Here is a 487843-nt window from a genome sequence, read left to right on the forward strand (position 1 = left end):
CCTCATTTCCTCTAGAAAGCGGATTACTAAGTGTTTACTGAATGACCAATTAGTTGATGTCTGGCGTCTGCAACACTCCGGGGAAAGGGACTACTCTTTTGCCTCTTCCCCTCACAAATCATACTTTAGGATAGACTTCTTCTTGATTCCACATGACCAACTGCACTTGGTGAGCTCTTCCTCCATCGGCCATATTACTTGGTCCGACCACGCTCCTGTAGCCCTTACCTACACCCTCTCTGGGAACCCCTCACCTAGGTCTCTATTCTGGCACCTTAATGAGAGCCTCCTCCAGATACCGGAAGTTTTAGCAGATGTGACCAGGGAATTGGACCTTTATTTCCAAGAAAACTAAACGCAGGACTGCGACCTGGGGATAATTTGGGAGGCTCACAAGTCAGTACTCCGCAGGGTACTTATCAGGCACGGGGCGCGCATCAAACGAATATGGAAGGAACAGCTTGCTAATCTGTTTCGTGAACTTGTCTCTGTGGAAGCGAAACATAAACATGCCCCCTCACGGACCTTAGAGATTGAATTGGGGACACTCCGTACCCAGATTAATGACCTACTCCATTATAAAGCGAAAGCGGCACTCCAGTTTTATCGTAAACTGACGTAGGAGTCAGGAGACAAATGCAGAAAAATCTTAGCCAGGTCGGTAAAGGAGTTGAAATCTGGCTCTTACATACCACAGTTGATAGATGAGAATGGCCAGAGGGCCTCTACCCCAACCCAAATAGTCGAAGTCTTTGAAAAATGTTTCTCTGATCTCTACAACCTGCCCGATTCAGGGTCCGGACAGGACAATATAGACAGATATGTAACCGGTTCTGGTCTACCAAACCTCTCATCGGAATCACGGGAGTACTTGGAGGACCCGATCACACTGGAAGAAGTCCAGATGGCCGTGGGACCTCCGAAGGTGGGTAAGGCTCCGGGCCCGGACGGATATACCGCACAATACTATAAGACCTTTATCCCTATTCTCGGCCCACGCTTGGTGAATTTATTTAATACTCTGAGCTCGAATGGGGATTTTCCTGAGGATACCCTTAGAGCCCACATCTCGTTGATACCTAAGAAGGGCAAAGACCCGGGCCTATGTGGGAGCTACAGACCCATTTTCCTCCTAAATTCGGTCCTAAAACTATTCTCTAAAATCCTCGCCACGCGATTGGCACAACACTTGCAGTCCCTTATACATATTGACCAGTTAGGTTTTATTCCCACCAGGGAAGATAGGGACAACACCATTAAGGTACTTACCCTGGTCCATAAAGCAAAGTCATTTGGGACCCATTGTCTTTTCGTGAGTACTGATGCCGAGAAGGCTTTTGATCGGGTGAAATGGACATTCATGTTCTCTGTCCTTCGCAATATAGGTCTGAGTGAACAGATGCTGGCATGGATAAGTAAGATATACTCACGCCCTTCACCTCAAGTCAAAGCGAATGGGGTGCTCTCATCTCCCCTTGACATCGGGAATGGGACCAGACAGGGTTGCCCCCTGTCGCCACTATTATTCGCACTGTCATTGGAACCCTTTCTCTCCACAATTCGACAAAACTCAGACATAACGGGACTCCAAATGGGTACTATTGAGAGAAGATATCTGCCTACGCGGATGACATGCTGTTCTCGCTAACGAATCCCAGAGTTTCCTTGCCAAATCTCCTTCGGGAATTCCAGATATACAGGATACTTCTTGAAATCAGAGGCCATTTACCAACAAGAAACTGCGACAGTTGACAGTGGTGGGGAAACAGCGTCTGGGAGAGGTGTGGCCCTCGGGAGGGCTTCCGACCACACAAACTGTCGCCGAGCTTTCTGACCCTCCGCTTGACTTGTTTAGTGCTTATCAACTTTGTCACTTTCATCTGGCCATACAAAGGGCCCCCTACACTCCTAGAGACCTGACGCCCTATGAATCCATCTGTCACAAAAAGGAACCTGTGCGACACACCCTCTCCCTCCTGTACAACCTATTAAGTAGTCAGGAGGAGGAGTCGACCCCACCATTTATCCACAAATGGGAGAGGGACTTTGGCATCACATTTACCCCACAACAGATAGGGAAGATCCTGACATTAGTACATAAAGCTTCCATCGCAAACCAATATCAAGAATCAGGATACAAGATAGTCTCACGCTGGTATAGAGTCCCATACCTTCTGAATAAAATGAATAGATCGATCCCGGATGTTTGTTGGAGGTGCAATTCAGATACGGGGACCATGGGACACATTTTCTGGGCATGCCCGGCCTTGAGGAACTTTTGGGTGGAGGTGACCGGGATGATAAAAACTCTCAGAAATGTAGATATCGCAGACAACCCAGCAGCGTGCCTTCTACACTTGACCGAACAGCCTGTTCGAAAATACAAAAAAACCCTCCCGATGCAACTCCTGAACGCCGCCCGGGCCTGCATTCCCACACTGTGGAGGCAGCCTCAGCCCCCATCCAAGGTGCTGTGGTATTCCAAAGTCAATCATATTCTCCGGATGGAAGAATTGACCGCCACCCTTCACAACACTGAAGAGGCATTTAGTGTTACATGGAGGCCCTGGAGGTATTTTACTGGTACTTGAGACTACATTCGGGAGGTGAGCAGCGCCCCTGTCCCAGAAAAAGACTGAACATCTAACGTTTACCTACGTAGGCCATGCCTGCCCTGGGTGGCATTCCCACCCCTCCCTTTTTGTCTTTATTTTTCTATTTTTCCCCGCCGCCATCCCCCCCTCCTCTCTCTCCGTCTTTGCACTCTCTTCTTCCCCCGTCCTCCCTTTTGACTATGCCTTGTCTCCTTACTAGCCTTTGGGACCCAGAAGAACCCCAGGGTTCTGGACACGACCGGCTCATATTTTACTCTGGTTCACATAGGTCATGGTAAGCTGGCTCGCTGTGGTCCCAGTTGTTCTCCATGATTACATTTGTCCGAACGGAGCTGCATTAGTTATACTGTACTACATGTCCGAGGTGGGGTTTCTCTCTTTTCTGCATGAAACTCTAGGACTCCCCTCTGAGAACCCAGAGTTATTTGGCTGCCTATTTTTTGTTATCATGTAATTGTGACCCTGGGTTAAATCTGGCCCCTGGGTTATATTTATGTTGTTCTACTTATACTTAATAAAAGAATAAAACAAAAAAAAATAATAAGTCAATGCCAACAACTTAAAAAAAAAGCCTATGGCATCGAGAAATCCCAGGCGGTCTCCCATCCAGGTACTAACCAGGTCCCAGCCCTGCTTAGCCTCTGAGATCAAAAGAGATTTGGCTCTTTCAGGGTGATGCAGCCATAGTAGATTTTTTCAGGCACGCTCAACCCTCTTGACAAATGCCAAGATGGTCACCTTGGGAAACAAACAAAAAAAACAAGTCAACGCCAACAACATAAAAAGAAGCCTACCGCACCTAGTATTTCCAGGCGATCTCCCATCCAGGTATTAACAAGGCGTGACCCTTTCTAGCCTCTGAGATCAGCGGAGATTGGGCGCTTTCAGGGTGATGTGCCCATAGGCAATCTCTTTGGGCACTCTCATCCCTCTTGAAAAATGCCAAGATAGTCACCCTGGGAAACAAGCGAAAAAAAACAGGTCAACGCCAACAACATAAAAAGAAGAATACGGCACCTGGTATTCCAAGGCCGTCTCCCATTCAAGTACTAACTAGGCCCAACCCTTCTTAGCCTCTGAGATCAGAAGAGATAGGGTGCTTTCAGGGTGATGCGGCTGTAAGCGATCTCTTTAGGCACTCTCAACCCTCTTGACAAATGCCAAGATGATCACTTTGGGAAATAAGCGAAAAAAACAGGTCAATACCAACAACATAAAAATAAGCCTGCGGCATCTGGAAAACCCAGGCGGTCTCCCATCCAGGTACAAACCAGGCCCAACCCTGCTTAGCCTCTGAGACCAAACGAGATTGGGCGCTTTCAGGGTGTTGTGCTCGTAGGCAATTTCTTTGTGCACTCTCAACCCTCTTGACACATGCCAAGATGGTCACTAGTGTATACAGATAGGCTAGATTATACAGAAGAACGTCCTGGGTATGCAGAGATGGAGGCTAGGGTATACAGAGAGAGAGGCTAGAGTATGCATACTTGCTAGTGTATACAGGCGGAATAGTGTATACAGAAGACCGGTTAGTTTATACAGAGAGGCAAATGTGTACAAAAGACAGGCTAGTGTATACAGATAGGCTAGATTATACAGATAGGCTAGATTATACAGAAGAACGTCCTGGGTATGCAGAGATGGAGGCTAAGGTATACAGAGAGAGAGGCTAGAGTACGCATACTTGCTAGTGTATACAGATGGACTAGTGTATACAGAGGACCGGCTAGTTTATACAGAGAGGCTAATGTGTACAAAAGACAGGCTAGTGTATACAAATAGGCTAGATTATAGAGAAGAACGTCCTGGGTATGCAGAGATGGAGGCTGGGTTACACAGAGAGGCTAGTGTATGCAGGCTTGCTAGTGTATACAGACGGACTAGTGTATACAGTAGACCAGCTAGTTTATACAGGGAGGCTAATGTCTACAGAAGACCGGCTAGTGTATACACATAGGCTAGATTATAGAGAAGAACGTCCTGGGTATGCAGAGATGGAGGCTAAGGTATACAGAGAGAGAAGTTGGGTTACAAAGAGAGGCTAGTGTATGCAGACTTGCTAGTGTATACCGGTGGACTAGTGTATACAGAGAGGCTTGGGTATACAGAGAGCTAATGTATAAAGAGATACTAGTGTATACAAAAGACAACTAAGAGTAGACAGTGAGGCTCGTGTATACAGAAGACCGGTTACAGAGAAGCTAATTTGTACAAAAGACAGGCTAGTGTATACAGATAGGCTAGATTATACAGAGGAAGGTCCTGGGTATGCAGAGATGGAGGCTAGGGAATCCAGAGAGAGACTGTGTTACACAGAGAGGCTAGAGTATGCAGAAGACCGGCTATTTTTTTTTTTACAGATAGGCTTGTGTATACAGAAGACAGTCTGGGGAATTCAGTGAGGCTAGTGTATGCAGAGAGGCTGGGACACCGAGGCTATTGTAAAAAGAAGGCAAGCTAGTGTATATAGATTACGGGCACGTGTATACAGAAGACAGAGAGGCTAGTCTATATTGAGTGGCTGGTGTACACAGAGAGATTAATGTATACAGAAAAGCTAGCGTGTAAAGAAGACAGGACTTTATTTTTTGCTAATGCAATTACTTCTGAAACATGTAAAGTGCTTTTTTTATATTTTGGTGCTGTTAAAAAGTGTATAGCATAAGGATGAGAAAGGATAATAACTGGCAGAGGATGACATGGCAAAAAGACAAACTGCATTAGAAATGTGAATATGAATTAGAGATGAAATGCCAATCCCCACGGCTACGTACAGTAAAGTGTGAGCTAAGCAGCTAAATATTCTGCAATAGCAGAGATTAAGTATTGCAGTCGAAATGAGATCGGAAGCGTTAGTTGCAGTAGCTCCAAAATGACTGAGAAATCATTTCATTACTCTAAATGTAAAAGTTATCCCGGTAGCACTGAGTGGACTGATGTTAGATGAGTGATCGTTGTAGTACAAAATCAGTTTCCTATAGCAGAGAGATACCAGCTAAATGTGAGACGAGCAATTAAACTGTTCACGGTAGCATTGCATTATTTGTATTACCCTAAAATTAGCAGTATACGTAATAAAGGTGAGTAGGTAACCTGGATTTAGACATAGCAAACTCTACAATCTAATTTAGCAAAATTAGAACGGATAATATTGAGACAGTATATAAAAGTCGAGTTTAGGTGGAAATACACAAAATATCTAGCTTACCTTTACATTGTTCAATAGAGCGTTGCAAAGTAATACCAAAGCAGAATGTCGGAATATCAATTAGATGAGATGATTGCTGTAATCATGAAATATCAGCAACGACGTGACTAGGTTTCTATAGTTTTTCAGAATCCTTACGTGTCTTTAAGGATGAATAAATATAATAACTGGCAAAGTATGACAATGGCAAAGAGACAAATTACATTAGAAATTAGACATGAAATTTCATTCCTCATTGGTTATTTACATGTAACCATTAATACAGTTAACGCGGCTACATACAGCAAAGTGTGAGCTAAGCAGCTAAATATTACTTAATATTGCAGAGATTAAGTATTGCAGTTTAAAAGAGAACGGATGCGTTAGTTGCAGTAGCTCCAAAATGACTGAGAAATCATTTAATTACTCCAAATGTAAAAGTTATCCCAGTAGCACTGAGTGGACTGATATTAGATGAGTGATTGTTGTGGTACAAATTCAGTTTCCTATAGCAGAGAGATACCAGCTAAATGTGAGAAGAGCAATTAAACTGTTCACATCGGTAGCATTGTATTACTCTTAATATGTGCAGCGTGTAAAGAAGCAATAAGATGGTTTTGTATTATCCTAAAATTAGCAGTACACGTAATAAAGGTGAGTAGGTAGCCTGGATTTAGACATAACAAACTCTATAATCTAATTTAGCAAAATTAGAAAGGATAATATTGAGACAGTATATATTGGTCGAGTTTAAGTGGAAATACACAAAATAGCTAGCTTACCTTTACATTGTTCAATAGAGCGTTGCAAAGTAATACCAAGGCAAAATGTCGGAATAGCAATTAGATGAGATGATTGCTGTAATCATGAAATATCAGCAACGTATAATAAAAGTATAATAACTGGCAAAGTATGACATGGCAAAGAGACAAATTGCATTAGAGATGTGAGATGGACATGAAATGTCAATCCCCATTGGTTACCTACATGTAAACGCGGCTACATACAGCAAAGTGTGAGCTAAGCAGCTAAAGGGTATTTAAGAGTAAATTGACGTAGCTTGAAAATTCCAACGTGTAAATCGTTCCATTAATTTTGTTACGAAGACGGCTTACACTGACTGTTTTCCGTTTCCACTGGTTATCTGCATAATATATCAGTAACCATGAACATTAATAGTGATAGACAGCTTACATTAGGATGTATGCATGATGTGAATGTAAAATAGTTGCATTATGTGTTATTAATGTAATCAAACTGTATTGCTATGCTTTGCTACTGCAACCACTTCTCAATCAAGTAAACCGTTCCACTGCTTTTCTCACATTTTGCTGCTGTTAAAAAATGTGTTGCAAGTGTTATGTGTTACAAATGGTTATCAGTGTGACAGTTAGTGTGGAGAAGAAGTAATACACAAAATAGAGTCAGAAAGAGAATCCTATTGCATAGAGGTAGCGAGAGATGGTTGCATTACTCTTAATGTGCAGTGTGTAAAAGGTTTTAAAAAGATGGTTTTGTGTGACTTTTGCTTTAACGTAAAATTAGCTGTAGACGTTATAACTTGTTACAATAATTTAGAGATAGTAATCTCTATAAAATAATAATAATAAGTATAGCAAAACAAATTAGGAAAGTATTGAGGCAGTATGTATAGGTCGAGATATAGTGAATACACAAAAGGGATCAAGGGATAGTTGCAAAGTCAAGGGATAAATGCAAAGGTACATTATTTATGAGTAAATTGACGTAGCTTGCAAATTCCAACGTGTAAATCGTTACATTAATGTTGTTGCACACGAAGACTGCTTACACTGACTGTTGATATGGATTTAAAAGCGGTACATTAATTTTCTGAAGCATATGGCAGAAAGACGGCTTACACTGCTTTTCTCACATTTTGCTGCGGTAAAAAGAAATGTTTTGTCACTGTGTTTTAACTGTGACAGTTAAGGTGGAGAAAAAGAAGTAATACAGTACATGACAGCTGATACTGGTTGAGCAATAAAACTGTTTTATTAAGATGTAAGACTAGTTTTATTCTCTACATATAGGCTTTTCAGAGAGTTGTATAATATAGGCGACCAATAGGACATTTAAATGGCTTAGTATTTTAGGGAGGAAGTATCGCTGTTTAAAGGTAAGAGATTGAAAGCTTAGCTTGAAAATGGCCGAGAAATAGTTGCGTTAGTCTAAATTTAAAGGATATGCCGGTACCAATGAGAAAGCTTATATTAGACTAGTTGATGTTTGCATTACACAATCCTATTATTATTATTATTATTAAGATCATAGTGCAGAGAGATACTCAGTTAATGTCAGAGATACTCGGTCAATGTCAGAAAAGCAATAAAACTGTTTACATCGTTAGAGAGCGATAGTTACATTACTCTTAGTATGTGCAGCATGTCTGGCATTAAAAAAAATAAAAAAAAATGGAGGACTTGATCCTCACATCACAAGGTAAACAAGAATTTTTTAAACAAACCTGAGACATCTGGAATACCTTTATATTCTCGCTGGAAGGATGTCGCCTGCTATCGCCTTAATGCTCTGATCTTTCCTTGACTGGCCCCTTGGACAGTGGCTGCCATCGTGTCTCGTCCCCTCTTCTCCTTTTCTTATCTTTCAACCCTTCTCTTTTCTGCCTTCCTCCCCTATCTCTCACCCCCTCCACCCCCTCTCTCTTTTGGAAAGAGTGGAAAATTGGGAATGACGGCCCCACCCCCCCTCTGGATGGATTATGCCGGAGGGACCTGGGGTTTGTGTGACCCTGGATCTTGGTACAGTACTTTATCCGTGCCTCGAATCATTGTGATTGATGGAAGGCAGACTCACAGTTGCGAATATACCTGTATCAAGTATTGTTCAGCTGCTTTTTGCTCTGTATTTCTCTGTTGCATTATGTACTCGGGGGACCGTCTTCCCCTATTTGGAGAAAAAATTTAATTTGAAAAAAAAAGAAGCCTACGACACCTGGTATTCCCAGGTGGTCTCCCATCCAGGCAGTAACCAGGCCCGACCCTGCTTAGCCTCCAAGATCAGATGAGATGGAACAGATTCAGGGTGATTTGGCCGTAGCCAATATCTTCAGGCACTCTCAACTCTCTTGACAAACGCCGGACATGCTGCTAATTTAAAGAGAGGCTAGTATATACAAAGATGTTAGTGTATATAGAGAGGTTAGTGTATAGAGAGAGTCGCGTGTATACAGATAGGACAGTGCATATAGAGAGACTAGTGTATACAGAAGACAGGCTTGGGTATACATCCAAGCTGACAGTGTATACAGAAGACTGGGTAGTGTATACAGAGATTCTAGTGGGTACAGAAGACAGGCTGGTGTATTCTAGCTAGTGTTTACAGTCTAGTGTATACAGAAGACAGGCTGTGGTATACAGAGGGTTTAGTGTATTACAGAGATGCAAGGGTGTACAGAGAAGCTAGTATATATAGAAGACTACAGCATACAGAAGAAAGGCTAGTGAATACAGAATAAAGGCTGGCTTCTACGGAGAGGCTACCACTACGGAGATGCAGAACACTATCTAGGGTATATAGAGAGGCTAGATTATACAGAAAGGCTAGTGCATAGAGTGAAGCTATTGTATATAGAAGCCTGGTTAGTGTATACAGAGAAGCTAGTGTGTACAGAAGAAAGGCTAGACAGGCTATAAAGAGAGATACGTTTTTACAGAAGACAGTTTGGGGTATACAGAGATGCTAGTTTATACAGAGAGACTAATGTATACAGACGACAGGCTAGGGCATACAGAAGACAGAAGACGGGCTAGTGTATTCAGAACATAGGCTAGTGTATATCGAAGACAGGCTATTGTATGCAGAAGACCGGCTAGTGTAAACATACTGGTGTATATAGAGAGGCTAGTGAATTTAGAGGGTAGGCTAAGTGATAACAGAAGACAATCTGGGCTATACAGAGACATCTCATCATTTCATCTAGCTCACATCTCTAATGGAGTTTGTCTCATTGCCATGTTATGCCTTTTCATTCTTATGCTAAATATAGATCACTACACGATTTTAATCATCCACATCAAGCATGCAATAAAACTATCATACATCAAAATAAACCATGTACTCTTTAGCTCTATTTTGCATATTTGTACCGGAACTGTGAGTATGTGACAGTCCTGACACACCATCCTGACTTATTTTTCTTTATTTCTTATTAGAAATGGAGAGTACTATCTCAAAATCCACTTAAATCTATTCACTTCCATGAGTTCTAGCGCTAATTGTACCTTAATGCAAAATGTTCACAAAACCATCCATTTGCTTCCAGACATGCTGCACATACTAAGAGTAATGTAACTATCGCTCTCTAACGATGTAAACAGTTTTATTGCTTTTCTGACATTGACCGAGTATCTCTGACATTAACTGAGTATCTCTCTGCACTATGATCTTAATAATAATAATAGGATTGTGTAATGCAAAGATCAACTAGTCAATCAATAAGCTTTCTTATTGGTACCGGCATATCCTTTAAATTTAGACTAACGCAACTATTTCTCGGCCATTTTTAAACTAAGCTTTCAATCTCTTACCTTTGAACAGCCATACTTCCTCCCTACAATATTAAGCCATTTAAATTTCCTATTGGTCGCCTATATTATACAACTCTCTGAAAAGCCTATATGTAGAGAATAAAACTAGTCTTACATCTTAATAAAACAGTTTTATTGCTCAACCAGTATCAGCTGTCATGTACTGTATTACTTCTTTTTCTCCACCTTACACGCTAGCTTTTCTGTATACGTTTCTGTATATATAATCTCTCTGTGTACACCAGCCACTCAATATAGACTAGCCTCTCTGTCTTCTGTATAATCTATATACACTAGCCTGCCTTCTTTTTACAATATTCTCGGTGTCCCAGCCTCTCTGCATACACTAGCCTCACTGAATTCCCCAGACTGTCTTCTGTATACACAAGCCTATCTGTAAAAAAAAATAGCCGGTCTTCTGCATACTCTAGCCTCTCTGTGTAACACAGTCTCTCTCTGGATTCCCTAGCCTACATCTCTGCATACCCAGGACCTTCCTCTGTATAATCTAGCCTATCTGTATACACTAGCCTGTCTTTTGTACAAATTAGCCCCTCAAGTATACCACAGCCTGTCTTCTGTATACATTAGACTGTAAAAACTAGCTAGAATACACCAGCCTGTCTTCTTTACCCAATAGACTCTCTGTATGCACTACCCAGTCTTCTGTATACACTGTCAGCTTTGATGTATACCCAAGCCTGTCTTCTGTATACACTAGTTTCTCTATATGCACTGTCCTTTCTGTATACTCTCGACCCTCTATATACATTAACCTCTCTGTATACACTAACATCTTTGTATATACTAGCCTCTCTTTAAATTAGCCTCTCTGTGTACCCCAGCCTCATTGTTTACTCTAGCATCTCTGTATACTCAAGCCTATCTACATACACGAGTCTTCTGTATTGTGTATTAACTAGCCTTTCTTCTGTATGCTGTAGTCTTCTATATATACCAGCTTCTCTGTACACCCTTGCATCTCTGTAAACACTGTGTAAACTAGCCAGTCTTATGTATACACTCGCCGACTGTATACACTAAACTCTCTGTATACCACAGCCTGTCTTCTGTATACACTAGACTGTAAAAACTAGCTAGAATACAGCAGCCTGTCTTCTGTACCCACTAGACTCTCTGTATACACTACCCAGTCTTCTGTATAGAATGTCAGCTTTCATGTATACCCTTTCTGTATACACTAGCTTCTCTATATGCACTGTCCTTTCTATATACACTCGACTCTCTCTATACACTAACCTCTCTATATACACTAACATCTTGGTATTTGTCTTTAAACTAGCCTCTCTGTGTACCCCAGCCTCACTGTTTACTCTAGCATCTCTGTATACTCGGGTTGAGAGTGCCCGAAGAGATCACCTATGGCCCCATCACCCTGAAAGCGCCCAATCTCGTCTGATCTCGGATGCTAAACAGTGTCGGGCCTGGTTAGTACCTGGATGGGAGACCGCCTGGGAATACCAGGTGCCATAGGCTTCTGTTTTTTTATTTTTTTATTTAGTAGTATATAAATGATCATATTGCATGGATATCAGAGCCAATGGTAAGAAGTCTGAGGAGAATAGCACGTGTACAGCTTTGCGGTCATATCAAGATGAGATTAAAGCTCCATCTCGTTGGGATCCTCTACCACTTAAAATATTATTGATACTAGCCCTGCTACCCTCGAAGAGTTTAGATATCCATAGATAGAGGAAGAGTATTGTGTAGTAGTCAAATGGGGTCGGAACATACCATTTTCTTTTCCCTTTTTTGAGTTAAGAAGGGAAATAGTAGAACTGAAAGGAGGGAGAAGGGGAAAGAGAAGATTGGGGAAGGAAATGGCAGAAAAGGAAAAGAAGGGGTAAGGGGGTGTCGTGGGTAGAGTGGATAGGATGGGGTCCCCTCCCAGGGAGCAAGAGACGCCCTCGGCTCACCAGCTCATCAGCTGTCCAACGTTTGGAACAGCGATCTCCAACGATCACCATGAGCTTACTATGTCTCGCGGAGGTATTCTTCCGAAAAGCGAAACTGGGTCCAGTAGAACCATCTGTTCCCATGCTCCTCCGTTTTATCCCTCATTGTGGCAGTCAGGTCTTCCATTCGTTCAATATCATTTACCCTTGCGAACCACTGGGTCACCATTGGAGCAGATTGCTCTTTCCACTGACTTGGGATGCAGGCCCTAGCTGCCTTGAGGAGATGTTTAAGTAAGGACTTATGATAACGCTTTCTCGACATAGGAGTTAGATTGAGAAGAACTGCTGCGGGATCATTGGCTAAGGAAATGTCTGTGAACTTGTGGATGAGTCTCAGGACAGGCTGCCCGAATGTTTGTAATTTAGGGCATTCCCAGAAAATGTGGAGAATGGTGCCAGCCTGTTGCCCACAGCGACAGCAGCGGTCAGATTGACCGGGGAATATTTTGGCCAACACCACCGGTGTACGATACCAGCGTGTGATCAGCTTATATGAGATCTCCTGATATTTACTGCAGAGTGACGACTTATGGGCGAAAAAGAGTATTCTGTCCTTCTGTGGTTTGGAGAATGTAGTTTGTAAGTCCCTTTTCCATTTAGCTAGGAAGGGTGGATCCGTGGAGGATTGTGCGTCTGTCAGGATTTGGAGGGAACCACGAATTGGGCCATCATCCAGGCAAAGTTCCTCGAAGGGGTGGAATTGTCTAGAGAAGAACGAATGGTTAGGTAGTGATCCGAGGAAATGGATTAGCTGTCTAGCTCTCCAGCTATCCAATGCAACAGGTACTTGCTCTAGCAGTATGGTCCCCGTGGGAATCAAGCCCGTGGGTCCAAGAAATAGGGCTGCTCTCAGAAGCCCTTTCGGGGCTTGCCTGGTAAAGGCCTGGTCAGACAGGCCCGGAGGGAATCTAGGATGTCCAATAATTGGGGTCATAGGAGAAGGGAAGTTAGTCAGGTGGGAAAGGTGAAAAAAACTATCCATCTCGGCGAGCGAGGGGCCAATTAACGGGTGAGTAGTCACACAGGGCTCCAATGGCCTCCCCGCCCAAGGCAGACCAGCCAGTGGAACCCGCGCCATCTCCTGCTCTAGCTTGACCCATAGCTTCAGTTCCCCATGCCGGTGTCTTATCACATATGGTCCCCCATCGGATAGTGTCCGCTGTGTACTGCGCATGCGCAGTACACAGCAACGCAGATTCCGAAAATTGCCGTTCAGCTTCGGAGATTTTCCGAAGCTTCGTCTGCTCCGTACTGCGTATGCGCAGTACGGCGCGGACACTATATCATGGCCGGACAGTATATGGCAGAACACCGGCACCAGTCAACCACCGGTGTCATGTGCGTCGCTGTGTAATATAGAGCAGGGTCCGGGAAGCCAATACCTCCCCGCAATTTCGGTCGCAATAGCATTGCCCTACCAATACGCATATGTTTTCTGCGCCAGAGGAACTTGATAAAGATTGAGCGAACCGCATGAAAGAAAGTCTGGGGTATTTTGATAGGTAAGGCTTGTAGTAGATACAGAAGTCGTGGCATCGCGTTCATCTTCAACACATTACAGTGTCCGAACCATGACAGAGCTAGTGGGTCCCATCTTTTAAGGTCCGCTGTAAGCCCATAGGCTTCTTTTTATGTTGTTGGCTTTGACCAATTTTTTTTGCTTGTTTCTCAAGGCGACCATCTTGGCGTTTGTCAAGAGGGTTAGGCGTGTCTTGAAGAGAACGCTTACGGCCACATCAACCTGAAAGCACCCGATGTCGTCTGATTTCAGAGGCTAAGCAGCATCAGGCCTGGTTAGTACCTGGATGGGAGACTCCCTGGGAAGACCAGGTGCCATAGAAGGATCTGGTCTGGTCTGGTTAGTCTCTTTTTTTTTTTTTTATTCTTTATTTACGGATTGCAGGTAATACAAAGACAAACTGTAAAAGACATAGATCCCTCAGTTTTCCAGGTTAACAAAAATACATAGTTAATACTTCGTGGGGGACCGGGGGAAACCTAACAACTTATGTCAGCAGCAGCCCCAGCCGTGGCTAGGCCACCACATTATCCCACTCTAATGATCTGGCACCCCAGTGTCTACTTATAAACCAGGGCAGTCCCCGGGGCGATCCCCCTCAAGGCCCAGACTGAGGGGCCTCTAACATCGGTCACCTTCATTCTATTGGTCAAAGAGCTCAGCCGGGACCACCCCGAGGGCCGCCAAACCCCTGGCTGGGAAATCGAGGGAACAAGACGAAAAGATCCTTGCAATCACCATGTATTTTAATTATACTTGGGAGTTAGGGGGTAGGGAAAGAGGGGGGAGCAAATGGGCAGGAGAAGGGGATGGGGGTAGAAAGAATGAAAGTTATAGGGGGCTAACAGTGCTACGAGGCAGACGGGGGAGAGAGTGAACCAGGGTGGTATACGAGAAGGGAGAGAAAGAAAGAGGACTCCGATAGGTTCCCACGGCCGGACCCTTCCCTCTATACACGTGCCAGAGCCTACAGATAGGATCTGTATGCGTCGGAAAACCTGAACAGGCTCCAAGACAACCAACGAGCAGTGTGCTCTTCCTGCCTGTCGCCTAACGCTGATGTGAGCTGTTCCATACGGTAGATGTCGCAAACTCTTGCAAACCAGTGAGACACCAGTGGAGCGGCCTGCTGTTTCCACATGCTAGGTATACATGCCCTGGCCCCACTCAGAAGATGTTTTAAGAGAGATTTATGGTACTTCTTGCTCGAGAGTGGGGTCAGATTGAGGATCGAGACACGTCTTGCAAACAATTTTGGACCTCAGGATAGCCTGCTTGGATCAAAGCGATATATGGTTTTACTAGTAGTACTTTTGTTAGTTATACTTCAATAATTTTATACTTCTGAATTTTATAACATCCTACTCCTTTAAATATGTCTCGATCCACTTGCGGTTGTTTGGTGGGTTGTTAGCCAGGATAGCTTGCCGTTTCTGATTGGTTGACCCCATCCGGGAGCTGTGATGTGCCTGTCGGCCCCCCCTCTCCCCCCTCATCCTCATCGGACTTGGGGGGAGGGGGTGCCGCCACAGCGCATCAGCGCCACGCATCCCGTGCCTGATGTGCGGCGCTCTATGGGCGCTGTTACATCTAGGCATGTGGGAGCTACGCTCGCGAGCGGACTGGGTAATTGGTGGTGCAGGCTGGCCGGGAACTTGATACACGACCCGCCTGGCCCCTCCCCTTTCCATGTTACGCGGCGTGACGTCGGTGGGCGGTCCTGGTTTGGCGTCTATATGGGCGTCCTCCGGGCGGGCTATGACACACAGGGCTTCACTCTACACTGGCTTTAGCTTAGATCAGGATCTCTTTCCTCTTAATCGCAAAATTTCATCTAGATATTCAGGTAACCACACTACTGTTTCCTGTGGCATCTGTCACATTTTCACTTCACTGACGTTAACTTGCTTCTTTCAACTCCCCTCCTTCTACCTTTTCTTAGGCATCAGCCTTTATCATTTCCTCAGTTCTCAGCACTGGTTTTTCCTTTTCTTTTTCATCAATCAGTCACCTTCTGGTGTTGAAAAAAATTTGTTGGGTCACCTCATTTTTTATTTTACACATAGGTTGCCCTGGTCTCATGCCCGCCCTGAGTGGGGCCCGTGGGATGCCTCCCCTCGATTGCCTGCCGCGGCTTCCGGTGGGAGACACTGTTAGATGGCTAATGCTGCTTGGCACCCCACTATCACTGCACAAACTCGAGTAAGTTGACCTGCATTTGGTATGGGGGTGTTTTATCCTACCCCTGCCCTTATGTATGATTATTTCATTTTCAAAAATTATACCAATATTAATATTTCTATCTTTAGATCCATCAAGTGCTGGCTCCTGACGAGTGGCCTTCTAGCCACGAAATGCATAGAGCTGCCATACCATTTGATACTTTCATACTCAGATAGCTTTGCCAGCTAACCTTATTATTTCACACAAAGATCCAAGAGGCCAGAGGTTTTGCAGGCATTACCTTTTATTATGGTTTTACCTTAAACATGTTTTTGGTGTACTTCGGAACATGATTGTCTTGCCATTATGTGTATACACAAGCTTGTATTCAAGATGTATTGTCTTACCCATGCATTATTTGAACGTATATGTACATTTCATACTTTGTTTGTATACCTTGGCAACCAATAAATCCTTATTATGATCACCAAACTAATCTACCGTAACCTTGTGCTTCATTCAAAGTCCCACCCCATTGTTCGCTCTCCCCTCTTGATGTGTACAGGGATGGAAATATGTGACCTTACCAGGCCACAATTTCATTTAAAGTCCCAAGGGATGGAAGAATTGACCTTACCAGGCCATACCTTCATCTAAAGTCCCTAACTCCAGTCCTCTTTTAAACTGATATTGAACGAATGGAAGACCTGACTGCCACAATGAGGGATAAAACGGAGGAGCATGGGAACAGATGGTTCTACTGGACCCAGTTTCGCTTTTCGGAAGAATACCTCCGCGAGACATAGTAAGCTCATGGTGATCGTTGGAGATCGCTGTTTCCAAACGTTGGACAGCTGATGAGCTGGTGAGCCGAGGGCGTCTCTTGCTCCCTGGGAGGGGACCCCATCCTATCCACTCTACCCACGACACCCCCTTACCCCTTCTTTTCCTTTTCTGCCATTTCCTTCCCCAATCTTCTCTTTCCCCTTCTCCCTCCTTTCAGTTCTACTATTTCCCTTCTTAACTCAAAAAAGGGAAAAGAAAATGGTATGTTCCGACCCCATTTGACTACTACACAATAATCTTCCCCTATCTATGGATATCTAAACTCTTCGAAGGTAGCAGGGCTAGTACCAATAATATTTTAAGTGGTAGAGGATCCCAACGAGATGGAGCTTTAATCTCATCTTGATATGACCGCAAAGCTGTACACGTGCTATTCTCCTCAGACTTCTTACCATTGGCTCTGATATCCATGCAATATGATCGTTTGTTTGTAACTATTTGTATCACACATTCTGTGAAGTTGCCTTTGCATTGTATGTCGCATACTACTAAATAAAAAAACAAAAAAAACAGAAGCCTATGGCACCTGGTATTCCCAGGCGGTCTCCCATGCAGGTACTAACCAGGCCCGGCACTGTTTAGCATCCGAGATCAGATGAGATTGGGCGCTTTCAGGGTGATGGGCCGTAGGTGATCTCTTCGGGCACTCTCAACCCTCTTGACAAATGCCAAGATGGTCACCTTGGGAAACAAGTGAAAAAAAAACAGGTCAATGTCAACAACATAAAAAGAAGAATACGGCACCTGGTATTCCAACGCCCTCTCCCATCCAGGTACTAACCCTTCTTAGCCTCAGAAAAGAGAAGAGATAGGGCTCTTTCAGGGTGATGCTGCTGTAAGCGATCTCTTTGGGCACTCTCAACCCTCTTGACAAATGCCAAGATGGTCACCTTGGGAAACAAGCAAAAAAAAAAAAAAGAATCAACGCCAACAACATAAAAAGAAGCCTACAATAACTGGTAATCCCAGGTGGTCTCCCATCCAGGTACTAACCAGGCCCGACTCTTCTTAGCCTCCAAGATCAGACGAGATTGGGTGCTTTCAGAGTGATGTGGCCATAGGCAATCTCTTCAGGCACTCTCAACCCTCTTGACAAACACCAAGATGGTCACTTTGGGAAATAAGCGAAAAAAAAACAGGTCAACGCCAACAACATAAAAAGAAGTCTACGACACCTGGTATTCCCAGGCGGTCTCCCATCCAGGTACTAACAAGGCCCGACTCTATTAGCCTCCAACATCAAACGAGATCGGGTGCTTTCAGGGTGATGTGCCCGTAGGCAATCTCTTCAGGCACTTTCAACCCTCTTGACAAACGCCAAGATGGTCACCTTGGGAAACAAGCAAAAAAATAAAAATAAGTCGGAAGCTAGAGACAATACGGCCCGAGTCCTCAATTTAATCCATGCGGCGCATGTACAGGGAAGGCCCTTGCTTATGTTGTCAACGGACGCGGAGAAGGCCTTTGACAGGGTGGCCTGGCACTTTATGCAGGCCACCCTGGAACATATAGGCCTTGGCCCCAACATGATGAGCTGGGTAATGTCGCTTTACTCCACGCCGTCGGCAGCGGTACGGGTGACCGAGGGGTGCTCGGACTCTTTCCCCATCACTAATGGGACGAGGCAGGGGTGCCCTCTGTCTCCCCTAATTTTAATTCTGACACTGGAACCACTTATGTGTCACGTTCGGAATGACCCGAATATTACTGGCATATCCAAACCCTCGGCACACCACAAAATTGCGGCGTACGCTGACAATCTAATTTTTTCCGTCTCCAATCCACACATTTTGCTTCCCAAAATACTTGCGTCTCTACAGCGACACGGCAGCCTATCAAACTATAAAAACAAATGCGCCAAGTCGGCTGTATTGAATATATCGGTCCCGGATGGTGAGGCCAAGAGGCTCCGCTCCTCTTTTCCATTCTACTGGGCTGAAAAATCTATACGTTAACTGGGCGTTGACATCGCAGCGGATTTAGCGCAATTGTACCTGCTTGATTTTGTCCCTCTCCTGGATAGACTGAAATCTGATTTGGGAAACTGGCATGCTTTAACACTGACCTGGTTCGGGCGCTGTAATGCATTCAAAATGATGGCCCTCCCTCGGATCTTATACATGTTCCAGACATTACCGATCCGGTTACCCCCAATTTTTTTCAGACAACTGCAGGTGCTGCTCCGGGACTTTATTTGGGCGCGCAAACCACCCAGAGCCCGTTTGCAATTGTTTGCCAGACCAAAGGACAAGGGGGGTCTGGGTCTCCCAGATCTCAGACAATACTACAGAGTGACTCTGCTAGCGAGAGTCGTTGATTGGCATTGTAATGGCCCACACAAGCAGTGGGTGGAGATGGAGATTGAGGATGGATCCATTCCCCTATTGACCTCCCCGTGGCTCCTGTCCTCCCTACCAAAAGACCTCAGAGGTCACCCCGTAGTGGGAGCTACGTTGGCTGTTGTGCGGAGGTTGTTCCGCTGCACACACATTGCTCCCCTGCCATCACCAATGACTCCGGTTATAGGTAATCCAGACTTCCCATCGGGATTTACCAACAAGAAACTGCGACAGTTGACAGTGGTGGGGAAACAGCGTCTGGGAGAGGTGTGGCCCACGGGAGGGCTCCCGACCACGTAAACTGTCGCCGAGCTTTCTGACCCTCCGCTTGACTTGTTTAGTGCTTATCAACTTCGTCACTTTCTTCTGGCCATACAAAGGGCCCCCTACACTCCTAGAGACCTGACACCCTATAAATCCATCTGTCACAAAAGGGAACCTGTGCGACACACCCTCTCCCTAATGTACAACCTATTGAGTAGTCAGGAGGAGGAGTCGACCCCCACCATTTATCCACAAATGGGAGAGGGACTTAGGCATCACATTTACCCCACAACAGATAGGGAAGATCCTGACCTTAGTACATAAAGCTTCCATCGCAAACCAATATCAAGATACAAGATAGTCTCACGCTGGTATAGAGTCCCATACCTTCTGAATAAAATGGATAGATCGATCCCGGATGTTTGTTGGAGGTGAAATTCAGATATGGGGACCATGGGACACCTTTTCTGGGCATGCCCGACCTTGAGGAACTTTTGGCTTCCCAGTAGCGTGCCTTCTACACTTGACCGAACAGCCTGTTCGAAAATACAAAAAAACCCTCACGATGCAACTCCTGAATGCCGCCCCGGCCTGCATTCCCGCACTGTGGAGGCAGCCTCAGCCCCCATCCAAGGTGCTGTGGTATTCCAAAGTCAATCATATTCTCCGGATGGAAGAATTGACCGCCACCCTTCACAACACTGAAGAGGCATTTAGTGTTACATGGAGGCCCTGGAGGTATTTTACTGGTACTCGAGACTACATTCGGGAGGTGAGCAGTGCCTCCGTCCCAGAAAACGACTGAACATCTAACGTTTACCTACGTAGGCCATGTCTGCCCTGGGTGGCATTCCCCCCCTTTTTTTTTGTCTTTATTTTTCTTTTTTTCCCCGTCGCCATCCCCCCACCTCCTCTCTCTCCGTCTTTGCACTCTCTTCTTCCCCCGTCCTCCCTTTTGACTATGCCTTGTCTCCTTACTAGCCTTCGGGACCCAGAAGAACCCCAGGGTTCTGGACATGACCGGCTCATATTTTGCTCTGGTTCACGTAGGTCATGATAAGCTGGCTCACTGTGGTCCCAGTTGTTCTCCATGATTACATTTGTCCGAACGGAGCTGCACTAGTTATACTGTACTACATGTCGGAGGTGGGGTTTCTCTATTTTCTGCATGAAACTGTAGGACTCCCCTCTGAGAACAAAGAGTTATTTGGCTGCCTATTTTTTGTTAGCATGTAATTGTGACCCTGGGTCATGCTGTATGGTTGACTGTTATATTTATATTGTTCTACTTATACTTAATAAAAGAATAAAACAAAAAAAAAAAATAAGTCAATGCCAACAACTTAAAAAAAAGCCTATGGCATCGAGAAATCCCAGGCGGTCTCCCATCCCGGTACTAACCAGGTCCCAACCCTGCTTAGCCTCTGAGATCAAATGCACGCTCAACCCTCTTGACAAACGCCAAGATGGTCACCTTGGGAAACAAACAAAAAAAACAAGTCAACGCCAACAACATAAAAAGAAGCCTGCAGCATTTAGAAAACCCAGGCGGTCTCCCATCCAGGTACAAACCAGGCCCAACCCTGCTTAGCCTCTGAGACCAAACGAGATTGGGCGCTTTCAGGGTGTTGTGCCCGTAGGCAATTTCTTTGTGCACTCTCAACCCTCTTGACAAATGCCAAGATGGTCACCTTGGGAAACAAGGGAAAAAAAACAGGTCAAAGCCAACAACATAAAAAGAATCCTACGGCATCCGGTATTCCCAGGCGATCTCCCAATCAAGACACTAACCAGACCAGATCCTTCTATGTCACCTGGTCTTCCCAGGCAGTCTCCCATCCAGGTACTAACCAGGCCTGATGCTGCTAAGCCTCTGAAATCAGACGAGATCGGGTGCTTTCAGTGTGATGTGGCCGTAAGCGTTCTCTTCAAGACACGGCCAACCCTCTTGACAAACGCCAAGATGGTCACCTTGAGAAACAAGCGAAAAAAACAGTTCAAAGCCAACAACAAAAAAAGAAGTCTATGGCACCTGGTATTTCCAGGCGGTCTCCCATCCAGGTACTAACCAGGCCCGACACTGTTTAGCCTCTGAGATCAGATGAGATTGGGCGCTTTCAGGGTGATGGGGCCATAGGTGATCTCTTTGGGCACTCTCAACCCTCTTGTTAAACACCAAGATGGTCACCTTGGGAAACAAGCGAAAATAAACAGGTAAACGCCAACAACATAAAAAGAAGCCTACGGCACCTGCTATTCACAGATGGTCTCCCATACAGGTATTAACCAGGCCGTACACTGCTAGGCCTCCGAGATCAGATGAGATTGTGCACTTTCAGGGTGATGTGGCCATAAGTGTTCTATTTAGACACTCTCAACCCTCTTGACAAATACCAAGATGGTTATCTTGGGAAACAAGTGAAAAAAAAAAGGTCAACGCCAACAACATAGACCCTGGCGGTCTCCCATCTGACCCAGACCCTGCTTAGCCTCTGAGATCGGGTGCTTTCAGGGTGATGTGACCTCAGGCGAACGCTTTGGGACATACTCAAAACTCTTGACTGATGCTAAAATGGTCAACTTGGGAAACAAGCGAAAGAAAAACAGGTCAAAGCCAACAATATAAAAAGATTCCTACGGCACCTTTAATTAGGTACTATCCAGGCCGGACCCTACTTAGCCTCTGAGATCAGATGAGATCGGGGCGCTTTCAGGGGGATGTGGCCGTAGGAGATTTCTTTGGGCTCTCTCAGCCCTCTTGACAAATGCCAAGATGATCACCTTGGGAAACAAGCGGAAAAAAAAAACATGTCAACGCCAACAACATAAAAAGAATGCTACGGCACCTAGTATTCCCAGTTGGTCTCCCATCCAGTTACTAATCAGGCCCGACAATGCTTAGCCTCCGAGATCAGACAAGATCAGGCACTTTCAAGGTGATGGGGCCATAGGCGATCTCTTCGGGCACGCTCAACCATCTTGACAAATGCCAACATGGTCATCTTGGGAAACAAGCGAAAAAAACCAAGTCATTGCCAACATTGGAGGCTAAGCAGGGTTGGGCAATCAGTTTCCTTGCCTGAAATAGGCATCTCAGAACTGCCATCTGGCTACTTCCCGGGTTTCCAACTCCTTCAACTAATCCCAGGAGACAATACTTCGCCTCCATCCTGGTGGAGGTTCCAACCACCCGATCAATGGTTCCTGTCACCTCTGTCCAGTAGCGGATCAACTTCGGGCATCTCCAAAACATGTGCATCATGTCTCCCCCCATGTTCCCGCACCGGGGGCAACTTGCGTCCGGCCGTTCGGCCAAACTGAAAAAGTTTACGAGGAGCATAATAGGTTCTATATAATAAGAACAGATGTGACATCCTGTGTGAGGAGAGCCACAATTCACCACAGGCAGGATTCCTGTGGCCAATTATAGCTCAGGGGGGTTTAGTACACACCCCATACTATATAAGTCCTTGTATAGTGTGTTGCGGTGGTCAGGGAAAGAGGACGATAGGCAGGGACAGTGTCTTTACTGCTTGGGAACCTAGCACTGTTACAGTGGGTGTTATGTGCCTCCTGCACAGTACACACCTGAAGCTACCCTTTATTACTGGTGTTCAATTTCTGCAATACATGCATCTGCAGTGCAGAAGTTAGAGTCGGTGTTGTGTGCCTCCTGCACAGTATACACCTTATTGCTGGTGTTCTGTTTCTGTAATACAGGAACCTAGTACTGTTACAGTGCTAGTGTGTACAGAGAAGCTGGTATACAGATAGGACAGTGGATATAGAGAGACTAGTGTATACAGAAGACAGGCTTGGGTATACATCCAAGCTGACAGTGTATACAGAAGACTGGGTAGTGTATACAGAGATTCTAGTGGGTACAGAAGACAGGCTGGTGTATTCTAGCTAGTGTTTACAGTCTAGTGTATACAGAAGACAGGCTGTGGTATACAGAGGGTTTAGTGTATTACAGAGATGCAAGGGTGTACAGAGAAGCTAGTATATATAAAAGACTACAGCATACAGAAGAAAGGCTAGTGAATACAGAATAAAGGCTGGCTTCTACGGAGAGGCTACCACTACGGAGATGCAGAACACTATATATAGAGAGAGGGTATATAGAGAGGCTAGATTATACAGAGAGGCTAGTGGATAGAGTGAAGCTATTGTATATAGAAGCCTGGTTAGTGTATACAGAGAAGCTAGTGTGTACAGAAGAAAGGCTAGACAGGCTATAAAGAAAGACAGTTTGGGGTATACAGAGATGCTAGTTTATACAGAGAGACTAATGTATACAGAAGACAGGCTAGGGCATACAGAAGACAGAAGACGGGCTAGTGTATTCAGAACATAGGCTAGTGTATATCGAAGACAGGCTATTGTATGCAGAAGACCGGCTAGTGTAAACATGCTGAAGAAAGGCTAGTGAATACAGAATAAAGGCTGGCTTCTACGGAGAGGCTACCACTACGGAGATGCAGAACACTATATATAGAGAGAGGGTATATAGAGAGGCTAGATTATACAGAGAGGCTAATGCATAGAGTGAAGCTATTGTATATAGAAGCCTGGTTAGTGTATACAGAGAAGCTAGTGTGTACAGAAGAAAGGCTAGACAGGCTATAAAGAAAGACAGTTTGAGGTATACAGAGATGCTAGGTTATACAGAGAGACTAATGTATACAGAAGACAGGCTAGGGCATACAGAAGACAGAAGACGGGCTAGTGTATTCAGAACATAGGCTAGTGTATATCGAAGACAGGCTATTGTATGCAGAAGACCGGCTAGTGTAAACATGCTGAAGAAAGGCTAGTGAATACAGAATAAAGGCTGGCTTCTACGGAGAGGCTACCACTACGGAGATGCAGAACACTATATATAGAGAGAGGGTATATAGAGAGGCTAGATTATACAGAGAGGCTAATGCATAGAGTGAAGCTATTGTATATAGAAGCCTGGTTAGTGTATACAGAGAAGCTAGTGTGTACAGAAGAAAGGCTAGACAGGCTATAAAGAAAGACAGTTTGAGGTATACAGAGATGCTAGTTTATACAGAGAGACTAATGTATACAGAAGACAGGCTAGGGAATACAGAAGACCGAAGACGGGCTAGTGTATTCAGAACATAGGCTAGTGTATATCGAAGACAGGCTATTGTATGCAGAAGACCGGCTAGTGTAAACATGCTGGCATGCAGAAGCTTCTGCATGCCAGTGTATATAGAGAGGCTAGTGAATTTAGAGGGTAGGCTAAGTGATAACAGAAGACAATCTGGGCTATACAGAGACATTTCATCATTTCATCTAGCTCACATCTCTAATGGAGTTTGTCTCATTGCCATGTTATGCCTTTTCATTCTTATGCTAAATATAGATCACTACACGATTTTAATCATCCACATCAAGCATGCAATAAAACTATCATACATCAAAATAAACCATGTATTCTTTTGCTCTATTTTGCATATTTGTACCGGGACTGTGAGTATGTGACAGTCCTGACACACCATCCTGACTTATTTTTCTTTATTTCTTATTAGAAATGGAGAGTACTATCTCAAAATCCGCTTAAATCTATTCACTTCTACCGCTAATTGTACCTTAATGCAAAATGTTCACAAAACCATCCATTTGCTACCAGACATGCGGCACATACTAAGAGTAATGTAAACATCGCTCTCTAACGATGTAAACAGTTTTATTGCTTTTCTGACATTGACCGAGTATCTCTGACATTAACTGAGTATCTCTCTGCACTATGATCTTAATAATAATAATAATAATAGGATTGTGTAATGCAAAGATCAACTAGTCAATCAATAAGCTTTCTCATTGGTACCGGCATATCCTTTAAATTTAGACTAACGCAACTATTTCTCGGCCATTTTCAAGCTAAGCTTTCAATCTCTTACTTTTGAACAGCGATGCTTCCTCCCTACAATATTAAGCCATTTAAATGTCCTATTTGTCGCCTATATTATACAACTCTGTTAAAAGCCTATATGTAGAGAATAAAACTAGTCTTACATCTTAATAAAACAGTTTTATTGCTCAACCAGTATCAGCTGTCATGACAAATACACGTTTCCACTGTTTGACTCTATTTTCTGTATTACTTCTTTTTCTCCACCTTATCTGTCACAGTTTAAACACAGTGACAAAACATTTCTTTTTACCGCAGCAAAATGTGAGAAAAGCAGTGTAAGCCGTCTTTCTGCCATATGCAACCATCTCTCGCTACCTCTATGCAATAGGATTCTCTTTCCAGTGGAAACGGAAAACAGTCAGTGTAAGCCGTCTTCGTGCGCAGCAAAATTAATGGAACGATTTACACGTTGGAATTTGCAAGCTACGTCAATTTACTGTTAAATAGAGTACCTTTGCATTTATCCCTTGACTTTGCTACTATCCCTTGATCCCTTTTGTGTATTCACTATATCTCGACCTATACATACTGCCTCAAAATTTTCCTAATTTGTTTTGCTATACTTATTATTATTATTTTATAGAGATTACTATCTCTAAATCATTGTAACAAGTTATAATGTCTACAGCTAATTTTACGTTAAAGCAAAAGTCACACAAAACCATCTTTTTAAAACCTTTTACACACTGCACATTAAGATTAATGCAACCATCTCTCGCTACCTCTATGCAATTGGATTCTTTTTCTGACTCTATTTTGTGTATAACTTCTTCTCCACATTAACTGTCACACTGATAACCATTTGTAACACATAACACTTGCAACACATTTTTTAACAGCGGCAAAATGTGAGAAAAGCAGTGGGACGGTTTACTTGATTGCAAATCAGTAGCAAGGCATAGCAATACAGTTTGATTACATTAATAACACATAATGCAACTATTTTACATTCATTTTACATTCACATCATGCATACATCCTAATGTAAGCTGTCTATCACTATTAATGTTCATGGTTACTGATACATTATGCCGATGACCAGTGGAAACGGAAAACAGTCAGTGTAAGCCGTCTTCGTGCGTAACATAATTAATGGAACTATTTACACGTTGGAATTTTCAAGCTACGTCAATTTACTCTTAAATACCCTTTAGCTGCTTAGCTCACACTTTGCTGTATGTAGCCGCGTTTACATGTAAGTAACCAATGGGGATTGACATTTCATGTCCATCTCACATCTCTAATGCAATTTGTCTCTTTGCCATGTCATACTTTGCCAGTTATTATACTTTCTCATCCGATAGAAACCTAGGCGTTGCTGATATTTCATGATTACAGCAATCATCTCATCTAATTGCTATTCCGACATTCTGCCTTGGTATTTCTTTGCAACGCTCTATTGAACAATGTAAAGGTAAGCTAGATATTTTGTGTATTTCCACTTAAACTCGACCTGTATATACTGTCTCAATATTATCTTTTCTAATTTTGCTAAATTAGATTATAGAGTTTGCTATGTCTAAATCCAGGTTACCTACTCACCTTTATTACGTATACTGCTAATTTTAGGATAATACAAAACCATCTTATTGCTTCTTTACACGCTGCACATATTAAGAGTAATGCAATGCTACCGTGAACAGTTTAATTGCTCGTCTCACATTTAGCTGGTATCTCTCTGCTATAGGAAACTGAATTTGTACTAGAACGATCACTCATCTAATATCAGTCCACTCAGTGCTACCGGGATAACTTTTACATTTAGAGTAATGAAATGATTTCTCAGTCATTTTGGAGCTACTGCAACTAACGCTTCCGATCTCATTTCGACTGCAATATATTTAGCTGCTTAGCTCACACTTTGCTGTACGTAGCCGTGGCGATTGGCATTTCAACTCTAATTCATATTCACATTTCTAATGCAGTTTGTCTTTTTGCCATGTCATCCTCTGTTAGTTATTATGCTTTCTCACCCTTGTGCTCCAATATTGGGGTATATTCACTACATGATTAAAGACACGTAATGAACTTGATTGATAAAAACCTACACACGTTGTTGCTGTTATTTCGTGTATTTCCACTTAAACCCGTTATAGTTATTTTGCTATATTTATTACTAGTATAAACAGATTACTATCTCTAAATCCTGGTAAACCATCTCACACTAAACCATCTAATTTCTACCTTAGCACATATTAACATATTAACATTTAGATCACTCATCTAATATCGTCTTTTCAGTGCTGCCGGAACATATTTTAAATTTAGAGTAATGCAACGATTTCTCAGTTTTATGAAGCTACTGCAACTAACGCTTTGAATCTCTTTCCTGATAAATAAATACGCTCTGCAATATTAAGCCATGTAAATTGTCCTATTGGTCTGCTAACAATGCTATATATAATAATACAAATCTTTTAAAAGCAATATCGTCTCACTGCAATACTTACACTCTGCATAATATATATGAATAATGCGAATAATGCTAATAATAAAGTCGTCTAAAACTCGGCTATAAGTAGAGAATAAAACTATCTTACATCAAAATAAACCATGTACTGCCAAACCAATAACGGCCAATTACTTAACGTCTATCAGTCAATGACTTAACAAAATAAACTTAGCACTCTTTTGCTCTATTTTGAATAGTTGTAGTTCTCCACATTAACTGTCACATTGATATCACCACTGACAACACACCACTTTTTAACAGCACCAAAATATGAAAAAAGCACTTTATATGTTTCAAAAGTAGTTGCATTAGCAAAAAATAAAGCCCTGTCTTCTTTACACGCTAGCTTTTCTGTATACATTAATCTCTCTGTGTACACCAGCCACTCAATATAGACTAGCCTCTCTGTCTTCTGTATACAGGTGCCCGTAATCTATATACACTAGCCTGCCTTCTTTTTACAATAGTCTCGGTGTCCCAGCCTCTCTGCATACACTAGCCTCACTGAATTCCCCAGACTGTCTTCTGTATACACAAGCCTATCTGTAAAAAAAATAGCCGGTCTTCTGCATACTCTAGCCTCTCTGTGTAACACAGTCTCTCTCTGGATTCCCTAGCCTACATCTCTGCATACCCAGGACCTTCCTCTGTATAATCTAGCCTATCTGTATACACTAGCCTGTCTTTTGTACAAATTGGCTTCTCTGTAGCTCTGTATACACGATCCTCACTGTCTACTCTTGGTTGTCTTTTGTATACACAAGCCTCTCTGTATACACTAGTCCACCGGTATACACTAGCAAGTCTGCATACACTAGCCTCTCTTTGCATACCCAGGACGTTCTTCTCTATAATCTAGCCTATGTGTATACACTAGCCGGTCTTCTGTAGACATTAGCCTCCCTGTATAAACTAGCTGGTCTACTGTATACACTAGTCCGTCTGTATACACTAGCAAGCTTGCATACACTAGCCTCTCTGTGTAACCCAGCCTCCATCTCTGCTTACCCAGGACGTTCTTCTCTATAATCTAGCCTATTTGTATACACTAGCCTGTCTTTTGTACACATTAGCCTCTCTGTATAAACTAGCCGGTCCTCTGTATACACTAGTCCATCTGTATACACTAGCAAGTCTGTGTAACCAAGCCTCTCTCTCTGCATACCCTAGCCTCCATCTCTTGCATAAACCAGGACCTTCTTCTGTATAATCTAGCCTATCTGTATACACTAGCCTGTCTTTTGTACACATTAGCCTCTCTGTGTAAACTAGCCGGTCTACTGTATACACTAGTCCATCTGTATACACTAGCAAGTCTGCATACTCCTGCCTCTCTGTGTAACCCAGCCTCGCTCTCTCTCTCTGTATACCCTAGCCTCCATCTCTGCATACCAAGGACGTTCTTCTGTATAATCTAGCCTATCTGTATAAACTAGCCTGTCTTTTGTACACATTAACCTCTCTGTATAAACTAGCCGGTCCTCTGTATACACTAGTCCGTCGGTATACACTAGCATCTCTTTATACATTAGCTCTCTGTATACCCAAGCCTCTCTGTATACACTAGTCCACCGGGATACACTAGCAAGTCTGCATACACTAGCCTCTCTTTGTAACCCAACTGCTCTCTCTGCATACCCAGGACGTTCTTCTCTATAATCTAGCCTATTTGTATACACTAGCCTGTCTTTTGTACACATTAGCCTCTCTGTATAAACTAGCCGGTCCTCTGTATACACTAGTCCATCTGTATACACTAGCAAGTATGCGTACTCTAGCCTCTCTCTCTGTATACCTTAGCCTCCATCTCTGCATACCCAGGACGTTCTTCTGTATAATCTAGCCTATCTGTATAATCTAGCCTATCTGTATACACTAGCCATCCATCTCTGCATACCCAGGACGTTCTTCTCTATAATCTAGCCTATTTGTATACACTAGCCTGTCTTTTGTACACATTTGCCTCTCTGTATAAACTAACCGGTCTTCTGTATTACACTAGTCCCCCTGTATACTCTAGCAAGTCTGCATACTCCTGCCTCTCTGTGTAACCCAGCCTCACTCTCTCTCTGTATACCCTAGCCTCCATCTCTGCATACCCAGGACGTTCTTTTGTATAATCTAGCCTATCTGTATAAACTAGCCTGTCTTTTGTACACATTAGCCTCTCTATATAAACTAGCCGGTCCTCTGTATACACTAGTCCGTCTGTATACATTAGCAAGTCAGTGTAACCAAGCCTCTCTCTCTGCATACCCTAGCCTCCATCTCTTGCATAACCAGGACCTTCTTGTGTATAATCTAGCCTATCTGTATACACTAGCCTGTCTTTTGTACACATTAGCCTCTCTGTATAAACTAGCCGGTCTACTGTATACACTAGTCCATCTGTATACACTAGCAAGTCTGCATACTCCTGCCTCTCTGTGTAACACAGTCTCTCTCTCTCTGTATACCCTAGCCTCCATCTCTGCATACCCATGACGTTCTTCTGTATAATCTAGCCTGTGTTTTGTACACTTTAGCCTCTCTGTATAAACTAGCCGGTCTTCTGCATACACGAGTCTCTCTTTATACCCTTGGATGTCTTTTGTATACACTAGCTGCTCTTTATACATTAGCTCTCTGTATACCCAAGCCTCTCTATACACTAGTCCGTCTGTATACACTAGCAAGTCTGCATACACCAGCCTCTCTGTGTAACCCAGCCTCTCTCTCTGCATACCCAAGATGTTCTTCTCTATAATCTAGCCTATTTGTATACACTAGCCTGTCTTTTGCACACATTAGCCTCCCTATATAAACTAGCCGGTCTTCTGTATACACTAGTCCGTCTGTATACCCTAGCAAGTATGCATACTCTAGCCTCTCTCTCTGTATACCCTAGCCTCCATCTCTGCATACCCAGGACGTTCTTCTGTATAATCTAGCTTATCTGTATACACTAGTGTATACAGACAGACTAGTGTATACAGAGGACCGACTAATGTGTACAAAAGACAGGCTAATGTATACAGATAGGCTAGATTATACAGAAGAACGTCCTGGGTATGCAGAGCGCTCAGCTTCAAGGTATGGCCAACGTGAGTAATATGAGGGACACTCCTCACCCCCGCCCCCACCTACCAGATATGAGTTTCATCCCCTTGCCCTCTCTGCCCCGGTCATCTGGTGGCAGTTTTATGCACTCCCTGGCCCCCACCCATTCATAATCCTTACCGAACTTTCTTTCTGCTGCTCACAGGAACACACTGGATGACTTGTCTAATTAACCAACTTGTACAAGACACCGCTATCCTCCTGTCTGACACCGGTCCCCCTTGGAGGCTTTACCCCTCACTGTTTGGGTGGTCCCTGCCTCTCCCTGGATGCTCCACATATACCACAACGACATTGTCAGAGGGGCACCACTTGACAGGACACGGGGCTTTCATTCCGGTGGCATCTCCCATTGGAGGAAGGGATGATGGCCCCAACCCCTTGGCAGCAGGTTCTTTCATGTACAGACCAGGGCGGCTCATCTTCCCTTCTGGAGTCTTCACCTTAGATGGGGGAGTTGCACTTTGGGGGGTCTGAGTGATACCTAATGCGCTGTACTGGAAGGGCTTGACATTCCCGCATATGTGTCCCCTCCCCCTGAATGCGCCCCTTGTCCCCCCCTCTGGCTCCCACCTACTCTTTGCCGACATTGCCTTCTGCAGCTTTCGGGGACCCTGGATGACTTATTTATTGAGCCTATTGGTACGAGACACTGCTTCCCTCCAGGGTGACTCTGGACCGCCCTGGAGGATTTACCCCTTACTGTTTGGGCGGTCCCAGCCTCCCTCTGGATGCTCTACACAGCCCCCGATGGCGATGCAGGAGAGACACTAATTGGCGGGCCCCAGGACTGCTGCTCGGGTGAAGTCTCCCATTGGATGGAGGGATGGTGGCCCCAGCCCCTTGCCTGCCGGATTTTCCATGCACCGACCAGGGCTGCTCCTCTTTCATCTTGATGTGGTGACCATGGAGGGGAGGAGTTGAAATTTATGGGGTCCGGGTGTTTGCTGGTGGGAGTGCGCTAAAGGACTTGACATTTCTGCATGTTTGTCCCCTCTCCCCTGTTTCCCCCCTCCCTTCCCCCCCTTCCCACCCTTCCCTTCCCTCCTTTCCCTCCCCCTTTCCCCCTTCCACTCCCCCTTTCCCCCCTTCCACTCCCCCTTTCCCCCCTTCCCTGCCCCTTTTCCCCCCGGGGCGTGGACGGGGGAGAGGGGGTAAGGAGAGGACAATCTGCCAAAGGGAGAAATGCATTTGTTCGGGGACTGCATGTACTTTAGGGGTATGGGACGGGGGGTGGTGGATACCATTCTGTGATGCCTTTTCTGTTGTGACGGGCTCCCTCGTGCATGCCTACGTTTAGGGCGAGCTGAGGAGACCCCTGAGTGCTGACAGTTATATGCCTTACCTCTGTTTTGGTTATACTATTGTTTTTTGGTTCTATGATGTTACTGATTGTCTTTTATTTGCATACCGGTATCAGACGTGACATTTACCACTGCCGGGACTGGGGGGACTAGGATTCGGGGGCTCCCTCTCCGACTTGTCTACCCAATAACCCAAGTAGGACAGCGCTTTAAACCCAGTGTACATCTGGTAAGCGCTATAGCATAATTGTGCTGTTTTAGTATACCCTTCCTGTACTGTTGAGTGCGGACAACCCTTAATTTCCCTCTCCCCCTGGGGTTGAGGTGCCCGGCCTCTTTTTCCCTTTACCTTTCCTTCCATTTGCCCTTCCTTTCTCCCCCTTAGTTCCCGCCATGCATTACCTACCCAAAACCTACCTTGGTTAAACTTTCTTTGCTTTTCTCTGACGTCCCCCTCCCCCTCCCCGAGGAGCGATGGGAGACTCAGTCAAGGTCACCTCTCTAAACGTTAAGGGACTGAACTCCCCTGAAAAACGGTGGATCCTCCTGGGAAAACTGAACACATCCTGTACTGATGTGGCCTTTATACAAGAAACACATTTTAAAAATACTAGCCTCCCCTTTCTATGGTCGAGATCCTTCCCTAAGGTCTACCACTCTACTAACCCCTCCTCTCCATTCTGATCTCTAGCAGGCTCCCCTGGGTTCTCCAGGATTCTCTGGTGGACCCTGGGGGCCAATATCTTTTTCTTAGGGGCCACATTGGAGAGCGCCTTTTTACATTTGCCACTGTGTACGCTCCCAATGATCACCAAGACACGTTCCTCAGAACTACCCTGCACAGATTATGTGACTTTCGATAGGGCCAATTGATATTAGGTGGGGACTTTAATGTCCCCTTTCGCCATCGGTTGACACTTCTGCCTCTTGCTCCTCGCTCCCTACCCCTCACCTAGGTCTCTATTCTGGCACCTTAATGAGAGCCTCATCCAGATACCGGAAGTTTTAGCAGATGTGACCAGGGAATTGGACCTTTATTTCCAAGAAAACTAAAGCAGGACTGTGACCCGGGGATAATTTGGGAGGCTCACAAGTCAGTACTCCGCAGGGTACTTATCAGGAACAGCTTGCTAATCTGTTTCGTGAACTTGCCTCTGTGGAAGCGAAACATAAACATACCCCCTTACGGACCTTAGAGATTGAATTGGGGACACTCCATACCCATATTGCTGTCCTACTCCATTATAAAGCGAAAGCGGCACTCCAGTTTAGTCGTAAACTGACGTAGGAGTCAGAGGACAAATGCAGAAAAATCTTAGCCAGGTCGGTAAAGGAGTTGAAATCTGGCTCTTACATACCACAGTTGATAGATGAGAATGGCCAGAGGGCCTCTACCCCAACCCAAATAGTTGAAGTCTTTGAAAAATGTTACTCTGATCTCTACAACCTGCCCGATTCAGGGTCTGGACAGGACAATATAGACAGATATGTAACCGGTTCTGGTCTACCAACCCTCTCATCGGAATCACGGGAGTACTTGGAGGACCCGATCACACTGGAAGAAGTCCAGACGGCCGTGGGACCTCCGAAGGTGGGTAAGGCTCCGGGCCCTGACGGATGTACCGCACAATACTTTAAGACCTTCCTCCCTATTCTCGGCCTGCGCTTGGTGAATTTATTTAATACTCTGAGCTCAAATGGGGATTTTCCTGAGGATACCCTTAGAGCCCACATCTCGTTGATACCTAAGGAGGGCAAAGACCCGGGCCTATGTGGGAGCTACAGACCCATTTCCCTCCAAAATTCGGTCCTAAAACTATTCTCTAACTCCTCGCCACGTGATTGGCACATCACTTGTAGTCCCTTATACATATTGACCAGTTAGGTTTTATTCCCACCAGGGAAGATAGGGACAACACCACTAAGGTGCTTACCCTGATCCGTAAAGCAAAGTCATCTGGGACCCCTTGTCTTTTCATGAGTACTGATGCCGAGAAGGCTTTTGATCGGGTCAAATGGATATTAATGTTCTCGGTCCTTTGCCATATAGGTCTGAGTGAACGGATGCTGGCATGGATAAGTAAGATATACTCACGTACTTACATTCCACCGGACATCGCGCGTACGTTTATGTTGAACTTCCCCCCACCCCTTGTCACTAAGATCCGCAGTTTGCTTCACGGGTGGCATTCTGGCCTCCATTCCTGGTTCAGCAGATGCAATCTCATTAAAATGAACATACTCCCTAAATTTACTTATCTTTTCCAAGCTCTCCCGATCCAGATTCCAGTCCTGTTTTTTAAGCAAGCTCAATCCTTGCTCGCTCAATTTAACTGGGCCCACAAAAATCCCAGACTTAAGCGGTCACAGGGAGGGTTGGTTCTCCTTAACTTGCGACGCTACTACCTGGCCTCCCATCTGGGCCGTGTATTGGACTGGAATCGAAACAAACTTTCTAAGCTCACTCCCGAATTCCGCTAAGAAGCGCCATGTGGTGCTATAAGTATTTACCCACAGAATTTATGTCACATCCCACTATAGGGGCTTAGTTGAAAGTCAGTCACCTGATCGCTACCCAAAACACACTCACGTCTTTGACTTCCCCCCTATTCCCTATACGTGGCCATCCAACCTTTGAACTGGGGACCCACTTAGAAATTCCAACCTAGACAATGCGTCTAAATTCGTCATTGATGGAAAATGGCCTTCTTTCTCAACCCTAACAGATCCGACAGGGCTTTTCCAACTGCCTTTTTGGAGAGCGGCGCAACGACATCATTTTCTCCATTCCATCCCCAATCCTCAAACGTTCGCCCGCCCTCAGACGGAGTTTGAGACTCTATGCAGGAGCGAAGGCCCTTTGGCCCACATTCTCTCTCAAACAGATTACCCACACTTAACCTGTCTGTCCAACTGGGAAAAGGACCTTAATTGCTAATTTTCCCCAGCACAGACACAACGCATTATCACTTTGGCTCTCAAAATGTCGCTGTGCATGAAGATACAGGAGACGAATTTTAAACTTCTCACCAGGTGGTATTTGACACCATCAAAGCTGCAGAAATGTTTCTCCTCTTCCTCGAACATATGCTGGAGGTGTGGAGAAGAAGAGGGCACGTTGCTGCACATTTTTTGGTCCTGCCTCAGCTTGGTGGACTTCTGGACAGAGATCCGATGCATAACACAAAAATTCACAGACTTCTCCATCCAGGAAGAGGCTGCATTCTTTCTCTTGCACCATTCACAGATTCCCATTAAGAAGTACAAAAAAATCTATTTTACGGCATGTGATAAATGCGGCGAAATCCTGCATCCCTCTCTATTGGAAAAAATGTTCCCCCCCTTTCATTAAACTTAAGGACTTGATCCTCACATCACAAGGTATACAAGAATTTTTTAAACAAACCTGAGACATCTGGAATACCTTTATATTCTCGCTGGAAGGATGTCGCCTGCTATCGCCTTAGTGCTCTGAGCTTTCCTTGACTGGCCCCTAGGACAGTGGCTGCCATCGTGTCTCGTCCCCTCTTCTCCTTTTCTGATCTTTCAACCCTTCTCTTTTCTGCCTTCCTCCCCTATCTCTCACCCCCTCTACCCCCTCTCTCTTTTGGAAAGAGTGGAAAATTGGGAATGACGGCCCCACACCCCCCTCTGGATGGATTATGCCGGAGGGACCTGGGGTTTGTGTGACCCTGGATCTTGGTACAGTACTTTATCCGTGCCTCGAATCATTGTGATTGATGGAAGGCAGACTCACAGTTGCGAATATACCTGTATCAAGTATTGTTCAGCTGCTTTTGCTCTGTATTTCTCTGTTGCATTATGTACTCGGGGGACCGTCTTCCCCTATTTGGAGAAAAAATTATATTTGAAAAAAAAAAGAAGCCTACGACACCTGGTATTCCCAGGCGGTTTCCCATCCAGGCATTAACCAGGCCCGACCCTGCTTAGCCTCCAAGATCAGACGAGATGGAACAGATTCAGGGTGATGTGGCCATAGCCGATATCTTCAGGCACTCTCAACTCTCTTGACAAACACCAAGATGGTCACCTTGGAAACAAGCGGAAAAAAATAGGTCAACGGCCACAACATAAAAAGAAGCCAGGCGGTCTCCCATCCAGGTACTAACCTGGTCCCAACCCTGCTTAGCCTCTGAGATCAGATGAGATTGGGCTCTTTTAGGGTGGTGTGGCCGTAGGAGATTTCTTCAGGCACTCTCAACCTTGACTAACGCCAATATGGTCACCTTGGGAAACAAACAAAAAAATCAAGTCAACGCCAACAACATGAGAAGAAGTCTACAGCACCTAGTATTCCCAGGTGGTCTCCCATCCAGGTATTAACAAGGCCCGACCCTGTTTAGTCTCTGAGATCAGACGAGATCTGGTGCTTTCAGGGTTATGTGGCCATAGGCGAGCTCTTCAAGCACTCTCAACCCTCTTGACAAACACCAAGATGGTCACCTTGGTAAACAAAAAAAAAAAAAAAACAAGTCAACGCCAACAACATAAAAATAAGCCTTCAGCACCTAGTATTCCCAGGTGGTCTCCAATCCAGGTACTAGCAAGGCCCGACCCTGTTTAGCCTCTGAGATCAGAGGAGATCGGGCGCTTTCAGGCTTATGTGCCCATAGGCAATCTCTTTGGGCACTCTCAACCCTCTTGACAAATGCCAAGATAGTCACCTTGGGAAACAAGCGAAAAAAAAACAGGTCAATGTCAACAACATAAAAAGAAGACTACGGCACCTGGTATTCCAAAGCCATCTCCCATCCAGGGACTAACTAGGCCCAACCCTTCTTAGCCTCAGAGATGAGAAGAGATAGGGCTCTTCCAGGGTGATGCTGCTGTAAGCGAACTCTTTGGGCACTCTCAACCCTCTTGACAAATGCCAAGATGGTCACCTTGGGAAACAAGCCAAAAAAAAAAAAAAACGAATCAAGGCCAACAACATAAAAAGAAGCCTACAATAGCTGGTATTCCCAGGTGGTCTCCCATCCAGGTACTAACCAGGCCTGACTCTTCTTAGCCTCCAAGATCAGACGAGATTGGGTGCTTTCAGAGTGCTCGGAATCTTTCCCCATCACTAATGGGACGAGGCAGGGGTGCCCTCTGTCTCCCCTAATTTTTATTCTGACACTGGAACCACTTATGTGTCACGTTCGGAATGACCCGAATATTACTGGCATATCCAAACCCTCGGCACACCACAAAATTGCGGCGTACGCTAACGATCTAATTTCTTTCGTCTCCAATCCACACATTTCGCTTCCCAATATACTCGCGGCTCTCCGGCGATACGGCAGCCTATCAAACTATAAAATCAATTGCACCTTTGGCTGTATTGAATATATCGGTCCCGGATGGTGAGGCCAAGAGGCTCTGCTCCGCTTTTCCATTCTACTGAGCTGAAAAATCTATACGTTACCTGGGCGTTGACATCGCAGCGTATTTGGCGCAATTGTACCCGCTTAATTTTGTCCCTCTCCTGAATAGACTGAAATCTGATTTGGGAAACTGGCATGCTTTAACACTGACCTGGTTCAGGCGCTGTAATGCATTCAAAATGACGGCCCTCCAGCGGATTTTATACTTGTTCCAGACATTACCGATCCGGTTACCCCCAATTTTTTTCAGACAACTGCAGGTGCTGCTCCGGGACTTTATTTGGCTGCGCAAACCGCCCAGAGCCCGTTTGCAATTGCTTGCCAGACCAAAGGACAAGGGGGGTCTGGGTCTCCCAGATCTGAGACAATACTACAGAGTGACTCTGCTAGCGAGAGTCGTTGATTGGCATTGTAATGGCCCACACAAGCAGTGGGTGGAGATGGAGATTGAGGATGGATCCATTCCCCTATTGACCTCCCCGTGGCTCCTGTCCTCCCTACCAAAAGACCTCAGAGATCACCCCGTAGTGGGAGCTACGTTGGCTGTTGTGCGGAGGTTGTTCCGCTGCACACACATTGCTCCCCTGCCGTCACCAATGACTCCGGTTATAGGTAATCCAGACTTCCCACCGGGATTTACCAACAAGAAACTGCGACAGTTGACAGTGGTGGGGAAACAGCGTCTGGGAGAGGTGTGGCCCTCAGGAGGGCTCCCGACCACGCAAACTGTCGCCAAGCTTTCTGACCCTCCGCTTGACTTGTTTAGTGCTTATCAACTTCATCACTTTCTTCTGGCCATACAAAGGGCCCCCTACACTCCTAGAGACCTGACGCCCTATGAATCCATCTGTCACAAAAAGGAACCTGTGCGACACACCCTCTCCCTCCTGTACAACCTATTAAGTAGTCAGGAGGAGGAGTCGACCCCACCATTTATCCACAAATGGGAGAGGGACTTTGGCATCACATTTACCCCACAACAGATAGGCAAGATCCTGACATTAGTACATAAAGCTTCCATCGCAAACCAATATCAAGAATCAGGATACAAGATAGTCTCACGCTGGTATAGAGTCCCATACCTTCTGAATAAAATGAATAGATCGATCCCGGATGTTTGTTGGAGGTGCAATTCAGATACGGGGACCATGGGACACATTTTCTGGGCATGCCCGGCCTTGAGGAACTTTTGGGTGGAGGTGACCGAGACGATAAAAACTTTTAGAAATGTAGATATCGCAGACAACCCAGCAGCGTGCCTTCTACACTTGACCGAACAGCCTGTTCGAAAATACAAAAAAACCCTCCCGATGCAACTCCTGAACGCCACCCGGGCCTGCATTCCCACACTGTGGAGGCAGCCTCAGCCCCCCATCCAAGGTGCTGTGGTATTCCAAAGTCAATCATATTCTCCGGATGGAAGAATTGACCGCCACCCTTCACAACACTGAAGAGGCATTTAGTGTTACATGGAGGCCCTGGAGGTATTTTTCTGGTACTTGAGACTACATTCGGGAGGTGAGCAGCGCCCCTATCCCAGAAAAAGACTGAACATCTAACGTTTACCTACGTAGGCCATGTCTGCCCTGGGTGGCATCCCCCCCCCCTCCCTTTTTGTCTTTATTTTTCTATTTTTCCCCGCTGCCATCCCCCCCCTCCTCTCTCTCCGTCTTTGCACTCTCTTCTTCCCCCGTCCTCCCTTTTGACTATGCCTTGTCTCCTTACTAGCCTTTGGGACCCAGAAGAGCCCCAGGGTTCTGGACACGACCGGCTCATATTTTACTCTGGTTCACATAGGTCATGATAAGCTGACTCGCTGTGGTCCCAGTTGCTCTCCATGATTACATTTGTCCGAACAGGGCTGCATTAGTTATACTGTACTACATGTCCGAGGTGGGGTTTCTCTCTTTTCTGCATGAAACTCTAGGACTCCCCTCTGAGAACCCAGAGTTATTTGGCTGCCTATTTTTTGTTACCATGTAATTGTGACCCTGGGTCATGCTGTATGGTTGACTGTTATATTTATGTTGTTCTACTTATACTTAATAAAAGAATAAAACAAAAAAAAAAAAATAAGTCAATGCCAACAACTTAAAAAAAGCCTATGGCATCGAGAAATCCCAGGCGTTCTCCCATCCAGGTACTAACCAGGTCCCAACCCTGCTTAGCCTCTGAGATCAAATGAGATTTGGCTCTTTCAGGGTGATGCAGCCATAGTAGACTTTTTCAGGCACGCTCAACCCTCTTGACAAACGCCAAGATGGTCACCTTGGGAAACAAAAAAAAAAAAACAAGTCAACGCCAACAACATAAAAAGAAGCCTACCGCACCTAGTATTTCCATACGGTCTCCCATCCAGGTATTAACAAGGCGCGACCCTTTCTAGTCTCTGAGATCAGCGGAGATTGGGCGCTTTCAGGGTGATGTGCCCATAGGCAATCTCTTTGGGCACTCTCATCCCTCTTGAAAAATGCCAAGATAGTCACCCTGGGAAACAAGCGAAAAAAAACAGGTCAACGCCAACAACATAAAAAGAAGACTACGGCACCTAGTATTCCAAGGCCGTCTCCCATTCAAGTACTAACTAGGCCCAACCCTTCTTAGCCTCTGAAATCAGAAGAGATAGGGTGCTTTCAGGGTGATGCGGCTGTAAGCGATCTCTTTAGGCACTCTCAACCCTCTTGACAAATGCCAAGATGATCACTTTGGGAAACAAGCGAAAAAAACAGGTCAACACCAACAACATAAAAATAAGCCTGCGGCATCTGGAAAACCCAGGCGGTCTCCCATCCAGGTACAAACCAGGCCCAACCCTGCTTAGCCTCTGAGACCAAACGAGATTGGGCGCTTTCAGGGTGTTGTGCTCGTAGGCAATTTCTTTGTGCACTCTCAACCCTCTTGGCACATGCCAAGATGGTCACCTTGGGAAACAAGGGAAAATAAAACAGGTCAACGCCGACAACATAATGAGAAGCCTATGGCACCTGGTATTCCCAAGCTGTCTCCCATCCAGGTACTAACCAGGCCCATCGCTGCTTAGCCTCCGATATCAGATGAGATTGGGCTCTTTCAGGGTGATTTGGCCGTAGGCACTCTCTTTGGGCACTCTGAAGCCTCTTGACAAAGGCCAAGATGGTCACCTTGGGAAACAAGCTAAAAAAAACAGGTCAAAGCCAACAACATAAAAAGAAGCCTACGGCATCCAGTATTCCCAGGCGATCTCCCAATCAAGACACTAACCAGACCAGATCCTTCTATGGCACCTGGTCTTCCCAGGCAGTCTCCCATCCAGGTACAAACCAGGCCTGACGCTGCTTAGCCTCTGAAATCAGACGAGATCGGGTGCTTTCAGGTTGATGTGGCCGTAAGCATTCTCTTCAAGACACGCCCAACCCTCTTGACAAACGCCAAGATGGTCGCCTTGAGAAACAAGCAAAAAAAACAGGTCAAAGCCAACAACATAAAAAGAAGCCTATGGGCTTACAGGGGACCCTAAGAGATGGGACCCACTAGCTCTGTCATGGTTCGGACGCTGTAATATGAACGCAATGCCCCGACTTCTGTATCTACTACAAGCCTTACCTATCAAAATACCCCAGACTTTCTTTCATGCGGTTCGCTCAATCTTTATCAAGTTCCTCTGGCGCGGAAAACATATGCGTATTGGTAGGGCAATGCTGTTGCGACCGAAATTGCGGGGAGGTATTGGCTTCCCGGACCCTGCTCTATATTACACAGCGACGCACATGACACCGGTGGTTGACTGGTGCTGGTGTTCTGCCATATACTGTCCGGCCATGATATAGTGTCTGCGCCGTACTGCGCATGAGCAGTACGGAGCAGACGAAGCTTTGGAAAATCTCCGAAGCCGAACGGCGCCTGCGCGGTGAGTGGAGGTGGTAGCCCCACCATCCAAGCGGACATAGGGTTGTGAATATTAGAGGGCCCCTCGCAGGCGAGCTTCGCTCGCCACGCTTCGGGCTCGGCCTCGCTGCGCTCGGCTCTTTTATATTCTTACTCTATGTCCACTTGGATAGTGGGGATAGAACCTGGACTCAGTGCGCAGGCGCCGTTCATGCTCGGCAATTTTCGGAATCTGTGTTGCTGTGTACTGCGCATGCGCAGCACACAGCGGACACTATCCGATTTGGGACCATATGTGATAAGACACCGGCATGGGGAAGTGAAGCTATGGGTCAAGCTAGAGCAGGAGATGGTGCGGGTTCCACTGACTGGTCTGCCTTGGGCGGGGAGGCCATTGGAGCCCTGTGTGACTACTCACCCGTTAATTGGCCCCTCGCTCGCCGAGATGGATAGATTTTTTCACCTTTCCCACCTGACTAACTTCCCTTCTCCTATGACCCCAATTATTGGACATCCTAGATTCCCTCCGGGCCTGTCTGACCAGGCCTTTACCAGGCAAGCCCCGAAAGGGCTTCTGAGAGCATCCCTATTTCTTGGACCCACGGGCTTGATTCCCATCGGGACCATACTGCTAGAGCAAGTACCTGTTGCATTGGATAGCTGGAGAGCTAGACAGCTAATCCATTTCCTCGGATCACTACCTAACCATTCGTTCTTCTCTAGACAATTCCACCCCTTCGAGGAACTTTGCCTGGATGATGGCCCAGTTCGTGGTTTCCTCTCTAGGTCCTACCAAATCCTGACAGACGCAGAATCCTCCACGGATCCACCCTTCCTAGCTAAATGGAAAAGGGACTTACAAACTACATTCTCCAAACCACAGAAGGACAGAATACTCTTTTTCGCCCATAAGTCGTCACTCTGCAGTAAATATCAGGAGATCTCATATAAGCTGATCACACGCTGGTATCGTACACCGGGGGTGTTGGCCAAAATATTCCCCGGTCAATCTGACCGCTGCTGTCGCTGCGGGCAACAGGCTGGCACCATTCTCCACATTTTCGGGGAATGCCCTAAATTACAAACATTCTGGCAGCCTGTCCTGAGACTCATCCACAAGTTCACAGACATTTCCTTAGCCAATGATCCCGCAGCAGTTCTTCTCAATCTAACTCCTATGTCGAGAAAGCGTTATCATAAGTCCTTACTTAAACATCTCCTCAATGCAGCTAGGGCCTGTATCCCAAGTCAGTGGAAAGAGCAATCTGCTCCAATGGTGACCCAGTGGTTCGCAAGGGTAAATGATATTGAACGAATGGAAGACCTGACTGCCACAATGAGGGATAAAACGGAGGAGCATGGGAACAGATGGTTCTACTGGACCCAGTTTCGCTTTTCGGAAGAATACCTCCGCGAGACATAGTAAGCTCATGGTGATCGTTGGAGATCGCTGTTCCAAACGTTGGACAGCTGATGAGCTGGTGAGCCGAGGGCGTCTCTTGCTCCCTGGGAGGGGACCCCATCCTATCCACTCTACCCACGACACCCCCTTACCCCTTCTTTTCCTTTTCTGCCATTTCCTTCCCCAATCTTCTCTTTCCCCTTCTCCCTCCTTTCAGTTCTACTATTTCCCTTCTTAACTCAAAAAAGGGAAAAGAAAATGGTATGTTCCGACCCCATTTGACTACTACACAATACTCTTCCCCTATCTATGGATATCTAAACTCTTCGAGGATAGCAGGGCTAGTATCAATAATATTTTAAGTGGGGGGGGGGTGTGGCCGGATGTTGACGGGAGAGAGTGTGAGTGAGGAGTGAGAGCATGGTGCTGCTCTACCCCTCGGTATCCTGCTTAGTTCGATAACCCCGTCCTGCTCCTCCCCAAGCTACCTGATCCCATCGGATGCTGCCTAAAGGCCTCTCGCTATACCTTGTTCGTATGTCTCCCATGCTCGTTCGAGCTGCGGGCTGGTGACTCCGGGGTCGGGTGTGTGTGGTTGTTGCGTGGGGACTACCGCTCTCTGTGGGCTGCTGGCTGTTGGTCGGAGCGGGGGGCTGAGAGTCTCGCTGGGGATCTCGCGAGATCTCGAGCGGCCCCAGGGTTCCTGTAGTGCTGCGGTGCTTCTCCCTCCGCTCCGCTAGAGCTTGGCGTACAGACACGTGTGACGCCCTAGGCTCTGAGCGGCGGGCTGCCTGACACGCGTAGCGTAGGTGAGAGGGGACTCCTGTGTAGGGCTCCCTCTCCCCCGCTCACTCCCCTTCGCTCGTTGCTCTTTGCCCCCCCTCCGCTCGAGTTGTCACTGTGGCTGGTGAGACAGGAGGAAATGAACCGGAGAATACACTGACAGCGCTGACAGCTTAGTCTTTTGGGGAAGAGAGAGGAAGACCTGGACGATTTGGATGCCTTGCATATCTGCTTCGTATGGATCCATGGAAGGTTATGTGGACATGATCTGGCAACTAAGATAAGTGTCTCTCTTCCCTTTTTGATTGAAGTGAACTACTACTGATTAAAATTGATGGAAAATAGTTTTGAATATATGCAAATATACACCAACACAAAGATCTTGATTCAACGGTAGATCTGTCACTGCAGGATTATTGCGGGGGTTGAAGGTTGGCTGCCAATTAGTATTGTCCCCTTTTGATAAGCGAGTAACTCTCATATACATAAGGAGAAAACCATATGACATTTCTGCCCCCCCCCCCCCCACCCCTCTTTTTTTTTTTTTTTTTTTTTTTTTTTTGAGTGTGCTACATTACCCTTTTCCTGCTGGATCAGCTAAATAAGTGGAAGCTAACCATTTGCGAGGTGGGTTTATAAGTGGCCATTTAAGATCAATTATGTCAAGAAAAAGATCCCCTGAGGAGCAAATACCCGTAGAGGGTCAACAAATCACCCGAGCCGCTAAGGACAAAACCAATCAAATGGCTGCAGCGTCGGCAGCGGCAAAATTGGAGCGCTATGCCCACTCTGGTCCACCATCACACGGTAATTCAAGTTCTCAGCAGGGAAACCTACACAATAAAGATACCAAAAACTCTTCCGCGGATAGAAGGAGTCAAGGCCAGCCTCTGGCCAACCCTACTTTATCAGTGGCTAAACTGGGGGGAAATAAGGGAGGGGGGGGGGGTAAACCAGCAATAGTTACAACAAATTTGGAAACAACACAAAGTAGCTCTCACCTACCGACGCCGGGCAACCAGGATGAGGAGCCCACATTAAGGGACATTTTGAATGCAATTAAGGAATGCAAAGATTCAATATCCAGGTTTGATGAACAGCTAAGATATATAAAGGAGGAACTATTGTCTATGAGGCAGGATTTGAATAGGACTATATTGAGAACTACCGAGCTCGAGGAACGCATGGGTGCGATGGAGGATGAGCTGAGGCCCGTGAGACTGGAAATTGATTCACTTAAAAAAACAGTTACTACACAAGCAGATAAACTCGACGAAATGGAGAATAGGAATCGAAGAAATAATATCAGGGTGCTAGGCCTCCCTGAACATTGCGAGGGGACTAATTTGATAGGCTTTTTTGAGGAGTGGTTCAGGGAACTTTTTGGGGCGACAACCTTCACCCCGACATTCGCAATAGAACGGGCACATCGTACCCCGGTAAAAACCCGCCATATGGGGGAGCGCCCTAGGCCTATAATGCTTAAGATCCTTAATTATCAGGACAAAGTGTCCCTACTGCGAGAGGCCAGAATGAGGGGAGACATTAGATTTAAAGGAGCTAGGATCTCTCTGTATCCTGATTTTTCCCCTGACCTTCAGAAAAGAAGAGCCGAATTTATCCCAGTCAAACGAGAAATGGTTAAATATAGGTTAGAGTATGCACTCCTCTATCCAGCCCGCCTAAGGGTGATTGCATCAGGAAAGACGTTTTTTTTCAATACGCCAGAGGAAGCATCCCAATGGCTAGATGAAACTAAAAAGGACCTATAAATACATATTATAGGGCAGTTAGGTGGATTTCAAGGGATGCGGGGGTACACATTTTTGGGGGGGGGAGTGGGCAGGAACAGGGGGTATCCTTGTTGCAACTTTTTGTAGCTGGTATAGTGCACAATGCAGGTGGGGGGTAGGGGCTGAGCAATAAGGGTGTGTGGAGTACAATTAGGTATTTGTAGTGGGGGACAAAGGGTTCCCATGAGTGGGTGTAGATTTTGGGTGAAAGCACCCAGTAGGATTGGTATGGGTGAGAGGTGGGAGTGCTGTGAGAAGGCCACAAATATACCCCTAGGGGGTAGCCCTATGGGGCGAGGGGGGTGGGGGAGGGAGTTTGGTAAGCGGGGAGGAGGGAGAGATGGGATGGCAAGGTGGGGTAAGGGAAGAATAATAAAAATAACACAAGGATACACAAATTTAGAGATGCACTATTTAGAAGGGGATGTGATAAAATATTATATAGTATATAGGATACACGTATGCACAGTCAAGGGGAAAAAGGGAAAAGATTTTTTGGTACTACTATTTTGTATATTTTTTCACTTCTTTTTTTGGTTAAAACTGCCCAATGTATGGGTCATTAAGTAGGGATGCAGGCGAAAAGGATTAAGATAATATCGTGGAATGTTCGGGGCCTGGGAGATCTGACTAAAAGAAAAGTGGTCTTGTCAGCCCTAGAGGGCAAAGGACCCGGATTATTGTGTCTCCAGGAGACGCATTTAACGGGTGAGACGACACGGTGTTTACAAAGCCGGAAATTCCAGACCCAGTTCCATTCCGTATTCTCAACATATGCAAGAGGGGTTAGCATTCTTGTTGATAAGGCTGTCCGGTTCTCCTGCTACAACAGTCTCATAGATGTAAAGGGTAGATACATTTTCCTATACTGCCAAATTGAAAATAATCCCTATGTGGTGGCCAATATATATGTCCCCCCTCCATTCAAACTGGAGATTCTATATGAGTTATTATCTTTTGTAATAGATAAACCCGGCATCCCTGTGATAGCAATAGGAGACTTTAATGAAGTCTTGGATAAAGCTTTGGACAGGTTCCCAACTGCACATATACCAACAGGGAGAGATGAAACGAGGCTAGCCCGCTTCTTACAAGAAGTTGGTCTATGCGACGCATGGCGCATTCGGTATCGGGGGGAGCGACAGTATTCTTGCTACTCAGCATCTTTCTCTACACTATCGAGACTTGATATGGCTTTGGTGAATAGTAGTGCGTTGCCACGAGTGGATGAGGTGGAATATGCCCCGAGAGGAGTCTCGGATCACTCCCCCCTAATATTGACACTCTGTGTAGGTAAGACACAATACTCTGGCCATTGGAAAATTGACCCTGTATGGTTGGAATTAATAAAGGATACTGACCGGGTGACAACTGAGTTAAAGGAGTTTATCTACGTTAACACGGGTACAGTATCAGCGGGTGTTGTGTGGGACTCCTTAAAGGCCTTTTTGAGGGGTCTCTTTATCCAACAAATTGCTAGAAACCGGGCCGAGACGAAAAAACAGGAAGAGGAAGCCATTAAGGCGGTGTCATTGTCAGAAAGACAATATATTATCAATCCGAATCCTATTACACAGAAGGCTTGGCTTGATAATCAGCAAGAGTATAGGACAATTACCAGGCGTAAGATGGATAATAGGCGTATATTGCAGAAACAAGTAAATTTTGGGGAGGGAGAGAAAGTGGGACGAATATTGTCCTTGCTGGTTAAAGCAAATACGGCCCCCCCAGCGATATTATCAATTAGGACGCCAGGGGGAGAGACCACTACTGAATCATCCACTATTAACAATACATTTTATCGCTATTATAGCTCATTATATAAATCCCAAGGGGGGAGTGAAGGGGGAGATATGGCTGCTTTTCCGGGGATCTTGGATATGCCAACAGTAACAGAGGAAGATTTGGCAATATTGGAGGCCCCAATTACTATTGAGGAACTCCAAAAAGCGGTGGCAGAGATGCCTAACTTAAAAGCACCAGGGCCCGATGGACTACCAATCGAGGTCTACAAGAAGTATGGAGAGGTTCTGCTCCCACAATTGTTGGAGACATTGAGACAGGCCTTGGAGTATGGAACCTTGCCGTCCTCGATGCTGGAAGCCACTATAGTGGTTATTCCCAAAGAGGATAAGGACCCTATGGACCCGGCCTCATATCGTCCGATCTCGCTCTTGGGGTCGGACGTAAAAATTTTAGCAAAAGTGCTCGCAACACGTTTAAAAAGAAGTGTCCATAAACTCGTTCACCCTGATCAGTCGGGCTTCATTCCGAATAGATCCACCAGTGTTAATATCCGTAGACTCTTCTTGAACACCCAGATTCCGGTAGATAACGGAGGCGCCAGAGCAGTTTTGACTCTGGACGCAGCCAAAGCATTTGACACCCTTGAATGGGTATATTTATTTAAAGCGCTTACTAGATTTGGGTTTGGCCCAAATTTCATCAAATGGGTAAAACTACTCTACACTGATCCAAGAGCGAAAATTAAAATTAATAATGAGCTCTCCGAGACGTTCCTGTTGGAACGAGGCACGAGACAGGGGTGCCCCCTTTCCCCTTTATTATTTGTTTTGGCAATGGAGCCGCTGGCTATTGCCATTAGGGCCTGCCCTAATATACAGGGATTTAGGAGAGGACAGTCGGAGGAAAAAATCGCATTGTTTGCCGACGACGTCTTGCTGTTCCTAGGGGATGTCCAAAACTCATTGAAAGTGGTAATGAAGATGATTGGAGAATTTGGTCTTATATCAGGATTAACCATCAATTGGGATAAGTCCGCCCTACTGCCATTGGTAAGGGGGTCTACTGGCGCTCCCCAGGATATTGTGAATCTGAAACAGGTAGAGAAGCTTAAATATCTGGGGGTGTGGATTGCTAGAGATGTAAATTCATACCTGGAAGATAACTTATCCCCTCTTTTAGTGAAGCTAAAACAAAAGGCTGATATCTGGAGCCGCCTTCCCCTCTCATTGGCGGGTCGCTGCAACCTGGTTAAGATGGTATGGCTCCCTCAAATTCTGTATTTTCTCCACAATTCACCATTATGGATTGGGGAAGGGTGGTTTAAGAAAATAGAATCCTTATTCAGACTTTTTATATGGAAAAGGGGTCCCTCGAGGATTAGCTTGCGGACCTTGCAGCTACCGCCGGAAGAGGGGGGGTTGGCGGTACCACATCCTAGACTCTATTATTTGGCGGCCCAGCTACAACATCTAGCTGGAGCAATAGCAATAAATGAAACCAATCCCTGCCATAAGTTATTAATGCTAGGATGTCCACATAACACGCTTTTGGAGGCGCTAGAGGCAAACTCGTTTAATATATACTGTCCAACGATTATTCAGGTTACTAAACTTTGGAAAACAGCCAAGGACCTATTGGGATATCAGAAGACATCTGTGTTGGCCCCCCTATGGGATAATAGGAATCTGGAGGAGCTATTTAAAGTCGAAAGATGTAAGGAGTGGGTAAATCAAGGGATATATAAACTAGCACAAATGTTCCAGGGTTCAGATATCAGGTCATTTGTCGACTTAAAGTCAGAATTTTCTCTATCAAACACCTCATTTTATAAATACCTCCAGGTCAGACATGCAATCCAGGCTCAATTTAGATCACAGGAGGTGCAGCTGAATCAGATCCCGGTGCTGTCCCAAATTATGTCTCGGGACACACTTAAGGGCTTGATCTCATTCCTATATACTAGGCTGGGGGATAAAGTACTAGATCGAAGAGGTACGATCAAAAGTAAAAGGAAATGGGAGAGGGACGTGGGCCCACTGTCTGTACCCGACTGGGATTGGATAATGGAACAGGGAACTAAGGTCTCCATCTCTCCGTCACAGAAAGCCTCCCAACTCTTCTTCTTTCACAGGGTATATTATACACCTAGGAAAATGTTTAGAATAGGGTGGAGAGATAATGATCAGTGTCCTAGATGTGGCCGGGCCGGAGACTTCATTCATATGTTTTGGAGGTGTCCGAAACTCTTTAGATACTGGACACGGGTGATAGAGCATGTGAATGAAGTCTTCGGTTTGACATTGGATGCAACAGTGAGGACTTGCTTGTTGGCTATACCAGAGGGATATAAAATCCCTAAAAATATATTTATACCAGTGACTAGATGCCTTTTCCAGGCAAGGAAGCTAATTGCTCAAAATTGGCAGTCACATTCTAGCCCACTACCTGAAATATGGATGGCCAATATAAAGAAAATAATTAGTAACGAAAGGTTTTTTTTCGTTAAGCAGGGTAATAGTAGGAAGTTTGAAAGTATATGGAGCCTCGGATTGTTGAAATTGGGGATTCCCCTATAAGTAGTTGAGACAGAATGTGTGTTTTTTGGTGATATTTCCTTTAGCGACTTTTGTCAGGTAGTCTCTTATTTAGTGTGTGCTTTCATGCGCTGGGGGGTGGGGGTGGGATTGAGCGGAGGGGGGGGAGGGGAGAATATACACACCTAGGTGTAATATAAGGTAAATAATTATGGTGGTTGGGCTAAAAATGAGTTGTAGGCAGTGGGGTTTTGTTATCTAGATTGTTTACCTATTTTCGGATATACATAAATTTTTTTTTAAATAGTAAAGAAAAGAGGAAAGAAATGAAAAAAGAGAAGAAAATATTTGAATAAATAAGCCACAATGATGTGCAAACTGGGAGGGGAGAAATATGAGCTTAAAGGTGAATCGAGTCTCCCGAATAAACTCACTGAGGTGGCAGAAAAAAAAAAAAAAAGAAAAAAAAAAAATATTTTAAGTGGTAGAGGATCCCAACGAGATGGAGCTTTAATCTCAACTTGATATGACCGCAAAGCTGTACACATGATATTCTCCTCGGACTTCTTACCATTGGCTCTGATATCCATGCAATATGATCGTTTGTTTGTAACTATTTGTATCACACATTCTGTGAAGTTGCCTTTGCATTGTATGTTGCATACTACTAAATAAAAAAAAATAAAAAAAAAGAAGCCTATGGCACCTGGTATTCCCAGGCGGTCTCCCATCCAGGTACTAACCAGGCCCGACACTGTTTAGCATCCGAGATCAGACGAGATTGGGTGCTTTCAGGGTGATGGGGCCGTAGGTAATCTCTTCGGGCACTCTCAACCCTCTTGACATACGCCAAGATGGTCACCTTGGGAAACAAGTGAAAAAAAAAACAGGTCAAGGCCAACAACATAAAAAGAAGCCTACAGCACCTAGTATTCCCAGGTGGTCTCCAAACCAGGTACTAGCAAGGCCCAACCCTGTTTAGCTCCTGAAGTCAGAGGAGATCGGGTGCTTTCAGGGTTATGTGCCCATAGGCAATCTCTTTGGGCATTCTCAACCCTCTTGACAAATGCCAAGATAGTCACCTTGAGATACAAGCGATAAAAAACAGGTCAATGTCAACAACATAAAAAGAAGAATACGGCACCTGGTATTTCAACGCCATCTCCCATCCAGGTACTAACTAGGCCCAACCCTTCTTAGCCTCAGAGAAGAGAAGAGATAGGGCTCTTTCAGGGTGATGCTGCTGTAAGCGATCTCTTTGGGCACTCTCAACCCTCTTGACAAATGCCAAGATGGTCACCTTGGGAAACAAGCAAAAAAAAAAACGAATCAACGCCAACAACATAAAAAGAAGCCTACAATAACTGGTATTCCCTGGTGGTCTCCCATCCAGGTACTAACCTGGCCCGACTCTTCTTAGCCTCCAAGATCAGACGAGATTGGGTGCTTTCAGAGTGATGTGGCCATAGTCAATCTCTTCAGGCAATCTCTTCAGGCACTCTCAACCCTCTTGACAAACACCAAGATGGTCACTTTGGGAAACAAGCGAAAAAAAAACAGGTCAACGCCAACAACATAAAAAGAAGTCTACGACACCTGGTATTCCCAGGCGGTTTCCCATCCAGGTACTAACAAGGCCCGACTCTTCTTAGGCTCCAACATCAAACGAGATCGGGTGCTTTCAGGGTGATGTGCCCGTAGGCAATCTCTTCAGGCACTTTCAACCCTCTTGACAAAAGCCAAGATGGTCACCTTGGGAAACAAGTGGAAAAAAAAACAGGTCAAGGCCAACAACATAAAAGGAAGCCTACAGCACCTAGTATTCCCAGGTGGTCTCCAATCCAGGTACTAGCAAGGCCCAACCCTGTTTAGCTTCTGAGATCAGAGGAGATCGGGCGCTTTCAGGGTTATGTGCCCATAGGCAATCTCTTTGGGCATTCTCAACCCTCTTGACAAATGCCAAGATAATCACCTTGAGACACAAGCGAAAAAAAACAGGTCAATGTCAACAACATAAAAAGAAGAATACGGCACCTGGTATTCCAACGCCATCTCCCATCCAGGTACCCACTAGGCCCAACCCTTCTTAGCCTCAGAGAAGAGAAGAGATAGGGCTCTTTCAGGGTGATGCTGCTGTAAGCGATCTCTTTGGGCACTCTCAACCCTCTTGACAAATGCCAAGATGGTCACCTTGGGAAACAAGCAAAAAAAAAAAACGAATCAACGCCAACAACATAAAAAGAAGCCTACAATAACTGGCATTCCCAGGTGGTCTCCCATCCAGGTACTAACCAGGCCCGACTCTTCTTAGCCTCCAAGATCAGACGAGATTGGGTGCTTTCAGAGTGATGTGGCCATAGGCAATCTCTTCAGGCACTCTCAACTCATCTTGGCCTTTGTCAAGAGGCTTCAGAGTGCCCAAAGAGAGTGCCTACGGCCAAATCACTATACTATATATCTATATCTATAATAATAAATAATATTTTTAGTTATTATATATAAGATACTATATAGGTGATTTGGCCGTAGGCACTCTCTTTGGGCACTCTGAAGCCTCTTGACAAAGGCCAAGATGGTCACCTTGGGAAACAAGCTAAAAAAAACAGGTCAAAGCCAACAACATAAAAAGAAGCCTACGGCATCCAGTATTCCCAGGCGATCTCCCAATCAAGACACTAACCAGGGGGGGCGTGGCCTAGGCATGAAGGAGTGAGGATGCTCTTTTCCGGAGCTCCCGGTCCGTGACCCCTCCGCACCCCTTTACCACAGTCTGGTCGCATATTTCGGCATCGCCGACATCCCCGCGGTTCGGCGGAACACAGCCAGCCGAGCGGGGTCCGCCGCTGCTGCCATGGACAGGTACTTGGTCCCGCTGCAGCCTCCGGCCTCCACGCCGGATCCAGCCAAGATGGCGCCCGCGGCCTCCGGCGCTCTAGGACACGCGGTACAGAGGGAAGGTGAGCAGACTGCTATGCAGGGACACGACATGCCCCCGTTCTCCCCGCCTAGTGACTTGTCCCCGTGTCTCCCCCGCTCACTGTCCATGGCCTCGCTTGACAGCCCGGACCATAGCGGCCTGCCACCCTGGTTCCCTCACAACTCCCAACTGTCCCAGAGACCCTCCCGCAGTGGAAGCCTCATCCCAGGACCGAATGGCCAGGCTGCTCTCACCTCAGACACACAGGGGGACCCACCGCTGCCACCAGCACCGGGATTATTGGGGGACAAGGCCATCCTAGCTTTACTCCAAAACCTTCCCACTAAAGCAGACTTTAGCTGTATGGCAGCCAGGATTGAAACGACCTTGCGACATGAAATCGCAGGGGTCAAACGTGACGTGTCGGCTACGAACGAGCGGGTGACCACCCTGGCATCGGATGTGACCTCCCTGACCACTGATGTTTCTGGCCTGCAAGCCGCACATGATACCCTTGCTGACAGAGTCGCACAGTTGCAACCCCTAGTGGATGACCTTGAGAATCGCAACCGCAGACGCAATATCAGGATCAGAGACTTGCCCGAAGCCACTGGCCAGGCAGACCTCAAAGCCACAGTTACAGCTATATTTAACGCCTGTCTGGACCGCGCTGCTGACACAGTAATAGCCATTGATAGAGTCCACAGGACCCTGGGCCCCAGGAGCCCCACAGAGAACTGGCCACGTGACGTTTTATGCTGTCTCCACAATTACTCAGTTAGGGAGGATGTCCTGCAAGCGTCGTGGCGCAAAGGCAGCATTGATTTTGACGGGGCCCAAGTCACCCTTCTGCCAGATGTATCCCGCAAGACCCTCCAGATGAGACGCTGTCTGCGACCCCTTCTGGAACATCTAACTGAACGGAGGATTCCATACAAGTGGGGCCATCCGTTTCACCTTATAGTGCGCAAAAATGGGAGGCCCCTTGCGTTACGACACCCTTCGGAGGTCCCGTCCTTTCTGGAGGCTTTGGGCTTGCCCTCGGTTCAGGTCCCCGACTGGTTGGCTCCTGTTGTCCCCCAGGGAGCAGTGGCCCCGATGAACAACCCCTCAACCAGGCCACAGAGAGTGAGACGCCACCGTCGATCCCAACGTCAGAGATCGCAGGCCCCTCAAGATCGTGAACCCTGAGAGAGTACAGTAATTTTCCGTTATTCCTGTGTTATACCCTTTTTTTTTTGTTTTCTTTTTCTCTACCAACATAGACGGCTGGAGTATCCAGCTTTGTGTTGTTTACCATGCCACGGGCCATTGTTCCCAGCGCCCCCGCTAGGGGAGAGGAAGGACATTGGAAGAACATAGTATAAAGTTATCTATACTCTGTGTTGAAAAGTTTAATATGTTGGTCTAATTATGCACTGTTCTACTGTTGTTAACTGCCCGATACCTGCTGCAGTGATGTTCTATAATGCGTTTGATGTCGTAGTTAAGATGCCAAAGAAGCTCCGTGCACGCCCGATTGCGACTGCATGGACCATGGGATGCTGGAGGGGTACTGCACCGACGAGTTCCTCTCTCTGCAGTGCCTTACCTCTTCCCCCTCTAGGCCCCTCTGCCCTAACCGGCAGGTTCTCTCCGATAGGAGCTTTAGCAATTCCCCGATCTATCCCCACCCCTCCTACCCTCCATCTCCCTACTAACTCCGGACCTTCTCCGCTTCGTTACTGCTTTTCCTTTTTCTCCTCCTCTTCCTCTGTGCTTGAACTCTATATCTACTACTGACTCTGGTGGGGACCGCCGGCCGGGTACCACTGCCGTCATGGCCCTGAAGCTGGTTTCCTGGAATGTGAAAGGGCTGAATGTACCTGAAAAAAGGTCCAGCTGCCTAACAGAATTGTGGCGGATGAAGCCCCAAATAGTTTTCCTCCAGGAGACCCATTTCAGGACAGACCAAATACCACGGCTTTATAGTAAGCACTTCCCCCTGGCCCACCACAGCACGTCCCCTACTTCCAAATCGAGAGGAGTGTGTGTTCTTCTTGCTAAAAACTTGCCGTGGCGCCTGTTAGCTGTCCAAGCCGATAGTGAAGGGAGATATCTCTTCATTAAGGGAACTCTCCACTCGCAAACTTTTACTCTTGCCAACCTATACATGCCGAATGTGGACCAGCTGCCGGCCTTAGAAGCATCCTTGGATGCCCTGGCTGCATTCTCGGAGGGTACTTTGATCGTTGGGGGGGACTTTAACCTCACCTTGGACCCCCGCAGAGACTCATCATCGGGCACCTCTGCGATTTCTGCGAGAACGCGTTCACACATAAGAGACCTGCTACACTCCCACCGACTGATCGATGTGTGGCGTACGCTTCACCCACAGGATAGGGACTATACGTTCTTTTCCACCGCTCATGGTTCTTACTCACGTATAGATATGTTTTTAGTCGCCCACAATGCTATCCCGGCGGTCACAGACGCTCAGATAGGCCACATAGCCCTGTCTGACCATGCCCCGATTTCTTTGATGCTGAAGCTACAACAGGAGTCGCGTGGTCAGTCCTGGTGGAGACTGAACGAGTCTCTCCTGAAGGACCCTGAGACCCACGCAGACCTGCTTAGGGAATTAGAAAGTTACTTTGATCATAACCGTGATTCTGTTTCCAACCCCCTCATGTTATGGGCGGCTCATAAATGCTACATTAGGGGCATTCTTATTAAACATGGTCATAGACTCAAAGTGGCCAAAACTGAGGCTCTCTCCAAACGTATTGCCAAGTTGCATGCGTGTGAACAACGACACAAATCCCAGCCGACTGCTGCGCTGGAGGTGGAGGTGAGAGATCTTAGAGAACAAATCAGAGATTTCTCTCTCTTTCAGGCTAGAACCAGACTCATGTGGGTCCGCAGGACGTATTATGAATATGGAGACAAGTGTAGTAGGTCCCTAGCGAACTCCCTGCGTGCCCAACGCAACGCGTCCTTCATTCCAACCATAACCTCCCCTTTGGGTGCCAAGCTTCATGATTCACGGGAGATAGCGGAGTGTTTCCGATCTTTCTATGAAGCCCTTTATAACTTGCACCCCCGGGACTCAGGAGACGCCCTCCAGGCCGGCACAGCGGCCATTGACGAGTACCTAGCTTCGGCAAACCTCCCGTCGCTGGTTCCCCCGGACCCACATCTGATTTTCCAATTGAATTTCCAGCCGCTTCTAAAAAAATTTGCCGTAGATCTAGAGAGGTGGTCAAAGTTGGCGACCTCTTGGTTTGGGAGATGCAATGTGCTCAAAAGGAATGTAATGCCCAGACTCTTGTATCTATTACAAGCCTTACCGATAAAAATCCCCCAATCATTTTTTAAAGCCATGCGCTCCATCTTTATTCGATACGTATGGCAGGGCAGGCCTCCAAGACTCAGCCGAACATTACTGCTCAGACCAAAAGACAAGGGAGGGATTGGCCTCCCAGATCCGGCATGGTACTATACGGCGGTGCACATGAACAGAGTAGTTGACTGGTGCAGACACCTGAAGGATAAGCTGTGGGTTCGTCTGGAGCGTGAATCCGTACCATTTCCACTTGAGGGTTTTCCCTGGAGTGGACCGGGCTGGTCGGGAGCGACGTGGGCACACCCACTCATTGAGCCAACGTTACAAGAGCTAGACAGATATTTTACCTTGACGGGCGTGCCCAGTTTCCCTTCGCCCATGACTCCTATTATTGGACACCCACGCTTTGAACCCGGCATGACGGAAAAAGTCTTTCCGCCTCGACCCTGACCGGGACCTTGTGCGGGCCTCTTCTTTTCTTGGCCCTAGGACGTGGACAGCGGTCTCCACTATGTAGGAGGCGTTAGCAACCACGGCCCTGAGACAGTGGAAGCTTGCCCAACTCTCCCACTTCTTGAAATCTTTGCCAAACAGTGGCGAATTCCGCAGACCCCTAACATCGTTTGAGGAGGTATGCTCAGGAGAGGGACCGACCCGAGGGTCTCTTTCCCTGTCATATCGAATCCTACTGGACCAACTCTCCCAGGGTAACCTGGTGTTCGTGGAAAAATGGGAGCGAGACCTGCATGTCCGGCTCTCGCCAGACCAGAAGAACCGCGCGCTTCTTTTTGCGCACAAGTCATCCCTATGTAGTAAATACCAGGAAATAGCTTATAAAATTTTGACCCGATGGTACAGGACCCCCACTGTCCTGGCGGCTATGTTTCCCGGTCACAGCCCTTTGTGCTGGAGATGCGGTGAACAAGTCGGCACGTTACTACATATCTTCTGGGAATGCCCTCAACTGGCCCATTTCTGGAGACAGGTTCTCAATATCATTTATGACCTCACGGCTATTGATCTCCAGAACAACCCAGCTGTGATCTTCCTCAATCTGACCCCACTCTCGAGCAAGAAGCACCATAAATCTCTCTTAAAACATCTTCTGAGTGGGGCCAGGGCATGTATACCTAGCATGTGGAAACAGCAGTCCACTGGTGTCTCACTGGTTTGCAAGAGTTTGCGACATCTAGCATATGGAACAGCTCACATCAGCGTTAGGCGACAGGGAGGAAGAGCACACTGCACGTTGGTTGTCTTGGAGCCAGTTCAGGTTTTCCGACGCATACAGATCCTATCTGTAGGCTCTGGCACGTGTATAGAGGGAAGGGTCCGGCCGTGGGAACCCATCGGAGTCCTCTTTCTTTCTCTCCCTTCTCGTATACCACCCTGGTTCACTCTCTCCCCCGTCTGCCTCGTAGCACTGTTAGCCCCCTATAACTTTCATTCTTTCTACCCCCATCCCCTTCTCCTGCCCATTTGCTCCCCCCTCTTTCCCTACCCCCTAACTCCCAAGTATAATTAAAATACATGGTGATTGCAAGGATCTTTTCGTTTTGTTCCCTCGATTTCCCAGCCAGGGGTTGGCGGCCCTTGGGGTGGTCCCGGCTGAGCTCTTTGATGTTAGAGGCCTCTCAGTCTGGGCCTTGAGGGGGATCGCCCCGGGGACTGCCCTGGTTTATAAGTAGACACTGGGGTGCCAGATCATTAGAGTGGGATAATGTGGTGGCCTAGCCACGGCTGGGGCTGCTGCTGACATAAGTTGTTAGGTTTCCCCGGTCCCCCACGAAGTATTAACTACAGTGGTGTGAAAAAGTGTTTGGTCCCTTCCACATTTCCTGTTCCTTTGCATGTTTGTCACACTTAAGTGTTTCGGAACATCAAACCAATTTAAACAATAGTCAAGGACAACACAAGTAAACACAAAATGCAATTTGTAAATGAAGGTGTTTATTATTAAAGGTGAAAAAAAATCCAAACCATCATGGCCCTGTGTGAAAAAGTGATTGCCCCCCTTGTTAAAACATACTATAACTGTGGTTGTCCACACCTGAGTTCAATTTCTATAGCCACATCCAGGCCTGATTATTGCCACACCTGTTCACAATCAAGGCATCACTTAAATAGGAGCTGCTTGACACAGTAAGGTCCACCAGAAGATCCTTAAAAGCTACACATCATGCCGAGACCCAAAGAAATTCAGGAACAATTGAGAAAGAAAGTAATTGAGATCTATCAGTCTGGAAAGGGTTATAAAGCCATTTCCAAAGCTTTGGGAATCCAGCGAACCACAGTGAGAGTCATTATCCACAAATGGCGATGACATGGAACAGTGGTGAACCTTCCCAGGAGTGGCCGGCCGCCCAAAATTACCCCAAGAGCGCAGTGACGACTCATCCATGAGGTCACAAAAGACCCCACAACAACGTCCAAGGAACTGCAGGCCTCACTTGCCTCAGTTAAGGTCAGCGTTCATGCCTCCACCATCAGGAAAAGACTGGGCAAAAATGGCCTGCATGGCAGAGTTCCAAGGAGAAAACCACTGCTGAGCAAAAAGAACATCAAAGCTCGTCTCAATTTCTCCACAACACATCTTGATGATCCCCAAGACTTTTGGGACAACATTCTGTGGACCGATGAGACAAAAGTGGAACTCTTTGGAAGGTGTGTGTCCAAGTATATCTGGCGTAGAAGGAACACTGCATTTCATAAAAAGAACATTATACCAACAGTAAAATATGGTGGTGGTAGTGTGATGGTCTGGGGCTGTTTTGCTGCTTCAGGACCTGGAAGACTTGCCGTGATAAAAGAAACTATGAATTCTGCTGTCTACCAAGAGATCCTGAAGGAGAATGTCCGACCATCTGTTCGTGTACTCAAGCTGAAACGAACTTGGGTTCTGCAGCAGGACAATGATCCTAAACACACCAGCAAGTCCACCACCGAATGGCTGAAGAAAAACAAAATGAAGACTTTGGAGTGGCCTAGCCAAAGTCCTGACCTGAATCCTATTGAGATGTTGTGGTATGACCTTAAAAAGGCCGTTCATGCTCGAAAACCCTCTAATGTAACTGAATTAGGACAATTCTGCAAAGATGAGTGGGCCAAAATTCCTCCAGGATGCTGTAAAAGCCTCATTGCACGTTATCGCAAACGCTTGGTTGCAGTTGTTGCTGCTAAGGGTGGCCCAACCAGTTATTAGGTTTAGGGGGCAATCACTTTTTCACACAGGGCCATGATGGTTTAGATTTTTTTTCACCTTTAATAATAAACACCTTCATTTACAAATTGCATTTTGTGTTTACTTGTGTTGTCCTTGACTATTGTTTAAATTGGTTTGATGTTCCGAAACACTTAAGTGTGACAAACATGCAAAGGAACAGGAAATGAGGAAGGGGGCAAACACTTTTTCACACCACTGTATGTATTTTTGTTAACCTGGAAAACTGAGGGATCTATGTCTTTTACAGTTTGTCTCTGCATTACCTGCAATCCGTAAATAAAGAATTAAAAAAAAAAAAAGTCACTAACCAGACCAGATCCTTCTATGGCACCTGGTCTTCCCAGGGAGTCTCCCATCCAGGTACTAACCAGGCCTGACGCTGCTTAGCCTCTGAAATCAGACGACATCAGGTGCTTTCAGGTTGATGTGGCCGTAAGCGTTCTCTTCAAGACACGCCCAACCCTCTTGACAAACGCCAAGATGGTCGCCTTGAGAAACAAGCAAAAAAAACAGGTCAAAGCCAACAACATAAAAAGAAGCCTATGGGCTTACAGCGGACCTTAAAAGATGGGACCCACTAGCTCTGTCATGGTTCGGACGCTGTAATGTGTTGAAGATGAACGTGATGCCACGACTTCTGTATCTACTACAAGCCTTACCTATCAAAATACCCCAGACTTTCTTTCATGCGGTTCGCTCAATCTTTATCAAGTTCCTCTGGCGCGGAAAACATATGCGTATTGGTAGGGCAATGCTATTGCGACCGAAATTGCGGGGAGGTATTGGCTTCCCGGACCCTGCTCTGTATTACACAGCGACGCACATGACACCGGTGGTTGACTGGTGCCGGTGTTCTGCCATATACTGTCCGGCCATGATATAGTGTCCGCGCCGTACTGCGCATGCGCAGTACGGAGCAGACGAAGCTTCGGAAAATCTCCGAAGCTGAACGGCGCCTGCGCGGTGAGTGGAGGTGGTAACCCCACCATCCAAGCGGACATAGGGTTGTGAATATTAGAGGGTCCCTCGCAGGCGAGCTTCGCTCGCCACGCTTCGGGCTCGGCCTCGCTGCGCTCGGCTCTTTTATATTCTTACTCTATGTCCACTTGGATAGTGGGGATAGAACCTGGACTCAGTGCGCAGGCGCCGTTCATGCTCGGCAATTTTCGGAATGCGCAGTACACAGCGGACACTATCCGATGGGGGACCATATGTGATAAGACACCGGCATGGGGAACTGAAGCTATGGGTCAAGCTAGAGCAGGAGATGGCGCGGGTTCCACTGGCTGGTCTGCCTTGGGCGGGGAGGCCATTGGAGCCCTGTGTGACTACTCACCCGTTAATTGGCCCCTCGCTCGCCGAGATGGATAGTTTTTTTCACCTTTCCCACCTGACTAACTTCCCTTCTTCTATGACCCCAATTATTGGACATCCTAGATTCCCTCCGGGCCTGTCTGACCAGGCCTTTACCAGGCAAGCCCCGAAAGGGCTTCTGAGAGAAGCCCTATTTCTTGGACCCACGGGCTTGATTCCCATGGGGACCATACTGCTAGAGCAAGTACCTGTTGCATTGGATATATACATATATATTGGACCTATATGTTTCAGGGTGGCCTGCATAAAGTGCCAGGCCACCCTGTCAAAGGCCTTCTCCACGTCCGTTGACAACATAAGCAAGGGCCTTCCCTGTACATGCGCCGCATGGATTAAATTGAGGACTCGGGCCGTATTGTCTCTAGCTTCCGACTTATTTTTATTTTTTTTGCTTGTTTCCCAAGGTGACCATCTTGGCGTTTGTCAAGAGGGTTGAAAGTGCCTGAAGAGATTGCCTACAGGCACATCACCCTGAAAGCACCCGATCACGTTTGATGTTGGAAGCTAAGAAGAGTCAGGCCTTGTTAGTACCTGGAGGGGAGACCGCCTGGGAATACCAGGTGTCGTAGACTTTTTTTTATGTTGTTGGCGTTGACCTGTTTTTTTTCCGCTTGTTTCCCAAAGTGACCATCTTGGTGTTTGTCAAGAGGGTTGAGAGTGCCTGAAGAGATTGCCTATGGCCACATCACTCTGAAAGCACCCAATCTCGTCTGATCTTGGAGGCTAAGAAGAGTCGGGCCTGGTTAGTACCTGGATGGGAGACCACCTGGGAATACCAGTTATTGTAGGCTTCTTTTTATGTTGTTGGCGTTGATTCATTTTTTTTTTTCGCTTGTTTCCCAAGGTGACCATCTTGGCATTTGTCAAGAGGGTTGAGAGTGCCCAAAGAGTTCGCTTACAGCAGCATCACCCTGAAAGAGCCCTATCTCTTCTCATCTCTGAGGCTAAGAAGGGTTGGGCCTAGTTAGTACCTGGATGGGAGATGGCGTTGGAATACCAGGTGCCGTATTCTTCTTTTTATGTTGTTGACATTGACCTGTTTTTTTTCGCTTGTATCTCAAGGTGACTATCTTGGCATTTGTCAAGAGGGTTGAGAATGCCCAAAGAGATTGCCTATGGGCACATAACCCTGAAAGCGCCTGATCTCCTCTGATCTCAGAAGCTAAACAGGGTTGGGCCTTGCTAGTACCTGGATTGGAGACCACCTGGGAATACTAGGTGCAGTAGGCTTCTTTTTATGTTGTTGGCCTGGACCTGTTTTTTTTTCACTTGTTTCCCAAGGTGACCATCTTGGCGTTTGTCAAGAGGGTTGAGAGTGCCCGAAGAGATCACCTACGGCCCCATCACCCTGAAAGCGCCCAATCTCGTCTGATCTCGGATGCTAAACAGTGTCGGGCCTGGTTAGTACCTGGATGGGAGACCGCCTGGGAATACCATAGGCTTTTTTTTATTTTATTTTTTTATTTAGTAGTATGCGACATACAATGCAAAGGCAACTTCACAGAATGTGTGATACAAATAGTTACAAACAAACGATCATATTGCATGGATATCAGAGCCAATGGTAAGAAGTCCGAGGAGAATAGCACGTGTACAGCTTTGCGGTCATATCAAGATGAGATTAAAGGTCCATCTCGTTGGGATCCTCTACCACTTAAAATATTATTGATACTAGCCCTGCTACCTTCGAAGAGTTTAGATATCCATAGATAGAGGAAGAGTATTGTGTAGTAGTCAAATGGGGTCGGAACATACCATTTTCTTTTCCCTTTTTTGAGTTAAGAAGGGAAATAGTAGAACTGAAAGGAGGGAGAAGGGGAAAGAGAAGATTGGGGAAGGAAATGGCAGAAAAGGAAAAGAAGGGGTAAGGGGGTGTCGTGGGTAGAGTGGATAGGATGGGGTCCCCTCCCAGGGAGCAAGAGACGCCCTCGGCTCACCAGCTCATCAGCTGTCCAACGTTTGGAACAGCGATCTCCAACGATCACCATGAGCTTACTATGTCTCGCGGAGGTATTCTTCCGAAAAGCGAAACTGGGTCCAGTAGAACCATCTGTTCCCATGCTCCTCCGTTTTATCCCTCATTGTGGCAGTCAGGTCTTCCATTCGTTCAATATCATTTACCCTTGCGAACCACTGGGTCACCATTGGAGCAGATTGCTCTTTCCACTGACTTGGGATGCAGGCCCTAGCTGCCTTGAGGAGATGTTTAACCACTTGCCGACCGCCGCACGCCGATGTACGTCGGCAGAATGGCACGGGCAGGCATAAGCACATACATGTACGTGATTTGCCTCCCGCGGGTCGGGGGCCCGATCGGGCCCCCGCCCGGTGCCTGCGGCGGTCGGTTTTCGTTCGGGAGCGATCCCGGACGAGGGGACGGCCATTCATTCATGGCCACCCCCTCGCGATCGCTCCCGACGAATGGAAATCCCCGGTGACATCACTTCCTCTCCTGTAATGTAAACACAGGAGAGGAAGTGATGTATTCTCTCCTCCGTGTCGGTATTTTTCGTTCCGACACGGAGGAGAGCGGATCAGTGAGTTGCACCAACACATCCCACACACAGTAGAACATGCCAGGCACACTCACACCCCCCCTTTACCCCCCGATCACCCCCCCAATTACCCCTGCCCCCCAGTCACAGTGACACCAATGTCATTTTTTTTTTTTTTTTTTTTTTTTTTTGCATTGGTGTCATTTGTGACTGTAATAACTGTTAGGGCAGTTAGGGTTAGCCCCCTTTAGTTCTAATGTACCCCCCTAACCCCCCCAATAAAGGTTTAACCCCGTGATCACCCCCCGTCGCCAGTGTCACTAAGGCTGGGTTCACATTGCAGCGGTTTATGAGAACGAATGTGATTCGCACCGCACTGCAGTGCAAATCACATCCGATCTCTGTGCGATTCGAGTTCAGCCATTCGCCGCACCCGCCGCACCCGCCACACCCGCCGCACCCGCCGCAAATTCGCACGGGACCCTTTTTTTGGCCCGCAGCAGAATCGGATCGCATGGGTGTTCACACCATGCGATCCGAGTTTGCAGATCGCACTGCGATATGCGAACTGATCTGGGGGTGTCAGTAACATTTCACTGACACTCCCAGCAGTTCGCATAGGGCAGTGTGAACTGCCGCCGGGAGGCATGCGATGCGGGAACCCGCCGCGGATTCGCGGCGTTTCCGCATCGCTCCAGTGTGAACCCAGCCTAATAAGCGATCATTTTTCTGATCGCCGTATTAGTGTCACAGGTGACGCTAGTTAGGCAGGTAGGTATTTAGGTTCGCCGCAGCTTTTTATAGCGCTAGGGACCCCCATATACTACCGCATAAAGCCCCCTGATTGCCCCCTAGTTAACCCTTTCACCAGTGATCACCATATAACTGTTACAGGTGACGCTGGTTGGTTAGTTATTTTTTTATAGTTTCAGGGCACCCGCCATTTATTACCTAATAAAGGTTTAACCCCCTGATCACCCGGCAGGTGTCATTTGTGACTAATAACTGTTAGGGCAGTTAGGGTTAGCCCCCTTTAGTTCTAAGGTACCCCCCTAACCCCCCCAATAAAGGTTTAACCCCGTGATCACCCCCCGTCGCCAGTGTCACTAAGGCTGGGTTCACATTGCAGCGGTTTATGAGAACGGATGTGATTCGCACCGCACTGCAGTGCAAATCACATCCGATCTCTGTGCGATTCGAGTTCAGCTATACAGATAGTATGGCTGAATTCGTGTCGCACCCGCCGCACCCGCCGCAAACTCGCACGGGACCCTTTTTTTGGTCCGCAGCAGAATCGGATCGCATGGGTGTTCACACCATGCGATCCAAGTTTGCAGATCGCACTGCGATATGCGAACTGATCTGGGGGTGTCATTAACATTTCACTGACACTCCCAGCAGTTCGCATAGGGCAGTGTGAACTGCCGCCGGGAGGCATGCGATGCGGGAACCCGCCGCGCATTCGTGGCGTTCCCGCATCGCTCCAGTGTGAACCCAGCCTAATAAGCGATCGTTTTTCTGATCGCTGTATTAGTGTCACAGGTGACGCTAGTTAGGCAGGTAGGTATTTAGGTTCGCCGCAGCTTTTTATAGCGCCAGGGACCCCCATATACTACCGCATAAAGCCCCCTGATTGCCCCCTAGTTAACCCTTTCACCAGTGATCACCATATAACTGTTACAGGTGACGCTGGTTGGTTAGTTATTTTTTTATAGTTTCAGGGCACCCGCCATTTATTACCTAGTCTCACTAGTGTACCCCTAAATTTAGGGGTGTCTACTTTCTAAAATGGGGTCATTTGGGGGGGGGGGGTTTGTGCCATCTTGGCATTTTATGGCCTTCAAAACTGTAACGCCCTTAGAAAGCCTGAAGGCGGTGCTTGGTTTTTGGGGCCCCGTACGCGGCTAGGCTCCCAAAAAGTCCCACATATGTGGTATCCCCGTACTCAGGAGAAGCAGCAGAATTTATTTTGGGGTGTCATTTCACATATGCCCATGGCATGCGTGAGCAATATATCATTTAGTGACAACTTTGTGAAAAAAAAAAAAAGTTTGTAATTTTCCCGCAACTTGTGGCAAAATATAAAATATTCCATGGACTCAACATGCCTCTCAGCAAATAGCTTGGGGTGTCTACTTTCTAAAATGGGGTCATTTGTGGGGGTTTTGTGCCATCTTGGCATTTTATGGCCTTCAAAACTGTAATAGGTAGTGAGAAGTGAACTCAAAAAATTACGCCCTTAGAAAGCCTGAAGGCGGTGCTTGGTTTTCGGGGCCCCGTACGCGGCTAGGCTCCCAAAAAGTCCCACATATGTGGTATCCCCGTACTCAGGAGAAGCAGCAGAATTTATTTTGGGGTGTCATTTCACATATGCCCATGGCATGCATGAGCAATATATCATTTAGTGACAACTTTGTGAAAAAAAAAAAAAAAAAAAAAAAGTTTGTAATTTTCCCGCAACTTGTGGCAAAATATAAAATATTCCATGGACTCAACATGCCTCTCAGCAAATAGCTTGGGGTGTCTACTTTCTAAAATGGGGTCATTTGTGGGGGTTTTGTGCCATCTTGGCATTTTATGGCCTTCAAAACTGTAATAGGTAGTGAGGCGTGAAATCAAAAATTTACGCCCTTAGAAAGCCTGAAGGCGGTGCTTGGTTTTCGGGGCCCTGTACGCGGCTAGGCTCCCAAAAAGTCCCACATATGTGGTATCCCCGTACTCAGGAGAAGCAGCAGAATTTATTTTGGGGTGTCATTTCACATACGCCCATAGCATGTGTGAGCAATATATCATTTAGTGACAACTTTGTGTAAAAAAAAAAAAAAAATTTTTTTTTTGTCATTATTCAATCGCTTGAGGCAAAAAAATAAAATATTCAATGGGCTCAACATGCCTCTTATCAATTTCCTTAGGGGGTCTACTTTCCAAAATGGGGTCATTTGGGGGGGTTTTGTACTGCCCTGTCATTTTAGCACCTCAAGAAATGAGATAGGCAGTCGTAAACTAAAAGCTGCGTAAATTCCAGAAAACGTACCTTAGTTTGTAGATGTGACAACTTTTGCGCAAACCAATAAATATACAATTATTGACTTTTTTTTTACCAAAGACATGTGGCTGAATACATTTTGGCCTAAATGTATGACTAAAATTGAGTTTATTGGATTTTTCTAATAACAAAAAGTAGAAAATATCATTTTTTTTCAAAATTTGCGGTCTTTTTACGTTTATATCGCAAAAAATAAAAATCGCAGAGGCAATCAAATACCATCAAAAGAAAGCTCTATTTGTGGGAAGAAAAGGACGCAAATTTTGTTTGGGTACAACATTGCATGACCGCGCAATTACCAGTTAAAGCAGCGCAGTGCCAAAGTGTAAAAAGACCTCTGGTCATTTACCAGCAAAATGGTCCGGTCTGAAAGTGGTTAAGTAAGGACTTATGATAACGCTTTCTCGACATAGGAGTTAGATTGAGAAGAACTGCTGCGGGATCATTGGCTAAGGAAATGTCTGTGAACTTGTGGATGAGTCTCAGGACAGGCTGCCCGAATGTTTGTAATTTAGGGCATTCCCAGAAAATGTGGAGAATGGTGCCAGCCTGTTGCCCACAGCGACAGCAGCGGTCAGATTGACCGGGGAATATTTTGGCCAACACCACCGGTGTACGATACCAGCGTGTGATCAGCTTATATGAGATCTCCTGATATTTACTGCAGAGTGACGACTTATGGGCGAAAAAGAGTATTCTGTCCTTCTGTGGTTTGGAGAATGTAGTTTGTAAGTCCCTTTTCCATTAAGCTAGGAAGGGTGGATCCGTGGAGGATTGTGCATCTGTCAGGATTAGGTAGGACCTAGAGAGGGAACCATGAATTGGGCCATCATCCAGGCAAAGTTCTTCGAAGGGGTGGAATTGTCTAGAGAAGAACGAATGGTTAGGTAGTGATCCGAGGAAATGGATTAGCTGTCTATCTCTCCAGCTATCCAATGCAACAGGTACTTGCTCTAGCAGTATGGTTCCCATGGGAATCAAGCCCGTGGGTCCAAGAAATAGGGCTGCTCTCAGAAGCCCTTTCGGGGCTTGCCTGGTAAAGGCCTGGTCAGACAGGCCCGGAGGGAATCTAGGATGTCCAATAATTGGGGTCATAGGAGAAGGGAAGTTAGTCAGGTGGGAAAGGTGAAAAAAACTATCCATCTCGGCGAGCGAGGGGCCAATTAACGGGTGAGTAGTCACACAGGGCTCCAATGGCCTCCCCGCCCAAGGCAGACCAGCCAGTGGAACCCGCGCCATCTCCTGCTCTAGCTTGACCCATAGCTTCAGTTCCCCATGCCGGTGTCTTATCACATATGGTCCCCCATCGGATAGTGTCCGCTGTGTACTGCGCATGCGCAGTACACAGCAACACAGATTCCGAAAATTGCGAGCATGAACGGCGCCTGCGCACTGAGTACAGGTTCTATCCCCACTATCCAAGTGGACATAGAGTAAGAATATAAAAGAGCCGAGCGCAGCGAGGCCAAGCCCGAAGCGTGGCGAGCGAAGCTCGCCTGCGAGGGGCCCTCTAATATTCACAACCCTATGTCCGCTTGGATGGTGGGGCTACCACCTCCACTCACCGCGCAGGAGCCGTTCAGCTTCGGAGTACACAGCGGACACTATATCATGGCCGGACAGTATATGGCAGAACACCGGCACCAGTCAACCACCGGTGTCATGTGCGTCGCTGTGTAATATAGAGCAGGGTCCGGGAAGCCAATACCTCCCCGCAATTTCGGTCGCAATAGCATTGCCCTACCAATACGCATATGTTTTCCGCGCCAGAGGAACTTGATAAAGATTGAGCGAACCGCATGAAAGAAAGTCTGGGGTATTTTGATAGGTAAGGCTTGTAGTAGATACAGAAGTCGTGGCAACGCGTTCATCTTCAACACATTACAGCATCCGAACCATGACAGAGCTAGTGGGTCCCATCTTTTAAGGTCCGCTGTAAGCCCATAGGCTTCCTTTTATGTTGTTGGCTTTGTCTGTTTTTTTTGCTTGTTTCTCAAGGCGACCATCTTGGCGTTTGTCAAGAGGGTTAGGCGTGTCTTGAAGAGAACGCTTACGGCCACATCAACCTGAAAGCACCCGATCTCGTCTGATTTCAGAGGCTAAGCAGCGTCAGGCCTGGTTAGTACCTGGATGGGAGACTGCCTGGGAAGACCAGGTGCCATAGAAGGATCTGGTCTGGTTAGTGTCTTGATTGGGAGATCGCCTGGGAATACTGGATGCCGTAGGCTTCTTTTTATGTTGTTGGCTTTGACCTGTTTTTTTTAGCTTGTTTCCCAAGGTGACCATCTTGGCCTTTGTCAAGAGGCTTCAGAGTGCCCAAAGAGAGTGCCTAGACCAAACGAGATTGGGCGCTTTCAGGGTGTTGTGCCCGTAGGCAATTTCTTTGTGCACTCTCAACCCTCTTGACACATGCCAAGATGGTCACCTTGGGAAACAAGGGAAAAAAAACAGGTCAACGCGACAACATAATGAGAAGCCTACGACACCTGGTATTCCCAAGCTTTCTCCCATCCAGGTACTAACCAGGCCCATCGCTGCTTAGCCTCCGAGATCAGATGAGATTAGGCTCTTTCAGGGTGATTTAATTTCAGGGTATATCTCCACCGGGAGTCCATCTGGACCTGGAGATTTTTGGGGGGCCATTCCGGCCACCGCCTGCTGTAACTCACTCAAAGTTATGGGGGCCTCTAGATCCTCTCTCTCCTCTTGGGTGAGAGTTGGAAGCTTCACTTTCTCCAAGAAGGACACCATATCTTCTTCTTTCCTCTGCTACCTTGTTCTATATAGATCTCCGTAGTAGGCCCTGAAAATCTCGACTATTTCCTTCCCGCTGGTGGTAATTACCCCATCCATAGATTTAATCATTGGGATGGTGGAAGGGGGGGAGTTAGCTTTCACTAATCAAGCCAGCATTCTCCCCACCCTCTCTCCCTCCCCAAAGTGACATTGTTTCTGAAACACGCGTTTATTTTCTTCTCTTTTAGTAATTACCGATTTATACCCCTGTTGTTTATTTTCCCAGATTACTTGTTTCTCGTGTGTTGGGTCCTTAATGTAATTAACCTCTGCCTCTATTACTTCCTTCCTGATTCTTTCCTCCCAACTCCTGGATTTTTGTTTAATTTTAACCACCTGTTGAATCAGTACCTCTAACAAATGCTTTTAATGCATCCCAAGTTATGTCAATTGGGGTGGTGTTTGTATTGAACATTATAAACTCTTTTAAATTCTTTAAAACCTCCTCTGTATCCTTAATTAGCTCGAGCCAGAATGGACTAATTCTCCAACCCCCCAGCATCTTTTCCCTTCTCCCTATGCTCACTGATATTATCAAAGGTGAATGGTCCGATAATCCTCTGGGCATATACTCAATCTTTCTCACACTTTGTAATGCTTCTTCGTTGCCTAGGGCCAGGTCTATTCTGGAGAGTGTTGAATACGAACTCGAGAAGCACGAATATTGCTTAACGTCCACATTCCCCACTCTCCACATATCTATTAATCCGACCTCCTTCAAGAATTGACTTAATTTCGTTGTCCCTGTCTCTCGAGTTCTAGTGGGGAATCTATCAATCCGACTATCAAGCACTTCATTAAAATGTCCCAGTATTATGCCTGGTACGTCCTCCTTATCCACCAGAAAATCCATGAACCTATAAACCACCTCCATTTTAAACGGGGCGGTATATAAACCCCCACCAGAACATATAGTCTTTCCTCCAAAGTACAATACAAAAAAACATAACGACCCAGTTCATCAATACTAGCCTGCCTGCAGGAGAATCTCACCCTGGTTCCTATAATCACACTCACTCCTCGTGAGTAGGATGTATAAGTAGAGTGATACTGAACCTGATACCTCCTGTTTTTACATTGGGGTATAGTTGCTTTAGTTAAATGTGTCTCCTGCAGGCAGGCCAGTCTAGTCCCATACCTCTCCAGCGTGGAGAATACTGCAGCTCTTTTAACTGGACTACCCAAGCCTCTGACATTCCATGAGGCCATTTTAAGTATTTCATCCTGCATTACTCAACCATAGCAGAATAGTAAAATCTGTGAGAAAAAACAAAAGTGCAAATACATAAAATTCAAATGAAGAACCCTTATAATTTTTCATTCCACTCGTACACAATGCGCATCCATTTAAAGTGCGAATTCTTACCAAGTGCATTATCATTATTTTAATAAGTTCCATAACTTCCCTTTGAGTCAATATTTGTGTATAAACTATATTGAATTCAGCTTTAACCCTCTTGTGATTTTCCAAACACAGTGTTTCTTGAACCTTCCCCCCCCCTCCCCTCTCCCCCGTCCCCTCTCCCATCCCTCCCCCCCTACCCTCCACCTACCTAGGTGTTCCCCTAGGGGATTACACGTGACCTTTCCACACTCGTCCCTTCCATCCCACCTCTCCTCCAACTTCCTCCTCTCATACCACCTTACTTCCAACCGGGAGTAGATAAAGATAGAAAAGAACAAGAAAAGAAAAAGAAAAAGAAAAAGATAATTATCCCCTTCCCCTATCACGCTTTCTATCCTAAATTCATGTCTCATTTAATCCTCCCCCAGCTCTCACCCCGTGTATTAATATTCCAGACCCCCATCCCCCCCCACCCCCCCACTCCATCCCCCTAGCACATCTACAACAGCCCCTTATTTGCTTCCAACCATGAGGTTGCTTCCGCTGGAGAGTCAAATAGCTGAGTGCCACCAAGTGCTATTATTCTCAGCCGCGCTGGGTATAAAAGTGCGTATGTAACCTTATGTGTCCGTAAGGTGCGTTTGACTTCCAAAAATTCAGCTCTTCGCCTCTGCAATTCCGGTGAATAATCTGGGTACAGAGAGATCCTTGCTCCATCATATGTAATGTTGCCCATCTCTCTTACCTTACGAATCAAAGTCACCTTGTCATTATAATTAGAGAATTTAAGGATCATTGGTCTGGGGCGACCCCCAGAGGGAGGGGCTTTGAAAGGGACTCGGTGGGCCCGTTCTATTGAGAAAAAAGATGAAAAACTCTCTCTTCCAAACAGTTCAATAAACCAGGATTCTAGAAATGTTATCTGATCAAGACCCTCACATCTCTCGGGTAGTCCCAGCATCCTGATGTTATCCCTGCGAAGCCTGTTTTCTATTTCATCCATTCTGGCATTTTGATTGCACAATTGCTTCCGCATGCTATTGACCTCTTGACGCAATGGATGTAAGTCATCCTCTATTTGGCTCACCCTTGTCTCCAATATTCTTTCCGCTGCTTTCTGCATATCCTGTCTAATCAATAATAGTTCCTCCTGCATGCTTTTAAATTGCCCACACAGTTCTCCCAGCGAAAGTTTGCATGCATTTACAGCTTGTAGGACATCCCTTAATGTGGGATCTTCCTCAGTAGGGGAGCTGCCTCTAGAAATGGTTTCACTCTCACTCTGGGCCACCCCTTGACGCTTACTTGCGTTCCTTTGACCTGGTACAGCAGCAGCAGTTGATCCTGTATGGCCTTGACTCTTTCTTTCCGCCACTCCCCCCTGGTGTGTTTTTACTTGCGACAATTGGGTCTGTTGTACAGGGCCAGATTAAGAACTTCGTGGGCCTGGTGCTGAAGATTTTTGTGGGGCCTTTTATAAACAATAAATAAATAAAAATGCAAACTATTTTTGTTATAACAAATTAAATTAGAGAGAGAGAGGGAGAAAGGGGATGAAAGAGGTTTGAAGGGTAAGGGAGGGAGGATGAGAGAGAAATGGGGGGATGGGAGAGAGAGGATGCACATGAGCATGTGTGGGAATGACATCAAAGCAGCCTGGCCAAGGCAAGTGTCCGAAGGCACAGAACCCAGAAGGAAGACCGGGTGAAGATGGAAGTGCTCACAGCACAGCACTGGAGGGCTCAGTCTGATAGGTAAGTGTACCCTAATGTGCTAATATGCTGGGCATAATTGTACATTGTGGCATAACCTACCCCAGGACCTCTAAAAAGTAGTAATGTTAGAAAATTTTACTACCGCTTTAATATCACAGGAGCCTGTCATGGGGCCCCCTACCTGTGGCCCTTGGGCAGTGCCTTAGTACATAGTTGTCAACATTTCAAAAATATTTTCAGGGACGCTTTTTTTGCAAGTGCTATATTTAGAGTAGCTGACATCCCCTATGTTCCTCTATACATCACAATAGTAATTACAAAATTAAAAAAGTACTAATAATGGGGCAGAACAAATATGAGGACTGTGAGATTTCCTTTAGTTGAACTAACAAAAGTGTGCCCATTCTAGAGCTGGTAACACTGAGGATATTCAGTATAATTTTAAAGAACAGTTTTTGTGGGTAAGAGGCATAGGGGAGGAGTATGAATGGTATAAAAGTGGGAAGTATGTGCAGGTGAGGGAGAGGAATATGGAGGGTCTAACAGTGGGCACTATGTACATGAGAGGAGTGCAGAGGGTATGGCAGAAGGCACTATGTACAGGAGAGGAGTGTGTAGGGTATGACAGTGGGCAGTATGCACAGCAGAGGAGTGTAGGGGGTATGACATTGGGCACTATGTAGAAGAGAAGAGTGTGGAGGGTATGACAGTGAGCAATATGTACAGGAGTGTGGAGGGTATGACAGTGGGCCCTATGTACAGGAGAGAAGTGTGGAGAGTAGGACAGTAAGCAGTAATTACAGGAGAGGAGTGTGGAGGGAGGGTATGACGGTGGGCACTATGTATAGGAGAGGCGTATGGAGGGTATGGCAGTGAGTAGTATATACAGGAGAGGAGCGTGGAGGGTATGACAGTGGGCACTATGTATAGGAGAGAAGTGTTGGAGGTATGACAGTGGGCACTATGTATAGGAGAGTAGTGTGGAGGATATGACAGTGAGCAGTATGTAAAGGAGAGAAGATTGGAGAGTATGACAGTGGGCACTATGTATAGGAGAGAAGTGTGGAGAGTATGACAGTGGGCACTATGTATAGGAGAGAAGTGTGGAGAGTATGACAGTGGGCACTATGTATAGGAGAGTAGTGTGGAGGGTATGACAGTGAGCAGTATGTAAAGGAGAGAAGTGTGGAGAGTATGACAGTGGGCACTATGTATAGGAGAGAAGTGTGGAGAGTATGACAGTGGGCACTATGTATAGGAGAGAAGTGTGGAGAGTATGACAGTGAGCAGTATGTAAAGGAGAGAAGTGTGGAGAGTATGACAGTGGGCACTATGTATAGGAGAGAAGTGTGGAGAGTATGACAGTGGGCACTATGTATAGGAGAGAAGTGTGGAGAGTATGACAGTGGGCACTATGTATAGGAGAGGAGGATGAAGTAATCTGGGAATGAAAAATGGAAAGTTTGTGGAAGGATGTTTAGGGACTGCGTAGTGGTTAAGCTGGCCATACATGGATTGAAATTACACCAATTAAGCATAGACCAGCCATAGTCGATCTATGTATGGGCTAGCTGGTTTTACACAAGTCAACCTATTAACCGACTTGAGTACAACCAGCCTGTCAGGTTTTCCCCAAAACAATCAGTGCTGCCAGCTATAGTTAGCAGCACTAATCATTGTATTCCCTGGCAGAAGACCATAACCCTGCGGGAGTGATCGCCCCATTCACAGGTCAGCAGGTGAGAGGGTGTGTGGGGAAAGGCTGGGGAGAGATACTAGTCAGTCCCTGGGTAGGCACTCGTTAGTATCAGAGCCAGATACACACAGGTTACATACGCCACCATCGTTACTGTGAGAGCAAGAATTCTAGCACTAGACCTCCTCTGTAACTATAAACATGTAACCTGTAAAAAAATGTAAACATCGCTTAGTACACAGCAAAAAATCGTGCTAACTTTAGTGTTTTTTTTTAATGAATGAAACAGTTTCTTTCCAAAAAACACGTTTGAAAAATTGCTGCGCAAATATCGTGTAACATTGCAAAGACCACCATTTTATTCCATAGGGTGTCTGCTAAAACAATATATAATGATTGAGGGTTCTGAGTAATTTTGTAGCATAAAAAAAATGATGACTTTTACATGTAGGAGAGAAGTCTCAGAATGGGCCTGGGTGGCAAGGGGTTAATTATCATAAGTAATATAAAAATAATTATTATAAGCTATGTGAGTTCCTCCTCTGAGTCTGCTGCAGAGTGTTCCAGCTTGTATTTATACTGACCGCTCTGTATGTAGCGTCTGACAGTCTGCGCAAGGAGCCCCGTATCCATAGATGATAGCAGCCCCATATTTTAACCAGTGCTGGAGTGGGTCTTTAGCTACCTACCCCCCAAATGTGGGGTCTCTGTGACTGATCGCCGAGCTACAATTCTCGTACAAGTCTATCTAAAAAAAAAAAAAAAAAAAAGTTTTTTTTTTTTTTTTGGGCAAATGGGCCTATCTTGAGAAAGGGGCCTGGAGCTGCAGCTCCAATAGCCCCTATGTTAATCCGGCCCTGCTGTTGTAACATCTGTGTCGACTGTTCCCCCCTTGTCGGGGACTGACCTGGGGTGCGAGCATATCTTTCTAACTTTGTTGCAGCTGCTTGTGCTGCCTGAGCATTCTTTTCCTTATAGGAGCGGAGCTGTTGTGCCCCCCCATTCTCCTGTATTACCTGCTCTTCTCCTCGCCGCCTTGACATCTTTCTGCAGGTCACTATAGGATATGCAAGCTCAACAGGGCGGTACAGATATACAGAGCTATTGCTGATGAGCTGAAAGGGAGGGGGACAACAACAAAAAAAGGGGGGGGAGAGGTTCTTATACTGGGTACTGGGTAGGTTGAATACAAGTGGATGGATCAGTCAGCTTTCCATCAGTAAAAAACACCCCGCAGGGTTAATGTCCAAGAAATGGAAAAAATGTCTCTTTCCCCCCATAAAAAACGCTGACGTTCCTAAGCTCTTTGTTAAGCTGAGGGAGAGATTCTTAAACTCACAGTCCTCATTCCTGATGCCCCTCTATCAGTATTTAATATCGTGAGTCTATTTATGCCATCTATTCAAAGATTTCTTTCTTCAATATGCTGTTACAGCTCAACATTACACACATAGACTTTATATAGCAGTGCCTGAGGTGAGGGTGAGGGGTGATAGCCATTATTTATAATGCAGCCAAGATAGTGGTTCACCTCACTGCTTCACTCCGACCCCCCCTCCGTCCCGTCTCGTACCTCGTACCTCATGCCGCGTACCTCAAAAGCCTCAAAAGCATCTAGTTCCTGGTAACACTGAGGATATTCAGTATAATTTTAAAGAACAGTTTTTGTGGGTAAGAGGCATAGGGGAGGAGTATGAATGGTATAAAAGTGGGAAGTATGTGCAGGTGAGGGAGAGGAATATGGAGGGTCTAACAGTGGGCACTATGTACATGAGAGGAGTGCAGAGGGTATGGCAGAAGGCACTATGTACAGGAGAGGAGTGTGTAGGGTATGACAGTGGGCAGTATGCACAGCAGAGGAGTGTAGGGGGTATGACATTGGGCACTATGTAGAAGAGAAGAGTGTGGAGGGTATGACAGTGAGCAATATGTACAGGAGTGTGGAGGGTATGACAGTGGGCCCTATGTACAGGAGAGAAGTGTGGAGAGTAGGACAGTAAGCAGTAATTACAGGAGAGGAGTGTGGAGGGAGGGTATGACGGTGGGCACTATGTATAGGAGAGGCGTATGGAGGGTATGGCAGTGAGTAGTATATACAGGAGAGGAGCGTGGAGGGTATGACAGTGGGCACTATGTATAGGAGAGAAGTGTTGGAGGTATGACAGTGGGCACTATGTATAGGAGAGTAGTGTGGAGGATATGACAGTGAGCAGTATGTAAAGGAGAGAAGATTGGAGAGTATGACAGTGGGCACTATGTATAGGAGAGAAGTGTGGAGAGTATGACAGTGGGCACTATGTATAGGAGAGAAGTGTGGAGAGTATGACAGTGGGCACTATGTATAGGAGAGTAGTGTGGAGGGTATGACAGTGAGCAGTATGTAAAGGAGAGAAGTGTGGAGAGTATGACAGTGGGCACTATGTATAGGAGAGAAGTGTGGAGAGTATGACAGTGGGCACTATGTATAGGAGAGAAGTGTGGAGAGTATGACAGTGAGCAGTATGTAAAGGAGAGAAGTGTGGAGAGTATGACAGTGGGCACTATGTATAGGAGAGAAGTGTGGAGAGTATGACAGTGGGCACTATGTATAGGAGAGAAGTGTGGAGAGTATGACAGTGGGCACTATGTATAGGAGAGGAGGATGAAGTAATCTGGGAATGAAAAATGGAAAGTTTGTGGAAGGATGTTTAGGGACTGCGTAGTGGTTAAGCTGGCCATACATGGATTGAAATTACACCAATTAAGCATAGACCAGCCATAGTCGATCTATGTATGGGCTAGCTGGTTTTACACAAGTCAACCTATTAACCGACTTGAGTACAACCAGCCTGTCAGGTTTTCCCCAAAACAATCAGTGCTGCCAGCTATAGTTAGCAGCACTAATCATTGTATTCCCTGGCAGAAGACCATAACCCTGCGGGAGTGATCGCCCCATTCACAGGTCAGCAGGTGAGAGGGTGTGTGGGGAAAGGCTGGGGAGAGATACTAGTCAGTCCCTGGGTAGGCACTCGTTAGTATCAGAGCCAGATACACACAGGTTACATACGCCACCATCGTTACTGTGAGAGCAAGAATTCTAGCACTAGACCTCCTCTGTAACTATAAACATGTAACCTGTAAAAAAATGTAAACATCGCTTAGTACACAGCAAAAAATCGTGCTAACTTTAGTGTTTTTTTTTAATGAATGAAACAGTTTCTTTCCAAAAAACACGTTTGAAAAATTGCTGCGCAAATATCGTGTAACATTGCAAAGACCACCATTTTATTCCATAGGGTGTCTGCTAAAACAATATATAATGATTGAGGGTTCTGAGTAATTTTGTAGCATAAAAAAAATGATGACTTTTACATGTAGGAGAGAAGTCTCAGAATGGGCCTGGGTGGCAAGGGGTTAATTATCATAAGTAATATAAAAATAATTATTATAAGCTATGTGAGTTCCTCCTCTGAGTCTGCTGCAGAGTGTTCCAGCTTGTATTTATACTGACCGCTCTGTATGTAGCGTCTGACAGTCTGCGCAAGGAGCCCCGTATCCATAGATGATAGCAGCCCCATATTTTAACCAGTGCTGGAGTGGGTCTTTAGCTACCTACCCCCCAAATGTGGGGTCTCTGTGACTGATCGCCGAGCTACAATTCTCGTACAAGTCTATCTAAAAAAAAAAAAAAAAAAAAGTTTTTTTTTTTTTTTTGGGCAAATGGGCCTATCTTGAGAAAGGGGCCTGGAGCTGCAGCTCCAATAGCCCCTATGTTAATCCGGCCCTGCTGTTGTAACATCTGTGTCGACTGTTCCCCCCTTGTCGGGGACTGACCTGGGGTGCGAGCATATCTTTCTAACTTTGTTGCAGCTGCTTGTGCTGCCTGAGCATTCTTTTCCTTATAGGAGCGGAGCTGTTGTGCCCCCCCATTCTCCTGTATTACCTGCTCTTCTCCTCGCCGCCTTGACATCTTTCTGCAGGTCACTATAGGATATGCAAGCTCAACAGGGCGGTACAGATATACAGAGCTATTGCTGATGAGCTGAAAGGGAGGGGGACAACAACAAAAAAAGGGGGGGGAGAGGTTCTTATACTGGGTACTGGGTATGTTGAATACAAGTGGATGGATCAGTCAGCTTTCCATCAGTAAAAAACACCCCGCAGGGTTAATGTCCAAGAAATGGAAAAAATGTCTCTTTCCCCCCATAAAAAACGCTGACGTTCCTAAGCTCTTTGTTAAGCTGAGGGAGAGATTCTTAAACTCACAGTCCTCATTCCTGATGCCCCTCTATCAGTATTTAATATCGTGAGTCTATTTATGCCATCTATTCAAAGATTTCTTTCTTCAATATGCTGTTACAGCTCAACATTACACACATAGACTTTATATAGCAGTGCCTGAGGTGAGGGTGAGGGGTGATAGCCATTATTTATAATGCAGCCAAGATAGTGGTTCACCTCACTGCTTCACTCCGACCCCCCCTCCGTCCCGTCTCGTACCTCGTACCTCATGCCGCGTACCTCAAAAGCCTCAAAAGCATCTAGTTCCTTCCAGGCACTGTCCCCCCACGAGGGGTTCTCTTCATCCAGCCTCTCACCTCCAATTCCACCGGAGACACCGCTCAGGATAGTGCTGCAACTCAGCGCCTGTTGCTCGCCCACGCCGGGGCCCGCTGCCACTCAGCTGCCTCCCTCAGCTTCCGTCTGTGCTTCGGCGGGACTTGGCGGTACTCGGCGATTTCCGGAACTTTCCGTCACTCCACGGGCTTTCTCGGCGCCTCGCCAATCTCCACTCAGCTTTCCCCAGCAAATGTTCGTCAGAGCATAAAGAGACATGGGGTGAAAAGCCTGCCGGCGACCCTCTCACATCTCACACCTCTTCGCTCATGCTCTCACATCTCACATCCGGTCACTCCCCCCTGCATCCCTCTCTATTGGAAAAAATGTTCCCCCCCTTTCATTACTCACTGGCTTAGGAAAAAAAAAAATGGAGGACTTGATCCTCACATCACAAGGTAAACAAGAATTTTTTAAACAAACCTGGGACATCTGGAATACCTTTATATTCTCGCTGGAAGGATGTCGCCTGCTATCGCCTTAGTGCTCTGAGCTTTACTTGACTGGCCCCTTGGACAGTGGCTGCCATCGTGTCTCGTCCCCTCTGCTCCTTTCTTGATCTTTCACCCCTTCTCTTTTCTGCCTTCCTCCCCTATCTCTCACCCCCTTCACCCCCTCTCTCTTTTGGAAAAAGTGGAAAATTGGGAATGACGGCCCCACACCCCCCTCTGGATGGATTATGCCGGAGCAACCTGGGGTTTGTGTGACCCTGGATCTTGGTACAGTACTTTATCCGTGCCTCAAATCATTGTGATTGATGGAAGGCAGACTCACAGTTGCGAATATACCTGTATCAAGTATTGTTCAGCTGCTTTTTGCTCTGTATTCCTCTGTTCCATTATGTACTCGGGGGACCGTCTTCCCCTATTTGGAGAAAAAATTACATTTGAAAAAAAATAGAAGCCTACGACACCTGGTATTCCCAGGCGGTCTCCCATCCAGGCATTAACCAGGCCCGACCCTGCTTAGCCTTCAAGATCAGATGAGATGGAACAGATTCAGGGTGATGTGGCCGTAGCCAATATCTTCAGGCACTCTCAACTCTCTTGACAAACGCCAAGATGGTCACCTTGGGAACAAGCAGAAAAAAATAGGTCAATGGCAACAACATAAAAAGAAGCCTACGGCATCTGGAAATCCAAGGCGGTCTCCCATCCAGGTACTAAACTGGTCCCAACCCTGCTTAGCCTCTGAGATCAGATGAGATTGGGCTCTTTCAGGGTGATGTGGCCGTAGGAGATTTCTTCTGGCACTCTCAACCCTCTTGACTAATGCCAAGATGGTCACCTTGGGAAACAAACAAAAAAAACAAGTCAACGCCAACAACATAAGAAGAAGTCTACAGACCCTAGTATTCCCAGGTGGTCTCCCATCCAGGTATTAACAAGGCCTGACCCTGTTTAGTCTCTGAGATCAGACGAGATCTGGTGCCTTCAGGGTTATGTGGCCATAGGCGAGCTCTTCAGGCACTCTCAACCCTCTTGACAAACACCAAGATGGTCACCTTGGTAAACAAAAAAAAAAAAAGTCAACGCCAACAACATAAAAAGAAGCCTACAGCACCTAGTATTCCCAGGTGGTCTCCAATCCAGGTACTAGCAAGGCCCGACCCTGTTTAGCCTCTGAGATCAGAGGAGATCGTGCGCTTTCAGGCTTATGTGCCCATAGGCAATCTCTTTGGGCACTCTCAACCCTCTTGACAAATGCCTTGGGAAATAAGCGGAAAAAAAACAGGTCAATGTCAACAACATAAAAAGAAGACTACGGCACCTGGTATTCCAAAGCCATCTCCCATCCAGGGAATAACTAGGCCCAACCCTTCTTAGCCTCATAGATGAGAAGAGATAGGGCTCTTTTAGGGTGATGCTACTGTAAGCGAACTCTTTGGGCATGCTCAACCCTCCTGACAAATGCCAAGATGGTCACCTTGGGAAACAAGTGGAAAAAAAAAAACAATCAACGCCAACATCATCAAAAGAAGCCTACAATAAGCGCAGACTTTGTTGAAACAGCCGGAGGGGAGTTGGTCTCCTGACACTCCTCTATGGTTTAATCCTAAATTGCCACATTTTGGGGGCATACCAGATCCGGTGATATGGGCCAGGGTAGGCGTTAAGCAACTGAAGCATGTGGTGAGTGGGGGGCAGCTCCTGACGTTTGATCAGCTTAAGGTTAATCATGATCTTCCAAACTGGTATTTTTTTAGATACCTGCAGTTGCGACACGCTTTTCTCTCTCAGTTCGGTCCTGGGGTTTTGCGGGTGGGAGTCTCGCCTTTGGAGACTGTGCTGCGGACAGAGGACCTGAAAAAGCCTCTCTCCATTGTGTATAGCATGCTGTTTCCGGACAGGCCGAAGCCTGTTCAAAACTGTAGGGAGGTTTGGAGTGCTTTAATACCTGACTTTGGAAGGGAGGATTGGGACGACATGTGGGGACACCCGTTTCAGACCCTAGTATCGGCTAGAGACAGACTTATCCAGTTTAAAATTCTGTATAGAGTATGCTATACCCCAGCCAGACTGGCTAGGATTTACGGTACCGGTGCGGGGGGGTGCTGGCGCTGCACAGCTGACCGAGCTGATTTTGACCATGTGTTTTGGCAGTGCCCGCGGATTGAGGAGTTCTGGAAGGGAGTGACACAGGTTATACAATCTGTCCTTTTGGTGCCGATTCCAGTCACAGTTGCGGTATGTTTGCTCGGACTGGTGGAGGGGTTGGCACCTCGAAGGGCACAGAGGACTCTGATTTCTCTGGCGCTGTTCTATGCACGCAAAGCTATCCTGTTGTGTTGGAAGAAACCCGAACCTCCTACGGTTTCTTATTGGAAAGGTTTAATTAATAAAGCTTTGCCATTATACAAAGCCACCTATCTTAGCAGAGGGTGCCCTAACAAATTTGAGAGAGTGTGGCGGTGCTGGCTTGATGCCGCAGATACTGTGAATTAATTGCTAGGCGAGGGGTTTTCTCCTTGTGGGTCGGGCGAGGGGCGGGGCAGGGAGGTGCTTTCCCTTGGATTGGTTACATCCCCATTTCAAGTGGTTCTTTATTTAGTTACGGTACGGGCTATGTGTTTCTTATATATGTGGTACTGTTGATGTTTATTGACTGAACTAAGAGGAAGGATGGAGGGCTGCACAGGCGGGAGGTTGGTTGGGTGGGGGGAGGTGGAGGGTGGAAGGGAGGGGGGGGGGTTTGGGAAGGTTTTTGGGACCGTTTGGTATGTTTGTTTGTTATTAATGTATTGAAAACCTTTAATAAAAATAAATTTATAAAAAGAAGCCTACAATAACTGGTATTCCCAGGTGGTCTCCCATCCAGGTACTAACCAGGCCTGACTCTTCTTAACCTCCAAGATCAGACGAGATTGGGTGCTTTCAGAGTGATGAGATCAGAGGAGATCAGGCGCTTTCAGGCTTATGTGCCCATAGGCAATCTCTTTGGGCACTCTCAACCCTCTTGACAAATGCCAAGATAGTCAACTTGGGAAACAAGCGGAAAAAAAACAGGTCAATGTCAACAACAAAAAAAGAAGACTACGGCACCTGGTATTCCAAAGCCATCTCCCATCCAGGGACTAACTAGGCTCAACCCTTCTGAGCCTCAGAGATGAGAAGAGATAGGGCTCTTTCAGGGTGATGCTGCTGTAAGCGAACTCTTTGGGCACTCTCAACCCTCTTGACAAATGCCAAGATGGTCACCTTGGGAAACAAGTGAAAAAAAAAAACTAATCAACGCCAACAACATATAAAGAAGCCTACAATAACTGGTATTCCCAGGTGGTCTCCCATCCAGGTACTAACCAGGCCCGACTCTTCTTAGCCTCCAAGATCAGACGAGATTGGGTGCTTTCAGAGTGATGTGGCCATAGGCAATCTCTTCAGGCACTCTCAACCCTCTTGACAAACACCAAGATGGTCACTTTGGGAAACAAGCGAAAAAAAAAACAGGTCAACGTCAACAACATAAAAAGAAGTCTATGACACCTGGTATTCCCAGGCAGTCTCCCATCCAGGTACTAACAAGGCCCGACTCTTCTTAGCCTCCAACATCAAACGAGATCGGGTGCTTTCAGGGTGATGTGCCCGTAGGCAATCTCTTCAGGCACTTTCAACCCTCTTGACAAACGCCAAGATGGTCACCTTGGGAAACAAGCAAAAAAATAAAAAATAAGTCGGAAGCTAGAGACAATACGGCCCGAGTCCTCAATTTAATCCATGCGGCGCATGTACAGGGAAGGCCCTTGCTTATGTTGTCAATGGACGCTGAAAAAGGCCTTTGACAGGGTGGACTGGCACTTTATGCAGGCCACCCTGGAACATATAGGTCTTGGCCCCAACATGATGAGCTGGGTAATGTCGCTTTACTCCACACCGTCGGCAGCGGTACGGGTGAACGAGTGGTGCTCAGACTCTTTCCCCATTACTAATGGGACGAGGCAGGGGTGCCCTCTGTCTCCCCTAATTTTTATTCTGACACTGGAACCACTTATGTGTCACGTTCGGAATGACCCGAATATTACTGGCATATCCAAACCCTCGGCACACCACAAAATTGCGGCGTACGCTGACAATCTAAAGAATCCTACGGCACCTGGTATTCCCAGTTGGTCTCCCATCCAGGTACTAAGCAGGCCTGACTCTTCTTAGCCTCCAAGATCAGACAAGATTGGGTGCTTTCAGAGTGATGTGGCCATAGGCAATCTCTTCAGGCACTCTCAACCCTCTTGACAAACACCAAGATGGTCACCTTGGGAAACAAGCGGAAAAAAAAAACAGGTCAACGCCAACAACATAAAAAGAAGCCTACGACACCTGGTATTCCCAGGCGGTCTCCCATCCAGGTACTAACAAGGCCCGACTCTTCTTAGCCGACAACATCAAACGAGATTGGGTGCTTTCAGGGTGATGTGACCGTAGGCAATCTCTTCAGGCACTTTCAACCCCCTTGACAAACGCCAAGATGGTCACCTTGGGAAACAAGCAAAAAAATAAAAAATAAGTCGGAAGCTAGAGACAATACGGCCCGAGTCCTCAATTTAATCCATGCGGCGCATGTACAGGGAAGGCCCTTGCTTATGTTGTCAACGGACGCAGAGAAGGCCCTTGACAGGGTGGCCTGGCACTTTATGCAGGCCACCCTGGAACATATAGGTCTTGGCCCCAACATGATGAGCTGGGTAATGTCGCTTTACTCCACGCCGTCGGCAGCAGTACGGGTGAACGAGTGGTGCTCGGACTCTTTCCCCATCACTAATGGGACGAGGCAGGGGTGCCCTCTGTCTCCCCTAAGTTTTATTCTGACACTGGAACCACTTATGTGTCACGTTCGGAATGACCCGAATATTACTGGCATATCCAAACCCTCGGCACACCACAAAATTGCGGCGTACGCTGACGATCTAATTTTTTTCGTCTCCAATCCACACATTTCGCTTCCCAATATACTCGCGCCTCTCCGGCGATACGGCAGCCTATCAAACTATAAAATCAATTGCGCCAAGTCGGCTGTATTGAATATATCGGTGCCGGATGGTGAGGCCAAGAGGCTACGCTCCGCTTTTCCATTCTACTGAGCTGAAAAATCTATACGTTACCTGGGCGTTGACATCGCAGCGGATTTGGCGCAATTGTACCCGCTTAATTTTGTCCCTCTCCTGAATAGACTGAAATCTGATTTGGGAAACTGGCATGCTTTAACACTGACCTGGTTCGGGCGCTGTAATGCATTCAAAATGACGGCCCTCCCGCGGATCTTATACTTGTTCCAGACATTACTGAACCGGTTACCCCCAATTTTTTTCAGACAACTGCAGGTGCTGACTTTATTTGGGCACGCAAACCGCCCAGAGGCCGTTTGTAATTGCTTGCCAGACCAAAGGACAAGGGGGGTCTGGGTCTCCCAGATCTGAGACAATACTACAGAGCGACTCTGCTAGCGAGAGTCGTTGATTGGCATTGTAATGGCCCTCACAAGCAGTGGGTGGAGATGGAGATTGAGGATGGATCCATTCCCCTATTGACCTCCCCGTGGCTCCTGTCCTCCCTACCAAAAGACCTCAGAGATCACCCCGTAGTGGGAGCTATGTTGGCTGTTGTGCGGAGGTTGTTCCGCTGCACACACATTGCTCCCCTGCCGTCACCAATGACTCCGGTTATAGGTAATCCAGACTTCCCACCGGATTTACCAACAAGAAACTGCGACAGTTGACAGTGGTGGGGAAACAGCATCTGGGAGAGGTGTGGCCCTCGGGAGGGCTCCCGACCACGCAAACTGTCGCCGAGCTTTCTGACCCTCCGCTTGACTTGTTTAGTGCTTATCAACTTCGTCACTTTCTTCTGGCCATACAAAGGGCCCCCTACACTCCTAGAGACCTGACGCCCTATGAATCCATCTGTCACAAAAGGGAACCTGTGCGACACACCCTCTCCCTCCTGTACAACCTATTGAGTAGTCAGGAGGAGGAGTCGACCCCCCTATTTATCCTTAAATGGGAGAGGGACTTAGGCATCACATTTACCCCACAACAGATAGGGAAGATCCTGACCTTAGTACATAAAAATTCGTGGTATTCCAAAGTCAATCATATTCTCCGGATGGAAGAATTGACCGCCACCCTTCACAACACTGAAGAGGCATTTAGTGTTACATGGAGGCCCTGGAGGTATTTTACTGGTACTCGAGACTACATTCGGGAGGTGAGCATCGCCCCTGTCCCAGAAAACCACTGAACATCTAACGTTTACCTATGTAGGCCATGTCTGCCCTGGGTGGCATTCCCCCCCTCCCTTTTTGTCTTTATTTTTCTTTTTTTCCCCGCCGCCATCCCCCCTTTCTCCGTCTTTGCACTCTCTTCTCCCCCCGATTCAGGGTCCGGACAGGACAATATAGACATATAAGTAACCGGTTCTAGTCTACCAACCCTCTCATCGGAATGACGGGAGTACTTGGAGGACCCGATCACACTGGAAGAAGTCCAGATGGCCGTGGGACCTCCGAAGGTGGGTAAGGCTCCGGGCCCTGACGGATATACCGCACAATACTATAAGACCTTCCTCCCAATTCTCGGCCCGCGCTTGGTGAATTTATTTAATACTCTGAGCTCGAATGGGGATTTTCCTCAGGATACCCTTAGAGCCCACATCTCGTTGATACCTAAGGAGGGCAAAGACCCTGGCCTATGTGGAAGCTACAGACCCATTTCCCTCCTAAATTCGGTCCTAAAACTATTCTCTAAAATCCTCGCCACGTGATTGGCACATCACTTGCAGTCCCTTATACATATTGACCAGTTAGGTTTTATTCCCATCAGGGAAGATAGGGACAACACCATTAAGGTGCTTACCCTGGTCCATAAAGTAAAGTCATCTGGGACCCCTTGTCTTTTCGTGAGTACTGATGCCGAGAAGGCTTTTGATCCGGTCAAATGGACATTCATGTTCTCGGTCCTTCGCCATATAGGTCTGAGTGAACGGATGCTGGCATGGATAAGTAAGATATACTCACGCCCTTCAGCTCAAGTCAAAGCAAATGGGGTGCTCTCATCTCCCCTTGACATCGGGAATGGGACCAGACAGGGTTGCCCCCTGTCGCCACTATTATTCGCACTGTCATTGGAACCCTTTCTCTCCACAATTCGACAAAACTCAGACATAATGGGACTCCGAATGGGTACTATTGAGTGCAAGATATCTGCCTACGCGGATGACATGCTGTTCTCGCTGACGAATCCCAGAGTTTCCTTTCCAAATCTCCTTCGGGAATTCCAGATATACGGGATACTTCTTGAAATCAGAGGCCATGGAGGTTGCAGTCCCCCCGCAAACGTTAATAGACTTGCAGTCCAATTTTCGATTTAAATGGACCCATACAGCCCTTAAGTACTTAGGTACTTACATTCCACCAGACACCGTGCGTACGTTTATGTTGAACTTCCCCCCACCCCTTGTCACTAAGATCCGCAGTTTGCTTCACGGGTGGCATTCTGGCCTCCATTCCTGCTTCAGGAGATGCAATCTCATTAAATTGAACATACTCCCTAAATTTACCTATCTTTTCCAATCTCTCCCGATCCAGATTCCAGTCCCGTTTTTTAAACAAGCTCAATGCTTGCTCACTCAATTTAACTGGGCCCACAAAAATTCCAGACTTAAGCGGTCACAGCTGACATTGTCTAAACAACAGGGAGGGTTGGTTCTCCCTGACTTGCGACGCTACTACCTGGCCTCCCATCTGGGGCGTGTATTGGACTGGAATCGAAACAAACTTTCTAAGCTCACTCCCGAATTCCGCTAAGAAGCGCCATGTGGTGCTATAAGGATTTACCCACAGAATTGACGTCACATCCCACTATAGGGGCTTAGTTGAAAGTCAGTCACCTGATCGCTACCCAAAACACACTCACGTCTTTTACTTCCCCCCTATTCCCTATACGTGGCCATCCGAACTTTGAACCGGGGACCCACTTAGAAATTCCAACCTAGACAATGCATCTAAATTCGTCATTGATGGAAAATGGCCTCCTTTCTCAACCCTAACAGATCTGACAGGGCTTTTCCAACTGCCTTTTTGGAGAGCAGCGCAACGACATCATTTTCTCCATTCCATCCCCAATCCTCAAACGTTCGCCCGCCCTCAGATGGAGTTTGAGACTCTATGCAGGAGCGAAGGCCCTTTGGCCCACATTCTCTCTCAAACAGATTACCCACACTTAACCTGTCTGTCCAACTGGGAAAAGGACCTTAATTGCTCGTTTTCCCCAGCACAGAGACAACGCATTATCACTTTGGCTCTCAAAACCTTGCTGTGCACGAAGATACAGGAGACTAATTTTAAACTTCTCACCAGGTGGTATTTGACACCATCAAAGCTGCATAAATGTTTCCCCTCTTCCTCGAACATATGCTGGAGGTGTGGAATAGAAGAGGGCACGTTGCTCCACTTTTTTGGTCTTGCCCCAGCTTGGTGGACTTCTGGACAGAGATCCAATGCATAACACAAAAATTCACAGACTTCTCCATCCCGGAAGAGGCTGCATTCTTTCTCTTGCACCATTCACAGATTCCCATTAAGAAGTACAAAAAAATCTATTTTACGGCATGTGATAAATGCGGCGAAATCCTGCATCCCTCTCTAATGGAAAAAATGTTCCCCCCCTTTCATTACTCACTGCCTTAGGAAAATAGAGGACATTAAAAAAATGGAGGACTTGATCCTCACATCACAAGGTAAACAAGAATTTTTTAAACAAACCTGGGACATCTGGAATACCTTTATATTCTCGCTGGAAGGATGTCGCCTGCTATCGCCTTATTGCTCTGAGCTTTCCTTGACTGGCCCCTTGGACAGTGGCTGCCATCGTGTCTCGTCCCCTCTTCTCCTTTCCTCATCTTTCACCCCTTCTCTTTTCTACCTTCCTCCCCTATCTCTCACCCCCTTCACGCCCTCTCTCTTTTGAAAAAAGTGGAAAATTGGGAATGACGGCCCCACCCCCCCCCTCTGGATGGATTATGCCAGAGGGACCTTGGGTTTGTGTGACCCTGGATCTCGGTACAGTACTTTATCCGTGCCTCGAATCATTGTGATTGATGGAAGGCAGACTCACAGTTGCGAATATACCTGTATCAAGTATTGTTCAGCTGCTTTTTACTCTGTATTTCTCTGTTGCATTATGTTCTTGGGGGACCGTCTTCCCCTGTTTTTGGAGAAAAAATTATATTTGAAAAAAAAAAGAAGCCTACGACACCTGGTATTCCCAGACGGTCTCCCATCCAGGCATTAACCAGGCCCGACCCTGCTTAACTTCCAAGATCAGATGAGATGGAATAGATTCAGGGTGATGTGGCCGTAGCCAATATCTTCAGGCACTCTCAACTCTCTTGACAAACGCCAAGATGGTCACCTTGGGAACAAGCGGAAAAAAAATAGGTCAACGGCAACAACATAAAAAGAAGCCTACGGCATCTGGAAATCCCAGGCGGTCTCCCATCCAGGTACTAAACTGGTCCCAACCCTGCTTAGCCTCTGAGATCAGATGAGATTGGGCTCTTTCAGAGTGATGTGGCCGTAGGAGATTTCTTCAGGCACTCTCATCCCTCTTGACTAACGCCAAGATGGTCACCTTGGGAAACAAACAAAAAAAAACAAGTCAACGCCAACAACATAAGAAGAAGTCTACAGCACCTAGTATTCCCAGGTGGTCTCCCATCCAGGTATTAACAAGGCCCGACCCTGTTTAGTCTCTGAGATCAGACGAAATCTGGTGCTTTCAGGGTTATGTGGCCATAGGCGAGCTCTTCAGGCACTCTCAACCCTCTTGACAAACACCAAGATGGTCACCTTGGTAAACAAGCAAAAAAAAAAACAAGTCAACGCCAACAACATAAAAAGAAGCCTACAGCACCTAGTATTCCCAGGTGGTCTCCAATCCAGGTACTAGCAAAGCCCGATCCTGTTTAGCCTCTGAGATCAGAGGAGATCGGGCGCTTTCAGGGTGTTGTGCCCGTAGGCAATTTCTTTGTGCACTCTCAACCCTCTTGACACATGCCAAGATGGTCACCTTGGGAAATAAGGGAATAAAAACAGGTCGACGCCGACAACATAATGAGAAGCCTACGGCACCTGGTATTCCCAGGCTGTCTCCCATCCAGGTACTAACCAGGCCCATCGCTGCTTAGCCTCTGAGATCAGATGAGATTGGGCTCTTTCAGGGGGATTTGGCCGTAGGCACTCTCTTTGGGCACTCTGAAGCCTCTTGACAAAGGCCAAGATGGTCACCTTGGGAAACAAGCTAAAAAAAACAGGTAAAAAAAACAACATAAAAAGAAACCTTCGGCATCCAGTATTCCCAGACGATCTCCCAATCAAGACACTAACCAGACCAGATCCTTCTATGGCACCTGGTCTTCCCAGGCAGTCTCCCATCCAGGTACTAACCAGGCCTGACGCTGCTTAGCCTCTGAAATCAGACGAGATCGGGTGCTGTCAGGGTGATGTGGCCATAAGCGTTCTCTTCAAGACACGCCCAACCCTCTTGACAAACGCCAAGATGGTCGCCTTGAGAAACAAGCGAAAAAAACAGGTCAAAGCCAACAACATAAAAAAAAGCCTATGGGCTTACAGCGGACCTTAAAAGATGGGACCCAGTAGCTCTGTCATGGTTCGGACGCTGTAATGTGTTGAAGATGAACGCGATGCCACGACTTCTGTATCTACTACAAGCCTTACCTATCAAAATACCCCAGACTTCCTTTCATGCGGTTCGCTTAATCTTTATCAAGTTCCTCTGGCGCGGCAAACATACGCGTATTGGAAGGGTAATGCTATTGCGACCGAAATTGCGGGAGGTGTTGGCTTCCCGGACCCTGCTCTATATTACACAGCGACGCACATGACATGGGTGGTTGACTGGTGCCGGCATGGGGAACTGAAGCTATAGGTCAAGCTAGAGCAGGAGATGGCGCGGGTTCCACTGGCTGGTCTGCCTTGGGTGGGGAGGCCATTGGAGCCCTGTGTGACTACTCACCCGTTCATTGGCCCCTCGCTCGCCGAGATGGATAGTTTTTTTCACCTTTCCCACCTGACTAACTTCCCTTCTCCTATGACCCCAATTATTGGACATCCTAGATTCCCTCCGGGCCTCTCTGACCAGGCCTTTACCAGGCAAGCCCCGAAAGGGCTTCTGAGAGCTGCCCTATTTCTTGAACTAACGGGCTGGATTCCCATGGGGACCATAATGCAAGAGCAAGTACCTGTTGCATTGGATAGCTGGAGAGCTAGACAGCTAATCCATTTTCTCGGATCACTACTTAACCATTCGTTCTTCTCTAGACAATTCCACCCCTTCGAGGAACTTTGCCTGGATGGTGGCCCATTTCGTGGTTCCCTCTCTAGGTCCTACCAAATCCTGACAGAAGCACAATCCTCCACGGATCCGCCCTTCCTAGCTAAATGGAAATGGGACTTACAAACTACATTCTCCAAACCATAAAAGGACAGAATACTCTTTTTCGCCCCTAAGTCGTCACTCTGCAGTAAATATCAGGAGATCTCATATAAGCTGATTACACGCTGGTATCGTACACCGGTGGTGTTGGCCAAAATATTCCCCGGTCAATCTGACTGCTGCTGGCGCTGTGAGCAACAGGCTGGCACCATTCTCCACATTTTCTGGGAATGCCCTAAATTACAAACATTCTGGAAGCCTGTCCTGAGACTCATCCACAAGTTCACAGACATTTCCTTAGCCAATGATCCTGCAGCAGTTCTTCTCAATCTAACTCCTATGTCAAAAAAGCGTTATCATAAGTCCTTACTTAAACATCTCCTCAATGCAGCTAGGGCCTGCATCCCAAGTCAGTGGAAACTGCAATCTGCTCCAACGGTGACCCAATGGTTCGCAAGGGTAAATGATATTGAACGAATGGAAGATCTGACTGCCACAATGAGGGATAAAACGTAGGAGCATGGGAACAGATGGTTCTACTGGACCCAGTTTCGCTTTTCGGAAGAATACCTCCGCGAGACATAGTAAGCTCATGGTGATCGTTGGAGATCGCTGTTCCAAATGTTGGACAGCTGATGACCTGGTGAGCCGAGGGCGTCTCTTGCTCCCTGGGAAGGGACCCCACCCTATCCACTCTACCCACGACACCCCCTTACCCCTTCTTTTCCTTTTCTGCCATTTCCTTCCCCAATCTTCTCTTTCCCCTTCTCCCTCCTTTCAGTTCTACTATTTCCCTTCTTAATTCAAAAAAGGAAAAGAAAATGGTATGTTCCGACCCCATTTGACTACTACACAATACTCTTCCCCTATCTATGGATATCTAAACTCTTCGAGGGTAGCAGGGCTAGTATCAATAATATTTTAAGTGGTAGAGGATCCCAACGAGATGGAGCTTTAATCTCATCTTGATATGACCGCAAAGCTGTACACGTGCTATTCTCCTCGGACTTCTTACCATTGGCTCTGATATCCATGCAATATGATCGTTTGTTTGTAACTATTTGTATCACACATTCTATGAAGTTGCCTTTGTATTGTATGTCGCATACTACTAAATAAAAATAAAAAAAAAGAAGCCTATGGCACCTGGTATTCCCAGGCGGTCTCCCATCCAGGTACTAACCAGGCCCGACACTGTTTAGCCTCCGAGATCAGATGAGATTGGGCGCTTTCAGGGTGATGGGGCAGTAGGTGATCTCTTCGGGCACTCTCAACCCTCTTGACAAACGCCAAGATGGTCACCTTGGAAAACAAGTGAAAAAAAAAACAGGTCAAGGCCAACAACATAAAAAGAAGCCTACAGCACCTAGTATTCCCAGGTGGTCTCCAATCCAGGTACTAGCAAGGCCCAACCCTGTTTAGCTTCTGAGATCAGAGGAGATTGGGCGCTTTCAGGGTTATGTGCCCATAGGCAATCTCTTTGGGCATTCTCAACCCTCTTGACAAATGCCAAGATAGTCACCTTGAGATACAAGCGGAAAAAAAACAGGTCAATGTCAACAACATAAAAAGAAGAATACGGCACCTGGTATTCCAACGCCATCTCCCATCCAGGTACTAACTAGGCCCAACCCTTCTTAGCCTCAGAGAAGAGAAGAGATAGGGCTCTTTCAGGGTGATGCTGCTGTAAGCGATCTCTTTGGGCACTCTCAACCCTCTTGACAAATGCCAAGATGGTCACCTTGGGAAACAAGCGAAAAAAAAAAAAAAGAATCAACGCCAACAACATAAAAAGAAGCCTACAATAACTGGTATTCCCAGGTGGTCTCCCATACAGGTACTAACCAGGCCCGACTCTTCTTAGCCTCCAAGATCAGACCAGATTGGGTTCTTTCAGAGTGATGTGGCCATAGGCAATCTCTTCAGGCACTCTCAACCCTCTTGACAAACACCAAGATGGTCACTTTGGGAAACAAGCGAAAAAAAAACAGATCAACGCCAACAACATAAAAAGAAGTCTACGACACCTGGTATTCCCAGGCGGTCTCCCATCCAGGTACTAACAAGGCCCAACTCTTCTTAGCCTCCAACATCAAACGAGATTGGGTGCTTGCCCGTAGGCAATCTCTTCAGGCACTTTCAACCCTCTTGACAAACGCCAAGATGGTCACCTTGGGAAACAAGCAAAAAAATAAAAAATAAGTTGGAAGCTAGAGACAATACAGCCCGAGTCCTCAATTTAATCCATGCGGCGCATGTACAGGGAAGGCCCTTGCTTATGTTGTCAATGGACGCGGAGAAGGCCTTTGACAGGGTGGCCTGGCATTTTATGCAGGCCACCCTGGAACATATAGGTCTTGGTCCCAACATGATGAGCTGGGTAATGTCGCTTTACTCCACGCCGTCGGCAGCGGTACGGGTGAATGAGTGGTGCTCGGACTCTTTCCCCATCACTAATGGGACGAGGCAGGGGTGCCCTCTGTCTCCCCTAAGTTTTATTCTGACACTGGAACCACTTATGTGTCACGTTCGGAATGACCCGAATATTACTGGCATATCCAAACCCTCGGCACACCACAAAATTGTGGCGTACGCTGACGATCTAATTTTTTTCGACTCCAATCCACACATTTTGCTTCCCAATATACTCGCGTCTCTCTGGCGATACGGCAGCCTATCAAACTATAAAATCAATTGCGCCAAGTCGGCTGTATTGAATATATCGGTCCCGGATGGTGAGGCCAAGAGGCTCCGCTACGCTTTTCCATTCTACTGGGCTGAAAAATCTATACGTTACCTGGACGTTGACATCACAGCGGATTTAGCGCAATTGTACCCGCTTAATTTTGTCCCTCTCCTGAATAGACTGAAATCTGATTTGGGAAACTGGCATGCTTTAACACTGACCTGCTTCGGGCGCTGTAATGCATTCAAAATTACGGCCCTCCTGCGGATCTTATACTTGTTCCAGACATTACCGATCCGGTTACCCCCAATTTTTTTCAGACAACTGCAGGTGCTGCTCCGGGACTTTATTTGGGCGCGCAAACCGCCCAGAGCCCATTTGCAATTGCTTGCCAGACCAAAGGACAAGGGGGGTCTGGGTCTCCCAGATCTGAGACAATACTACAGAGCGACTCTGCTAGCGAGAGTCGTTGATTGGCATTGTAATGGCCCACACAAGCAGTGGGTGGAGATGGAGATTGAGGATGGATCCATTCCCCTATTGACCCCCCCCCATGGCTCCTGTCCTCCCAACCAAAAGACCTCAGAGATCACCCCATAGTGGGAGCTACGTAGGCTGTTGTGCGGAGGTTGTTCCGCTGCGCACACATTGCTCCCCTGCCGTCACCAATGACTCCGGTTATAGGTAATCCAGACTTCCCACCAGGATTTACCAACAAGAAACTGCGACAGTTGACAGTGGTGGTGAAACAGCGTCTGGGAGATGTGTGGCCCTCGGGAGGGCTCCCGACCACGCAAACTGTCGCCGAGCTTTCTGACCCTCCGCTTGACTTGTTTTGTGCTTATCAACTTCGTCACTTTCTTCTGGAGACCTGACGCCCCATGAATCCATCTGTCACAAAAGGGAACCTGTGCGACACACCCTCTCCCTCCTGTACAACCTATTGAGTAGTCAGGAGGAGGAGTCGACCCCACCATTTATCCACAAATGGGAGAGGGACTTAGACATCACATTTACCCCACAACAGATAGGGAAGATCCTGACCTTAGTACATAAAGCTTCCATCGCAAACCAATATCAAGAATCAGGATACAAGATAGTCTCACACTGGTATAGAGTCCCTTACCTTCTGAATAGATGGATCCCGGATGTTTGTTGGAGGTGCAATTCAGATACGGGGACCATGGGACACCTTTTCTGGGCATGCCCGGCCTTGAGGAACTTTTGGGTTCCCAGCAGCGTGCCTTCTACACTTGACCGACCAGCCTGTTCGAAAATACTAAAAAACCCTCACAATGCAACTACTGAACGCCGCCCCTGCCTGCATTCCCGCACTGTGGAGGCAGCCTCAGCCCCCATCCAAGGTGCTCTGGTATTCCAAAGTCAATCATATTCTCCTAATGGAAGAATTGACCGCCACCCTTCACAACACTGAAGAGGCATTTAGTGTTACATGGAGGCCCTGGAGGTATTTTACTAGTACTCGAGACTACATTCGGGAGGTGAGCAGCACCCCTGTCCCAGAAAACGACTAAACATCTAACTTTTACCTGATCTTGGAGGCTAAGAAGAGTCAGGCCTGCTTAGTACCTGGATGAGAGACCACCTGGGAATACCAGTTATTGTAGGCTTCTTTTTATGTTGTTGGCGTTGATTCGTTTTTTTTTTTTCGCTTGTTTCCCAAGGTGACCATCTTGGCATTTGTCAAGAGGGTTGAGAGTGCCCAAAAAGTTCGCTTACAGCAGCATCACCCTGAAACAGCCCTATCTCTTCTCATCTCTGAGGCTAAGAAGGGTTGGGCCTAGTTAGTCCCTGGATGGGAGATGGCTTTGGAATACCAGGTGCCGTAGTCTTCTTTTTATGTTGTTGGCGTTGACTTGTTTTTTTTTTTGTTTGTTTACCAAGGTGACCATCTTGGTGTTTGTCAAGAGGGTTGAGAGTGCCTGAAGAGCTCGGCTATGGCCACATAACCCTGAAAGCACCAGATCTCGTCTGATCTCAGAGACTAAACGGGGTTGGGCCTTGTTAATACCTGGATGGGAGACCACCTGGGAATACTAGGTGCTGTAGACTTCTTCTTATGTTGTTGGCGTTGACTTGATTTTTTTGTTTGTTTCCCAAGGTGACCATCTTGGCGTTAGTCAAGAGGGTTGAGAGTGCCTGAAAAAATCTCCTACGGCTACATCACCCTGAAAGAGCCCAATCTCATCTGATCTCAGAGGCTAAGCAGGGTTGGGACCAGTTTAGTACCTGGATGGGAGACCGCCTGGGATTTCCAGATGCTGTAGTCTTCTTTTTATGTTGTTGCCGTTGACCTATTTTTTTGACCATCTTGGCGTTTGTCAAGAGAGTTGAGAGTGCCTGAAGATATTGGCTACGGCCAAATCACCCTGAATCTGTTCCATCTCTTCTGATCTTGGAGGCTAAGCAGGGTCGGGCCTGGTTAATGCCTGGATGGGAGACCACCTGGGAATACCAGGTGTCGTAGGCTTCTTTTTTTTTTCAAATTAAATTTTTTCTCCAAATAGGGGAAGACGGTCCCCCGAGTACATAATGCAACAGAGAAATACAGAGCAAAAAGCAGCTGAACAATACTTGATACAGGTATATTCGCAACTGTGAGTCTGCCTTCCATCAATCACAATGATTCGAGGCACGGATAAAGTACTGTACCAAGATCCAGGGTCACACAAACCCCAGGTCCCTCCGGCATAATCCATCCAGAGGGGGGGTGGGGCCGTCATTCCCAATTTTCCACTCTTTCCAAAAGAGAGAGGTGGTGGAGGGGGTGAGAGATAGGGGAGGAAGGCAGAAAAGAGAAGGGTTGAAAGATCAGAAAAGGAGAAGAGGGGACGAGACACGATGGCAGCCACTGTCCAAGGGGCCAGTCAAGGAAAGATCAGAGCATTAAGGCGATAGCAGGCGACATCCTTCCAGCGAGAATATAAAGGTATTCCAGATGTCTCAGGTTTGTTTAAAAAATTCTTGTTTACCTTGTGATGTGAGGATCAAGTCCTCCATTTTTTTTAATGTCCTCTATTTTCCTAAGCCAGTGAGTAATGAAAGGGGGGGAACATTTTTTCCAATAGAGAGGGATGCAGGATTTCGCCGCATTTATCACATGCCGTAAAATAGATTTTTTTGTACTTCTTAATGGGAATCTGTGAATGGTGCAAGAGAAAGAATGCAGCCTCTTCCTGGATGGAAAAGTCTGTGAATTTTTGTGTTATGCATCGGATCTCTGTCCAGAAGTCCACCAAGCTGGGGCAGGACCAAAAAATGTGGAGCAAAATGCCCTCTTCTTCTCCACACCTCCAGCATATGTTCGAGGAAGAGGGGAAACATTTCTGCAGCTTTGATGGTGTCAAATACCACCTGGTGAGAAGTTTAAAATTAGTCTCCTGTATCTTCGTGCACAGCGACATTTTGAGAGCCAAAGTGATAATGCGTTGTCTCTGTGCTGGGGAAAATTAGCAATTAAGGTCCTTTTCCCAGTTGGACAGACAGGTTAAGTGTGGGTAATCTGTTTGAGAGAGAATGTGGGCCAAAGGGCCTTCGCTCCTGCATAGAGTCTCAAACTCCGTCTGAGGGCGGGCGAACGTTTGAGGATTGGGGATGGAATAGAGAAAATGATGTCGTTGCGCCGCTCTCCAAAAAGGCAGTTGGAAAAGCCCTGTCGGATCTGTTAGGGTTGAGAAAGAAAGGTTAGTGTATAGAGAGAGTCGAGTGTATATAGAAAGGACAGTGCATATAGAGAAACTAGTGTATACAGAAGACAGGCTTGGGTATACATCAAAGCTGACAGTGTATACAGAAGACTGGGTAGTGCATACAGAGAGTCTATTGGGTAAAGAAGACAGGCTGGTGTATTCTAGCTAGTTTTTACAGTCTAATGTATACAGAAGACAGGCTGTGGTATACTTGAGGGTTTAGTGTATTCAGAGAGTCTAGTGTACAGAGATGCAAGGGTGTACAGAGAAGCGAGAAGCTAGTATATATAAGGCTAGTAAATACAGGCTAGTGAATACAGAATACAGACTCGTGTATGCAGATAGGCTTGAGTATACAGAGATGCTAGAGTAAACAATGAGGCTGGGGTACACAGAGAGGCTAATTTAAAGAGAGGCTAGTATATACAAAGAGAGGTTAGTGTATAGAGAGAGTCGCGTGTATACAGATAAGGACAGTGCATATAGAGAGACTAGTGTATACAGAAGACAGGCTTCCAAGCTGACAGTGTATACAGAAGACTGGGTAGTGTATACAGAGATTCTAGTGGGTACAGAAGACAGGCTGGTGTATTCTAGCTAGTGTTTACAGTCTAGTGTATACAGAAGACAGGCTGTGGTATACAGAGGGTTTAGTGTATTACAGAGATGCAAGGGTGTACAGAGAAGCTAGTATATATAGAAGACTACAGCATACAGAAGAAAGGCTAGTGAATACAGAATAAAGGCTGGCTTCTACGGAGAGGCTACCACTACGGAGATGCAGAACACTATCTAGGGTATATAGAGAGGCTAGATTATACAGAGAGGCTAGTGCATAGAGTGAAGCTATTGTATATAGAAGCCTGGTTAGTGTATACAGAGAAGCTAGTGTGTACAGAAGAAAGGCTAGACAGGCTATAAAGAGAGACAAGTTTTTACAGAAGACAGTTTGGGGTATACAGAGATGCTAGTTTATACAGAGAGACTAATGTATACAGAAGACAGGCTAGGGCATACAGAAGACAGAAGACGGGCTAGTGTATTCAGAACATAGGCTAGTGTATATCGAAGACAGGCTATTGTATGCAGAAGACCGGCTAGTGTAAACATACTGGTGTATATAGAGAGGCTAGTGAATTTAGAGGGTAGGCTAAGTGATAACAGAAGACAATCTGGGCTATACAGAGACATCTCATCATTTCATCTAGCTCACATCTCTAATGGAGTTTGTCTCATTGCCATGTTATGCCTTTTCATTCTTATGCTAAATATAGATCACTACACGATTTTAATCATCCACATCAAGCATGCAATAAAACTATCATACATCAAAATAAACCATGTACTCTTTTGCTCTATTTTGCATATTTGTACCGGAACTGTGAGTATGTGACAGTCCTGACACACCATCCTGACTTATTTTTCTTTATTTCTTATTAGAAATGGAGAGTACTATCTCAAAATCCGCTTAAATCTATTCACTTCCATGAGTTCTACCGCTTATTGTACCTTAATGCAAAATGTTCACAAAACCATCCATTTGCTACCAGACATGCTGCACATACTAAGAGTAATGTAACTATCGCTCTCTAACGATGTAAACAGTTTTATTGCCTTTCTGACATTGACCGAGTATCTCTGACATTAACTGAGTATCTCTCGGCACTATGATCTTAATAATAATAATAATAGGATTGTGTAATGCAACGATCAACTAGTCTAATATAAGCTTTCTCATTGGTACCGGCATATCCTTTAAATTTAGACTAACGCAACCATTTCTCGGCCATTTTCAAGCTAAGCTTTCAATCTCTTACCTTTGAACAGCGATACTTCCTCCCTACAATATTAAGCCATTTAAATGTCCTGTTGATCGCCTATATTATACAACTCTCTGAAAAGCCTATATGTAGAGAATAAAACTAGTCTTACATCTTAATAAAACAGTTTTATTGCTCAACCAGTATCAGCTGTCATGTACTGTATTACTTCTTTTTCTCCACCTTATCTGTCACAGTTAAAACACAGTGACAAAACATTTCTTTTTACCGCAGCAAAATGTGAGAAAAGCAGTGTAAGCCGTCTTTCTGCCATATGCAACCATCTCTCGTTACCTCTATGCAATAAGATTCTCTTTCCAGTGGAAACGGATAACAGTCAGTGTAAGCCGTCTTCGTGCGTAACAAAATTAATGGAACGATTTACACGTTAGAATTTGCAAGCTACGTCAATTTTCTATTAAATAGAGTACCTTTGCATTTATCCCTTGACTTTGCAACTATCCCTTGATCCCTTTTGTGTATTCACTTTATCTCGACCTATATATACTGCCTCAATATTTTCCTAATTTGTTTTGCTATACTTATTATTATTATATTATAGAGATTACTAACTCTAAATCTTTGTAAACCTAACCATAGTTATAATGTCTACAGCTAATTTTACGTTAAAGCAAAATTCACACAAAACCATCTTTTTAAAACCTTTTACACACTGCACATTAAGATTACTGCAACCATCTCTCGCTACCTCTATGCAATAGGATTCTCTTTCTGACTCTATTTTGTGTATTACTTCTTCTCCACATTAACTGTCACACTGATAACCATTTGTAACACATAACACTTGCAACACATTTTTTAACAGCGGCAAAATGTGAGAAAAGCAGTGGGACGGTTTACTTGATTGAGAAGTGGTTGCAGTAGCAAAGCATAGCAATACAGTTTTATTACATTAATAACACATAATGCAACTATTTTACATTCATTTTACATTCACATCATGCATACATCCTAATGTAAGCTGTCTATCACTATTAATGTTCATGGTTACTGATACATTATGCCGATGACCAGTGGAAACGGAAAACAGTCAGTGTAAGACGTCTTCGTGCGTAACATAATTAATGGAACGATTTACACGTTGGAATTTTCAAGCTACGTCAATTTACTCTTAAATACCCTTTAGCTGCTTAGCTCACACTTTGCTGTATGAACCAATGTCCATCTCACATCTCTAATGCAATTTGTCATTTTGCCATGTCATACTTTGCCAGTTATTATACTTTCTCATCCGATAGAAACCTAGGCGTTGCTGATATTTCATGATTACAGCAATCATCTCATCTAATTGCCATTCCGACATTTTGCCTTGGTATTACTTTGTAACACTTTATTGAACAATGTAAAGGTAAGCTAGATATTTTGTGTATTTCCACTTAAATTCGACCTGTATATACTGTCTCAATATTATCCTTTCTAATTTTGCTAAATTAGATTATAGTTTGCTATGTCTAAATCCAGCTACTAAATCCACCTACTCACCTTTATTACGTATACTGCTAATTTTAGGATAATACAAAACCATCTTATTGCTTCTTTACACGCTGCACATATTAAGAGTAATGCAATGCTACCGTGAACAGTTTAATTGCTCGTCTCACATTTAGCTGGTATCTCTCTGCTATAGGAAACTGAATTTGTACTAGAACGATCACTCATCTAATATCAGTCCACTCAGTGCTACCGGGATAACTTTTACATTTAGAGTAATGAAATGATTTCTCAGTCATTTTGGAGCTACTGCAACTAACGCTTTTCCGATCTCATTTCGACTGCAATACTTAATCTCTGCTATTGCAGAATATTTAGCTGCTGACACGTAATTAACTTGATTGATAAAACCTACACACGTTGTATCTGTTATTTCGTGTATTTCCACTTAAACCCGTTATAGTTATTTTGCTATATTTATTACTAGTATAAACAGATTACTATCTCTAAATCCTGGTAAACCAGCTCACACTAAACCATCTAATTTCTACCTTACACGCAGCACATATTAACATATTAACATTTAGCCGGTATAGTGAAATAGTAAACGAAATGTGTAGATCACTCATCTAATATCGTCTTTTCAGTGCTACCGGAACAACTTTTAAATTTAGAGTAATGCAACGATTTCTCAGTTTTATGAAGCTACTGCAACTAACGCTTTGGATCTCTTTCCTGATAAATTACGCTCTGCAATATTAAGCCATGTAAATTGTCCTATTGGTCTGCTAACAATGCTATATATAATAATACAAATCTTTTAAAAGCAATATCGTCTCACTGCAATACTTACACTCTGCATAATATATATGAATAATGCGAATAATGCTAATAATAAAGTCGTCTAAAACTCGGCTATAAGTAGAGAATAAAACTATCTTACATCAAAATAAACCATGTACTGCCAAACCAATAACGGCCAATTACTTAACGTCTATCAGTCAATGACTTAACAAAATAAACTTTAGCACTCTTTTGCTCTATTTTGAATAGTTGTAGTTCTCCACATTAACTGTCACATTGATATCACCACTGACCACACACCACTTTTTAACAGCACCAAAATATGAAAAAAGCATTTTACATGTTTCAGAAGTAGTTGCATTAGCAAAAAATAAAGTCCTGTTTTCTTTACACGCCACTCAATATAGACTAGCCTCTCTGTCTTCTGTATACAGGTGCCCGTAATCTATATACACTAGCCTGCCTTCTTTTTACAATAGTCTCGGTGTCCCAGCCTCTCTGCATACACTAGCCTCACTGAATTCCCCAGAATGTCTTCTGTATACACAAGCCTATCTGTAAAAAAAAAAATAGCCGGTCTTCTGCATACTCTAGCCTCTCTGTGTAACACAGTCTCTCTCTGGATTCCCTAGCCTCCATCTCTGCATACCCAGGACCTTCCTCTGTATAATCTAGCCTATCTGTATACACTAGCCTGTCTTTTGTATAAATTAGCTTCTCTGCAGCCGGTCTTCTGTATACACGAGCCTCACTGTCTACTCTTGGTTGTCTTTTGTATACACTAGCATCTCTTTATACATTAGCTCTCTGTATACCCAAGCCTCTCTGTATACACTAGTCCACCGGTATACACTAGCAAGTCTGCATACACTAGCCTCTCTTTGTAACTCAACTTCTCTCTCTGTATACCTTAGCCTCCATCTCTGCATACCCAGGACGTTCTTCTCTATAATCTAGCCTATGTGTATACACTAGCCGGTCTTCTGTAGACATTAGCCTCCCTGTATAAACTAGCTGGTCTACTGTATACACTAGTCCGTCTGTATACACTAGCAAGCTTGTATACACTAGCCTCTCTGTGTAACCCAGCCTCCATCTCTGCATACCCAGGACGTTCTTCTCTATAATCTAGCCTATTTGTATACACTAGCCTGTCTTTTGTACACATTAGCCTCTCTGTATAAACTAGCCGGTCCTCTGTATACACTAGTCCATCTGTATACACTAGCAAGTATGCGTACTCTAGCCTCTCTCTCTGTATACCTTAGCCTCCATCTCTGCATACCCAGGACGTTCTTCTGTATAATCTAGCCTATCTGTATAATCTAGCCTATCTGTATACACTAGCCTGTCACACATTGTACACATTTGCCTCTCTGTATAAACTAACTGGTCTTCTGTATACACTAGTCCGTCTGTATACACTAGCAATTCTGTGTAACCAAGCCTCTCTCTCTGCATACCCTAGCCTCCATCTCTTGCATAAACCAGGACCTTCTTCTGTATAATCTAGCCTATCTGTATACACTAGCCTGTCTTTTGTACAGATTAGCCTCTCTGTGTAAACTAGCCGGTCTACTGTATACACTAGTCCATCTGTATACACTAGCAAGTCTGCATACTCCTGCCTCTCTGTGTAACCCAGCCTCGCTCTCTCTCTCTGTATACCCTAGCCTCCATCTCTGCATACCCAGGACGTTCTTCTGTATAATCTAGCCTATCTGTATAAACTAGCCTGTCTTTTGTACACATTAACCTCTCTGTATAAACTAGCCGGTCCTCTGTATACACTAGTCCGTCTGTATACATTAGCAAGTCTGTGTAACCAAGCCTCTCTCTCTGCATACCCTAGCCTCCATCTCTTGCATAACCAGGACCTTCCTATGTATAATCTAGCCTATCTGTTTACACTAGCCTGTCTTTTGTACACATTAGCCTCTCTGTATAAACTAGCCGGTCTAATACAGTAGACACTAGTCCATCTGTATACACTAGCAAGTCTGCATACTCCTTCCTCTCTGTGTAACACAGTCTCTCTCTCGGTATACCCTAGCCTCCATCTCTGCATACCCAGGACGTTCTTCTGAATAATCTAGCCTGTGTTTTGTACACTTTAGCCTCTCTGTATAAACTAGCCGGTCTTCTGCATACACGAGTCTCTCTTTATACCCTTGGATGTCTTTTGTATACACTAGCTGCTCTTTATACATTAGCTCTCTGTATACCCAAGCCTCTCTATACACTAGTCCGTCTGTATACACTAGCAAGTCTGCATACACCAGCCTCTCTGTGTAACCCAGCCTCTCTCTCTGCATACCCAAGATGTTCTTCTCTATAATCTAGCCTATTTTATACACTAGCCTGTCTTTTGCACACATTAGCCTCCCTATATAAACTAGCCGGTCTTCTGTATACACTAGCAAGTATGCATACTCTAGCCTCTCTCTCTGTATACCCTAGCCTCCATCTCTGCATACCCAGGACGTTCTTCTGTATAATCTAGCTTATCTGTATACACTAGTGTATACAGACAGACTAGTGTATACAGAGGACCGACTAATGTGTACAAAAGACAGGCTAATGTATACAGATAGGCTAGATTATACAGAAGAACATCCTGGGTATGCAGAGCGCTCAGCTTCAAGGTATGGCCAATGTGAGTAATATGAGGGACACTCCTCACCCCCGCCCCCACCTACCAGATCTGAGTTTCATCCCCTTGCCCTCTCTGCCCCGGTCATCTGGTGGCAGTTTTATGCACTCCCTGGCCCCCACCCATTCATAATCCTTACCGACCTTTCTTTCCGCTGCTCACAGGAACACACTGGATGACTTGTCTAATTAACCAACTTGTACAAGACACCGCTATCCTCCTGTCTGACAGCGGTCCCCCTTGGAGGCTTTACCCCTCACTGTTTGGGTGGTCCCTGCCTCTCCCTGGATGCTCCACATATACCACAACGACATTGTCAGAGGGGCACCACTTGACAGGACACAGGGCTTTCATTCCGGTGGCATCTCCCATTGGAGGAAGGGATGATGGCCCCAACCCCTTGGCAGCAGGTTCTTTCATGTACAGACCAGGGCGGCTCATCTTCCCTTCTGGAGTCTTGACCTTAGATGGGGGATTTGCACTTTGGGGGGTCTGAGTGATACCTAATGCGCTGTACTAGAAGGGCTTGACATTCCTGCATATGTGTCCCCTCCCCCTGGATGCGCCCCTTGTCCCCCCCTCTGGCTCCCACCTACTCTTTGCCGACATTGCCTTCTGCAGCTTTCGGGGACCCTGGATGACTTATTTATTGAGCCTATTGGTACGAGACACTGCTTCCCTCCAGGGTGACTCTGGACCCCCCTGGAGGATTTACCCCTTACTGTTTGGGCGGTCCCAGCCTCCCTCTGGATGCTCTACACAGCCCCCGATGGCGATGCAGGAGAGACACTAATTGGCGGGCCCCAGGACTGCTGCTCGGGTGAAGTCTCCCATTGGATGGAGGGATGGTGTCCCCAGCCCCTTGCCTGCCGGATTTTCCATGCACCGACCAGGGCTGCTCCTCTTTCATCTTGATGTGGTGACCATGGAGGGGAGGAGTTGAAATTTATGGGGTCCGGGTGTTTGCTGGTGGGAGTGCGCTAAAGGACTTGACATTTCTGCATGTCTGTCCCCTCTCCCCTGTTTCCCCCCTCCCTTCCCCCCCTTCCCACCCTTCCCTTCCCTCCTTTCCCTCCCCCTTTCCCCCTTCCACTCCCCCTTTCCCCCCTTCCCTGCCCCTTTCCCCCCGAGGCGTGGACGGGGGAGAGGGGGGTAAGGAGAGGACAATCTGCCAAAGGGAGAAATGCATTTGTTCGGGGACTGCATGTACTTTAGGGGTATGGGACGGGGGGTGGTGGATCCCATTCTGTGATGCCTTTTCTGTTGTGACGGGCTCCCTCATGCATGCCTATGTTTAGGGCGAGCCGAGGAGACCCCTCAGTGCTGACAGTTATATGCTCTACCTCTGTTTTGGTTATACTATTGTTTTTTGTTTCTTTGATGTTACTGATTGTCTTTTATTTGCATACCGGTATCAGACGTGACATTTACCACTGCCGGGACTGGGGGGACTAGGATTCGGGGGCTCCCTCTCTGACCTGTCTACCCAATATCCCAAGTAGGACAGCGCTTTAAACCCAGTGTACATCTGGTAAGCGCTATAGCATAATTGTGCTGTTTTAGTATACCCTTCCTGTACTGTTGAGTGCGGACAACCCTTAATTTCCCTCTCCCCCTGGGGTTGAGGTGCCCGGCCTCTTTTTCCCTTTACCTTTCCTTCCATTTGCCCTTCCTTTCTCCCCCTTAGTTCCCGCCATGCATTACCTACCCAAAACCTACCTTGGTTCAACTTTCTTTGCTTTTCTCTGATGTCCCCCTCCCCCTCCCCGAGGAGCGATGGCAGACTCAGTCAAGGTCACCTCTCTAAACGTTAAGGGACTGAACTCCCCTGAAAAACGGTGGATCCTCCTGTGAGAACTGAACACATCCTGTACTGATGTGGCCTTTATACAAGAAACACATTTTAAAAATACCAGCCTCCCCTTTCTATGGTCGAGATCCTTCCCTAAGGTCTACCACTCTACTAACCCCTCCTCTCCATTCTGATCTCTAGCAGGCTCCCCTGGGTTCTCCAGGATTCTCTAGTGGACCCTGGGGGCCAATATCTTTTTCTTAGGGGCCACATTGGAGAGCGCCTTTTTACATTTGCCACTGTGTACGCTCCCAATGATCACCAAGACACGTTCCTCAGAACTACCCTGCACAGATTATGTGACTTTCGGGAGGGCCAATTGATATTAGGTGGGGACTTTAATGTCCCCTTTCACCATCGGTTGACACTTCTGCCTCTTGCTCCTCGCTCCCTACCCCTCACCTAGGTCTCTATTCTGGCACCTTAATGAGAGCCTCCTCCAAATACCGGAAGTTTTAGCAGATGTGACCAGGGAATTGGACCTTTATTTCCAAGAAAACTAAAGCAGGACTGTGACCCGGGGATAATTTGGGAGGCTCACAAGTCAGTACTCCGCAGGGTACTTATCAGGCACGGGGCGCGCATCAAACGAACACGGAAGGAACAGCTTGCTAATCTGTTTCGTGAACTTGCCTCTGTGGAAGCGAAACATAAACATACCCCCTTATGGACCTTAGAGATTGAATTGGGGACACTCCATACCCATATTGCTGTCCTACTCCATTATAAAGCGAAAGCGGCACTCCAGTTTTGTCGTAAACTGATGTAGGAGTCAGAGGACAAATGCAGAAAAATCTTAGCCAGGTCGGTAAAGGAGTTGAAATCTGGCTCTTACATACCACAGTTGATAGATGAGAATGGCCAGAGGGCCTCTACCCCAACCCAAATAGTCGAAGTCTTTGAAAAATGTTTCTCTGATCTCTACAACCTGCCCGATTCAGGGTCTGGACAGGACAATGTAGACAGATATGTAACCGGTTCTGTTCTACCAACCCTCTCATCGGAATCACGGGAGTACTTGGAGGACCCGATCACACTGGAAGAAGTCCAGACGGCCGTGGGACCTCCGAAGGTGGGTAAGGGTCCGGGCCCTGACGGATATACCGCACAATACTTTAAGACCTTCCTCCCTATTCTCGGCCCGCGCTTGGTGAATTTATTTAATACAGATTACCCACACTTAACCTGTCTGTCCAACTGGGAAAAGGACCTTAATTGCTAATTTTCCCCAGCACAGAGACAACGCATTATCACTTTGGCTCTCAAAATGTTGCTGTGCACGAAGATACAGGAGACGAATTTTAAACTTCTCACCAGGTGGTATTTGACACCATCAAAGCTGCAGAAATGTTTCTCCTTTTCCTCGAACATATGCTGGAGGTGTGGAGAAGAAGAGGGCACGTTGCTGCACATTTTTTGTTCCTGCCTCAGCTTGGTGGACTTCTGGACAGAGATCCGATGCATTACACAAAAATTCACAGACTTCTCCATCCAGGAAGAGGCTGCATTCTTTCTCTTGCACCATTCACAGATTCCCATTAAGAAGTACAAAAAAATCTATTTTACGGCATGTGATAAATGCGGCGAAATCCTGCATCCCTCTCTATTGGAAAAAATGTTCCCCCCCTTTCATTACTCACTGGCTTAGGAAAATAGAGGACATTAAAAAAAATGGAGGACTTGTTCCTCACATCACAAGGTATACAAGAATTTTTTAAACAAATCTGAGACATCTGGAATACCTTTATATTCTCGCTGGAAGGATGTCGCCTGCTATCGCCTTAGTGCTCTGAGCTTTCCTTGACTGGCCCCTTGGACAGTGGCTGCCATCGTGTCTCGTCCCCTCTTCTCCTTTTCTGATCTTTCAACCCTTCTCTTTTCTGCCTTCCTCCCCTATCTCTCACCCCCTCCACCCCCTCTCTCTTTTGGAAAGAGTGGAAAATTGGGAATGACGGCCCCACACCCCCCTCTGGATGGATTATGCCGGAGGGACCTGGGGGTTTGTGTGACCCTGGATCTTAGTACAGTACTTTATCCGTGCCTCGAATCATTGTGATTGATGGAAGGCAGACTCACAGTTGCGAATATACCTGTATCAAGTATTGTTCAGCTGCTTTTTGCTCTGTATTTCTCTGTTGCATTATGTACTCGGGGGACCGTCTTCCCCTATTTGGAGAAAAAATTATATTTGAAAAAAAAAAGAAGCCTACGACACCTGGTATTCCCAGGCGGTTTCCCATCCAGGCATTAACCAGGCCCGACCCTGCTTAGCCTCCAAGATCAGACGAGATGGAACAGATTCAGGGTGATGTGGCCATAGCTGATATCTTCAGGCACTCTCAACTCTCTTGACAAACACCAAGATGGTCACCTTGGAAACAAGCGGAAAAAAATAGGTCAACGGCCACAACATAAAAAGAAGCCTACGGCATCTGGAAATCCCAGGTGGTCTCCCATCCAGGTACTAAACTGGTCCCAACCCTGCTTAGCCTCTGAGATCAGATGAGATTGGGCTCTTTTAGGGTGGTGTGGCCGTAGGAGATTTCTTCAGGCACTCTCAACCTTGACTAACGCCAATATGGTCACCTTGGGAAACAAACAAAAAAATCAAGTCAACGCCAACAACATGAGAAGAAGTCTACAGCACCTAGTATTCCCAGGTGGTCTCCCATCCAGGTATTAACAAGGCCCGACCCTGTTTAGTCTCTGAGATCAGACGAGATCTGGTGCTTTCAGGGTTATGTGGCCATAGGCGAGCTCTTCAAGCACTCTCAACCCTCTTGACAAACACCAAGATGGTCACCTTGGTAAACAAACAAAAAAAAAAAAAAGTCAACGCCAACAACATAAAAATAAGCCTTCAGCACCTAGTATTCCCAGGTGGTCTCCAATCCAGGTACTAGCAAGGCCCGACCCTGTTTAGCCTCTGAGATCAGAGGAGATCGGGCGCTTTCAGGCTTATGTGCCCATAGGCAATCTCTTTGGGCACTCTCAACCCTCTTGACAAATGCCAAGATAGTCACCTTGGGAAACAAGCGAAAAAAAAACAGGTCAATGTCAACAACATAAAAAGAAGACTACGGCACCTGGTATTCCAAAGCCATCTCCCATCCAGGGACTAACTAGGCCCAACCCTTCTTAGCCTCAGAGATGAGAAGAGATAGGGCTCTTTCAGGGTGATGCTGCTGTAAGCGAACTCTTTGGGCACTCTCAACCCTCTTGACAAATGCCAAGATGGTCACCTTGGGAAACAAGCGAAAAAAAAAAAAAAACGAATCAAGGCCAACAACATAAAAAGAAGCCTACAATAACTGGTATTCCCAGGTGGTCTCCCATCCAGGTACTAACCAGGCCTGACTCTTCTTAGCCTCCAAGATCAGACGAGATTGGGTGCTTTCAGAGTGCTCGGACTCTTTCCCCATCACTAATGGGACGAGGCAGGGGTGCCCTCTGTCTCCCCTAATTTTTATTCTGACACTGGAACCACTTATGTGTCACGTTCGGAAAGACCCGAATATTACTGGCATATCCAAACCCTCGGCACACCACAAAATTGCGGCGTACACTGACGATCTAATTTTTTTCGTCTCCAATCCACACATTTCGCTTCCCAATATACTCGCGGCTCTCCGGCGATACGGCAGCCTATCAAACTATAAAATCAATTGCACCATCGGCTGTATTGAATATATCGGTCCCGGATGGTGAGGCCAAGAGGCTATGCTCCGCTTTTCCATTCTACTGAGCTGAAAAATCTATACGTTACCTGGGCGTTGACATCGCAGCGGATTTGGTGCAATTGTACCCGCTTAATTTTCTCCCTCTCCTGAATAGACTGAAATCTGATTTGGGAAACTGGCATGATTTAACACTGACCTGGTTCAGGCGCTGTAATGCATTCAAAATGACAGCCCTCCCGCGGATCTTATACTTGTTCCAGACATTACCGATCCGGTTACCCCCAATCTTTTTCAGACATCTGCAGGTGCTGCTCCGGGACTTTATTTGGGCTCGCAAACCGCCCAGAGCCCGTTTGCAATTGCTTGCCAGACCAAAGGACAAGGGGGGTCTGGGTCTCCCAGATCTGAGACAATACAACAGAGCGACTCTGCTAGCGAGAGTCGTTGATTGGAATTGTAATGGCCCACACAAGCAGTGGGTGGAGATGGAGATTGAGGATGGATCCATTCCCCTATTGACCTCCCCGTGGCTCCTGTCCTCCTTACCAAAAGACCTCAGAGATCACCCCGTAGTGGGAGCTACGTTGGCTGTTGTGCGGAGGTTGTTCCGCTGCACACACATTGCTCCCCTGCCGTCACCAATGACTCCGGTTATAGGTAATCCAGACTTCCCACCGGGATTTACCAACAAGAAACTGCGACAGTTGACAGTGGTGGGGAAACAGCGTCTGGGAGAGGTGTGGTCCTCGGGAGGGCTCCCGACCACGCAAACTGTCGCCGAGCTTTCTGACCCTCCGCTTGACTTGTTTAATGCTTATCAACTTCGTCACTTTCTTCTGGCCATGCAAAGGGCCCCCTACACTCCTAGAGACCTGACGCCCTATGAATCCATCTGTCACAAAAAGGAACCTGTGCAACACACCCTCTCCCTCCTGTACAACCTATTAAGTAGTCAGGAGGAGGAGTCGACCCCACCATTTATCCACAAATGGGAGATTGCATTTGGCATCACATTTACCCCACAACAGATAGGGAAGATCCTGACATTAGTACATAAAGCTTCCATCGCAAACCAATATCAAGAATCAGGATACAAGATAGTCTCACGCTGGTATAGAGTCCCATACCTTCTGAATAAAATGAATAGATCGATTCCGGATGTTTGTTGGAGGTGCAATTCAGATACGGGGACCATGGGACACATTTTCTGGGCATGCCCGGCCTTGAGGAACTTTTGGGTGGAGGTGACCGGGACGATAAAAACTCTCAGAAATGTAGATATCGCAGACAACCCAGCAGCGTGCCTTCTACACTTGACCGAACAGCCTGTTCGAAAATACAAAAAAACCCTCACGATGCAACTCCTGAACGCCGCCCGGGCCTGCATTCCCACACTGTGGAGGCAGCCTCAGCCCCCATCCAAGGTGCTGTGGTATTCCAAAGTCAATCATATTCTCCGGATGGAAGAATTGACCGCCACCCTTCACAACACTGAAGAGGCATTTAGTGTTACATGGAGGCCCTGGAGGTATTTTACTGGTACTTGAGACTACATTTGGGAGGTGAGCAGCGCCCCTGTCCCAGAAAACGACTGAACATCTAACGCTTACCTACGTAGGCCAAGTCTGCCCTGGGTGGCATTCCCCCCTTCCCTTTTTGTCTTTATTTTTCTTTGTACAAACTACATTCTCCAAACCACAGAAGGACAGAATACTCTTTTTTGCCCATAAGTCGTCACTCTGCAGTAAATATCAGGAGATCTCATATAAGCTGATCACACGCTGGTATCGTACACCGGTGGTGTTGGCCAAAATATTCCCCGGTCAATCTGACCGCTGCTGTCGCTGTGGGCAACAGGCTGGCACCATTCTCCACATTTTCTGGGAATGCCCTAAATTACAAACATTCGGGCAGCCTGTCCTGAGACTCATCCACAAGTTCACAGACATTTCCTTAGCCAATGATCCCGCAGCAGTTCATCTCAATCTAACTCCTATGTCGAGAAAGCGTTATCATAAGTCCTTACTTAAACATCTCCTCAAGGCAGCTAGGGCCTGCATCCCAAGTCAGTGGAAAGAGCAATCTGCTCCAATGGTGACCCAGTGGTTCGCAAGGGTAAATGATATTGAACGAATGGAAGACCTGACTGCCACAATGAGGGATAAAACGGAGGAGCATGGGAACAGATGGTTCTACTGGACCCAGTTTCGCTTTTCGGAAGAATACCTCCGCGAGACATAGTAAGCTCATGGTGATCGTTGGAGATCGCTGTTCCAAACGTTGGACAGCTGATGAGCTGGTGAGCCGAGGGCATCTCTTGCTCCCTGGGAGGGGACCCCATCCTATCCACTCTACCCACGACACCCCCTTACCCCTTCTTTTCCTTTTCTGCCATTTCCTTCCCCAATCTTCTCTTTCCCCTTCTCCCTCCTTTCAGTTCTACTATTTCCCTTCTTAACTCAAAAAAGGGAAAAGAAAATGGTATGTTCCGACCCCATTTGACTACTACACAATACTCTTCCTCTATCTATGGATATCTAAACTCTTCGAAGGTAGCAGGGCTAGTATCAATAATATTTTAAGTGGTAGAGGATCCCAACGAGATGGAGCTTTAATCTCATCTTGATATGACCGCAAAGCTGTACACGTGCTATTCTCCTCTGACTTCTTACCATTGGCTCTGATATCCATGCAATATGATCGTTTGTTTGTAACTATTTGTATCACACATTCTGTGAAGTTGCCTTTGCATTGCATGTCGCATACTACTAAATAAAAAAAAAAAAAAAAGCCTATGGCACCTGGTATTCCCAGGCGGTCTCCCATCCAGGTACTAACCAGGCCCGACACTGTTTAGCATCCGAGATCAGACGAGATTGGGCGCTTTCAGGGTGATGGGGCCGTAGGTGATCTCTTCGGGCACTCTCAACCCTCTTGACAAACGCCAAGATGGTCACCTTGGGAAACAAGTGAAAAAAAAAACAGGTCAAGGCCAACAACATAAAAAGAAGCCTACAGCACCTAGTATTCCCAGGTGGTCTCCAATCCAGGTACTAGTAAGGCCCAACCCTGTTTAGCTTCTGAGATCAGAGGAGATCAGGCGCTTTCAGGGTAATGTGCCCATAGGCAATCTCTTTGGGCATTCTCAACCCTCTTGACAAATGCCAAGATAGTCACCTTGAGATACAAGCGAAAAAAAACAGGTCAATGTCAACAACATAAAAAGAAGAATACGGCACCTGGTATTCCAACGCCATCTCCCATCCAGGTACTAACTAGGCCCAACCCTTCTTAGCCTCAGAGAAGAGATAGGGCTCTTTCAGGGTGATGCTGCTGTAAGCGATCTCTTTGGGCACTCTCATCCCTCTTGACAAATGCCAAGATGGTCACCTTGGGAAACAAGCGAAAAAAAAAAACGAATCAACGCCAACAACATAAAAATAAGCCTACAATAACTGGTATTCCCAGGTGGTCTCCCATCCAGGTACTAACCAGGCCCGACTCTTCTTAGCCTCCAAGATCAGACGAGATTGGGTGCTTTCAGAGTGATGTGGCCATAGGCAATCTGTTCAGGCACTCTCAACCCTCTTGACAAACACTAAGATAGTCACTTTGGGAAACAAGCGGAAAAAAAACAGGTCAACGCCAACAACATAAAAAGAAGTCTACGACACCTGGTATTCCCAGGCGGTCTCCCCTCCAGGTACTAACAAGGCCTGACTCTTCTTAGCTTCCAACATCAAACGTGATCGGGTGCTTTCAGGGTGATGTGCCTGTAGGCAATCTCTTCAGGCACTTTCAACCCTCTTGACAAACGCCAAGATGGTCACCTTGGGAAACAAGCAAAAAAAATAAAAATAAGTCGGAAGCTTGAGACAATACGGCCCGAGTCCTCAATTTAATCCATGCGGCGCATGTACAGGGAAGGCCCTTGCTTATGTTGTCAACGGACGTGGAGAAGGCCTTTGACAGGGTGGCCTGGCACTTTATGCAGGCCACCCTGGAACATATAGGTCCAATATATATAGAAAGGCCAGTATGGTGGCCTGAAATTATGGGAGGAGCCCGGTGGAATATATAACCAGCCGTCCGCCCGTCTTCCTCGTCGGTTCCGGTGCGCGATACCCGCCCACCCATCCCCTTTATCAGGGCATTTCTCTAAGCATACTCCTCAAGTGAGTACTCATTTCACCCATTTCATATTCATTTCATTTTAAGGTATGCCCCCTTATTTTGGCATACCGTACGTTAGACCAGGGCACACTTTCAGGTCCATTTCAAGTAAGCGAGTTTATGTTAACCTTGTTTGTCATCCTTATCCGTATCGGTCTGAGGGCTCTGGACCATAAATATATATATATATCCAATGCAACAGGTACTTGCTCTAGCAGTATGGTCCCCATGGGAATCAAGCCTGTGGGTGCAAGAAATAGGGCTTCTCTCAGAAGCCCTTTCGGGGCTTGCCTGGTAAAGGCCTGGTCAGACAGGCCCGGAGGGAATCTAGGATATCCAATAATTGGGGTCATAGGAGAAGGGAGGTTAGTCAGGTGGGAAAGGTGAAAAAAACTATCCATCTCGGCCAGCGAGGGGCCAATTAACGGGTGAGTAGTCACACAGGGCTCCAATGGCCTCCCCGCCCAAGGCAGACCAGCCAGTGGAACCCGCGCCATCTCCTGCTCTAGCTTGACCCATAGCTTCAGTTCCCCATGCCGGTGTCTTATCACATATGGTCCCCCATCGGATAGTGTCCGCTGTGTACTGCGCATGCGCAGTACACAGCAACACAGATTCCGAAAATTGCGAGCATGAACGGCGCCTGCGCACTGAGTACAGGTTCTATCCCCACTATCCAAGTGGACATAGAGTAAGAATATAAAAGAGCCGAGCGCAGCGAGGCCAAGCCCGAAGCGTGGCGAGCGAAGCTCGCCTGCGAGGGGCCCTCTAATATTCACAACCCTATGTCCGCTTGGATGGTGGGGCTACCACCTCCACTCACCGCGCAGGAGCCGTTCAGCTTCGGAGTACACAGCGGACACTATATCATGGCCGGACAGTATATGGCAGAACACCGGCACCAGTCAACCACCGGTGTCATGTGCGTCGCTGTGTAATATAGAGCAGGGTCCGGGAAGCCAATACCTCCCCGCAATTTCGGTCGCAATAGCATTGCCCTACCAATATGCATATGTTTTCCGCGCCAGAGGAACTTGATAAAGATTGAGCGAACCGCATGAAAGAAAGTCTGGGGTATTTTGATAGGTAAGGCTTGTAGTAGATACAGAAGTCGTGGCAACGCGTTCATCTTCAACACATTACAGCATCCGAACCATGACAGAGCTAGTGGGTCCCATCTTTTAAGGTCCGCTGTAAGCCCATAGGCTTCCTTTTATGTTGTTGGCTTTGTCTGTTTTTTTTGCTTGTTTCTCAAGGCGACCATCTTGGCGTTTGTCAAGAGGGTTAGGCGTGTCTTGAAGAGAACGCTTACGGCCACATCAACCTGAAAGCACCCAATCTCGTCTGATTTCAGAGGCTAAGCAGCGTCAGGCCTGGTTAGTACCTGGATGGGAGACTGCCTGGGAAGACCAGGTGCCATAGAAGGATCTGGTCTGGTTAGTGTCTTGATTGGGAGATCGCCTGGGAATACTGGATGCCGTAGGCTTCTTTTTATGTTGTTGGCTTTGACCTGTTTTTTTTAGCTTGTTTCCCAAGGTGACCATCTTGGCCTTTGTCAAGAGGCTTCAGAGTGCCCAAAGAGAGTGCCTACAGCCAAATCACCCTGAAAGAGCCTAATCTCATCTGATCTCGGAGGCTAAGCAGCGATGGGCCTGGTTAGTACCTGGATGGGAGAAAGCTTGGGAATACCAGGTGCCGTAGGCTTCTCATTATGTTGTCGCGTTGACCTGTTTTTTTTCCCTTGTTTCCCAAGGTGACCATCTTGGCATGTGTCAAGAGGGTTGAGAGTGCACAAAGAAATTGCCTACGGGCACAACACCCTGAAAGCGCCCAATCTCGTTTGGTCTCAGAAGCTAAGCAGGGTTGGGCCTGGTTTGTACCTGGATGGGAGACCGCCTGGGTTTTCCAGATGCCGCAGGCTTCTTTTTATGTTGTTGGTGTTGACCTGTTTTTTTCGCTTGTTTCCCAAAGGGATCATCTTGGCATTTGTCAAGAGGGTTGAGAGTGCCTAAAGAGATCGCTTACAGCCACATCACCCTGAACGCACCCTATCTCTTCTGATCTCAGAGGCTAAGAAGGGTTGGGCCTAGTTAGTACTTGAATGGGAGACGGCCTTGGAATACCAGGTGCCGTATTCTTCTTTTTATGTTGTTGGCGTTGACCTGTTTTTTTTCGCTTGTTTCCCAGGGTGACTATCTTGGCATTTTTCAAGAGGGATGAGAGTGCCCAAAGAGATTGCCTATGGGCACATCCCCCAGAAAGCGCCCAATCTCCGCTGATCTCAGAGGCTAGAAAGGGTCACGCCTTGTTAATACCTGGATGGGAGACCGCCTGGAAATACTAGGTGCGGTAGGCTTCTTTTTATGTTGTTGGTGTTGACTTGTTTTTTTTGTTTGTTTCCTAAGGTGACCATCTTGGCATTTGTCAAGAGGGTTGAGCGTGCCTGAAAAAATCTACTATGGCTGCATCACCCTGAAAGAGCCAAATCTCATTTGATCTCAGAGGCTAAGCAGGGTTGGGACCTGGTTAGTACCGGGATGGGAGACCGCCTGGGATTTCTCGATGCCATAGGCTTTTTTTTTAAGTTGTTGGCATTGACTTATTTTTTTTTTTTTGTTTTATTCTTTTATTAAGTATAAGTAGAACAACATAAATATAACAGTCAACCATACAGCATGACCCAGGGTCACAATTACATGGTAACAAAAAATAGGCAGCCAAATAACTCTGGGTTCTCAGAGGGGAGTCCTAGAGTTTCATGCAGAAAAGAGAGAAACCCCACCTCCGACATGTAGTACAGTATAACTAATGCAGCTCCGTTCGGACAAATGTAATCATGGAGAACAACTGGGACCACAGCGAGCCAGCTTATCATGACCTATGTGAACCAGAGTAAAATATGAGCCGGTCGTGTCCAGAACCCTGGGGTTCTTCTGGGTCCCAAAGGCTAGTAAGGAGACAAGGCATAGTGAAAAGGGAGGACGGGGGAAGAAGAGAGTGCAAAGACGGAGAGAGAAGAGGGGGGGGATGGCGGCGGGGAAAAAAAGAAAAATAAAGACAAAAAGGGAAGGGGGGAATGCCACCCAGGGCAGACTTGGCCTACGTAGGTAAGCGTTAGATGTTCAGTCGTTTTCTGGGACAGGGGCGCTGCTCACCTCCCAAATGTAGTCTCAAGTACCAGAAAAATACCTCCAGGGCCTCCATGTAACACTAAATGCCTCTTCAGTGTTGTGAAGGGTGGCGGTCAATTCTTCCATCCGGAGAATATGATTGACTTTGGAATACCACAGCACCTTGGATGGGGGCTGAGGCTGCCTCCACAGTGTGGGAATGCAGGCCCGGGCGGCGTTCAGGAGTTGCATCGTGAGGGTTTTTTTGTATTTTCGAACAGGCTGTTCGGTCAAGTGTAGAAGGCACGCTGCTGGGTTGTCTGCGATATCTACATTTCTGAGAGTTTTTATCGTCCCGGTCACCTCCACCCAAAAGTTCCTCAAGGCCGGGCATGCCCAGAAAATGTGTCCCATGGTCCCCGTATCTGAATTGCACCTCCAACAAACATCCGGAATCGATCTATTCATTTTATTCAGAAGGTATGGGACTCTATACCAGCGTGAGACTATCTTGTATCCTGATTCTTGATATTGGTTTGCGATGGAAGCTTTATGTACTAATGTCAGGATCTTCCCTATCTGTTGTGGGGTAAATGTGATGCCAAATGCAATCTCCCATTTGTGGATAAATGGTGGGGTCGACTCCTCCTCCTGACTACTTAATAGGTTGTACAGGAGGGAGAGGGTGTGTTGCACAGGTTCCTTTTTGTGACAGATGGATTCATAGGGCGTCAGGTCTCTAGGAGTGTAGGGGGCCCTTTGTATGGCCAGAAGAAAGTGACGAAGTTGATAAGCATTAAACAAGTCAAGCGGAGGGTCAGAAAGCTCGGCGACAGTTTGCGTGGTCGGGAGCCCTCCCGAGGACCACACCTCTCCCAGACGCTGTTTCCCCACCACTGTCAACTGTCGCAGTTTCTTGTTGGTAAATCCCGGTGGGAAGTCTGGATTACCTATAACCGGAGTCATTGGTGACGGCAGGGGAGCAATGTGTGTGCAGCGGAACAACCTCCGCACAACAGCCAACGTAGCTCCCACTACGGGGTGATCTCTGAGGTCTTTTGGTAAGGAGGACAGGAGCCACGGGGAGGTCAATAGGGGAATGGATCCATCCTCAATCTCCATCTCCACCCACTGCTTGTGTGGGCCATTACAATTCCAATCAACGACTCTCGCTAGCAGAGTCGCTCTGTTGTATTGTCTCAGATCTGGGTCTTTGGTCTGGCAAGCAATTGCAAACGGGCTCTGGACGGTTTGCGAGCCCAAATAAAGTCCCGGAGCAGCACCTGCAGATGTCTGAAAAAGATTGGGGGTAACCGGATCGGTAATGTCTGGAACAAGTATAAGATCCGCGGGAGGGCCGTCATTTTGAATGCATTACAGCGCCCGAACCAGGTCAGTGTTAAATCATGCCAGTTTCCCAAATCAGATTTCAGTCTATTCAGGAGAGGGAGAAAATTAAGCGGGTACAATTGCACCAAATCCGCTGCGATGTCAACGCCCAGGTAACGTATAGATTTTTCAGCTCAGTAGAATGGAAAAGCGGAGCATAGCCTCTTGGCCTCACCATCCGGGACCGATATATTCAATACAGCCGATGGTGCAATTGATTTTATAGTTTGATAGGCTGCCGTATCGCCGGAGAGCCGCGAGTATATTGGGAAGCGAAATGTGTGGATTGGAGACGAAAAAAATTAGATCGTCAGTGTACGCCGCAATTTTGTGGTGTGCCGAGGGTTTGGATATGCCAGTAATATTCGGGTCTTTCCGAACGTGACACATAAGTGGTTCCAGTGTCAGAATAAAAATTAGGGGAGACAGAGGGCACCCCTGCCTCGTCCCATTAGTGATGGGGAAAGAGTCCGAGCACTCTGAAAGCACCCAATCTCGTCTGATCTTGGAGGCTAAGAAGAGTCAGGCCTGGTTAGTACCTGGATGGGAGACCACCTGGGAATACCAGTTATTGTAGGCTTCTTTTTATGTTGTTGGCCTTGATTCGTTTTTTTTTTTTTTTCGCTTGTTTCCCAAGGTGACCATCTTGGCATTTGTCAAGAGGGTTGAGAGTGCCCAAAGAGTTCGCTTACAGCAGCATCACCCTGAAAGAGCCCTATCTCTTCTCATCTCTGAGGCTAAGAAGGGTTGGGCCTAGTTAGTCCCTGGATGGGAGATGGCTTTGGAATACCAGGTGCCGTAGTCTTCTTTTTATGTTGTTGACATTGACCTGTTTTTTTTTCGCTTGTTTCCCAAGGTGACTATCTTGGCATTTGTCAAGAGGGTTGAGAGTGCCCAAAGAGATTGCCTATGGGCACATAAGCCTGAAAGCGCCCGATCTCCTCTGATCTCAGAGGCTAAACAGGGTCGGGCCTTGCTAGTACCTGGATTGGAGACCACCTGGGAATACTAGGTGCTGAAGGCTTATTTTTATGTTGTTGGCGTTGACTTTTTTTTTTTTTTGTTTGTTTACCAAGGTGACCATCTTGGTGTTTGTCAAGAGGGTTGAGAGTGCTTGAAGAGCTCGCCTATGGCCACATAACCCTGAAAGCACCAGATCTCGTCTGATCTCAGAGACTAAACAGGGTCGGGCCTTGTTAATACCTGGATGGGAGACCACCTGGGAATACTAGGTGCTGTAGACTTCTTCTCATGTTGTTGGCGTTGACTTGATTTTTTTGTTTGTTTCCCAAGGTGACCATATTGGCGTTAGTCAAGGTTGAGAGTGCCTGAAGAAATCTCCTACGGCCACACCACCCTAAAAGAGCCCAATCTCATCTGATCTCAGAGGCTAAGCAGGGTTGGGACCAGTTTAGTACCTGGATGGGAGACCACCTGGGATTTCCAGATGCCGTAGGCTTCTTTTTATGTTGTGGCCGTTGACCTATTTTTTTCCGCTTGTTTCCAAGGTGACCATCTTGGTGTTTGTCAAGAGAGTTGAGAGTGCCTGAAGATATCAGCTACGGCCACATCACCCTGAATCTGTTCCATCTCGTCTGATCTTGGAGGCTAAGCAGGGTCGGGCCTGGTTAATGCCTGGATGGGAAACCGCCTGGAAATACCAGGTGTCGTAGGCTTCTTTTTTTTTTCAAATATAATTTTTTCTCCAAATAGGGGAAGACGGTCCCCCGAGTACATAATGCAACAGAGAAATACAGAGCAAAAAGCAGCTGAACAATACTTGATACAGGTATATTCGCAACTGTGAGTCTGCCTTCCATCAATCACAATGATTCGAGGCACGGATAAAGTACTGTACCAAGATCCAGGGTCACACAAACCCCCAGGTCCCTCCGGCATAATCCATCCAGAGGGGGGTGTGGGGCCGTCATTCCCAATTTTCCACTCTTTCCAAAAGAGAGAGGGGGTGGAGGGGGTGAGAGATAGGGGAGGAAGGCAGAAAAGAGAAGGGTTGAAAGATCAGAAAAGGAGAAGAGGGGACGAGACACGATGGCAGCCACTGTCCAAGGGGCCAGTCAAGGAAAGCTCAGAGCACTAAGGCGATAGCAGGCGACATCCTTCCAGCGAGAATATAAAGGTATTCCAGATGTCTCAGATTTGTTTAAAAAATTCTTGTATACCTTGTGATGTGAGGAACAAGTCCTCCATTTTTTTTAATGTCCTCTATTTTCCTAAGCCAGTGAGTAATGAAAGGGGGGAACATTTTTTCCAATAGAGAGGGATGCAGGATTTCGCCGCATTTATCACATGCCGTAAAATAGATTTTTTTGTACTTCTTAATGGGAATCTGTGAATGGTGCAAGAGAAAGAATGCAGCCTCTTCCTGGATGGAGAAGTCTGTGAATTTTTGTGTAATGCATCGGATCTCTGTCCAGAAGTCCACCAAGCTGAGGCAGGAACAAAAAATGTGCAGCAACGTGCCCTCTTCTTCTCCACACCTCCAGCATATGTTCGAGGAAAAGGAGAAACATTTCTGCAGCTTTGATGGTGTCAAATACCACCTGGTGAGAAGTTTAAAATTCGTCTCCTGTATCTTCGTGCACAGCAACATTTTGAGAGCCAAAGTGATAATGCGTTGTCTCTGTGCTGGGGAAAATTAGCAATTAAGGTCCTTTTCCCAGTTGGACAGACAGGTTAAGTGTGGGTAATCTGTATTAAATAAATTCACCAAGCGCGGGCCGAGAATAGGGAGGAAGGTCTTAAAGTATTGTGCGGTATATCCGTCAGGGCCCGGACCCTTACCCACCTTCGGAGGTCCCACGGCCGTCTGGACTTCTTCCAGTGTGATCGGGTCCTCCAAGTACTCCCGTGATTCCGATGAGAGGGTTGGTAGAACAGAACCGGTTACATATCTGTCTACATTGTCCTGTCCAGACCCTGAATCGGGCAGGTTGTAGAGATCAGAGAAACATTTTTCAAAGACTTCGACTATTTGGGTTGGGGTAGAGGCCCTCTGGCCATTCTCATCTATCAACTGTGGTATGTAAGAGCCAGATTTCAACTCCTTTACCGACCTGGCTAAGATTTTTCTGCATTTGTCCTCTGACTCCTACGTCAGTTTACGACAAAACTGGAGTGCCGCTTTCGCTTTATAATGGAGTAGGACAGCAATATGGGTATGGAGTGTCCCCAATTCAATCTCTAAGGTCCATAAGGGGGTATGTTTATGTTTCGCTTCCACAGAGGCAAGTTCACGAAACAGATTAGCAAGCTGTTCCTTCCGTGTTCGTTTGATGCGCGCCCCGTGCCTGATAAGTACCCTGCGGAGTACTGACTTGTGAGCCTCCCAAATTATCCCCGGGTCACAGTCCTGCTTTAGTTTTCTTGGAAATAAAGGTCCAATTCCCTGGTCACATCTGCTAAAACTTCCGGTATTTGGAGGAGGCTCTCATTAAGGTGCCAGAATAGAGACCTAGGTGAGGGGTAGGGAGCGAGGAGCAAGAGGCAGAAGTGTCAACCGATGGTGAAAGGGGACATTAAAGTCCCCACCTAATATCAATTGGCCCTCCCGAAAGTCACATAATCTGTGCAGGGTAGTTCTGAGGAACGTGTCTTGGTGATCATTGGGAGCGTACACAGTGGCAAATGTAAAAAGGCGCTCTCCAATGTGGCCCCTAAGAAAAAGATATTGGCCCCCAGGGTCCACTAGAGAATCCTGGAGAACCCAGGGGAGCCTGCTAGAGATCAGAATGGAGAGGAGGGGTTAGTAGAGTGGTAGACCTTAGGGAAGGATCTCGACCATAGAAAGGGGAGGCTAGTATTTTTAAAATGTGTTTCTTGTATAAAGGCCACATCAGTACAGGATGTGTTCAGTTCTCACAGGAGGATCCACCGTTTTTCAGGGGAGTTCAGTCCCTTAACGTTTAGAGAGGTGACCTTGACTGAGTCTGCCATCGCTCCTCGGGGAGGGGGAGGGGGACATCAGAGAAAAGCAAAGAAAGTTGAACCAAGGTAGGTTTTGGGTAGGTAATGCATGGCGGGAACTAAGGGGGAGAAAGGAAGGGCAAATGGAAGGAAAGGTAAAGGGAAAAAGAGGCCGGGCACCTCAACCCCAGGGGGAGAGGGAAATTAAGGGTTGTCCGCACTCAACAGTACAGGAAGGGTATACTAAAACAGCACAATTATGCTATAGCGCTTACCAGATGTACACTGGGTTTAAAGCGCTGTCCTACTTGGGATATTGGGTAGACAGGTCAGAGAGGGAGCCCCCGAATCCTAGTCCCCCCAGTCCCGGCAGTGGTAAATGTCACGTCTGATACCGGTATGCAAATAAAAGACAATCAGTAACATCAAAGAAACAAAAAACAATAGTATAACCAAAACAGAGGTAGAGCATATAACTGTCAGCACTGAGGGGTCTCCTCGGCTCGCCCTAAACATAGGCATGCATGAGGGAGCCCGTCACAACAGAAAAGGCATCACAGAATGGGATCCACCACCCCCCGTCCCATACCCCTAAAGTACATGCAGTCCCCGAACAAATGCATTTCTCCCTTTGGCAGATTGTCCTCTCCTTACCCCCCTCTCCCCCGTCCACGCCTCAGGGGGAAAGGGGCAGGGAAGGGGGGAAAGGGGGAGTGGAAGGGGGAAAGGGTGAGGGAAAGGAGGGAAGGGAAGGGTGGGAAGGGGGGAAAGGGAGGGGGGAAACAGGGGAGAGGGGACAAACATGCAGAAATGTCAAGTCCTTTAGCGCACTCCCACCAGCAAACACCCGGACCCCATAAATTTCAACTCCTCCCCTCCATGGTCACCACATCAAGATGAAAGAGGAGCAGCCCTGGTCGGTGCATGGAAAATCCGGCAGGCAAGGGGCTGGGGACACCATCCCTCCATCCAATGGGAGACTTCACCCGAGCAGCAGTCCTGGGGCCCGCCAATTAGTGTCTCTCCTGCATCGCCATCGGGGGCTGTGTAGAGCATCCAGAGGGAGGCTGGGACCGCCCAAACAGTAAGGGGTAAATCCTCCAGGGGGGTCCAGAGTCACCCTGGAGGGAAGCAGTGTCTCGTACCAATAGGCTCAATAAATAAGTCATCCAGGGTCCCCGAAAGCTGCAGAAGGCAATGTCGGCAAAGAGTAGGTGGGAGCCAGAGGGGGGGACAAGGGGCGCATCCAGGGGGAGGGGACACATATGCAGGAATGTCAAGCCCTTCTAGTACAGCGCATTAGGTATCACTCAGACCCCCCAAAGTGAAAATCCCCCATCTAAGTTCAAGACTCCAGAAGGGAAGATGAGCCGCCCTGGTCTGTACATGAAAGAACCTGCTGCCAAGGGGTTGGGGCCATCATCCCTTCCTCCAATGGGAGATGCCACCGGAATGAAAGCCCTGTGTCCTGTCAAGTGGTGCCCCTCTGACAATGTCGTTGTGGTATATGTGGAGCATCCAGGGAGAGGCAGGGACCACCCAAACAGTGAGGGGTAAAGCCTCCAAGGGGGACCGGTGTCAGACAGGAGGATAGCGGTGTCTTGTACAAGTTGGTTAATTAGACAAGTCATCCAGTGTGTTCCTGTGAGCAGCGGAAAGAAAGGTCGGTAAGGATTATGAATGGGTGGGGGCCAGGGAGTGCATAAAACTGCCACCAGATGACCGGGGCAGAGAGGGCAAGGGGATGAAACTCAGATCTGGTAGGTGGGGGCGGGGGTGAGGAGTGTCCCTCATATTACTCACATTGGCCATACCTTGAAGCTGAGCGCTCTGCATACCCAGGATGTTCTTCTGTATAATCTAGCCTATCTGTATACATTAGCCTGTCTTTTGTACACATTAGTCGGTCCTCTGTATACACTAGTCTGTCTGTATACACTAGTGTATACAGATAAGCTAGATTATACAGAAGAACGTCCTGGGTATGCAGAGATGGAGGCTAGAGTATACAGAGAGAGAGGCTAGAGTATGCATACTTGCTAGTGTATACAGACGGACTAGTGTATACAGAAGACCGGCTAGTTTATATAGGGAGGCTAATGTGTGCAAAAGACAGGCTAGTGTATAAAATAGGCTAGATTATAGAGAAGAACATCTTGGGTATGCAGAGAGAGAGGCTGGGTTACACAGAGAGGCTGGTGTATGCAGACTTGCTAGTGTATACAGACGGACTAGTGTATAGAGAGGCTTGGGTATACAGAGAGCTAATGTATAAAGAGCAGCTAGTGTATACAAAAGACATCCAAGGGTATACAGAGAGACTCGTGTATGCAGAAGACCGGCTAGTTTATACAGAGAGGCTAAAGTGTACAAAACACAGGCTAGATTATTCAGAAGAACGTCCTGGGTATGCAGAGATGGAGGCTAGGGTATACCGAGAGAGAGACTGTGTTACACAGAGAGGAAGGAGTATGCAGACTTGCTAGTGTATACAGATGGACTAGTGTCTACTGTATTAGACCGGCTAGTTTATACAGAGAGGCTAATGTGTACAAAAGACAGGCTAGTGTAAACAGATAGGCTAGATTATACATAGGAAGGTCCTGGTTATGCAAGAGATGGAGGCTAGGGTATGCAGAGAGAGAGGCTTGGTTACACAGACTTGCTAATGTATACAGACGGACTAGTGTATACAGAGGACCGGCTAGTTTATACAGAGAGGTTAATGTGTACAAAAGAAAGGCTAGTTTATACAGATAGGCTAGATTATACAGAAGAACGTCCTGGGTATGCAGAGATGGAGGCTAGGGTATACAGAGAGAGAGAGAGCGAGGCTGGGTTACACAGAGAGGCAGGAGTATGCAGACTTGCTAGTGTATACAGATGGACTAGTGTATACAGTAGACCGGCTAGTTTACACAGAGAGGCTAATCTGTACAAAAGACAGGCTAGTGTATACAGATAGGCTAGATTATACAGAAGAAGGTCCTGGTTTATGCAAGAGATGGAGGCTAGGGTATGCAGAGAGAGAGGCTTGGTTACACAGAATTGCTAGTGTATACAGACGGACTAGTGTATACAGAAGACCAGTTAGTTTATACAGAGAGGCAAATGTGTACAATGTGTGACAGGCTAGTGTATACAGATAGGCTAGATTATACAGATAGGCTAGATTATACAGAAGAACGTCCTGGGTATGCAGAGATGGAGGCTAAGGTATACAGAGAGAGAGGCTAGAGTACGCATACTTGCTAGTGTATACAGATGGACTAGTGTATACAGAGGACCGGCTAGTTTATACAGAGAGGCTAATGTGTACAAAAGACAGGCTAGTGTATACAAATAGGCTAGATTATAGAGAAGAACGTCCTGGGTATGCAGAGATGGAGGCTGGGTTACACAGAGAGGCTAGTGTATGCAAGCTTGCTAGTGTATACAGACGGACTAGTGTATACAGTAGACCAGCTAGTTTATACAGGGAGGCTAATGTCTACAGAAGACCGGCTAGTGTATACACATAGGCTAGATTATAGAGAAGAACGTCCTGGGTATGCAGAGATGGAGGCTAAGGTATACAGAGAGAGAAGTTGAGTTACAAAGAGAGGCTAGTGTATGCAGACTTGCTAGTGTATACCGGTGGACTAGTGTATACAGAGAGGCTTGGGTATACAGAGAGCTAATGTATAAAGAGATGCTAGTGTATACAAAAGACAACCAAGAGTAGACAGTGAGGCTCGTGTATACAGAAGACCGGCTGCAGAGAAGCTAATTTATACAAAAGACAGGCTAGATTATACAGAGGAAGGTCCTGGGTATGCAGAGATGGAGGCTAGGGAATCCAGAGAGAGACTGTGTTACACAGAGAGGCTAGAGTATGCAGAAGACCGGCTATTTTTTTTTTTACAGATAGGCTTGTGTATACAGAAGACAGTCTGGGGAATTCAGTGAGGCTAGTGTATGCAGAGTGGCTGGGACACCGAGACTATTGTAAAAAGAAGGCAGGCTAGTGTATATAGATTACGGGCACCTGTATACAGAAGACAGAGAGGCTAGTCTATATTGAGTGGCGTGTAAAGAAAACAGGACTTTATTTTTTGCTAATGCAACTACTTCTGAAACACGTAAAATGATTTTTTCATATTTTGGTGCTGTTAAAAAGTGGTGTGTGGTCAGTGGTGATATCAATGTGACAGTTAATGTGGAGAACTACAACTATTCAAAATAGAGCAAAAGAGTGCTAAAGTTTATTTTGTTAAGTCATTGACTGATAGACGTTAAGTAATTGGCCGTTATTGGTTTGGCAGTACATGGTTTATTTTGATGTAAGATAGTTTTATTCTCTACTTATAGCCGAGTTTTAGACGACTTTATTATTAGCATTATTCGCATTATTCATATATATTATGCAGAGTGTAAGTATTGCAGTGAGACGATATTGCTTTTAAAAGATTTGTATTATTATATATAGCATTGTTAGCAGACCAATAGGACAATTTACATGGCTTAATATTGCAGAGCGTAATTTATCAGGAAAGAGATCCAAAGCGTTAGTTGCAGTAGCTTCATAAAACTGAGAAATCGTTGCATTACTCTAAATTTAAAAGTTGTTCCGGTAGCACTGAAAAGACGATATTAGATGAGTGATCTACACATTTCGTTTACTATTTCACTATACCGGCTAAATGTTAATATGTTAATATGTGCTGCGTGTAAGGTAGAAATTAGATGGTTTAGTGTGAGCTGGTTTACCAGGATTTAGAGATAGTAATCTGTTTATACTAGTAATAAATATAGCAAAATAACTATAACGGGTTTAAGTGGAAATACACGAAATAACAGATACAACGTGTGTAGGTTTTATCAATCAAGTTAATTACGTGTCAGCAGCTAAATATTCTGCAATAGCAGAGATTAAGTATTGCAGTCGAAATGAGATCGGAAAAGCGTTAGTTGCAGTAGCTCCAAAATGACTGAGAAATCATTTCATTACTCTAAATGTAAAAGTTATCCCGGTAGCACTGAGTGGACTGATATTAGATGAGTGATCGTTCTAGTACAAATTCAGTTTCCTATAGCAGAGAGATACCAGCTAAATGTGAGACGAGCAATTAAACTGTTCACGGTAGCATTGCATTACTCTTAATATGTGCAGCGTGTAAAGAAGCAATAAGATGGTTTTGTATTATCCTAAAATTAGCAGTATACGTAATAAAGTTGAGTAGGTGGATTTAGTAGCTGGATTTAGACATAGCAAACTCTATAATCTAATTTAGCAAAATTAGAAAGGATAATATTGAGACTGTATATACAGGTCGAGTTTAAGTGGAAATACACAAAATATCTAGCTTACCTTTACATTGTTCAATAAAGTGTTACAAAGTAATACCAAGGCAAAATGTCGGAATGGCAATTAGATGAGATGATTGCTGTAATCATGAAATATCAGCAACGCCTAGGTTTCTATCGGATGAGAAAGTATAATAACTGGCAAAGTATGACATGGCAAAGAGACAAATTGCATTAGAGATGTGAGATGGACATGAAATGTCAATCCCCATTGGTTACTTACATGTAAACGCGGCTACATACAGCAAAGTGTGAGCTAAGCAGCTAAAGCGTATTTAAGAGTAAATTGACGTAGCTTGAAAATTCCAACGTGTAAATCGTTCCATTAATTATGTTACGCACGAAGACGTCTTACACTGACTGTTTTCCGTTTCCACTGGTCATCGGCATAATGTATCAGTAACCATGAACATTAATAGTGATAGACAGCTTACATTAGGATGTATGCATGATGTGAATGTAAAATGAATGTAAAATAGTTGCATTATGTGTTATTAATGTAATCAAACTGTATTGCTATGCTTTGCTACTGCAACCACTCCTCAATCAAGTAAACCGTCCCACTGCTTTTCTCACATTTTGCCGCTGTTAAAAAATGTGTTGCAAGTGTTATGTGTTACAAATGGTTATCAGTGTGACAGTTAATGTGGAGAAGAAGTAATACACAAAATAGAGTCAGAAAGAGAATCCTATTGCATAGAGGTAGCGAGAGATGGTTGCAGTAATCTTAATGTGCAGTGTGTAAAAGGTTTTAAAAAGATGGTTTTGTGTGAATTTTGCTTTAACGTAAAATTAGCTGTAGACATTATAACTATGGTTAGGTTTACAAAGATTTAGAGTTAGTAATCTCTATAATATAATAATAATAAGTATAGCAAAACAAATTAGGAAAATATTGAGGCAGTATATATAGGTCGAGATAAAGTGAATACACAAAAGGGATCAAGGGATAGTTGCAAAGTCAAGGGATAAATGCAAAGGTACTCTATTTAATAGAAAATTGACGTAGCTTGCAAATTCTAACGTGTAAATCGTTCCATTAATTTTGTTACGCACGAAGACGGCTTACACTGACTGTTTTCCGTTTCCACTGGAAAGAGAATCCTATTGCATAGAGGTAACGAGAGATGGTTGCATATGGCAGAAAGACGGCTTACACTGCTTTTCTCACATTTTGCTGCGGTAAAAAGAAATGTTTTGTCACTGTGTTTTAACTGTGACAGATAAGGTGGAGAAAAAGAAGTAATACAGTACATGACAGCTGATACTGGTTGAGCAATAAAACTGTTTTATTAAGATGTAAGACTAGTTTTATTCTCTACAAATAGGCTTTTCAGAGAGTTGTATAATATAGGCGATCAACAGGACATTTAAATGGCTTAATATTGTAGGGAGGAAGTATCGCTGTTCAAAGGTAAGAGATTGAAAGCTTAGCTTGAAAATGGCCGAGAAATGGTTGCGTTAGTCTAAATTTAAAGGATATGCCGGTACCAATGAGAAAGCTTATATTAGACTAGTTGATCGTTGCATTACACAATCCTATTATTATTATTATTAAGATCATAGAGCCGAGAGATACTCAGTTAATGTCAGAGATACTCGGTCAATGTCAGAAAGGCAATAAAACTGTTTACATCGTTAGAGAGCGATAGTTACATTACTCTTAGTATGTGCAGCATGTCTGGTAGCAAATGGATGGTTTTGTGAACATTTTGCATTAAGGTACAATAAGCGGTAGAACTCATGGAAGTGAATAGATTTAAGCGGATTTTGAGATAGTACTCTCCATTTCTAATAAGAAATAAAGAAAAATAAGTCAGGATGGTGTGTCAGGACTGTCACATACTCACAGTTCCGGTACAAATATGCAAAATAGAGCAAAAGAGTACATGGTTTATTTTGATGTATGATAGTTTTATTGCATGCTTGATGTGGATGATTAAAATCGTGTAGTGATCTATATTTAGCATAAGAATGAAAAGGCATAACATGGCAATGAGACAAACTCCATTAGAGATGTGAGCTAGATGAAATGATGAGATGTCTCTGTATAGCCCAGATTGTCTTCTGTTATCACTTAGCCTACCCTCTAAATTCACTAGCCTCTCTATATACACCAGTATGTTTACACTAGCCGGTCTTCTGCATACAATAGCCTGTCTTCGATATACACTAGCCTATGTTCTGAATACACTAGCCCGTCTTCTGTCTTCTGTATGCCCTAGCCTGTCTTCTGTATACATTAGTCTCTCTGTATAAACTAGCATCTCTGTATACCCCAAACTGTCTTCTGTAAAAACTTGTCTCTCTTTATAGCCTGTCTAGCCTTTCTTCTGTACACACTAGCTTCTCTGTATACACTAACCAGGCTTCTATATACAATAGCTTCACTCTATGCACTAGCCTCTCTGTATAATCTAGCCTCTCTATATACCCTAGATAGTGTTCTGCATCTCCGTAGTGGTAGCCTCTCCGTAGAAGCCAGCCTTTATTCTGTATTCACTAGCCTTTCTTCTGTATGCTGTAGTCTTCTATATATACTAGCTTCTCTGTACACCCTTGCATCTCTGTAATACACTAAACCCTCTGTATACCACAGCCTGTCTTCTGTATACACTAGACTGTAAACACTAGCTAGAATACACCAGCCTGTCTTCTGTACCCACTAGAATCTCTGTATACACTACCCAGTCTTCTGTATACACTGTCAGCTTGGATGTATACCCAAGCCTGTCTTCTGTATACACTAGTCTCTCTATATGCACTGTCCTTATCTGTATACACGCGACTCTCTCTATACACTAACCTCTCTTTGTATATACTAGCCTCTCTTTAAATTAGCCTCTCTGTGTACCCCAGCCTCATTGTTTACTCTAGCATCTCTGTATACTCAAGCCTATCTGCATACACGAGTCTGTATTCTGTATTCACTAGCCTGTATTTACTAGCCTTATATATACTAGCTTCTCGCTTCTCTGTACACCCTTGCATCTCTGTACACTAGACTCTCTGAATACACTAAACCCTCAAGTATACCACAGCCTGTCTTCTGTATACATTAGACTGTAAAAACTAGCTAGAATACACCAGCCTGTCTTCTTTACCCAATAGACTCTCTGTATGCACTACCCAGTCTTCTGTATACACTGTCAGCTTTGATGTATACCCAAGCCTGTCTTCTGTATACACTAGTTTCTCTATATGCACTGTCCTTTCTATATACACTCGACTCTCTCTATACACTAACCTTTCTTTCTCAACCCTAACAGATCCGACAGGGCTTTTCCAACTGCCTTTTTGGAGAGCGGCGCAACGACATCATTTTCTCTATTCCATCCCCAATCCTCAAACGTTCGCCCGCCCTCAGACGGAGTTTGAGACTCTATGCAGGAGCGAAGGCCCTTTGGCCCACATTCTCTCTCAAACAGATTACCCACACTTAACCTGTCTGTCCAACTGGGAAAAGGACCTTAATTGCTAATTTTCCCCAGCACAGAGACAACGCATTATCACTTTGGCTCTCAAAATGTCGCTGTGCACGAAGATACAGGAGACTAATTTTAAACTTCTCACCAGGTGGTATTTGACACCATCAAAGCTGCAGAAATGTTTCCCCTCTTCCTCGAACATATGCTGGAGGTGTGGAGAAGAAGAGGGCATTTTGCTCCACATTTTTTGGTCCTGCCCCAGCTTGGTGGACTTCTGGACAGAGATCCGATGCATAACACAAAAATTCACAGACTTTTCCATCCAGGAAGAGGCTGCATTCTTTCTCTTGCACCATTCACAGATTCCCATTAAGAAGTACAAAAAAATCTATTTTACGGCATGTGATAAATGCGGCGAAATCCTGCATCCCTCTCTATTGGAAAAAATGTTCCCCCCCTTTCATTACTCACTGGCTTAGGAAAATAGAGGACATTAAAAAAAATGGAGGACTTGATCCTCACATCACAAGGTAAACAAGAATTTTTTAAACAAACCTGAGACATCTGGAATACCTTTATATTCTCGCTGGAAGGATGTCGCCTGCTATCGCCTTAATGCTCTGATCTTTCCTTGACTGGCCCCTTGGACAGTGACTGCCATCGTGTCTCGTCCCCTCTTCTCCTTTTCTGATCTTTCTGCCTTCCTCCCCTATCTCTCACCCCCTCCACCCCCTCTCTCTTTTGGAAAGAGTGGAAAATTGGGAATGACGGCCCCACCCCCCCTCTGGATGGATTATGCCGGAGGGACCTGGGGTTTGTGTGACCCTGGATCTTGGTACAGTACTTTATCCGTGCCTCGAATCATTGTGATTGATGGAAGGCAGACTCACAGTTGCGAATATACCTGTATCAAGTATTGTTCAGCTGCTTTTTGCTCTGTATTTCTCTGTTGCATTATGTACTCGGGGGACCGTCTTCCCCTATTTGGAGAAAAAATTTAATTTGAAAAAAAAAAGAAGCCTACGACACCTGGTATTCCCAGGTGGTCTCCCATCCAGGCATTAACCAGGCCCGACCCTGCTTAGCCTCCAAGATCAGAAGAGATGGAACAGATTCAGGGTGATTTGGCCGTAGCCAATATCTTCAGGTACTCTCAACTCTCTTGACAAACGCCAAGATGGTCAAAAAAATAGGTCAACGGCAACAACATAAAAAGAAGACTACAGCATCTGGAAATCCCAGGCGGTCTCCCATCCAGGTACTAAACTGGTCCCAACCCTGCTTAGCCTCTGAGATCAGATGAGATTGGGCTCTTTCAGGGTGATGTAGCCGTAGGAGATTTTTTCAGGCACTCTCAACCCTCTCGACTAACGCCAAGATGGTCACCTTGGGAAACAAACAAAAAAATCAAGTCAACGCCAACAACATAAGAAGAAGTCTACAGCACCTAGTATTCCCAGGTGGTCTCCCATCCAGGTATTAACAAGGCCCAACCCCGTTTAGTCTCTGAGATCAGACGAGATCTGGTGCTTTCAGGGTTATGTGGCCATAGGCGAGCTCTTCAGGCACTCTCAACCCTCTTGACAAACACCAAGATGGTCACCTTGGTAAACAAACAAAAAAAACAACAAGTCAACGCCAACAACATAAAAAGAAGACTACGGCACCTGGTATTCCAAAGCCATCTCCCATCCAGGGACTAACTAGGCCCAACCCTTCTTAGCCTCAGAGATGAGAAGAGATAGGGCTGTTTCAGGGTGATGCTGCTGTAAGTGAACTTTTTGGGCACTCTCAACCCTCTTGACAAATGCCAAGATGGTCACCTTGGGAAACTAGTGAAAAAAAAAAAACGAATCAACGCCAACAACATAAAAAGAAGCCTACAATAACTGGTATTCCCAGGTGGTCTCCCATCCAGGTACTAAGCAGGCCTGACTCTTCTTAGCCTCCAAGATCAGGTAAAAGTTAGATGTTTAGTCGTTTTCTGGGACAGGGGTGCTGCTCACCTCCCGAATGTAGTCTTGAGTACCAGTAAAATACCTCCAGGGCCTCCATGTAACACTAAATGCCTCTTCAGTGTTGTGAAGGGTGGCGGTCAATTCTTCCATTAGGAGAATATGATTGACTTTGGAATACCAGAGCACCTTGGATGGGGGCTGAGGCTGCCTCCACAGTGCGGGAATGCAGGCAGGGGCGGCGTTCAGTAGTTGCATTGTGAGGGTTTTTTAGTATTTTCGAACAGGCTGTTCGGTCAAGTGTAGAAGGCACGCTGCTGGGAACCCAAAAGTTCCTCAAGGCCGGGCATGCCCAGAAAAGGTGTCCCATGGTCCCCGTATCTGAATTGCACCTCCAACAAACATCCGGGATCCATCTATTCAGAAGGTAAGGGACTCTATACCAGTGTGAGACTATCTTGTATCCTGATTCTTGATATTGGTTTGCGATGGAAGCTTTATGTACTAAGGTCAGGATCTTCCCTATCTGTTGTGGGGTAAATGTGATGTCTAAGTCCCTCTCCCATTTGTGGATAAATGGTGGGGTCGACTCCTCCTCCTGACTACTCAATAGGTTGTACAGGAGGGAGAGGGTGTGTCGCACAGGTTCCCTTTTGTGACAGATGGATTCATGGGGCGTCAGGTCTCCAGAAGAAAGTGACGAAGTTGATAAGCACAAAACAAGTCAAGCGGAGGGTCAGAAAGCTCGGCGACAGTTTGCGTGGTCAGGAGCCCTCCCGAGGGCCACACATCTCCCAGACGCTGTTTCACCACCACTGTCAACTGTCGCAGTTTCTTGTTGGTAAATCCTGGTGGGAAGTCTGGATTACCTATAACCAGAGTCATTGGTGACGGCAGGGGAGCAATGTGTGCGCAGCGGAACAACCTCCGCACAACAGCCAACGTAGCTCCCACTATGGGGTGATCTCTGAGGTCTTTTGGTTGGGAGGACAGGAGCCACGGGGGGGGTCAATAGGGGAATGGATCCATCCTCAATCTCCATCTCCACCCACTGCTTGTGTGGGCCATTACAATGCCAATCAACGACTCTCGCTAGCAGAGTCGCTCTGTAGTATTGTCTCAGATCTGGGAGACCCAGACCCCCCTTGTCCTTTGGTCTGGCAAGCAATTGCAAATGGGCTCTGGGCGGTTTGCGCGCCCAAATAAAGTCCCGGAGCAGCACCTGCAGTTGTCTGAAAAAAATTGGGGGTAACCGGATCGGTAATGTCTGGAACAAGCATAAGATCCGCAGGAGGGCCGTAATTTTGAATGCATTACAGCGCCCGAAGCAGGTCAGTGTTAAAGCATGCCAGTTTCCCAAATCAGATTTCAGTCTATTCAGGAGAGGGACAAAATTAAGCGGGTACAATTGCGCTAAATCCGCTGTGATGTCAACGTCCAGGTAACGTATAGATTTTTCAGCCCAGTAGAATGGAAAAGCGGAGCGGAGCCTCTTGGCCTCACCATCCGGGACCGATATATTCAATACAGCCGACTTGGCGCAATTGATTTTATAGTTTGATAGGCTGCCGTATCGCCAGAGAGACGCGAGTATATTGGGAAGCAAAATGTGTGGATTGGAGTCGAAAAAAATTAGATCGTCAGCGTACGCCACAATTTTGTGGTGTGCCGAGGGTTTGGATATGCCAGTAATATTCGGGTCATTCCGAACGTGACACATAAGTGGTTCCAGTGTCAGAATAAAACTTAGGGGAGACAGAGGGCACCCCTGCCTCGTCCCATTAGTGATGGGGAAAGAGTCCGAGCACCACTCATTCACCCGTACCGCTGCCGACGGCGTGGAGTAAAGCGACATTACCCAGCTCATCATGTTGGGGCCAAGACCTATATGTTCCAGGGTGGCCTGCATAAAATGCCAGGCCACCCTGTCAAAGGCCTTCTCCGTGTCCATTGACAACATAAGCAAGGGCCTTCCCTGTACATGCGCCGCATGGATTAAATTGAGGACTCGGGCTGTATTGTCTCTAGCTTCCAACTTATTTTTTATTTTTTTGCTTGTTTCCCAAGGTGACCATCTTGGCGTTTGTCAAGAGGGTTGAAAGTGCCTGAAGAGATTGCCTACGGGCAAGCACCCAATCTCGTTTGATGTTGGAGGCTAAGAAGAGTTGGGCCTTGTTAGTACCTGGATGGGAGACCGCCTGGGAATACCAGGTGTCGTAGACTTCTTTTTATGTTGTTGGCGTTGATCTGTTTTTTTTTCGCTTGTTTCCCAAAGTGACCATCTTGGTGTTTGTCAAGAGGGTTGAGAGTGCCTGAAGAGATTGCCTATGGCCACATCACTCTGAAAGAACCCAATCTGGTCTGATCTTGGAGGCTAAGAAGAGTCGGGCCTGGTTAGTACCTGTATGGGAGACCACCTGGGAATACCAGTTATTGTAGGCTTCTTTTTATGTTGTTGGCGTTGATTCGTTTTTTTTTTTTTCGCTTGTTTCCCAAGGTGACCATCTTGGCATTTGTCAAGAGGGTTGAGAGTGCCCAAAGAGATCGCTTACAGCAGCATCACCCTGAAAGAGCCCTATCTCTTCTCTTCTCTGAGGCTAAGAAGGGTTGGGCCTAGTTAGTACCTGGATGGGAGATGGCGTTGGAATACCAGATGCCGTATTCTTCTTTTTATGTTGTTGACATTGACCTGTTTTTTTTCCGCTTGTATCTCAAGGTGACTATCTTGGCATTTGTCAAGAGGGTTGAGAATGCCCAAAGAGATTGCCTATGGGCACATAACCCTGAAAGCGCCCAATCTCCTCTGATCTCAGAAGCTAAACAGGGTTGGGCCTTGCTAGTACCTGGATTGGAGACCACCTGGGAATACTAGGTGCTGTAGGCTTCTTTTTATGTTGTTGGCCTTGACCTGTTTTTTTTTTCACTTGTTTTCCAAGGTGACCATCTTGGCGTTTGTCAAGAGGGTTGAGAGTGCCCGAAGAGATCACCTACTGCCCCATCACCCTGAAAGCGCCCAATCTCATCTGATCTCGGAGGCTAAACAGTGTCGGGCCTGGTTAGTACCTGGATGGGAGACCGCCTGGGAATACCAGGTGCCATAGGCTTCTTTTTTTATTTTTTTTATTTAGTAGTATGCGACATACAATACAAAGGCAACCTCATAGAATGTGTGATACAAATAGTTACAAACAAACGATCATATTGCATGGATATCAGAGCCAATGGTAAGAAGTCCGAGGAGAATAGCACGTGTACAGCTTTGCGGTCATATCAAGATGAGATTAAAGCTCCATCTCGTTGGGATCCTCTACCACTTAAAATATTATTGATACTAGCCCTGCTACCCTCGAAGAGTTTAGATATCCATAGATAGGGGAAGAGTATTGTGTAGTAGTCAAATGGGGTCGGAACATACCATTTTCTTTTCCTTTTTTGAGTTAAGAAGGGAAATAGTAGAACTGAAAGGAGGGAGAAGGGGAAAGAGAAGATTGGGGAAGGAAATGGCAGAAAAGGAAAAGAAGGGGTAAGGGGGTGTCGTGGGTAGAGTGGATAGGGTGGGGTCCCTTCCCAGGGAGCAAGAGACGCCCTCGGCTCACCAGGTCATCAGCTGTCCAACATTTGGAACAGCGATCTCCAACGATCACCATGAGCTTACTATGTCTCACGGAGGTATTCTTCCGAAAAGCGAAACTGGGTCCAGTAGAACCATCTGTTCCCATGCTCCTACGTTTTATCCCTCATTGTGGCAGTCAGATCTTCCATTCGTTCAATATCATTTACCCTTGCGAACCATTGGGTCACCGTTGGAGCAGATTGCTGTTTCCACTGACTTGGGATGCAGGCCCTAGCTGCATTGAGGAGATGTTTAAGTAAGGACTTATGATAACGCTTTTTTGACATAGGAGTTAGATTGAGAAGAACTGCTGCAGGATCATTGGCTAAGGAAATGTCTGTGAACTTGTGGATGAGTCTCAGGACAGGCTGCCAGAATGTTTGTAATTTAGGGCATTCCCAGAAAATGTGGAGAATGGTGCCAGCCTGTTGCTCACAGCGCCAGCAGCAGTCAGATTGACCGGGGAATATTTTGGCCAACACCACCGGTGTACGATACCAGCGTGTAATCAGCTTATATGAGATCTCCTGATATTTACTGCAGAGTGACGACTTAGGGGCGAAAAAGAGTATTCTGTCCTTTTATGGTTTGGAGAATGTAGTTTGTAAGTCCCATTTCCATTTAGCTAGGAAGGGCGGATCCGTGGAGGATTGTGCTTCTGTCAGGATTTGGTAGGACCTAGAGAGGGAACCACGAAATGGGCCACCATCCAGGCAAAGTTCCTCGAAGGGGTGGAATTGTCTAGAGAAGAACGAATGGTTAAGTAGTGATCCGAGAAAATGGATTAGCTGTCTAGCTCTCCAGCTATCCAATGCAACAGGTACTTGCTCTTGCATTATGGTCCCCATGGGAATCCAGCCCGTTGGTTCAAGAAATAGGGCAGCTCTCAGAAGCCCTTTCGGGGCTTGCCTGGTAAAGGCCTGGTCAGAGAGGCCCGGAGGGAATCTAGGATGTCCAATAATTGGGGTCATAGGAGAAGGGAAGTTAGTCAGGTGGGAAAGGTGAAAAAAACTATCCATCTCGGCGAGCGAGGGGCCAATTAACGGGTGAGTAGTCACACAGGGCTCCAATGGCCTCCCCGCCCAAGGCAGACCAGCCAGTGGAACCCGCGCCATCTCCTGCTCTAGCTTGACCTATAGCTTCGGTTCCCCATGCCGGCACCAGTCAACCACCCATGTCATGTGCGTCGCTGTGTAATATAGAGCAGGGTCCGGGAAGCCAACACCTCCCGCAATTTCGGTCGCAATAGCATTACCCTTCCAATACGCGTATGTTTGCCGCGCCAGAGGAACTTGATAAAGATTAAGCGAACCGCATGAAAGGAAGTCTGGGGTATTTTGATAGGTAAGGCTTGTAGTAGATACAGAAGTCGTGGCATCGCGTTCATCTTCAACACATTACAGCGTCCGAACCATGACAGAGCTAGTGGGTCCCATCTTTTAAGGTCCGCTGTAAGCCCATAGGCTTCTTTTTATGTTGTTGGCTTTGACCTGTTTTTTTCGCTTGTTTCTCAAGGCGACCATCTTGGCGTTTGTCAAGAGGGTTGGGCGTGTCTTGAAGAGAACGCTTATGGCCACATCACCCTGACAGCACCCGATCTCGTCTGATTTCAGAGGCTAAGCAGCGTCAGGCCTGGTTAGTACCTGGATGGGAGACTGCCTGGGAAGACCAGGTGCCATAGAAGGATCTGGTCTGGTTAGTGTCTTGATTGGGAGATCGTCTGGGAATACTGGATGCCGAAGGTTTCTTTTTATGTTGTTTTTTTTACCTGTTTTTTTTAGCTTGTTTCCCAAGGTGACCATCTTGGCCTTTGTCAAGAGGCTTCAGAGTGCCCAAAGAGAGTGCCTACGGCCAAATCCCCCTGAAAGAGCCCAATCTCATCTGATCTCAGAGGCTAAGCAGCGATGGGCCTGGTTAGTACCTGGATGGGAGACAGCCTGGGAATACCAGGTGCCGTAGGCTTCTCATTATGTTGTCGGCGTCGACCTGTTTTTATTCCCTTATTTCCCAAGGTGACCATCTTGGCATGTGTCAAGAGGGTTGAGAGTGCACAAAGAAATTGCCTACGGGCACAACACCCTGAAAGCGCCCGATCTCCTCTGATCTCAGAGGCTAAACAGGATCGGGCTTTGCTAGTACCTGGATTGGAGACCACCTGGGAATACTAGGTGCTGTAGGCTTCTTTTTATGTTGTTGGCGTTGACTTGTTTTTTTTTTTGTTTGTTTACCAAGGTGACCATCTTGGTGTTTGTCAAGAGGGTTGAGAGTGCCTGAAGAGCTCGCCTATGGCCACATAACCCTGAAAGCACCAGATCTCGTCTGATCTCAGAGACTAAACAGGGTCGGGCCTTGTTAATACCTGGATGGGAGACCACCTGGGAATACTAGGTGCTGTAGACTTCTTCTTATGTTGTTGGCGTTGACTTGTTTTTTTTTGTTTGTTTCCCAAGGTGACCATCTTGGCGTTAGTCAAGAGGGTTGAGAGTGCCTGAAGAAATCTCCTACGGCCACATCACTCTGAAAGAGCCCAATCTCATCTGATCTCAGAGGCTAAGCAGGGTTGGGACCAGTTTAGTACCTGGATGGGAGACCGCCTGGGATTTCCAGATGCCGTAGGCTTCTTTTTATGTTGTTGCCGTTGACCTATTTTTTTTCCGCTTGTTCCCAAGGTGACCATCTTGGCGTTTGTCAAGAGAGTTGAGAGTGCCTGAAGATATTGGCTACGGCCACATCACCCTGAATCTGTTCCATCTCGTCTGATCTTGGAAGTTAAGCAGGGTCGGGCCTGGTTAATACCTGGATGGGAGACCGTCTGGGAATACCAGGTGTCGTAGGCTTCTTTTTTTTTCAAATATAATTTTTTCTCCAAAAACAGGGGAAGACGGTCCCCCAAGAACATAATGCAACAGAGAAATACAGAGTAAAAAGCAGCTGAACAATACTTGATACAGGTATATTCGCAACTGTGAGTCTGCCTTCCATCAATCACAATGATTCGAGGCACGGATAAAGTACTGTACCGAGATCCAGGGTCACACAAACCCAAGGTCCCTCTGGCATAATCCATCCAGAGGGGGGGGGTGGGGCCGTCATTCCCAATTTTCCACTTTTTTCAAAAGAGAGAGGGCGTGAAGGGGGTGAGAGATAGGGGAGGAAGGTAGAAAAGAGAAGGGGTGAAAGATGAGGAAAGGAGAAGAGGGGACGAGACACGATGGCAGCCACTGTCCAAGGGGCCAGTCAAGGAAAGCTCAGAGCACTAAGGCGATAGCAGGCGACATCCTTCCAGCGAGAATATAAAGGTATTCCAGATGTCCCAGGTTTGTTTAAAAAATTCTTGTTTACCTTGTGATGTGAGGATCAAGTCCTCCATTTTTTTAATGTCCTCTATTTTCCTAAGGCAGTGAGTAATGAAAGGGGGGGAACATTTTTTCCATTAGAGAGGGATGCAGGATTTCGCCGCATTTATCACATGCCGTAAAATAGATTTTTTTGTACTTCTTAATGGGAATCTGTGAATGGTGCAAGAGAAAGAATGCAGCCTCTTCCGGGATGGAGAAGTCTGTGAATTTTTGTGTTATGCATTGGATCTCTGTCCAGAAGTCCACCAAGCTGGGGCAAGACCAAAAAAGTGGAGCAACGTGCCCTCTTCTATTCCACACCTCCAGCATATGTTCGAGGAAGAGGGGAAACATTTATGCAGCTTTGATGGTGTCAAATACCACCTGGTGAGAAGTTTAAAATTAGTCTCCTGTATCTTCGTGCACAGCAAGGTTTTGAGAGCCAAAGTGATAATGCGTTGTCTCTGTGCTGGGGAAAACGAGCAATTAAGGTCCTTTTCCCAGTTGGACAGACAGGTTAAGTGTGGGTAATCTGTTGGAGAGAGAATGTGGGCCAAAGGGTTTTCGCTCCTGCATAGAGTCTCAAACTCCATCTGAGGGCGGGCGAACGTTTGAGGATTGGGGATGGAATGGAGAAAATGATGTCGTTGCGCTGCTCTCCAAAAAGGCAGTTGGAAAAGCCCTGTCAGATCTGTTAGGGTTGAGAAAGAAGGCCATTTTCCATCAATGACGAATTTAGATGCATTGTCTAGGTTGGAATTTCTAAGTGGGTCCCCGGTTCAAAGTTCGGATGGCCACGTATAGGGAATAGGGGGGAAGTAAAAGACGTGAGTGTGTTTTGGGTAGCGATCAGGTGACTGACTTTCAACTAAGCCCCTATAGTGGGATGTGACGTCAATTCTGTGGGTAAATCCTTATAGCACCACATGGCGCTTCTTAGCGGAATTCGGGAGTGAGCTTAGAAAGTTTGTTTCGATTCCAGTCCAATACACGCCCCAGATGGGAGGCCAGGTAGTAGCGTCGCAAGTCAGGGAGAACCAACCCTCCCTGTTGTTTAGACAATGTCAGCTGTGACCGCTTAAGTCTGGGATTTTTGTGGGCCCAGTTAAATTGAGTGAGCAAGCATTGAGCTTGCTTAAAAAACGGGACTGGAATCTGGATCGGGAGAGATTGGAAAAGATAGGTAAATTTAGGGAGTATGTTCAATTTAATGAGATTGCATCTCCTGAAGCAGGAATGGAGGCCAGAATGCCACCCGTGAAGCAAACTGCGGATCTTAGTGACAAGGGGTGGGGGGAAGTTCAACATAAACGTACGCGCGGTGTCTGGTGGAATGTAAGTACCTAAGTACTTAAGGGCTGTATGGGTCCATTTAAATCGAAAATTGGACTGCAAGTCTATTAACGTTTGCGGGGGGACTGCAACCTCCATGGCCTCTGATTTCAAGAAGTATCCCGTATATCTGGAATTCCCGAAGGAGATTTGGAAAGGAAACTCTGGGATTCGTCAGCGAGAACAGCATGTCATCCGCGTAGGCAGATATCTTGCACTCAATAGTACCCATTCGGAGTCCCGTTATGTTTGAGTTTTGTCGAATTGTGGAGAGAAAGGGTTCCAATGACAGTGCGAATAATAGTGGCGACAGGGGGCAACCCTGTCTGGTCCCATTCCCGATGTCAAGGGGAGATGAGAGCACCCCATTTGCTTTGACTTGAGCTGAAGGGCGTGAGTATATCTTACTTATCCATGCCAGCATCCGTTCACTCAGACCTATATGGCGAAGGACCGAGAACATGAATGTCCATTTGACCGGATCAAAAGCCTTCTCGGCATCAGTACTCACGAAAAGACAAGGGGTCCCAGATGACTTTACTTTATGGACCAGGGTAAGCACCTTAATGGTGTTGTCCCTATCTTCCCTGATGGGAATAAAACCTAACTGGTCAATATGTATAAGGGACTGCAAGTGATGTGCCAATCACGTGGCGAGGATTTTAGAGAATAGTTTTAGGACCGAATTTAGGAGGGAAATGGGTCTGTAGCTTCCACATAGGCCAGGGTCTTTGCCCTCCTTAGGTATCAACGAGATGTGGGCTCTAAGGGTATCCTGAGGAAAATCCCCATTCGAGCTCAGAGTATTAAATAAATTCACCAAGCGCGGGCCGAGAATTGGGAGGAAGGTCTTATAGTATTGTGCGGTATATCCGTCAGGGCCCGGAGCCTTACCCACCTTCGGAGGTCCCACGGCCATCTGGACTTCTTCCAGTGTGATCGGGTCCTCCAAGTACTCCCGTCATTCCGATGAGAGGGTTGGTAGACTAGAACCGGTTACTTATATGTCTATATTGTCCTGTCCGGACCCTGAATCGGGGGGAGAAGAGAGTGCAAAGACGGAGAAAGGGGGGGTGGCGGCGGGGAAAAAAAGAAAAATAAAGACAAAAAGGGAGGGGGGGAATGCCACCCAGGGCAGACATGGCCTACATAGGTAAACGTTAGATGTTCAGTGGTTTTCTGGGACAGGGGCGATGCTCACCTCCCGAATGTAGTCTCGAGTACCAGTAAAATACCTCCAGGGGCTCCATGTAACACTAAATGCCTCTTCAGTGTTGTGAAGGGTGGCGGTCAATTCTTCCATCCGGAGAATATGATTGACTTTGGAATACCACGAATCTTTATGTACTAAGGTCAGGATCTTCCCTATCTGTTGTGGGGTAAATGTGATGCCTAAGTCCCTCTCCCATTTAAGGATAAATAGGGGGGTCGACTCCTCCTCCTGACTACTCAATAGGTTGTACAGGAGGGAGAGGGTGTGTCGCACAGGTTCCCTTTTGTGACAGATGGATTCATAGGGCGTCAGGTCTCTAGGAGTGTAGGGGGCCCTATGTATGGCCAGAAGAAAGTGACGAAGTTGATAAGCACTAAACAAGTCAAGCGGAGGGTCAGAAAGCTCGGCGACAGTTTGCGTGGTCGGGAGCCCTCCCGAGGGCCACACCTCTCCCAGATGCTGTTTCCCCACCACTGTCAACTGTCGCAGTTTCTTGTTGGTAAATCCGGTGGGAAGTCTGGATTACCTATAACCGGAGTCATTGGTGACAGCAGGGGAGCAATGTGTGTGCAGCGGAACAACCTCCGCACAACAGCCAACATAGCTCCCACTACGGGGTGATCTCTGAGGTCTTTTGGTAGGGAGGACAGGAGCCACGGGGAGGTCAATAGGGGAATGGATCCATCCTCAATCTCCATCTCCACCCACTGCTTGTGAGGGCCATTACAATGCCAATCAACGACTCTCGCTAGCAGAGTCGCTCTGTAGTATTGTCTCAGATCTGGGAGACCCAGACCCCCCTTGTCCTTTGGTCTGGCAAGCAATTGCAAATGGGCTCTGGGCGGTTTGCGTGCCCAAATAAAGTCAGCACCTGCAGTTGTCTGAAAAAAATTGGGGGTAACCGGTTCAGTAATGTGTGGAACAAGTATAAGATCCGCGGGAGGGCCGTCATTTTGAATGCATTACAGCGCCCGAACCAGGTCAGTGTTAAAGCATGCCAGTTTCCCAAATCAGATTTCAGTCTATTCAGGAGAGGGACAAAATTAAGCGGGTACAATTGCGCCAAATCCGCTGCGATGTCAACGCCCAGGTAACGTATAGATTTTTCAGCTCAGTAGAATGGAAAAGCGGAGCGTAGCCTCTTGGCCTCACCATCCGGCACCGATATATTCAATACAGCCGACTTGGCGCAATTGATTTTATAGTTTGATAGGCTGCCGTATCGCCGGAGAGGCGCGAGTATATTGGGAAGCGAAATGTGTGGATTGGAGACGAAAAAAATTAGATCGTCAGCGTACGCCGCAATTTTGTGGTGTGCCGAGGGTTTGGATATGCCAGTAATATTCGGGTCATTCCGAACGTGACACATAAGTGGTTCCAGTGTCAGAATAAAACTTAGGGGAGACAGAGGGCACCCCTGCCTCATCCCATTAATGATGGGGAAAGAGTCCGAGCACCACTCGTTCACCCGTACTGCTGCCGACGGCGTGGAGTAAAGCGACATTACCCAGCTCATCATGTTGGGGCCAAGACCTATATGTTCCAGGGTGGCCTGCATAAAGTGCCAGGCCACCCTGTCAAGGGCCTTCTCCGCGTCCGTTGACAACATAAGCAAGGGCCTTCCCTGTACATGCGCCGCATGGATTAAATTGAGGACTCGGGCCGTATTGTCTCTAGCTTCCGACTTATTTTTTATTTTTTTGCTTGTTTCCCAAGGTGACCATCTTGGCGTTTGTCAAGGGGGTTGAAAGTGCCTGAAGAGATTGCCTACGGTCACATCACCCTGAAAGCACCCAATCTCGTTTGATGTTGTCGGCTAAGAAGAGTCGGGCCTTGTTAGTACCTGGATGGGAGACCGCCTGGGAATACCAGGTGTCGTAGGCTTCTTTTTATGTTGTTGGCGTTGACCTGTTTTTTTTTTCCGCTTGTTTCCCAAGGTGACCATCTTGGTGTTTGTCAAGAGGGTTGAGAGTGCCTGAAGAGATTGCCTATGGCCACATCACTCTGAAAGCACCCAATCTTGTCTGATCTTGGAGGCTAAGAAGAGTCAGGCCTGCTTAGTACCTGGATGGGAGACCAACTGGGAATACCAGGTGCCGTAGGATTCTTTAGATTGTCAGCGTACGCCGCAATTTTGTGGTGTGCCGAGGGTTTGGATATGCCAGTAATATTCGGGTCATTCCGAACGTGACACATAAGTGGTTCCAGTGTCAGAATAAAAATTAGGGGAGACAGAGGGCACCCCTGCCTCGTCCCATTAGTAATGGGGAAAGAGTCCGAGCACCACTCGTTCACCCGTACCGCTGCCGACGGTGTGGAGTAAAGCGACATTACCCAGCTCATCATGTTGGGGCCAAGACCTATATGTTCCAGGGTGGCCTGCATAAAGTGCCAGGCCACCCTGTCAAAGGCCTTTTTCAGCGTCCATTGACAACATAAGCAAGGGCCTTCCCTGTACATGCGCCGCATGGATTAAATTGAGGACTCGGGCCGTATTGTCTCTAGTTTCCGACTTATTTTTATTTTTTTTGCTTGTTTCCCAAGGTGACAATCTTGGCGTTTGTCAAGAGGGTTGAAAGTGCCTGAAGAGATTGCCTACGGGCACATCACCCTGAAAGCACCCGATCTCGTTTGATGTTGGAGGCTAAGAAGAGTCGGGCCTTGTTAGTACCTGGATGGGAGACTGCCTGGGAATACCAGGTGTCATAGACTTCTTTTTATGTTGTTGGCGTTGACCTGTTTTTTTTTTCGCTTGTTTCCCAAAGTGACCATCTTGGTGTTTGTCAAGAGGGTTGAGAGTGCCTGAAGAGATTGCCTATGGCCACATCACTCTGAAAGCACCCAATCTCGTCTGATCTTGGAGGCTAAGAAGAGTCGGGCCTGGTTAGTACCTGGATGGGAGACCACCTGGGAATACCAGTTATTGTAGGCTTCTTTATATGTTGTTGGCGTTGATTCGTTTTTTTTTTTCACTTGTTTCCCAAGGTGACCATCTTGGCATTTGTCAAGAGGGTTGAGAGTGCCCAAAGAGTTCGCTTACAGCAGCATCACCCTGAAAGAGCCCTATCTCTTCTCATCTCTGAGGCTCAGAAGGGTTGAGCCTAGTTAGTCCCTGGATGGGAGATGGCTTTGGAATACCAGGTGCCGTAGTCTTCTTTTTATGTTGTTGACATTGACCTGTTTTTTTTCCGCTTGTTTCCCAAGTTGACTATCTTGGCATTTGTCAAGAGGGTTGAGAGTGCCCAAAGAGATTGCCTATGGGCACATAAGCCTGAAAGCGCCTGATCTCCTCTGATCTCATCACTCTGAAAGCACCCAATCTCGTCTGATCTTGGAGGTTAAGAAGAGTCAGGCCTGGTTAGTACCTGGATGGGAGACCACCTGGGAATACCAGTTATTGTAGGCTTCTTTTTATAAATTTATTTTTATTAAAGGTTTTCAATACATTAATAACAAACAAACATACCAAACGGTCCCAAAAACCTTCCCAAACCCCCCCCCCTCCCTTCCACCCTCCACCTCCCCCCACCCAACCAACCTCCCGCCTGTGCAGCCCTCCATCCTTCCTCTTAGTTCAGTCAATAAACATCAACAGTACCACATATATAAGAAACACATAGCCCGTACCGTAACTAAATAAAGAACCACTTGAAATGGGGATGTAACCAATCCAAGGGAAAGCACCTCCCTGCCCCGCCCCTCGCCCGACCCACAAGGAGAAAACCCCTCGCCTAGCAATTAATTCACAGTATCTGCGGCATCAAGCCAGCACCGCCACACTCTCTCAAATTTGTTAGGGCACCCTCTGCTAAGATAGGTGGCTTTGTATAATGGCAAAGCTTTATTAATTAAACCTTTCCAATAAGAAACCGTAGGAGGTTCGGGTTTCTTCCAACACAACAGGATAGCTTTGCGTGCATAGAACAGCGCCAGAGAAATCAGAGTCCTCTGTGCCCTTCGAGGTGCCAACCCCTCCACCAGTCCGAGCAAACATACCGCAACTGTGACTGGAATCGGCACCAAAAGGACAGATTGTATAACCTGTGTCACTCCCTTCCAGAACTCCTCAATCCGCGGGCACTGCCAAAACACATGGTCAAAATCAGCTCGGTCAGCTGTGCAGCGCCAGCACCCCCCCGCACCGGTACCGTAAATCCTAGCCAGTCTGGCTGGGGTATAGTATACTCTATACAGAATTTTAAACTGGATAAGTCTGTCTCTAGCCGATACTAGGGTCTGAAACGGGTGTCCCCACATGTCGTCCCAATCCTCCCTTCCAAAGTCAGGTATTAAAGCACTCCAAACCTCCCTACAGTTTTGAACAGGCTTCGGCCTGTCCGGAAACAGCATGCTATACACAATGGAGAGAGGCTTTTTCAGGTCCTCTGTCCGCAGCACAGTCTCCAAAGGCGAGACTCCCACCCGCAAAACCCCAGGACCGAACTGAGAGAGAAAAGCGTGTCGCAACTGCAGGTATCTAAAAAAATACCAGTTTGGAAGATCATGATTAACCTTAAGCTGATCAAACGTCAGGAGCTGCCCCCCACTCACCACATGCTTCAGTTGCTTAACGCCTACCCTGGCCCATATCACCGGATCTGGTATGCCCCCAAAATGTGGCAATTTAGGATTAAACCATAGAGGAGTGTCAGGAGACCAACTCCCCTCCGGCTGTTTCAACAAAGTCTGCGCTTATTGTAGGCTTCTTTTGATGATGTTGGCGTTGATTGTTTTTTTTTTTCCACTTGTTTCCCAAGGTGACCATCTTGGCATTTGTCAGGAGGGTTGAGCATGCCCAAAGAGTTCGCTTACAGTAGCATCACCCTAAAAGAGCCCTATCTCTTCTCATCTATGAGGCTAAGAAGGGTTGGGCCTAGTTATTCCCTGGATGGGAGATGGCTTTGGAATACCAGGTGCCGTAGTCTTCTTTTTATGTTGTTGACATTGACCTGTTTTTTTTCCGCTTGTTTCCCAAGGCATTTGTCAAGAGGGTTGAGAGTGCCCAAAGAGATTGCCTATGGGCACATAAGCCTGAAAGCGCACGATCTCCTCTGATCTCAGAGGCTAAACAGGGTCGGGCCTTGCTAGTACCTGGATTGGAGACCACCTGGGAATACTAGGTGCTGTAGGCTTCTTTTTATGTTGTTGGCGTTGACTTTTTTTTTTTTTGTTTACCAAGGTGACCATCTTGGTGTTTGTCAAGAGGGTTGAGAGTGCCTGAAGAGCTCGCCTATGGCCACATAACCCTGAAGGCACCAGATCTCGTCTGATCTCAGAGACTAAACAGGGTCAGGCCTTGTTAATATCTGGATGGGAGACCACCTGGGAATACTAGGGTCTGTAGACTTCTTCTTATGTTGTTGGCGTTGACTTGTTTTTTTTGTTTGTTTCCCAAGGTGACCATCTTGGCATTAGTCAAGAGGGTTGAGAGTGCCTGAAGAAATCTCCTACGGCCACATCACCCTGAAAGAGCCCAATCTCATCTGATCTCAGAGGCTAAGCAGGGTTGGGACCAGTTTAGTACCTGGATGGGAGACCGCCTGGGATTTCCAGATGCCGTAGGCTTCTTTTTATGTTGTTGCCATTGACCTATTTTTTTCTGCTTGTTCCCAAGGTGACCATCTTGGCGTTTGTCAAGAGAGTTGAGAGTGCCTGAAGATATTGGCTACGGCCACATCACCCTGAATCTGTTCCATCTCGTCTGATCTTGAAGGCTAAGCAGGGTCGGGCCTGGTTAATGCCTGGATGGGAGACCGCCTGGGAATACCAGGTGTCGTAGGCTTCTATTTTTTTTCAAATGTAATTTTTTCTCCAAATAGGGGAAGACGGTCCCCCGAGTACATAATGGAACAGAGGAATACAGAGCAAAAAGCAGCTGAACAATACTTGATACAGGTATATTCGCAACTGTGAGTCTGCCTTCCATCAATCACAATGATTTGAGGCACAGATAAAGTACTGTACCAAGATCCAGGGTCACACAAACCCCAGGTTGCTCCGGCATAATCCATCCAGAGGGGGGTGTGGGGCCGTCATTCCCAATTTTCCACTTTTTCCAAAAGAGAGAGGGGGTGAAGGGGGTGAGAGATAGGGGAGGAAGGCAGAAAAGAGAAGGGGTGAAAGATCAAGAAAGGAGCAGAGGGGACGAGACACAATGGCAGCCACTGTCCAAGGGGCCAGTCAAGTAAAGCTCAGAGCACTAAGGCGATAGCAGGCGACATCCTTCCAGCGAGAATATAAAGGTATTCCAGATGTCCCAGGTTTGTTTAAAAAATTCTTGTTTACCTTGTGATGTGAGGATCAAGTCCTCCATTTTTTTTTTTTCCTAAGCCAGTGAGTAATGAAAGGGGGGGAACATTTTTTCCAATAGAGAGGGATGCAGGGGGGAGTGACCGGATGTGAGATGTGAGAGCATGAGCGAAGAGGTGTGAGATGTGAGAGGGTCGCCGGCAGGCTTTTCACCCCATGTCTCTTTATGCTCTGACGAACATTTGCTGGGGAAAGCTGAGTGGAGATTGGCGAGGCGCCGAGAAAGCCCGAGGAGTGACGGAAAGTTCCGGAAATCGCCGAGTACCGCCAAGTCCCGCCGAAGCACAGACGGAAGCTGAGGGAGGCAGCTGAGTGGCAGCGGGCCCCGGCGTGGGCGAGCAACAGGCGCTGAGTTGCAGCACTATCCTGAGCGGTGTCTCCGGTGGAATTGGAGGTGAGAGGCTGGATGAAGAGAACCCCTTGTGGGGGGACAGTGCCTGGAAGGAACTACATGCTTTTGAGGCTTTTGAGGTACGCGGCATGAGGTACGAGGTACGAGACGGGACGGAGGGGGGGTCAGAGTGAAGCAGTGAGGTGAACCACTATCTTGGCTGCATTATAAATAATGGCTATCACCCCTCACCCTCACCTCAGGCACTGCTATATAAAGTCTATGTGTGTAATGTTGAGCTGTAACAGCATATTGAAGAAAGAAATCTTTGAATAGATGGCATAAATAGACTCACGATATTAAATACTGATAGAGGGGCATCAGGAATGAGGACTGTGAGTTTAAGAATCTCTCCCTCAGCTTAACAAAGAGCTTAGGAACGTCAGCGTTTTTTATGGGGGGAAAGAGACATTTTTTCCATTTCTTGGACATTAACCCTGCGGGGTGTTTTTTACTGATGGAAAGCTGACTGATCCATCCACTTGTATTCAACATACCCAGTACCCAGTATAAGAACCTCTCCCCCCCCTTTTTTTGTTGTTGTCCCCCTCCCTTTCAGCTCATCAGCAATAGCTCTGTATATCTGTACCGCCCTGTTGAGCTTGCATATCCTATAGTGACCTGCAGAAAGATGTCAAGGCGGCGAGGAGAAGAGCAGGTAATACAGGAGAATGGGGGGGGCACAACAGCTCCGCTCCTATAAGGAAAAGAATGCTCAGGCAGCACAAGCAGCTGCAACAAAGTTAGAAAGATATGCTCGCACCCCAGGTCAGTCCCCGACAAGGGGGGAACAGTCGACACAGATGTTACAACAGACCCAATTGTCGCAAGTAAAAACACACCAGGGGGGAGTGGCGGAAAGAAAGAGTCAAGGCCATACAGGATCAACTGCTGCTGCTGTACCAGGTCAAAGGAACGCAAGTAAGCGTCAAGGGGTGGCCCAGAGTGAGAGTGAAACCATTTCTAGAGGCAGCTCCCCTACTGAGGAAGATCCCACATTAAGGGATGTCCTACAAGCTGTAAATGCATGCAAACTTTCGCTGGGAGAACTGTGTGGGCAATTTAAAAGCATGCAGGAGGAACTATTATTGATTAGACAGGATATGCAGAAAGCAGCGGAAAGAATATTGGAGACAAGGGTGAGCCAAATAGAGGATGACTTACATCCATTGCGTCAAGAGGTCAATAGCATGCGGAAGCAATTGTGCAATCAAAATGCCAGAATGGATGAAATAGAAAACAGGCTTCGCAGGGATAACATCAGGATGCTGGGACTACCCGAGAGATGTGAGGGTCTTGATCAGATAACATTTCTAGAATCCTGGTTTATTGAACTGTTTGGAAGAGAGAGTTTTTCATCTTTTTTCTCAATAGAACGGGCCCACCGAGTCCCTTTCAAAGCCCCTCCCTCTGGGGGTCGCCCCAGACCAATGATCCTTAAATTCTCTAATTATAATGACAAGGTGACTTTGATTCGTAAGGTAAGAGAGATGGGCAACATTACATATGATGGAGCAAGGATCTCTCTGTACCCAGATTATTCACCGGAATTGCAGAGGCGAAGAGCTGAATTTTTGGAAGTCAAACGCACCTTACGGACACATAAGGTTACATACGCACTTTTATACCCAACGCGGCTGAGAATAATAGCACTTGGTGGCACTCAGCTATTTGACTCTCCAGCGGAAGCAACCTCATGGTTGGAAGCAAATAAGGGGCTGTTGTAGATGTGCTAGGGGAATGGAGTGGGGGGGTGGGGGGGGATGGGGGTCTGGAATATTAATACACGGGGTGAGAGCTGGGGGAGGATTAAATGAGACATGAATTTAGGATAGAAAGCGTGATAGGGGAAGGGGATAATTATCTTTTTCTTTTTCTTTTTCTTTTTCTTTTCTTGTTCTTTTCTATCTTTATCTACTCCCGGTTGGAAGTAAGGTGGTATGAGAGTAGGAAGTTGGAGGAGAGGTGGGATGGAAGGGACGAGTGTGGAAAGGTCACGTGTAATCCCCTAGGGGAACACCTAGGTAGGTGGAGGGTAGGGGGGGAGGGATGGGAGAGGGGACGGGGGAGAGGGGAGGGGGGGGGAAGGTTCAAGAAACACTGTGTTTGGAAAATCACAAGAGGGTTAAAGCTGAATTCAATATAGTTTATACACAAATATTGACTCAAAGGGAAGTTATGGAACTTATTAAAATAATGATAATGCACTTGGTAAGAATTCGCACTTTAAATGGATGCGCATTGTGTACGAGTGGAATGAAAAATTATAAGGGTTCTTCATTTGAATTTTATGTATTTGCACTTTTGTTTTTTCTCACAGATTTTACTATTCTGCTATGGTTGAGTAATGCAGGATGAAATACTTAAAATGGCCTCATGGAATGTCAGAGGCTTGGGTAGTCCAGTTAAAAGAGCTGCAGTATTCTCCACGCTGGAGAGGTATGGGACTAGACTGGCCTGCCTGCAGGAGACACATTTAACTAAAGCAACTATACCCCAATGTAAAAACAGGAGGTATCAGGTTCAGTATCACTCTACTTATACATCCTACTCACGAGGAGTGAGTGTGATTATAGGAACCGGGGTGAGATTCTCCTGCAGGCAGGCTAGTATTGATAAACTGGGTCGTTATGTTTTTTTGTATTGTACTTTGGAGGAAAGACTATATGTTCTGGTGGGGGTTTATATACCGCCCCGTTTAAAATGGAGGTGGTTTATAGGCTCATGGATTTTCTGGTGGATAAGGAGGACGTACCAGGCATAATACTGGGACATTTTAATGAAGTGCTTGATAGTCGGATTGATAGATTCCCCACTAGAACTCGAGAGACAGGGACAACGAAATTAAGTCAATTCTTGAAGGAGGTCGGATTAATAGATATGTGGAGAGTGGGGAATGTGGACGTTAAGCAATATTCGTGCTTCTCGAGTTCGTATTCAACACTCTCCAGAATAGACCTGGCCCTAGGCAACGAAGAAGCATTACAAAGTGTGAGAAAGATTGAGTATATGCCCAGAGGATTATCGGACCATTCACCTTTGATAATATCAGTGAGCATAGGGAGAAGGGAAAAGATGTTGGGGGTTGGAGAATTAGTCCATTCTGGCTCGAGCTAATTAAGGATACAGAGGAGGTTTTAAAGAATTTAAAAGAGTTTATAATGTTCAATACAAACACCACCCCAATTGACATAACTTGGGATGCATTAAAAGCATTTGTTAGAGGTACTGATTCAACAGGTGGTTAAAATTAAACAAAAATCCAGGAGTTGGGAGGAAAGAATCAGGAAGGAAGTAATAGAGGCAGAGGTTAATTACATTAAGGACCCAACACACGAGAAACAAGTAATCTGGGAAAATAAACAACAGGGGTATAAATCGGTAATTACTAAAAGAGAAGAAAATAAACGCGTGTTTCAGAAACAATGTCACTTTGGGGAGGGAGAGAGGGTGGGGAGAATGCTGGCTTGATTAGTGAAAGGTAACTCCCCCCCTTCCACCATCCCAATGATTAAATCTATGGATGGGGTAATTACCACCAGCGGGAAGGAAATAGTCGAGATTTTCAGGGCCTACTACGGAGATCTATATAGAACAAGGTAGCAGAGGAAAGAAGAAGATATGGTGTCCTTCTTGGAGAAAGTGAAGCTTCCAACTCTCACCCAAGAGGAGAGAGAGGATCTAGAGGCCCCCCATAACTTTGAGTGAGTTACAGCAGGCGGTGGCCGGAATGGCCCCCCAAAAATCTCCAGGTCCAGATGGACTCCCGGTGGAGATATACCCTGAAATTAAATCACCCTGAAAGAGCCTAATCTTAGTACCTGGATGGGAGAAAGCTTGGGAATACCAGGTGCCGTAGGCTTCTCATTATGTTGTCGCGTTGACCTGTTTTTTTTCCCTTGTTTCCCAAGGTGACCATCTTGGCATGTGTCAAGAGGGTTGAGAGTGCACAAAGAAATTGCCTACGGGCACAACACCCTGAAAGCGCCCAATCTCGTTTGGTCTAGGCACTCTCTTTGGGCACTCTGAAGCCTCTTGACAAAGGCCAAGATGGTCACCTTGGGAAACAAGCTAAAAAAAACAGGTCAAAGCCAACAACATAAAAAGAAGCCTACGGCATCCAGTATTCCCAGGCGATCTCCCAATCAAGACACTAACCAGACCAGATCCTTCTATGGCACCTGGTCTTCCCAGGCAGTCTCCCATCCAGGTACTAACCAGGCCTGACGCTGCTTAGCCTCTGAAATCAGACGAGATCGGGTGCTTTCAGGTTGATGTGGCCGTAAGCGTTCTCTTCAAGACACGCCTAACCCTCTTGACAAACGCCAAGATGCTCGCCTTGAGAAACAAGCAAAAAAAACAGACAAAGCCAACAACATAAAAGGAAGCCTATGGGCTTACAGCGGACCTTAAAAGATGGGACCCACTAGCTCTGTCATGGTTCGGATGCTGTAATGTGTTGAAGATGAACGCGTTGCCACGACTTCTGTATCTACTACAAGCCTTACCTATCAAAATACCCCAGACTTTCTTTCATGCGGTTCGCTCAATCTTTATCAAGTTCCTCTGGCGCGGAAAACATATGCGTATTGGTAGGGCAATGCTATTGCGACCTAAATTGCGGGGAGGTATTGGCTTCCCGGACCCTGCTCTATATTACACAGCGACGCACATGACACCGGTGGTTGACTGGTGCCGGTGTTCTGCCATATACTGTCCGGCCATGATATAGTGTCCGCTGTGTACTCCGAAGCTGAACGGCTCCTGCGCGGTGAGTGGAGGTGGTAGCCCCACCATCCAAGCGGACATAGGGTTGTGAATATTAGAGGGCCCCTCGCAGGCGAGCTTCGCTCGCCACGCTTCGGGCTTGGCCTCGCTGCGCTCGGCTCTTTTATATTCTTACTCTATGTCCACTTGGATAGTGGGGATAGAACCTGTACTCAGTGCGCAGGCGCCGTTCATGCTCGCAATTTTCGGAATCTGTGTTGCTGTGTACTGCGAATGCGCAGTACACAGCGGACACTATCCGATGGGGGACCATATGTGATAAGACACCGGCATGGGGAACTGAAGCTATGGGTCAAGCTAGAGCAGGAGATGGCGCGGGTTCCACTGGCTGGTCTGCCTTGGGCGGGGAGGCCATTGGAGCCCTGTGTGACTACTCACCCGTTAATTGGCCCCTCGCTCGCCGAGATGGATAGTTTTTTTCACCTTTCCCACCTGACTAACTTCCCTTCTCCTATGACCCCAATTATTGGACATCCTAGATTCCCTCCGGGCCTGTCTGACCAGGCCTTTACCAGGCAAGCCCCGAAAGGGCTTCTGAGAGCAGCCCTATTTCTTGGACCCACGGGCTTGATTCCCATGGGAACCATACTGCTAGAGCAAGTACCTGTTGCATTGGATAGCTGGAGAGATAGACAGCTAATCCATTTCCTCGGATCACTACCTAACCATTCGTTCTTCTCTAGACAATTCCACCCCTTCGAAGAACTTTGTCTGGATGATGGCCCAATTCATGGTTCCCTCTCTAGGTCCTACCTAATCCTGACAGATGCACAATCCTCCACGGATCCACCCTTCCTAGCTTAATGGAAAAGGGACTTACAAACTACATTCTCCAAACCACAGAAGGACAGAATACTCTTTTTCGCCCATAAGTCGTCACTCTGCAGAAATATCAGGAGATCTCATATAAGCTGATCACACGCTGGTATCGTACACCGGGGGTGTTGGCCAAAATATTCCCCGGTCAATCTGACCGCTGCTGTCGCTGTGGGCAACAGGCTGGCACCATTCTCCACATTTTCTGGGAATGCCCTAAATGACAAACATTCGGGCAGCCTGTCCTGAGACTCATCCACAAGTTCACAGACATTTCCTTAGCCAATGATCCCGCAGCAGTTCTTCTCAATCTAACTCCTATGTCGAGAAAGCGTTATCATAAGTCCTTACTTAAACATCTCCTCAAGGCAGCTAGGGCCTGCATCCCAAGTCAGTGGAAAGAGCAATCTGCTCCAATGGTGACCCAGTGGTTCGCAAGGGTAAATGATATTGAACGAATGGAAGACCTGACTGCCACAATGAGGGATAAAACGTAGGAGCATGGGAACAGATGGTTCTACTGGACCCAGTTTCGCTTTTCGGAAGAATACCTCCGCGAGACATAGTAAGCTCATGGTGATCGTTGGAGATCGCTGTTCCAAACGTTGGACAGCTGATGAGCTGGTGAGCCGAGGGCGTCTCTTGCTCCCTGGGAGGGGACCCCATCCTATCCACTCTACCCACGACACCCCCTTACCCCTTCTTTTCCTTTTCTGCCATTTCCTTCCCCAATCTTCTCTTTCCCCTTCTCCCTCCTTTCAGTTCTACTATTTCCCTTCTTAACTCAAAAAAGGGAAAAGAAAATGGTATGTTCCGACCCCATTTGACTACTACACAATACTCTTCCTCTATCTATGGATATCTAAACTCTTCGAAGGTAGCAGGGCTAGTATCAATAATATTTTAAGTGGTAGAGGATCCCAACGAGATGGAGCTTTAATCTCATCTTGATATGACCGCAAAGCTGTACACGTGCTATTCTCCTCGGACTTCTTACCATTGGCTCTGATATCCATGCAATATGATCGTTTGTTTGTAACTATTTGTATCACACATTCTGTGAAGTTGCCTTTGCATTGTATGTCGCATACTACTAAATAAAAAAAAAAAAAAAAAAAAAGCCTATGGTATTCCCAGGCGGTCTCCCATCCAGGTACTAACCAGGCCCGACACTGTTTAGCATCCGAGATCAGACGAGATTGGTCGCTTTCAGGGTGATGGGGCCGTAGGTGATCTCTTCGGGCACTCTCAACCCTCTTGACAAACGCCAAGATGGTCACCTTGGGAAACAAGTGAAAAAAAAACAGGTCAAGGCCAACAACATAAAAAGAAGCCTACTGCACCTAGTATTCCCAGGTGGTCTCCAATCCAGGTACTAGCAAGGCCCAACCCTGTTTAGCTTCTGAGATCAGAGGAGATCAGGCGCTTTCAGGGTTATGTGCCCATAGGCAATCTCTTTGGGCATTCTCAACCCTCTTGACAAATGCCAAGATAGTCACCTTGAGATACAAGCGAAAAAAAACAGGTCAATGTCAACAACATAAAAAGAAGAATACGGCACCTGGTATTCCAACGCCATCTCCCATCCAGGTACTAACTAGGCCCAACCCTTCTTAGCCTCAGAGATGAGAAGAGATAGGGCTCTTTCAGGGTGATGCTGCTGTAAGCGAACTCTTTGGGCACTCTCAACCCTCTTGATAAATGCCAAGATGGTCACCTTGGGAAACAAGCGAAAAAAAAAAAATGAATCAACGCCAACAACATAAAAAGAAGCCTACAATAACTGGTATTCCCAGGTGGTCTCCCATCCAGGTACTAACCAGGCCCGACTCTTCTTAGCCTCCAAGATCAGACGAGATTGGGTGCTTTCAGAGTGATGTGGCCATAGGCAATCTCTTCAGGCACTCTCAACCCTCTTGACAAACACCAAGATGGTCACTTTGGGAAACAAGCGGAAAAAAAACAGGTCAACGCCAACAACATAAAAAGAAGTCTACGACACCTGGTATTCCCAGGCGGTCTCCCCTCCAGGTACTAACAAGGCCTGACTCTTCTTAGCTTCCAACATCAAACGTGATCGGGTGCTTTCAGGGTGATGTGCCCATAGGCAATCTCTTCAGGCACTTTCAACCCTCTTGACAAACGCCAAGATGGTCACCTTGGGAAACAAGCAAAGAAAATAAAAATAAGTCGGAAGCTAGAGACAATACGGCCCGAGTCCTCAATTTAATCCATGCGGCGCATGTACAGGGAAGGCCCTTGCTTATGTTGTCAACGGACGTGGAGAAGGCCTTTGACAGGGTGGCCTGGCACTTTATGCAGGCCACCCTGAAACATATAGGTCCAATATATATGTATATATCCAATGCAACAGGTACTTGCTCTAGCAGTATGGTCCCCATGGGAATCAAGCCCGTGGGTCCAAGAAATAGGGCTTCTCTCAGAAGCCCTTTCGGGGCTTGCCTGGTAAAGGCCTGGTCAGACAGGCCCGGAGGGAATCTAGGATGTCCAATAATTGGGGTCATAGAAGAAGGGAAGTTAGTCAGGTGGGAAAGGTGAAAAAAACTATCCATCTCGGCGAGCGAGGGGCCAATTAACGGGTGAGTAGTCACACAGGGCTCCAATGGCCTCCCCGCCCAAGGCAGACCAGCCAGTGGAACCCGCGCCATCTCCTGCTCTAGCTTGACCCATAGCTTCAGTTCCCCATGCCGGTGTCTTATCACATATGGTCCCCCATCGGATAGTGTCCGCTGTGTACTGCGCATTCCGAAAATTGCCGAGCATGAACGGCGCCTGCGCACTGAGTCCAGGTTCTATCCCCACTATCCAAGTGGACATAGAGTAAGAATATAAAAGAGCCGAGCGCAGCGAGGCCGAGCCCGAAGCGTGGCGAGCGAAGCTCGCCTGCGAGGGACCCTCTAATATTCACAACCCTATGTCCGCTTGGATGGTGGGGTTACCACCTCCACTCACCGCGCAGGCGCCGTTCAGCTTCGGAGATTTTCCGAAGCTTCGTCTGCTCCGTACTGCGCATGTGCAGTACGGCGCAGACACTATATCATGGCCGGACAGTATATGGCAGAACACCGGCACCAGTCAACCACCGGTGTCATGTGCGTCGCTGTGTAATATAGAGCAGGGTCCGGGAAGCCAACACCTCCCCGCAATTTCGGTCGCAATAGCATTGCCCTACCAATACGCATATGTTTTCCGCGCCAGAGGAACTTGATAAAGATTGAGCGAACCGCATGAAAGAAAGTCTGGGGTATTTTGATAGGTAAGGCTTGTAGTAGATACAGAAGTCGTGGCATCACGTTCATCTTCAACACATTACAGCGTCCGAACCATGACAGAGCTAGTGGGTCCCATCTTTTAAGGTCCGCTGTAAGCCCATAGGCTTCTTTTTATGTTGTTGGCTTTGACCTGTTTTTTTTGCTTGTTTCTCAAGGCGACCATCTTGGCGTTTGTCAAGAGGGTTGGGCGTGTCTTGAAGAGAACGCTTACGGCCACATCAACCTGAAAGCACCTGATGTCGTCTGATTTCAGAGGCTAAGCAGCGTCAGGCCTGGTTAGTACCTGGATGGGAGACTCCCTGGGAAGACCAGGTGCCATAGAAGGATCTGGTCTGGTTAGTGACTTTTTTTTTTTTTAATTCTTTATTTACGGATTGCAGGTAATGCAGAGACAAACTGTAAAAGACATAGATCCCTCAGTTTTCCAGGTTAACAAAAATACATACAGTGGTGTGAAAAAGTGTTTGCCCCCTTCCTCATTTCCTGTTCCTTTGCATGTTTGTCACACTTAAGTGTTTCGGAACATCAAACCAATTTAAACAATAGTCAAGGACAACACAAGTAAACACAAAATGCAATTTGTAAATGAAGGTGTTTATTATTAAAGGTGAAAAAAAATCTAAACCATCATGGCCCTGTGTGAAAAAGTGATTGCCCCCTAAACCTAATAACTGGTTGGGCCACCTTTAGCAGCAACAACTGCAACCAAGCGTTTGCGATAACGTGCAATGAGGCTTTTACAGCATCCTGGAGGAATTTTGGCCCACTCATCTTTGCAGAATTGTCCTAATTCAGTTACATTAGAGGGTTTTCGAGCATGAACGGCCTTTTTAAGGTCATACCACAACATCTCAATAGGATTCAGGTCAGGACTTTGGCTAGGCCACTCCAAAGTCTTCATTTTGTTTTTCTTCAGCCATTCGGTGGTGGACTTGCTGGTGTGTTTAGGATCATTGTCCTGCTGCAGAACCCAAGTTCGTTTCAGCTTGAGTACACGAACAGATGGTCGGACATTCTCCTTCAGGATCTCTTGGTAGACAGCAGAATTCATAGTTTCTTTTATCACGGCAAGTCTTCCAGGTCCTGAAGCAGCAAAACAGCCCCAGACCATCACACTACCACCACCATATTTTACTGTTGGTATAATGTTCTTTTTATGAAATGCAGTGTTCCTTCTACGCCAGATATACTTGGACACACACCTTCCAAAGAGTTCCACTTTTGTCTCATCGGTCCACAGAATGTTGTCCCAAAAGTCTTGGGGATCATCAAGATGTGTTGTGGAGAAATTGAGACGAGCTTTGATGTTCTTTTTGCTCAGCAGTGGTTTTCTCCTTGGAACTCTGCCATGCAGGCCATTTTTGCCCAGTCTTTTCCTGATGGTGGAGGCATGAACGCTGACCTTAACTGAGGCAAGTGAGGCCTGCAGTTCCTTGGACGTTGTTGTGGGGTCTTTTGTGACCTCATGGATGAGTCGTCACTGCGCTCTTGGGGTAATTTTGGGCGGCCGGCCACTCCTGGGAAGGTTCACCACTGTTCCATGTCATCGCCATTTGTGGATAATGGCTCTCACTGTGGTTCGCTGGATTCCCAAAGCTTTGGAAATGGCTTTATAACCCTTTCCAGACTGATAGATCTCAATTACTTTCTTTCTCAATTGTTCCTGAATTTCTTTGGGTCTCGGCATGATGTGTAGCTTTTAAGGATCTTCTGGTGGACCTTACTGTGTCAAGCAGCTCCTATTTAAGTGATGCCTTGATTGTGAACAGGTGTGGCAATAATCAGGCCTGGATGTGGCTATAGAAATTGAACTCAGGTGTGGACAACCACAGTTATAGTATGTTTTAACACTTTTTCACACAGGGCCATGATGGTTTGGATTTTTTTTCACCTTTAATAATAAACACCTTCATTTACAAATTGCATTTTGTGTTTACTTGTGTTGTCCTTGACTATTGTTTAAATTGGTTTGATGTTCCGAAACACTTAAGTGTGACAAACATGCAAAGGAACAGGAAATGTGGAAGGGACCAAACACTTTTTCACACCACTGTAGTTAATACTTCGTGGGGGACCGGGGGAAACCTAACAACTTATGTCAGCAGCAGCCCCAGCCGTGGCTAGGCCACCACATTATCCCACTCTAATGATCTGGCACCCCAGTGTCTACTTATAAACCAGGGCAGTCCCCGGGGCGATCCCCCTCAAGGCCCAGACTGAGGGGCCTCTAACATCAAAGAGCTCAGCCGGGACCACCCCAAGGGCCGCCAACCCCTGGCTGGGAAATCGAGGGAACAAAACGAAAAGATCCTTGCAATCACCATGTATTTTAATTATACTTGGGAGTTAGGGGGTAGGGAAAGAGGGGGGAGCAAATGGGCAGGAGAAGGGGATGGGGGTAGAAAGAATGAAAGTTATAGGGGGCTAACAGTGCTACGAGGCAGACGGGGGAGAGAGTGAACCAGGGTGGTATACGAGAAGGGAGAGAAAGAAAGAGGACTCCGATGGGTTCCCACGGCCGGACCCTTCCCTCTATACACGTGCCAGAGCCTACAGATAGGATCTGTATGCGTCGGAAAACCTGAACTGGCTCCAAGACAACCAACGTGCAGTGTGCTCTTCCTCCCTGTCGCCTAACGCTGATGTGAGCTGTTCCATATGGTAGATGTCGCAAACTCTTGCAAACCAGTGAGACACCAGTGGACTGCTGTTTCCACATGCTAGGTATACATGCCCTGGCCCCACTCAGAAGATGTTTTAAGAGAGATTTATGGTGCTTCTTGCTCGAGAGTGGGGTCAGATTGAGGAAGATCACAGCTGGGTTTTTCTGGAGATCAATAGCCGTGAGGTCATAAATGATATTGAGAACCGGTCTCCAGAAATGGGCCAGTTGAGGGCATTCCCAGAAGATATGTAGTAACGTGCCGACTTGTTCACCGCATCTCCAGCACAAAGGGCTGTGACCGGGAAACATAGCCGCCAGGACAGTGGGGGTCCTGTACCATCGGGTCAAAATTTTATAAGCTATTTCCTGGTATTTACTACATAGGGATGACTTGTGCGCAAAAAGAAGGGCGCGGTTCTTCTGGTCTGGCGAGAGCCGGACATGCAGGTCTCGCTCCCATTTTTCCACGAACACCAGGTTACCCTGGGAGAGTTGGTCCAGTAGGATGCGATATGACAGGGAAAGAGACCCTCGGGTCGGTCCCTCTCCTGAGCATACCTCCTCAAACGATGTTAGGGGTCTGCGGAATTCGCCACTGTTTGGCAAAGATTTCAAGAAGTGGGAGAGTTGGGCAAGCTTCCACTGTCTCAGGGCCGTGGTTGCTAACGCCTTGTACATAGTGGAGACCGCTGTCCACGTCCTAGGGCCAAGAAAAGAAGAGGCCCGCACAAGGTCCCGGTCAGGGTCGAGGCGGAAAGACTTTTCCGTCATGCCGGGTTCAAAGCGTGGGTGTCCAATAATAGGAGTCATGGGCGAAGGGAAACTGGGCACGCCCGTCAAGGTAAAATATCTGTCTAGCTCTTGTAACGTTGGCTCAATGAGTGGGTGTGCCCACGTCGCTCCCGACCAGCCCGGTCCACTCCAGGGAAAACCCTCAAGTGGAAATGGTACGGATTCACGCTCCAGACGAACCCACAGCTTATCCTTCAGGTGTCTGCACCAGTCAACTACTCTGTTCATGTGCACCGCCGTATAGTACCATGCCGGATCTGGGAGGCCAATCCCTCCCTTGTCTTTTGGTCTGAGCAGTAATGTTCGGCTGAGTCTTGGAGGCCTGCCCTGCCATACGTATCGAATAAAGATGGAGCGCATGGCTTTAAAAAATGATTGGGGGATTTTTATCGGTAAGGCTTGTAATAGATACAAGAGTCTGGGCATTACATTCATTTTGAGCACATTGCATCTCCCAAACCAAGAGGTCGCCAACTTTGACCACCTCTCTAGATCTACGGCAAATTTTTTTAGAAGCGGCTGGAAATTCAATTGGAAAATCAGGTGTGGGTCCGGGGGAACCAGCGACGGGAGGTTTGCCGAAGCTAGGTACTCGTCAATGGCCGCTGTGCCGGCCTGGAGGGCGTCTCCTGAGTCCCGGGGGTGCAAGTTATAAAGGGCTTCATAGAAAGATCGGAAACACTCCGCTATCTCCCGTGAATCATGAAGCTTGGCACCCGAAGGGGAGGTTATGGTTGGAATGAAGGACGCGTTGCGTTGGGCACGCAGGGAGTTCGCTAGGGACCTACTACACTTGTCTCCATATTCATAATACGTCCTGCGGACCCACATGAGTCTGGTTCTAGCCTGAAAGAGAGAGAAATCTCTGATTTGTTCTCTAAGATCTCTCACCTCCACCTCCAGCGCAGCAGTCGGCTGGGATTTGTGTCGTTGTTCACACGCATGCAACTTGGCAATACGTTTGGAGAGAGCTTCAGTTTTGGCCACTTTGAGTCTATGACCATGTTTAATAAGAATGCCCCTAATGTAGCATTTATGAGCCGCCCATAACATGAGGGGGTTGGAAACAGAATCACGGTTATGATCAAAGTAACTTTCTAATTCCCTAAGCAGGTCTGCGTGGGTCTCAGGGTCCTTCAGGAGAGACTCGTTCAGTCTCCACCAGGACTGACCACGCGACTCCTGTTGTAGCTTCAGCATCAAAGAAATCGGGGCATGGTCAGACAGGGCTATGTGGCCTATCTGAGCGTCTGTGACCGCCGGGATAGCATTGTGGGCGACTAAAAACATATCTATACGTGAGTAAGAACCATGAGCGGTGGAAAAGAACGTATAGTCCCTATCCTGTGGGTGAAGCGTACGCCACACATCGATCAGTCGGTGGGAGTGTAGCAGGTCTCTTATGTGTGAACGCGTTCTCGCAGAAATCGCAGAGGTGCCCGATGATGAGTCTCTGCGGGGGTCCAAGGTGAGGTTAAAGTCCCCCCCAACGATCAAAGTACCCTCCGAGAATGCAGCCAGGGCATCCAAGGATGCTTCTAAGGCCGGCAGCTGGTCCACATTCGGCATGTATAGGTTGGCAAGAGTAAAAGTTTGCGAGTGGAGAGTTCCCTTAATGAAGAGATATCTCCCTTCACTATCGGCTTGGACAGCTAACAGGCGCCACGGCAAGTTTTTAGCAAGAAGAACACACACTCCTCTCGATTTGGAAGTAGGGGACGTGCTGTGGTGGGCCAGGGGGAAGTGCTTACTATAAAGCCGTGGTATTTGGTCTGTCCTGAAATGGGTCTCCTGGAGGAAAACTATTTGGGGCTTCATCCGCCACAATTCTGTTAGGCAGCTGGACCTTTTTTCAGGTACATTCAGCCCTTTCACATTCCAGGAAACCAGCTTCAGGGCCATGACGGCAGTGGTACCCGGCCGGCGGTCCCCACCAGAGTCAGTAGTAGATATAGAGTTCAAGCACAGAGGAAGAGGAGGAGAAAAAGGAAAAGCAGTAACGAAGCGGAGAAGGTCCGGAGTTAGTAGGGAGGAGGAGGGTAGGAGGGGTGGGGATAGATCAGGGAATTGCTAAAGCTCCTATCGGAGAGAACCTGCCGGTTAGGGCAGAGGGGCCTAGTGGGGGAAGAGGTAAGGCACTGCAGAGAGAGGAACTCGTCGGTGCAGTACCCCTCCAGCATCCCATGGTCCATGCAGTCGCAATCGGGCGTTCACGGAGCTTCTTTGGCATCTTAACTACGACATCAAACGCATTATAGAACATCACTGCAGCAGGTATCGGGCAGTTAACAACAGTAGAACAGTGCATAATTAGACCAACATATTAAACTTTTCAACACAGAGTATAGATAACTTTATACTATGTTCTTCCAATGTCCTTCCTCTCCCCTAGCGGGGGCGCTGGGAACAATGGCCCGTGGCATGGTAAACAACACAAAGCTGGATACTCCAGCCGTCTATGTTGGTAGAGAAAAAGAAAACAAAAAAAAAAGGGTATAACACAGGAATAACGGAAAATTACTGTACTCTCTCAGGGTTCACGATCTTGAGGGGCCTGCGATCTCTGACGTTGGGATCGACGGTGGCGTCTCACTCTCTGTGGCCTGGTTGAGGGGTTGTTCATCGGGGCCACTGCTCCCTGGGGGACAACAGGAGCCAACCAGTCGGGGACCTGAACCGAGGGCAGGCCCAAAGCCTCCAAAAAGGACGGGACCTCCGAAGGGTGTCGTAGCGCAAGGGGCCTCCCATTTTTGCGCACTATAAGGTGAAACGGATGGCCCCACTTGTATGGAATCCTCCGTTCAGTTAGATGTTCCAGAAGGGGTCGCAGACAGCGTCTCATCTGGAGGGTCTTGCGGGATACATCTGGCAGAAGGGTGACTTGGGCCCCGTCAAAATCAATGCTGCCTTTGCGCCACGACGCTTGCAGGACATCCTCCCTAACTGAGTAATTGTGGAGACAGCATAAAACGTCACGTGGCCGGTTCTCTGTGGGGCTCCTGGGGCCCAGGGTCCTGTGGACTCTATCAATGGCTATTACTGTGTCAGCAGCGCGGTCCAGACAGGCGTTAAATATAGCTGTAACTGTGGCTTTGAGGTCTGCCTGGCCAGTGGCTTCGGGCAAGTCTCTGATCCTGATATTGCGTCTGCGGTTGCGATTCTCAAGGTCATCCACTAGGGGTTGCAACTGTGCGACTCTGTCAGCAAGGGTATCATGTGCGGCTTGCAGGCCAGAAACATCAGTGGTCAGGGAGGTCACATCCGATGCCAGGGTGGTCACCCGCTCGTTCGTAGCCGACACGTCACGTTTGACCCCTGCGATTTCATGTCGCAAGGTCGTTTCAATCCTGGCTGCCATACAGCTAAAGTCTGCTTTAGTGGGAAGGTTTTGGAGTAAAGCTAGGATGGCCTTGTCCCCCAATAATGCCGGTGCTGGTGGCAGCGGTGGGTCCCCCTGTGTGTCTGAGGTGAGAGCAGCCTGGCCATTCGGTCCTGGGATGAGGCTTCCACTGCGGGAGGGTCTCTGGGACAGTTGGGAGTTGTGAGGGAACCAGGGTGGCAGGCCGCTATGGTCCGGGCTGTCAAGCGAGGCCATGGACAGTGAGCGGGGGAGACACGGGGACAAGTCACTAGGCGGGGAGAACGGGGGCATGTCGTGTCCCTGCATAGCAGTCTGCTCACCTTCCCTCTGTACCGCGTGTCCTAGAGCGCCGGAGGCTGCGGGCGCCATCTTGGCTGGATCCGGCGTGAAGGCCGGAGGCTGCAGCGGGACCAAGTACCTGTCCATGGCAGCAGCGGCGGACCCCGCTCGGCTGGCTGTGTTCCGCCGAACCGCGGGGATGTCGGCGATGCCGAAATATGCGACCAGACTGTGGTAAAGGGGTGCGGACGGGTCACGGACCGGGAGCTCCGGAAAAGAGCATCCTCACTCCTTCATGCCTAGGCCACGCCCCCCCTGGTTAGTGTCTTGATTGGGAGATCGCCTGGGAATACTGGATGCCGTAGGCTTCTTTTTATGTTGTTGGCTTTGACCTGTTTTTTTTAGCTTGTTTCCCAAGGTGACCATCTTGGCCTTTGTCAAGAGGCTTCAGAGTGCCCAAAGAGAGTGCCTACGGCCAAATCACCTATATAGTATCTTATATATAATAACTAAAAATATTATTTATTATTATAGATATAGATATATAGTATAGTGATTTGGCCGTAGGCACTCTCTTTGGGCACTCTGAAGCCTCTTGACAAAGGCCAAGATGAGTTGAGAGTGCCTGAAGAGATTGCCTATGGCCACATCACTCTGAAAGCACCCAATCTCGTCTGATCTTGGAGGCTAAGAAGAGTCGGGCCTGGTTAGTACCTGGATGGGAGACCACCTGGGAATACCAGTTATTGTAGGCTTCTTTTTATGTTGTTGGCGTTGATTCGTTTTTTTTTTTTGCTTGTTTCCCAAGGTGACCATCTTGGCATTTGTCAAGAGGGTTGAGAGTGCCCAAAGAGATCGCTTACAGCAGCATCACCCTGAAAGAGCCCTATCTCTTCTCTTCTCTGAGGCTAAGAAGGGTTGGGCCTAGTGGGTACCTGGATGGGAGATGGCGTTGGAATACCAGGTGCCGTATTCTTCTTTTTATGTTGTTGACATTGACCTGTTTTTTTTCGCTTGTGTCTCAAGGTGATTATCTTGGCATTTGTCAAGAGGGTTGAGAATGCCCAAAGAGATTGCCTATGGGCACATAACCCTGAAAGCGCCCGATCTCCTCTGATCTCAGAAGCTAAACAGGGTTGGGCCTTGCTAGTACCTGGATTGGAGACCACCTGGGAATACTAGGTGCTGTAGGCTTCCTTTTATGTTGTTGGCCTTGACCTGTTTTTTTTTCCACTTGTTTCCCAAGGTGACCATCTTGGCTTTTGTCAAGAGGGTTGAAAGTGCCTGAAGAGATTGCCTACGGGCACATCACCCTGAAAGCACCCGATCTCGTTTGATGTTGGAGCCTAAGAAGAGTCGGGCCTTGTTAGTACCTGGATGGGAAACCGCCTGGGAATACCAGGTGTCGTAGACTTCTTTTTATGTTGTTGGCGTTGACCTGTTTTTTTTTCGCTTGTTTCCCAAAGTGACCATCTTGGTGTTTGTCAAGAGGGTTGAGAGTGCCTGAAGAGATTGCCTATGGCCACATCACTCTGAAAGCACCCAATCTCGTCTGATCTTGGAGGCTAAGAAGAGTCGGGCCAGGTTAGTACCTGGATGGGAGACCACCAGGGAATACCAGTTATTGTAGGCTTCTTTTTATGTTGTTGGCGTTGATTCGTTTTTTTTTTTGCTTGTTTCCCAAGGTGACCATCTTGGCATTTGTCAAGAGGGTTGAGAGTGCCCAAAGAGATCGCTTACAGCAGCATCACCCTGAAAGAGCCCTATCTCTTCTCTTCTCTGAGGCTAAGAAGGGTTGGGCCTAGTTAGTACCTGGATGGGAGATGGCGTTGAAATACCAGGTGCCGTATTCTTCTTTTTATGTTGTTGACATTGACCTGTTTTTTATCGCTTGTATCTCAAGGTGACTATCTTGGCATTTGTCAAGAGGGTTGAGAATGCCCAAAGAGATTGCCTATGGGCACATAACCCTGAAAGCACCCGATCTCCTCTGATCTCAGAAGCTAAACAGGGTTGGGCCTTGCTAGTACCTGGTTTGGAGACCACCTGGGAATACTAGGTGCTGTAGGCTTCTTTTTATGTTGTTGGCCTTGACCTGTTTTTTTTTTCACTTGTTTCCCAAGGTGACCATCTTGGCGTATGTCAAGAGGGTTGAGAGTGCCCGAAGAGATTACCTACGGCCCCATCACCCTGAAAGCACCCAATCTCGTCTGATCTCGGATGCTAAACAGTGTCGGGCCTGGTTAGTACCTGGATGGGAGACCGCCTGGGAATACCAGGTGCCATAGGCTTCTTTTTTTTTATTTTTTTTTATTTAGTAGTATGCAACATACAATGCAAAGGCAACTTCACAGAATGTGTGATACAAATAGTTACAAACAAACGATCATATTGCATGGATATCAGAGCCAATGGTAAGAAGTCTGAGGAGAATATCATGTGTACAGCTTTGCGGTCATATCAAGATGAGATTAAAGCTCCATCTCGTTGGGATCCTCTACCACTTAAAATATTATTTTTTTTTTCTTTTTTTTTTTTTTTCTGCCACCTCAGTGAGTTTATTCGGGAGACTCGATTCACCTTTAAGCTCATATTTCTCCCCTCCCAGTTTGCACATCATTGTGGCTTATTTATTCAAATATTTTCTTCTCTTTTTTCATTTCTTTCCTCTTTTCTTTACTATTTAAAAAAAAATTTATGTATATCCGAAAATAGGTAAACAATCTAGATAACAAAACCCCACTGCCTACAACTCATTTTTAGCCCAACCACCATAATTATTTACCTTATATTACACCTAGGTGTGTATATTCTCCCCTCCCCCCCTCCGCTCAATCCCACCCCCACCCCCCAGCGCATGAAAGCACACACTAAATAAGAGACTACCTGACAAAAGTCGCTAAAGGAAATATCACCAAAAAACACACATTCTGTCTCAACTACTTATAGGGGAATCCCCAATTTCAACAATCCGAGGCTCCATATACTTTCAAACTTCCTACTATTACCCTGCTTAACGAAAAAAAACCTTTCGTTACTAATTATTTTCTTTATATTGGCCATCCATATTTCAGGTAGTGGGCTAGAATGTGACTGCCAATTTTGAGCAATTAGCTTCCTTGCCTGGAAAAGGCATCTAGTCACTGGTATAAATATATTTTTAGGGATTTTATATCCCTCTGGTATAGCCAACAAGCAAGTCCTCACTGTTGCATCCAATGTCAAACCGAAGACTTCATTCACATGCTCTATCACCCGTGTCCAGTATCTAAGGAGTTTCGGACACCTCCAAAACATATGAATGAAGTCTCCGGCCCGGCCACATCTAGGACACTGATCATTATCTCTCCACCCTATTCTAAACATTTTCCTAGGTGTATAATATACCCTGTGAAAGAAGAAGAGTTGGGAGGCTTTCTGTGACGGAGAGATGGAGACCTTAGTTCCCTGTTCCATTATCCAATCCCAGTCGGGTACAGACAGTGGGCCCACGTCCCTCTCCCATTTCCTTTTACTTTTGATCGTACCTCTTCGATCTAGTACTTTATCCCCCAGCCTAGTATATAGGAATGAGATCAAGCCCTTAAGTGTGTCCCGAGACATAATTTGGGACAGCACCAGGATCTGATTCAGCTGCACCTCCTGTGATCTAAATTGAGCCTGGATTGCATGTCTGACCTGGAGGTATTTATAAAATGAGCGGTTTGATAGAGAAAATTCTGACTTTAAGTCGACAAATGACCTGATATCTGAACCCTGGAACATTTGTGCTAGTTTATATATCCCTTGATTTACCCACTCCTTACATCTTTCGACTTTAAATAGCTCCTCCAGATTCCTATTATCCCATAGGGGGGCCAACACAGATGTCTTCTGATATCCCAATAGGTCCTTGGCTGTTTTCCAAAGTTTAGTAACCTGAATAATCGTTGGACAGTATATATTAAACGAGTTTGCCTCTAGCGCCTCCAAAAGCGTGTTATGTGGACATCCTAGCATTAATAACTTATGGCAGGGATTGGTTTCATTTATTGCTATTGCTCCAGCTAGATGTTGTAGCTGGGCCGCCAAATAATAGAGTCTAGGATGTGGTACCGCCAACCCCCCCTCTTCCGGCGGTAGCTGCAAGGTCCGCAAGCTAATCCTCGAGGGACCCCTTTTCCATATAAAAAGTCTGAATAAGGATTCTATTTTCTTAAACCACCCTTCCCCAATCCATAATGGTGAATTGTGGAGAAAATACAGAATTTGAGGGAGCCATACCATCTTAACCAGGTTGCAGCGACCCGCCAATGAGAGGGGAAGGCGGCTCCAGATATCAGCCTTTTGTTTTAGCTTCACTAAAAGAGGGGATAAGTTATCTTCCAGGTATGAATTTACATCTCTAGCAATCCACACCCCCAGATATTTAAGCTTCTCTACCTGTTTCAGATTCACAATATCCTGGGGAGCGCCAGTAGACCCCCTTACCAATGGCAGTAGGGCGGACTTATCCCAATTGATGGTTAATCCTGATATAAGACCAAATTCTCCAATCATCTTCATTACCACTTTCAATGAGTTTTGGACATCCCCTAGGAACAGCAAGACGTCGTCGGCAAACAATGCGATTTTTTCCTCCGACTGTCCTCTCCTAAATCCCTGTATATTAGGGCAGGCCCTAATGGCAATAGCCAGCGGCTCCATTGCCAAAACAAATAATAAAGGGGAAAGGGGGCACCCCTGTCTCGTGCCTCGTTCCAACAGGAACGTCTCGGAGAGCTCATTATTAATTTTAATTTTCGCTCTTGGATCAGTGTAGAGTAGTTTTACCCATTTGATGAAATTTGGGCCAAACCCAAATCTAGTAAGCGCTTTAAATAAATATACCCATTCAAGGGTGTCAAATGCTTTGGCTGCGTCCAGAGTCAAAACTGCTCTGGCGCCTCCGTTATCTACCGGAATCTGGGTGTTCAAGAAGAGTCTACGGATATTAACACTGGTGGATCTATTCGGAATGAAGCCCGACTGATCAGGGTGAACGAGTTTATGGACACTTCTTTTTAAACGTGTTGCGAGCACTTTTGCTAAAAATTTTACGTCCGACCCCAAGAGCGAGATCGGACGATATGAGGCCGGGTCCATAGGGTCCTTATCCTCTTTGGGAATAACCACTATAGTGGCTTCCAGCATCGAGGACGGCAAGGTTCCATACTCCAAGGCCTGTCTCAATGTCTCCAACAATTGTGGGAGCAGAACCTCTCCATACTTCTTGTAGACCTCGATTGGTAGTCCATCGGGCCCTGGTGCTTTTAAGTTAGGCATCTCTGCCACCGCTTTTTGGAGTTCCTCAATAGTAATTGGGGCCTCCAATATTGCCAAATCTTCCTCTGTTACTGTTGGCATATCCAAGATCCCCGGAAAAGCAGCCATATCTCCCCCTTCACTCCCCCCTTGGGATTTATATAATGAGCTATAATAGCGATAAAATGTATTGTTAATAGTGGATGATTCAGTAGTGGTCTCTCCCCCTGGCGTCCTAATTGATAATATCGCTGGGGGGGCCGTATTTGCTTTAACCAGCAAGGACAATATTCGTCCCACTTTCTCTCCCTCCCCAAAATTTACTTGTTTCTGCAATATACGCCTATTATCCATCTTACGCCTGGTAATTGTCCTATACTCTTGCTGATTATCAAGCCAAGCCTTCTGTGTAATAGGATTCGGATTGATAATATATTGTCTTTCTGACAATGACACCGCCTTAATGGCTTCCTCTTCCTGTTTTTTCGTCTCGGCCCGGTTTCTAGCAATTTGTTGGATAAAGAGACCCCTCAAAAAGGCCTTTAAGGAGTCCCACACAACACCCGCTGATACTGTACCCGTGTTAACGTAGATAAACTCCTTTAACTCAGTTGTCACCCGGTCAGTATCCTTTATTAATTCCAACCATACAGGGTCAATTTTCCATTGGCCAGAGTATTGTGTCTTACCTACACAGAGTGTCAATATTAGGGGGGAGTGATCCGAGACTCCTCTCGGGGCATATTCCACCTCATCCACTCGTGGCAACGCACTACTATTCACCAAAGCCATATCAAGTCTCGATAGTGTAGAGAAAGATGCTGAGTAGCAAGAATACTGTCGCTCCCCCCGATACCGAATGCGCCATGCGTCGCATAGACCAACTTCTTGTAAGAAGCGGGCTAGCCTCGTTTCATCTCTCCCTGTTGGTATATTTGCAGTTGGGAACCTGTCCAAAGCTTTATCCAAGACTTCATTAAAGTCTCCTATTGCTATCACAGGGGTTTATCTATTACAAAAGATAATAACTCATATAGAATCTCCAGTTTGAATGGAGGGGGGACATATATATTGGCCACCACATAGGGATTATTTTCAATTTGGCAGTATAGGAAAATGTATCTACCCTTTACATCTATGAGACTGTTGTAGCAGGAGAACCGGACAGCCTTATCAACAAGAATGCTAACCCCTCTTGCATATGTTGAGAATACGGAATGGAACTGGGTCTGGAATTTCCGGCTTTGTAAACACCGTGTCGTCTCACCCGTTAAATGCGTCTCCTGGAGACACAATAATCCGGGTCCTTTGCCCTCTAGGGCTGACAAGACCACTTTTCTTTTAGTCAGATCTCCCAGGCCCCGCACATTCCACGATATTATCTTAATCCTTTTCGCCTGCATCCCTACTTAATGACCCATACATTGGGCAGTTTTAACCAAAAAAAGAAGTGAAAAAATATACAAAATAGTAGTACCAAAAAATCTTTTCCCTTTTTCCCCTTGACTGTGCACATCCCCTTCTAAATAGTGCATCTCTAAATTTGTGTATCCTTGTGTTATTTTTATTATTCTTCCCTTACCCCACCTTGCCATCCCATCTCTCCCTCCTCCCCGCTTACCAAACTCCCTCCCCCACCCCCCTCGCCCCATAGGGCTACCCCCTAGGGGTATATTTGTGGCCTTCTCACAGCACTCCCACCTCTCACCCATACCAATCCTACTGGGTGCTTTCACCCAAAATCTACACCCACTCATGGGAACCCTTTGTCCCCCACTACAAATACCTACTTGTACTCCACACACCCTTATTGCTCAGCCCCTACCCCCCACCTGCATTGTGCACTATACCAGCTACAAAAAGTTGCAACAAGGATACCCCCTGTTCCTGCCCACTCCCCCCCCCAAAAATGTGTACCCCCGCATCCCTTGAAATCCCCCTAACTGCCCTATAATATGTATTTATAGGTCCTTTTTAGTTTCATCTAGCCATTGGGATGCTTCCTCTGGCGTATTGAAAAAAAACGTCTTTCCTGAGGCAATCACCCTTAGGCGGGCTGGATAGAGGAGTGCATACTCTAACCTATATTTAACCATTTCTCGTTTGACTGGGATAAATTCGGCTCTTCTTTTCTGAAGGTCAGGGGAAAAATCAGGATACAGAGAGATCCTAGCTCCTTTAAATCTAATGTCTCCCCTCATTCTGGCCTCTCGCAGTAGGGACACTTTGTCCTGATAATTAAGGATCTTAAGCATTATAGGCCTAGGGCGCTCCCCCATATGGCGGGTTTTTACCGGGGTACGATGTGCCCGTTCTATTGCGAATGTCGGGGTGAAGGTTGTCGCCCCAAAAAGTTCCCTGAACCACTCCTCAAAAAAGCCTATCAAATTAGTCCCCTCGCAATGTTCAGGGAGGCCTAGCACCCTGATATTATTTCTTCGATTCCTATTCTCCATTTCGTCGAGTTTATCTGCTTGTGTAGTAACTGTTTTTTTAAGTGAATCAATTTCCAGTCTCAGCTCATCCTCCATCGCACCCATGCGTTCCTCGAGCTCGGTAGTTCTCAATATAGTCCTATTCAAATCCTGCCTCATAGACAATAGTTCCTCCTTTATATATCTTAGCTGTTCATCAAACCTGGATATTGAATCTTTGCATTCCTTAATTGCATTCAAAATGTCCCTTAATGTGGGCTCCTCATCCTGGTTGCCCGGCGTCGGTAGGTGAGAGCTACTTTGTGTTGTTTCCAAATTTGTTGTAACTATTGCTGGTTTACCCCCCCCCCCTCCCTTATTTCCCCCCAGTTTAGCCACTGATAAAGTAGGGTTGGCCAGAGGCTGGCCTTGACTCCTTCTATCCGCGGAAGAGTTTTTGGTATCTTTATTGTGTAGGTTTCCCTGCTGAGAACTTGAATTACCGTGTGATGGTGGACCAGAGTGGGCATAGCGCTCCAATTTTGCCGCTGCCGACGCTGCAGCCATTTGATTGGTTTTGTCCTTAGCGGCTCGGGTGATTTGTTGACCCTCTACGGGTATTTGCTCCTCAGGGGATCTTTTTCTTGACATAATTGATCTTAAATGGCCACTTATAAACCCACCTCGCAAATGGTTAGCTTCCACTTATTTAGCTGATCCAGCAGGAAAAGGGTAATGTAGCACACTCAGAAGTGTCATATGGTTTTCTCCTTATGTATATGAGAGTTACTCGCTTATCAAAAGGGGACAATACTAATTGGCAGCCAACCTTCAACCCCCGCAATAATCCTGCAGCGACAGATCTACCGTTGAATCAAGATCTTTGTGTTGGTGTATATTTGCATATATTCAAAACAATTTTCCATCAATTTTAATCAGTAGTAGTTCACTTCAATCAAAAAGGGAAGAGAGACACTTATCTTAGTTGCCAGATCATGTCCACATAACCTTCCATGGATCCATACGAAGCAGATATGCAAGGCATCCAAATCGTCCAGGTCTTCCTCTCTCTTCCCCAAAAGACTAAGCTGTCAGCGCTGTCAGTGTATTCTCCGGTTCATTTCCTCCTGTATCACCAGCCACAGTGACAACTCGAGCGGAGGGGGGGCAAAGAGCAACGAGCGAAGGGGAGTGAGCGGGGGAGAGGGAGCCCTACACAGGAGTCCCCTCTCACCTACGCTACGCGTGTCAGGCAGCCCGCCGCTCAGAGCCTAGGGCGTCACACGTGTCTGTACGCCAAGCTCTAGCGGAGCGGAGGGAGAAGCACCGCAGCGCTACAGGAACCCTGGGGCCGCTCGAGATCTCGCGAGATCCCCAGCGAGACTCTCAGCCCCCCGCTCCGACCGACAGCCAGCAGCCCACAGAGAGCGGTAGTCCCCACGCAACAACCACACACACCCGACCCCGGAGTCACCAGCCCGCAGCTCGAACGAGCATGGGAGACATACGAACAAGGTATAGCGAGAGGCCTTTAGGCAGCATCCGATGGGATCAGGTAGCTTGAGGAGGAGCAGGACGGGGTTATCGAACTAAGCAGGATACCGAGGGGTAGAGCAGCACCATGCTCTCACTCCTCACTCACACTCTCTCCCATCAACATCCGGCCACACCCCCCCCCACTTAAAATATTATTGATACTAGCCCTGCTATCCTCGAAGAGTTTAGATATCCATAGATAGGGGAAGAGTATTGTGTAGTAGTCAAATGGGGTCGGAACATACCATTTTCTTTTCCCTTTTTTGAGTTAAGAAGGGAAATAGTAGAACTGAAAGGAGGGAGAAGGGGAAAGAGAAGATTGGGGAAGGAAATGGCAGAAAAGGAAAAGAAGGGGTAAGGGGGTGTCGTGGGTAGAGTGGATAGGATGGGGTCCCCTCCCAGGGAGCAAGAGACGCCCTCGGCTCACCAGCTCATCAGCTGTCCAACGTTTGGAACAGCGATCTCCAACGATCACCATGAGCTTACTATGTCTCGCGGAGGTATTCTTCCGAAAAGCGAAACTGGGTCCAGTAGAACCATCTGTTCCCATGCTCCTCCGTTTTATCCCTCATTGTGGCAGTCAGGTCTTCCATTCGTTCAATATCATTTACCCTTGCGAACCACTGGGTCACCATTGGAGCAGATTGCTCTTTCCACTGACTTGGGATACAGGCCCTAGCTGCATTGAGGAGATGTTTAAGTAAGGACTTATGATAACGCTTTCTCGACATAGGAGTTAGATTGAGAAGAACTGCTGCGGGATCATTGGCTAAGGAAATGTCTGTGAACTTGTGGATGAGTCTCAGGACAGGCTGCCAGAATGTTTGTAATTTAGGGCATTCCCCGAAAATGTGGAGAATGGTGCCAGCCTGTTGCCCGCAGCGACAGCAGCGGTCAGATTGACCGGGGAATATTTTGGCCAACACCCCCGGTGTACGATACCAGCGTGTGATCAGCTTATATGAGATCTCCTGATATTTACTGCAGAGTGACGACTTATGGGCGAAAAAGAGTATTCTGTCCTTCTGTGGTTTGGAGAATGTAGTTTGTAAGTCCCTTTTCCATTTAGCTAGGAAGGGTGGATCCGTGGAGGATTCTGCGTCTGTCAGGATTTGGTAGGACCTAGAGAGGAAACCACGAACTGGGCCATCATCCAGGCAAAGTTCCTCGAAGGGGTGGAATTGTCTAGAGAAGAACGAATGGTTAGGTAGTGATCCGAGGAAATGGATTAGCTGTCTAGCTCTCCAGCTATCCAATGCAACAGGTACTTGCTCTAGCAGTATGGTCCCGATGGGAATCAAGCCCGTGGGTCCAAGAAATAGGGATGCTCTCAGAAGCCCTTTCGGGGCTTGCCTGGTTAAGGCCTGGTCAGACAGGCCCGGAGGGAATCTAGGATGTCCAATAATTGGGGTCATAGGAGAAGGGAAGTTAGTCAGGTGGGAAAGGTGAAAAAATCTATCCATCTCGGCGAGCGAGGGGCCAATTAACGGGTGAGTAGTCACACAGGGCTCCAATGGCCTCCCCGCCCAAGGCAGACCAGTCAGTGGAACCCGCACCATCTCCTGCTCTAGCTTGACCCATAGCTTCACTTCCCCATGCCGGTGTCTTATCACATATGGTCCCAAATCGGATAGTGTCCGCTGTGTGCTGCGCATGCGCAGTACACAGCAACACAGATTCCGAAAATTGCCGAGCATGAACGGCGCCTGCGCACTGAGTCCAGGTTCTATCCCCACTATCCAAGTGGACATAGAGTAAGAATATAAAAGAGCCGAGCGCAGCGAGGCCGAGCCCGAAGCGTGGCGAGCGAAGCTCGCCTGCGAGGGGCCCTCTAATATTCACAACCCTATGTCCGCTTGGATGGTGGGGCTACCACCTCCACTCACCGTGCAGGCGCCGTTCGGCTTCGGAGATTTTCCAAAGCTTCGTCTGCTCCGTACTGCTCATGCGCAGTACGGCGCAGACACTATATCATGGCCGGACAGTATATGGCAGAACACCAGCACCAGTCAACCACCGGTGTCATGTGCGTCGCTGTGTAATATAGAGCAGGGTCCGGGAAGCCAATACCTCCCCGCAATTTCGGTCGCAACAGCATTGCCCTACCAATACGCATATGTTTTCCGCGCCAGAGGAACTTGATAAAGATTGAGCGAACCGCATGAAAGAAAGTCTGGGGTATTTTGATAGGTAAGGCTTGTAGTAGATACAGAAGTCGGGGCATTGCGTTCATATTACAGCGTCCGAACCATGACAGAGCTAGTGGGTCCCATCTCTTAGGGTCCCCTGTAAGCCCATAGGCTTCTTTTTATGTTGTTGGCTTTGACCTGTTTTTTTTGCTTGTTTCTCAAGGCGACCATCTTGGCGTTTGTCAAGAGGGTTGGGCGTGTCTTGAAGAGAATGCTTACGGCCACATCAACCTGAAAGCACCCGATCTCGTCTGATTTCAGAGGCTAAGCAGCGTCAGGCCTGGTTTGTACCTGGATGGGAGACTGCCTGGGAAGACCAGGTGCCATAGAAGGATCTGGTCTGGTTAGTGTCTTGATTGGGAGATCGCCTGGGAATACTGGATGCCGTAGGCTTCTTTTTATGTTGTTGGCTTTGACCTGTTTTTTTTAGCTTGTTTCCCAAGGTGACCATCTTGGCCTTTGTCAAGAGGCTTCAGAGTGCCCAAAGAGAGTGCCTACGGCCAAATCACCCTGAAAGAGCCCAATCTCATCTGATATCGGAGGCTAAGCAGCGATGGGCCTGGTTAGTACCTGGATGGGAGACAGCTTGGGAATACCAGGTGCCATAGGCTTCTCATTATGTTGTCGGCGTTGACCTGTTTTATTTTCCCTTGTTTCCCAAGGTGACCATCTTGGCATGTGCCAAGAGGGTTGAGAGTGCACAAAGAAATTGCCTACGAGCACAACACCCTGAAAGCGCCCAATCTCGTTTGGTCTCAGAGGCTAAGCAGGGTTGGGCCTGGTTTGTACCTGGATGGGAGACCGCCTGGGTTTTCCAGATGCCGCAGGCTTATTTTTATGTTGTTGGTGTTGACCTGTTTTTTTCGCTTGTTTCCCAAAGTGATCATCTTGGCATTTGTCAAGAGGGTTGAGAGTGCCTAAAGAGATCGCTTACAGCCGCATCACCCTGAAAGCACCCTATCTCTTCTGATTTCAGAGGCTAAGAAGGGTTGGGCCTAGTTAGTACTTGAATGGGAGACGGCCTTGGAATACTAGGTGCCGTAGTCTTCTTTTTATGTTGTTGGCGTTGACCTGTTTTTTTTCGCTTGTTTCCCAGGGTGACTATCTTGGCATTTTTCAAGAGGGATGAGAGTGCCCAAAGAGATTGCCTATGGGCACATCACCCTGAAAGCGCCCAATCTCCGCTGATCTCAGAGACTAGAAAGGGTCGCGCCTTGTTAATACCTGGATGGGAGACCGTATGGAAATACTAGGTGCGGTAGGCTTCTTTTTATGTTGTTGGCGTTGACTTGTTTTTTTTTTTTTGTTTCCCAAGGTGACCATCTTGGCGTTTGTCAAGAGGGTTGAGCGTGCCTGAAAAAGTCTACTATGGCTGCATCACCCTGAAAGAGCCAAATCTCATTTGATCTCAGAGGCTAAGCAGGGTTGGGACCTGGTTAGTACCTGGATGGGAGAACGCCTGGGATTTCTCGATGCCATAGGCTTTTTTTAAGTTGTTGGCATTGACTTATTTTTTTTTTTTTTGTTTTATTCTTTTATTAAGTATAAGTAGAACAACATAAATATAACAGTCAACCATACAGCATGACCCAGGGTCACAATTACATGGTAACAAAAAATAGGCAGCCAAATAACTCTGGGTTCTCAGAGGGGAGTCCTAGAGTTTCATGCAAAAAAGAGAGAAACCCCACCTCGGACATGTAGTACAGTATAACTAATGCAGCCCTGTTCGGACAAATGTAATCATGGAGAGCAACTGGGACCACAGCGAGTCAGCTTATCATGACCTATGTGAACCAGAGTAAAATATGAGCCGGTCGTGTCCAGAACCCTGGGGCTCTTCTGGGTCCCAAAGGCTAGTAAGGAGACAAGGCATAGTCAAAAGGGAGGACGGGGGAAGAAGAGAGTGCAAAGACGGAGAGAGAGGAGGGGGGGGATGGCAGCGGGGAAAAATAGAAAAATAAAGACAAAAAGGGAGGGGGGGGGGATGCCACCCAGGGCAGACATGGCCTACGTAGGTAAACATTAGATGTTCAGTCTTTTTCTGGGATAGGGGCGCTGCTCACCTCCCGAATGTAGTCTCAAGTACCAGAAAAATACCTCCAGGGCCTCCATGTAACACTAAATGCCTCTTCAGTGTTGTGAAGGGTGGCGGTCAATTCTTCCATCCGGAGAATATGATTGACTTTGGAATACCACAGCACCTTGGATGGGGGGCTGAGGCTGCCTCCACAGTGTGGGAATGCAGGCCCGGGTGGCGTTCAGGAGTTGCATCGGGAGGGTTTTTTTGTATTTTCGAACAGGCTGTTCGGTCAAGTGTAGATGGCACGCTGCTGGGTTGTCTGCGATATCTACATTTCTAAAAGTTTTTATCGTCTCGGTCACCTCCACCCAAAAGTTCCTCAAGGCCGGGCATGCCCAGAAAATGTGTCCCATGGTCCCCGTATCTGAATTGCACCTCCAACAAACATCCGGGATCGATCTATTCATTTTATTCAGAAGGTATGGGACTCTATACCAGCGTGAGACTATCTTGTATCCTGATTCTTGATATTGGTTTGCGATGGAAGCTTTATGTACTAATGTCAGGATCTTGCCTATCTGTTGTGGGGTAAATGTGATGCCAAAGTCCCTCTCCCATTTGTGGATAAATGGTGGGGTCGACTCCTCCTCCTGACTACTTAATAGGTTGTACAGGAGGGAGAGGGTGTGTCGCACAGGTTCCTTTTTGTGACAGATGGATTCATAGGGCGTCAGGTCTCTAGGAGTGTAGGGGGCCCTTTGTATGGCCAGAAGAAAGTGATGAAGTTGATAAGCACTAAACAAGTGAAGCGGAGGGTCAGAAAGCTTGGCGACAGTTTGCGTGGTCGGGAGCCCTCCCGAGGGCCACACCTCTCCCAGACGCTGTTTCCCCACCACTGTCAACTGTCGCAGTTTCTTGTTGGTAAATCCCGGTGGGAAGTCTGGATTACCTATAACCGGAGTCATTGGTGACGGCAGGGGAGCAATGTGTGTGCAGCGGAACAACCTCCGCACAACAGCCAACGTAGCTCCCACTACGGGGTGATCTCTGAGGTCTTTTGGTAGGGAGGACAGGAGCCACGGGGAGGTCAATAGGGGAATGGATCCATCCTCAATCTCCATCTCCACCCACTGCTTGTGTGGGCCATTACAATGCCAATCAACGACTCTCGCTAGCAGAGTCACTCTGTAGTATTGTCTCAGATCTGGGAGACCCAGACCCCCCTTGTCCTTTGGTCTGGCAAGCAATTGCAAACGGGCTCTGGGCGGTTTGCGCGGCCAAATAAAGTCCCGGAGCAGCACCTGCAGTTGTCTGAAAAAAATTGGGGGTAACCGGATCGGTAATGTCTGGAACAAGTATAAAATCCGCTGGAGGGCCGTCATTTTGAATGCATTACAGCGCCTGAACCAGGTCAGTGTTAAAGCATGCCAGTTTCCCAAATCAGATTTCAGTCTATTCAGGAGAGGGACAAAATTAAGCGGGTACAATTGCGCCAAATACGCTGCGATGTCAACGCCCAGGTAACGTATAGATTTTTCAGCTCAGTAGAATGGAAAAGCGGAGCAGAGCCTCTTGGCCTCACCATCCGGGACCGATATATTCAATACAGCCAAAGGTGCAATTGATTTTATAGTTTGATAGGCTGCCGTATCGCCGGAGAGCCGCGAGTATATTGGGAAGCGAAATGTGTGGATTGGAGACGAAAGAAATTAGATCGTTAGCGTACGCCGCAATTTTGTGGTGTGCCGAGGGTTTGGATATGCCAGTAATATTCGGGTCATTCCGAACGTGACACATAAGTGGTTCCAGTTTCAGAATAAAAATTAGGGGAGACAGAGGGCACCCCTGCCTCGTCCCATTAGTGATGGGGAAAGATTCCGAGCACTCTGAAAGCACCCAATCTCGTCTGATCTTGGAGGCTAAGAAGAGTCAGGCCTGGTTAGTACCTGGATGGGAGACCACCTGGGAATACCAGTTATTGTAGGCTTCTTTTTATGTTGTTGGCCTTGATTTGTTTTTTTTTTTTTTTGGCTTGTTTCCCAAGGTGACCATCTTGGCATTTGTCAAGAGGGTTGAGAGTGCCCAAAGAGTTCGCTTACAGCAGCATCACCCTGAAAGAGCCCTATCTCTTCTCATCTCTGAGGCTAAGAAGGGTTGGGCCTAGTTAGTCCCTGGATGGGAGATGGCTTTGGAATACCAGGTGCCGTAGTCTTCTTTTTATGTTGTTGACATTGACCTGTTTTTTTTTCGCTTGTTTCCCAAGGTGACTATCTTGGCATTTGTCAAGAGGGTTGAGAGTGCCCAAAGAGATTGCCTATGGGCACATAAGCCTGAAAGCGCCCGATCTCCTCTGATCTCAGAGGCTAAACAGGGTCGGGCCTTGCTAGTACCTGGATTGGAGACCACCTGGGAATACTAGGTGCTGAAGGCTTATTTTTATGTTGTTGGCGTTGACTTGTTTTTTTTTTTTTTTTGTTTACCAAGGTGACCATCTTGGTGTTTGTCAAGAGGGTTGAGAGTGCTTGAAGAGCTCGCCTATGGCCACATAACCCTGAAAGCACCAGATCTCGTCTGATCTCAGAGACTAAACAGGGTCGGGCCTTGTTAATACCTGGATGGGAGACCACCTGGGAATACTAGGTGCTGTAGACTTCTTCTCATGTTGTTGGCGTTGACTTGATTTTTTTGTTTGTTTCCCAAGGTGACCATATTGGCGTTAGTCAAGGTTGAGAGTGCCTGAAGAAATCTCCTACGGCCACACCACCCTAAAAGAGCCCAATCTCATCTGATCTCAGAGGCTAAGCAGGGTTGGGACCAGTTTAGTACCTGGATGGGAGACCGCCTGGGATTTCCAGATGCCGTAGGCTTCTTTTTATGTTGTGGCCGTTGACCTATTTTTTTCCGCTTGTTTCCAAGGTGACCATCTTGGTGTTTGTCAAGAGAGTTGAGAGTGCCTGAAGATATCGGCTATGGCCACATCACCCTGAATCTGTTCCATCTCGTCTGATCTTGGAGGCTAAGCAGGGTCGGGCCTGGTTAATGCCTGGATGGGAAACCGCCTGGGAATACCAGGTGTCGTAGGCTTCTTTTTTTTTTCAAATATAATTTTTTCTCCAAATAGGGGAAGACGGTCCCCCGAGTACATAATGCAATAGAGAAATACAGAGCAAAAGCAGCTGAACAATACTTGATACAGGTATATTCGCAACTGTGAGTCTGCCTTCCATCAATCACAATGATTCGAGGCACGGATAAAGTACTGTACCAAGATCCAGGGTCACACAAACCCCAGGTCCCTCCGGCATAATCCATCCAGAGGGGGGTGTGGGGCCGTCATTCCCAATTTTCCACTCTTTCCAAAAGAGAGAGGGGGTAGAGGGGGTGAGAGATAGGGGAGGAAGGCAGAAAAGAGAAGGGTTGAAAGATCAGAAAAGGAGAAGAGGGGACGAGACACGATGGCAGCCACTGTCCAAGGGGCCAGTCAAGGAAAGCTCAGAGCACTAAGGCGATAGCAGGCGACATCCTTCCAGCGAGAATATAAAGGTATTCCAGATGTCTCAGGTTTGTTTAAAAAATTCTTGTATACCTTGTGATGTGAGGATCAAGTCCTCCATTTTTTTTAATGTCCTCTATTTTCCTAAGCCAGTGAGTAATGAAAGGGGGGGAACATTTTTTCCAATAGAGAGGGATGCAGGATTTCGCCGCATTTATCACATGCCGTAAAATAGATTTTTTTGTACTTCTTAATGGGAATCTGTGAATGGTGCAAGAGAAAGAATGCAGCCTCTTCCTGGATGGAGAAGTCTGTGAATTTTTGTGTTATGCATCGGATCTCTGTCCAGAAGTCCACCAAGCTGAGGCAGGACCAAAAAATGTGCAGCAACGTGCCCTCTTCTTCTCCACACCTCCAGCATATTTTCAAGGAAGAGGAGAAACATTTCTGCAGCTTTGATGGTGTCAAATACCACCTGGTGAGAAGTTTAAAATTCGTCTCCTGTATCTTCATGCACAGCGACATTTTGAGAGCCAAAGTGATAATGCGTTGTGTCTGTGCTGGGGAAAATTAGCAATTAAGGTCCTTTTCCCAGTTGGACAGACAGGTTAAGTGTGGGTAATCTGTTTGAGAGAGAATGTGGGCCAAAGGGCCTTCGCTCCTGCATAGAGTCTCAAACTCCGTCTGAGGGCGGGCGAACGTTTGAGGATTGGGGATGGAATGGAGAAAATGATGTCGTTGCGCCGCTCTCCAAAAAGGCAGTTGGAAAAGCCCTGTCGGATCTGTTAGGGTTGAGAAAGAAGGCCATTTTCCATCAATGACGAATTTAGACGCATTGTCTAGGTTGGAATTTCTAAGTGGGTCCCCAGTTCAAAGGTTGGATGGCCACGTATAGGGAATAGGGGGGAAGTCAAAGACGTGAGTGTGTTTTGGGTAGCGATCAGGTGACTGACTTTCAACTAAGCCCCTATAGTGGGATGTGACATAAATTCTGTGGGTAAATACTTATAGCACCACATGGCGCTTCTTAGCGGAATTCGGGAGTGAGCTTAGAAAGTTTGTTTCGATTCCAGTCCAATACACGGCCCAGATGGGAGGCCAGGTAGTAGCGTCGCAAGTTAGGGAGAACCAACCCTCCCTGTGACCGCTTAAGTCTGGGATTTTTGTGGGCCCAGTTAAATTGAGCGAGCAAGGATTGAGCTTGCTTAAAAAACAGGACTGGAATCTGGATCGGGAGAGCTTGGAAAAGATAAGTAAATTTAGGGAGTATGTTCATTTTAATGAGATTGCATCTGCTGAACCAGGAATGGAGGCCAGAATGCCACCCGTGAAGCAAACTGCGGATCTTAGTGACAAGGGGTGGGGGGAAGTTCAACATAAACGTACGCGCGATGTCCGGTGGAATGTAAGTACGTGAGTATATCTTACTTATCCATGCCAGCATCCGTTCACTCAGACCTATATGGCAAAGGACCGAGAACATTAATATCCATTTGACCCGATCAAAAGCCTTCTCGGCATCAGTACTCATGAAAAGACAAGGGGTCCCAGATGACTTTGCTTTACGGATCAGGGTAAGCACCTTAGTGGTGTTGTCCCTATCTTCCCTGGTGGGAATAAAACCTAACTGGTCAATATGTATAAGGGACTACAAGTGATGTGCCAATCACGTGGCGAGGAGTTAGAGAATAGTTTTAGGACCGAATTTTGGAGGGAAATGGGTCTGTAGCTCCCACATAGGCCCGGGTCTTTGCCCTCCTTAGGTATCAACGAGATGTGGGCTCTAAGGGTATCCTCAGGAAAATCCCCATTTGAGCTCAGAGTATTAAATAAATTCACCAAGCGCAGGCCGAGAATAGGGAGGAAGGTCTTAAAGTATTGTGCGGTACATCCGTCAGGGCCCGGAGCCTTACCCACCTTCGGAGGTCCCACGGCCGTCTGGACTTCTTCCAGTGTGATCGGGTCCTCCAAGTACTCCCGTGATTCCGATGAGAGGGTTGGTAGACCAGAACCGGTTACATATCTGTCTATATTGTCCTGTCCAGACCCTGAATCGGGCAGGTTGTAGAGATCAGAGTAACATTTTTCAAAGACTTCAACTATTTGGGTTGGGGTAGAGGCCCTCTGGCCATTCTCATCTATCAACTGTGGTATGTAAGAGCCAGATTTCAACTCCTTTACCGACCTGGCTAAGATTTTTCTGCATTTGTCCTCTGACTCCTACGTCAGTTTACGACTAAACTGGAGTGCCGCTTTCGCTTTATAATGGAGTAGGACAGCAATATGGGTATGGAGTGTCCCCAATTCAATCTCTAAGGTCCGTAAGGGGGTATGTTTATGTTTCGCTTCCACAGAGGCAAGTTCACGAAACAGATTAGCAAGCTGTTCCTGATAAGTACCCTGCGGAGTACTGACTTGTGAGCCTCCCAAATTATCCCCGGGTCACAGTCCTGCTTTAGTTTTCTTGGAAATAAAGGTCCAATTCCCTGGTCACATCTGCTAAAACTTCCGGTATCTGGATGAGGCTCTCATTAAGGTGCCAGAATAGAGACCTAGGTGAGGGGTAGGGAGCGAGGAGCAAGAGGCAGAAGTGTCAACCGATGGCGAAAGGGGACATTAAAGTCCCACCTAATATCAATTGGCCCTCCCGAAAGTCACATAATCTGTGCAGGGTAGTTCTGAGGAACGTGTCTTGGTGATCATTGGGAGCGTACACAGTGGCAAATGTAAAAAGGCGCTCTCCAATGTGGCCCCTAAGAAAAAGATATTGGCCCCCAGGGTCCACCAGAGAATCCTGGAGAACCCAGGGGAGCCTGCTAGAGATCAGAATGGAGAGGAGGGGTTAGTAGAGTGGTAGACCTTAGGGAAGGATCTCGACCATAGAAAGGGGAGGCTAGTATTTTTAAAATGTGTTTCTTGTATAAAGGCCACATCAGTACAGGATGTGTTCAGTTTTCCCAGGAGGATCCACCGTTTTTCAGGGGAGTTCAGTCCCTTAACGTTTAGAGAGGTGACCTTGACTGAGTCTCCCATCGCTCCTCGGGGAGGGGGAGGGGGACGTCAGAGAAAAGCAAAGAAAGTTGAACCAAGGTAGGTTTTGGGTAGGTAATGCATGGCGGGAACTAAGGGGGAGAAAGGAAGGGCAAATGGAAGGAAAGGTAAAGGGAAAAAGAGGCCGGGCACCTCAACCCCAGGGGGAGAGGGAAATTAAGGGTTGTCCGCACTCAACAGTACAGGAAGGGTATACTAAAACAGCACAATTATGCTATAGCGCTTACCAGATGTACACTGGGTTTAAAGCGCTGTCCTACTTGGGTTATTGGGTAGACAGGTCGGAGAGGGAGCCCCCGAATCCTAGTCCCCCCAGTCCCGGCAGTGGTAAATGTCACGTCTGATACCGGTATGCAAATAAAAGACAATCAGTAACATCATAGAACCAAAAAACAATAGTATAACCAAAACAGAGGTAAGGCATATAACTGTCAGCACTCAGGGGTCTCCTCGGCTCGCCCTAAACGTAGGCATGCACGAGGGAGCCCGTCACAACAGAAAAGGCATCACAGAATGGGATCCACCACCCCCCGTCCCATACCCCTAAAGTACATGCAGTCCCCGAACAAATGCATTTCTCCCTTTGGCAGATTGTCCTCTCCTTACCCCCTCTCCCCCGTCCACGCCCCGGGGGGAAAAGGGGCAGGGAAGGGGGGAAAGGGGGAGTGGAAGGGGGGAAAGGGGGAGTGGAAGGGGGAAAGGGGGAGGGAAAGGAGGGAAGGGAAGGGTGGGAAGGGGGGGAAGGGAGGGGGGAAACAGGGGAGAGGGGACAAACATGCAGAAATGTCAAGTCCTTTAGCGCACTCCCACCAGCAAACACCCGGACCCCATAAATTTCAACTCCTCCCCTCCATGGTCACCACATCAAGATGAAAGAGGAGCAGCCCTGGTCGGTGCATGGAAAATCCGGCAGGCAAGGGGCTGGGGCCACCATCCCTCCATCCAATGGGAGACTTCACCCGAGCAGCAGTCCTGGGGCCCGCCAATTAGTGTCTCTCCTGCATCGCCATCGGGGGCTGTGTAGAGCATCCAGAGGGAGGCTGGGACCGCCCAAACAGTAAGGGGTAAATCCTCCAGGGCGGTCCAGAGTCACCCTGGAGGGAAGCAGTGTCTCGTACCAATAGGCTCAATAAATAAGTCATCCAGGGTCCCCGAAAGCTGCAGAAGGCAATGTCGGCAAAGAGTAGGTGGGAGCCAGAGGGGGGGACAAGGGGCGCATCCAGGGGGAGGGGACACATATGCGGGAATGTCAAGCCCTTCCAGTACAGCGCATTAGGTATCACTCAGACCCCCCAAAGTGCAACTCCCCCATCTAAGGTGAAGACTCCAGAAGGGAAGATGAGCCGCCCTGGTCTGTACATGAAAGAACCTGCTGCCAAGGGGTTGGGGCCATCATCCCTTCCTCCAATGGGAGATGCCACCGGAATGAAAGCCCCGTGTCCTGTCAAGTGGTGCCCCTCTGACAATGTCGTTGTGGTATATGTGGAGCATCCAGGGAGAGGCAGGGACCACCCAAACAGTGAGGGGTAAAGCCTCCAAGGGGGACCGGTGTCAGACAGGAGGATAGCGGTGTCTTGTACAAGTTGGTTAATTAGACAAGTCATCCAGTGTGTTCCTGTGAGCAGCAGAAAGAAAGTTCGGTAAGGATTATGAATGGGTGGGGGCCAGGGAGTGCATAAAACTGCCACCAGATGACCGGGGCAGAGAGGGCAAGGGGATGAAACTCAGATCTGGTAGGTGGGGGCGGGGGTGAGGAGTGTCCCTCATATTACTCACGTTGGTCATACCTTGAAGCTGAGCGCTCTGCATACCCAGGACGTTCTTCTGTATAATCTAGCCTATCTGTATACATTAGCCTGTCTTTTGTACACATTAGTCGGTCCTCTGTATACACTAGTCTGTCTGTATACACTAGTGTATACAGATGAGCTAGATTATACAGAAGAACGTCCTGGGTATGCAGAGATGGAGGCTAGGGTATACAGAGAGAGAGGCTAGAGTATGCATACTTGCTAGGGTATACAGACGGACTAGTGTATACAGAAGACCGGCTAGTTTATATAGGGAGGCTAATGTGTGCAAAAGACAGGCTAGTGTATACAAATAGGCTAGATTATAGAGAAGAACATCTTGGGTATGCAGAGAGAGAGGCTGGGTTACACAGAGAGGCTGGTGTATGCAGACTTGCTGGTGTATACAGACGGACTAGTGTATAGAGAGGCTTGGGTATACAGAGAGCTAATGTATAAAGAGCAGCTAGTGTATACAAAAGACATCCAAGGGTATAAAGAGAGACTCGTGTATGCAGAAGACCGGCTAGTTTATACAGAGAGGCTAAAGTGTACAAAACACAGGCTAGATTATACAGAAGAACGTCATGGGTATGCAGAGATGGAGGCTAGGGTATACAGAGAGAGAGAGACTGTGTTACACAGAGAGGCAGGAGTATGCAGACTTGCTAGTGTATACAGATGGACTAGTGTATACAGTAGACCGGCTAGTTTATACAGAGAGGCTAATGTGTACAAAAGACAGGCTAGTGTATACAGATAGGCTAGATTATACATAAGAAAGTCCTGGTTATGCAAGAGATGGAGGCTAGGGTATGCAGAGAGAGAGGCTTGGTTACACTGACTTGCTAATGTATACAGACGGACTAGTGTATACAGAGGACCGGCTAGTTTATATAGAGAGGCTAATGTGTACAAAAGACAGGCTAGTTTATACAGATAGGCTAGATTATACAAAAGAACGTCCTGGGTATGCAGAGATGGAGGCTAGGGTATACAGAGAGAGAGTGAGGCTGGGTTACACAGAGAGGCAGGAGTATGCAGACTTGCTAGGGTATACAGGGGGACTAGTGTAATACAGAAGACCGGTTAGTTTATACAGAGAGGCAAATGTGTACAAAAGACAGGCTAGTGTATACAAATAGGCTAGATTATAGAGAAGAACGTCCTGGGTATGCAGAGATGGATGGCTAGTGTATACAGATAGGCTAGATTATACAGATAGGCTAGATTATGCAGAAGAACGTCCTGGGTATGCAGAGATGGAGGCTAAGGTATACAGAGAGAGAGGCTAGAGTACGCATACTTGCTAGTGTATACAGATGGACTAGTGTATACAGAGGACCGGCTAGTTTATACAGAGAGGCTAATGTGTACAAAAGACAGGCTAGTGTATACAAATAGGCTAGATTATAGAGAAGAACGTCCTGGGCATGCAGAGAGAGCAGTTGGGTTACAAAGAGAGGCTAGTGTATGCAGACTTGCTAGTGTATCCCGGTGGACTAGTGTATACAGAGAGGCTTGGGTATACAGAGAGCTAATGTATAAAGAGATGCTAGTGTATACCGACGGACTAGTGTATACAGAGGACCGGCTAGTTTATACAGAGAGGTTAATGTGTACAAAAGACAGGCTAGTTTATACAGATAGGCTAGATTATACAGTAGAACGTCCTTGGTATGCAGAGATGGAGGCTAGGGTATACAGAGAGAGAGAGCGAGGCTGGGTTACACAGAGAGGCAGGAGTATGCAGACTTGCTAGTGTATACAGATGGACTAGTGTATACAGTAGACCGGCTAGTTTACACAGAGAGGCTAATGTGTACAAAAGACAGGCTAGTGTATACGGATAGGCTAGATTATACAGAAGAATGTCCTGGTTTATGCAAGAGATGGAGGCTAGGGTATGCAGAGAGAGAGGCTTGGTTACACAGACTTGCTAGTGTATACAGATGGACTAGTGTATACAGAGGACCGGCTAGTTTATACAGAGAGGCTAATGTGTACAAAAGACAGGCTAGTGTATACAGATAGGCTAGATTATACAGAAGAAAGTCCTGGGTATGCAGAGATGGATGGCTAGTGTATACAGATAGGCTAGATTATACAGATAGGCTAGAATATACAGAAGAACGTCCTGGGTATGCAGAGATGGAGGCTAAGTTATACAGAGAGAGAGGCTAGAGTACGCATACTTGCTAGTGTATACAGATGGACTAGTGTATACAGAGGACCGGCTAGTTTATACAGAGAGGCTAATGTGTACAAAAGACAGGCTAGTGTATACAAATAGGCTAGATTATAGAGAAGAACGTCCTGGGTAAGCAGAGATGGAGGCTGGGTTACACAGAGAGGCTAGTGTATGCAAGCTTGCTAGTGTATACAGACGGACTAGTGTATACAGTAGACCAGCTAGTTTATACAGGGAGGCTAATGTCTACAGAAGACCGGCTAGTGTATACACATAGGCTAGATTATAGAGAAGAACGTCCTGGGTATGCAAAGAGAGGCTAGTGTATGCAGACTTGCTAGTGTATACCGGTGGACTAGTGTATACAGAGAGGCTTGTGTATACAAAAGACAACCAAGAGTAGACAGTGAGGATCGTGTATACAGAGCTACAGAGAAGCCAATTTGTACAAAAGACAGGCTAGTGTATACAGATAGGCTAGATTATACAGAGGAAGGTCCTGGGTATGCAGAGATGTAGGCTAGGGAATCCAGAGAGAGACTGTGTTACACAGAGAGGCTAGAGTATGCAGAAGACCGGCTATTTTTTTTACAGATAGGCTTGTGTATACAGAAGACAGTCTGGGGAATTCAGTGAGGCTAGTGTATGCAGAGAGGCTGGGACACCGAGACTATTGTAAAAAGAAGGCAGGCTAGTGTATATAGATTACGGGCACCTGTATACAGAAGACAGAGAGGCTAGTCTATATTGAGTGGCTGGTGTACACAGAGAGATTAATGTATACAGAAAAGCTAGCGTGTAAAGAAGACAGGACTTTATTTTTTGCTAATGCAACTACTTTTGAAACATATAAAGTGCTTTTTTCATATTTTGGTGCTGTTAAAAAGTGGTGTGTTGTCAGTGGTGATATCAATGTGACAGTTAATGTGGAGAACTACAACTATTCAAAATAGAGCAAAAGAGTGCTAAGTTTATTTTGTTAAGTCATTGACTGATAGACGTTAAGTAATTGGCCGTTATTGGTTTGGCAGTACATGGTTTATTTTGATGTAAGATAGTTTTATTCTCTACTTATAGCCGAGTTTTAGACGACTTTATTATTAGCATTATTCGCATTATTCATATATATTATGCAGAGTGTAAGTATTGCAGTGAGACGATATTGCTTTTAAAAGATTTGTATTATAATATATAGCATTGTTAGCAGACCAATAGGACAATTTACATGGCTTAATATTGCAGAGCGTAATTTATCAGGAAAGAGATTCAAAGCGTTAGTTGCAGTAGCTTCATAAAACTGAGAAATCGTTGCATTACTCTAAATTTAAAATATGTTCCGGCAGCACTGAAAAGACGATATTAGATGAGTGATCTAAATGTTAATATGTTAATATGTGCTAAGGTAGAATTTAGATGGTTTAGTGTGAGCTGGTTTACCAGGATTTAGAGATAGTAATCTGTTTATACTAGTAATAAATATAGCAAAATAACTATAACGGGTTTAAGTGGAAATACACGAAATAACAGCAACAACGTGTGTAGGTTTTTATCAATCAAGTTCATTACGTGTCTTTAATCATGTAGTGAATATACCCCAATATTGGAGCACAAGGATGAGAAAGCATAATAACTAACAGAGGATGACATGGCAAAAAGACAAACTGCATTAGAAATGTGAATATGAATTAGAGTTGAAATGCCAATCGCCACGGCTACGTACAGCAAAGTGTGAGCTAAGCAGCTAAATATTCTGCAATAGCAGAGATTAAGTATTGCAGTCGAAATGAGATCGGAAGCGTTGGTTGCAGTAGCTCCAAAATGACTGAGAAATCATTTCATTACTCTAAATGTAAAAGTTATCCCGGTAGCACTGAGTGGACTGATATTAGATGAGTGATCGTTCTAGTACAAATTCAGTTTCCTATAGCAGAGAGATACCAGCTAAATGTGAGACGAGCAATTAAACTGTTCACGGTAGCATTGCATTACTCTTAATATGTGCAGCGTGTAAAGAAGCAATAAGATGGTTTTGTATTATCCTAAAATTAGCAGTATACGTAATAAAGGTGAGTAGGTAACCTGGATTTAGACATAGCAAACTCTATAATCTAATTTAGCAAAATTAGAAAAGATAATATTGAGACAGTATATACAGGTCGAGTTTAAGTGGAAATACACAAAATATCTAGCTTACCTTTACATTGTTCAATAGAGCGTTGCAAAGAAATACCAAGGCAGAATGTCGGAATAGCAATTAGATGAGATGATTGCTGTAATCATGAAATATCAGCAACGCCTAGGTTTCTATCGGATGAGAAAGTATAATAACTGGCAAAGTATGACATGGCAAAGAGACAAATTGCATTAGAGATGTGAGATGGACATGAAATGTCAATCCCCATTGGTTACTTACATGTAAACGCGGCTACATACAGCAAAGTGTGAGCTAAGCAGCTAAAGGGTATTTAAGAGTAAATTGACGTAGCTTGAAAATTCCAACGTGTAAATCGTTCCATTAATTATGTTACGCACGAAGACGGCTTACACTGACTGTTTTCCGTTTCCACTGGTCATCGGCATAATGTATCAGTAACCATGAACATTAATAGTGATAGACAGCTTACATTAGGATGTATGCATGATGTGAATGTAAAATGAATGTAAAATAGTTGCATTATGTGTTATTAATGTAATCAAACTGTATTGCTATGCCTTGCTACTGATTTGCAATCAAGTAAACCGTCCCACTGCTTTTCTCACATTTTGCCGCTGTTAAAAAATGTGTTGCAAGTGTTATGTGTTACAAATGGTTATCAGTGTGACAGTTAATGTGGAGAAGAAGTTATACACAAAATAGAGTCAGAAAAAGAATCCAATTGCATAGAGGTAGCGAGAGATGGTTGCATTAATCTTAATGTGCAGTGTGTAAAAGGTTTTAAAAAGATGGTTTTGTGTGACTTTTGCTTTAACGTAAAATTAGCTGTAGACATTATAACTTGTTACAATCATTTAGAGATAGTAATCTCTATAAAATAATAATAATAAGTATAGCAAAACAAATTAGGAAAATTTTGAGGCAGTATGTATAGGTCGAAATATAGTGAATACACAAAAGGGATCAAGGGATAGTAGCAAAGTCAAGGGATAAATGCAAAGGTACTCTATTTAACAGTAAATTGACGTAGCTTGCAAATTCCAACGTGTAAATCGTTCCATTAATTTTGCTGCGCACGAAGACGGCTTACACTGACTGTTTTCCGTTTCCACTGGAAAGAGAATCCTATTGCATAGAGGTAGCGAGAGATGGTTGCATATGGCAGAAAGACGGCTTACACTGCTTTTCTCACATTTTGCTGCGGTAAAAAGAAATGTTTTGTCACTGTGTTTAAACTGTGACAGATAAGGTGGAGAAAAAGAAGTAATACAGAAAATAGAGTCAAACAGTGGAAACGTTTATTTGTCATGACAGCTGATACTGGTTGAGCAATAAAACTGTTTTATTAAGATGTAAGACTAGTTTTATTCTCTACATATAGGCTTTTAACAGAGTTGTATAATATAGGCGACCAATAGGACATTTAAATGGCTTAATATTGTAGGGAGGAAGCATCGCTGTTCAAAAGTAAGAGATTGAAAGCTTAGCTTGAAAATGGCCGAGAAATAGTTGCGTTAGTCTAAATTTAAAGGATATGCCGGTACCAATGAGAAAGCTTATTGATTGACTAGTTGATCTTTGCATTACACAATCCTATTATTATTATTATTATTAAGATCATAGTGCAGAGAGATACTCAGTTAATGTCAGAGATACTCGGTCAATGTCAGAAAAGCAATAAAACTGTTTACATCGTTAGAGAGCGATGTTTACATTACTCTTAGTATGTGCCGCATGTCTGGTAGCAAATGGATGGTTTTGTGAACATTTTGCATTAAGGTACAATTAGCGGTAGAAGTGAATAGATTTAAGCGGATTTTGAGATAGTACTCTCCATTTCTAATAAGAAATAAAGAAAAATAAGTCAGGATGGTGTGTCAGGACTGTCACATACTCACAGTCCCGGTACAAATATGCAAAATAGAGCAAAAGAATACATGGTTTATTTTGATGTATGATAGTTTTATTGCATGCTTGATGTGGATGATTAAAATCGTGTAGTGATCTATATTTAGCATAAGAATGAAAAGGCATAACATGGCAATGAGACAAACTCCATTAGAGATGTGAGCTAGATGAAATGATGAAATGTCTCTGTATAGCCCAGATTGTCTTCTGTTATCACTTAGCCTACCCTCTAAATTCACTAGCCTCTCTATATACACTGGCATGCAGAAGCAACACACTATACAAGGCCGCCATGCTGGTGGCCTTATATAGTGTGGGGTGTGTACTAAACCCCCCTGAGCTATAATTGGCCACAGGAATCCTGCCTGTGGTGAATTGTGGCTCTCCTCACACAGGATGTCACATCTGTTCTTATTATATAGAACCTATTATGCTCCTCGTAAACTTTTTCAGTTTGGCCGAACGGCCGGACGCAAGTTGCCCCCGGTGCGGGAACATGGGGGGAGACATGATGCACATGTTTTGGAGATGCCCGAAGTTGATCCGCTACTGGACAGAGGTGACAGGAACCATTGATCGGGTGGTTGGAACCTCCACCAGGATGGAGGCGAAGTATTGTCTCCTGGGATTAGTTGAAGGAGTTGGAAACCCGGGAAGTAGCCAGATGGCAGTTCTGAGATGCCTATTTCAGGCAAGGAAACTGATTGCCCAACCCTGCTTAGCCTCCAATGTTGGCAATGACTTGGTTTTTTTCGCTTGTTTCCCAAGATGACCATGTTGGCGTTTGTCAAGATGGTTGAGCGTGCCCGAAGAGATCGCCTATGGCCCCATCACCTTGAAAGTGCCTGATCTTGTCTGATCTCGGAGGCTAAGCATTGTCGGGCCTGATTAGTAACTGGATGGGAGACCAACTGGGAATACCAGGTGCCGTAGCATTCTTTTTATGTTGTTGGCGTTGACATGTTTTTTTTTTCCGCTTCTTTCCCAAGGTGATCATCTTGGCATTTGTCAAGAGGGCTGAGAGAGCCCAAAGAAATCTCCTACGGCCACATCCCCCTGAAAGCGCCCGATCTCATCTGATCTCAGAGGCTAAGCAGGGTCCGGCCTGGATAGTACCTAATTAAAGGTGCCGTAGGAATCTTTTTATATTGTTGGCTTTGACCTGTTTTTCTTTCGCTTGTTTCCCAAGTTGACCATTTTAGCATCAGTCAAGAGTTTTGAGTATGTCCCAAAGCGTTCGCCTGAGGTCACATCACCCTGAAAGCACCCGATCTCAGAGGCTAAGCAGGGTCTGGGTCAGATGGGAGACCGCCAGGGTCTATGTTGTTGGCGTTGACCTTTTTTTTTTCACTTGTTTCCCAAGATAACCATCTTGGTATTTGTCAAGAGGGTTGAGAGTGTCTAAATAGAACACCTATGGCCACATCACCCTGAAAGTGCACAATCTCATCTGATCTCGGAGGCCTAGCAGTGTACGGCCTGGTGGGAGACCATCTGTGAATACCAGGTGCCGTAGGCTTCTTTTTATGTTGTTGGCGTTTACCTGTTTATTTTCGCTTGTTTCCCAAGGTGACCATCTTGGTGTTTAACAAGAGGGTTGAGAGTGCCCAAAGAGATCACCTATGGCCCCATCACCCTGAAAGCGCCCAATCTCATCTGATCTCAGAGGCTAAACAGTGTCGGGCCTGGTTAGTACCTGGATGGGAGACCGCCTGGAAATACCAGGTGCCATAGACTTCTTTTTTTGTTGTTGGCTTTGAACTGTTTTTTTCGCTTGTTTCTCAAGGTGACCATCTTGGCGTTTGTCAAGAGGGTTGGCCGTGTCTTGAAGAGAACGCTTACGGCCACATCACACTGAAAGCACCCGATCTCGTCTGATTTCAGAGGCTTAGCAGCATCAGGCCTGGTTAGTACCTGGATGGGAGACTGCCTGGGAAGACCAGGTGACATAGAAGGATCTGGTCTGGTTAGTGTCTTGATTGGGAGATCGCCTGGGAATACCGGATGCCGTAGGATTCTTTTTATGTTGTTGGCTTTGACCTGTTTTTTTTCCCTTGTTTCCCAAGGTGACCATCTTGGCATTTGTCAAGAGGGTTGAGAGTGCACAAAGAAATTGCCTACGGGCACAACACCCTGAAAGCGCCCAATCTCGTTTGGTCTCAGAGGCTAAGCAGGGTTGGGCCTGGTTTGTACCTGGATGGGAGACCGCCTGGGTTTTCTAAATGCTGCAGGCTTCTTTTTATGTTGTTGGCGTTGACTTGTTTTTTTTGTTTGTTTCCCAAGGTGACCATCTTGGCGTTTGTCAAGAGGGTTGAGCGTGCATTTGATCTCAGAGGCTAAGCAGGGTTGGGACCTGGTTAGTACCGGGATGGGAGACCGCCTGGGATTTCTCGATGCCATAGGCTTTTTTTTAAGTTGTTGGCATTGACTTATTTTTTTTTTTTGTTTTATTCTTTTATTAAGTATAAGTAGAACAATATAAATATAACAGTCAACCATACAGCATGACCCAGGGTCACAATTACATGCTAATAAAAAATAGGCAGCCAAATAACTCTTTGTTCTCAGAGGGGAGTCCTACAGTTTCATGCAGAAAATAGAGAAACCCCACCTCCGACATGTAGTACAGTATAACTAGTGCAGCTCCGTTCGGACAAATGTAATCATGGAGAACAACTGGGACCACAGTGAGCCAGCTTATCATGACCTACGTGAACCAGAGCAAAATATGAGCCGGTCATGTCCAGAACCCTGGGGTTCTTCTGGGTCCCGAAGGCTAGTAAGGAGACAAGGCATAGTCAAAAGGGAGGACGGGGGAAGAAGAGAGTGCAAAGACGGAGAGAGAGGAGGTGGGGGGATGGCGACGGGGAAAAAAAGAAAAATAAAGACAAAAAGGAGGGGGGGAATGCCACCCAGGGCAGACATGGCCTACGTAGGTAAACGTTAGATGTTCAGTCGTTTTCTGGGACGGAGGCACTGCTCACCTCCCGAATGTAGTCTCGAGTACCAGTAAAATACCTCCAGGGCCTCCATGTAACACTAAATGCCTCTTCAGTGTTGTGAAGGGTGGCGGTCAATTCTTCCATCCGGAGAATATGATTGACTTTGGAATACCACAGCACCTTGGATGGGGGCTGAGGCTGCCTCCACAGTGCGGGAATGCAGGCCGGGGCGGCATTCAGGAGTTGCATCGTGAGGGTTTTTTTGTATTTTCGAACAGGCTGTTCGGTCAAGTGTAGAAGGCACGATACTGGGAAGCCAAAAGTTCCTCAAGGTCGGGCATGCCCAGAAAAGGTGTCCCATGGTCCCCATATCTGAATTTCACCTCCAACAAACATCCGGGATCGATCTATCCATTTTATTCAGAAGGTATGGGACTCTATACCAGCGTGAGACTATCTTGTATCTTGATATTGGTTTGCGATGGAAGCTTTATGTACTAAGGTCAGGATCTTCCCTATCTGTTGTGGGGTAAATGTGATGCCTAAGTCCCTCTCCCATTTGTGGATAAATGGTGGGGGTCGACTCCTCCTCCTGACTACTCAATAGGTTGTACATTAGGGAGAGGGTGTGTCGCACAGGTTCCCTTTTGTGACAGATGGATTTATAGGGTGTCAGGTCTCTAGGAGTGTAGGGGGCCCTTTGTATGGCCAGAAGAAAGTGACGAAGTTGATAAGCACTAAACAAGTCAAGCGGAGGGTCAGAAAGCTCGGCGACAGTTTACGTGGTCGGGAGCCCTCCCGTGGGCCACACCTCTCCCAGACGCTGGTTCCCCACCACTGTCAACTGTCGCAGTTTCTTGTTGGTAAATCCCGATGGGAAGTCTGGATTACCTATAACCGGAGTCATTGGTGATGGCAGGGGAGCAATGTGTGTGCAGCGGAACAACCTCCGCACAACAGCCAACGTAGCTCCCACTACGGGGTGACCTCTGAGGTCTTTTGGTAGGGAGGACAGGAGCCACGGGGAGGTCAATAGGGGAATGGATCCATCCTCAATCTCCATCTCCACCCACTGCTTGTGTGGGCCATTACAATGCCAATCAACGACTCTCGCTAGCAGAGTCACTCTGTAGTATTGTCTGAGATCTGGGAGACCCAGACCCCCCTTGTCCTTTGGTCTGGCAAACAATTGCAAACGGGCTCTGGGTGGTTTGCGCGCCCAAATAAAGTCCCGGAGCAGCACCTGCAGTTGTCTGAAAAAAATTGGGGGTAACCGGATCGGTAATGTCTGGAACATGTATAAGATCCGAGGGAGGGCCATCATTTTGAATGCATTATAGCGCCCGAACCAGGTCAGTGTTAAAGCATGCCAGTTTCCCAAATCAGATTTCAGTCTATCCAGGAGAGGGACAAAATCAAGCAGGTACAATTGCGCTAAATCCGCTGCGATGTCAACGCCCAGTTAACGTATAGATTTTTCAGCCCAGTAGAATGGAAAAGAGGAGCGGAGCCTCTTGGCCTCACCATCCGGGACCGATATATTCAATACAGCCGACTTGGCGCATTTGTTTTTATAGTTTGATAGGCTGCCGTGTCGCTGTAAAGACGCAAGTATTTTGGGAAGCAAAATGTGTGGATTGGAGACGGAAAAAATTAGATTGTCAGCGTACGCCGCAATTTTGTGGTGTGCCGAGGGTTTGGATATGCCAGTAATATTCGGGTCATTCCGAACGTGACACAAAAGTGGTTCCAGTGTCAGAATTAAAATTAGGGGAGACAGAGGGCACCCCTGCCTCGTCCCATTAGTGATGGGGAAAGAGTCCGAGCACCCCTCGGTCACCCGTACCGCTGCCGACGGCGTGGAGTAAAGCGACATTACCCAGCTCATCATGTTGGGGCCAAGGCCTATATGTTCCAGGGTGGCCTGCATAAAGTGCCAGACCACCCTGTCAAAGGCCTTCTCCGCGTCCGTTGACAACATAAGCAAGGGCCTTCCCTGTTTTTATGTTGTTGGCGTTGACTTGTTTTTTTTTTTTTTGTTTCCCAAGGTGACCATCTTGGCGTTTGTCAAGAGGGTTGAAAGTGCCTGAAGAGATTGCCTACGGGCACATCACCCTGAAAGCACCCGATCTCGTTTGATGTTGGAGGCTAATAGAGTCGGGCCTTGTTAGTACCTGGATGGGAGACTGCCTGGGAATACCAGGTGTCGTAGACTTCTTTTTATGTTGTTGGCGTTGACCTGTTTTTTTTTCGCTTATTTCCCAAAGTGACCATCTTGGTGTTTGTCAAGAGGGTTGAGAGTGCCTGAAGAGATTGCCTATGGCCACATCACTCTGAAAGCACCCAATCTCGTCTGATCTTGGAGGCTAAGAAGAGTCGGGCCTGGTTAGTACCTGGATGGGAGACCACCTGGGATTACCAGTTATTGTAGGCTTCTTTTTATGTTGTTGGCGTTGATTCGTTTTTTTTTTTTTGCTTGTTTCCCAAGGTGACCATCTTGGCATTTGTCAAGAGGGTTGAGAGTGCCCAAAGAGATCGCTTACAGCAGCATCACCCTGAAAGAGCCCTATCTCTTCTCTTTTCTGAGGCTAAGAAGGGTTGGGCCTAGTTAGTACCTGGATGGGAGATGGCGTTGGAATACCAGGTGCCGTATTCTTCTTTTTATGTTGTTGACATTGACCTGTTTTTTTTTCACTTGTTTCCCAAGGTGACCATCTTGGCATTTGTCAAGAGGGTTGAGAGTGCCCGAAGAGATCACCTACGGCCCCATCACCCTGAAAGCGCCCAATCTCATCTGATCTCGGATGCTAAACAGTGTCGGGCCTGGTTAGTACCTGCATGGGAGACCGCCTGGGAATACCAGGTGCCATAGGCTTCTGTTATTTTTGTTTTTTTATTTAGTAGTATGCGACATACAATGCAAAGGCAACTTCACAGAATGTGTGATACAAATAGTTACAAACAAACGATCATATTGCATGGATATCAGAGCCAATGGTAAGAAGTCTGAGGAGAATAGCACGTGTACAGCTTTGCGGTCATATCAAGATGAGATTAAAGCTCCATCTCGTTGGGATCCTCTACCACTTAAAATATTATTGATACTAGCCCTGCTACCCTCGAAGAGTTTAGATATCCATAGATAGGGGAAGAGTATTGTGTAGTAGTCAAATGGGGTCGGAACATACCATTTTCTTTTCCCTTTTTTGAGTTAAGAAGGGAAATAGTAGAACTGAAAGGAGGGAGAAGGGGAAAGAGAAGATTGGGGAAGGAAATGGCAGAAAAGGAAAAGAAGGGGTAAGGGGGTGTCGTGGGTAGAGTGGATAGGGTGGGGTCCCCTCCCAGGGAGCAAGAGACGCGCTCGGCTCACCAGCTCATCAGCTGTCCAACGTTTGGAACAGCGATCTCCAACGATCACCATGAGCTTACTATGTCTCGCGGAGGTATTCTTCCGAAAAGCGAAACTGGGTCCAGTAGAACCATCTGTTCCCATGCTCCTCCGTTTTATCCCTCATTGTGGCAGTCAGGTCTTCCATTCGTTCAATATCATTTACCCTTGCGAACCACTGGGTCACCATTGGAGCAGATTGCTCTTTCCACTGACTTGGGATGCAGGCCCTAGCTGCATTGAGGAGATGTTTAAGTAAGGACTTATGATAACGCTTTCTCGACATAGGAGTTAGATTGAGAAGAACTGCTGCGGGATCATTGGCTAAGGAAATGTCTGTGAACTTGTGGATGAGTCTCAGGACAGGCTGCCAGAATGTTTGTAATTTAGGGCATTCCCAGAAAATGTGGAGAATGGTGCCAGTCTGTTGCCCACAGCGACAGCAGCGGTCAGATTGACCGGGGAATATTTTGGCCAACACCACCGGTGTACGATACCAGCGTGTGATCAGCTTATATGAGATCTCCTGATATTTACTGCAGAGTGACGACTTATGGGCGAAAAAGAGTATTCTGTCCTTCTGTGGTTTTGGAGAATGTAGTTTGTAAGTCCCTTTTCCATTTAGCTAGGAAGGGTGGATCCGTGGAGGATTGTGCGTCTGTCAGGATTTGGTAGGACCTAGAGAGGGAACCACGAATTGGGCCATCATCCAGGCAAAGTTCCTCGAAGGGGTGGAATTGTCTAGAGAAGAACGAATGGTTAGGTAGTGATCCGAGGAAATGGATTAGCTGTCTAGCTCTCCAGCTATCCAATGCAACAGGTACTTGCTCTAGCAGTATGGTCCCCATGGGAATCAAGCCTGTGGGTCCAAGAAATAGGGCTGCTCTCAGAAGCCCTTTCGGGGCTTGCCTGGTAAAGGCCTTGTCAGACAGGCCCGGAGGGAATCTAGGATGTGCAATAATTGGGGTCATATGAGAAGGGAAGTTAGTCAGGTGGGAAAGGTGAAAAAAACTATCCATCTCGGCGAGCGAGGGGCCAATTAACGGGTGAGTAGTCACACAGGGCTCCAATGGCCTCCCCGCCCAAGGCAGACCAGCCAGTGGAACCCGCGCCATCTCCTGCTCTAGCTTGACCCATAGCTTCAGTTCCCCATGCCGGTGTCTTATCACATATGGTCCCCCATCGGATAGTGTCCGCTGTGTACTGCGCATGCGCAGTACACAGCAACGCAGATTCCGAAAATTGCCAAGCATGAACGGCGCCTGCGCACTGAGTCCAGGTTCTATCCCCACTATCCAAGTGGACATAGAGTAAGAATATAAAAGAGCCGAGCGCAGCGAGGCCGAGCCCGAAGCGTGGCGAGCAAAGCTCGCCTGCGAGGGACCCTCTAATATTCACAACCCTATGTCCGCTTGGATGGTGGGGCTACCACCTCCACTCACCGCGCAGGCGCCGTTCAGCTTCGGAGATTTTCCGAAGCTTCGTCTGCTCCGTACTGCGTATGCGCAGTACGGCGCGGACACTATATCATGGCCGGACAGTATATGGCAGAACACCGGCACCAGTCAACCACCGGTGTCATGTGCGTCGCTGTGTAATATAGAGCAGGGTCCGGGAAGCCAATACCTCCCCGCAATTTCGGTCGCAATAGCATTGCCTTACCAATACGCATATGTTTTCCGCGCCAGAGGAACTTGATAAAGATTGAGCGAACCGCATGAAAGAAAGTCTGGGGTATTTTGATAGGTAAGGCTTGTAGTAGATACAGAAGTCGTGGCATCGCGTTCATCTTCAACACATTACAGTGTCCGAACCATGACAGAGCTAGTGGGTCCCATCTTTTAAGGTCCGCTGTAAGCCCATAGGCTTCTTTTTATGTTGTTGGCTTTGACCTATTTTTTTTGCTTGTTTCTCAAGGCGACCATCTTGGCTTTTGTCAAGAGGGTTGGGCGTGTCTTGAAGAGAACGCTTACGGCCACATCAACCTGAAAGCACCCGATGTCGTCTGATTTCAGAGGCTAAGCAGCATCAGGCCTGGTTAGTACCTGGATGGGAGACTCCCTGGGAAGACCAGGTGCCATAGAAGGATCTGGTCTGGTCTGGTTAGTCTCTTTTTTTTTTTTATTCTTTATTTACGGATTGCAGGTAATACAGAGACAAACTGTAAAAGACATAGATCCCTCAGTTTTCCAGGTTAACAAAAATACATAGTTAATACTTTGTGGGGGACCGGGGGAAACCTAACAACTTATGTCAGCAGCAGCCCCAGCCGTGGCTAGGCCACCACATTATCCCACTCTAATGATCTGGCACCCCAGTGTCTACTTATAAACCAGGGCAGTCCGCTGGGCGATCCCCCTCAAGGCCCAGACTGAGGGGCCTCTAACATCGGTCACCTTCATTCTATTGGTCAAAGAGCTCAGCCGGGACCACCCCGAGGGCCTCCAAACCCCTGGCTGGGAAATCGAGGGAACAAGACGAAAAGATCCTTGCAATCACCATGTATTTTAATTATACTTGGGAGTTAGGGGGTAGGGAAAGAGGGGGGAGCAAATGGCCAGGAGAAGGGGATGGGGGTAGAAAGAATGAAAGTTATAGGGGGCTAACAGTGCTACGAGGCAGACGGGGGAGAGAGTGAACCAGGGTGGTATACGAGAAGGGAGAGAAAGAAAGAGGACTCCGATGGGTTCCCACGGCCGGACCCTTCCCTCTATACACGTGCCAGAGCCTACAGATAGGATCTGTATGCGTCGGAAAACCTGAACAGGCTCCAAGACAACCAACGAGCAGTGTGCTCTTCCTGCCTGTCGCCTAACGCTGATGTGAGCTGTTCCATACGGTAGATGTCGCAAACTCTTGCAAACCAGTGAGACACCAGTGGAGCGGCCTGCTGTTTCCACATGCTAGGTATACATGCCCTGGCCCCACTCAGAAGATGTTTTAAGAGAGATTTATGGTACTTCTTGCTCGAGAGTGGGGTCAGATTGAGGAAGATCGCAGCTGGGTTGTTCTGGAGATCAATAGCCGTGAGGTCATAAATGATATTGAGAACCTGTCTCCAGAAATGGGCCAGTTGAGGGCATTCCCAGAAGATATGTAGTAACGTGCCGGCTTGTTCACCGCATCTCCAGCACAAAGGGCTGTGACCGGGAAACATAGCCGCCAGGACAGTGGGGGTCCTGTACCATCGGGTCAAAATTTTATAAGCTATTTCCTGGTATTTACTACATAGGGATGACTTGTGCGCAAAAAGAAGCGCGCGGTTCTTCTGGTCTGGCGAGAGCCGGACATGCAGGTCTCGCTCCCATTTTTCCACGAACACCAGGTTACCCTGGGAGAGTTGGTCCAGTAGGATGCGATATGACAGGGAAAGAGACCCTCGGGTCGGTCCCTCTCCTGAGCATACCTCCTCAAACGTTAGGGGTCTGCGGAATTCGCCACTGTTTGGCAAAGATTTCAAGAAGTGGGAGAGTTGGGCAAGCTTCCACTGTCCCAGGGCCGTGGTTGCAATCGCCTCGTACATAGTGGAGACCGCTGTCCACGTCCTAGGGCCAAGAAAAGAAGAGGCCCGCACAAGGTCCCGGTCAGGGTCGAGGCGGAAAGACTTTTCCGTCATGCCGGGTTCAAAGCGTGGGTGTCCAATAATAGGAGTCATGGGCGAAGGGAAACTGGGCACGCCCGTCAGGGTAAAATATCTGTCTAGCTCTTGTAACGTTGGCTCACTGAGTGGGTGTGCCCGCGTCGCTCCCGACCAGCCCGGTCCACTCCAGGGCAAACCTGGAAATGGTACGGATTCACGCTCCAGACGAACCCACAGCTTATCCTTCAGGTGTCTGCACCAGTCAACTACTCTGTTCATGTGCACCGCCGTATAGTACCATGCCGGATCTGGGAGGCCAATCCCTCCCTTGTCTTTTGATCTGAGCAGTAATGTTCGGCTGAGTCTTGGAGGCCTGCCCTGCCATACGTATCGAATAAAGATGGAGCGCATGGCTTTAAAAAATGATTGGGGGATTTTTATCGGTAAGGCTTGTAATAGGTACAAGAGTCTGGGCATTACATTCATTTTGAGCACATTGCATCTCCCAAACCAAGAGGTCGCCAACTTTGACCACCTCTCTAGATCTACGGCAAATTTTTTTAGAAGCGGCTGGAAATTCAATTGGAAAATCAGATGTGGGTCCGGGGGAACCTTGGTACCCAGATATTGTATAGCCCCATTTGCCCAACGAAAGGGAAAATTAGTGCTTAGACTCGTCTGGGCGTTGGTAGACAGGGAGATGTTGAGTGCTTCCGATTTCTGTAAGTTAATTTTAAAATTTGACAGGGTGCCATATCGTCTTATTTCCGCTAAGAGATTCGGCAATGTAATGTGAGGCTCCGAGACATAGAACAAGAGGTCATCTGCAAAGGCTGCGACCTTATGGTGGTGTGAGGGGGTGTCCAGTCCCTTGATGTCTATGTTCTGCCTGATGTGGTGCTGCAAGGGTTCAAGCGATAGGACAAACAAAAGGGGGGACAACGGGCATCCCTGCCTCGTTCCATTGCCAATAGTGAAAAGCGACGAGGCAAACCCATTGACCCTAACCATCGCCATCGGTGACGAGTAAAGAGCTGTAACCCATGAAAGCATGGGGGGGGGTACACCCAAGCTTCGCAGGGTGGCTAGCAAAAAAGGCCAGCTCACCCTGTCAAACGCTTTTTCTGCGTCCACAGAGAGCAACATAATCGGTAGTTTAAGGCGTCTGGCGCGTTCTATAACATTGATTGTCCTGGTAGTGTTGTCTCGGGCTTCCCTGTTACGAATAAACCCCACCTGCTCCGCCAGTATCTCAGTGAAGAGCTTAAGGTCGCTGTTTAATAAGGAGATGGGCCTGTAGTTCACACAGAGAAGCGGATCCTTCTCCGGCTTGGGTATGACCGAGATGCTTGCCTGCAACAGCTCCGGTGGAAAGGTCTGGCCCTCCAATAGGGCGTTAAAAGCTGACACAAACGGCGTGGACAACAGGGAGAGGAAGGCCTTATAATAAGGGACCGTAAACCCATCTGGGCCTGGTGCCTTGCCCTTGGGTGAGTCTCTTAACGCTGCCGACAATTCCTCCGGGGAGATAGGTTGCGAGAGAAGCTCTATCTCTTCCTGTGTCAGCGACGGGAGGTTTGCCGAAGCTAGGTACTCGTCAATGGCCGCTGTGCCGGCCTGGAGGGCGTCTCCTGAGTCCCGGGGGTGCAAGTTATAAAGGGCTTCATAGAAAGATCGGAAACACTCCGCTATCTCCCGTGAATCATGAAGCTTGGCACCCGAAGGGGAGGTTATGGTTGGAATGAAGGACGCGTTGCGTTGGGCACGCAGGGAGTTCGCTAGGGACCTACTACACTTGTCTCCATATTCATAATACGTCCTGCGGACCCACATGAGTCTGGTTCTAGCCTGAAAGAGAGAGAAATCTCTGATTTGTTCTCTAAGATCTCTCACCTCCACCTCCAGCGCAGCAGTCGGCTGGGATTTGTGTCGTTGTTCACACGCATGCAACTTGGCAATAAGTTTGGAGAGAGCCTCAGTTTTGGCCACTTTGAGTCTATGACCATGTTTAATAAGAATGCCCCTAATGTAGCATTTATGAGCCGCCCATAACATGAGGGGGTTGGAAACAGAATCACGGTTATGATCAAAGTAACTTTCTAATTCCCTAAGCAGGTCTGCGTGGGTCTCAGGGTCCTTCAGGAGAGACTCGTTCAGTCTCCACCAGGACTGACCACGTGACTCCTGTTGTAGCTTCAGCATCAAAGAAATCGGCGCATGGTCAGACAGGGCTATGTGGCCTATCTGAGCGTCTGTAAACCGCCGGGATAGCATTGTGGGTGACTAAAAACATATCTATACGTGAGTAAGAACCATGAGCGGTGAAAAAGAACGTATAGTCCCTATCCTGTGGGTGAAGCGTACGCCACACATCGATCAGTCGGTGGGAGTGTAGCAGTTCTCTTATGTGTGAACGCGTTCTCGCAGAAATCGCAGAGGTGCCCAATGATGAGTCTCTGCGGGGGTCCAAGGTGAGGTTAAAGTCCCCCCCAACGATCAAAGTACCCTCCGAGAATGCAGCCAGGGCATCCAAGCATGCTTCTAAGGCCGGCAGCTGGTCCACATTCGGCATGTATAGGTTGGCAAGAGTAAAAGTTTGCGAGTGGAGAGTTCCCTTAATGAAGAGATATCTCCCTTCACTATCGGCTTGGACAGCTAACAGGCGCCACGGCAAGTTTTTAGCAAGAACACACACTCCTCTCGATTTGGAAGTAGGGGACGTGCTGTGGTGGGCCAGGGGGAAGTGCTTACTATAAAGCCGTGGTATTTGGTCTGTCCTTAAATGGGTCTCCTGGAGGAAAACTATTTGGGGCTTCATCCGCCACAATTATGTCAGGCAGCTGGACCTTTTTTCAGGTACATTCAGCCCTTTCACATTCCAGGAAACCAGCTTCAGGGCCATGACGGCAGTGGTACCCGGCCGGCGGTCCCCACCAGAGTCAGTAGTAGAAATAGAGTTCAAGCACAGAGGAAGAGGAGGAGAAAAAGGAAAAGCAGTAACGAAGCGGAGAAGGTCCGGAGTTAGTAGGGAGGAGGAGGGTAGGAGGGGTGGGGATAGATCGGGGAATTGCTAAAGCTCCTATCGGAGAGAAAGAAAAAGAAGAGAACTGCGCAATCCCTAATACTTCTATTAGGATGTAAACCACTCTACCTTAAAGAAGTGTATCTTGTGATCTATTATTCTAACACACCAAACTTATGACTAAATAAACCATAAGACATTACTTATAACTAAATACAGTAAACATATATATTGCCCCTCATAGGTTATGAACCAAAAGGAAAAAATGTACAATTCTAAGTCAACGATTCAAAGACAAGAAACATATAAAGTAGAATCAAACAGTACTGAAAATGTATGTGATAACATAAAGTCCATTAAAAGTCCAACTGGAGAAACACCCTGTGTAGAAGGGATCTATTCAATCGTAAAACTTTTCAATCAACGTGAAGTAAAACCAGGTGCACCTCCACCAGACAAGTAATAATAGCCCCTTACCAGACGTCCCGGTAGGGAGCGCTTAATCGCAAAATGGGTCTGAAGATGGATCAAACTTGAGCCCTCCAAATGGAACACTTTAACGTAAGACAGGTTAGGAGATACGCCAGTCATAAACCATCCAGCAGGGGAAAACGCTGTTTGAAGCGGGACTCAGATGTGTAGCATTGTAGGATCAAGGAAGGTTCACCATAGGGAGGAAAAGATGCTCCAAATAGTGTAAAATCATTTATTAAAACAAAAATATAAAACAAGAGATGCACTTACAAACATGAAAGAACATCGGGCATATCATCAAACTGGGCAAGCGTCGGCCGATCGCGAACACCAATCGATATCCCTTCTGGTACCAGTTCACATGAGGCAAGTCAGCGTGTCACGCCACCCAACGCATTTCGTGAAAAATTCACGTCGTCTGGGGTCTGGCAGTCGCAATCGGGCGTGCACGGAGCTTCTTTGGCATCTTAACTACGACATCAAACGCATTATAGAACATCACTGCAGCAGGTATCGGGCAGTTAACAACAGTAGAACAGTGCATAATTAGACCAACATATTAAACTTTTCAACACAGAGTATAGATAACTTTATACCACCCAGGCACCCACCCCTCCCCCCCCCCCCCAAAAAAAAGGAAAAAAAAAAGGAAAAAAGGGGGGGGGGGAGGAGAGGGGGAGGGAGCAGGAACGCCGCCCAGGGGCACCCGGGGGGCACCACCAGGCAGTCCAAAAACACAAAGAGCGCCGAGACTAGGGCACCTGTAGATAAACAGTAACGAGAATGGTGAACAGTACCGCCAATAACTCAGGGCTTCGTCCAGGAAGCGCAGTGTCCAACTGTGTTCTTCCAATGTCCTTCCTCTCCCCTAGCGGGGGCGCTGGGAACAATGGCCCGTGGAATGGTAAACAACACAAAGCTGGATACTCCAGCCATCCATGTTGGTAGAGAAAAAGAAAACAAAACAAAAAAAGGGTATAACACAGGAATAACGGAAAATTACTGTACTCTCTCAGGGTTCACGATCTTGAGGGGCCTGCGATCTCTGAAGTTGGGATCGACGGTGGCGTCTCACTCTCTGTGGCCTGGTTGAGGGGTTGTTCGTCGGGGCCACTGCTCCCTGGGGGACAACAGGAGCCAACCAGTCGGTGACCTGAACCGAGGGCAGGCCCAAAGCCTCCAGAAAGGACGGGACCTCCGAAGGGTATCGTAGCGCAAGGGGCCTCCCATTTTTGCGCACTATAAGGTGAAACGGATGGCCCCACTTGTATGGAATCCTCCGTTCAGTTAGGTGTTCCAGAAGGGGTCGCAGACAGCGTCTCATCTGGAGGGTCTTGCGGGATACATCTGGCAGAAGGGTGACTTGGGCCCCGTCAAAATCAATGCTGCCTTTGCGCCACGCCGCTTGCAGGACATCCTCCCTAACTGAGTAATTGTGGAGACAGCATAAAACGTCACGTGGCCGGTTCTCTGTGGGGCTCCTGGGGCCCAGGGTCCTGTGGACTCTATCAATGGCTATTACTGTGTCAACAGCGCGGTCCAGACAGGCGTTAAATATAGCTGTAACTGTGGCTTTGAGGTCTGCCTGGCCAGTGGCTTCGGGCAAGTCTCTGATCCTGATGTTGCGTCTGCGGTTGCGATTCTCAAGGTCATCCACTAGGAGTTGCAACTGTGCGACTCTGTCAGCAAGGGTATCATGTGCGGCTTGCAGGCCAGAAACATCAGTGGTCAGGGAGGTCACATCCGATGCCAGGGTGGTCACCCGCTCGTTCGTAGCCGACACGTCACGTTTGACCCCTGCGATTTCATGTCGCAAGGTCGTTTCTACCCTGGCTGCCATACAGCTAAAGTCTGCTTTAGTGGGAAGGTTTTGGAGTAAAGCTAGGATGGCCTTGTCCCCCAATAATGCCGGTGTTGGTGGCAGCGGTGGGTCCCCCTGTGTGTCTGAGGCGAGAGCAGCCTGGCCATTCGGTCCTGGGATGAGGCTTCCACTGCAGGAGGGTCTCTGGGACAGTTGGGAGTTGTGAGGGAACCAGGGTGGCAGGCCGCTATGGTCCGGGCTGTCAAGCGAGGCCATGGACAGTGAGCGGGGGAGACACAGGGACAAGTCACTAGGCGGGGAGAACGGGGGCATGTCGTGTCCCTGCATAGCAGTCTGCTCACCTTCCCTCTGTGCCGCGTGTCCTGGAGCGCCGGAGGCCGCGGGCGCCATCTTGGCTGGATCCGGCGTGGAGGCCGGAGGCTGCAGCGAGACCAAGTACCTGTCCATGGCAGCAGCGGCGGACCCCGCTTGGCTGGCTGTGTTCCGCCAAAGCGCGGGGATGTCGGCGATGCCGAAATATGCGACCAGACTGTGGTAAAGGGGTGCGGAGGGGTCAGGTACCGGGAGCTCCGGAAAAGAGCGTCCTCACTCCTTCATGCCTAGGCCACGCCCCCCCTGGTTAGTGTCTTGATTGGGAGATCGCCTGGGAATACTGGATGCCGTAGGCTTCTTTTTATGTTGTTGGCTTTGACCTGTTTTTTTTAGCTTGTTTCCCAAGGTGACCATCTTGGCCTTTGTCAAGAGGCTTCAGAGTGCCCAAAGAGAGTGCCTACGGCCAAATCACCTATATAGTATCTTATATATAATAACTAAAAATATTATTTATTATTATAGATATAGATATATAGTATAGTGATTTGGCCGTAGGCACTCTCTTTGGGCACTCTGAAGCCTCTTGACAAACGCCAAGATGGTCACCTTGGGAAACAAGCTAAAAAAAACAGGTCAAAGCCAACAACATAAAAAGAAGCCTACGGCATCCAGTATTCCCAGGCAATCTCCCAATCAAGACACTAACCAGACCAGATCCTTCTATGGCACCTGGTCTTCCCAGGGAGTCTCCCATCCAGGTACTAACCAGGCCTGACGCTGCTTAGCCTCTGAAATCAGACGAGATCGGGTGCTTTCAGGTTGATGTGGCCGTAAGCGTTCTCTTCAAGACACGCCCAACCCTCTTGACAAACGCCAAGATGGTCGCCTTGAGAAACAAGCAAAAAAAACAGGTCAAAGCCAACAACATAAAAAGAAGCCTATGGGCTTACAGCGGACCTTAAAAGATGGGACCCACTAGCTCTGTCATGGTTCGGACGCTGTAATGTGTTGAAGATGAACGCGATGCCACGACTTCTGTATCTACTACAAGCCTTACCTATCAAAATACCCCAGACTTTCTTTCATGCGGTTCGCTCAATCTTTATCAAGTTCCTCTGGCGCGGAAAACATATGCGTATTGGTAGGGCAATGCTATTGCGACCGAAATTGCGGGGAGGTATTGGCTTCCCGGACCCTGCTCTATATTACACAGCGACGCACATGACACCGGTGGTTGACTGGTGCCGGTGTTCTGCCATATACTGTCCGGCTATGATATAGTGTCCGCGCCGTACTGCGCATGCGCAGTACGGAGCAGACGAAGCTTCGGAAAATCTCCGAAGCTGAACGGCGCCTGCGCGGTGAGTGGAGGTGGTAGCCCCACCATCCAAGCGGACATAGGGTTGTGAATATTAGAGGGCCCCTCGCAGGCGAGCTTTGCTCGCCACGCTTCGGGCTTGGCCTCGCTGCGCTCGGCTCTTTTATATTCTTACTCTATGTCCACTTGGATAGTGGGGATAGAACCTGGACTCAGTGCGCAGGCGCCGTTCATGCTCGGCAATTTTCGGAATCTGTGTTGCTGTGTACTGCGCATGCGCAGTACACAGCGGACACTATCCGATGGGGGACCATATGTGATAAGACACCGGCATGGGGAACTGAAGCTATGGGTCAAGCTAGAGCAGGAGATGGCGCGGGTTCCACTGGCTGGTCTGCCTTGGGCGGGGAGGCCATTGGAGCCCTGTGTGACTACTCACCCGTTAATTGGCCCCTCGCTCGCCGAGATGGATAGTTTTTTTCACCTTTCCCACCTGACTAACTTCCCTTCTCCTATGACCCCAATTATTGGACATCCTAGATTCCCTCCGGGCCTGTCTGACCAGGCCTTTACCAGGCAAGCCCCGAAAGGGCTTCTGAGAGCAGCCCTATTTCTTGGACCCACGGGCTTGATTCCCACGGGGACCATACTGCTAGAGCAAGTACCTGTTGCATTGGATAGCTGGAGAGCTAGACAGCTAATCCATTTCCTCGGATCACTACCTAACCATTCGTTCTTCTCTAGACAATTCCACCCCTTCGAGGAACTTTGCCTGGATGATGGCCCAATTCGTGGTTCCCTCCAAATCCTGACAGACGCACAATCCTCCACGGATCCACCCTTCCTAGCTAAATGGAAAAGGGACTTACAAACTACATTCTCCAAACCACAGAAGGACAGAATACTCTTTTTCGCCCATAAGTCGTCACTCTGCAGTAAATATCAGGAGATCTCATATAAGCTGATCACACGCTGGTATCGTACACCGGTGGTGTTGGCCAAAATATTCCCCGGTCAATCTGACCGCTGCTGTCGCTGTGGGAAACAGGCTGGCACCATTCTCCACATTTTCTGGGAATGCCCTAAATTACAAACATTCGGGCAGCCTGTCCTGAGACTCATCCACAAGTTCACAGACATTTCCTTAGCCAATGATCCCGCAGCAGTTCTTCTCAATCTAACTCCTATGTCGAGAAAGCGTTATCATAAGTCCTTACTTAAACATCTCCTCAAAGCAGCTAGGGCCTGCATCCCAAGTCAGTGGAAAGAGCAATCTGCTCCAATGGTGACCCAGTGGTTCGCAAGGGTAAATGATATTGAACGAATGGAAGACCTGACTGCCACAATGAGGGATAAAACGGAGGAGCATGGGAACAGATGGTTCTACTGGACCCAGTTTCGCTTTTCGGAAGAATACCTCCGCGAGACATAGTAAGCTCATGGTGATCGTTGGAGATCGCTGTTCCAAACGTTGGACAGCTGATGAGCTGGTGAGCCGAGGGCGTCTCTTGCTCCCTGGGAGGGGACCCCATCCTATCCACTCTACCCACGACACCCCCTTACCCCTTCTTTTCCTTTTCTGCCATTTCCTTCCCCAATCTTCTCTTTCCCCTTCTCCCTCCTTTCAGTTCTACTATTTCCCTTCTTAACTCAAAAAAGGGAAAAGAAAATGGTATGTTCCGACCCCATTTGACTACTACACAATACTCTTCCTCTATCTATGGATATCTAAACTCTTCGAGGGTAGCAGGGCTAGTATCAATAATATTTTAAGTGGTAGAGGATCCCAACGAGATGGAGCTTTAATCTCATCTTGATATGACCGCAAAGCTGTACACGTGCTATTCTCCTCAGACTTCTTACCATTGGCTCTGATATCCATGCAATATGATCATTTATATACTACTAAATAAAAAAATAAAAAAACAGAAGCCTATGGCACCTGGTATTCCCAGGCGGTCTCCCATCCAGGTACTAACCAGGCCCGACACTGTTTAGCATCCGAGATCAGACGAGATTGGGCGCTTTCAGGGTGATGGGGCCATAGGTGATCTCTTCGGGCACTCTCAACCCTCTTGACAAATGCCAAGATGGTCACCTTGGGAATCAAGTGAAAAAAAAAACAGGTCAATGTCAACAACATAAAAAGAAGAATACGGCACCTGGTATTCCAACGCCATCTCCCATCCAGGTACTAACTAGGCCCAACCCTTCTTAGCCTCAGAGAAGAGAAGAGATAGGGCTCTTTCAGGGTGATGCTGCTGTAAGCGATCTCTTTGGGCACTCTCAACCCTCTTGACAAATGCCAAGATGGTCACCTTGGGAAACAAGCAAAAAAAAAAAACGAATCAACGCCAACAACATAAAAAGAAGCCTACAATAACTGGTAATCCCAGGTGGTCTCCCATCCAGGTACTAACCAGCCCGACTGTTCTTAGCCTCCAAGATCAGACGAGATTGGGTGCTTTCAGAGTGATGTGGCCATAGGCAATCTCTTCAGGCACTCTCAACCCTCTTGACAAACACCAAGATGGTCACTTTGGGAAATAAGTGAAAAAAAAACAGGTCAACGCCAACAACATAAAAAGAAGTCTACGACACCTGGTATTCCCAGGCGGTCTCCCATCCAGGTACTAACAAGGCCCGACTCTATTAGCCTCCAACATCAAACAAGATCGGGTGCTTTCAGGGTGATGTGCCCGTAGGCAATCTCTTCAGGCACTTTCAACCCTCTTGACAAACGCCAAGATGGTCACCTTGGGAAACAAGCAAAAAAATATAAATAAGTCGGAAGCTAGAGACAATACGGCCCGAGTCCTCAATTTAATCCATGCGGCGCATGTACAGGGAAGGCCCTTGCTTATGTTGTCAACGGACGCGGAGAAGGCCTTTGACAGGGTGGCCTGGCATTTTATGCAGGCCACCCTGGAACATATAGGTCTTGGTCCCAACATGATGAGCTGGGTAATGTCGCTTTACTCCACGCCGTCGGCAGCGGTACGGGTGACCGAGGGGTGCTCGGACTCTTTCCCCATCACTAATGGGACGAGGCAGGGGTGCCCTCTGTCTCCCCTAATTTTAATTCTGACACTGGAACCACTTATGTGTCACGTTCGGAATGACCTGAATATTACTGGCATATCCAAACCCTCGGCACACCACAAAATTGCGGCGTACGCTGACGATCTAGTTTTTTCCGTCTCCAATCCACACATTTTGCTTCCCAAAATACTTGCGTCTCTACAGCGACAAGGCAGCCTATCAAACTATAAAAACAATTGCGCCAAGTCGGCTGTATTGAATATATCGGTCCCGGATGGTGAGGCCAAGAGGCTCCGGTCCGCTTTTCCATTCTACTGGGCTGAAAAATCTATACGTTAACTGGGCGTTGACATCGCAGCGGATTTAGCGCAATTGTACCTGCTTAATTTTGTCCCTCTCCTGGATAGACTGAAATCTGATTTGGGAAACTGGCATGCTTTAACACTGATCTGGTTCGGGCGCTGTAATGCATTCAAAATTATGGCCCTCCCTCGGATCTTATACATGTTCCAGACATTACCGATCCGGTTACCCCCAATTTTTTTCAGACAACTGCAGGTGCTGCTCCGGGACTTTATTTGGGCGCGCAAACCGCCCAGAGCCCGTTTGCAATTGCTTGCCAGACCAAAAGACAAGGGGGGTCTGGGTCTCCCAGATCTCAGACAATACTACAGAGTGACTCTGCTAGCGAGAGTCGTTGATTGGCATTGTAATGGCCCACACAAGCAGTGGGTGGAGATGGAGATTGAGGATGGTTCCATTCCCCTATTGACCTCCCCGTGGCTCCTATCCTCCCTACCAAAAGACCTCAGAGGTCACCCCGTAGTGGGAGCTACGTTGGCTGTTGTGCGGAGGTTGTTCCGCTGCACACACATTGCTCCCCTGCCATCACCAATGACTCCGGTTATAGGTAATCCAGACTTCCCACCGGGATTTACCAACAAGAAACTGCGACAGTTGACAGTGGTGGGGAAACAGCGTCTGGGAGAGGTGTCGCCCACGGGAGGGCTCCCGACCACGCAAACTGTCGCCGAGCTTTCTGACCCTCCGCTTGACTTGTTTAGTGCTTATCAACTTCGTTACTTTCTTCTGGCCATACAAAGGGCCCCCTACACTCCTAGAGACCTGACACCCTATAAATCCATCTGTCACAAAAGGGAACCTGTGCGACACACCCTCTCCCTCCTGTACAACCTATTGAGTAGTCAGGAGGAGGAGTCGACCCCCACCATTTATCCACAAATGGGAGAGGGACTTAGGCATCACATTTACCCCACAACAGATAGGGAAGATCCTGACCTTAGTACATAAAGCTTCCATCGCAAACCAATATCAAGATACAAGATAGTCTCACGCTGGTATAGAGTCCCATACCTTCTGAATAAAATGGATAGATCGATCCCGGATGTTTGTTGGAGGTGAAATTCAGATATGGGGACCATGGGACACCTTTTCTGGGCATGCCCGACCTTGAGGAACTTTTGGCTTCCCAGTAGCGTGCCTTCTACACTTGACCGAACAGCCTGTTCGAAAATACAATAAAAACCCCACGATGCAACTCCTGAATGCCGCCGGGGCCTGCATTCCCGCACTGTGGAGGCAGCCTCAGCCCCCATCCAAGGTGCTGTGGTATTCCAAAGTCAATCATATTCTCCGGATGGAAGAATTGACCGCCACCCTTCACAACACTGAAGAGGCATTTAGTGTTACATGGAGGCCCTGGAGGTACTTTACTGGTACTCGAGACTACATTCGGGAGGTGAGCAGTGCCTCCGTCCCAGAAAACGACTGAACATCTAACGTTTACCTACGTAGGCCATGTCTGCCCTGGGTGGCATTCCCCCCTCCCTTTTTGTCTTTATTTTTCCTTTTTTCCCCGCCGCCATCCCCCCACCTCCTCTCTCTCCGTCTTTGCACTCTCTTCTTCCCCCGTCCTCCCTTTTAACTATGCCTTGTCTTCTTACTAGCCTTCAGGACCCAGAAGAACCCCAGGGTTCTGGACATGACCGGCTCATATTTTACTCTGGTTCACGTAGGTCATGATAAGCTGGCTCGCTGTGGTCCCAGTTGTTCTCCATGATTACATTTGTCCGAACGGAGCTGCACTAGTTATACTGTACTACATGTCGGAGGTGGGGTTTCTCTATTTTCTGCATGAAACTGTAGGACTCCCCTCTGAGAACCCAGAGTTATTTGGCTGCCTATTTTTTGTTAGCATGTAATTGTGACCCTGGGTCATGCTGTATGGTTGACTGTTATATTTATGTTGTTCTACTTAATAAAAGAATAATAAAAATAAAAAAAATAAGTCAATGCCAACAGCTTAAAACTAAAGCCTATGGCATCGAGAAATCCCAGGCAGCCTCCCATCCAGGTACTAACCATGTCCCAACCCTGCTTAGCCTCTGAGATCAAATGCACGCTCAACCCTCTTGACAAACGCCAAGATGGTCACCTTGGGAAACAAACAAAAAAAACAAGTCAACGCCAACAACATAAAAAGAAGCCTGCGGCATCTGGAAAACCCAGGCGGTCTCCCATCCAGGTACAAACCAGGCCCAACCCTGCTTAGCCTCTGAGACCAAACGAGATTGGGGGGGCGCTTTCAGGGTGATGGGGCCGTAGGTGATCTCTTTGGGCACTCTCAACCCTCTTGTTAAGCGCCAAGATGGTCACCTTGGGAAACAAGCGAAAATAAACAGGTAAACGCCAACAACATAAAAAGAAGCCTACAGCACCTGGTATTCACAGATGGTCTCCCATACAGGTATTAACCAGGCCGTACACTGCTAGGCCTCCGAGATCAGATGAGATTGTGCGCTTTCAGGGTGATGTGGCCATAGGTGTTCTATTTAGACACTCTCAACCCTCTTGACAAATACCAAGATGGTTATCTTGGGAAACAAGTGAAAAAAAAAAGGTCAACGCCAACAACATAGACCCTGCCGGTCTCCCATCTGACCCAGACCCTGCTTAGCCTCTGAGATCGGGCGCTTTCAGGGTGATGTGACCTCAGGCGAACGCTTTGGGACATACTCAAAACTCTTGACTGATGCTAAAATGGTCACCTTGGGAAACAAGCGAAAGAAAAACAGGTCAAAGCCATTAATATAAAAAGATTCCTACGGCACCTTTAATTAGGTACTATCCAGGCCGGACCCTGCTTAGCCTCTGAGATCAGATGAGATCGGGCGCTTTCAGGGGGATGTGGCCGTAGGAGACTTCTTTGGGCTCTCTCAGCCCTCTTGACAAATGCCAGGATGATCACCTTGGGAAACAAGCGAAAAAAAAAAACCATGTCAACGCCAACAACATAAAAAGAATCCTACGGCACCTGGTATTCCCAGTTGGTCTCCCATCCAGTTACTAATCAGGCCCGACAATGCTTAGCCTCCAAGATCAGACAAGATCAGGCACTTTCAAGGTGATGGGGCCATAGGCAATCTCTTCGGGCACTCTCAACCATCTTGACAAACGCCAACATGGTCATCTTGGGAAACAAGCGAAAAAAACCAAGTCATTGCCAACATTGGAGGCTAAGCAGGGTTGAGCAATCAGTTTCCTTGCCTGAAATAGGCATCTCAGAACTGCCATCTGGCTACTTCCCGGGTTTCCAACTCCTTCAACTAATCCCAGGAGACAATACTTCGCCTCCATCCTGGTGGAGGTTCCAACCACCCGATCAATGGTTCCTGTCACCTCTGTCCAGTAGCGGATCAACTTCGGGCATCTCCAAAACATGTGCATCATGTCTCCCCCCATGTTCCCGCACCGGGGGCAACTTGCGTCCGGCCGTTCGGCCAAACTGAAAAAGTTTACGAGGAGCATAATAGGTTCTATATAATAAGAACAGATGTGACATCCTCTGTGAGGAGAGCCACAATTCACCACAGGCAGGATTCCTGTGGCCAATTATAGCTCAGGGGGGTTTAGTACACACCCCACACAATATAAGGTCGCCAGCGCGGCGGCCTTGTATAGTGTGTTGCGGTGGTCAGGGAAAGAGGACGATAGGCAGGGACAGCGTCTTTACTGCTAGGGAACCTAGCACTGTTACAGTGGGTGTTATGTGCCTCCTGCACAGTACACAGCTGAAGCTACCCTTTATTACTGGTGTTCAATTTCTGCAATACATGCATCTGCAGTGCAGAAGTTAGAGTCGGTGTTGTGTGCCTCCTGCACAGTATACACCTTATTGCTGGTGTTCTGTTTCTGTAATACAGGAACCTAGCACTGTTACAGTGCTAGGGTGTACAGAGAAGCTGGTATATATAGAAGACTACAGCATACAGAAGAAAGGCTAGTGAATACAGAATACAGGTTTCGTGTATGTAGATAGGCTTGAGTATACAGAGATGCTAGAGTAAACAGTGAGGCTGGGGTACACAGAGAGGCTAGTTTAAAGACAAATACCAAGATGTTAGTGTATATAGAGAGGTTAGTGTATAGAGAGAGTCGAGTGTATATAGAAAGGACAGTGCATATAGAGAAGCTAGTGTATACAGAAAGGGTATACATGAAAGCTGACATTCTATACAGAAGACTGGGTAGTGTATACAGAGAGTCTAGTGGGTACAGAAGACAGGCTGCTGTATTCTAGCTAGTTTTTACAGTCTAGTGTATACAGAAGACAGGCTGTGGTATACAGAGAGTTTAGTGTATACAGTCGGCGAGTGTATACATAAGACTGGCTAGTTTACACAGTGTTTACAGAGATGCAAGGGTGTACAGAGAAGCTGGTATATATAGAAGACTACAGCATACAGAAGAAAGGCTAGTTAATACACAATACAGAAGACTCGTGTATGTAGATAGGCTTGAGTATACAGAGATGCTAGAGTAAACAATGAGGCTGGGGTACACAGAGAGGCTAATTTAAAGAGAGGCTAGTATATACAAAGATGTTAGTGTATACAGAGAGGTTAATGTATATAGAGGGTCGAGAGTATACAGAAAGGACAGTGCATATAGAGAAACTAGTGTATACAGAAGACAGGCTTGGGTATACATCAAAGCTGACAGTGTATACAGAAGACTGGGTAGTGCATACAGAGAGTCTATTGGGTAAAGAAGACAGGCTGGTGTATTCTAGCTAGTTTTTACAGTCTAATGTATACAGAAGACAGGCTGTGGTATACTTGAGGGGCTAATTTGTACAAAAGACAGGCTAGTGTATACAGATAGGCTAGATTATACAGAGGAAGGTCCTGGGTATGCAGAGATGTAGGCTAGGGAATCCAGAGAGAGACTGTGTTACACAGAGAGGCTAGAGTATGCAGAAGACCGGCTATTTTTTTTTACAGATAGGCTTGTGTATACAGAAGACAGTCTGGGGAATTCAGTGAGGCTAGTGTATGCAGAGAGGCTGGGACACCGAGAATATTGTAAAAAGAAGGCAGGCTAGTGTATATAGATTATACAGAAGACAGAGAGGCTAGTCTATATTGAGTGGCTGGTGTACACAGAGAGATTATATATACAGAAACGTATACAGAAAAGCTAGCGTGTAAGGTGGAGAAAAAGAAGTAATACAGTACATGACAGCTGATACTGGTTGAGCAATAAAACTGTTTTATTAAGATGTAAGACTAGTTTTATTCTCTACATATAGGCTTTTCAGAGAGTTGTATAATATAGGCGACCAATAGGAAATTTAAATGGCTTAATATTGTAGGGAGGAAGTATGGCTGTTCAAAGGTAAGAGATTGAAAGCTTAGTTTAAAAATGGCCGAGAAATAGTTGCGTTAGTCTAAATTTAAAGGATATGCCGGTACCAATAAGAAAGCTTATTGATTGACTAGTTGATCTTTGCATTACACAATCCTATTATTATTATTAAGATCATAGTGCAGAGAGATACTCAGTTAATGTCAGAGATACTCGGTCAATGTCAGAAAAGCAATAAAACTGTTTACATCGTTAGAGAGCGATAGTTACATTACTCTTAGTATGTGCAGCATGTCTGGAAGCAAATGGATGGTTTTGTGAACATTTTGCATTAAGGTACAATTAGCGCTAGAACTCATGGAAGTGAATAGATTTAAGTGGATTTTGAGATAGTACTCTCCATTTCTAATAAGAAATAAAGAAAAATAAGTCAGGATGGTGTGTCAGGACTGTCACATACTCACAGTTCCGGTACAAATATGCAAAATAGAGCTAAAGAGTACATGGTTTATTTTGATGTATGATAGTTTTATTGCATGCTTGATGTGGATGATTAAAATCGTGTAGTGATCTATATTTAGCATAAGAATGAAAAGGCATAACATGGCAATGAGACAAACTCCATTAGAGATGTGAGCTAGATGAAATGATGAGATGTCTCTGTATAGCCCAGATTGTCTTCTGTTATCACTTAGCCTACCCTCTAAATTCACTAGCCTCTCTATATACACCAGTATGTTTACACTAGCCGGTCTTCTGCATACAATAGCCTGTCTTCGATATACACTAGCCTATGTTCTGAATACACTAGCCCGTCTTCTGTCTTCTGTATGCCCTAGCCTGTCGTCTGTATACATTAGTCTCTCTGTATAAACTAGCATCTCTGTATACCCCAAACTGTCTTCTGTAAAAACGTATCTCTCTTTATAGCCTGTCTAGCCTTTCTTCTGTACACACTAGCTTCTCTGTATACACTAACCAGGCTTCTATATACAATAGCTTCACTCTATGCACTAGCCTTTCTGTATAATCTAGCCTCTCTATATACCCTAGATAGTGTTCTGCATCTCCGTAGTGGTAGCCTCTCCGTAGAAGCCAGCCTTTATTCTGTATTCACTAGCCTTTCTTCTGTATGCTGTAGTCTTCTATATATACTAGCTTCTCTGTACACCCTTGCATCTCTGTAATACACTAAACCCTCTGTATACCACAGCCTGTCTTCTGTATACACTAGACTGTAAACACTAGCTAGAATACACCAGCCTGTCTTCTGTACCCACTAGAATCTCTGTATACACTACCCAGTCTTCTGTATACACTGTCAGCTTGGATGTATACCCAAGCCTGTCTTCTGTATACACTAGTCTCTCTATATGCACTGTCCTATCTGTATACACGCGACTCTCTCTATACACTAACCTCTCTATATACACTAACATCTTTGTATATACTAGCCTCTCTTTAAATTAGCAGCATGTCCGGCGTTTGTCAAGAGAGTTGAGAGTGCCTGAAGATATTGGCTACGGCCAAATCACCCTGAATCTGTTCCATCTCATCTGATCTTGGAGGCTAAGCAGGGTCGGGCCTGGTTACTGCCTGGATGGGAGACCACCTGGGAATACCAGGTGTCGTAGGCTTCTTTTTTTTTCAAATTAAATTTTTTCTCCAAATAGGGGAAGACGGTCCCCCGAGTACATAATGCAACAGAGAAATACAGAGCAAAAAGCAGCTGAACAATACTTGATACAGGTATATTCGCAACTGTGAGTCTGCCTTCCATCAATCACAATGATTCGAGGCACGGATAAAGTACTGTACCAAGATCCAGGGTCACACAAACCCCAGGTCCCTCCGGCATAATCCATCCAGAGGGGGGGTGGGGCCGTCATTCCCAATTTTCCACTCTTTCCAAAAGAGAGAGGGGGTGGAGGGGGTGAGAGATAGGGGAGGAAGGCAGAAAAGAGAAGGGTTGAAAGATAAGAAAAGGAGAAGAGGGGACGAGACACGATGGCAGCCACTGTCCAAGGGGCCAGTCAAGGAAAGATCAGAGCATTAAGGCGATAGCAGGCGACATCCTTCCAGCGAGAATATAAAGGTATTCCAGATGTCTCAGGTTTGTTTAAAAAATTTTTGTTTACCTTGTGATGTGAGGATCAAGTCCTCCATTTTTTTTTATTTTTTTTAATGCCAGACATGCTGCACATACTAAGAGTAATGTAACTATCGCTCTCTAACGATGTAAACAGTTTTATTGCTTTTCTGACATTGACCGAGTATCTCTGACATTAACTGAGTATCTCTCTGCACTATGATCTTAATAATAATAATAATAATAGGATTGTGTAATGCAAACATCAACTAGTCTAATATAAGCTTTCTCATTGGTACCGGCATATCCTTTAAATTTAGACTAACGCAACTATTTCTCGGCCATTTTCAAGCTAAGCTTTCAATCTCTTACCTTTAAACAGCGATACTTCCTCCCTACAATACTAAGCCATTTAAATGTCCTATTGGTCGCCTATATTATACAACTCTCTGAAAAGCCTATATGTAGAGAATAAAACTAGTCTTACATCTTAATAAAACAGTTTTATTGCTCAACCAGTATCAGCTGTCATGTACTGTATTACTTCTTTTTCTCCACCTTAACTGTCACAGTTAAAACACAGTGACAAAACATTTCTTTTTACCGCAGCAAAATGTGAGAAAAGCAGTGTAAGCCGTCTTTCTGCCATATGCTTCAGAAAATTAATGTACCGCTTTTAAATCCATATCAACAGTCAGTGTAAGCAGTCTTCGTGTGCAACAACATTAATGTAACGATTTACACGTTGGAATTTGCAAGCTACGTCAATTTACTCATAAATAATGTACCTTTGCATTTATCCCTTGACTTTGCAACTATCCCTTGATCCCTTTTGTGTATTCACTATATCTCGACCTATACATACTGCCTCAATACTTTCCTAATTTGTTTTGCTATACTTATTATTATTATTTTATAGAGATTACTATCTCTAAATTATTGTAACAAGTTATAACGTCTACAGCTAATTTTACGTTAAAGCAAAAGTCACACAAAACCATCTTTTTAAAACCTTTTACACACTGCACATTAAGAGTAATGCAACCATCTCTCGCTACCTCTATGCAATAGGATTCTCTTTCTGACTCTATTTTGTGTATTACTTCTTCTCCACACTAACTGTCACACTGATAACCATTTGTAACACATAACACTTGCAACACATTTTTTAACAGCAGCAAAATGTGAGAAAAGCAGTGGAACGGTTTACTTGATTGAGAAGTGGTTGCAGTAGCAAAGCATAGCAATACAGTTTGATTACATTAATAACACATAATGCAACTATTTTACATTCACATCATGCATACATCCTAATGTAAGCTGTCTATCACTATTAATGTTCATGTTTACTGATATATTATGCAGATAACCAGTGGAAACGGAAAACAGTCAGTGTAAGCCGTCTTCGTAACAAAATTAATGGAACGATTTACACGTTGGAATTTTCAAGCTACGTCAATTTACTCTTAAATACCCTTTAGCTGCTTAGCTCACACTTTGCTGTATGTAGCCGCGTTTACATGTAGGTAACCAATGGGGATTGACATTTCATGTCCATCTCACATCTCTAATGCAATTTGTCTCTTTGCCATGTCATACTTTGCCAGTTATTATACTTTTATTATACGTTGCTGATATTTCATGATTACAGCAATCATCTCATCTAATTGCTATTCCGACATTTTGCCTTGGTATTACTTTGCAACGCTCTATTGAACAATGTAAAGGTAAGCTAGCTATTTTGTGTATTTCCACTTAAACTCGACCAATATATACTGTCTCAATATTATCCTTTCTAATTTTGCTAAATTAGATTATAGAGTTTGTTATGTCTAAATCCAGGCTACCTACTCACCTTTATTACGTGTACTGCTAATTTTAGGATAATACAAAACCATCTTATTGCTTCTTTACACGCTGCACATATTAAGAGTAATACAATGCTACCGATGTGAACAGTTTAATTGCTCTTCTCACATTTAGCTGGTATCTCTCTGCTATAGGAAACTGAATTTGTACCACAACAATCACTCATCTAATATCAGTCCACTCAGTGCTACTGGGATAACTTTTACATTTGGAGTAATTAAATGATTTCTCAGTCATTTTGGAGCTACTGCAACTAACGCATCCGTTCTCTTTTAAACTGCAATACTTAATCTCTGCAATATTAAGTAATATTTAGCTGCTTAGCTCACACTTTGCTGTATGTAGCCGCGTTAACTGTATTAATGGTTACATGTAAATAACCAATGAGGAATGAAATTTCATGTCTAATTTCTAATGCAATTTGTCTCTTTGCCATTGTCATACTTTGCCAGTTATTATATTTATTCATCCTTAAAGACACGTAAGGATTCTGAAAAACTATAGAAACCTAGTCACGTCGTTGCTGATATTTCATGATTACAGCAATCATCTCATCTAATTGATATTCCGACATTCTGCTTTGGTATTACTTTGCAACGCTCTATTGAACAATGTAAAGGTAAGCTAGATATTTTGTGTATTTCCACTTAAACTCGACTTTTATATACTGTCTCAATATTATCCGTTCTAATTTTGCTAAATTAGATTGTAGAGTTTGCTATGTCTAAATCCAGGTTACCTACTCACCTTTATTACGTATACTGCTAATTTTAGGGTAATACAAATAATGCAATGCTACCGTGAACAGTTTAATTGCTCGTCTCACATTTAGCTGGTATCTCTCTGCTATAGGAAACTGATTTTGTACTACAACGATCACTCATCTAACATCAGTCCACTCAGTGCTACCGGGATAACTTTTACATTTAGAGTAATGAAATGATTTCTCAGTCATTTTGGAGCTACTGCAACTAACGCTTCCGATCTCATTTCGACTGCAATACTTAATCTCTGCTATTGCAGAATATTTAGCTGCTTAGCTCACACTTTGCTGTACGTAGCCGTGGGGATTGGCATTTCATCTCTAATTCATATTCACATTTCTAATGCAGTTTGTCTTTTTGCCATGTCATCCTCTGCCAGTTATTATCCTTTCTCATCCTTATGCTATACACTTTTTAACAGCACCAAAATATGAAAAAAGCACTTTACATGTTTCAGAAGTAATTGCATTAGCAAAAAATAAAGTCCTGTCTTCTTTACACGCTAGCTTTTCTGTATACATTAATCTCTCTGTGTACACCAGCCACTCAATATAGACTAGCCTCTCTGTCTTCTGTATACACGTGCCCGTAATCTATATACACTAGCTTGCCTTCTTTTTACAATAGCCTCGGTGTCCCAGCCTCTCTGCATACACTAGCCTCACTGAATTCCCCAGACTGTCTTCTGTATACACAAGCCTATCTGTAAAAAAAAAATAGCCGGTCTTCTGCATACTCTAGCCTCTCTGTGTAACACAGTCTCTCTCTGGATTCCCTAGCCTCCATCTCTGCATACCCAGGACCTTCCTCTGTATAATCTAGCCTATCTGTATACACTAGCCTGTCTTTTGTACAAATTAGCTTCTCTGTAACCGGTCTTCTGTATACACGAGCCTCACTGTCTACTCTTAGTTGTCTTTTGTATACACTAGTATCTCTTTATACATTAGCTCTCTGTATACCCAAGCCTCTCTGTATACACTAGTCCACCGGTATACACTAGCAAGTCTGCATACACTAGCCTCTCTTTGTAACCCAACTTCTCTCTCTGTATACCTTAGCCTCCATCTCTGCATACCCAGGACGTTCTTCTCTATAATCTAGCCTATGTGTATACACTAGCCGGTCTTCTGTAGACATTAGCCTCCCTGTATAAACTAGCTGGTCTACTGTATACACTAGTCCGTCTGTATACACTAGCAAGCCTGCATACACTAGCCTCTCTGTGTAACCCAGCCTCCATCTCTGCATACCCAGGACGTTCTTCTCTATAATCTAGCCTATTTGTATACACTAGCCTGTCTTTTGTACACATTAGCCTCTCTGTATAAACTAGCCGGTCCTCTGTATACACTAGTCCATCTGTATACACTAGCAAGTATGCGTACTCTAGCCTCTCTCTCTGTATACCTTAGCCTCCATCTCTGCATACCCAGGACGTTCTTCTGTATAATCTAGCCTATCTGTATAATCTAGCCTATCTGTATACACTAGCCTGTCTTTTGTACACATTTGCCTCTCTGTATAAACTAACCGGTCTTCTGTATACACTATTCCGCCTGTATACACTAGCAAGTATGCATACTCTAGCCTCTCTCTCTGTATACCCTAGCCTCCATCTCTGCATACCCAGGACGTTCTTCTGTATAATCTAGCCTATCTGTATACACTAGTGACCATCTTGGCATGTGTCAAGAGGGTTGAGAGTGCACAAAGAAATTGCCTACGAGCACAACACCCTGAAAGTGCCCAATCTCGTTTGGTCTCAGAGGCTAAGCAGGGTTGGGCCTGGTTTGTACCTGGATGGGAGACCGCCTGGGTTTTCCAGATGCCGCAGGCTTATTTTTATGTTGTTGGTATTGACCTGTTTTTTTCGCTTATTTCCCAAAGTGATCATCTTGGCATTTGTCAAGAGGGTTGAGAGTGCCTAAAGAGATCGCTTACAGCCGCATCACCCTGAAAGCACCCTATCTCTTCTGATCTCAGAGGCTAAGAAGGGTTGGGCCTAGTTAGTACTTGAATGGGAGACGGCCTTGGAATACCAGGTGCCGTATTCTTCTTTTTATGTTGTTGGCGTTGACCTGTTTTTTTTCGCTTGTTTCCCAGGGTGACTATCTTGGCATTTTTCAAGAGGGATGAGAGTGCCCAAAGAGATTGCCTATGGGCACATCACCCTGAAAGCGCCCAATCTCCGCTGATCTCAGAGGCTAGAAAGGGTCACGCCTTGTTAATACCTGGATGGGAGATCGCCTGGAAATACTAGGTGCGGTAGGCTTCTTTTTATGTTGTTGGCGTTGACTTGTTTTTTTTGTTTGTTTCCCAAGGTGACCATCTTGGCATTTGTCAAGAGGGTTGAGCGTGCCTGAAAAAATCTACTATGGCTGCATCACCCTGAAAGAGCCAAATCTCTTTTGATCTCAGAGGCTAAGCAGGGCTGGGACCTGGTTAGTACCTGGATGGGAGACCGCCTGGGATTTCTCGATGCCATAGGCTTTTTTTTTAAGTTGTTGGCATTGACTTATTATTTTTTTTTGTTTTATTCTTTTATTAAGTATAAGTAGAACAACATAAATATAACCCAGGGGCCAGATTTAACCCAGGGTCACAATTACATGATAACAAAAAATAGGCAGCCAAATAACTCTGGGTTCTCAGAGGGGAGTCCTAGAGTTTCATGCAGAAAAGAGAGAAACCCCACCTCGGACATGTAGTACAGTATAACTAATGCAGCTCCGTTCGGACAAATGTAATCATGGAGAACAACTGGGACCACAGCGAGCCAGCTTACCATGACCTATGTGAACCAGAGTAAAATATGAGCCGGTCGTGTCCAGAACCCTGGGGTTCTTCTGGGTCCCAAAGGCTAGTAAGGAGACAAGGCATAGTCAAAAGGGAGGACGGGGGAAGAAGAGAGTGCAAAGACGGAGAGAGAGAAGGGGGGGATGGCGGCGGGGAAAAATAGAAAAATAAAGACAAAAAGGGAGGGGTGGGAATGCCACCCAGGGCAGGCATGGCCTACGTAGGTAAACGTTAGATGTTCAGTCTTTTTCTGGGACAGGGGCGCTGCTCACCTCCCGAATGTAGTCTCAAGTACCAGTAAAATACCTCCAGGGCCTCCATGTAACACTAAATGCCTCTTCAGTGTTGTGAAGGGTGGCGGTCAATTCTTCCATCCGGAGAATATGATTGACTTTGGAATACCACAGCACCTTGGATGGGGGCTGAGGCTGCCTCCACAGTGTGGGAATGCAGGCCCGGGCGGCGTTCAGGAGTTGCATCGGGAGGGTTTTTTTGTATTTTCGAACAGGCTGTTCGGTCAAGTGTAGAAGGCACGCTGCTGGGTTGTCTGCGATATCTACATTTCTGAGAGTTTTTATCATCCCGGTCACCTCCACCCAAAAGTTCCTCAAGGCCGGGCATGCCCAGAAAATGTGTCCCATGGTCCCCGTATCTGAATTGCACCTCCAACAAACATCCGGGATCGATCTATTCATTTTATTCAGAAGGTATGGGACTCTATACCAGCGTGAGACTATCTTGTATCCTGATTCTTGATATTGGTTTGCGATGGAAGCTTTATGTACTAATGTCAGGATCTTCCCTATCTGTTGTGGGGTAAATGTGATGCCAAAGTCCCTCTCCCATTTGTGGATAAATGGTGGGGTCGACTCCTCCTCCTGACTACTTAATAGGTTGTACAGGAGGGAGAGGGTGTGTCGCACAGGTTCCTTTTTGTGACAGATGGATTCATAGGGCGTCAGGTCTCTAGGAGTGTAGGGGGCCCTTTGTATGGCCAGATGAAAGTGACAAAGTTGATAAGCACTAAACAAGTCAAGCGGAGGGTCAGAAAGCTCGGCGACAGTTTGTGTGGTCGGAAGCCCTCCCGAGGGCCACACCTCTCCCAGACGCTGTTTCCCCACCACTGTCAACTGTCGCAGTTTCTTGTTGGTAAATGGCCTCTGATTTCAAGAAGTATCCTGTATATCTGGAATTCCCGAAGGAGATTTGGCAAGGAAACTCTGGGATTCGTCAGCGAGAACAGCATGTCATCCGCGTAGGCAGATATCTTCTCTCAATAGTACCCATTTGGAGTCCCGTTATGTCTGAGTTTTGTCGAATTGTGGAGAGAAAGGGTTCCAATGACAGTGCGAATAAAAGTGGCGACAGGGGGCAACCCTGTCTGGTCCCATTCCCGATGTCAAGGGGAGATGAGAGCACCCCATTCGCTTTGACTTGAGCTGAAGGGCGTGAGTATATCTTACTTATCCATGCCAGCATCTGTTCACTCAGACCTATATTGCGAAGGACAGAGAACATGAATGTCCATTTCACCCGATCAAAAGCCTTCTCGGCATCAGTACTCACGAAAAGACAATGGGTCCCAAATGACTTTGCTTTATGGACCAGGGTAAGTACCTTAATGGTGTTGTCCCTATCTTCCCTGGTGGGAATAAAACCTAACTGGTCAATATGTATAAGGGACTGCAAGTGTTGTGCCAATCGCGTGGCGAGGATTTTAGAGAATAGTTTTAGGACCGAATTTAGGAGGAAAATGGGTCTGTAGCTCCCACATAGGCCCGGGTCTTTGCCCTTCTTAGGTATCAACGAGATGTGGGCTCTAAGGGTATCCTCAGGAAAATCCCCATTCGAGCTCAGAGTATTAAATAAATTCACCAAGCGTGGGCCGAGAATAGGGATAAAGGTCTTATAGTATTGTGCGGTATATCCGTCAGGGCCCGGAGCCTTACCCACCTTCGGAGGTCCCACGGCCATCTGGACTTCTTCCAGTGTGATCGGGTCCTCCAAGTACTCCCGTGATTCCGATGAGAGGTTTGGTAGACCAGAACCGGTTACATATCTGTCTATATTGTCCTGTCCGGACCCTGAATCGGGCAGGTTGTAGAGATCAGAGAAACATTTTTCAAAGACTTCGACTATTTGGGTTGGGGTAGAGGCCCTCTGGCCATTCTCATCTATCAACTGTGGTATGTAAGAGCCAGATTTCAACTCCTTTACCGACCTGGCTAAGATTTTTCTGCATTTGTCTCCTGACTCCTACGTCAGTTTACGATAAAACTGGAGTGCCGCTTTCGCTTTATAATGGAGTAGGTCATTAATCTGGGTACGGAGTGTCCCCAATTCAATCTCTAAGGTCCGTGAGGGGGCATGTTTATGTTTCGCTTCCACAGAGACAAGTTCACGAAACAGATTAGCAAGCTGTTCCTTCCATATTCGTTTGATGCGCGCCCCGTGCCTGATAAGTACCCTGCGGAGTACTGACTTGTGAGCCTCCCAAATTATCCCCAGGTCGCAGTCCTGCGTTTAGTTTTCTTGGAAATAAAGGTCCAATTCCCTGGTCACATCTGCTAAAACTTCCGGTATCTGGAGGAGGCTCTCATTAAGGTGCCAGAATAGAGACCTAGGTGAGGGGTTCCCAGAGAGGGTGTAGGTAAGGGCTACAGGAGCGTGGTCGGACCAAGTAATATGGCCGATGGAGGAAGAGCTCACCAAGTGCAGTTGGTCATGTGGAATCAAGAAGAAGTCTATCCTAAAGTATGATTTGTGAGGGGAAGAGGCAAAAGAGTAGTCCCTTTCCCCGGAGTGTTGCAGACGCCAGACATCAACTAATTGGTCATTCAGTAAACACTTAGTAATCTAGAGGAAATGAGGAGCGAGGAGCAAGAGGCAGAAGTGTCAACCGATGGCGAAAGGGGACATTAAAGTCCCCACCTAATATCAACTGGCCCTTCCGAAAGTCACATAATCTGTGCAGGGTAGTTCTGAGGAACGTGTCTTGGTGATCATTGGGAGCGTACACAGTGGCAAATGTAAAAAGGAGCTCCCCAATTTGGCCCCTAAGAAAAAGATATTGGCCCCCAGAATCCACCAGAGAATCCTGGATAACCCAGGGGAGCCTGCTAGAGATCAGAATGGAGACTCCCTCTTTCTTAGAGGAGGGGTTAGTAGAGTGGTAGACCTTAGGGAAGGATCTCGACCATAGAAAGGGGAGGCTAGTATTTTTAAAATGTGTTTCTTGTATAAAGGCCACATCAGTACAAGAAGTCTTCAGTTCTCACAGGAGGATCCTGGGGAGTACAGTCCCTTAACGTTTAGAGAGGTGACCTTGACTGAGTCTGCCATTGCTCCTCGGGGAGGGGGAGGGAGACGTCAGAGAAAAGCAAAGAAAGTTGAACCAAGGTAGGTATTGGGTAGGTAATGGATGGCGGGAACTAAGGGGGAGAAAGGAAGGGCAAATGGAAGGAAAGGTAAGGGGAAAAAGAGGCCGGGCACCTCAACCCCAGGGGGAGAGGGAAATTAAAGGTTGTCCGCACTCAACAGTACAGGAAGGGTATACTAAAACAGCACAATTATGCTATAGCGCTTACCAGATGTACACTGGGTTTAAAGCGCCATCCTACTTGGGTTGGTGGGTAGACAGGTCAGAGAGGGAGCCCCCGGATCCCAGTCCCCCCAGTCCCGGGAGTGGTAAATGTCACGTCTGATACCGGTATGCAAATAAAAGACAATCAGTAACATCATAGAACCAAAAAACAATAGTATAATCAAAACAGAGGTAGAGCATATAACTGTCAGCACTGAAGGGTCTCCTCGGCTCGCCCTAAACGTAGGCATGCACGAGGGAGCCCGTCACAACAGAAAAGGCATCACAGAATGGGATCCACCATGTGTTAGCCTCTCTGTATAAACTAGCCGGTCTTCTGTATACACTAGTCCGTCTGTATACACTAGCAAGTCTGCATACTCTAGCCTCTTTGTAACACAGTCTCTCTCTCTGTATACCATAGCCTCCATCTCTGCATACCCAGGACCTTCCTCTGTATAATCTAGCCTAGCTGTATACACTAGCCTGTCTTTGTACAAATTAGCCTCTCTGTATAAACTAGCTGGTCTACTGTATACACTAGTCCATCTGTATACACTAGCATGTATGCATACTCTAGCCTCTCTCTCTGTATACCCTAGCCTCCATCTCTGCATACCCAGGAAGTTTTTCTGTATAATCTAGCCTATCTGTATACACTAGCCTTTCTTTTGTACACATTAGCCTCTCTGTATAAACTAGCTGGTCTTCTGTATACACGAGCCTCTCTGTATACCCTTGGTTGTCTTTTGTATACACTAGCTTCTCTTTATACATTAGCTCTCTGTATACCCAAGCCTCTCTGTATACACTAATCCGTCTGTATACACTAGCAAGTCTGCATACATTAGCCTCTCTGTGTAAACCCAGCCTCTCTCTTTATATACCCTAGCCTCCATCTCTGCATACCCAGGACTTATACACTTCTGTATAATCTAGCCTATCTATATACACTAGCCTGTGTTTTGTACACTTTAGCCTCTCTGTATAAACTAGCCGGTCTTCTGTATACATGAGTCTCTCTGTATACCCTTGGATGTCTTTTGTATACACTAGCTGCTCTTTATACATTAGCTCTCTGTATACCCAAGCCTCTCTGTATACACTAGTCCGTCTGTATACACTAGCAAGTCTGCATACACCAGCTTCTCTGTGTAACCCAGCCTCTCTTCTCTCTGTATACCCTAGCCTCCATCTCTGCATACCCAAGATGTTCTTCTCTATAATCTAGCCTATTTGTATACACTAGCTTGTCTTTTGCACACATTAGCCTCTCTATATAAACTAGCCAGTCTTCTGTATACACTACAACACAAGATACTAGCGCTTTCATTTTTTTTTTTTTTGTATATGATTTTTATATGATTGTTATATGCTTGATCTCTCGGTTTCTGTACACACAGAACTTAGGTATATATTTTAACTGTGAAGGTTCGTAAACAATTTTTCTTCCCTCCTTCTTTATACATATACCTTTTTATACACATATCTTTTAAACAAAATTTAATCGCATCACCTATATCAATTATGACGCGAGTTTTCACATACAATTGTCAAATATTGATCTTGTATCTCCACCATCAACATCATTGTCGTGCGTTTAAAAATGCGACTAAGTCGCAGTCTATCTGTAATTGGGCTGATGATTATATGTTATCATCATGAGTTTATTCTTCATTTATAATACCTCCAACCAGTCAAGATTTATTAGTAGTAGTAGTGGTGGTAGTGGTAGCATTATTACTATTACTACTATTGTTGTTGTTATCTCGCTTATATATTAGTGATCTAATTTCTCTCCTCGTTTCTCTCCTGGAAGGACTGCGATCCCAATGCCAATACCCTTCCCCTCCTCTCCTTGGTATATATACGCATATGGAATACCTTGTTTTTATGTATGTGATTTCTCCTTTTTATGTATATGATTTTTATATAATTATGTTTGATCTCTCCGTTTCTGTACACACAGAACTTGGGTATATATTTTAACTGTGAAGGCTTGTAAACATTTTCCCTTCCTTCCTCCTTTATACATATACCTTTTTATACGCATATCTTTTAAACATAATTTAATTGCATCACCTCTATCAATCTTGACGTGAGTTTTCACATACAATTGTGATATATTGATCTTGTATCTCCACCATCAACATCATTGTCGTGCGTTTAAAAATGTGTCTAAGTCGCATTTATCTGTAACTGGGCTCATGATCATATGCTATTAACATGAAGTTATTTCTTAATTTATAATACCTCCAACCAGTCAAGATTGATTAGTAGTAAGAGTAATGGTGGTAGCATTATTGCTATTACTACTATTGTTGTTGTTATCATTATGATTACCATGTTCACATTATTCAAGCCTTTAGTTGTTATCAATGTCTCTATAGGCATTCCTCAATTTGGCCTATTATCAATACTTTTGAGATCTAAAATTACCTACCACCTATAAATATACTTACTATTACCATCTTTATATTTATAGTTATTTTCATGTTTATTTTTAATTTTTATATTTATCTTTATTTTTATTATTATCATTTTTTCCTATTATTATTAATATTATTATTATTATTTACATTTTCATTTTCATCTTTATTCTCATTTTTATTTTTAATTTTATTTCCATTACTATCACTATTTTTGTTATTATTATTATTATTATTATTATTATTATTATTATTATTATTATTATTATTATTATTATCATTATTAATTTTATTAGTATTTTTGCAAACATTTACTTTATTTTTTTTTATTTATTTATTTATTTATTTATTTATTTATTTATTTATTTTTATTTTATTTTATTTATTTATTTATTTATTTTTTTCTCATTTTCATTGTTTTTTTCATTTCTGTTCATTTTCCACAACTCTTTTATACATACATTCTTTGTTCCCTATATATATATAACTCTTCTCTAAAACGTTTCACCTTTTTCAAGTTCACCTTCGTTACCATATATTTTACTCACTTGCCATAGTATTATCATTAGTATAACCCTCTCAACCAGCTTGCATCGATTATAGGGTTAATTGCTATCTTGTCTGTCATTATCTATTTACTCTCCTATTTAAGAGCAGTCCACTGCAGCATTGCCTATACCTGCACTTGAGAAAGGAGCGCGCATGCCCGACGAGGCTTGCGCAAGCTCAGAAACGCGTTGTGCTTTTGGGTACCCCCCCGGCTGATGTCACACGCTGCCTACGAGCCAGTCTGAGTCTCTGTGCATCACAGAACACAGCAGAGCTTCCCCTAGCGCGCTGTGGAGGAGGATTCATCCAGTAACAGCACCAGCGAAAGGGAACAGTGATTTGACTATCAAACGGAGGACAATAATAATTATGGATGTAAGTGAGACTTTTATTAATTGTATAAAATAAATGCACTTTTTACTGATTTGGCGCTCTTCTATATATTCCTTTTCTGTATACACTAGTCCGTCTGCAAGTATGCATACTCTAGCCTCTCTCTCTGTATACCCTAGCCTCCATCTCTGCATACCCAGGACATTCTTCTGTATAATCTAGCCTATCTGTATACACTAGTGTATACAGATGGACTAGTGTATACAGAGGACCGGCTAATGTGTACAAAAGACAGGCTAATGTATACAGATGGGCTAGATTATACAGAAGAACGCCCTGGGTATGCAGAGCGCTCAACTTCAAGGTATGGCCAACGTGAGTAATATGAGGGACACTCCTCACCCCCGCCCCCACCTACCAGATCTGACTTTCATCCCCTTGCCCTCTCTGCCCCGGTCATCTGGTGTCAGTTTTATGCACTCCTTGGCCCCCACCCAATCATAATGCTTACCGACCTTTCCTTCCGCTGCTCACAGGAACACACTGGATGACTTGTCTACTTAACCAACTTGTACAAGACACCGCTATCCTCCTGTCTGACACCGGTCCCCCTTGGAGGCTTTACCCCTCACTGTTTGGGTGGTCCCTGCCTCCCCCTGGATGCTCCACATATACCCCGACGACATTGTCGGAGGGGCACCACTTGACAGGACACGAGGCTGTCACGTCGGTGGCATCTCCCATTGGAGGAAGGGATGATGGCCCCAACCCCTTGGCAGCAGTTTCTTTCATGTACATACCAGGGCGGCTCATCTTCCCTTCTGGAGTCTTGACCTTAGAGGGGGGAGTTGCACTTTGGGGGGTCTGAGTGATACTGGAAGGGCTTGACATTCCCGCATATGTGTCCCCTCCCCCTGGTTGCACCCCTCATCCCCCCCTCTGGCCCCCACCTACTCTTTGCCGACATTGCCTTCTGCAGCTTTGGGGGACCCTGGATGATTTATTTATTGAGCCTATTGGTACAAGACACTGCTTCCCTCCAGTGTGACTCTGGACCCCCCTGGAGGATTTACCCCTTGCTGTTTGGGCGGTCCCAGCCTCCCTCTGGATGCTCTGCACAGCCCCCAATGGTGATGCAGGAGAGACACTAATTGGCGGGCCCCAGGACTGCTGCTCGGGTGAAGTCTCCCGTTGGATGGAGGGATGGTGGCCCCAGCCCCTTGCCTGCCAGATTTTCCATGTACCGACCAGGGCTGCTCCTCTTTCATCTTGATGTGGTGACCATGGAGGGGAGTGGGTGAAATTTATGGGGTCCGGGTGGTTGCTGGTGGGAGTGCGCTAAAGGACTTGACATTTCCGCATGTTTGTCCCCTCTCCCCTCCCTCCCCCCCTTCCCACCCTTCCCTTCCCACCCTTCCCTCCTTTCCCTCCCCCATTCCCCCTTCCACCCCCCTTTTCCCCCCTTCCCTGCCCCTTTTCCCCCTGGGGCGTGGACGGGGGAGAGGGGGTAAGGAGAGGACAATCTGCCAAAGGGAGAAATGCATTTGTTCGGGGACTGCATGTACTTTTGGGGTATGGGACGGGGGGTGGTGGATCCCATTCTGTGATGCCTTTTCTGTTGTGACGGGCTCCCTCGTGCATGCCTACGTTTAGGGCGAGCCGAGGAGACCCCTCAGTGCTGACAGTTATATGCTCTACCTCTGTTTTGATTATACTATTGTTTTTTGGTTCTATGATGTTACTGATTGTCTTTTATTTGCATACCGGTATCAGACGTGACATTTACCACTGCCGGGACTGGGAGGACTAGGATTCAGGGGCTCCCTCTCCGACCTGTCTACCCACCAACCCAAGTAGGACAGCGCTTTAAACCCAGTGTACATCTGGTAAGCGCTATAGCATAATTGTGCTGTTTTAGTATACCCTTCCTGTACTGTTGAGTGCGGACAACCCTTAATTTCCCTCTCCCCCTGGGGTTGAGGTGCCGACCTCTTTTTCCCCTTGCCTTTCCTTCCATTTGCCCTTCCTTTCTCCCCTTTAGTTCCCGCCATCCATTACCTACCCAAAACCTACCTTGGTTCAACTTTCTTTGCTTTTCTCTGACGTCCCCCTCCCCCTCCCCGAGGAGCGATGGCAGACTCAGTCAAGGTCACCTCTCTAAACATTAAGGTACTGAACTCCCCTGAAAAACGGTGGATCCTCCTGTGAGAACTGAAGACTTCTTGTACTGATGTGGCCTTTATACAAGAAACACATTTTAAAAATACTAGCCTCCCCTTTCTATGGTCGAGATCCTTCCCTAAGGTCTACCACTCTACTATCCCCTCCTCTAAGACCAAGGGAGTCTCCATTCTGATCTCTAGCAGGCTCCCCTGGGTTCTCCAGGATTCTCTGGTGGACCCTGGGGGCCGATATCTTTTTCTTAGGGGCCACATTGGAGAGCGCCTTTTTACATTTGCCACTGTGTACGCTCCCAATGATCACCAAGACACGTTCCTCAGAACTACCCTGCACAGATTATGTGACTTTCGGGAGGGCCAGTTGATATTAGGTGGGTTGACACTTCTGCCTCTTGCTCCTCGCTCCCCATTTCCTCTAGAAAGCGGATTACTAAGTGTTTACTGAATGACCAATTAGTTGATGTCTGTCGTCTGCAACACTCTGGGGAAAGGGACTACTCTTTTTGCTCTTCCCCTCACAAATTATACTTGAGGATAGACTTCTTCTTGATTCCACATGACCAACTGCACTTGGTGAGCTCTTCCTCCATCGGCCATATTACTTGGTCCGACCACGCTCCTGTAGCCCTTACCTACACCCTCTCTAGGAACCCCTCACCTAGGTCTCTATTCTGGCACCTTAATGAGAGCCTCCTCCAGATACCGGAAGTTTTAGCAGATGTGACCAGGGAATTGGACCTTTATTTCCAAGAAAACTAAACGCAGGACTGCGACCCGGGGATAATTTGGGAGGCTCACAAGTCAGTACTCCGCAGGGTACTTATCAGGCACGGGGCGCGCATCAAACGAATATGGAAGGAACAGCTTGCTAATCTGTTTCGTGAACTTGTCTCTGTGGAAGCGAAACATAAACATGCCCCCTCACGGACCTTAGAGATTGAATTGGGGACACTCCGTACCCAGATTAATGACCTACTCCATTATAAAGCGAAAGCGGCACTCCAGTTTTATCGTAAACTGACGTAGGAGTCAGGAGACAAATGCAGAAAAATCTTAGCTAGGTTGGTAAAGGAGTTGAAATCTGCCTCTTACATACCACAGTTGATAGATGAGAATGGCCAGAGGGCCTCTACCCCAACCCAAATAGCTGAAGTCTTTGAAAAATTTTACTCTGATCTCTACAACCTGCCCGATTCAGGGTCCGGTCAGGACAATATAGACAGATATGTAACCGGTTCTGGTCTACCAAACCTCTCATCGGAATCACGGGAGTACTTGGAGGACCCGATCACACTGGAAGAAGTCCAGACGGCCGTGGGACCTCCGAAGGTGGGTAAGGCTCCGGGCCCTGACGGATATACCGCACAATACTATAAGACCTTTATCCCTATTCTCGGCCCACGCTTGGTGAATTTATTTAATACTCTGAGCTCGAATGGGGATTTTCCTGAGGATACCCTTAGAGCCCACATCTCGTTGATACCTAAGAAGGGCAAAGACCCGGGCCTATGTGGGAGCTACAGACCCATTTTCCTCCTAAATTCGGTCCTAAAACTATTCTCTAAAATCCTTGCCACGCGATTGGCACAGCACTTGCAGTCCCTTATACATATTGACCAGTTAGGTTTTATTCCCACCAGGGAAGATAGGGACAACACCATTAAGGTACTTACCCTGGTCCATAAAGCAAAGTCATTTGGGACCCCTTGTCTTTTCGTGAGTACTGATGCCGAGAAGGCTTTTGATCGGGTGAAATGGACATTCATGTTCTCTGTCCTTCGCAATATAGGTCTGAGTGAACAGATGCTGGCATGGATAAGTAAGATATACTCACGCCCTTCAGCTCAAGTCAAAGCGAATGGGGTGCTCTCATCTCCCCTTGACATCGGGAATGGGACCAGACAGGGTTGCCCCCTGTCGCCACTATTATTCGCACTGTCGCATCAAACACGGAAGGAACAGCTCTCTAATCTGTTTCGTGAACTTGCCTCTGTGGAAGCGAAACATAAACATGCCCCCTCACGGACCTTAGAGATTGAATTGGGGACACTTCGTACCCAGATTGCTGACCTACTCCATTATAAATCGAAAGCAGCACTCCAGTTTTGTCGTAAACTGACGTAGGAGTCAGGGGACAAATGCAGAAAAATCTTAGCCAGGTCGGTAAAGGAGTTGAAATCTGCCCCTACATACCACAGTTGATAGATGAGAATGGCCAGAGGGCGTCTACCCCAACCCAAATAGCCGAAGTCTTTGAAAAATGTTTACTCTGATCTCTACAACCTGCCCGATTCAGGGTCTGGACAGGATAATATAGACAGATATGTAACTGGTTCTGGTCTACCAACCCTCTCATCGGAATCACGGGAGTACTTGGAGGACCCAATCACACTGGAAGAAGTCCAGACGGCCGTGGGACCTCCGAAGGTGGGTAAGGCTCCGGGCCCTGACGGATATACCGCACAATATTCTCTGAGCTCGAATGGGGATTTTCCTGAGGATACCCTTAGAGCCCACATCTCGTTGATACCTAAGGAGGGCAAAGACCCAGGCCTATGTGGGAGCTACAGACCCATTTCCCTCCTAAATTCGGTCCTAAAACTATTCTCTAAAATCCTCGCCACGTGATTGGCACATCACTTGCAGTCCCTTATACATATTGACCAGTTAGGTTTTATTCCCATCAGGGAAGATAGGGACAACACCATTAAGGTGCTTACCCTGATCCATAAAGCAAAGTCATCTGGGACCCCTTGTCTTTTCGTGAGTACTGTTGCCGAGAAGGCTTTTGATCAGGTCAAATGGACATTCATGTTCTCGGTCCTTCGCCATATAGGTCTGAGTGAACGGATGCTGGCATGGATAAGTAAGATATACTCACGCCCTTCAGCTCAAGTCAAAGCGAATGGGGTGCTCTCATCTCCCCTTGACATCGGGAATGGGACCAGACAGGGTTGCCCCCTGTCGCCCCTGTCATTGGAACCCTTTCTCTCCACAATTCGACAAAACTCAGACAGAACGGGACTCCAAATGGGTACTATTGAGTGCAAGATATCTGCCTACGCGGATGACATGCTGTTCTCGCTGACGAATCCCAGAGTTTCCTTGCCAAATCTCCTTCGGGAATTCCAGATATACGGGATACTTCTTGAAATCAGAGGCCATGGGGGTTGCAGTCCCCCCGCAAACGTTAATAGACTTGCAGTCCAATTTTCGATTTAAATGGACCCATACAGCCCTTAAGTACTTAGGTACTTACATTCCACCGGACATCGCGCGTTTGTTTATGTTGAACTTCCCCCCACCCCTTGTCACTAAGATCCACAGTTTGCTTCATGGGTGGCATTCTGGCCTCCATTCCTGGTTCAGGAGATGCAATCTCATTAAAATGAACATACTCCCTAAATTTACCCATCTTTTCCAAGCTCTCCCGATCCAGATTCCAGTCCCGTTTTTTAAGCAAGCTCAATCCTTGCTCACTCAATTTAACTGGGCCCACAAAAATCCCAGACTTAAGCGGTCACAGCTGACATTGTCTAAACAACAGGGAGGGTTGGTTCTCCCTGACTTGCGACGCTACTACCTGGCTTCCCATCTGGGGTGTGTATTGGACTGGAATCGAAACAAACTTTCTAAGCTCACTCCCGAATTCCGCCAAGAAGCGCCATGTGGTGCTATAAGGATTTACCCACAGAATTGACGTCACATCACACTATAGGGGCTTAGTTGAAAGTCAGTCACCTGATTGCTACCCAAAACACACTCACGTCTTTGACTTCCCCCCTATTCCCTATACGTGGCCATCCAACCTTTGAACTGGGGACCCACTTAGAAATTCCAACCTAGACAATGCGTCTAAATTCGTCATTGATGGAAAATGGCCTTCTTTCTCAACCCTAACAGATCCGACAGGGCATTTCCAACTGCCTTTTTGGAGAGCGGCGCAACGACATCATTTTCTCCATTCCATCCCCAATCCTAAAAACGTTCGCTCGCCCTCAGACGGAGTTTGAGACTCTATGCAGAAGCGAAGGCCCTTTGGCCCACATTCTCTCTCAAACAGATTACCCACACTTAACCTGTCTGTCCAACTGGGAAAAGGACATTAATTGCTCGTTTTCCCCAGCACAGAGACAACGCATTATCACTTTGGCTCTCAAAACCTCGCTGTGCACGAAGATACAGGAGACAAATTTTAAACTTCTCACCAGGTGGTATTTGACACCATCAAAGCTGCATAAATGTTTCCCCTCTTCCTCGAACATATGCTGGAGGTGTGGAGAAGAAGAGGGCACGTTGCTCCACATTTTTTGGTCCTGCCCCAGCTTGGTGGACTTCTGGACAGAGATCCGATGCATAACACAAAAATGTACAGACTTCTCCATCCAGGAAGAGGCTGCATTCTTTCTCTTGCACCATTCCCATTAAGAAGTACAAAAAAATAAATTTTACGGCATGTGATAAATGCGGCGAAATCCTGCATCCCTCTCTTTTATTTAAATTAATTTCTCTTTATTTATTTTTCATTTCATCATATCAAAATAAATATACTTTTCAGAAATTACATATTATAAAAGAAAAAGAAACATAATGCAATGGAATTTACTAGCCAATAGATCCATCCCCTTATCTCCCCACACTCCCTCCCCCCCTCCCCAATCCCCCCCCCCCCCCCCATCAGCCACCGCCACCGCCACAGTCTCTATAATCATCATTATTTCAAGACAGTTATTAAAGGGTATTATAACCTATCTTATACTTAACCACATCTAATATAACTAATCAAGTGGATGCTCCATTTCCTTCCACCAAGAGGCCCATATTTTCTCGAACCCTTTAAGATTTCCCCTACGTATATATACCGTCCTTTCCTTCCACACCAGGTCATTAATGACTTGGGTCCATTCCCTCAAGAGAGGTGCTCCCGCTGCCTGCCATTTCTGTGCTATCAGTTTCCGTGCTTGAAACAGGCACCGTATAACTGCAGTTGTTGTATTCCACCCTTCCCCTGGGACTCTCCTATAATCCAGTATACAAGTTCCTGGGTCCAGGTCCAGCCTTGTCCCAAAGATCCTGTTCATGGTTTCCACTATTTCTTCCCAATACCAGAACAGCTTTGGACATCTCCACATCATGTGTATGAGGTCCCCAAAGCCCCTACATCTGGGGCAGTTAGCGTCCGTCCTCTTTCCAAACGTGAGCAGCCTCTTGGGGGTAAAATAGGCTCGGTGTATCAACATCAAGCGCGATATTCTTTGTGATGGGGATACCGAGGTCAGTGGTCCTAGTTCCGGGGTTCTCCTCCACTGTTCCTCTGTGATTGCTCCTATATCCACCTCCCATTTCTCCTTTTGCTTAACCAGGTCAAGTTCCTTATTGGGGCCTTTGCATAATAATTCATACATGATAGATATAAACCCCCTGGATTTATCTATCTTATGTATCTTCTGTGACAGAGAGGTCTTATCCAGCTCGGGCATCTGGGAACCAAACTGTGCTTCCAAAGCATGCCGTAGCTGTAAGTATCGGAAAAATGTCTGCTGTGGTATGTTATATTCCTTTTTTAAATCCGTGAATGATTTCAGGATTCCATCCTCATATACTTGACCCAGTCTTATTATCCCCTTTTCCTCCCATGTGTTGATTTTCCCTATTAATAATACCTCCTGCAAGTTCTTGTTGTCCCATAGGGGCGTATATTCTGACCATTCCATACTCCCCGTCAGTTTTTTTTGCAGTTATCCATATTTTACTCATCATTACTATTGTGGGGTCCTTACGTTTAAAAGAGCTTGCCTCTAAAGCATCAGTCAGTATTTCATGTGGAGCCTCTATCAACCTCCCGCTGCTATTTAGGTTACCCACTTCCTCCAGATCACTATCCACCATATGTTGCAGCTGTGCTGCTAGGTAATAATTCCTAGGGCAAGGTACCATTCCCCCTCTGTCCATTGGTAACTGCAGCGCCTGGAGCCGGATTCTCACCTGTCTCTTTTTCCAAATCAGCTCCCGAAAGAGGGTTTTAAATTTTCTAAACCACCTCTTGCATATCCAGACTGGTGCGTGATGTAGAGCGTATAACAATTGTGGTAGCCATATCATCTTAATCAGGCTGCAGCGGCCTGCCACCGACAAAGGGAGCCGACTCCAGGCGTCGCAGTTCCGCTTAAATTTACTTAACAACGGATTTATATTTTTGTCCATATATTGGCCAACATTTGTTGTCAAATATATACCTAGGTATTTCAATGCCCCTACCACCTCCATTTGTGGTATCCCCAGTGCAATCACAGCACTCGGGCTGTCAATTTGGAGCAACTCTGATTTCCCCCAATTTATTAACAAACCCGTGAATCCTCCAAAGTTTTCGACCAATTTGATTACCTTCTTAAGGGATTGGCCAGTATCTCCTAAAAAAAGGAGGACATCGTCTGCGTATAAAGCGATTCTCTCCTCCCTGCCCCCTTCTCTTTGGAACCCAGCTATCTCAGAATGTGTCCTAACGGCAATTGCCAACGGCTCCATCGCCATAGCAAAAAGCAACGGGGAGAGTGGGCACCCCCTCTGTCCGTTGGTAACTGCAGCGCCTGGAGCCGGATTCTCGCCTGTCTCTTTTTCCAAATCAGCTCCCGAAAGAGGGTTTTAAATTTTCTAAACCACCTCTTGCATATCCAGACTGGTGCGTGATGTAGAGTGTATAACAATTGTGGTAGCCATATCATCTTAATCAGGCTGCAGCGGCCTGCCACCGACAAAGGGAGCCGACTCCAGGCGTCGCAGTTCCGCTTAAATTTACTTAACAACAGATTTATATTTTTGTCCATATATTGGCCAACATTTGTTGTCAAATATATACCTAGGTATTTCAATGCCCCTACCACCTCCATTTGTGGTATCCCCAGTGCAATCACAGCACTCGGGCTGTCAATTTGGAGCAACTCTGATTTCCCCCAATTTATTAACAAACCCGTGAATCCTCCAAAGTTTTCTACCAATTTGATTACCTTCTTAAGGGATTGGCCAGTATCTCCTAAAAAAAGGAGGACATCGTCCGCGTATAAAGTGATTCTCTCCTCCCTGCCCCCTTCTCTTTGGAACCCAGCTATCTCAGAATGTGTCCTAACGGCAATTGCCAACGGCTCCATCGCCATAGCAAAAAGCAACGGGGAGAGTGGGCACCCCCTCTGTCCGTTGGTAACTGCAGCGCCTGGAGCCGGATTCTCGCCTGTCTCTTTTTCCAAATCAGCTCCCGAAAGAGGGTTTTAAATTTTCTAAACCACCTCTTGCATATCCAGACTGGTGCGTGATGTAGAGCGTATAACAATTGTGGTAGCCATATCATCTTAATCAGGCTGCAGCGGCCTGCCACCGACAAAGGGAGCCGACTCCAGGCGTCGCAGTTCCGCTTAAATTTACTTAACAACGGATTTATATTTTTGTCCATATATTGGCCAACATTTGTTGTCAAATATATATAGAAAGGCCAGTATGGTGGCCTGGAATTATGGGAGGAGCCCGGTGGAATATATAACCAGCCCATTCGCCTGTCCTCCTCGTCGGTTCCGGTGCGCGATACCCACCCGCCCATCCCCTTTTTCAGGGCATTTCTCAAGCATCATACTCCTCATGAGAGTACTCATTTCACTCCATTCATATTCATTTCATTTATCACCCACTTTCTATCTAAGGTATGCCCCCTTATTTTGGTATACCGTACGTCAGACCAGGGCACACTTTCAGGTCCATTTCAAGTAAGCGAGTTTATGTTAACCTTGTTTGTCATCCTTAACCGTATCGGTCAGAGGGCTCCATACCATAAACCTAGGTATTTCAATGCCCCTACCACCTCCATTTGTGGTATCCCCAGTGCAATCACAGCACTCGGGCTGTCAATTTGGAGCAACTCTGATTTCCCCCAATTTATTAACAAACCCGTGAATCCTCCAAAGTTTTTGACCAATTTGATTACCTTCTTAAGGGATTGGCCAGTATCTCCTAAAAAAAGGAGGACATCGTCTGCGTATAAAGCGATTCTCTCCTCCCTGCCCCCTTCTCTTTGGAACCCAGCTATCTCAGAATGTGTCCTAACGGCAATTGCCAACGGCTCCATCGCCATAGCAAAAAGCAACGGGGAGAGTGGGCACCCCCTCTGTCCGTTGGTAACTGCAGCGCCTGGAGCCGGATTCTCGCCTGTCTCTTTTTCCAAATCAGCTCCCGAAAGAGGGTTTTAAATTTTCTAAACCACCTCTTGCATATCCAGACTGGTGTGTGATGTAGAGTGTATAACAATTGTGGTAGCCATATCATCTTAATCAGGCTGCAGCGGCCTGCCACCGACAAAGGGAGCCGACTCCAGGCGTCGCAGTTCCGCTTAAATTTACTTAACAACAGATTTATATTTTTGTCCATATATTGGCCAACATTTGTTGTCAAATATATACCTAGGTATTTCAATGCCCCTACCACCTCCATTTGTGGTATCCCCAGTGCAATCACAGCACTCGGGCTGTCAATTTGGAGCAACTCTGATTTCCCCCAATTTATTAACAAACCCGTGAATCCTCCAAAGTTTTCTACCAATTTGATTACCTTCTTAAGGGATTGGCCAGTATCTCCTACAAAAAGGAGGACATCGTCCGCGTATAAAGTGATTCTCTCCTCCCTGCCCCCTTCTCTTTGGAACCCAGCTATCTCAGAATGTGTCCTAACGGCAATTGCCAACGGCTCCATCGCCATAGCAAAAAGCAACGGGGAGAGTGGGCACCCCCTCTGTCCGTTGGTAACTGCAGCGCCTGGAGCCGGATTCTCGCCTGTCTCTTTTTCCAAATCAGCTCCCGAAAGAGGGTTTTAAATTTTCTAAACCACCTCTTGCATATCCAGACTGGTGCGTGATGTAGAGCGTATAACAATTGTGGTAGCCATATCATCTTAATCAGGCTGCAGCGGCCTGCCACCGACAAAGGGAGCCGACTCCAGGCGTCGCAGTTCCGCTTAAATTTACTTAACAACAGATTTATATTTTTGTCCATATATTGGCCAACATTTGTTGTCAAATATATACCTAGGTATTTCAATGCCCCTACCACCTCCATTTGTGGTATCCCCAGTGCAATCACAGCACTCGGGCTGTCAATTTGGAGCAACTCTGATTTCCCCCAATTTATTAACAAACCCGTGAATCCTCCAAAGTTTTCGACCAATTTGATTACCTTCTTAAGGGATTGGCCAGTATCTCCTAAAAAAAGGAGGACATCGTCCGCGTATAAAGCGATTCTCTCCTCCCTGCCCCCTTCTCTTTGGAACCCAGCTATCTCAGAATGTGTCCTAACGGCAATTGCCAACGGCTCCATCGCCATAGCAAAAAGCAACGGGGAGAGTGGGCATCCCTGTCGTGTACCTCTACTCATTTCTATTTTTTCAGACTGATCCCTATTAATTCTTATTTTTGCACTTGGTGCACTGTACATCATTTTAATCCATCCGATGAATGTGGGTCCGAAACCATACCCCTCCAGGACACGCCATAAGTACCTCCACTCTAGACTGTCAAAGGCCTTGGTCATGTCCAAAGATAGGATGGCTCTCGACCCCACATTACCGCCGGTGTTTGTATATTCAAAAATGCCCTTGTTATGTTCATACTAGTTGATCTTCCCGTTATAAATCCTGTCTGATCAGGGTGTATGAGCCTCTTAATGATTTTACTTAACCTATTTGAAAGTACCTTAGCCAATATTTTAATGTCAGAGCATAAGAGCGATATTGGCCTGTACGACGCTACATCCTGGAGGTCCTTCCCTTCTTTAAGTATCACAATAATAATCGCCTCCATCATGGAGGCTGGTAATCTCCCTGCTAGCTTTGCCCCTTTCAAGGTCCTGAGCAGCTCTGACAGTAGGGTCTCACTATATTTCTTGTATATCTCCACCGGGAGTCCATCTGGACCTGGAGATTTTTGGGGGGCCATTCCGGCCACCGCCTGCTGTAACTCACTCAAAGTTATGGGGGCCTCTAGATCCTCTCTCTCCTCTTGTGTGAGAGTTGGAAGCTTCACTTTCTCCAAGAAGGACACCATATCTTCTTCTTTCCTCTGCTACCTTGTTCTATATAGATCTCCGTAGTAGGCCCTGAAAATCTCGACTATTTCCTTCCCGCTGGTGGTAATTACCCCATCCATAGATTTAATCATTGGGATGGTGGAAGGGGGGGAGTTAGCTTTCACTAATCAAGCCAGCATTCTCCCCACCCTCTCTCCCTCCCCAAAGTGACATTGTTTCTGAAACACGCGTTTATTTTCTTCTCTTTTAGTAATTACCGATTTATACCCCTGTTGTTTATTTTCCCAGATTACTTGTTTCTCGTGTGTTGGGTCCTTAATGTAATTAACCTCTGCCTCTATTACTTCCTTCCTGATTCTTTCCTCCCAACTCCTGGATTTTTGTTTAATTTTAACCACCTGTTGAATCAGTACCTCTAACAAATGCTTTTAATGCATCCCAAGTTATGTCAATTGGGGTGGTGTTTGTATTGAACATTATAAACTCTTTTAAATTCTTTAAAACCTCCTCTGTATCCTTAATTAGCTCGAGCCAGAATGGACTAATTCTCCAACCCCCCAGCATCTTTTCCCTTCTCCCTATGCTCACTGATATTATCAAAGGTGAATGGTCCGATAATCCTCTGGGCATATACTCAATCTTTCTCACACTTTGTAATGCTTCTTCGTTGCCTAGGGCCAGGTCTATTCTGGAGAGTGTTGAATACGAACTCGAGAAGCACGAATATTGCTTAACGTCCACATTCCCCACTCTCCACATATCTATTAATCCGACCTCCTTCAAGAATTGACTTAATTTCGTTGTCCCTGTCTCTCGAGTTCTAGTGGGGAATCTATCAATCCGACTATCAAGCACTTCATTAAAATGTCCCAGTATTATGCCTGGTACGTCCTCCTTATCCACCAGAAAATCCATGAGCCTATAAACCACCTCCATTTTAAAGGGGGCGGTATATAAACCCCCACCAGAACATATAGTCTTTCCTCCAAAGTACAATACAAAAAAACATAACGACCCAGTTCATCAATACTAGCCTGCCTGCAGGAGAATCTCACCCCGGTTCCTATAATCACACTCACTCCTCGTGAGTAGGATGTATAAGTAGAGTGATACTGAACCTGATACCTCCTGTTTTTACATTGGGGTATAGTTGCTTTAGTTAAATGTGTCTCCTGCAGGCAGGCCAGTCTAGTCCCATACCTCTCCAGCGTGGAGAATACTGCAGCTCTTTTAACTGGACTACCCAAGCCTCTGACATTCCATGAGGCCATTTTAAGTATTTCATCCTGCATTACTCAACCATAGCAGAATAGTAAAATCTGTGAGAAAAAACAAAAGTGCAAATACATAAAATTCAAATGAAGAACCCTTATAATTTTTCATTCCACTCGTACACAATGTGCATCCATTTAAAGTGCGAATTCTTACCAAGTGCATTATCATTATTTTAATAAGTTCCATAACTTCCCTTTGAGTCAATATTTGTGTATAAACTATATTGAATTCAGCTTTAACCCTCTTGTGATTTTCCAAACACAGTGTTTCTTGAACCTTCCCCCCCCTCCCCTCTCCCCCGTCCCCTCTCCCATCCCTCCCCCCCTACCCTCCACCTACCTAGGTGTTCCCCTAGGGGATTACACGTGACCTTTCCACACTCGTCCCTTCCATCCCACCTCTCCTCCAACTTCCTACTCTCATACCACCTTACTTCCAACAGGGAGTAGATAAAGATAGAAAAGAACAAGAAAAGAAAAAGAAAAAGAAAAAGATAATTATCCCCTTCCCCTATCATGCTTTCTATCCTAAATTCATGTCTCATTTAATCCTCCCCCAGCTCTCACCCCGTGTATTAATATTCCAGACCCCCATCCCCCCCCACCCCCCCCACTCCATCCCCCTAGCACATCTACAACAGCCCCTTATTTGCTTCCAACCATGAGGTTGCTTCCGCTGGAGAGTCAAATAGCTGAGTGCCACCAAGTGCTATTATTCTCAGCCGCGCTGGGTATAAAAGTGCGTATGTAACCTTATGTGTCCGTAAGGTGCGTTTGACTTCCAAAAATTCAGCTCTTCGCCTCTGCAATTCCGGTGAATAATCTGGGTACAGAGAGATCCTTGCTCCATCATATGTAATGTTGCCCATCTCTCTTACCTTACGAATCAAAGTCACCTTGTCATTATAATTAGAGAATTTAAGGATCATTGGTCTGGGGCGACCCCCAGAGGGAGGGGCTTTGAAAGGGACTCGGTGGGCCCGTTCTATTGAGAAAAAAGATGAAAAACTCTCTCTTCCAAACAGTTCAATAAACCAGGATTCTAGAAATGTTATCTGATCAAGACCCTCACATCTCTCGGGTAGTCCCAGCATCCTGATGTTATCCCTGCGAAGCCTGTTTTCTATTTCATCCATTCTGGCATTTTGATTGCACAATTGCTTCCGCATGCTATTGACCTCTTGACGCAATGGATGTAAGTCATCCTCTATTTGGCTCACCCTTGTCTCCAATATTCTTTCCGCTGCTTTCTGCATATCCTGTCTAATCAATAATAGTTCCTCCTGCATGCTTTTAAATTGCCCACACAGTTCTCCCAGCGAAAGTTTGCATGCATTTACAGCTTGTAGGACATCCCTTAATGTGGGATCTTCCTCAGTAGGGGAGCTGCCTCTAGAAATGGTTTCACTCTCACTCTGGGCCACCCCTTGACGCTTACTTGCGTTCCTTTGACCTGGTACAGCAGCAGCAGTTGATCCTGTATGGCCTTGACTCTTTCTTTCCGCCACTCCCCCCTGGTGTGTTTTTACTTGCGACAATTGGGTCTGTTGTAACATCTGTGTCGACTGTTCCCCCCTTGTCGGGGACTGACCTGGGGTGCGAGCACATCTTTCTAACTTTGTTGCAGCTGCTTGTGCTGCCTGAGCATTCTTTTCCTTATAGGAGCGGAGCTGTTGTGCCCCCCCATTCTCCTGTATTACCTGCTCTTCTCCTCGCCGCCTTGACATCTTTCTGCAGGTCACTATAGGATATGCAAGCTCAACAGGGCGGTACAGATATACAGAGCTATTGCTGATGAGCTGAAAGGGAGGGGGACAACAACAAAAAAAGGGGGGGGGAGAGGTTCTTATACTGGGTACTGGGTATGTTGAATACAAGTGGATGGATCAGTCAGCTTTCCATCAGTAAAAAACACCCCGCAGGGTTAATGTCCAAGAAATGGAAAAAATGTCTCTTTCCCCCCATAAAAAACGCTGACGTTCCTAAGCTCTTTGTTAAGCTGAGGGAGAGATTCTTAAACTCACAGTCCTCATTCCTGATGCCCCTCTATCAGTATTTAATATCGTGAGTCTATTTATGCCATCTATTCAAAGATTTCTTTCTTCAATATGCTGTTACAGCTCAACATTACACACATAGACTTTATATAGCAGTGCCTGAGGTGAGGGTGAGGGGTGATAGCCATTATTTATAATGCAGCCAAGATAGTGGTTCACCTCACTGCTTCACTCCGACCCCCCCTCCGTCCCGTCTCGTACCTCGTACCTCATGCCGCGTACCTCAAAAGCCTCAAAAGCATCTAGTTCCTTCCAGGCACTGTCCCCCCACGAGGGGTTCTCTTCATCCAGCCTCTCACCTCCAATTCCACCGGAGACACCGCTCAGGATAGTGCTGCAACTCAGCGCCTGTTGCTCGCCCACGCTGGGGCCCGCTGCCACTCAGCTGCCTCCCTCAGCTTCCGTCTGTGCTTCGGCGGGACTTGGCGGTACTCGGCGATTTCCGGAACTTTCCGTCACTCCTCGGGCTTTCTCGGCGCCTCGCCAATCTCCACTCAGCTTTCCCCAGCAAATGTTCGTCAGAGCATAAAGAGACATGGGGTGAAAAGCCTGCCGGCGACCCTCTCACATCTCACACCTCTTCGCTCATGCTCTCACATCTCACATCCGGTCACTCCCCCCTGCATCCCTCTCTATTGGAAAAAATGTCCCCCCCCTTTCATTACTCACTGGCTTAGGAAAAAAAAAAAATGGAGGACTTGATCCTCACATCACAAGGTAAACAAGAATTTTTTAAACAAACCTGGGACATCTGGAATACCTTTATATTCTCGCTGGAAGGATGTCGCCTGCTATCGCCTTAGTGCTCTGTGCTTTACTTGACTGGCCCCTTGGACAGTGGCTGCCATCGTGTCTCGTCCCCTCTGCTCCTTTCTTGATCTTTCACCCCTTCTCTTTTCTGCCTTCCTCCCCTATCTCTCACCCCCTTCACCCCCTCTCTCTTTTGGAAAAAGTGGAAAATTGGGAATGACGGCCCCACACCCCCCTCTGGATGGATTATGCCGGAGCAACCTGGGGTTTGTGTGACCCTGGATCTTGGTACAGTACTTTATCCGTGCCTCAAATCATTGTGATTGATGGAAGGCAGACTCACAGTTGCGAATATACCTGTATCAAGTATTGTTCAGCTGCTTTTTGCTCTGTATTCCTCTGTTCCATTATGTACTCGGGGGACCGTCTTCCCCTATTTGGAGAAAAAATTATATTTGAAAAAAAATAGAAGCCTACGACACCTGGTATTCCCAGGCGGTCTCCCATCCAGGCATTAACCAGGCCCGACCCTGCTTAGCCTTCAAGATCAGACGAGATGGAACAGATTCAGGGTGATGTGGCCATAGCCAATATTTTCAGGCACTCTCAACTCTCTTGACAAACACCAAGATGGTCACCTTGGGAACAAGCAGAAAAAAATAGGTCAATGGCAACAACATAAAAAGAAGCCTACGGCATCTGGAAATCCCAGGCGGTCTCCCATCCAGGTACTAAACTGGTCCCAACCCTGCTTAGCCTCTGAGATCAGATGAGATTGGGCTCTTTCAGGGTGATGTGGCCGTAGGAGATTTCTTCAGGCACTCTCAACCCTCTTGACTAATGCCAAGATGGTCACCTTGGGAAACAAACAAAAAAAACAAGTCAACGCCAACAACATAAGAAGAAGTCTACAGACCCTAGTATTCCCAGGTGGTCTCCCATCCAGGTATTAACAAGGCCTGACCCTGTTTAGTCTCTGAGATCAGACGAGATCTGGTGCCTTCAGGGTTATGTGGCCATAGGCGAGCTCTTCAGGCACTCTCAACCCTCTTGACAAACACCAAGATGGTCACCTTGGTAAACAAAAACAAAAAAAGTCAACGCCAACAACATAAAAAGAAGCCTACAGCACCTAGTATTCCCAGGTGGTCTCCAATCCAGGTACTAGCAAGGCCCGACCCTGTTTAGCCTCTGAGATCAGAGGAGATCGTGCGCTTTCAGGCTTATGTGCCCATAGGCAATCTCTTTGGGCACTCTCAACCCTCTTGACAAATGCCAAGATAGTCACCTTGGGAAACAAGCGGAAAAAAAACAGGTCAATGTCAACAACATAAAAAGAAGACTACGGCACCTGGTATTCCAAAGCCATCTCCCATCCAGGGAATAACTAGGCCCAACCCTTCTTAGCCTCATAGATGAGAAGAGATAGGGCTCTTTTAGGGTGATGCTACTGTAAGCGAACTCTTTGGGCATGCTCAACCCTCCTGACAAATGCCAAGATGGTCACCTTGGGAAACAAGTGGAAAAAAAAAACCAATCAACGCCAACATCATCAAAAGAAGCCTACAATAAGCGCAGACTTTGTTGAAACAGCCGGAGGGGAGTTGGTCTCCTGACACTCCTCTATGGTTTAATCCTAAATTGCCACATTTTGGGGGCATACCAGATCCGGTGATATGGGCCAGGGTAGGCGTTAAGCAACTGAAGCATGTGGTGAGTGGGGGGCAGCTCCTGACGTTTGATCAGCTTAAGGTTAATCATGATCTTCCAAACTGGTATTTTTTTAGATACCTGCAGTTGCGACACGCTTTTCTCTCTCAGTTCGGTCCTGGGGTTTTGCGGGTGGGAGTCTCGCCTTTGGAGACTGTGCTGCGGACAGAGGACCTGAAAAAGCCTCTCTCCATTGTGTATAGCATGCTGTTTCCGGACAGGCCGAAGCCTGTTCAAAACTGTAGGGAGGTTTGGAGTGCTTTAATACCTGACTTTGGAAGGGAGGATTGGGACGACATGTGGGGACACCCGTTTCAGACCCTAGTATCGGCTAGAGACAGACTTATCCAGTTTAAAATTCTGTATAGAGTATACTATACCCCAGCCAGACTGGCTAGGATTTACGGTACCGGTGCGGGGGGGTGCTGGCGCTGCACAGCTGACCGAGCTGATTTTGACCATGTGTTTTGGCAGTGCCCGCGGATTGAGGAGTTCTGGAAGGGAGTGACACAGGTTATACAATCTGTCCTTTTGGTGCTGATTCCAGTCACAGTTGCGGTATGTTTGCTCGGACTGGTGGAGGGGTTGGCACCTCGAAGGGCACAGAGGACTCTGATTTCTCTGGCGCTGTTCTATGCACGCAAAGCTATCCTGTTGTGTTGGAAGAAACCCGAACCTCCTACGGTTTCTTATTGGAAAGGTTTAATTAATAAAGCTTTGCCATTATACAAAGCCACCTATCTTAGCAGAGGGTGCCCTAACAAATTTGAGAGAGTGTGGCAGTGCTGGCTTGATGCCGCAGATACTGTGAATTAATTGCTAGGCGAGGGGTTTTCTCCTTGTGGGTCGGGCGAGGGGCGGGGCAGGGAGGTGCTTTCCCTTGGATTGGTTACGTCCCCATTTCAAGTGGTTCTTTATTTAGTTACGGTACGGGCTATGTGTTTCTTATATATGTGGTACTGTTGATGTTTATTGACTGAACTAAGAGGAAGGATGGAGGGCTGCACAGGCGGGAGGTTGGTTGGGTGGGGGGAGGTGGAGGGTGGAAGGGAGGGGGGGGGGTTTGGGAAGGTTTTTGGGACCGTTTGGTATGTTTGTTTGTTATTAATGTATTGAAAACCTTTAATAAAAATAAATTTATAAAAAGAAGCCTACAATAACTGGTATTCCCAGGTGGTCTCCCATCCAGGTACTAACCAGGCCTGACTCTTCTTAACCTCCAAGATCAGACGAGATTGGGTGCTTTCAGAGTGATGAGATCAGAGGAGATCGGGCGCTTTCAGGCTTATGTGCCCATAGGCAATCTCTTTGGGCACTCTCAACCCTCTTGACAAATGCCAAGATAGTCAACTTGGGAAACAAGCGGAAAAAAAACAGGTCAATGTCAACAACATAAAAAGAAGACTACGGCACCTGGTATTCCAAAGCCATCTCCCATCCAGGGACTAACTAGGCTCAACCCTTCTGAGCCTCAGAGATGAGAAGAGATAGGGCTCTTTCAGGGTGATGCTGCTGTAAGCGAACTCTTTGGGCACTCTCAACCCTCTTGACAAATGCCAAGATGGTCACCTTGGGAAACAAGTGAAAAAAAAAAACGAATCAACGCCAACAACATATAAAGAAGCCTACAATAACTGGTATTCCCAGGTGGTCTCCCATCCAGGTACTAACCAGGCCCGACTCTTCTTAGCCTCCAAGATCAGACGAGATTGGGTGCTTTCAGAGTGATGTGGCCATAGGCAATCTCTTCAGGCACTCTCAACCCTCTTGACAAACACCAAGATGGTCACTTTGGGAAACAAGCGAAAAAAAAAACAGGTCAACGCCAACAACATAAAAAGAAGTCTATGACACCTGGTATTCCCAGGCAGTCTCCCATCCAGGTACTAACAAGGCCGACTCTTCTTAGCCTCCAACATCAAACAAGATCGGGTGCTTTCAGGGTGATGTGCCCGTAGGCAATCTCTTCAGGCACTTTCAACCCTCTTGACAAACGCCAAGATTGTCACCTTGGGAAACAAGCAAAAAAAATAAATATAAGTCGGAAACTAGAGACAATACGGCCCGAGTCCTCAATTTAATCCATGCGGCGCATGTACAGGGAAGGCCCTTGCTTATGTTGTCATTGTCAACGGCCTTTGACAGGGTGGCCTGGCACTTTATGCAGGCCACCCTGGAACATATAGGTCTTGGCCCCAACATGATGAGCTGGGTAATGTCGCTTTACTCCACGCCGTCGGCAGCAGTACGGGTGAACGAGTGGTGCTCGGACTCTTTCCCCATCACTAATGGGACGAGGCAGGGGTGCCCTCTGTCTCCCCTAAGTTTTATTCTGACACTGGAACCACTTATGTGTCACGTTCGGAATGACCCGAATATTACTGGCATATCCAAACCCTCGGCACACCACAAAATTGCGGCGTACACTGACGATCTAATTTTTTTCGTCTCCAATCCACACATTTCGCTTCCCAATATACTCGCGCCTCTCCGGCGATACGGCAGCCTATCAAACTATAAAATCAATTGCGCCAAGTCGGCTGTATTGAATATATCGGTGCCGGATGGTGAGGCCAAGAGGCTACGCTCCGCTTTTCCATTCTACTGAGCTGAAAAATCTATACGTTACCTGGGCGTTGACATCGCAGCGGATTTGGCGCAATTGTACCCGCTTCATTTTGTCCCTCTCCTGAATAGACTGAAATCTGATTTGGGAAACTGGCATGCTTTAACACTGACCTGGTTCGGGCGCTGTAATGCATTCAAAATGACGGCCCTCCCGTGGATCTTATACTTGTTCCAGACATTACTGAACCGGTTACCCCCAATTTTTTTCAGACAACTGCAGGTGCTGACTTTATTTGGGCACGCAAACCGCCCAGAGGCCATTTGCAATTGCTTGCCAGACCAAAGGACAAGGGGGGTCTGGGTCTCCCAGATCTGAGACAATACTACAGAGCGACTCTGCTAGCGAGAGTCGTTGATTGGCATTGTAATGGCCCTCACAAGCAGTGGGTGGAGATGGAGATTGAGGATGGATCCATTCCCCTATTGACCTCCCCGTGGCTCCTGTCCTCCCTACCAAAAGACCTCAGAGATCACCCCGTAGTGGGAGCTATGTTGGCTGTTGTGCGGAGGTTGTTCCGCTGCACACACATTGCTCCCCTGCCGTCACCAATGACTCCGGTTATAGGTAATCCAGACTTCCCACCGGATTTACCAACAAGAAACTGCGACAGTTGACAGTGGTGGGGAAACAGCATCTGGGAGAGGTGTGGCCCTCGGGAGGGCTCCCGACCACGCAAACTGTCGCCGAGCTTTCTGACCCTCCGCTTGACTTGTTTAGTGCTTATCAACTTCGTCACTTTCTTCTGGCCATACAAAGGGCCCCCTACACTCCTAGAGACCTGACGCCCTATGAATCCATCTGTCACAAAAGGGAACCTGTGCGACACACCCTCTCCCTCCTGTACAACCTATTGAGTAGTCAGGAGGAGGAGTCGACCCCCCTATTTATCCTTAAATGGGAGAGGGACTTAGGCATCACATTTACCCCACAACAGATAGGGAAGATCCTGACCTTAGTACATAAAGATTTGTGGTATTCCAAAGTCAATCATATTCTCCGGATGGAAGAATTGACCGCCACCCTTCACAACACTGAAGAGGCATTTAGTGTTACATGGAGGCCCTGGAGGTATTTTACTGGTACTCGAGACTACATTCGGGAGGTGAGCATCGCCCCTGTCCCAGAAAACCACTGAACATCTAACGTTTACCTATGTAGGCCATGTCTGCCCTGGGTGGCATTCCCCCCTCCCTTTTTGTCTTTATTTTTCTTTTTTTCCCCGCCGCCATCCCCCCCTTTCTCCGTCTTTGCACTCTCTTCTCCCCCCGATTCAGGGTCCGGACAGGACAATATAGACATATAAGTAACCGGTTCTAGTCTACCAACCCTCTCATCGGAATGACGGGAGTACTTGGAGGACCCGATCACACTGGAAGAAGTCCAGATGGCCGTGGGACCTCCGAAGGTGGGTAAGGCTCCGGGCCCTGACGGATATACCGCACAATACTATAAGACCTTCCTCCCAATTCTCGGCCCGCGCTTGGTGAATTTATTTAATACTCTGAGCTCGAATGGGGATTTTCCTCAGGATACCCTTAGAGCCCACATCTCGTTGATACCTAAGGAGGGCAAAGACCCTGGCCTATGTGGAAGCTACAGACCCATTTCCCTCCTAAATTCGGTCCTAAAACTATTCTCTAAAATCCTCGCCACGTGATTGGCACATCACTTGCAGTCCCTTATACATATTGACCAGTTAGGTTTTATTCCCATCAGGGAAGATAGGGACAACACCATTAAGGTGCTTACCCTGGTCCATAAAGTAAAGTCATCTGGGACCCCTTGTCTTTTCGTGAGTACTGATGCCGAGAAGGCTTTTGATCCGGTCAAATGGACATTCATGTTCTCGGTCCTTCGCCATATAGGTCTGAGTGAACGGATGCTGGCATGGATAAGTAAGATATACTCACGCCCTTCAGCTCAAGTCAAAGCAAATGGGGTGCTCTCATCTCCCCTTGACATCGGGAATGGGACCAGACAGGGTTGCCCCCTGTCGCCACTATTATTCGCACTGTCATTGGAACCCTTTCTCTCCACAATTCGACAAAACTCAGACATAACGGGACTCCGAATGGGTACTATTGAGTGCAAGATATCTGCCTACGCGGATGACATGCTGTTCTCGCTGACGAATCCCAGAGTTTCCTTTCCAAATCTCCTTCGGGAATTCCAGATATACGGGATACTTCTTGAAATCAGAGGCCATGGAGGTTGCAGTCCCCCCACAAACGTTAATAGACTTGCAGTCCAATTTTCGATTTAAATGGACCCATACAGCCCTTAAGTACTTAGGTACTTACATTCCACCAGACATCGCGCGTACGTTTATGTTGAACTTCCCCCCACCCCTTGTCACTAAGATCCGCAGTTTGCTTCACGGGTGGCATTCTGGCCTCCATTCCTGCTTCAGGAGATGCAATCTCATTAAATTGAACATACTCCCTAAATTTACCTATCTTTTCCAATCTCTCCCGATCCAGATTCCAGTCCCGTTTTTTAAGCAAGCTCAATGCTTGCTCACTCAATTTAACTGGGCCCACAAAAATCCCAGACTTAAGCGGTCACAGCTGACATTGTCTAAACAACAGGGAGGGTTGGTTCTCCCTGACTTGCGACGCTACTACCTGGCCTCCCATCTGGGGCGTGTATTGGACTGGAATCGAAACAAACTTTCTAAGCTCACTCCCGAATTCCGCTAAGAAGCGCCATGTGGTGCTATAAGGATTTACCCACAGAATTGACGTCACATCCCACTATAGGGGCTTAGTTGAAAGTCAGTCACCTGATCGCTACCCAAAACACACTCACGTCTTTTACTTCCCCCCTATTCCTTATACGTGGCCATCCGAACTTTGAACCGGGGACCCACTTAGAAATTCCAACCTAGACAATGCGTCTAAATTCGTCATTGATGGAAAATGGCCTTCTTTCTCAACCCTAACAGATCTGACAGGGCTTTTCCAACTGCCTTTTTGGAGAGCAGCGCAACGACATCATTTTCTCCATTCCATCCCCAATCCTCAAACGTTCGCCCGCCCTCAGATGGAGTTTGAGACTCTATGCAGGAGCGAAGGCCCTTTGGCCCACATTCTCTCTCAAACAGATTACCCACACTTAACCTGTCTGTCCAACTGGGAAAAGGACCTTAATTGCTCGTTTTCCCCAGCACAGAGACAACGCATTATCACTTTGGCTCTCAAAACCTTGCTGTGCACAAAGATACAGGAGACTAATTTTAAACTTCTCACCAGGTGGTATTTGACACCATCAAAGCTGCATAAATGTTTCCCCTCTTCCTCGAACATATGCTGGAGGTGTGGAATAGAAGAGGGCACGTTGCTCCACTTTTTTGGTCTTGCCCCAGCTTGGTGGACTTCTGGACAGAGATCCAATGCATAACACAAAAATTCACAGACTTCTCCATCCCGGAAGAGGCTGCATTCTTTCTCTTGCACCATTCACAGATTCCCATTAAGAAGTACAAAAAAATCTATTTTACGGCATGTGATAAATGCGGCGAAATCCTGCATCCCTCTCTAATGGAAAAAATGTTCCCCCCCTTTCATTACTCACTGCCTTAGGAAAATAGAGGACATTAAAAAAATGGAGGACTTGATCCTCACATCACAAGGTAAACAAGAATTTTTTAAACAAACCTGGGACATCTGGAATACCTTTATATTCTCGCTGGAAGGATGTCGCCTGCTATCGCCTTAGTGCTCTGAGCTTTCCTTGACTGGCCCCTTGGACAGTGGCTGCCATCGTGTCTCGTCCCCTCTTCTCCTTTCCTCATCTTTCACCCCTTCTCTTTTCTACCTTCCTCCCCTATCTCTCACCCCCTTCACGCCCTCTCTCTTTTGAAAAAAGTGGAAAATTGGGAATGACGGCCCCACCCCCCCCCTCTGGATGGATTATGCCAGAGGGACCTTGGGTTTGTGTGACCCTGGATCTCGGTACAGTACTTTATCCGTGCCTCGAATCATTGTGATTGATGGAAGGCAGACTCACAGTTGCGAATATACCTGTATCAAGTATTTTTCAGCTGCTTTTTGCTCTGTATTTCTCTGTTGCATTATGTTCTTGGGGGACCGTCTTCCCCTGTTTTTGGAGAAAAAATTATATTTGAAAAAAAAAAGAAGCCTACGACACCTGGTATTCCCAGACGGTCTCCCATCCAGGCATTAACCAGGCCCGACCCTGCTTAACCTCCAAGATCAGACGAGATGGAACAGATTCAGGGTGATGTGGCCGTAGCCAATATCTTCAGGCACTCTCAACTCTCTTGACAAACGCCAAGATGGTCACCTTGGGAACAAGCGGAAAAAAAATAGGTCAACGGCAACAACATAAAAAGAAGCCTACGGCATCTGGAAATCCCAGGCGGTCTCCCATCCAGGTACTAAACTGGTCCCAACCCTGCTTAGCCTCTGAGATCAGATGAGATTGGGCTCTTTCAGAGTGATGTGGCCGTAGGAGATTTCTTCAGGCACTCTCAACCCTCTTGACTAACGCCAAGATGGTCACCTTGGGAAACAAACAAAAAAAAACAAGTCAACGCCAACAACATAAGAAGAAGTCTACAGCACCTAGTATTCCCAGGTGGTCTCCCATCCAGGTATTAACAAGGCCCGACCCTGTTTAGTCTCTGAGATCAGACGAGATCTGGTGCTTTCAGGGTTATGTGGCCATAGGCGAGCTCTTCAGGCACTCTCAACCCTCTTGACAAACACCAAGATGGTCACCTTGGTAAACAAACAAAAAAAAAAACAAGTCAACGCCAACAACATAAAAAGAAGCCTACAGCACCTAGTATTCCCAGGTGGTCTCCAATCCAGGTACTAGCAAAGCCCGATCCTGTTTAGCCTCTGAGATCAGAGGAGATCGGGCGCTTTCAGGGTGTTTTGCCCGTAGGCAATTTCTTTGTGCACTCTCAACCCTCTTGACACATGCCAAGATGGTCACCTTGGGAAATAAGGGAATAAAAACAGGTCAACGCCGACAACATAATGAGAAGCCTACGGCACCTGGTATTCCCAGGCTGTCTCCCATCCAGGTACTAACCAGGCCCATCGCTGCTTAGCCTCTGAGATCAGATGAGATTGGGCTCTTTCAGGGGGATTTGGCCGTAGGCACTCTCTTTGGGCACTCTGAAGCCTCTTGACAAAGGCCAAGATGGTCACCTTGGGAAACAAGCTAAAAAAAACAGGTAAAAAAAACAACATAAAAAGAAACCTTCGGCATCCAGTATTCCCAGACGATCTCCCAATCAAGACACTAACCAGACCAGATCCTTCTATGGCACCTGGTCTTCCCAGGCAGTCTCCCATCCAGGTACTAACCAGGCCTGACGCTGCTTAGCCTCTGAAATCAGACGAGATCGGGTGCTGTCAGGGTGATGTGGCCATAAGCGTTCTCTTCAAGACACGCCCAACCCTCTTGACAAACGCCAAGATGGTCGCCTTGAGAAACAAGCGAAAAAAACAGGTCAAAGCCAACAACATAAAAAGAAGCCTATGGGCTTACAGCGGACCTTAAAAGATGGGACCCACTAGCTCTGTCATGGTTCGGACGCTGTAATGTGTTGAAGATGAACGCGATGCCACGACTTCTGTATCTACTACAAGCCTTACCTATCAAAATACCCCAGACTTCCTTTCATGCGGTTCGCTTAATCTTTATCAAGTTCCTCTGGCGCGGCAAACATACGCGTATTGGAAGGGTAATGCTATTGCGACCGAAATTGCGGGAGGTGTTGGCTTCCCGGACCCTGCTCTATATTACACAGCGACGCACATGACATGGGTGGTTGACTGGTGCCGGCATGGGGAACTGAAGCTATAGGTCAAGCTAGAGCAGGAGATGGCGCGGGTTCCACTGGCTGGTCTGCCTTGGGCGGGGAGGCCATTGGAGCCCTGTGTGACTACTCACCCGTTAATTGGCCCCTCGCTCGCCGAGATGGATAGTTTTTTTCACCTTTCCCACCTGACTAACTTCCCTTCTCCTATGACCCCAATTATTGGACATCCTAGATTCCCTCCGGGCCTCTCTGACCAGGCCTTTACCAGGCAAGCCCCGAAAGGGCTTCTGAGAGCTGCCCTATTTCTTGAACCAACGGGCTGGATTCCCATGGGGACCATAATGCAAGAGCAAGTACCTGTTGCATTGGATAGCTGGAGAGCTAGACAGCTAATCCATTTTCTCGGATCACTACTTAACCATTCGTTCTTCTCTAGACAATTCCACCCCTTCGAGGAACTTTGCCTGGATGGTGGCCCATTTCGTGGTTCCCTCTCTAGGTCCTACCAAATCCTGACAGAAGCACAATCCTCCACGGATCCGCCCTTCCTAGCTAAATGGAAATGGGACTTACAAACTACATTCTCCAAACCATAAAAGGACAGAATACTCTTTTTCGCCCCTAAGTCGTCACTCTGCAGTAAATATCAGGAGATCTCATATAAGCTGATTACACGCTGGTATCGTACACCGGTGGTGTTGGCCAAAATATTCCCCGGTCAATCTGACTGCTGCTGGCGCTGTGAGCAACAGGCTGGCACCATTCTCCACATTTTCTGGGAATGCCCTAAATTACAAACATTCTGGCAGCCTGTCCTGAGACTCATCCACAAGTTCACAGACATTTCCTTAGCCAATGATCCTGCAGCAGTTCTTCTCAATCTAACTCCTATGTCAAAAAAGCGTTATCATAAGTCCTTACTTAAACATCTCCTCAATGCAGCTAGGGCCTGCATCCCAAGTCAGTGGAAACAGCAATCTGCTCCAACGGTGACCCAATGGTTCGTAAGGGTAAATGATATTGAACGAATGGAAGATCTGACTGCCACAATGAGGGATAAAACGGAGGAGCATGGGAACAGATGGTTCTACTGGACCCAGTTTTGCTTTTTGGAAGAATACCTCCGCGAGACATAGTAAGCTCATGGTGATCGTTGGAGATCGCTGTTCCAAATGTTGGACAGCTGATGACCTGGTGAGCCGAGGGCATCTCTTGCTCCCTGGGAAGGGACCCCACCCTATCCACTCTACCCACGACACCCCCTTACCCCTTCTTTTCCTTTTCTGCCATTTCCTTCCCCAATCTTCTCTTTCCCCTTCTCCCTCCTTTCAGTTCTACTATTTCCCTTCTTAACTCAAAAAAGGGAAAAGAAAATGGTATGTTCCGACCCCATTTGACTACTACACAATACTCTTCCCCTATCTAGGGATATCTAAACTCTTCGAGGGTAGCAGGGCTAGTATCAATAATATTTTAAGTGGTAGAGGATCCCAACGAGATGGAGCTTTAATCTCATCTTGATATGACCGCAAAGCTGTACACGTGCTATTCTCCTCGGACTTCTTACCATTGGCTCTGATATCCATGCAATATGATCGTTTGTTTGTAACTATTTGTATCACACATTCTATGAAGTTGCCTTTGTATTGTATGTCGCATACTACTAAATAAAAAAATAAAAAAAAAAAAGCCTATGGCACCTGGTATTCCCAGGCGGTCTCCCATCCAGGTACTAACCAGGCCCGACACTGTTTAGCCTCCGAGATCAGATGAGATTGGGAGCTTTCAGGGTGATGGGGCAGTAGGTGATCTCTTCGGGCACTCTCAACCCTCTTGACAAACGCCAAGATGGTCACCTTGGAAAACAAGTGAAAAAAAAATCAGGTCAAGGCCAACAACATAAAAAGAAGCCTACAGCACCTAGTATTCCCAGGTGGTCTCCAATCCAGGTACTAGCAAGGCCCAACCCTGTTTAGCTTCTGAGATCAGAGGAGATTGGGCGCTTTCAGGGTTATGTGCCCATAGGCAATCTCTTTGGGCATTCTCAACCCTCTTGACAAATGCCAAGATAGTCACCTTGAGATACAAGCGGAAAAAAAACAGGTCAATGTCAACAACATAAAAAGAAGAATACGGCACCTGGTATTCCAACGCCATCTCCCATCCAGGTACTAACTAGGCCCAACCCTTCTTAGCCTCAGAGAAGAGAAGAGATAGGGCTCTTTCAGGGTGATGCTGCTGTAAGCGATCTCTTTGGGCACTCTCAACCCTCTTGACAAATGCCAAGATGGTCACCTTGGGAAACAAGCGAAAAAAAAAAAACGAATCAACGCCAACAACATAAAAAGAAGCCTACAATAACTGGTATTCCCAGGTGGTCTCCCATACAGGTACTAACCAGGCCCGACTCTTCTTAGCCTCCAAGATCAGACCAGATTGGGTTCTTTCAGAGTGATGTGGCCATAGGCAATCTCTTCAGGCACTCTCAACCCTCTTGACAACCACCAAGATGGTCACTTTGGGAAACAAGCGAAAAAAAAAACAGATCAACGCCAACAACATAAAAAGAAGTCTACGACACCTGGTATTCCCAGGCGGTCTCCCATCCAGGTACTAACAAGGCCCAACTCTTCTTAGCCTCCAACATCAAACGAGATTGGGTGCTTGCCCGTAGGCAATCTCTTCAGGCACTTTCAACCCTCTTGACAAACGCCAAGATGGTCACCTTGGGAAACAAGCAAAAAAATAAAAAATAAGTTGGAAGCTAGAGACAATACAGCCTGAGTCCTCAATTTAATCCATGCGGCGCATGTACAGGGAAGGCCCTTGCTTATGTTGTCAATGGACGCGGAGAAGGCCTTTGACAGGGTGGCCTGGCATTTTATGCAGGCCACCCTGGAACATATAGGTCTTGGCCCCAACATGATGAGCTGGGTAATGTCGCTTTACTCCACGCCGTCGGCAGCGGTACGGGTGAATGAGTGGTGCTCGGACTCTTTCCCCATCACTAATGGGACGAGGCAGGGGTGCCCTCTGTCTCCCCTAAGTTTTATTCTGACACTGGAACCACTTATGTGTCACGTTCGGAATGACCCGAATATTACTGGCATATCCAAACCCTCGGCACACCACAAAATTGTGGCGTACGCTGACGATCTAATTTTTTTCGACTCCAATTCACACATTTTGCTTCCCAATATACTCACGTCTCTCTGGCGATACGGCAGCCTATCAAACTATAAAATCAATTGCGCCAAGTCGGCTGTATTGAATATATCGGTCCCGGATGGTGAGGCCAAGAGGCTCCGCTCCGCTTTTCCATTCTACTGGGCTGAAAAATCTATACGTTACCTGGGCGTTGACATCACAGCGGATTTAGCGCAATTGTACCCGCTTAATTTTGTCCCTCTCCTGAATAGACTGAAATCTGATTTGGGAAACTGGCATGCTTTAACACTGACCTGGTTCGGGCGCTGTAATGCATTCAAAATTACGGCCCTCCTGCGGATCTTATACTTGTTCCAGACATTACCGATCCAGTTACCCCCAATTTTTTTCAGACAACTGCAGGTGCTGCTCCGGGACTTTATTTGGGCGCGCAAACCGCCCAGAGCCCATTTGCAATTGCTTGCCAGACCAAAGGACAAGGGGGGTCTGGGTCTCCCAGATCTGAGACAATACTACAGAGCGACTCTGCTAGCGAGAGTCGTTGATTGGCATTGTAATGGCCCACACAAGCAGTGGGTGGAGATGGAGATTGAGGATGGATCCATTCCCCTATTGACCACCCGTGGCTCCTGTCCTCCCAACCAAAAGACCTCAGAGATCACCCCATAGTGGGAGCTACGTTGGCTGTTGTGCGGAGGTTGTTCCGCTGCGCACACATTGCTCCCCTGCCGTCACCAATGACTCCGGTTATAGGTAATCCAGACTTCCCACCAGGATTTACCAACAAGAAACTGCGACAGTTGACAGTGGTGGTGAAACAGCGTCTGGGAGATGTGTGGCCCTCGGGAGGGCTCCCGACCACGCAAACTGTCGCCGAGCTTTCTGACCCTCCGCTTGACTTGTTTTGTGCTTATCAACTTCGTCACTTTCTTCTGGAGACCTGACGCCCCATGAATCCATCTGTCACAAAAGGGAACCTGTGCGACACACCCTCTCCCTCCTGTACAACCTATTGAGTAGTCAGGAGGAGGAGTCGACCCCACCATTTATCCACAAATGGGAGAGGGACTTAGACATCACATTTACCCCACAACAGATAGGGAAGATCCTGACCTTAGTACATAAAGCTTCCATCGCAAACCAATATCAAGAATCAGGATACAAGATAGTCTCACACTGGTATAGAGTCCCTTACCTTCTGAAAAGATGGATCGCGGATGTTTGTTGGAGGTGCAATTCAGATACGGGGACCATGGGACACCTTTTCTGGGCATGCCCGGCCTTGAGGAACTTTTGGGTTCCCAGCAGCGTGCCTTCTACACTTGACCGAACAGCCTGTTCGAAAATACTAAAAAACCCTCACAATGCAACTACTGAACGCCGCCCCTGCCTGCATTCCCGCACTGTGGAGGCAGCCTCAGCCCCCATCCAAGGTGCTCTGGTATTCCAAAGTCAATCATATTCTCCTAATGGAAGAATTGACCGCCACCCTTCACAACACTGAAGAGGCATTTAGTGTTACATGGAGGCCCTGGAGGTATTTTACTGGTACTCGAGACTACATTCGGGAGGTGAGCAGCACCCCTGTCCCAGAAAACGACTAAACATCTAACTTTTACCTGATCTTGGAGGCTAAGAAGAGTCAGGCCTGCTTAGTACCTGGATGGGAGACCACCTGGGAATACCAGTTATTGTAGGCTTCTTTTTATGTTGTTGGCGTTGATTCGTTTTTTTTTTTTCGCTTGTTTCCCAAGGTGACCATCTTGGCATTTGTCAAGAGGGTTGAGAGTGCCCAAAAAGTTTGCTTACAGCAGTATCACCCTGAAAGAGCCCTATCTCTTCTCATCTCTGAGGCTAAGAAGGGTTGGGCCTAGTTAGTCCCTGGATGGGAGATGGCTTTGGAATACCAGGTGCCGTAGTCTTCTTTTTATGTTGTTGGCGTTGACTTGTTTTTTTTTTGTTTGTTTACCAAGGTGACCATCTTGGTGTTTGTCAAGAGGGTTGAGAGTGCCTGAAGAGCTCGCCTATGGCCACATAACCCTGAAAGCACCAGATCTCGTCTGATCTCAGAGACTAAACGGGGTTGGGCCTTGTTAATACCTGGATGGGAGACCACCTGGGAATACTAGGTGCTTTAGACTTCTTCTTATGTTGTTGGCGTTGACTTGATTTTTTTGTTTGTTTCCCAAGGTGACCATCTTGGCGTTAGTCAAGAGGGTTGAGAGTGCCTGAAAAAATCTCCTACGGCTACATCACCCTGAAAGAGCCCAATCTCATCTGATCTCAGAGGCTAAGCAGGGTTGGGACCAGTTTAGTACCTGGATGGGAGACCGCCTGGGATTTCCAGATGCTGTAGTCTTCTTTTTATGTTGTTGCCGTTGACCTATTTTTTTGACCATCTTGGCGTTTGTCAAGAGAGTTGAGAGTGCCTGAAGATATTGGCTACGGCCAAATCACCCTGAATCTGTTCCATCTCATCTGATCTTGGAGGCTAAGCAGGGTCGGGCTTGGTTAATGCCTGGATGGGAGACCACCTGGGAATACCAGGTGTCGTAGGCTTCTTTTTTTTTTCAAATTAAATTTTTTCTCCAAATAGGGGAAGACGGTCCCCCGAGTACATAATGCAACAGAGAAATACAGAGCAAAAAGAAGCTGAACAATACTTGATACAGGTATATTCGCAACTGTGAGTCTGCCTTCCATCAATCACAATGATTCGAGGCACGGATAAAGTACTGTACCAAGATCCAGGGTCACACAAACCCCAGGTCCCTCCGGCATAATCCATCCAGAGGGGGGGTGGGGCCGTCATTCCCAATTTTCCACTCTTTCCAAAAGAGAGAGGGGGTGGAGGGGGTGAGAGATAGGGGAGGAAGGCAGAAAAGAGAAGGGTTGAAAGATCAGAAAAGGAGAAGAGGGGACGAGACACGATGGCAGCCACTGTCCAAGGGGCCAGTCAAGGAAAGATCAGAGCATTAAGGCGATAGCAGGCGACATCCTTCCAGCGAGAATATAAAGGTATTCCAGATGTCTCAGGTTTGTTTAAAAAATTCTTGTTTACCTTGTGATGTGAGGATCAAGTCCTCCATTTTTTTTAATGTCCTCTATTTTCCTAAGCCAGTGAGTAATGAAAGGGGGGAACATTTTTTCCAATAGAGAGGGATGCAGGATTTCGTCGCATTTATCACATGCCGTAAAATAGATTTTTTTGTACTTCTTAATCGGAATCTGTGAATGGTGCAAGAGAAAGAATGCAGCCTCTTCCTGGATGGAAAAGTCTGTGAATTTTTGTGTTATGCATCGGATCTCTGTCCAGAAGTCCAGCAAGCTGGGGCAGGACCAAAAAATGTGGAGCAAAATGCCCTCTTCTTCTCCACACCTCCAGCATATGTTCGAGGAAGAGGGGAAACATTTCTGCAGCTGTGATGGTGTCAAATACCACCTGGTGAGAAGTTTAAAATTAGTCTCCTGTATCTTCGTGCACAGCGACATTTTGAGAGCCAAAGTGATAATGCGTTGTCTCTGTGCTGGGGAAAATTAGCAATTAAGGTCCTTTTCCCAGTTGGACAGACAGGTTAAGTGTGGGTAATCTGTTTGAGAGAGAATGTGGGCCAAAGGGCCTTCGCTCCTGCATAGAGTCTCAAACTCCGTCTGAGGGCGGGCGAACGTTTGAGGATTGGGGATGGAATAGAGAAAATGATGTCGTTGCGCCGCTCTCCAAAAAGGCAGTTGGAAAAGCCCTGTCGGATCTGTTAGGGTTGAGAAAGAAAGGTTAGTGTATAGAGAGAGTCGAGTGTATATAGAAAGGACAGTGCATATAGAGAAGCTAGTGTATACAGAAAGGGTATACATGAAAGCTGACATTCTATACAGAAGACTGGGTAGTGTATACAGAGAGTCTAGTGGGTACAGAAGACAGGCTGGTGTATTCTAGCTAGTTTTTACAGTCTAGTGTATACAGAAGACAGGCTGTGGTATACAGAGAGTTTAGTGTATTCAGAGAGTCTAGTGTATACAGTCGGCGAGTGTATACATAAGACTGGCTAGTTTACACAGTGTTTACAGAGATGCAAGGGTGTACAGAGAAGCTGGTATATATAGAAGACTACAGCATACAGAAGAAAGGCTAGTTAATACACAATACAGAAGACTCATGTATGTAGATAGGCTTGAGTATACAGAGATGCTAGAGTAAACAGTGAGGCTGGGGTACACAGAGAGGCTAATTTAAAGAGAGGCTAGTATCTACAAAGATGTTAGTGTAAATAGAGAGGTTAATGTATAGAGAGGGTCGAGAGTATACAGAAAGGACAGTGCATATAGAGAAACTAGTGTATACAGAAGACAGGCTTGGGTATACATCAAAGCTGACAGTGTATACAGAAGACTGGGTAGTGCATACAGAGAGTCTATTGGGTAAAGAAGACAGGCTGGTGTATTCTAGCTAGTTTTTACAGTCTAATGTATACAGAAGACAGGCTGTGGTATACTTGAGGGTTTAGTGTATTCAGAGAGTCTAGTGTACAGAGATGCAAGAGTGTACAGAGAAGCGAGAAGCTAGTATATATAAGGCTAGTAAATACAGGCTAGTGAATACAGAATACAGACTCGTGTATGCAGATAGGCTTGAGTATACAGAGATGCTAGAGTAAACAATGAGGCTGGGGTACACAGAGAGGCTAATTTAAAGAGAGGCTAGTATATACAAAGATGTTAGTGTATATAGAGAGGTTAGTGTATAGAGAGAGTCGCGTGTATACAGATAAGGACAGTGCATATAGAGAGACTAGTGTATACAGAAGACAGGCTTGGGTATACATCCAAGCTGACAGTGTATACAGAAGACTGGGTAGTGTATACAGAGATTCTAGTGGGTACAGAAGACAGACTGGTGTATTCTAGCTAGTGTTTACAGTCTAGTGTATACAGAAGACAGGCTGTGGTATACAGAGGGTTTAGTGTATTACAGAGATGCAAGGGTGTACAGAGAAGCTAGTATATATAGAAGACTACAGCATACAGAAGAAAGGCTAGTGAATACAGAATAAAGGCTGGCTTCTACGGAGAGGCTACCACTACGGAGATGCAGAACACTATCTAGGGTATATAGAGAGGCTAGATTATACAGAGAGGCTAGTGCATAGAGTGAAGCTATTGTATATAGAAGCCTGGTTAGTGTATACAGAGAAGCTAGTGTGTACAGAAGAAAGGCTAGACAGGCTATAAAGAGAGACAAGTTTTTACAGAAGACAGTTTGGGGTATACAGAGATGCTAGTTTATACAGAGAGACTAATGTATCCAGACGACAGGCTAGGGCATACAGAAGACAGAAGACGGGCTAGTGTATTCAGAACATAGGCTAGTGTATATCGAAGACAGGCTATTGTATGCAGAAGACCGGCTAGTGTAAACATACTGGTGTATATAGAGAGGCTAGTGAATTTAGAGGGTAGGCTAAGTGATAACAGAAGACAATCTGGGCTATACAGAGACATCATTTCATCTAGCTCACATCTCTAATGGAGTTTGTCTCATTGCCATGTTATGCCTTTTCATTCTTATGCTAAATATAGATCACTACACGATTTTAATCATCCACATCAAGCATGCAATAAAACTATCATACATCAAAATAAACCCTGTACTCTTTTGCTCTATTTTGCATATTTGTACCGGAACTGTGAGTATGTGACAGTCCTGACACACCATCCTGACTTATTTTTCTTTATTTCTTATTAGAAATGGAGAGTACTATCTCAAAATCCACTTAAATCTATTCACTTCCATGAGTTCTACCGCTTATTGTACCTTAATGCAAAATGTTCACAAAACCATCCATTTGCTACCAGACATGCTGCACATACTAAGAGTAATGTAACTATCGCTCTCTAACGATGTAAACAGTTTTATTGCTTTTCTGACATTGACCGAGTATCTCTGACATTAACTGAGTATCTCTCTGCACTATGATCTTAATAATAATAATAATAGGATTGTGTAATGCAACGATCAACTAGTCTAATATAAGCTTTCTCATTGGTACCGGCATATCCTTTAAATTTAGACTAACGCAACCATTTCTCGGCCATTTTCAAGCTAAGCTTTCAATCTCTTACCTTTGAACAGCGATACTTCCTCCCTACAATATTAAGCCATTTAAATGTCCTATTGGTCGCCTATATTATACAACTCTCTGAAAAGCCTATATGTAGAGAATAAAACTAGTCTTACATCTTAATAAAACAGTTTTATTGCTCAACCAGTATCAGCTGTCATGTACTGTATTACTTCTTTTTCTCCACCTTATCTGTCACAGTTAAAACACAGTGACAAAACATTTCTTTTTACCGCAGCAAAATGTGAGAAAAGCAGTGTAAGCCGTCTTTCTGCCATATGCAACCATCTCTCGTTACCTCTATGCAATAGGATTCTCTTTCCAGTGGAAACGGAAAACAGTCAGCCGTCTTCGTGCGTAACAAAATTAATGGAACGATTTACACGTTAGAATTTGCAAGCTACGTCAATTTACTATTAAATAGAGTACCTTTGCATTTATCCCTTGACTTTGCAACTATCCCTTGATCCCTTTTATGTATTCACTTTATCTCGACCTATATATACTGCCTCAATATTTTCCTAATTTTTTTTGCTATACTTATTATTATTATATTATAGAGATTACTAACTCTAAATCTTTGTAAACCTAACCATAGTTATAATGTCTACAGCTAATTTTACGTTAAAGCAAAATTCACACAAAACCATCTTTTTAAAACCTTTTACACACTGCACATTAAGATTACTGCAACCATCTCTCGCTACCTCTATGCAAGAGGATTCTCTTTCTGACTCTATTTTGTGTATTACTTCTTCTCCACATTAACTGTCACACTGATAACCATTTGTAACACATAACACTTGCAACACATTTTTTAACAGCGGCAAAATGTGAGAAAAGCAGTGGGACGGTTTACTTGATTGAGAAGTGGTTGCAGTAGCAAAGCATAGCAATACAGTTTGATTACATTAATAACACATAATGCAACTATTTTACATTCATTTTACATTCACATCATGCATACATCCTAATGTAAGCTGTCTATCACTATTAATGTTCATGGTTACTGATACATTATGCCGATGACCAGTGGAAACGGAAAACAGTCAGTGTAAGACGTCTTCGTGCGTAACATAATTAATGGAACGATTTACACGTTGGAATTTTCAAGCTACGTCAATTTACTCTTAAATACCCTTTAGCTGCTTAGCTCACACTTTGCTGTATGTAGCCGCGTTTACATGTAAGTAACCAATGGGGATTGACATTTCATGTCCATCTCACATCTCTAATGCAATTTGTCTCTTTGCCATGTCATACTTTGCCAGTTATTATACTTTCTCATCCGATAGAAACCTAGGCGTTGCTGATATTTCATGATTACAGCAATCATCTCATCTAATTGCCATTCCGACATTTTGCCTTGGTATTACTTTGTAACACTTTATTGAACAATGTAAAGGTAAGCTAGATATTTTGTGTATTTCCACTTAAACTCGACCTGTATATACTGTCTTAATATTATCCTTTCTAATTTTGCTAAATTAGATTATAAAGTTTGCTATGTCTAAATCCAGGTTACCTACTCACCTTTATTACGTATACTGCTAATTTTAGGATAATACAAAACCATCTTATTGCTTCTTTACACCCTGCACATATTAAGAGTAATGCAATGCTACCGTGAACAGTTTAATTGCTCGTCTCACATTTAGCTGAGCTCTGCTATAGGAAACTGAATTTGTACTAGAACGATCACTCATCTAATATCAGTCCACTCAGTGCTACCGGGATAACTTTTACATTTAGAGTAATGAAATGATTTCTCAGTCATTTTGGAGCTACTGCAACTAACGCTTCCGATCTCATTTCGACTGCAATACTTAATCTCTGCTATTGCAGAATATTTAGCTGCTGACACGTAATTAACTTGTTTGATAAAACCTACACACGTTGTATCTGTTATTTCGTGTATTTCCACTTAAACCCGTTATAGTTATTTTGCTATATTTATTACTAGTATAAACAGATTAATATCTCTAAATCCTGGTAAACCAGCTCACACTAAACCATCTAATTTCTACCTTACACGCAGCACATATTAACATATTAACATTTAGCCGGTATAGTGAAATAGTAAACGAAATGTGTAGATCACTCATCTAATATCGTCTTTTCAGTGCTACCGGAACAACTTTTAAATTTAGAGTAATGCAACGATTTCTCAGTTTTATGAAGCTACTGCAACTAACGCTTTGGATCTCTTTCCTGATAAATTACGCTCTGCAATATTAAGCCATGTAAATTGTCCTATTGGTCTGCTAACAATGCTATATAAAATAATACAAATCTTTTAAAAGCAATATCGTCTCACTGCAATACTTACACTCTGCATAATATATATGAATAATGCGAATAATGCTAATAATAAAGTCGTCTAAAACTCGGCTATAAGTAGAGAATAAAACTATCTTACATCAAAATAAACCATGTACTGCCAAACCAATAACGGCCAATTACTTAACGTCTATCAGTCAATGACTTAACAAAATAAACTTTAGCACTCTTTTGCTCTATTTTGAATAGTTGTAGTTCTCCACATTAACTGTCACATTGATATCACCACTGACCACACACCACTTTTTAACAGCACCAAAATATGAAAAAAGCATTTTACATGTTTCAGAAGTAGTTGCATTAGCAAAAAATAAAGTCCTGTTTTCTTTACACGCCACTCAATATAGACTAGCCTCTCTGTCTTCTGTATACAGGTGCCCGTAATCTATATACACTAGCCTGCCTTCTTTTTACAATAGTCTCGGTGTCCCAGCCTCTCTGCATACACTAGCCTCACTGAATTCCCCAGACTGTCTTCTGTATACACAAGCCTATCTGTAAAAAAAAAATAGCCGGTCTTCTGCATACTCTAGCCTCTCTGTGTAACACAGTCTCTCTCTGGATTCCCTAGCCTCCATCTCTGCATACCCAGGACCTTCCTCTGTATAATCTAGCCTATCTGTATACACTAGCCTGTCTTTTGTATAAATTAGCTTCTCTGTAGCCGGTCTTCTGTATACACGAGCCTCACTGTCTACTCTTGGTTGTCTTTTGTATACACTAGCATCTCTTTATACATTAGCTCTCTGTATACCCAAGCCTCTCTGTATACACTAGTCCACCGGTATACACTAGCAAGTCTGCATACACTAGCCTCTCTTTGTAACTCAACTTCTCTCTCTGTATACCTTAGCCTCCATCTCTGCATACCCAGGACGTTCTTCCCTATAATCTAGCCTATGTGTATACACTAGCCGGTCTTCTGTAGACATTAGCCTCCCTGTATAAACTAGCTGGTCTACTGTATACACTAGTCCGTCTGTATACACTAGCAAGCTTGCATACACTAGCCTCTCTGTGTAACCCAGCCTCCATCTCTGCATACCCAGGACGTTCTTCTCTATAATCTAGCCTATTTGTATACACTAGCCTGTCTTTTGTACACATTAGCTTCTCAGTATAAACTAGCCGGTCCTCTGTATACACTAGTCCATCTGTATACACTAGCAAGTATGCGTACTCTAGCCTCTCTCTCTGTATACCTTAGCCTCCATCTCTGCATACCCAGGACGTTCTTCTGTATAATCTAGCCTATCTGTATAATCTAGCCTATCTGTATACACTAGCCTGTCTTTTGTACACATTTGCCTCTCTGTATAAACTAACTGGTCTTCTGTATACACTAGTCCGTCTGTATACACTAGCAATTCTGTGTAACCAAGCCTCTCTCTCTGCATACCCTAGCCTCCATCTCTTGCATAAACCAGGACCTTCTTCTGTATAATCTAGCCTATCTGTATACACTAGCCTGTATGCATACTCTAGCCTCTCTCTCTGTATACCCTAGCCTCCATCTCTGCATACCCAGGACGTTCTTCTGTATAATCTAGCCTATCTGTATACACTAGCCTGTCTTTTGTACACATTAGACTCTCTGTATAAACTAGCCGGTCCTCTGTATACACTAGTCCGTCTGTATACACTAGCAAGTCTGTGTAACCAAGCCTCTCTCTGCATACCCTAGCCTCCATCTCTTGCATAAACCAGGACCTTCTTCTGTATAATCTAGCCTATCTGTATACACTAGCCTGTCTTTTGTACAGATTAGCCTCTCTGTGTAAACTAGCCGGTCTACTGTATACACTAGTCCATCTGTATACACTAGCAAGTCTGCATACTCCTGCCTCTCTGTGTAACCCAGCCTCGCTCTCTCTCTCTGTATACCCTAGCCTCCATCTCTGCATACCCAGGACGTTCTTCTGTATAATCTAGCCTATCTGTATAAACTAGCCTGTCTTTTGTACACATTAACCTCTCTGTATAAACTAGCCGGTCCTCTGTATACACTAGTCCGTCTGTATACATTAGCAAGTCTGTGTAACCAAGCCTCTCTCTCTGCATACCCTAGCCTCCATCTCTTGCATAACCAGGACCTTCCTATGTATAATCTAGCCTATCTGTTTACACTAGCCTGTCTTTTGTACACATTAGCCTCTCTGTATAAACTAGCCGGTCTAATACAGTAGACACTAGTCCATCTGTATACACTAGCAAGTCTGCATACTCCTTCCTCTCTGTGTAACACAGTCTCTCTCTCGGTATACCCTAGCCTCCATCTCTGCATACCCAGGACGTTCTTCTGAATAATCTAGCCTGTGTTTTGTACACTTTAGCCTCTCTGTATAAACTAGCCGGTCTTCTGCATACACGAGTTTCTCTGTATACCCTTGGATGTCTTTTGTATACACTAGCTGCTCTTTATACATTAGCTCTCTGTATACCCAAGCCTCTCTATACACTAGTCCGTCTGTATACACTAGCAAGTCTGCATACACCAGCCTCTCTGTGTAACCCAGCCTCTCTCTCTGCATACCCAAGATGTTCTTCTCTATAATCTAGCCTATTTTATACACTAGCCTGTCTTTTGCACACATTTTGCACTCCCTATATAAACTAGCCGGTCTTCTGTATACACTAGTCCGTCTGTATACACTAGCAAGTATGCATACTCTAGCCTCTCTCTCTGTATATTCTAGCCTCCATCTCTGCATACCCAGGACGTTCTTCTGTATAATCTAGCTTATCTGTATACACTAGTGTATACAGACAGACTAGTGTATACAGAGGACCGACTAATGTGTACAAAAGACAGGCTAATGTATACAGATAGGCTAGATTATACAGAAGAACATCCTGGGTATGCAGAGCGCTCAGCTTCAAGGTATGGCCAATGTGAGTAATATGAGGGACACTCCTCACCCCCGCCCCCACCTACCAGATCTGAGTTTCATCCCCTTGCCCTCTCTGCCCCGGTCATCTGGTGGCAGTTTTATGCACTCCCTGGCCCCCACCCATTCATAATCCTTACCGACCTTTCTTTCCGCTGCTCACAGGAACACACTGGATGACTTGTCTAATTAACCAACTTGTACAAGACACCGCTATCCTCCTGTCTGACACCGGTCCCCCTTGGAGGCTTTACCCCTTACTGTTTGGGTGGTCCCTGCCTCTCCCTGGATGCTCCACATATACCACAACGACATTGTCAGAGGGGCACCACTTGACAGGACACAGGGCTTTCATTCCGGTGGCATCTCCCATTGGAGGAAGGGATGATGGCCCCAACCCCTTGGCAGCAGGTTTTTTTCATGTACAGACCAGGGCGGCTCATCTTCCCTTCTGGAGTCTTGACCTTAGATGGGGGATTTGCACTTTGGGGGGTCTGAGTGATACCTAATGCGCTGTACTGGAAGGGCTTGACATTCCTGCATATGTGTCCCCCTCCCCCTGGATGCGCCCCTTGTCCCCCCCTCTGGCTCCCACCTACTCTTTGCCGACATTGCCTTCTGCAGCTTTCGGGGACCCTGGATGACTTATTTATTGAGCCTATTGGTACGAGACACTGCTTCCCTCCAGGGTGACTCTGGACCCCCCTGGAGGATTTACCCCTTACTGTTTGGGCGGTCCCAGCCTCCCTCTGGATGCTCTACACAGCCCCCGATGGCGATGCAGATGAGACACTAATTGGCGGGCCCCAGGACTGCTGCTCGGGTGAAGTCTCCCATTGGATGGAGGGATGGTGGCCCCAGCCCCTTGCCTGCCGGATTTTCCATGCACCGACCAGGGCTGCTCCTCTTTCATCTTGATGTGGTGACCATGGAGGGGAGGAGTTGAAATTTATGGGGTCCGGGTGTTTGCTGGTGGGAGTGCGCTAAAGGACTTGACATTTCTGCATGTTTGTCCCCTCTCCCCTGTTTCCCCCCTCCCTTCCCCCCCTTCCCACCCTTCCCTTCCCTCCTTTCCCTCCCCCTTTCCCCCTTCCACTCCCCCTTTCCCCCCTTCCACTCCCCCTTTCCCCCCTTCCCTGCCCCTTTCCCCCCGAGGCGTGGACGGGGGAGAGGGGGGTAAGGAGAGGACAATCTGCCAAAGGGAGAAATGCATTTGTTCGGGGACTGCATGTACTTTAGGGGTATGGGACGGGGGGTGGTGGATCCCATTCTGTGATGCCTTTTCTGTTGTGACGGGCTCCCTCATGCATGCCTATGTTTAGGGCGAGCCGAGGAGACCCCTCAGTGCTGACAGTTATATGCTCTACCTCTGTTTTGGTTATACTATTGTTTTTTGTTTCTTTGATGTTACTGATTGTCTTTTATTTGCATACCGGTATCAGACGTGACATTTACCACTGCCGGGACTGGGGGGACTAGGATTCGGGGGCTCCCTCTCTGACCTGTCTACCCAATATCCCAAGTAGGACAGCGCTTTAAACCCAGTGTACATCTGGTAAGCGCTATAGCATAATTGTGCTGTTTTAGTATACCCTTCCTGTACTGTTGAGTGCGGACAACCCTTAATTTCCCTCTCCCCCTGGGGTTGAGGTGCCCGGCCTCTTTTTCCCTTTACCTTTCCTTCCATTTGCCCTTCCTTTCTCCCCCTTAGTTCCCGCCATGCATTACCTACCCAAAACCTACCTTGGTTCAACTTTCTTTGCTTTTCTCTGATGTCCCCCTCCCCCTCCCCGAGGAGCGATGGCAGACTCAGTCAAGGTCACCTCTCTAAACGTTAAGGGACTGAACTCCCCTGAAAAACGGTGGATCCTCCTGTGAGAACTGAACACATCCTGTACTGATGTGGCCTTTATACAAGAAACACATTTTAAAAATACTAGCCTCCCCTTTCTATGGTCGAGATCCTTCCCTAAGGTCTACCACTCTACTAACCCCTCCTCTCCATTCTGATCTCTAGCAGGCTCCCCTGGGTTCTCCAGGATTCTCTAGTGGACCCTGGGGGCCAATATCTTTTTCTTAGGGGCCACATTGGAGAGCGCCTTTTTACATTTGCCACTGTGTACGCTCCCAATGATCACCAAGACACGTTCCTCAGAACTACCCTGCACAGATTATGTGACTTTCGGGAGGGCCAATTGATATTAGGTGGGGACTTTAATGTCCCCTTTCGCCATCGGTTGACACTTCTGCCTCTTGCTCCTCGCTCCCTACCCCTCACCTAGGTCTCTATTCTGGCACCTTAATGAGAGCCTCCTCCAAATACCGGAAGTTTTAGCAGATGTGACCAGGGAATTGGACCTTTATTTCCAAGAAAACTAAAGCAGGACTGTGACCCGGGGATAATTTGGGAGGCTCACAAGTCAGTACTCCGCAGGGTACTTATCAGGCACGGGGCGCGCATCAAACGAACACGGAAGGAACAGCTTGCTAATCTGTTTCGTGAACTTGCCTCTGTGGAAGCGAAACATAAACATACCCCCTTATGGACCTTAGAGATTGAATTGGGGACACTCCATACCCATATTGCTGTCCTACTCCATTATAAAGCGAAAGCGGCACTCCAGTTTTGTCGTAAACTGACGTAGGAGTCAGAGGACAAATGCAGAAAAATCTTAGCCAGGTCGGTAAAGGAGTTGAAATCTGGCTCTTACATACCACAGTTGATAGATGAGAATGGCCAGAGGGCCTCTACCCCAACCCAAATAGTCGAAGTCTTTGAAAAATGTTTCTCTGATCTCTACAACCTGCCCGATTCAGGGTCTGGACAGGACAATGTAGACAGATATGTAACCGGTTCTGTTCTACCAACCCTCTCATCGGAATCACGGGAGTACTTGGAGGACCCGATCACACTGGAAGAAGTCCAGACGGCCGTGGGACCTCCGAAGGTGTGTAAGGGTCCGGGCCCTGACGGATATACCGCACAATACTTTAAGACCTTCCTCCCTATTCTCGGCCCGTGCTTGGTGAATTTATTTAATACAGATTACCCACACTTAACCTGTCTGTCCAACTGGGAAAAGGACCTTAATTGCTAATTTTCCCCAGCACAGAGACAACGCATTATCACTTTGGCTCTCAAAATGTTGCTGTGCACGAAGATACAGGAGACGAATTTTAAACTTCTTACCAGGTGGTATTTGACACCATCAAAGCTGCAGAAATGTTTCTCCTTTTCCTCGAACATATGCTGGAGGTGTGGAGAAGAAGAGGGCACGTTGCTGCACATTTTTTGTTCCTGCCTCAGCTTGGTGGACTTCTGGACAGAGATCCGATGCATAACACAAAAATTCACAGACTTCTCCATCCAGGAAGAGGCTGCATTCTTTCTCTTGCACCATTCACAGATTCCCATTAAGAAGTACAAAAAAATCTATTTTACGGCATGTGATAAATGCGGCGAAATCCTGCATCCCTCTCTATTGGAAAAAATGTTCCCCCCCTTTCATTACTCACTGGCTTAGGAAAATAGAGGACATTAAAAAAAATGGAGGACTTGATCCTCACATCACAAGGTATACAAGAATTTTTTAAACAAATCTGAGACATCTGGAATACCTTTATATTCTCGCTGGAAGGATGTCGCCTGCTATCGCCTTAGTGCTCTGAGCTTTCCTTGACTGGCCCCTTGGACAGTGGCTGCCATTGTGTCTCATCCCCTCTTCTCCTTTTCTGATCTTTCAACCCTTCTCTTTTCTGCCTTCCTCCCCTATCTCTCACCCCCTCCACCCCCTCTCTCTTTTGGAAAGAGTGGAAAATTGGGAATGACGGCCCCACACCCCCTCTGGATGGATTATGCCGGAGGGACCTGGGGGTTTGTGTGACCCTGGATCTTGGTACAGTACTTTATCCGTGCCTCGAATCATTGTGATTGATGGAAGGCAGACTCACAGTTGCGAATATACCTGTATCAAGTATTGTTCAGCTGCTTTTTGCTCTGTATTTCTCTGTTGCATTATGTACTCGGGGGACCGTCTTCCCCTATTTGGAGAAAAAATTATATTTGAAAAAAAAAAGAAGCCTACGACACCTGGTATTCCCAGGCGGTTTCCCATCCAGGCATTAACCAGGCCCGACCCTGCTTAGCCTCCAAGATCAGACGAGATGGAACAGATTCAGGGTGATGTGGCCGTAGCTGATATCTTCAGGCACTCTCAACTCTCTTGACAAACACCAAGATGGTCACCTTGGAAACAAGCGGAAAAAAATAGGTCAACGGCCACAACATAAAAAGAAGCCTACGGCATCTGGAAATCCCAGGCGGTCTCCCATCCAGGTACTAAACTGGTCCCAACCCTGCTTAGCCTCTGAGATCAGATGAGATTGGGCTCTTTTAGGGTGGTGTGGCCGTAGGAGATTTCTTCAGGCACTCTCAACCTTGACTAACGCCAATATGGTCACCTTGGGAAACAAACAAAAAAATCAAGTCAACGCCAACAACATGAGAAGAAGTCTACAGCACCTAGTATTCCCAGGTGGTCTCCCATCCAGGTATTAACAAGGCCCGACCCTGTTTAGTCTCTGAGATCAGACGAGATCTGGTGCTTTCAGGGTTATGTGGCCATAGGCGAGCTCTTCAAGCACTCTCAACCTTCTTGACAAACACCAAGATGGTCACCTTGGTAAACAAACAAAAAAAAAAACAAGTCAACGCCAACAACATAAAAATAAGCCTTCAGCACCTAGTATTCCCAGGTGGTCTCCAATCCAGGTACTAGCAAGGCCCGACCCTGTTTAGCCTCTGAGATCAGAGGAGATCGGGCGCTTTCAGGCTTATGTGCCCATAGGCAATCTCTTTGGGCACTCTCAACCCTCTTGACAAATGCCAAGATAGTCACCTTGGGAAACAAGCGAAAAAAAAACAGGTCAATGTCAACAACATAAAAAGAAGACTACGGCACCTGGTATTCCAAAGCCATCTCCCATCCAGGGACTAACTAGGCCCAACCCTTCTTAGCCTCAGAGATGAGAAGAGATAGGGCTCTTTCAGGGTGATGCTGCTGTAAGCGAACTCTTTGGGCACTTTCAACCCTCTTGACAAATGCCAAGATGGTCACCTTGGGAAACAAGCGAAAAAAAACCAAAACGAATCAAGGCCAACAACATAAAAAGAAGCCTACAATAACTGGTATTCCCAGGTGGTCTCCCATCCAGGTACTAACCAGGCCTGACTCTTCTTAGCCTCCAAGATCAGACGAGATTGGGTGCTTTCAGAGTGCTCGGACTCTTTCCCCATCACTAATGGGACGAGGCAGGGGTGCCCTCTGTCTCCCCTAATTTTTATTCTGACACTGGAACCACTTATGTGTCACGTTCGGAATGACCCGAATATTACTGGCATATCCAAACCCTCGGCACACCACAAAATTGCGGCGTACACTGACGATCTAATTTTTTTCGTCTCCAATCCACACATTTCGCTTCCCAATATACTCGCGGCTCTCCGGCGATACGGCAGCCTATCAAACTATAAAATCAATTGCACCATCGGCTGTATTGAATATATCGGTCCCGGATGGTGAGGCCAAGAGGCTATGCTCCGCTTTTCCATTCTACTGAGCTGAAAAATCTATACGTTACCTGGGCGTTGACATCGCAGCGGATTTGGTGCAATTGTACCCGCTTAATTTTCTCCCTCTCCTGAATAGACTGAAATCTGATTTGGGAAACTGGCATGATTTAACACTGACCTGGTTCGGGCGCTGTAATGCATTCAAAATGACGCCCCTCCCGCGGATCTTATACTTGTTCCAGACATTACCGATCCGGTTACCCCCAATCTTTTTCAGACATCTGCAGGTGCTGCTCCGGGACTTTATTTGGGCTCGCAAACCGCCCAGAGCCCGTTTGCAATTGCTTGCCAGACCAAAGGACAAGGGGGGTCTGGGTCTCCCAGATCTGAGACAATACAACAGAGCGACTCTGCTAGCGAGAGTCGTTGATTGGAATTGTAATGGCCCACACAAGCAGTGGGTGGAGATGGAGATTGAGGATGGATCCATTCTCCTATTGACCTCCCCGTTGCTCCTGTCCTCCTTACCAAAAGACCTCAGAGATCACCCCATAGTGGGAGCTACGTTGGCTGTTGTGCGGAGGTTGTTCCGCTGCACACACATTGCTCCCCTGCCATCACCAATGACTCCGGTTATAGGTAATCCAGACTTCCCACCGGGATTTACCAACAAGAAACTGCGACAGTTGACAGTGGTGGGGAAACAGCATCTGGGAGAGGTGTGGTCCTCGGGAGGGCTCCCGACCACGCAAACTGTCGCCGAGCTTTCTGACCCTCCGCTTGACTTGTTTAATGCTTATCAACTTCGTCACTTTCTTCTGGCCATACAAAGGGCCCCCTACACTCCTAGAGACCTGACGCCCTATGAATCCATCTGTCCCAAAAATGAACCTGTGCAACACACCCTCTCCCTCCTGTACAACCTATTAAGTAGTCAGGAGGAGGAGTCGACCCCACCATTTATCCACAAATGGGAGATTGCATTTGGCATCACATTTACCCCACAACAGATAGGGAAGATCCTGACATTAGTACATAAAGCTTCCATCGCAAACCAATATCAAGAATCAGGATACAAGATAGTCTCACGCTGGTATAGAGTCCCATACCTTCTGAATAAAATGAATAGATCGATTCCGGATGTTTGTTGGAGGTGCAGTTCAGATACGGGGACCATGGGACACATTTTCTGGGCATGCCCGGCCTTGAGGAACTTTTGGGTGGAGGTGACCGGGACGATAAAAACTCTCAGAAATGTAGATATCGCAGACAACCCAGCAGCGTGCCTTCTACACTTGACCGAACAGCCTGTTCGAAAATACAAAAAAAACCTCACGATGCAACTCCTGAACGCCGCCCCGGCCTGCATTCCCACACTGTGGAGGCAGCCTCAGCCCCCATCCAAGGTGCTGTGGTATTCCAAAGTCAATCATATTCTCCGGATGGAAGAATTGACCGCCACCCTTCACAACACTGAAGAGGCATTTAGTGTTACATGGAGGCCCTGGAGGTATTTTACTGGTACTTGAGACTATATTTGGGAGGTGAGCAGCGCCCCTGTCCCAGAAAACGACTGAACATCTAACGCTTACCTACGTAGGCCAAGTCTGCCCTGGGTGGCATTCCCCCCTTCCCTTTTTGTCTTTATTTTTCTTTTTTTCCCCGCCGCCATCCCCCCCCCTCTTCTCTCTCCGTCTTTGCACTCTCTTCTTGCCCCGTCCTCCCTTTTCACTATGCCTTGTCTCCTTACTAGCCTTTGGGACCCAGAAGAACCCCAGGGTTCTGGACACGACCGGCTCATATTTTACTCTGGTTCACATAGGTCATGATAAGCTGGCTCGCTGTGGTCCCAGTTGTTCTCCATGATTACATTTGTCCGAACGGAGCTGCATTAGTTATACTGTACTACATGTCGGAGGTGGGGTTTCTCTCTTTTCTGCATGAAACTCTAGGACTCCCCTCTGAGAACCCAGAGTTATTTGGCTGCCTATTTTTTGTTACCATGTAATTGTGACCCTGGGTCATGCTGTATGGTTGACTGTTATATTTATGTTGTTCTACTTATACTTAATAAAAGAATAAAACAAAAAAAAAAAAATAAGTCAATGCCAACAACTTAAAAAAAAAGCCTATGGCATCGAGAAATCCCAGGCGGTCTCCCATCCCGGTACTAACCAGGTCCCAACCCTGCTTAGCCTCTGAGATCAAATGAGATTTGGCTCTTTCAGGGTGATGCAGCCATAGTAGATTTTTTCAGGCACGCTCAACCCTCTTGACAAATGCCAAGATGGTCACCTTAGGAAACAAACAAAAAAAACAAGTCAACACCAACAACATAAAAAGAAGCCTACCGCACCTAGTATTTCCAGGCGGTCTCCCATCCAGGTATTAACAAGGCGTGACCCTTTCTAGCCTCTGAGATCAGTGGAGATTGGGCGCTTTCTGGGGGATGTGCCCATAGGCAATCTCTTTGGGCACTCTCATCCCTCTTGAAAAATGCCAAGATAGTCACCCTGGGAAACAAGCGGAAAAAAACAGGTCAACGCCAACAACATAAAAAGAAGAATACGGCACCTGGTATTCCAAGGCCGTCTCCCATTCAAGTACTAACTAGGCCCAACCCTTCTTAGCCTCTGAGATCAGAAGAGATAGGGTGCTTTCAGGGTGATGTGGCTGTAAGCGATCTCTTTAGGCACTCTCAACCCTCTTGACAAATGCCAAGATGATCCCTTTGGGAAACAAGCGAAAAAAACAGGTCAACACCAACAACATAAAAAGAAGCCTGCGGCATCTGGAAAACCCAGGCGGTCTCCCATCCAGGTACAAACCAGGCCCAACCCTGCTTAGCTTCTGAGACCAAACGAGATTGGGCGCTTTCAGGGTGTTGTGCCCGTAGGCAATTTCTTTGTGCACTCTCAACCCTCTTGACACATGCCAAGATGGTCACCTTGGGAAACAAGGGAAAAAAAACAGGTCAACGCGACAACATAATGAGAAGCCTACGGCACCTGGTATTCCCAAGCTTTCTCCCATCCAGGTACTAACCAGGCCCATCGCTGCTTAGCCTCCGAGATCAGATGAGATTAGGCTCTTTCAGGGTGATTTGGCCGTAGGCACTCTCTTTGGGCACTCTGAAGCCTCTTGACAAAGGCCAAGATGGTCACCTTGGGAAACAAGCTAAAAAAAACAGGTCAAAGCCAACAACATAAAAAGAAGCCTACGGCATCCAGTATTCCCAGGCGATCTCCCAATCAGGACACTAACCAGACCAGATCCTTCTATGGCACCTGGTCTTCCCAGGCAGTCTCCCATCCAGGTACTAACCAGGCCTGACGCTGCTTAGCCTCTGAAATCAGACGAGATTGGGTGCTTTCAGGTTGATGTGGCCGTAAGCGTTCTCTTCAAGACACGCCTAACCCTCTTGACAAACGCCAAGATGGTCGCCTTGAGAAACAAGCAAAAAAAACAGACAAAGCCAACAACATAAAAGGAAGCCTATGGGCTTACAGCGGACCTTAAAAGATGGGACCCACTAGCTCTGTCATGGTTCGGACGCTGTAATGTGTTGAAGATGAACGCGTTGCCACGACTTCTGTATCTACTACAAGCCTTACCTATCAAAATACCCCAGACTTTCTTTCATGCGGTTCGCTCAATCTTTATCAAGTTCCTCTGGCGCGGAAAACATATGCGTATTGGTAGGGCAATGCTATTGCGACCGAAATTGCGGGGAGGTATTGGCTTCCCGGACCCTGCTCTATATTACACAGCGACGCACATGACACCGGTGGTTGACTGGTGCCGGTGTTCTGCCATATACTGTCCAGCCATGATATAGTGTCCGCTGTGTACTCCGAAGCTGAACGGCTCCTGCGCGGTGAGTGGAGGTGGTAGCCCCACCATCCAAGCGGACATAGGGTTGTGAATATTAGAGGGTCCCTCACAGGCGAGCTTAGCTCGCCACGCTTCGGGCTTTGCCTCGCTGCGCTCGGCTCTTTTATATTCTTACTCTATGTCCACTTGGATAGTGGGGATAGAACCTGTACTCAGTGCGCAGGCGCCGTTCATGCTCGCAATTTTCGGAATCTGTGTTGCTGTGTACTGTGCATGCGCAGTACACAGCGGACACTATTCGATGGGGGACCATATGTGATAAGACACCGGCATGGGGAACTGAAGCTATGGGTCAAGCTAGAGCAGGAGATGGCGCGGGTTCCACTGGCTGGTCTGCCTTGGGCGGGGAGGCCATTGGAGCCCTGTGTGACTACTCACCCGTTAATTGGCCCCTCGCTCGCCGAGATGGATAGTTTTTTTCACCTTTCCCACCTGACTAACTTCCCGTATCCTATGACCCCAATTATTGGACATCCTAGATTCCCTCCGGGCCTGTCTGACCAGGCCTTTACCAGGCAAGCCCCGAAAGGGCTTCTGAGAGCAGCCCTATTTCTTGGACCCACGGGCTTGATTCCCATGGGAACCATACTGCTAGAGTAAGTACCTGTTGCATTGGATAGCTGGAGAGCTAGACAGCTAATCCATTTCCTCGGATCACTACCTAACCATTCGTTCTTCTCTAGACAATTCCACCCCTTCGAGGAACTTTGCCTGGATGATGGCCCAATTCATGGTTCCCTCTCTAGGTCCTACCTAATCCTGACAGATGCACAATCCTCCACGGATCCACCCTTCCTAGCTAAATGGAAAAGGGACTTACAAACTACATTCTCCAAACCACAGAAGGACAGAATACTCTTTTTTGCCCATAAGTCGTCACTCTGCAGTAAATATCAGGAGATCTCATATAAGCTGATCACACGCTGGTATCGTACACCGGTGGTGTTGGCCAAAATATTCCCCGGTCAATCTGACCGCTGCTGTCGCTGTGGGCAACAGGCTGGCACCATTCTCCACATTTTCTGGGAATGCCCTAAATTACAAACATTCGGGCAGCCTGTCCTGAGACTCATCCACAAGTTCACAGACATTTCCTTAGCCAATGATCCCGCAGCAGTTCTTCTCAATCTAACTCCTATGTCGAGAAAGCGTTATCATAAGTCCTTACTTAAACATCTCCTCAAGGCAGCTAGGGCCTGCATCCCAAGTCAGTGGAAAGAGCAATCTGCTCCAATGGTGACCCAGTGGTTCGCAAGGGTAAATGATATTGAACGAATGGAAGACCTGACTGCCACAATGAGGGATAAAACGGAGGAGCATGGGAACAGATGGTTCTACTGGACCCAGTTTCGCTTTTCGGAAGAATACCTCCGCGAGACATAGTAAGCTCATGGTGATCGTTGGAGATCGCTGTTCCAAGCGTTGGACAGCTGATGAGCTGGTGAGCCGAGGGCGTCTCTTGCTCCCTGGGAGGGGACCCCATCCTATCCACTCTACCCATGACACCCCCTTACCCCTTCTTTTCCTTTTCTGCCATTTCCTTCCCCAATCTTCTCTTTCCCCTTCTCCCTCCTTTCAGTTCTACTATTTCCCTTCTTAACTCAAAAAAGGGAAAAGAAAATGGTATGTTCCGACCCCATTTGACTACTACACAATACTCTTCCTCTATCTATGGATATCTAAACTCTTCGAAGGTAGCAGGGCTAGTATCAATAATATTTTAAGTGGTAGAGGATCCCAACGAGATGGAGCTTTAATCTCATCTTGATATGACCGCAAAGCTGTACACGTGCTATTCTCCTCTGACTTCTTACCATTGGCTCTGATATCCATGCAATATGATCGTTTGTTTGTAACTATTTGTATCACACATTCTGTGAAGTTGCCTTTGCATTGCATGTCGCATACTACTAAATAAAAAAAAAAAAAAGCCTATGGCACCTGGTATTCCCAGGCGGTCTCCCATCCAGGTACTAACCAGGCCCGACACTGTTTAGCATCCGAGATCAGACGAGATTGGGCGCTTTCAGGGTGATGGGGCCGTAGGTGATCTCTTCGGGCACTCTCAACCCTCTTGACAAACGCCAAGATGGTCACCTTGGGAAACAAGTGAAAAAAAAAAACAGGTCAAGGCCAACAACATAAAAAGAAGCCTACAGCACCTAGTATTCCCAGGTGGTCTCCAATCCAGGTACTAGCAAGGCCCAACCCTGTTTAGCTTCTGAGATCAGAGGAGATCAGGCGCTTTCAGGGTAATGTGCCCATAGGCAATCTCTTTGGGCATTCTCAACCCTCTTGACAAATGCCAAGATAGTCACCTTGAGATACAAGCGAAAAAAAACAGGTCAATGTCAACAACATAAAAAGAAGAATACGGCACCTGGTATTCCAACGCCATCTCCCATCCAGGTACTAACTAGGCCCAACCCTTCTTAGCCTCAGAGAAGAGATAGGGCTCTTTCAGGGTGATGCTGCTGTAAGCGATCTCTTTGGGCACTCTCATCCCTCTTGACAAATGCCAAGATGGTCACCTTGGGAAACAAGCGAAAAAAAAAAAACGAATCAACGCCAACAACATAAAAATAAGCCTACAATAACTGGTATTCCCAGGTGGTCTCCCATCCAGGTACTAACCAGGCCCGACTCTTCTTAGCCTCCAAGATCAGACGAGATTGGGTGCTTTCAGAGTGATGTGGCCATAGGCAATCTCTTCAGGCACTCTCAACCCTCTTGACAAACACTAAGATAGTCACTTTGGGAAACAAGCGGAAAAAAAACAGGTCAACGCCAACAACATAAAAAGAAGTCTACGACACCTGGTATTCCCAGGCGGTCTCCCCTCCAGGTACTAACAAGGCCTGACTCTTCTTAGCTTCCAACATCAAACGTGATCGGGTGCTTTCAGGGTGATGTGCCTGTAGGCAATCTCTTCAGGCACTTTCAACCCTCTTGACAAACGCCAAGATGGTCACCTTGGGAAACAAGCAAAAAAAATAAAAATAAGTCGGAAGCTTGAGACAATACGGCCCGAGTCCTCAATTTAATCCATGCGGCGCATGTACAGGGAAGGCCCTTGCTTATGTTGTCAACGGACGTGGAGAAGGCCTTTGACAGGGTGGCCTGGCACTTTATGCAGGCCACCCTGGAACATATAGGTCCAATATATATAGAAAGGCCAGTATGGTGGCCTGAAATTATGGGAGGAGCCCGGTGGAATATATAACCAGCCGTCCGCCCGTCTTCCTCGTCGGTTCCGGTGCGCGATACCCGCCCACCCATCCCCTTTATCAGGGCATTTCTCTAAGCATACTCCTCAAGTGAGTACTCATTTCACCCATTTCATATTCATTTCATTTTAAGGTATGCCCCCTTATTTTGGCATACCGTACGTTAGACCAGGGCACACTTTCAGGTCCATTTCAAGTAAGCGAGTTTATGTTAACCTTGTTTGTCATCCTTATCCGTATCGGTCTGAGGGCTCTGGACCATAAATATATATATATATCCAATGCAACAGGTACTTGCTCTAGCAGTATGGTCCCCATGGGAATCAAGCCCGTGGGTGCAAGAAATAGGGCTTCTCTCAGAAGCCCTTTCGGGGCTTGCCTGGTAAAGGCCTGGTCAGACAGGCCCGGAGGGAATCTAGGATGTCCAATAATTGGGGTCATAGGAGAAGGGAGGTTAGTCAGGTGGGAAAGGTGAAAAAAACTATCCATCTCGGCGAGCGAGGGGCCAATTAACGGGTGAGTAGTCACACAGGGCTCCAATGGCCTCCCCGCCCAAGGCAGACCATCCAGTGGAACCCGCGCCATCTCCTGCTCTAGTTTGACCCATAGCTTCAGTTCCCCATGCCGGTGTCTTATCACATATGGTCCCCCATCGGATAGTGTCCGCTGTGTACTGCGCATGCGCAGTACACAGCAACACAGATTCTGAAAATTGCCGAGCATGAACGGCGCCTGCGCACTGAGTCCAGGTTCTATCCCCACTATCCAAGTGGACATAGAGTAAGAATATAAAAGAGCCGAGCGCAGCGAGGCCAAGCCCGAAGCGTGGCGAGCGAAGCTCGCCTGCGAGGGGCCCTCTAATATTCACAACCCTATGTCCACTTGGATGGTGGGGCTACCACCTCCACTCACCGCGCATGAAAATCTCCGAAGCTTCGTCTGCTCCGTACTGCGCATGCGCAGTACGGCGCAGACACTATATCATGGCCGGACAGTATATGGCAGAACACCGGCACCAGTCAACACCGGTGTCATGTGCGTCGCTGTGTAATATAGAGCAGGGTCCGGGAAGCCAATACCTCCCCGCAATTTCGGTCGCAATAGCATTGCCCTACCAATACGCATATGTTTTCCGCGCCAGAGGAACTTGATAAAGATTGAGCGAACCGCATGAAAGAAAGTCTGGGGTATTTTGATAGGTAAGGCTTGTAGTAGATACAGAAGTCGTGGCAACGCGTTCATCTTCAACACATTACAGCGTCCGAACCATGACAGAGCAAGTGGGTCCCATCTTTTAGGGTCCACTGTAAGCCCATAGGCTTCTTTTTATGTTGTTGGCTTTGACCTGTTTTTTTTGCTTGTTTCTCAAGGCGACCATCTTGCCGTTTGTCAAGAGGGTTGGGCGTGTCTTGAAGAGAAAGCTTACGGCCACATCAACCTGAAAGCACCCGATCTCGTCTGATTTCAGAGGCTAAGCAGCGTCAGGCCTGGTTAGTACCTGGATGGGAGACTGCCTGGGAAGACCAGGTGCCATAGAAGGATCTGGTCTGGTTAGTGTCTTGATTGGGAGATCGCCTGGGAATACTGGATGCCGTAGGCTTCTTTTTATGTTGTTGGCTTTGACCTGTTTTTTTTAGCTTGTTTCCCAAGGTGACCATCTTGGCCTTTGTCAAGAGGCTTCAGAGTGCCCAAAGAGAGTGCCTACGGCCAAATCACCCTGAAAGAGCTCAATCTCATCTGACCTCGAAGGCTAAGCAGCGATGGGCCTGGTTATTTCCTGGATGGGAGACAGCTTGGGAATACCAGGTGCCGTAGGCTTCTCATTATGTTGTCGGCATTGACCTGTTTTATTTTCCCTTGTTTCCCAAGGTGACCATCTTGGCATGTGTCAAGAGGGTTGAGAGTGCACAAAGAAATTGCCTACGAGCACAACAACCTGAAAGCGCCCAATCTCGCTTGGTCTCAGAGGCTAAGCAGGGTTGCGCCTGGTTTGTACCTGGATGGGAGACCGCCTGGGTTTTCCAGATGCCACAGGCTTCTTTTTATGTTGTTGGTGTTGACCAGTTTTTTTCGCTTGTTTCCCAAAGTGATCATCTTGGCATTTGTCAAGAGGGTTGAGAGTGCCTAAAGAGATCGCTTACAGCCACATCACCCTGAAAGCACCCTATCTCTTCTGATCTCAGAGGCTAAGAAGGGTTGGGCCTAGTTAGTACTTGAATGGGAGACGGCCTTGGAATACCAGGTGCCGTATTCTTCTTTTTATGTTGTTGGCGTTGACCTGTTTTTTTTCGCTTGTTTCCCAGGGTTTTGGCATTTTTCAAGAGGGATGAGAGTGCCCAAAGAGATTGCCTATGGACACATCACCCTGAAAGCGCCCAATCTCCGCTGATCTCAGAGGCTAGAAAGGGATGTGCCTTGTTAATACCTGGATGGGAGACCGCATGGAAATACTAGGTGCGGTAGGCTTCTTTTTATGTTGTTGGCATTGACTTGTTTTTTTTGTTTGTTTCCCAAGGTGACCATCTTGGCGTTTGTCAAGAGGGTTGAGCGTGCCTAAAAAAATCTACTATGGCTGCATCACCCTGAAAGAGCCAAATCTCATTTGATCTCAGAGGCTAAGCAGGTTTGGGACCTGGTTAGTACCTGGATGGGAGACCGCCTGGGATTTCTCGATGCCATAGGCTTTTTTTTTAAATTGTTGGCATTGACTTATTTTTTATTTTTTGTTTTATTCTTTTACTAAGTATAAGTAGAACAACATAAATGTAACAGTCAACCATACAGCATGACCCAGGGTCAAAATTACATGGTAACAAAAAATAGGCAGCCAAATAACTCTGGGTTCTCAGAGGGGAGTCCTAGAGTTTCATGCAGAAAAGAGAGAAACCCCACCTCCGACATGTAGTACAGTATAACTAATGCAGCTCCGTTCGGACAAATGTAATCATGGAGAACAACTGGGACCACAGCGAGCCAGCTTATCATGACCTACGTGAACCAGAGTAAAATATGAGCCGGTCGTGTTCAGAACCCTGGGGTTCTTCTGGGTCCCAAAGGCTAGTAAGGAGACAAGGCATAGTCAAAAGGGAGGACGGGTGAAGAAGAGAGTGCAAAGACGGAGAGAGAGGAGGGGGGGGATGGCGGCGGGGAAAAATAGAAAAATAAAGACAAAAAGGGAGGGGGGGGAATGCCACCCAGGGCAGACATGGCCTACGTAGGTAAACGTTAAATGTTCACCTCCCGAATGTAGTCTCAAGTACCTGTATCAAGGCTGTTCGGTCAAGTGTAGAAGGCACGCTGCTGGGTTGTCTGCGATATCTACATTTCTGGGAGTTTTTATCATCCCGGTCACCTCCACCCAAAAGTTCCTCAAAGCCGGGCATGCCCAGAAAATGTGTCCCATGGTCCCCGTATCTGAATTGCACCTCCAACAAACATCCGGGATCGATCTATTCCTTTTATTCAGAAGGTATGGGACTCTATACCAGCGTGAGACTATCTTGTATCCTGATTCTTGATATTGGTTTGCGATGGAAGCTTTATGTACTAAGTTCAGGATCTTCCCTATCTGTTGTGGGGTAAATGTGATGCCAAATGCAATCTCCCATTTGTGGATAAATGGTGGGGTCGACTCTTCCTCCTGACTACTTAATAGGTTGTACAGGAGGGAGAGGGTGTGTCGCACAGGTTCCTTTTTGTGACAGATGGATTCATAGGGCGTCAGGTCTCTAGGAGTGTAGGGGGCCCTTTGTATGGCCAGAAGAAAGTGACGAAGTTGATAAGCATTAAACAAGTCAAGCGGAGGGTCAGAAAGCTTGGCGACAGTTTGCGTGGTCGGGAGCCCTCCCGAGGGCCACACCTCTCTCAGATGCTTTTTCCCCACCACTGTCAACTGTCGCAGTTTCTTGTTGGTAAATCCCGGTGGGAAGTCTGGATTACCTATAACCGGAGTCATTGGTGACTGCAGTGGAGCAATGTGTGTGCAGCGGAACAACCTCCGCACAACAGCCAACGTAGCTCCCACTACGGGGTGATCTCTGAGGTCTTTTGGTAGGGAGGACAGGAGCCACGGGGAGGTCAATAGGGGAATGGATCCATCCTCAATCTCCATCTCCACCCACTGCTTGTGTGGGCCATTACAATGCCAATCAACGACTCTCCCTAGCAGAGTCGCTCTGTTGTATTGTCTCAGATCTGGGAGACCCAGACCCCCCTTATCCTTTGGTCTGGCAAGCAATTGCAAACGGGCTCTGGGAAGTTTGCGCGCCCAAATAAAGTCCCGGAGCAGCACCTGCAGTTGTCTGAAAAAAATTGGGGGTAACCGGATCGGTAATGTCTGGAACAAGTATAAGATCCGCGGGAGGGCCGTCATTTTGAATGCATTACAGCGCCCGAACCGGGTCAGTGTTAAAACATGCCAGTTTCCCAAATCAGATTTCAGTCTATTCAGGAGAGGGACAAAATTACAATTGCGCCAAATCCGCTGCGATGTCAACGCCCAGGTAACGTATAGATTTTTCAGCTCAGTAGAATGGAAAAGCGGAGCGTAGCCTCCTGGCCTCACCATCCGGGACCGATATATTCAATACAGCCGACGGTGCAATTGATTTTATAGTTTGATAGGCTGCCGTATCGCCGGAGAGCCGCGAGTATATTGGGAAGTGAAATGTGTGGATTGGAGACGAAAAAAATTAGATCGTCAGCGCATGCCGCAATTTTGTGGTGTGCCGAGGGTTTGGATATGCCAGTAATATTCGGGTCATTCCAAACGTGACACATAAGTGGTTCCAGTGTCAGAATTAAAATTAGGGGAGACAGAGGGCACCCCTGCCTCGTCCCATTAGTGATGGGGAAAGAGTCCGAGCACTCTGAAAGCACCCAATCTCGTTTGATCTTGGAGGCTAAGAAGAGTCAGGCCTGGTTAGTACCTGGATGGGAGACCACCTGGGAAACCAGTTATTGTAGGCTTCTTTTTATGTTATTGGCGTTGATTCGTTTTTTTTTTTTTTGCTTGTTTCTAAAGGTGACCATCTTGGCATTTGTCAAGAGGGTTGAAAGTGCCCAAAGAGATCGCTTACAGCAGCATCACCCTAAAAGAGCCCTATCTCTTCTCTTCTCTGAGGCAAAGAAGGGTTGGGCCTAGTTAGTACCTGGATGGTAGATGGCGTAGGAATACCAGGTGCCGTATTCTTCTTTTTATGTTGTTGACATTGACCTGTTTTTTTTCGCTTGTATCTCAAGGGGATTATCTTGGCATTTGTCAAGAGGGTTGAGAGTGCCCAAAGAGATTGCCTATGGGCACATAAGCCTGAAAGCACCCGATCTCCTCTGATCTCAGAGGCTAAACAGGGTCGGGCCTTGCTAGTACCTGGATTGGAGACCACCTGGGAATACTAGGTGCTGAAGGCTTCTTTTTATGTTGTTGGCGTTGACTTGTTTTTTTTTTTTTGTTTGTTTACCAAGGTGACCATCTTGGTGTTTGTCAAGAGGGTTGAGAGTGCCTGAAGAGCTCGCCTATGGCCACATAACCCTGAAAGCACCAGATCTTGTCTGATCTCAGAGACTAATCAGGGTCGGGCCTTGTTAATACCTGGATGGGGGACCACCTGGGAATACTAGGTGCTGTAGACTTCTTCTCATGTTGTTGGCGTTGACTTGATTTTTTTGTTTGTTTCCCAAGGTGACCATATTGGCGTTAGTCAAGGTTGAGAGTGCCTGAAGAAATCTCCTACGGCCACACCACCCTGAAAGAGCCCAAACTCATCTGATCTCAGAGGCTAAGCAGGATTGGGACCAGTTTAGTACCTGGATGGGAGACCGCCTGGGATGTCCAGATGCCGTAGGCTTCTTTTTATGTTGTTGCCGTTGACCTATTTTTTTCCGCTTGTTTCCAAGGTGACCATCTTGGTGTTTGTCAAGAGAGTTGAGAGTGCCTGAAGATATTGGCTACGGCCACATCACCCTGAATCTGTTCCATCTTGTCTGATCTTGGAGGCTAAGCAGGGTCAGGCCTGGTTAATGCCTGGATGGGAGACCGCCTGGGAATACCAGGTGTCGTAGGCTTCTTTTTTTTTTTTTTATATAATTTTTTCTCCAAATAGGGGAAGACGGTCCCCCGAGTACATAATGCAACAGAGAAATACAGAGCAAAAAGCAGCTGAACAATACTTGATACAGGTATATTCGCAACTGTGAGTCTGCCTTCCATCAATCACAATTATTCGAGGCACGGATAAAGTACTGTACCAAGATCCAGGGTCACACAAACCCCAGGTCCCTCCAGCATAATCCATCCAGAGGGGGGTGTGGGGCTGTCATTCCCAATTTTCCACTTTTTCCAAAAGAGAGAGGGGGTGGAGGGGGTGAGAGATAGGGGAGGAAGGCAGAAAAGAGAAGGATTGAAAGATCAGGAAAGGAGAAGAGGGGACGAGACACGATGGCAGCCACTGTCCAAGGGGACAGTCAAGGAAAGCTCAGAGCACTAAGGCGATAGCAGGCGACATCCTTCCAGCGAGAATATAAAGGTATTCTAGATGTCTCAGGTTTGTTTAAAAAATTCTTGTTTACCTTGTGATGTGAGGATCAAGTCCTCCATTTTTTTTAATGTCCTCTATTTTCCTAAGCCAGTGAGTAATGAAAGGGGGGCAACATTTTTTCCAATAGAGAGGGATGCAGGATTACGCCGCATTTATCACATGCCGTAAAATTGATTTTTTTTGTACTTCTTAATGGGAATCTGTGAATGGTGCAAGAGAAAGAATGCAGCCTCTTCCTGGATGGAGAAGTCTGTGAATTTTTGTGTTATGCATCGGATCTCTGTCCAGAAGTCCACCAAGCTGGGGCAGGACCAAAAAATGTGCAGCAACATGCCCTCTTCTTCTGCACACCTCCAGCATATGTTCGAGGAAGAGGGGAAACATTTCTGCAGCTTTGATGGTGTCAAATACCACCTGGTGAGAAGTTTAAAATTCGTCTCCTGTATCTTCGTGCACAGCGACATTTTGAGAGCCAAAGTAATAATGCGTTGTCTCTGTGCTGGGGAAAATGAGCAATTAAGGTCCTTTTCCCAGTTGGACAGACATGTTAAGTGTGGGTAATCTGTTTGAGAGAGAATGTGGGCCAAAGGGCCTTCGCTCCTGCATAGAGTCTCAAACTCCGTCTGAGGGCGGGCGAACGTTTGAGGATTGGGGATGGAATGGAGAAAATGATGTCGTTGCGCCGCTCTCCAAAAAGGCAGTTGGAAAAGCTCTGTCGGATCTGTTAGGGTTGAGAAAGAAGGCCATTTTCCATCAATGACGAATTTAGACGCATTGTCTAGGTTGGAATTTCTAAGTGGGTCCCCAGTTCAAAGGTTGGATGGCCACGTATAGGGAATAGGGGGGAAGTCAAAGACGTGAGTGTGTTTTGGGTAGCGATCAGGTGACTGACTTTCAACTAAGCCCCTATAGTGGGATGTGACATAAATTCTGTGGGTAAATACTTATAGCACCACATGGCGCTTCTTAGCGGAATTCGGGAGTGAGCTTAGAAAGTTTGTTTCGATTCCAGTCCAGGAGCGTGGTCGGACCAAGTAATATGGCCAATGGAGGAAGAGCTCACCAAGTGCAGTTGGTCATGTGGAATCAAGAAGAAGTCTATCCTCAAGTATGATTTGTGAGGGGAAGAGCAAAAAGAGTAGTCCCTTTCCCCAGAGTGTTGCAGACGACAGACATCAACTAATTGGTCATTCAGTAAACACTTAGTAATCCGCTTTCTAGAGGAAATGAGGAGCGAGGAGCAAGAGGCAGAAGTGTCAACCGATGGCGAAAGGGGACATTAAAGTCCCCACCTAATATCAACTGGCCCTCCCGAAAGTCACATAATCTGTGCAGGGTAGTTCTGAGGAACGTGTCTTGGTGATCATTGGGAGCGTACACAGTGGCAAATGTAAAAAGGCGCTCTCCAATGTGGCCCCTAAGAAAAAGATATCGGCCCCCAGGGTCTACCAGAGAATCCTGGAGAACCCAGGGGAGCCTGCTAGAGATCAGAATGGAGACTCCTTTGGTCTTAGAGGAGGGGTTAGTAGAGTGGTAGACCTTAGGGAAGGATCTCGACCATAGAAAGGGGAGGCTAGTATTTTTAAAATGTGTTTCTTGTATAAAGGCCACATCAGTACAGGAAGTCTTCAGTTCTCACAGGAGGATCCATCGTTTTTCAGGGGAGTTCAGTCCCTTAACGTTTAGAGAGGCGACCTTGACTGAGTCTGCCATCGCTCCTCGGGGAGGGGGAGGGGGACGTCAGAGAAAAGCAAAGAAAGTTGAACCAAGGTAGGTTTTGGGTAGGTAATGCATGGCGGGAACTAAGGGGGAGAAAGGAAGGGCAAATGGAAGGAAAGGTAAAGGGAAAAAGAGGCCGGCACCTCAACCCCAGGGGGAGAGGGAAATTACGGGTTGTCCGCACTCAACAGTACAGGAAGGGTATACTAAAACAGCACAATTATGCTATAGCGCTTACCAGATGTACACTGGGTTTAAAGCGCTGTCCTACTTGGGTTGGTGGGTAGACAGGTCGGAGAGGGAGCCCCCGAATCCTAGTCCCCCCAGTCCCGGCAGTGGTAAATGTCACGTCTGATACCGGTATGCAAATAAAAAGACAATCAGTAACATCATAGAACCAAAAAACAATAGTATAAACAAAACAGAGGTAGAGCATATAACTGTCAGCACTGAGGGGTCTCCTCGGCTCGCCCTAAACATAGGCATGCACGAGGGAGCCCGTCACAACAGAAAAGGCATCACAGAATTGGATCCACCACCCCCCATCCCATACCCCTAAAGTACATGCAGTCCCCGAACAAATGCATTTCTCCCTTTGGCAGATTGTCCTCTCCTTACCCCCTCACCCCCGCCCACGCCCTGGGGGGAAAAGGGGCAGGGAAGGGGGGAAGGAGGAGTGTAAGGGGGAAAAGGGGGAGTGGAAGGGGGGGAAAGGGGGAGTGGAAGGGGGGAAAGGGGGAGGGAAAGGAGGGAAAGGTGGGAAGGGGGGAAGGGAGGGGGGAAACAGGGGAGAGGGGACAAACATGCGGAAATGTCAAGTCCTTTAGCGCACTCCCACCAGCAAACACCTGGACCCCATAAATTTCAACTCCTCCCCTCCATGGTCACCACATCAAGATGAAAGAGGAGCAGCCCTGGTCGGTGCATGGAAAATCCGTCAGGCAAGGGGCTGGGGCCACCATCCCTCCATCCAACGGGAGACTTCACCCGAGCAGCAGTTCTGGGGCCCGCCAATTAGTGTCTTTCCTGCATCGCCATCGGGGGCTGTGTAGAGCATCCAGTAAGGGGTAAATCCTCCAGGGGGGTCCAGAGTCACCCTGGAGGGAAGCAGTGCCTCGTACCAATAGGCTCAATAAATAAGTCATCCAGGGTCCCCGAAAGCTGCAGAAGGCAATGTCGGCAAAGAGTAGATGGGAGCCAGAGGGGGGGACGAGGGGCGCAACCAGGGGGAGGGGACACATATGCGGGAATGTCAAGCCCTTCCAGTACAGCGCACTAGGTATCACTCAGACCCCCCAAAGTGCAACTCCCCCATCTAAGGTCAAGACTCCAGAAGGGAAGATGAGCCGCCCTGGTCTGTACATGAAAGAACCTGCTGCCAAGGGGTTGGGGCCATCATCCCTTCCTCCAATGGGAGATGCCACCAGCATGACAGCCCCGTGTCCGGTCAAGTGGTGCCCCTCTGACAATGTCGTTGTGGTATATGCGGAGCATCCAGGGAGAGGCAGGGACCACCCAAACAGTGAGGGCCTCCAAGGGGGACCGGTGTCAGACAGGAGGATAGCGGTGTCTTGTTAATTAGACAAGTCATCCAGTGTGTTCCTGTGAGCAGCGGAAGGAAAGGTCGGTAAGGATTATGAATGGGTGGGGGCCCGGGTGTGCATAAAACTGCCACCAGATGACCGGGGCAGAGAGGGCAAGGGGATGAAAGTCAGATCTGGTAGGTGGGGGCGGGGGTGAGGAGTGTCCCTCATATTACTCACGTTGGCCATACCTTGAAGCTGAGCACTCTGCATACCCAGGACGTTCTTCTGTATAATCTAGCCTATCTGTATACATTAGCCTGTCTTTTGTACACATTAGTCGGTCCTCTGTATACACTAGTCTGTCTGTATACACTAGTGTATACAGATAGGCTAGATTATACAGAAGAAAGTCCTGGGTATGCAGAGATGGAGGCTAGGGTATACAGAGAGAGAGGCTAGAGTATGCATACTTGCTAGTGTATACAGACGGACTAGTGTATACAGAAGACCGGCTAGTTTATATAGGGAGGCTAATGTGTGCAAAAGACAGGCTAGTGTATACAAATAGGCTAGATTATAGAGAAGAACATCTTGGGTATGCAGAGAGAGAGGCTGGGTTACACAGAGAGGCAGAAGTATGCAGACTTGCTAGTGTATACAGATGGACTAGTGTATACAGTAGACCGGCTAGTTTATACAGAGAGGCTAATGTGTACAAAAGACAGACTAGTGTATACAGATAGGCTTGATTACACCGAAGAAGGTCCTGGTTATGCAAGAGATGGAGGCTAGGGTATGCAGAGAGACTTGCTAGTGTATACAGACGGACTAGTGTATACAGAGGACCGGCTAGTTTATACAGAGAGGCTAATGTGTACAAAAGACAGGCTAGTGTATACAGATAGGCTAGATTATACAGAAGAACGTCCTGGGTATGCAGAGATGGAGGCTAAGGTATACAGAGAGAGAGGTTAGAGTACGCATACTTGCTAGTGTATACAGATGGACTAGTGTATACAGAGGACCGGCTAGTTTATACAGAGAGGCTAATGTGTACAAAAGACAGGCTAGTGTATACAAATAGGCTAGATTATAGAGAAGAACGTCCTGGGTATGCAGAGATGGAGGCTGGGTTACACAGAGAGGCTAGTGTATGCAATCTTGCTAGTGTATACAGACGGACTAGTGTATACAGTAGACCAGCTAGTTTATACAGGGAGGCTAATGTCTACAGAAGACCGGCTAGTGTATACACATAGGCTAGATTATAGAGAAGAACGTCCTGGGTATGCAGAGATGGAGGCTAAGGTATACAGAGAGAGAAGTTGGGTTACAAAGAGAGGCTAGTGTATGCAGACTTGCTAGTGTATACCGGTGGACTAATGTATACAGAGAAGCTTGGGTATACAGAGAGCTGTATAAAGAGATGCTAGTGTATACAAAAGACAACCAAGAGTAGACAGTGAGGCTCGTGTATACAGAAGACCGGCTACGGAGAGGCTAATTTGTACAAAAGACTAGTGTATACAAATAGGCTAGATTATACAGAGGAAGGTCCTGGGAATGCAGAGATGGAGGCTAGGGAATCCAGAGAGAGACTGTGTTACACAGAGAGGCTAGAGTATGCAGAAGACCGGCTATTTTTTTTTTACAGATAGGCTTGTGTATACAGAAGACAGTCTGGGGAATTCAGTGAGGCTAGTGTATGCAGAGAGGCTGGGACACCGAGACTATTGTAAAAAGAAGGCAGGCTAGTGTATATAGATTACGGGCACGTGTATACAGAAGACAGAGAGGCTAGTCTATATAGAGTGGCTGGTGTACACAGAGAGATTAATGTATACAGAAAAGCTAGCGTGTAAAGAAGACAGGACTTTATTTTTTGCTAATGCAACTACTTCTGAAACATGTAAAGTGCTTTTTTCATATTTTGGTGCTGTTAAAAAGTGTATAGCATCAGGATGAGAAAGGATAATAACTGACAGAGGATGACATGGCAAAAAGACAAACTGCATTAGAAATGTGAATATGAAGTAGAGATGAAATGCCAATCCCCACGGCTACGTACAGCAAAGTGTGAGCTAAGCAGCTAAATATTCTGCAATAGCAGAGATTAAGTATTGCAGTCGAAATGAGATCGCAAGCGTTAGTTGCAGTAGCTCCAAAATGACTGAGAAATCATTTCATTACTCTAAATGTAAAAGTTATCCCGGTAGCACTGAGTGGACTGATACAAATTCAGTTTCCTATAGCAGAGAAATACCAGCTATATGTGAGACGAGCAATTAAACTGTTCACGGTAGCATTGCATTACTCTTAATATGTGCAGCGTTCAAAGAAGCAATAAGATGGTTTTGTATTATCCTAAAATTAGCAGTATACGTAATAAAGGAGAGTAGGTAACCTGGATTTAGACATAGCAAACTTTATAATCTAATTTAGCAAAATTAGAAAGGATAATATTGAGACAGTATATACAGGTCGAGTTTAAGTGGAAATACACAAAATATATAGCTTACCTTTACATTGTTCAATAGAGCGTTGCAAAGTAATACCAAGGCAGAATGTCGGAATAGCAATTAGATGAGATGATTGCTGTAATCATGAAATATCAGCAACGACGTGACAAGGTTTCTATCGTTTTCAGGATCCTTACGTGTCTTTAAGGATGAGAACGTATAATAACTGGCAAAGTATGACATGGCAAAGAGACAAACTGCATTGGAAATGTGAATGTGAATTAGAGATGAAATGTCAATCCCCATTGGTTACTTACAGGTTACCATTAATACAGTTAACACGGCTACGTACAGCAAAGTGTGAGCTAAGCAGCTAAATATTACTTAATATTGCAGAAATATTGAAAAGAGATCGGAAGCGTTGGTTGTAGTAGCTTCAAAATGACTGAGACATCATTATCCCGGTAGCACTGAGTGGACTGATATTAGATGAGTGATCGTTGTGGTACGAATTCAGTGTCCTATAGCAGAGAGATACCAGCTAAATGTGAGAAGAGCAATTAAACTGTTCACATCGGTAGCATTGTATTTCTCTTAATATGTGCAGCGTGTAACGAAGCAATAAGATGGTTTTGTATTATCCTAAAATTAGCAGTATACGTAATAAAGGTGAGTAGGTAACCTGGATTTAGACATAGCAAACTCTATAATCTAATTTAGCAAAATTAAAAAGGATAATATTGAGACAGTATATACAGGTCGAGTTTAAGTGGAAATACACAAAATCTATAGCTTACCTTTACATTGTTCAATAGAGCGTTGCAAAGTAATACCAAGGCAGAATGTCGGAATAGCAATTAGATGAGATGATTGCTGTAATCATGAAATATCAGCAACGACTAGGTTTCTATCGGATGAGAAAGTGTAATAACTGACAAAGTATCACATGGCAAAGAGACAAATTGCATTAGAGATGTGAGATGGACATGAAATGTCAATCCCCATTGGTTACTTACATGTAAACGCGGCTACATACAGCAAAGTGTGAACTAAGCAGCTAAAGGGTATTTAATAGTAAATTGACGTAGCTTGAAAATTCCAACGTGAAAACCGTTCCATTAATTTTGTTACGCACGACTGTTTTCCGTTTCCACTGGTTATCGGCATAATATATCAGTAACCATGAACATTAATAGTGATAGACAGCTTACATTAGGATGTATGCATGATGTGAATGTAAAATAGTTGCATTATGTGTTATTAATGTAATCAAACTGTATTGCTATGCTTTGCTACTGCAACCACTTCTCAATCAAGTAAACCGTCCCACTGCTTTTCTCACATTTTGCTGCTGTTAAAAAATGTGTTGCAAGTGTTATGTGTTACAAATGGTTATCAGTGTGACAGTTAATGTGGAGAAGAAGTAATACACAAAATAGAGTCAGAAAGAGAATCCTATTGCATAGAGGTAGCGAGAGATGGTTGCATTAATCTTAATGTGCAGTGTGTAAAAGGTTTTAAAAAGATGGTTTTGTGTGACTTTTGCTTTAACGTAAAATTAGCTGTAGACATAATAACTTGTTACAATGATTTAGAGATAGTAATCTCTATAAAATAATAATAATAAGTAGAGCAAAACAAATTAGGAAAATTTTGAGGCAGTATGTATAGTCGAGATATAGTGAATACACAAAAGGGATCAAGGGATAGTAGCAAAGTCAAGGGATAAATGCAAAGGTACTCTATTTAACAGTAAATTGACGTAGCTTGCAAATTCCAACGTGTAAATCGTTCCATTAATTTTGCTGCGCACGAAGACGGCTTACACTGACTGTTTTCCGTTTCCACTGGAAAGAGAATCCTATTGCATAGAGGTAGCGAGAGATGGTTGCATTACTCTTAATGTGTAAAGGTTTTAAAAAGATGGTTTTGTGTGAATTTTGCTTTAACGTAAAATTAGCTGTAGACATTATAACTATGGTTAGGTTTACAATGATTTAGAGTTAGTAATCTCTATAATATAATAATAATAAGTATAGCAAAACAAATTAGGAAAATATTGAGGCAGTGAATACACAAAAAGGATCAAGGGATAGTTGCAAAGTCAAGGGATAAATGCAAAGGTACATTATTTAAGAGTAAATTGACGTAGTTTACAAATTCCAACTTGTAAATCGTTTCATTAATTTTGTTACGCACGAAGACGGCTTACACTGACTGTTTTCCGTTTCCACTGGAAAGAGAATCCTATTGCATAGAGGTAGCGAGAGATGGTTGCATATGGCAGAAAGACGGCTTACACTGCTTTTCTCACATTTTGCTGCGGTAAAAAGAAATGTTTTGTCACTGTGTTTTAACTGTGACAGATAAGGTGGAGAAAAAGAAGTAATACAGAAAATAAAGTCAAACAGTGGAAACGTTTATTTGTCATGACAGCTGATACTTGGTTGAGCAATAAAACTGTTTTATTTAGATGTAAGACTAGTTTTATTCTCTACATATAGGCTTTTCAGAGAGTTGTATAATATAGGCGACCAAAAGGACATTTAAATGGCTTAATATTGTAGGGAGGAAGTATCGCTGTTCAAAGGTAAGAGATTTAAAGCTTAGCTTGAAAATGGCCGAGAAATAGTTGCGTTAGTCTAAATTTAAAGGATATGCCGGTACCAATGAGAAAGCTTATATTAGACTAGTTGATGTTTGCATTACACAATCCTATTATTATTATTATTATTAAGATCATAGTGCAGAGAGATACTCAGTTAATGTCAGAGATACTCGGTCAATGTCAGAAAAGCAATAAAACTGTTTAAATCGTTAGAGAGCGATAGTTACATTACTCTTAGTATGTGCAGCATGTCTGGTAGCAAATGGATGGTTTTGTGAACATTTTGCATTAAGGTCCAATTAGCGGTAGAACTCATCGAAGTGAATAGATTTAAGCGGATTTTGAGATAGTACTCTCCATTTCTAATAAGAAATAAAGAAAAATAAGTCAGGATGGTGTGTCAGGACTGTCACATACTCACAGTCCCGGTACAAATATGCAAAATAAAGCAAAAGAGTACATGGTTTATTTTGATGTATGATAGTTTTATTGCATGCTTGATGTGGATGATTAAAATCGTGTAGTGATCTATATTTAGCATAAGAATGAAAAGGCAAAACATGGCAATGAGACAAACTCCATTAGAGATGTGAGCTAGATGAAATGATGAATAGCCCAGATTGTCTTCTGTTATCACTTAGCCTACCCTCTAAATTCACTAGCCTCTCTATATACACCAGCATGTTTACACTAGCCGGTCTTCTGCATACAATAGCCTGTCTTCGATATACACTAGCCTATGTTCTGAATACACTAGCCCGTCTTCTGTCTTCTGTATGCCCTAGCCTGTCTTCTGTATACATTAGTCTCTCTGTATAAACTAGCATCTCTGTATACCCTAAACTGTCTTCTGTAAAAACTTGTCTCTCTTTATAGCCTGTCTAGCCTTTCTTCTGTACACACTAGCTTCTCTGTATACACTAACCAGGCTTCTATATACAATAGCTTCACTCTATGCACTAGCCTCTCTGTATAATCTAGCCTCTCTATATACCCTAGATAGTGTTCTGCATCTCCGTAGTGGTAGCCTCTCCGTAGAAGCCAGCCTTTATTCTGTATTCACTAGCCTTTCTTCTGTATGCTGTAGTCTTCTATATATACTAGCTTCTCCGTACACCCTTGCATCTCTGAATACACTAAACCCTCAGTATACCACAGCCTGTCTTCTTTACCCAATAGACTCTCTGTATGCACTACCCAGTCTTCTGTATACACTCTCAGCTTTGATGTATACCCAAGCCTGTCTTCTGTATACACTAGTTTCTCTATATGCACTGTCCTTTCTGTATACTCTCGACCCTCTCTATACATTAACCTCTCTATATACACTAACATCTTTGTATATACTAGCCCCTCTTTAAATTAGCCTCTCTGTGTACCCCAGCCTCATTGTTTACTCTAGCATCTCTGTATACTCAAGCCTATCTGCATACACGAGTCTGTATTCTGTATTCACTAGCCTGTATTCACTAGCCTTATATATACTAGCTTCTCGCTTCTCTGTACACCCTTGCATCTCTGTACACTAGACTCTCTGAATACACTAAACCCTCAGTATACCACAGCCTGTCTTCTGTATACATTAGACTGTAAAAACTAGCTAGAATACACCAGCCTGTCTTCTTTACCCAATAGACTCTCTGTATGCACTACCCAGTCTTCTGTATACACTGTCAGCTTTGATGTATACCCAAGCCTGTCTTCTGTATACACTAGTTTCTCTATATGCACTGTCCTTTCTGTATACTCTCGACCCTCTCTATACATTAACCTCTCTATATACACTAACATCTTTGTATATACTAGCCTCTCTTTAAATTAGCCTCTCTGTGTACCCCAGCCTCACTGTTTACTCTAGCATCTCTGTATACTCAAGCCTATCTACATACACGAGTCTTCTGTATTGTGTATTAACTAGCCTTTCTTCTGTATGCTGTAGTCTTCTATATATACCAGCTTCTCTGTACACCCTTGCATCTCTGTAAACACTGTGTAAACTAGCCAGTCTTATGTATACACTCGCCGACTGTATACACTAGACTCTCTGAATACACTAAACTCTCTGTATACCACAGCCTGTCTTCTGTATACACTAGACTGTAAAAACTAGCTAGAATACACCAGCTTGTCTTCTGTACCCACTAGACTCTCTGTATACACTACCCAGTCTTCTGTATAGAATGTCAGCTTTCATGTATACCCTTTCTGTATACACTAGCTTCTCTATATGCACTGTCCTTTCTGTATACACTCGACTCTCTCTATACACTAACCTCTCTATATACACTAACATCTTTGTATTTGTCTTTAAACTAGCCTCTCTGTGTACCCCAGCCTCACTGTTTACTCTAGCATCTCTGTATACTCAAGCCTATCTACATACACGAAACCTGTATTCTGTATTCACTAGCCTTTCTTCTGTATGCTGTAGTCTTCTATATATACCAGCTTCTCTGTACACCCTAGCACTGTAACAGTGCTAGGTTCCTGTATTACAGAAACAGAACACCAGCAATAAGGTGTATACTGTGCAGGAGGCACACAACACCGACACATGCAGATGCATGTATTGCAGAAATTGAACACCAGTAATAAAGGGTAGCTTCAGGTGTGTACTGTGCAGGAGGCACATAACACCCACTGTAACAGTGCTAGGTTCCCAAGCAGTAAAGACACTGTCCCTGCCTATCGTCCTCTTTCCCTGACCACCGTGCTGGCGGCCTTATATAGTGTGGGGTGTGTACTAAACCCCCCTGAGCTATAATTGGCCACAGGAATCCTGCCTGTGGTGAATTGTGGCTCTCCTCACAGAGGATGTCACATCTGTTCTTATTATATAGAACCTATTATGCTCCTCGTAAACTTTTTCAGTTTGGCCGAACGGCCGGACGCAAGTTGCCCCCGGTGCGGGAACATGGGGGGAGACATGATGCCCATGTTTTGGAGATGCCCGAAGTTGATCCGCTACTGGACAGAGGTGACAGGAACCATTGATCGGGTGGTTGGAACCTCCACCAGGATGGGGGCGAAGTATTGTCTCCTGGGATTAGTTGAAGGAGTTGGAAACCCGGGAAGTAGCCAGATGGCAGTTCTGAGATGCCTATTTCAGGCAAGGAAACTGATTGCCCAACCTTGCTTAGCCTCCAATTTTGGCAATGACTTGTTTTTTTTCGCTTGTTTCCCAAGATGACCATGTTGGCGTTTGTCAAGATGGTTGAGAGTGCCCGAAGAGATCGCCTATGGCCCCATCACCTTGAAAGTGCCTGATCTTGTCTGATCTCGGAGGCTAAGCATTGTCGGGCCTGATTAGTAACTGGATGGGAGACCAACTGGGAATACCAGGTGCAGTAGGATTCTTTTTATGTTGTTGGCGTTGACATGGGTTTTTTTTTCCGCTTGTTTCCCAAGGTGATCATCTTGGCATTTGTCAAGAGGGCTGAGAGAGCCTAAAGAAATCTCCTACGGCCACATCCCCCTGAAAGCGCCCAATCTCATCTGATCTCAGAGGCTAAGCAGGGTCCGGCCTGGATAGTACCTAATTAAAGGTGCCGTAGGAATCTTTTTATATTGTTGGCTTTGACCTGTTTTTCTTTCGCTTGTTTCCCAAGGTTACCATTTTAGCATCAGTCAAGAGTTTTGAGTATGTCCCAAAGCGTTCGCCTGAGGTCACATCACCCTGAAAGCGCCCGATCTCAGAGGCTAAGCAGGGTCTGGGTCAGATGGGAGACCGCCAGGGTCTATGTTGTTGGCGTTGACCTTTTTTTTTCACTTGTTTCCCAAGATAACCATCTTGGTATTTGTCAAGAGGGTTGAGAGTGTCTAAATAGAACACCTATGGCCACATCACCCTGAAAGCGCACCATCTCATCTGATCTCGGAGGCCTAGCAGTGTACGGCCTGGTTAATACCTGTATGGGAGACCATCTGTGAATACCAGGTGCCGTAGGCTTCTTTTTATGTTGTTGGCGTTTACCTGTTTATTTTCGCTTGTTTCCCAAGGTGACCATCTTGGCGTTTAACAAGAGGGTTGAGAGTGCCCAAAGAGATCATCTACGGCCCCATCACCCTGAAAGCGCCCAATCTCATCTGATCTCAGAGGCTAAACAGTGTCGGGCCTGGTTAGTACCTGGATGGGAGACTGCCTTGAAATACCAGGTGCCATAGGCTTCTTTTTTTGTTGTTGGCTTTGAACTGTTTTTTTCGCTTGTTTCTCAAGGCGACCATCTTGGCGTTTGTCAAGAGGGTTGGGCGTGTCTTGAAGAGAACGCTTACGGCCACATCACCCTAAAAGCACCCGATCTCATCTGATTTCAGAGGCTTAGCAGCATCAGGCCTGGTTAGTACCTGGATGGGAGACTGCCTGGGAAGACCAGGTGACATAGAAGGATCTGGCCTGGTTAGTGTCTTGATTGGGAGATCGCCTGGGAATTCCGGATGCCGTAGGATTCTTTTTATGTTGTTGGCTTTGACCTGTTTTTTTCCCCTTGTTTCCCAAGGTGACCATCTTGGCATTTGTCAAGAGGGTTGAGAGTGCACAAAGAAATTGCCTATGGGCACAACACCCTGAAAGCGCCCAATCTCGTTTGGTCTCAGAGGCTAAGCAGGGTTGGGCCTGGTTTGTACCTGGATGAGAGACCTCCTGGGTTTTCCAGATGCCGCAGGCTTCTTTTTATGTTGTTGGCGTTGACTTGTTTTTTTTGGTTGTTTCCCAAGGTGACCATCTTGGCGTTTGTCAAGAGGGATGAGCGTGCATTTGATCTCAGAGGCTAAGCAGGGTTGGGACATGGTTAGTACCTGGATGGGAGACCGCCTGGGATTTCTCGATGCCATAGGCTTTCGTTTTAAGTTGTTGGCATTGACTTATTTTTTTATTTTTATTATTCTTTTATTAAGTAGAACAACATAAATATAACAGTCAACCATACAGCATGACCCAGGGTCACAATTACATGCTAACAAAAAATAGGCAGCCAAATAACTCTGGGTTCTCAGAGGGGAGTCCTACAGTTTCATGCAGAAAATAGAGAAACCCCACCTCCGACATGTAGTACAGTATAACTAGTGCAGCTCCGTTCGGACAAATGTAATCATGGAGAACAACTGGGACCACAGCGAGCCAGCTTATCATGACCTACGTGAAGCAGAGTAAAATATGAGCCGGTCATGTCCAGAACCCTGGGGTTCTTCTGGGTCCCGAAGGCTAGTAAGGAGACAAGGCATAGTCAAAAGGGAGGACGGGGTAAGAAGAGAGTGCAAAGACGGAGAGAGAGGAGGTGGGGGGATGGCGACGGGGAAAAAAAGAAAAATAAAGACAAAAAGGAGGGGGGGAATGCCACCCAGGGCAGACATGGCCTACGTAGGTAAACGTTAGATGTTCAGTCGTTTTCTGGGACGGAGGCACTGCTCACCTCCCGAATGTAGTCTCGAGTACCAGTAAAATACCTCCAGGGCCTCCATGTAACACTAAATGCCTCTTCAGTGTTGTGAAGGGTGGCGGTCAATTCTTCCATCCGGAGAATATGATTGACTTTGGAATACCACAGCACCTTGGATGGGGGCTGAGGCTGCCTCCACAGTGCGGGAATGCAGGCCCGGGCGGCATTCAGGAGTTGCATCGTGAGGGTTTTTTTGTATTTTCGAACAGGCTGTTCGGTCAAGTGTAGAAGGCACGCTACTGGGAACCCAAAAGTTTCTCAAGGTCGGGCATGCCCAGAAAAGGTGTCCCATGGTCCCCATATCTGAATTTCACCTCCAACAAACATCCGGGATCGATCTATCCATTTTATTCAGAAGGTATGGGACTCTATACCAGCGTGAGACTATCTTGTATCTTGATATTGGTTTGCGATGGAAGCTTTATGTACTAAGGTCAGGATCTTCCCTATCTGTTGTGGGGTAAATGTGATGCCTAAGTCCCTCTCCCATTTGTGGATAAATGGTGGGGGTCGACTCCTCCTCCTGACTACTCAATAGGTTGTACAGGAGGGAGAGGGTGTGTCGCACAGGTTCCCTTTTGTGACAGATGGATTCATAGGGTGTCAGGTCTCTAGGAGTGTAGGGGGCCCTTTGTATGGCCAGAAGAAAGTGACAAAGTTGATAAGCACTAAACAAGTCAAGCGGAGGGTCAGAAAGCTCGGCGACAGTTTGCGTGGTCGGGAGCTCTCCCGTGGGCCACACCTCTCCCAGACGCTGTTTCCCCACCACTGTCAACTGTCGCAGTTTCTTGTTGGTAAATCCCGGTGGGAAGTCTGGATTACCTATAACCGGAGTCATTGGTGATGGCAGGGGAGCAATGTGTGTGCAGCGGAACAACCTCCGCACAACAGCCAACGTAGCTCCCACTACGGGGTGACCTCTGAGGTCTTTTGGTAGGGAGGACAGGAGCCACGGGGAGGTCAATAGGGGAATGGATCCATCCTCAATCTCCATCTCCACCCACTGCTTGTGTGGGCCATTACAATGCCAATCAACGACTCTCGCTAGCAGAGTCACTCTGTAGTATTGTCTGAGATCTGGGAGACCCAGACCCCCCTTGTCCTTTGGTCTGGCAAGCAATTGCAAACGGGCTTTGGGCAGTTTGCGCGCCCAAATAAAGTCCCGGAGCAGCACCTGCAGTTGTCTGAAAAAAATTGGGGGTAACCGGATCGGTAATGTCTGGAACATGTATAAGATCCGAGGGAGGGCCATCATTTTGAATGCATTACAGCGCCCGAACCAGGTCAGTGTTAAAGCATGCCAGTTTCCCAAATCAGATTTCAGTCTATCCAGGAGAGGGACAAAATTAAGCAGGTACAATTGCGCTAAATCCGCTGCGATGTCAACGCCCAGTTAACGTATAGATTTTTCAGCCCAGTAGAATGGAAAAGAGGAGCGGAGCCTCTTGGCCTCACCATCCGGGACCGATATATTCAATACAGCCGACTTGGCGCAATTGTTTTTATAGTTTGATAGGCTGCCGTGTCGCTGTAGAGACGCAAGTATTTTGGGAAGCAAAATGTGTGGATTGCAGACGGAAAAAATTAGATCGTCAGCGTACGCCGCAATTTTGTGGTGTGCCGAGGGTTTGGATATGCCAGTAATATTCAGGTCATTCCGAACGTGACACATAAGTGGTTCCAGTGTCAGAATTAAAATTAGGGGAGACAGAGGGCACCCCTGCCTCGTCCCATTAGTGATGGGGAAAGAGTCCGAGCACCCCTCGGTCACCCGTACCGCTGCCGACGGCGTGGAGTAAAGCGACATTACCCAGCTCATCATGTTGGGGCCAAGACCTATATGTTCCAGGGTGGCCTGCATAAAGTGCCAGGCCACCCTGTCAAAGGCCTTCTCCGCGTCCGTTGACAACATAAGCAAGGGCCTTCCCTGTACATGCGCCGCATGGATTAAATTGAGGACTCGGGCCGTATTGTCTCTAGCTTCCGACTTATTTATATTTTTTTGCTTGTTTCCCAAGGTGACCATCTTGGCGTTTGTCAAGAGGGTTGAAAGTGCCTGAAGAGATTGCCTACGGGCACATCACGCTAAAAGCACCCGATCTTGTTTGATGTTGGAGGCTAATAGAGTCGGGCCTTGTTAGTACCTGGATGGGAGACCGCCTGGGAATACCAGGTGTCGTAGACTTCTTTTTATGTTGTTGACGTTGACCTGTTTTTTTTTCGCTTATTTCCCAAAGTGACCATCTTGGTGTTTGTCAAGAGGGTTGAGAGTGCCTGAAGAGATTGCCTATGGCCACATCACTCTGAAAGCACCCAATCTCGTCTGATCTTGGAGGCTAAGAACAGTCGGGCTGGTTAGTACCTGGATGGGAGACCACCTGGGATTACCAGTTATTGTAGGCTTCTTTTTATGTTGTTGGCGTTGATTCGTTTTTTTTTTTGCTTGTTTCCCAAGGTGACCATCTTGGCATTTGTCAAGAGGGTTGAGAGTGCCCAAAGAGATCGCTTACAGCAGCATCACCCTGAAAGAGCCCTATCTCTTCTCTTCTCTGAGGCTAAGAAGGGTTGGGCCTAGTTAGTACCTGGATGGGAGATGGCGTTGGAATACCAGGTGCCGTATTCTTCTTTTTATGTTGTTGACATTGACCTGTTTTTTTTTTTCACTTGTTTCCCAAGGTGACCATCTTGGCATTTGTCAAGAGGGTTGAGAGTGCCCGAAGAGATCACCTATGGCCCCATCACCCTGAAAGCGCCCAATCTCGTCTGATCTCGGATGCTAAACAGTGTCGGGCCTGGTTAGTACCTGGATGGGAGACCGCCTGGGAATACCAGGTGCCATAGGCTTCTGTTTTTTTATTTTTTTATTTAGTAGTATATAAATGATCATATTGCATGGATATCAGAGCCAATGGTAAGAAGTCTGAGGAGAATAGCACGTGTACAGCTTTGCGGTCATATCAAGATGAGATTAAAGCTCCATCTCGTTGGGATCCTCTACCACTTAAAATATTATTGATACTAGCCCTGCTACCCTCGAAGAGTTTAGATATCCATAGATAGAGGAAGAGTATTGTGTAGTAGTCAAATGGGGTCGGAACATACCATTTTCTTTTCCCTTTTTTGAGTTAAGAAGGGAAATAGTAGAATTGAAAGGAGGGAGAAGGGTAAAGAGAAGATTGGGGAAGGAAATGGCAGAAAAGGAAAAGAAGGGGTAAGGGGGTGTCGTGGGTAGAGTGGATAGGATGGGGTCCCCTCCCAGGGAGCAAGAGACGCCCTCGGCTCACCAGCTCATCAGCTGTCCAACGTTTGGAACAGCGATCTCCAACGATCACCATGAGCTTACTATGTCTCGCGGAGGTATTCTTCCGAAAAGCGAAACTGGGTCCAGTAGAACCATCTGTTCCCATGCTCCTCCGTTTTATCCCTCATTGTGGCAGTCAGGTCTTCCATTCGTTCAATATCATTTACCCTTGCGAACCACTGGGTCACCATTGGAGCAGATTGCTCTTTCCACTGACTTGGGATGCAGGCCCTAGCTGCCTTGAGGAGATGTTTAAGTAAGGACTTATGATAACGCTTTCTCGACATAGGAGTTAGATTGAGAAGAACTGCTGCGGGATCATTGGCTAAGGAAATGTCTGTGAACTTGTGGATGAGTCTCAGGACAGGCTGCCCGAATGTTTGTAATTTAGGGCATTCCCAGAAAATGTGGAGAATGGTGCCAGCCTGTTGCCCACAGCGACAGCAGCGGTCAGATTGACCGGGGAATATTTTGGCCAACACCACCGGTGTACGATACCAGCGTGTGATCAGCTTATATGAGATCTCCTGATATTTACTGCAGAGTGACGACTTATGGGCGAAAAAGAGTATTCTGTCCTTCTGTGGTTTGGAGAATGTAGTTTGTAAGTCCCTTTTCCATTTAGCTAGGAAGGGTGGATCCGTGGAGGATTGTGCGTCTGTCAGGATTTGGAGGGAACCACGAATTGGGCCATCTTCCAGGCAAAGTTCCTCGAAGGGGTGGAATTGTCTAGAGAAGAACGAATGGTTAGGTAGTGATCCGAGGAAATGGATTAGCTGTCTAGCTCTCCAGCTATCCAATGCAACAGGTACTTGCTCTAGCAGTATGGTCCCCGTGGGAATCAAGCCCGTGGGTCCAAGAAATAGGGCTGCTCTCAGAAGCCCTTTCGGGGCTTGCCTGGTAAAGGCCTGGTCAGACAGGCCCGGAGGGAATCTAGGATGTCCAATAATTGGGGTCATAGGAGAAGGGAAGTTAGTCAGGTGGGAAAGGTGAAAAAAACTATCCATCTCGGCAAGCGAGGGGCCAATTAACGGGTGAGTAGTCACACAGGGCTCCAATGGCCTCCCCGCCCAAGGCAGACCAGCCAGTGGAACCCGCGCCATCTCCTGCTCTAGCTTGACCCATAGCTTCAGTTCCCCATGCCGGTGTCTTATCACATATGGTCCCCCATCGGATAGTGTCCGCTGTGTACTGCGCATGCGCAGTACACAGCAACACAGATTCCGAAAATTGCCGAGCATGAACGGCGCCTGCGCACTGAGTCCAGGTTCTATCCCCACTATCCAAGTGGACATAGAGTAAGAATATAAAAGAGCCGAGCGCAGCGAGGCCGAGCCCGAAGCGTGGCGAGCAAAGCTCGCCTGCGAGGGGCCCTCTAATATTCACAACCCTATGTCCGCTTGTGTGGTGGGGCTACCACCTCCACTCACCGCGCAGGCGCCGTTCAGCTTCGGAGATTTTCCGAAGCTTCGTCTGCTCCGTACTGCGCATGCGCAGTACGGCGCGGACACTATATCATGGCCGGACAGTATATGGCAGAACACCGGCACCAGTCAACCACCGGTGTCATGTGCGTCGCTGTGTAATATAGAGCAGGGTCCGGGAAGCCAATACCTCCCCGCAATTTCGGTCGCAATAGCATTGCCCTACCAATACGCATATGTTTTCCGCGCCAGAGGAACTTGATAAAGATTGAGCGAACCGCATGAAAGAAAGTCTGGGGTATTTTGATAGGTAAGGCTTGTAGTAGATACAGAAGTCGTGGCATCGCGTTCATCTTCAACACATTACAGCGTCCGAACCATGACAGAGCTAGTGGGTCCCATCTTTTAAGGTCCGCTGTAAGCCCATAGGCTTCTTTTTATGTTGTTGGCTTTGACCTGTTTTTTTTGCTTGTTTCTCAAGGCGACTATCTTGGCGTTTGTCAAGAGGGTTGGGCGTGTCTTGAAGAGAACGCTTACGGCCACATCAACCTGAAAGCACCCGATCTCGTCTGATTTCAGAGGCTAAGCAGCGTCAGGCCTGGTTAGTACCTGGATGGGAGACTCCCTGGGAAGACCAGGTGCCATAGAAGGATCTGGTCTGGTTAGTGTCTTGATTGGGAGATCGCCTGGGAATACTGGATGCCGTAGGCTTCTTTTTATGTTGTTGGCTTTGACCTGTTTTTTTTAGCTTGTTTCCCAAGGTGACCATCTTGGCGTTTGTCAAGAGGCTTCAGAGTGCCCAAAGAGAGTGCCTACGGCCAAATCACTATACTATATATCTATATCTATAATAATAAATAATATTTTTAGTTATTATATATAAGATACTATATAGGTGATTTGGCCGTAGGCACTCTCTTTGGGCACTCTGAAGCCTCTTGACAAAGGCCAAGATGGTCACCTTGGGAAACAAGCTAAAAAAAACAGGTCAAAGCCAACAACATAAAAAGAAGCCTACGGCATCCAGTATTCCCAGGCGATCTCCCAATCAAGACACTAACCAGGGGGGGCGTGGCCTAGGCATGAAGGAGTGAGGACGCTCTTTTCCGGAGCTCCCGGTCCCTGACCCCTCCGCACCCCTTTACCACAGTCTGGTCGCATATTTCTGCATCGCCGACATCCCCGCGCTTTGGCGGAACACAGCCAGCCGAGCGGGGTCCGCCGCTGCTGCCATGGACAGGTACTTGGTCTCGCTGCAGCCTCCGGCCTCCACGCCGGATCCAGCCAAGATGGCGCCCGCGGCCTCCGGCGCTCCAGGACACGCGGCACAGAGGGAAGGTGAGCAGACTGCTATGCAGGGACACGACATGCCCCCGTTCTCCCCGCCTAGTGACTTGTCCCCGTGTCTCCCCCGCTCACTGTCCATGGCCTCGCTTGACAGCCCGGACCATAGCGGCCTGCCACCCTGGTTCCCTCACAACTCCCAACTGTCCCAGAGACCCTCCTGCAGTGGAAGCCTCATCCCAGGACCGAATGGCCAGGCTGCTCTCGCCTCAGACACACAGGGGGACCCACCGCTGCCACCAACACCGGCATTATTGGGGGACAAGGCCATCCTAGCTTTACTCCAAAACCTTCCCACTAAAGCAGACTTTAGCTGTATGGCAGCCAGGGTAGAAACGACCTTGCGACATGAAATCGCAGGGGTCAAACGTGACGTGTCGGCTACGAACGAGCGGGTGACCACCCTGGCATCGGATGTGACCTCCCTGACCACTGATGTTTCTGGCCTGCAAGCCGCACATGATACCCTTGCTGACAGAGTCGCACAGTTGCAACTCCTAGTGGATGACCTTGAGAATCGGAACCGCAGACGCAACATCAGGATCAGAGACTTGCCCGAAGCCACTGGCCAGGCAGACCTCAAAGCCACAGTTACAGCTATATTTAACGCCTGTCTGGACCGCGCTGTTGACACAGTAATAGCCATTGATAGAGTCCACAGGACCCTGGGCCCCAGGAGCCCCACAGAGAACCGGCCACGTGACGTTTTATGCTGTCTCCACAATTACTCAGTTAGGGAGGATGTCCTGCAAGCGGCGTGGCGCAAAGGCAGCATTGATTTTGACGGGGCCCAAGTCACCCTTCTGCCAGATGTATCCCGCAAGACCCTCCAGATGAGACGCTGTCTGCGACCCCTTCTGGAACACCTAACTGAACGGAGGATTCCATACAAGTGGGGCCATCCGTTTCACCTTATAGTGCGCAAAAATGGGAGGCCCCTTGCGCTACGACACCCTTCGGAGGTCCCGTCCTTTCTGGAGGCTTTGGGCCTGCCCTCGGTTCAGGTCACCGACTGGTTGGCTCCTGTTGTCCCCCAGGGAGCAGTGGCCCCGACGAACAACCCCTCAACCAGGCCACAGAGAGTGAGACGCCACCATCGATCCCAACTTCAGAGATCGCAGGCCCCTCAAGATCGTGAACCCTGAGAGAGTACAGTAATTTTCCGTTATTCCTGTGTTATACCCTTTTTTTGTTTTGTTTTCTTTTTCTCTACCAACATGGATGGCTGGAGTATCCAGCTTTGTGTTGTTTACCATTCCACGGGCCATTGTTCCCAGCGCCCCCGCTAGGGGAGAGGAAGGACATTGGAAGAACACAGTTGGACACTGCGCTTCCTGGACGAAGCCCTGAGTTATTGGCGGTACTGTTCACCATTCTCGTTACTGTTTATCTACAGGTGCCCTAGTCTCGGCGCTCTTTGTGTTTTTGGACTGCCTGGTGGTGCCCCCCGGGTGCCCCTGGGCGGCGTTCCTGCTCCCTCCCCCTCTCCTCCCCCCCCCCCTTTTTTCCTTTATTTTTTTTTTCCTTTTTTTTGGGGGGGGGGGGGGAGGGGTGGGTGCCTGGGTGGTATAAAGTTATCTATACTCTGTGTTGAAAAGTTTAATATGTTGGTCTAATTATGCACTGTTCTACTGTTGTTAACTGCCCGATACCTGCTGCAGTGATGTTCTATAATGCGTTTGATGTCGTAGTTAAGATGCCAAAGAAGCCCGATTGCGACTGCCAGACCCCAGACGACGTGAATTTTTCACGAAACGCGTTGGGTGGCGTGACACGCTGACTTGCCTCATGTTACCAGAAGGGATATCGATTGGTGTTCGCGATCGGCCGACGCTTGCCCAGTTTGATGATATGCCCGATGTTCTTTCATGTTTGTAAGTGCATCTCTTGTTTTATATTTTTGTTTTAATAAATGATTTTACACTATTTGGAGCATCTTTTCTCTTCTTTTTCTTTCTCTCCGATAGGAGCTTTAGCAATTCCCCGATCTATCCCCACCCCTCCTACCCTCCTCCTCCCTACTAACTCCGGACCTTCTCCGCTTCGTTACTGCTTTTCCTTTTTCTCCTCCTCTTCCTCTGTGCTTGAACTCTATTTCTACTACTGACTCTGGTGGGGACCGCCGGCCGGGTACCACTGCCGTCATGGCCCTGAAGCTGGTTTCCTGGAATGTGAAAGGGCTGAATGTACCTGAAAAAAGGTCCAGCTGCCTGACATAATTGTGGCGGATGAAGCCCCAAATAGTTTTCCTCCAGGAGACCCATTTCAGGACAGACCAAATACCACGGCTTTATAGTAAGCACTTCCCCCTGGCCCACCACAGCACGTCCCCTACTTCCAAATCGAGAGGAGTCTGTGTTCTTGCTAAAAACTTGCCGTGGCGCCTGTTAGCTGTCCAAGCCGATAGTGAAGGGAGATATCTCTTCATTAAGGGAACTCTCCACTCGCAAACTTTTACTCTTGCCAACCTATACATGCCGAATGTGGACCAGCTGCCGGCCTTAGAAGCATGCTTGGATGCCCTGGCTGCATTCTCGGAGGGTACTTTGATCGTTGGGGGGGACTTTAACCTCACCTTGGACCCCCGCAGAGACTCATCATTGGGCACCTCTGCGATTTCTGCGAGAACGCGTTCACACATAAGAGAACTGCTACACTCCCACCGACTGATCGATGTGTGGCGTACGCTTCACCCACAGGATAGGGACTATACGTTCTTTTTCACCGCTCATGGTTCTTACTCACGTATAGATATGTTTTTAGTCACCCACAATGCTATCCCGGCGGTTTACAGACGCTCAGATAGGCCACATAGCCCTGTCTGACCATGCCCCGATTTCTTTGATGCTGAAGCTACAACAGGAGTCGCGTGGTCAGTCCTGGTGGAGACTGAACGAGTCTCTCCTGAAGGACCCTGAGACCCACGCAGACCTGCTTAGGGAATTAGAAAGTTACTTTGATCATAACCGTGATTCTGTTTCCAACCCCCTCATGTTATGGGCGGCTCATAAATGCTACATTAGGGGCATTCTTATTAAACATGGTCATAGACTCAAAGTGGCCAAAACTGAGGCTCTCTCCAAACTTATTGCCAAGTTGCATGCGTGTGAACAACGACACAAATCCCAGCCGACTGCTGCGCTGGAGGTGGAGGTGAGAGATCTTAGAGAACAAATCAGAGATTTCTCTCTCTTTCAGGCTAGAACCAGACTCATGTGGGTCCGCAGGACGTATTATGAATATGGAGACAAGTGTAGTAGGTCCCTAGCGAACTCCCTGCGTGCCCAACGCAACGCGTCCTTCATTCCAACCATAACCTCCCCTTCGGGTGCCAAGCTTCATGATTCATGGGAGATAGCGGAGTGTTTCCGATCTTTCTATGAAGCCCTTTAAAACTTGCACCCCCGGGACTCAGGAGACGCCCTCCAGGCCGGCACAGCGGCCATTGACGAGTACCTAGCTTCGGCAAACCTCCCGTCGCTGACACAGGAAGAGATAGAGCTTCTCTCGCAACCTATCTCCCCAGAGGAATTGTCGGCAGCGTTAAGAGACTCACCCAAGGGCAAGGCACCAGGCCCAGATGGGTTTATGGTCCCTTATTATAAGGCCTTCCTCTCCCTGTTGTCCACGCCGTTTGTGTCAGCTTTTAACGCCCTATTGGAGGGCCAGACCTTTCCACCGGAGCTGTTGCAGGCAAGCATCTCGGTCATACCCAAGCCGGAGAAGGATCCGCTTCTCTGTGCGAACTACAGGCCCATCTCCTTATTAAACAGCGACCTTAAGCTCTTCACTGAGATACTGGCGGAGCGGTTGGCGCCCATTCTCCAACGCCTGATACCTCTGGATCAGGTGGGGTTTATTCGTAACAGGGAAGCCCGAGACAACACTACCAGGACAATCAATGTTATAGAACGCGCCAGACGCCTTAAACTACTGATTATGTTGCTCTCTGTGGACGCAGAAAAAGCGTTTGACAGGGTGAGCTGGCCTTTTTTGCTAGCCACCCTGCGATGCTTGGGTGTACCCCCCCCCATGCTTTCATGGGTTACAGCTCTTTACTCGTCACCGATGGCGATGGTTAGGGTCAATGGGTTTGCCTCGTCGCTTTTCACTATTGGCAATGGAACGAGGCAGGGATGCCCGTTGTCCCCCCTTTTGTTTGTCCTATCGCTTGAACCCTTGCAGCACCACATCAGGCAGAACATAGACATCAAGGGACTGGACACCCCCTCACACCACCATAAGGTCGCAGCCTTTGCAGATGACCTCTTGTTCTATGTCTCGGAGCCTCACATTACATTGCCGAATCTCTTAGCGGAAATAAGACGATATGGCACCCTGTCAAATTTTAAAATTAACTTACAGAAATCGGAAGCACTCAACATCTCCCTGTCTACCAACGCCCAGACGAGTCTAAGCACTAATTTTCCCTTTCGTTGGGCAAATGGGGCTATACAATATCTGGGTACCAAGGTTCCCCCGGACCCACATCTGATTTTCCAATTGAATTTCCAGCCGCTTCTAAAAATTTTTGCCGTAGATCTAGAGAGGTGGTCAAAGTTGGCGACCTCTTGGTTTGGGAGATGCAATGTGCTCAAAATGAATGTAATGCCCAGACTCTTGTACCTATTACAAGCCTTACCGATAAAAATCCCCCAATCATTTTTTAAAGCCATGCGCTCCATCTTTATTTGATACGTATGGCAGGGCAGGCCTCCAAGACTCAGCCGAACATTACTGCTCAGATCAAAAGACAAGGGAGGGATTGGCCTCCCAGATCCGGCATGGTACTATACGGCGGTGCACATGAACAGAGTAGTTGACTGGTGCAGACACCTGAAGGATAAGCTGTGGGTTCGTCTGGAGCGTGAATCTGTACCATTTCCAGGTTTGCCCTGGAGTGGACCGGGCTGGTCGGGAGCGACGCGGGCACACCCACTCAGTGAGCCAACGTTACAAGAGCTAGACAGATATTTTACCCTGACGGGCGTGCCCAGGTTCCCTTCGCCCATGACTCCTATTATTGGACACCCACGCTTTGAACCCGGCATGACGGAAAAGTCTTTCCGCCTCGACCCTGACCGGGACCTTGTGCGGGCCTCTTCTTTTCTTGGCCCTAGGACGTGGACAGCGGTCTCCACTATGTACGAGGCGTTAGCAACCACGGCCCTGGGACAGTGGAAGCTTGCCCAACTCTCCCACTTCTTGAAATCTTTGCCAAACAGTGGCGAATTCCGCAGACCCCTAACATCGTTTGAGGAGGTATGCTCAGGAGAGGGACCGACCCGAGGGTCTCTTTCCCTGTCATATCGCATCCTATTGGACAAACTCTCCCAGGGTAACCTGGTGTTCGTGGAAAAATGGGAGCGAGACCTGCATGTCCGGCTCTCGCCAGACCAGAAGAACCGCGCGCTTCTTTTTGCGCACAAGTCATCCCTATGTAGTAAATACCAGGAAATAGCTTATAAAATTTTGACCCGATGGTACAGGACCCCCACTGTCCTGGCGGCTATGTTTCCCGGTCACAGCCCTTTGTGCTGGAGATGCGGTGAACAAGCCGGCACGTTACTACATATCTTCTGGGAATGCCCTCAACTGGCCCATTTCTGGAGACAGGTTCTCAATATCATTTATGACCTCACGGCTATTGATCTCCAGAACAACCCAGCTGCGATCTTCCTCAATCTGACCCCACTCTCGAGCAAGAAGTACCATAAATCTCTCTTAAAACATCTTCTGAGTGGGGCCAGGGCATGTATACCTAGCATGTGGAAACAGCAGGCCGCTCCACTGGTGTCTCACTGGTTTGCAAGAGTTTGCGACATCTACCGTATGGAACAGCTCACATCAGCGTTAGGCGACAGGCAGGAAGAGCACACTGCTCGTTGGTTGTCTTGGAGCCTGTTCAGGTTTTCCGACGCATACAGATCCTATCTGTAGGCTCTGGCACGTGTATAGAGGGAAGGGTCCGGCCGTGGGAACCTATCGGAGTCCTCTTTCTTTCTCTCCCTTCTCGTATACCACCCTGGTTCACTCTCTCCCCCGTCTGCCTCGTAGCACTGTTAGCCCCCTATAACTTTCATTCTTTCTACCCCCATCCCCTTCTCCTGCCCATTTGCTCCCCCCTCTTTCCCTACCCCCTAACTCCCAAGTATAATTAAAATACATGGTGATTGCAAGGATCTTTTCGTCTTGTTCCCTCGATTTCCCAGCCAGGGGTTTGGCGGCCCTCGGGGTGGTCCCGGCTGAGCTCTTTGACCAATAGAATGAAGGTGACCGATGTTAGAGGCCCCTCAGTCTGGGCCTTGAGGGGGATCGCCCAGCGGACTGCCCTGGTTTATAAGTAGACACTGGGGTGCCAGATCATTAGAGTGGGATAATGTGGTGGCCTAGCCAGGGCTGGGGCTGCTGCTGACATAAGTTGTTAGGTTTCCCCCGGTCCCCCACGAAGTATTAACTATGTATTTTTGTTAACCTGGAAAACTGAGGGATCTATGTCTTTTACAGTTTGTCTCTGTATTACCTGCAATCCGTAAATAAAGAATAAAAAAAAAAAAAGAGACTAACCAGACCAGACCAGATCCTTCTATGGCACCTGGTCTTCCCAGGGAGTCTCCCATCCAGGTACTAACCAGGCCTGATGCTGCTTAGCCTCTGAAATCAGACGACATCGGGTGCTTTCAGGTTGATGTGGCCGTAAGCGTTCTCTTCAAGACACGCCTAACCCTCTTGACAAACGCCAAAATGGTCGCCTTGAGAAACAAGCAAAAAAAATAGGTCAAAGCCAACAACATAAAAAGAAGCCAATGGGCTTACAGCGGACCTTAAAAGATGGGACCCACTAGCTCTGTCATGGTTCGGACGCTGTAATGTGTTGAAGATGAACGCGATGCCACGACTTCTGTATCTACTACAAGCCTTACCTATCAAAATACCCCAGACTTTCTTTCATGCGGTTCGCTCAATCTTTATCAAGTTCCTCTGGCGCGGAAAACATATGCGTATTGGTAGGGCAATGCTATTGCGACCGAAATTGCGGGGAGGTATTGGCTTCCCGGACCCTGCTCTATATTACACAGCGACGCACATGACACCGGTGGTTGACTGGTGCCGGTGTTCTGCCATATACTGTCCGGCCATGATATAGTGTCCGCGCCGTACTGCGCATACGCAGTACGGAGCAGACGAAGCTTCGGAAAATCTCCGAAGCTGAACGGCAATTTTCGGAATCTGCGTTGCTGTGTACTGCGCATGCGCAGTACACAGCGGACACTATCCGATGGGGGACCATATGTGATAAGACACCGGCATGGGGAACTGAAGCTATGGGTCAGGCTAGAGCAGGAGATGGCGCGGGTTCCACTGGCTGGTCTGCCTTGGGCGGGGAGGCCATTGGAGCCCTGTGTGACTACTCACCCGTTAATTGGCCCCTCGCTCGCCGAGATGGATAGTTTTTTTCACCTTTCCCACCTGACTAACTTCCCTTCTCCTATGACCCCAATTATTGCACATCCTAGATTCCCTCCCGGCCTGTCTGACCAGGCCTTTACCAGGCAAGCCCCGAAAGGGCTTCTGAGAGCAGCCCTATTTCTTGGACCCACGGGCTTGATTCCCATGGGGACCATACTGCTAGAGCAAGTACCTGTTGCATTGGATAGCTGGAGAGCTAGACAGCTAATCCATTTCCTCGGATCACTACCTAACCATTCGTTCTTCTCTAGACAATTCCACCCCTTCGAGGAACTTTGCCTGGATGATGGCCCAATTCGTGGTTCCCTCTCTAGGTCCTACCAAATCCTGACAGACGCACAATCCTCCACGGATCCACCCTTCCTAGCTAAATGGAAAAGGGACTTACAAACTACATTCTCCAAAACCACAGAAGGACAGAATACTCTTTTTCGCCCATAAGTCGTCACTCTGCAGTAAATATCAGGAGATCTCATATAAGCTGATCACACGCTGGTATCGTACACCGGTGGTGTTGGCCAAAATATTCCCCGGTCAATCTGACCGCTGCTGTCGCTGTGGGCAACAGACTGGCACCATTCTCCACATTTTCTGGGAATGTCCTAAATTACAAACATTCTGGCAGCCTGTCCTGAGACTCATCCACAAGTTCACAGACATTTCCTTAGCCAATGATCCCGCAGCAGTTCTTCTCAATCTAACTCCTATGTCGAGAAAGCGTTATCATAAGTCCTTACTTAAACATCTCCTCAATGCAGCTAGGGCCTGCATCCCAAGTCAGTGGAAAGAGCAATCTGCTCCAATGGTGACCCAGTCGTTCGCAAGGGTAAATGATATTGAACGAATGGAAGACCTGACTGCCACAATGAGGGATAAAACGGAGGAGCATGGGAACAGATGGTTCTACTGGACCCAGTTTCGCTTTTCGGAAGAATACCTCCGCGAGACATAGTAAGCTCATGGTGATCGTTGGAGATCGCTGTTCCAAACGTTGGACAGCTGATGAGCTGGTGAGCCGAGGGCGTCTCTTGCTCCCTGGGAGGGGACCCCATCCTATCCACTCTACCCACGACACCCCCTTACCCCTTCTTTTCCTTTTCTGCCATTTCCTTCCCCAATCTTCTCTTTCCCCTTCTCCCTCCTTTCAGTTCTACTATTTCCCTTCTTAACTCAAAAAAGGGAAAAGAAAATGGTATGTTCCGACCCCATTTGACTACTACACAATACTCTTCCCCTATCTATGGATATCTAAACTCTTCGAGGGTAGCAGGGCTAGTATCAATAATATTTTAAGTGGTAGAGGATCCCAACGAGATGGAGCTTTAATCTCATCTTGATATGACCGCAAAGCTGTACACGTGCTATTCTCCTCAGACTTCTTACCATTGGCTCTGATATCCATGCAATATGATCGTTTGTTTGTAACTATTTGTATCACACATTCTGTGAAGTTGCCTTTGCATTGTATGTCGCATACTACTAAATAAAAAAACAAAAAAAACAGAAGCCTATGGCACCTGGTATTCCCAGGCGGTCTCCCATGCAGGTACTAACCAGGCCCGACACTGTTTAGCATCCGAGATCAGACGAGATTGGGCGCTTTCAGGGTGATGGGGCTGTAGGTGATCTCTTCGGGCACTCTCAACCCTCTTGACAAATGCCAAGATGGTCACCTTGGGAAACAAGTGAAAAAAAAACAGGTCAATGTCAACAACATAAAAAGAAGAATACGGCACCTGGTATTCCAACGCCATCTCCCATCCAGGTACTAACTAGGCCCAACCCTTCTTAGCCTCAGAAAAGAGAAGAGATAGGGCTCTTTCAGGGTGATGCTGCTGTAAGCGATCTCTTTGGGCACTCTCAACCCTCTTGACAAATGCCAAGATGGTCACCTTGGGAAACAAGCAAAAAAAAAAAAACGAATCAACGCCAACAACATAAAAAGAAGCCTACAATAACTGGTAATCCCAGGTGGTCTCCCATCCAGGTACTAACCAGGCCCGACTCTTCTTATCCTCCAAGATCAGACGAGATTGGGTGCTTTCAGAGTGATGTGGCCATAGGCAATCTCTTCAGGCACTCTCAACCCTCTTGACAAACACCAAGATAGTCACTTTGGGAAATAAGCGGAAAAAAAACAGGTCAACGCCAACAACATAAAAAGAAGTCTACGACACCTGGTATTCCCAGGCGGTCTCCCATCCAGGTACTAACAAGGCCCGACTCTATTAGCCTCCAACATCAAACGAGATCGGGTGCTTTCAGGGTGATGTGCCCGTAGGCAATCTCTTCAGGCACTTTCAACCCTCTTGACAAACGCCAAGATGGTCACCTTGGGAAACAAGCAAAAAAATAAAAATAAGTCGGAAGCTAGAGACAATACGGCCCGAGTCCTCAATTTAATCCATGCGGCGCATGTACAGGGAAGGCCCTTGCTTATGTTGTCAACGGACGCGGAGAAGGCCTTTGACAGGGTGGCCTGGCACTTTATGCAGGCCACCCTGGAACATATAGGCCTTGGCCCCAACATGATGAGCTGGGTAATGTCGCTTTACTCCACGCCGTCGGCAGCGGTACGGGTGACCGAGGGGTGCTCGGACTCTTTCCCCATCACTAATGGGACGAGGCAGGGGTGCCCTCTGTCTCCCCTAATTTTAATTCTGACACTGGAACCACTTATGTGTCACGTTCGGAATGACCCGAATATTACTGGCATATCCAAACCCTCGGCACACCACAAAATTGCGGCGTACGCTGACGATCTAATTTTTTCCGTCTCCAATCCACACATTTTGCTTCCCAAAATACTTGCGTCTCTACAGCGACACGGCAGCCTATCAAACTATAAAAACAAATGCGCCAAGTCGGCTGTATTGAATATATCGGTCCCGGATGGTGAGGCCAAGAGGCTCCGCTCCTCTTTTCCATTCTACTGGGCTGAAAAATCTATACGTTAACTGGGCGTTGACATCGCAGCGGATTTAGCGCAATTGTACCTGCTTGATTTTGTCCCTCTCCTGGATAGACTGAAATCTGATTTGGGAAACTGGCATGCTTTAACACTGACCTGGTTCGGGCGCTGTAATGCATTCAAAATGATGGCCCTCCCTCGGATCTTATACATGTTCCAGACATTACCGATCCGGTTACCCCCAATTTTTTTCAGACAACTGCAGGTGCTGCTCCGGGACTTTATTTGGGCGCGCAAACCACCCGGAGCCCGTTTGCAATTGTTTGCCAGACCAAAGGACAAGGGGGGTCTGGGTCTCCCAGATCTCAGACAATACTACAGAGTGACTCTGCTAGCGAGAGTCGTTGATTGGCATTGTATTGGCCCACACAAGCAGTGGGTGGAGATGGAGATTGAGGATGGATCCATTCCCCTATTGACCTCCCCGTGGCTCCTGTCCTCCCTACCAAAAGACCTCAGAGGTCACCCCGTAGTGGGAGCTACGTTGGCTGTTGTGCGGAGGTTGTTCCGCTGCACACACATTGCTCCCCTGCCATCACCAATGACTCCGGTTATAGGTAATCCAGACTTCCCACCGGGATTTACCAACAAGAAACTGCGACAGTTGACAGTGGTGGGGAAACAGCGTCTGGGAGAGGTGTGGCCCACGGGAGGGCTCCCGACCACGTAAACTGTCGCCGAGCTTTCTGACCCTCCGCTTGACTTGTTTAGTGCTTATCAACTTCGTCACTTTCTTCTGGCCATACAAAGGGCCCCCTACACTCCTAGAGACCTGACACCCTATAAATCCATCTGTCACAAAAGGGAACCTGTGCTACACACCCTCTCCCTAATGTACAACCTATTGAGTAGTCAGGAGGAGGAGTCGACCCCCACCATTTATCCACAAATGGGAGAGGGACTTAGGCATCACATTTACCCCACAACAGATAGGGAAGATCCTGACCTTAGTACATAAAGCTTCCATCGCAAACCAATATCAAGATACAAGATAGTCTCACGCTGGTATAGAGTCCCATACCTTCTGAATAAAATGGATAGATCGATCCCGGATGTTTGTTGGAGGTGAAATTCAGATATGGGGACCATGGGACACCTTTTCTGGGCATGCCCGACCTTGAGGAACTTTTGGCTTCCCAGTAGCGTGCCTTCTACACTTGACCGAACAGCCTGTTCGAAAATACAAAAAAACCCTCACGATGCAACTCCTGAATGCCGCCCGGGCCTGCATTCCCGCACTGTGGAGGCAGCCTCAGCCCCCATCCAAGGTGCTGTGGTATTCCAAAGTCAATCATATTCTCCGGATGGAAGAATTGACCGCCACCCTTCACAACACTGAAGAGGCATTTAGTGTTACATGGAGGCCCTGGACGTATTTTACTGGTACTCGAGACTACATTTGGGAGGTGAGCAGTGCCTCCGTCCCAGAAAACGACTGAACATCTAACGTTTACCTACGTAGGCCATGTCTGCCCTGGGTGGCATTCCCCCCCTCCTTTTTGTCTTTATTTTTCTTTTTTTCCCCGTCGCCATCCCCCCACCTCCTCTCTCTCCGTCTTTGCACTCTCTTCTTCCCCCGTCCTCCCTTTTGACTATGCCTTGTCTCCTTACTAGCCTTCGGGACCCAGAAGAACCCCAGGGTTCTGGACATGACCGGCTCATATTTTGCTCTGGTTCACGTAGGTCATGATAAGCTGGCTCACTGTGGTCCCAGTTGTTCTCCATGATTACATTTGTCCGAACGGAGCTGCACTAGTTATACTGTACTACATGTCGGAGGTGGGGTTTCTCTATTTTCTGCATGAAACTGTAGGACTCCCCTCTGAGAACAAAGAGTTATTTGGCTGCCTATTTTTTGTTAGCATGTAATTGTGACCCTGGGTCATGCTGTATGGTTGACTGTTATATTTATATTGTTCTACTTATACTTAATAAAAGAATAAAACAAAAAAAAAAAATAAGTCAATGCCAACAACTTAAAAAAAAGCCTATGGCATCGAGAAATCCCAGGCGGTCTCCCATCCCGGTACTAACCAGGTCCCAACCCTGCTTAGCCTCTGAGATCAAATGCACGCTCAACCCTCTTGACAAACGCCAAGATGGTCACCTTGGGAAACAAACAAAAAAAACAAGTCAACGCCAACAACATAAAAAGAAGCCTGCAGCATTTAGAAAACCCAGGCGGTCTCCCATCCAGGTACAAACCAGGCCCAACCCTGCTTAGCCTCTGAGACCAAACGAGATTGGGCGCTTTCAGGGTGTTGTGCCCGTAGGCAATTTCTTTGTGCACTCTCAACCCTCTTGACAAATGCCAAGATGGTCACCTTGGGAAACAAGGGAAAAAAAACAGGTCAAAGCCAACAACATAAAAAGAATCCTACGGCATCCGGTATTCCCAGGCGATCTCCCAATCAAGACACTAACCAGACCAGATCCTTCTATGTCACCTGGTCTTCCCAGGCAGTCTCCCATCCAGGTACTAACCAGGCCTGATGCTGCTAAGCCTCTGAAATCAGACGAGATCGGGTGCTTTCAGTGTGATGTGGCCGTAAGCGTTCTCTTCAAGACACGGCCAACCCTCTTGACAAACGCCAAGATGGTCGCCTTGAGAAACAAGCGAAAAAAACAGTTCAAAGCCAACAACAAAAAAAGAAGTCTATGGCACCTGGTATTTCCAGGCGGTCTCCCATCCAGGTACTAACCAGGCGAGATTGAGATTGGGCGCTTTCAGGGTGATGGGGCCGTAGGTGATCTCTTTGGGCACTCTCAACCCTCTTGTTAAACACCAAGATGGTCACCTTGGGAAACAAGCGAAAATAAACAGGTAAACGCCAAAAACATAAAAAGAAGCCTACGGCACCTGGTATTCACAGATGGTCTCCCATACAGGTATTAACCAGGCCGTACACTGCTAGGCCTCCGAGATCAGATGAGATTGTGCACTTTCAGGGTGATGTGGCCATAGGTGTTCTATTTAGACACTCTCAACCCTCTTGACAAATACCAAGATGGTTATCTTGGGAAACAAGTGAAAAAAAAAAAGGTCAACGCCAACAACATAGACCCTGGCGGTCTCCCATCTGACCCAGACCCTGCTTAGCCTCTGAGAGGGTGCTTTCAGGGTGATGTGACCTCAGGCGAACGCTTTGGGACATACTCATACTCATACTCATACTCAAAACTCTTGACTGATGCTAAAATGGTCAACTTGGGAAACAAGCGAAAGAAAAACAGGTCAAAGCCAACAATATAAAAAGATTCCTACGGCACCTTTAATTAGGTACTATCCAGGCCGGACCCTGCTTAGCCTCTGAGATCAGATGAGATCGGGCGCTTTCAGGGGGATGTGGCCGTAGGAGATTTCTTTGGGCTCTCTCAGCCCTCTTGACAAATGCCAAGATGATCACCTTGGGAAACAAGCGGAAAAAAAAAACATGTCAACGCCAACAACATAAAAAGAATGCTACGGCACCTGGTATTCCCAGTTGGTCTCCCATCCAGTTACTAATCAGGCCCGACAATGCTTAGCCTCCGAGATCAGACAAGATCAGGCACTTTCAAGGTGATGGGGCCATAGGCGATCTCTTCGGGCACTCTCAACCATCTTGACAAATGCCAACATGGTCATCTTGGGAAACAAGCGAAAAAAACCAAGTCATTGCCAACATTGGAGGCTAAGCAGGGTTGGGCAATCAGTTTCCTTGCCTGAAATAGGCATCTCAGAACTGCCATCTGGCTACTTCCCGGGTTTCCAACTCCTTCAACTAATCCCAGGAGACAATACTTCGCCTCCATCCTGGTGGAGGTTCCAACCACCCGATCAATGGTTCCTGTCACCTCTGTCCAGTAGCGGATCAACTTCGGGCATCTCCAAAACATGTGCATCATGTCTCCCCCCATGTTCCCGCACCGGGGGCAACTTGCGTCCGGCCGTTCGGCCAAACTGAAAAAGTTTACGAGGAGCATTCACCACAGGCAGGATTCCTGTGGCCAATTATAGCTCAGGGGGGTTTAGTACACACCCCACACTATATAAGGCCGCCAGCATGGCGGCCTTGTATAGTGTGTTGCGGTGGTCAGGGAAAGAGGACGATAGGCAGGGACAGTGTCTTTACTGCTTGGGAACCTAGCACTGTTACAGTGGGTGTTATGTGCCTCTTGCACAGTACACACCTGAAGCTACCCTTTATTACTGGTGTTCAATTTCTGCAATACATGCATCTGCAGTGCAGAAGTTAGAGTCGGTGTTGTGTGCCTCCTGCACAGTATACACCTTATTGCTGGTGTTCTGTTTCTGTAATACAGGAACCTAGTACTGTTACAGTGCTAGGGTGTACAGAGAAGCTGGTATATATAGAAGACTACAGCATACAGAAGAAAGGCTAGTGAATACAGAATACAGGTTTCGTGTATGTAGATAGGCTTGAGTATACAGAGATGCTAGAGTAAACAGTGAGGCTGGGGTACACAGAGAGGCTAGTTTAAAGACAAATACAAAGATGTTAGTGTATATAGAGAGGTTAGTGTATAGAGAGAGTCGAGTGTATACAGAAAGGACAGTGCATATAGAGAAGCTAGTGTATACAGAAAGGGTATACATGAAAGCTGACATTCTATACAGAAGACTGGGTAGTGTATACAGAGAGTCTAGTGGGTACAGAAGACAGGCTGGTGTATTCTAACTAGTTTTTACAGTCTAGTGTATACAGAAGACAGGCTGTGGTATACAGAGAGTTTAGTGTATTCAGAGAGTCTAGTGTATACAGTCGGCGAGTGTATACATAAGACTGGCTAGTTTACACAGTGTTTACAGAGATGCAAGGGTGTACAGAGAAGCTGGTATATATAGAAGACTACAGCATACAGAAGAAAGGCTAGTTAATACACAATACAGAAGACTCGTGTATGTAGATAGGCTTGAGTATACAGAGATGCTAGAGTAAACAGTGAGGCTGGGGTACACAGAGAGGCTAATTTAAAGAGAGGCTAGTATATACAAAGATGTTAGTGTATATAGAGAGGTTAATGTATAGAGAGGGTCGAGAGTATACAGAAAGGACAGTGCATATAGAGAAACTAGTGTATACAGAAGACAGGCTTGGGTATACATCAAAGCTGACAGTGTATACAGAAGACTGGGTAGTGCATACAGAGAGTCTATTGGGTAAAGAAGACAGGCTGGTGTATTCTAGCTAGTTTTTACAGTCTAATGTATACAGAAGACAGGCTGTGGTATACTGAGGGTTTAGTGTATTCAGAGAGTCTAGTGTACAGAGATGCAAGGGTGTACAGAGAAGCAGGAAGCTAGTATATATAAGGCTAGTGAATACAGGCTAGTGAATGCAGATAGGCTTGAGTATACAGAGATGCTAGAGTAAACAATGAGGCTGGGGTACACAGAGAGGCTAATTTAAAGAGAGGCTCGTATATACAAAGATGTTAGTGTATATAGAGAGGTTAGTGTAGAGAGAGAGTCGAGTGTATACAGATAGGACAGTGGATATAGAGAGACTAGTGTATACAGAAGACAGGCTTGGGTATACATCCAAGCTGACAGTGTATACAGAAGACTGGGTAGTGTATACAGAGATTCTAGTGGGTACAGAAGACAGGCTGGTGTATTCTAGCTAGTGTTTACAGTCTAGTGTATACAGAAGACAGGCTGTGGTATAGTGTATTACAGAGATGCAAGGGTGTATAGAGAAGCTAGTATATATAAAAGACTACAGCATACAGAAGAAAGGCTAGTGAATACAGAATAAAGGCTGGCTTCTACGGAGAGGCTACCACTACGGAGATGCAGAACACTATATATAGAGAGAGGGTATATAGAGAGGCTAGATTATACAGAGAGGCTAGTGGATAGAGTGAAGCTATTGTATATAGAAGCCTGGTTAGTGTATACAGAGAAGCTAGTGTGTACAGAAGAAAGGCTAGACAGGCTATAAAGAAAGACAGTTTGGGGTATACAGAGATGCTAGGTTATACAGAGAGACTAATGTATACAGAAGACAGGCTAGGGCATACAGAAGACAGAAGACGGGCTAGTGTATTCAGAACATAGGCTAGTGTATATCGAAGACAGGCTATTGTATGCAGAAGACCGGCTAGTGTAAACATGCTGAAGAAAGGCTAGTGAATACAGAATAAAGGCTGGCTTCTACGGAGAGGCTACCACTACGGAGATGCAGAACACTATATATAGAGAGAGGGTATATAGAGAGGCTAGATTATACAGAGAGGCTAATGCATAGAGTGAAGCTATTGTATATAGAAGCCTGGTTAGTGTATACAGAGAAGCTAGTGTGTACAGAAGAAAGGCTAGACAGGCTATAAAGAAAGACAGTTTGAGGTATACAGAGATGCTAGTTTATACAGAGAGACTAATGTATACAGAAGACAGGCTAGGGCATACAGAAGACAGAAGACGGGCTAGTGTATTCAGAACATAGGCTAGTGTATATCGAAGACAGGCTATTGTATGCCGAAGACCTTCTAGTGTAAACATGCTGGCATGCAGAAGCTTCTGCATGCCAGTGTATATAGAGAGGCTAGTGAATTTAGAGGGTAGGCTAAGTGATAACAGAAGACAATCTGCGCTATACAGAGACATTTCATCATTTCATCTAGCTCACATCTCTAATGGAGTTTGTCTCATTGCCATGTTATGCCTTTTCATTCTTATGCTAAATATAGATCACTACACGATTTTAATCATCCACATCAAGCATGCAATAAAACTATCATACATCAAAATAAACCATGTATTCTTTTGCTCTATTTTGCATATTTGTACCGGGACTGTGAGTATGTGACAGTCCTGACACACCATCCTGACTTATTTTTCTTTATTTCTTATTAGAAATGGAGAGTACTATCTCAAAATCCGCTTAAATCTATTCACTTCTACCGCTAATTGTACCTTAATGCAAAATGTTCACAAAACCATCCATTTGCTACCAGACATGCTGCACATACTAAGAGTAATGTAACCATCGCTCTCTAACGATGTAAACAGTTTTATTGCTTTTCTGACATTGACCGAGTATCTCTGACATTAACTGAGTATCTCTCTGCACTATGATCTTAATAATAATAATAAAAATAATAGGATTGTGTAATGCAAAGATCAACTAGTCAATCAATAAGCTTTCTCATTGGTACCGGCATATCCTTTAAATTTAGACTAACGCAACTATTTCTCGGCCATTTTCAAGCTAAGCTTTCAATCTCTTACTTTTGAACAGCGATACTTCCTCCCTACAATATTAAGCCATTTAAATGTCCTATTGGTCGCCTATATTATACAACTCTGTTAAAAGCCTATATGTAGAGAATAAAACTAGTCTTACATCTTAATAAAACAGTTAACTGTCACACTGATAACCATTTGTAACACATAACACTTGCAACACATTTTTTAACAGCTGCAAAATGTGAGAAAAGCAGTGGGACGGTTTACTTGATTGCAAATCAGTAGCAAGGCATAGCAATACAGTTTGATTACATTAATAACACATAATGCAACTATTTTACATTCATTTTACATTCACATCATGCATACATCCTAATGTAAGCTGTCTATCACTATTAATGTTCATGGTTACTGATACATTATGCCGATGACCAGTGGAAACGGAAAACAGTCAGTGTAAGCCGTCTTCGTGCGTAACATAATTAATGGAACGATTTACACGTTGGAATTTTCAAGCTACGTCAATTTACTCTTAAATACCCTTTAGCTGCTTAGCTCACACTTTGCTGTATGTAGCCGCGTTTACATGTAAGTAACCAATGGGGATTGACATTTCATGTCCATCTCACATCTCTAATGCAATTTGTCTCTTTGCCATGTCATACTTTGCCAGTTATTATACTTTCTCATCCGATAGAAACCTAGGCGTTGCTGATATTTCATGATTACAGCAATCATCTCATCTAATTGCTATTCCGACATTCTGCCTTGGTATTTCTTTGCAACGCTCTATTGAACAATGTAAAGGTAAGCTAGATATTTTGTGTATTTCCACTTAAACTCGACCTGTATATACTGTCTCAATATTATCTTTTCTAATTTTGCTAAATTAGATTATAGAGTTTGCTATGTCTAAATCCAGGTTACCTACTCACCTTTATTACGTATACTGCTAATTTTAGGATAATACAAAACCATCGTATTGCTTCTTTACACGCTGCACATATTAAGAGTAATGCAATGCTACCGTGAACAGTTTAATTGCTCGTCTCACATTTAGCTGGTATCTCTCTGCTATAGGAAACTGAATTTGTACTAGAACGATCACTCATCTAATATCAGTCCACTCAGTGCAATCGGGATAACTTTTACATTTAGAGTAATGAAATGATTTCTCAGTCATTTTGGAGCTAATGCAACTAACGCTTCCGATCTCATTTCGACTGCAATACTTAATCTCTGCTATTGCAGAATATTTAGCTGCTTAGCTCACACTTTGCTGTACGTAGCCGTGGCGATTGGCATTTCAACTCTAATTCATATTCACATTTCTAATGCAGTTTGTCTTTTTGCCATGTCATCCTCTGTTAGTTATTATGCTTTCTCATCCTTGTGCTCCAATATTGGGGTATATTCACTACATGATTAAAGACACGTAAAATGAACTTGATTGATAAAAACCTACACACGTTGTTGCTGTTATTTCGTGTATTTCTACTTAAACCCTTTATAGTTATTTTGCTATATTTATTACTAGTATAAACAGATTACTATCTCTAAATCCTGGTAAACCAGCTCACACTAAACCATCTAATTTCTACCTTAGCACATATTAACATATTAACATTTAGATCACTCATCTAATATCGTCTTTTCAGTGCTGCCGGAACATATTTTAAATTTAGAGTAATGCAACGATTTCTCAGTTTTATGAAGCTACTGCAACTAACGCTTTGAATCTCTTTCCTGATAAATTACGCTCTGCAATATTAAGCCATGTAAATTGTCCTATTGGTCTGCTAACAATGCTATATATAATAATACAAATCTTTTAAAAGCAATATCGTCTCACTGCAATACTTACACTCTGCATAATATATATGAATAATGCGAATAATGCTAATAATAAAGTCGTCTAAAACTCGGCTATAAGTAGAGAATAAAACTATCTTACATCAAAATAAACCATGTACTGCCAAACCAATAACGGCCAATTACTTAACGTCTATCAGTCAATGACTTAGCACTCTTTTGCTCTATTTTGAATAGTTGTAGTTCTCCACATTAACTGTCACATTGATATCACCACTGACAACACACCACTTTTTAACAGCACCAAAATATGAAAAAAGCACTTTATATGTTTCAAAAGTAGTTGCATTAGCAAAAAATAAAGTCCTGTCTTCTTTACACGCTAGCTTTTCTGTATACATGAATCTCTCTGTGTACACCAGCCACGCAATATAGACTAGCCTCTCTGTCTTCTGTATACAGGTGCCCGTAATCTATATACACTAGCCTGCCTTCTTTTTACAATAGTCTCGGTGTCCCAGCCTCTCTGCATACACTAGCCTCACTGAATTCCCCAGACTGTCTTCTGTATACACAAGCCTATCTGTAAAAAAAAATAGCCGGTCTTCTGCATACTCTAGCCTCTCTGTGTAACACAGTCTCTCTCTGGATTCCCTAGCCTACATCTCTGCATACCCAGGACCTTCCTCTGTATAATATAGCCTATCTGTATACACTAGCCTGTCTTTTGTACAAATTGGCTTCTCTGTAGCTCTGTATACACGATCCTCACTGTCTACTCTTGGTTGTCTTTTGTATACACAAGCCTCTCTGTATACACTAGTCCACCGGTATACACTAGCAAGTCTGCATACACTAGCCTCTCTTTGCATACCCAGGACGTTCTTCTCTATAATCTAGCCTATGTGTATACACTAGCCGGTCTTCTGTAGACATTAGCCTCCCTGTATAAACTAGCTGGTCTACTGTATACATTAGTCCGTCTGTATACACTAGCAAGCTTGCATACACTAGCCTCTCTGTGTAACCCAGCCTCCATCTCTGCTTACCCAGGACGTTCTTCTCTATAATCTAGCCTATTTGTATACACTAGCCTGTCTTTTGTACACATTAGCCTCTCTGTATAAACTAGCCGGTCCTCTGTATACACTAGTCCATCTGTATACACTAGCAAGTATGCGTACTCTAGCCTCTCTCTCTGTATAACTTAGCCTCCATCTCTGCATACCCAGGACGTTCTTCTGTATAATCTAGCCTATCTGTATAATCTAGCCTATCTGTATACACTAGCCATCCATCTCTGCATACCCAGGACTTTCTTCTGTATAATCTAGCCTATCTGTATACACTAGCCTGTCTTTTGTACACATTAGCCTCTCTGTATAAACTAGCCGGTCCTCTGTATACACTAGTCCATCTGTATACACTAGCAAGTCTGTGTAACCAAGCCTCTCTCTCTGCATACCCTAGCCTCCATCTCTTGCATAAACCAGGACCTTCTTCTGTATAATCTAGCCTATCTGTATACACTAGCCTGTCTTTTGTACACATTAGCCTCTCTGTGTAAACTAGCCGGTCTACTGTATACACTAGTCCATCTGTATACACTAGCAAGTCTGCATACTCCTGCCTCTCTGTGTAACCCAGCCCCGCTCTCTCTCTCTGTATACCCTAGCCTCCATCTCTGCATACCAAGGACGTTCTTCTGTATAATCTAGCCTATCTGTATAAACTAGCCTGTCTTTTGTACACATTAACCTCTCTGTATAAACTAGCCGGTCCTCTGTATACACTAGTCCGTCGGTATACACTAGCATCTCTTTATACATTAGCTCTCTGTATACCCAAGCCTCTCTGTATACACTAGTCCACCGGGATACACTAGCAAGTCTGCATATACTAGCCTCTCTTTGTAACCCAACTGCTCTCTCTGCATACCCAGGACGTTCTTCTCTATAATCTAGCCTATTTGTATACACTAGCCTGTCTTTTGTACACATTAGCCTCTCTGTATAAACTAGCCGGTCCTCTGTATACACTAGTCCATCTGTATACACTAGCAAGTATGCGTACTCTAGCCTCTCTCTCTGTATACCTTAGCCTCCATCTCTGCATACCCAGGACGTTCTTCTGTATAATCTAGCCTATCTGTATAATCTAGCCTATCTGTATACACTAGCCATCCATCTCTGCATACCCAGGACGTTCTTCTCTATAATCTAGCCTATTTGTATACACTAGCCTGTGTTTTGTACACATTTGCCTCTCTGTATAAACTAACCGGTCTTCTGTATTACACTAGTCCCCCTGTATACACTAGCAAGTATGCATACTCCTGCCTCTCTGTGTAACCCAGCCTCACTCTCTCTCTGTATACCCTAGCCTCCATCTCTGCATACCCAGGACGTTCTTTTGTATAATCTAGCCTATCTGTATAAACTAGCCTGTCTTTTGTACACATTAGCCTCTCTATATAAACTAGCCGGTCCTCTGTATACACTAGTCCGTCTGTATACATTAGCAAGTCAGTGTAACCAAGCCTCTCTCTCTGCATACCCTAGCCTCCATCTCTTGCATAACCAGGACCTTCTTATGTATAATCTAGCCTATCTGTATACACTAGCCTGTCTTTTGTACACATTAGCCTCTCTGTATAAACTAGCCGGTCTACTGTATACACTAGTCCATCTGTATACACTAGCAAGTCTGCATACTCCTGCCTCTCTGTGTAACACAGTCTCTCTCTCTCTGTATACCCTAGCCTCCATCTCTGCATACCCATGACGTTCTTCTGTATAATCTAGCCTGTGTTTTGTACACTTTAGCCTCTCTGTATAAACTAGCCGGTCTTCTGCATACACGAGTCTCTCTTTATACCCTTGGATGTCTTTTGTATACACTAGCTGCTCTTTATACATTAGCTCTCTGTATACCCAAGCCTCTCTATACACTAGTCCGTCTGTATACACTAGCAAGTCTGCATACACCAGCCTCTCTGTGTAACCCAGCCTCTCTCTCTGCATACCCAAGATGTTCTTCTCTATAATCTAGCCTATTTGTATACACTAGCCTGTCTTTTGCACACATTAGCCTCCCTATATAAACTAGCCGGTCTTCTGTATACACTAGTCCGTCTGTATACACTAGCAAGTATGCATACTCTAGCCTCTCTCTCTGTATACCCTAGCCTCCATCTCTGCATACCCAGGACGTTCTTCTGTATAATCTAGCTTATCTGTATACACTAGTGTATACAGACAGACTAGTGTATACAGAGGACCGACTAATGTGTACAAAAGACAGGCTAATGTATACAGATAGGCTAGATTATACAGAAGAACGTCCTGGGTATGCAGAGCGCTCAGCTTCAAGGTATGGCCAACGTGAGTAATATGAGGGACACTCCTCACCCCCGCCCCCACCTACCAGATCTGAGTTTCATCCCCTTGCCCTCTCTGCCCCGGTCATCTGGTGGCAGTTTTATGCACTCCCTGGCCCCCACCCATTCATAATCCTTACCGAACTTTCTTTCCGCTGCTCACAGGAACACACTGGATGACTTGTCTAATTAACCAACTTGTACAAGACACCGCTATCCTCCTGTCTGACACCGGTCCCCCTTGGAGGCTTTACCCCTCACTGTTTGGGTGGTCCCTGCCTCTCCCTGGATGCTCCACATATACCACAACGACATTGTCAGAGGGGCACCACTTGACAGGACACGGGGCTTTCATTCCGGTGGCATCTCCCATTGGAGGAAGGGATGATGGCCCTAACCCCTTGGCAGCAGGTTCTTTCATGTACAGACCAGGGCGGCTCATCTTCCCTTCTGGAGTCTTCACCTTAGATGGGGGAGTTGCACTTTGGGGGGTCTGAGTGATACCTAATGCGCTGTACTGGAAGGGCTTGACATTCCCGCATATGTGTCCCCTCCCCCTGGATGCGCCCCTTGTCCCCCCCTCTGGCTCCCACCTACTCTTTGCCGACATTGCCTTCTGCAGCTTTCGGGGACCCTGGATGACTTATTTATTGAGCCTATTGGTACGAGACACTGCTTCCCTCCAGGGTGACTCTGGACCGCCCTGGAGGATTTACCCCTTACTGTTTGGGCGGTCCCAGCCTCCCTCTGGATGCTCTACACAGCCCCCGATGGCGATGCAGGAGAGACACTAATTGGCGGGCCCCAGGACTGCTGCTCGGGTGAAGTCTCCCATTGGATGGAGGGATGGTGGCCCCAGCCCCTTGCCTGCCGGATTTTCCATGCACCGACCAGGGCTGCTCCTCTTTCATCTTGATGTGGTGACCATGGAGGGGAGGAGTTGAAATTTATGGGGTCCGGGTGTTTGCTGGTGGGAGTGCGCTAAAGGACTTGACATTTCTGCATGTTTGTCCCCTCTCCCCTGTTTCCCCCCTCCCTTCCCCCCCTTCCCACCCTTCCCTTCCCTCCTTTCCCTCCCCCTTTCCCCCTTCCACTCCCCCTTTCCCCCCTTCCACTCCCCCTTTCCCCCCTTCCCTGCCCCTTTTCCCCCCGGGGCGTGGACGGGGGAGAGGGGGTAAGGAGAGGACAATCTGCCAAAGGGAGAAATGCATTTGTTCGGGGACTGCATGTACTTTAGGGGTATGGGACGGGGGGTGGTGGATCCCATTCTGTGATGCCTTTTCTGTTGTGACGGGCTCCCTCGTGCATGCCTATGTTTAGGGCGAGCCGAGGAGACCCCTCAGTGCTGACAGTTATATGCTCTACCTCTGTTTTGGTTATACTATTGTTTTTTGTTTCTTTGATGTTACTGATTGTCTTTTATTTGCATACCGGTATCAGACGTGACATTTACCACTGCCGGGACTGGGGGGACTAGGATTCGGGGGCTCCCTCTCCGACCTGTCTACCCAATAACCCAAGTAGGACAGCGCTTTAAACCCAGTGTACATCTGGTAAGCGCTATAGCATAATTGTGCTGTTTTAGTATACCCTTCCTGTACTGTTGAGTGCGGACAACCCTTAATTTCCCTCTCCCCCTGGGGTTGAGGTGCCCGGCCTCTTTTTCCCTTTACCTTTCCTTCCATTTGCCCTTCCTTTCTCCCCCTTAGTTCCCGCCATGCATTACCTACCCAAAACCTACCTTGGTTCAACTTTCTTTGCTTTTCTCTGACGTCCCCCTCCCCCTCCCCGAGGAGCGATGGGAGACTCAGTCAAGGTCACCTCTCTAAACGTTAAGGGACTGAACTCCCCTGAAAAACGGTGGATCCTCCTGGGAAAACTGAACACATCCTGTACTGATGTGGCCTTTATACAAGAAACACATTTTAAAAATACTAGCCTCCTCTTTCTATGGTCGAGATCCTTCCCTAAGGTCTACCACTCTACTAACCCCTCCTCTCCATTCTGATCTCTAGCAGGCTCCCCTGGGTTCTCCAGGATTCTCTGGTGGACCCTGGGGGCCAATATCTTTTTCTTAGGGGCCACATTGGAGAGCGCCTTTTTACATTTGCCACTGTGTACGCTCCCAATGATCACCAAGACACGTTCCTCAGAACTACCCTGCACAGATTATGTGACTTTCGGGAGGGCCAATTGATATTAGGTGGGGACTTTAATGTCCCCTTTTGCCATCGGTTGACACTTCTGCCTCTTGCTCCTCGCTCCCTACCCCTCACCTAGGTCTCTATTCTGGCACCTTAATGAGAGCCTCATCCAGATACCGGAAGTTTTAGCAGATGTGACCAGGGAATTGGACCTTTATTTCCAAGAAAACTAAAGCAGGACTGTGACCCGGGGATAATTTGGGAGGCTCACAAGTCAGTACTCCGCAGGGTACTTATCAGGAACAGCTTGCTAATCTGTTTCGTGAACTTGCCTCTGTGGAAGCGAAACATAAACATACCCCCTTACGGACCTTAGAGATTGAATTGGGGACACTCCATACCCATATTGCTGTCCTACTCCATTATAAAGCGAAAGCGGCACTCCAGTTTAGTCGTAAACTGACGTAGGAGTCAGAGGACAAATGCAGAAAAATCTTAGCCAGGTCGGTAAAGGAGTTGAAATCTGGCTCTTACATACCACAGTTGATAGATGAGAATGGCCAGAGGGCCTCTACCCCAACCCAAATAGTTGAAGTCTTTGAAAAATGTTACTCTGATCTCTACAACCTGCCCGATTCAGGGTCTGGACAGGACAATATAGACAGATATGTAACCGGTTCTGGTCTACCAACCCTCTCATCGGAATCACGGGAGTACTTGGAGGACCCGATCACACTGGAAGAAGTCCAGACGGCCGTGGGACCTCCGAAGGTGGGTAAGGCTCCGGGCCCTGACGGATATACCGCACAATACTTTAAGACCTTCCTCCCTATTCTCGGCCTGCGCTTGGTGAATTTATTTAATACTCTGAGCTCAAATGGGGATTTTCCTGAGGATACCCTTAGAGCCCACATCTCGTTGATACCTAAGGAGGGCAAAGACCCGGGCCTATGTGGGAGCTACAGACCCATTTCCCTCCAAAATTCGGTCCTAAAACTATTCTCTAACTCCTCGCCACGTGATTGGCACATCACTTGTAGTCCCTTATACATATTGACCAGTTAGGTTTTATTCCCACCAGGGAAGATAGGGACAACACCACTAAGGTGCTTACCCTGATCCGTAAAGCAAAGTCATCTGGGACCCCTTGTCTTTTCATGAGTACTGATGCCGAGAAGGCTTTTGATCGGGTCAAATGGATATTAATGTTCTCGGTCCTTTGCCATATAGGTCTGAGTGAACGGATGCTGGCATGGATAAGTAAGATATACTCACGTACTTACATTCCACCGGACATCGCGCGTACGTTTATGTTGAACTTCCCCCCACCCCTTGTCACTAAGATCCGCAGTTTGCTTCACGGGTGGCATTCTGGCCTCCATTCCTGGTTCAGCAGATGCAATCTCATTAAAATGAACATACTCCCTAAATTTACTTATCTTTTCCAAGCTCTCCCGATCCAGATTCCAGTCCTGTTTTTTAAGCAAGCTCAATCCTTGCTCGCTCAATTTAACTGGGCCCACAAAAATCCCAGACTTAAGCGGTCACAGCTGACATTGTCTAAACAACAGGGAGGGTTGGTTCTCCCTAACTTGCGACGCTACTACCTGGCCTCCCATCTGGGCCGTGTATTGGACTGGAATCGAAACAAACTTTCTAAGCTCACTCCCGAATTCCGCTAAGAAGCGCCATGTGGTGCTATAAGTATTTACCCACAGAATTTATGTCACATCCCACTATAGGGGCTTAGTTGAAAGTCAGTCACCTGATCGCTACCCAAAACACACTCACGTCTTTGACTTCCCCCCTATTCCCTATACGTGGCCATCCAACCTTTGAACTGGGGACCCACTTAGAAATTCCAACCTAGACAATGCGTCTAAATTCGTCATTGATGGAAAATGGCCTTCTTTCTCAACCCTAACAGATCCGGCAGGGCTTTTCCAACTGCCTTTTTGGAGAGCGGCGCAACGACATAATTTTCTCCATTCCATCCCCAATCCTCAAACGTTCGCCCGCCCTCAGACGGAGTTTGAGACTCTATGCAGGAGCGAAGGCCCTTTGGCCCACATTCTCTCTCAAACAGATTACCCACACTTAACCTGTCTGTCCAACTGGGAAAAGGACCTTAATTGCTAATTTTCCCCAGCACCTATCACTTTGGCTCTCAAAATGTCGCTGTGCATAAAGATACAGGAGACGAATTTTAAACTTCTCACCAGATGGTATTTGACACCATCAAAGCTGCAGAAATGTTTCTCCTCTTCCTCGAACATATGCTGGAGGTGTGGAGAAGAAGAGGGCACGTTGCTGCACATTTTTTGGTCCTGTCTCAGCTTGGTGGACTTCTGGACAGAGATCCGATGCATAACACAAAAATTCACAGACTTCTCCATCCAGGAAGAGGCTGCATTCTTTCTCTTGCACCATTCACAGATTCCCATTAAGAAGTACAAAAAAATCTATTTTACGGCATGTGATAAATGCGGCGAAATCCTGCATCCCTCTCTATTGGAAAAAATGTTCCCCCCCTTTCATTACTCACTGGCTTAGGAAAATAGAGGACATTAAAAAAAATGGAGGACTTGATCCTCACATCACAAGGTATACAAGAATTTTTTAAACAAACCTGAGACATCTGGAATACCTTTATATTCTCGCTGGAAGGATGTCGGCTGCTATCGCCTTAGTGCTCTGAGCTTTCCTTGACTGGCCCCTTGGACAGTGGCTGCCATCGTGTCTCGTCCCCTCTTCTCCTTTTCTGATCTTTTAACCCTTCTCTTTTCTGCCTTCCTCCCCTATCTCTCACCCCCTCTACCCCCTCTCTCTTTTGGAAAGAGTGGAAAATTGGGAATGACGGCCCCACACCCCCCTCTGGATGGATTATGCCGGAGGGACCTGGGGTTTGTGTGACCCTGGATCTTGGTACAGTACTTTATCCGTGCCTCGAATCATTGTGATTGATGGAAGGCAGACTCACAGTTGCGAATATACCTGTATCAAGTATTGTTCAGCTGCTTTTTGCTCTGTATTTCTCTGTTGCATTATGTACTCGGGGGACCGTCTTCCCCTATTTGGAGAAAAAATTATATTTGAAAAAAAAAAGAAGCCTACGACACCTGGTATTCCCAGGCGGTTTCCCATCCAGGCATTAACCAGGCCCGACCCTGCTTAGCCTCCAAGATCAGACGAGATGGAACAGATTCAGGGTGATGTGGCCGTAGCCGATATCTTCAGGCACTCTCAACTCTCTTGACAAACACCAAGATGGTCACCTTGGAAACAAGCGGAAAAAAATAGGTCAACGGCCACAACATAAAAAGAAGCCTACGGCATCTGGAAATCCCAGGCGGTCTCCCATCCAGGTACTAAACTGGTCCCAACCCTGCTTAGCCTCTGAGATCAGATGAGATTGGGCTCTTTTAGGGTGGTGTGGCCGTAGGAGATTTCTTCAGGCACTCTCAACCTTGACTAACGCCAATATGGTCACCTTGGGAAACAAACAAAAAAATCAAGTCAACGCCAACAACATGAGAAGAAGTCTACAGCACCTAGTATTCCCAGGTGGTCTCCCATCCAGGTATTAACAAGGCCCGACCCTGTTTAGTCTCTGAGATCAGACGAGATCTGGTGCTTTCAGGGTTATGTGGCCATAGGCGAGCTCTTCAAGCACTCTCAACCCTCTTGACAAACACCAAGATGGTCACCTTGGTAAACAAACAAAAAAAAAAAACAAGTCAACGCCAACAACATAAAAATAAGCCTTCAGCACCTAGTATTCCCAGGTGGTCTCCAATCCAGGTACTAGCAAGGCCCGACCCTGTTTAGCCTCTGAGATCAGAGGAGATCGGGCGCTTTCAGGCTTATGTGCCCATAGGCAATCTCTTTGGGCACTCTCAACCCTCTTGACAAATGCCAAGATAGTCACCTTGGGAAACAAGCGGAAAAAAAACAGGTCAATGTCAACAACATAAAAAGAAGACTACGGCACCTGGTATTCCAAAGCCATCTCCCATCCAGGGACTAACTAGGCCCAACCCTTCTTAGCCTCAGAGATGAGAAGAGATAGGGCTCTTTCAGGGTGATGCTGCTGTAAGCGAACTCTTTGGGCACTCTCAACCCTCTTGACAAATGCCAAGATGGTCACCTTGGGAAACAAGCCAAAAAAAAACAAAACGAATCAAGGCCAACAACATAAAAAGAAGCCTACAATAACTGGTATTCCCAGGTGGTCTCCCATCCAGGTACTAACCAGGCCTGACTCTTCTTAGCCTCCAAGATCAGACGAGATTGGGTGCTTTCAGAGTGCTCGGACTCTTTCCCCATCACTAATGGGACGAGGCAGGGGTGCCCTCTGTCTCCCCTAATTTTTATTCTGACACTGGAACCACTTATGTGTCACGTTCGGAATGACCCGAATATTACTGGCATATCCAAACCCTCGGCACACCACAAAATTGCGGCGTACGCTAACGATCTAATTTCTTTCGTCTCCAATCCACACATTTCGCTTCCCAATATACTCGCGGCTCTCCGGCGATACGGCAGCCTATCAAACTATAAAATCAATTGCACCTTTGGCTGTATTGAATATATCGGTCCCGGATGGTGAGGCCAAGAGGCTCTGCTCCGCTTTTCCATTCTACTGAGCTGAAAAATCTATACGTTACCTGGGCGTTGACATCGCAGCGTATTTGGCGCAATTGTACCCGCTTAATTTTGTCCCTCTCCTGAATAGACTGAAATCTGATTTGGGAAACTGGCATGCTTTAACACTGACCTGGTTCAGGCGCTGTAATGCATTCAAAATGACGGCCCTCCAGCGGATTTTATACTTGTTCCAGACATTACCGATCCGGTTACCCCCAATTTTTTTCAGACAACTGCAGGTGCTGCTCCGGGACTTTATTTGGCCGCGCAAACCGCCCAGAGCCCGTTTGCAATTGCTTGCCAGACCAAAGGACAAGGGGGGTCTGGGTCTCCCAGATCTGAGACAATACTACAGAGTGACTCTGCTAGCGAGAGTCGTTGATTGGCATTGTAATGGCCCACACAAGCAGTGGGTGGAGATGGAGATTGAGGATGGATCCATTCCCCTATTGACCTCCCCGTGGCTCCTGTCCTCCCTACCAAAAGACCTCAGAGATCACCCCGTAGTGGGAGCTACGTTGGCTGTTGTGCGGAGGTTGTTCCGCTGCACACACATTGCTCCCCTGCCGTCACCAATGACTCCGGTTATAGGTAATCCAGACTTCCCACCGGGATTTACCAACAAGAAACTGCGACAGTTGACAGTGGTGGGGAAACAGCGTCTGGGAGAGGTGTGGCCCTCGGGAGGGCTCCCGACCACGCAAACTGTCGCCAAGCTTTCTGACCCTCCGCTTGACTTGTTTAGTGCTTATCAACTTCATCACTTTCTTCTGGCCATATAAAGGGCCCCCTACACTCCTAGAGACCTGACGCCCTATGAATCCATCTGTCACAAAAAGGAACCTGTGCGACACACCCTCTCCCTCCTGTACAACCTATTAAGTAGTCAGGAGGAGGAGTCGACCCCACCATTTATCCACAAATGGGAGAGGGACTTTGGCATCACATTTACCCCACAACAGATAGGCAAGATCCTGACATTAGTACATAAAGCTTCCATCGCAAACCAATATCAAGAATCAGGATACAAGATAGTCTCACGCTGGTATAGAGTCCCATACCTTCTGAATAAAATGAATAGATTGATCCCGGATGTTTGTTGGAGGTGCAATTCAGATACGGGGACCATGGGACACATTTTCTGGGCATGCCCGGCCTTGAGGAACTTTTGGGTGGAGGTGACCGAGACGATAAAAACTTTTAGAAATGTAGATATCGCAGACAACCCAGCAGCGTGCCTTCTACACTTGACCGAACAGCCTGTTCGAAAATACAAAAAAACCCTCCCGATGCAACTCCTGAACGCCGCCCGGGCCTGCATTCCCACACTGTGGAGGCAGCCTCAGCCCCCCATCCAAGGTGCTGTGGTATTCCAAAGTCAATCATATTCTCCGGATGGAAGAATTGACCGCCACCCTTCACAACACTGAAGAGGCATTTAGTGTTACATGGAGGCCCTGGAGTTATTTTTCTGGTACTTGAGACTACATTCGGGAGGTGAGCAGCGCCCCTATCCCAGAAAAAGACTGAACATCTAACGTTTACCTACGTAGGCCATGTCTGCCCTGGGTGGCATCCCCCCCCCCTCCCTTTTTGTCTTTATTTTTCTATTTTTCCCCGCTGCCATCCCCCCCCCTCCTCTCTCTCCGTCTTTGCACTCTCTTCTTCCCCCGTCCTCCCTTTTGACTATGCCTTGTCTCCTTACTAGCCTTTGGGACCCAGAAGAGCCCCAGGGTTCTGGACACGACCGGCTCATATTTTACTCTGGTTCACATAGGTCATGATAAGCTGACTCGCTGTGGTCCCAGTTGCTCTCCATGATTACATTTGTCCGAACAGGGCTGCATTAGTTATACTGTACTACATGTCCGAGGTGGGGTTTCTCTCTTTTCTGCATGAAACTCTAGGACTCCCCTCTGAGAACCCAGAGTTATTTGGCTGCCTATTTTTTGTTACCATGTAATTGTGACCCTGGGTCATGCTGTATGGTTGACTGTTATATTTATGTTGTTCTACTTATACTTAATAAAAGAATAAAACAAAAAAAAAAAAAATAAGTCAATGCCAACAACTTAAAAAAAGCCTATGGCATCGAGAAATCCCAGGCGTTCTCCGATCCAGGTACTAACCAGGTCCCAACCCTGCTTAGCCTCTGAGATCAAATGAGATTTGGCTCTTTCAGGGTGATGCAGCCATAGTAGACATTTTCAGGCACGCTCAACCCTCTTGACAAACGCCAAGATGGTCACCTTGGGAAACAAAAAAAAAAAAACAAGTCAACGCCAACAACATAAAAAGAAGCCTACCGCACCTAGTATTTCCATACGGTCTCCCATCCAGGTATTAACAAGGCGCGACCCTTTCTAGTCTCTGAGATCAGCGGAGATTGGGCGCTTTCAGGGTGATGTGCCCATAGGCAATCTCTTTGGGCACTCTCATCCCTCTTGAAAAATGCCAAGATAGTCACCCTGGGAAACAAGCGAAAAATAACAGGTCAACGCCAACAACATAAAAAGAAGACTACGGCACCTAGTATTCCAAGGCCGTCTCCCATTCAAGTACTAACTAGGCCCAACCCTTCTTAGCCTCTGAAATCAGAAGAGATAGGGTGCTTTCAGGGTGATGCGGCTGTAAGCGATCTCTTTAGGCACTCTCAACCCTCTTGACAAATGCCAAGATGATCACTTTGGGAAACAAGCGAAAAAAACAGGTCAACACCAACAACATAAAAATAAGCCTGCGGCATCTGGAAAACCCAGGCGGTCTCCCATCCAGGTACAAACCAGGCCCAACCCTGCTTAGCCTCTGAGACCAAACGAGATTGGGCGCTTTCAGGGTGTTGTGCTCGTAGGCAATTTCTTTGTGCACTCTCAACCCTCTTGACACATGCCAAGATGGTTACCTTGGGAAACAAGGGAAAATAAAACAGGTCAACGCCGACAACATAATGAGAAGCCTATGGCACCTGGTATTCCCAAGCTGTCTCCCATCCAGGTACTAACCAGGCCCATCGCTGCTTAGCCTCCGAGATCAGATGAGATTGGGCTCTTTCAGGGTGATTTGGCCGTAGGCACTCTCTTTGGGCACTCTGAAGCCTCTTGACAAAGGCCAAGATGGTCACCTTGGGAAACAAGCTAAAAAAAACAGGTCAAAGCCAACAACATAAAAAGAAGCCTACGGCATCCAGTATTCCCAGGCGATCTCCCAATCAAGACACTAACCAGACCAGATCCTTCTATGGCACCTGGTCTTCCCAGGCAGTCTCCCATCCAGGTACAAACCAGGCCTGACGCTGCTTAGCCTCTGAAATCAGACAAGATCGGGTGCTTTCAGGTTGATGTGGCCGTAAGCATTCTCTTCAAGACACGCCCAACCCTCTTGACAAACGCCAAGATGGTCGCCTTGAGAAACAAGCAAAAAAAACAGGTCAAAGCCAACAACATAAAAAGAAGCCTATGGGCTTACAGGGGACCCTAAGAGATGGGACCCACTAGCTCTGTCATGGTTCGGATGCTGTAATATGAACGCAATGCCCCGACTTCTGTATCTACTACAAGCCTTACCTATCAAAATACCCCAGACTTTCTTTCATGCGGTTCGCTCAATCTTTATCAAGTTCCTCTGGCGCGGAAAACATATGCGTATTGGTAGGGCAATGCTGTTGCGACCGAAATTGCGGGGAGGTATTGGCTTCCCGGACCCTGCTCTATATTACACAGCGACGCACATGACACCGGTGGTTGACTGGTGCTGGTGTTCTGCCATATACTGTCCGGCCATGATATAGTGTCTGCGCCGTACTGCGCATGAGCAGTACGGAGCAGACAAAGCTTTGGAAAATCTCCGAAGCCGAACGGCGCCTGCGCGGTGAGTGGAGGTGGTAGCCCCACCATCCAAGCGGACATAGGGTTGTGAATATTAGAGGGCCCCTCGCAGGCGAGCTTCGCTCGCCACGCTTCGGGCTCGGCCTCGCTGCGCTCGGCACTTTTATATTCTTACTCTATGTCCACTTGGATAGTGGGGATAGAACCTGGACTCAGTGCGCAGGCGCCGTTCATGCTCGGCAATTTTCGGAATCTGTGTTGCTGTGTACTGCGCATGCGCAGCACACAGCGGACACTATCCGATTTGGGACCATATGTGATAAGACACCGGCATGGGGAACTGAAGCTATGGGTCAAGCTAGAGCAGGAGATGGTGCGGGTTCCACTGACTGGTCTGCCTTGGGCGGGGAGGCCATTGGAGCCCTGTGTGACTACTCACCCGTTAATTGGCCCCTCGCTCGCCGAGATGGATAGTTTTTTTCACCTTTCCCACCTGACTAACTTCCCTTCTCCTATGACCCCAATTATTGGACATCCTAGGTTCCCTCCGGGCCTGTCTGACCAGGCCTTTACCAGGCAAGCCCCGAAAGGGCTTCTGAGAGCATCCCTATTTCTTGGACCCACGGGCTTGATTCCCATCGGGACCATACTGCTAGAGCAAGTACCTGTTGCATTGGATAGCTGGAGAGCTAGACAGCTAATCCATTTCCTCGGATCACTACCTAACCATTCGTTCTTCTCTAGACAATTCCACCCCTTCGAGGAACTTTGCCTGGATGATGGCCCAGTTCGTGGTTTCCTCTCTAGGTCCTACCAAATCCTGACAGACGCAGAATCCTCCACGGATCCACCCTTCCTAGCTAAATGGAAAAGGGACTTACAAACTACATTCTCCAAACCACAGAAGGACAGAATACTCTTTTTCGCCCATAAGTCGTCACTCTGCAGTAAATATCAGGAGATCTCATATAAGCTGATCACACGCTGGTATCGTACACTGGTGGTGTTGGCCAAAATATTCCCCGGTCAATCTGACCGCTGCTGTCGCTGCGGGCAACAGGCTGGCACCATTCTCCACATTTTCTGGGAATGCCCTAAATTACAAACATTCTGGCAGCCTGTCCTGAGACTCATCCACAAGTTCACAGACATTTCCTTAGCCAATGATCCCGCAGCAGTTCTTCTCAATCTAACTCCTATGTCGAGAAAGCGTTATCATAAGTCCTTACTTAAACATCTCCTCAATGCAGCTAGGGCCTGTATCCCAAGTCAGTGGAAAGAGCAATCTGCTCCAATGGTGACCCAGTGGTTCGCAAGGGTAAATGATATTGAACGAATGGAAGACCTGACTGCCACAATGAGGGATAAAACGGAGGAGCATGGGAACAGATGGTTCTACTGGACCCAGTTTATCTTTTCGGAAGAATACCTCCGCGAGACATAGTAAGCTCATGATGATCGTTGGAGATCGCTGTTCCAAACGTTGGACAGCTGATGAGCTGGTGAGCCGAGGGCGTCTCTTGCTCCCTGGGAGGGGACCCCATCCTATCCACTCTACCCACGACACCCCCTTACCCCTTCTTTTCCTTTTCTGCCATTTCCTTCCCCAATCTTCTCTTTCCCCTTCTCCCTCCTTTCAGTTCTACTATTTCCCTTCTTAACTCAAAAAAGGGAAAAGAAAATGGTATGTTCCGACCCCATTTGACTACTACACAATACTCTTCCCCTATCTATGGATATCTAAACTCTTCGAGGATAGCAGGGCTAGTATCAATAATATTTTAAGTGGGGGGGGGGGGGTGTGGCCGGATGTTGACGGGAGAGAGTGTGAGTGAGGAGTGAGAGCATGGTGCTGCTCTACCCCTCGGTATCCTGCTTAGTTCGATAACCCCGTCCTGCTCCTCCCCAAGCTACCTGATCCCATCGGATGCTGCCTAAAGGCCTCTCGCTATACCTTGTTCGTATGTCTCCCATGCTCGTTCGAGCTGCGGGCTGGTGACTCCGGGGTCGGGTGTGTGTGTGGTTGTTGCGTGGGGACTACCGCTCTCTGTGGGCTGCTGGCTGTCGGTCGGAGCGGGGGGCTGAGAGTCTCGCTGGGGATCTCGCGAGATCTCGAGCGGCCCCAGGGTTCCTGTAGCGCTGCGGTGCTTCTCCCTCCGCTCCGCTAGAGCTTGGCGTACAGACACGTGTGACGCCCTAGGCTCTGAGCGGCGGGCTGCCTGACACGCGTAGCGTAGGTGAGAGGGGACTCCTGTGTAGGGCTCCCTCTCCCCCGCTCACTCCCCTTCGCTCGTTGCTCTTTGCCCCCCCTCCGCTCGAGTTGTCACTGTGGCTGGTGAGACAGGAGGAAATGAACCGGAGAATACACTGACAGCGCTGACAGCTTAGTCTTTTGGGGAAGAGAGAGGAAGACCTGGACGATTTGGATGCCTTGCATATCTGCTTCGTATGGATCCATGGAAGGTTATGTGGACATGATCTGGCAACTAAGATAAGTGTCTCTCTTCCCTTTTTGATTGAAGTGAACTACTACTGATTAAAATTGATGGAAAATTGTTTTGAATATATGCAAATATACACCAACACAAAGATCTTGATTCAACGGTAGATCTGTCGCTGCAGGATTATTGCGGGGGTTGAAGGTTGGCTGCCAATTAGTATTGTCCCCTTTTGATAAGCGAGTAACTCTCATATTCATAAGGAGAAAACCATATAACATTTCTGCCCCCCCCCCCCCCACCCCTCTTTCTTTTTTTTTTTTTTTTTTTTTTTGAGTGTGCTACATTACCCTTTTCCTGCTGGATCAGCTAAATAAGTGGAAGCTAACCATTTGCGAGGTGGGTTTATAAGTGGCCATTTAAGATCAATTATGTCAAGAAAAAGATCCCCTGAGGAGCAAATACCCGTAGAGGGTCAACAAATCACCCGAGCCGCTAAGGACAAAACCAATCAAATGGCTGCAGCGTCGGCAGCGGCAAAATTGGAGCGCTATGCCCACTCTGGTCCACCATCACCCGGTAATTCAAGTTCTCAGCAGGGAAACCTACACAATAAAGATACCAAAAACTCTTCCGCGGATAGAAGGAGTCAAGGCCAGCCTCTGGCCAACCCTACTTTATCAGTGGCTAAACTGGGGGGAAATAAGGGAGGGGGGGGGGTAAACCAGCAATAGTTACAACAAATTTGGAAACAACACAAAGTAGCTCTCACCTACCGACGCCGGGCAACCAGGATGAGGAGCCCACATTAAGGGACATTTTGAATGCAATTAAGGAATGCAAAGATTCAATATCCAGGTTTGATGAACAGCTAAGATATATAAAGGAGGAACTATTGTCTATGAGGCAGGATTTGAATAGGACTATATTGAGAACTACCGAGCTCGAGGAACGCATGGGTGCGATGGAGGATGAGCTGAGGCCCGTGAGACTGGAAATTGATTCACTTAAAAAAACAGTTACTACACAAGCAGATAAACTCGACGAAATGGAGAATAGGAATCGAAGAAATAATATCAGGGTGCTAGGCCTCCCTGAACATTGCGAGGGGACTAATTTGATAGGCTTTTTTGAGGAGTGGTTCAGGGAACTTTTTGGGGCGACAACCTTCACCCCGACATTCGCAATAGAACGGGCACATCGTACCCCGGTAAAAACCCGCCATATGGGGGAGCGCCCTAGGCCTATAATGCTTAAGATCCTTAATTATCAGGACAAAGTGTCCCTACTGCGAGAGGCCAGAATGAGGGGAGACATTAGATTTAAAGGAGCTAGGATCTCTCTGTATCCTGATTTTTCCCCTGACCTTCAGAAAAGAAGAGCCGAATTTATCCCAGTCAAACGAGAAATGGTTAAATATAGGTTAGAGTATGCACTCCTCTATCCAGCCCGCCTAAGGGTGATTGCATCAGGAAAGACGTTTATTTTCAATACGCCAGAGGAAGCATCCCAATGGCTAGATGAAACTAAAAAGGACCTATAAATACATATTATAGGGCAGTTAGGTGGATTTCAAGGGATGCGGGGGTACACATTTTTGGGGGGGGGAGTGGGCAGGAACAGGGGGTATCCTTGTTGCAACTTTTTGTAGCTGGTATAGTGCACAATGCAGGTGGGGGGTAGGGGCTGAGCAATAAGGGTGTGTGGAGTACAAGTAGGTATTTGTAGTGGGGGACAAAGGGTTCCCATGAGTGGGTGTAGATTTTGGGTGAAAGCACCCAGTAGGATTGGTATGGGTGAGAGGTGGGAGTGCTGTGAGAAGGCCACAAATATACCCCTAGGGGGTAGCCCTATGGGGCGAGGGGGGTGGGGGAGGGAGTTTGGTAAGCGGGGAGGAGGGAGAGATGGGATGGCAAGGTGGGGTAAGGGAAGAATAATAAAAATAACACAAGGATACACAAATTTAGAGATGCACTATTTAGAAGGGGATGTGATAAAATATTATATAGTATATAGGATACACGTATGCACAGTCAAGGGGAAAAAGGGAAAAGATTTTTTGGTACTACTATTTTGTATATTTTTTCACTTCTTTTTTTGGTTAAAACTGCCCAATGTATGGGTCATTAAGTAGGGATGCAGGCGAAAAGGATTAAGATAATATCGTGGAATGTGCGGGGCCTGGGAGATCTGACTAAAAGAAAAGTGGTCTTGTCAGCCCTAGAGGGCAAAGGACCCGGATTATTGTGTCTCCAGGAGACGCATTTAACGGGTGAGACGACACGGTGTTTACAAAGCCGGAAATTCCAGACCCAGTTCCATTCCGTATTCTCAACATATGCAAGAGGGGTTAGCATTCTTGTTGATAAGGCTGTCCGGTTCTCCTGCTACAACAGTCTCATAGATGTAAAGGGTAGATACATTTTCCTATACTGCCAAATTGAAAATAATCCCTATGTGGTGGCCAATATATATGTCCCCCCTCCATTCAAACTGGAGATTCTATATGAGTTATTATCTTTTGTAATAGATAAACCCGGCATCCCTGTGATAGCAATAGGAGACTTTAATGAAGTCTTGGATAAAGCTTTGGACAGGTTCCCAACTGCAAATATACCAACAGGGAGAGATGAAACGAGGCTAGCCCGCTTCTTACAAGAAGTTGGTCTATGCGACGCATGGCGCATTCGGTATCGGGGGGAGCGACAGTATTCTTGCTACTCAGCATCTTTCTCTACACTATCGAGACTTGATATGGCTTTGGTGAATAGTAGTGCGTTGCCACGAGTGGATGAGGTGGAATATGCCCCGAGAGGAGTCTCGGATCACTCCCCCCTAATATTGACACTCTGTGTAGGTAAGACACAATACTCTGGCCAATGGAAAATTGACCCTGTATGGTTGGAATTAATAAAGGATACTGACCGGGTGACAACTGAGTTAAAGGAGTTTATCTACGTTAACACGGGTACAGTATCAGCGGGTGTTGTGTGGGACTCCTTAAAGGCCTTTTTGAGGGGTCTCTTTATCCAACAAATTGCTAGAAACCGGGCCGAGACGAAAAAACAGGAAGAGGAAGCCATTAAGGCGGTGTCATTGTCAGAAAGACAATATATTATCAATCCGAATCCTATTACACAGAAGGCTTGGCTTGATAATCAGCAAGAGTATAGGACAATTACCAGGCGTAAGATGGATAATAGGCGTATATTGCAGAAACAAGTACATTTTGGGGAGGGAGAGAAAGTGGGACGAATATTGTCCTTGCTGGTTAAAGCAAATACGGCCCCCCCAGTGATATTATCAATTAGGACGCCAGGGGGAGAGACGACTACTGAATCATCCACTATTAACAATACATTTTATCGCTATTATAGCTCATTATATAAATCCCAAGGGGGGAGTGAAGGGGGAGATATGGCTGCTTTTCTGGGGATCTTGGATATGCCAACAGTAACAGAGGAAGATTTGGCAATATTGGAGGCCCCAATTACTATTGAGGAACTCCAAAAAGCGGTGGCAGAGATGCCTAACTTAAAAGCACCAGGGCCCGATGGACTACCAATCGAGGTCTACAAGAAGTATGGAGAGGTTCTGCTCCCACAATTGTTGGAGACATTGAGACAGGCCTTGGAGTATGGAACCTTGCCGTCCTCGATGCTGGAAGCCACTATAGTGGTTATTCCCAAAGAGGATAAGGACCCTATGGACCCGGCCTCATATCGTCCGATCTCGCTCTTGGGGTCGGACGTAAAAATTTTAGCAAAAGTGCTCGCAACACGTTTAAAAAGAAGTGTCCATAAACTCGTTCACCCTGATCAGTCGGGCTTCATTCCGAATAGATCCACCAGTGTTAATATCCGTAGACTCTTCTTGAACACCCAGATTCCGGTAGATAACGGAGGTGCCAGAGCAGTTTTGACTCTGGACGCAGCCAAAGCATTTGACACCCTTGAATGGGTATATTTATTTAAAGCGCTTACTAGATTTGGGTTTGGCCCAAATTTCATCAAATGGGTAAAACTACTCTACACTGATCCAAGAGCGAAAATTAAAATTAATAATGAGCTCTCCGAGACGTTCCTGTTGGAACGAGGCACGAGACAGGGGTGCCCCCTTTCCCCTTTATTATTTGTTTTGGCAATGGAGCCGCTGGCTATTGCCATTAGGGCCTGCCCTAATATACAGGGATTTAGGAGAGGACAGTCGGAGGAAAAAATCGCATTGTTTGCCGACGACGTCTTGCTGTTCCTAGGGGATGTCCAAAACTCATTGAAAGTGGTAATGAAGATGATTGGAGAATTTGGTCTTATATCAGGATTAACCATCAATTGGGATAAGTCCGCCCTACTGCCATTGGTAAGGGGGTCTACTGGCGCTCCCCAGGATATTGTGAATCTGAAACAGGTAGAGAAGCTTAAATATCTGGGGGTGTGGATTGCTAGAGATGTAAATTCATACCTGGAAGATAACTTATCCCCTCTTTTAGTGAAGCTAAAACAAAAGGCTGATATCTGGAGCCGCCTTCCCCTCTCATTGGCGGGTCGCTGCAACCTGGTTAAGATGGTATGGCTCCCTCAAATTCTGTATTTTCTCCACAATTCACCATTATGGATTGGGGAAGGGTGGTTTAAGAAAATAGAATCCTTATTCAGACTTTTTATATGGAAAAGGGGTCCCTCGAGGATTAGCTTGCGGACCTTGCAGCTACCGCCGGAAGAGGGGGGGTTGGCGGTACCACATCCTAGACTCTATTATTTGGCGGCCCAGCTACAACATCTAGCTGGAGCAATAGCAATAAATGAAACCAATCCCTGCCATAAGTTATTAATGCTAGAATGTCCACATAACACGCTTTTGGAGGCGCTAGAGGCAAACTCGTTTAATATATACTGTCCAACGATTATTCAGGTTACTAAACTTTGGAAAACAGCCAAGGACCTATTGGGATATCAGAAGACATCTGTGTTGGCCCCCCTATGGGATAATAGGAATCTGGAGGAGCTATTTAAAGTCGAAAGATGTAAGGAGTGGATCAATCAAGGGATATATAAACTAGCACAAATGTTCCAGGGTTCAGATATCAGGTCATTTGTCGACTTAAAGTCAGAATTTTCTCTATCAAACCGCTCATTTTATAAATACCTCCAGGTCAGACATGCAATCCAGGCTCAATTTAGATCACAGGAGGTGCAGCTGAATCAGATCCCGGTGCTGTCCCAAATTATGTCTCGGGACACACTTAAGGGCTTGATCTCATTCCTATATACTAGGCTGGGGGATAAAGTACTAGATCGAAGAGGTACGATCAAAAGTAAAAGGAAATGGGAGAGGGACGTGGGCCCACTGTCTGTACCCGACTGGGATTGGATAATGGAACAGGGAACTAAGGTCTCCATCTCTCCGTCACAGAAAGCCTCCCAACTCTTCTTCTTTCACAGGGTATATTATACACCTAGGAAAATGTTTAGAATAGGGTGGAGAGATAATGATCAGTGTCCTAGATGTGGCCGGGCCGGAGACTTCATTCATATGTTTTGGAGGTGTCCGAAACTCTTTAGATACTGGACACGGGTGATAGAGCATGTGAATGAAGTCTTCGGTTTGACATTGGATGCAACAGTGAGGACTTGCTTGTTGGCTATACCAGAGGGATATAAAATCCCTAAAAATATATTTATACCAGTGACTAGATGCCTTTTCCAGGCAAGGAAGCTAATTGCTCAAAATTGGCAGTCACATTCTAGCCCACTACCTGAAATATGGATGGCCAATATAAAGAAAATAATTAGTAACGAAAGGGTTTTTTTCGTTAAGCAGGGTAATAGTAGGAAGTTTGAAAGTATATGGAGCCTCGGATTGTTGAAATTGGGGATTCCCCTATAAGTAGTTGAGACAGAATGTGTGTTTTTTGGTGATATTTCCTTTAGCGACTTTTGTCAGGTAGTCTCTTATTTAGTGTGTGCTTTCATGCGCTGGGGGGTGGGGGTGGGATTGAGCGGAGGGGGGGAGGGGAGAATATACACACCTAGGTGTAATATAAGGTAAATAATTATGGTGGTTGGGCTAAAAATGAGTTGTAGGCAGTGGGGTTTTGTTATCTAGATTGTTTACCTATTTTCGGATATACATAAATTTTTTTTTAAATAGTAAAGAAAAGAGGAAAGAAATGAAAAAAGAGAAGAAAATATTTGAATAAATAAGCCACAATGATGTGCAAACTGGGAGGGGAGAAATATGAGCTTAAAGGTGAATCGAGTCTCCCGAATAAACTCACTGAGGTGGCAGAAAAAAAATAAAAAAGAAAAAAATAATAATATTTTAAGTGGTAGAGGATCCCAACGAGATGGAGCTTTAATCTCATCTTGATATGACCGCAAAGCTGTACACATGATATTCTCCTCGGACTTCTTACCATTGGCTCTGATATCCATGCAATATGATCGTTTGTTTGTAACTATTTGTATCACACATTCTGTGAAGTTGCCTTTGCATTGTATGTTGCATACTACTAAATAAAAAAAAATAAAAAAAAAGAAGCCTATGGCACCTGGTATTCCCAGGCGGTCTCCCATCCAGGTACTAACCAGGCCCGACACTGTTTAGCATCCGAGATCAGACGAGATTGGGTGCTTTCAGGGTGATGGGGCCGTAGGTAATCTCTTCGGGCACTCTCAACCCTCTTGACATACGCCAAGATGGTCACCTTGGGAAACAAGTGAAAAAAAAAACAGGTCAAGGCCAACAACATAAAAAGAAGCCTACAGCACCTAGTATTCCCAGGTGGTCTCCAAACCAGGTACTAGCAAGGCCCAACCCTGTTTAGCTTCTGAGATCAGAGGAGATCGGGTGCTTTCAGGGTTATGTGCCCATAGGCAATCTCTTTGGGCATTCTCAACCCTCTTGACAAATGCCAAGATAGTCACCTTGAGATACAAGCGATAAAAAACAGGTCAATGTCAACAACATAAAAAGAAGAATACGGCACCTGGTATTTCAACGCCATCTCCCATCCAGGTACTAACTAGGCCCAACCCTTCTTAGCCTCAGAGAAGAGAAGAGATAGGGCTCTTTCAGGGTGATGCTGCTGTAAGCGATCTCTTTGGGCACTCTCAACCCTCTTGACAAATGCCAAGATGGTCACCTTGGGAAACAAGCAAAAAAAAAAACGAATCAACGCCAACAACATAAAAAGAAGCCTACAATAACTGGTATTCCCTGGTGGTCTCCCATCCAGGTACTAACCTGGCCCGACTCTTCTTAGCCTCCAAGATCAGACGAGATTGGGTGCTTTCAGAGTGATGTGGCCATAGGAAATCTCTTCAGGCACTCTCAACCCTCTTGACAAACACCAAGATGGTCACTTTGGGAAACAAGCGAAAAAAAAACAGGTCAACGCCAACAACATAAAAAGAAGTCTACGACACCTGGTATTCCCAGGCGGTTTCCCATCCAGGTACTAACAAGGCCCGACTCTTCTTAGGCTCCAACATCAAACGAGATCGGGTGCTTTCAGGGTGATGTGCCCGTAGGCAATCTCTTCAGGCACTTTCAACCCTCTTGACAAAAGCCAAGATGGTCACCTTGGGAAACAAGTGGAAAAAAAAACAGGTCAAGGCCAACAACATAAAAGGAAGCCTACAGCACCTAGTATTCCCAGGTGGTCTCCAATCCAGGTACTAGCAAGGCCCAACCCTGTTTAGCTTCTGAGATCAGAGGAGATCGGGCGCTTTCAGGGTTATGTGCCCATAGGCAATCTCTTTGGGCATTCTCAACCCTCTTGACAAATGCCAAGATAATCACCTTGAGACACAAGCGAAAAAAAACAGGTCAATGTCAACAACATAAAAAGAAAAATACGGCACCTGGTATTCCAACGCCATCTCCCATCCAGGTACCCACTAGGCCCAACCCTTCTTAGCCTCAGAGAAGAGAAGAGATAGGGCTCTTTCAGGGTGATGCTGCTGTAAGCGATCTCTTTGGGCACTCTCAACCCTCTTGACAAATGCCAAGATGGTCACCTTGGGAAACAAGCAAAAAAAAAAAAACGAATCAACGCCAACAACATAAAAAGAAGCCTACAATAACTGGTATTCCCAGGTGGTCTCCCATCCAGGTACTAACCAGGCCCGACTCTTCTTAGCCTCCAAGATCAGACGAGATTGGGTGCTTTCAGAGTGATGTGGCCATAGGCAATCTCTTCAGGCACTCTCAACCCATCTTGGCCTTTGTCAAGAGGCTTCAGAGTGCCCAAAGAGAGTGCCTACGGCCAAATCACTATACTATATATCTATATCTATAATAATAAATAATATTTTTAGTTATTATATATAAGATACTATATAGGTGATTTGGCCGTAGGCACTCTCTTTGGGCACTCTGAAGCCTCTTGACAAAGGCCAAGATGGTCACCTTGGGAAACAAGCTAAAAAAAACAGGTCAAAGCCAACAACATAAAAAGAAGCCTACGGCATCCAGTATTCCCAGGCGATCTCCCAATCAAGACACTAACCAGGGGGGGCGTGGCCTAGGCATGAAGGAGTGAGGATGCTCTTTTCCGGAGCTCCCGGTCCGTGACCCCTCCGCACCCCTTTACCACAGTCTGGTCGCATATTTCGGCATCGCCGACATCCCCGCGCTTCGGCAGAACACAGCCAGCCGAGCGGGGTCCGCCGCTGCTGCCATGGACAGGTACTTGGTCCCGCTGCAGCCTCCGGCCTCCACGCCGGATCCAGCCAAGATGGCGCCCGCGGCCTCCGGCGCTCCAGGACACGCGGTACAGAGGGAAGATGAGCAGACTGCTATGCAGGGACACGACATGCCCCCGTTCTCCCCGCCTAGTGACTTGTCCCCGTGTCTCCCCCGCTCACTGTCCATGGCCTCGCTTGACAGCCCGGACCATAGCGGCCTGCCACCCTGGTTCCCTCACAACTCCCAACTGTCCCAGAGACCCTCCCGCAGTGGAAGCCTCATCCCAGGACCGAATGGCCAGGCTGCTCTCACCTCAGACACACAGGGGGACCCACTGCTGCCACCAGCACCGGCATTATTGAGGGACAAGGCCATCCTAGCTTTACTCCAAAACCTTCCCACTAAAGCAGACTTTAGCTGTATGGCAGCCAGGATTGAAACGACCTTGCGACATGAAATCGCAGGGGTCAAACGTGACGTGTCGGCTACGAACGAGCGGGTGACCACCCTGGCATCGGATGTGACCTCCCTGACCACTGATGTTTCTGGCCTGCAAGCCGCACATGATACCCTTGCTGACAGAGTCGCACAGTTGCAACCCCTAGTGGATGACCTTGAGAATCGCAACCGCAGACGCAACATCAGGATCAGAGACTTACCCGAAGCCACTGGCCAGGCAGACCTCAAAGCCACAGTTACAGCTATATTTAACGCCTGTCTGGACCGCGCTGCTGACACAGTAATAGCCATTGATAGAGTCCACAGGACCCTGGGCCCCAGGAGCCCCACAGAGAACCGGCCACGTGACGTTTTATGCTGTCTCCACAATTACTCAGTTAGGGAGGATGTCCTGCAAGCGTCGTGGCGCAAAGGCAGCATTGATTTTGACGGGGCCCAAGTCACCCTTCTGCCAGATGTATCCCGCAAGACCCTCCAGATGAGACGCTGTCTGCGACCCCTTCTGGAACACCTAACTGAACGGAGGATTCCATACAAGTGGGGCCATCCGTTTCACCTTATAGTGCGCAAAAATGGGAGGCCCCTTGCGCTACGACACCCTTCGGAGGTCCCGTCCTTTCTGGAGGCTTTGGGCCTGCCCTTGGTTCAGGTCCCCGACTGGTTGGCTCCTGTTGTCCCCCAGGGAGCAGTGGCCCCGATGAACAACCCCTCAACCAGGCCACAGAGAGTGAGACGCCACCGTCGATCCCAACGTCAGAGATCGCAGGCCCCTCAAGATCGTGAACCCTGAGAGAGTACAGTAATTTTCCGTTATTCCTGTGTTATACCCTTTTTTTTTTGTTTTCTTTTTCTCTACCAACATAGACGGCTGGAGTATCCAGCTTTGTGTTGTTTACCATGCCACGGGCCATTGTTCCCAGCGCCCCCGCTAGGGGAGAGGAAGGACATTGGAAGAACAGAGTTGGACACTGCGCTTCCTGGACGAAGCCCTGAGTTATTGGCGGTACTGTTCACCATTCTCGTTACTGTTTATCTACAGGTGCCCTAGTCTCGGCGCTCTTTGTGTTTTTGGACTGCCTGGTGGTGCCCCCCGGGTGACCCTGGGCGGCGTTCCTGCTCCCTCCCCCTCTCCTTCTCCCCCCCCCCTTTTTTTCCTTTTTTTTTTTTGGGGGGGGGGAGGGGTGGGTGCCTGGGTGGTATAAAGTTATCTATACTCTGTGTTGAAAAGTTTAATATGTTGGTCTAATTATGCACTGTTCTACTGTTGTTAACTGCCCGATACCTGCTGCAGTGATGTTCTATAATGCGTTTGATGTCGTAGTTAAGATGCCAAAGAAGCTCCGTGCACGCCCGATTGCGACTGCATGGACCATGGGATGCTGGAGGGGTACTGCACCGACGAGTTCCTCTCTCTGCAGTGCCTTACCTCTTCCCCCACTAGGCCCCTCTGCCCTAACCGGCAGGTTCTCTCCGATAGGAGCTTTAGCAATTCCCCGATCTATCCCCACCCCTCCTACCCTCCTCCTCCCTACTAACTCCGGACCTTCTCCGCTTCGTTACTGCTTTTCCTTTTTCTCCTCCTCTTCCTCTGTGCTTGAACTCTATATCTACTACTGACTCTGGTGGGGACCGCCGGCCAGGTACCACTGCCGTCATGGCCCTGAAGCTGGTTTCCTGGAATGTGAAAGGGCTGAATGTACCTGAAAAAAGGTCCAGCTGCCTAACAGAATTGTGGCGGATGAAGCCCCAAATAGTTTTCCTCCAGGAGACCCATTTCAGGACAGACCGAATACCACAGCTTTATAGTAAGCACTTCCCCCTGGCCCACCACAGCACGTCCCCTACTTCCAAATCGAGAGGAGTGTGTGTTCTTCTTGCTAAAAACTTGCCGTGGCGCCTGTTAGCTGTCCAAGCCGATAGTGAAGGGAGATATCTCTTCATTAAGGGAACTCTCCACTCGCAAACTTTTACTCTTGCCAACCTATACATGCCGAATGTGGACCAGCTGCCGGCCTTAGAAGCATCTTTGGATGCCCTGGCTGCATTCTCGGAGGGTACTTTGATCGTTGGGGGGGACTTTAACCTCACCTTGGACCCCCGCAGAGACTCATCATCGGGCACCTCTGCGATTTCTGCGAGAACGTGTTCACACATAAGAGACCTGCTACACTCCCACCGACTGATCGATGTGTGGCGTACGCTTCACCCACGGGATAGGGACTATACGTTCTTTTCCACCGCTCATGGTTCTTACTCACGTATAGATATGTTTTTAGTCGCCCACAATGCTATCCCGGCGGTCACAGACGCTCAGATAGGCCACATAGCCCTGTCTGACCATGCCCCGATTTCTTTGATGCTGAAGCTACAACAGGAGTCGCGTGGTCAGTCCTGGTGGAGACTGAACGAGTCTCTCCTGAAGGACCCTGAGACCCACGCAGACCTGCTTAGGGAATTAGAAAGTTACTTTGATCATAACCGTGATTCTGTTTCCAACCCCCTCATGTTATGGGCGGCTCATAAATGCTACATTAGGGGCATTCTTATTAAACATGGTCATAGACTCAAAGTGGCCAAAACTGAGGCTCTCTCCAAACGTATTGCCAAGTTGCATGCGTGTGAACAACGACACAAATCCCAGCCGACTGCTGCGCTGGAGGTGGAGGTGAGAGATCTTAGAGAACAAATCAGAGATTTCTCTCTCTTTCAGGCTAGAACCAGACTCATGTGGGTCCGCAGGACGTATTGTGAATATGGAGACAAGTGTAGTAGGTCCCTAGTGAACTCCCTGCGTGCCCAACGCAACGCGTCCTTCATTCCAACCATAACCTCCCCTTCGGGTGCCAAGCTTCATGATTCACGGGAGATAGCGGAGTGTTTCCGATCTTTCTATGAAGCCCTTTATAACTTGCACCCCCGGGACTCAGGAGACGCCCTCCAGGCCGGCACAGCGGCCATTGACGAGTACCTAGCTTCGGCAAACCTCCCGTCGCTGGTTCCCCCGGACCCACATCTGATTTTCCAATTGAATTTCCAGCCGCTTCTAAAAAAATTTGCCGTAGATCTAGAGAGGTGGTCAAAGTTGGCGACCTCTTGGTTTGGGAGATGCAATGTGCTCAAAATGAATGTAATGCCCAGACTCTTGTATCTATTACAAGCCTTACCGATAAAAATCCCCCAATCATTTTTTAAAGCCATGCGCTCCATCTTTATTCGATACGTATGGCAGGGCAGGCCTCCAAGACTCAGCCGAACATTACTGCTCAGACCAAAAGACAAGGGAGGGATTGGCCTCCCAGATCCGGCATGGTACTATACGGCGGTGCACATGACTGGTTGACTAGTTGACTGGTGCAGACACCTGAAGGATAAGCTGTGGGTTCGTCTGGAGCGTGAATCCGTACCATTTCCACTTGAGGGTTTGCCCTGGAGTGGACCGGGCTGGTCGGGAGCGACGTGGGCACACCCACTCATTGAGCCAACGTTACAAGAGCTAGACAGATATTTTACCCTGACGGGCGTGCCCAGTTTCCCTTCGCCCATGACTCCTATTTTCGGACACCCACGCTTTGAACCCGGCATGACGGAAAAGTCTTTCCGCCTCGACCCTGACCGGGACCTTGTGCGGGCCTCTTCTTTTCTTGGCCCTAGGACGTGGACAGCGGTCTCCACTATGTACGAGGCGTTAGCAACCACGGCCCTGAGACAGTGGAAGCTTGCCCAACTCTCCCACTTCTTGAAATCTTTGCCAAACAGTGGCGAATTCCGCAGACCCCTAACATCGTTTGAGGAGGTATGCTCAGGAGAGGGACCGACCCGAGGGTCTCTTTCCCTGTCATATCGCATCCTACTGGACCAACTCTCCCAGGGTAACCTGGTGTTCGTGGAAAAATGGGAGCGAGACCTGCATGTCCGGCTCTCGCCAGACCAGAAGAACCGCGCGCTTCTTTTTGCGCACAAGTCATCCCTATGTAGTAAATACCAGGAAATAGCTTATAAAATTTTGACCCGATGGTACAGGACCCCCACTGTCCTGGCGGCTATGTTTCCCGGTCACAGCCCTTTGTGCTGGAGATGCGGTGAACAAGCCGGCACGTTACTACATATCTTCTGGGAATGCCCTCAACTGGCCCATTTCTGGAGACAGGTTCTCAATATCATTTATGACCTCATGGCTATTGATCTCCAGAACAACCCAGCTGTGATCTTCCTCAGTCTGACCCCACTCTCGAGCAAGAAGCACCATAAATCTCTCTTAAAACATCTTCTGAGTGGGGCCAGGGCATGTATACCTAGCATGTGGAAACAGCAGTCCACTGGTGTCTCACTGGTTTGCAAGAGTTTGCGACATCTACCATATGGAACAGCTCACATCAGCGTTAGGCGACAGGGAGGAAGACCACACTGCACGTTGGTTGTCTTGGAGCCAGTTCAGGTTTTCCGACGCATACAGATCCTATCTGTAGGCTCTGGCACGTGTATAGAGGGAAGGGTCCGGCCGTGGGAACCCATCGGAGTCCTCTTTCTTTCTCTCCCTTCTCGTATACCACCCTGGTTCACTCTCTCCCCCGTCTGCCTCGTAGCACTGTTAGCCCCCTATAACTTTCATTCTTTCTACCCCCATCCCCTTCTCCTGCCCATTTGCTCCCCCCTCTTTCCCTACCCCCTAACTCCCAAGTATAATTAAAATACATGGTGATTGCAAGGATCTTTTCGTTTTGTTCCCTCGATTTCCCAGCCAGGGTTTGTCGGCCCTTGGGGTGGTCCCGGCTGAGCTCTTTGATGTTAGAGGCCCCTCAGTCTGGGCCTTGAGGGGGATCGCCCCGGGGACTGCCCTGGTTTATAAGTAGACACTGGGGTGCCAGATCATTAGAGTGGGATAATGTGGTGGCCTAGCCATGGCTGGGGCTGCTGCTGACATAAGTTGTTAGGTTTCCCCCGGTCCCCCACGAAGTATTAACTACAGTGGTGTGAAAAAGTGTTTGGTCCCTTCCACATTTCCTGTTCCTTTGCATGTTTGTCACACTTAAGTGTTTCGGAACATCAAACCAATTTAAACAATAGTCAAGGACAACACAAGTAAACACAAAATGCAATTTGTAAATGAAGGTGTTTATTATTAAAGGTGAAAAAAAATCCAAACCATCATGGCCCTGTGTGAAAAAGTGATTGCCCACCTTGTTAAAACATACTATAACTGTGGTTGTCCACACCTGAGTTCAATTTCTATAGCCACATCCAGGCCTGATTATTGCCACACCTGTTCACAATCAAGGCATCACTTAAATAGGAGCTGCTTGACACAGTAAGGTCCACCAGAAGATCCTTAAAAGCTACACATCATGCCGAGACCCAAAGAAATTCAGGAACAATTAAGAAAGAAAGTAATTGAGATCTATCAGTCTGGAAAGGGTTATAAAGCCATTTCCAAAGCTTTGGGAATCCAGCGAACCACAGTGAGAGCCATTATCCACAAATGGCGATGACATGGAACAGTGGTGAACCTTCCCAGGAGTGGCCGGCCGCCCAAAATTACCCCAAGAGCGCAGTGACGACTCATCCATGAGGTCACAAAAGACCCCACAACAACGTCCAAGGAACTGCAGGCCTCACTTGCCTCAGTTAAGGTCAGCGTTCATGCCTCCACCATCAGGAAAAGACTGGGCAAAAATGGCCTGCATGGCAGAGTTCCAAGGAGAAAACCACTGCTGAGCAAAAAGAACATCAAAGCTCGTCTCAATTTCTCCACAACACATCTTGATGATCCCCAAGACTTTTGGGACAACATTCTGTGGACCGATGAGACAAAAGTGGAACTCTTTGGAAGGTGTGTGTCCAAGTATATCTGGCGTAGAAGGAACACTGCATTTCATAAAAAGAACATTATACCAACAGTAAAATATGGTGGTGGTAGTGTGATGGTCTGGGGCTGTTTTGCTGCTTCAGGACCTGGAAGACTTGCCGTGATAAAAGAAACTATGAATTCTGCTGTCTACCAAGAGATCCTGAGGGAGAATGTCCGACCATCTGTTCGTGTACTCAAGCTGAAACGAACTTGGGTTCTGCAGCAGGACAATGATCCTAAACACACCAGCAAGTCCACCACCGAATGGCTGAAGAAAAACAAAATGAAGACTTTGGAGTGGCCTAGCCAAAGTCCTGACATGAATCCTATTGAGATGTTGTGGTATGACCTTAAAAAGGCCGTTCATGCTCGAAAACCCTCTAATGTAACTGAATTAGGACAATTCTGCAAAGATGAGTGGGCCAAAATTCCTCCAGGATGCTGTAAAAGCCTCATTGCACGTTATCGCAAACGCTTGGTTGCAGTTGTTGCTGCTAAGGGTGGCCCAACCAGTTATTAGGTTTAGGGGGCAATCACTTTTTCACACAGGGCCATGATGGTTTGGATTTTTTTTCACCTTTAATAATAAACACCTTCATTTACAAATTGCATTTTGTGTTTACTTGTGTTGTCCTTGACTATTGTTTAAATTGGTTTGATGTTCCGAAACACTTAAGTGTGACAAACATGCAAAGGAACAGGAAATGAGGAAGGGGGCAAACACTTTTTCACACCACTGTATGTATTTTTGTTAACCTGGAAAACTGAGGGATCTATGTCTTTTACAGTTTGTCTCTGCATTACCTGCAATCCGTAAATAAAGAATAAAAAAAAAAAAAGTCACTAACCAGACCAGATCCTTCTATGGCACCTGGTCTTCCCAGGGAGTCTCCCATCCAGGTACTAACCAGGCCTGACGCTGCTTAGCCTCTGAAATCAGACGACATCAGGTGCTTTCAGGTTGATGTGGCCATAAGCGTTCTCTTCAAGACACGCCCAACCCTCTTGACAAACGCCAAGATGGTCGCCTTGAGAAACAAGCAAAAAAAACAGGTCAAAGCCAACAACATAAAAAGAAGCCTATGGGCTTACAGCGGACCTTAAAAGATGGGACCCACTAGCTCTGTCATGGTTCGGACGCTGTAATGTGTTGAAGATGAACGCGATGCCACGACTTCTGTATCTACTACAAGCCTTACCTATCAAAATACCCCAGACTTTCTTTCATGCGGTTCGCTCAATCTTTATCAAGTTCCTCTGGCGCGGAAAACATATGCGTATTGGTAGGGCAATGCTATTGCGACCGAAATTGCGGGGAGGTATTGGCTTCCCGGACCCTGCTCTATATTACACAGCGACGCACATGACACCGGTGGTTGACTGGTGCCGGTGTTCTGCCATATACTGTCCGGCCATGATATAGTGTCCACGCCGTACTGCGCATTCGCAGTACGGAGCAGACGAAGCTTCGGAAAATCTCCGAAGCTGAACGGCGCCTGCGCGGTGAGTGGAGGTGGTAACCCCACCATCCAAGCGGACATAGGGTTGTGAATATTAGAGGGTCCCTCGCAGGCGAGCTTCGCTCGCCACGCTTCGGGCTCGGCCTCGCTGCGCTCGGCTCTTTTATATTCTTACTCTATGTCCACTTGGATAGTGGGGATAGAACCTGGACTCAGTGCGCAGGCGCCGTTCATGCTCGGCAATTTTCGGAATGCGCAGTACACAGCGGACACTATCCGATGGGGGACCATATGTGATAAGACACCGGCATGGGGAACTGAAGCTATGGGTCAAGCTAGAGCAGGAGATGGCGCGGGTTCCACTGGCTGGTCTGCCTTGGGCGGGGAGGCCATTGGAGCCCTGTGTGACTACTCACCCGTTAATTGGCCCCTCGCTCGCCGAGATGGATAGTTTTTTTCACCTTTCCCACCTGACTAACTTCCCTTCTTCTATGACCCCAATTATTGGACATCCTAGATTCCCTCCGGGCCTGTCTGACCAGGCCTTTACCAGGCAAGCCCCGAAAGGGCTTCTGAGAGAAGCCCTATTTCTTGGACCCACGGGCTTGATTCCCATGGGGACCATACTGCTAGAGCAAGTACCTGTTGCATTGGATATATAGAAAGGCCAGTATGGTGGCCTGAAATTATGGGAGGAGCCCGGTGGAATATATAACCAGCCGTCCGCCCGTCTTCCTCGTCGGTTCCGGTGCGCGATACCTGATACGTCAGGTATCAAGGGCCGACTATCCTAGACCAGACGCAGTGAGCCCGTTCGTGAGTTCCCGCGTTGTTCGTCTCCGTCTTGACCGTCTTCCCGTTCATCAGCGTCCGTGGGTTTCGCCGTCGGAGTGTCGTCTTACCCATCGAATTTGTCGTTACACGTCGGGCCGGCTGTCGCAGGTAGGGCTTCGGCACCCCCTTTTCGGTTCATGTATTACGATGTCCCATCAACATTCCCTGAACTCACGAACCGCTCGGATGTTTTACTGTGGCTCTCGTACTCATGTCACTGTTTCTACTTTCGATGTAGTCGTTATCACCTTCGGTCGATCACGCCACGTCAGGCGATTTATTCGCAGGTACGACATTCGAAACCGTTCGACTCCCCGAGCATTTCTATTAGTATCGGTCGAATCGTTCGACTCACAGCCGACTGCTTGTTACGACAAAGCAAGCAGTCCTCACGTATCGGTTGGTCTGCTCCAGTTCGAATATATCTCATCATTCATGCAGTTGTGTTATGTATCTCATTTCATCTCATTTCAAGTCATTTCAGTCCCACTCATTTCTACCGTTTCAAATCATTTCTGTCACTAGCCGCGCTCCGGCGCGAATCCTGTCGCACCTCTGGTGCACCGATTCGCTTTGAAGTGCCCCAGGGTTCGGCCTCATTTCTGTACATGCTCCAGAGACTGAGTCACTCGCAGGTTCACGCACGGTCCCTGATTCTTGTCTTTGTCATGGCATACCATTTCTGTCACTTATTACGCTCCAATTCGAATCCTGTCGCATTCTTCTATGCACCGATTCGTCCTGGTGTGCCCAGCTGCTACGCCTCATTTCGGTACATGCTCCAGAGACGGATTCTTTTTTCGTAACCTGCAGTCCAGTCGTTGAATCCGGTCTCTGTCATGGGATATCATTTCTGTCACTTATTACACTCCAATTCGAATCCTGTCGCATTCTTTTATGCACCGATTCGTTCTGGTGTGCCCAGCTGCTACGCCTCATTTCAGTACATGCTCCAGAGACGGATTCTTTGTTGTAACCATCAGTCCAGTCGTTGAATCTTGTCTCTGTCATGGCATATCATTTCTGTCACTTATTACGCTCCAATTCGAATCCTGTCGCATTCCTTATGCACCGATTCGTTCTGGTGTGCCCAGCTGCTACGCCTCATTTCAGTACATGCTCCAAAGACAGGATTCATCTGTTTGGTTCAAGGGCTCGTCCTCTGATTCTTGTCTTTGACATGGGTTTTTCATTTCATTTCACCTATCACGTTCCGGTACGAATAGTCACATCTGTGTACCAAATTCGTCTCGGCGTGCCCCAGGAATGGCCTCATTTCAGTACATGCTCCAGGATCCGTTTCGTGCTCGGTCGCAAGTTGTGGCATGGCGATCCGGATCTCTGTCATGGCAGGTTCTCTCATTTCACTGTCACATACCGCTTCCCGGCTTGGGTCCAGTTGATTCTTCAATGTTTGGATGCCTGCCGGGGGCCTTGCTCCTCGGCCTCATTTCATTATAGATTGCCTCAAAAGGGAAAACACAGCTTTTTTTAGGCGCGTCTCGCTGTTTTCTCCACATACAAGCGTAGACTTCTTGCAATCGTTGCAAACACACATCCAAGCGTAGACTTCTCGCAATCGTTGCAAGCACGCATCCAGACATAGACTTCTCGCAATCATTACAAGCACGCATTCGAGCATAGACCTCTTGCACTTATTACTAGCACGCATTCGAGCATAGACCTCTTGCAATCGTTGCAAGCACGCATTTGAGCATAGACCTCTTGCAATCATTGCAAGCACGCATTCGAGCATAGACCTCTTGCACTCATTACAAGCACGCATTCGGGCATAGACCTCTTGCAATCGCTGCAAGCACGCATTCGAGCATAGACCTCTCGCGATCATTACAAGCACGCATTCGAGCATAGACCTCTTACACTCATTACAAGCATGCATTCAAGCATAGACCTCTTGCAATCGTTGCATGCACGCATTCGAGCATAGACCTCTGGCGATCATTGCAAGCACGCATTCGAGCATAGACCTCTTGCACTCATTACAAGCACGCATTCGAGCATAGTCCTCTTGCAATCATGGCAAACACGCATTCGAGCATAGACCTCTTGCAATCGTTGCAAGCAGGTGTCCAGGCACAACTTGTTGCAATCATTGCTGGCAGGCACTTCTGGCTTGCTCAATAGATTGCTTTAGGGAAAACCTGGATACCTTCCTAAATGTACGTTGTATTACGGGGTACTTATATTTATAGGTATAGTTGATCCAGGGAAAAAATCCGATTGCCTCTCGAGGGGTCAGGAAGGAATTTTTTCCCCGGCTGTAGCAAATTGGCCTATGCTCTGTTGGGGGTTTTTTGCCTTCCTCTGGATCAGCTGCGGGCGTAGAATTGGGTGTGTCGGGTTGTGTGATACCTTATTTATTTTGATTTGGTTGGACCGGATGGACTTCTGTCTTTTCCGGCCTGGCTACTCATGAAGCCTACCATAATTCCTTGCAGTCGTTGCAGGCACGTGTCCTGGCACAATTCCTTGCATTAGTTGCAGGCATGCATCCTAGTATAACATCTTGCAGTCGTGGCAAGCACGCATCCTGGGTAACATCTTGCAATCATCGCAAGCACGCATCCAAACATGCATTCAAGCACAACTCCTGTAGTCTTCGCAGTGCACATGCGGTAACACGAATTGCTCACAGTCACTACGTATACATCTCCAGTGACAAACTCCCGGGCAATTGTCGCAAGCACATGTTTAAACACAACTTTTAGTTATGCCAAGGCTCGCGACTTAGCATAACTTCTTGCAATCATTCGTTGGCAAGCACGTTCTCAGTGGCACACAAACTGGCTACACGTCATTTTCAGCAGCACTTAATTGGCCACTCGTCTCCTGTGGCTTTTCTTACAAACCACTCACTGTTGTCTGTCTATCTGTCTCTTCCTTAGGACAGTTGAGTTCAGCTTCCGTCCCGCACCAGGATCATGTTGTCACACGCAACTGGCTTCTTCCTGTAGCACGCCCAGGCTATTTCTAGCCAGCGTTCAGCATTTCTTATCCTTACAGTGCACGGAGAGCCATCTGTCGTTACGGCCCATACAGCAAGATCCCCACCACGAGGCATCCAGAGGCATCAGCCCATAGCCAACGGCAAACGCTCGCCATCACAACTGCCATCTTTAGGGGCATATTATATCCTCGCATATTCTCCAGTCTAGTCGTCCAAAAGACACCTACAGTCCCTACACGGCATGTTGAGTTCGCTATGCGCATCATCCCTCAGGGTCGCGCCTTGTGTCATGCCTATTGGTCTTACTGTCCCTCTCACAGGATCCAGAGCAAGTCCTCAGCCTGGATCCCGTGGCAATAGCAGTCCTTGCTATGCGGGAGGAATTCCTATCGTCTGGGAATGGCGTCTCCCTGTTCATTCCCTCCGTGTCTTCCCTTTCGCCCCAGGTGATGACCGACGCAGCGGCCTCCACGGGCTTGCGGCTGTTTTTTGGCCACCTCCGGCTCGCAGCTCCCCGGCCTCCCCAGTTACTGGCAATTCCTGGCTGCGCCAAGGCGTCCTCTCTGTTGATTATGTCCTTCCTACGTCAACTGGTCCAGCTCTTGTTGTAGTTTCAGTTCAACATCCATTGTTCCTTTATCCACGGTAAGTTCAATCAGGCAGCGGACGCCCTCTCCCGCTTTAACCTTGTCTCTTTTCCGATCAGGTACCCGGAGCCGGACCAACATCAACAGCTATCCCGGACTGGTCTCAACTAACCCTGGATTAGCCCCTCACCTCCTAGCGGCTACCCAACTTATCGATCACTCCCTTTCCCGCAATACCCTCAAGGCCTATCAGTCAGCCTGGAGGGCCTTTAACCGCTTCATCACGTATCACAGCACAGTGACTTCATTTCCTACTGCCACTCGCAGTTGGTGTTATCCGTTAATACGATCCGGCTATACCTGACCGGTGTACAACATTTCACGTCCCTCCAGGACCCTACCGTACCCTCCTTATTTTCTTACCACACCGTTCGGGCTGTTATGCGCAGTGTCCAGAAGCGCCAGCCGATGGCCGGCACCAAACCACCGCCTTTCACAGGAGACGTTCTAGAACTATGTCAGATATCCTGGCCACTTCACCTTTCGGTCTCCACATGAGTGGCATTTACAAGCAGCCATACACCTGGCCTTCTACGGCTTCTTACGGCCAAGCCAGTTTACTTGTAGTAGCCTCACAGCACGCATGCTGTACAAGCACCACCTGGTCCGATACGAAGACCATTTCATCTTACACTTAGCAGTCTCCAAGACGCAGCAGCTTGGCTCGGGTATGGACATACACTTCTATAAAACCAACAACCGCTGGTGCCCGGCCACTGTTCTCATCCGCTTGTTGCCCCTTTTGGCCAACCAACCAGGAACTGGCCCGCTTCTGCCTTTTCACACGAAACCTCTCAACGCAGCCCAGTGCATGGAGCATGTCAGGATACTCCTGGGCATCTTTCACCTCAATCCTGCTCACTACTCCGGACATTCATTCCGTATCGAAGCAGCTTCTACGGCCTCCCGCCAAGGGGTCCCGGTCCATGTTATCAAGAAATTGGGTAGATGGAAGTCCTCCTGTTTTGCCCGTTACATACCCAATCTGCAAATAGAGATGGCCCAGGCCTTTGTCAAACTCACCCAGTGACAGTCTTGATTCAATAAAGTGCAACCCCTACCTGGATGTTTTGCCCCCTTATTTTGGCATACCGTACGTTAGACCAGGGCACACTTTCAGGTCCATTTCAAGTAAGCGAGTTTATGTTAACCTTGTTTGTCATCCTTATCCGTATCGGTCTGAGGGCTCTGGACCATAAATAGAAAGGCCAGTATGGTGGCCTGAAATTATGGGAGGAGCCCGGTGGAATATATAACCAGCCGTCCGCCCGTCTTCCTCGTCGGTTCCGGTGCGCGATACCCGCCCACCCATCCCCTTTATCAGGGCATTTCTCTAAGCATACTCCTCAAGTGAGTACTCATTTCACCCATTTCATATTCATTTCATTTTAAGGTATGCCCCCTTATTTTGGCATACCGTACGTTAGACCAGGGCACACTTTCAGGTCCATTTCAAGTAAGCGAGTTTATGTTAACCTTGTTTGTCATCCTTATCCGTATCGGTCTGAGGGCTCTGGACCATAAATACATATATATTGGACCTATATGTTTCAGGGTGGCCTGCATAAAGTGCCAGGCCACCCTGTCAAAGGCCTTCTCCACGTCCGTTGACAACATAAGCAAGGGCCTTCCCTGTACATGCGCCGCATGGATTAAATTGAGGACTCGGGCCGTATTGTCTCTAGCTTCCGACTTATTTTTATTTTTTTTGCTTGTTTCCCAAAGGTGACCATCTTGGCGTTTGTCAAGAGGGTTGAAAGTGCCTGAAGAGATTGCCTACAGGCACATCACCCTGAAAGCACCCGATCACGTTTGATGTTGGAAGCTAAGAAGAGTCAGGCCTTGTTAGTACCTGGAGGGGAGACCGCCTGGGAATACCAGGTGTCGTAGACTTCTTTTTATGTTGTTGGCGTTGACCTGTTTTTTTTCCGCTTGTTTCCCAAAGTGACCATCTTGGTGTTTGTCAAGAGGGTTGAGAGTGCCTGAAGAGATTGCCTATGGCCACATCACTCTGAAAGCACCCAATCTTGTCTGATCTTGGAGGCTAAGAAGAGTCAGGCCTGCTTAGTACCTGGATGGGAGACCAACTGGGAATACCAGGTGCCGTAGGATTCTTTAGATTGTCAGCGTACGCCGCAATTTTGTGGTGTGCCGAGGGTTTGGATATGCCAGTAATATTCGGGTCATTCCGAACGTGACACATAAGTGGTTCCAGTGTCAGAATAAAAATTAGGGGAGACAGAGGGCACCACAAATTCTTCCACTTAACAGCTTCCCACCGACCGAATTTCAGGGCAGTTTGCCATTACAACGAGTCAGCATTATCAAGTACCTAGGGATATACGTATCCAGATCACCAACGGATTATATACATTTAAATTTAAGCCCTCTAATTTCCCACGTTAAATCCAAACTACGGGCCTGGGCCCGTCTACCACTGGGGGTTTCGGGCCGGGTAAACCTCATAAAAATGGTTCTGCTACCCAAGATCCTCTATGTTCTCTGGCACTCCCCGACTTACTTACCCTGGAAGCATTTTAAATCCCTTGAGGCCCTTCTTAAACCCTTTGTATGGGGTAACAACAGACATAAATTAGCTTGGCAGGTGCTTAAAAACCCCACGGACCTGGGGGGCATGGCCCTTCCCGATTTTAATCTTTATTACATTGCGGCACAATTATCCCAACTGTACCATATAGACAAAACGGACAGAGGGCGGTTTCTCCAACTGCTATGCCCGGGGTGGGCTCGACGCACCGAAGATTCAATTTACCCGCTGGCGATGGGCCTTGGTGGGGCGGGCCTGGGGGACAACAGACAGACTTTGTTATACCATTACAGACGCATATGGGACTTGGCTTCTGTCAAGCTGGGGATACCACTCTATAATGATTACACTCCATTATGGCATAATAAAACTCTGTCAGAATTCTTACAACTTCCCGATGCAGACATTTGATCTACTCATGGTATTCTCTATATGCATCAATTGTTTGTTGACGGAACCCTTAAAACCTTTGCCACGCTCAGAGAAGAATTCTCACTCCCCAGCTACATGCTCTTCCGATTTTTACAGGTGAGACATGCGGCCCGGGCTCAGTTTTCAGAATCCATCCCGCAGTCAGCCACCAATGCACTAATGGCCATAATCAAGAGTACTGACCCCCGCAAATTAACTTCGTCCTTCTATGACATGCTCACTACCCCTGCTTCCACCAAACTGGCACATACTCTCAGGCCCCGGTGGGAGAGAGAGGTGGGCCCTTTGGAGGATGGGGAATGGGAGGAGGCTTTGGAATCCTGCAAGGCTGTCTCACCCAAACTTGCTGACAGACTGACCCAAATTTATATTATCCACCGGGCGTATCTCACCTCCCTTCGGGTTGCCAGATACAGAAGCACTCAATCTACCCTTTGTCAGATGTGTGGGAGTGAGGTGGGTACGTTCTTTCACTTAATCTGGTCATGCCCTAAAATACAAGGCCTGTGGGCGCAAGTTATAACATTCCTGCACGATCACATGGGCTCTCCTGTCACATTGGACCCGAAACAATGCCTACTCGGGGTACTTCCAGATACTATAGACAAATACGCTAAGACGTTCCTGCATGAGACCTTGTTTTCGGTGCGGAAGGTCATTGCCCGGAGGTGGATGCGGCCCGCACCCCCCGGGCTGGCGGAGTGGAAGGCGGAGGTCAATAATAATTTACCATATAAAAAGGTTGTGTATATTAACAGGGGATGCCCGGCCAAATATGACAAAATATGGGATCGTTGGTTACAAGACTCCGATACTTGTACGTAAGGCACTTTGAATCTATGTTGCCAGTTAGACGGTTTGCCCCTAACTGTGTGTTCTGGTTTGGGTCTGGCTGACCCACATGGTCGGGACCAGCTACCACTCTCTCCCTGGTTTTTGTTCCCTCTTACAAATGTTTGTTATTCATGACACCGGTTTTGAACCGGCTGTACTCTACTTACTGTACACCCTTCTGATACCAATGACACCTTGGCTGTATGTAATAATTTGTATGCACTTTTTCTTGTTTTAATAAACTTGGTTATGCAAAAAAAAAAATTAGGGGAGACAGAGGGCACCCCTGCCTCGTCCCATTAGTGATGGGGAAAGAGTCCGAGCACCACTCGGTCACCCGTACCGCTGCCGATGGCGTGGAGTAAAGCGACATTACCCAGCTCATCATGTTGGGGCCAAGACCTATATGTTCCAGGGTGGCCTGCATAAACTGCCAGGCCACCCTGTCAAAGGCCTTCTCCGCGTCCGTTGACAACATAAGCAAGGGCCTTCCCTGTACATGCGCCGCATGGATTAAATTGAGGACTCGGGCCGTATTGTCTCTAGCTTCCGACTTATTTTTATTTTTTTGCTTGTTTCCCAAGGTGACCATCTTGGCGTTTGTCAAGAGGGTTGAAAGTGCCTGAAGAGATTGCCTACGGGCACATCACCCTGAAAGCATCCAATCTCGTTTGATGTTGGAGGCTAATAGAGTCGGGCCTTGTTAGTACCTGGATGGGAGACCGCCTGGGAATACCAGGTGTCGTAGACTTCTTTTTATGTTGTTGGCGTTGACCTGTTTTTTTTTCGCTTATTTCCCAAAGTGACCATCTTGGTGTTTGTCAAGAGGGTTGAGAGTGCCTGAAGAGATTGCCTATGGCCACATCACTCTGAAAGCACCCAATCTCGTCTGATCTTGGAGGCTAAGAAGAGTCGGGCCTGGTTAGTACCTGGATGGGAGACCACCTGGGATTACCAGGTATTGTAGGCTTCTTTTTATGTTGTTGGCGTTGATTCGTTTTCTTTTTTTTGCTTGTTTCCCAAGGTGACCATCTTGGCATTTGTCAAGAGGGTTGAGAGTGCCCAAAGAGATCGCTTACAGCAGCATCACCCTGAAAGAGCCCTATCTCTTCTCTTTTATGAGGCTAAGAAGGGTTGGGCCTAGTTAGTACCTGGATGGGAGATGGCATTGGAATACCAGGTGCCGTATTCTTCTTTTTATGTTGTTGACATTGACCTGTTTTTTTTTTCACTTGTTTCCCAAGGTGACCATCTTGGCATTTGTCAAGAGGGTTGAGAGTGCCCGAAGAGATCACCTATTGCCCCATCACCATGAAAGCTCCCAATCTCGTCTGATCTCAGATGCTAAACAGTGTTGGGCCTGGTTAGTACCTGGATGGGAGACCGACTGGGAATACCAGGTGCCATAGGCTTCTTTTTTTTTTGTTTTTTTATTTAGTAGTATGCGACATACAATGCAAAGGCAACTTCACAGAATGTGTGATACAAATAGTTACAAACAAACGATCATATTGCATGGATATCAGAGCCAATGGTAAGAAGTCTGAGGAGAATAGCACGTGTACAGCTTTACGGTCATATCAAGATGAGATTAAAGCTCCATCTCGTTGGGATCCTCTACCACTTAAAATATTATTGATACTAGCCCTGCTACCCTCGAAGAGTTTAGATATCCATAGATAGGGGAAGAGTATTGTGTAGTAGTCAAATGGGGTCGGAACATACCATTTTCTTTTCCCTTTTTTGAGTTAAGAAGGGAAATAGTAGAACTGAAAGGAGGGAGAAGGGGAAAGAGAAGATTGGGGAAGGAAATGGAAGAAAAGGAAAAGAAGGGGTAAGGGGGTGTCGTGGGTAGAGTGGATAGGATGGGGTCCCCTCCCAGGGAGCAAGAGACGCCCTCGGCTCACCAGCTAATCAGCTGTCCAACGTTTGGAAACAGCGATCTCCAACGATCACCATGAGCTTACTATGTCTCGCGGAGGTATTCTTCCGAAAAGCGAAACTGGGTCCAGTAGAACCATCTGTTCCCATGCTCCTCCGTTTTATCCCTCATTGTGGCAGTCAGGTCTTCCATTCGTTCAATATCATTTACCCTTGCGAACCACTGGGTCACCATTGGAGCAGATTGCTCTTTCCACTGACTTGGGATGCAGGCCCTAGCTGCATTGAGGAGATGTTTAAGTAAGGACTTATGATAACGCTTTCTCGACATAGGAGTTAGATTGAGAAGAACTGCTGCGGGATCATTGGCTAAGGAAATGTCTGTGAACTTGTGGATGAGTCTCAGGACAGGCTGCCAGAATGTTTGTAATTTAGGACATTCCCAGAAAATGTGGAGAATGGTGCCAGTCTGTTGCCCACAGCGACAGCAGCGGTCAGATTGACCGGGGAATATTTTGGCCAACACCACCGGTGTACGATACCAGCGTGTGATCAGCTTATATGAGATCTCCTGATATTTACTGCAGAGTGACGACTTATGGGCGAAAAAGTGTATTCTGTCCTTCTGTGGTTTGGAGAATGTAGTTTGTAAGTCCCTTTTCCATTTAGCTAGGAAGGGTGGATCCGTGGAGGATTGTGCGTCTGTCAGGATTTGGTAGGACCTAGAGAGGGAACCACGAATTGGGCCATCATCCAGGCAAAGTTCCTCGAAGGGGTGGAATTGTCTAGAGAAGAACGAATGGTTAGGTAGTGATCCGAGGAAATGGATTAGCTGTCTAGCTCTCCAGCTATCCAATGCAACAGGTACTTGCTCTAGCAGTATGGTCCCCATGGGAATCAAGCCCGTGGGTCCAAGAAATAGGGCTGCTCTCAGAAGCCCTTTCGGGGCTTGCCTGGTAAAGGCCTGGTCAGACAGGCCCGGAGGGAATCTAGGATGTCCAATAATTGGGGTCAAAGGAGAAGGGAAGTTAGTCAGGTGGGAAAGGTGAAAAAAACTATCCATCTCGGCGAGCGAGGGGCCAATTAACGGGTGAGTAGTCACACAGGGCTCCAATGGCCTCCCCGCCCAAGGCAGACCAGCCAGTGGAACCCGCGCCATCTCCTGCTCTAGCTTGACCCATAGCTTCAGTTCCCCATGCCGGTGTCTTATCACATATGGTCCCCCATTGGATAGTGTCCGCTGTGTACTGCGCATGCGCAGTACACAGCAACACAGATTCCGAAAATTGCCGAGCATGAACGGCGCCTGCGCACTGAGTCCAGGTTCTATCCCCACTATCCAAGTGGACATAGAGTAAGAATGTAAAAGAGCCGAGCGCAGCGAGGCCGAGCCCCAAGCGTGGCGAGCAAAGCTCGCCTGCGAGGGACCCTCTAATATTCACAACCCTATGTCCGCTTGGATGGTGGGACTACCACCTCCACTCACCGCGCAGGCGCCGTTCAGCTTCGGAGATTTTCCGAAGCTTCGTCTGCTCCGTACTGCGCATGCGCAGTACGGCGCGGACACTATATCATGGCCGGACAGTATATGGCAGAACACCGGCACCAGTCAACCACCGGTGTCATGTGCGTCGCTGTGTAATATAGAGCAGGGTCCGGGAAGCCAATACCTCCCCGCAATTTCGGTCGCAATAGCATTGCCCTACCAATACGCATATGTTTTCCGCGCCAGAGGAACTTGATAAAGATTGAGCGAACCGCATGAAAGAAAGTCTGGGGTATTTTAATAGGTAAGGCTTGTAGTAGATACAGAAGTCGTGGCATCGCGTTCATCTTCAACACATTACAGCGTCCGAACCATGACAGAGCTAGTGGGTCCCATCTTTTAAGGCCTGCTGTAAGCCCATAGGCTTCTTTTTATGTTGTTTTTTGCTTGTTTCTCAAGGCGACCATCTTGGCGTTTGTCAAGAGGGTTGGGCGTGTCTTGAAGAGAACGCTTACGGCCACATCAACCTGAAAGCACCCGATGTCGTCTGATTTCAGAGGCTAAGCAGCGTCAGGCCTGGTTAGTACCTGGATGGGAGACTCCCTGGGAAGACCAGGTGCCATAGAAGGATCTGGTCTGGTTAGTGTCTGTTTTTTTTTTTATTCTTTATTTACGGATTGCAGGTAATACAGAGACAAACTGTAAAAGACATAGATCCCTCAGTTTTCCAGGTTAACAAAAATACATAGTTAATACTTCGTGGGGGACCGGGGGAAACCTAACAACTTATGTCAGCAGCAGCCCCAGCCGTGGCTAGGCCACCACATTATCCCACTCTAATGATCTGGCACCCCAGTGTCTACTTATAAACCAGGGCAGTCCCCGGGGCGATCCCCCTCAAGGCCCAGACTGAGGGGCCTCTAACATTGGTCACCTTCATTCTATTGGTCAAAGAGCTCAGCCGGGACCACCCCGAGGGCCGCCAACCCCTGGCTGGGAAATCGAGGGAACAAAACGAAAAGATCCTTGCAATCACCATGTATTTTAATTATACTTGGGAGTTAGGGGGTAGGGAAAGAGGGGGGAGCAAATGGGCAGGAGAAGGGGATGGGGGTAGAAAGAATGAAAGTTATAGGGGGCTAACAGTGCTACGAGGCAGACGGGGGAGAGAGTGAACCAGGGTGGTATACGAGAAGGGAGAGAAAGAAAGAGGACTCCGATGGGTTCCCACGGCCGGACCCTTCCCTCTATACACGTGCCAGAGCCTACAGATAGGATCTGTATGCGTCGGAAAACCTGAACAGGCTCCAAGACAACCAACGTGCAGTGTGCTCTTCCTCCCTGTCGCCTAACGCTGATGTGAGCTGTTCCATATGGTAGATGTCGCAAACTCTTGCAAACCAGTGAGACACCAGTGGAGAGGCCTGCTGTTTCCACATGCTAGGTATACATGCCCTGGCCCCACTCAGAAGATGTTTTAAGAGAGATTTATGGTACTTCTTGCTCGAGAGTGGGGTCAGATTGAGGAAGATCACAGCTGGGTTGTTCTGGAGATCAATAGCCGTGAGGTCATAAATGATATTGAGAACCTGTCTCCAGAAATGGGCCAGTTGAGGGCATTCCCAGAAGATATGTAGTAACGTGCCGGCTTGTTCACCGCATCTCCAGCACAAAGGGCTGTGACCGGGAAACATAGCCGCCAGGACAGTGGGGGTCCTGTACCATCGGGTCAAAATTTTATAAGCTATTTCCTGGTATTTACTACATAGGGATGACTTGTGCGCAAAAAGAAGCGTGCGGTTCTTCTTGTCTGGCGAGAGCCGGACATGCAGGTCTCGCTCCCATTTTTCCACGAACACCAGGTTACCCTGGGAGAGTTGGTCCAGTAGGATGCGATATGACAGGGAAAGAGACCCTCGGGTCGGTCCCTCTCCTGAGCATACCTCCTCAAACGATGTTAGGGGTCTGCGGAATTCGCCACTGTTTGGCAAAGATTTCAAGAAGTGGGAGAGTTGGGCAAGCTTCCACTGTCTCAGGGCCGTGGTTGCTAACGCCTCGTACATAGTGGAGACCGCTGTCCACGTCCTAGGGCCAAGAAAAGAAGAGGCCCGCACAAGGTCCCGGTCAGGGTCGAGGCGGAAAGACTTTTCCGTCATGCCGGGTTCAAAGCGTGGGTGTCCAATAATAGGAGTCATGGGCGAAGGGAAACTGGGCACGCTCGTCAGGGTAAAATATCTGTCTAGCTCTTGTAACGTTGGCTCAATGAGTGGGTGTGCCCACGTCGCTCCCGACCAGCCCGGTCCACTCCAGGGCAAACCCTCAAGTGGAAATGGTACGGATTCACGCTCCAGACGAACCCACAGCTTATCCTTCAGGTGTCTGCACCAGTCAACTACTCTGTTCATGTGCACCGCCGTATAGTACCATGCCGGATCTGGGAGGCCAATCCCTCCCTTGTCTTTTGGTCTGAGCAGTAATGTTCGGCTGAGTCTTGGAGGCCTGCCCTGCCATACGTATCGAATAAAGATGGAGCGCATGGCTTTAAAAAATGATTGGGGGATTTTTATCGGTAAGGCTTGTAATAGATACAAGAGTCTGGGCATTACATTCATTTTGAGCACATTGCATCTCCCAAACCAAGAGGTCGCCAACTTTGACCACCTCTCTAGATCTACGGCAAATTTTTTTAGAAGCGGCTGGAAATTCAATTGGAAAATCAGATGTGGGTCCGGGGGAACCAGCGACGGGAGGTTTGCCGAAGCTAGGTACTCGTCAATGGCCGCTGTGCCGGCCTGGAGGGCGTCTCCTGAGTCCCGGGGGTGCAAGTTATAAAGGGCTTCATAGAAAGATCGGAAACACTCCGCTATCTCCCGTGAATCATGAAGCTTGGCACCCGAAGGGGAGGTTATGGTTGGAATGAAGGACGCGTTGCGTTGGGCACGCAGGGAGTTCGCTAGGGACCTACTACACTTGTCTCCATATTCATAATACGTCCTGCGGACCCACATGAGTCTGGTTCTAGCCTGAAAGAGAGAGAAATCTCTGATTTGTTCTCTAAGATCTCTCACCTCCACCTCCAGCGCAGCAGTTGGCTGGGATTTGTGTCGTTGTTCACACGCATGCAACTTGGCAATACGTTTGGAGAGAGCCTCAGTTTTGGCCACTTTGAGTCTATGACCATGTTTAATAAGAATGCCCCTAATGTAGCATTTATGAGCCGCCCATAACATGAGGGGGTTGGAAACAGAATCACGGTTATGATCAAGGTAACTTTCTAATTCCCTAAGCAGGTCTGCGTGGGTCTCAGGGTCCTTCAGGAGAGACTCGTTCAGTCTCCACCAGGACTGACCACGCGACTCCTGTTGTAGCTTCAGCATCAAAGAAATCGGGGCATGGTCAGACAGGGCTATGTGGCCTATCTGAGCGTCTGTGACCGCCGGGATAGCATTGTGGGCGACTAAAAACATATCTATACGTGAGTAAGAACCATGAGCGGTGGAAAAGAACGTATAGTCCCTATCCTGTGGGTGAAGCGTACGCCACACATCGATCAGTCGGTGGGAGTGTAGCAGGTCTCTTATGTGTGAACGCGTTCTCGCAGAAATCGCAGAGGTGCCCGATGATGAGTCTCTGCGGGGGTCCAAGGTGAGGTTAAAGTCCCCCCCAACGATCAAAGTACCCTCCGAGAATGCAGCCAGGGCATCCAAGGATGCTTCTAAGGCCGGCAGCTGGTCCACATTCGGCATGTATAGGTTGGCAAGAGTAAAAGTTTGCGAGTGGAGAGTTCCCTTAATGAAGAGATATCTCCCTTCACTATCGGCTTGGACAGCTAACAGGCGCCACGGCAAGTTTTTAGCAAGAAGAACACACACTCCTCTCGATTTGAAAGTAGGGGACGTGCTGTGGTGGGCCAGGGGGAAGTGCTTACTATAAAGCCGTGGTATTTGGTCTGTCCTGAAATGGGTCTCCTGGAGGAAAACTATTTGGGGCTTCATCCGCCACAATTCTGTTAGGCAGCTGGACCTTTTTTCAGGTACATTCAGCCCTTTCACATTCCAGGAAACCAGCTTCAGGGCCATGACGGCAGTGGTACCCGGCCGGCGGTCCCCACCAGAGTCAGTAGTAGATATAGAGTTCAAGCACAGAGGAAGAGGAGGAGAAAAAGGAAAAGCAGTAACGAAGCGGAGAAGGTCCGGAGTTAGTAGGGAGGAGGAGGGTAGGAGGGGTGGGGATAGATCGGGGAATTGCTAAAGCTCCTACCGGAGAGAACCTGCCGGTTAGGGCAGAGGGGCCTAGTGGGGGAAGAGGTAAGGCACTGCAGAGAGAGGAACTCGTCGGTGCAGTACCCCTCCAGCATCCCATGGTCCATGCAGTCGCAATCGGGCGTGCACGGAGCTTCTTTGGCATCTTAACTACGACATCAAACGCATTATAGAACATCACTGCAGCAGGTATCGGGCAGTTAACAACAGTAGAACAGTGCATAATTAGACCAACATATTAAACTTTTCAACACAGAGTATAGATAACTTTATACCACCCAGGCACCCACCCCTCCCCCCCCCCCCCCAAAAAAAAAGGAAAAAAAGGGGGGGGGGGGAGAGGGGGAGGGAGCAGGAACGCCGCCCAGGGGCACCCGGGGGGCACCACCAGGCAGTCCAAAAACACAAAGAGCGCCGAGACTAGGGCACCTGTAGATAAACAGTAACGAGAATGGTGAACAGTACCGCCAATAACTCAGGGCTTCGTCCAGGAAGCGCAGTGTCCAACTCTGTTCTTCCAATGTCCTTCCTCTCCCCTAGCGGGGGCGCTGGGAACAATGGCCCGTGGCATGGTAAACAACACAAAGCTGGATACTCCAGCCGTCTATGTTGGTAGAGAAAAAGAAAACAAAAAAAAAGGGTATAACACAGGAATAACGGAAAATTACTGTACTCTCTCAGGGTTCACGATCTTGAGGGGCCTGCGATCTCTGACGTTGGGATCGACGGTGGCGTCTCACTCTCTGTGGCCTGGTTGAGGGGTTGTTCATCGGGGCCACTGCTCCCTGGGGGACAACAGGAGCCAACCAGTCGGGGACCTGAACCGAGGGCAGGCCCAAAGCCTCCAGAAAGGACGGGACCTCCGAAGGGTGTCGTAGCGCAAGGGGCCTCCCATTTTTGCGCACTATAAGGTGAAACGGATGGCCCCACTTGTATGGAATCCTCCGTTCAGTTAGGTGTTCCAGAAGGGGTCGCAGACAGCGTCTCATCTGGAGGGTCTTGCGGGATACATCTGGCAGAAGGGTGACTTGGGCCCCGTCAAAATCAATGCTGCCTTTGCGCCACGACGCTTGCAGGACATCCTCCCTAACTGAGTAATTGTGGAGACAGCATAAAACGTCATACAGCTAAAGTCTGCTTTAGTGGGAAGGTTTTGGAGTAAAGCTAGGATGGCCTTGTCCCCCAATAATGCCGGTGCTGGTGGCAGCGGTGGGTCCCCCTGTGTGTCTGAGGTGAGAGCAGCCTGGCCATTCGGTCCTGGGATGAGGCTTCCACTGCGGGAGGGTCTCTGGGACAGTTGGGAGTTGTGAGGGAACCAGGGTGGCAGGCCGCTATGGTCCGGGCTGTCAAGCGAGGCCATGGACAGTGAGCGGGGGAGACACGGGGACAAGTCACTAGGCGGGGAGAACGGGGGCATGTCGTGTCCCTGCATAGCAGTCTGCTCACCTTCCCTCTGTACCGCGTGTCCTGGAGCGCCGGAGGCCGCGGGCGCCATCTTGGCTGGATCCGGCGTGGAGGCCGGAGGCTGCAGCGGGACCAAGTACCTGTCCATGGCAGCAGCGGCGGACCCCACTCGGCTGGCTGTGTTCCGCCGAAGCGCGGGGATGTCGGCGATGCCGCCGAAATATGCGACCAGACTGTGGTAAAGGGGTGCGGAGGGGTCACGGACCGGGAGCTCCGGAAAAGAGCATCCTTACTCCTTCATGCCTAGGCCACGCCCCCCCTGGTTAGTGTCTTGATTGGGAGATCGCCTGGGAATACTGGATGCCGTAGGCTTCTTTTTATGTTGTTGGCTTTGACCTGTTTTTTTTAGCTTGTTTCCCAAGGTGACCATCTTGGCCTTTGTCAAGAGGCTTCAGAGTGCCCAAAGAGAGTGCCTACGGCCAAATCACCTATATAGTATCTTATATATAATAACTAAAAATATTATTTATTATTATAGATATAGATATATAGTATAGTGATTTGGCCGTAGGCACTCTCTTTGGGCACTCTGAAGCCTCTTGACAAAGGCCAAGATGGGTTGAGAGTGCCTGAAGAGATTGCCTATGGGCACATCACCCTGAAAGCACCCGATCTCGTTTGATGTTGGAGCCTAAGAAGAGTCGGGCCTTGTTAGTACCTGGATGGGAAACCGCCTGGGAATACCAGGTGTCGTAGACTTCTTTTTATGTTGTTGGCGTTGACCTGTTTTTTTTTCGCTTGTTTCCCAAAGTGACCATCTTGGTGTTTGTCAAGAGGGTTGAGAGTGCCTGAAGAGATTGCCTATGGCCACATCACTCTGAAAGCACCCAATCTCGTCTGATCTTGGAGGCTAAGAAGAGTCGGGCCAGGTTAGTACCTGGATGGGAGACCACCAGGGAATACCAGTTATTGTAGGCTTCTTTTTATGTTGTTGGCGTTGATTCGTTTTTTTTTTTTGCTTGTTTCCCAAGGTGACCATCTTGGCATTTGTCAAGAGGGTTGAGAGTGCCCAAAGAGATCGCTTACAGCAGCATCACCCTGAAAGAGCCCTATCTCTTCTCTTCTCTGAGGCTAAGAAGGGTTGGGCCTAGTTAGTACCTGGATGGGAGATGGCGTTGAAATACCAGGTGCCGTATTCTTCTTTTTATGTTGTTGACATTGACCTGTTTTTTATCGCTTGTATCTCAAGGTGACTATCTTGGCATTTGTCAAGAGGGTTGAGAATGCCCAAAGAGATTGCCTATGGGCACATAACCCTGAAAGCACCCGATCTCCTCTGATCTCAGAAGCTAAACAGGGTTGGGCCTTGCTAGTACCTGGTTTGGAGACCACCTGGGAATACTAGGTGCTGTAGGCTTCTTTTTATGTTGTTGGCATTGACCTGTTTTTTTTTTCACTTGTTTCCCAAGGTGACCATCTTGGCGTATGTCAAGAGGGTTGAGAGTGCCCGAAGAGATTACCTACGGCCCCATCACCCTGAAAGCACCCAATCTCGTCTGATCTCGGATGCTAAACAGTGTCGGGCCTGGTTAGTACCTGGATGGGAGACCGCCTGGGAATACCAGGTGCCATAGGCTTCTTTTTTTTTATTTTTTTTTATTTAGTAGTATGCAACATACAATGCAAAGGCAACTTCACAGAATGTGTGATACAAATAGTTACAAACAAACGATCATATTGCATGGATATCAGAGCCAATGGTAAGAAGTCCGAGGAGAATATCATGTGTACAGCTTTGCGGTCATATCAAGATGAGATTAAAGCTCCATCTCGTTGGGATCCTCTACCACTTAAAATATTATTATTTTTTTCTTTTTTATTTTTTTTCTGCCACCTCAGTGAGTTTATTCGGGAGACTCGATTCACCTTTAAGCTCATATTTCTCCCCTCCCAGTTTGCACATCATTGTGGCTTATTTATTCAAATATTTTCTTCTCTTTTTTCATTTCTTTCCTCTTTTCTTTACTATTTAAAAAAAAATTTATGTATATCCGAAAATAGGTAAACAATCTAGATAACAAAACCCCACTGCCTACAACTCATTTTTAGCCCAACCACCATAATTATTTACCTTATATTACACCTAGGTGTGTATATTCTCCCCTCCCCCCCTCCGCTCAATCCCACCCCCACCCCCCAGCGCATGAAAGCACACACTAAATAAGAGACTACCTGACAAAAGTCGCTAAAGGAAATATCACCAAAAAACACACATTCTGTCTCAACTACTTATAGGGGAATCCCCAATTTCAACAATCCGAGGCTCCATATACTTTCAAACTTCCTACTATTACCCTGCTTAACGAAAAAAACCCTTTCGTTACTAATTATTTTCTTTATATTGGCCATCCATATTTCAGGTAGTGGGCTAGAATGTGACTGCCAATTTTGAGCAATTAGCTTCCTTGCCTGGAAAAGGCATCTAGTCACTGGTATAAATATATTTTTAGGGATTTTATATCCCTCTGGTATAGCCAACAAGCAAGTCCTCACTGTTGCATCCAATGTCAAACCGAAGACTTCATTCACATGCTCTATCACCCGTGTCCAGTATCTAAAGAGTTTCGGACACCTCCAAAACATATGAATGAAGTCTCCGGCCCGGCCACATCTAGGACACTGATCATTATCTCTCCACCCTATTCTAAACATTTTCCTAGGTGTATAATATACCCTGTGAAAGAAGAAGAGTTGGGAGGCTTTCTGTGACGGAGAGATGGAGACCTTAGTTCCCTGTTCCATTATCCAATCCCAGTCGGGTACAGACAGTGGGCCCACGTCCCTCTCCCATTTCCTTTTACTTTTGATCGTACCTCTTCGATCTAGTACTTTATCCCCCAGCCTAGTATATAGGAATGAGATCAAGCCCTTAAGTGTGTCCCGAGACATAATTTGGGACAGCACCGGGATCTGATTCAGCTGCACCTCCTGTGATCTAAATTGAGCCTGGATTGCATGTCTGACCTGGAGGTATTTATAAAATGAGGTGTTTGATAGAGAAAATTCTGACTTTAAGTCGACAAATGACCTGATATCTGAACCCTGGAACATTTGTGCTAGTTTATATATCCCTTGATTTACCCACTCCTTACATCTTTCGACTTTAAATAGCTCCTCCAGATTCCTATTATCCCATAGGGGGGCCAACACAGATGTCTTCTGATATCCCAATAGGTCCTTGGCTGTTTTCCAAAGTTTAGTAACCTGAATAATCGTTGGACAGTATATATTAAACGAGTTTGCCTCTAGCGCCTCCAAAAGCGTGTTATGTGGACATCCTAGCATTAATAACTTATGGCAGGGATTGGTTTCATTTATTGCTATTGCTCCAGCTAGATGTTGTAGCTGGGCCGCCAAATAATAGAGTCTAGGATGTGGTACCGCCAACCCCCCTCTTCCGGCGGTAGCTGCAAGGTCCGCAAGCTAATCCTCGAGGGACCCCTTTTCCATATAAAAAGTCTGAATAAGGATTCTATTTTCTTAAACCACCCTTCCCCAATCCATAATGGTGAATTGTGGAGAAAATGCAGAATTTGAGGGAGCCATACCATCTTAACCAGGTTGCAGCGACCCGCCAATGAGAGGGGAAGGCGGCTCCAGATATCAGCCTTTTGTTTTAGCTTCACTAAAAGAGGGGATAAGTTATCTTCCAGGTATGAATTTACATCTCTAGCAATCCACACCCCCAGATATTTAAGCTTCTCTACCTGTTTCAGATTCACAATATCCTGGGGAGCGCCAGTAGACCCCCTTACCAATGGCAGTAGGGCGGACTTATCCCAATTGATGGTTAATCCTGATATAAGACCAAATTCTCCAATCATCTTCATTACCACTTTCAATGAGTTTTGGACATCCCCTAGGAACAGCAAGACGTCGTCGGCAAACAATGCGATTTTTTCCTCCGACTGTCCTCTCCTAAATCCCTGTATATTAGGGCAGGCCCTAATGGCAATAGCCAGCGGCTCCATTGCCAAAACAAATAATAAAGGGGAAAGGGGGCACCCCTGTCTCGTGCCTCGTTCCAACAGGAACGTCTCGGAGAGCTCATTATTAATTTTATTTTTCGCTCTTGGATCAGTGTAGAGTAGTTTTACCCATTTGATGAAATTTGGGCCAAACCCAAATCTAGTAAGCGCTTTAAATAAATATACCCATTCAAGGGTGTCAAATGCTTTGGCTGCGTCCAGAGTCAAAACTGCTCAGGCGCCTCCGTTATCTACCGGAATCTGGGTGTTCAAGAAGAGTCTACGGATATTAACACTGGTGGATCTATTCGGAATGAAGCCCGACTGATCAGGGTGAACGAGTTTATGGACACTTCTTTTTAAACGTGTTGCGAGCACTTTTGCTAAAATTTTTACGTCCGACCCCAAGAGCGAGATCGGACGATATGAGGCCGGGTCCATAGGGTCCTTATCCTCTTTGGGAATAACCACTATAGTGGCTTCCAGCATCGAGGACGGCAAGGTTCCATACTCCAAGGCCTGTCTCAATGTCTCCAACAATTGTGGGAGCAGAACCTCTCCATACTTCTTGTAGACCTCGATTGGTAGTCCATCGGGCCCTGGTGCTTTTAAGTTAGGCATCTCTGCCACCGCTTTTTGGAGTTCCTCAATAGTAATTGGGGCCTCCAATATTGCCAAATCTTCCTCTGTTACTGTTGGCATATCCAAGATCCCCAGAAAAGCAGCCATATCTCCCCCTTCACTCCCCCCTTGGGATTTATATAATGAGCTATAATAGCGATAAAATGTATTGTTAATAGTGGATGATTCAGTAGTGGTCTCTCCCCCTGGCGTCCTAATTGATAATATCGCTGGGGGGGCCGTATTTGCTTTAACCAGCAAGGACAATATTCGTCCCACTTTCTCTCCCTCCCCAAAATTTACTTGTTTCTGCAATATACGCCTATTATCCATCTTACGCCTGGTAATTGTCCTATACTCTTGCTGATTATCAAGCCAAGCCTTCTGTGTAATAGGATTCGGATTGATAATATATTGTCTTTCTGACAATGACACCGCCTTAATGGCTTCCTCTTCCTGTTTTTTCGTCTCGGCCCGGTTTCTAGCAATTTGTTGGATAAAGAGACCCCTCAAAAAGGCCTTTAAGGAGTCCCACACAACACCCGCTGATACTGTACCCGTGTTAACGTAGATAAACTCCTTTAACTCAGTTGTCACCCAGTCAGTATCCTTTATTAATTCCAACCATACAGGGTCAATTTTCCATTGGCCAGAGTATTGTGTCTTACCTACACAGAGTGTCAATATTAGGGGGGAGTGATCCGAGACTCCTCTCGGGGCATATTCCACCTCATCCACTCGTGGCAACGCACTACTATTCACCAAAGCCATATCAAGTCTCGATAGTGTAGAGAAAGATGCTGAGTAGCAAGAATACTGTCGCTCCCCCCGATACCGAATGCGCCATGCGTCGCATAGACCAACTTCTTGTAAGAAGCGGGCTAGCCTCGTTTCATCTCTCCCTGTTGGTATATTTGCAGTTGGGAACCTGTCCAAAGCTTTATCCAAGACTTCATTAAAGTCTCCTATTGCTATCACAGGGATGCCGGGTTTATCTATTACAAAAGATAATAACTCATATAGAATCTCCAGTTTGAATGGAGGGGGGACATATATATTGGCCACCACATAGGGATTATTTTCAATTTGGCAGTATAGGAAAATGTATCTACCCTTTACATCTATGAGACTGTTGTAGCAGGAGAACCGGACAGCCTTATCAACAAGAATGCTAACCCCTCTTGCATATGTTGAGAATACGGAATGGAACTTGGTCTGGAATTTCCGGCTTTGTAAACACCGTGTCGTCTCACCCGTTAAATGCGTCTCCTGGAGACACAATAATCCGGGTCCTTTGCCCTCTAGGGCTGACAAGACCACTTTTCTTTTAGTCAGATCTCCCAGGCCCCGCACATTCCACGATATTATCTTAATCCTTTTCGCCTGCATCCCTACTTAATGACCCATACATTGGGCAGTTTTAACCAAAAAAAGAAGTGAAAAAATATACAAAATAGTAGTACCAAAAAATCTTTTCCCTTTTTCCCCTTGACTGTGCATACGTGTATCCTATATACTATATAATATTTTATCACATCCCCTTCTAAATAGTGCATCTCTAAATTTGTGTATCCTTGTGTTATTTTTATTATTCTTCCCTTACCCCACCTTGCCATCCCATCTCTCCCTCCTCCCCGCTTACCAAACTCCCTCCCCCACCCCCCTCGCCCCATAGGGCTACCCCCTAGGGGTATATTTGTGGCCTTCTCACAGCACTCCCACCTCTCACCCATACCAATCCTACTGGGTGCTTTCACCCAAAATCTACACCCACTCATGGGAACCCTTTGTCCCCCACTACAAATACCTACTTGTACTCCACACACCCTTATTGCTCAGCCCCTACCCCCCACCTGCATTGTGCACTATACCAGCTACAAAAAGTTGCAACAAGGATACCCCCTGTTCCTGCCCACTCCCCCCCCCAAAAATGTGTACCCCCGCATCCCTTGAAATCCACCTAACTGCCCTATAATATGTATTTATAGGTCCTTTTTAGTTTCATCTAGCCATTGGGATGCTTCCTCTGGCGTATTGAAAAAAAACGTCTTTCCTGATGCAATCACCCTTAGGCGGGCTGGATAGAGGAGTGCATACTCTAACCTATATTTAACCATTTCTCGTTTGACTGGGATAAATTCGGCTCTTCTTTTCTGAAGGTCAGGGGAAAAATCAGGATACAGAGAGATCCTAGCTCCTTTAAATCTAATGTCTCCCCTCATTCTGGCCTCTCGCAGTAGGGACACTTTGTCCTGATAATTAAGGATCTTAAGCATTATAGGCCTAGGGCGCTCCCCCATATGGCGGGTTTTTACCGGGGTACGATGTGCCCGTTCTATTGCGAATGTCGGGGTGAAGGTTGTCGCCCCAAAAAGTTCCCTGAACCACTCCTCAAAAAAGCCTATCAAATTAGTCCCCTCGCAATGTTCAGGGAGGCCTAGCACCCTGATATTATTTCTTCGATTCCTATTCTCCATTTCGTCGAGTTTATCTGCTTGTGTAGTAACTGTTTTTTTAAGTGAATCAATTTCCAGTCTCACGGGCCTCAGCTCATCCTCCATCGCACCCATGCGTTCCTCGAGCTCGGTAGTTCTCAATATAGTCCTATTCAAATCCTGCCTCATAGACAATAGTTCCTCCTTTATATATCTTAGCTGTTCATCAAACCTGGATATTGAATCTTTGCATTCCTTAATTGCATTCAAAATGTCCCTTAATGTGGGCTCCTCATCCTGGTTGCCCGGCGTCGGTAGGTGAGAGCTACTTTGTGTTGTTTCCAAATTTGTTGTAACTATTGCTGGTTTACCCCCCTCCCTTATTTCCCCCCAGTTTAGCCACTGATAAAGTAGGGTTGGCCAGAGGCTGGCCTTGACTCCTTCTATCCGCGGAAGAGTTTTTGGTATCTTTATTGTGTAGGTTTCCCTGCTGAGAACTTGAATTACCGGGTGATGGTGGACCAGAGTGGGCATAGCGCTCCAATTTTGCCGCTGCCGACACTGCAGCCATTTGATTGGTTTTGTCCTTAGCGGCTCGGGTGATTTGTTGACCCTCTACGGGTATTTGCTCCTCAGGGGATCTTTTTCTTGACATAATTGATCTTAAATGTCCACTTATAAAACCACCTCGCAAATGGTTAGCTTCCACTTATTTAGCTGATCCAGCAGGAAAAGGGTAATGTAGCACACTCAAAAAAAAAAAAAAAAAAAAAAAAGAGGGGTGGGGGGGGCAGAAATGTTATATGGTTTTCTCCTTATGTATATGAGAGTTACTCGCTTATCAAAAGGGGACAATACTAATTGGCAGCCAACCTTCAACCCCCGCAATAATCCTGCAGCGACAGATCTACCGTTGAATCAAGATCTTTGTGTTGGTGTATATTTGCATATATTCAAAACAATTTTCCATCAATTTTAATCAGTAGTAGTTCACTTCAATCAAAAAGGGAAGAGAGACACTTATCTTAGTTGCCAGATCATGTCCACATAACCTTCCATGGATCCATACGAAGCAGATATGCAAGGCATCCAAATCGTCCAGGTCTTCCTCTCTCTTCCCCAAAAGACTAAGCTGTCAGCGCTGTCAGTGTATTCTCCGGTTCATTTCCTCCTGTCTCACCAGCCACAGTGACAACTCGAGCGGAGGGGGGGGCAAAGAGCAACGAGCGAAGGGGAGTGAGCGGGGGAGAGGGAGCCCTACACAGGAGTCCCCTCTCACCTACGCTACGCGTGTCAGGCAGCCCGCCGCTCAGAGCCTAGGGCGTCACACGTGTCTGTACGCCAAGCTCTAGCGGAGCGGAGGGAGAAGCACCGCAGCGCTACAGGAACCCTGGGGCCGCTCGAGATCTCGCGAGATCCCCAGCGAGACTCTCAGCCCCCCGCTCCGACCGACAGCCAGCAGCCCACAGAGAGCGGTAGTCCCCACGCAACAACCACACACACCCGACCCCGGAGTCACCAGCCCGTAGCTCGAACGAGCATGGGAGACATACGAACAAGGTATAGCGAGAGGCCTTTAGGCAGCATCCGATGGGATCAGGTAGCTTGAGGAGGAGCAGGACGGGGTTATCGAACTAAGCAGGATACCGAGGGGTAGAGCAGCACCATGCTCTCACTCCTCACTCACACTCTCTCCCGTCAACATCCGGCCACACCCCCCCCCCACTTAAAAGAGATTGCCTATGGGCACATTACCCTGAAAGCGCCTGATCTCCTCTGATCTCAGAAGCTAAACAGGGTTGGGCCTTACTAGTACCTGGATTGGAGACCACCTGGGAATACTAGGTGCTGTAGGCTTCTTTTTATGTTGTTGGCCTTGACCTGTTTTTTTTTTCACTTGTTTCCCAAGGTGACCATCTTGGCGTTTGTCAAGAGGGTTGAGAGTGCCCGAAGAGATCACCTACGGCCCCATCACCCTGAAAGCGCCCAATCTCGTCTGATCTCGGATGCTAAACAGTGTCGGGCCTGGTTAGTACCTGGATGGGAGACCGCCTGGGAATACCAGGTGCCATAGGCTTTTTTTTTTTTTTTATTTAGTAGTATGCGACATGCAATGCAAAGGCAACTTCACAGAATGTGTGATACAAATAGTTACAAACAAACGATCATATTGCATGGATATCAGAGCCAATGGTAAGAAGTCAGAGGAGAATAGCACGTGTACAGCTTTGCGGTCATATCAAAATGAGATTAAAGCTCCATCTCGTTGGGATCCTCTACCACTTAAAATATTATTGATACTAGCCCTGCTACCTTCGAAGAGTTTAGATATCCATAGATAGAGGAAGAGTATTGTGTAGTAGTCAAATGGGGTCGGAACATACCATTTTCTTTTCCCTTTTTTGAGTTAAGAAGGGAAATAGTAGAACTGAAAGGAGGGAGAAGGGGAAAGAGAAGATTGGGGAAGGAAATGGCAGAAAAGGAAAAGAAGGGGTAAGGGGGTGTCGTGGGTAGAGTGGATAGGATGGGGTCCCCTCCCAGGGAGCAAGAGACGCCCTCGGCTCACCAGCTCATCAGCTGTCCAACGTTTGGAACAGCGATCTCCAACGATCACCATGAGCTTACTATGTCTCGCGGAGGTATTCTTCCGAAAAGCGAAACTGGGTCCAGTAGAACCATCTGTTCCCATGCTCCTCCGTTTTATCCCTCATTGTGGCAGTCAGGTCTTCCATTCGTTCAATATCATTTACCCTTGCGAACCACTGAGTCACCATTGGAACAGATTGCTCTTTCCACTGACTTGGGATACAGGCCCTAGCTGCATTGAGGAGATGTTTAAGTAAGGACTTATGATAACGCTTTCTCGACATAGGAGTTAGATTGAGAAGAACTGCTGCGGGATCATTGGCTAAGGAAATGTCTGTGAACTTGTGGATGAGTCTCAGGACAGGCTGCCAGAATGTTTGTAATTTAGGGCATTCCCAGAAAATGTGGAGAATGGTGCCAGCCTGGTGCCCGCAGCGACAGCAGCGGTCAGATTGACCGGGGAATATTTTGGCCAACACCACCAGTGTACGATACCAGCGTGTGATCAGCTTATATGAGATCTCCTGATATTTACTGCAGAGTGACGACTTACGGGCGAAAAAGAGTATTCTGTCCTTTTGTGGTTTGGAGAATGTAGTTTGTAAGTCCCTTTTCCATTTAGCTAGGAAGGGTGGATCCGTGGAGGAATCTGCGTCTGTCAGGATTTGGTAGGACCTAGAGAGGAAACCACGAACTGGGCCATCATCCAGGCAAAGTTCCTCGAAGGGGTGGAATTGTCTAGAGAAGAACGAATGGTTAGGTAGTGATCCGAGGAAATGGATTAGCTGTCTAGCTCTCCATCTATCCAATGCAACAGGTACTTGCTCTAGCAGTATGGTCCCGATGGGAATCAAGCCCGTGGGTCCAAGAAATAGGGATGCTCTCAGAAGCCCTTTCGGGGCTTGCCTGGTAAAGGCCTGGTCAGACAGGCCCGGAGGGAATCTAGGATGTCCAATAATTGGGGTCATAGGAGAAGGGAAGTTAGTCAGGTGGGAAAGGTGAAAAAAACTATCCATCTCGGCGAGCGAGGGGCCAATTAACGGGTGAGTAGTCACACAGGGCTCCAATGGCCTCCCCGCCCAAGGCAGACCAGTCAGTGGAACCCGCACCATCTCCTGCTCTAGCTTGACCCATAGCTTCAGTTCCCCATGCCGGTGTCTTATCACATATGGTCCCAAATCGGATAGTGTCCGCTGTGTGCTGCGCATGCGCAGTACACAGCAACACAGATTCCGAAAATTGCCGAGCATGAACAGCGCCTGCGCACTGAGTCCAGGTTCTATCCCCACTATCCAAGTGGACATAGAGTAAGAATATAAAAGAGCCGAGCGCAGCGAGGCCGAGCCCGAAGCGTGGCGAGCGAAGCTCGCCTGCGAGGGGCCCTCTAATATTCACAACCCTATGTCCGCTTGGATGGTGGGGCTACCACCTCCACTCACCGCGCAGGCGCCGTTCGGCTTCGGAGATTTTCCAAAGCTTCGTCTGCTCCGTACTGCTCATGCGCAGTACGGCGCAGACACTATATCATGGCCGGACAGTATATGGCAGAACACCAGCACCAGTCAACCACCGGTGTCATGTGCGTCGCTGTGTAATATAGAGCAGGGTTCGGGAAGCCAATACCTCCCCGCAATTTCGGTCGCAACAGCATTGCCCTACCAATACGCCTATGTTTTCCGCGCCAGAGGAACTTGATAAAGATTGAGCGAACCGCATGAAAGAAAGTCTGGGGTATTTTGATAGGTAAGGCTTGTAGTAGATACAGAAGTCGGGGCATTGCGTTCATATTACAGCGTCCGAACCATGACAGAGCTAGTGGGTCCCATCTCTTAGGGTCCCCTGTAAGCCCATAGGCTTCTTTTTATGTTGTTGGCTTTGACCTGTTTTTTTTGCTTGTTTCTCAAGGCGACCATCTTGGCGTTTGTCAAGAGGGTTGGGCGTGTCTTGAAGAGAATGCTTACGGCCACATCAACCTGAAAGCACCCGATCTCGTCTGATTTCAGAGGCTAAGCAGCGTCAGGCCTGGTTTGTACCTGGATGGGAGACTGCCTGGGAAGACCAGGTGCCATAGAAGGATCTGGTCTGGTTAGTGTCTTGATTGGGAGATCGCCTGGGAATACTGGATGCCGTAGGCTTCTTTTTATGTTGTTGGCTTTGACCTGTTTTTTTTAGCTTGTTTCCCAAGGTGACCATCTTGGCCTTTGTCAAGAGGCTTCAGAGTGCCCAAAGAGAGTGCCTACGGCCAAATCACCCTGAAAGAGCCCAATCTCATCTGATCTCGGAGGCTAAGCAGCGATGGGCCTGGTTAGTACCTGGATGGGAGACAGCTTGGGAATACCAGGTGCCATAGGCTTCTCATTATGTTGTCGGCGTTGACCTGTTTTATTTTCCCTTGTTTCCCAAGGTGACCATCTTGGCATGTGTCAAGAGGGTTGAGAGTGCACAAAGAAATTGCCTACGAGCACAACACCCTGAAAGCGCCCAATCTCGTTTGGTCTCAGAGGCTAAGCAGGGTTGGGCCTGGTTTGTACCTGGATGGGAGACCGCCTGGGTTTTCCAGATGCCGCAGGCTTATTTTTATGTTGTTGGTGTTGACCTGTTTTTTTCGCTTGTTTCCCAAAGTGATCATCTTGGCATTTGTCAAGAGGGTTGAGAGTGCCTAAAGAGATCGCTTACAGCCGCATCACCCTGAAAGCACCCTATCTCTTCTGATTTCAGAGGCTAAGAAGGGTTGGGCCTAGTTAGTACTTGAATGGGAGACGGCCTTGGAATACTAGGTGCCGTAGTCTTCTTTTTATGTTGTTGGCGTTGACCTGTTTTTTTTCGCTTGTTTCCCAGGGTGACTATCTTGGCATTTTTCAAGAGGGATGAGAGTGCCCAAAGAGATTGCCTATGGGCACATCACCCTGAAAGCGCCCAATCTCCGCTGATCTCAGAGACTAGAAAGGGTCGCGCCTTGTTAATACCTGGATGGGAGACCGTATGGAAATACTAGGTGCGGTAGGCTTCTTTTTATGTTGTTGGCGTTGACTTGTTTTTTTTTTTTTGTTTCCCAAGGTGACCATCTTGGCGTTTGTCAAGAGGGTTGAGCGTGCCTGAAAAAGTCTACTATGGCTGCATCACCCTGAAAGAGCCAAATCTCATTTGATCTCAGAGGCTAAGCAGGGTTGGGACCTGGTTAGTACCTGGATGGGAGAACGCCTGGGATTTCTCGATGCCATAGGCTTTTTTTAAGTTGTTGGCATTGACTTATTTTTTTTTTTTTTGTTTTATTCTTTTATTAAGTATAAGTAGAACAACATAAATATAACAGTCAACCATACAGCATGACCCAGGGTCACAATTACATGGTAACAAAAAATAGGCAGCCAAATAACTCTGGGTTCTCAGAGGGGAGTCCTAGAGTTTCATGCAGAAAAGAGAGAAACCCCACCTCGGACATGTAGTACAGTATAACTAATGCAGCCCTGTTCGGACAAATGTAATCATGGAGAGCAACTGGGACCACAGCGAGTCAGCTTATCATGACCTATGTGAACCAGAGTAAAATATGAGCCGGTCGTGTCCAGAACCCTGGGGCTCTTCTGGGTCCCAAAGGCTAGTAAGGAGACAAGGCATAGTCAAAAGGGAGGACGGGGGAAGAAGAGAGTGCAAAGACGGAGAGAGAGGAGGGGGGGGATGGCAGCGGGGAAAAATAGAAAAATAAAGACAAAAAGGGAGGGGGGGGGATGCCACCCAGGGCAGACATGGCCTACGTAGGTAAACGTTAGATGTTCAGTCTTTTTCTGGGATAGGGGCGCTGCTCACCTCCCGAATGTAGTCTCAAGTACCAGAAAAATACCTCCAGGGCCTCCATGTAACACTAAATGCCTCTTCAGTGTTGTGAAGGGTGGCGGTCAATTCTTCCATCCGGAGAATATGATTGACTTTGGAATACCACAGCACCTTGGATGGGGGGCTGAGGCTGCCTCCACAGTGTGGGAATGCAGGCCCGGGCGGCGTTCAGGAGTTGCATCGGGAGGGTTTTTTTGTATTTTCGAACAGGCTGTTCGGTCAAGTGTAGAAGGCACGCTGCTGGGTTGTCTGCGATATCTACATTTCTAAAAGTTTTTATCGTCTCGGTCACCTCCACCCAAAAGTTCCTCAAGGCCGGGCATGCCCAGAAAATGTGTCCCATGGTCCCCGTATCTGAATTGCACCTCCAACAAACATCCGGGATCGATCTATTCATTTTATTCAGAAGGTATGGGACTCTATACCAGCGTGAGACTATCTTGTATCCTGATTCTAGATATTGGTTTGCGATGGAAGCTTTATGTACTAATGTCAGGATCTTGCCTATCTGTTGTGGGGTAAATGTGATGCCAAAGTCCCTCTCCCATTTGTGGATAAATGGTGGGGTCGACTCCTCCTCCTGACTACTTAATAGGTTGTACAGGAGGGAGAGGGTGTGTCGCACAGGTTCCTTTTTGTGACAGATGGATTCATAGGGCGTCAGGTCTCTAGGAGTGTAGGGGGCCCTTTGTATGGCCAGAAGAAAGTGATGAAGTTGATAAGCACTAAAAAAGTCAAGCGGAGGGTCAGAAATCTTGGCGACAGTTTGCGTGGTCGGGAGCCCTCCCGAGGGCCACACCTCTCCCAGACGCTGTTTCCCCACCACTGTCAACTGTCGCAGTTTCTTGTTGGTAAATCCCGGTGGGAAGTCTGGATTACCTATAACCGGAGTCATTGGTGACGGCAGGGGAGCAATGTGTGTGCAGCGGAACAACCTCCGCACAACAGCCAACGTAGCTCCCACTACGGGGTGATCTCTGAGGTCTTTTGGTAGGGAGGACAGGAGCCACGGGGAGGTCAATAGGGGAATGGATCCATCCTCAATCTCCATCTCCACCCACTGCTTGTGTGGGCCATTACAATGCCAATCAACGACTCTCGCTAGCAGAGTCACTCTGTAGTATTGTCTCAGATCTGGGAGACCCAGACCCCCCTTGTCCTTTGGTCTGGCAAGCAATTGCAAACGGGCTCTGGGCGGTTTGCGCGGCCAAATAAAGTCCCGGAGCAGCACCTGCAGTTGTCTGAAAAAAATTGGGGGTAACCGGATCGGTAATGTCTGGAACAAGTATAAAATCCGCTGGAGGGCCATCATTTTGAATGCATTACAGCGCCTGAACCAGGTCAGTGTTAAAGCATGCCAGTTTCCCAAATCAGATTTCAGTCTATTCAGGAGAGGGACAAAATTAAGCGGGTACAATTGCGCCAAATACGCTGCGATGTCAACGCCCAGGTAACGTATAGATTTTTCAGCTCAGTAGAATGGAAAAGCGGAGCAGAGCCTCTTGGCCTCACCATCCGGGACCGATATATTCAATACAGCCAAAGGTGCAATTGATTTTATAGTTTGATAGGCTGCCGTATCGCCGGAGAGCCGCGAGTATATTGGGAAGCGAAATGTGTGGATTGGAGACGAAAGAAATTAGATCGTTAGCGTACGCCGCAATTTTGTGGTGTGCCGAGGGTTTGGATATGCCAGTAATATTCGGGTCATTCCGAACGTGACACATAAGTGGTTCCAGTGTCAGAATAAAAATTAGGGGAGACAGAGGGCACCCCTGCCTCGTCCCATTAGTGATGGGGAAAGAGTCCGAGCACTCTGAAAGCACCCAATCTCGTCTGATCTTGGAGGCTAAGAAGAGTCAGGCCTGGTTAGTACCTGGATGGGAGACCACCTGGGAATACCAGTTATTGTAGGCTTCTTTTTATGTTGTTGGCCTTGATTCGTTTTGTTTTTTTTTGGCTTGTTTCCCAAGGTGACCATCTTGGCATTTGTCAAGAGGGTTGAGAGTGCCCAAAGAGTTTGCTTACAGCAGCATCACCCTGAAAGAGCCCTATCTCTTCTCATCTCTGAGGCTAAGAAGGGTTGGGCCTAGTTAGTCCCTGGATGGGAGATGGCTTTGGAATACCAGGTGCCGTAGTCTTCTTTTTATGTTGTTGACATTGACCTGTTTTTTTTTCGCTTGTTTCCCAAGGTGACTATCTTGGCATTTGTCAAGAGGGTTGAGAGTGCCCAAAGAGATTGCCTATGGGCACATAAGCCTGAAAGCGCCCGATCTCCTCTGATCTCAGAGGCTAAACAGGGTCGGGCCTTGCTAGTACCTGGATTGGAGACCACCTGGGAATACTAGGTGCTGAAGGCTTATTTTTATGTTGTTGGCGTTGACTTGTTTTTTTTTTTTGTTTGTTTACCAAGGTGACCATCTTGGTGTTTGTCAAGAGGGTTGAGAGTGCTTGAAGAGCTCGCCTATGGCCACATAACCCTGAAAGCACCAGATCTCGTCTGATCTCAGAGACTAAACAGGGTCGGGCCTTGTTAATACCTGGATGGGAGACCACCTGGGAATACTAGGTGCTGTAGACTTCTTCTCATGTTGTTGGCGTTGACTTGATTTTTTTGTTTGTTTCCCAAGGTGACCATATTGGCGTTAGTCAAGGTTGAGAGTGCCTGAAGAAATCTCCTACGGCCACACCACCCTAAAAGAGCCCAATCTCATCTGATCTCAGAGGCTAAGCAGGGTTGGGACCAGTTTAGTACCTGGATGGGAGACCGCCTGGGATTTCCAGATGCCGTAGGCTTCTTTTTATGTTGTGGCCGTTGACCTATTTTTTTCCGCTTGTTTCCAAGGTGACCATCTTGGTGTTTGTCAAGAGAGTTGAGAGTGCCTGAAGATATCGGCTACGGCCACATCACCCTGAATCTGTTCCATCTCGTCTGATCTTGGAGGCTAAGCAGGGTCGGGCCTGGTTAATGCCTGGATGGGAAACCGCCTGGGAATACCAGGTGTCGTAGGCTTCTTTTTTTTTTCAAATATAATTTTTTCTCCAAATAGGGGAAGACGGTCCCCCGAGTACATAATGCAACAGAGAAATACAGAGCAAAAAGCAGCTGAACAATACTTGATACAGGTATATTCGCAACTGTGAGTCTGCCTTCCATCAATCACAATGATTCGAGGCACGGATAAAGTACTGTACCAAGATCCAGGGTCACACAAACCCCAGGTCCCTCCGGCATAATCCATCCAGAGGGGGGTGTGGGGCCGTCATTCCCAATTTTCCACTCTTTCCAAAAGAGAGAGGGGGTAGAGGGGGTGAGAGATAGGGGAGGAAGGCAGAAAAGAGAAGGGTTGAAAGATCAGAAAAGGAGAAGAGGGGACGAGACACGATGGCAGCCACTGTCCAAGGGGCCAGTCAAGGAAAGCTCAGAGCACTAAGGCGATAGCAGCCGACATCCTTCCAGCGAGAATATAAAGGTATTCCAGATGTCTCAGGTTTGTTTAAAAAATTCTTGTATACCTTGTGATGTGAGGATCAAGTCCTCCATTTTTTTTAATGTCCTCTATTTTCCTAAGCCAGTGAGTAATGAAAGGGGGGGAACATTTTTTCCAATAGAGAGGGATGCAGGATTTCGCCGCATTTATCACATGCCGTAAAATAGATTTTTTTGTACTTCTTAATGGGAATCTGTGAATGGTGCAAGAGAAAGAATGCAGCCTCTTCCTGGATGGAGAAGTCTGTGAATTTTTGTGTTATGCATCGGATCTCTGTCCAGAAGTCCACCAAGCTGAGACAGGACCAAAAAATGTGCAGCAACGTGCCCTCTTCTTCTCCACACCTCCAGCATATGTTCGAGGAAGAGGAGAAACATTTCTGCAGCTTTGATGGTGTCAAATACCACCTGGTGAGAAGTTTAAAATTCGTCTCCTGTATCTTCATGCACAGCGACATTTTGAGAGCCAAAGTGATAATGCGTTGTCTCTGTGCTGGGGAAAATTAGCAATTAAGGTCCTTTTCCCAGTTGGATAGACAGGTTAAGTGTGGGTAATCTGTTTGAGAGAGAATGTGGGCCAAAGGGCCTTCGCTCCTGCATAGAGTCTCAAACTCCGTCTGAGGGCGGGCGAACGTTTGAGGATTGGGGATGGAATGGAGAAAATGATGTCGTTGCGCCGCTCTCCAAAAAGGCAGTTGGAAAAGCCCTGTCGGATCTGTTAGGGTTGAGAAAGAAGGCCATTTTCCATCAATGACGAATTTAGACGCATTGTCTAGGTTGGAATTTCTAAGTGGGTCCCCAGTTCAAAGGTTGGATGGCCACGTATAGGGAATAGGGGGGAAGTCAAAGACGTGAGTGTGTTTTGGGTAGCGATCAGGTGACTGACTTTCAACTAAGCCCCTATAGTGGGATGTGACATAAATTCTGTGGGTAAATACTTATAGCACCACATGGCGCTTCTTAGCGGAATTCGGGAGTGAGCTTAGAAAGTTTGTTTCGATTCCAGTCCAATACACGGCCCAGATGGGAGGCCAGGTAGTAGCGTCGCAAGTTAGGGAGAACCAACCCTCCCTGTTGTTTAGACAATGTCAGCTGTGACCGCTTAAGTCTGGGATTTTTGTGGGCCCAGTTAAATTGAGCGAGCAAGGATTGAGCTTGCTTAAAAAACAGGACTGGAATCTGGATCGGGAGAGCTTGGAAAAGATAAGTACATTTAGGGAGTATGTTCATTTTAATGAGATTGCATCTGCTGAACCAGGAATGGAGGCCAGAATGCCACCCGTGAAGCAAACTGCGGATCTTAGTGACAAGGGGTGGGGGGAAGTTCAACATAAACGTACGCGCGATGTCCGGTGGAATGTAAGTACGTGAGTATATCTTACTTATCCATGCCAGCATCCGTTCACTCAGACCTATATGGCAAAGGACCGAGAACATTAATATCCATTTGACCCGATCAAAAGCCTTCTCGGTTTAGGAACGGGATGACCAGTTTTATGTTGGTAGATTACATTATTGCACTTCCTGTTCTTTATACTATATAAGATCTGTAATTTGTGTATGGTATAGCAAGGTTGTAATTCCTATCATATACGAACTGTCCATACCTGTATTTTTGTTTTTTTTCTCTATGTATGTGAAAAAATTTTCTAATAAAAACTAAATTGAAAAAAAAAAAAAAAGCCTTCTCGGCATCAGTACTCATGAAAAGACAAGGGGTCCCAGATGACTTTGCTTTACGGATCAGGGTAAGCACCTTAGTGGTGTTGTCCCTATCTTCCCTGGTGGGAATAAAACCTAACTGGTCAATATGTATAAGGGACTACAAGTGATGTGCCAATCACGTGGCGAGGAGTTAGAGAATAGTTTTAGGACCGAATTTTGGAGGGAAATGGGTCTGTAGCTCCCACATAGGCCCGGGTCTTTGCCCTCCTTAGGTATCAACGAGATGTGGGCTCTAAGGGTATCCTCAGGAAAATCCCCATTTGAGCTCAGAGTATTAAATAAATTCACCAAGCGCAGGCCGAGAATAGGGAGGAAGGTCTTAAAGTATTGTGCGGTATATCCGTCAGGGCCCGGAGCCTTACCCACCTTCGGAGGTCCCACGGCCGTCTGGACTTCTTCCAGTGTGATCGGGTCCTCCAAGTACTCCCGTGATTCCGATGAGAGGGTTGGTAGACCAGAACCGGTTACATATCTGTCTATATTGTCCTGTCCAGACCCTGAATCGGGCAGGTTGTAGAGATCAGAGTAACATTTTTCAAAGACTTCAACTATTTGGGTTGGGGTAGAGGCCCTCTGGCCATTCTCATCTATCAACTGTGGTATGTAAGAGCCAGATTTCAACTCCTTTACCGACCTGGCTAAGATTTTTCTGCATTTGTCCTCTGACTCCTACGTCAGTTTACGACTAAACTGGAGTGCCGCTTTCGCTTTATAATGGAGTAGGACAGCAATATGGGTATGGAGTGTCCCCAATTCAATCTCTAAGGTCCGTAAGGGGGTATGTTTATGTTTCGCTTCCACAGAGGCAAGTTCACGAAACAGATTAGCAAGCTGTTCCTGATAAGTACCCTGCGGAGTACTGACTTGTGAGCCTCCCAAATTATCCCCGGGTCACAGTCCTGCTTTAGTTTTCTTGGAAATAAAGGTCCAATTCCCTGGTCACATCTGCTAAAACTTCCGGTATCTGGATGAGGCTCTCATTAAGGTGCCAGAATAGAGACCTAGGTGAGGGGTAGGGAGCGAGGAGCAAGAGGCAGAAGTGTCAACCGATGGTGAAAGGGGACATTAAAGTCCCCACCTAATATCAATTGGCCCTCCCGAAAGTCACATAATCTGTGCAGGGTAGTTCTGAGGAACGTGTCTTGGTGATCATTGGGAGCGTACACAGTGGCAAATGTAAAAAGGCGCTCTCCAATGTGGCCCCTAAGAAAAAGATATTGGCCCCCAGGGTCCACCAGAGAATCCTGGAGAACCCAGGGGAGCCTGCTAGAGATCAGAATGGAGAGGAGGGGTTAGTAGAGTGGTAGACCTTAGGGAAGGATCTCGACCATAGAAAGGGGAGGCTAGTATTTTTAAAATGTGTTTCTTGTATAAAGGCCACATCAGTACAGGATGTGTTCAGTTCTCACAGGAGGATCCACCGTTTTTCAGGGGAGTTCAGTCCCTTAACGTTTAGAGAGGTGACCTTGACTGAGTCTCCCATCGCTCCTCGGGGAGGGGGAGGGGGACGTCAGAGAAAAGCAAAGAAAGTTGAACCAAGGTAGGTTTTGGGTAGGTAATGCATGGCGGGAACTAAGGGGGAGAAAGGAAGGGCAAATGGAAGGAAAGGTAAAGGGAAAAAGAGGCCGGGCACCTCAACCCCAGGGGGAGAGGGAAATTAAGGGTTGTCCGCACTCAACAGTACAGGAAGGGTATACTAAAACAGCACAATTATGCTATAGCGCTTACCAGATGTACACTGGGTTTAAAGCGCTGTCCTACTTGGGTTATTGGGTAGACAGGTCGGAGAGGGAGCCCCCGAATCCTAGTCCCCCCAGTCCCGGCAGTGGTAAATGTCACGTCTGATACCGGTATGCAAATAAAAGACAATCAGTAACATCAAAGAAACAAAAAACAATAGTATAACCAAAACAAAGGTAGAGCATATAACTGTCAGCACTGAGGGGTCTCCTCGGCTCGCCCTAAACATAGGCATGCACGAGGGAGCCCGTCACAACAGAAAAGGCATCACAGAATGGGATCCACCACCCCCCGTCCCATACCCCTAAAGTACATGCAGTCCCTGAACAAATGCATTTCTCCCTTTGGCAGATTGTCCTCTCCTTACCCCCTCTCCCCCGTCCACGCCCCGGGGGGAAAAGGGGCAGGGAAGGGGGGAAAGGGGGAGTGGAAGGGGGGAAAGGGGGAGTGGAAGGGGGAAAGGGGGAGGGAAAGGAGGGAAGGGAAGGGTGGGAAGGGGGGGAAGGGAGGGGGGAAACAGGGGAGAGGGGACAAACATGCAGAAATGTCAAGTCCTTTAGCGCACTCCCACCAGCAAACACCCGGACCCCATAAATTTCAACTCCTCCCCTCCATGGTCACCACATCAAGATGAAAGAGGAGCAGCCCTGGTCGGTGCATGGAAAATCCGGCAGGCAAGGGGCTGGGGCCACCATCCCTCCATCCAATGGGAGACTTCACCCGAGCAGCAGTCCTGGGGCCCGCCAATTAGTGTCTCTCCTGCATCGCCATCGGGGGCTGTGTAGAGCATCCAGAGGGAGGCTGGGACCACCCAAACAGTAAGGGGTAAATCCTCCAGGGCGGTCCAGAGTCACCCTGGAGGGAAGCAGTGTCTCGTACCAATAGGCTCAATAAATAAGTCATCCAGGGTCCCCGAAAGCTGCAGAAGGCAATGTCGGCAAAGAGTAGGTGGGAGCCAGAGGGGGGGACAAGGGGCGCATCCAGGGGGAGGGGACACATATGCGGGAATGTCAAGCCCTTCCAGTACAGCGCATTAGGTATCACTCAGACCCCCCAAAGTGCAACTCCCCCATCTAAGGTGAAGACTCCAGAAGGGAAGATGAGCCGCCCTGGTCTGTACATGAAAGAACCTGCTGCCAAGGGGTTGGGGCCATCATCCCTTCCTCCAATGGGAGATGCCACCGGAATGAAAGCCCTGTGTCCTGTCAAGTGGTGCCCCTCTGACAATGTCGTTGTGGTATATGTGGAGCATCCAGGGAGAGGCAGGGACCACCCAAACAGTGAGGGGTAAAGCCTCCAAGGGGGACCGGTGTCAGACAGGAGGATAGCGGTGTCTTGTACAAGTTGGTTAATTAGACAAGTCATCCAGTGTGTTCCTGTGAGCAGCGGAAAGAAAGTTCGGTAAGGATTATGAATGGGTGGGGGCCAGGGAGTGCATAAAACTGCCACCAGATGACCGGGGCAGAGAGGGCAAGGGGATGAAACTCAGATCTGGTAGGTGGGGGCGGGGGTGAGGAGTGTCCCTCATATTACTCACGTTGGCCATACCTTGAAGCTGAGCGCTCTGCATACCCAGGACGTTCTTCTGTATAATCTAGCCTATCTGTATACATTAGCCTGTCTTTTGTACACATTAGTCGGTCCTCTGTATACACTAGTCTGTCTGTATACACTAGTGTATACAGATAAGCTAGATTATACCGAAGAACGTCCTGGGTATGCAGAGATGGAGGCTAGGGTATACAGAGAGAGAGGCTAGAGTATGCATACTTGCTAGTGTATACAGACGGACTAGTGTATACAGAAGACCGGCTAGTTTATATAGGGAGGCTAATGTGTGCAAAAGACAGGCTAGTGTATACAAATAGGCTAGATTATAGAGAAGAACATCTTGGGTATGCAGAGAGAGAGGCTGGGTTACACAGAGAGGCTGGTGTATGCAGACTTGCTAGTGTATACAGACGGACTAGTGTATAGAGAGGCTTGGGTATACAGAGAGCTAATGTATAAAGAGCAGCTAGTGTATACAAAAGACATCCAAGGGTATAAAGAGAGACTCGTGTATGCAGAAGACCGGCTAGTTTATACAGAGAGGCTAAAGTGTACAAAACACAGGCTAGATTATACAGAAGAACGTCATGGGTATGCAGAGATGGAGGCTAGGGTATACAGAGAGAGAGAGACTGTGTTACACAGAGAGGCAGGAGTATGCAGACTTGCTAGTGTATACAGATGGACTAGTGTATACAGTAGACCGGCTAGTTTATACAGAGAGGCTAATGTGTACAAAAGACAGGCTAGTGTATACAGATAGGCTAGATTATACATAAGAAGGTCCTGGTTATGCAAGAGATGGAGGCTAGGGTATGCAGAGAGAGAGGCTTGGTTACACTGACTTGCTAATGTATACAGACGGACTAGTGTATACAGAGGACCGGCTAGTTTATATAGAGAGGCTAATGTGTACAAAAGACAGGCTAGTTTATACAGATAGGCTAGATTATACAAAAGAACGTCCTGGGTATGCAGAGATGGAGGCTAGGGTATACAGAGAGAGAGTGAGGCTGGGTTACACAGAGAGGCAGGAGTATGCAGACTTGCTAGGGTATACAGAGAGAGAGGCTAGAGTATGCATACTTGCTAGTGTATACAGGGGGACTATTGTAATACAGAAGACCGGTTAGTTTATACAGAGAGGCAAATGTGTACAAAAGACAGGCTAGTGTATACAAATAGGCTAGATTATAGAGAAGAACGTCCTGGGTATGCAGAGATGGATGGCTAGTGTATACAGATAGGCTAGATTATACAGATAGGCTAGATTATACAGAAGAACGTCCTGGGTATGCAGAGATGGAGGCTAAGGTATACAGAGAGAGAGGCTAGAGTACGCATACTTGCTAGTGTATACAGATGGACTAGTGTATACAGAGGACCGGCTAGTTTATACAGAGAGGCTAATGTGTACAAAAGACAGGCTAGTGTATACAAATAGGCTAGATTATAGAGAAGAACGTCCTGGGTATGCAGAGAGAGCAATTGGGTTACAAAGAGAGGCTAGTGTATGCAGACTTGCTAGTGTATCCCGGTGGACTAGTGTATACAGAGAGGCTTGGGTATACAGAGAGCTAATGTATAAAGAGATGCTAGTGTATACCGACGGACTACACAGAGATGCAGGAGTATGCAGACTTGCTAGGGTATACAGAGAGAGAGGCTAGAGTATGCATACTTGCTAGTGTATACAGGGGGACTATTGTAATACAGAAGACCGGTTAGTTTATACAGAGAGGCAAATGTGTACAAAAGACAGGCTAGTGTATACAAATAGGCTAGATTATAGAGAAGAACGTCCTGGGTATGCAGAGATGGATGGCTAGTGTATACAGATAGGCTAGATTATACAGATAGGCTAGATTATACAGAAGAACGTCCTGGGTATGCAGAGATGGAGGCTAAGGTATACAGAGAGAGAGGCTAGAGTACGCATACTTGCTAGTGTATACAGATGGACTAGTGTATACAGAGGACCGGCTAGTTTATACAGAGAGGCTAATGTGTACAAAAGACAGGCTAGTGTATACAAATAGGCTAGATTATAGAGAAGAACGTCCTGGGTATGCAGAGAGAGCAATTGGGTTACAAAGAGAGGCTAGTGTATGCAGACTTGCTAGTGTATCCCGGTGGACTAGTGTATACAGAGAGGCTTGGGTATACAGAGAGCTAATGTATAAAGAGATGCTAGTGTATACCGACGGACTACACAGAGATGCAGGAGTATGCAGACTTGCTAGGGTATACAGAGAGAGAGGCTAGAGTATGCATACTTGCTAGTGTATACAGGGGGACTATTGTAATACAGAAGACCGGTTAGTTTATACAGAGAGGCAAATGTGTACAAAAGACAGGCTAGTGTATACAAATAGGCTAGATTATAGAGAAGAACGTCCTGGGTATGCAGAGATGGATGGCTAGTGTATACAGATAGGCTAGATTATACAGATAGGCTAGATTATACAGAAGAACGTCCTGGGTATGCAGAGATGGAGGCTTAGGTATACAGAGAGAGAGGCTAGAGTACGCATACTTGCTAGTGTATACAGATGGACTAGTGTATACAGAGGACCGGCTAGTTTATACAGAGAGGTTAATGTGTACAAAAGACAGGCTAGTTTATACAGATAGGCTAGATTATACAGAAGAACGTCCTTGGTATGCTGAGATGGAGGCTAGGGTATACAGAGAGAGAGAGCGAGGCTGGGTTACACAGAGAGGCAGGAGTATGCAGACTTGCTAGTGTATACAGATGGACTAGTGTATACAGTAGACCGGCTAGTTTACACAGAGAGGCTAATGTGTACAAAAGACAAGCTAGTGTATACAGATAGGCTAGATTATACAGAAGAAGGTCCTGGTTTATGCAAGAGATGGAGGCTAGGGTATGCAGAGAGAGGCTTGGTTACACAGACTTGGTAGTGTATACAGATGGACTAGTGTATACAGAGGACCGGCTAGTTTATACAGAGAGGCTAATGTGTACAAAAGACAGGCTAGTGTATACAGATAGGCTAGATTATACAGAAGAAAGTCCTGGGTATGCAGAGATGGATGGCTAGTGTATACAGATAGGCTAGATTATACAGATAGGCTAGATTATACAGAAGAACGTCCTGGGTATGCAGAGATGGAGGCTAAGTTATACAGAGAGAGAGGCTAGAGTACGCATACTTGCTAGTGTATACAGATGGACTAGTGTATACAGAGGACCGGCTAGTTTATACAGAGAGGCTAATGTGTACAAAAGACAGGCTAGTGTATACAAATAGGCTAGATTATAGAGAAGAACGTCCTGGGTAAGCAGAGATGGAGGCTGGGTTACACAGAGAGGCTAGTGTATGCAAGCTTGCTAGTGTATACAGACGGACTAGTGTATACAGTAGATCAGCTAGTTTATACAGGGAGGCTAATGTCTACAGAAGACCGGCTAGTGTATACACATAGGCTAGATTATAGAGAAGAACATCCTGGGTATGCAAAGAGAGGCTAGTGTATGCAGACTTGCTAGTGTATACCGGTGGACTAGTGTATACAGAGAGGCTTGTGTATACAAAAGACAACCAAGAGTAGACAGTGAGGATCGTGTATACAGAGCTACAGAGAAGCCAATTTGTACAAAAGACAGGCTAGTGTATACAGATAGGCTAGATTATACAGAGGAAGGTCCTGGGTATGCAGAGATGTAGGCTAGGGAATCCAGAGAGAGACTGTGTTACACAAAGAGGCTAGAGTATGCAGAAGACCGGCTATTTTTTTTACAGATAGGCTTGTGTATACAGAAGACCGTCTGGGGAATTCAGTGAGGCTAGTGTATGCAGAGAGGCTGGGACACCGAGACTATTGTAAAAAGAAGGCAGGCTAGTGTATATAGATTACGGGCACGTGTATACAGAAGACAGAGAGGCTAGTCTATATTGAGTGGCTGGTGTACACAGAGAGATTAATGTATACAGAAAAGCTAGCGTGTAAAGAAGACAGGACTTTATTTTTTGCTAATGCAACTACTTTTGAAACATATAAAGTGCTTTTTTCATATTTTGGTGCTGTTAAAAAGTGGTGTGTTGTCAGTGGTGATATCAATGTGACAGTTAATGTGGAGAACTACAACTATTCAAAATAGAGCAAAAGAGTGCTAAGTTTATTTTGTTAAGTCATTGACTGATAGACGTTAAGTAATTGGCCGTTATTGGTTTGGCAGTACATGGTTTATTTTGATGTAAGATAGTTTTATTCTCTACTTATAGCCGAGTTTTAGACGACTTTATTATTAGCATTATTCGCATTATTCATATATATTATGCAGAGTGTAAGTATTGCAGTGAGACGATATTGCTTTTAAAAGATTTGTATTATTATATATAGCATTGTTAGCAGACCAATAGGACAATTTACATGGCTTAATATTGCAGAGCGTAATTTATCAGGAAAGAGATTCAAAGCGTTAGTTGCAGTAGCTTCATAAAACTGAGAAATCGTTGCATTACTCTAAATTTAAAATATGTTCCGGCAGCACTGAAAAGACGATATTAGATGAGTGATCTAAATGTTAATATGTTAATATGTGCTAAGGTAGAAATTAGATGGTTTAGTGTGAGCTGGTTTACCAGGATTTAGAGATAGTAATCTGTTTATACTAGTAATAAATATAGCCTAATAACTATAACGGGTTTAAGTGGAAATACACGAAATAACAGCAACAACGTGTGTAGGTTTTTATCAATCAAGTTCATTACGTGTCTTTAATCATGTAGTGAATATACCCCAATATTGGAGCACAAGGATGATAAAGCATAATAACTAACAGAGGATGACATGGCAAAAAGACAAACTGCATTAGAAATGTGAATATGAATTAGAGTTGAAATGCCAATCGCCACGGCTACGTACAGCAAAGTGTGAGCTAAGCAGCTAAATATTCTGCAATAGCAGAGATTAAGTATTGCAGTCGAAATGAGATCGGAAGCGTTAGTTGCAGTAGCTCCAAAATGACTGAGAAATCATTTCATTACTCTAAATGTAAAAGTTATCCCGGTAGCACTGAGTGGACTGATATTAGAGTGCTAGTACTAGTACAAAATCAGTTTCCTATAGCAGAGAGATACCAGCTAAATGTGAGACGAGCAATTAAACTGTTCACGGTAGCATTGCATTACTCTTAATATGTGCAGCGTGTAAAGAAGCAATAAGATGGTTTTGTATTATCCTAAAATTAGCAGTATACGTAATAAAGGTGAGTAGGTAACCTGGATTTGGACATAGCAAACTCTATAATCTAATTTAGCAAAATTAGAAAAGATAATATTGAGACAGTATATACAGGTCGAGTTTAAGTGGAAATACACAAAATATCTAGCTTACCTTTACATTGTTCAATAGAGCGTTGCAAAGAAATACCAAGGCAGAATGTCGGAATAGCAATTAGATGAGATGATTGCTGTAATCATGAAATATCAGCAACGCCTAGGTTTCTATCGGATGAGAAAGTATAATAACTGGCAAAGTATGACATGGCAAAGAGACAAATTGCATTAGAGATGTGAGATGGACATGAAATGTCAATCCCCATTGGTTACTTACATGTAAACGCGGCTACATACAGCAAAGTGTGAGCTAAGCAGCTAAAGGGTATTTAAGAGTAAATTGACGTAGCTTGAAAATTCCAACGTGTTTTCCGTTTCCACTGGTCATCGGTATAATGTATCAGTAACCATGAACATTAATAGTGATAGACAGCTTACATTAGGATGTATGCATGATGTGAATGTAAAATGAATGTAAAATAGTTGCATTATGTGTTATTAATGTAATCAAACTGTATTGCTATGCCTTGCTACTGATTTGCAATCAAGTAAACCGTCCCACTGCTTTTCTCACATTTTGCCGCTGTTAAAAAATGTGTTGCAAGTGTTATGTTATGCTTACACTGCTTTTCTGACATTTTGCTGCGGTAAAAAAAATGTTTTGTCACTGTGTTTTAACTGTGACAGATAAGGTGGAGAAAAAGAAGTAATACAGAAAATAGAGTCAAACAGTGGAAACGTTCATTTGTCATGACAGCTGATACTGGTTGAGCAATAAAACTGTTTTATTAAGATGTAAGACTAGTTTTATTCTCTACATATAGGCTTTTAACAGAGTTGTATAATATAGGCGACCAATAGGACATTTAAATGGCTTAATATTGTAGGGAGGAAGTATCGCTGTTCAAAAGTAAGAGATTGAAAGCTTAGCTTGAAAATGGCCGAGAAATAGTTGCGTTAGTCTAAATTTAAAGGATATGCCGGTACCAATGAGAAAGCTTATTGATTGACTAGTTGATCTTTGCATTACACAATCCTATTATTATTATTATTATTATTATTAAGATCATAGTGCAGAGAGATACTCAGTTAATGTCAGAGATACTCGGTCAATGTCAGAAAAGCAATAAAACTGTTTACATCGTTAGAGAGCGATGGTTACATTACTCTTAGTATGTGCCGCATGTCTGGTAGCAAATGGATGGTTTTGTGAACATTTTGCATTAAGGTACAATTAGCGGTAGAAGTGAATAGATTTAAGCGGATTTTGAGATAGTACTCTCCATTTCTAATAAGAAATAAAGAAAAATAAGTCAGGATGGTGTGTCAGGACTGTCACATACTCACAGTCCCGGTACAAATATGCAAAATAGAGCAAAACAATACATGGTTTATTTTGATGTATGATAGTTTTATTGCATGCTTGATGTGGATGATTAAAATCGTGTAGTGATCTATATTTAGCATAAGAATGAAAAGGCATAACATGGCAATGAGACAAACTCCATTAGAGATGTGAGCTAGATGAAATGATGAAATGTCTCTGTATAGCCCAGATTGTCTTCTGTTATCACTTAGCCTACCCTCTAAATTCACTAGCCTCTCTATATACACTGGCATGCAGAAGCTTCTGCATGCCAGCATGTTTACACTAGCCGGTCTTCTGCATACAATAGCCTGTCTTCGATATACACTAGCCTATGTTCTGAATACACTAGCCCGTCTTCTGTCTTCTGTATGCCCTAGCCTGTCTTCTGTATACATTAGTCTCTCTGTATAAACTAGCATCTCTGTATACCTCAAACTGTCTTTCTTTATAGCCTGTCTAGCCTTTCTTCTGTACACACTAGCTTCTCTGTATACACTAACCAGGCTTCTATATACAATAGCTTCACTCTATGCATTAGCCTCTCTGTATAATCTAGCCTCTCTATATACCCTCTCTCTATATATAGTGTTCTGCATCTCCGTAGTGGTAGCCTCTCCGTAGAAGCCAGCCTTTATTCTGTATTCACTAGCCTTTCTTCAGCATGTTTACACTAGCCGGTCTTCTGCATACAATAGCCTGTCTTCGATATACACTAGCCTATGTTCTGAATACACTAGCCCGTCTTCTGTCTTCTGTATGCCCTAGCCTGTCTTCTGTATACATTAGTCTCTCTGTATAACCTAGCATCTCTGTATACCTCAAACTGTCTTTCTTTATAGCCTGTCTAGCCTTTCTTCTGTACACACTAGCTTCTCTGTATACACTAACCAGGCTTCTATATACAATAGCTTCACTCTATGCATTAGCCTCTCTGTATAATCTAGCCTCTCTATATACCCTCTCTCTATATATAGTGTTCTGCATCTCCGTAGTGGTAGCCTCTCCGTAGAAGCCAGCCTTTATTCTGTATTCACTAGCCTTTCTTCAGCATGTTTACACTAGCCGGTCTTCTGCATACAATAGCCTGTCTTCGATATACACTAGCCTATGTTTTGAATACACTAGCCCGTCTTCTGTCTTCTGTATGCCCTAGCCTGTCTTCTGTATACATTAGTCTCTCTGTATAAACTAGCATCTCTGTATACCCCAAACTGTCTTTCTTTATAGCCTGTCTAGCCTTTCTTCTGTACACACTAGCTTCTCTGTATACACTAACCAGGCTTCTATATACAATAGCTTCACTCTATCCACTAGCCTCTCTGTATAATCTAGCCTCTCTATATACCCTCTCTCTATATATAGTGTTCTGCATCTCCGTAGTGGTAGCCTCTCCGTAGAAGCCAGCCTTTATTCTGTATTCACTAGCCTTTCTTCTGTATGCTGTAGTCTTTTATATATACTAGCTTCTCTGTACACCCTTGCATCTCTGTAATACACTAAACCCTCTGTATACCACAGCCTGTCTTCTGTATACACTAGACTGTAAACACTAGCTAGAATACACCAGCCTGTCCCACTAGAATCTCTGTATACACTACCCAGTCTTCTGTATACACTGTCAGCTTGGATGTATACCCAAGCCTGTCTTCTGTATACACTAGTCTCTCTATATCCACTGTCCTATCTGTATTCACTCGACTCTCTCTCTACACTAACCTCTCTATATACACTAACATCTTTGTATATACGAGCCTCTCTTTAAATTAGCCTCTCTGTGTACCCCAGCCTCATTGTTTACTCTAGCATCTCTGTATACTCAAGCCTATCTGCATTCACTAGCCTGTATTCACTAGCCTTATATATACTAGCTTCCTGCTTCTCTGTACACCCTTGCATCTCTGTACACTAGACTCTCTGAATACACTAAACCCTCAGTATACCACAGCCTGTCTTCTGTATACATTAGACTGTAAAAACTAGCTAGAATACACCAGCCTGTCTTCTTTACCCAATAGACTCTCTGTATGCACTACCCAGTCTTCTGTATACACTGTCAGCTTTGATGTATACCCAAGCCTGTCTTCTGTATACACTAGTTTCTCTATATGCACTGTCCTTTCTGTATACTCTCGACCCTCTATATACATTAACCTCTCTATATACACTAACATCTTTGTATATACTAGCCTCTCTTTAAATTAGCCTCTCTGTGTACCCCAGCCTCACTGTTTACTCTAGCATCTCTGTATACTCAAGCCTATCTACATACACGAGTCTTCTGTATTGTGTATTAACTAGCCTTTCTTCTGTATGCTGTATATATACCAGCTTCTCTGTACACCCTTGCATCTCTGTAAACACTGTGTAAACTAGCCAGTCTTATGTATACACTCGCCGACTGTATACACTAGACTCTCTGAATACACTAAACTCTCTGTATACCACAGCCTGTCTTCTGTATACACTAGACTGTAAAAACTAGTTAGAATACACCAGCCTGTCTTCTGTACCCACTAGACTCTCTGTATACACTACCCAGTCTTCTGTATAGAATGTCAGCTTTCATGTATACCCTTTCTGTATACACTAGCTTCTCTATATGCACTGTCCTTTCTGTATACACTCGACTCTCTCTATACACTAACCTCTCTATATACACTAACATCTTTGTATTTGTCTTTAAACTAGCCTCTCTGTGTACCCCAGCCTCACTGTTTACTCTAGCATCTCTGTATACTCAAGCCTATCTACATACACGAAACCTGTATTCTGTATTCACTAGCCTTTCTTCTGTATGCTGTAGTCTTCTACCAGCTTCTCTGTACACCCTAGCACTGTAACAGTACTAGGTTCCTGTATTACAGAAACAGAACACCAGCAATAAGGTGTATACTGTGCAGGAGGCACACAACACCGACTCTAACTTCTGCACTGCAGATGCATGTATTGCAGAAATTGAACACCAGTAATAAAGGGTAGCTTCAGGTGTGTACTGTGCAGGAGGCACATAACACCCACTGTAACAGTGCTAGGTTCCCAAGCAGTAAAGACACTGTCCCTGCCTATCGTCCTCTTTCCCTGACCACCGCAACACACTATACAAGGCCGCCATGCTGGCGGCCTTATATAGTGTGGGGTGTGTACTAAACCCCCCTGAGCTATAATTGGCCACATGAATCCTGCCTGTGGTGAATTGTGGCTCTCCTCACACAGGATGTCACATCTGTTCTTATTATATAGAACCTATTATGCTCCTCGTAAACTTTTTCAGTTTGGCCGAACGGCCGGACGCAAGTTGCCCCCGTGCGGGAACATGGGGGGAGACATGATGCACATGTTTTGGAGATGCCCGAAGTTGATCCGCTACTGGACAGAGGTGACAGGAACCATTGATCGGGTGGTTGGAACCTCCACCAGGATGGAGGCGAAGTATTGTCTCCTGGGATTAGTTGAAGGAGTTGGAAACCCGGGAAGTAGCCAGATGGCAGTTCTGAGATGCCTATTTCAGGCAAGGAAACTGATTGCCCAACCCTGCTTAGCCTCCAATGTTGGCAATGACTTGGTTTTTTTCGCTTGTTTCCCAAGATGACCATGTTGGCGTTTGTCAAGATGGTTGAGAGTGCCCGAAGAGATCGCCTATGGCCCCATCACCTTGAAAGTGCCTGATCTTGTCTGATCTCGGAGGCTAAGCATTGACGTGCCTGATTAGTAACTGGATGGGAGACCAACTGGGAATACCAGGTGCCGTAGCATTCTTTTTATATTGTTGGCGTTGACATGTTTTTTTTTTCCGCTTGTTTCCCAAGGTGATCATCTTGGCATTTGTCAAGAGGGCTGAGAGAGCCCAAAGAAATCTCCTACGGCCACATCCCCCTGAAAGCGCCTGATCTCATCTGATCTGAGAGGCTAAGCAGGGTCCAGCCTGGATAGTACCTAATTAAAGGTGCCGTAGGAATCTTTTTATATTGTTGGCTTTGACCTGTTTTTCTTTCGCTTGTTTCCCAAGTTGACCATTTTAGCATCAGTCAAGAGTTTTGAGTATGTCCCAAAGCGTTCGCCTGAGGTCACATCACCCTGAAAGCACCCGATCTCAGAGGCTAAGCAGGGTCTGGGTCAGATGGGAGACCGCCAGGGTCTATGTTGTTGGCGTTGACCTTTTTTTTTTCACTTGTTTCCCAAGATAACCATCTTGGTATTTGTCAAGAGGGTTGAGAGTGTCTAAATAGAACACCTATGGCCACATCACCCTGAAAGTGCACAATCTCATCTGATCTCGGAGGCCTAGCAGTGTACGGCCTGGTTAATACCTGTATGGGAGACCATCTGTGAATACCAGGTGCCGTAGGCTTCTTTTTATGTTGTTGGCGTTTACCTGTTTATTTTCGCTTGTTTCCCAAGGTGACCATCTTGGTGTTTAACAAGAGGGTTGAGAGTGCCCAAAGAGATCACCTACGGCCCCATCACCCTGAAAGCGCCCAATCTCATCTGATCTCAGAGGCTAAACAGTGTCGGGCCTGGTTAGTACCTGGATGGGAGACCGCCTGGAAATACCAGGTGCCATAGACTTCTTTTTTTGTTGTTGGCTTTGAACTGTTTTTTTCGCTTGTTTCTCAAGGCGACCATCTTGGCGTTTGTCAAGAGGGTTGGCCGTGTCTTGAAGAGAACGCTTACGGCCACATCACACTGAAAGCACCCGATCTCGTCTGATTTCAGAGGCTTAGCAGCATCAGGCCTGGTTAGTACCTGGATGGGAGACTGCCTGGGAAGACCAGGTGACATAGAAGGATCTGGTCTGGTTAGTGTCTTGATTGGGAGATCGCCTGGGAATATCGGATGCCGTAGGATTCTTTTTATGTTGTTGGCTTTGACCTGTTTTTTTCCCCTTGTTTCCCAAGGTGACCATCTTGGCATTTGTCAAGAGGGTTGAGAGTGCACAAAGAAATTGCCTACGGGCACAACACCCTGAAAGCGCCCAATCTCGTTTGGTCTCAGAGGCTAAGCAGGGTTGGGCCTGGTTTGTACCTGGATGGGAGACCGCCTGGGTTTTCTAAATGCTGCAGGCTTCTTTTTATGTTGTTGGCGTTGACTTGTTTTTTTGTTTGTTTCCCAAGGTGACCATCTTGGCGTTTGTCAAGAGGGTTGAGCGTGCATTTGATCTCAGAGGCTAAGCAGGGTTGGGACCTGGTTAGTACCGGGATGGGAGACCGCCTGGGATTTCTCAATGCCATAGGCTTTTTTTTAAGTTGTTGGCATTGACTTATTTTTTTTTTTGTTTTATTCTTTTATTAAGTATAAGTAGAACAATATAAATATAACAGTCAACCATACAGCATGACCCAGGGTCACAATTACATGCTAACAAAAAATAGGCAGCCAAATAACTCTTTGTTCTCAGAGGGGAGTCCTACAGTTTCATGCAGAAAATAGAGAAACCCCACCTCCGACATGTAGTACAGTATAACTAGTGCAGCTCCGTTCGGACAAATGTAATCATGGAGAACAACTGGGACCACAGTGAGCCAGCTTATCATGACCTACGTGAACCAGAGCAAAATATGAGCCGGTCATGTCCAGAACCCTGGGGTTCTTCTGGGTCCCGAAGGCTAGTAAGGAGACAAGGCATAGTCAAAAGGGAGGACGGGGGAAGAAGAGAGTGCAAAGACGGAGAGAGAGGAGGTGGGGGGATGGCGACGGGGAAAAAAAGAAAAATAAAGACAAAAAGGAGGGGGGGGAATGCCACCCAGGGCAGACATGGCCTACGTAGGTAAACGTTAGATGTTCAGTCGTTTTCTGGGACGGAGGCACTGCTCACCTCCCGAATGTAGTCTCGAGTACCAGTAAAATACGTCCAGGGCCTCCATGTAACACTAAATGCCTCTTCAGTGTTGTGAAGGGTGGCGGTCAATTCTTCCATCCGGAGAATATGATTGACTTTGGAATACCACAGCACCTTGGATGGGGGCTGAGGCTGCCTCCACAGTGCGGGAATGCAGGCCCGGGCGGCATTCAGGAGTTGCATCGTGAGGGTTTTTTTGTATTTTCGAACAGGCTGTTCGGTCAAGTGTAGAAGGCACGCTACTGGGAAGCCAAAAGTTCCTCAAGGTCGGGCATGCCCAGAAAAGGTGTCCCATGGTCCCCATATCTGAATTTCACCTCCAACAAACATCCGGGATCGATCTATCCATTTTATTCAGAAGGTACGGGACTCTATACCAGCGTGAGACTATCTTGTATCTTGATTTTGGTTTGCGATGGAAGCTTTATGTACTAAGGTCAGGATCTTCCCTATCTGTTGTGGGGTAAATGTGATGCCTAAGTCCCTCTCCCATTTGTGGATAAATGGTGGGGGTCGACTCCTCCTCCTGACTACTCAATAGGTTGTACATTAGGGAGAGGGTGTGTCGCACAGGTTCCCTTTTGTGACAGATGGATTTATAGGGTGCCAGGTCTCTAGGAGTGTAGGGGGCCCTTTGTATGGCCAGAAGAAAGTGACGAAGTTGATAAGCACTAAACAAGTCAAGCGGAGGGTCAGAAAGCTCGGCGACAGTTTACGTGGTCGGGAGCCCTCCCGTGGGCCACACCTCTCCCAGACGCTGTTTCCCCACCACTGTCAACTGTCGCAGTTTCTTGTTGGTAAATCCCGATGGGAAGTCTGGATTACCTATAACCGGAGTCATTGGTGATGGCAGGGGAGCAATGTGTGTGCAGCGGAACAACCTCCGCACAACAGCCAACGTAGCTCCCACTACGGGGTGACCTCTGAGGTCTTTTGGTAGGGAGGACAGGAGCCACGGGGAAGTCAATAGGGGAATGGATCCATCCTCAATCTCCATCTCCACCCACTGCTTGTGTGGGCCATTACAATGCCAATCAACGACTCTCGCTAGCAGAGTCACTCTGTAGTATTGTCTGAGATCTGGGAGACCCAGACCCCCCTTGTCCTTTGGTCTGGCAAACAATTGCAAACGGGCTCTGGGTGGTTTGCGCGCCCAAATAAAGTCCCGGAGCAGCACCTGCAGTTGTCTGAAAAAAATTGGGGGTAACCGGATCGGTAATGTCTGGAACATGTATAAGATCCGAGGGAGGGCCATCATTTTGAATGCATTACAGCGCCCGAACCAGGTCAGTGTTAAAGCATGCCAGTTTCCCAAATCAGATTTCAGTCTATCCAGGAGAGGGACAAAATCAAGCAGGTACAATTGCGCTAAATCCGCTGCGATGTCAACGCCCAGTTAACGTATAGATTTTTCAGCCCAGTAGAATGGAAAAGAGGAGCGGAGCCTCTTGGCCTCACCATCCGGGACCGATATATTCAATACAGCCGACTTGGCGCATTTGTTTTTATAGTTTGATAGGCTGCCGTGTCGCTGTAGAGACGCAAGTATTTTGGGAAGCAAAATGTGTGGATTGGAGACGGAAAAAATTAGATCGTCAGCGTACGCCGCAATTTTGTGGTGTGCCGAGGGTTTGGATATGCCAGTAATATTCGGGTCATTCCGAACGTGACACATAAGTGGTTCCAGTGTCAGAATTAAAATTAGGGGAGACAGAGGGCACCCCTGCCTCGTCCCATTAGTGATGGGGAAAGAGTCCGAGCACCCCTCGGTCACCCGTACCGCTGCCGACGGCGTGGAGTAAAGCGACATTACCCAGCTCATCATGTTGGGGCCAAGGCCTATATGTTCCAGGGTGGCCTGCATAAAGTGCCAGGCCACCCTGTCAAAGGCCTTCTCCGCGTCCGTTGACAACATTAGCAAGGGCCTTCCCTGTACATGCGCCGCATGGATTAAATTGAGGACTCGGGCCGTATTGTCTCTAGCTTCCGACTTATTTTTATTTTTTTGCTTGTTTCCCAAGGTGACCATCTTGGCGTTTGTCAAGAGGGTTGAAAGTGCCTGAAGAGATTGCCTACGGGCACATCACCCTGAAAGCACCCGATCTCATTTGATGTTGGAGGCTAATAGAGTCGGGCCTTGTTAGTACCTGGATGGGAGACCGCCTGGGAATACCAGGTGTCGTAGACTTCTTTTTATGTTGTTGGCGTTGACCTGTTTTTTTTTCGCTTATTTCCCAAAGTGACCATCTTGGTGTTTGTCAAGAGGGTTGAGAGTGCCTGAAGAGATTGCCTATGGCCACATCACTCTGAAAGCACCCAATCTCGTCTGATCTTGGAGGCTAAGAAGAGTCGGGCCTGGTTAGTACCTGGATGGGAGACCACCTGGGATTACCAGTTATTGTAGGCTTCTTTTTATGTTGTTGGCGTTGATTCGTTTTTTTTTTTTTTGCTTGTTTCCCAAGGTGACCATCTTGGCATTTGTCAAGAGGGTTGAGAGTGCCTGAAGAGATTGCCTATGGCCACATCACTCTGAAAGCACCCAATCTCGTCTGATCTTGGAGGCTAAGAAGAGTCGGGCCTGGTTAGTACCTGGATGGGAGACCACCTGGGATTACCAGTTATTGTAGGCTTCTTTTTATGTTGTTGGCGTTGATTCGTTTTTTTTTTTTTGCTTGTTTCCCAAGGTGACCATCTTGGCATTTGTCAAGAGGGTTGAGAGTGCCCAAAGAGATCGCTTACAGCAGCATCACCCTGAAAGAGCCCTATCTCTTCTCTTTTCTGAGGCTAAGAAGGGTTGGGCCTAGTTAGTACCTGGATGGGAGATGGCGTTGGAATACCAGGTGCCGTATTCTTCTTTTTATGTTGTTGACATTGACCTGTTTTTTTCTCACTTGTTTCCCAAGGTGACCATCTTGGCATTTGTCAAGAGGGTTGAGAGTGCCCGAAGAGATCACCTACGGCCCCATCACCCTGAAAGCGCCCAATCTTGTCTGATCTCGGATGCTAAACAGTGTCGGGCCTGGTTAGTACCTGCATGGGAGACCGCCTGGGAATACCTGCCATAGGCTTCTGTTTTTTTTGTTTTTTTATTTAGTAGTATGCGACATACAATGCAAAGGCAACTTCACAGAATGTGTGATACAAATAGTTACAAACAAACGATCATATTGCATGGATATCAGAGCCAATGGTAAGAAGTCTGAGGAGAATAGCACGTGTACAGCTTTGCGGTCATATCAAGATGAGATTAAAGCTCCATCTCGTTGGGATCCTCTACCACTTAAAATATTATTGATACTAGCCCTGCTACCTTCGAAGAGTTTAGATATCCATAGATAGAGGAAGAGTATTGTGTAGTAGTCAAATGGGGTCGGAACATACCATTTTCTTTTCCCTTTTTTGAGTTAAGAAGGGAAATAGTAGAACTGAAAGGAGGGAGAAGGGGAAAGAGAAGATTGGGGAAGGAAATGGCAGAAAAGGAAAAGAAGGGGTAAGGGGGTGTCGTGGGTAGAGTGGATAGGGTGGGGTCCCCTCCCAGGGAGCAAGAGACGCCCTCGGCTCACCAGCTCATCAGCTGTCCAACGTTTGGAACAGCGATCTCCAACGATCACCATGAGCTTACTATGTCTCGCGGAGGTATTCTTCCGAAAAGCGAAACTGGGTCCAGTAGAACCATCTGTTCCCATGCTCCTCCGTTTTATCCCTCATTGTGGCAGTCAGGTCTTCCATTCGTTCAATATCATTTACCCTTGCGAACCACTGGGTCACCATTGGAGCAGATTGCTCTTTCCACTGACTTGGGATGCAGGCCCTAGCTGCATTGAGGAGATGTTTAAGTAAGGACTTATGATAACGCTTTCTCGACATAGGAGTTAGATTGAGAAGAACTGCTGCGGGATCATTGGCTAAGGAAATCTCTGTGAACTTGTGGATGAGTCTCAGGACAGGCTGCCAGAATGTTTGTAATTTAGGGCATTCCCAGAAAATGTGGAGAATGGTGCCAGTCTGTTGCCCACAGCGACAGCAGCGGTCAGATTGACCGGGGAATATTTTGGCCAACACCACCGGTGTACGATACCAGCGTGTGATCAGCTTATATGAGATCTCCTGATATTTACTGCAGAGTGACGACTTATGGGCGAAAAAGAGTATTCTGTCCTTCTGTGGTTTTGGAGAATGTAGTTTGTAAGTCCCTTTTCCATTTAGCTAGGAAGGGTGGATCCGTGGAGGATTGTGCGTCTGTCAGGATTTGGTAGGACCTAGAGAGGGAACCACGAATTGGGCCATCATCCAGGCAAAGTTCCTCGAAGGGGTGGAATTGTCTAGAGAAGAACGAATGGTTAGGTAGTGATCCGAGGAAATGGATTAGCTGTCTAGCTCTCCAGCTATCCAATGCAACAGGTACTTGCTCTAGCAGTATGGTCCCCATGGGAATCAAGCCCGTGGGTCCAAGAAATAGGGCTGCTCTCAGAAGCCCTTTCGGGGCTTGCCTGGTAAAGGCCTGGTCAGACAGGCCCGGAGGGAATCTAGGATGTGCAATAATTGGGGTCATAGGAGAAGGGAAGTTAGTCAGGTGGGAAAGGTGAAAAAAACTATCCATCTCGGCGAGCGAGGGGCCAATTAACGGGTGAGTAGTCACACAGGGCTCCAATGGCCTCCCCGCCCAAGGCAGACCAGCCAGTGGAACCCGCGCCATCTCCTGCTCTAGCTTGACCCATAGCTTCAGTTCCCCATGCCGGTGTCTTATCACATATGGTCCCCCATCGGATAGTGTCCGCTGTGTACTGCGCATGCGCAGTACACAGCAACGCAGATTCCGAAAATTGCCAAGCATGAACGGCGCCTGCGCACTGAGTCCAGGTTCTATCCCCACTATCCAAGTGGACATAGAGTAAGAATATAAAAGAGCCGAGCGCAGCGAGGCCGAGCCCGAAGCGTGGCGAGCAAAGCTCACCTGCGAGGGACCCTCTAATATTCACAACCCTATGTCCACTTGGATGGTGGGGCTACCACCTCCACTCACCGCGCAGGCGCCGTTCAGCTTCGGAGATTTTCCGAAGCTTCGTCTGCTCCGTACTGCGTATGCGCAGTACGGCGCGGACACTATATCATGGCCGGACAGTATATGGCAGAACACCGGCACCAGTCAACCACCGGTGTCATGTGCGTCGCTGTGTAATATAGAGCAGGGTCCGGGAAGCCAATACCTCCCCGCAATTTCGGTCGCAATAGCATTGCCCTACCAATACGCATATGTTTTCCGCGCCAGAGGAACTTGATAAAGATTGAGCGAACCGCATGAAAGAAAGTCTGGGGTATTTTGATAGGTAAGGCTTGTAGTAGATACAGAAGTCGTGGCATCGCGTTCATCTTCAACACATTACAGCGTCCGAACCATGACAGAGCTAGTGGGTCCCATCTTTTAAGGTCCGCTGTAAGCCCATAGGCTTCTTTTTATGTTGTTGGCTTTGACCTATTTTTTTTGCTTGTTTCTCAAGGCGACCATCTTGGCGTTTGTCAAGAGGGTTGGGCGTGTCTTGAAGAGAACGCTTACGGCCACATCAACCTGAAAGCACCCGATGTCGTCTGATTTCAGAGGCTAAGCAGCATCAGGCCTGGTTAGTACCTGGATGGGAGACTCCCTGGGAAGACCAGGTGCCATAGAAGGATCTGGTCTGGTCTGGTTAGTCTCTTTTTTTTTTTTTATTCTTTATTTACGGATTGCAGGTAATACAGAGACAAACTGTAAAAGACATAGATCCCTCAGTTTTCCAGGTTAACAAAAATACATAGTTAATACTTCGTGGGGGACCGGGGGAAACCTAACAACTTATGTCAGCAGCAGCCCCAGCCGTGGCTAGGCCACCACATTATCCCACTCTAATGATCTGGCACCCCAGTGTCTACTTATAAACCAGGGCAGTCCGCTGGGCGATCCCCCTCAAGGCCCAGACTGAGGGGCTTCTAACATCGGTCACCTTCATTCTATTGGTCAAAGAGCTCAGCCGGGACCACCCCGAGGGCCGCCAAACCCCTGGCTGGGAAATCGAGGGAACAAGACGAAAAGATCCTTGCAATCACCATGTATTTTAATTATACTTGGGAGTTAGGGGGTAGGGAAAGAGGGGGGAGCAAATGGGCAGGAGAAGGGGATGGGGGTAGAAAGAATGAAAGTTATAGGGGGCTAACAGTGCTACGAGGCAGACGGGGGAGAGAGTGAACCAGGGTGGTATAGGAGAAGGGAGAGAAAGAAAGAGGACTCCGATGGGTTCCCACGGCCGGACCCTTCCCTCCAGTGGCGTAACTAGAACCTTCAGGGCCCCAATGCAAGAAACCATGAAGGGCCCCCCTGAACCCCAACCAGGGCCCTTCCCTTCGAGTCTGGCGGTGGAACTCCAGGGCGTGGTCACAGGTATGACCTTTGTGAGCCCTGTAGTTCCACCACTGGTATCATTAGTTTTTTTTTATAATTTTTTTTTAATTCTTAGGTGCCCCATTGGGGGACTGTCCCTAGGCAGGATGGGGTCCCTGTCCCCAGAAGAGATGAGGTCATTTTCTCCAGGGCAGATGAAGTTACTGCCCCCAGGGGAGGTGGGGGTCCCTGTCCCCACGTAAGAAGGGGTCCCTGTCCCCAGGGGGAGAGGGAGGGGGTATGTAATGGTGTGTGGGGGATGGGGTCCTCTCACTCACCATGACCAAGCTGTAGGCCGCGCACTCATCCATGTTGGCCTGGGCTCCATCCAGTGTGCTGGATGGGCGATCAGCATATCTCCCATAAAGACCTTTCATCAGCTGTGTCTGACGGGGGAGAAGGGGGGCTGGCAGACAAGCCTGCAGTGTCCTCCGGGGAGCCGGCTCTCATAGGGCTGCACTGCATCTGTGTGCTTAAAGTTTGTTTACCCGGGAGAAGTATGCAGTGCAGTGTGGATAGGGGTACTCTGAGGAGCTGGCTGAGGACACAGGTCATGCGGGGAATGCACAACTAAAGAGCAGCCAGTGCGATAGTCGAGCATGGAGCTCTGCTAGTCACTCTCCACCTCCATCCACCCATGTGCATGGTGCACTGGTACCCCTAGCTGCCTATGCTGCTGCTGGCCATATGTAGAGGGGGCTGCATGGGCCCCCTGCATCACAGGGCCCGGTTGCGGTCGCGACTGCTGCACCCCCTATAGTTACGCCCCTGCTTCCCTCTATACACGTGCCAGAGCCTACAGATAGGATCTGTATGCGTCGGAAAACCTGAACAGGCTCCAAGACAACCAACGAGCAGTGTGCTCTTCCTGCCTGTCGCCTAACGCTGATGTGAGCTGTTCCATACGGTAGATGTCGCAAACTCTTGCAAACCAGTGAGACACCAGTGGAGCGGCCTGCTGTTTCCACATGCTAGGTATACATGCCCTGGCCCCACTCAGAAGATGTTTTAAGAGAGATTTATGGTACTTCTTGCTCGAGAGTGGGGTCAGATTGAGGAAGATCGCAGCTGGGTTGTTCTGGAGATCAATAGCCGTGAGGTCATAAATGATATTGAGAACCTGTCTCCAGAAATGGGCCAGTTGAGGGCATTCCCAGAAGATATGTAGTAACGTGCCGGCTTGTTCACCGCATCTCCAGCACAAAGGGCTGTAACCGGGAAACATAGCCGCCAGGACAGTGGGGGTCCTGTACCATCGGGTCAAAATTTTATAAGCTATTTCCTGGTATTTACTACATAGGGATGACTTGTGCGCAAAAAGAAGCGCGCGGTTCTTCTGGTCTGGCGAGAGCCGGACATGCAGGTCTCGCTCCCATTTTTCCACGAACACCAGGTTACCCTGGGAGAGTTGGTCCAGTAGGATGCGATATGACAGGGAAAGAGACCCTCGGGTCGGTCCCTCTCCTGAGCATACCTCCTCAAACGATGTTAGGGGTCTGCGGAATTCGCCACTGTTTGGCAAAGATTTCAAGAAGTGGGAGAGTTGGGCAAGCTTCCACTGTCCCAGGGCCGTGGTTGCTAACGCCTCGTACATAGTGGAGACCGCTGTCCACGTCCTAGGGCCAAGAAAAGAAGAGGCCCGCACAAGGTCCCGGTCAGGGTCGAGGCGGAAAGACTTTTCCGTCATGCCTGGTTCAAAGCGTGGGTGTCCAATAATAGGAGTCATGGGCGAAGGGAAACTGGGCACGCCCGTCAGGGTAAAATATCTGTCTAGCTCTTGTAACGTTGGCTTAATGAGTGGGTGTGCCCACGTCGCTCCCGACCAGCCCGGTCCACTCCAGGGCAAACCCTCAAGTGGAAATGGTACGGATTCACGCTCCAGACGAACCCACAGCTTATCCTTCAGGTGTCTGCACCAGTCAACTACTCTGTTCATGTGCACCGCCGTATCTGGGAGGCCAATCCCTCCCTTGTCTTTTGGTCTGAGCAGTAATGTTCGGCTGAGTCTTGGAGGCCTGCCCTGCCATACGTATCGAATAAAGATGGAGCGCATGGCTTTAAAAAATGATTGGGGGATTTTTATCGGTAAGGCTTGTAATAGATACAAGAGTCTGGGCATTACATTCATTTTGAGCACATTGCATCTCCCAAACCAAGAGGTCGCCAACTTTGACCACCTCTCTAGATCTACGGCAAAATTTTTTAGAAGCGGCTGGAAATTCAATTGGAAAATCAGATGTGGGTCCGGGGGAACCTTGGTACCCAGATATTGTATAGCCCCATTTGCCCAACGAAAGGGAAAATTAGTGCTTAGACTCGTCTGGGCGTTGGTAGACAGGGAGATGTTGAGTGCTTCCGATTTCTGTAAGTTAATTTTAAAATTTGACAGGGTGCCATATCGTCTTATTTCCGCTAAGAGATTCGGCAATGTAATGTGAGGCTCCGAGACATAGAACAAGAGGTCATCTGCAAAGGCTGCGACCTTATGGTGGTGTGAGGGGGTGTCCAGTCCCTTGATGTCTATGTTCTGCCTGATGTGGTGCTGCAAGGGTTCAAGCGATAGGACAAACAAAAGGGGGGACAACGGGCATCCCTGCCTCGTTCCATTGCCAATAGTGAAAAGCGACGAGGCAAACCCATTGACCCTAACCATCGCCATCGGTGACGAGTAAAGAGCTGTAACCCATGAAAGCATGGGGGGGGTACACCCAAGCTTCGCAGGGTGGCTAGCAAAAAAGGCCAGCTCACCCTGTCAAACGATTTTTCTGTGTCCACAGAGAGCAACATAATCGGTAGTTTAAGGCGTCTGGCGCGTTCTATAACATTGATTGTCCTGGTAGTGTTGTCTCGGGCTTCCCTGTTACGAATAAACCCCACCTGATCCAGAGGTATCAGGCGTTGGAGAATGGGCGCCAACCGCTCCGCCAGTATCTCAGTGAAGAGCTTAAGGTCGCTGTTTAATAAGGAGATGGGCCTGTAGTTCGCACAGAGAAGCGGATCCTTCTCTGGCTTGGGTATGACCGAGATGCTTGCCTGCAACAGCTCCGGTGGAAAGGTCTGGCCCTCCAATAGGGCGTTAAAAGCTGACACAAACGGCGTGGACAACAGGGAGAGGAAGGCCTTATAATAAGGGACCGTAAACCCATCTGGGCCTGGTGCCTTGCCCTTGGGTGAGTCTCTTAACGCTGCCGACAATTCCTCCGGGGAGATAGGTTGCGAGAGAAGCTCTATCTCTTCCTGTGTCAGCGACGGGAGGTTTGCCGAAGCTAGGTACTCGTCAATGGCCGCTGTGCCGGCCTGGAGGGCGTCTCCTGAGTCCCGGGGGTGCAAGTTATAAAGGGCTTCATAGAAAGATCGGAAACACTCCGCTATCTCCCGTGAATCATGAAGCTTGGCACCCGAAGGGGAGGTTATGGTTGGAATGAAGGACGCGTTGCGTTGGGCACGCAGGGAGTTCGCTAGGGACCTACTACACTTGTCTCCATATTCATAATACGTCCTGCGGACCCACATGAGTCTGGTTCTAGCCTGAAAGAGAGAGAAATCTCTGATTTGTTCTCTAAGATCTCTCACCTCCACCTCCAGCGCAGCAGTCGGCTGGGATTTGTGTCGTTGTTCACACGCATGCAACTTGGCAATAAGTTTGGAGAGAGCCTCAGTTTTGGCCACTTTGAGTCTATGACCATGTTTAATAAGAATGCCCCTAATGTAGCATTTATGAGCCGCCCATAACATGAGGGGGTTGGAAACAGAATCACGGTTATGATCAAAGTAACTTTCTAATTCCCTAAGCAGGTCTGCGTGGGTCTCAGGGTCCTTCAGGAGAGACTCGTTCAGTCTCCACCAGGACTGACCACGCGACTCCTGTTGTAGCTTCAGCATCAAAGAAATCGGGGCATGGTCAGACAGGGCTATGTGGCCTATCTGAGCGTCTGTAAACCGCCGGGATAGCATTGTGGGTGACTAAAAACATATCTATACGTGAGTAAGAACCATGAGCGGTGAAAAAGAACGTATAGTCCCTATCCTGTGGGTGAAGCGTACACCACACATCGATCAGTCGGTGGGAGTGTAGCAGTTCTCTTATGTGTGAACGCGTTCTCGCAGAAATCGCAGAGGTGCCCAATGATGAGTCTCTGCGGGGGTCCAAGGTGAGGTTAAAATCCCCCCCAACGATCAAAGTACCCTCCGAGAATGCAGCCAGGGCATCCAAGCATGCTTCTAAGGCCGGCAGCTGGTCCACATTCGGCATGTATAGGTTGGCAAGAGTAAAAGTTTGCGAGAGGAGAGTTCCCTTAATGAAGAGATATCTCCCTTCACTATCGGCTTGGACAGCTAACAGGCGCCACGGCAAGTTTTTAGCAAGAACACACACTCCTCTCGATTTGGAAGTAGGGGACGTGCTGTGGTGGGCCAGGGGGAAGTGCTTACTATAAAGCCGTGGTATTTGGTCTGTCCTGAAATGGGTCTCCTGGAGGAAAACTATTTGGGGCTTCATCTGCCACAATTATGTCAGGCAGCTGGACCTTTTTTCAGGTACATTCAGCCCTTTCACATTCCAGGAAACCAGCTTCAGGGCCATGACGGCAGTGGTACCCGGCCGGCGGTCCCCACCAGAGTCAGTAGTAGAAATAGAGTTCAAGCACAGAGGAAGAGGAGGAGAAAAAGGAAAAGCAGTAACGAAGCGGAGAAGGTCCGGAGTTAGTAGGGAGGAGGAGGGTAGGAGGGGTGGGGATAGATCGGGGAATTGCTAAAGCTCCTATCGGAGAGAAAGAAAAAGAAGAGAACTGCGCAATCCCTAATACTTCTATTAGGATGTAAACCACTCTACCTTAAAGAAGTGTATCTTGTGATCTATTACTCTAACACACCAAACTTATGACTAAATAAACCATAAGACATTACTTATAGCTAAATACAGTAAACATATATATTGCCCCTCATAGGTTATGAACCAAAAGGAAAAAATGTACAATTCTAAGTCAACGATTCAAAGACAAGAAACATATAAAGTAGAATCAAACAGTACTGAAAATGTATGTGATAACATAAAGTCCATTAAAAGTCCAACTGGAGAAACACCCTGTGTAGAAGGGATCTATTCAATCGTAAAACTTTTCAATCAACGTGAAGTAAAACCAGGTGCACCTCCACCAGACAAGTAATAATAGCCCCTTACCAGACGTCCCGGTAGGGAGCGCTTAATCGCAAAATGGGTCTGAAGATGGATCAAACTTGAGCCCTCCAAATGGAACACTTTAACGTAAGACAGGTTAGGAGATACGCCATTCATAAACCATCCAGCAGGGGAAAACGCTGTTTGAAGCGGGACTCAGATGTGTAGCATTGTAGGATCAAGGAAGGTTCACCATAGGGAGGAAAAGATGCTCCAAATAGTGTAAAATCATTTATTAAAACAAAAATATAAAACAAGAGATGCACTTACAAACATGAAAGAACATCGGGCATATCATCAAACTGGGCAAGCGTCGGCCGATCGCGAACACCAATCGATATCCCTTCTGGTACCAGTTCACATGAGGCAAGTCAGCGTGTCACGCCACCCAACGCGTTTTGTGAAAAATTCACGTCGTCTGGGGTCTGGCAGTCGCAATCGGGCGTGCACGGAGCTTCTTTGGCATCTTAACTACGACATCAAACGCATTATAGAACATCACTGCAGCAGGTATCGGGCAGTTAACAACAGTAGAACAGTGCATAATTAGACCAACATATTAAACTTTTCAACACAGAGTATAGATAACTTTATACCACCCAGGCACCCACCCCTCCCCCCCCCCCCCCCCCAAAAAAAAGGAAAAAAAAAAAAAGGAAAAAAGGGGGGGGGGGAGAGGGGGAGGGAGCAGGAACGCCGCCCAGGGGCACCCGGGGGGCACCACCAGGCAGTCCAAAAACACAAAGAGCGCCGAGACTAGGGCACCTGTAGATAAACAGTAACGAGAATGGTGAACAGTACCGCCAATAACTCAGGGCTTCGTCCAGGAAGCGCAGTGTCCAACTGTGTTCTTCCAATGTCCTTCCTCTCCCCTAGCGGGGGCGCTGGGAACAATGGCCCGTGGAATGGTAAACAACACAAAGCTGGATACTCCAGCCATCCATGTTGGTAGAGAAAAAGAAAACAAAACAAAAAAAGGGTATAACACAGGAATAACGGAAAATTACTGTACTCTCTCAGGGTTCACGATCTTGAGGGGCCTGCGATCTCTGAAGTTGGGATCGACGGTGGCGTCTCACTCTCTGTGGCCTGGTTGAGGGGTTGTTCGTCGGGGCCACTGCTCCCTGGGGGACAACAGGAGCCAACCAGTCGGTGACCTGAACCGAGGGCAGGCCCAAAGCCTCCAGAAAGGACGGGACCTCCGAAGGGTGTCGTAGCGCAAGGGGCCTCCCATTTTTGCGCACTATAAGGTGAAACGGATGGCCCCACTTGTATGGAATCCTCCGTTCAGTTAGGTGTTCCAGAAGGGGTCGCAGACAGCGTCTCATCTGGAGGGTCTTGCGGGATACATCTGGCAGAAGGGTGACTTGGGCCCCGTCAAAATCAATGCTGCCTTTGCGCCACGCCGCTTGCAGGACATCCTCCCTAACTGAGTAATTGTGGAGACAGCATAAAACGTCACGTGGCCGGTTCTCTGTGGGGCTCCTGGGGCCCAGGGTCCTGTGGACTCTATCAATGGCTATTACTGTGTCAACAGCGCGGTCCAGACAGGCGTTAAATATAGCTGTAACTGTGGCTTTGAGGTCTGCCTGGCCAGTGGCTTCGGGCAAGTCTCTGATCCTGATGTTGCGTCTGCGGTTGCGATTCTCAAGGTCATCCACTAGGAGTTGCAACTGTGCGACTCTGTCAGCAAAGGTATCATGTGCGGCTTGCAGGCCAGAAACATCAGTGGTCAGGGAGGTCACATCCGATGCCAGGGTGGTCACCCGCTCGTTCGTAGCCGACACGTCACGTTTGACCCCTGCGATTTCATGTCGCAAGGTCGTTTCTACCCTGGCTGCCATACAGCTAAAGTCTGCTTTAGTGGGAAGGTTTTGGAGTAAAGCTAGGATGGCCTTGTCCCCCAATAATGCCGGTGTTGGTGGCAGCAGTGGGTCCCCCTGTGTGTCTGAGGCGAGAGCAGCCTGGCCATTCGGTCCTGGGATGAGGCTTCCACTGCAGGAGGGTCTCTGGGACAGTTGGGAGTTGTGAGGGAACCAGGGTGGCAGGCCGCTATGGTCCGGGCTGTCAAGCGAGGCCATGGACAGTGAGCGGGGGAGACACGGGGACAAGTCACTAGGCGGGGAGAACGGGGGCATGTCGTGTCCCTGCATAGCAGTCTGCTCACCTTCCCTCTGTGCCGCGGGTCCTGGCGCTCTCTTTGGGCACTCTGAAGCCTCTTGACAAACGCCAAGATGGTCACCTTGGGAAACAAGTTAAAAAAAACAGGTCAAAGCCAACAACATAAAAAGAAGCCTACGGCATCCAGTATTCCCAGGCGATCTCCCAATCAAGACACTAACCAGACCAGATCCTTCTATGGCACCTGGTCTTCCCAGGGAGTCTCCCATCCAGGTACTAACCAGGCCTGACGCTGCTTAGCCTCTGAAATCAGACGAGATCAGGTGCTTTCAGGTTGATGTGGCCGTAAGCGTTCTCTTCAAGACACGCCCAACCCTCTTGACAAACGCCAAGATGGTCGCCTTGAGAAACAAGCAAAAAAAACAGGTCAAAGCCAACAACATAAAAAGAAGCCTATGGGCTTACAGCGGACCTTAAAAGATGGGACCCACTAGCTCTGTCATGGTTCGGACGCTGTAATGTGTTGAAGATGAACGCGATGCCACGACTTCTGTATCTACTACAAGCCTTACCTATCAAAATACCCCAGACTTTCTTTCATGCGGTTCGCTCAATCTTTATCAAGTTCCTCTGGCGCGGAAAACATATGCGTATTGGTAGGGCAATGCTATTGCGACCAAAATTGTGGGGAGGTATTGGCTTCCCGGACCCTGCTCTATATTACACAGCGACGCACATGACACCGGTGGTTGACTGGTGCCGGTGTTCTGCCATATACTGTCCGGCCATTATATAGTGTCCGCGCCGTACTGCGCATGCGCAGTACGGAGCAGACGAAGCTTCGGAAAATCTCCGAAGCTGAACGGCGCCTGCGCGGTGAGTGGAGGTGGTAGCCCCACCATCCAAGCGGACATAGGGTTGTGAATATTAGAGGGCCCCTCGCAGGCGAGCTTTGCTCGCCACGCTTCGGGCTCGGCCTCGCTGCGCTCGGCTCTTTTATATTCTTACTCTATGTCCACTTGGATAGTGGGGATAGAACCTGGACTCAGTGCGCAGGCGCCGTTCATGCTCGGCAATTTTCGGAATCTGTGTTGCTGTGTACTGCGCATGCGCAGTACACAGCGGACACTATCCGATGGGGGACCATATGTGATAAGACACCGGCATGGGGAACTGAAGCTATGGGTCAAGCTAGAGCAGGAGATGGCGCGGGTTCCACTGGCTGGTCTGCCTTGGGCGGGGAGGTCATTGGAGCCCTGTGTGACTACTCACCCGTTAATTGGCCCCTCGCTCGCCGAGATGGATAGTTTTTTTCACCTTTCCCACCTGACTAACTTCCCTTCTCCTATGACCCCAATTATTGGACATCCTAGATTCCCTCCGGGCCTGTCTGACCAGGCCTTTACCAGGCAAGCCCTGAAAGGGCTTCTGAGAGCAGCCCTATTTCTTGGACCCACGGGCTTGATTCCCACGGGGACCATACTGCTAGAGCAAGTACCTGTTGCATTGGATAGCTGGAGAGCTAGACAGCTAATCCATTTCCTCGGATCACTACCTAACCATTCGTTCTTCTCTAGACAATTCCACCCCTTCGAGGAACTTTGCCTGGATGATGGCCCAATTCGTGGTTCCCTCCAAATCCTGACAGACGCACAATCCTCCACGGATCCACCCTTCCTAGCTAAATGGAAAAGGGACTTACAAACTACATTCTCCAAACCACAGAAGGACAGAATACTCTTTTTCGCCCATAAGTCGTCACTCTGCAGTAAATATCAGGAGATCTCATATAAGCTGATCACACGCTGGTATCGTACACCGGTGGTGTTGGCCAAAATATTCCCCGGTCAATCTGACCGCTGCTGTCGCTGTGGGCAACAGGCTGGCACCATTCTCCACATTTTCTGGGAATGCCCTAAATTACAAACATTCGGGCAGCCTGTCCTGAGACTCATCCACAAGTTCACAGACATTTCCTTAGCCAATGATCCCGCAGCAGTTCTTCTCAATCTAACTCCTATGTCGAGAAAGCGTTATCATAAGTCCTTACTTAAACATCTCCTCAAGGCAGCTAGGGCCTGCATCCCAAGTCAGTGGAAAGAGCAATCTGCTCCAATGGTGACCCAGTGGTTTGCAAGGGTAAATGATATTGAACGAATGGAAGACCTGACTGCCACAATGAGGGATAAAACGGAGGAGCATGGGAACAGATGGTTCTACTGGACCCAGTTTCGCTTTTCGGAAGAATACCTCCGCGAGACATAGTAAGCTCATGGTGATCGTTGGAGATCGCTGTTCCAAACGTTGGACAGCTGATGAGCTGGTGAGCCGAGGGCGTCTCTTGCTCCCTGGGAGGGGACCCCATCCTATCCACTCTACCCACGACACCCCCTTACCCCTTCTTTTCCTTTTCTGCCATTTCCTTCCCCAATCTTCTCTTTCCCCTTCTCCCTCCTTTCAGTTCTACTATTTCCCTTCTTAACTCAAAAAAGGGAAAAGAAAATGGTATGTTCCGACCCCATTTGACTACTACACAATACTCTTCCTCTATCTATGGATATCTAAACTCTTCGAGGGTAGCAGGGCTAGTATCAATAATATTTTAAGTGGTAGAGGATCCCAACGAGATGGAGCTTTAATCTCATCTTGATATGACCGCAAAGCTGTACACGTGCTATTCTCCTCAGACTTCTTACCATTGGCTCTGATATCCATGCAATATGATCATTTATATACTACTAAATAAAAAAATAAAAAAACAGAAGCCTATGGCACCTGGTATTCCCAGGCGGTCTCCCATCCAGGTACTAACCAGGCCTGACACTGTTTAGCATCCGAGATCAGACGAGATTGGGCGCTTTCAGGGTGATGGGGCCATAGGTGATCTCTTCGGGCACTCTCAACCCTCTTGACAAATGCCAAGATGGTCACCTTGGGAAACAAGTGAAAAAAAAAACAGGTCAATGTCAACAACATAAAAAGAAGAATACGGCACCTGGTATTCCAACGCCATCTCCCATCCAGGTACTAACTAGGCCCAACCCTTCTTAGCCTCAGAGAAGAGAAGAGATAGGGCTCTTTCAGGGTGATGCTGCTGTAAGCGATCTCTTTGGGCACTCTCAACCCTCTTGACAAATGCCAAGATGGTCACCTTGGGAAACAAGCAAAAAAAAAAAACGAATCAACGCCAACAACATAAAAAGAAGCCTACAATAACTGGTAATCCCAGGTGGTCTCCCATCCAGGTACTAACCAGCCCGACTGTTCTTAGCCTCCAAGATCAGACGAGATTGGGTGCTTTCAGAGTGATGTGGCCATAGGCAATCTCTTCAGGCACTCTCAACCCTCTTGACAAACACCAAGATGGTCACTTTGGGAAATAAGCGAAAAAAAACAGGTCAACGCCAACAACATAAAAAGAAGTCTACGACACCTGGTATTCCCAGGCGGTCTCCCATCCAGGTACTAACAAGGCCCGACTCTATTAGCCTCCAACATCAAACAAGATCGGGTGCTTTCAGGGTGATGTGCCCATAGGCAATCTCTTCAGGCACTTTCAACCCTCTTGACAAACGCCAAGATGGTCACCTTGGGAAACAAGCAAAAAAATATAAATAAGTCGGAAGCTAGAGACAATACGGCCCGAGTCCTCAATTTAATCCATGCGGCGCATGTACAGGGAAGGCCCTTGCTTATGTTGTCAACGGACGCGGAGAAGGCCTTTGACAGGGTGGCCTGGCACTTTATGCAGGCCACCCTGGAACATATAGGTCTTGGCCCCAACATGATGAGCTGGGTAATGTCGCTTTACTCCACGCCGTCGGCAGCGGTACGGGTGACCGAGGGGTGCTCGGACTCTTTCCCCATCACTAATGTGACGAGGCAGGGGTGCCCTCTGTCTCCCCTAATTTTAATTCTGACACTGGAACCACTTATGTGTCACGTTCGGAATGACCTGAATATTACTGGCATATCCAAACCCTCGGCACACCACAAAATTGCGGCGTACGCTGACGATCTAATTTTTTCCGTCTCCAATCCACACATTTTGCTTCCCAAAATACTTGCGTCTCTACAGCGACACGGCAGCCTATCAAACTATAAAAACAATTGCGCCAAGTCGGCTGTATTGAATATATCGGTCCCGGATGGTGAGGCCAAGAGGCTCCGGTCCGCTTTTCCATTCTACTGGGCTGAAAAATCTATACGTTAACTGGGCGTTGACATCGCAGCGGATTTAGCGCAATTGTACCTGCTTAATTTTGTCCCTCTCCTGGATAGACTGAAATCTGATTTGGGAAACTGGCATGCTTTAACACTGATCTGGTTCGGGCGCTGTAATGCATTCAAAATGATGGCCCTCCCTCGGATCTTATACATGTTCCAGACATTACCGATCCGGTTACCCCCAATTTTTTTCAGACAACTGCAGGTGCTGCTCCGGGACTTTATTTGGGCGCGCAAACCGCCCAGAGCCCGTTTGCAATTGCTTGCCAGACCAAAGGACAAGGGGGGTCTGGGTCTCCCAGATCTCAGACAATACTACAGAGTGACTCTGCTAGCGAGAGTCGTTGATTGGCATTGTAATGGCCCGCACAAGCAGTGGGTGGAGATGGAGATTGAGGATGGTTCCATTCCCCTATTGACCTCCCCGTGGCTCCTATCCTCCCTACCAAAAGACCTCAGAGGTCACCCCGTAGTGGGAGCTACGTTGGCTGTTGTGCGGAGGTTGTTCCGCTGCACACACATTGCTCCCCTGCCATCACCAATGACTCCGGTTATAGGTAATCCAGACTTCCCACCGGGATTTACCAACAAGAAACTGCGACAGTTGACAGTGGTGGGGAAACAGCGTCTGGGAGAGGTGTGGTCCACGGGAGGGCTCCCGACCACGCAAACTGTCGCCGAGCTTTCTGACCCTCCGCTTGACTTGTTTAGTGCTTATCAACTTCGTCACTTTCTTCTGGCCATACAAAGGGCCCCCTACACTCCTAGAGACCTGACACCCTATAAATCCATCTGTCACAAAAGGGAACCTGTGCGACACACCCTCTCCCTCCTGTACAACCTATTGAGTAGTCAGGAGGAGGAGTCGACCCCCACCATTTATCCACAAATGGGAGAGGGACTTAGGCATCACATTTACCCCACAACAGATAGGGAAGATCCTGACCTTAGTACATAAAGCTTCCATCGCAAACCAATATCAAGATACAAGATAGTCTCACGCTGGTATAGAGTCCCATACCTTCTGAATAAAATGGATAGATCGATCCCGGATGTTTGTTGGAGGTGAAATTCAGATATGGGGACCATGGGACACCTTTTCTGGGCATGCCCAACCTTGAGGAACTTTTGGCTTCCCAGTAGCGTGCCTTCTACACTTGACCGAACAGCCTGTTCGAAAATACAATAAAAACCCCACGATGCAACTCCTGAATGCCGCCCGGGCCTGCATTCCCGCACTGTGGAGGCAGCCTCAGCCCCCATCCAAGGTGCTGTGGTATTCCAAAGTCAATCATATTCTCCGGATGGAAGAATTGACCGCCACCCTTCACAACACTGAAGAGGCATTTAGTGTTACATGGAGGCCCTGGAGGTACTTTACTGGTACTCGAGACTACATTCGGGAGGTGAGCAGTGCCTCCGTCCCAGAAAACGACTGAACATCTAACGTTTACCTACGTAGGCCATGTCTGCCCTGGGTGGCATTCCCCCCCTCCCTTTTTGTCTTTATTTTTCCTTTTTTCCCCGCCGCCATCCCCCCACCTCCTCTCTCTCCGTCTTTGCACTCTCTTCTTCCCCCGTCCTCCCTTTTAACTATGCCTTGTCTCCTTACTAGCCTTCAGGACCCAGAAGAACCCCAGGGTTCTGGACATGACCGGCTCATATTTTACTCTGGTTCACGTAGGTCATGATAAGCTGGCTCGCTGTGGTCCCAGTTGTTCTCCATGATTACATTTGTCTGAACGGAGCTGCACTAGTTATACTGTACTACATGTCGGAGGTGGGGTTTCTCTATTTTCTGCATGAAACTGTAGGACTCCCCTCTGAGAACCCAGAGTTATTTGGCTGCCTATTTTTTGTTAGCATGTAATTGTGACCCTGGGTCATGCTGTATGGTTGACTGTTATATTTATGTTGTTCTACTTAATAAAAGAATAATAAAAATAAAAAAAATAAGTCAATGCCAACAGCTTAAAACTAAAGCCTATGGCATCGAGAAATCCCAGGCAGTCTCCCATCCAGGTACTAACCATGTCCCAACCCTGCTTAGCCTCTGAGATCAAATGCACGCTCAACCCTCTTGACAAACGCCAAGATGGTCACCTTGGGAAACAAACAAAAAAAACAAGTCAACGCCAACAACATAAAAAGAAGCCTGCGGCATCTGGAAAACCCAGGCGGTCTCCCATCCAGGTACAAACCAGGCCCAACCCTGCTTAGCCTCTGAGACCAAACGAGATTGGGCGCTTTCAGGGTGTTGTGCCCGTAGGCAATTTCTTTGTGCACTCTCAACCCTTTTGACAAATGCCAAGATGGTCACCTTGGGAAACAAGGGAAAAAAAACAGGTCAAAGCCAACAACATAAAAAGAATCCTACGGTATCCGGTATTCCCAGGCGATCTCCCAATCAAGATACTAACCAGACCAGATCCTTCTATGTCACCTGGTCTTCCCAGGCAGTCTCCCATCCAGGTACTAACCAGGCCTGATGCTGCTAAGCCTCTGAAATCAGACGAGATCGGGTGCTTTCAGGGTGATGTGGCCGTAAGTGTTCTCTTCAAGACACGCCCAACCCTCTTGACAAACGCCAAGATGGTCGCCTTGAGAAACAAGCGAAAAAAACAGTTCAAAGCCAACAACAAAAAAAGAAGCCTATGGCACCTGGTATTTCCAGGCGGTCTCCCATCCAGGTACTAACCAGGCCCGACACTGTTTAGCCTCTGAGATCAGATGAGATTGGGCGCTTTCAGGGTGATGGGGCCGTAGGTGATCTCTTTGGGCACTCTCAACCCTCTTGTTAAGCGCCAAGATGGTCACCTTGGGAAACAAGCGAAAATAAACAGGTAAACGCCAACAACATAAAAAGAAGCCTACGGCACCTGGTATTCACAGATGGTCTCCCATACAGGTATTAACCAGGCCGTACACTGCTAGGCCTCCTTGATCAGATGAGTTTGTGCGCTTTCAGGGTGATGTGGCCATAGGTGTTCTATTTAGACACTCTCAACCCTCTTGACAAATACCAAGATGGTTATCTTGGGAAACAAGTGAAAAAAAAAAGGTCAACGCCAACAACATAGACCCTGCCGGTCTGCCATCTGACCCAGACCCTGCTTAGCCTCTGAGATCGGGTGCTTTCAGGGTGATGTGACCTCAGGCGAACGCTTTGGGACATACTCAAAACTCTTGACTGATGCTAAAATGGTCACCTTGGGAAACAAGCGAAAGAAAAACAGGTCAAAGCCATTAATATAAAAAGATTCCTACGGCACCTTTAATTAGGTACTATCCAGGCCGGACCCTGCTTAGCCTCTGAGATCAGATGAGATCGGGCGCTTTCAGGGGGATGTGGCCGTAGGAGATTTCTTTGGGCTCTCTCAGCCCTCTTGACAAATGCCAGGATGATCACCTTGGGAAACAAGCGGAAAAAAAAAACCATGTCAACGCCAACAACATAAAAAGAATCCTACGGCACCTGGTATTCCCAGTTGGTCTCCCATCCAGTTACTAATCAGGCCCGACAATGCTTAGCCTCCGAGATCAGACAAGATCAGGCACTTTCAAGGTGATGGGGCCATAGGCAATCTCTTCAGGCACTCTCAACCATCTTGACAAACGCCAACATGGTCATCTTGGGAAACAAGCGAAAAAAACCAAGTCATTGCCAACATTGGAGGCTAAGCAGGGTTGAGCAATCAGTTTCCTTGCCTGAAATAGGCATCTCAGAACTGCCATCTGGCTACTTCCCGGGTTTCCAACTCCTTCAACTAATCCCAGGAGACAATACTTCGCCTCCATCCTGGTGGAGGTTCCAACCACCCGATCAATGGTTCCTGTCACCTCTGTCCAGTAGCGGATCAACTTCGGGCATCTCCAAAACATGTGCATCATGTCTCCCCCCATGTTCCCGCACCGGGGGCAACTTGCGTCCGGCCGTTCGGCCAAACTGAAAAAGTTTACGAGGAGCATAATAGGTTCTATATAATAAGAACAGATGTGACATCCTCTGTGAGGAGAGCCACAATTCACCACAGGCAGGATTCCTGTGGCCAATTATAGCTCAGGGGGGTTTAGTACACACCCCACACAATATAAGGCCGCCAGCGCGGCGGCCTTGTATAGTGTGTTGCGGTGGTCAGGGAAAGAGGACGATAGGCAGGGACAGCGTCTTTACTGCTAGGGAACCTAGCACTGTTACAGTGGGTGTTATGTGCCTCCTGCACAGTACACAGCTGAAGCTACCCTTTATTACTGGTGTTCAATTTCTGCAATACATGCATCTGCAGTGCAGAAGTTAGAGTCGGTGTTGTGTGCCTCCTGCACAGTATACACCTTATTGCTGGTGTTCTGTTTCTGTAATACAGGAACCTAGCACTGTTACAGTGCTAGGGTGTACAGAGAAGCTGGTATATATAGAAGACTACAGCATACAGAAGAAAGGCTAGTGAATACAGAATACAGGTTTCGTGTATGTAGATAGGCTTGAGTATACAGAGATGCTAGAGTAAACAGTGAGGCTGGGGTACACAGAGAGGCTAGTTTAAAGACAAATACAAAGATGTTAGTGTATATAGAGAGGTTAGTGTATAGAGAGAGTCGAGTGTATACAGAAAGGACAGTGCATATAGAGTAGCTAGTGTATACAGAAAGGGTATACATGAAAGCTGACATTCTATACAGAAGACTGGGTAGTGTATACAGAGAGTCTAGTGGGTACAGAAGACAGGCTGGTGTATTCTAGCTAGTTTTTACAGTCTAGTGTATACAGAAGACAGGCTGTGGTATACAGAGAGTTTAGTGTATTCAGAGAGTCTAGTGTATACAGTCGGCGAGTGTATACATAAGACTGGCTAGTTTACACAGTGTTTACAGAGATGCAAGGGTGTACAGAGAAGCTGGTATATATAGAAGACTACAGCATACAGAAGAAAGGCTAGTTAATACACAATACAGAAGACTCGTGTATGTAGATAGGCTTGAGTATACAGAGATGCTAGAGTAAACAGTGAGGCTGGGGTACACAGAGAGGCTAATTTAAAGAGAGGCTAGTATATACAAAGATGTTAGTGTATATAGAGAGGTTAATGTATATAGAGGGTCGAGAGTATACAGAAAGGACAGTGCATATAGAGAAACTAGTGTATACAGAAGACAGGCTTGGGTATACATCAAAGCTGACAGTGTATACAGAAGACTGGGTAGTGCATACAGAGAGTCTATTGGGTAAAGAAGACAGGCTGGTGTATTCTAGCTAGTTTTTACAGTCTAATGTATACAGAAGACAGGCTGTGGTATACTTGAGGGTTTAGTGTATTCAGAGAGTCTAGTGTACAGAGATGCAAGGGTGTACAGAGAAGCGAGAAGCTAGTATATATAAGGCTAGTGAATACAGGCTAGTGAATACAGAATACAGACTCGTGTATGCAGATAGGCTTGAGTATACAGAGATGCTAGAGTAAACAATGAGGCTGGGGTACACAGAGAGGCTAATTTAAAGAGAGGCTAGTATATACAAAGATGTTAGTGTATATAGAGAGGTTAGTGTATAGAGAGAGTCGCGTGTATACAGATAGGACAGTGCATATAGAGAGACTAGTGTATACAGAAGACAGGCTTGGGTATACATCCAAGCTGACAGTGTATACAGAAGACTGGGTAGTGTATACAGAGATTCTAGTGGGTACAGAAGACAGGCTGGTGTATTCTAGCTAGTGTTTACAGTCTAGTGTATACAGAAGACAGGCTGTGGTATACAGAGGGTTTAGTGTATTACAGAGATGCAAGGGTGTACAGAGAAGCTAGTATATATAGAAGACTACAGCATACAGAAGAAAGGCTAGTGAATACAGAATAAAGGCTGGCTTCTACGGAGAGGCTACCACTACGGAGATGCAGAACACTATCTAGGGTATATAGAGAGGCTAGATTATACAGAAAGGCTAGTGCATAGAGTGAAGCTATTGTATATAGAAGCCTGGTTAGTGTATACAGAGAAGCTAGTGTGTACAGAAGAAAGGCTAGACAGGCTATAAAGAGAGATAAGTTTTTACAGAAGACAGTTTGGGGTATACAGAGATGCTAGTTTATACAGAGAGACTAATGTATACAGACGACAGGCTAGGGCATACAGAAGACAGAAGACGGGCTAGTGTATTCAGAACATAGGCTAGTGTATATCGAAGACAGGCTATTGTATGCAGAAGACCGGCTAGTGTAAACATACTGGTGTATATAGAGAGGCTAGTGAATTTAGAGGGTAGGCTAAGTGATAACAGAAGACAATCTGGGCTATACAGAGACATCTCATCATTTCATCTAGCTCACATCTCTAATGGAGTTTGTCTCATTGCCATGTTATGCCTTTTCATTCTTATGCTAAATATAGATCACTACACGATTTTAATCATCCACATCAAGCATGCAATAAAACTATCATACATCAAAATAAACCATGTACTCTTTTGCTCTATTTTGCATATTTGTACCGGAACTGTGAGTATGTGACAGTCCTGACACACCATCCTGACTTATTTTTCTTTATTTCTTATTAGAAATGGAGAGTACTATCTCAAAATCCACTTAAATCTATTCACTTCCATGAGTTCTAGCGCTAATTGTACCTTAATGCAAAATGTTCACAAAACCATCCATTTGCTTCCAGACATGCTGCACATACTAAGAGTAATGTAACTATCGCTCTCTAACGATGTAAACAGTTTTATTGCTTTTCTGACATTGACCGAGTATCTCTGACATTAACTGAGTATCTCTCTGCACTATGATCTTAATAATAATAATAGGATTGTGTAATGCAAAGATCAACTAGTCAATCAATAAGCTTTCTTATTGGTACCGGCATATCCTTTAAATTTAGACTAACGCAACTATTTCTCGGCCATTTTTAAACTAAGCTTTCAATCTCTTACCTTTGAACAGCCATACTTCCTCCCTACAATATTAAGCCATTTAAATTTCCTATTGGTCGCCTATATTATACAACTCTCTGAAAAGCATATATGTAGAGAATAAAACTAGTCTTACATCTTAATAAAATAGTTTTATTGCTCAACCAGTATCAGCTGTCATATACTGTATTACTTCTTTTTCTCCACCTTACACGCTAGCTTTTCTGTATACTTTTCTGTATATATAATCTCTCTGTGTACACCAGCCACTCAATATAGACTAGCCTCTCTGTCTTCTGTATAATCTATATACACTAGCCTGCCTTCTTTTTACAATATTCTCGGTGTCCCAGCCTCTCTGCATACACTAGCCTCACTGAATTCCCCAGACTGTCTTCTGTATACACAAGCCTATCTGTAAAAAAAAATAGCCGGTCTTCTGCATACTCTAGCCTCTCTGTGTAACACAGTCTCTCTCTGGATTCCCTAGCCTACATCTCTGCATACCCAGGACCTTCCTCTGTATAATCTAGCCTATCTGTATACACTAGCCTGTCTTTTGTACAAATTAGCTTCTCTGTAGCCGGTCTTCTGTATACACGAGCCTCACTGTCTACTCTTGGTTGTCTTTTGTATACACTAGCATCTCTTTATACATTAGCTCTCTGTATACCCAAGCCTCTCTGTATACACTAGTCCACCGGTATACACTAGCAAGTCTGCATACACTAGCCTCTCTTTGTAACTCAACTTCTCTCTCTGTATACCTTAGCCTCCATCTCTGCATACCCAGGACGTTCTTCTCTATAATCTAGCCTATGTGTATACACTAGCCGGTCTTCTGTAGACATTAGCCTCCCTGTATAAACTAGCTGGTCTACTGTATACACTAGTCCGTCTGTATACACTAGCAAGCTTGCATACACTAGCCTCTCTGTGTAACCCAGCCTCCATCTCTGCATACCCAGGACGTTCTTCTCTATAATCTAGCCTATTTGTATACACTAGCCTGTCTTTTGTACACATTAGCCTCTCTGTATAAACTAGCCGGTCCTCTGTATACACTAGTCCATCTGTATACACTAGCAAGTATGCGTACTCTAGCCTCTCTCTCTGTATACCTTAGCCTCCATCTCTGCATACCCAGGACGTTCTTCTGTATAATCTAGCCTATCTGTATAATCTAGCCTATCTGTATACACTAGCCTGTCACACATTGTACACATTTGCCTCTCTGTATAAACTAACTGGTCTTCTGTATACACTAGTCCGTCTGTATACACTAGCAATTCTGTGTAACCAAGCCTCTCTCTCTGCATACCCTAGCCTCCATCTCTTGCATAAACCAGGACCTTCTTCTGTATAATCTAGCCTATCTGTATACACTAGCCTGTCTTTTGTACAGATTAGCCTCTCTGTGTAAACTAGCCGGTCTACTGTATACACTAGTCCATCTGTATACACTAGCAAGTCTGCATACTCCTGCCTCTCTGTGTAACCCAGCCTCGCTCTCTCTCTCTGTATACCCTAGCCTCCATCTCTGCATACCCAGGACGTTCTTCTGTATAATCTAGCCTATCTGTATAAACTAGCCTGTCTTTTGTACACATTAACCTCTCTGTATAAACTAGCCGGTCCTCTGTATACACTAGTCCGTCTGTATACATTAGCAAGTCTGTGTAACCAAGCCTCTCTCTCTGCATACCCTAGCCTCCATCTCTTGCATAACCAGGACCTTCCTATGTATAATCTAGCCTATCTGTTTACACTAGCCTGTCTTTTGTACACATTAGCCTCTCTGTATAAACTAGCCGGTCTAATACAGTAGACACTAGTCCATCTGTATACACTAGCAAGTCTGCATACTCCTTCCTCTCTGTGTAACACAGTCTCTCTCTCGGTATACCCTAGCCTCCATCTCTGCATACCCAGGACGTTCTTCTGAATAATCTAGCCTGTGTTTTGTACACTTTAGCCTCTCTGTATAAACTAGCCGGTCTTCTGCATACACGAGTCTCTCTGTATACCCTTGGATGTCTTTTGTATACACTAGCTGCTCTTTATACATTAGCTCTCTGTATACCCAAGCCTCTCTATACACTAGTCCGTCTGTATACACTAGCAAGTCTGCATACACCAGCCTCTCTGTGTAACCCAGCCTCTCTCTCTGCATACCCAAGATGTTCTTCTCTATAATCTAGCCTATTTTATACACTAGCCTGTCTTTTGCACACATTAGCCTCCCTATATAAACTAGCCGGTCTTCTGTATACACTAGTCCGTCTGTATACACTAGCAAGTATGCATACTCTAGCCTCTCTCTCTGTATACTCTAGCCTCCATCTCTGCATACCCAGGACGTTCTTCTGTATAATCTAGCTTATCTGTATACACTAGTGTATACAGACAGACTAGTGTATACAGAGGACCGACTAATGTGTACAAAAGACAGGCTAATGTATACAGATAGGCTAGATTATACAGAAGAACATCCTGGGTATGCAGAGCGCTCAGCTTCAAGGTATGGCCAATGTGAGTAATATGAGGGACACTCCTCACCCCCGCCCCCACCTACCAGATCTGAGTTTCATCCCCTTGCCCTCTCTGCCCCGGTCATCTGGTGGCAGTTTTATGCACTCCCTGGCCCCCACCCATTCATAATCCTTACCGACCTTTCTTTCCGCTGCTCACAGGAACACACTGGATGACTTGTCTAATTAACCAACTTGTACAAGACACCGCTATCCTCCTGTCTGACACCGGTCCCCCTTGGAGGCTTTACCCCTCACTGTTTGGGTGGTCCCTGCCTCTCCCTGGATGCTCCACATATACCACAACGACATTGTCAGAGGGGCACCACTTGACAGGACACAGGGCTTTCATTCCGGTGGCATCTCCCATTGGAGGAAGGGATGATGGCCCCAACCCCTTGGCAGCAGGTTCTTTCATGTACAGACCAGGGCGGCTCATCTTCCCTTCTGGAGTCTTGACCTTAGATGGGGGATTTGCACTTTGGGGGGTCTGAGTGATACCTAATGCGCTGTACTAGAAGGGCTTGACATTCCTGCATATGTGTCCCCTCCCCCTGGATGCGCCCCTTGTCCCCCCCTCTGGCTCCCACCTACTCTTTGCCGACATTGCCTTCTGCAGCTTTCGGGGACCCTGGATGACTTATTTATTGAGCCTATTGGTACGAGACACTGCTTCCCTCCAGGGTGACTCTGGACCCCCCTGGAGGATTTACCCCTTACTGTTTGGGCGGTCCCAGCCTCCCTCTGGATGCTCTACACAGCCCCCGATGGCGATGCAGGAGAGACACTAATTGGCGGGCCCCAGGACTGCTGCTCGGGTGAAGTCTCCCATTGGATGGAGGGATGGTGTCCCCAGCCCCTTGCCTGCCGGATTTTCCATGCACCGACCAGGGCTGCTCCTCTTTCATCTTGATGTGGTGACAATTGGGGGGGAGGAGTTGAAATTTATGGGGTCCGGGTGTTTGCTGGTGGGAGTGCGCTAAAGGACTTGACATTTCTGCATGTTTGTCCCCTCTCCCCTGTTTCCCCCCTCCCTTCCCCCCCTTCCCACCCTTCCCTTCCCTCCTTTCCCTCCCCCTTTCCCCCTTCCACTCCCCCTTTCCCCCCTTCCCTGCCCCTTTCCCCCCGAGGCGTGGACGGGGGAGAGGGGGGTAAGGAGAGGACAATCTGCCAAAGGGAGAAATGCATTTGTTCGGGGACTGCATGTACTTTAGGGGTATGGGACGGGGGGTGGTGGATCCCATTCTGTGATGCCTTTTCTGTTGTGACGGGCTCCCTCATGCATGCCTATGTTTAGGGCGAGCCGAGGAGACCCCTCAGTGCTGACAGTTATATGCTCTACCTCTGTTTTGGTTATACTATTGTTTTTTGTTTCTTTGATGTTACTGATTGTCTTTTATTTGCATACCGGTATCAGACGTGACATTTACCACTGCCGGGACTGGGGGGACTAGGATTCGGGGGCTCCCTCTCTGACCTGTCTACCCAATATCCCAAGTAGGACAGCGCTTTAAACCCAGTGTACATCTGGTAAGCGCTATAGCATAATTGTGCTGTTTTAGTATACCCTTCCTGTACTGTTGAGTGCGGACAACCCTTAATTTCCCTCTCCCCCTGGGGTTGAGGTGCCCGGCCTCTTTTTCCCTTTACCTTTCCTTCCATTTGCCCTTCCTTTCTCCCCCTTAGTTCCCGCCATGCATTACCTACCCAAAACCTACCTTGGTTCAACTTTCTTTGCTTTTCTCTGATGTTCCCCTCCCCCTCCCCGAGGAGCGATGGCAGACTCAGTCAAGGTCACCTCTCTAAACGTTAAGGGACTGAACTCCCCTGAAAAACGGTGGATCCTCCTGTGAGAACTGAACACATCCTGTACTGATGTGGCCTTTATACAAGAAACACATTTTAAAAATACTAGCCTCCCCTTTCTATGGTCGAGATCCTTCCCTAAGGTCTACCACTCTACTAACCCCTCCTCTCCATTCTGATCTCTAGCAGGCTCCCCTGGGTTCTCCAGGATTCTCTAGTGGACCCTGGGGGCCAATATCTTTTTCTGAGGGGCCACATTGGAGAGCGCCTTTTTACATTTGCCACTGTGTACGCTCCCAATGATCACCAAGACACGTTCCTCAGAACTACCCTGCACAGATTATGTGACTTTCGGGAGGGCCAATTGATATTAGGTGGGGACTTTAATGTCCCCTTTCACCATCGGTTGACACTTCTGCCTCTTGCTCCTCGCTCCCTACCCCTCACCTAGGTCTCTATTCTGGCACCTTAATGAGAGCCTCCTCCAAATACCGGAAGTTTTAGCAGATGTGACCAGGGAATTGGACCTTTATTTCCAAGAAAACTAAAGCAGGACTGTGACCCGGGGATAATTTGGGAGGCTCACAAGTCAGTACTCCGCAGGGTACTTATCAGGCACGGGGCGCGCATCAAACGAACACGGAAGGAACAGCTTGCTAATCTGTTTCGTGAACTTGCCTCTGTGGAAGCGAAACATAAACATACCCCCTTACGGACCTTAGAGATTGAATTGGGGACACTCCATACCCATATTGCTGTCCTACTCCATTATAAAGCGAAAGCGGCACTCCAGTTTTGTCGTAAACTGACGTAGGAGTCAGAGGACAAATGCAGAAAAATCTTAGCCAGGTCGGTAAAGGAGTTGAAATCTGGCTCTTACATACCACAGTTGATAGATGAGAATGGCCAGAGGGCCTCTACCCCAACCCAAATAGTCGAAGTCTTTGAAAAATGTTTCTCTGATCTCTACAACCTGCCCGATTCAGGGTCTGGACAGGACAATGTAGACAGATATGTAACCGGTTCTGTTCTACCAACCCTCTCATCGGAATCACGGGAGTACTTGGAGGACCCGATCACACTGGAAGAAGTCCAGACGGCCGTGGGACCTCCGAAGGTGGGTAAGGCTCCGGGCCCTGACGGATATACCGCACAATACTTTAAGACCTTCCTCCCTATTCTCGGCCCGCGCTTGGTGAATTTATTTAATACAGATTACCCACACTTAACCTGTCTGTCCAACTGGGAAAAGGACCTTAATTGCTAATTTTCCCCAGCACAGAGACAACGCATTATCACTTTGGCTCTCAAAATGTTGCTGTGCACGAAGATACAGGAGACGAATTTTAAACTTCTCACCAGGTGGTATTTGACACCATCAAAGCTGCAGAAATGTTTCTCCTTTTCCTCGAACATATGCTGGAGGTGTGGAGAAGAAGAGGGCACGTTGCTGCACATTTTTTGTTCCTGCCTCAGCTTGGTGGACTTCTGGACAGAGATCCGATGCATTACACAAAAATTCACAGACTTCTCCATCCAGCAAGAGGCTGCATTCTTTCTCTTGCACCATTCACAGATTCCCATTAAGAAGTACAAAAAATCTATTTTACGGCATGTGATAAATGCGGCGAAATCCTGCATCCCTCTCTATTGGAAAAAATGTTCCCCCCCTTTCATTACTCACTGGCTTAGGAAAATAGAGGACATTAAAAAAAATGGAGGACTTGTTCCTCACATCACAAGGTATACAAGAATTTTTTAAACAAATCTGAGACATCTGGAATACCTTTATATTCTCGCTGGAAGGATGTCGCCTGCTATCGCCTTAGTGCTCTGAGCTTTCCTTGACTGGCCCCTTGGACAGTGGCTGCCATCGTGTCTCGTCCCCTCTTCTCCTTTTCTGATCTTTCAACCCTTCTCTTTTCTGCCTTCCTCCCCTATCTCTCACCCCCTCCACCCCCTCTCTCTTTTGGAAAGAGTGGAAAATTGGGAATGACGGCCCCACACCCCCCTCTGGATGGATTATGCCGGAGGGACCTGGGGGTTTGTGTGACCCTGGATCTTGGTACAGTACTTTATCCGTGCCTCGAATCATTGTGATTGATGGAAGGCAGACTCACAGTTGCGAATATACCTGTATCAAGTATTGTTCAGCTGCTTTTTGCTCTGTATTTCTCTGTTGCATTATGTACTCGGGGGACCGTCTTCCCCTATTTGGAGAAAAAATTATATTTGAAAAAAAAAAGAAGCCTACGACACCTGGTATTCCCAGGCGGTTTCCCATCCAGGCATTAACCAGGCCCGACCCTGCTTAGCCTCCAAGATCAGACGAGATGGAACAGATTCAGGGTGATGTGGCCGTAGCTGATATCTTCAGGCACTCTCAACTCTCTTGACAAACACCAAGATGGTCACCTTGGAAACAAGCGGAAAAAAATAGGTCAACGGCCACAACATAAAAAGAAGCCTACGGCATCTGGAAATCCCAGGTGGTCTCCCATCCAGGTACTAAACTGGTCCCAACCCTGCTTAGCCTCTGAGATCAGATGAGATTGGGCTCTTTTAGGGTGGTGTGGCCGTAGGAGATTTCTTCAGGCACTCTCAACCTTGACTAACGCCAATATGGTCACCTTGGGAAACAAACAAAAAAATCAAGTCAACGCCAACAACATGAGAAGAAGTCTACAGCACCTAGTATTCCCAGGTGGTCTCCCATCCAGGTATTAACAAGGCCCGACCCTGTTTAGTCTCTGAGATCAGACGAGATCTGGTGCTTTCAGGGTTATGTGGCCATAGGCGAGCTCTTCAAGCACTCTCAACCCTCTTGACAAACACCAAGATGGTCACCTTGGTAAACAAACAAAAAAAAAACAAGTCAACGCCAACAACATAAAAATAAGCCTTCAGCACCTAGTATTCCCAGGTGGTCTCCAATCCAGGTACTAGCAAGGCCCGACCCTGTTTAGCCTCTGAGATCAGAGGAGATCGGGCGCTTTCAGGCTTATGTGCCCATAGGCAATCTCTTTGGGCACTCTCAACCCTCTTGACAAATGCCAAGATAGTCACCTTGGGAAACAAGCGAAAAAAAAACAGGTCAATGTCAACAACATAAAAAGAAGACTACGGCACCTGGTATTCCAAAGCCATCTCCCATCCAGGGACTAACTAGGCCCAACCCTTCTTAGCCTCAGAGATGAGAAGAGATAGGGCTCTTTCAGGGTGATGCTGCTGTAAGCGAACTCTTTGGGCACTCTCAACCCTCTTGACAAATGCCAAGATGGTCACCTTGGGAAACAAGCGAAAAAAAAAAAAACGAATCAAGGCCAACAACATAAAAAGAAGCCTACAATAACTGGTATTCCCAGGTGGTCTCCCATCCAGGTACTAACCAGGCCTGACTCTTCTTAGCCTCCAAGATCAGACGAGATTGGGTGCTTTCAGAGTGCTCGGACTCTTTCCCCATCACTAATGGGACGAGGCAGGGGTGCCCTCTGTCTCCCCTAATTTTTATTCTGACACTGGAACCACTTATGTGTCACGTTCGGAAAGACCCGAATATTACTGGCATATCCAAACCCTCGGCACACCACAAATTTGCGGCGTACACTGACGATCTAATTTTTTTCGTCTCCAATCCACACATTTCGCTTCCCAATATACTCGCGGCTCTCCGGCGATACGGCAGCCTATCAAACTATAAAATCAATTGCACCATCGGCTGTATTGAATATATCGGTCCCGGATGGTGAGGCCAAGAGGCTATGCTCTGCTTTTCCATTCTACTGAGCTGAAAAATCTATACGTTACCTGGGCGTTGACATCGCAGCGGATTTGGTGCAATTGTACCCGCTTAATTTTCTCCCTCTCCTGAATAGACTGAAATCTGATTTGGGAAACTGGCATGATTTAACACTGACCTGGTTCGGGCGCTGTAATGCATTCAAAATGACGGCCCTCCCGCGGATCTTATACTTGTTCCAGACATTACCGATCCGGTTACCCCCAATCTTTTTCAGACATCTGCAGGTGCTGCTCCGGGACTTTATTTGGGCTCGCAAACCGCCCAGAGCCCGTTTGCAATTGCTTGCCAGACCAAAGGACAAGGGGGGTCTGGGTCTCCCAGATCTGAGACAATACAACAGAGCGACTCTGCTAGCGAGAGTCGTTGATTGGAATTGTAATGGCCCACACAAGCAGTGGGTGGAGATGGAGATTGAGGATGGATCCATTCCCCTATTGACCTCCCCGTGGCTCCTGTCCTCCTTACCAAAAGACCTCAGAGATCACCCCGTAGTGGGAGCTACGTTGGCTGTTGTGTGGAGGTTGTTCCGCTGCACACACATTGCTCCCCTGCCGTCACCAATGACTCCGGTTATAGGTAATCCAGACTTCCCACCGGGATTTACCAACAAGAAACTGCGACAGTTGACAGTGGTGGGGAAACAGCGTCTGGGAGAGGTGTGGTCCTCGGGAGGGCTCCCGACCACGCAAACTGTCGCCGAGCTTTCTGACCCTCCGCTTGACTTGTTTAATGCTTATGAACTTCGTCACTTTCTTCTGGCCATACAAAGGGCCCCCTACACTCCTAGAGACCTGACGCCCTATGAATCCATCTGTCACAAAAAGGAACCTGTGCAACACACCCTCTCCCTCCTGTACAACCTATTAAGTAGTCAGGAGGAGGAGTCGACCCCACCATTTATCCACAAATGGGAGATTGCATTTGGCATCACATTTACCCCACAACAGATAGGGAAGATCCTGACATTAGTACATAAAGCTTCCATCGCAAACCAATATCAAGAATCAGGATACAAGATAGTCTCACGCTGGTATAGAGTCCCATACCTTCTGAATAAAATGAATAGATCGATTCCGGATGTTTGTTGGAGGTGCAATTCAGATACGGGGACCATGGGACACATTTTCTGGGCATGCCCGGCCTTGAGGAACTTTTGGGTGGAGGTGACCGGGACGATAAAAACTCTCAGAAATGTAGATATCGCAGACAACCCAGCAGCGTGCCTTCTACACTTGACCGAACAGCCTGTTCGAAAATACAAAAAAACCCTCACGATGCAACTCCTGAACGCCGCCCGGGCCTGCATTCCCACACTGTGGAGGCAGCCTCAGCCCCCATCCAAGGTGCTGTGGTATTCCAAAGTCAATCATATTCTCCGGATGGAAGAATTGACCGCCACCCTTCACAACACTGAAGAGGCATTTAGTGTTACATGGAGGCCCTGGAGGTATTTTACTGGTACTTGAGACTACATTTGGGAGGTGAGCAGCGCCCCTGTCCCAGAAAACGACTGAACATCTAACGCTTACCTACGTAGGCCAAGTCTGCCCTGGGTGGCATTCCCCCCTTCCCTTTTTGTCTTTATTTTTCTTTTTTTCCCCGCCGCCATCCCCCCCCTCTTCTCTCTCCGTCTTTGCACTCTCTTCTTCCCCCGTCCTCCCTTTTCACTATGCCTTGTCTCCTTACTAGCCTTTGGGACCCAGAAGAACCCCAGGGTTCTGGACACGACCGGCTCATATTTTACTCTGGTTCACATAGGTCATGATAAGCTGGCTCGCTGTGGTCCCAGTTGTTCTCCATGATTACATTTGTCCGAACGGAGCTGCATTAGTTATACTGTACTACATGTCGGAGGTGGGGTTTCTCTCTTTTCTGCATGAAACTCTAGGACTCCCCTCTGAGAACCCAGAGTTATTTGGCTGCCTATTTTTTGTTACCATGTAATTGTGACCCTGGGTCATGCTGTATGGTTGACTGTTATATTTATGTTGTGCTACTTATACTTAATAAAAGAATAAAACAAAAAAAAAAAATAAGTCAATGCCAACAACTTAAAAAAAAAGCCTATGGCATCGAGAAATCCCAGGCGGTCTCCCATCCCGGTACTAACCAGGTCCCAACCCTGCTTAGCCTCTGAGATCAAATGAGATTTGGCTCTTTCAGGGTGATGCAGCCATAGTAGATTTTTTCAGGCACGCTCAACCCTCTTGACAAATGCCAAGATGGTCACCTTAGGAAACAAACAAAAAAAACAAGTCAACACCAACAACATAAAAAGAAGCCTACCGCACCTAGTATTTCCAGGCGGTCTCCCATCCAGGTATTAACAAGGCGTGACCCTTTCTAGCCTCTGAGATCAGCGGAGATTGGGCGCTTTCTGGGGGATGTGCCCATAGGCAATCTCTTTGGGCACTCTCATCCCTCTTGAAAAATGCCAAGATAGTCACCCTGGGAAACAAGCGAAAAAAAACAGGTCAACGCCAACAACATAAAAAGAAGAATACGGCACCTGGTATTCCAAGGCCGTCTCCCATTCAAGTACTAACTAGGCCCAACCCTTCTTAGCCTCTGAGATCAGAAGAGATAGGGTGCTTTCAGGGTGATGTGGCTGTAAGCGATCTCTTTAGGCACTCTCAACCCTCTTGACAAATGCCAAGATGATCCCTTTGGGAAACAAGCGAAAAAAACAGGTCAACACCAACAACATAAAAAGAAGCCTGCGGCATCTGGAAAACCCAGGCGGTCTCCCATCCAGGTACAAACCAGGCCCAACCCTGCTTAGCTTCTGAGACCAAACGAGATTGGGCGCTTTCAGGGTGTTGTGCCCGTAGGCAATTTCTTTGTGCACTCTCAACCCTCTTGACACATGCCAAGATGGTCACCTTGGGAAACAAGGGAAAAAAAACAGGTCAACGCGACAACATAATGAGAAGCCTACGGCACCTGGTATTCCCAAGCTTTCTCCCATCCAGGTACTAACCAGGCCCATCGCTGCTTAGCCTCCGAGATCAGATGAGATTAGGCTCTTTCAGGGTGATTTGGCTGTAGGCACTCTCTTTGGGCACTCTGAAGCCTCTTGACAAAGGCCAAGATGGTCACCTTGGGAAACAAGCTAAAAAAAACAGGTCAAAGCCAACAACATAAAAAGAAGCCTACGGCATCCAGTATTCCCAGGCGATCTCCCAATCAAGACACTAACCAGACCAGATCCTTCTATGGCACCTGGTCTTCCCAGGCAGTCTCCCATCCAGGTACTAACCAGGCCTGACGCTGCTTAGCCTCTGAAATCAGACGAGATTGGGTGCTTTCAGGTTGATGTGGCCGTAAGCGTTCTCTTCAAGACACGCCTAACCCTCTTGACAAACGCCAAGATGGTCGCCTTGAGAAACAAGCAAAAAAAACAGACAAAGCCAACAACATAAAAGGAAGCCTATGGGCTTACAGCGGACCTTAAAAGATGGGACCCACTAGCTCTGTCATGGTTCGGACGCTGTAATGTGTTGAAGATGAACGCGTTGCCACGACTTCTGTATCTACTACAAGCCTTACCTATCAAAATACCCCAGACTTTCTTTCATGCGGTTCGCTCAATCTTTATCAAGTTCCTCTGGCGCGGAAAACATATGCGTATTGGTAGGGCAATGCTATTGCGACCGAAATTGCGGGGAGGTATTGGCTTCCCGGACCCTGCTCTATATTACACAGCGACGCACATGACACCGGTGGTTGACTGGTGCCGGTGTTCTGCCATATACTGTCCAGCCATGATATAGTGTCCGCTGTGTACTCCGAAGCTGAACGGCTCCTGCGCGGTGAGTGGAGGTGGTAGCCCCACCATCCAAGCGGACATAGGGTTGTGAATATTAGAGGGTCCCTCGCAGGTGAGCTTAGCTCGCCACGCTTCGGGCTTGGCCTCGCTGCGCTCGGCTCTTTTATATTCTTAATCTATGTCCACTTGGATAGTGGGGATAGAACCTGTACTCAGTGCGCAGGCGCCGTTCATGCTCGCAATTTTCGGAATCTGTGTTGCTGTGTACTGCGCATGCTCAGTACACAGCGGACACTATCCGATGGGGGACCATATGTGATAAGACACCGGCATGGGGAACTGAAGCTATGGGTCAAGCTAGAGCAGGAGATGGCGCGGGTTCCACTGGACTGGTCTGCCTTGGGTCGGGGAGGCCATTGGAGCCCTGTGTGACTACTCACCCGTTAATTGGCCCCTCGCTGGCCGAGATGGATAGTTTTTTTCACCTTTCCCACCTGACTAACTTCCCTTCTCCTATGACCCCAATTATTGGACATCCTAGATTCCCTCCGGGCCTGTCTGACCAGGCCTTTACCAGGCAAGCCCCGAAAGGGCTTCTGAGAGCAGCCCTATTTCTTGGACCCACAGGCTTGATTCCCATGGGAACCATACTGCTAGAGTAAGTACCTGTTGCATTGGATAGCTGGAGAGCTAGACAGCTAATCCATTTCCTCGGATCACTACCTAACCATTCGTTCTTCTCTAGACAATTCCACCCCTTCGAGGAACTTTGCCTGGATGATGGCCCAATTCATGGTTCCCTCTCTAGGTCCTACCTAATCCTGACAGATGCACAATCCTCCACGGATCCACCCTTCCTAGCTAAATGGAAAAGGGACTTACAAACTACATTCTCCAAACCACAGAAGGACAGAATACTCTTTTTTGCCCATAAGTCGTCACTCTGCAGTAAATATCAGGAGATCTCATATAAGCTGATCACACGCTGGTATCGTACACCGGTGGTGTTGGCCAAAATATTCCCCGGTCAATCTGACCGCTGCTGTCGCTGTGGGCAACAGGCTGGCACCATTCTCCACATTTTCTGGGAATGCCCTAAATTACAAACATTCGGGCAGCCTGTCCTGAGACTCATCCACAAGTTCACAGACATTTCCTTAGCCAATGATCCCGCAGCAGTTCATCTCAATCTAACTCCTATGTCGAGAAAGCGTTATCATAAGTCCTTACTTAAACATCTCCTCAAGGCAGCTAGGGCCTGCATCCCAAGTCAGTGGAAAGAGCAATCTGCTCCAATGGTGACCCAGTGGTTCGCAAGGGTAAATGATATTGAACGAATGGAAGACCTGACTGCCACAATGAGGGATAAAACGGAAGAGCATGGGAACAGATGGTTCTACTGGACCCAGTTTCGCTTTTCGGAAGAATACCTCCGCGAGACATAGTAAGCTCATGGTGATCGTTGGAGATCGCTGTTCCAAACGTTGGACAGCTGATGAGCTGGTGAGCCGAGGGCGTCTCTTGCTCCCTGGGAGGGGACCCCATCCTATCCACTCTACCCACGACACCCCCTTACCCCTTCTTTTCCTTTTCTTCCATTTCCTTCCCCAATCTTCTCTTTCCCCTTCTCCCTCTTTTCAGTTCTACTATTTCCCTTCTTAACTCAAAAAAGGGAAAAGAAAATGGTATGTTCCGACCCCATTTGACTACTACACAATACTCTTCCTCTATCTATGGATATCTAAACTCTTCGAAGGTAGCAGGGCTAGTATCAATAATATTTTAAGTGGTAGAGGATCCCAACGAGATGGAGCTTTAATCTCATCTTGATATGACCGCAAAGCTGTACACGTGCTATTCTCCTCTGACTTCTTACCATTGGCTCTGATATCCATGCAATATGATCGTTTGTTTGTAATTATTTGTATCACACATTCTGTGAAGTTGCCTTTGCATTGCATGTCGCATACTACTAAATAAAAAATAAAAAAAGCCTATGGCACCTGGTATTCCCAGGCGGTCTCCCATCCAGGTACTAACCAGGCCCGACACTGTTTAGCATCCGAGATCAGACGAGATTGGGCGCTTTCAGGGTGATGGGGCCGTAGGTGATCTCTTCGGGCACTCTCAACCCTCTTGACAAACGCCAAGATGGTCACCTTGGGAAACAAGTGAAAAAAAAAACAGGTCAAGGCCAACAACATAAAAAGAAGCCTACAGCACCTAGTATTCCCAGGTGGTCTCCAATCCAGGTACTAGTAAGGCCCAACCCTGTTTAGCTTCTGAGATCAGAGGAGATGAGGCGCTTTCAGGGTAATGTGCCCATAGGCAATCTCTTTGGGCATTCTCAACCCTCTTGACAAATGCCAAGATAGTCACCTTGAGATACAAGCGAAAAAAAACAGGTCAATGTCAACAACATAAAAAGAAGAGTACGGCACCTGGTATTCCAACGCCATCTCCCATCCAGGTACTAACTAGGCCCAACCCTTCTTAGCCTCAGAGAAGAGATAGGGCTCTTTCAGGGTGATGCTGCTGTAAGCGATCTCTTTGGGCACTCTCATCCCTCTTGACAAATGCCAAGATGGTCACCTTGGGAAACAAGCGAAAAAAAAAAAACAAATCAACGCCAACAACATAAAAATAAGCCTACAATAACTGGTATTCCCAGGTGGTCTCCCATCCAGGTACTAACCAGGCCCGACTCTTCTTAGCCTCCAAGATCAGACGAGATTGGGTGCTTTCAGAGTGATGTGGCCATAGGCAATCTCTTCAGGCACTCTCAACCCTCTTGACAAACACTAAGATAGTCACTTTGGGAAACAAGCGGAAAAAAAACAGGTCAACGCCAACAACATAAAAAGAAGTCTACGACACCTGGTATTCCCAGGCGGTCTCCCCTCCAGGTACTAACAAGGCCTGACTCTTCTTAGCTTCCAACATCAAACGTGATCGGGTGCTTTCAGGGTGATGTGCCTGTAGGCAATCTCTTCAGGCACTTTCAACCCTCTTGACAAACGCCAAGATGGTCACCTTGGGAAACAAGCAAAAAAAATAAAAATAAGTCGGAAGCTTGAGACAATACGGCCCGAGTCCTCAATTTAATCCATGCGGCGCATGTACAGGGAAGGCCCTTGCTTATGTTGTCAACGGACGTGGAGAAGGCCTTTGACAGGGTGGCCTGGCACTTTATGCAGGCCACCCTGGAACATATAGGTCCAATATATATAGAAAGGCCAGTATGGTGGCCTGAAATTATGGGAGGAGCCCGGTGGAATATATAACCAGCCGTCCGCCCGTCTTCCTCGTCGGTTCCGGTGCGCGATACCCGCCCACCCATCCCCTTTATCAGGGCATTTCTCTAAGCATACTCCTCAAGTGAGTACTCATTTCACCCATTTCATATTCATTTCATTTTAAGGTATGCCCCCTTATTTTGGCATACCGTACGTTAGACCAGGGCACACTTTCAGGTCCATTTCAAGTAAGCGAGTTTATGTTAACCTTGTTTGTCATCCTTATCCGTATCGGTCTGAGGGCTCTGGACCATAAATATATATATATATCCAATGCAACAGGTACTTGCTCTAGCAGTATGGTCCCCATGGGAATCAAGCCCGTGGGTGCAAGAAATAGGGCTTCTCTCAGAAGCCCTTTCGGGGCTTGCCTGGTAAAGGCCTGGTCAGACAGGCCCGGAGGGAATCTAGGATATCCAATAATTGGGGTCATAGGAGAAGGGAGGTTAGTCAGGTGGGAAAGGTGAAAAAAACTATCCATCTATCCAGCGAGGGGCCAATTAACGGGTGAGTAGTCACACAGGGCTCCAATGGCCTCCCCGCCCAAGGCAGACCAGCCAGTGGAACCCGCGCCATCTCCTGCTCTAGCTTGACCCATAGCTTCAGTTCCCCATGCCGGTGTCTTATCACATATGGTCCCCCATCGGATAGTGTCCGCTGTGTACTGCGCATGCGCAGTACACAGCAACACAGATTCCGAAAATTGTCGAGCATGAACGGCGCCTGCGCACTGAGTCCAGGTTCTATCCCCACTATCCAAGTGGACATAGAGTAAGAATATAAAAGAGCCGAGCGCAGCGAGGCCAAGCCCGAAGCGTGGCGAGCGAAGCTCGCCTGCGAGGGGCCCTCTAATATTCACAACCCTATGTCCACTTGGATGGTGGGGCTACCACCTCCACTCACCGCGCATGAAAATCTCCGAAGCTTCGTCTGCTCCGTACTGCGCATGCGCAGTATGGCGCAGACACTATATCATGGCCGGACAGTATATGGCAGAACACCGGCACCAGTCAACACCGGTGTCATGTGCGTCGCTGTGTAATATAGAGCAGGGTCCGGGAAGCCAATACCTCCCCGCAATTTCGGTCGCAATAGCATTGCCCTACCAATACGCATATGTTTTCCACGCCAGAGGAACTTGATAAAGATTGAGCGAACCGCATGAAAGAAAGTCTGGGGTATTTTGATAGGTAAGGCTTGTAGTAGATACAGAAGTCGTGGCAACGCGTTCATCTTCAACACATTACAGCGTCCGAACCATGACAGAGCAAGTGGGTCCCATCTTTTAGGGTCCACTGTAAGCCCATAGGCTTCTTTTTATGTTGTTGGCTTTGACCTGTTTTTTTTGCTTGTTTCTCAAGGCGACCATCTTGCCGTTTGTCAAGAGGGTTGGGCGTGTCTTGAAGAGAAAGCTTACGGCCACATCAACCTGAAAGCACCCGATCTCGTCTGATTTCAGAGGCTAAGCAGCGTCAGGCCTGGTTAGTACCTGGATGGGAGACTGCCTGGGAAGACCAGGTGCCATAGAAGGATCTGGTCTGGTTAGTGTCTTGATTGGGAGATCGCCTGGGAATACTGGATGCCGTAGGCTTCTTTTTATGTTGTTGGCTTTGACCTGTTTTTTTTAGCTTGTTTCCCAAGGTGACCACCTTGGCCTTTGTCAAGAGGCTTCAGAGTGCCCAAAGAGAGTGCCTACGGCCAAATCACCCTGAAAGAGCCCAATCTCATCTGATCTCGAAGGCTAAGCAGCGATGGGCCTGGTTATTTCCTGGATGGGAGACAGCTTGGGAATACCAGGTGCCGTAGGCTTCTCATTATGTTGTCGGCATTGACCTGTTTTATTTTCCCTTGTTTCCCAAGGTGACCATCTTGGCATGTGTCAAGAGGGTTGAGAGTGCACAAAGAAATTGCCTATGAGCACAACAACCTGAAAGCGCCCAATCTCGCTTGGTCTCAGAGGCTAAGCAGGGTTGGGCCTGGTTTGTACCTGGATGGGAGACCGCCTGGGTTTTCCAGATGCCGCAGGCTTCTTTTTATGTTGTTGGTGTTGACCAGTTTTTTTTGCTTGTTTCCCAAAGTGATCATCTTGGCATTTGTCAAGAGGGTTGAGAGTGCCTAAAGAGATCGCTTACAGCCACATCACCCTGAAAGCACCCTATCTCTTCTGATCTCAGAGGCTAAGAAGGGTTGGGCCTAGTTAGTACTTGAATGGGAGACGGCCTTGGAATACCAGGTGCTGTATTCTTCTTTTTATGTTGTTGGCGTTGACCTGTTTTTTTTCGCTTGTTTCCCAGGGTTTTGGCATTTTTCAAGAGGGATGAGAGTGCCCAAAGAGATTGCCTATGGACACATCACCCTGAAAGCGCCCAATCTCCGCTGATCTCAGAGGCTAGAAAGGGACGTGCCTTGTTAATACCTGGATGGGAGACCGCATGGAAATACTAGGTGCGGTAGGCTTCTTTTTATGTTGTTGGCATTGACTTGTTTTTTTTGTTTGTTTCCCAAGGTGACCATCTTGGCGTTTGTCAAGAGGGTTGAGCGTGCCTAAAAAAATCTACTATGGCTGCATCACCCTGAAAGAGCCAAATCTCATTTGATCTCAGAGGCTAAGCAGGTTTGGGACCTGGTTAGTACCTGGATGGGAGACCGCCTGGGATTTCTCGATGCCATAGGCTTTTTTTTTAAGTTGTTGGCATTGACTTATTTTTTATTTTTTGTTTTATTCTTTTACTAAGTATAAGTAGAACAACATAAATGTAACAGTCAACCATACAGCATGACCCAGGGTCACAATTACATGGTAACAAAAAATAGGCAGCCAAATAACTCTGGGTTCTCAGAGGGGAGTCCTAGAGTTTCATGCAGAAAAGAGAGAAACCCCACCTCCGACATGTAGTACAGTATAACTAATGCAGCTCCGTTCGGACAAATGTAATCATGGAGAACAACTGGGACCACAGCGAGCCAGCTTATCATGACCTACGTGAACCAGAGTAAAATATGAGCCGGTCGTGTCCAGAACCCTGGGGTTCTTCTGGGTCCCAAAGGCTAGTAAGGAGACAAGGCATAGTCAAAAGGGAGGACGGGGGAAGAAGAGAGTGCAAAGACGGAGAGAGAGGAGGGGGGGATGGCGGCGGGGAAAAATAGAAAAATAAAGACAAAAAGGGAGGGGGGGGGAATGCCACCCAGGGCAGACATGGCCTACGTAGGTAAACGTTAAATGTTCACCTCCCGAATGTAGTCTCAAGTACCTGTATCAAGGCTGTTCGGTCAAGTGTAGAAGGCACGCTGCTGGGTTGTCTGCGATATCTACATTTCTGGGAGTTTTTATCATCCCGGTCACCTCCACCCAAAAGTTCCTCAAGGCCGGGCATGCCCAGAAAATGTGTCCCATGGTCCCCGTATCTGAATTGCACCTCCAACAAACATCCGGGATCGATCTATTCCTTTTATTCAGAAGGTATGGGACTCTATACCAGCGTGAGACTATCTTGTATCCTGATTCTTGATATTGGTTTGCGATGGAAGCTTTATGTACTAAGTTCAGGATCTTCCCTATCTGTTGTGGGGTAAATGTGATGCCAAATGCAATCTCCCATTTGTGGATAAATGGTGGGGTCGACTCTTCCTCCTGACTACTTAATAGGTTGTACAGGAGGGAGAGGGTGTGTCGCATAGGTTCCTTTTTGTGACAGATGGATTCATAGGGCGTCAGGTCTCTAGGAGTGTAGGGGGCCCTTTGTATGGCCAGAAGAAAGTGACGAAGTTGATAAGCATTAAACAAGTCAAGCGGAGGGTCAGAAAGCTTGGCGACAGTTTGCGTGGTCGGGAGCCCTCCCGAGGGCCACACCTCTCTCAGACGCTGTTTCCCCACCACTGTCAACTGTCGCAGTTTCTTGTTGGTAAATCCCGGTGGGAAGTCTGGATTACCTATAACCGGAGTCATTGGTGACTGCAGTGGAGCAATGTGTGTGCAGCGGAACAACCTCCGCACAACAGCCAACGTAGCTCCCACTACGGGGTGATCTCTGAGGTCTTTTGGTAGGGAGGACAGGAGCCACGGGGAGGTCAATAGGGGAATGGATCCATCCTCAATCTCCATCTCCACCCACTGCTTGTGTGGGCCATTACAATGCCAATCAACGACTCTCGCTAGCAGAGTCGCTCTGTTGTATTGTCTCAGATCTGGGAGACCCAGACCCCCCTTGTCCTTTGGTCTGGCAAGCAATTGCAAACGGGCTCTGGGCAGTTTGCGCGCCCAAATAAAGTCCCGGAGCAGCACCTGCAGTTGTCTGAAAAAAATTGGGGGTAACCAGATCGGTAATGTCTGGAACAAGTATAAGATCCGCGGGAGGGCCGTCATTTTGAATGCACTACAGCGCCCGAACCGGGTCAGTGTTAAAGCATGCCAGTTTCCCAAATCAGATTTCAGTCTATTCAGGAGAGGGACAAAATTAAGCGGGTACAATTGCGCCAAATCCCCTGCGATGTCAACGCCCAGGTAACGTATAGATTTTTCAGCTCAGTAGAATTGAAAAGCGGAGCGTAGCCTCCTGGCCTCACCATCCGGGACCGATATATTCAATACAGCCGACGGTGCAATTGATTTTATAGTTTGATAGGCTGCCGTATCGCCGGAGAGCCGCGAGTATATTGGGAAGTGAAATGTGTGGATTGGAGATGAAAAAAATTAGATCGTCAGCGCATGCCGCAATTTTGTGGTGTGCCGAGGGTTTGGATATGCCAGTAATATTCGGGTCATTCCAAACGTGACACATAAGTGGTTCCAGTGTCAGAATTAAAATTAGGGGAGACAGAGGGCAGCCCTGCCTCGTCCCATTAGTGATGGGGAAAGAGTCCGAGCACTCTGAAAGCACCCAATCTCGTTTGATCTTGGAGGCTAAGAAGAGTCAGGCCTGGTTAGTACCTGGATGGGAGACCACCTGGGAAACCAGTTATTGTAGGCTTCTTTTTATGTTATTGGCGTTGATTCGTTTTTTTTTTTTTGCTTGTTTCTAAAGGTTACCATCTTGGCATTTGTCAAGAGGGTTGAGAGTGCCCAAAGAGATCGCTTACAGCAGCATCACCCTAAAAGAGCCCTATCTCTTCTCTTCTCTGAGGCAAAGAAGGGTTGGGCCTAGTTAGTACCTGGATGGGAGATGGCGTAGGAATACCAGGTGCCGTATTCTTCTTTTTATGTTGTTTACATTGACCTGTTTTTTTTCGCTTGTATCTCAAGGGGATTATCTTGGCATTTGTCAAGAGGGTTGAGAGTGCCCAAAGAGATTGCCTATGGGCACATAAGCCTGAAAGCACCCGATCTCCTCTGATCTCAGAGGCTAAACAGGGTCGGGCCTTGCTAGTACCTGGATTGGAGACCACCTGGGAATACTAGGTGCTGAAGGCTTCTTTTTATGTTGTTGGCGTTGACTTGTTTTTTTTTTTTTGTTTGTTTACCAAGGTGACCATCTTGGTGTTTGTCAAGAGGGTTGAGAGTGCCTGAAGAGCTCGCCTATGGCCACATAACCCTGAAAGCACCAGATCTCGTCTGATCTCAGAGACTAAACAGGGTCGGGCCTTGTTAATACCTGGATGGGGGACCACCTGGGAATACTAGGTGCTGTAGACTTCTTCTCATGTTGTTGGCGTTGACTTGATTTTTTTGTTTGTTTCCCAAGGTGACCATATTGGCGTTAGTCAAGGTTGAGAGTGCCTGAAGAAATCTCCTACGGCCACACCACCCTGAAAGAGCCCAAACTCATCTGATCTCAGAGGTTAAGCAGGATTGGGACCAGTTTAGTACCTGGATGGGAGACCGCCTGGGATGTCCAGATACCGTAGGCTTCTTTTTATGTTGTTGCCGTTGACCTATTTTTTTCCGCTTGTTTCCAAGGTGACCATCTTGGTGTTTGTCAAGAGAGTTGAGAGTGCCTGAAGATATTGGCTACGGCCACATCACCCTGAATCTGTTCCATCTTGTCTGATCTTGGAGGCTAAGCAGGGTCAGGCCTGGTTAATGCCTGGATGGGAGACCGCCTGGGAATACCAGGTGTCGTAGGCTTCTTTTTTTTTTTTTTATATAATTTTTTCTCCAAATAGGGGAAGACGGTCCCCCGAGTACATAATGCAACAGAGAAATACAGAGCAAAAAGCAGCTGAACAATACTTGATACAGGTATATTCGCAACTGTGAGTCTGCCTTCCATCAATCACAATGATTCGAGGCACGGATAAAGTACTGTACCAAGATCCAGGGTCACACAAACCCCAGGTCCCTCCAGCATAATCCATCCAGAGGGGGGTGTGGGGCTGTCATTCCCAATTTTCCACTTTTTCCAAAAGAGAGAGGGGGTGGAGGGGGTGAGAGATAGGGGAGGAAGGCAGAAAAGAGAAGGATTGAAAGATCAGGAAAGGAGAAGAGGGGACGAGACACGATGGCAGCCACTGTCCAAGGGGACAGTCAAGGAAAGCTCAGAGCACTAAGGCGATAGCAGGCGACATCCTTCCAGCGAGAATATAAAGGTATTCCAGATGTCTCAGGTTTGTTTAAAAAATTCTTGTTTACCTTGTGATGTGAGGATCAAGTCCTCCATTTTTTTTTAATGTCCTCTATTTTCCTAAGCCAGTGAGTAATGAAAGGGGGGGCAACATTTTTTCCAATAGAGAGGGATGCAGGATTATGCCGCATTTATCACATGCCGTAAAATTGATTTTTTTGTACTTCTTAATGGGAATCTGTGAATGGTGCAAGAGAAAGAATGCAGCCTCTTCCTGGATGGAGAAGTCTGTGAATTTTTGTGTTATGCATCGGATCTCTGTCCAGAAGTCCACCAAGCTGGGGCAGGACCCAAAAATGTGCAGCAACATGCCCTCTTCTTCTCCACACCTCCAGCATATGTTCGAGGAAGAGGGGAAACATTTCTGCAGCTTTGATGGTGTCAAATACCACCTGGTGAGAAGTTTAAAATTCGTCTCCTGTATCTTCGTGCACAGCGACATTTTGAGAGCCAAAGTAATAATGCGTTGTCTCTGTGCTGGGGAAAATGAGCAATTAAGGTCCTTTTCCCAGTTGGACAGACATGTTAAGTGTGGGTAATCTGTTTGAGAGAGAATGTGGGCCAAAGGGCCTTCGCTCCTGCATAGAGTCTCAAACTCCGTCTGAGGGCGGGCGAACGTTTGAGGATTGGGGATGGAATGGAGAAAATGATGTAGTTGCGCCGCTCTCCAAAAAGGCAGTTGGAAAAGCTCTGTCGGATCTGTTAGGGTGGAGAAAGAAGGCCATTTTCCATCAATGACGAATTTAGACGCATTGTCTAGGTTGGAATTTCTAAGTGGGTCCCCAGTTCAAAGGTTGGATGGCCACGTATAGGGAATAGGGGGGAAGTCAAAGACGTGAGTGTGTTTTGGGTAGCGATCAGGTGACTGACTTTCAACTAAGCCCCTATAGTGGGATGTGACATAAATTCTGTGGGTAAATACTTATAGCACCACATGGCGCTTCTTAGCGGAATTCGGGAGTGAGCTTAGAAAGTTTGTTTCGATTCCAGTCCAGGAGCGTGGTCGGACCAAGTAATATGGCCAATGGAGGAAGAGCTCACCAAGTGCAGTTGGTCATGTGGAATCAAGAAGAAGTCTATCCTCAAGTATGATTTGTGAGGGGAAGAGCAAAAAGAGTAGTCCCTTTCCCCAGAGTGTTGCAGACGACAGACATCAACTAATTGGTCATTCAGTAAACACTTAGTAATCCGCTTTCTAGAGGAAATGAGGAGCGAGGAGCAAGAGGCAGAAGTGTCAACCGATGGCGAAAGGGGACATTAAAGTCCCCACCTAATATCAACTGGCCCTCCCGAAAGTCACATAATCTGTGCAGGGTAGTTCTGAGGAACGTGTCTTGGTGATCATTGGGAGCGTACACAGTGGCAAATGTAAAAAGGCGCTCTCCAATGTGGCCCCTAAGAAAAAGATATCGGCCCCCAGGGTCTACCAGAGAATCCTGGAGAACCCAGGGGAGCCTGCTAGAGATCAGAATGGAGACTCCATTGGTCTTAGAGGAGGGGTTAGTAGAGTGGTAGACCTTAGGGAAGGATCTCGACCATAGAAAGGGGAGGCTAGTATTTTTAAAATGTGTTTCTTGTATAAAGGCCACATCAGTACAGGAAGTCTTCAGTTCTCACAGGAGGATCCACCGTTTTTCAGGGGAGTTCAGTCCCTTAACGTTTAGAGAGGCGACCTTGACTGAGTCTGCCATCGCTCCTCGGGGAGGGGGAGGGGGACGTCAGAGAAAAGCAAAGAAAGTTGAACCAAGGTAGGTTTTGGGTAGGTAATGCATGGCGGGAACTAAGGGGGAGAAAGGAAGGGCAAATGGAAGGAAAGGTAAAGGGAAAAAGAGGCCGGGCACCTCAACCCCAGGGGGAGAGGGAAATTACGGGTTGTCCGCACTCAACAGTACAGGAAGGGTATACTAAAACAGCACAATTATGCTATAGCGCTTACCAGATGTACACTGGGTTTAAAGCGCTGTCCTACTTGGGTTGGTGGGTAGACAGGTCGGAGAGGGAGCCCCCGAATCCTAGTCCCCCCAGTCCCGGCAGTGGTAAATGTCACATCTGATACCGGTATGCAAATAAAAAGACAATCAGTAACATCATAGAACCAAAAAACAATAGTATAAACAAAACAGAGGTAGAGCATATAACTGTCAGCACTGAGGGGTCTCCTCGGCTCGCCCTAAACATAGGCATGCACGAGGGAGCCCGTCACAACAGAAAAGGCATCACAGAATTGGATCTGCCACCCCCCATCCCATACCCCTAAAGTACATGCAGTCCCCGAACAAATGCATTTCTCCCTTTGGCAGATTGTCCTCTCCTTACCCCCTCACCCCCGCCCACGCCCTGGGGGGAAAAGGGGCAGGGAAGGGGGGAAGGAGGAGTGGAAGGGGGAAAAGGGGGAGTGGAAGGGGGGAAAGGGGGAGGGAAAGGAGGGAAAGGTGGGAAGGGGGAAGGGAGGGGGGAAACAGGGGAGAGGGGACAAACATGCGGAAATGTCAAGTCCTTTAGCGCACTCCCACTAGCAAACACCTGGACCCCATAAATTTCAACTCCTCCCCTCCATGGTCACCACATCAAGATGAAAGAGGAGCAGCCCTGGTCGGTGCATGGAAAATCCGTCAGGCAAGGGGCTGGGGCCACCATCCCTCCATCCAACGGGAGACTTCACCCGAGCAGCAGTCCTGGGGCCCGCCAATTAGTGTCTCTCCTGCATCGCCATCGGGGGCTGTGTAGAGCATCCAGTAAGGGGTAAATCCTCCAGGGGGGTCCAGAGTCACCCTGGAGGGAAGCAGTGTCTCGTACCAATAGGCTCAATAAATAAGTCATCCAGGGTCCCCGAAAGCTGCAGAAGGCAATGTCGGCAAAGAGTAGATGGGAGCCAGAGGGGGGGACGAGGGGCGCAACCAGGGGGAGGGGACACATATGCGGGAATGTCAAGCCCTTCCAGAAAAGCGCACTAGGTATCACTCAGACCCCCCAAACTGCAACTCCCCCATCTAAGGTCAAGACTCCAGAAGGGAAGATGAGCCGCCCTGGTCTGTACATGAAAGAACCTGCTGCCAAGGGGTTGGGGCCATCATCCCTTCCTCCAATGGGAGATGCCACCAGCATGACAGCCCCGTGTCCGGTCAAGTGGTGCCCCTCTGACAATGTCGTTGTGGTATATGCGGAGCATCCAGGGAGAGGCAGGGACCACCCAAACAGTGAGGGCCTCCAAGGGGGACCGGTGTCAGACAGGAGGATAGCGGTGTTTTGTTAATTAGACAAGTCATCCAGTGTGTTCCTGTGAGCAGCGGAAGGAAAGGTCGGTAAGGATTATGAATGGGTGGGGGCCCGGGTGTGCATAAAACTGCCACCAGATGACCGGGGCCGAGAGGGCAAGGGGATGAAAGTCAGATCTGGTAGGTGGGGGCGGGGGTGAGGAGTGTCCCTCATATTACTCACGTTGGCCATACCTTGAAGCTGAGCACTCTGCATACTCAGGACGTTCTTCTGTATAATCTAGCCTATCTGTATACATTAGCCTGTCTTTTGTACACATTAGTCGGTCCTCTGTATACACTAGTCTGTCTGTATACACTAGTGTATACAGATAGGCTAGATTATACAGAAGAAAGTCCTGGGTATGCAGAGATGGAGGCTAGGGTATACAGAGAGAGAGGCTAGAGCATGCATACTTGCTAGTGTATACAGACGGACTAGTGTATACAGAAGACCGGCTAGTTTATATAGGGAGGCTAATGTGTGCAAAAGACAGGCTAGTGTATACAAATAGGCTAGATTATAGAGAAGAACATCTTGGGTATGCAGAGAGAGAGGCTGGGTTACACAGAGAGGCAGAAGTATGCAGACTTGCTAGTGTATACAGATGGACTAGTGTATACAGTAGACCGGCTAGTTTATACAGAGAGGCTAATGTGTACAAAAGACAGACTAGTGTATACAGATAGGCTAGATTACACCGAAGAAGGTCCTGGTTATGCAAGAGATGGAGGCTAGGGTATGCAGAGAGACTTGCTAGTGTATACAGACGGACTAGTGTATACAGAGGACCGGCTAGTTTATACAGAGAGGCTAATGTGTACAAAAGACAGGCTAGTGTATACAGATAGGCTAGATTATACAGAAGAACGTCCTGGGTATGCAGAGATGGAGGCTAGGGTATACAGAGAGAGAGGCTAGAGTATGCATACTTGCTAGCGTATACAGGCGGACTAGTGTATACAAAAGACCGGTTAGTTTATACAGAGAGGCAAATGTGTACAAAAGACAGGCTAGTGTATACATATAGGCTAGATTATACAGATAGGCTAGATTATTCAGAAGAACGTCCTGGGTATGCAGAGATGGAGGCTAAGGTATACAGAGAGAGAGGCTAGAGTACGCATACTTGCTAGTGTATACAGATGGACTAGTGTATACAGAAGACCGGTTAGTTTATACAGAGAGGCAAATGTGTACAAAAGACAGGCTAGTGTATACAGATAGGCTAGATTATACAGATAGGCTAGATTATACAGAAGAATGTCCTGGGTATGCAGAGATGGAGGCTAAGGTATACAGAGAGAGAGGCTAGAGTACGCATACTTGCTAGTGTATACAGATGGACTAGTGTATACAGAGGACCGGCTAGTTTATACAGAGAGGCTAATGTGTACAAAAGACAGGCTAGTGTATACAAATAGGCTAGATTATAGAGAAGAACGTCCTGGGTATGCAGAGATGGAGGCTGGGTTACACAGAGAGGCTAGTGTATGCAAGCTTGCTAGTGTATACAGACGGACTAGTGTATACAGTAGACCAGCTAGTTTATACAGGGAGGCTAATGTCTACAGAAGACCGGCTAGTGTATACACATAGGCTAGATTATAGAGAAGAACGTAATGGGTATGCAGAGATGGAGGCTAAGGTATACAGAGAGAGAAGTTGGGTTACAAAGAGAGGCTAGTGTATGCAGACTTGCTAGTGTATACCGGTGGACTAATGTATACAGAGAAGCTTGGGTATACAGAGAGCTGTATAAAGAGATGCTAGTGTATACAAAAGACAACCAAGAGTAGACAGTGAGGCTCGTGTATACAGAAGACCGGCTACGGAGAGGCTAATTTGTACAAAAGACAGGCTAGTGTATACAAATAGGCTAGATTATACAGAGGAAGGTCCTGGGAATGCAGAGATGGAGGCTAGGGAATCCAGAGAGAGACTGTGTTACACAGAGAGGCTAGAGTATGCAGAAGACCGGCTATTTTTTTTTTACAGATAGGCTTGTGTATACAGAAGACAGTCTGGGGAATTCAGTGAGGCTAGTGTAGGCAGAGAGGCTGGGACACCAAGACTATTGTAAAAAGAAGGCAGGCTAGTGTATATAGATTACGGGCACGTGTATACAGAAGACAGAGAGGCTAGTCTATATAGAGTGGCTGGTGTACACAGAGAGATTAATGTATACAGAAAAGCTAGCGTGTAAAGAAGACAGGACTTTATTTTTTGCTAATGCAACTACTTCTGAAACATGTAAAGTGCTTTTTTCATATTTTGGTGCTGTTAAAAAGTGTATAGCATCAGGATGAGAAAGGATAATAACTGACAGAGGATGACATGGCAAAAAGACAAACTGCATTAGAAATGTGAATATGAAGTAGAGATGAAATGCCAATCCCCACGGCTACGTACAGCAAAGTGTGAGCTAAGCAGCTAAATATTCTGCAATAGCAGAGATTAAGTATTGCAGTCGAAATGGGATCGCAAGCGTTAGTTGCAGTAGCTCCAAAATGACTGAGAAATCATTTCATTACTCTAAATGTAAAAGTTATCCCGGTAGCACTGAGTGGACTGATACAAATTCAGTTTCCTATAGCAGAGAAATACCAGCTATATGTGAGACGAGCAATTAAACTGTTCACGGTAGCATTGCATTACTCTTAATATGTGCAGCGTTCAAAGAAGCAATAAGATGGTTTTGTATTATCCTAAAATTAGCAGTATACGTAATAAAGGAGAGTAGGTAACCTGGATTTAGACATAGCAAACTTTATAATCTAATTTAGCAAAATTAGAAAGGATAATATTGAGACAGTATATACAGGTCGAGTTTAAGTGGAAATACACAAAATATATAGCTTACCTTTACATTGTTCAATAGAGCGTTGCAAAGTAATACCAAGGCAGAATGTCGGAATAGCAATTAGATGAGATGATTGCTGTAATCATGAAATATCAGCAACGACGTGACAAGGTTTCTATCGTTTTCAGGATCCTTACGTGTCTTTAAGGATGAGAACGTATAATAACTGGCAAAGTATGACATGGCAAAGAGACAAACTGCATTGGAAATGTGAATGTGAATTAGAGATGAAATGTCAATCCCCCTTGGTTACTTACAGGTTACCATTAATACAGTTAACACGGCTACGTACAGCAAAGTGTGAGCTAAGCAGCTAAATATTACTTAATATTGCAGAGATATTGAAAAGAGATCGGAAGCGTTGGTTGTAGTAGCTTCAAAATGATTGAGACATCATTTCATTACTCTAAATGTAAAAGTTATCCCGGTAGCACTGAGTGGACTGATATTAGATGAGTGATCGTTGTGGTACGAATTCAGTGTCCTATAGCAGAGAGATACCAGCTAAATGTGAGAAGAGCAATTAAACTGTTCACATCGGTAGCATTGTATTTCTCTTAATATGTGCAGCGTGTAACGAAGCAATAAGATGGTTTTGTATTATCCTAAAATTAGCAGTATACGTAATAAAGGTGAGTAGGTAACCTGGATTTAGACATAGCAAACTCTATAATCTAATTTAGCAAAATTAAAAAGGATAATATTGAGACATACAGGTCGAGTTTAAGTGGAAATACACAAAATATATAGCTTACCTTTACATTGTTCAATAGAGCGTTGCAAAGTAATACCAAGGCAGAATGTCGGAATAGCAATTAGATGAGATGATTGCTGTAATCATGAAATATCAGCAACGACTAGGTTTCTATCAAATGAGAAAGTGTAATAACTGACAAAGTATCACATGGCAAAGAGACAAATTGCATTAGAGATGTGAGATGGACATGAAATGTCAATCCCCATTGGTTACTTACATGTAAACACGGCTACGTACAGCAAAGTGTGAACTAAGCAGCTAAAGGGTATTTAATAGTAAATTGACGTAGCTTGAAAATTCCAACGTGAAAACCGTTCCATTAATTTTGTTACGCACGAAGACGTTGCATTATGTGTTATTAATGTAATCAAACTGTATTGCTATGCTTTGCTACTGCAACCACTTCTCAATCAAGTTAACCGTCCCACTGCTTTTCTCACATTTTGCCGCTGTTAAAAAATGTGTTGCAAGTGTTATGTGTAGAAGTAATACACAAAATAGAGTCAGAAAGAGAATCCTCTTGCATAGAGTTAGCGAGAGATGGTTGCAGTAATCTTAATGTGCAGTGTGTAAAAGGTTTTAAAAAGATGGTTTTGTGTGAATTTTGCTTTAACGTAAAATTAGCTGTAGACATTATAACTATGGTTAGGTTTACAAAGATTTAGAGTTAGTAATCTCTATAATATAATAATAATAAGTATAGCAAAACAAATTAGGAAAATATTGAGGCAGAATATATAGGTCGAGATAAAGTGAATACACAAAAGGGATCAAGGGATCAAGGCATCTCTGTACACTAGACTCTCTGAATACTAGCCTCTCTGTATAATCTAGCCTCTCTATATACCCTAGATAGTGTTCTGCATCTCCGTAGTGGTAGCCTCTCCGTAGAAGCCAGCCTTTATTCTGTATTCACTAGCCTTTCTTCTGTATGCTGTAGTCTTCTATATATACTAGCTTCTCTGTACACCCTTGCATCTCTGAATACACTAAACCCTCAGTATACCACAGCCTGTCTTTTGGATACATTAGACTGTAAAAACTAGCTAGAATACACCAGCCTGTTTTCTTTACCCAATAGACTCTCTGTATGCACTACCCAGTCTTCTGTATACACTCTCAGCTTTGATGTATACCCAAGCCTGTCTTCTGTATACACTAGTTTCTCTATATGCACTGTCCTTTCTGTATACTCTCGACCCTCTCTATACATTAACCTCTCTATATACACTAACATCTTTGTATATACTAGCCCCTCTTTAAATTAGCCTCTCTGTGTACTCCAGCCTCATTGTTTACTCTAGCATCTCTGTATACTCAAGCCTATCTGCATACACGAGTCTGTATTCTGTATTCACTAGCCTGTATTCACTAGCCTTATATATACTAGCTTCTCGCTTCTCTGTACACCCTTGCATCTCTGTACACTAGACTCTCTGAATACACTAAACCCTCAGTATACCACAGCCTGTCTTCTGTATACATTAGACTGTAAAAACTAGCTAGAATACACCAGCCTGTCTTCTTTACCCAATAGACTCTCTGTATGCACTACCCAGTCTTCTGTATACACTGTCAGCTTTGATGTATACCCAAGCCTGTCTTCTGTATACACTAGTTTCTCTATATGCACTGTCCTTTCTGTATACTCTCGACTCTCTCTATACATTAACCTCTCTATATACACTAACATCTTTGTATATACTAGCCTCTCTTTAAATTAGCCTCTCTGTGTACCCCAGCCTCACTGTTTACTCTAGCATCTCTGTATACTCAAGCCTATCTACATACACGAGTCTTCTGTATTGTGTATTAACTAGCCTTTCTTCTGTATGCTGTAGTCTTCTATATATACCAGCTTCTCTGTACACCCTTGCATCTCTGTAAACACTGTGTAAACTAGCCAGTCTTATGTATACACTCGCCGACTGTATACACTAGACTCTCTGAATACACTAAACTCTCTGTATACCACAGCCTGTCTTCTGTATACACTAGACTGTAAAAACTAGCTAGAATACACCAGCCTGTCTTCTGTACCCACTAGACTCTCTGTATACACTACCCAGTCTTCTGTATAGAATGTCAGCTTTCATGTATACCCTTTCTGTATACACTAGCTTCTCTATATGCACTGTCCTTTCTGTATACACTCGACTCTCTCTATACACTAACCTCTCTATATACACTAACATCTTTGTATTTGTCTTTAAACTAGCCTCTCTGTGTACCCCAGCCTCACTGTTTACTCTAGCATCTCTGTATACTCAAGCCTATCTACATACACGAAACCTGTATTCTGTATTCACTAGCCTTTCTTCTGTATGCTGTAGTCTTCTATATATACCAGCTTCTCTGTACACCCTAGCACTGTAACAGTGCTAGGTTCCTGTATTACAGAAACAGAACACCAGCAATAAGGTGTATACTGTGCAGGAGGCACACAACACCGACACATGCAGATGCATGTATTGCAGAAATTGAACACCAGTAATAAAGGGTAGCTTCAGGTGTGTACTGTGCAGGAGGCACATAACACCCACTGTAACAGTGCTAGGTTCCCAAGCAGTAAAGACACTGTCCCTGCCTATCGTCCTCTTTCCCTGACCACCGCAACACACTATACAAGGCCGCCGTGCTGGCGGCCTTATATAGTGTGGGGTGTGTACTAAACCCCCCTGAGCTATAATTGGCCACAGGAATCCTGCCTGTGGTGAATTGTGGCTCTCCTCACAGAGGATGTCACATCTGTTCTTATTATATAGAACCTATTATGCTCCTCGTAAACTTTTTCAGTTTGGCCGAACGGCCGGACGCAAGTTGCCCCCGGTGCGGGAACATGGGGGGAGACATGATGCCCATGTTTTGGAGATGCCCGAAGTTGATCCGCTACTGGACAGAGGTGACAGGAACCATTGATCGAGTGGTTGGAACCTCCACCAGGATGGGGGCGAAGTATTGTCTCCTGGGATTAGTTGAAGGAGTTGGAAACCCGGGAAGTAGCCAGGTGGCAGTTCTGAGATGCCTATTTCAGGCAAGGAAACTGATTGCCCAACCCTGCTTAGCCTCCAATGTTGGCAATGACTTGTTTTTTTTCGCTTGTTTCCCAAGATGACCATGTTGGCGTTTGTCAAGATGGTTGAGAGTGCCCGAAGAGATCGCCTATGGCCCCATCACCTTGAAAGTGCCTGATCTTGTCTGATCTCGGAGGCTAAGCATTGTCAGGCCTGATTAGTAACTGGATGGGAGACCAACTGGGAATACCAGGTGCAGTAGGATTCTTTTTATGTTGTTGGCGTTGACATGGGTTTTTTTTTCCGCTTGTTTCCCATGGTGATCATCTTGGCATTTGTCAAGAGGGCTGAGAGAGCCCAAAGAAATCTCCTACGGCCACATCCCCCTGAAAGCGCCCAATCTCATCTGATCTCAGAGGCTAAGCAGGGTCCGGCCTGGATAGTACCTAATTAAAGGTGCCGTAGGAATCTTTTTATATTGTTGGCTTTGACCTGTTTTTCTTTCGCTTGTTTCCCAAGGTTACCATTTTAGCATCAGTCAAGAGTTTTGAGTATGTCCCAAAGCGTTCGCCTGAGGTCACATCACCCTGAAAGCGCCCGATCTCAGAGGCTAAGCAGGGTCTGGGTCAGATGGGAGACCGCCAGGGTCTATGTTGTTGGCGTTGACCTTTTTTTTTCACTTGTTTCCCAAGATAACCATCTTGGTATTTGTCAAGAGGGTTGAGAGTGTCTAAATAGAACACCTATGGCCACATCACCCTGAAAGCGCACAATCTCATCTGATCTCGGAGGCCTAGCAGTGTACGGCCTGGTTAATACCTGTATGGGAGACCATCTGTGAATACCAGGTGCCGTAGGCTTCTTTTTATGTTGTTGGCGTTTACCTGTTTATTTTCGCTTGTTTCCCAAGGTGACCATCTTGGCGTTTAACAAGAGGGTTGAGAGTGCCCAAAGAGATCATCTACGGCCCCATCACCCTGAAAGCGCCCAATCCCATCTGATTTCAGAGGCTAAACAGTGTCGGGCCTGGTTAGTACCTGGATGGGAGACTGCCTGGAAATACCAGGTGCCATAGGCTTCTTTTTTTGTTGTTGGCTTTGAACTGTTTTTTTCGCTTGTTTCTCAAGGCGACCATCTTGGCGTTTGTCAAGAGGGTTGGGCGTGTCTTGAAGAGAACGCTTACGGCCACATCACCCTAAAAGCACCCGATCTCATCTGATTTCAGAGGCTTAGCAGCATCAGGCCTGGTTAGTACCTGGATGGGAGACTGCCTGGGAAGACCAGGTGACATAGAAGGATCTGGCCTGGTTAGTGTCTTGATTGGGAGATCGCCTGGGAATTCCGGATGCCGTAGGATTCTTTTTATGTTGTTGGCTTTGACCTGTTTTTTTTCCCTTGTTTCCCAAGGTGACCATCTTGGCATTTGTCAAGAGGGTTGAGAGTGCACAAAGAAATTGCCTATGGGCACAACACCCTGAAAGCGCCCAATCTCGTTTGGTCTCAGAGGCTAAGCAGGGTTGGGCCTGGTTTGTAACTGGATGAGAGACCTCCTGGGTTTTCCAGATGCCGCAGGCTTCTTTTTATGTTGTTGGCGTTGACTTGTTTTTTTTGTTTGTTTCCCAAGGTGACCATCTTGGCGTTTGTCAAGAGGGTTGAGCGTGCATTTGATCTCAGAGGCTAAGCAGGGTTGGGACATGGTTAGTACCTGGATGGGAGACCGCCTGGGATTTCTCGATGCCATAGGCTTTCGTTTTAAGTTGTTGGCATTGACTTATTTTTTTATTTTTATTATTCTTTTATTAAGTAGAACAACATAAATATAACAGTCAACCATACAGCATGACCCAGAGTCACAATTACATGCTAACAAAAAATAGGCAGCCAAATAACTCTGGGTTCTCAGAGGGGAGTCCTACAGTTTCATGCAGAAAATAGAGAAACCCCACCTCCGACATGTAGTACAGTATAACTAGTGCAGCTCCGTTCGGACAAATGTAATCATGGAGAACAACTGGGACCACAGCGAGCCAGCTTATCATGACCTACGTGAACCAGAGTAAAATATGAGCCGGTCATGTCCAGAACCCTGGGGTTCTTCTGGGTCCCGAAGGCTAGTAAGGAGACAAGGCATAGTCAAAAGGGAGGACGGGGTAAGAAGAGAGCGCAAAGACGGAGAGAGAGGAGGTGGGGGGATGGCGACGGGGAAAAAAAGAAAAATAAAGACAAAAAGGGAGGGGGGGAATGCCACCCAGGGCAGACATGGCCTACGTAGGTAAACGTTAGATGTTCAGTCGTTTTCTGGGACGGAGGCACTGCTCACCTCCCGAATGTAGTCTCGAGTACCAGTAAAATACCTCCAGGGCCTCCATGTAACACTAAATGCCTCTTCAGTGTTGTGAAGGGTGGCGGTCAATTCTTCCATCCGGAGAATATGATTGACTTTGGAATACCACAGCACCTTGGATGGGGGCTGAGGCTGCCTCCACAGTGCGGGAATGCAGGCCCGGGCGGCATTCAGGAGTTGCATCGTGAGGGTTTTTTTGTATTTTCGAACAGGCTGTTCGGTCAAGTGTAGAAGGCACGCTACTGGGAACCCAAAAGTTTCTCAAGGTCGGGCATGCCCAGAAAAGGTGTCCCATGGTCCCCATATCTGAATTTCACCTCCAACAAACATCCGGGATCGATCTATCCATTTTATTCAGAAGGTATGGGACTCTATACCAGCGTGAGACTATCTTGTATCTTGATATTGGTTTGCGATGGAAGCTTTATGTACTAAGGTCAGGATCTTCCCTATCTGTTGTGGGGTAAATGTGATGCCTAAGTCCCTCTCCCATTTGTGGATAAATGGTGGGGGTCGACCCCTCCTCCTGACTACTCAATAGGTTGTACAGGAGGGAGAGGGTGTGTCGCACAGGTTCCCTTTTGTGACAGATGGATTCATAGGGTGTCAGGTCTCTAGGAGTGTAGGGGGCCCTTTGTATGGCCAGAAGAAAGTGACAAAGTTGATAAGCACTAAACAAGTCAAGCGGAGGGTCAGAAAGCTCGGCGACAGTTTGCGTGGTCGGGAGCCCTCCCGTGGGCCACACCTCTCCCAGACGCTGTTTCCCCACCACTGTCAACTGTCGCAGTTTCTTGTTGGTAAATCCCGGTGGGAAGTCTGGATTACCTATAACCGGAGTCATTGGTGATGGCAGGGGAGCAATGTGTGTGCAGCGGAACAACCTCCGCACAACAGCCAACGTAGCTCCCACTACGGGGTGACCTCTGAGGTCTTTTGGTAGGGAGGACAGGAGCCACGGGGAGGTCAATAGGGGAATGGATCCATCCTCAATCTCCATCTCCACCCACTGCTTGTGTGGGCCATTACAATGCCAATCAACGACTCTCGCTAGCAGAGTCACTCTGTAGTATTGTCTGAGATCTGGGAGACCCAGACCCCCCTTGTCCTTTGGTCTGGCAAGCAATTGCAAACGGGCTTTGGGCAGTTTGCGCGCCCAAATAAAGTCCCGGAGCAGCACCTGCAGTTGTCTGAAAAAAATTGGGGGTAACCGGATCGGTAATGTCTGGAACATGTATAAGATCCGAGGGAGGGCCATCATTTTGAATGCATTACAGCGCCCGAACCAGGTCAGTGTTAAAGCATGCCAGTTTCCCAAATCAGATTTCAGTCTATCCAGGAGAGGGACAAAATTAAGCAGGTACAATTGCGCTAAATCCGCTGCGATGTCAACGCCCAGTTAACGTATAGATTTTTCAGCCCAGTAGAATGGAAAAGAGGAGCGGAGCCTCTTGGCCTCACCATCCGGGACCGATATATTCAATACAGCCGACTTGGCGCAATTGTTTTTATAGTTTGATAGGCTGCCGTGTCGCTGTAGAGACGCAAGTATTTTGGGAAGCAAAATGTGTGGATTGGAGACGGAAAAAATTAGATCGTCAGCGTACGCCGCAATTTTGTGGTGTGCCGAGGGTTTGGATATGCCAGTAATATTCGGGTCATTCCGAACGTGACACATAAGTGGTTCCAGTGTCAGAATTAAAATTAGGGGAGACAGAGAGCACCCCTGCCTCGTTCCATTAGTGATGGGGAAAGAGTCCGAGCACCACTCGGTCACCCGTACCGCTGCCGATGGCGTGGAGTAAAGCGACATTACCCAGCTCATCATGTTGGGGCCAAGACCTATATGTTCCAGGGTGGCCTGCATAAAGTGCCAGGCCACCTTGTCAAAGGCCTTCTCCGCGTCCGTTGACAACATAAGCAAGGGCCTTCCCTGTACATGCGCCGCATGGATTAAATTGAGGACTCGGGTCGTATTGTCTCTAGCTTCCGACTTATTTTTATTTTTTTGCTTGTTTCCCAAGGTGACCATCTTGACGTTTGTCAAGAGGGTTGAAAGTGCCTGAAGAGATTGCCTACGGGCACATCACCCTGAAAGCACCCGATCTCGTTTGATGTTGGAGGCTAATAGAGTCGGGCCTTGTTAGTACCTTGATGGGAGACCGCCTGGGAATACCAGGTGTCGTAGACTTCTTTTTATGTTGTTGGCGTTGACCTGTTTTTTTTTCGCTTATTTCCCAAAGTGACCATCTTGGTGTTTGTCAAGAGGGTTGAGAGTGCCTGAAGAGATTGCCTATGGCCACATCACTCTGAAAGCACCCAATCTCGTCTGATCTTGGAGGCTAAGAAGAGTCGGGCCTGGTTAGTACCTGGATGGGAGACCACCTGGGATTACCAGTTATTGTAGGCTTCTTTTTATGTTGTTGGCGTTGATTCGTTTTCTTTTTTTTGCTTGTTTCCCAAGGTGACCATCTTGGCATTTGTCAAGAGGGTTGAGAGTGCCCAAAGAGATCGCTTACAGCAGCATCACCCTGAAAGAGCCCTATCTCTTCTCTTTTCTGAGGCTAAGAAGGGTTGGGCCTAGTTAGTACCTGGATGGGAGATGGCGTTGGAATACCAGGTGCCGTATTCTTCTTTTTATGTTGTTGACATTGACCTGTTTTTTTTTTCACTTGTTTCCCAAGTTGACCATCTTGGCGTTTGTCAAGAGGGTTGAGAGTGCCCGAAGAGATCACCTACGGCCCCATCACCCTGAAAGCGCCCAATCTCGTCTGATCTCGGATGCTAAACAGTGTCGGGCCTTGCTAGTACCTGGATGGGAGACCGCCTGGGAATACCAGGTGCCATAGGCTTCTGTTTTTTTTGTTTTTTTATTTAGTAGTATGCGACATACAATGCAAAGGCAACTTCACAGAATGTGTGATACAAATAGTTACAACAAACGATCATATTGCATGGATATCAGAGCCAATGGTAAGAAGTCTGAGGAGAATCGCACGTGTACAGCTTTGCGGTCATATCAAGATGAGATTAAAGCTCCATCTCGTTGGGATCCTCTACCACTTAAAATATTATTGATACTAGCCCTGCTACCTTCGAAGAGTTTAGATATCCATAGATAGAGGAAGAGTATTGTGTAGTAGTCAAATGGGGTCGGAACATACCATTTTCTTTTCCCTTTTTTGAGTTAAGAAGGGAAATAGTAGAACTGAAAGGAGGGAGAAGGGGAAAGAGAAGATTGGGGAAGGAAATGGCAGAAAAGGAAAAGAAGGGGTAAGGGGGTGTCGTGGGTAGAGTGGATAGGGTGGGGTCCCCTCCCAGGGAGCAAGAGACGCCCTCGGCTCACCAGCTCATCAGCTGTCCAACGTTTCGAACAGCGATCTCCAACGATCACCATGAGCTTACTATGTCTCGCGGAGGTATTCTTCCGAAAAGCGAAACTGGGTCCAGTAGAACCATCTGTTCCCATGCTCCTCCGTTTTATCCCTCATTGTGGCAGTCAGGTCTTCCATTCGTTCAATATCATTTACCCTTGCGAACCACTGGGTCACCATAGGAGCAGATTGCTCTTTCCACTGACTTGGGATGCAGGCCCTAGCTGCCTTGAGGAGATGTTTAAGTAAGGACTTATGATAACGCTTTCTCGACATAGGAGTTAGATTGAGATGAACTGCTGCGGGATCATTGGCTAAGGAAATGTCTGTGAACTTGTGGATGAGTCTCAGGACAGGCTGCCCGAATGTTTGTAATTTAGGGCATTCCCAGAAAATGTGGAGAATGGTGCCAGCCTGTTGCCCACAGCGACAGCAGCGGTCAGATTGACCGGGGAATATTTTGGCCAACACCACCGGTGTACGATACCAGCGTGTGATCAGCTTATATGAGATCTCCTGATATTTACTGCAGAGTGACGACTTATGGGCGAAAAAGAGTATTCTGTCCTTCTGTGGTTTGGAGAATGTAGTTTGTAAGTCCCTTTTCCATTTAGCTAGGAAGGGTGGATCCGTGGAGGATTGTGCGTCTGTCAGGATTTGGAGGGAACCACGAATTGGGCCATCATCCAGGCAAAGTTCCTCGAAGGGGTGGAATTGTCTAGAGAAGAACGAATGGTTAGGTAGTGATCCGAGGAAATGGATTAGCTGTCTAGCTCTCCAGCTATCCAATGCAACAGGTACTTGCTCTAGCAGTATGGTCCCCGTGGGAATCAAGCCCGTGGGTCCAAGAAATAGGGCTGCTCTCAGAAGCCCTTTCGGGGCTTGCCTGGTAAAGGCCTGGTCAGACAGGCCCGGAGGGAATCTAGGATGTCCAATAATTGGGGTCATAGGAGAAGGGAAGTTAGTCAGGTGGGAAAGGTGAAAAAAACTATCCATCTCGGCGAGCGAGGGGCCAATTAACGGGTGAGTAGTCACACAGGGCTCCAATGGCCTCCCCGCCCAAGGCAAACCAGCCAGTGGAACCCGCGCCATCTCCTGCTCTAGCTTGACCCATAGCTTCAGTTCCCCATGCCGGTGTCTTATCACATATGGTCCCCCATCGGATAGTGTCCGCTGTGTACTGCGCATGCGCAGTACACAGCAACACAGATTCCGAAAATTGCCGAGCATGAACGGCGCCTGCGCTCTGAGTCCAGGTTCTATCCCCACTATCCAAGTGGACATAGAGTAAGAATATAAAAGAGCCGAGCGCAGCGAGGCCGAGCCCGAAGCGTGGCGAGCAAAGCTCGCCTGCGAGGGGCCCTCTAATATTCACAACCCTATGTCCGCTTGGATGGTGGGGCTACCACCTCCACTCACCGCGCAGGCGCCGTTCAGCTTCGGAGATTTTCCGAAGCTTCGTCTGCTCCGTACTGCGCATGCGCAGTACGGCGCGGACACTATATCATGGCCGGACAGTATATGGCAGAACACCGGCACCAGTCAACCACCGGTGTCATGTGCGTCGCTGTGTAATATAGAGCAGGGTCCGGGAAGCCAATACCTCCCCGCAATTTCGGTCGCAATAGCATTGCCCTACCAATACGCATATGTTTTCCGCGCCAGAGGAACTTGATAAAGATTGAGCGAACCGCATGAAAGAAAGTCTGGGGTATTTTGATAGGTAAGGCTTGTAGTAGATACAGAAGTCGTGGCATCGCGTTCATCTTCAACACATTACAGCGTCCGAACCATGACAGAGCTAGTGGGTCCCATCTTTTAAGGTCCGCTGTAAGCCCATAGGCTTCTTTTTATGTTGTTGGCTTTGACCTGTTTTTTTTGCTTGTTTCTCAAGGCGACCATCTTGGCGTTTGTCAAGAGGGTTGGGCGTGTCTTGAAGAGAACGCTTACGGCCACATCAACCTGAAAGCACCCGATCTCGTCTGATTTCAGAGGCTAAGCAGCGTCAGGCCTGGTTAGTACCTGGATGGGAGACTCCCTGGGAAGACCAGGTGCCATAGAAGGATCTGGTCTGGTTAGTGTCTTGATTGGGAGATTGCCTGGGAATACTGGATGCCGTAGGCTTCTTTTTATGTTGTTGGCTTTGACCTGTTTTTTTTAGCTTGTTTCCCAAGGTGACCATCTTGGCCTTTGTCAAGAGGCTTCAGAGTGCCCAAAGAGAGTGCCTACGGCCAAATCACTATACTATATATCTATATCTATAATAATAAATAATATTTTTAGTTATTATATATAAGATACTATATAGGTGATTTGGCCGTAGGCACTCTCTTTGGGCACTCTGAAGCCTCTTGACAAAGGCCAAGATGGTCACCTTGGGAAACAAGCTAAAAAAAACAGGTCAAAGCCAACAACATAAAAAGAAGCCTACGGCATCCAGTATTCCCAGGCGATCTCCCAATCAAGACACTAACCAGGGGGGGCGTGGCCTAGGCATGAAGGAGTGAGGACGCTCTTTTCCGGAGCTCCCGGTCCCTGACCCCTCCGCACCCCTTTACCACAGTCTGGTCGCATATTTCGGCATCGCCGACATCCCCGCGCTTTGGCGGAACACAGCCAGCCGAGCGGGGTCCGCCGCTGCTGCCATGGACAGGTACTTGGTCTCGCTGCAGCCTCCGGCCTCCACGCCGGATCCAGCCAAGATGGCGCCCGCGGCCTCCGGCGCTCCAGGACACGCGGCACAGAGGGAAGGTGAGCAGACTGCTATGCAGGGACACGACATGCCCCCGTTCTCCCCGCCTAGTGACTTGTCCCCGTGTCTCCCCCGCTCACTGTCCATGGCCTCGCTTGACAGCCCGGACCATAGCGGCCTGCCACCCTGGTTCCCTCACAACTCCCAACTGTCCCAGAGACCCTCCTGCAGTGGAAGCCTCATCCCAGGACCGAATGGCCAGGCTGCTCTCGCCTCAGACACACAGGGGGACCCACCGCTGCCACCAACACCGGCATTATTGGGGGACAAGGCCATCCTAGCTTTACTCCAAAACCTTCCCACTAAAGCAGACTTTAGCTGTATGGCAGCCAGGGTAGAAACGACCTTGCGACATGAAATCGCAGGGGTCAAACGTGACATGTCGGCTACGAACGAGCGGGTGACCACCCTGGCATCGGATGTGACCTCCCTGATCACTGATGTTTCTGGCCTGCAAGCCGCACATGATACCCTTGCTGACAGAGTCGCACAGTTGCAACTCCTAGTGGATGACCTTGAGAATCGCAACCGCAGACGCAACATCAGGATCAGAGACTTGCCCGAAGCCACTGGCCAGGCAGACCTCAAAGCCACAGTTACAGCTATATTTAACGCCTGTCTGGACCGCGCTGTTGACACAGTAATAGCCATTGATAGAGTCCACAGGACCCTGGGCCCCAGGAGCCCCACAGAGAACCGGCCACGTGACGTTTTATGCTGTCTCCACAATTACTCAGTTAGGGAGGATGTCCTGCAAGCGGCGTGGCGCAAAGGCAGCATTGATTTTGACGGGGCCCAAGTCACCCTTCTGCCAGATGTATCCCGCAAGACCCTCCAGATGAGACGCTGTCTGCGACCCCTTCTGGAACACCTAACTGAACGGAGGATTCCATACAAGTGGGGCCATCCGTTTCACCTTATAGTGTGCAAAAATGGGAGGCCCCTTGCGCTACGACACCCTTCGGAGGTCCCGTCCTTTCTGGAGGCTTTGGGCCTGCCCTCGGTTCAGGTCACCAACTGGTTGGCTCCTGTTGTCCCCCAGGGAGCAGTGGCCCCGACGAACAACCCCTCAACCAGGCCACAGAGAGTGAGACGCCACCGTCGATCCCAACTTCAGAGATCGCAGGCCCCTCAAGATCGTGAACCCTGAGAGAGTACAGTAATTTTCCGTTATTCCTGTGTTATACCCTTTTTTTGTTTTGTTTTCTTTTTCTCTACCAACATGGATGGCTGGAGTATCCAGCTTTGTGTTGTTTACCATTCCACGGGCCATTGTTCCCAGCGCCCCCGCTAGGGGAGAGGAAGGACATTGGAAGAACACAGTTGGACACTGCGCTTCCTGGACGAAGCCCTGAGTTATTGGCGGTACTGTTCACCATTCTCGTTACTGTTTATCTACAGGTGCCCTAGTCTCGGCGCTCTTTGTGTTTTTGGACTGCCTGGTGGTGCCCCCCGGGTGCCCCTGGGCGGCGTTCCTGCTCCCTCCCCCTCTCCTCCCCCCCTTTTTTTCCTTTTTTTTTTTTTTTCCTTTTTTTGGGGGGGGGGGGGGGAGGGGTGGGTGCCTGGGTGGTATAAAGTTATCTATACTCTGTGTTGAAAAGTTTAATATGTTGGTCTAATTATGCACTGTTCTACTGTTGTTAACTGCCCGATACCTGCTGCAGTGATGTTCTATAATGCGTTTGATGTCGTAGTTAAGATGCCAAAGAAGCTCCGTGCACGCCCGATTGCGACTGCCAGACCCCAGACGACGTGAATTTTTCACGAAACGCGTTGGGTGGCGTGACACGCTGACTTGCCTCATGTGAACTGGTACCAGAAGGGATATCGATTGGTGTTCGCGATCGGCCGACGCTTGCCCAGTTTGATGATATGCCCGATGTTCTTTCATGTTTGTAAGTGCATCTCTTGTTTTATATTTTTGTTTTAATAAATGATTTTACACTATTTGTAGCATCTTTTCCTCCCTATGGTGAACCTTCCTTGATCCTACAATGCTACACATCTGAGTCCCGCTTCAAACAGCGTTTTCCCCTGCTGGATGGTTTATGACTGGCGTATCTCCTAACCTGTCTTACGTTAAAGTGTTCCATTTGGAGGGCTCAAGTTTGATCCATCTTCAGACCCATTTTGCGATTAAGCGCTCCCTACCGGGACGTCTGGTAAGGGGCTATTATTACTTGTCTGGTGGAGGTGCACCTGGTTTTACTTCACGTTGATTGAAAAGTTTTACGATTGAATAGATCCCTTCTACACAGGGTGTTTCTCCAGTTGGACTTTTAATGGACTTTATGTTATCACATACATTTTCAGTACTGTTTGATTCTACTTTATATGTTTCTTGTCTTTGAATCGTTGACTTAGAATTGTACATTTTTTCCTTTTGGTTCATAACCTATGAGGGGCAATATATATGTTTACTGTATTTAGCTATAAGTAATGTCTTATGGTTTATTTAGTCATAAGTTTGGTGTGTTAGAATAATAGATCACAAGATACACTTCTTTAAGGTAGAGTGGTTTACATCCTAATAGAAGTATTAGGGATTGCGCAGTTCTCTTCTTTTTCTTTCTCTCCGATAGGAGCTTTAGCAATTCCCCGATCTATCCCCACCCCTCCTACCCTCCTCCTCCCTACTAACTCCGGACCTTCTCGCTTCGTTACTGCTTTTCCTTTTTCTCCTCCTCTTCCTCTGTGCTTGAACTCTATTTCTACTACTGACTCTGGTGGGGACCGCCGGCCGGGTACCACTGCCGTCATGGCCCTGAAGCTGGTTTCCTGGAATGTGAAAGGGCTGAATGTACCTGAAAAAAGGTCCAGCTGCCTGACATAATTGTGGCGGATGAAGCCCCAAATAGTTTTCCTCCAGGAGACCCATTTCAGGACAGACCAAATACCACGGCTTTATAGTAAGCACTTCCCCCTGGCCCACCACAGCACGTCCCCTACTTCCAAATCGAGAGGAGTGTGTGTTCTTGCTAAAAACTTGCCGTGGCGCCTGTTAGCTGTCCAAGCCGATAGTGAAGGGAGATATCTCTTCATTAAGGGAACTCTCCACTCGCAAACTTTTACTCTTGCCAACCTATACATGCCGAATGTGGACCAGCTGCCGGCCTTAGAAGCATGCTTGGATGCCCTGGCTGCATTCTCGGAGGGTACTTTGATCGTTGGGGGGGACTTTAACCTCACCTTGGACCCCCGCAGAGACTCATCATTGGGCACCTCTGCGATTTCTGCGAGAACGCGTTCACACATAAGAGAACTGCTACACTCCCACCGACTGATCGATGTGTGGCGTACGCTTCACCCACAGGATAGGGACTATACGTTCTTTTTCACCGCTCATGGTTCTTACTCACGTATAGATATGTTTTTAGTCACCCACAATGCTATCCCGGCGGTTTACAGACGCTCAGATAGGCCACATAGCCCTGTCTGACCATGCCCCGATTTCTTTGATGCTGAAGCTACAACAGGAGTCGCGTGGTCAGTCCTGGTGGAGACTGAACGAGTCTCTCCTGAAGGACCCTGAGACCCACGCAGACCTGCTTAGGGAATTAGAAAGTTACTTTGATCATAACCGTGATTCTGTTTCCAACCCCCTCATGTTATGGGCGGCTCATAAATGCTACATTAGGGGCATTCTTATTAAACATGGTCATAGACTCAAAGTGGTCAAAACTGAGGCTCTCTCCAAACGTATTGACAAGTTGCATATGCGTGTGAAGAACGACACAAATCCCAGCCGACTGCTGCGCTGGAGGTGGAGGTGAGAGATCTTAGAGAACAAATCAGAGATTTCTCTCTCTTTCAGGCTAGAACCAGACTCATGTGGGTCCGCAGGACGTATTATGAATATGGAGACAAGTGTAGTAGGTCCCTAGCGAACTCCCTGCGTGCCCAACGCAACGCATCCTTCATTCCAACCATAACCTCCCCTTCGGGTGCCAAGCTTCATGATTCACGGGAGATAGCGGAGTGTTTCCGATCTTTCTATGAAGCCCTTTATAACTTGCACCCCCGGGACTCAGGAGACGCCCTCCAGGCCGGCACAGCGGCCATTGACGAGTACCTAGCTTCGGCAAACCTCCCGTCGCTGACACAGGAAGAGATAGAGCTTCTCTCGCAACCTATCTCCCCGGAGGAATTGTCGGCAGCGTTAAGAGACTCACCCAAGGGCAAGGCACCAGGCCCAGATGGGTTTACGGTCCCTTATTATAAGGCCTTCCTCTCCCTGTTGTCCACGCCGTTTGTGTCAGCTTTTAACGCCCTATTGGAGGGCCAGACCTTTCCACCGGAGCTGTTGCAGGCAAGCATCTCGGTCATACCCAAGCCGGAGAAGGATCCGCTTCTCTGTGCGAACTACAGGCCCATCTCCTTATTAAACAGCGACCTTAAGCTCTTCACTGAGATACTGGCGGAGCGGTTGGCGCCCATTCTCCAACGCCTGATACCTCTGGATCAGGTGGGGTTTATTCGTAACAGGGAAGCCCGAGACAACACTACCAGGACAATCAATGTTATAGAACGCGCCAGACGCCTTAAACTACCGATTATGTTGCTCTCTGTGGACGCAGAAAAAGCGTTTGACAGGGTGAGCTGGCCTTTTTTGCTAGCCACCCTGCGAAGCTTGGGTGTACCCCCCCCCCCCCATGCTTTCATGGGTTACAGCTCTTTACTCGTCACCGATGGCGATGGTTAGGGTCAATGGGTTTGCCTTGTCGCTTTTCACTATTGGCAATGGAACGAGGCAGGGATGCCCGTTGTCCCCCCTTTTGTTTGTCCTATCGCTTGAACCCTTGCAGCACCACATCAGGCAGAACATAGACATCAAGGGACTGGACACCCCCTCACACCACCATAAGGTCGCAGCCTTTGCAGATGACCTCTTGTTCTATGTCTCGGAGCCTCACATTACATTGCCGAATCTCTTAGCGGAAATAAGACGATATGGCACCCTGTCAAATTTTAAAATTAACTTACAGAAATCGGAAGCACTCAACATCTCCCTGTCTACCAACGCCCAGACGAGTCTAAGCACTAATTTTCCCTTTCGTTGGGCAAATGGGGCTATACAATATCTGGGTACCAAGGTTCCCCCGGACCCACATCTGATTTTCCAATTGAATTTCCAGCCGCTTCTAAAAAATTTTGCCGTAGATCTAGAGAGGTGGTCAAAGTTGGCGACCTCTTGGTTTGGGAGATGCAATGTGCTCAAAATGAATGTAATGCCCAGACTCTTGTACCTATTACAAGCCTTACCGATAAAAATCCCCCAATCATTTTTTAAAGCCATGCGCTCCATCTTTATTCGATACGTATGGCAGGGCAGGCCTCCAAGACTCAGCCGAACATTACTGCTCAGATCAAAAGACAAGGGAGGGATTGGCCTCCCAGATCCGGCATGGTACTATACGGCGGTGCACATGAACAGAGTAGTTGACTGGTGCAGACACCTGAAGGATAAGCTGTGGGTTCGTCTGGAGCGTGAATCCGTACCATTTCCAGGTTTGCCCTGGAGTGGACTGGGCTGGTCGGGAGCGACGCGGGCACACCCACTCAGTGAGCCAACGTTACAAGAGCTAGACAGATATTTTACCCTGACGGGCGTGCCCAGTTTCCCTTCGCCCATGACTCCTATTATTGGACACCCACGCTTTGAACCCGGCATGACGGAAAAGTCTTTCCGCCTCGACCCTGACCGGGACCTTGTGCGGGCCTCTTCTTTTCTTGGCCCTAGGACGTGGACAGCGGTCTCCACTATGTACGAGGCGTTAGCAACCACGGCCCTGGGACAGTGGAAGCTTGCCCAACTCTCCCACTTCTTGAAATCTTTGCCAAACAGTGGCGAATTCCGCAGACCCCTAACATCGTTTGAGGAGGTATGCTCAGGAGAGGGACCGACCCGAGGGTCTCTTTCCCTGTCATATCGCATCCTACTGGACCAACTCTCCCAGGGTAACCTGGTGTTCGTGGAAAAATGGGAGCGAGACCTGCATGTCCGGCTCTCGCCAGACCAGAAGAACCGCACGCTTCTTTTTGCGCACAAGTCATCCCTATGTAGTAAATACCAGGAAATAGCTTATAAAATTTTGACCCGATGGTACAGGACCCCCACTGTCCTGGCGGCTATGTTTCCCGGTCACAGCCCTTTGTGCTGGAGATGCGGTCAACAAGCCGTCACGTTACTACATATCTTCTGGGAATGCCCTCAACTGGCCCATTTCTGGAGACAGGTTCTCAATATCATTTATGACCTCACGGCTATTGATCTCCAGAACAACCCAGC

The 487843-nt window shown here is 47.0% G+C and overlaps 141 pseudogenes; 62 read left to right on the forward strand and 79 right to left on the reverse strand.

Annotated features, from left to right (window-relative positions):
• Positions 1–8763: 8763 nt before the first annotated feature.
• LOC143947812 (5S ribosomal RNA) lies at positions 8764–8882 on the reverse strand (annotated as a pseudogene).
• Positions 8883–11748: 2866 nt separating this feature from the next.
• Positions 11749–11867, forward strand: LOC143947591 (5S ribosomal RNA; annotated as a pseudogene).
• A 5524-nt stretch (positions 11868–17391) lies between these two features.
• LOC143943939 (5S ribosomal RNA) lies at positions 17392–17509 on the reverse strand (annotated as a pseudogene).
• A 312-nt stretch (positions 17510–17821) lies between these two features.
• LOC143955888 (5S ribosomal RNA) lies at positions 17822–17940 on the reverse strand (annotated as a pseudogene).
• A 3560-nt stretch (positions 17941–21500) lies between these two features.
• LOC143945337 (5S ribosomal RNA) lies at positions 21501–21619 on the reverse strand (annotated as a pseudogene).
• A 14941-nt stretch (positions 21620–36560) lies between these two features.
• On the reverse strand, positions 36561–36679 carry LOC143944490 (5S ribosomal RNA; annotated as a pseudogene).
• A 3944-nt stretch (positions 36680–40623) lies between these two features.
• On the reverse strand, positions 40624–40742 carry LOC143945304 (5S ribosomal RNA; annotated as a pseudogene).
• A 9725-nt stretch (positions 40743–50467) lies between these two features.
• LOC143949680 (5S ribosomal RNA) lies at positions 50468–50586 on the reverse strand (annotated as a pseudogene).
• Positions 50587–50687: 101 nt separating this feature from the next.
• Positions 50688–50806, reverse strand: LOC143952942 (5S ribosomal RNA; annotated as a pseudogene).
• Positions 50807–51125: 319 nt separating this feature from the next.
• Positions 51126–51244, reverse strand: LOC143955632 (5S ribosomal RNA; annotated as a pseudogene).
• A 333-nt stretch (positions 51245–51577) lies between these two features.
• On the reverse strand, positions 51578–51696 carry LOC143943379 (5S ribosomal RNA; annotated as a pseudogene).
• A 320-nt stretch (positions 51697–52016) lies between these two features.
• On the reverse strand, positions 52017–52135 carry LOC143952256 (5S ribosomal RNA; annotated as a pseudogene).
• A 9149-nt stretch (positions 52136–61284) lies between these two features.
• LOC143943355 (5S ribosomal RNA) lies at positions 61285–61403 on the forward strand (annotated as a pseudogene).
• A 320-nt stretch (positions 61404–61723) lies between these two features.
• LOC143943783 (5S ribosomal RNA) lies at positions 61724–61842 on the forward strand (annotated as a pseudogene).
• Positions 61843–79202: 17360 nt separating this feature from the next.
• On the reverse strand, positions 79203–79321 carry LOC143947028 (5S ribosomal RNA; annotated as a pseudogene).
• A 98-nt stretch (positions 79322–79419) lies between these two features.
• LOC143953130 (5S ribosomal RNA) lies at positions 79420–79539 on the reverse strand (annotated as a pseudogene).
• Positions 79540–81578: 2039 nt separating this feature from the next.
• On the reverse strand, positions 81579–81697 carry LOC143944941 (5S ribosomal RNA; annotated as a pseudogene).
• Positions 81698–82052: 355 nt separating this feature from the next.
• On the reverse strand, positions 82053–82171 carry LOC143943430 (5S ribosomal RNA; annotated as a pseudogene).
• A 708-nt stretch (positions 82172–82879) lies between these two features.
• Positions 82880–82998, reverse strand: LOC143957192 (5S ribosomal RNA; annotated as a pseudogene).
• Positions 82999–83100: 102 nt separating this feature from the next.
• Positions 83101–83219, reverse strand: LOC143946255 (5S ribosomal RNA; annotated as a pseudogene).
• A 4812-nt stretch (positions 83220–88031) lies between these two features.
• LOC143942583 (5S ribosomal RNA) lies at positions 88032–88150 on the reverse strand (annotated as a pseudogene).
• A 99-nt stretch (positions 88151–88249) lies between these two features.
• LOC143952068 (5S ribosomal RNA) lies at positions 88250–88369 on the reverse strand (annotated as a pseudogene).
• Positions 88370–88468: 99 nt separating this feature from the next.
• Positions 88469–88587, reverse strand: LOC143947624 (5S ribosomal RNA; annotated as a pseudogene).
• Positions 88588–88688: 101 nt separating this feature from the next.
• LOC143951858 (5S ribosomal RNA) lies at positions 88689–88807 on the reverse strand (annotated as a pseudogene).
• Positions 88808–88906: 99 nt separating this feature from the next.
• On the reverse strand, positions 88907–89025 carry LOC143942955 (5S ribosomal RNA; annotated as a pseudogene).
• A 159-nt stretch (positions 89026–89184) lies between these two features.
• Positions 89185–89303, reverse strand: LOC143947934 (5S ribosomal RNA; annotated as a pseudogene).
• Positions 89304–91376: 2073 nt separating this feature from the next.
• On the reverse strand, positions 91377–91495 carry LOC143957445 (5S ribosomal RNA; annotated as a pseudogene).
• A 101-nt stretch (positions 91496–91596) lies between these two features.
• LOC143950056 (5S ribosomal RNA) lies at positions 91597–91715 on the reverse strand (annotated as a pseudogene).
• A 323-nt stretch (positions 91716–92038) lies between these two features.
• Positions 92039–92157, reverse strand: LOC143945967 (5S ribosomal RNA; annotated as a pseudogene).
• A 2725-nt stretch (positions 92158–94882) lies between these two features.
• LOC143945216 (5S ribosomal RNA) lies at positions 94883–95001 on the forward strand (annotated as a pseudogene).
• A 299-nt stretch (positions 95002–95300) lies between these two features.
• Positions 95301–95419, forward strand: LOC143952046 (5S ribosomal RNA; annotated as a pseudogene).
• A 12220-nt stretch (positions 95420–107639) lies between these two features.
• Positions 107640–107759, reverse strand: LOC143949934 (5S ribosomal RNA; annotated as a pseudogene).
• A 95-nt stretch (positions 107760–107854) lies between these two features.
• LOC143944501 (5S ribosomal RNA) lies at positions 107855–107973 on the reverse strand (annotated as a pseudogene).
• Positions 107974–111688: 3715 nt separating this feature from the next.
• LOC143954210 (5S ribosomal RNA) lies at positions 111689–111807 on the reverse strand (annotated as a pseudogene).
• A 101-nt stretch (positions 111808–111908) lies between these two features.
• LOC143954662 (5S ribosomal RNA) lies at positions 111909–112027 on the reverse strand (annotated as a pseudogene).
• Positions 112028–112342: 315 nt separating this feature from the next.
• LOC143943551 (5S ribosomal RNA) lies at positions 112343–112461 on the reverse strand (annotated as a pseudogene).
• A 2196-nt stretch (positions 112462–114657) lies between these two features.
• On the forward strand, positions 114658–114776 carry LOC143951726 (5S ribosomal RNA; annotated as a pseudogene).
• Positions 114777–118696: 3920 nt separating this feature from the next.
• Positions 118697–118815, forward strand: LOC143944512 (5S ribosomal RNA; annotated as a pseudogene).
• Positions 118816–118910: 95 nt separating this feature from the next.
• Positions 118911–119030, forward strand: LOC143949946 (5S ribosomal RNA; annotated as a pseudogene).
• Positions 119031–131286: 12256 nt separating this feature from the next.
• LOC143952057 (5S ribosomal RNA) lies at positions 131287–131405 on the reverse strand (annotated as a pseudogene).
• Positions 131406–131704: 299 nt separating this feature from the next.
• LOC143944875 (5S ribosomal RNA) lies at positions 131705–131823 on the reverse strand (annotated as a pseudogene).
• Positions 131824–134547: 2724 nt separating this feature from the next.
• LOC143945978 (5S ribosomal RNA) lies at positions 134548–134666 on the forward strand (annotated as a pseudogene).
• Positions 134667–134989: 323 nt separating this feature from the next.
• On the forward strand, positions 134990–135108 carry LOC143950067 (5S ribosomal RNA; annotated as a pseudogene).
• A 101-nt stretch (positions 135109–135209) lies between these two features.
• On the forward strand, positions 135210–135328 carry LOC143957456 (5S ribosomal RNA; annotated as a pseudogene).
• A 2074-nt stretch (positions 135329–137402) lies between these two features.
• On the forward strand, positions 137403–137521 carry LOC143947945 (5S ribosomal RNA; annotated as a pseudogene).
• Positions 137522–137680: 159 nt separating this feature from the next.
• Positions 137681–137799, forward strand: LOC143942961 (5S ribosomal RNA; annotated as a pseudogene).
• A 99-nt stretch (positions 137800–137898) lies between these two features.
• On the forward strand, positions 137899–138017 carry LOC143951869 (5S ribosomal RNA; annotated as a pseudogene).
• A 101-nt stretch (positions 138018–138118) lies between these two features.
• On the forward strand, positions 138119–138237 carry LOC143944523 (5S ribosomal RNA; annotated as a pseudogene).
• A 99-nt stretch (positions 138238–138336) lies between these two features.
• LOC143952079 (5S ribosomal RNA) lies at positions 138337–138456 on the forward strand (annotated as a pseudogene).
• Positions 138457–138555: 99 nt separating this feature from the next.
• On the forward strand, positions 138556–138674 carry LOC143956759 (5S ribosomal RNA; annotated as a pseudogene).
• A 4811-nt stretch (positions 138675–143485) lies between these two features.
• On the forward strand, positions 143486–143604 carry LOC143946266 (5S ribosomal RNA; annotated as a pseudogene).
• A 102-nt stretch (positions 143605–143706) lies between these two features.
• Positions 143707–143825, forward strand: LOC143957200 (5S ribosomal RNA; annotated as a pseudogene).
• A 708-nt stretch (positions 143826–144533) lies between these two features.
• On the forward strand, positions 144534–144652 carry LOC143943672 (5S ribosomal RNA; annotated as a pseudogene).
• Positions 144653–145007: 355 nt separating this feature from the next.
• LOC143944952 (5S ribosomal RNA) lies at positions 145008–145126 on the forward strand (annotated as a pseudogene).
• Positions 145127–147165: 2039 nt separating this feature from the next.
• LOC143949217 (5S ribosomal RNA) lies at positions 147166–147285 on the forward strand (annotated as a pseudogene).
• A 98-nt stretch (positions 147286–147383) lies between these two features.
• Positions 147384–147502, forward strand: LOC143948465 (5S ribosomal RNA; annotated as a pseudogene).
• A 7853-nt stretch (positions 147503–155355) lies between these two features.
• On the reverse strand, positions 155356–155474 carry LOC143943805 (5S ribosomal RNA; annotated as a pseudogene).
• Positions 155475–155795: 321 nt separating this feature from the next.
• On the reverse strand, positions 155796–155914 carry LOC143943794 (5S ribosomal RNA; annotated as a pseudogene).
• A 9136-nt stretch (positions 155915–165050) lies between these two features.
• LOC143943916 (5S ribosomal RNA) lies at positions 165051–165169 on the forward strand (annotated as a pseudogene).
• Positions 165170–165489: 320 nt separating this feature from the next.
• On the forward strand, positions 165490–165608 carry LOC143943383 (5S ribosomal RNA; annotated as a pseudogene).
• Positions 165609–165928: 320 nt separating this feature from the next.
• Positions 165929–166047, forward strand: LOC143953119 (5S ribosomal RNA; annotated as a pseudogene).
• A 319-nt stretch (positions 166048–166366) lies between these two features.
• Positions 166367–166485, forward strand: LOC143943326 (5S ribosomal RNA; annotated as a pseudogene).
• Positions 166486–166586: 101 nt separating this feature from the next.
• LOC143949802 (5S ribosomal RNA) lies at positions 166587–166705 on the forward strand (annotated as a pseudogene).
• Positions 166706–176328: 9623 nt separating this feature from the next.
• LOC143945315 (5S ribosomal RNA) lies at positions 176329–176447 on the forward strand (annotated as a pseudogene).
• Positions 176448–180392: 3945 nt separating this feature from the next.
• On the forward strand, positions 180393–180511 carry LOC143944545 (5S ribosomal RNA; annotated as a pseudogene).
• A 95-nt stretch (positions 180512–180606) lies between these two features.
• Positions 180607–180726, forward strand: LOC143950421 (5S ribosomal RNA; annotated as a pseudogene).
• A 13339-nt stretch (positions 180727–194065) lies between these two features.
• Positions 194066–194184, forward strand: LOC143945348 (5S ribosomal RNA; annotated as a pseudogene).
• A 3520-nt stretch (positions 194185–197704) lies between these two features.
• LOC143955895 (5S ribosomal RNA) lies at positions 197705–197823 on the forward strand (annotated as a pseudogene).
• Positions 197824–198145: 322 nt separating this feature from the next.
• Positions 198146–198264, forward strand: LOC143955110 (5S ribosomal RNA; annotated as a pseudogene).
• Positions 198265–211235: 12971 nt separating this feature from the next.
• On the reverse strand, positions 211236–211354 carry LOC143947713 (5S ribosomal RNA; annotated as a pseudogene).
• Positions 211355–211676: 322 nt separating this feature from the next.
• LOC143945702 (5S ribosomal RNA) lies at positions 211677–211794 on the reverse strand (annotated as a pseudogene).
• Positions 211795–215669: 3875 nt separating this feature from the next.
• Positions 215670–215788, reverse strand: LOC143953383 (5S ribosomal RNA; annotated as a pseudogene).
• Positions 215789–219532: 3744 nt separating this feature from the next.
• On the forward strand, positions 219533–219651 carry LOC143947823 (5S ribosomal RNA; annotated as a pseudogene).
• A 29567-nt stretch (positions 219652–249218) lies between these two features.
• Positions 249219–249337, reverse strand: LOC143950874 (5S ribosomal RNA; annotated as a pseudogene).
• Positions 249338–249435: 98 nt separating this feature from the next.
• On the reverse strand, positions 249436–249555 carry LOC143949228 (5S ribosomal RNA; annotated as a pseudogene).
• Positions 249556–251606: 2051 nt separating this feature from the next.
• On the reverse strand, positions 251607–251725 carry LOC143944963 (5S ribosomal RNA; annotated as a pseudogene).
• A 355-nt stretch (positions 251726–252080) lies between these two features.
• Positions 252081–252199, reverse strand: LOC143944038 (5S ribosomal RNA; annotated as a pseudogene).
• Positions 252200–257224: 5025 nt separating this feature from the next.
• Positions 257225–257343, reverse strand: LOC143949426 (5S ribosomal RNA; annotated as a pseudogene).
• A 99-nt stretch (positions 257344–257442) lies between these two features.
• LOC143952090 (5S ribosomal RNA) lies at positions 257443–257562 on the reverse strand (annotated as a pseudogene).
• A 99-nt stretch (positions 257563–257661) lies between these two features.
• LOC143944556 (5S ribosomal RNA) lies at positions 257662–257780 on the reverse strand (annotated as a pseudogene).
• Positions 257781–257881: 101 nt separating this feature from the next.
• LOC143952035 (5S ribosomal RNA) lies at positions 257882–258000 on the reverse strand (annotated as a pseudogene).
• A 99-nt stretch (positions 258001–258099) lies between these two features.
• On the reverse strand, positions 258100–258218 carry LOC143942965 (5S ribosomal RNA; annotated as a pseudogene).
• Positions 258219–258377: 159 nt separating this feature from the next.
• On the reverse strand, positions 258378–258496 carry LOC143947967 (5S ribosomal RNA; annotated as a pseudogene).
• Positions 258497–260572: 2076 nt separating this feature from the next.
• LOC143957533 (5S ribosomal RNA) lies at positions 260573–260691 on the reverse strand (annotated as a pseudogene).
• Positions 260692–260792: 101 nt separating this feature from the next.
• On the reverse strand, positions 260793–260911 carry LOC143950078 (5S ribosomal RNA; annotated as a pseudogene).
• Positions 260912–261233: 322 nt separating this feature from the next.
• Positions 261234–261352, reverse strand: LOC143945989 (5S ribosomal RNA; annotated as a pseudogene).
• A 2722-nt stretch (positions 261353–264074) lies between these two features.
• LOC143948420 (5S ribosomal RNA) lies at positions 264075–264193 on the forward strand (annotated as a pseudogene).
• Positions 264194–264492: 299 nt separating this feature from the next.
• Positions 264493–264611, forward strand: LOC143950997 (5S ribosomal RNA; annotated as a pseudogene).
• Positions 264612–277691: 13080 nt separating this feature from the next.
• Positions 277692–277811, reverse strand: LOC143950432 (5S ribosomal RNA; annotated as a pseudogene).
• A 95-nt stretch (positions 277812–277906) lies between these two features.
• LOC143944567 (5S ribosomal RNA) lies at positions 277907–278025 on the reverse strand (annotated as a pseudogene).
• A 3939-nt stretch (positions 278026–281964) lies between these two features.
• Positions 281965–282083, reverse strand: LOC143945536 (5S ribosomal RNA; annotated as a pseudogene).
• Positions 282084–284791: 2708 nt separating this feature from the next.
• LOC143954221 (5S ribosomal RNA) lies at positions 284792–284910 on the reverse strand (annotated as a pseudogene).
• A 102-nt stretch (positions 284911–285012) lies between these two features.
• LOC143954100 (5S ribosomal RNA) lies at positions 285013–285131 on the reverse strand (annotated as a pseudogene).
• Positions 285132–285447: 316 nt separating this feature from the next.
• LOC143944160 (5S ribosomal RNA) lies at positions 285448–285566 on the reverse strand (annotated as a pseudogene).
• A 2222-nt stretch (positions 285567–287788) lies between these two features.
• LOC143950012 (5S ribosomal RNA) lies at positions 287789–287907 on the forward strand (annotated as a pseudogene).
• Positions 287908–291601: 3694 nt separating this feature from the next.
• LOC143952477 (5S ribosomal RNA) lies at positions 291602–291720 on the forward strand (annotated as a pseudogene).
• A 16937-nt stretch (positions 291721–308657) lies between these two features.
• On the forward strand, positions 308658–308775 carry LOC143945713 (5S ribosomal RNA; annotated as a pseudogene).
• Positions 308776–309097: 322 nt separating this feature from the next.
• LOC143947834 (5S ribosomal RNA) lies at positions 309098–309216 on the forward strand (annotated as a pseudogene).
• A 12200-nt stretch (positions 309217–321416) lies between these two features.
• On the reverse strand, positions 321417–321535 carry LOC143943994 (5S ribosomal RNA; annotated as a pseudogene).
• Positions 321536–321857: 322 nt separating this feature from the next.
• Positions 321858–321976, reverse strand: LOC143942595 (5S ribosomal RNA; annotated as a pseudogene).
• Positions 321977–340519: 18543 nt separating this feature from the next.
• Positions 340520–340638, reverse strand: LOC143952522 (5S ribosomal RNA; annotated as a pseudogene).
• A 98-nt stretch (positions 340639–340736) lies between these two features.
• On the reverse strand, positions 340737–340856 carry LOC143950444 (5S ribosomal RNA; annotated as a pseudogene).
• A 95-nt stretch (positions 340857–340951) lies between these two features.
• On the reverse strand, positions 340952–341070 carry LOC143944578 (5S ribosomal RNA; annotated as a pseudogene).
• Positions 341071–345015: 3945 nt separating this feature from the next.
• Positions 345016–345134, reverse strand: LOC143957117 (5S ribosomal RNA; annotated as a pseudogene).
• A 9728-nt stretch (positions 345135–354862) lies between these two features.
• LOC143949923 (5S ribosomal RNA) lies at positions 354863–354981 on the reverse strand (annotated as a pseudogene).
• A 101-nt stretch (positions 354982–355082) lies between these two features.
• Positions 355083–355201, reverse strand: LOC143943335 (5S ribosomal RNA; annotated as a pseudogene).
• A 319-nt stretch (positions 355202–355520) lies between these two features.
• On the reverse strand, positions 355521–355639 carry LOC143955070 (5S ribosomal RNA; annotated as a pseudogene).
• A 320-nt stretch (positions 355640–355959) lies between these two features.
• Positions 355960–356078, reverse strand: LOC143943389 (5S ribosomal RNA; annotated as a pseudogene).
• Positions 356079–356399: 321 nt separating this feature from the next.
• Positions 356400–356518, reverse strand: LOC143944281 (5S ribosomal RNA; annotated as a pseudogene).
• Positions 356519–371221: 14703 nt separating this feature from the next.
• LOC143957206 (5S ribosomal RNA) lies at positions 371222–371340 on the forward strand (annotated as a pseudogene).
• Positions 371341–373893: 2553 nt separating this feature from the next.
• Positions 373894–374012, forward strand: LOC143957093 (5S ribosomal RNA; annotated as a pseudogene).
• A 323-nt stretch (positions 374013–374335) lies between these two features.
• LOC143951549 (5S ribosomal RNA) lies at positions 374336–374454 on the forward strand (annotated as a pseudogene).
• An 8480-nt stretch (positions 374455–382934) lies between these two features.
• LOC143953240 (5S ribosomal RNA) lies at positions 382935–383053 on the forward strand (annotated as a pseudogene).
• A 320-nt stretch (positions 383054–383373) lies between these two features.
• On the forward strand, positions 383374–383492 carry LOC143943341 (5S ribosomal RNA; annotated as a pseudogene).
• A 101-nt stretch (positions 383493–383593) lies between these two features.
• LOC143950045 (5S ribosomal RNA) lies at positions 383594–383712 on the forward strand (annotated as a pseudogene).
• Positions 383713–390897: 7185 nt separating this feature from the next.
• LOC143954673 (5S ribosomal RNA) lies at positions 390898–391016 on the forward strand (annotated as a pseudogene).
• Positions 391017–391117: 101 nt separating this feature from the next.
• Positions 391118–391236, forward strand: LOC143954232 (5S ribosomal RNA; annotated as a pseudogene).
• Positions 391237–393979: 2743 nt separating this feature from the next.
• LOC143957128 (5S ribosomal RNA) lies at positions 393980–394098 on the forward strand (annotated as a pseudogene).
• Positions 394099–398041: 3943 nt separating this feature from the next.
• On the forward strand, positions 398042–398160 carry LOC143944589 (5S ribosomal RNA; annotated as a pseudogene).
• Positions 398161–398255: 95 nt separating this feature from the next.
• Positions 398256–398375, forward strand: LOC143950455 (5S ribosomal RNA; annotated as a pseudogene).
• A 98-nt stretch (positions 398376–398473) lies between these two features.
• Positions 398474–398592, forward strand: LOC143952533 (5S ribosomal RNA; annotated as a pseudogene).
• A 16615-nt stretch (positions 398593–415207) lies between these two features.
• On the forward strand, positions 415208–415326 carry LOC143947691 (5S ribosomal RNA; annotated as a pseudogene).
• A 3558-nt stretch (positions 415327–418884) lies between these two features.
• On the forward strand, positions 418885–419003 carry LOC143955901 (5S ribosomal RNA; annotated as a pseudogene).
• Positions 419004–419107: 104 nt separating this feature from the next.
• Positions 419108–419226, forward strand: LOC143955907 (5S ribosomal RNA; annotated as a pseudogene).
• Positions 419227–430537: 11311 nt separating this feature from the next.
• Positions 430538–430656, reverse strand: LOC143948995 (5S ribosomal RNA; annotated as a pseudogene).
• Positions 430657–433068: 2412 nt separating this feature from the next.
• LOC143955726 (5S ribosomal RNA) lies at positions 433069–433187 on the reverse strand (annotated as a pseudogene).
• A 322-nt stretch (positions 433188–433509) lies between these two features.
• LOC143945724 (5S ribosomal RNA) lies at positions 433510–433627 on the reverse strand (annotated as a pseudogene).
• Positions 433628–437181: 3554 nt separating this feature from the next.
• LOC143944082 (5S ribosomal RNA) lies at positions 437182–437300 on the reverse strand (annotated as a pseudogene).
• A 695-nt stretch (positions 437301–437995) lies between these two features.
• Positions 437996–438114, reverse strand: LOC143948520 (5S ribosomal RNA; annotated as a pseudogene).
• A 10124-nt stretch (positions 438115–448238) lies between these two features.
• LOC143949957 (5S ribosomal RNA) lies at positions 448239–448358 on the reverse strand (annotated as a pseudogene).
• Positions 448359–448453: 95 nt separating this feature from the next.
• On the reverse strand, positions 448454–448572 carry LOC143944600 (5S ribosomal RNA; annotated as a pseudogene).
• Positions 448573–452507: 3935 nt separating this feature from the next.
• On the reverse strand, positions 452508–452626 carry LOC143951737 (5S ribosomal RNA; annotated as a pseudogene).
• Positions 452627–455336: 2710 nt separating this feature from the next.
• On the reverse strand, positions 455337–455455 carry LOC143954243 (5S ribosomal RNA; annotated as a pseudogene).
• A 101-nt stretch (positions 455456–455556) lies between these two features.
• LOC143944853 (5S ribosomal RNA) lies at positions 455557–455675 on the reverse strand (annotated as a pseudogene).
• A 316-nt stretch (positions 455676–455991) lies between these two features.
• LOC143944402 (5S ribosomal RNA) lies at positions 455992–456110 on the reverse strand (annotated as a pseudogene).
• Positions 456111–458331: 2221 nt separating this feature from the next.
• On the forward strand, positions 458332–458450 carry LOC143950675 (5S ribosomal RNA; annotated as a pseudogene).
• Positions 458451–458767: 317 nt separating this feature from the next.
• LOC143952157 (5S ribosomal RNA) lies at positions 458768–458886 on the forward strand (annotated as a pseudogene).
• A 3265-nt stretch (positions 458887–462151) lies between these two features.
• Positions 462152–462270, forward strand: LOC143945161 (5S ribosomal RNA; annotated as a pseudogene).
• An 11776-nt stretch (positions 462271–474046) lies between these two features.
• Positions 474047–474165, forward strand: LOC143952511 (5S ribosomal RNA; annotated as a pseudogene).
• Positions 474166–477719: 3554 nt separating this feature from the next.
• On the forward strand, positions 477720–477838 carry LOC143955960 (5S ribosomal RNA; annotated as a pseudogene).
• Positions 477839–478161: 323 nt separating this feature from the next.
• LOC143943287 (5S ribosomal RNA) lies at positions 478162–478280 on the forward strand (annotated as a pseudogene).
• Positions 478281–487843: the final 9563 nt, after the last annotated feature.

This window comes from Lithobates pipiens, unplaced genomic scaffold (assembly GCF_037356315.1).
Source record: "Lithobates pipiens isolate NorthernLeopardFrog02 unplaced genomic scaffold, aLitPip1_a1.2 Scaffold_10, whole genome shotgun sequence".
Taxonomy (NCBI): Eukaryota; Metazoa; Chordata; class Amphibia; order Anura; family Ranidae; genus Lithobates; species Lithobates pipiens.